At 38.0% G+C, this 576716-nt stretch overlaps 47 protein-coding genes and 3 long non-coding RNA genes across 77 annotated transcripts; 21 read left to right on the top strand and 29 right to left on the bottom strand.

Moving 5' to 3' along the window:
- The first annotated feature begins 96180 nt into the window (after positions 1-96180).
- On the top strand, positions 96181-97522 carry LOC105214859 (odorant receptor 59a-like). Its single transcript, XM_011188531.3, has 2 exons — positions 96181-97039; positions 97090-97522. Exons 1-2 carry the CDS (start codon positions 96294-96296, stop codon positions 97499-97501), a joined length of 1158 nt encoding a protein of 385 aa, XP_011186833.2. The 5' UTR covers positions 96181-96293; the 3' UTR covers positions 97502-97522.
- Positions 97523-110806: 13284 nt separating this feature from the next.
- LOC105211294 (guanine nucleotide-binding protein G(f) subunit alpha) lies at positions 110807-117733 on the bottom strand. Its single transcript, XM_011182647.3, has 5 exons — positions 117236-117733; positions 113963-114166; positions 113232-113400; positions 111667-111764; positions 110807-111549 (listed from the first exon to the last, which is right to left on the bottom strand). Exons 1-5 carry the CDS (start codon positions 117244-117246, stop codon positions 110856-110858), a joined length of 1176 nt encoding a protein of 391 aa, XP_011180949.2. The 5' UTR covers positions 117247-117733; the 3' UTR covers positions 110807-110855.
- Positions 117734-132864: 15131 nt separating this feature from the next.
- On the bottom strand, positions 132865-134686 carry LOC105211305 (coatomer subunit zeta-1). Its single transcript, XM_011182658.3, has 4 exons — positions 134527-134686; positions 134089-134468; positions 133930-134020; positions 132865-133089 (listed from the first exon to the last, which is right to left on the bottom strand). The coding sequence occupies exons 1-4, from the start codon at positions 134542-134544 to the stop codon at positions 133042-133044; spliced, it is 537 nt and encodes a 178-aa protein (XP_011180960.1). The 5' UTR covers positions 134545-134686; the 3' UTR covers positions 132865-133041.
- Positions 134687-134965: 279 nt separating this feature from the next.
- On the top strand, positions 134966-137484 carry LOC105211316 (coiled-coil domain-containing protein 13). Its single transcript, XM_011182670.3, has 4 exons — positions 134966-135594; positions 135652-136551; positions 136611-136972; positions 137033-137484. The coding sequence occupies exons 1-4, from the start codon at positions 135106-135108 to the stop codon at positions 137223-137225; spliced, it is 1944 nt and encodes a 647-aa protein (XP_011180972.1). The 5' UTR covers positions 134966-135105; the 3' UTR covers positions 137226-137484.
- A 3059-nt stretch (positions 137485-140543) lies between these two features.
- On the bottom strand, positions 140544-182890 carry Lasp_2 (LIM and SH3 domain protein Lasp). 4 transcript variants are annotated; one of them, XM_029039846.2, is made up of 7 exons: positions 181953-182890; positions 155325-155419; positions 145061-145193; positions 144703-144838; positions 142209-143606; positions 141600-141865; positions 140544-140855 (listed from the first exon to the last, which is right to left on the bottom strand). In XM_029039846.2, the coding sequence occupies exons 1-7, from the start codon at positions 182019-182021 to the stop codon at positions 140676-140678; spliced, it is 2277 nt and encodes a 758-aa protein (XP_028895679.1). In that variant the 5' UTR covers positions 182022-182890; the 3' UTR covers positions 140544-140675. The 4 variants fall into 4 exon arrangements, with proteins under 4 accessions (XP_028895679.1, XP_028895683.1, XP_028895696.1 ...); XM_029039850.2 differs by having other exon boundaries at positions 142209-143534; XM_029039863.2 differs by having other exon boundaries at positions 142209-142958; positions 181953-182882.
- Positions 148665-216413, top strand: LOC114804294 (nematocyst expressed protein 3-like). Of its 2 annotated transcripts, none has more exons than XM_054229506.1 (3): positions 148665-148676; positions 215355-215446; positions 215524-216413. In XM_054229506.1, exons 2-3 carry the CDS (start codon positions 215435-215437, stop codon positions 216205-216207), a joined length of 696 nt encoding a protein of 231 aa, XP_054085481.1. In that variant the 5' UTR covers positions 148665-148676; positions 215355-215434; the 3' UTR covers positions 216208-216413. The 2 variants fall into 2 exon arrangements, with proteins under 2 accessions (XP_054085481.1, XP_028897825.1); XM_029041992.2 differs by lacking the exon at positions 148665-148676 and adding an exon at positions 162155-162164 and having other exon boundaries at positions 215354-215446.
- On the top strand, positions 184846-197698 carry LOC105211347 (protein disabled). Its single transcript, XM_011182732.3, has 10 exons — positions 184846-186806; positions 187074-187432; positions 187490-187795; positions 187853-188035; positions 188098-188608; positions 189036-192957; positions 193038-193120; positions 193181-194008; positions 194070-194205; positions 194265-197698. Exons 1-10 carry the CDS (start codon positions 186677-186679, stop codon positions 195460-195462), a joined length of 7656 nt encoding a protein of 2551 aa, XP_011181034.1. The 5' UTR covers positions 184846-186676; the 3' UTR covers positions 195463-197698.
- On the top strand, positions 198954-199697 carry LOC105211545 (cuticle protein 16.5). Its single transcript, XM_011183039.3, has 2 exons — positions 198954-199114; positions 199194-199697. The coding sequence occupies exons 1-2, from the start codon at positions 199103-199105 to the stop codon at positions 199602-199604; spliced, it is 423 nt and encodes a 140-aa protein (XP_011181341.1). The 5' UTR covers positions 198954-199102; the 3' UTR covers positions 199605-199697.
- LOC105211530 (cuticle protein 16.5-like) lies at positions 201209-201771 on the bottom strand. The gene is made up of 2 exons (XM_011183006.2): positions 201669-201771; positions 201209-201593 (listed from the first exon to the last, which is right to left on the bottom strand). Exons 1-2 carry the CDS (start codon positions 201678-201680, stop codon positions 201267-201269), a joined length of 339 nt encoding a protein of 112 aa, XP_011181308.1. The 5' UTR covers positions 201681-201771; the 3' UTR covers positions 201209-201266.
- Positions 202168-202787, top strand: LOC105211523 (cuticle protein 16.5-like). The gene is made up of 2 exons (XM_011182992.3): positions 202168-202328; positions 202400-202787. Exons 1-2 carry the CDS (start codon positions 202317-202319, stop codon positions 202724-202726), a joined length of 339 nt encoding a protein of 112 aa, XP_011181294.1. The 5' UTR covers positions 202168-202316; the 3' UTR covers positions 202727-202787.
- LOC105211515 (cuticle protein 16.5) lies at positions 204971-208582 on the bottom strand. Its single transcript, XM_054229935.1, has 4 exons — positions 208437-208582; positions 207928-208357; positions 205393-205463; positions 204971-205321 (listed from the first exon to the last, which is right to left on the bottom strand). The coding sequence occupies exons 1-4, from the start codon at positions 208446-208448 to the stop codon at positions 204986-204988; spliced, it is 849 nt and encodes a 282-aa protein (XP_054085910.1). The 5' UTR covers positions 208449-208582; the 3' UTR covers positions 204971-204985.
- On the top strand, positions 205893-206506 carry LOC105211506 (pupal cuticle protein G1A-like). Its single transcript, XM_011182960.3, has 2 exons — positions 205893-206043; positions 206119-206506. Exons 1-2 carry the CDS (start codon positions 206032-206034, stop codon positions 206443-206445), a joined length of 339 nt encoding a protein of 112 aa, XP_011181262.1. The 5' UTR covers positions 205893-206031; the 3' UTR covers positions 206446-206506.
- LOC128921765 (uncharacterized) lies at positions 211598-212179 on the bottom strand (the record flags this gene model as incomplete). Its single annotated transcript, XM_054229934.1, has 1 exon — positions 211598-212179. A coding segment is annotated over one exon (555 nt), but the record flags the coding sequence as incomplete, so codon positions are not given.
- Positions 216414-221120: 4707 nt separating the features above from the next.
- Positions 221121-221894, bottom strand: LOC105211485 (cuticle protein 16.5). The gene is made up of 2 exons (XM_011182915.3): positions 221736-221894; positions 221121-221665 (listed from the first exon to the last, which is right to left on the bottom strand). The coding sequence occupies exons 1-2, from the start codon at positions 221745-221747 to the stop codon at positions 221210-221212; spliced, it is 468 nt and encodes a 155-aa protein (XP_011181217.1). The 5' UTR covers positions 221748-221894; the 3' UTR covers positions 221121-221209.
- Positions 221895-223430: 1536 nt separating this feature from the next.
- LOC105211464 (calphotin-like) lies at positions 223431-224625 on the bottom strand. The gene is made up of 2 exons (XM_011182886.3): positions 224471-224625; positions 223431-224398 (listed from the first exon to the last, which is right to left on the bottom strand). Exons 1-2 carry the CDS (start codon positions 224480-224482, stop codon positions 223505-223507), a joined length of 906 nt encoding a protein of 301 aa, XP_011181188.1. The 5' UTR covers positions 224483-224625; the 3' UTR covers positions 223431-223504.
- Positions 224626-227667: 3042 nt separating this feature from the next.
- On the top strand, positions 227668-228268 carry LOC105211455 (uncharacterized). The gene is made up of 2 exons (XM_011182874.3): positions 227668-227811; positions 227873-228268. The coding sequence occupies exons 1-2, from the start codon at positions 227683-227685 to the stop codon at positions 228173-228175; spliced, it is 432 nt and encodes a 143-aa protein (XP_011181176.2). The 5' UTR covers positions 227668-227682; the 3' UTR covers positions 228176-228268.
- A 741-nt stretch (positions 228269-229009) lies between these two features.
- On the bottom strand, positions 229010-229581 carry LOC114804222 (cuticle protein 16.5-like). Its single transcript, XM_029041597.2, has 2 exons — positions 229460-229581; positions 229010-229388 (listed from the first exon to the last, which is right to left on the bottom strand). Exons 1-2 carry the CDS (start codon positions 229469-229471, stop codon positions 229062-229064), a joined length of 339 nt encoding a protein of 112 aa, XP_028897430.1. The 5' UTR covers positions 229472-229581; the 3' UTR covers positions 229010-229061.
- A 377-nt stretch (positions 229582-229958) lies between these two features.
- LOC128921546 (cuticle protein 16.5-like) lies at positions 229959-230588 on the top strand. The gene is made up of 2 exons (XM_054229508.1): positions 229959-230118; positions 230194-230588. Exons 1-2 carry the CDS (start codon positions 230107-230109, stop codon positions 230518-230520), a joined length of 339 nt encoding a protein of 112 aa, XP_054085483.1. The 5' UTR covers positions 229959-230106; the 3' UTR covers positions 230521-230588.
- A 1606-nt stretch (positions 230589-232194) lies between these two features.
- LOC105214824 (cuticle protein 38-like) lies at positions 232195-232791 on the top strand. The gene is made up of 2 exons (XM_011188487.3): positions 232195-232352; positions 232433-232791. Exons 1-2 carry the CDS (start codon positions 232341-232343, stop codon positions 232721-232723), a joined length of 303 nt encoding a protein of 100 aa, XP_011186789.2. The 5' UTR covers positions 232195-232340; the 3' UTR covers positions 232724-232791.
- Positions 232792-234118: 1327 nt separating this feature from the next.
- LOC105211431 (cuticle protein LPCP-23-like) lies at positions 234119-234850 on the bottom strand. Its single transcript, XM_011182842.3, has 2 exons — positions 234694-234850; positions 234119-234612 (listed from the first exon to the last, which is right to left on the bottom strand). The coding sequence occupies exons 1-2, from the start codon at positions 234703-234705 to the stop codon at positions 234196-234198; spliced, it is 429 nt and encodes a 142-aa protein (XP_011181144.1). The 5' UTR covers positions 234706-234850; the 3' UTR covers positions 234119-234195.
- A 369-nt stretch (positions 234851-235219) lies between these two features.
- Positions 235220-235863, top strand: LOC105211415 (cuticle protein 70, isoforms A and B-like). The gene is made up of 2 exons (XM_011182823.3): positions 235220-235346; positions 235420-235863. Exons 1-2 carry the CDS (start codon positions 235335-235337, stop codon positions 235819-235821), a joined length of 414 nt encoding a protein of 137 aa, XP_011181125.1. The 5' UTR covers positions 235220-235334; the 3' UTR covers positions 235822-235863.
- Positions 235864-237109: 1246 nt separating this feature from the next.
- Positions 237110-237702, bottom strand: LOC105211406 (cuticle protein 16.5-like). Its single transcript, XM_054229509.1, has 2 exons — positions 237544-237702; positions 237110-237463 (listed from the first exon to the last, which is right to left on the bottom strand). The coding sequence occupies exons 1-2, from the start codon at positions 237553-237555 to the stop codon at positions 237179-237181; spliced, it is 297 nt and encodes a 98-aa protein (XP_054085484.1). The 5' UTR covers positions 237556-237702; the 3' UTR covers positions 237110-237178.
- A 1598-nt stretch (positions 237703-239300) lies between these two features.
- On the bottom strand, positions 239301-239835 carry LOC105211398 (cuticle protein 16.5-like). The gene is made up of 2 exons (XM_011182799.3): positions 239682-239835; positions 239301-239606 (listed from the first exon to the last, which is right to left on the bottom strand). The coding sequence occupies exons 1-2, from the start codon at positions 239691-239693 to the stop codon at positions 239331-239333; spliced, it is 288 nt and encodes a 95-aa protein (XP_011181101.2). The 5' UTR covers positions 239694-239835; the 3' UTR covers positions 239301-239330.
- Positions 239836-240127: 292 nt separating this feature from the next.
- LOC114803522 (cuticle protein 16.5-like) lies at positions 240128-240733 on the top strand. Its single transcript, XM_029040588.2, has 2 exons — positions 240128-240288; positions 240361-240733. Exons 1-2 carry the CDS (start codon positions 240277-240279, stop codon positions 240694-240696), a joined length of 348 nt encoding a protein of 115 aa, XP_028896421.1. The 5' UTR covers positions 240128-240276; the 3' UTR covers positions 240697-240733.
- Positions 240734-242958: 2225 nt separating this feature from the next.
- On the bottom strand, positions 242959-244041 carry LOC114803516 (uncharacterized). Its single transcript, XM_029040870.2, has 2 exons — positions 243362-244041; positions 242959-243286 (listed from the first exon to the last, which is right to left on the bottom strand). The coding sequence occupies exons 1-2, from the start codon at positions 243371-243373 to the stop codon at positions 243017-243019; spliced, it is 282 nt and encodes a 93-aa protein (XP_028896703.1). The 5' UTR covers positions 243374-244041; the 3' UTR covers positions 242959-243016.
- Positions 243885-244492, top strand: LOC105211375 (cuticle protein 16.5-like). The gene is made up of 2 exons (XM_011182781.3): positions 243885-244012; positions 244088-244492. The coding sequence occupies exons 1-2, from the start codon at positions 244001-244003 to the stop codon at positions 244442-244444; spliced, it is 369 nt and encodes a 122-aa protein (XP_011181083.1). The 5' UTR covers positions 243885-244000; the 3' UTR covers positions 244445-244492.
- A 1062-nt stretch (positions 244493-245554) lies between these two features.
- On the bottom strand, positions 245555-246657 carry LOC105211551 (cuticle protein 63). Of its 2 annotated transcripts, none has more exons than XM_011183051.3 (2): positions 246498-246657; positions 245555-246404 (listed from the first exon to the last, which is right to left on the bottom strand). In XM_011183051.3, exons 1-2 carry the CDS (start codon positions 246504-246506, stop codon positions 246039-246041), a joined length of 375 nt encoding a protein of 124 aa, XP_011181353.1. In that variant the 5' UTR covers positions 246507-246657; the 3' UTR covers positions 245555-246038. The 2 variants fall into 2 exon arrangements, with proteins under 2 accessions (XP_011181353.1, XP_011181362.1); XM_011183060.3 differs by having other exon boundaries at positions 245555-246401; positions 246498-246655.
- A 4363-nt stretch (positions 246658-251020) lies between these two features.
- Positions 251021-251968, bottom strand: LOC105211562 (peptidoglycan-recognition protein SB1). The gene is made up of 3 exons (XM_011183073.3): positions 251807-251968; positions 251377-251715; positions 251021-251309 (listed from the first exon to the last, which is right to left on the bottom strand). Exons 1-3 carry the CDS (start codon positions 251841-251843, stop codon positions 251128-251130), a joined length of 558 nt encoding a protein of 185 aa, XP_011181375.1. The 5' UTR covers positions 251844-251968; the 3' UTR covers positions 251021-251127.
- A 5365-nt stretch (positions 251969-257333) lies between these two features.
- Positions 257334-474188, bottom strand: LOC105211651 (phosphatase and actin regulator 4B). Of its 15 annotated transcripts, none has more exons than XM_054229495.1 (14): positions 423161-423294; positions 415079-416369; positions 405430-405471; positions 391379-391429; positions 376079-376243; positions 375590-375688; positions 372649-373158; positions 279792-280082; positions 278187-278468; positions 276570-276906; positions 275385-275414; positions 265429-265775; positions 265027-265303; positions 257334-261728 (listed from the first exon to the last, which is right to left on the bottom strand). In XM_054229495.1, the coding sequence occupies exons 2-14, from the start codon at positions 415827-415829 to the stop codon at positions 261713-261715; spliced, it is 3198 nt and encodes a 1065-aa protein (XP_054085470.1). In that variant the 5' UTR covers positions 415830-416369; positions 423161-423294; the 3' UTR covers positions 257334-261712. The 15 variants fall into 15 exon arrangements, with proteins under 15 accessions (XP_054085470.1, XP_054085469.1, XP_054085468.1 ...); XM_054229494.1 differs by having other exon boundaries at positions 422932-423286; XM_054229493.1 differs by having other exon boundaries at positions 423034-423286.
- Positions 261623-262139, top strand: LOC114804110 (uncharacterized). The gene is made up of 2 exons (XR_003752391.2): positions 261623-261763; positions 261819-262139. It is a non-coding gene; the product is annotated as an uncharacterized LOC114804110 (long non-coding RNA).
- LOC128921549 (uncharacterized) lies at positions 281035-284826 on the bottom strand. The gene is made up of 2 exons (XR_008470987.1): positions 283727-284826; positions 281035-283695 (listed from the first exon to the last, which is right to left on the bottom strand). It is a non-coding gene; the product is annotated as an uncharacterized LOC128921549 (long non-coding RNA).
- Positions 298665-356550, bottom strand: LOC128921548 (uncharacterized). The gene is made up of 2 exons (XR_008470986.1): positions 355908-356550; positions 298665-314052 (listed from the first exon to the last, which is right to left on the bottom strand). It is a non-coding gene; the product is annotated as an uncharacterized LOC128921548 (long non-coding RNA).
- LOC105211635 (cuticle protein 16.5-like) lies at positions 426738-427320 on the top strand. Its single transcript, XM_029040977.2, has 2 exons — positions 426738-426895; positions 426981-427320. Exons 1-2 carry the CDS (start codon positions 426884-426886, stop codon positions 427206-427208), a joined length of 240 nt encoding a protein of 79 aa, XP_028896810.2. The 5' UTR covers positions 426738-426883; the 3' UTR covers positions 427209-427320.
- LOC128919722 (cuticle protein 16.5-like) lies at positions 429231-429738 on the bottom strand. Its single transcript, XM_011183156.3, has 2 exons — positions 429595-429738; positions 429231-429516 (listed from the first exon to the last, which is right to left on the bottom strand). Exons 1-2 carry the CDS (start codon positions 429604-429606, stop codon positions 429289-429291), a joined length of 240 nt encoding a protein of 79 aa, XP_011181458.1. The 5' UTR covers positions 429607-429738; the 3' UTR covers positions 429231-429288.
- On the bottom strand, positions 431991-432564 carry LOC105211628 (cuticle protein 16.5-like). The gene is made up of 2 exons (XM_029040989.2): positions 432412-432564; positions 431991-432345 (listed from the first exon to the last, which is right to left on the bottom strand). Exons 1-2 carry the CDS (start codon positions 432421-432423, stop codon positions 432118-432120), a joined length of 240 nt encoding a protein of 79 aa, XP_028896822.1. The 5' UTR covers positions 432424-432564; the 3' UTR covers positions 431991-432117.
- LOC114803523 (cuticle protein 16.5-like) lies at positions 436390-437160 on the top strand. Its single transcript, XM_029040982.2, has 2 exons — positions 436390-436549; positions 436636-437160. Exons 1-2 carry the CDS (start codon positions 436538-436540, stop codon positions 436861-436863), a joined length of 240 nt encoding a protein of 79 aa, XP_028896815.1. The 5' UTR covers positions 436390-436537; the 3' UTR covers positions 436864-437160.
- Positions 438361-438921, bottom strand: LOC105211598 (cuticle protein 16.5-like). The gene is made up of 2 exons (XM_011183126.3): positions 438778-438921; positions 438361-438663 (listed from the first exon to the last, which is right to left on the bottom strand). Exons 1-2 carry the CDS (start codon positions 438787-438789, stop codon positions 438436-438438), a joined length of 240 nt encoding a protein of 79 aa, XP_011181428.1. The 5' UTR covers positions 438790-438921; the 3' UTR covers positions 438361-438435.
- Positions 442881-443416, bottom strand: LOC128921547 (pupal cuticle protein C1B-like). Its single transcript, XM_054229511.1, has 2 exons — positions 443284-443416; positions 442881-443190 (listed from the first exon to the last, which is right to left on the bottom strand). The coding sequence occupies exons 1-2, from the start codon at positions 443293-443295 to the stop codon at positions 442954-442956; spliced, it is 249 nt and encodes an 82-aa protein (XP_054085486.1). The 5' UTR covers positions 443296-443416; the 3' UTR covers positions 442881-442953.
- LOC105214868 (neuropeptide-like 4) lies at positions 445028-445650 on the top strand. The gene is made up of 2 exons (XM_011188543.3): positions 445028-445155; positions 445285-445650. Exons 1-2 carry the CDS (start codon positions 445144-445146, stop codon positions 445519-445521), a joined length of 249 nt encoding a protein of 82 aa, XP_011186845.2. The 5' UTR covers positions 445028-445143; the 3' UTR covers positions 445522-445650.
- Positions 447666-448166, bottom strand: LOC105211579 (neuropeptide-like 4). The gene is made up of 2 exons (XM_011183096.3): positions 448103-448166; positions 447666-448009 (listed from the first exon to the last, which is right to left on the bottom strand). The coding sequence occupies exons 1-2, from the start codon at positions 448112-448114 to the stop codon at positions 447776-447778; spliced, it is 246 nt and encodes an 81-aa protein (XP_011181398.1). The 5' UTR covers positions 448115-448166; the 3' UTR covers positions 447666-447775.
- Positions 450010-450424, top strand: LOC114804105 (uncharacterized). Its single transcript, XM_029040975.2, has 2 exons — positions 450010-450096; positions 450191-450424. Exons 1-2 carry the CDS (start codon positions 450085-450087, stop codon positions 450422-450424), a joined length of 246 nt encoding a protein of 81 aa, XP_028896808.1. The 5' UTR covers positions 450010-450084.
- A 3210-nt stretch (positions 474189-477398) lies between the features above and the next one.
- LOC105211700 (protein nutcracker) lies at positions 477399-479349 on the bottom strand. Of its 4 annotated transcripts, none has more exons than XM_029040727.2 (2): positions 479207-479349; positions 477399-478195 (listed from the first exon to the last, which is right to left on the bottom strand). In XM_029040727.2, exon 2 carries the CDS (start codon positions 478190-478192, stop codon positions 477476-477478), a length of 717 nt encoding a protein of 238 aa, XP_028896560.1. In that variant the 5' UTR covers positions 478193-478195; positions 479207-479349; the 3' UTR covers positions 477399-477475. The 4 variants fall into 4 exon arrangements, with proteins under 4 accessions (XP_028896560.1, XP_011181585.1, XP_028896554.1 ...); XM_011183283.3 differs by lacking the exon at positions 479207-479349 and adding an exon at positions 479010-479189; XM_029040721.2 differs by lacking the exon at positions 479207-479349 and adding an exon at positions 478844-478971.
- A 172-nt stretch (positions 479350-479521) lies between these two features.
- Positions 479522-481028, bottom strand: LOC114804082 (protein nutcracker-like). Its single transcript, XM_029040711.2, has 2 exons — positions 480753-481028; positions 479522-480530 (listed from the first exon to the last, which is right to left on the bottom strand). The coding sequence occupies exons 1-2, from the start codon at positions 480913-480915 to the stop codon at positions 479677-479679; spliced, it is 1017 nt and encodes a 338-aa protein (XP_028896544.2). The 5' UTR covers positions 480916-481028; the 3' UTR covers positions 479522-479676.
- Positions 481029-481443: 415 nt separating this feature from the next.
- Positions 481444-483604, top strand: LOC105211730 (cytochrome c1, heme protein, mitochondrial). The gene is made up of 6 exons (XM_011183331.3): positions 481444-481612; positions 482025-482072; positions 482349-482497; positions 482563-482695; positions 482760-483053; positions 483118-483604. The coding sequence occupies exons 1-6, from the start codon at positions 481472-481474 to the stop codon at positions 483343-483345; spliced, it is 993 nt and encodes a 330-aa protein (XP_011181633.2). The 5' UTR covers positions 481444-481471; the 3' UTR covers positions 483346-483604.
- A 1044-nt stretch (positions 483605-484648) lies between these two features.
- On the bottom strand, positions 484649-487450 carry LOC105211723 (ubiquitin-conjugating enzyme E2 variant 2). Its single transcript, XM_011183317.3, has 4 exons — positions 487000-487450; positions 485410-485552; positions 485216-485341; positions 484649-485138 (listed from the first exon to the last, which is right to left on the bottom strand). Exons 1-4 carry the CDS (start codon positions 487016-487018, stop codon positions 484998-485000), a joined length of 429 nt encoding a protein of 142 aa, XP_011181619.1. The 5' UTR covers positions 487019-487450; the 3' UTR covers positions 484649-484997.
- A 1472-nt stretch (positions 487451-488922) lies between these two features.
- On the top strand, positions 488923-490709 carry LOC105211715 (tektin-B1). Its single transcript, XM_011183307.3, has 4 exons — positions 488923-489330; positions 489398-489829; positions 489888-490110; positions 490172-490709. The coding sequence occupies exons 1-4, from the start codon at positions 489119-489121 to the stop codon at positions 490604-490606; spliced, it is 1302 nt and encodes a 433-aa protein (XP_011181609.2). The 5' UTR covers positions 488923-489118; the 3' UTR covers positions 490607-490709.
- LOC105211707 (protein arginine N-methyltransferase 7) lies at positions 489555-492986 on the bottom strand. Its single transcript, XM_011183296.3, has 3 exons — positions 491295-492986; positions 491080-491234; positions 489555-491021 (listed from the first exon to the last, which is right to left on the bottom strand). The coding sequence occupies exons 1-3, from the start codon at positions 492984-492986 to the stop codon at positions 490760-490762; spliced, it is 2109 nt and encodes a 702-aa protein (XP_011181598.2). The 3' UTR covers positions 489555-490759.
- Positions 492987-493127: 141 nt separating this feature from the next.
- On the bottom strand, positions 493128-494298 carry LOC105211737 (putative nudix hydrolase 6). The gene is made up of 3 exons (XM_011183343.3): positions 493759-494298; positions 493549-493685; positions 493128-493460 (listed from the first exon to the last, which is right to left on the bottom strand). Exons 1-3 carry the CDS (start codon positions 494283-494285, stop codon positions 493186-493188), a joined length of 939 nt encoding a protein of 312 aa, XP_011181645.2. The 5' UTR covers positions 494286-494298; the 3' UTR covers positions 493128-493185.
- A 24-nt stretch (positions 494299-494322) lies between these two features.
- Positions 494323-497261, top strand: LOC105214885 (iduronate 2-sulfatase). Its single transcript, XM_054229504.1, has 3 exons — positions 494323-495171; positions 495232-496432; positions 496516-497261. The coding sequence occupies exons 1-3, from the start codon at positions 494965-494967 to the stop codon at positions 496653-496655; spliced, it is 1548 nt and encodes a 515-aa protein (XP_054085479.1). The 5' UTR covers positions 494323-494964; the 3' UTR covers positions 496656-497261.
- A 17352-nt stretch (positions 497262-514613) lies between these two features.
- Positions 514614-543581, bottom strand: LOC105211746 (protein sprouty). 6 transcript variants are annotated; one of them, XM_011183354.3, is made up of 3 exons: positions 542978-543581; positions 538252-538979; positions 514614-520310 (listed from the first exon to the last, which is right to left on the bottom strand). In XM_011183354.3, exon 3 carries the CDS (start codon positions 520115-520117, stop codon positions 518021-518023), a length of 2097 nt encoding a protein of 698 aa, XP_011181656.1. In that variant the 5' UTR covers positions 520118-520310; positions 538252-538979; positions 542978-543581; the 3' UTR covers positions 514614-518020. The 6 variants fall into 6 exon arrangements, with proteins under 6 accessions (XP_011181656.1, XP_028895714.1, XP_028895712.1 ...); XM_029039881.2 differs by having other exon boundaries at positions 543303-543581; XM_029039879.2 differs by lacking the exon at positions 542978-543581 and adding an exon at positions 539230-542966.
- Positions 543582-576716: the final 33135 nt, after the last annotated feature.

The raw sequence follows: 576716 nt of genomic DNA, 5'->3' as shown, positions 1-576716 counted from the left end.
CTTTTATTTATTTAGAATTGGTCGCGCTTCGGAATGGCGTGCAAGTAATGGTTGTCCGAGCAACGTGGGAATATAAATAAAAAACGCATAAACGAGATAATTTAAACGTTTACAGTGACACGCACGTCTACGCCCTTAATAAATATACAGAGGCATCTATGTATGTCTGCAAAGGGGGTGGGTGTTTGGCTTTATGCACGTACATAAAATGATCAATTGAAGAAATTTATGGCTTTCCAGATATGATTTGTTGCTGTCAAAGGGACACAACACGAACACCTACGACAGCACGCTGCCACACTTGTGAATACCCTGTAGGAACTATGGACACGGGAAGCGCTCTAGAGGCGCCTTGATTTCTTGGATACAACATCTCAATGGATTTCATTTATTTTGGTAAACTTACGAGTTCTTTAAATTAGGATTTCGGTTGTTGCGCTCACTTTTTAGATAGTTTTATTCTTTTATTTTTAATTTTTTTGAGTGCCTTTCTATACGACTAAATCAACAATCAAATAAAGAAAACTGTTGAGGAAGATATATGTATTTAAAAAAAAATGCTCAGATGATTATAAATCTCAGTCTCTCCAATTTCCTACAAGGCAGTCTCATAATGTCGCCATGCCAACACGGGCGAAGGACAAGTACTTTTAAAATTGTCATAATAAAACAACGAAGACACGGCCCACGAGACAAGCAAAATGGGTATTAATGAAAAAAATAAAAATGTCCTTTCACAAGTAAATAAAAAGGCGAAAGTGGAATCTCTCGAAAAGGCCCACTTGGGCATTACATTTCATTTCGAATTACATGCAAATCTGTGCCGCAACCACCACACATGCATGCATTCAAACAAACATACTGTTACTCATCCTTCACGCCACTGGCCTCGATGAGCGCCGATGTCCGCTTGGCTGCCGTACAAGTGGACGAGTTGAGAGTTGAGAGTTGACCTGACCGCAGGCGAGATAAAAGTTGATAAGCCAAAGACCGCAAACGAAAAAGGAATCAACCGATTGGAAAGCGCTTAGCGAAAGTTAGCAGATTACGATGGGTGGCGAAGGGGTCAATTCAAAACACAGAAGGGGAAACCATGATAAAAATTAAAGCATGCAGGGTAGCATTAGAATAAGGGAAGTATGAACACAAACTGATTTTGCCCAGCGATTAGGTGTTGAATCTGTTGTGGCTTGACATAGAAAAGGTCACACTTGACAGTTGATGCAGGCATTTGTGCATTCTGATAAACGGTTTGTTTTTGGATGATTAGCTGGTGGCAAATATAGTCTTTCGATTCACTGCCGCATAACTCAATAAGAGGACCTTGCCTAAAAGTACTGGAACCATTTCGAAAGCTTGTTTCTGTTGTTTGGTTATCAAGAATACTGAGTTGTTTCTCTGCAGATAAAAACTGATTATAGAACCTAGCTCGATAGACTCGTAACCACTGATACTACTATGGATCTAATGCTATTTAATGATCTAAAGTTCTTATTATTCCCTGACTACGGCACTCGAATGGTCTCCAATGAAGTCTCTTAATATTAATCTTACTGAAACCCGTTCGATTTGGAACAATTTCTAATGAATTATGAATGCTGACATTAAAGAGTTTCAGGATCAAGTACTCTTAGAACGGCGGAGCATTTTTGTGGGTGCTTCCTTTCGATCTCTCCGGAGGACCAAGTGGAACAATTTAGAGACCCGGTTGGTTGGGACTTGTATATAATGTGGATGCTTTTCTATAATTTATTGGACTTTTACTATTCCCGTTATGTCTTCGACACATACGATTGGACATAAATACCCCTCTTTCCCCTTCTGCACATCTCACTTTGTCTTCGCCAGCTGGAGTAACGATGTAACAGTTTGAGAGCTTACAATTTCCGCTTTCCCCTGCTCCTCGGCCACTCGTACAAGCCACAATAGAAAGCAATAACGAAAATAATGTCAGCGTAGCAGCAACTGGAACAGTGAAACATTCAAACATAGTACAACGATGTGGCATTGTGGCTCGTTGGCACAAAACGAATTTTAAACACTTCTGCATATAATTGCAAAAGTTTTTTAATTAATTTATGCCTTAACTCTGCAATCTTTTTGCACGGCTCGGCTCGGCAACAGGCAGCCAGACAATCGACAGTCGTTCGAGGCAACCGAAAACCAACCGTTAGGTGGTTTGATGTGGCAACACCGTCACCGAGGCATCAATGGAGATGTGGGCTGCCGAAGCCGAGTAAATCGTACATTTTAAATTAATGAAATTTTGCCCAAAATTTCCGGCAAAAACTAAGCGCTGAGCAGCAACGCCGCCAAAGTGGCTTAAAGCGAAGGATAAATAATTGAATTGCCTCGTGTATGAGCGCAATTAAGTGCAGCGCTGCCACATGCAATCCGCTCTGATTCCGTTTATTGCCGATTTTATTTCTAATTTTATTTTGTGGCAGTCAAAAAGAAGAAGAAGAAAGAAGTTGCTGAAAAACATATGTAGACATAACGAGGCATGCGAGCGCACATGAAATTAAATGAGATTCCACAAAAAATGCCGCGCCAAAGTGGAAAGAGTGGAGCTAAAGAGCAGCGGTCGGTCGGTCGATCGTGCTGTCATTGTCAATGCCGTCCGAGCAATGTGGTGTTCGGCAGATTGCCTGCTGCGGCTGTGGCATGTGGCAAGAGTGGCGTCAACAACGGCAATTGCAGCACATGTGTGAAGCTGCGCTTGTGACAGTAGTTTTTACAACTTCTGTTGTTTTTCTTTACTGTGTGTTAATTTTCGGATTCGCGCCTCGCCTCGTGCCGCGTTGTGATTTTGTCGATTTTATGGGCAAACTTTTTTACTTTTGCATTTCATGCATTTTTATCATTTCACTTTTTGGCCGAGTGAGAGCGACGCCAGCCACTCACGCGCCGGCTGCCAGCCGCTGGCAGCACTTACTCGCATTTTGTGCGATTTTTCTATGCAAATTTCTTTAATTGGCAAACTTTGATAGCCGTAATTGGCAATAGTTTAGTGAAATATTGCGCCATTTTGCCCAGAGCAGCGAGTGAGCAACGCAAAAACACACAAAAAAAGTTGCAATAAATAAATGTGTGTGTGTGTGTGTGCCACAGGAGCAAATGTTTTGATAATTTATCAGCGTCGGAATTTGACGGCACGGCAGCGTTTCTAGATTTGTTGCGGCAAATCAGAGAATTCGCTTAAAAAAATATTGCAATTTGTAAATACAGTTTTTATGCAAATTCCCCCCACACACAAACACACATACACACGCACACTCAAGCAGAGCCTGCGAGTGCAATCAATGTTGCCGCGTTCAATTATGTCCGATTTTATGGCGTCGCTGTCAATTATGCGCATATTTATTTTGTTGTTATTTTTTTTTGCTGTTGTTGTTGCGAAATTCATTTCAATTCAACAATACTACTTCGGACATGTGTAGTACAACGCATAATTATCATTGCAGATAATCAAATTACAATCGAGAAGTGCAGCAGAGCGAAATGAAAACATTGTTGCAGCTGCGCGATGTGTGCGCCTCTATGTAAACAACAACAACACACACACACATACACTGCTGCATAATGCATACATGCAATGGAGCTTCTATTAAGCGTAAAAAAATAGATATTATTATTGTTATTATGTTATGCAACAATAGAATTTAGCATTTTTTGTAGCTTGTTGCTATTACAACTAACGGCTTTTAGCAATTCTGTTACGAAATGCAGCGCATTAAATTGATTTTAAATTTATCGAAAAAATTATTATATTATTATATTCTAATTTAAAATATTTAAATTATTTTTTTCTTCCATTCCGATTTTTATAGTTCACTAATTCGATCAAAACACTATCCCTTAAGGGTATTATTCAAAAGCGCCCTCTCCATAGTAAAATACAGTTGATAAATTAATTAGTTTGAAATGGATTATGGATGAATTGTGATTATGATGGTTAATACAATCGGAAATACTCCTTAAGAACCGCTTGATCTTTTGGTTTGTATTGCATACGAGGGATCATAATAGGCTTAACCTCAAATTTGATAAAACCCAACGAGTTCACATCAGTTATGGCACCAGAACTGCATATATTTTGAAGATTGGACGCTGATTCTAAAGCTATCTCCGTTAGTCCGTCATTTAAAGACAATCATGCATGACCCATTTGAGTAACCCAGGAACATATTCCTGACTATCGACATTTTAAGTATTTTTTGAGCACTAATTTCGCTTTTAACTCAATTTGACTAATGACTTAATAGAGACTAAAATGGAAAGAGAACCCAACGAAGGATTTACAAAGCTTGGAGTTCGATTGATTAGGCAAAAGCAATGCTGACTAGACCCCACTATTTCCAGTAGTCTTCGAAAAGGTAAAGTTCAAAGCGTAACTACGCAAGTACAAGATATGTCGGTGCACAGAGTAATTCTTTTAATATCCCTTAGGTTGCATACTGTATTCTCACATTCTCGCATACTTCCGCCGTGGAGTTATTTTCCCGCTCTCCTTCACTGACGCAAAAAGTCTTCGTTACTCACCAAAGCACACCAAAGCTAAAGTGGATTGTTTTAAATTTGCATTAAGTCAGACAGCTACAACTGTTGCGATAACGGAACACCAAACAAAACTAACAAAAAACAAAAAACAACATTGAGAAGAAGAGAAAGAATTACGACTAACCAAAATAATCACGACATGAATGCAACTTGAAAGGATTTATCGCCGTTGTTGTTGCTGTTGTTGTTGTGAAACTTTTTGCAGCTAGTAAGCAGCAGAAGCAGCGGCAAGTGCAAAGTGGTTCACGGGCAAAACAAACGTCAAACCCCAACACACAAAACAAGACAGCAACAGAGAGGAGGTGTAGCCAAGCGAGGCGAAGACTAAATAAAACCGTAATGAAACATTTGTGTTGCATCTGCATTTACAAAGTAAGTAAGTAAGTAAGTACGAATGGACGAGTAGTACATAAATTCGTATTAGCCGAAAATTAAATAAAAATGTACACATTTCCAACCACTTTGCTTGGCACTTAACAGCCACACAACACAACACGCCTCCCAAATAAATACGAGCAGTATGCACAGACAGAGTCGTAAACTGCTGCCACTAGCAACAAGAACACCGTTACACCAACTACAGTTTCCGTTAGAGCCAAGAGGGGAGGGCCGGAGAAATCTTGAAAATTCACAGAGTGCAACATCAAATATAATTGCAAACAGAAAGGGAATTCGTAATGCAAGTGAAGTGAAAGGTGCCGAAGTGCCAACGAATGGGGATGCAGAGGGGTGGGGGTGGAGTATGCAAAACAATATGGAGTGAAGTATTTCGCAACCAAAAGTAAATGTACATTTTCTGTCTGTCTGTTTTTGGATGCAAAGGGCACATTTGTCGGCTCCGTCGGCTTGGCAAAGTTCAAATTCCAAGAGTGCTAATGCACCGAAAGGGTTGCTCAGATCAACAGTCAGTTGGCGCATTTTCTCACAAGGACAGTGAATGTGAAGCGAACATTTTTTCAACATTTCTAAGGAAATTTTGGTGTATTTGTATACTTACAATTTTACTGCAGTTTTCAAAGTCCCTTATTTGCTTTCTTTGCATTTTTGAGTCTCTGAAAGAAAAGAAAAAAGTTTATAAAAATAATTATTTTTGTCAATAAATTTAAATATATTTTTAATATCTTTAACCATCTTGCTATTTGCAACGCTGACTATAATTATGCTACAACGACAAATTGAGCGATTAATTTGTTATCAAATGCCATAAGCTCCCAAGCATCAACCTTTTATAAAAAAACGAACTGCTTTATCATCACTGAGATTAAAGAGAGCGATTAATTATTAGCCTAAAGGTATGCTATGCTATTTTTAATATATAATATTGCCTACATATAGGCTCAAATTATTATCTAATTTATCCACCTTATATAATGACGGCAATACGATCAAACATATGCAAAGAAGCGCTCGCCTTGATATTAAGAATTAGTTAATTAAATTAATTTTTTTTATATTTGGATTGAGTATTTTTAGAACCTTCCTGTACTGCGTTTCTCGCATTGTCTCACACCAATTGCGTCAAGTTCGTCACTGTCGTTTCAGTAACATCTTTAAGTCTTTCAACAATTATGTTCAGCACAAAGGTCGCTTCCTTTCTTCCGCTCAGTGCATACTTGCAGCGTAATGTTGCTTCATTGGAAACTTTCCGCTTTCCGTGCAATATTTCCGAATGACTTGCAAACCAAAACACTGTGGCAGCCGAGACATCTTGGATCCTCCCAAAAAGGTGTAGATGTGCCATGGTCTTGGGCATGCATCTGCATACCACCGTTAGTTGCGCCGGGCGACGTTTCGTCTCCGGTTTGTTTTCCTTTCGCTCGCTGCGTTCGTTCCGTTCGTTTGTCGTGCATGCGAAATGTGTTGCTTTAACGGCAACAATAACAAACCAATAATTTGCAAGCAACACTATTGCCACAGCTGCACTTGTATTGCTATTACAGTTACGGTTATTGTTGTTGTTGTTTTTCAGTTGTTATTGTTCAAAGGAGAGCAGCAAAGAGTTGATGTTTAAAGACACGACCGAGATGATGCCACGAGCTGTTGTAAGCTCGCGCGAGACGCGACCCATCAGCAACCACACCCAAATGGGGCATCAAAGGACACAAAACGCTGCGGGGCAGGGGGAATGAAGACAGTGCAGGAGATTCGTGTAGAAAAGTTGCAAAACAATGCGGAAAGTGCACAGCAACTAAGAAACTCAAAAACTTGGACGCAAAATTAAAAGGCATTATTTGTGTTACAAATACAAGTACGAGTGTACCAAGTGGCGTTATTTCCCGTTTCTTCGCAGAAAGCAAGCTTTTTGTTGCCAAAAACGTGTTTGTGCTGGCGTAAGTTAACTGATTTTTGTTTGCCTCCGTCTGGTGCGGCAAGTGCGGCAAGTGTTGCAAGTATTTACTTGTTGTGGTTTGTACGCCAGCTGGTCGCGCGTAGTTTGCTTAAGCATTCGCCAAGACGGCAGGCGAAGATGGAAGACTTAACACCACGTCAATGGGTGTGCAAGATGGAGGTGCAAGATGTGCAAAGTTAAGGGATTACAAAAGTTTAGGTTCAGTTGAGGAAAATAGAGTATAAAAGAATATATAAGAAATGTTGAAAGAACTCATAGGATTGTGCGAACTGCAAAAGTCATAAATGACACCACTTTAGGACCCACTGAATGTCTTCTCAAAATTAAAACTACAATACTCTTAATTTAAATCTGTAAATATATTTAGTCAAGTTCGTCCAAAATCTGAATAACTTGTGCCGTTTAATATTTCCCTCTATTGATGTAGAACAGGTGGATAGCTCTTCTGGCAAAATATAAAAGTATGCAATCCAATGAGACCTTTCTTAAAGGTCTATTAGTAAAATGTCCATATTGGTTATCGATAAAGAAATTTATAAAAAAACAAGTCACAAGCTTTTAGACACACCTAATTTGGATCTGAAGTGATTAGGTATGTTTGAGCACATTTTATGGTCTGTTTTTTAGATTCTTGGATTCTAGATCCATTATAACTAACTAAATATTTTTTTAACATGTGCCTAAATGTAGGCAATTTTTTTGGTAATTATTGCCTATTTTTTAGCAGAACAAATGCTTTGTTGAAACTTTGAGTTGTTATAGACCAATATCTTCTCTTTACTCACATATGGTGCATATAGTGGTTGATTTTAAAGATTGTCTAATGAATGTGGGTGACCTTAAGATAACTCGGAACGAATGTTACCTAAGTTAAATAACACTAATCTGTTCTCAAGCGAGCACAGTTTATGGCGAAATATTTCTGATGCTTTCTACCCTTAGAAACGGTGGGTGGATTGAAATTCGACTGCGAGCGTCTTAGGGCATTCTTACTTATTTTGAATGCCCATTGTTATGTTAATTAGTCGAATCCATTAATATGTTCATGCTATTATTTTAAACCTATTGAATGAAAATTCGATTATTTTATTTTAAAAATTTCAAATTTAAATTTTAGTTTAGCTCTCTCAGAGAATGTCTATTAAAGCTTTGCAGTGCATTTTGAATTGGAAATTATTCGCTAAAAAGGCGTCATTGCGAACAAGTTTAAATTTGACTAAATTGTGCACATTTCTCGGTTAAAAACCCTTTGAATTTAAATGCAAATGAATATGCAAGCAATTCCATGCGAACACAATCGACATCTATATATGCAATATATATGTACATATGTATGGTTGTATGCGTGTGTGGGTGATTTTAAATGAATATAATTATATACATACAAATGGAGAAGGAATGTATGCGAATTCCAATACCAGCAAAAGCAACACTTTTTCCCCTCCGAAACACATTCAAATACAAGCGGAGGGCGTGGCGTGGTGTGAGGGGAAAGTGCGAGGAGTGCGAGTCGGTATGTAACTATTTCACACTTGAGCACACAGCAAAGCACCAAAGGCGGTATGGCTGAGGCACTGGCGATATTTATGTGAATGTGTTTGTTATTTATACGCATCTCAGTTGTATTGTTTGTTGCCGAGCCTGCAAACGTCAAGCCGACACAATGTATCACTCACACACACGGACGCCAGTGTCTGAAACACACTCAAACCAAGTTGGTTAACTCGTTCACACGTTCTACAACAAAACACACTTGCAACAACAAGAACAACATATGTGCACCGACATGTGTGCATGTGTGTTTGCTTCCGGTTGGAGCCTTTAATCGCCATACAAAATAAGTTCGTCCTGCTCCAGCTATTCAGCGCAACCTTTTTTTGTACCATTTTGCAAATTTTCCTAATTTTATTTTATTTTTTTTCTTGTTTTTTTTTCACTTCATTGTATTTGTTTTCTGTTCTTTTTAGTTTTCACTTTGTTTTGCATTTTATCTCATTTTTTGTTTGCGCTTTGTTTGTTGCCGCCGGCGTTCTATGGGCCACAACTTGCAAAGACAATTCATTTGCAGCAACTACTCATGTGTATGTAGGCGTGTGTGTGTGGGTGTGCGATTTGCCAAGTTGCATTTTTGTTGTCTGTGGTTTTGCACAGTTTTGCGTTGGCTCAGCAAAATGTTCGAGGGATACGTTTAGCTTGCTTGGCATTCAATTTCCCAGTAATTTGTCTTTCTTTTTCAAGCTATTTAAGCTTTTCAAGCCTCAGCAAAAGTTCTCACCAAAATCGATTTTATTCTAAATTCTTTTCCAATGCAGATGGCAGTTCTCACCTCCATGCGATTTGGATTTTTAAAGATCAAGATAAGTATTGTTAAGTGGTTTTTGTTCTCAATCTAATAATAATACAAACTTGAATTAAGGTCGCCTCATTAGACATCTTAAAGCCCCTGGTGGTGACTTTTGCTTCTATCTCAAGAATAGATAGATATTCGTCTTATAATCTCGATCGTTCCTCGATCCATATTCTTTCGTATTATTCAAGTATTTAACAATAAGACTTAAGAGCTTTTCAACACTTCTTTGTCATATAGTTCTTTTGAGTTCCACAACCAGGATTTCATATGTAGATCCATTTACAGTTAATAAAACCTGATATGAAACCCATAACCCACCCTTTTTTCGCTTTTTATTGTCGCTCGTGCCTTAAAAAAGCTCTTCAAGCTTTTCAGATCGCCCATGTGAAGCTTAAAAGACAATCGATGTAATAAAGTCATCTCTTTAGTGCGACCACAATTCAATTGCCCCCGAAATAATATTAATTTTAATTGTCGCATTTAAGAATGAAGTGAATTATGTGGTGTGTTGGTGAAAATCCAATTGAAATTAATGAATTCTACAAAAAGGACACTCACATGCATACACACATACAAACACATATGCCGACCACATTCTGCGCCGAAAAGTGAGAAAGAATAAGCAAAGCGTGTGAGGAAAGGAAAATGCCGAGCAAAATGCAAACGAGAATTTCACACCTTCAATGACTTTTGGTGTGGCATGCAACAGTAGGCACGCGGCGCCAGCACGAACAGCTGCTAAAGAAGCTCCGTAAAGCTGTCAAAGTGCCGCAAGCAACACTTTGTGCTATGCTTATGTGTGTGTGTACAAAAAAGAAGCAATAAGTTTGTCACCAGCGATGGTGATGGTGTCAACAAAAGCAACAACACCAACAACTGCGGCAGTGACATCGGCATTTGCATAAACTTGAACGCTGCATAATTCGCCAAGGTGTCATGCAATTAATCTTCCTTATGCCCAAACAAACTCACACACGCGAATTGTACTGTGTTGTTGCATGCAACTGCGGGTATGCGGAGCATTGCGGGAGGGGAAACGGAAGGCAGGAAGCCGTCAACCACAGCGAATTACGAACTTAAGCATGTCTGTATGTGTATGTGTGTGGCATGCAAATGTGTTGCTGCACTTGATTACTCAGGCGAAAGGCGGAAGAGCGTGGCAGCGCCGACAGCGGAGCGGAGGGTGTGCTGTTGGTGCTAAAGAGTTTGCGGCTTTTATTTAACGCATTTTTGCAATGCTTTCTTGCTGCTACTCCGCCACACACACAGTCACACTCGTATATGCATGCATTACACCCAACATGTGTGCTTGTTTCTGTCTTCTCCTCTTCTTACGCTGTTGTTGGCCATTGTCGGCTTTGGCGCCCATTAATGAAGTGCATAAATTTAATTAAACACCTTTAAATGTGGCAACAAAACCGCCGTGCCACACACCGGATTACACACACACTCACAGTGATGGTAGGTGTCTGCTTTCGCGCCTGATTGATTGATTAATTCGTTGCATTCAATTCATAGGCGCAAGGGGCGCCCATTCACAAGTGCTCACCCAAGTAAAGGCTAAGTGTTGTCGAAAGTTTCACACTCCTGTTGGTTGTTGTTGTTGTTGCTCTTATGTTTTTTTATGAAAATCGCGTTCTTCAATCTTCCGCTCCGTCGCTGATTGATGGGCGAGCGCGGTGACTGTGACCTCACGCTCTCGACCGTAAAGAGCTTTAATTAATTGCATTATGCAACTTAATGAGTTAAGTGTGTGCATAATGAGTGCCATTAAAAAATTCAATCATTTATGTGTTGCATTTGCAATCGGCTATGTGGATAGTATATACATATGTACATCATCAATTAATATTATGCTTCCTGCAAAGGTGTATTTTTTATGTTTCCATGGCAAATTATATAATGGAGAGCACGTAAATTTTTTTTTTTTTTTCAATTTAAAAAATTAGTTTTCATTCATACATTTCTATCTAGATACTGGAGAAAATTTATAATAAGTTTGGATTACATAATGGTTGTTTGTAACGCCTAAAACTAAGAAAGTTAGATGTAGAGCTAAAGTCCAAAGTGATCTGGGTGACAAGTAGAGTTCAAATTTGGCTGCCTGCCTGTTCGTCCGCCAATCTTACCAGACTCCTCTTCCTTTAGTATTCCATAAAAATGGGTGAAATCGGTTGACAACCACGCCTACGTTCCATAATCTGATCGTTCCCGTGGCAATATATAAATCGAGAACTAATGCAAATATCGAGAAAAAACACAAAGACAGCCTTGTTTCAGCACTTATTCAGCCTCAGTATATATGAATAATTTGAAATTTGTTTCCGCAAATATTGGCAAATCTCTCTGATATTTTATTGAATTCAGAGAGAAACTTCTTTTCTTTAACAATGTATTGAAGGTACCAAAAATGGTTAAAATCGGGTTATATTTTCTTCTACCTTCCTACACCTAAAATTTGCGTTTTCAAATATCCGATGAGTTTTATACATATATAAGTATATATCAATTAATATTAGGTAAGAGATATCTTGGCAAAACTAATTGAGTGCTTAATCTTGGATACAATGAAGCTTGGTGGCAAGAGAAATGAAATCGGTCAAGATTTACCCCAGACCTCCTGTACAATATATAACGAATTCCGATACTCTAGTGGTCTTTATGCCAAATTATGGACCAAATGGAGTGTTCTCATATTAGAATTAAATAAAAAAGCGAGAGAATAAAATGTTCGGTTACACTCGAACTTGCTTATATATATTTTTTGTATCAGAAACCACTCAAAAGCTTCTCCGGCAGAAAGTACAAACAATTCCACCCTTGTTTTGATTTCTAATCGAGCAAAAGAGCCATTAAATTTAGTTGACTTGAAAATCATCCGAATCGAACCGCCAATCAACCGAACAAGCCGCACATAATCATAAGTGGAAGTGGAAGTGGAAGTGTGTGAAGTGAATTAATATCAGCAGCTGCGCATACTTGGCCATAAACACGAAATTGACTTGTAATATGAGAAAAATGTGCCCTAATGGATAGGCGTTACACAGACACACACACACATACACCCACCACACGCATACTACAAATACAAACCGGATAGTTGCTGGAGATCGAGCAGAAAGGCAGCAAGTTTCTGAAATTAAAACCTACGAAGCGACGAGCTGTATACACCAAATATAATATATATTACTACTACACAAATACACCGAAGCACATACACCCATACTCATACACACACTCACACAAACGGATAGTAATAATAAAAATTCTTTGCTTTACATTAAAGTTCACCATAAGCCGCAATAGCATTAAGCCAAAATATTATAATAACAATGAAAATATAGTAATAGCTGACAAAAGCACAGCAACAACAACAAAACAACAACGACAACAGCACTAACGACCCTAATAAGCTGAGCAAAGAGTGGCGAAGATATGGCAACGGCTTAAGAAGTATCTGCTTTCAGCGGCGAAGAGGAAAGTTGGCGAAAGCAAAATGTTTGTGGCAACGCCAGTGTGTCCAAGAATCGGAGGATTCAGCAGAGAGGATGGAGAATCCACACACTTGAACATACTCGAAATGAAGCGTTTTCTCTGCTTCTGTGTATTTTCTGCGAGTAAAGCAGCTGTTTTATAACAAGCGTAAAAATGAAATTTTATAGCAACAACATTTGCTGCCACCGGTTGGGCGCTGCCAACACACACACATGTACTTGCTCATAAGGCGGATAGACTATACAACCCAGTGGGGAATGAGCGGAGAGCACTTTTTTGTATTGTATTCCAAAATATTTGTTTGTATTATATTTCCATTTCAATGATATTTATTTATGCAACTTTCTGATTGTTTAAATGATACTAGTTAGTGAACCCACTACCTTGTCACTGATAAAAAACTAGTGACAACCACTCAAACTGCAAATTATTAGGTCTACAACTTTGCTTCCGCGGTTTTCCAATAGATGTCTCTAGGGTCAAGCACTGTTCGATTAAATCGTTTTATATCGATCTAGGACATTTGTGTCAACATTAACCCAACAAAATATTTGTAGAGATCTCTGTTTGCATCCCAAACTTATTCTCAACTGAAAATGTCACTTTTTGAGCCGAATTCTCGACATCTGCGTGAAATTTTGCTTTTCTTTTTTAATTCCAAGAAAAGTGCGGCTGAGGCTCATCGACATTTTAACCGTTTTTATACAACAAAACTTAAATTTATAAAAAAACGGCGGAAGCAAAGTTGTATACCTAATATAATCTTAGTTCGAACAATTTAAAATATTTCTTTTTCGCAAATCTTGAGGCGCATTATGCGATTTTATATCCATCATAAAAAAGTTTTTACAGTATGTATGTATGAGACATGGAACTAGTTACTTCACCACTTACCTTTGACCTAATATAAGATTAATTCTTAAAGGTAAAGCCACCAATTTAATATCTTTAAAATTCATTCAACTAAGATTAGAAGCATTCATTTCGAAACCGGTCTCAATTACACTAGTGTGTAACCAGTCACTATTCGCAATTTCACTACAGTGCCTATCTCCGCATACTCCAATGTACTTCACAAGTCATTTAATAGTTGCTATCTCTGCTTAGTTTTTCTTCTATTTTATACACTCTCGTACATCTAACTGTATTCATATAATATTATACGTTTGGCGTGCGCACCCCTCTCCATTCCGGTGAACATGATTGTTATGGTAATATGAGTTAATCTAATGTTTTGTAATATTCGTGGAAAATTGGCTGAAACGCCACTTAACAATCACAACAACAACAACAAATATCCGCAAAATGAATCGCATGGAGAATGTGTTCCCGTGGTTGTTGTTTTATCATTGCTTAGTTGGAATTTTTCCGAGGATTTCAGAATTTAATTGAAGCTTCTTGAAATTTTGCTTTCATTTAGTGTTGTTGTCGTTGGTGTGTGGTGAAATGGATTTTAATTTAAAGTAAAAAGTTGGGTGAAATAAATAAGTTTATAGACAAAGTTGCATGAGTAATCCTAAATAGTAGTGAAAGGTTTTTCTATGTATAATATATTTATACTCAGAACCTCTTTGTTTTTTAGAATACCACCCATAGTTTCCTTAAGAACTTATATATTATATTACTACCGGATGATTTTACAGCTAACTTGTGCACCAAAATAAAGTAAAAGCCTAAAGCCATCGCTTCAACGCTGACAACCATAAGTAGAGTACTCCAAGAGACCACCAAAAATCAATATTCACCAAACTTTTTCGCCAAATTGTCGCATCATTACAACTGTATTGTAGTTGGATGGCCAATGCAGCGCGAAAGCCTCACGTAGCGCCGAAAACAAAATGAGAAATGGAAACAAGAAAGTAAAAAAAAACAGAGACGGAAGTTAAGCCGAAGGAAATTTGGGAAATTTGCCACTATAATGGAAGTACATATCTACAGTTATTGTAATGCTAATAGAAACAACTTTCCTTTATTTTGTTGAAAATATAGAATTTATTTTTTTTTGGAAAATACTTAACCCAGACTCCAGTCGATTGAGTCGGTCATATTTTATTTTGCTATTATGACTTGATCGATAAAATTCAAAAATTTCTTACGACTGAAAATTTTTTGTCGACAAATGGGCAATTGAAATGCATTCACAGTCGATGGAGTGACTGATCGACACTTATAATAGCCAGTGGACACTCTCAATGGAGAGGATAGGCACGTCTCTCATTCTGAAACACGAAACTAGAACTTCTTAAGTCACTAAAAATATATTATATATTAATTATAATATGCTGCATTGGTCTCCAGATATACCTATATAATAAATACTAAACTTGCTATCCAGAGATCTCCGATTTGGAAACCTTAATACCCACAGAAGATGCATTCTTTAGTTAACAAAACTACAAGTATAAAGATAACCATACTCTCTTCTAATTTATTTTTGATTTCTATTGAAATAAATGTCAATTAAAGTGTATATATTGTTATGACTGTGACTGTAACCGCATTTGGTGCTATAAATATATGTTTTGGAAGAAAATTTTCATGAAAACCGGAAATATTACGAACAAATGCAGCAACGAAAACATATGCAAACAATGACCGAAATGTAGTATCTGCAAATAAGAAAATAAGAAAGCAAAAACAATAATAAAGAGCTGTGGAATCGCAGCCGGCGAATCGAACGGCGCACAGGCCAACATTCGGCAGACAATCGAACAGACAGTTGCTAGTTGGTGCACGCAAGTGAGCGGAAGTGCTGGCGCTTTGAATTGGTCGGGGTGCAATGCCAGCTGTGGCAGGTCGATAGGCGTCCGAAATCACAAAAAAGGAGAGAATACCCCGAAAAAACTCAGCTAAACTGCAGACAGCAGTCGGCGGAACTTATTTACTCGCATTTTGGGAGCCACGTAATGGAACAGGCGAAAAATTGCTTCGCAATGACTGGTAGTTCTAGATTGTAGTTGTTGTTGCAGTTATAGTTGTTTGGTATAGTCCTGCTATTTACTGGCAGCTTAGCACGTACAACTTATTTAGACTGAGTAGCCTTCGTCACGTCTGCCTGTCAGTTCGTAACTGCATTTTTTTGCTGATTGTCTGCTTGTTTTTCTGCGCTTTCTTTTCTTGCACCCCGTCTTTTGCCGCTGCACAGCGCAATCGTCCCACTCGGCGTGGCATGCTTCATTTCAACCGTTATTCTATGCACGAGTATGAGTGTGTGTGCTCCATTCAACGGCTGGAAATTTGTATGCGAACACAGTGAAATCACGGATGGAAAGTTCCTAGTTCGCTAGCGGCTGGCGGAAAAGTTATTCGGGCTGGTTGAGTTGCTGTTGTTGTTGTTGGTAGTGTGCCAAATCAAATTATTGCAAAACTTAAAATTTCGATCAAACGTGATAAGAATAAGGCAATCGAAATAAATAACGTAAATAACCGAAGTTGTGCAATTTTCGGTTGAGTTGGTTGAAACTCTTCCCATCTAAGTGTGGACGGCAGGTTGCGGAGTTTTTTTTTTTTTTTGGTTGTCTGAGATACTGGTCCTACTGAGAAAATCTGTTTTGAGCAGCAGAAAATTAGGCAGTGCCCAAATTTGGGTATGATGCAGAACTAGAAGAAGAAGTTCTACCATTATAAGTAATCTCTTCGCTCCTAAAAGTATACTTTTCGACATTAGTTAGACCGAAAGTGGACTATCTCACATGGTTGTCGGAAAAATATAAATTTTGAGTATAATATTATTTCTTTTTTTTACATCTTGGGCTTCCAGGCATAAGTGACTATTTTCTCTCTACAACAACCACTATTATCCAGAGTATGTCAGCAAACTGACAAAAACTAACTGAAACAACTTAAAAGTTTTTAAAAGCAAACAGCGAGTGAAAATCTTTAAATATAGAGGGTGCTGCAGGAGCACTTATAACTCTAGGCAGATTCTTGGCAGACACTTGCACTCACAGTGGATACAAAGTATTTAAAGTAGCGGCAGCTGCATAGCAAGTAGGCTGGCGCACTTCTTCTTCGGCCAACTGCCTCTCTCAGCGCATTACTGCCAACGCCAACTTTCAGCTTTTAATATCACAGAGATTTACATATCTGCATAGACATATGTAAGGGCGTCTGTGTCTCTGGAACTGCAAACAAATGCTGTGGAATTTTTCCTCTTTTAAACTGCGGTCTTAAAATTTCGAATAAACATGCACTTGAGTATGCGCGAATGCCTCGAGGCTTGCAACTTTGGCACTTACGGCGCAGCCACAGATAAATACAAAAAGTTGGGAAAGTTACACTACTCCATTTTTGCATGAGAACAGCTGTGTGACAAAATGCGCCTAATATGCATGTGTTAGGGTGAGGCTAAATTAAGAAAAAAAATTTCAGAAATTTTTTTCGAACGAATATTCTGGTCACTATGCGGATGACTTTATGCCAGTTAAAAATTACAAAAACTTCGCGCTTCATTTGTAGTGAAGCTTTATGCAATTAGCCGATTCGTACCACCCTAATGCGTGTGGTTTTGCTGAGTCCAATGTGTAATGCAATGACGCTGACAAGTTGCGAATGTCATTTTAGTAAAGCCCATTAGCAATGCAAATCCAAAAGTTCAACGCGATGGGCTCAAATGACAGCTGTTATTGTTGGGTGCTCGAGTTTTTTTCGTCTGCCTTGTGGCAGTCTGAATCTGCCGACATCAAGTGCGCTTAAAAAACTACTCACGTGACTAAAATGACAACTGTCGCTACTTTTGCAATGATAATTGTGCTTCATAAGGCTGAAGCTGGGAAGTGGAATAAAATTTCATTATGGGATATGTGTTTATATGAGGTGTTTGTGGTATCAAGTCTGGCGAAGTAGAAGATGAGACAAGTGTTTTGCAATTTGCTTAGATCTGGTAAGTATGGCAGATTTTACAAAGGCAGAACAGAACTATGAGTTTTAGTAATAACTGGTGTTCTGGTTGTTTTTAATTAGAGAATACTTCCATGTCGGCGCAAGAAACTTGTGAAATTTTTAATTACCTGAGAGACCCAAGCATTCTTAGTGTGATAAGAAACTAAAAAAAAACTAAAGTTTTTGATATTCAGACTCACCATAGATTTGCAACTAATTTAGAGAATGAAATATTTTAACTTTTTCCTGACTCTCTCTCTCTCCCTATACAGACTTTGAAGTTTTCTGTTCAATAGTTTTGTTGAAATGTTTGAAGAGAATTTCGGAAAAACGGTAGAAGATAACTAGTCAAATACTACTTTTTTGAGAGCTCCAGACTATAGTGCTACTAATGTCAGAAGGTAGAAGTATTTCAAAATGCTTCTAGTGCCTAAAATATTTGTAATAAAATTTAGAAATATTTTCAAACGGCAACTGCACATTTCATTCAATCAAAAGTTCGATTATCTCTAATTGAATGCCTATTCGCTGAGGATAAGTATTTCATATAGAAATTTAAACTCGCACTATAATAGAGCATCGAATTGCTCTTCCGAGAGAAAGGAAACTTCGCTTTTTTATTGAAAAAGAATTCCCTAAGCGATTTTATCCGAATTTAAAAAACACACTTTAATGAACTTAAACACATTTTGAAAAAGTTTCCGAACGAATCAACGCACGCACACACACACACACACGCACTTAAGTGCTTCGTGAGCTTTGGGAGTGTGAGCGTGTGGCAAATTGTCAAATTATGAAAAACTTTTAGGCGCTAAACCGAAAACTGCGGCGGCTGTCGCAAATGGCCGTAGCTAGAAAGAAAACACAACAACAAAGTGGCAGTAAAACTGAAGCATTTAAATGCGACACATAATGTGTGCACATGACTGCCCCGTCGGCCGGCGGCCATAACAAAAGCGAACAAGTTGATGCGGAAGAAAAAGTTTTGATTTTCCATGTGTCGTCCATGGACACACACACCACCCACAGCCACACTTACGTACATATGTGTGTGCATACGTGTGAGGAGGCATAGAAAACAGTGAGGAGCGAGCGCAAGTGGCAACCGCAAAGCGAAAATATTTCTGACGGAAGCAAACTTTTTTCATTATTTTCGTTAGACAAACTCACACAACGAAATATAGCGGTCATAAAAATACAAACACACACACATGCATGCATACATTTGTGTATACCCCGCTGGTGGTGCCCAAGTAGCCGCGGCGTGCTATATACGCGTATGGACGTTCCTAATTGTGGGCCTGTGAAGCATCACGCCTAACATTTTATGCTCGCTTTCATTTCATTTTTATTTTCATTTTCATTTTTTATTTTGTTTGGCTTTCTTTTGTTGCGAATTATAAACAAGTTATCGTAAAATTGCCATCAAACATGTTTCAACTGCCGAACGTGCGCGGGTGCGCATCCATATATGGGTGGGGACCAGCACAGTGCAGCTGTCAAGTGTTGCGTTTGCCACCTCCGATGGACCGACCCACCAACGCCGGCGCCGCAAAGGTGTTGGCAGCAGCGAATTTTAACTTTCCGGTTAATGTGCCCCATTGTTCATCCAAACACACAGCCACAAGAGAAGAGCACAGACTCAACCTCAGTTTCCGCCTGCCGCACGCTCGGCAGGCACAAGCCCACCGCTTTAGGCTCGAGAACTGTGTGAAGAAATCTTTCAATCGTTATGTCAGCGCTTACACGACGTGCCTGCTCCACTACCACCCACTCTCTAGCGCTCATGGCCCGCGCAAAGGCCTCCACCTATCGCCTTGAGCTCCGTATTTATTGCTTATTGCGTTTAACGCCTTATTGTTGTCGCCATTTTCGTTATGATTATTGTTTTGTTGCTTTCGTTACTGTTATTGCCACCGCTTTATTGTTTAGCTCTGTCAGCGTCGGTGTTGGCGTTCGCGTTGTTGTAGCCACGGCCCAGCCGCACGATTTGTGCTGAATGTGCCGCAAACGGTGTTTAGTTGTGCGCGAATTGTGACAAATAAAAAGAGGAAACATTTTGTTTTCTTCCGCGACATCTGTGTGCTCCAACTCGACCGGGCAGGTCATCTGTTAACTTCAGCTACAACTTATTCGAGACGGCCCATGTTTGGAGGCACATAAGGGGTGAGTTTTTTATTGTTTTTTTATTGCTTTTATTGCTGTTTATGTTTCTGACTCAAGACAGGTCAGGAATATATTTGATTATTTTGTGTTTCAAACTTTTAATGACACATTGGAGTTTGACGAATTGCCTCCTTGAAAACGCTGCTGCTTTTCATTTCTGTTCTCTTGGTCGTTTTGAAGTGGATTTCATGGACTTTTGATTATTGACTTATTTTGATGATTAAGTTTCCTCATTCTATTTAAAACGTGAAATATTTATTTTAAATAGTGCTTAATATGTATACATACATATATTAGTCTTAATTTTACATAAATCACGTGGACGCGAAAAACTTCAATGTTGTTCGGTACGGTATAATAACCGGCCAAATAAGGTATGTTATTGGTCTACATCTTTGCTTCCGCCGTTTTTTTTTTTTTTGTATAAAAACGGTTACAAATGTTATTCGAAATATTAGCCGTCGCTAGCTACTACTTTTGACCATCTTTCTGGCAGCATGCGCATTCCGTGCAAATGTCGAGAATTCGGCTCAAAAAGTGACATTTTCAGTTAAGAATAAGTTTGGGATGATGTTGACACAAATGTCCAAGATCGATATAAAACGATTTAATCGACTAGTGCTTGACCCTAGAGACATCTATTGGAAAACGACGGAAGCAAAGTTGTAGATTTAAATATAAAAAATAACGGGAATTTCGGTGATTTTTTTTAATTTATTCATTCTTCTACATTAATGTTGTCGCCTTCAAAATAGTCCCCATTCGATATTATGTACGTATTCCAGCGGTTCTTCCAATCGTCGAAATAATTTTGAAACTGGATTTTTGGAACAGCTTTTGACTCTTTTAGCGATTTTTCATATACTTTTAAAATGAAGGTTCTTTATATTTGAAAATAGGAAAAAGTCATACAGAGTAATCTCTGGCTAATATCAGGCTCATCTGAGGGTATAGACTTATTGAAAATTATTAGTATGACGAAAAGCGATCTAACAAACGGGGTGATATCTCCTGGAAGCACTAATTTTGTGCATCATCTGTTAAGATGACAATTTATTATTTTGTCTTCAATGTAAGGTTCCATAAATCTCATACAGATTTATTAGAGAATGTTTTTGAAAGAAATGAAAAAACAGTTTACTACTTCTTATATCCAAGAGATGGATCCGGTTACGATTTCAATAAGTAAATATAACAATAAGTAATAACAATCCCGTTAAAATATAAAAATCTTTAAACATTTTTAACTGACATTCTTGAAAAGAGTTGCCATCTTTAATAAAAGAAGACTCAATTTTGTAATGATGTTAGCAAATGCCTGCTCTGCTTATTATTATCATACCATAAGCCAAATATATCCTTCATAGAATATGATAAAAGGAAAAGGACCAAATTTCTAGAAGTTTTGTCTCTCTGGAATTTTTGTTTTGCAATTTCAATCAATTCAAATTCATGCTTACCTTTCCTGCCAATTCGCAAGCTTTTCTGAAATGAGAAATATATAATAATTAATTCATTTCAATATTACTGTTTTCATTTATTTTTCTATGCAAATTTTGTTTGAACAAATTTCTATAAATTATTTTCTAACAATTTGCGTGCAAATTCATCAAAAATTAATAACCGAATTTCCGTTTAATATTTAATGAAACTAGTAATAAACTTAAAGCTTTGTTATCCCATAAAAGTTTAAGTGAAATTTTCAGAGAATTGACAAGCAATATAATCAATTCCTGATGAGACAAGTCACTTCGACTGCATTAAACGCACACAAGTGCCAATGTATAGGTATGTGTATATGTGAGAGAGAGAGCCTGCCTGTGTGTGTGTGTGAGTGCAATATGACAATGTGCAAAGGCAATAAATGCGATTTTCATTCCATTTTATTATATGCATTTTGTTATTTATTATGCACTTCAATTCGCAATTTTGCAATTTGCCAATAATTCGATTATTTGCTCAATGGCTGTTCGGGGAGTCCCGCTCACGCTTCCACGCTGTCTCAGCTCTTAAGGAGGACATTGACCAAAACGTCGAAGTGCCGAGCTTTAAGTGCAAAAGAAGCGAACTGCAGTTGTTTTAACCATATAACGGTTGCTATTCGAGTTGTTGGTGCCTTTGATTGCTGACACTCACATGTCACTCACAATGGTCTCGGTGTCTGTCTGTCTGCCTACGATACGATACGATGCGAGCGCAAATTGCAAAATGGCAGATTGCACGAAACGGCGAAATCGAATGCAGCAAACGTCACACAAGCGCAGCACATTCCAATTGCAATCGCCGCTGCAGGAAAGTGCCAAGTGCCAATTGCTCAGTGGACCCGCCGCTGTCTCCGCCGCCGGCAGCCAGAGTGCGCCGGCTGTTTGGCTTTTGATTGCGAGCGCCACTGCAATGCGGTGCCGATTGCAAAGAAGCGAAATCACTTGCTTGCTGCCGCTTGCTCTGCTGCCGTAGGTGATAGGAGAGCTCCATCGGTGAGCTGAACGTTGAACTGCTTGAGCAAATTAAATACACAGCAATAACAATAGCAATATGACTTGAGAATGTGAGATATTTGGTCGATCTTCGCCTCCAATATGAGTTTCATTTCTTTAATCTTCCACTCTTTACTCTAACTGAGGCTTAAAATAAGCCATTCAAGCTCAAACTAATCATCTTCAGTAGCTCTTCCGAAGAGACATTTTAAAGAAGCGAGAAAAGTATTAAAATAAATGAGTTCCATACTAAGCCCCTGTTTACGCGCAGCGCCTTTTAAAGACATATAAATAAATAGAGATTGGTATGCCCAGCGGATACAAGAAGATGGCGGTTGAAGCGAAGAGGAACTTTTCGTTTTCACGTACTTAACGAACGTGACACTCATATTGACGCAAATTTACTTAGCAGCGGCGAATGGCAGACGAATTTAAAATGAGTTCTGTCAGCGCAAAAAATGTGGATACCATTGGACACGAGCGCGTTTTGTAGGGATGATAATTCCCGGTTCCTATCCAAATAAATATCGATGTTATTTTTCTTAAAAATAATTTTATATAAAAAAAAATATATATACAATTATTTTCTAAACCACCACTTAGGAGAAATGAATGACGCGCCTAGTGGTATGCAACATTTTATAAGAACTTTTTAAGATTCTCGTTATTTCCAAAATTGAAATGGAGAGGAGGAGAAAAAATTGAAATATGATTAGGGAAATATTTCTTAGACACCGAAATCAGAGTCTTTAGTATTTTATTTTTTGTTTTGATTAATAGTTTTTAAAAAGAGAATATTTCCGCAAAGTATACTAAATGGCAATCCATTACTATCGGGCTGCAGTATTTATTGACTCTCTTTTTTCCTCGCTTTTATTATTGTCATTCACGAGGACGTGCTTCTTGGCCACGATGACACAATACAAAAAACGAATTCGCTGGTCGATTGGTGACAACTACATATCTATTTCTTATGTGTATATACTCAAATACATATTTATTTCCTAGCTCCTTGAGACTTTTGTTTGTCCATAGTTTCGCCATTAGTTATTAATAGCAACAGAAAAGAAGGCGGAATCGTTCCAGAAAATCGATAAAGTCAACAAAACACGACAAAACAGAGGAAGTTAAAGTCGTCGTCCAACCGAATGTTCCGAATCCTCACAGCGTATTCCACTAAATAAATGCGGCATAACAACTTAATTTAACCAGCAAACAGCAATTATGGAATATATATATATTTGTATTTTCTATTTGACATCGCCCATCAAAGACCCAGTGAAACGAATGTGGTTGACCTCTGCGCCGATAAGCATTAATTACGGATACTTATCACGAGATATACAAACTGGGATAAATTTGTGCTTATTTATTGTGGCGTCGAGTTCATCAATTTGAGCTTTACTACTGATCAGTTTTTCATTAAGAGTTTACTAGTTCAATTTTGACGAAATCTTAATTTTGAATTTTTTTTTTTATAAAAATCACGAAATTTCTATCATATGGTGGTCATACAGTGGTGAAAATGTTAAAAGAACTTAAATCGACTTAAGCTAGTTTTGGCAGTTTAGTTTGTAATGGTTGACCATTTCGAAAAAATATCATGAGATAGGAAACTGCAAGTTAAGCCATAAATGTTGTAAAGGTTAGACCCATAATTAGCTTTAAGCCAATTATGCTATTTTAGCAATTTATACAAATACACATGAGTGACTGATTTAATATAAATTTAATCGTTCGGAAGGTACAGCGCTTGTACGAGTATGTATATATATTTTCCAGGAGTGTGTATCCTCTAAAGTATGCATCTTCCATTGATTTGGCTTTGGGTACAATTGCCGTTTTCTGTTTGAGCAGCGACGAATGTCAAATGGCTACATAATTTCAATAAACAAAACGCGCAGATAAGGCAAGTGGTACATAAAACAACAACAACAACACAACAGTGAACGGTACATAAAACAACAACAACAAAACAACAGTGAACGCTTCTTTTGTTGCATATTGGAAGCATGGTACGGCGTCCTCGACGTTCCACGCGGTGGCGTTTATCTAAAGCACGCGCTTATATCTATTACCAGATACTGTATTTGGGTATTTTCGAATCTTTATTGCGTTCATTGTAAACGCCGTTACCCGCTTATTGTTTTTCTATTTTTTTGGTGTGCGTTTTGTTGGTGTGCCACATTGCTTTTATTCCTTTTGGCCATGCTTTGTTCTTCGTGTTTTGTTCTTTGCTCCCACTCAACGCTGAAACTGAAGCGTTCGCTTGCACGTACAACAATAACATCCGTTATTATATCCGAAAAGCTTTTGCACCGACGGTGTCTGGTGGCAAGCAAGCGATGAAGCTTACGTGCTCATACACAAATACACGCACAAAGACACAAATATTCCAATACGTACATATCCGTTTCATTACATGCATGGCATTTCCAAAGCGAATTCGATGGCTGTGTGAAAAAGGTGGTAAATGTGCGTTTCACGCTCTTCAACACCATCGAAAGTCGAGTATGAGTGTGTGTGTTCAGTTCGGCTATTGAACACTTCACCCGCATCATCATTTCGTGTAATAGCGAAAGTGTACATTCACACACACATATGAGTATTATAAATACATTTTGACATGTTAGTTGGCTCGCAAGCTGCCAGCTCAACAGGAAGGAAGCTTTTTGTTGCTGCAATAATCTTTTCAGCAACAATGCTCTGTTTTGTAGTCGTTCAGAGATAATATTTTCATACTTCGGATAATCACCGAATTCGCTTTTATTGTTTCTACAATGGCACTCCTATTTATATAAATGAAGTGGAATAACGGTTTTCGCTTATAAAATTGACAAGAGAGTGATATCTTTTGAAAGTAAAATTCTTTAAAAATTTCTGCTTCAAGCGCGAGTTCGGATTCACCATAGTTCTGAAAATATGTATTTCCGCGAAGTATTTCTGTAGCAAAGTTCACGTATGATGGATCAATTATTAATTTTTAAGTTAAATTTCAACATAAAGAAAATAGAGAGTTTCGGATCAGAACAAAATCTTCTGACGAGATTCGAAATACTCCACTTGCACGCCATTTTTCAATGTCCGAAACCATCCGAATTTTCTGTTTTACAAACAAAACCGTTAAGGTGAGTTCTAAAAAAATTTCGAATCATATATCCCTTTTTTGATTTCTTTGAGTTATCATACCTTTACATAAATCTATAAATACAATAAAAGGCAAATATTTTACATTAATTCAGACCACAATTTAATACCCTACTAATTCGTTTTCGGTGTCTTATTGTAAAATTTCGAATAAAAGCGGAGAATTAAAACTCAAAAATTATATATCCTCTCTATTGTTATTCCTTGATTGCACACACGCTTAACATTTTTTCCCCAACAACAGTTCCGTTTATCCGAAAATGCGTCTCCACATAACAACCGCCGCGCTTTGCAAAAAGTAAATAAATTATCGCTTGGCAACCCTGCTTTCATTTAGCGCTTTGTGTATATCAAATCTCTGCACTATTTCATTTTCATTTAATTTTCAGTGAATTTGTTAGCTCCAAATAAACTCATAACACCCGGCCAAGCCAAGTCATAGCGGCGCTATGAGTCTGTTTTGAAATTGTGAATGCCGTTAACTGCACGTGACATGTTGCAAACAAATGTCGTGTCTGAATGACGCTGACAGTTGCCGCGCGCGCAACAAAGTCACACCAAATAAGCGAATTTCTACAACAACTCCATGCAAAAAGACGGAAAAACTGGAAATGAATAAAAATAAATATGAACTGTTGAACAATAAGCTTTGTTTAGTTAACAGGCAACGGTATTTGCAGCCATAACAATTGTCAATCACGGCATTTCATGCAGAACTTAAGCGTGTATGTTGTGACAGCTGACAGCGCGCTGGCGAAACAAGCTAGAAATAATAGTTCGCCGAGAGTGAATTAAAAGTAGGCAAATAAAAGCAGCTGACCAAGCTTTGTTAGCGGGGATTTGCAAGTCCATTGAAGTTGGAACAAAAATATATATTTTTTTTTTATAATTGAGTTATACATTTAAATTTGCAGTTTTTTGCCACATTCGCCATGTAAATGAACATAAAGTCTTTGCCATCAAGTTTTTATGCACTAGTAATCTATGTAATATCTTAGTAAAATATTGAAAATGTATTTTAATCATTATTCATGATTACTTTTGAAATAGAGGCAAAGAAACTTGAAGTAGACTTTACATTGGTGTTAGTAATAAGTGAAATGCGGACTGAAATTTCTATTGATTTTGGTACTGGTATTGGTATTGGTAGTAGTATTGGTATTCGTAATGATATTGGAAGATTTAGTGTTTGTACTTGTATTGGTTTTGATATTAGTAATGGTTTTGGTATTGGTATCTATAGAAGTATTGGTAATGACATTGGTCTAAGTATTGGTATTGTTACGGGTATTTTTTTTGATAGTAGTAATAGTAGTAATAGTAATTTTATTGGCCAGGTCCCTCTCCACGGCGAATACCGCAGACGATGGAACGATGAGCTGTATGTGGTATTCGACGACATAGACATAGTCCAGCGATTAAAAAGACAGCGGCTACGCTGGCTATGTCATATTGTTCGAATGGATGAAAGTGCTCCAGCTCTGAAAGTATTTGATGCAGTACCCGCTGATGGAAGCCGAGGAAGCCTCCACTCTGATGGAAGGGCCAAGTGGAGAGGGACCTAGCTTCGCTTGGTATAACCAATTTGGCGCCAAACTGCCAGAAGGAGAGATGCGTGGCGCGCTGTTTTGGACTCGGCTATAACCGCGTCAGCGGTGTCTACGCCAGTCAAGAAGAAGAATGGTAATTTTATTGGCCTTAGTACTGGTACTGGTAATGGTATTGGGACTAATATCGGTATACGTATATAAAAGTGGGGATGATATTTATTTTGATACTGTTATTATACATATAAGTACGAAGTTTGAAATGGCTTGTATTAGTATAGAAATATCACGGGATTTTGTGCTGGTATTGATATTGGTAATCCCTAATGTTATTGCCAAAGGAATACGCGTTGATGGTATCATTAATATTAGTATTGGGTAATGTTTGTATTGGTGTTAGTATTCTCATTGGCTTTAACATAAGAATCAAATAAATATGCTATGTGTTTATATGAGTTTATCTAAGTCATATTTACTGATATGTTACGATTAAGAATGCAATAATTCTAGTAGCAGTTTACTATTTCCACTTAACAACAATTTACCGTTTTAACAAATGGCACTCTTCCCTTATAAAATCTTTAGGTTATTCAAATATTCCACCATTTATTGCTTTATTGATCCGCGTGTCTATAAATAAAGCCATGCGTTGGCATAAATTGCATATAATTTTCCCATTTGAGAGAAATTCATTCATAAAGCCTGGTGTATTTCTACTCTTCTATTAAGGATATTTGCGAACATGTCTTGCGTTATTTATAAGCATATTCCCAGTAAATGCACGTATTTGTAACACAACAATAACAACAAAAGCGCACATTCGTAACGACACCGCTTATTAGTCGACAGGGAAACTTACAACCTGCCAATCATTTTCTACCGAACTTTGTGGGAGGGCCATGGGCTGCACTCGAACTGCCAATGTAGCTTTGCTGCAACTACTGTTTGGGTTGTTAAAAATTCATTTCAAACGCGCTAATGAGTGAGAAGGTATAATTATACGCAAGTGTGTTAGTGGACGAAGCAAAATCAAAGATAAATTACTAGATATACATAGATTCGGTTTCTTCGTATTTAGTGTTTTTGACCTTTGACATTTGACCATTTTCTTCGATTTTTGAGAGATCTGTATTCAAGAAATGTTAATATCATATGTAAGAACCTCTATTAGCATAACTGTATCAGTATTCCTTAGCATGGGTAAAACTTTTGTACTGAAAACACCACCAACAGACATACGGGTGTGCGTGTGTTGCCGAATCGCCTAAGGCAGCACCAATAATTGCCATTTTAAACGAGTATTTAAATGCGTTGTTCGCACCGCATGCCGCACACACCGCACCACAATTGTACACGCCAACGCATAAACAACGCGGTGGATGCACTAACGCCTGCAAATGTACATTGGTGGTGGCGGCAGTAACTCATACGCCACGGCGCACCCAACACAACTGCATGGTGCTGCAAACCGCCGAATGGCGCTGTCTGTCTGTTATTTTTTGTCTGCTTTGCAATTTCGTTGTTGCCCTGCTGTGGCAGGTCTTTAATTTTTTAGTTTCCTTCGCCCATATTTTGTTGTGCGCTCCATCCGGTTCATATTGCATTTCGCCGTGCCGGCACATGCTTGTGGATGTTTGCGGGCGGCCCGCGCTGACTTTTGGCTTTTATATATGGAGCATGCGGTACTTTCATGGCTCTGTTGCGGCTCTCGTTATTACTTTGTTTATTTGCCTTTGTATGTGTGGGTGTGCAAACGGTTCTCGTAAAGTTTTTCGCAACGGCGCTGCTACTGTATCAGCCGCGCTTTAGCCGGGAAGGAAGGCAAAACTTTTCATTTGTGGGGCGGCTCATATTCCGAGTATTTTAAACTTTGCCTCTCCAGCACACTGAGTTTCTGCTACTTTTTCAAGCTTTCGAGGTTTTGTTTAGAACTTCTTTCATGGATATATATGAGCTCGATTAGTTCTTTAATTTTGCGTTGGAAATTACGTTGAAAAATACTGTGCCATACTTCTTGTAATGCTAGTCACTGAATATTGAACGAGGATTTTTAATTTTTTAATACACTGGGGATCTAGAAATTTTCCAAGGAGATTCTTCGAATATCGGGATTAATATTTATCTCTTGCAGATTTAATCCTTAAAGTCCAGCTAAGCCATATTCCTCTAAAAGTGTTCGTTTTAATTTCAGACTAAAAATAGCTGCTGCTATGCTAATGGTTCTGTTAGGCCTCAACGCTTGCATTAGGGTTAATGTAACACGGACTAATAGCCCATGCAATTCACCGATGAAATATGAATATTAGAATTACTAAATGTGGAACGCAACAGTTTTGACACAGCTAATGGGCCGCTTAAATTATGCAATTTCGAGTATCAACGAGCCGTCTCTAATTAGATGGCTGTAGTCCTACAGTAATGCTTTTGCTGTGCGTGGTGCATGACAGACACACCACTCAATGCACATTCCCATGTATGTATGTATGTATATGTGACAAGCCAAAGCTATGCGTGCGGTGGTGTGGGGGCGTGCGTGAAGGACGTAAATGTTTGGCGTTCGCCACAAAATCGTTGCAGGGCTTATCGAAATGGGAAATCGATTAAATGGCGACGACTGAGTGCACAGCAAAAGCCAGGCGAGCAGCGAACGTGACCAGCGCCACAATGCCGTAATGCACATATATATGTGCATACAACAACAACAATAGTAACAACATACTTGTTAATACAATGGCGGCAATGAAGCGCCAATAAGCCAATGCGAGTGGAGGCGTTCATGTGGGTGTGCTCGGTCTGGCCTGCTTGCAGCGCTCTCTCGCTGTCTGTGCCTGTGGGCGTGTGTGGATGAGTGTGTGTGTGTGTGCTTTGTGGGCGGCTTGCGGTTAGCTTTCTTTACGATAGTTTAGTACACGCTTGGCGCTCATAAATTCGCTTAAACCACCGCAACATTGGCTGGCATTTACACTCAAAGCAGTTCACATTTATGCATTTTGATGCATTTACATACACACACACAAAGAACACGAATAACGGTGTCATTATAAATGATGCATGCATTTAACTAGAAATTTGTGCATTTGCCGAAATCAAAACGGAATTTAATGGAATAAATCGATTTTTAACCCAGTTGCGGGATGTGCGGATTCGTCACTTTGTTTCTATTTATCGTAATATTAAGAATATGAGAAAAAGATTTTAGTCGTTGTTGTAAGCAATTAGAAAGAATCACATTTTCACGGTTTCAAAAAATTAAGGACATTATGAGTAGGGATGCAAACCATGTATCGATGTTTTTGAAACATCGATGTTTTCGTCAAAAAGCATCGATGTTAGCCATCGATGTCTCGAATCTAAAAACATCGATGCATCGATGTCACTTTCAACGATGTTTTATGTCGATGTTTTATATAAAAATTTGAATTCACACCTTCACACTTTTTCGGGTATTAACTCGAAATCTTCTATTTGGATACGCTTTATTACATTGGAATTCGATTTTTGTAAAATACGGAGAATTCGTTAAGGGAATGTGCGCTAGGACCTGCGGTTACTTTTATGATTTATTTACTGAGTTAGAAATTCAAATTACTGCATTTTAAAGATGCTATGGCTAAAAGAAATATGTACTTTTTTTATTTCATAAAAAAATTCAATGAATAGCGCTGATACAACGGAATCTTCGGATGAGTGTGAATTGAATTGAATTGATATTTGGAACCAGAATAAACATTTGGTCCACCAAAAGGTGAAATGTAAGCTGTCAAATTTATCTACAATTACAGGGACGGAAGGTTGAAGAGAAAGTGTATCTCGGCTGTTACCCCTACCAATCAGAAGCCAATAGAGTTTGGTTTGACAGTGAAAAAACTTTCCATGTCGTTGTTTTGAAATTATGTTATTTATTGAGAAAAAACTTTAACAGACATATAATGCTAAGTGAAATAAAATGTACATTTCATTTATTTATGCTTCTGCTTCTGTATCCCTTAGCTTTTCACACTAAATTTAAAATAAGTTAAAAAAATTCAAAAATACATCGATGTTTTAATGACCGATGTTTTTGATTTCGATGGGTTTTAAAGAAACATCGATACATCGAACCATCGATGTTTCATTTCACGATGTTTGCATCCCTAATTATGAGGAATATAAAAATTTAAACATCATTTATGTAATTTAATCTTATTTCAGTTATTTGCTTTACTGAATATTAATTATAACGCAAACCGCATCTCACTTCAATACATTTTAATTCAGCTCATTTTATTTAACCTAATCCCAACTCTTCATATCGTTGCATTTGAACTCACCTCGCTTTTTGCAATTTCACTTCACTCCCACGCCAATTAAATTGTAAAAACTTTAGAAGACAACTAATTTTATGCTTTGTTTAGGAGTATTCTTATATGCCACTTAATATTAATATGATAACGGTTTTTTCCACATATTTCGCTTAATTTCTTCCTCCAACACACAGATGTCGCGCCGTTGCTCATTACATGTGACATTACAGATTTGAATGGATTAAATTAATGACAGGCAATTTTCTGTTCGCAAACTTTTCTATTATTTCCATTAATGAATTGATTACCCAATCTCTTCTCTGCCGTGACACGCACATTTTCTAATTTCCAATTTGGCGCGCGAAAAAATAAAATCTTCACGAAATCACGTACGCAATTTGGCCCGGCGCATTTGGAGCGTAATTCACAATTTTAAGGCGATAATAATTGAATTTTATTCTTAACATGAAAACATAAACTTTGCAGAGCCCCATGTATCCCTGTGGATACACACACCCGCGCATAAAACGAAAAAAAGCAAGAGGAAGCTTAAAGAAAATTTTGAAGAACTTTTAAGAAAGAGCGAAGCCGACTTTTGAAGAAGTCATGTTGATTTCGCATAAACCTGTCGTAGATAATCCCACCAACAAAGCCCTAGCAACATAAGACGCTTGCGGATAATAGAGCAGAGAGGGAACGAAGCGGAGTTTGTGGAAACGAGCGAGTTTTTGCATGCTTTTGTTGCTTTAAATAGAAAACTTTGCAAATCCCCAAAGTGGAAGAAGCCGAAAAAAGATGACAAACAACAACAACAATAGAAATAAAGTTGAAATGTGTTAAAAATACAGAAAAAACTGCTTTGCCGTGCCAAAACATATGCTGGTGAGCTTCCTCGCTTCTCCGAACGAGTGTATGTGCGTGTGTGTGAATTTATGATTGCATGCAACTCTGCATGCGAGCGGCTCGTTTTGGGCGTGAGTGTGTCTGTGCAGTGGCAGGAAAAAGTTAGGAGCTTATTTTTTAAACCGCCAATAAACAAACAAGAAACTTGTTGTGTGTGACAAAAAATGCATAAATAAATGAGCAATGGCTGCGAACAGCACACACAAACAACAAACAACAAGAGCAACAGCAAAAACAGAACGCTGGAAAAACTCGCGCGGAATAAATGCTGCTGCTGCTTTGAGAAGACTTTGCCGCCGAGCAGCGTTTTGCGGCCACTTATACTCTGCTCGCACGCCGCAAATGGCTCCAAGGGGACGCAATCACGTACAAAACACACACACAGAGGGAGGAGAAGACGTCACACATGTGCGTGCGGAGGTGGGAGGTGTGAGAAAACATGCTACGCCAGAAATATGCTTCATCAGAAGACGGAGACTTTGTGGGTAACTCCAAGAAAATGTGAAAATAAATAGAAAACTAAAACAAGAAAAAACGTTAACTTCGGCTGTACCGAAGCTAATATACCCTTCACAGGTGCATTTCTTTTAGTAACTATGTGTTTAAGCAAATCTAAAGACGTAAGAAAAAGTAAGTAAAACAAAGAAAACATGTTACTAATTCTTTTTAGCCGGGTTGTTTGCTAGAAACATTAAGGTTATATAGTTAATCGATCTAAACAATTTCTTCGGAGATTGTATTATTACCTTAAGCACTAATCCATATCAAATTTCGTGAAGATACCACGTCAAATGCGTCAAATTTTCCATACAAACCATTGATTCCGATCGTTCAGTTTGTATGGCAGCTATATGCTATAGTGAACCGATCTGAACAATTTTTTCGGAGATTAAATTATTTCTATGAACAATAACTCACACCAAATTTCGTGAAGATATGTAGTAAAATGCGGAAGTTTTCCATACAAGCCCTTGATTCGGATCGTTCAGTTTGTATGGCAGCTATATGATATAGCGGTCCGCTCTCGGCAGTTCCGACAAATGAGCAGCCTCTTGAAAAGAAAATAACATCTGCAAAATTTCAAAACGATACCTTAAAAACTGAAGGACTAGTTCATATATATACAGACAGACAGACAGACGGACGGACAGACAGACAGACAGACGGACATGACTAATTCGACTCAGTTCAAAATACTGATCATTTATATATATACTTTACCACACCGACGCCTCCTTCTGGGTGTTACAAACATCGTGACAAACTTAATATACCCTGTTCAGGGTATAAAAAGATAATTCTATATGAAATTTGAGAAATTTTGTTTCGGGATCCCAAACATTTTTCTCATAACGGATTATAATTTTTATAACTTTATAGGTATAATGGACTAACTATTTTTTAGAAGTTCGTCAATTTAAGGTTTTTACCACCAAATGTATCCCGAAATATCGGGATTTTAAAATATTTATTTCGGGACCTCGACAAATTGTCTCATGCGGTTTGAATACTGTACTAATTTTTTTTTTAAGTATTGCCTTTTTCATTTTTTTCTCATTATATTGAATACGTGTTCTAATTTTTAGAGAGTAAAATTGTTTTCATTCTAAAAAAATAAGGGCTTCGCGAATTTTAATTTTATTCGTTAGCGCCTAATTGTAGGCAATATTTTTTGTTGCCCAGTATCTCTTCAACTTTCCAAATGAATGATGAATAAAATATAATATACATCTTCTTAAGAATATATTTTCCTTGGAACGCACCTTTTTGGCGCACATTTGGTCCGCTGCTCTCCACATATAATATTGAAATAAAAACTCGCGTAATAAAAGCGATGAAAAACTGTTTGCTGCCAATAGCATACACCACAAGAATAACAACAAACATAAAAAACATAAACTTCTTCGAACATTTGCAGCTCGTCAGCGTCAGCGACATTACGCATTGTTGCGCCGCAACAGATAGACCGACAGACAGACGGACAATATACCCAAACGCATATGCTTGCAATTGTATTGGTGCGCGTGAAATATAGTATGTAAATCTCCCATAAGCTTCGCGGAAAATCTGTGGTTGAAAATGCCATTAGGGAAATTTTTATTGCATTTGGCACACACACACTGCTAAATACTGCACTCATACATAGATGCTAGCAAACAAACCGATTGTTTTGCGAGTTTCCTCACATTGACTCGTAACTTGGCTCAGACCAATAGCAAATTGCAAAAAAAATCCTTTAAGTAATGTTGTTAAGTAATCCACCTTATCTCTTATTGGAAATATAATTCATAGAAAATAAAAATTAATTACTGGAATGTCAAACTAATGCATGTGGAATGTGAAGTGAGTATAACCCCGAACATCCTCACACGCTTATTTTTATAAAAAATAGAAAATGCCATGATGTACGCAGAAATAAAAGCAGAGTGCACAGACAAGCACATTTCGCATGAGCATTGAGGAGAATTCTGCAATCGTTGCAATTTTGCTGCTTTCCATGTGTGCCTCATTTAGTGCTGACTTTGGATGCTTCGCTGCAGTGCTTTGCCACTCTGGCTTTTATTGTGTGAGTCTGGGGCATAAAAACATGTGACTTTCGAATGACAGCCGAGGAGAGGAGAGCAGCTGAAATACTCATTGCGATGACAAAAAGCTGCCTGAAACTGACTTGGTGGTTAGTAACTAGTGTGCTCGTCAAAAGTAAAAGCAAATTTAATATTCATTCGATAATTAAAAGAGATAAAGGAAATGAAAAGTTTAAAGATTCACAAAGAAGACATTAAGCGCTTTAAAAATATCCTAAAGTGGCTAATTTTCTCAGCCACTATATTGCAGTGGCTGTTGGTGTGGCTTATACTATTGCTAGTGATTTTTAAAGCACCGATTGTTTAAATAACAGTAAATATCATTGTTATTAATTCATTAATCACAGATAGGGTGTATGAGTAACTTCAATTGCTTCCTTTGCATGCCCTACAGTGCATATGAGTAAACATTTCAAAACAGTTTGCTTAACGCAAAACAACTCAAGTTAAGTATCATTAACTGCAATATTAAATTAAATTGTTGAATTTACTTCACTCTGCTCATTACTGCAGCCATAACAAAAACAAAAACAACTACATTTGAATTATGTTTCTTCGCGATATTTCTTTGCAGTTACCGCAACCGCATCAAGTTACCTAATATATGGTGGTGGTTCTGTAGCCACCATCGCTGCAGCGCGATGAAATCGCATTTATTCTCGCTGGAAACTAAAAACTCAGCGAAACTCACAGGGCAGCGCAGAGGGTGCGAATAGCGTGCATAGCGGGAGCATTAAAAGTCACTTCTAACGGTGTAAGTAATAGTGCTTCAGAGTGCAACTAACTTAAATTAGTAACAACTTGAAACATCTCAGCCAGCAACCAGCCGCCAGCAACTTCCGAGAACTTGGCGCACTTACTTACCTCTAATGGCAGCGTAACAAGCCTCATCACTCGTACTCGCCTTCGTCTGTACTAGCTGAGGCTGCCAGGACCGCAACAATGACTGCGAAGGGGCGCGACGCCGTTCTGCTCCGAGGTGATACCGATGGCCACTTGCATGGCGCTGCCACACACAACAACAATGCCAACAGCAATGAGTTATGCTCGCATAATTCAGAATGAATTAGTGTTGTCGACAAGATATGCATCGTCACGTCACGGCCAGGCGACCGTGCAACATTCACGCTGCCGCACCGCACTGCAGCCCATCACACACACACAGCGAGAGTCTGCAGCATGTTGAAGGTGATGCACAGCTGTAACAACAGCCACGGCCGGCGAATTGGAGCATGCTCGCGGCAAAGTGGCTGGAAAGAAGAAGAAAAGAAATGGGAAAATAAACAAGTGAAGAATAAGTTAGGTGAATGCATAGAAAAGAATGTGGAGGGAGACGGGGGTTGCAGTAGCGCCGAGTGAAAAGGTAAGCACATTAAAAGTTATTATAAAGTTAATTATACATTTAAGTTCGCGCAGGCAAGGCCACCTGAGTAACCGAGCATATTTTCGAAGAAGCCAGAAAGAGACTGAAAGAGATGGTGGATGGCTTAAAACAAAAGTTCGAAGCACAGTTATCTTTTGGCAGCATGTCGAAAGCGCGAACGCTTTGTGTTTTGCGCAAATTTCATGTCAGCGGTGATTTGATACGCGCTGCGGAAGCAGGAAGTCGCTGATTATTAAATTACTTAGCGCATAAAACATTAAATACCAACAGACAGTAGTCAAGTTATGCGAGTGTTTAACTTGTGCTGCCGACGGTGGGCGAGGAGTGACTTGTTTGCTTGCTTCTTTGGGGATTGTGAAAAGTAAAGAAGCCAAAATATGTTGAATGACGGTGGGCGAGACTTGCGTGGAAGAACGAATTTTGTGAAAATATTTGTGAATGCAAACATTTGACTTAAGTGAGTGACTCGAAATTTATTCAAAAAAAATTATTAATTAACATGGTTTCAAAAGTGTTGGCTTGAATATGGCAAAGGATCTCAGCTTGTTTCAAATGGAGTCCATTTTAAGCTTTGTGTTTCACTATGTCCTTTGTAAGACATGAGATGCAAAAATGTCTTATGTTTATAAATATCTCAGAGAAACAGTGATAATTTTCTAAACATATCGAAAAAGACAGTTGTGATATGAGAAGTCATGTGATGTCAACAGTGCGATATGATATCATATTATGTCATATGACGTGATGTGATATGTTTTAAAATTTTAATAACGCTTGAATCAGTATAATATCATATCTTCATATTTATAATTTAATTTCATTTATTATACTTTCTATATGATGCAATGATGGTGATCGTATGATGTGATCAAAATTTATATGATGTGAAAATATGATGATCTGATGTTGCGAGATGTTTTTTGAATACTGTGTTCAAGTGTACGTTCGTCCATATGCTAGCAATATGTTTCAATTTCAATTAAGAACTAATTCATTAATTAATTCGTGACAAATTACAGTTAAACAGTTAAGAAGTTGCTTATACGCACCGGTGTCATTTAATAATTTGACATAAAAGAATATTACAGTTAAGCGAAAACATAAATATTGCTTAATACATGTGTGAACAGTGCAAAAGTAATTACAAACAATAACAAGCAACTCTCTAATATGGCACCAACTATTTGTGACAAAACTGCAAGTAAACATTTTAAATGGCAAAGAGCAAACTCTGTTAAAGTTAAGTGAAAGCTTATCAACGAGCAGACATTAAGCTGCAACAAGCAAACAACACGAAAGTTCGTCCAACTACTGTCCACTGCTTTTGACATACATATATATGTATGTATTTGTGTGTGTAAGTAATAAGTAAGGGAGTGCATGTGTATGGGTTCGTGCGCAATTAAGTGTCCTCTTGTCATTGATTTAATGCACAACGAAGCTGAGTGGAAATCAAGTGGCCGTTGAGCGTTTAAAAGTGATGAATTTCATTGCACCTGCCACTTGAAAATCAAGCAAAAAAAAATTAAAATATAATTTATTGTCGCCCCTTAGACAATACATACAGACACCTTCCGAGTAAGAGAGTGAGCTCGGCGAAGCTGTAACTTTGCATAGAAAATTAAATGTGTTTGTTGTTTGTATTTGTGTTTGTGTATGATGAGAAATACTTGGTTAGCCACAGCATTTTTGTTTTGCTAACGAGACTATTGAAACATTTTTAAAATATTTTTAATATTTTTTTTCTTTAAAATGTTTGTTTTTTCATTTCCGACGCAGAATTAGTTTGCAACTTAAAGCATCTGCTTTATTAGAATTAAATTGTCTGGCAGACCAGCTCTAATTTGTAACAATTTGTCCAATTTACTTTAAATCCAATCAAGTCAATTGTGGCTGGCTGGCTGGAACCGAGCAATCAAGTTGGCGATAATCTTTTAAGCACTTCTGCCGTTGCTTTGGTTAGGTAAACAACGAATCAAGCAAACAATTTTGATATTTTAATTTTGAACTTGATTTTGAAACTTTGGCCTGGCATGGAAGGCATATTAAGTTTTGTAACTGCGTGCACTGAGACAGCAAAGAGGGATTAATTTTAGGCGCAGTCAAAACATAATAAATTTCTCAAGACGATTTGACGATTTTTGACAGCAAAATTATATGAATATGGCCATTGCCTATTAATATAATTATAGCAGACAATTTAGTATGGCTTTATTTGATTTATATGGCCCTTTAAACTGCCCATCTGAGTAATAACTATATTAAGTCTCGCTTTGCTGTTCTTTTATCAATTGGTCTTCTTGAAATATCAACTTAAAATCAAACAGTATGTCCCCTGAATAAACCACCCCATCCTCGATCTACTCCCAACAAAATTCACCAAAAAATGCGAATAATGAATAACGGTAAAATGTTGACTTAAATTTATAAAGAAAATTTTGATTTGAATTTTAAGCAGGAGTGAGCGGCCACAAGTGAATATTTGCTGTTATTTTGATTATTATTTGTTCGAATGCAATAAAGAATTTGCATAATAACTACATATTGCCTTTTTCATTGCCTCTTTATGCACGACATTTACATGCAAACACACTCCCCCAAATCCATACGCATACATCCATTGAAGCCGAGAAGATAGGCTACCTTGTGTGCGCACGCTTTTGGTAGCGACTGTCGCCAGCCTCGTCTTCGTTAGCAGTAAACCTCAACGCACAGTCGACGAGCGAGGAGCAGCCAACTTCACTGCCTTCCGAAATGCGGTGGGTGCCAGTGAGTGGGGGAGGGGAGTGCTTTTCGTTTACTTTACGACTTAAACGAGGCTAAATGGCACATGAAACGCATAAATTACGCACATAAATTGATAAAGATAAGCGGGGGCGGACAGGAAGCAGCGCCGTACAGCCATGGTAAGAAAAAGTGTGGCTTGAGCGGAGGGAGTCGAGTGGGCGAACTGCTGGTAGTTGTAGAGTGGCGAAAGCGGTCAGCCTTACAGACATGGACTGACATTTGCTCTGAGGGGGGACTATAAGGTAAGAAGGCAAAAAAAAAAAAACCCACAGGTAGACGCACAGACTTGACATCACTTTTATTATCCATCGGCTGCGGGTGCTTAATGAAGTTTCCGAGACAAATGGCACGTTTCCGACCCCGCGTACAGACAGCGTCCGACGGCCGAAAGCGGTGAGAGCGGGGGTACGGGGTAACGAGATTATTTGTGTCAAGACAATTATTTCCGCCGCCTTCAACCCACTAAGGACGGCTGCTTCGGTGACACTGATTTTTGCTCGTAGAATGAAATTGACCGCACTTCGCCGCTTCGTGGCGCTGACTTGACTTGTGATTGTGGATCTATTGTGCGCCCGCCGCCTGACTATGCAGATGCTCCACAAATCCTCGCACACGCACACACATACACTCTCACACAGAGACGCAATTTGCGAATGTTCATATGTACGAGTATGCGAGTAAGCGAATATGTGTCTGACTGGCTGGCTGGCCTGCTGCTCTCTCTCCGGTGGCATGCCATTGTGGTGAACATGCTGGAATTAATTTCGATTATTGTCGCATTGCGTGTTGGATAATTGGAATTTACTTGGATTGCGCCACCGAAATTACGATTTGAACGTGCGTAAATTTTGATTGAAGAAGACACTTCGCCTAGGCAAGACACCGAGTCGCAGCTACGTAGTCTCTGCTGATGCGTGTGAGTGTTTGTATGTGTTTGTCTGCATAAATGAATGAATTAATGCCGGCTGTGTGCGTTCGAGGTTCGTTAGCCTCCGCTTTGTCGCTATTCGGGCCGTTGGGCTACACGCTTTCGCAACATGTAATCCAAAGTGAAATCATAAATACATATACACGAGCGCACATATGCCTGGCATATCAGCTTAATTGCGTTGGGCGTTCAACGAAATTTGTTTTTTTTTTCTGGGCCAGAAGGGAAATTGAAAGTTATCGCAAAAGCATAAAATTGATAAGAAAATGTTGCCAAATGAATGACAAATAATAAATTATGCTCATAAAGGGTGTTCGAATAGGGACATAACAATTTGCTTAATTGTATGGCATAATTTGTGAGCCGTTGACGGTGTTTAAGGGGCATAATAATGTTAGCTGATTGTAATGAGCATCGTACATTAATATTTACAACAACATAACGTACGCGATTGATTTTAATTTAGTAAAGCGGCTATCTAATTATATGAGCAGTGGTCTCATAACGTATGGACGAGAATTAAATTATATATATTTTCTTGGAGCAGTTGCCCTTCATGAAAAATATACTTTGAAAATTGCTAATTTGGAGTGTAACCGAACACTTTACACTCTCTCTCAACTTGCAACTCTCTCTCTTTGGTAGTAGTAGACTTTTATTGTAATTAATGCAATGGGGACTAGAAACCAATTCCATCACTATATTGAGCATTTTGGGGCTAGTGTAAAGTCTCTACTCAATTTTATTTATATTCAAGATATTACGTTCATTTATTTTTGCTAAAATATATCAAATATTAACCGACATATTCGGTATGAAGTCCACCGGAAGTTTTCTTAATATTAGCTATATGGAGCTATAGGAAGTATTCAACCGATTTCATTAAGTTTTAGCATCATGACAAGTGATTATCAGTAAAATACAATCTCCTAATTTTATTAAGATATTTCAGAGTTGTATGTATGTATGTGATTGGCGTTGAACCGTTTAGACGATTATAGCCGAATCGATGACAGCGCGCCACTCCTGTTTTTCCCTCGCAGTTCGGCGCCAGTTGGAGATCCCAAGTGTAACCAGGTCGCTCTCCACCTAGTCCTTCCAACGGAGTGGAGGCCTTCCCCTTCCTCGGCTTCCTCCGACGGATACTGCATCGAACACTTTCAGGGCTGGAGCGTTTTCGTCCATTCGGACAACATGACCTAGCCAGCGTAGCCGCTGTCTTTTTATTCGCTGGTTCTGTTGCTTTACATTGGTATATTGGTGCTAGATTTATATATTGTAAATTTGAAAAGATCAGTTGGATTATAAAATTATGTTATATGGGAACGAGTGATTGTTGACCCATTTCGTTCATTTAATTTTATAAAATCAGTCAGTCTGAAAACCGGATTTCAACTCTACTCCTGGTTATGCTGGCCACTTTGGTATATATGATTCTATATCTAACTCATTAAGTTTTAGATGCTACAAACAACCGTTATGTGAACAAAATTATTATGACAAATATTCGTAAGAAAGCATTAATTCACTTTACTACTTTTGAATATCCGATTTTAAGCAAATATATAATACCAAACTGGCTGTTGAATAAGCCACCCAGCATCAGATTCTCTCTCACGTATGCATTTTGCATCTAAACTTTTTATAGATTATATAAATGAGATAACACGAAGCATAATTATGGAATATACGAAGCACTTACACTTGAAAAAGTTGCAGAATCTCTTAAATTCTGAATTTTATATTAAATTTGCAAATATCGTTTTAGCTATTTACTGACTCGTTCATTAGCAAACATTATTCTATGAACAAATAAAGTCGGATAATAATATTAAATTTACACACACATACAAAGTCTCTTTGAGGCAGCACACCGCTCACCCGGCACACCTTTAGTCCTGAGAATAACCCTTCAAAATGCTGTATGTGGCTTTCTAGAGTTTACTCAATTTGCAACGCTTTCGTGCAACGGTAAATTTCTAAATATTTACAAATGATTCAAAAAGCATACGCTTGCACATGCAAACCGCCCAAATGTATGCTACACTACAGCCACAATAACACTTTTAACGGCAGATAGATGGAGGAGCGAGCGGCGGAGAGCACTTGAAGTCGTCAGTGTTTATTTGAGTTTCTTTATTTAATAACGGCATATCTTCTCTATAAGTGCGTTGCATATTATGTGTGTGTTGTTGCATAGTATTGTTGTTGTTGTTGTCCGTACATAAACTATTGACAATGGGTAAACAAATTTTGAATTCGATGCTTGTTGTGTTGTGTAGCGCTTTCGAAAACTTGCTCTTTGGGTGTGCCACGGCGTCAGAAGTAGAGCAACGCACACACACACACACACACACACCTGTGCATATACAGTGAAGCACTTGGGCAAATAGCTCCGTTGCGAGTTTACCTGTGTAAATTAACATTTTCTGTGGGTTCACCAACTGGTGGATTAGTGTATTGGTTGCTCGCTCGCTCGTTCGCTCGCTTGGTTAGACGCAAAACTTGTTTACCAACTGCAAAACTGGGAAAACAAATATTAACAAAGCGGTTAGCTTTTGGTTAGTTTCGAGTTTCCTCCTTGTAATTATTGTATTCCATTGCATTATGTATGCGCTTGGCTTGGCTTGACTTGGTGAGCTTAGAAGTGCACGGTGTGTTTGTTTGCTCGCAGTTGAGTGGTTGCCTTCGAAATGTTTATCTTTGCTGTTGTTGTTGTTTCTGCTCTGAAGTTGTGTCGGGCAATAAATTCAAGCGACAGCCGGAAAGGTGGCGCCTTTCGCTTGCAGGTTCAAATATAATTCAAATTAGAGAATTTTAAATGTTCAACAAAATGCAGAGTGATATGGAGTAAAATTAAAGATATTACAAAAAAAGTTCAGTATTTGAAAAAAAAAAAATTTCTCAGGTCAACACTCTCATTTTCCCCATAATTCATATCAACCCTTCCGCAGATCATTTCTCATTTAATTCAACGCTTTAATTTTTTTATTGCGAAACACTTTTTCGCTCTTGTTTCGAAGGTCCAATTAATTGCCTACAAGCACACACTCGCAATTATTTTTATGGCAATTTTTACGCTTAAATCCGCATAAAAACTCTTGTAGCATCCTCTCTCCCCTCACTCACCGGAGGTTTTTTCCATTTTTATACGCAACGCTTTGCTCCTTTAGGCCCTCTCGGCTGCTACGAGTGCTTCGCATTTGAGTTTTTCACATTTCAACGCGTTCAACTGCCCACCAAGGTGACGCGGGGGAGTGGCCATTAAATGGCCGCTGATTTCTCTGTTTTGTTTAATTTTTCTGAAATTAATTGCGATTGTTTAAAAGCCTCTTACGCAACAGAACACATCGTGTATATGCTTGTATTTGTATTTGCTTTTGCCTTTGGAGATAAGCATCATTAATTCGCCCTCTGACTCACGGCCGCTGATTGCTCTGCATTTGATGGCTGCTGATGGCTGTTTGACGCGGCGCGGAAATTGTTTGCATGACTCATAAACATTTGATTTTATTTGTGTGCAAAACACTTTTTGTGTTTAATGAATTAACTTTTCCACATTTCGGGCGAAGGCTGAATAAGCTGAGAGCGCTTTCGCTACAAATTGTTCGGCAATTAATATCGAAATAGAACTTCGTACATCCGGCTGTTGGGGAATGTTTGCGCAGCGACGCCCTAAACAAATTAACATTCGCATTTCATTTCTGGCTTAAATCGAAAAATTAATTAAAAGAGGAATTCAGCGGAACTAGGGACACTTAATTCATTGGTTTTATATTTAATCTTTCTTAATTACAAGTAGGAAAATCTGCCTTTTAACTCCAATATATTTGCTTCAAAATGACCAAAATTATATTGTAGCAACTCCTTGAAAAATCGTGGCAGTACGAACTTCGGTGATCACTTATTTCAGCGTCCTTCTTTTCGTCTTTTCATTCGGCGACAGAACTGCAGTCGTTTGAAAGTGGATTGTTTCGTCAGTGGCCTGACTAGAGACTTAAATAATACCGATCTAAGTTATTCGATATTAGGCATTCTGTTTATTTCTGTTTCTGCCCCTTAAGTAGATCCTTTTTCTACCTTAAACAGAAATGTTTCTTCTTGAGAACAAAAACCCCAATCCAGTGCAGTACTTTTCTATTCGTATCTAAATATTATCGGTACTAGTCAGCCTATTTTCATACACCTCGGTATAAAATTATTTTTGTTTCGTCTAAAACTGATCAATCAACAAATCTGTATTGAAACAAATAAATATTTTCTTTCCAACCCCTTCTTATCGAGTATCCAAGCATTAAAGCCCGCATGCGCCACATAAATGGAAATAATGCTGACACATATGTTGTTTAACAACAAAGCCAATGTGATTTATTTCAGAATTAATTGTATGAAATATGAAATTGTTAGGAAATTTTATTAGCTGTCACCGGCACTACGAAATTGTAGGCGAAGATAAAGACTACACCCTGACTATGTGTGTGTGAGCGCCCATAAAGATAAGCAAACATTTGCTCTTAAAAATAAGCAATTTGTAGAAAATTCATATTATTGGTACAAACCGTAAGTAATCAAAACTAATGTGTCATGTTGTTATTATTGTTGTTTCGTTGTTATTGGCTACCACTTTGCTTTGCGGCAATAAACGGAGTGCACAGTGTATATGCTTTACAAAACGCCAATATCGAACGTGTTGTGAATTAAAGAAACCACAAGAATTGCCAACATAAGCATGACAACAAGAACAACAACAATAGCAACTGCAATAACAATAACAATAAAGCGCAAAAACTGCAGAGAAACTGCACAATGGACCTGGACCGGGATACAAATGCAAAAACAACTCAAAAAAGTTGGTCAATAACAATTTTGCAATTATAACCAGTCGAGCGGAGAGCAAAAAAACAACAACATCAAACACACTGCGAACACATCGAACACAAGTGCAACACATGCGGAAATGGCTGTGTGGCACATAACAATGCAGTTATGAACACGTGATTATTGCGGCGAGAGTTGGCAAGTATGGCAAGTGCATACCATAATACATCGTCTGTATATATACATATATGTAAGTATATGCACAGCCATTGGAGCCTTGCCATGGACGCGTGTTTTGCCACCAACAACTTGCAACATCTCGAGGCTTATGTGTACGAGCAGCTCAATTATATGGAAAACATGTGGCAGAGAAGCCAATTTATTGCAAAAAACAGATTTCTTAATGAATCTTCTGGAAAACCAGACAAACAAAACATTCTCATTTTAATATTAAATTGTTTTTTTTTTTTTGGTGAAATTTTCATTTTTTGCTGAAAGAAATGTTGAGTATGTCACTCAGATAATAGTTCACTGAAAGAAGGATAAAGTATTCAATAAAAGATTACATGGCAACACCTTAAAAGAATGAGATGACAATAATCTCTCAATAGCTGTTTGCTGTGTCTTATCTATTGTCTCCAACGAAAATTATGATTTCAAAAACATACAAAATCGCTTCCAAAAGGTTTAATTTATGTACACGCTCATTAATTTCGTTGTTGTTGTAGAAAGCATGAATAATACAATTTTCTACGCTCATTGTATGTGGTATATATATATTTGTGTGCACATTTCGAAATCAAATTAGCCGTGTGCCACGTGATTATAATGATAGCTACGGTCGATTTGTGTAGCCGATTTCGATTTCGATTTCGCAGTCGCCGGAAGAATGGTAAATTGTGAAATTTGTGAAGAATTTTCCGCTGATTGCGCCGAATGAAGGTTGAGCTGCGTGTTGCTAACTTCGATAAAGCGCAAAGTTTGCGTTTCCTGCCAATCGCTTTCACCAATTCACTGTGTGTTGAATTGTAGAGCCATTGGAAAATTTTATCAGCGGCACGTATTTTGGTATTTTATGATTTTAAGTGTAGTCGCATGCGAGAATTATTAGAGCACGAAGCAGATTAATAAATATCTAAGTATTCTGTAGCCCCGCAGTGATTTCATATGTGATTGTAATTAAGATTTTTTCTATTTCAATTTGCACACCTCAGAAGTAAATGAGCCAAAAAGATAAGCGATGACGGTTGTGAAGAGGACATGAACATCCTAACTTTAATATCGAATTGAACTATAGATGATGTAATCATATATTCATTTATCTAAATGTAATCGGCTATAATCGCTTAAAGCGGTTCCTACGCCAAATATATATATATAAATGTAGCAGATGAGAACTAGTTCAGCACTAGTGAGATATTAACCACGAATGAAACTAGTCAGTCGACTGTCTTTTTCTAATATGGTATTTGCTACTAATTGATCGCCAGGATAAATCAGCCGAATCGCTCCAAATTATTCGAATCAAACATACATACTACATCACTCAACTATATGGGTTTCTAGATTATGAGTATTAAATTGAAACAACAAAATCACAATTACATATTCGGTAGAATTCTCTCTTTTTAGTTATCTACTCCGCATTAAAAATCGATTTATAGTTTGCTCAGATATGGTCCTCTACGGACTAGTTCGTGCGAATTCAACATTTTGAAGGTTTGATTTCGTTTCACATTGAATTTCTCAAAGAGGTTGATATTACCGAGCGCTGAGGATTTTGCGCAACTCGACAACCAATTAGTGTTTTAATGAAAAAGTTGATAAATATGAATTATTCTTTTAATTTTATTAATAAATTCCAAAGCCACGTTCATTTCATTTCCAGCTGGAACAAAAAAAAAAAAAAATCTACCAACATTCGCATATGAACGCACAGCGAAACATCACGTGTTCACTCAGATCCATCACATTTTTGTCCGCATGTCGCCGGCACGTGCCTCCGCATCCAACACCAGAACACACACACCTCACTTCACATGCAGTGTGTGTGCGAGTCTCTACGGTTACCGTTGTTCACTTGCCACATGTTTGCCAAATAAGCTACATCAAAGGACGCGCTGCCAGCCATGCAGCACACCCACACACACTCACATACACATATATTTATGCTCGGATTCATATTCATAAGCGCGTTTGTGTGTGTGTGTCAAGCAAAGCCGTCCTCACTGCCATCAAGGTAACATACACACTTCGCTTCCTTCGTGGCTGCTGCGCTGAGCTGACTGGGTGCTCCTGTTCTGCGATCTCTCTCACTGTACTGTGTCTCTGTGTATGTGGGTGTGTGCTTCTTCGCATGGGAGGCTAATGATGAGCATTAAAATTCATAATGTAAAGTAGCAACTAATTTGTGTGCGCGCGGTAGTTGTGTTTATTTGATGAGCTTCGTTACATAATTCACCTCACACATCTTCCTTATCGCCTGATTAGCCTTTTATCGTCGTTTTTTCATCGCGCTTGAACGTGTGCATGCACTCAAAGATTCACGCTGATTATGTCTATTCGCCAAGCCATTTGTGCGTGTGTGTGTGGGGGGGAGTAAAGAAGGCAAATCTTCATGTTTTATAGTCATGCTCTTTTAGAATGGTGTTACTCTGACTCTTTTTAGGTCTAACTGTGACACATATCGTTGGCACTTCATATCATTCGTTGATATTTTGCGATTATGTGACTAATTAAATGAAATAAATGATAGAGATGTTTATGGTTTATTTATGTTTTAATTCTCAAAGCATTTTAGTTCTTCATGGAGATGGCGTCTTCAATTTTGGATTCCCATAGAATTTGTTCTGGGATAATTTTCCGTATTATATTTTTTCGACTTTTTTACAGTCTCATTTACACAGCTAATATCAGACGTGATTTTTATATAAAATATTTTTTGGCTCCTCACATATTTATTTTCAGTTATGTAAATTAAGCTACGAGATAAATAATTAGCTTTAAACGAGTGTTTCCATAACCTCACCATTTTATTCCATAGGATACCTACAGTGAAGTATCAACATAATCAGGAAATATGCTAATTTCTAACTGTCTGAATTCGGACCAGTAAGAAAATATCAGACATCTACAAAACATAGCACTTCCTTCGATCCGACAATGAATTAGTCAATATTTCGTCTATTTTGAACTAGTATAAGGCTAGTACATCATCTGCTGAATAGGTAGACTTTTGGTTTTCCTGTGAAAATTAGTTATTATTATTTACGAATGCATCTAAAATTTGCATGTGGTCATGCCAATGAATGTTATCACAAGGCTGCACATTATGCATGCGTTTTGTTGGTTTTCACTTGTTTGTTGTTTTTGTTGTGAATTTTACACAAATGTTATTATTTTGCGGTGTTTCTCATTTGCTTGTTAGATGAAATTTATGCTCTCTGCTTGTCGATTCGGACAAGGAAAATATTTTTGCTTTTAACTGTGCGTGTTTTTCAGCATATTCTATTAAATGCGTCAGCTGTTGGAAATGTTAGGCAGGCGTTGCGAGTAGTTTGTGGTTCCGTTAATTTGGCAAGTTTAAGTTTAAAATAAACTTTGATCTTTTTAATATTATGCTTCAATAATGTTGTCCATAGGTGTGTACTGAAAATCGGCAATTCATTTTCGTTTCTAAGTCAAGCGCTCTAGTTCGCATTCGCAGTAATTAACCGTAGCAATTATCTTGCTGTTTTTATTAAATAAGAGCATACATCTAAGTACAAATATATACATATGCTCATATGTACGTTTCTAGGAAGGTATTTTTGTCACACTCGTATGTTACTCATACGCCATGTTGTTTTCCAAGTGCAATGCAATGCCACATCGGCACACAAGGTCTTGCTCGCATTAGTAGGTATTCTCATTTGCAGACAAATCAATGTCGCTTCTCTGTGTGCACATCGGAGTGTAAGTCGCATCCTAAGCAGACAAATGCACACAATTGCTGTCATTACCCTCCGTCAGTTGTACCGACTCTAACATATTGAATGAGTTGCATGTGTATAAGAATCGACTGGCATTCCACAGAAGCTGTGCTCTGCATGTCTAGTTATGCTCAGTAGCATTTGAGTATTTGTATGTTTTGTTCTGGGTTGCAGACTGCCAATCACCGGCTCAGTGTGAAGCCATCAACAACATTTTCCACCTTTCACAATTTGTGTTGGCTCACCAATGCAAAAGTAAACTTGTAAGCTATTTTCCAATTTTTCATTCTGTAGGTCGTTTTTATACTCACGCAACCTGTTGTACAGAGTATAATAGTTTTGTTCACATAACGGTTGTTTGTGTCACCAAGAAATATAAGAGTTAGATATGGGGTTATATATACATAAATAATCAGGATGACGAGTGGATTTGAAATCCGGATGTCTGTCCGTCCGTCTGTCCGTCTGTCCGTCTGTCCGTGCAAGCGATAACTTGAGTAAAAATTAAGATATCTTAATGAAACTTGGAACACATGAAAATGAGCAAAATCGGTTCACTGCCACGCCCACAAAATGGCGGAAACCGAAAACACATAAAGTGCCATAACTAAGCCATAAATAAAGTTATGAAAATGAAATTTGGAACATAGGATCCCATTAGGGAGGGGCACATTTGGATGTAATTTTTTTGGGGAGGTGGGCGTGGTCCCGCCCTCAAATTGGTTTTTTGTATATATCTCGGAAACCAATAGAGCTATATAAACCAAACTTTTTGCAGTCGTTTTGTTTAGCGACTTCTTAGTACAGTCCAAAAATGAAAGAAATAACCACGCCCACCTCCCATACAAAGGTTAGGTTGAAAATTACTAAAAGTGGGTTAACTCACTAACGAAAAACGGCAGAAACACTAAATTTCACATAAGAAATGGCAGATGGAAGCTGCACTCAGATTTTTTTACAAAATGGAAAATGGGCGTGGCGTCGCCCACTTATGGGTCAAAAACCTCAGGAACCGATTTCAATGAAACTTGGTTTGTAATAGTTTCCTTACATTTCAATGATATGTTGTGAAAATAGGCCAAATCGCTTCACAACCACGCCTACTTCCTATATACCAGAACTTTGAAGACGATCTGAATCGTTTACATTACAATATATAAAGTAAGTACTAGTGAAGATATCGGTGCAGAACTTTGCACAAATACTATGTTAATAGTGTGGCAGCCCCATTCTAAAAATCGCCGAAATCGGACCATAGATTTTTAAGGCCCCATATATCGAACACGAGGACCTCGGTGCTTCTAACCTAATATTATGGTTTCCAACTTTCAATGGACTTTATAGAATATATATGACGAATATGTGGCTCAAATTGTGTATTATATAATATTAAATAAATAAATTGCGAGAGTATATTATGTTCGGTTACACCCGAACTTAGCCCTTCCTTACTTATTTTGTATCGATTTTTTATTTGCTGTGTCTCAATCTGTTACTTTAGAATACTATTCGATTCGAACTACCAAAGTACTCAGAAAATATTCGACTGAATGCCAAAACGATTTTTGAACTGTAGTAAATATTTTTGAACTCCAAAATATTTTCGAAGATTTTCGAAATTAAAATATCTTTCAAAATTAATTTTAGAAAAGGTTAAAATGGATTTTGTAATAGAAAAATTCTTAATTTATATTTACTAACACATATTGGTTGCGTAATATTTATTTTGTGTTGATACAATTAGCAAAAGGCAAGTCCTAAAGCAAAAAAATTTAAAAAACATAAATGCCACAGAGAGAGTGAGAGCGAGAGAGCAAGAAAGTGCAGAGGAATAGTTTTTTAATAAATTTTAAAAATATGAATATCATTTTTCTTTTTATTACAATACATGCTCGCTTCCAAATCGCCACCAGTTAATCTGAAGTGTTTAACGGTAACTGGCAGTCATTTGCCTATAAATAAAAATGCGATTTGATAATAAATCTCGGTGGTTATTACATATTTTCAACACAGCCAACGACAAAGCAACTCATAAATACAAATTAGCTGCTACACCAACAACAACAACAACAATAACAACAATAATAGCAATAAACAAATTTGAATGTAAATTTTGGCCCCCTCCCTCCCTCTGCCTCGCCGTCTATTGCCAAATCCAAAGTGTAACCAAGTGCGGAGTTGCCATTTTGAAAATTGTTGCCACAACATAAATTCCATGGCTAAGTACAACAAATCGTCGCAAATAAACTGTTTTACCATAAATTTCGACTCCATTAGTTGTGTGGCGTTTATGGCTACGTGAAATATTGTATGAATGAACACACAAGTGGAAAGTGCGGGACGGAGTACTAATGCTGCTGCACACTTTTGTTGCATTGCAGAGGCTGACGTCGATGCTGACGCCGACGTCATTGCCCACAAACATCGATGCAGTTATAATGGCATCCCGCTAAGCTTGGAAGGTTTGTACCTAAAGCGAGCTGCTGAGGTGGGCCCAAATGGTCGCTCTCTCCATATAGACTTCACACAGATACTCATAGATATGTACAGTCTAGGGCTCTTGTTGCTCGAATGGACAAGCCAAGTGGGTGGCCCAATGGACTTCTAGTTCTAACTGCCGCAATTGCTGTCTGCTACTGGCTCCCTCCCCCCGGACTCATGGTCCATGAGCATATTAAGAGTTATGTGATGCACTTTTGGCCAAACACACTTATACACACGTACATACTTGGCGCATGCTGCTCAGAAGAATTGCTGTGCTATTTGCCGAAACTCTTTTTTATCGAACGCCTGATTTGAGGATAGCGAAGTTGTCCTGCCACTTTTAGCGCTCCCTCAACTCCTCAGCTCTTCTCTCTGCTCTTTTGCTGCCACAAATGTTCTTAGCAATTTTTTCCTTTGCCTTCAAAAGCGACGGAAAAAGTCTGCTAATGCGAGCGTCTGTCTATCCGTGAGTCTAGCGCTAGTGGCGTCACGTTGTCCATGCAAACACACACACACACACATCCCCACCTCGCTTAATGGCAGTTATCTGGCGCAGAGTATATCATTGGCAGGCGATTGCATGGCGACGTTGTTTTCCACAAATCGCATAAACACACAGGTAAGCACTTTTTCCTATCTCTTTCGCATTACTTTCCATCTTTCTACTTTCTTTCAAATGCAAATACACAGAAACTTTGGCAAAAGAGAGAAAAGGAAATGTCTCCTCTGCCACATCGACAGCAGCTACATTGTTGCTGTTTTTTGTTTCTTTTTTCTTTCTAATATGGCAAATTGATGACAGGTAATCTAACTGTCTCGCTGTTTTTTGTGTGCCATTACAGCTAATATTGGCTGCCGTCTTCTCAACAATGTTGCCACTTGTTCAAATACTAGTGTACAAAAGAATTGCCAAAGTGTTTTGAAAGCAATTAAGGACTTTAAAAATAATAATTCGTGTTATTTAATTAGCATAACATTAGAGGATGGAAGTGTTAATCACTTATCTTCTTTTGACATAACATAACATAGCACCGCATGTGGAAGTTAGAAGAAATTATCTCGGTACTCTAATGTAGTATATGGATGTAGAAAGGTGTCTTACCACTTCTACGTATTCTACTAAAAACAATCGGGTTCCATAAATTCCCAAACTCATTGGATATGAGAGTAAAGGTGCTTGCTATGTCGATTCCAACAAACTATTTGTGAAACTACTTGTGTTTCAAGACAATAAAAGACTCAAACTCTGATGAATTTTATAAGCGAGAAAAAGTTGAATGAGTCACGAACACCAAGCGAAATCTTCACAAAATTCCAAAGCGACGGAAGTGTGACTCTTGTGCATTCTTTGGTAATTGCTGGTCGCCGCACTTCCGCTGCGAGCTAATTTCAATCTCAACTTTGCTGTTTAAAAATCACTTGCTGCAGCTGTGCGCTATTTGCAGAGTTCATTTTTTATCAATTCGCTCGTTTTTATTTCAGTTCCTCCCGCCTTCACAACAAATCCATCGTCGCGTTGTTGTTGTTGTAGAGGTGGCATTCTCAAGTTTGAAAACTAATTATGCTTATGGAATTATGGAGATTCTCATAAATTAAATTCACTTTTTACCGATTTCGTCTGCCGCTGAGCTGCCCTCAACACCCGCCGGCGTCCCTCGCCTTGCGCAGCGCTGCCACCTCACGAACAGTGACTACCTCCGACTGAGCTCTTCAACTGCTAAGCCATTACACGGAGTTCTGCCTTTGCTTCCTGTGGCGCTCAACGAGCGAGTGGTGCTGTAATCTGCCGGCTGTTTGTTGCTTTATTGGCGTACACAGCCTCTCTATGGCTCTGCCTGCCAGTCGCCAGTATCATTGTTCGGCATCCTGCGCCCTGCCACACACACACACACTCGCATGCTGATTTCCGAAGCACATGAAGGGCTGTGTGGTGAACAAGGAGGTAGAAATTTTAAAGTAATTTGTTTTCAAAATATGCGCATTAGTCGACCGCCGCCCGCCCGCCCGCCTACTCGCCTTGTGGCCTCCAAAGCCGCTTGTTGCCGTTGTTGACTGCGTTGTTGGCGCTGCCAGTGCATTAGAGCTAATGGATTTAGTGAGTTTAATGAATTGTTATACCATTCCTTTCGCTTTTTTTATTTCTTTTCGTTTTTGCTGAGTCTATGTCGTGCGCCTTTTTCGCGTTACTTGGTAACCCTCTCTGATTATTAATTCGCCATTGGCCCAGCTAATTTAACTAATGAAAGAACTTCAGCATATGTTCGCTTATCCGTGTGTGTTTGTGTGTGTGCGTGTAGAGTTGAAGAGATAATGGCTCGTAGCTGGTATTAGTGCTGTGTTTGCGACACGAAATTACGAAAGTTTAAAGGTTAATCGAATGGCTGGCAGCGGATCTTCGAGTTGCTACTTGTTTATGTGGATTACGCAAAAATAATTTATGATGCCAAGAAACCTAAAAGAAAGCTGTAAGGTGAAGAAAAGAAACCGAGTTGCGTTCATTCCACTCTAAAAATGTTGGCTAGTTTTCGAAGTTTTTGAAGAAAACAAGTGACTCAACCATCGCTGATGAAATAGTAACAACAAACTGCTACAAAATTGGCTGTTAAACTTGATCCAAATGATTTGCCTTCTTTCAGGAGCTTATTTGTATTATTATTCGTTTCTTGCTAAGCATTAATATACTTTAATTAATTTAAACTAGTTCACCATTCCACTCTATAAAATAGTACTCCAATGGTGTACTCTTCCTGTCATGTCCAACAATAATTGCAAAAAGTCTTATACGATTAACTTCTGACCTCCACTACCATAGTCCTTCATATGAACTATCTCGAAATTAGTTTAATTTGCTGATTTAGACAATCAATTTGATAACCATTTGTCTTTGATCAAAGCTTCAATATATTTCATTCAGATTATTCGTGAAAAGAAATCTATAATATTACATACATACCTCTTTAAACTAAGCTGGTATAGGAGGGTGTTGCATCTGTAAAAAAATAGAAAATAAAGAAACATGAAATCACTTAAATTGAAATATTATTTACTTTACAGATTATTTTTTAATCGAAATTTAGTTTCTTAGCTTATCTGGATATTTAGAGACGCCTATCTCAAAGATCTTGTTGGTATTTATTTATTCAAACACCTAAAAATTATTTAGAATATATTAAATATTTTTCTGAAGACTTCTTCGAAGTGCTAATATTGGCACACTGATTTTGAGTAGCTAATTGCCGTTATTTGGTTGAACATCTCATTTAAAGTTTTTACATTTCTATTGAGAATTCATATTCACACAAGTTACGTATACGCTCTGTCGCACAAAAAGCAGCTCACATTTCTCCTATTGGAAAGTCCCACCTAGACAGGTTTCATACGCATAAATATCACCACATTTGGTCTAATTTATGCCTTAAAACTCATATTTTATAATTTTTAGAAAAACAAAAAGCTGAGTTGAAGCACAAATTTGTATCAGTAATTGCAAGAAGAGCTAAATCAAAGTTCTTCGCAAAAAAAAAAGAAACTCAAGTGAAAGCAACAACGATAACATCAATGCATGGTGGCCAGACACTTGCAATTTGGCCCATAAAACATCTTTAAATATTCATGTGTTTCGCAATGAAAGTTCTTTTGAAGACTCTGCTGATGTAAGCGCGGCGAAGGCACGAGACGAAAGTGCAGACTCAACTTGAAAATTCAGCACTGCACATACTCGAACAACACTTTCGAAATTTACGAGACCACTTAAAGGCGAGCATAAAGAGAGCACAGCGTGGACGCTTCAGCGTTAAATATGCTTTGATCTAAATGGCTCTACAACTGGAAGCGACCAACACATGTACATCCACAGCGCTTGTCAGCCCGCATCAGGCGCTATGTGTGAGCATGAGAGTTACGTGTGTGTGTGCGTGAGTGTAGCGGGAATTAAGTGTCGGAGCAAAAATCGGTTTACTCACGCGGTCGTCGCAAGTTTTTCTTGTTTTTTATTTTCAATTTTTGTTGTTTTTCTTTTTTTGTGACACCATACAACCATTTGTTTACTCAACTTCAAACCCAAAATGCGGATGCCCAAGGATGCGTGTGTGTGTGTATGTTGGCCGCTGTGCTGCGAGTACCTCACTCCAGCCTTGCGTTTGCATGCGAAAATCACTCGACAAGCTTTGAGCAAGGCGAGTTGCCACTTGTGCCGGCGCCTGCCAGCCGTTATGCTCGTATTCGGCAACAAAATTCGATATGCCGAAAAAGCGTGCCTCTGACAAATCTGTCAACACCCATTAACTGGGCGCAGCACGAGCACCACTTGCATGGCAGAGCTTGTGGATTGCAGCGGTGTATTTTGCATAGGAGGAACCTGGTGGGGCTGGTAGGAGGCCGCTCGGTGGCCCGAAGCGAGTAGCTGACAAGTGACTTCCACATTCGCGCTCAATATGTTTATGTTTAACTTTGATACTTTGAGCAAGAAACGGCCACAGGCAGCTAAGCGGAAGTGTATGTGTGAGTTCGCTTTGCCAGCGACTGGAGCAATATGTATGTTATGCAGCGAGGCGATTGTAAAGGGTCGTGACAAGGCAATTTATCACGCCAGCCAACAAATAACTGCGCCTTCCACATACACACATACGCTACTCTGCACTCACACCCCCGTCCCTGCATGCTCACATGTGTAAGTTACCATATTTGCGTTGCTTCTCAGGCCAGCGATGGCCTATAAAGTTAAGCTCGTAAATCAAAAATCAAATTTAACGCTGCAAAGCGGCAGAGAGTGAAAGGCAGCCGGGTAGGCTTAGGCAGCGAAGTTGCAGGGGTGAGGGTGTGGTGATGCGAGAGAGGGGAGGCATGGGCTTGTCAAGTTCAGCGGCGGATTGTGCATCCCAACTCATAAACAAACTAACAAACAGACAATCACATGGCGTATGATCACACACATGGCTTGTAGCGAAGAAGACAACGGAGTAAGATAAGTTTCTCCGCCGAACGGCCGCGAATGTAAAAAATACAAAATCATGAGTTATAAAAAAGTCAGGCTGTTCGCTAGAAATAAAAAGGGCCGCAGCGTAAAAACACTCGCACTTCACACTCCACACTCTCACAAGCCAAAGAAAGCATCTCCAACATGTCAGTAGGCCGTGTGTGCTTGAAGAAGATTGCCCTTTTTATGTATGCACGTGCAGCTGGCTGCGAATCAGATAATGTGCTAATACAAGAATCCTCGCTGTTTATGTCTGCACTTTTGGGCGCACTCGGACCGAGCTGGGTCTATTTATGGGCGCTCATGAGTGAAAGGCAATCGGCGTCAGATACAATATCGCGGCGATAAAACCACACAGCGGCAGCGACGAGTGTTGTGGAGCGCTTGCTTCAAGTATCTCGTGCTCCAGCGTCAGTGCTTCAGTGGCAGTATGGCAGAAAAAGTGTTGTCTCTTTTCATTTAGAATCCTTGTCAGCAGTTTGCAAACTTTTTATTTTCGTTTTTTGACGATTTTCGTTTCCTTTTTTCGCCTATTTCGCCACCTTTCACTTTGTATGCGGACGCAAAAAACTGTATTGCCATATTTCCTTATTGACGCTGATTTATTTGTTGCCCCGGCGTGTCTCTTTTTGCTTCTGTGTCTTCTGCGCGCATGGCATTCTTGTTTGTGGAGAACACAACGTTGAAGATAAATCGGAAAACAATAAAATCTCTTGAATTTCGAAAAAAAAATTAAATAAGGAATTCGAAGGAGACCGAAATAAATACAACAAAAATTTGGAAATTGTGCATTAAAATATTTTTCTACAAATATCTTCGATCGTTATTCGAAAATTAAAAATTAAATTCACACAGTGTTTAGCTCTGCTTATTGGAACGCTAAAAATCACAATTCAGTTTTCTTCTAAAGCTGAAATAGCGACGGATGCCAGCAAAGCGCATTGCAGTTGTTTTTGTTAAGTACAGTTACAAATCAAATACTTTATTGCTGCTTTCACATGCTAGCATACATACATATCTGGGGATACATGCAGCAGCAAGTGCTGATATGCACCAGCGGTGCGCTCCGTCCTCCCGCTTGCATCAAATTCTTTATTGCATTTTTACAACGCTTATAAATTTCATAACAGTAACACAATCTCGCAATCGCACAATTCAATCGTCCAACTGCAGTCAATTCGCTTGTAAAAATCACTTGAAAATCATAAATTTTGATTTTCGAATATTTTTATTTTCGCGAAAAATGAACGAAATGAATTTGTAAAGCATTTTAATTGCTAGTAGGCACATGGCGCATTGTATTGTAAATATATGAAGTTATTAAATTTTTCGGAATTTTTCGAATATAATTCGAAATTATAATTTTCGAATGTTATTTTTCATTTTTAAATATTATAGAGAACTTCAGAAACATTTAGTTAAAATTTATATTACATAGAGAAGGTTTGTCAATTTAAAATTGCGCCAAAATGTAGACAATAGTCTCGCTATATGTTCAGGTACGAGTACAAACTAAAACTGGAGAAGGATATTGACTCATGTTTTTTAAAATATAAAAAGTAAATACACCTTTAAACACAACTTGAATGAAATAAATGTAAATTCCATTATATTCTTGAATTCATTCGCTTGTTTTTTTTTTATTTCTTTAGAGCTTAAAACTTAAAATATTTGTTTTCCTTTTATGTTACTTAACAAGTCGTAACAAACTGATTTTTTTCTTTTGCGACCTTTTTACACCAATGTATTTGCTCCGCTTATTTATTACCATAGTAGCTAAAAGGAAGAGGGCTAAAACTGAGCTTATTAATTGACAGAAATATTTAATAAGCTCAGAATGCGGGGAGCATTTTGAGAGAATGGAATTAAATGGTTTACCGTTTGTATTACCACTGCTTGACAGCTCAACAGTTTAGCTTTTTTATTACATCATAATTTTAACAATTAGTACAGAGAGCAGAAAAGGGAGGGGTAGAGGCAGAGAGACGTTAGAGCTAAGAGAAAAATTCTTAGTGCCCGGCACCTAAGCAACCAACACGGATTGAAAGCAAACGAAGTAGAACAGATAAAAACTACGCTTCATAAGCCAGCTCTAACGGGTTTTTATAAGCACATACTTACACACACACTAGACACATACAGACATACCGAGAAAACATAATCATGTGGACAATTGTGTGCTGGAAGGCATGGCACATGTGACTGCATGCAGACGATAGCAGCGAGTATGGCAAGAGATTAATTCCTGCACACACATTCCCTCACACACACACACACTCACACACATACTTATAATTTAATCTGCTCGCATGCTGTCGAACTGTGTGCGCCTGTGCACGGCTGTGTGTGTGTTTGGCTATCAGTTGTGTTATGTTGTGGCAAGCAAGGTATTAGCAATTAAACTGGAATAGTTGGCAATTAAAAGCAGATAGGTGCAGAGCATCGGAATAAAAGAAAAACTGTGGAAGCAAGCTGCGAGGGAGAGTGAGAGTGATAGGGATAGTGTTAGTTAGAGCATTGAAATTGATTTTTTTTTCGTTTTTGAAATTCGAAAGGGAGTTGAAAAAGTTTGCTACGCCATCGCAATTGCTAAAAGAGAGGAATAAAGCGAATGAATTGGCTTAAATTCATAACTCGTTGCGCTGATGTGTCCCTGTGATAAAACAAAAGCCAAGAGAAGAGCAGCCAACAGCCTGAATGGGGATAATGCCGCAAAGTAGCACTAAGCTTTCACCATTAAAAGTCAATGTACGGCGATAAAAAGAACACAAACAATGCTGCTCGCAAAAGGACAAACACATAATTGGTTAAAGATAGAGGTGTATGTAAGCAAATGTTCCCTGTAGTCAGAGGCGTACGAAGGACTGTTGTTCAGTTAGATAAGAGAAATGCAAAAGATGGGATTATTATATGCAACTCTCAGTTTTTTATATTATATAGTATAACTCATATAGGCGTCCCACGAGTAGTTCTCTTAAGCGTTCTAGAGGACCACTTCTTCAAGAATAGAGTACAAGGATTCGATAACTGTTCCGACCAGCATTCAAAATGGGAATTTGGGGAAGATGTAAACCCCCTTAAGGACTACAAGCTTTGTTAGGTTAAATTTGTTATTGTTATAGAGGCATAAAAACTGATCCTCGGTTGAAGTAATAATCCAATCATTTCTTTTCTAAAGCGATCCATTTATTTGGAGTATTCTATTCTTCGTTTTTTTCCAACAGGTCCAACAGCTTTAACTCGGTGACTTTATTTAATGAATGGTTTTAAATTGCTGCAATTCGGTAAGAATTTAAATTTTTCCTCTGGATCTCGTACACTTTCCCCTCCATCAATACCACAACAGATCGCCGTCCTTGTAAATATATATGGATGGGAGTAACTAAATAGCCATTTGCACATCGCTTGTTCTCATCTCTCATATATGTCTGTGTGTGTAATGCAATGTGTGATGATGTGCATGTATGTATTTGACGGTGCAAAACAATTGCCACAGCAACACCACAATACCGTTACCGCAATTGTGGCAAGTGTGTGCGGCCGTTACTATTGTTTGCGGCTGCTGCCCAAGAATTATTTTGCTCCTCTTTTTTTGTTTTGTTTTTTTTTTGTGCTGTGCTGCGGTTTTAATTTTTGTTTCACCGTTAACATGGAGCATTGTTTTGGCGACTGCACACACACACACACACACACACATACATTGCTTGCTTATAGAAGATGTGTGTGTATTGTGTTGTGGCTGTCTTGGGCTGTTGCTTTTTCAGTTGGAAAAATTTCACTTCTGCACGAAGTCTGTCTGTCGCACGAAACAACAGTTACACACACACACCTACACACTCTTAGCGCGCAGGCATCCATTGTTTTGCGAAAACTTTTGTTGTTTTGTTTTGTCTTTTTAACTTCTTAAATGCGACTCTGCTCTCTCGTTGCACTTATTTTCGGTGCAAACTATTGTTTTTGTGCCGTGCATGTTTATGACACACTCGCACGCCGCAAAGCGTCCGCAAAAGAAATGGCCTCAAATGCGCAACTAACAAACCCACAGTGGAGGGAGTGTGTCACCAGCGCTTTCTCTCTATGTCGGTGTGAGTGTAAACCGTTGCCAGGACAACTGTCAGCAACACAAATCTCGGCGAATTTCCTACTCTTCCTTCTCTTGTTTCTATTTCATTTTATTTTGTTGTCATTGTTGTTGTAAGTATTTCGGCATTTGCACTTTTCCATTTACAGTTTTGGCTGAAAATGCTGAACACAACCTTAATTCGTCGGCGCATCAACAAATTCAAATTTAAAAGACCACTCATCACATCTGTCTAAGCAAGCTCAGCCGGTTCGACCTTAGCCGTTATTTACTCATTGTTCTCTCTCTCACACTCTCGTTTTGCTTTACTTAAGCCAATTTTCAGTGACATAACCTCTTATTTAATAATTTTGCTACTCTAATGGTGTTATGGAACTAGATAGGGGTAAATTTCTTCATCTTCTTTTTGACTGGCGTAAGCATGCTTACGCGCTTATAACCGAGTCCACATTAACGCGCCACACATCTCTCTCCTTTTGGCAGTTTGGCGCCAATTGGTAATACCAAGTGAAGCCAGGTCCTTCTCCACCTGGTTCTTCCTCGGCGTCCACCAGCAAGTACTGCATCGAACACTTTCTGAGCTGGGCCACTTTCGTCCATTCGAACAACATGACCTAGCCAGCGTAGCTCCTGTCTTTTTATTCTCTGAACTATGTCAATGTCGTCTAATAACACATACAGGGTCAATTTAGTCCCCGACAAACTTTAAAGGCTCATTTAGTCGGCGGTTGGTTTATATTGGAGACTAAAGCTGTTTTCTCATGCAGGGGCTACTGCTAGAGGTTAGTACAGTCTATATAGGCACCGAGGTTTATTAGCAAAGCGCCGAAATGTAGGCAACATTTGCTTGCTATGGGGGCCACAGGAAATCGCAGAGTGTTCATAGAATGTTACAAAAGCAACTTTTGAATATCAAATAATCAAATAAAAAAATGTTGACTGCATAAAAAGATAAAAAAATACTTCAAAGCTATTATAGACAGACTTCTCGAATTCGCAGATTATCCGATGCGAAACGAAAAAAATATTTTCCAATTTAATTGAAATGTTGGAAATATTGCATTTCAAGCTGAAAACATGAAATTATAAATTAATTATGATTTCATTAAATCGCATAAATGACTAATTAAATAACGGAAAAAGTCAGCAAATGCACACTTGAGCTTAATTACACACACAAATACAACAACACAAAAGCGTGCACTCAGAATGAAATTTATGTCCATCGCTGTCCTTAAAAGCCGTCCGGAATAAAAAATTTAATTTCAATTTAAATCAATTATATTTGCTGAGCGAAAAAAATGCGTATTTGCTCTCTGATAATTATCACTTTGCGCATTTCATACATTTCAAGTTGATTTCGATTGAGCGACTTTTTATGAGCAATCAAATGGCAACTCTGCAATGTGTTCTTAAAAGCGGTTGTTGCTGCTGTTGTTGTGATATATTGAATTACCACTTTGCAGTTCACACCTGTTCAAAGTTGAAGTTTGATGAGTTGAATGGCAATGATGAATTGCTAAACGAAATATTGTCACTTGAAAAACAGCAAACAGTAAAATGCTACAACAGCAACAACAAATGCGTTGAACTGTTGCCCCCGGACGCTGTGATTCCAAATCCATTTAAACTTTTTCCATTCAATGAAGTTCAGAAAAAAGCAAACGGCAAAGCGGCAGGTGAAAAGAAAAGTACACAAATCTCCGCATGACAAATACAGAGAATAGAGCAGGCGAGTTGAGGGGAGGGGGTAGGGGTGCTGAACAAACAATGCTGCCAATCAATGAACACATCAGCCAAGTACGAGTATGCATGGGTGAGTGAGTGAGTGTGGGTGGGTGGCAGCCAGAGCTCCGTGGCGTGGAACGAACATGGATACGTTTGACTTCGTCTGCAAAAACGCTTGCAATGCAGAGAATAACAACAATAACAGCAGAAAAGGCAAATCAAACATTGGCGAGCGACAAAAACGGTATATTTTCATTAAGCTTGTGTAACATTGAGGCTGAGCAGAGGCTCATATCTGCTCCTCTGTATGCGCATTGCATTTGCATCATTCATTAATGGGTGTGGCGTTTGGTTAATATTGCGTAACAGCTGTTGCAATTCCAATAAATACAACAACAAAGAGTGTTATTGCAAGCTCACACACACACACACACACCTACATACAAATACACAGTATCGCAAACAAATTCCTCGAAGGTAAACAAAGCAAATGCAGAGCGAGTGCAGCGATAAGCAGAAAGTAAGCAAAAAATGGAAGACAACTGTATCACGCGACTCACTTCCTTAAAAAAAAACGATTCCAATTTGCAGAGAATCGGTTGAAAAACAAATAACAGCGTTGCATAACCACTTTAAAACCTCTGGAGATATGGTAACCTTACTTGATTGGAACTAAAAAACTTGCTCATTTTAATATCGACGATTTATAAGCTCATAAATGCCTGTACTTATGCTATAATTATTTCAATGTCTCTAAGGTAGAAAGTAAAAAAAATATTGTATACTTTTAGGGAGAGTTCTCGTTATTATCATATATAATTACACCAAATTAACAACAGCTGTATAACATTTCAATGAAAATCCAGGTATTTCTCATGGTCTAAAAGGAGACCAGTTGTCATAAAAAATTCACATCTCATTAAATTGTTGCCTACATTTAGGATTCAATTGTGGAAATTGTTTCAATATTCCTTTGAAATGTTACACAAAAAGCCGCTTTCCTTCCACGTATAATTTTAAACTTTAATTATATTCTATCTTTAATCTAAGCACAATCCGTGTGTGCCGTGTGTGTAGGCATCACACCGGGACACATAAATTTTCCGTAAATTTGATGAGTTTGCTTAGTTAGTTGAGTCGCATAAATACCGCTGAGTGATGGCACTTCACAGGCCCGCCCCTGTCATTGTTTCGAATGGAGGATAAAGGATACATTTTGTTGCGGCTTGCACTTTGAAATTCAAATATTCAAAATCGCCACAAAATGCCGCTTTGGCATGCTGAAATGCGCACTCAAAGCGATTAAATTTAATTGCAAGCACAATGACACTTCACATTTCAGCAACGCTGTGCGTCGCTGGCGGCCATTGCTGTCAGCGCTTTAGTCAGTCAGTCAATATATCAACAGCATGTCCACCGGCACCAATGACAATCCGCTGCATATGCCCGTGGCACATGTGCATTGTTGAGCGCCTGTTAATATGCTTCGAATTATTCACGAGCCCCTATTAACGCAGCGCACTTTCGGCGGAACCTCATTAAAATGCAATTTTAATTCTTCAGCAGTGATGGGCGGGTGGCTGAGCTATCTTTTAGCGGGAAATTTATTAAATTTATCGGCAGCACGCAGTCGTGTAAATAACCGTAAACTGTCGCCCCCACACTCCCAAGCCGAACGAGTGCAACGCAACGAATGAAAGTGCAGCAGCTCGATGGTGCGGGTGGTTAGGACCGCTATGGCCTGTCGTTTAGTTAAAGTGGTTTAGCACTATTTAACAGCCCAACGGCAATTTGACAATTTTCAATTACATCAAATGACGCGAGCTCACGCACATTACATTCACTCACAGGCGCAGTGCATTAAAGAGCATTAATGTCAATGCGTGAGCTGTAGATATGAGGGCGCAAGCCACACAAAAGCACAACTTACATGCAATTATTTTGTAATGAAAATCATTGACGTTTAGGAAACGCCAACTCTTGTTCATTTAGGCTTAATTAATGCGTGGAGGTTATACCTTCCTTTGGTTGATATTGAGCTTAACTCACTCTACTGCAACAGGAAATATATGAGCTTTAGGTGAAGAGATATTTGTAGTCAATTTGTAAAAATTTACTTTTAGAATTTATTTTTTTTAAATAATGTTGCCTACAACTAGGCGGATTGTTCAAACACCAGTGAAGGGCTCATAGTCTCTCGAAGAAGTCGCCAGAAATGCACTAAATAAATTTCAAGTTAGTGATGTGGGTTAAAAGTAGTTGTGACTCTTCCAAGCAGAGAACTGCAACTTTATCTTTAATGCAGCAATATTTGACTATACACTTATTCTTCTCACATGTTCAACTTTCTCCTCATCATAAATACATATCTACGCGCTTATAAAGCGAAAGATGCTGCAAATGCGAAGTAAATCGCGAAAACGCAATCAGTGCCACTTAATTTGGGAGATGAGCACAAGGAATTCGCTAAATTGCATGTTATACTCATACAACGGTAAATACGAGTACATAAACTTGTCTCACTCTGCTCGTTGGCGCCACTCTGCCAATGTCCTGTTGTCTTTACGAGGCGCGCTGTCTGCTTGGCAAACGATTCCGCGAGCTCCCCGGAGTTCGAAAAGCTTTTGTCCTTTACACGCCAATTCCTTGTCGCTCAGCTGTTTATTTGGATGATTGTGGTACCCACTCAGTTTCGTTTAGATGGAATTTAAGTATTCATTAATGTATTTTGTAGCACAACTTCTGCTTGACTTTCTATATTAGAAAACTGTTGTTGTTGCTGTCTTACAGTTTAAGCTACAAGACAGTGTGTATACTCGCTGCTCAAAGAAGCCTTCATCCAACATTTAGGTTAGCACTAACGCCACTCATACAGCGCGCAAGTGAGAGTCGATTGCTCGTCAGTGTGTTGGAGAGCTGATTTGATGATGATAATGCAATGATTTCAACACTTTAAACACACTTGATGCTCACAGTTCTCAGCTCAAATTGGATACAATTTATAATAAAGCCGAATGCTGATTGAGCAGCTGCGGTTGGAGAGTCAAGCCGCAAGCATTTACCACTGCAATGAATGGATTTGCGGAAAATCGCAGCGATTAAGGCGAGTGGTGGTGCAATTCGTGAATTTCCAGGGAAAATTTAAATCAATTTTCGTATTTATAATAAAAGGGGTATATGAATAAAATTAATGGAGCGCAGCAAACATATTGAAGTAAGAAAATCAATGGCTCAATTGATTCTAGCTTCTTGCTCTTCACTTCTTAGCCAAATATATGATTTGTAACAAATGAAAACGAAGAAAGTGCCTAATTATTCTATTAAATTTGATCTTAAGTGGGATTGAACACTTCTCTTCATCTTTCTTCAAACCCTCAGGAATATATCAAACTAAAGTGCTTTCGTTGTGCTAATCTACAGATAGTATATTCCTAGTATTAAAAAAATTAAAGCAGCTTCTTCAGTTCAATTTGAAGTGTTCCAAGTAAAAATTCCTTCCCTTTCGTATTACACAATTAATTAAAAACTGTGCCTGACTACTACACACATACATCAATCACACAACTTTGTCCCTCACTTAGAAATATTTTAATTCACTATGTTTAATTTTGTTGCCTCCGCCTCTCTTTACTCGAATTTCTAACGGTTATTTAATGAGCCGAATGCTCGGAAGGTGTAATAGCAAATAAATCCTTTAATTAAATAATCGTTTCATTTTTCTGCTTCAAAGTGAGGGAAAAAGATTTCAGTTGCCGAGCTACCGCGTGCCAATAACGGTTAGGTACAAGTATAATATTTTAATTACTACACAGTTAGCCGATAGCGTAAGTAATTTCCCCTGAACTGGCAACGAAGCAGGAAAAGGACGAAGCGAAAGCGAGATTCAAGGGTGAATGTCAACAAACCTTTAATTGTAATGAAATTTATATTACAATGGGAGGATTTATGGCAAGAGGAATTCTACGGTCAGTTGTCTTATACTTTCTTAGAGATTTTTCGCGAATCTTCATAATGTTCTTTGGATCACAAAATATTGAACAAATAGTTGCTTATGGGAATATTGGAAATTTGAGAAATTGTTTGTGTGTTGTAACCCTAATTAATTGAAACTTTTGTTGATTTAGTACTCAATTAACCCCTATTTTAAATCAGAATTTACAAATCGTTAATCGATTCCCCGCAGATCTTTCCCAATTTTCAGATGATTTCCTCAATTTGAAAAGCTCCACGTTTGCTATTCTTTACTTTAAAGCCCTAAATAGTTACAGAGAATTCTCTAACAGTACACCGTTTACACCTGTTGAGTATCGCACTTGTGCCCTTAAGAGTGCAGACGACTGCATTTGCTCACTCCGACGCGCTCATTTATATAATCTATCGTGCTCATTTACCTCAGACTGTGCCTATCAAGTGTGCTGAGTGTGTACGGAGTAGGAAAGTACAAAAGATTTCGCCGCCTTGACTCGATTATGTGCGCCTTTTGAGTTGCGACGGCCAAACAAATTCACAAACAGCTTAACACTTCAACACTTAGGCACTGCCGCCAGCCAGGAACCGCTGCCTTCCCGAGCAACTCACACATTTCACGGCACTTTCTTTCAGTCTGCGGCATTTGTAAGACTGCACTGGATAAATTCACTCGCACAAAAGACCTTTGAATAGGCAATGGAGTTGCAGCAGTTAAGGTTAGGACGGAATTACTAAAGGAGGGAAAAATCAACAACAAATTAGCGAAGCTGAGTTTAGAGGCGCTCACAGCAGCTTGTGCAACCAGTGCTCGAACTGGAAGCGAATTCGATCATTAAAGCTCGCTACTCACACACAAGAAGACCTTTCATTCAATCAAAAGGTGGTTCACTGGGTGTATAACAGCTTGAAGGTCTGGTGGCTGTTCGCTTGTTGTTGCCGCATGTCACAGGCGCTGACGCTGCACATCATCAAAAGTTCAGCTGCAACTTTGTACATTCAACGGTTCACGCGTCACCGCACTCACACACACACATACATACTACTACAACTAACGGACGAAACTTGGCTTTCTTGGCTGCACAGTGTTGCATGCCACCGTTATGCCGAGAACAAACAGTGCTGCTGCATGATATCTGCAACATTTTCATTTGATTAGAGCCAAGCGGACACCACAAGCCAAGCCAACTCGGTGAAACAACAGTTATAGCAGAAAGTGCAATGAAGCGTATCGAAATGAAGCGACGCCATGGCTAGGGCACAAGGCGAAAGTGTTAGTTCAGTTATAGCTGCACTCGACCGCGCTTGAGGTATGGATGCCCATACATACATATGTAGTAGTATAACTGTGTGTGTGTGTGTGGCATGCCACAACCTCACTGTCAGTAGTAATCAACGGTCCAGCTGTTACACTTTCCAACCAACCTCACCTGGGAATGCTGGCGTCGGCACACCCACATACACTCCGCTGTCGGCTTCCAACTGACAGTCGGGTTGGCTGGCTGACGAAGCACCGCAATGCAGTAACCACAGCAACAAAATGCACAATGCATATAAATATACAGATGTTTCAGTATGTGGGTGTGTTCTTTCTCTGCGGCAGACACTTGCCGACAGCCCAACTGACAGCTGAACTGCATTGCCAAGGATGTACTCGTATGCCAGCGCCTGCCAGCCGACCTCCGTCTAACGGCATTGCACAAGGCTTTTGCTTTCGGATGCCAGGTGATCTGTTCGATTTGTGCCGTTGCCTGCGCCGTCTGACCCTTCCTGGCTGGCGCACTTGCCAGCCGCTTGTAATTCAAACCGGAGTAATTTTCTTGGTTAAATTTTGTAAATTATGTGATAATGGCTTTGCCATGGCTTGCAAAGTGTTTGAGAAGTTTGCGAAAGTTGAGAATAAATTTACTTGAAAATTCACTTGCTTGCGAGGAAGTGCCTGCCCTCGGATGCTGCACGAATTGCACGAATCGTTAGACGTTGACTCTGCAAAATGGCAAATAGGAACCGAGGAAGATAATGACCTTAATTTCATACTTTAATTTGCACTTCCTCAACAAGATAAATGGTATTTTGGAAAGTGGTGCAAATGAAAATTCATTTTTATATTTTCAGCGGTTGAATATACCATAAATCTCTTATGGGTTCCTAATACTGCTATATTCAACTATTAGTATTCCGCTACTAGACACGGATGAACTAGAGTTAAGAGACGAGTTTGTCATGAACAGTTACGATAGTCTTATTGGGAGGGTATGTTGTTGAGTACTTTTTAGAGTAGTATTATCTGTTAGTTGAGGAACCAGAACTCTAAAATATATCTGTTCTGTGGCTAGAACTATTAGAGCTTCCTTAGGACCACATCAATTCAAGTAAATCAACAATGGAGCACCCGAGGCAAAATCGATTTTTGATTTTTGCGCTTTATCTTTACTTCCTTTCCTCCGATGCGGTAGAAAATTTAAGCGTACTGTTATTATTCAAGAAGTAAGGCGATAAACAAGGTTTGATGCCACGTGACAACTCTAGGATGTCCTTTGCTCCTCGTAATGGAAATTAACGCGTTCATCTAGACCATCCGAAGCTTTTGAGCTAGTAGACGCACTTCGAGAAAATCTTGTTCTTGGTAAAATCACTTTCTAGGGTTTCCATTGCTTTCTAATGTATTACTGACTTTAAAACCCACATTTTAGGTTTCGGCTTAAATAAGTTTGGAGACCACTAACCCACGGTTACCAATTATCCAACAAAATTATCAAAGGCGTCCGAATCTCTTAACTCTTAAAATATTTCAACAAGTAATTCCATCCAAACTCAAGTCAATTTCGGAGCTAATAAACTAACACAATTTATTTAGTTTAATGGAAAAAGTGCTGTGGCAAGTCCCTGACTGGAGTATCTACATAACTGTATACAAGCAGAGGTGCCGGCAAATGAAATGCCAGAGAAGGACGTGCCTGAAGGAAATATATCTCAGTTTCCTGCAGGAAAGCACGCAAAATGATGCGGTTAAAAGCGCACAAAGGGGAAAGCCGAAAATGAAAATGGAAATAAATATTTTTGTATTTTTATTCAGAGTTTCGTTTGTTAAAACTACACCAACAACAACAACAAATTACACGCATACGCATGACTGAGAAATGCAACTGCCAAACAACAGCGCCAGGAATTGCAGGGCGCAGGGGAGCGGACGAACGAGCGAACGAACGAAGTTATCAACTGAATATGCAAATTAAATTGAGCTTCACTTCATTCCGCACCAACTGTAATTAATGTTTTCAAAATGTTTTATTACGCAAAAGACAACAAAAAAATGCTCACAACAACTACAACTACAACGACAAACTACTACACAGTTACTAGAATTGTTGTAGAATTGTAGAAAATGTAATGCAGGAAAGTTGTGTAGCAAAACCGAAAGTGCGAGAAGGCAGGGAAGGGAGCTGAAGGCAGCTACACAAGTCAAAATTCGCAATGCTTAGAGGGTAACCATTAACGAGCACCCGACACACACACACACACACGAACATGCACTCGCATAGCCGCACAAGCGAGTTTAGCGTTTGTGTGCCGCTCAAACAATTGTTACCATGAATGCCAGTGTGAACCGTTACTTGAAGTAGCAAAAGTTAGACAAACAAGTTGCTAGGAAGCTTTGATGGGCCTGCGAGCGCGCACAGCGGGGCTCGGGAAGTGGCTTGCAATAATAACAGTTGCAGTGTTAGTTGGTATAACAATCGCTGGAAGAACAGTTACAACGTAGTAATAATAGCTGGCACAAAAACAACATCCACGCAATCATGCAAAGTAGACACTCGCAGAGTAACCGAATGGAAAAAAATTCCTGTGAACTTGCGACTGCGTAAGCTTCCCAGTGAGGAAGGTTCGAAAATTATTAGATCATGCTTACCAAAGGTTCTGTTTACTGAATAAGAAATTAGTTTAAGTCTGTTGTCTGTGATTATTAAGTATGAACAATCGTCTCTATGAATTTCATTCCTTCGAAATGAATCTGGAAGGGATATAAATCAAGAGATCTTTCTGAACTCTAAAGGGCGCCTCTAATTATTTCGAATAAAGAACTCTTGGCAGTCCCAACCACCGGAACGTGTCCCAGTCTGACGGAGCTACACCTTGGCCGCTCACTGAAGATGCGCAGGTATTATGCCGTCCGGTCAGCTCACTGCTCGAAGATCAGTCACCAGCCCCATTTCTCAGACAACCTACAAGTGTTGGGATTTTAGAGAGGTTGCTTGAGGACTACTGGCAGCCTTCGACGAAGTAATTTCTCCAAAAAGACCGTTTGGCCTTCCTAACTTCAGACTTGTAAATGGCAAGTCCTACATTATAACAAAATTGCTCGAGCTCAACACTCTTTCTGCTGGGAGCGTTCAACGCAACAACACGCAATCGTTTGTCAATATGTGCGATTATTTGTAACTGCCAGCGCCAGCAACGGTAGTCTACAGTCTTTATCGCGTGGCTGCGTCGAAGTTATAATAAATCATTCGGCATAGTACAAGCGCAACGTCAATGTGGCAGCAGCAGCAACTCGAAAAGGGTAAACCATAATACCGAATGCAGTGATGCTATGATATAGCAATTGCTGTTGTTGTTGCTTTCGTTTTTATTTGACTTTACTTCGCTTTTGCTCCTCTTTGTTGTGCGTTATCCTTTGCCGAGCAAAAATATCTGTTGGCGAAGCGCCTGATTGCTGTGGCAGGAAAGGCCTGTCAGAGCCACAGAAGCACACACAGAGCACAAGTGTCGGTGCAACGCGAAGGCGAAGGCAACAAATTGCTGCCACTCCCATTGCTGGCACCACGGCATTGCCTCGCACAGCTGACGCGAAGTTGCATGTCGCCGCACTTGGTGGGCGGCGTCGGTGCAGCCGTCACATCACATGCTGCTACTTCACTTCACTTCACTAAACGGCTGAATAATTACCTTGTTAAATTAAATATCACATTTTTATGGCAAAAAGACAGCCGCAAATGAATGAAATGGGAAAAAATGAAAAAATTTACATGAGCACTCATGTGCTTGTGAATGAACTGGCGAAATGCTGGCGGCCGCCAGGCAAAAAATTCTATGCTATGCTATGCGTAGTTGTGAGGTGTGAAATGCGGTGGAGCTATGTGTGGCCGTGTACGTGCGTGGGGGTCTTCGCGCGCGAAATTCCATAATTTAGGGTTGTCAGCGCTTGAAACAACTCACTTCCGTTGTGCGCGCTACGTTTTGTTGCAAGTTGACATTATTATTATTACTTTTTAATGAATTATATATTTTTACAATGTGCGAGTTTTGCAAATTAGAGGGTTAGGGAGATTTTAACACTTTAATTTGCAATTCATTCATTTGCGTTCGGTAAAGAGAAATTATAGTGATAAATAATAACTAGGCGCTTAAATGTATGCTACAGATACCATAGTCACCGTGTAATATTTTTCTTCGCGAAATCTTCCATTATGTACTGCTTGATTTGATATCGCTGGAGAGTAACGACCTTTCGAGGTCAGTAGTCCAACTTCATTTATAGTCTCTCTCTTAAAATTCTGATTATAAAAACTTGAATTGAGGAGCTAAATAACTGTTAATGGTCACCTGTTCTAACAAAAATGTTTTGAACATTAAAATGCTAATAACTACTTATGGCTTGAAAATTATCGAAATTAAATAGTGTAATACGAGCATATAGTATAATATAGTAATTTTGCAATCCCAATTTTATAATTTTGTAAAATTATAATTTTATAATTATAAAATGATCTTGTCAAACATCTTTCCAAATATTTAAATTTCACAATACCCTTTATGAAAGTTCTTCTTTAAGTTTACACTCTTGAGAAGTTCCAATGCTGTCAGGCGCCATTTGAGAATTGGTAGGGAAGTATGACATATTTTAACACTCAGATCAATTGAAAATATGTTAGTTGTCATAATACATATTCTCAATTCTCGATGTGAGTTAATGAAACAAAGAATAGTTAAAATGCTAAAACAGCTACTGGACGAGCAAACTCTGTTTTTGGACCCATATTGGACTTCATTATGGTCCTTCAAAATCAATCGTTGTATTACATTATATAGACGACCATAGTACGACCAGACGACACTTAAATTCATATTTCGGAGTATTTATTTTTGTATAAAAATTACAGATTCAGAGTCTTACAGAATGGCGATTCGAACAAACGACTGGCTTAACTAAGATAGCGATAGAATTGATCATATTCTATTGCTTGGAATACATTCCTTCGCCTTTTTTTTTAAGAGCCTTAAGGTCAAGAAACGAATCATACCATACATATATATGGATAGCTATTATATTGATTTCAATAATTAAATACTTTAAAGCTTCTGCTTGCAAGTTGCCAAAGTGTCTAAGGCTGACAAAGTCTCATTTGTCGTCTTGTTTAATCACAAAATTTCTGCGCTTTATTTCATTTAATGGAACAATTAAGATGTACTCACCTTGATTGTTCAACTTGAGGACTCCTGGCGCCGTACACCGACTGCATACATATATCTACATCTATCTGCAGATTCACATAGTCACCACAAACACATTTATCCATTGGGGATAACACACACGTTGCCACACACTTTTGTGGCCGCCAATAAAGTACTAATGCCCCTCTTCGACTTGAGCTTTGGGCTCGGAGCAATTAAATTGCATTTAAAGTTAATTTCACTTGACACGACAGAGCATTTAACGCCAACAAAACACCGACGGAGCAAGAGTTTATGATTCTTGTATATAAGAATCAGCAGTCAGCAGTCAGCACTCGAATAACAACGGAAGTATTTTTTGCAGAGGGCGTAGGGAGCGAAAGGGAATTTGTTTCTTTCCTTTTTTACTCGCAAGAACGAAGAAAACACGCAACACGCTAATCACACGACGTAAATTTCGTGTGCAACGGCAGAATTTATTTTTTGCTTTGTTTTTCCTGAACTCGCCGATGGATGATTATGTGGCTGAGGACGCAAGGAAACCCCACGAAAATGTTGGAACAAGCACTGCGCGAGTAATGAGGAAGCGCTGAGATGTGGTGCGATGGTGATGGTGATGATGGTGGTGCTGGCGGCGTGAATGGCCGATGGCAGTGTGAGTAGTGGTGATAGTGCTGTTGAACTGTATATTGAAAGGGCGTTGATGCAACTCTGCACTATTTCGGCGCGACACACACATCTTTGAATAATTTAAACAATTTGAACGATGATGCCTCAGTAAAATGCATTGATGATGTTGATGGTGATGCTGATAATACTGCGGATGATTTTGTTGATAACGCAGATGATGGTGTTGCAGAAGTCTTCACTTCACTTACGCAGAGCCACAAACCGCAGTCGTATGGCGTTTAAATTTGCGCCTGAATGTATGCTATGGCACTCGACACATTTCTGGGACTTTCTTAAAAAAAAATTTTATTTCAAAATTTTATTTGTATTATATTCTTTCCTGCCTCCCGCCGTTTGAGTTTGGACTACAACTTGCAAGGCAGCACCACACTGCGATCCGAGCTGCTGTTGCGATAGCCACTTCAGTCGAATAGTCGTGAGCAACTGAACAGTGCGGTTCAGCAAATTTCCCACAAGCTCGGCAACTAGGCTAAACAGTCGAGTGTCCTACACGGCTACACACCTCTCGTCTGCACGGTGGATAGCGTAATGTGCGAGGAACCTGCGCTGGCTGGCCGTGCAACGCCTGGCATGTCCTGGACAGCGCTGCCGACAAGTCGTCAAGGCAGCCGGTCGTGCAGCGCCACGCGACGCTGAGTGCTCAGGCGTACGCTGCCGTCGAAAGGCGCTCGCTTAGTTGGGCAACGAGTGATTGCTCTTTTCCAGTGCCAGCCGACGCTGGCTTCAATGCACACTTCAAACAGGCTGCCGGAACGGCGGCAGAAACGCTGACAGAGCCAGCGAAGTGTGCGAGCAGGAGCTGTGTGTGAAGGTGGTGGCAAAGGCAAGAGCGCCGAATGTGGAAATGAGAGCACCTGGAAATCGCGAAATAAAAGCAAAAAGTAAACACAACGCATACAAAAGAAACGCAGCGGCGGACAGCGGAAGGTTAATGCAAACATCGAACGCCCGCACCACAAGCAACAACAAAAATGAGCAATCACAAACTGAAATGCGCGCAAAGACAGCAACAGCAAATTCAAAAGAACGCTCACACAAACACCAACACGAAATATTCACCCGAACGCGTATAACCGAAGCGCCAAACCATATCACTGCCAGCCGAAGTGTCATCAAAAAACAGGAACAGTCCTTATTTTGCCAGCTGAACGCAAAAACGAATGACAAATACAAATCGGATAGTACGATAACGTACACACACCAACACTAATCGGCTATCGCGAACGAAGCTCATCATCATCGCTTGACTTACATTGACGCGCACCCACAACCGTTTGCTTGCTCTCTTCAGCATTAGCAACAACAACGCGTCAATATGTGTAACTTTCGGCTTCGTATCCTTGACGTTACTCACCCACATACGAGCGCGTCGCAGTCCAGATGTCGGCTGCGGCGCTTTGGTGCTTCGTGTGGTGTGAACGCGCAGAACGCAAACGAAGTGGAAGTAACGAGACCAATCAGCACAGAGGGTGAGCTGAAAGAGAATTGCCAAACCGGCTAGGGTTGCCAGATGTTTACACCCAAAGCACTCAATATGAAGCGATAAAGAATTTGAATGTATTCCGGGACCATATTCCTTTGAGGTCCTGAAAATATCAATTGGAGTCGAGTGCATTTTAGTAACAATTAGAGTTTTAAAATTAGAATTTCGAAATCGGTTCCTTGGATCTCAAAGTGATTAACCGTCCTCACTCGAAGTATTTTTTTCATGCACGTTTTGCCACAAAACCCTCGAAATTCTGTAATAATTTTGTTATCTAATATTTCCTTTTACTCAATAATATTATATTCGGAAATATGAAATTTATTTGCAGACATTCCTCAAACACTAATGACCTAACACAATGACCTAACACAAATGGTCCACCCTTTCACGGAGAAGCCGAAATGAGCATAAGTGGGAGCGCCAGAGTGAATATAATAGCCGTGCTTTGAAATTGAGCGCTTATTGGAGTCGCGTTGTCGAAGTGAAGACGAGTCATATTTTTATGTCGGCCGCAGGCCTTCCAACATTACAAGTTTGATGTTGCATGGAACTCAGCTCAGCAACTGCGCTTTTATAAAAATAATAATCTATTGGAATACTTCGTATCAGTCCTTACTCTCCTGAATTGGGCTCTACTAACTCCTTCGATACGGCCGCACAACAAGTTTGAGTGTTTTGGGATGGACCGCATATTTATGTATTTAGCTGAGTAATTCAAATGAGCAACTGTTTTAGGAAAATATTGTGTTTTCACATTTAAGTAAAATATACATTTTATAAAAGAAAGATAGATGTGGTTGGTAATCCAAGTTTTTTATTTTTAATTTTGGCCTTTTACTCTCGACTTACCATTTCTGGGACTAAAATAACTGTGAAGAAGAAAAAACTCCGCCCCTCTGTGATTCTTTAAGAGCAGATAGTTGTAATAATTCTACTTTGATAGCAACTAAAGAAGCCTTCAGCTCTGACAATGGTATCAACGTGCGTCCTCCTTCTGTCTTCGCCAGCAGCGGGCGTCAGCTTACTTAAATCGTGAGTCAAAGCGTCGGACTCTCCATCTTCTACACGTTCCCAGCAAAGCAGCCATCTTCATTATCATTACTAATATCCGCAATGTCTGCATTCAGCATAGTTTCTGCGTGTGCTTATCGACAATTATGTTGCGGCTTTCCACCAACAGACTCGCAGCGCCACAAGCACACAAAATCAAATCCGCTGCTCCACATTCACTCGTGTCTTTCCACTCACGTTGCATTCGTATAACGCCGCGCTGCATCTTTAATGTCGCGTTCGTTACTTTCGGATTGGCATTGCCGCCTGATAAAGAAGGATGCAAGTCCCAGAGGCGGTTGTTTTCAGTTTCTGTCATCTTACCGCTTTGCTGTTGCCCATTTTAATCGCTTTCTTTTCGTGTTTTGTCCTCATGCAAATCCTCTGCATGCACGTGAAAGTAATTTTAAACATGAAAAACCGTTGCTCTGCCGGCATCGGCTTCAGTTGTGGACCAACGAGTCCTTCACTTGCAAAGTGGCTGCTTTTGTTTTATATATCGCTTGGCTTGCGGAGACAGTTTTCTGATTTTATAATTGCATTTTCTGTTTCTTGTTTTTGTTTTTGTAACAACGCTTTTGTGCTTAACGATTATTGATAAGAGAAATTTAGCGCTTAATTTGCGCGATAATGGAGGTAAGTAAGACACGTTCAGTTCTTCGAATTGCCTACGGTGTGTAGCATTGCGTTATTTGCGTCCATAGAAACGGTACTCTTTACTCCATCGGAACTTTTTTGAATTAATTTCCATCTTTTTGTGGTATTGTCAAGACCCTTTGGCAAAGATAATGATATGTGTAAGAACGGTCGTCGGGGAGTAGTAGTTAGAAGTGCGAACTTACTACGCGTAGGACCCCAATTCAACCCCTGTACAGATCAACATCAATAGAAATCTCGGAACATATCCAATTAAAAGCCATCCAACGAGGAAAAGCTGTATAGCAATGATATAAGATCCGATTTGAAACAAGACAAAGATGTGGTTCTACATCAAAGAAACGTCAAAGTCAAAGAAACGATAGCCCTCCTATTCACTGGAAGTCTTTCATGGGGTATTATGAGAATTAGAGAGTGCCTACGCATAGATACAAGATTGATATTCTTGCTCGATTCGAAGATTCTTCTCGAGAACTCTTTGAACTATTAAGAGAAATAGTGAGGTTTATAGTATATATGCATAAATGTTTAGGTGCTTCTTAAACAAGTATTGACGAATTCCTGTTTGGGAATTAAGCATTGAAGTTCCACAAAGAGGAACTCTGGCCCGTAAAACCAAATATAAGGGAATGAAATAGGACATTACTACGAGCAAATATATAATATACTACTACATACTACGTACTATAACGGTATGGACAGTTTAACTCAAACTAAGTGTGCCTTGCAACCAAAGGCTAAAGTACGTTCTCACTTAACTTTGAACGAAAATTTAATTTAATAAATTGCACTCACATTTGTGTTGCCCCTGCAACTTGTTCGTGCGAACTGAAGAGAGTCGTGCATGTTTGAGTGTCAGAAATTGAGTGGAATTGCTACTCACATTTTTTTTGTCAGACTTGCAACACCAAAGGCATCACAAATAATGAGTGAAATCAAAACAACAAACCATTTATGCGAGAGCCGATGAGGCTGTCCGAGCAGCCAGCGTTTCAATGCATATTTGGCTTAGGAGCAATGGAGAAATTCGCGCCTTTAAAGCAGATCGACACAATTCTGATATAGAATGTAGCATTGCACTTGTAATCAATCGGCTATATGTTGCTTCTAGCGAGCTCAGATACTGAACGCTTTAAGCGCTTTAATCAATTTGGCATATTTTTAAACACTCGTCACCCAAATGTTGTTGTAGGCAATTTGTATTTGCAAACATAACCCATTTTAGTATTGAGTGACGATAGCCGTCTGGTGTTCGAAAGTAATCACATCTGAATCACTCGCATTTCCTTCCTTTTTCCCATTTTTCGTAGTTTTGTTTACGCAATCTAATTTTTCCATTGAATATTTGTGCGCCGTGAGGCGTAAAAGTAATTGTCTGGCAGCCTGTTATTTTTAGACCGACTGCCGGCGGGCTTATACTAGTACTCATATATTGTCAAGGCAACGGACCCTCTTGCGACACGTTTGCACAAAATTATTGAGAAAGTGCAATCACTTAAATACTCGAGCCTTGACTGATGACAATTTACGCACTTATTTGTTCTAAAAATAGAGAATATGATTCCCCAAATGATTTTAACAGATTTTGCTGAATTGGCAGCTATTAGTAAGCAAGCCCCCCTCCTCCCGTCTGGTATTTTAAACTCGAATGTTATGCGGATGGGTTTTATGTTCATCTTTAGGTCATATGACGGTCATATGGACTTTTGCAAATATGCTTCGGAAAATAACTGTAAATGTTATGCTATTTTCAGCTTAAATTAGCGTTGTGACCTTCGGCCGCCAATGGCCTTAATTTGCTAAAGGGAACTGCGGCATTGAGAAGCTCTCCCTAGAGCCTACACTTTGATTCGAAATAGAAACAGTCTCGATCGCTGTGAAAGGATTAAATAAAAATTGAATCAATCTGGTTCACTTTAAGCTTGATAAATTCAATAACAAACAAAAATAAATCAGTTAGGTATCTCAAGATCCCCTACCCATAATTTGTAGCCACGCGCCGAACAATAATTTCTTATTTTTATTCCCCGTCAAAGACAAAACACAAGTAAATGTTTTCCTGCACCACTAAGTTATGCTAATGTAACGATAAAATAGTGGTGCCAGGCACAAACCAGTTATCCCTTTGACACTGACCCTTGACATTGAAAAAGGACTTGCGGCAGTGACGTTGCGACAATGCCACTAATAACGGCAAAAAACACCGAGACACAACACCGATGAAAATGAAATCTCGCATTAATTCGCGACAATTTATTCTAACAACGCGGCGACGCATGAGGCAGGTGCATTCGGGTGCGTCGTCGCAGGTGAGCGGAAGCTTTAATTGGGTGTGTGCGCGAGTGTGTGCGAGTGTGGCTTGTAGGTTGTCTGGAGGCCGGCATTGTTGACAAACAACTTCATTTGAGCGTGAAAAAAAACACGCATGCACAAATACGAACCAACCACACACACTCGCGACAAGCGTGTATAACGGTAAAGTTTGTTGTTGTTGTGCCTTGCGATATTCCTGCTTTTCCTGTCCTTCCTGTTGCTGCATTTTTCCGCTCACTTGTTCATTGTTTACACAAAGTTGCCACACCGTTGCAATAATTGTGCAAATGCTTGCTTAAGTGTATGTGTGTGTGTGTGTGTTAATTCAGGTGAGTGTGAGTCAGTGTGTGTGCTCGTATAGTTTACGGCTGTTGTTTGAATAATTATTTCATGCAAGTTGTACGAACGTGTGCGTATAGTATGTGTATTGGAGTAACTGTAAACATAACTGTAGCATGATACACCGACAATTGCAATATAAACACGTACGCAAATATCAATGCAAATAAATCGGTGTTCCGTAGACAATTTACCGAATGCACGAACAAATAAACAATCCAGCCCGACCGCCAAACGACCTGCCATTTCGCCAACAAAGCGGAACAATACCAAAATTTCATGCAAATAGAAAACGCATTCACACACATGTATATATATTGGTTTGTTGGTGGGTGCACTTGCTGCTCGAGACGGCGGCAGTTTGAGTTGAGATGTCAGATGTCGCTGCGCAACTAACCAATATCTCATAAACATACATATCAATGTGTAATCAAATCGAAACAAGCATTCATATAGTGGAGTAATCACTGTTGAGCTGGATACCGTTAATTTGCATAGTTTTATCGGAATATATACTTAGTGGATAAGGTGGATACGCGACTCATCTGTTTGCAGTGAAGATATATGGATTTCAGAGTATTCAGACGCACACCATAATTACGATTATCTTCGTTCTCAGCTAGGACGCACACTATTTATGTGAGATAAAATTTCATAAACAGTAAGGTTAAGTATTTCAAGCTAAGCGATGAAGCGATGTCCAATAAATACTGTAGGCTCTTTACATAATATATCCTACATACATCTTCTTGTTGAATAAATTCATAGATCCGACTGTGGATATGGAGGGAGCTCATTATCACCATAGAAGATAAAAAAGGAATAGGTTTGGGAATTATATTTATTTTCACATGATGATCTTAAGCGAATAATTTGGGGTGACCAAAGGGGAGAAGGCATCGGAAAAAAGACCTTGATAATTTTCTAACATAAATAAGGGGATTCCTATGTATGTATGTTGATGTAAAGGGCTCAATCGATTGGTTTCCTACAGCCTCTCCTTCAATATGGAAAATATTATCAGCATTTGGTGGAATGAAAGCGGAGTAACTTGGTAGCTGATTGTTAGAATTAGTCCTCGTTTTACCAGCACCCAAAACATGAAGCCTTGATCCAACAGAGCGCATGAGTTGAAGCTACTACTCTTGACATCCCCCTCTACTTTCTATGACTAGAACTAAATTTGTTAGCTTTAAGGCTTCCTTGTAGCTCTCATGTACTGCAATAAATTGTGGCTTTCGATTTGTGAAAGTTTCGCACCACCAAACAATAGTTTAGCTGGGGCTCCAAAAAATAAGGAAGAACAAAAAATTAAAATATAAATTCGCCGCTTTATTATTGTTGCTGTTGCCGCCGCAGCGCCGCAGTTTTTCGTCGTACAAGTATGTACTATTAGTTTTATAGTGGCTTCCTGAACTATTAAATTTAACGTTTTTATTACTACAACAACACATTTTGAATATTTCCGCCGTTGATAAGAAACAGCGAAGACCGCAGCGACCAGACCTTAACGTGCCGAACACGCTGAAACTGCCAAGACTGCAGGAGGGACTGCAAACAATACCAGCGTATGGCAGACTTTACTACAACAGCAATAACAATAACGTAGCTGTAAACATATAAAGACACGAGCAGGAAGGAATGGTGCACAGCCTAAAAGTATGCTAGTTGACTCTGCTTTGTCTATTGTGCGCACCGGCGGAAGGGTGGTGGGTTTGTACCAAGTTAATATTCGGCGTTAGGTGAGCGAGTGCGCGAGCCATGACTGCCGAAAAGCGCCAACCGAAAATGCAATTTCTGACATTCGCAACGACAGCTCGAAATGCAACGCGCACATTTCTTCCGCGCGACGACCTCAGCAACGCCGTTGCAATGCTTGCAACCAGGTGAGTGTGTGTGAGGGAAGTGTGGTGAGACAACTGAAGTTCAGTTCAACTTTTACGCTTTTTGGGTGATTGTGCGATTGCGGCTGATAAGGCCAACGTACGCACACACACATCCACCAAGTCGGCCATTTAACTTTGTTATATCCGTGTGTATGTATGGCTGGATGGGTGCTAGTGTGCAACTGGAACCCGCCGGGCCATCATTACACCAGCGCCGGGAACTGCCAACTCACCAAAGCGAACAACAGCAATAACATCAATGCAAGTCGGCGCTTATCGCTGGCGAAAATCGCGAAATGAAATGAAGTTGTTTGCAAAATTTCACGTTGACATTTTTGCCTGACACTGCCTTGCAGAAGTAAATGAGCGAAGCGCGCTACCCGCCACGCGGCCAGGGGAGAGTGCATACAATGGTCAAACAAATTGTGGAATTTCGTGGTTGCTTTTGTTGTTGGCGCGTTGCAAAAGCTGCCAAAATTTGTATCAATAATCCAATGGGGTCTTCTACCCTTCCGTGGAGGAAATATGAAACGTTAGTTCCACTTTGTGAAATCAAGCTTACGGCGACCTCTGTATATTTGTATGTGATGAATGAATGTCTAGCCTAGAAAAAACTCAGTTTGAACTCAAAGTGGCTCAAAGTTTCCGGAGATTAAAGAAGTAGAAGGATTCTTCTAGCATTCCAGTAAAGAAAAATTTCTGTATTTTTACAAGAGAGATCTTTGGTATAGAGATTAAAAATTTGACCCGCAAAGCATTATTTTCCAATTTCGAAATCTGGAAATATCCTCTTTGAGAAGAAAATTTTAGAAATCGGAACCTCCACATTTTGCCACGACGCTTTATGAACCGCTAGTATTTCGCCACAAAGGCTGCCACACATGCAACACGGAGCAACAATGGCGCCCCACTGGGTGCTATGGTCCAGGGGTTGAGTGACTCCAGGCAGTGCTTGACAGTGCTTTTCGAACAAAATTATGTGACACTTTGCGGTTGGCAATGCGGTTGCCAGCGAATTTCGGTTTTTGCACCTTTGCGGTTGTTGTTGTTTTTAATATATTCCACTGCAGACGCGACATGGCCGATGCAACTGCACTTGCCATGTGTCGGGGGGTCTGGGTGCCCAGGTGTGTGTGTGTGTGTGTTCGCGCCACAATTTGCAACATTTAAACAGGTGTGATTGAGGCTGAGCGAAAAACGCGTAGTGAAGTTGGCAAGTGGGCCATGTGACAGGTAGAAGCCGGCGTCTGAGGTGAGTGGAAGGCCGCGCTCTGATTTAAATGCAAATACATTACCATAAAAATAATAAAATTGCCTCAGTCTGTTCTGTTCTGTGCTGTTCGCGTTGTAATTTGCTGCATTTTATTATTATTTTTGTTTTTTTTTCGCCTCATGCATTTCGTCATGCCGTTATAACCGAATTTGTTTGTTTTAGTTTCGTCGGTCTTTCCGCTTTATATACCCATTTCCGCTGCTGTTATTGTTTGTTGCTTTTTTCACCCAAAATTTTATTATTCCACATAATATTTGGTAGTTGCAGTTGGACTTCTCTTGCATTCTGTCCAACACTGGCTTAGGTTCGCCTTCTTTTACATTAAAAATTATGTAATAAGTAAACAGGGTGAGTTATACTGTACTCCATGTCGATGTTGAAATTTTCGAACGCAGTTAACGGTTTAACACTCTTCTAGTTATAAAAGAGTCAGCTGTAAAGCTACCATAACTTGAAGAAAAAGATATCACGGTGTCCCAACCGGCGCACCCTGTATTCATATATAATTTCGCTCTCCGCTTACCAATCGAATACCATTTAGTTTAATTTATTTTGTATACTTTTTTCAGCCAAAACCAACAACACCGCACCACCACACAAACACGCTTTTTAATCGAACGCAACGCTCTTGAAATTACAGTTAACTTGTTTGCTTGTTTTCCATATTAAGTTGTGGTCAGTTTGGTTGAATGGCCACTCGAAATATATTAATTTATTTTGATTTTGCAACTGTTTGTTGCATGCAACATTTTAATCGATTTTCATTTGTATAATTAATGTCGAAAAGTATCGGTAATGATATTTGTTATTATATAAATTAATGACCTTTTACATTTGTTTCGTTGCTGCGAAAGCGCCCGTTTGTGTATGAAATGCCAGTCTGCCATACAGGCGCCAATGGACGACAAAGGACGACAAACAAAGTTGCCTCACAGCTCTGGTCGAATGTGAACTGCTACAGTGTGTTGTTGTTGTATTATTGTGATATCGTAGTCTGAAGCCAGATCCGTTTGGCTTCATTTGGCTCTCATGCTCTTTAAAACCTTTTGGCTTTTGTTGTATCTCTCCAGGTTTCCAGTCGAAGATTCTTCAGATTTTTTTTCTTCTTCTATCCATCTTGACCTTGGCCTCTCATTGCCTTCGCCTCGATTACTTTCCATGGAGCTTTTGAATTGCCCATTCATGTAACCTGACCTAGTCATCCTTTCCGATGCATTTCAATAAATCTCACCACGTTTCCGCCTTGAATTACCTGGTCCAGTTTGTTATTCCACATTATCCTCCATTCATCAGTTCCAATTCTGACTGCGCTTAAATTTTTTTTGAGACTTTTTCTTTCAAAATAATTATTAAAACATAAGAATCTAAAAATTCATATCTTAAACTCGCCTGAACATTTTATCCCTTCCATACTCATTCGTACCTTAACGGTAAATATTCAGTACCTCAATTTTAACATGCTCGTTGAATAACCGACAAGTGGACTCGGGTCTGACTCGGTGAAGTTAGGAGTTTTGCGATGTATGTAAAGGGAGTTCTAGACAGGAGTTAAATTAAATCATGTCAGGGATTATTTACAGGGTTAAGTTGAGGGTTGATGGCAGAAATTGATGATATCCCCCAACCATTATTACGGTAATAATTTCGAGTAAATATCCATATGTATTAATTAAGAATAAATTTTTGCTGACACCTGGAAGTATTTCCATACCTTTGATTTGTGATACGATCCAATATTCGACTCCATTCGAACTTAGCGCGTCCTTACTTGTTTATATGCAAACTATAAGCTTGTTTCAATGCAATCTGTTACAAGTGCATCCTGCATTATTACGGCAATAATTTCGAGTAAATATCCATATGTATTAATTACCCGCATAAACACAGTATGCAATAATAATATGTGGACTTTAAGGGAAATCCAGTGGAAAATTCAACTGAGCCGACCGTCGCTTTTAATAACATTACGCGCTTTCATTTTCGAAACTTTTTAACCATTTCCAGGCGCTGTTGTTGTACTCGCATTGATCAACGTAACTTTGTTGTTGTTTCGTTGCTTTTTTAATTACACTTGTTTCAGCGGCGATTTTTGTTATTTTTCACTTTTGCAGGCGAAAAAAGTGGCGCGTGACCACCGAAACCACATGGTTTAATTTATGAAAATTAAATTGTTTAAATTAAATTATTCGCGGTGTTTTTTTAAATCGATTGTCACATGATAAATGGTGGAAATGCTGTGGGAGAGCGAGAGTGACCAAAGGATATGGGTGGTGAGGGGATTGAGTACTTATTGAAGTGCGTTGGTTGTGGCCTGGTTAACTCTGGGTGCTTATAAAAAGTAGTTGTTATTGTTGCTATTGGCAATGAGCGAGTGCACTCAGGTGGTCCTTCTATGTGAACTCTTTGTATTGGCACTTTCAATACTTACAGTATAAGTATGAAATAATTGCTGCCAATAATCTGCTGCTGTGAAATCTTTATTAGCCACATAAATTTAGCTTAATTAGAATCTCAAAATTTAATTGGAATCCAAATTTTATTGCTTATCTGTGGCCTTGAGCGCAAACAATTGCCACATATAACGGATTCAGAGTGTAAACAAGCAGATTTAGGTGTGTGCGGAACTGTCTTCAAAAGCAAAAGGTTTTGTATTTTTGTTGTTCTTTGCTTATTTTGACATGTCAAATTAACGGTAAAAATCAATGTCAACATTTTCATTTGCAAATTTAATTAAGAAATCAACTCGCAAAATAGCTGAAGTGTACATACATATCATGTATGTCAATATGTCTGTATGTAAATGTTGGAATTTGCGTGTGTTTGTGCTCGAAAGTAAATGTTATTGTTTGCTGAATGTGCAGCGAATTCGCCCAAAATAACGTAGCATGACTCACATTTGCAATGGCTGTTTGTCAATTGCACTTCGCCGGCATACTCCGGGTATATAATCGAGACAGCCATTGTGCTGCATTGATTGACTGATTGGTTGCATGCTTCATTTCATTGCACTCATAAATTCAATTCAAATTCAAAATCAAATTCATATTCGAATTCAAATGCAAATGCCTAAGCATTCGTGCAACAGATAGTAATTTATGATAAATTCATACGCAAACAAGTGTGTCTCCATATATATAGGTATGTACATATGTATGAATACTACTATATACTATACAATATATTATACATATCTGTGTGTCTATGTACTTCAAGCCTATAAATATTTTGATTAGTTCTCGCTCACAGACACAATAAATTATATACATGAGCATATGTAAAGATATGAGCTACTACACATACAGTGATGTGCATCTTAATAGAGCCGATTAGTTGATGCCATCGAATTAATAAAGACCATAAAGTTTATGACCATCTTAAACGAAGTTTTGCTTCTCAGCATTACTTTCTCCATTGACTACGTTGACTTTTCTATGTAGTGGGTCAAAGGTCATCTTTCGTTGGGATCTGATATATTCGTTAAAAATATAAAAAAATGTCAGTAGCACTAAATAGAAGGCCGCGATAAGGTAAAAAATAGTTTTAAATTACAATTTTGAAGTGATTTATCAATATATGTTGCTTCTGTTCTGTTTCTGGACCTAAAATATTCTGTTTCCAGTATGGATTTTTCTCTCTCGATTGTATCTATTCAGTTTTTAACATTTCACTATTTTACCAGCTCTACTTCTGTGCCCACAGCTGTAAAAGTATTTCACCACAGGAGCTTCGTGTTTTCTATGCAAATCTCCAAAATGTTTTCGATATTTGACTATAAATACTCCTGGTTGAATTGTTTGTGAAAAAGCTGTCATTTGCCTGCGGGGCGTATGTTTGTTGTTATTTAACGGAACTGTATGTATCTTTATTTACTTAAATATATGTAGAATGTTGGAAAAGTGTTTTCCAAAACGGCAAAGTAGCTTGTGCCGAAAATGCATTGAGAAGTGCATTGTTTGACTTAAATTAAAGCTAAATTGTTCCACAAAAAAAATAAAAGTAAGAAGAAGTGATTGAAATATGAACCCTAGACGGAGCTTAGAAACTTTGGCGTATGGAATATTACTAATATTCAAATATTTTAAAGAGTTCAAACGAATTTTACTATATATATATTTTCGTATATAAATATAAGTCCGCATAGAGAATAGATACTATGCCTTTCAAGATTTCTATTCACCGTTTAGAACGTTTTATATGTATAAAGAAATTATTAGGTTAGGTCGAGGGGTAGTTCTCCGCATCTACAGAGAATCTCACTTAAGGAAATCATTAGCTATCACTTGACATGTGAAAATGTGCCGATATCTAGCAACTATATACATATGATAGACCCCCAAACCATATAGTGAAATCTGGCACAGACGACTAACTATTCACCCACATTTACTTTCATGAAATTATTTATTTGACCGTTAGAATCAGTTTAATAAACTTCCTTTCGTCCAAATTGCTTACTACTGACGGACTATTAACTTCTACAATATTAAAGTTTTATGCTAAAAATAATATGATAACTTTATAATTCATTAGCCACAGTCTACAGCTTTGATGGCCGCACACTCCCTTCTAGCGCTTACTAGATTTTTGTTCTCGCTTTGTGTTGGAAGCACAAAAGGCTCAACATGAAATGATGCGTCGTTCACTTCAATTCATAAATGTAGCCGCTCATGTGCGTCTGTGTCAATGTGTATACGCGCGTGGTGCCTCCGAGGCCAATACGGCGCATACATAAAGCAGAGTGCAAAATTAAAAATAAAAACCAAAAAAAAAAACACAATTTTGCCATGTATTTTACACTTTGTGCCGTAAAAGTCAAAGTTTCGACCGAAAAATTAAATTGTAAATTTTTACTTGCGTGCAAAAAGAGAACGTGCACAATGGTGGGAGAGAGCGCACAACACATAATACGAATAAGTGCGAGAAGCAGTAAAAAATAGGTCAGTTTCATATAACGTTCGTCCTAAAATTTAGTGAAAAATTCATGGCGCAGTGATGCCGTTATTGCTTGGCGACAGCTTCTCTGCCATTCGTGTGATAGTTTTTTCGGTAATTGCGATAATATGAATGAAGAGGTTAGTACAACCACTGAACTGAGGAATTTCAAGTGTGTGTAAGACAATTTGTGATAATGATAAAGTAAGAACTGTGGCTACAACTACATAGAGTTACGCCTTCAAGTTTTAGTCGAATCCGACTTCGGAATAAGCGTAGTTCTGGTTTTAAATTTTTATAGTCAGAGTTTAAAAGGGACTGTATGTATTATAAACACACTTGATCTTAGGCTCAAGAACGAGAGAATTAGGTTTTCCGACGAAGAAAAAGAAGAAGCATGATCTTTAATGAATCTTTTCATGAATAATTCTGTATAAAATATGCAATATGAAAAGAAAGAAATGAAAAACACATACCTACAAAATAATATATATAAATATAACATATATTATACCAAAGTATTAGAAAAGCATAAATTTAAAGCGGCTTCAGTAAACCAAAAATATATGAAAAGAGTCAAAAGGCGCAGCGAGCGAAGAAGATAGCAATTTTGATGATATTTTATACAGAAAGGCTTAATGATTCATATACTCCTCATACATATCAAACGGTTTACATTAAGGAATTTCCCCAAAAGCGATGATGACGCGAAAATCTACAAAGTGACCAAACGCATTTGCCCGCCAAGACGGAACCGGAGCCAGAGCAGGGCAAGCAGTTGCCCAAAACACAGCCGGAACGCCGAATGTGACGTGCGGACTTTTATTTTTCATGCAGCTCGTTTGCTTTCGCTTAAGATTCAGAGCAACGCACAGCGCCAAATTGAAGCCGAACTGCAAATGACGAGATGCGACTGAAATGGATAAAGACACCCAAACGAGCGGCGAAGAAGCTGCCTGCTGTGCACTTGGCGACAGACCTAAGTTTGCTCCATTTGAAATTCCAAACAGCAAATACGACGCTGCTCCCATACGCCTCTGTGTGTGTGTGTGCGCTGCACTCACGTAGCGCTGACTCCGATCCCAGCCGCTGCGTTCACACTGGCGTTACCCGACCAAAGCACTCAGTCAGCACTCAGTTGCTACGCCTTGCTTTCGGCTTTCGCTTCCCATTCCATTCGGTGCACAATTATTGGTCGAAAGTCGAAGCGACGAAACCGCTTCCGATAAAAGGGAATTTTAAAATTCATAGCAAAACATGGGAAGCCCGGAAATATGTATTCTAAATTATGCATTTCAGTAATTCAAAATGCCGTTCAGCGTCCATCGCTGGCGTTCGTTGGCGCGCCAGTTGAGCAGGTCGTTGCTTGTTGACTTGTTAGCGTTCGCAGTTCCAGCTGTGTATCGTTAACTTTGCTTTCTATCCTTTCATTACACAACAATTTGCATTGCCGTTATGTTTGAGGTTGTTGTTGTGCGTTATTTAACGGTATATTTACGTCGCTCTTTTAGCTTATCTTGAGATTGTTGTTTTCATCCTTTACAATACGACGAAATCAGAGCATCTTCAATGCCTCTTCATGCTGCAGTTTATAAATAAACGTACTTAGTTAAGTGGCTAAGTGTTATTGGCCACTGATGGAGTTATCTTTTTGTTGTTAGTGTCTTTCGTCTCGAAATTATGTCAAGAAGGTGTAGGAGTTATTGATCTGCTTTTAAATATTGCTGGCTATATCAATCACCAGCAAATCGACCTAAAAAAATGTTTTCTAATAATAACATCGTAAAGGATTTTTGGTCTGTCGGAAAAATATTTATTGAATAGACATAAAGCTCACGTCATCTAAGCATATATTCTTCTGGATTCCTCAAGAATCGTCTAATGGTTTAGTTACAAAAGAGAGCTTTCGAAATTGCGCCATTCATTTGACCGCCTAGTTAGTAGAGTATTTTCTAGTTTTTTTCTACTTATGCTTGAAAGAGCCTAAAGCAGAAGTCTTCCCAGAATTGTTTTCTTCACAGCCTTCCCTCCCTCGTTTGCTCCTTCGACTGCTACAATATTTCTGGCATATCCGATGTTCATAAACAACACAAAAAGGATTGAATGAATGCTAGGCGAGTTATTTCTTTAATATAGAAATTCATTTACATCCGCATACAACAACTGTATCTGTGTGTGTGTGCGTCTATAACTATAAAAACATAAACACAAGAAAGTGTATAGACACGCTCGCTAAGTCTTACTGCAGCCAGGCAGCGAGTGCGTGTTTGCGTGCGCCGGGGCGTATACGTAACATTTTTGATGTATGCACTATAGCTGCAGCTAGTTGTGATGCAAATTAAAGTAGATTGGGGCGAGAGTGGTACAAGCACGGCAAAGCAGTGTGCACTGACTAGTATAAATATTATTACGCATACCGACAACAAAGTGCCGGCAATAATAACAATAACAATAACAGCAGCGAGAATAACAAGCGACTTGAAGCAAGCCAACTAAACGCATACTCGCACATACATACACACATAAATACGGTAGTTATGCAAGATATAAGCAAGTGAGTATGATGCACAAACAAACACACAGCTTAGTTTGCTTTTAAAGCGAAGACGAGTGCAATAACAACAACAACAATACGTTGCGTTATGCGAGGCGAAGCATCTGATAGCAACGGTGGGTGGGCGTGTGTGAGTGAATGTATGGGTGTGTGTGTACTCGCTTCCGTTTGCATTACGGCTATTTAGTTCTGGCACATATACTATAAAGTATATATGTATACACAGTGTATAATATCTGTGTATGTACATATGTATATGTAGTTGAGTTGCTTTGTTGATAGCTTGAAAGTTGTTGTTGCTGTTGTTATTTAGTTAGCCAATTTCGCTGACGCAGATCTTGTTGGTAATAATCGCAATGTTACTCGAAATAATCTCATTGCTTTTAATGCTTGCCGGCAGACAATGATTTAAAGCTATTTTGATATCATGCCATAAATATCTACATGCAAACTGGTGTGTGTATGTCTGTATGTTTGTTTGTAGAATATGGAGAACGGAATTTTCGTGAATTAAATGGTAACATAGTAGCCAGAAAGAAAAGAAGCTCTACATAATTGAAAAGTGTTGAAAGTGTTCGTACTTATTTAGCACAAAATATGCCAAAGCTTTCAAACACTCCGTGGCCTTAGAAAAGTGTATATTTTTAATGGGTTAGGGGTAGTCAGAGACACCAAAAAATTAGAATTTTCAGTAATTTCTTTTGCTATAAAATCATGTTATTTTACAAAAGTAATAATATTTATAATAAATACACTGTTTTGACTTAAAATCACAAAGTCCAAAGTTATAGCTGTCTGTGTTGACCCAGTTTCAAAAAAAGGTACTTGCGGTGACAATCATAAGTCCTTGGAGATTCATCTAAAATCAATCGGTTAAAAAAAAAAATTGTTATATAAATAGATATTCCTGGACCTGAACCAAACTTTTTTTTCAAAAATTAACAAAATGGCGGCCTCAGGAAATTTTTTTCTAGATTTTCGGGAAAAAATCTACAGTTAATTGGTTTGAAATTTTTGAAAAAAAATCTTTGTTTCAGGCCTGAGTTTATTATGCATTTCATTAAAATCTACCGAGCGGTTTTCGAGTTACAGTTGTCACCACTTCAAAAAACATAGTTTTGAGAAAAAAGCATTTAAAGTTTCACACTAGCGGGAGTGGAGTGCCCGAGCGATCTTTGTTATTTGGCGAATAACTCGAAAAGTTATTATCGGATCAATTTCAAATTTTATATATTTAGAATATTTTTAAGATATTACACTTAACGAAAATGCAAAAAAAAAACATTATTTTTTGAAAATCCTGACTACCCCTAACTCCTTAAGTGTATATTTATTAATTCATATACATTAATGTTGTTGCCCAAATAGTCCCAATCGTCGAAACACTTGTCAAATTCGATTTTTGGAATAGCCTTAGCTCTTCTTTCAGCGATTTCTCGTATGCTTGTAAAACGATGGTCCCCTAAAGATCTATTTATTTTTGGAATTAAAAAAAATCAGACGGAGTCATGTCTGATTCAATTCCCGTTATTTTATGAACACACTACATCTGTATATAAGGGTTGTCCATAAAAATAAAAAAATCTTCATTCAAACTTATTATTTAAACCCCTTCTAGGGCCTTGAGCTTTTTATGAAAAGCAAATGCTTTTCATTTCGTCAAGTCTCACACCATTGTTTCCAGGTTTCTTCCATTCATTTAATCGAATTATATATTTTTCTGATATTCTATTATGTAAATATATTTTTTAAATTCTGGAAAAATTTAAACAGAAAATAACAATTTTAGAAAAATATATGTGTAATATGTGCAGATTTCTTGCTCTCGCTGTAAAATTAAAATCCTTGCAAGTAAATGGGATTAAAAACAATTACTCAGCCATAACAAGCGCCTTGATAACACACATCTGTTTCTTAAATTTATAATAACAGTTATTTTTCGAATTCAAAAACAATACTAAACAACACTCTGAATCTAAGCAAAGTGCTTGTAAACAATTGTGAAGTGCACCTGGGAATAAAACTCGAAAAGAGGAAAATTAAACGATTATTGTTGAAATCCATCAAAACATTGAAATCGATTAATTTTCATCAACTCTCCGTACCCGCTTGCTGCATTTGCCGTTATTTACGTGTAGATATTTATATGTATGACACACTCACAGTCACGTAAGCACACACAGTTATGTTTGCAAAAACCAGTTCAACGAAAGGATAATCGCACTTGTGGCTTTGTGTGTGCGTGTGTGCCTGTGCGCACCTTCGCCAGTGGAATTCTTACTCGTATTTACACGAGCATCAATCAAAAAGTTAAATTTTCTTTCACTTCGATTTCGCATTCTTCCGCTTTCAATGGCATTCGTTGGCACAAGTTTTCTACCAACAAAAGCCTTTCGGATCCAGTGAGGCATGCATCAGCCAATTTTATCGTGATTTGCTTTTCTATTTTGTGATTTCAATTTTATACCCACAAGCAACGCAATAGTTTGAGATTTATTCGCCCAACGGTTGTTTGTTAACATGAACAGAAAAATTCTTATAAACTAATGAGACTAACTGGCTAATGAAATAGAATATATTTCTGATCCCCAAAGGGCTTGACCAATCTTAAGAAGATTCTATAATATCTAGATCTAAAAAGATACCATTTCCATGAAATATAGTATTTCAAATATGGATGGCATATTTCGTATTCAAATATACGAAGAGTGTTCCGTCCCACTCACATATAAGCCTTCCCAATTTCTTGTTCTGATTTCTTAACAATTGGTTCTTATTTGTTTCCTTTTGGCTTTTTCTTCGTCCACATTTCATATATGTATTTCCCTGAGACATTCTACCGAATCACGAATTCGATCGTTTGGTTTTGTTTTGAATGTGAACAGCCTAACCGCTGCTTTACTAAGCTTTGGATATATCCTGTTAAATTTCACTGACATTGGCCATGTGGAGAGTAAAATTATATTCACACACGTATCATATAGCATTCAATAGTTGGAAATATGTTTAAGCGAGTGCGTACGTATGCTTTAAGTGCAACACAACAAATAACATTCTCTCTCACTTAACTGTGTATACAACCTACGTAGCTACATATATCAAACCGCTTATATAAATCTGTTGTACTGCCGTATTTACCTGGAAATTTTTCCCAGCTTCCCTTTCAATCGCCCTGCTGGATTACATTCCGGATCGTTGTGCTTAAGAGCATACAGTACGTGCAAAACGTATGCGTCCATGGAATCGCATGCCTGCATAACGGTTTTAAGTCTTTGAAAACGCATGCAGCCTAAGTCCTGATCGTACTTGTGGCATTGAATTTTGAGCCTTCTGCCATTTGACTGCATGCCAAAGGGGTTTAAGATGCTAATACCAATGCTGCATTTGTTGTAGTTGCAGCAGCAGTTTTAGTGCATTTACGCATGCGAGAGTTCGTTTTTGTGGGTGACAGTTACGGGCTCAGTCGGTTTCCCTGCATTGATAATATTTTTTTATTTTTTGGTTCAGATTTTCGTTTTGCTTTAACGAGTCCGAAAAGCCAATTTATTGAAGTGAAGTGAGCTTAGTTAACGGTCGTCTGGACATGTGGGCAGAGGAGCGCATTGATCGAATAATGTAATGCAATTATACAATATTATATATATGTATATCGCACAATATATATATATATATATATATATATTTGGCGTAGGAACCGCTTTAAGCGATTATAGCCAAATCCACTAGAGCGCGCCACTCGTTTCTCCTTTTTGCTTTTTGGCGCCAAATGGAAACACCAAGTGCAGCCAGGTCACTTTCCACTTGATCCTTCCATCGGAGTGGGGGTCGTCCTCTTCTGCGGCTTCCTCCAGCAGGTACTGCATCGAACACTTTCAGAGCTGGAGCACTTTCGTCCATTCGTACAGCCGCTGTCTTTTTATTCGCTGAGCTATATCTATGTCGTCGAATAACACATACAGCTCATCATTCCATCGTCTGCTTTATTCGCTGTTGCCAATATTTAAGGGACCATAAATCTTCCGCAAACCCTTTCTCTCGAAAACTCCTAGTGCCGTCTCATCGGATGTTGACACCGTCCACGCTTTTACACCATAAAGGAGTACGGAAATGACGAGGGACTTGTAGAGTTTAGTTTTTTTAAAGAGATATAATAAGTTCCCCCATTCTACTGCTTCTATTAGGTTTGAGATTATGTACAATATCTCTCGCAGAGATGCTATCGATCGGTCCTAAGCTAGCTGTAGTCACTTCTAGGATCTCTATTGTCAAAATACATTTAATCGTCATTCTTTTTCACCATCCATTCGTCGTTATTTCCTTGTGTGTGTATGTGCATACTCAACCGTTAGTTTCGAGATATTCCCACACACGCATAATCCATTTTAATGAAATAAAATAATTTTGAATCAAGCTCAAGCACCACATGTGCATGCGTATTAACAACAATATTTATAATTAGCCAACTTTTGAAGTGAGGCAAAATTTATTAAAACTCAAATTCTAATATAACGCCGCATTTACACAGAGTTGCAATAATATTTAGTTTTTCTTTTATGCTCGCATCATAATTGCAATTAATGACGGTAAATCAAATAAACATTATGAACATATGATGTATGTATTTATTTATTTGTGGCAACTGCAGTGCAGCCAACCACAAATTCATATGCACTAAAAGTGAGTAAACAAAATTAGTGCACCAACAATATGGCTTCACATAAACACCGTAATTTCATATAAATTTTGCTGAAACATAATGTGGGTGCTGAGTTTGGCAGTGATTAGCATTTCAACTAAATAAAACAGGCCGAAATGAATATGAATTTGTAAAAGGGGTTATAGGGGTAGTCAGAGACACGAGAATTTTCAGTAATTTTTTTGCTATTAAGTCATGTTATTTTACAAAAGTAATAATGTGGCATTATTATACAATGTTTCAACTTAAAGTCATGAAAATTAAAAAAAAATTATAATTTCCAAAGTTATAGCTGTCTGTGTTGACCCAGTTTCAAAAAAGGACCTTGCGGTGACAATCATGAGTCCTTGGGGATTCATCTAAAATCAATCGGATAAAAATCATTTGTTTTATAAATAGGTAATCCTGGGCCTGATCGAAGTTTTTTTTCAAAAATTAACAAAATGGCGGCCTCAGGGAATTTTTTCTAGATTTTCGGGAAAAAATCAACAGTTAACTGGTCAAAATCGAAAAAAAATCCTCCTGATTTTATTATGTATTCTAAAAGCTCATTAAAATCTACTGAGCGGTTATCAAGTTACAGTTCAAAAAACATAGTTTTCAGATAAACGCGTTTCACACTAGCTCGTTGGAGGGCCCGAGCGCTCTTTATTATTTGTCGAATAACTCGAAAAGTAATTATCGGATCAACTTCAAATTTTCAGAGAATATTTTTAAGATATTACACTTAACGTAAATGCAAAAAAAAACATTATTTTTTGAAAATCCTGACTACCCCTAACTCCATAAGGCAGATGTTGAAGCAGAGCTTGACCGAGCGGAAGTATTGCATAGTTCAGCAACAGAACGGAAAGTATAATTCTTCAAACAATATCAAATCCAATAGAGTTATATGTTGAAAATATCTAGCGATAGAAATCCAAACGTCTCACGGAGGCATCTCGAAACTGGTATCAAAATATATTTTGCGTCTTTAAGACATTAAGATTTGCTAAATAAGAGATTTATTAAATTTACAAATTCTGTTGGTGTGTCATAAAAATCATCGACAGTTTCAACAGAATGCGTTGGCCCTGTACTTTTACAATACCCTCACACGAATTTTCTTAACGTCAATTTTTCGACACCTCAAACCATTCAACATAAGCCGGAAAGCAGGAAAATATGCCCTCACATTGTAAGTTTGCCCTTGAAACCTGTCTGTCTCCTTATTATAACTGTGAACTAGTATATTTTAGTAACATTGTGTCAATCATTCGCCTGTTCATTACAAATAAGTATGTATGTGTATATCGTCCCTCGCGAAAAATTCTTCGCTAAATTATTGGAAAATAAATTCCACGAAATTGAACGCGCTTTCCCTCTTTCGCCGCGTCTATTTATTGCTTTCATTCAATATTTCAATATAACGCCAAATAACAAGTGGTTTCCACTTTCAAAGAAAACGTCGCTCCACAGATGGCTTTGTAATTTTAATTAGTTCATTTTCCATGTCTTCTTCTGTTCACCCCTAAAATAGAGATTTTCTCCTGCATTCAGTTGCTTTAGTTTTTGTAAAGAAAAATTACAGTTGTTTTTTTGAACACACCCCGTACATATCACCCGTGTCTCTATATTGGCAAATATGCATGGAAACACAATCTGGTCAGGCAAGTTTATAGTTCATCAGAGCAGAAACAGTTCACAACAGAAACCAAATTCCACCCAGTGGGAAGAGCTCTAAAAGTCTTCAGCATTTAATATTAACACAATTAGTCAGCGATAATGTTCTAAATATACATAAAAATGAATCCTAACTGGATATATGCGAAGAGCGCTGCAACTAGCTCGGAACGAATTCAGAATTTGCTTGGTGCTTAGTGCACTGGAACTCGATTAACCTAAAGACTGCGCTTCGGTGTATGTGTCATTAAGCCATTAAAAGCGCAACACCGCCGTTACGTTCTCATTAAATATTCACTGATTGCCTGGGCGTAAGCAATCCGGCTGTCCTGCAAATTAATAATGTATAGTTATAAAACTAAATTACCGTTACTCGCAACAATTAACGAAGTATTTAAAGCGAACACCTTGCAAGCGATGCGCAAAAGTTCGCAAAATGGCCTACGAAGCGAAGCCGCCAGGTGTCAAGCAATTATTTCGCACGCATTGGACCGTGTGGAAGTGGCTGGGTCAGGTGATCCATCCGCAGTATCCAAAACTGCACATCGCCTATACGGTACTGCTGAATGTCGGCTTCAGCATCGGCTATCCACTGCACTTGCTGCTTGGTCTGTTGAATCTGAAGTCGCTGCAAGAGGTGCTGCTCAATCTCACCATCAGCGTGCCCGTCGCTATCTGCACGCTGAAGTATTTTAATATTTGGCGGAATTTGGACAAGGTGCGCCATTTGGAGCAAACGTACAATACACTTTACGCGCGCATAGATCACCCCGAAGAGTGGCTGTACTACCGCAAAATAATCATACCGTACGCTCTAAAAGTTTTGCACTTGTTCTATTTCATTTGTGTGGGCACGGCCATCACGTCGGAGCTGACGCTGCTGATTGTGGGACTCGCCTATGAGTGGCGCCTCATGTACCCGGCCTATTTCCCCTTCGATCCGTATGCCAGTATCGGCGGCTATGTCGCGGCGCATTTGTTCCAGATTATCGGTCTTCTGGTGCAACTGGCGGAGAATCTGGTGAGCGACACTTACGGTGGCATGTGTCTGTCGTTGCTGGCGGGGCACGCGCATTTGCTGGGCCAGCGTGTGGCCCGCATTGGCTATGATGAGCAGAAGACGCAGGAGGAGAACAACCGCGAATTGGTGGATTGCATTGTGGACCACAACATGCTGTTCGAGTGAGCTTAGATTTCGAATGAAGATATTATTTTTACCACTCCCTTTTCAGTTGTCATCGCACACTGACCGATATAATCGGCTTGGGCTTGTTTATGCAAATCATCTCAGCGAGTCTCATTATGGGCGTTGTGATAATCTACCTGATATTCTTTGTTGGCAATTCCTTTGAGTACGTCTATTATGGACTCTTTCTGTTCGCCTGTATAATGGAGGTATTCCCCACTTGTTACTACGCCACGTACTTCGAGATCGAGTTCGAAAAGTTAACCTACATGATGTTCTCCTGCAACTGGATGCACCAGAACCGTCAGTTCAAGCAGAATCTGATTGTGTGTGTGGAGCAGTCGCTGAATACTCGTTATTTTCATGTCGGAGGCATGTTTCGCATTAATCTGCAAATATTTTTCGCCACTTGTAAGGGCGCTTACTCCGTTCTGGCGGTCGCTTTGAGGCTAAAGTAATGAAATTAAAGTTGTGAAAACAATTTCAAGTAGAATATTATAAAATATCAGCACCCCTAGGTTTTTAGTAGTGCATTAAATATTTAGTAACATGCAGCATTATTTTAATTGTTTTCTTTTAAATCTAGTCATCATTGACTCATCTCTTCGCACTATTGCCGTTTTCCTTATACCGTTTTCCTATACACGCCTTTTAACGTTTATCCAAGTAAATCCCCTTCTACATCCGTGAGCAAAATAGTTGAAGCCAACTATCATTAACATTGTAGCTTTGAGCTACTGATATATTTGATATATTCGCCTGGCTTGTTGTTGTAATTGTTATTGGCTGTCATCACATTGATGACATCAAAGTTTTCAACTTTTGCCCGCACATTCACAGCAACAGGAAAAAGCCGAAAAAATAAACGTAAATGCAACTGTGGAGTTTCTGATGTATCATCAATGTGCCGATTGCTTCGCGCTCTTCCAAGCCATGCTGTTGCTGATTTTGTTGTTGCCGCTGTGAACTATCGCCAACGCGTCAACTTCAAATATTCCACACACGCAGTGCAAGTGTGCAGCACAAATGCGACATCACTTGTCTGCCAGCCTGTAATCAAGGACAAGCGCTGCGGCCCTCACAGCCCCTCCGCCGGCGCTCCGCTCAGTAGCTACTTACATGCGCGTCGACGGCAGCTAATAGCAGCAGCTTGCTCATAACTTCAACTTATTGCAGCGTCGCCTGTGCAACTGTGGATACAGCCATTTTTCATGCCTTTCTTTTGCTCTCCAACGCTTCGGTGCTCAGCCTCCACCGTCGCCTTAAATGCTATTTTCCTATACTTGATATTCTTTTTCCCTACAACTTTGCCGCTTTCGGCATATTTTTACGTATTTCTGCTGCTTTCCCATTTTTTATTTCCTTCTATTTTGTTTTGCTTTTATTTTTGTTTTTACCGTTTCATATGTGCGTGTTTTTCTCACTGTTTGCCCGTCACTTTGCTGACAATGTCATACTGCGTTTTCACATGTTGGGCGCGCCTTCGTCTGCAAAACAGTGTGTGTGTGGCTGTGTGCGTTTGCGAATTTTTCATATCCTGCCTATATAACAGGAAGTCACAACGAATAAAATTGATATTAAGTTATGGCTGAAACTTTTATTATTATGCATCTATCATCGTTGCTAAGTTCAATATGGCTCGCACGCATATTCACACGCACACACCCAAGTGCCTGCTGTGTAGCGGTGAACACCCTAGGCCAGCTCACTGACTTCCTTGGCGCTTGACAAACTGCTGCCACTCTCTAAGCACAACGCACTGAGCCGCATAAGAACTCGGAAAGTAGTAGGAAAACAATTTTGATGTGAATTTGTTGTTGTAACAACAACTCTCTTATGTGTCTAGAGCTTTAAGTTGAGGCACAAACAAAATTGCCTATTAAGCATTTCATTAAGTCAATGCTTATGACTTTAAAACTTCGTCGCTAATTTAATTTGTTCTGTGTGTTTCTATGAGAGATTGAGAAGAACGCAAAGGGCGATACAAAAAGAAGAGAGGTTTGAACTTTTGAACCATAAATAAACACTCTTCCAGATCAATAATCCAAAGTCCATAATACTTGTACTCGAGAACCTTACCTCTCTTGATATTTACTGATCCATATCGAGAATTCCCTGCTTTTTAAAGAAAAAAGATCATTATTTCCATTTATTTTTTAGAGATTTTCTCTTCAAATGTTGGCCGAGGCTACTACTCAGGTGTCCATCCGTTGGGTCCAATTTTCGATGACTCGTTCGAGCATTTCAACTGGTAACTGTCGAATGACACGCGTGATGATTTGTTCCAAGGCCCGATAGACTCCAAGGCTCGCATAGACTTTCAACTTTACATATTCCGACAGGAAAAGTCGAGCGATGTAATATCACACGATCTTGGTGTTCAATCGACCTGCCCAAAACGTGAAATTATCTGCTCTCAATAAATCTATTGATTGATGCGATATATGGGAAGTGGCGTCGTCTTGTTGAAACCAAATGCTTGTTTACATACCAATTGAGCCAGAAATGGTCCTCATGGATCGAAAACGTCGGTTCTTCTTGGAACATTTCAAAAGCCCATAGAGCGAAGCGATGTCGCTTGGGAAGGTCGAGCGGCATCAGTTCTTTCTCTAACTGTATTTTATACGCTTTCACTTTAAGATTTCGACATAAAACGACGCCAAGTCACGACTCACGCATGTCTGTCAAAAAAAGGCTGTTGAAAAAAGTACCTTTACTTGGATCGCCCGATAGAAACGTCACGCCATCAAATCACAATTAACTTTTAATCCTCTCCGTAAAGCCAATACTTCAAAATTCTCCTCTAAAGTGAAAACATCCTTTATTTAAAGATATATAACGCTTTGAATATAATTAAAATTTTAGATTTTCGTCCTAGTAAATTCACGCATTGACAAAAAAGGCCCTCCGATAGCAGTAATTCTAAAACTTCTTATCTTTAATATATTTCTTAGTTTATCTGAACCCCTTCTTAGTTTATTGAGACATCAAGTTAACGGTAAAACTTCAATAAACTTTTTATAGTGCTTCACCCTTCATCTTATACAAATTACTGACTCAATGCTTAGAAGGAGTGTGTTATTTCCATATTTAAATGAATTATCGAATAAGCATCCCCGCCTGTGATGTGCTCAACCCCCCAGCCGAACTGCTTATCAGAAAAGGCATTAGCATAATCCAACCACCAAATATTCATTCACTAAATAATATGGGATATTTTATTGGGACTGCGATAACACTCCATATGCTCATTGAGTAGCGTTATAAAACATTGGCAACCAAGCTGCTCGTCGAAGGTTGCCAAATTCGTGTATTTAATTGTGAATGCCACATTATTTGCAACACCGTTTGCCGTACAGGTTTCCGCCAAGAATCAGCCAAGCACCTAATCAACTGTGTAAATAACTGTATATGCATTCACAGGCACTGCCACCGCTCAGCTGCGGCCGATAGCACAGCTGTCACAACTTTTTGGCAAATTACTAACATATTAAGCGCAAATGCCGCAAAACCTCAGCGGCAAGTGATGCGCTCCTTTGAATATCTCGTAAAAAATAGAGTCGGCAGGGAGAACTTTAAACCTTCCAGCAAATTTATGACCACATTAACATGAGCATTTTAATCGAATTCGCCAGCAGTGGCAGCCATGCAATTTGCTCCCTGTGTGCTTGGAGTAGATGCGCATTGCCAAATATTCGTCCGTTCGTGTTGCATGCAACAAACAGTGCCAAATCTGTCTTATTTGCGCAACACAACAAGCCGTACGTAAGCAGCCGCACGGCACGTTCTTATCATCGCGTTCGCGTCCAACACCCAGATCGTTTGCAATAATTAACTGTGTGCACTTCCAGCATTTCTGGGGCGACCACTTTTTCAAGTCGATAGTGGCGGCGCTTCTCCATTAAGGGCGGCCGGTCGGCTCACGGCGTCCAGCGGGGTTCGGTCTCAACTGACTGAGGCTCTTCGGTTGCCAAGTTGGGCTTATTAAATAACCGCAACATTTAAAATAACAGCGCGCCCATATTTTTTAGTATGCAGTGTAGTCAATTCCATGGCAAAGAAGGCAACAACAACTTTATTGGTGACACAACCATTTAAATAATTTCGTTTTATGTGGAAGAAATGAGTTCCAAGTGCTACTTTTTCTTTCGTTCCGAAACTATTTTTGGGGTGTTCAAAAATAAAAGAGGGCCGTCGCTTATACTTCGGACAACAACGCTGATGCTGACATTCACAAGCTGTCTGCTTTTATGCTGCATACTAAAATAAATGGTACGCAAAGCATTGCCTACATTTCGGAGCGCTGCTAAATCATTTGAATTCGCACCAGAGAAGAGTATGATTTAATAGAACCCCCCAAAAGAAACTCCCTATTTTGAAGTACAATGTCGTTTTGACAATTAAATTGATCATCTTTTAAGAGATCATCGATATTATGAAAATACGGAATTATATTCTAAATGAGATCGCAAGTAACCCCTCTATAATTTATCGAATTTGATGTCAAAATCATTAGGCTTATCATGGCACTCCGATCAGTTAGTCCAACTAGGTAGTACAGTCTTCTTCCCTCCTCTACAGTCTTCTTGAACAAAACATTTTATTCTATATATCAGTTGAACTGTAATTCCACTTTTGTTACAATCGTGTTCCTCTTATAATATAACTGTGTGTTAGAGAGACTATATGCGCTCGAAACAATTGTCTCGAATTCTTTTTTGACCTCCCTCTGACTGACTTTTACATATTCATAAATAAATTTACATATGTATAAGCAAAAAAGCACTGATTTTTGTTTTACTTTAATCGTTGCCAATTTATTTTGTTTCATTTTGTAGATCCTACAGCTATTGAGGACATCCTTGTGTCACGACAACTACTTGAACACCCGACAAACATGTGTTCACTTAAATATATGCATTTAAATATATATACTTGTATTATCCACACTAATAGAGTGGGACATGCACATATGCACAAGGCAAAGCAACAAAAATCCTCCCCGCAGCACTCCCTTCTCGCCTTAAATCAGTATTTTGTATTTCACTTCGTAACTCACGGCAGCAGATGGCTCTTGCAGATATATGTGTATATGGCGGTGAGCACCTCCTTGTTGCTTTACATTTTATTATCTGGTCTCTCGTGTTGTTGTAGTTTTTGTACTTTGGCTTTATGCCTTCTGCCGTGTCTTGAGCTAAACTAGCTCATGTGAACACTTTGTGGTATTGGCCTATAATAGAGTGTGAATGAGAAGCTAATTTTTAGCAATTCTTCCTGCTAGAGCCCTACAGAGTTTCAGGCGGTAGTTCTGAGATTTCAGATAATAAATCTCACCTTCCACTTGAGTTCAATGTTTCATTTAACACAAAAATTACATCACAAAAGCCCTCAAAATGTAAATAAAATATACCTCACGTAACTCTTTAACATTAAAGAAGCCTTTTACCACGTGACATCTACCACGTGACAAACTTACTTCACATGACCCTTCAAAACATAAACAAATAATGGAATGTCAATCACCTTTGACATATGTTTGGCCAGGGTTTGTTTACATTTTGGTCGAGGTCGTTGACCTTTGGCCAGGGTTTGTTTACATTTTGGCCGAGGTCATTGTCCTTTGACAAGGGTTTGTTTACATTTTGGTCGAGGTCGTTGACTTTGGCAGGGGTTTGTTTACCTTTTGGGTTTGAACATTACCCAGGGGCTTAGGAGATGGTGAATGTTTATTTAAATTTTAGGAACTCACGTGACATTAGGGGTGTTTACATTTTTAAGGGCCACGCGAGGTATGTTTTGGTAAAATTTTTAGAGGTTACATTAGGTTAGATTTGTTTACATTTAAAGCATAGGGTTGGTAGTTATTTTGGATGATCATGTGAAGTTAAGTAATGCAGCGTACCACTCGTGGAGTAATGCCGGATATTTATGTAATAAACTTTAGCAACAACTAAATATTTACTGCTAATAGCAACAATATGCTTGTGGGCGTTTTCACAGCGTTTACTAGAGTCCATTGGACAACAACAACGTTCAGTTAGCGAGCTATAAATTTTGCAGCAAGTGTTGGAATTTATGTTAACCGATTGGGTTCTAGATTACAATATTTTTTGCAAAATATATGACACCACACAGGCTCGCTGAGAAGAGTTGTACGAGTTCGTTGGCAAGCCACCAATAACAATTATGATGCGGTTTTCACTGACCTGGCAGCGTTAGCGTGGTGAAGCAAGAGTAGAGCAAAGTGGGTGCTTGCGGATAAAGAGCTTCCGCCGAGCTTCTTCTATTCTGATTGTTTGTTAAAGTTTTAAGGTCTCTTATTCTCGGTAATTTTAATTCATTTATTGAGCATTATTGGAAATTATTTGTGATGAATTTAATAGCAAAATTAGTATGGAATATCTGATAAAAACTTATCAAATCACAAATAGAATTTAATTACTGCCAAACACGTGCCCTTCCACCTTCCACAAAAGCTGCTTTTTTAGCATTGAGATTGTGAATGCTACGGATCCGAGTTGGAAATCAGTCTAATTGGTGCATCATTAAATAAACTGCAAACCACAAAATTCGTGTTGCACGTACAGCAGCAACAACAACCACAACAACTAACGATAAATACTTAGTTATGACCAACAGCACAAGCAACAACAACACAAATGCTGAAATAAATAATTTCGTTGAAATGACAACTCTTGTGTAGTTGACACTTTTGTGCTTTTACAGTTGGTCGAAGAGTGTATATAAATCTGCACTGGGCGACCTTGCGGTGCTGAGAGAGGAGACGAGGAGAGATGAGTCAGTTGCACACTAATTAGAAGAAATTATGCAGCTACACTGCTAATTGCCAGCTTACTTTGCTGACGTAACGGCAATGCCCAAAGAGTTTGAGTGGAGAGAGATGTGCCACGGCTGTGAGATGGATGTCTAATTGTCAAATTATTACAATTAAATTTTGTTCGTATTTAAAATGTCTCTAAGCTTGCTTTTGTGCTGCAACAGCTGCAAATTTTGAGTTCAAATAAAGTCGATTTGCACAAAAATTTAAGTCGTCGCTTTTCAATTCTCAAATTTTGCATTTAAAGCATATCTCGAAGGGGTCTGCATCCCATCTGCTTGCGGATGAGCACATGAGCATTACATACAGACTTCAGCTGAGTTTATGCACCGGAATCTTGGAGTTTGTGAGCGCCAGAGTCAGCGCAGCACATCGAGTCGTCAATGCAAGTCAAACACTGATTTCAAGTGTTGACAACACAAATAGTGAAACTAACTCCATCTGCACTTCCGCATACACATGGAAGAGTATATACATAATTGAATGTGAGAAGACATGATGTGAGATGCTGCACTGCTTTTAAGCTGAAAATTTAAGAACAAGCAAAATATTTGTGCTTTGTATTTCACTTTCAAACGGTTATCGAATAGAGTCAGTCCACTTTAAAGCCAATGTATGTATGTATGTGATTGGCGTTGCAACCGTTTAGCCGGTTATAGCCGAATCGACGATAGTGCGCCACCTCTCTCTCTCCTTCGCAGTTCGGCACCAGTTGGAGATCCCAAGTGTAACCAGGTCGCTCTCCTCCTGGTCCCTCCAACGGAGTGGAGGCCTTCCCCTTCCTCGGCTTCCTCCGGCGGGTACTGCATCGAACACTTTCAGGGCTGGAGTGTTTTCGTCCATTCGGACAACATGACCTAGCCAGCGTAGCCGCTGTCTTTTTATTCGCTGAACTATGTCAATGTAATAATAAGATTAGGTAAAATGCAACAAACTGAGTCAAGAATGGATAATGGTATATCCAATTAATTCAAAATAATCATCTTCCGAGCTTTCTCTACATTCTGCCGAGACCTGAAGACATGCCCGTGTTGTGGAACGTCGACGTATTTCATGAATGTACTCTTGTAGGCTCTGGTAAGCGGCTCGGCTTCCAGCAAGTGACTGCAGGGAGGGTTTCTCCGAAAACATTCCAACAAAAATTGCTTGGAGAGCATTTGAATATGCTCCTTGGCAGGAAGCAAACCTGGTTGTGTAAATGTGCTACCAGAAACAGACACCGACTAACAGGGACTTCCTTCTAGATGGAGGTATTTCAGACGCTTTGGCTTATACTTATAAGCTTCCAGCTGAATCTCAATCAATAGGGCATTTCTGCAGAAAATAACTTAATTTATAACACAAACAAATTATTGATAACTTGATATACTTGGATAATTGAAATACAAATTGACCAATTCAGTTAGTTTATATTTAAAAATATATATATTTGACAATACCAATGTTTTACATCCGACCCTTACTCACAAAATAATAATTATTTTCTCAAAATAATATTTCTAAACAGTTCTTCCGGTCACCATGGGGCGACAAGTTCATATTAAATCAAATATTTACACACTTCAAATGGATGAAAAGTGAGACAACTTTAACTTCCCGCAGGATTTGCATTTCCAATATTATTTGTGATTAAATCAATTTAATATGTAACAGCAGTGGACAGCAGACAAAACAATCAATTACATCGAGTTAACCAAAGATAGCCAACTTACTAAATGATACTCCAGTTGTGATGTACGAGTACAACAACAACAACAACAATAATAATGAAAGACAATGGCAGAACAAACGACTCTTGAATCCAATCAATCCAAAATTAAAATGCAATTGAGTAACCAGAACTCCAAGGACCGTTGTGGCCAGTGCCAGGAAACGCTTGTGGAGAATAAGTGACAGCCAGCAAAGTGCAAAAAGAAAATGTAATTCAAATCAAACGTGTTGGTAATATGAGATATTCAACTTAAACTCAATTAAAACACTCTGGCGTCCAGTTGAGGCGGTTATGATATGAATGTGTGTGTGTAAGTGTCCTGCTTAACACAAACTGACACGTTATTAGAAACGGAAGACAGAGTGTGAGAAGAAAGTAGGAAGTTGCCAACATGCTGGAAATTATAATTCTTTGGAATTTTCGATTTGGTGAACTTATAAGAATTTGTAGATCCACATAAAATAATATAATTTTTTTAAGAAATATGTTTCATCATTTTAAAGATTAAGCTCTTTCGCTCTCTTCTGTAAATAAAGGGTCTGACAGGTCTTCCCAAGGGTTTGTGAATTAGGTAAGATAATCTCATCATAAATTCTATAAAATCTTCGAGATATATTCTTCCATATATAAATATATTCTTACATCCTAATCACAAAATGATTATTTTATTTTCATTATTATTTCTTTGATGTGGCAACCCCACAGTATATCGAGTTCAAGTGTAGTAGAGTGTAGTTGTGAATTGTTGTGCGTTGCTTGTGCCTTTTTGACGTATTCCCGTTAGTGATATTTCAATTAAGCCGCAAACAGGGCTGTCGATTGATGAGACTGTTGTTGGTGTTGGTTACACTATAATTATTGTGGGCATTGTTTTTATCAACCTTCACTTTCTTTCGCTCTTACTTTTAGCCTTTCGTTTATGCGTTCTCATCACTATGGCCGACGAGTAATAGACTCGTTCTGGATTTATGTGTTTATTAGGAAGGAGTCAGGTTAAATAAATTGAGGTTAGGTTGAGTTAAATAATGTCTAGTGTTTCCGATATGTTTATACAAGAGTATTTTAAGAAGTTCTTGGAAATACAAAACTAAACAAAATGAAGCTGTGTTTAAGTTACCTTCGAGGAGACTGTACCTACATACGATATAGCTCTCTCTACATCTGTTAAAATTAAATTAATGTTCTGAGAATTATGTTTATTTAAAGGACTATATCCATAATATATTTCAGAGTATTTTACAATTTAATTTTACTCTCATCATTATTTAACAATTCGTAGATACCGTTACAACTTTCAGATGTCCTTTGTTTTTTGATCCTCGACTTTATCTTCAATACTCTTTGAAACAAACAATATCTGCCGTTCACGAGAGTGCTGTTCTCATTATATTTTAGAAAATCCGATTATCCGGATAACCAAATGCAGCACCCCTATATAAACCTAATAAGTATTCAAGGAAGTTTCAATATGACTAAGTCTTCATCATAAGCCTATATTCTTTATTTATCTACAGAAAAAGTGTGCCTCTTCTTATACATAAATACTAGTACTTGTCTATTTTTTCTTTTAGTGTCTTTTCTAAGCAAAATATCTCCTGAAATATCGAAGAGAAATCTGGAGCACCGAGTATTGAGCTGTCAAGTGGCAAAAAGTTATTGAAAACCAAACTGTTCCAGGGGGAAGGCGAGCTTGCGGTGCAGCCAGAGTCGGCCAACGGAAGTGAAGTTAAGTGCAGAGAATATGAAAATGTGAGCAAACAAAGTGAAGAAATCGAAACTGGCCGAAAATGCATGGAAATATGCACAGACACATATTGTACATTGGACGATGTACTAAGAAAAATGAAAAAGTAAAAAAAGAAAACTATAATAACAACAACACGGTCGTACAATAGAGCATGAAAAGCACAAAGTCGAATCTGTTGTGGCCACCAAAGCAGCGGATGCGGAAGTGCCAGCATCTACAAGTAACCGAGACAGAACTGCAAAATACTTGGAAAACATAAGCAACAACAACAATAACAACAGCAGCAAGAAAAGCAACAACAGGGCGTATGTCAAAAGTTAAAAAGTACTTGAGGTTGAGGTTGTAGCGCTGCGGTCGGGTTGCTCCCACGTTGACAAGTCTCAAGTTAAGAAAGCGCATTCGGTGTTCGAAATATTTGCTAAAAACGGCGTTGAATGTGAAACATATCAAATTTCACAAAAACCGAACGGAGACGGAGAACAAGGAAAGCACACAACAAAAATTCGCACCCTCGCGGGGGAGGCCGTGCGGTGAGGGTGACTTTGTTGTTGTTGGTGATTTTAGTTTGTAATGTCATTCACAGCACAGTTACGGTAAATTGCGTACAACAACACACACGTTTATTATAATTGCACACAAGACGTTTTTCATTCATTGCGTTTTGCTTTATTTATATTTTTTTGTTGCCTCTTCCCGGTGGAGGTTGACTTTCTTTGAAGCTTCAGAACACTTTTAATTTGTTTTTGATGTTTTTTTCAAAAATAAAAATAAAAAACGTGTTTAATGATGTCATCCAAATGCTGTTATTGACTTTTTCAGAACTTAAGACCCACCTTTTATTATACAAAACTTTAATGAAAATGTTGTTATTGTACTTGTAACCGTAGCTTAAAGCTGAGGAGCTTGTCAAAATACTCCCATAAAATGACAATTAAAGGTCTGTTTTGTAATGACTATAGAAATTTTCGTGTATAAACTAAATTCATTTGATTGAGTTGTTTTATTTGTATCCATTTTTGTATGAATTGCAAATACATTATTTTTTCTGACCATGAACTCAATCATATCATAAATCTATCATGTCACGTTCCGAAAAAGAAACAAAAGTACCGCTATAAATTTAAATTTTATAAGTTTAGAAATAATTTAGGGCTGGTTCTTGGCAGACGTTAAGGCAGGTAGTCTTAAATAATCCTTGAATTTTTATGGTTTCATAAGAACTGCCATTGAACTTGAACATAATTATTGGGAAATTAAACCAGAGTGGACTTAAATCATCAATAACACATCGCCAATAAAACAGGATACAATGAAGCTGAGGGTAACTCTGCCGCAAATCTGCCTCTCAAAAATCAATCAACAGTCGAGCAAAAATAAACGAATAAGTTGCAGATCAGCACTACTACCTTCATGACCTGGATTCGATTGCTGTTCTGACCAATATTAAACGAAAAGAAATTTCTATTGTCGCTCAACCTTTGGCACCCACAGAGCGAGATACCGGTATTTTCATCGCACCATAGATAATATTAAAGCTACTGTGGTATCCATGAGGACATCAAATGGAAACTGTAATCTGATGGATAATATTTATGAATACTGCTTTATTTAGTTGCTTAATATATGTTCCATCTTTATCACATGTCGACTAACAAAAAAAACTGATAATTTACCCCCCACGAAATTCTCACTTTGTGGGCAATTTCAATGAAGTGACGTGATTAAAGCCATCAATTGTCCACACTCCTACAAACTTACCTGAACATATTTGTATATATGCATATTTGCGTGCAAATATGACACTCATGTTCAACATTACTTTCAACACCTTCCCCAACATTCTAACCAATTAGTAACCGGTTGGTCGGTTGTGTGCCTTTAGGCGCTGCGACACCGCGACGTTGAGAGCCTAATGTTTGTGTGGCATGCCGCTGACTTTGCATAATTGTACAATAACAAATAATTGCTACAAAATGTTTTCGCTGTTGTTGCGTGTTTGCCCACAAATGCAATGCAAACACACACAAACAATGCGATTAACAGCTGACACCCTTTAATCATTTTTAAATTCATTATAAGTACTTGTGTAGCGTATAGCGTGTGGCATTAAGGAGTTGACACTTGTATGGTGGCAAATCAAAATTAATCATCGCATGCAACACACATGAATACATACATCCGTGACTATAATGACGTTTGCAATTATACTGGAAATCGCACGAGAATGCAAGCGAACTGAAATACATAAATACATATATGCATTCTTAAGTACATATTAGCCTCTCATAACGGCAATTGACTTCATACATGTAAACATATGTACATTCAAGCAATGGCAGGTGAGCAAAGCGTGCGTGTGCACTCCATCAGATAAACATTCATATTAACTTGTGTATTTGTACGCCCGTAATTAATTACATATGTAATTTCTGGCTTGTTTACAAAGTGTGCGATCGTCGAGCAATTAAGGCCCTAATTTAATAAACCCGCTCGGCCGCACAAAGTCATCGCATACATTGCGGTAAGCTTGGCAAATTAAAGTGTTATTCTATCTAACCAGGCGATCTGAAGGATTTTCTATTGCAACACATATTATTTATACATCTAATTAGCACTAATTATGATTAAATACAGATTATTATATGGTGCACGCAATCCACATTTGTGTTATCTTTCAATTTCTAGCAAATTTACTTGCAGTTTCACCTTTAATTGTGGAATTCTCCGGACAAAAAGCAGTTGGAAAAAGACCAGAGAGAAGAAGAGAAAGCTATCATTAGTAGAATAGCCTGAGCAAACATCTTTGAAGAATAAATAAATGAGACTTTGGAGGCAACCATTGAGTCACAGAACAAGTTGAATATTGGAAACTCTGGGTCCAGCAACGCACCACATAGACTTTAAAAAAGCTGTTGACTTATTATATCTCCAAAGATTTTAATTGATAATTTTAAAAAGCGCGAGGTCTTTCGTCTCAATCCCAAACCAAACATTCTGTTTCGAAACGAAACCTAGAATTGCCGTATAATTTTCTCGCAAATGATACAAGTTGATTTTGTCTGTTGTATTTTATAAGATATTTTTATTTTTTCAAAATTCTGAAAGTAATTTTCATGTATTTTACAAACTTTGGCAAAAGCTCAAAAATCGATCGAGTGTAAAACTTAGTTTATATGCACACACTGTTTGATGGCTTACAATTAGTTCACCTATTCATCATAATTTAGTACAAATTTCGGTAGAAAAGTCCATTTTTTAAAACTATTTGCAGTACTTATCAATAAATATCCCTATTAAAATCACAGTTGCAGAATAGGAATTCACTAAATTCTGTAGCTTATTCAAAAATTCAAAGATTCGGCACGGACCTTAAACTATTCACGTACATACTACTAACTCATGTATTTACAATACTATCGTTTACTTAACTCTATACTTAAGTACTTATATACACGCTAATTTCTACAAATTGTTTTCGCTGCACGAACTCGCATTCGTGCTAAATGCGCAGTCTCATCACAGCAGTCCCATCAGTTTGATGTTCTGATGCAGAATCATCTGATGCACGTCATTGAAGACCTTCCGCACGCAACTCGTATCGGTGGCGACGGTAAAATGGTAGTAGCACTCGCGCCTCGAGTAGTCAATGTTATTTCGAGAATTGCGCTTGAAGGGCTCACGCGTGATGTCGATGAGCTTGTGCTGTATGAAACGCTTCGTCCAATCCGACTCGTCGAAGTAGTTGCCGTCTTGTGGCGAATTGCAGAAATCTTCGAAATCGGGGAAATAATCGACAATATGCTTGCCGGCGCGTATCTTGCGCTCCATTACGTCCTGCTTGTTGAGGAAGACAATGAAGCCGGCGGAGGCGAGAAACCGATTCTGCCACACACTCCGAAACAGATTGAGCGCCTCTTGCAGACGATTCTGACGCGAATCCTCACGCAGACTCTGATCGAAGTCACCACAGGAAATGAGAAAGAGCACCGCCTGAATGCCCTCGAAGACTTGTATCCATTTGTTGCGCTGATCGCGCTGGCCGCCCACATCGTACATGCGGAACTCTTGCACGCCACCGCCCATGGTGCGCGGCACCTTCACTTTGAACGTGATCTGGTGTATGCCGGTGGTGATCTTGCGACTGTGCAGTATGTCCTCGGTGGATGGTATGTACTCGGGGTCGGAGATGCGTTCGAAATTGTCAAGGAAGCTGAAACAAAAAGCGCATTCATTAATAATCTGCTAAAAATTTCATTTGCTTTAAAGTGATTATGATTTGCTGCCGATGACTGTATGCAGTCGATATCAGCGCGTGTTGGATACTTACTATTTCGTGCTGTCCAACAGCGGAATTTCATTGGAGCGTTCGAAACACGTCCGAATGCCGACATCGTTCCATAAAGTGATTATATGATCACAGTATTCCTGTAATGAGAGGAGAAAAGGGAATGTTTAATTACAAGTCTTTATCAATTCATATTTACACTGCGCTATATTTACAGTACAATTGTCTAAGTTCAATATAAATCTAAATTTTCCATGCAAAAAATGGCTGCCATTGGGTTAAGCACTCCCTGCTTGGCTGAATATTCTGAATGAAATTCAGCTAACAGCACAATAGACCCCACCGCCCCACTCTTTATCGCCCCTAACCAGTACTAACCAGTCACTTGGAAATCTCGCATGCATATCTGCGCCGATAAGCTTATCTATCAGCACGATCACAATACGTGTGAACGCAGCTGCAGAACCAGAACCAGCGCTAGCATGAATCATTACTAGTTTGATTAGTGTACACAGTTAGTTTGTAATTCTGTATAAGCAACTTTCTTCACTAAATATTAAGGGATATTTCAGCTAAGCGATACTTCTTGTGAAGATCTCATTCTCTCAGCCTCTATTAAAGTTCCCTTGAGAGAAAATGAAATCCTATGGCTACTAAAGAATTCAATGTGGGTATTTCCTAATTGTTTCTGTCCACACGTTTTAATATAATAAATCTGATAAACTAATCATTATTTTATCAGTCATAAAAATCGACTTTCATGTATTAGAAAGTCTGGCATAGTGTTGGAAAGTGCTGATAAGAAACCAGCTCGTATAACCATGGAGCAAAACTATGGAATGTAGACCTTTATTATAGATAATCATATCAACTATTTCGAATTACTTAAAAAATTCAGTTCCTCAGCAAAACTTGAGGTTTTCAAAACGTAGAAACATTTCATTACGTAGGTCTAGGTCCAGGTCCAGGTAAAGCGGTTTGTTAAATTTGTTTTTAATTCAAAAATTCCAAATTACACATTGGATCAGAGAAATACCAAAAAGTTGCATCGAAAAGGAGGAAACCATATCTCACCATCCCTCTTTTCTTCTACCACTTTTATTATTTATACATTGTGATTTTCCGAAAATTAATCATTGTATTTGCGAAATTTATTTGTATTTGTTTTGTGCTGTTTTGTTCTGACCACAGCACAATCAATATAATCTAAGAGCCCAAGTGCCTACTCTGAGATTATATTTGACGTAAATTTAATGTAAATACACACACTTGTGGATGCATATGTACAACTTCTCAGCAAAAATGCCAATAAAGTTCGGCACTGATATGAGAGTCATATGACATTTGCGAAAACGAGGCAAGAATCGATTTCATTCATCATATTGAAAATAAATGAATATGAGAAGAGTAGTATATCTAAAAATCGAGATAATTTTTTGTAAATAACAACAAACATTACTATTTTCAAATTTGATCTAGTTCAAAAACCGATACCTCAATAATCTCGAACTACCCCGCACTACAATTATTACTCTTTAATCAGCAAAATACACTTGAACTTACAACTTATTTAATTTAAAAATATGTTGATTAATTCCAGAACTCACCTCATTCATATATTCCGGCGCCTGATCGCCCATTGAGAGTATATATTCTGCACACTTTCTACTCGCTATGCTCTGGTACTGTATACCCAGTATAGCCATATGTTGCACCAACTGGTAGATGGATTCGTGGATGTTTTGGTAGATTTCGGGGATTTTGTCACAGCGTTCTCTGTAAAGAAGAAAATATTACAATAAATATATTGCATAGAAATAAAGAGTAGTAGTCTTAACCTAGAAAACTTTTGAAGTCTCTTATACTTAATTATATAAGAAAATTGTATGTAACCTCCCTGCGGCTGAACCAAATAGGCGCGTGTATGAGTGAAAATATGCATTTACTCTCAGTGGCACTGAGCGTTAAAGATAATTTACTGCTAGCTTCCTTGGTGGATGAAATCATAACAACTGAGAGATTTATGGGATGCGGTTTATCTCTAATTTCTGCTTCATCACTCTTAGATTAGTGTCGCTTAACAGTAATTTAAAATATGGCACTCTTGAAGGCACGCCTCTTTTCTAATTTACGAACTCTTTGAGTGTGGACTCGCGCGGGTTCATGAAAATAATTATGGAATTTCCGACTAATTTCATCGGTAAACACATCCAATCGCTTTCACCGTCGGTGCAATAAGCTTCCATAATTATTTCATTCAAGTGATTTATACTACTCTAGAGCTTAAGTGAGCTTTCGGTTTGGCTCGCGCCATAGCCAGCGCTCATATGCAACTTACTCGTCTGTGTATCCGTTGATGTGCAGTATGCGCATTTGCTTGATGATGGTCGTCTTGCCGGACTCGGCGGTGCCCAGCAGCAGAATTTTCACGGCCTCACGAAACGATTTGCGCACTTCGGTGAACTGTTGCTCCACATCCTGTGGCGTTGTGTGGAACTCGTCCGGCACTTGCGGCTTCGTGTGACGTAAACAACGTAAGAGTCTATAAATACATAGAAATGATAACGAATAAGTACACATGAAATGGAATTGCGTGAATTTGCCGAAAATAGACGTAAGCGCGAAAAGATTTAGCGCCGAGCAAACAGTGCCACGCGCACTTTTTTTATCAAGGTGGCCAAAAATTAGCGGCGTAAATCTCACAAATATTTACATTAGACGAAGTAGTCTCGTTATAGCTAATTCTTAAATGCTTCTATAGAATTCGAGATTCAAGCGATAACACTAGTTCCGGGAACACAACAAAAAATTGGTTTCCAAAAACAACCGAAATGAGCGCTTAATTAATTGAGTTGTAAGTGCTTGGCGTGTGATAAAGTGCTTTGCGACCAGATAATGCGTGGGTGGTTCCCACATATTTCCAAAAATGTACATTTTGTGTTTCGCTAATTGAAAAGTAATTAGTAAATAATATGCTATGCTCGTGTGATTAACACTATTTAATTAAGTGCACTGCGGTTTGGCTTGTTTTGTTAATTGAAAGTACAGTAAATGGCGGACCTCTTATCTAACCAGTCGCAATTTGCCGATCTCTAGTGTCTTCCATTAATATGTATATTATTTTGGGATTCTATTTGGAGGCGTAATTGCTCTAATGTTCTATGTAAACACTATTTGACTATTTTAGTGCAAACTCAGTTTGTATAAATCAGTCTGCGCTGCGAGACATTTATGTCATAAATTATGATAAAGCCGCATAAGTGTCCGTATGTATATGAGTCTACCGGAAAGTCCTATTTAGCTTTATCAGCTTTCAGACACATGTCAGCATAATTGTTATCCTCTGCTTGCGCCAAATACAATGATTCAGCGCCTACTATTATTCAACTCATCAGTCTCTCTAATTAATATCGCACTGACGGTTTGTGATTTCAAATTAGCGAGGCATAATGAGCAGAATTTCGGAGAAAGATCACTTTTTGTCAAATTCATGTTAATTAAATTTCTTATCTCGAATGCCTTACTTACAGCTATTTGCTGAGAAGGTTGCGGCATAAGAGTTTGAATGGATATATTGAAGTTCTGTGGGTACCATCTAGTGAAGAGAGGTAGTAACATAGGCTTCTTTTAGAAGTTTCCATTAGTTCATTGAGTCTATCGAAGTAGAATATACATATGAGTCACCGCTTCATGAATGAAGACTCTTTGCAGAGTCAATGTGTATAACAAAAAAACCTCGATTGTATTTGTAGATTGCTTTACCTTTGAAAGAATTTAATTTTGGCGAAAACAACAATAGCAAAAGTCATTCTACACTTTGTACCCAAGTTCTGGCATTCAAAAATATTCCGACCCTCATATCTTAATGAATCGATTACATTTCTAACAACAACAACAAATACAAAGACATTTTTCACTTTTTTATCACAATAATTAAACAGAGTTTAGCTGTAAATCAGTCATTCATGAAGAACCTACACACACACACATATAAACAGAGGTGCACTTTAATGTCCAGTTATTTGCGGATATTGACGCCCTCTATGAAATCCCTGTGAATGAGCGAGCGCTCCATGGCCGCTGCTATTTACGATGCCTTAATTATGCAATTAACCGAAATGATTAGGCAGATATGATGCGCTGCTGCGCGGGCGTTTGATAAAACCTACGAGTAAATGCGAGTAAACAGATAGTTATAGATAGTCGCATAATCGATTTCGACGCCCACTCAACGCGGTCGGAAGGTTGTTTGTAATTGAAATCATTTTGTTTATGTCATAAAACATATTATTTTCGCATAAACTCCGTTAATGTAAATACTAGACATCCATCACTGCTTGTGCTGCTGTTGGTTTTTGGTGAACGTGTTGCAAAACATTTTCACTTTTATCGGCTTTTTTCTTCTGTGTTTTTAGATAAAAGCTGAAGTGTTTGTGCGAGCTTTGGTTTTACCCTTTTGACGTGGGTTTTTCGCCTGCTCTCGTGCATATGGTTTTTATCGATTTGCCCAATAAGTAGCGGTATAGTAGCACTAACTTCGCTATTGTATAATATTTATTTATTGATTTCAATGAAATGTATGACAATATTAGATATCTTCTGATCCTTGAGTTTAACTACAATATTTGGTTAGAAATTATTTATTTGGAGGCTTTTGATTTATCTTTTAAGGTTTCAAACCGAATAGGAGGAGTAAGTAAAGACAAAGTAAGTAAAAGACACTTACCGAACTGCAAAGGCAGAAAACGAATAGAATTTGCTAGAATTGAACTACATTATCATCCACGGTATATTTACCATGTACGAGTACGGTATATTGCGGAAATGAAGTCTTGAAATTTTATTGAGTCGCACACCCAAAATTCGTCGCCACCTTTAAACCACTCGAAGACAGACGGAGTTTGCAAAACACCTGTGAGAGCAAGAAGTAATTTCAACTCTAATACGCATTAAAAAAACTTGGTTGTATTTTGTATTGATTTGGTTGTACTAGAAGTCTAACATTGTTCAAGAATATAAATATTCCCACTTTCTGATAAAAGTGCCTTAAAATGTCCTTTCAAGACTTTATATAGCCGATAGTCAAACCTGAAGCCATCTAGCTATAACCTGAAGCCATCTATAATAAAGATTTAGTTTTAATAGAAGATAGTAAAATATATATTTTCTAATAATCTAAATCTAGCGTTTTGAAGATTATCTAGAGTGAACATTGAGATTAAATATTCACTAGCAGGAAAACCCCAATCAAAGTACAAAAATAAGACTCGGTGTTTGTGTTTACACTGGAAGTGGCATAACTTCCTTAATAAATTAATCAATCATCGAGTCAATGGTCACTTGGCTGGCAATAATGGGCCATACAAAGTGATCACATGCCAAGCCAATAAAAAAGAATCTTAACTTCGAATGTTTTATAGCCAAGTAACGACTACATTCACACATATGTATTAATATGAACGCAATATAACGGTGAAAAACCCATATATTCATATATTGACCGATAAACGGTTGTTTTATGTGTAACTTGCTGGCATGCCGAGGACCGCCGAGGTACACAAGTGTGCGCTTGTTTGTAATCGTTTTGTAAGCGCATAAATCTTGAACTCACCTTAACTTCATTTTGGCCAACGTTGTTGTAAATTTTTGGGTGTCACAAAATGCTGATAAACCGAATATTCCAAGAAATCACTCGAAAACTGGCGCTCTCGATGTGGCAATGTGTGTGTGTGTCTTTTTTCACTCAGATTTTTAGCAATAATTTGCTTTGATTTTTATTGTCTCACTTCTTAGTTTATCTTTAATGTTGCTTCTCAATTGTTTTTCTTTTTTATTTTCACTAATTCACTTGTCAATTCACTTTTGGAAGATTCACACTTGGCTCTGGTGCACTTTGAAAGTCTTTGTCTCTGTATGCCCGAAGGAATGTCTGTGTGTGTGTGTGTGTGGATTTGTTATGTTATTTAATTTTCCTAGTGAAGTTCAACACTCGGAAACACTTGATTGCGTGTGCTAACGCTATGAATTCACTCGCTCAACTGTTGGCCAACTCGCGCCGTAACAAACTTTTAAACGAAGTCGAATATCACCGCGCACACCGCACCGTTATCACTGGCAATTATTATTATTGTACAGAAATTGCTGCTGTCCTATCGATATCGTACAAATTGCTTGTACGCCCGTCTAATTTATGGTACACCACAGATAAGATTAGCATCACTCGTCCGGCTGTTCGCCCGTCTGTTTGAGGGTGAAGTGCGTTTCCCCGCGCCACCACCGCGCTGCCCCTTTAGTCAGTTAGTGAAGCGCCGTAGCGTCGTAGCGCCGCCCAACAACACCTGCACCGCCGCGCACCTAAAGTGCCACCTAAAGCGGCAGCGCGATCAGTGTTTCTTTCGTTTTCCTGCCAGAGTTGCCACGGCAGCAGTGCGCTCACCTGCACATCTGTACGTGTGTGTGTGTGTGTTTGTGCATGTATGTAGGTGAATTTGCTGCATTGCGGCGGAATGGAATGTGGCGCGCGGTGTTTGGGGGATCGGCTGGTCGAGGCGCTTATCGCTGCGCCGCCGCCACCCACATCCCCTGCGCAAATAGGGACCCCTCCTCAAACGTGCGGCTGACTTTGCATATTTCGCTCGGCACTTGAAGTGTTTTTCGTTGGCTGACACACACACACATTGGCTCTTGTATATTGGATATAATGACAAGAGTCGGTTGTTCATAATTTGTATGGAGACAAACATGTTAATAAGTGCACGCATGTTTGTGCCGTCTTCTGCCGATAAGCGCGCAGTGAGTTTAATGATTTTCGCTGAACAAAATCACAACACTTAACCACCAGGTGACACCCCTGCAACAGCAACAACAGCAACAGTTGTTGTTGACAGCAATCGTCTACCTTCTACCACAAAAAAAGTGTTATCCAAATCAGAAATCACCACTGAAGACACCTTTAACCCTCTATCGCGCGAATTATTGAAGAAGAGTCATATTCTTTCAATATTTTGATTAAAATTTGCGCTTCAGTGCGACAACAAACAATTTCATGGCACTTCGGCGATCGGAAGATAACCTTTGAATCAAACAATAAAGCATGTCTGCACACACCAAAAGCAAAAAAATAGAATCACGTTTCTGTATGCTTTATCTTTTTGAAACGTGATGATTGGGTAATTCAAATATTTTTACAGATTTCATTCGATAAGCGAACAGGCATGACCTATTTTCAGGTTAAGGTTTTAGAAGCTTTAGGCAAGCTTTATGTTTTATGTTATTTTCCTAAAGCTTTCTATTTAGTCCACATAATCGCTTTTAAGACCCGGAGAAATGAGAAAACGTTTCTTACTTCAATGAAATTGACGAATGTTGAACAAAATTGTATGGTTATGCTTACTTTCATCACGTCGGTGTGTTAAAAGTCGAAACTGTAGTAACATAAGGTCCGAAACCCCTTATATAGTCGTCGAGAAAGAAAAAATGATAATTTCGAAGAGTGGCAGCTCAATGCAGATCTGCGAGAGCTGCGATTCTTTGAAAATATTTCTAAATCCAATATTTGTATGAAGACTGCTGTCTCTTTCGAACATTCTAACATAATTAATGTCAAGTGGTTTAATGTGAGCTGCGAATCAACGCTGTGATGCAGATTTCAAAGTATTCAGGTAATGGAAAAGGTGTAGCCTACCGTGTAGGTCCCATGACATAACCTATATTTTATAACAGTTTTAGGTTTCTTTTGCTGTCATAAATAATTTGCTCTGCTCTACACATCAGTATCATCTCCACTACAGCATCGTCAACGGGTTAACACTCGGAGAGCGGAAACTTCGTGCGCTTTAATATAATATTTATGCCCCATTTATTGATTTCACTTCCTATTTGATGATTAAACACTTTGGAATTTCAGTTATTTCAAACAAAAACACTTCAATTCTATTGGCATTAACAGCCACAATAACAACAAAAAGAACAACGAACGAAATGTGTCCAACTTGTTTATGTTTTGACTACTTATCCATTGCACATGTCACGCTGTTGTTGTACAACTAAAGAGGTGCATGTGAAAAAAAATATTTATTTAGCATTAAGAACGTAAACAACAACAACTTGTTGTACATTACTCGTTGGTCGTCATGTTGTAAATCCCCTGCAAACACTCCGCAGTTGACACTCACCCCCCAGCTGACTGAAGCCTTGCACCTTGCACCTTGCGCCCTTTTCCACCGCCCGTTTCACGGTGCATCTCACAAACAAAAAATCGAACCTCTTCCGTCTCTCTTCAATTTTGCATTTCAACTGTCATTAGGGGCAATGCAGCGTAGCTCGGACGGACCTCGGCGCGTTGCGACTCTGTGCTAAGCGTATGTTAATGCTCTAATTGGCAGGTGATAAATTACTCCATGCCACGATATACGGGTATATGGCGCACGATGTCTGTATGTAACGGTGTGTGTATAGACAGTTTGGTTAACATGTAAACTTGTTGGTTTATTCATTAATATATAACATTGAATAATTTTGCGCTCAGCTTGTTAGGTTGCTAAGTGTAAAAGTAAAGCGAGCGCTGCAAAACAACACAAACAAATATTGTAAATAGAACTGTTACAAAAATAACGTTGATAATTACTATGAGAAATGTTGCATATTACAGTCATACATACATACACATGTATAAATACATATATTTAATCTTAGTGTCGAAAAGCTGAAAATATGAAGAGAGTCGGGAGGTACATACATTAAACACATTTTCAAATGTTTCTTTGATCGATTTCATAGTCCCTCATGGAAGTTCCATCGAAGGTCCCTCTTCAAAGCTTGCAGTAAAGCAAAAATCAAGAGACTCGAGAAGCAACAACTGACTTCTTTTGTGGCTAATGACAGGCATATTATATATTTGGTTAGATATCTATTATTAATAATAATAGTTGCTGAAAAAAACTTTATGTGTGAGAAAGGAAATAATTCATCATTCTAAAGAAGCTCGAATTTAAAATATTTACTATTACTAACATACACATATACATATTAATATATACTCCTAACCAGGACTGGTTATAATGCAAATTGATTACATATGGGAACATATTCAGCTCATTAGAGCATCAAAATTGTCAAAATTATTTAAAGAACTGTTTCCGTTATTTAACAGACAGCAATCTGACAATATGCAAATTACATAAATAAAATAAAAAAAGAAACATTTCACATCGGATGTTACGTATACGCCATGTTTCCCCATTGCCACATATCAATACATGTTTTCTAAGGTTTCAAGATATTCGAAACTCAACATTTTTCTCAGTTTTAAGGTGTTTCTAAAGTCTTCTCAACATAATTTATGTCTGCTTAGTGATATCTCCCAACAATTAGCCCAGCAAAAGTCGGGTATTCACCGAGCATAATAATTAAAGTGTAGGAATAACGACCTCGATAACTGAGCAGCTGTTTCTCGAAGCACTCCCGCGAAGCACTTAATCCAGAGGCCTTGAAACACAAGTGTACCACAAGTGCTGGAGATTTTATGGCATCAGCGAGACACTTGGGCGCTGAGCTACTTCCCAGCCATTGTAATTTAAGCCAAACTCTTATAGTCTAATATAGATAATACTCGATAATTTATGGAGTAATTGTAGCGCTATTTTGTTAGTACAAGTATATGATTTACATGATTATCAGCCGTTCATTGTGGCAATTAACGCGCTGTAAACAATGATTACAAGTGCTCGCACAGTAACGCAACATTATTGAAATATTTCTCACTTATCTATAAGGGTGTTACAGAGCGCTCTCTGGCTGGGTGAATGAATTCCTCATAGAAACATGGCACTTCATGCGCATTTGCTGCAATCGAGTTGCGGTAACATCCCTGTCGGAAAGGTGAACAAAAGCAAAACTGGAGCAAATGTGTCAGTGACCACCACTACAGTTATTGCGAAAGTTGGTCACAGTGGGTGTTATCGCACGAGAAAGAAGAAGCAGAAGAACTGAAGACAGATATGAGTGTGAGTGCAATCTATGATTGCAAGACGATGCAATAATTAGTGCACATAAAATGACAACAACTTAAAATACAGTTACAGTACAACAACAGCAAAACAGAAAGACAGCGAAGAAACACTTGATTGCCTGACTATAATGACATCATTAAAGAATTACAGCAATCTCTCGGAATTTATTGTGGCAATCGTGTACAAATTTAGTAGAACAATATTGACAAACAGAAAGCACTTATGTACGAGTTTGAATGTGTGTGTGTGTGTGCATATAATAGAGCAACAACAAAGTAGCAGACATAATTATTAATTGAGTGAAGCCACAAAGCGAACAACAAGAGATCGTCAAGCGATATCTCGAATATCTCGACGAAAAGTGTAGAAGAAACATATTTGATGAACAGTTAGACAACAACAAATAAGCAGTTAAAAGTGAAACGAAAAATATGTTGTATGCTTGTCTTGTTTCAAGCCCTTTGTCTATTAGATTTTGTAAATAGTTCAACTGCAGTTCATGGTTCGCCATCTTCACTTGTGGGTATTGGCAAAGGCAGTCGTAGACAGTTACTTGAATGTAATCTCAAAGAATCAATTTTAGCTTCAATAAAGTTTAATTCATTTATTCATTATTATTTAATTAAATATTAATTACTTCGTTGAAACCAGTCCAAACCGGTTAAGCACTACCAAAAATGAAAAAAAAAATTGGAAAGTGTCTGGTGGTGCCAAATCATTTCTTGTTAACCTTTTTTTTTCAATCGATTTTTTAATCAAAATTGTCATTCAAAATATTTGCTTTGATTTATTTGCCAAATACGGTTTAATGAAAATAAAAATTTCACCATCTCATTCACACACCCACACACACACACTATTTACATATGTACGAGTACTTGTGGGCTGGACATCTCTCAACAACCTTATCTTAATTAGTAAAAGTTCAGATTTATTGGAAGACAAACAGACACCCTTCTGAGCCGCCGCATATGGGGGCCTATTCAACTAGTTTTCGTTCAAATCACCTCCACCTCAAGTGCCCGTGTATAACTTTCCACTCTATTATGACTTATGATAAATTACTTAACAGTGTTTTCTCTGTTATCACACCAATAATTTGAAGCGTTTTCGGAAAGTTCCATTCGATACACTGAGCGAAATGACAGCTCAACATAGTGATGAAAGTGACTCTTCACATTTAAAGCGGGTTCCTATGAAAAATGAAAAATAACACACTCATATATCCATATTAGACAGTAGCCTCTCTGCCCCAAAGACACTAAGTTGTATCTCCCTCTACCTTTGTGCTTTCAAGTTCTATCAAAATGATCCCTGGACTAATGAATCATTTCGAAAAATTTTCCAAGCTTATTTTCGAGAAATGTTTTGAAATTCTTCGAAATGTTGCCATTTAAAAAAAAAATAAATAAGATAAAAAATAAAAATTCTCAAACAAGTATACAACACGATCCACCCGACCGGCTGCGTGTTTTCCGTGTATACAATTATTATTTTTTTTCATAATTTATTAAAATTATTTACACTTCGCATTCCACGAAGATCGCAATCGTAACGCAAACTTTGACGTATGTAGATCATAATGGACAGTGATAAATTAAGTTGTTTCGATAGCCTGAGTGCCGCTGCCAACTTTTGAGTGATTTCCGTTAAGTTGGACACTCGCCTTCGCATGCGATTTCGTCGCCAGAGATGTGGGTGTGTGTGTACATACTATTTATTTGTTGTAATAAAAGCAAAAACATACATATGAGGGGCCGTTTAAAGGCACGTGCTCTCATTTCTTTTAATGAGACGCTATTCAGTCCGAATCCATGTGTCTCTCTTGGGGTTATGAAGTAAACAAAAATATTTTGATTTTAGCGACAATAACTCAATCGAAGGCAATTAAAATTCCTGTAATTCAAGCGATCGCTAATCAATTGTAATAAATTAAAACTACACGAACTTTGAGTGGCCAATCGTTAAACATACACAGGCCTATTCAGATATACATATATTTATATGAGGGCATCTACTTGATATCTGCAACTCGGTGCTTCGAAAGTTAAGTAGAATTTTAGAATCACATATGTATGTTCTCACGCGTGAAGAAGCAGAGTAACGAACCAAACAGGAAGCTTCATGAGTGATTTCTTATGAAGATCTTGAGAACTTCACACTCAACTTCAAAATTGTAGGCACTCACATGTGCCTCAGATAACTGCACACGTTTTCCAACATTTCTCACACCCATGCTGGAGGCGCTTAGCATCAGACATAAACGCACAGCCAACATTTCCACTGTTATGAAAAATAGAAATTTATGGTCCTAAAGAATCGTTGGTGCGTGGAGACAGCGCACAGACTCATCAACCACATCGCCTTGTCGTCGAGAGAGAGCGCACACATTTCCATTAATAATCACGCACATAAATATATGCCGATATTCCACTATGTGGATATATGGCGGCGGGTAAATTTCCACCATTATTAGAGATAATGCAATCAAATAATTATTGTAGGGCGTTAACCCAATTTAGCTTTTATGACCAATCTCAAAGCCACTGAAAGGTAAATAAACACACTTCTACTCGTACTCGTATGTTGCTAAGACACCTGCGGGAACATCGAGCGATGAGCAATTGTTGCCGGTCACTACTGATAGTTTTGAACACCTGAAAAATTTCGACGGAATTGTCATGCGTTAACCAGGTGGCAACTGACGCCTCAATGAAGATAAGCACCGAAACACATTTTCTATTTTTTTTTTTATCCACTTTGTTGTCTGATTAGGCATAAGAAAACGCTTGGAACCTGTTGGTGTGACGCATCCGCCTTCGGTAGTTCTATGGTCCATTGGGAGATGTGGATTTTGGAATTTACGGAATTTAAATTCTTGGCTGTTTCTGCTTCTTGAATGAGCTTTCTTCAAATTGTTTTATGGGCTTGTAGTCCTGATTAATTTAATTGTTTAGTTTTAACTTAAATATGTCAGCGTTATTTGAAGAAGACACTGAGTAACATTAAATGTTGAGGAACTCTTTCCTGTCTTGTTCCATTTCCACCATGCTGGACATGTCTCCTCAGTTAGGAACCTCTTGAGCAATTCCACATAACTGTGTTGTAATTCATTGGTTCCACAGTGGTTACAACGAAACAGAGCTCGCCTAGAATTTCACCACCTCTGAGTGAATCGGAATCTTTCTAAGCTAGGAACTCTTCAGGCACAGAGATGTCTATAATAATAGTTGAGAGATTGAATAGGGTAAATTGGGAATCGAAAATTATTTTTATAATACTTATTTCAGCTTACCTTTCAAAAGAAACCTTTGGGATGACACTTCGAGTGGGCAATTAGAGAACATACAATGAAATGGCGAAGTCCCTTAGCAAACGCGGTATTTGCCAAAGGAAGTATGAATAGATATTGTTTTTGGATGGCTTGGAAAGGTTGCTTAAGTATTTAACTATAAATCGGTGGAGTGTGTGTTCCACTTCCTCGCGAAGTCAAATCGGGAATTCTATAAAAGTTCATTTAGAACTACAATCATCAAACGACTCTATCTCAGGACCTCTCTGGCACAGCTCCTCATAAAATCCACATTTTGGAGCAAGTTTGTAGAATAGTGTCAATAGAAAAACGTTGTGAAGTTCGGCCAAACATATTGCTGAGGTGTGAACGGCAATTATAATTACAGAGCCACAAACACACAGCAATATTCCCATTATCTGATGATCATAAATTACTCGGCGTTGCTATTGTAATGTTGATGTGACTAATATGCTTCGTGATATCACAATCAATCAAAATCAATTCGATTGGAAAACAAAATTCGGCAATATGCGAATGTTGTGTTTATAACGGCCTGTAAAACAAACGGTAATGCAATTGGGCTGTTTTCAAACTCCTGCAAAAGAGAAACACACGAGAACAGTGTGTTCTTCCTACAGACAACAAACTCGCTTAATTGCACCGCCATAAAACAAAAGCAAATAACTTTACAATCGAGCATTTCGCAGAAACTCAAACAAATAAAACACCAAACCCATCAACGAAAATACTAACAAGCTATTGAACTTAATTTTGAAAATGAAAAACAAAAAAAAAACATTGAAATAAATCAAGGAAGCATAACACTGGCACTGCCAAGTGGGTATCATTTAACGGTAATGATGAAATTATGGACTCAACACAATTGCGTTGTTTATTTGGATTTCGTTAATATTTTGGGTTTGTACGCTTCTTCTTCTTTCTAACTGTTGTATATACATACATACATATGTAAGTGGGCATCTGAAGTGGCTTTAAGCTTTTGTGGTCAGCTGACTCACTCCATTTCGGCAGTCGTGCTGATAGAAAACTATGAATGCGATAATGTCATTTGTCACCTGAGTGTTGCTATTTTTTTCTTTCCTTATTCGCTTTCGCTAATTCGTGGCTAATTTCAAGCAAAACAAGAACGAAAATAATAATAATAAAAAAAGCTTTGTGGCATCACACACTCATACATGGTATACAGACAACCAATGTACCTGCATTCTATCAAATGGGCCAATTTGACTGACACTGATGATGTGATTCTTCAGCAGCCGCGCTCACTGATAACGGTAGAAAACTTAATGAAACCACTGATTGGAACAAGCCGATAAAAAGCGTGTCTGATTCTTGCAAAAAAGGAAATGAAATGAAAGATCTAAAAATAACATCATTATATAAGTGTCATCTTTTTATACACACATATTTACAAACATACACGAGTACCTAGCAGAAACGCACTGTCTTTCCTAGAAAAATGTCCGCTCAAGTTTCAAGACTCGACCTATGCTCTTATTCACGCCAGAATCAAAAAATTTGTTTTTTTTTTTGCAAAAAGTTGGCGGCAACAGTTTTTTACTTATCTAAATTGCAATCAGCGGTCTCAACAGTGATTTCCCATCAATTGCGTCGCACGCTTTAAAATTTCCCAAAAAAAAAAGAGTCGAAAATTTTCAAGTGAATTTTGGATGGGCGCTGTAGTTGTTTCAGTTCAAAATCATTATTGTAGTTAGTATAATTAAATATCATTACAGTTAGTTTGGTTGAGATTAAGGTCGGATCTATTTAACTATGCTTCCAAGTCTTTACCTTCTCACCATAATTAAGTTTTATGATCTTTTAAACTTTCTTTTTCTGAGAGAATCTAATATTTTAATCCCATTTTAGGTTAGTTCTGATATCATTGAATATTTTGCTTGATTCTGGAGATAGTTATCTGCTTTTAACAGTCTTCACTGAAGAATGTATGTCATATCTCAGTAAAATTCAGCAAAAATTTCAAGTTTCAGAACAACCGAAGATACAAATTCGTGTCGAGTCATCTAAACCTATACTTTCCCGAGGTATTCGTTCGATATGCTGAATTTTTTTCGTTTTGTTCTACGAAATTGAGATCCCAAAAGTTTCAAAAAACCAAATCAAAGCTACAAAATGGAGGTTGGGACTGTAGGTCTCTCCTCTGTATTAAATTTCGTCTCGAATATTTATAATTCCATTGGTAGTATACTCTACATCTTGTCTTCTTGACTGGCGTAGACACCGCTTACGCGGTTATAGCCGAGTCCAAAACAGCGCGCCACGCATCTCTCTTTCTGGCAGTTTGGCGCCAATTGGTTATTCCAAGCGAAGCCAGGTCCCTCTCCACCTGGTCCTTCCATCGGAGTGGAGGTCTCCCTCTTCCTCTGCTTCCACCAGCGGGTACTGCATCGCATACTTTCAGAGCTGGAGCACCTTCATCCATTCGAACAACATGTCCTAGCCAGCGTAGCCGCTGTTTTATTCGCTGGACTATGTCTATGTCGTCGAATAACACATACAGCTCATCGTTCCATCGTCTGCGGATTCGCCGTTGCCAATTCTTAAGGGACCATAAATCTTCCGCAAAACCTTTCTCTCGAAAACTCCTAGTACCGTCTCATCGGATGTTGACATCGTCCACGCTTCTGCACCGTAAAGTAGGACAGGAATGATGAGAGACTTGTAGAGTTTGGTTTTGGTTCGCCGAGAGAGGACTTTACTTTTCAATTGCCTACTCAGTCCATAGTAGCACCTGTTGGCAAGAGTGATTCTGCGTTGGATTTCAAGGCTGACATTGTTATTGCTGTTAATGCTGGTTCCTAGGTAGACGAAATTATCTACAACTTCAAAGTTATGACTGTCAACAGTGACGTGGGAGCCAAGACGCGAATGCGCTGACTGTTTGTTTGACGACAGGAGATATTTCGTCTTGTCCTCGTTCACCACCAGACCCATACGTTTCGCTTCCTTATCCAGTCTGGAGAAAGCAGAACTAACGGCGCGGGTGTTGTTTCCAATGATATCGATATCATCGGCGTACGCCAGTAGCTGTACACTCTTATAGAAGATTGTACCTTCTCTGTTTAGCTCTGCAGCTCGTATTATTTTCTCCAGCATCAGGTTAAAGAAATCACACGAGAGTGAGTCACCTTGTCTGAAACCTCGTCTGGTATCGAACGGCTCGGAGAGGTCCTTCCCGATCCTGACGGAGCTTTTGGTGTTGCTCAACGTCAGCTTACACAGCCGTATTAGTTTTGCGGGGATACCAAATTCAGACATCGCGGCATAAAGGCAGCTCCTTTTCGTGCTGTCGAAAGCAGCTTTAAAGGCGACAAAGAGATGGTGTGTGTCGATCCTATTTTCACGGGTCTTCTCCAAAATTTGGCGCATGGTGAATATCTGGTCCGTTGTTGATTTTCCAGGTCTAAAGCCACACTGATAAGGTCCAATCAGTTTGTTGACGGTGGGCTTTAGTCTTTCACACAATACGCTCGACAGAACCTTATACGCGATGTTGAGGAGGCTTATCCCACGGTAATTGTCGCAAATTGTGGGGTCTCCCTTTTTGTGTATTGGGCAGAGTACACTGAGATTCCAATCGTCAGGCATGCTTTCTTCCGACCATATTCTGCAAAGAAGCTGATGCAAGCACCTTACCCGCCGTATTTGAACAGCTCAGCCGGTAATCCATCGGCACCCGCCGCCTTATTGTTCTTCAAGCGGGTAATTGCTATTCGAATTTCTTCACGGTCGGGCAATGGAACATCTGCTCCATCGTCGTCGATTGGGGAATCGGGTTCGCCATCTCCTGGTGTTGTACTTTCACTGCCATTCAGCAGGCTGGAGAAGTGTTCCCTCCACAAACTCAGTATACTCTGGACATCAATAACTAGATCACCTCTGGGGGTCCTACAGGAGTGCGCCCCGGTCTTGAAACCTTCAGTTAGTCGCCGGATCTTTTCGTAAAATTTTCGAGCATTACCCCTGTCGGCCAGCTTGTCAAGCTCTTCATACTCACGCATTTCGGCCTCTTTCTTTTTTTGTCTGCAAATGCGTCTCGCTTCCCTCTTCAGCTATCGGTATCTTTCCCATCCCGCTCGTGTTGCGGTCGATCGCAACATTGCGAGGTAGGCAGTCTGTTTTCTCTCCACTGCGAGACGACAATCCTCATCATACCAGCTGTTTTTTTGACTTTTCCGAAAACCAATGGTTTCGGTTGCAGCTGTACGTAAGGAGTTTGATATGCCGTCCCACAGCTCCCTTATACCGAGATGATGATGATGAGTGCTCTCAGAGAGCAGCTGATGAGTGCTCTCAGAGAGCAGGAGTGCAAGTCGAGTAGAAAATCGTTCGGCTGTCGGTTGTGATTGCAGCTTCTCGATGTCGAACCTTCCTTGTGTTTGTTGACGTGTACGCTTTTCTACACAGAGGCGGGTGCGTATCTTAGCTGCTACAAGATAGTGGTCCGAGTCGATGTTAGGACCACGAAGCGTACGCACATCAAAAACATCCATCTATCACAACATGATCGATCTGTTTGCGAGTGATTCGATCCGGGGACAGCCAATTAGCTTGATGGATTTTCTTATGCTGGAATCTTGTACTACAGACGACCATATTTCGGGCCCCGGCGAAGTCGATCAGCCTTAGACCGTTTGGTGATGTTTCGTCATGGAGGCTGAATTTTCCGACTGTTGTGCCAAAGACACCTTCTTTACCCACCCTAGCGTTGAAATCGCCAAGCACGATTTTGACATCGTGGCGGGGGCAGCGCTCATAGGTACGTTCTAGGCGCTCATAGAAGGTATCTTTGATCACTTCATCCTTCTCTTCCGTCGGGGCGTGGGCGCAAATCAGCGATATGTTGAAGAACCTCGCTTTGATGCGGATTGTGGCTAGACGTTCATCCACCGGAGTGAATGCCAGGACTCGACGACGGAGTCTCTCTCCCACCACGAACCCCACACCGAATTTTCGCTCCTTTATATGGCCGCTGTAGTAGATGTCACAAGGACCCACCTTCTTCCGTCCTTGTCCCGTCCATCGCATTTCTTGGATTGCGGTGATGTCAGCCTTTACTCTTACGAGGACATCAACCAGCTGGGCAGAGGCACCTTCCCAATTAAGGGTCCGGACATTCCAGGTGCATGCCCTTATTTCGTAGTCCTTTAAACGTTTGCAGTGGTCGTCATCAAAATTGGGGTCTCTCATCCGAGGCTGGTCTCTCATCGGGTTTCGCCTTCTCACTTTAGCTCGCCTCCAAACGGATGTCTGTTGGCTACCCAGAGGATACTTGGTCTAAGACCGGAAGTCGTGAGCTGCTTGAGCCACATGTAAAAGAATCGTTCCTGGCCACTCCCAAGTGAATGACAGTCAGAAACTTTCCTCTCTTACGTGAACTTCTACATATGACTCCATCCTCCGTATACTCTACATAATGGTGGCAAATCCCCAACTCTTGCGTTCATGCCAATCGCCGTCGGCATTTACAACTCAGACAACCCGGTGATTGCGTCCGAAAGTATGATGAATCATAAATAAAGCAATTATCCCACGTATTTAAAATTATTTATTGCGACCGGGTAACTGTTGTTTAGTTTGGACCTTCCATTAAGAGGTTTCACTATCATTTTCACACTACTTCCAGCATATATTTACCAACTTACAGACACACATAGGTGTCTTTCAGATTGCACCGATATTTATGATGTGCTCTCATCGTGTCTATGAAAAATATACGTGTTCGCATAGATAAAGAAATGGATATCTGTGTGTTTATCGACTTCATAACTTAATGTGTCAATCTGTGTATATACATAGGTATGTATGTATGTACATACGCACAGATATCTTACATATAGATACATGTTATTGCACACTTGAACCTTGTGAAGGCCGCAAATTAAATCGCTCTCATGTCTATATATTCGTATTTGAATTTTTGCATGTATCTTCCGTTGATGGGTGGGTGTATGTGTCGTATCTCGATAATAATTTTGACTCTTCCTGCCAAACCGAATTTATCGACGTTTGAGATTAGAATCGAAACATGTTATATAAAAACATATAAGTATATATGTATATATGTATGTATATGGATGAATGTGCCCGATTGTATTGGCTAGCGCTACAGACGAACGGACTTTATAACATTTTGTTGACAAACTAATCAGAAAATTGCCCCGCCACTCGAAGCTGTTGGCTACCAGTTTTCATAAAGAGATTTATAGCCTATAACCCGATTTAAATTTATAACGGTAATGCGCCATTGTAATATCTAACTAAAAATTAATACACACGCTCACATACACACATGCAGAGCAAATCCGGAGTCTTAATGCTTGGGATTACCAAATGGCTTGATATGAATGATTATCGTTAATCTGTAGCTATTATACTATATCGAGTCTTTAAGCGCTGCGTGACCACTAAAACGCCATGGCACCATTGATACTGTTTGCGAAAGCTTCGCCTGCCATATCGCCGTAACTCGGTCATAAAATAAATTGCGCTGAGAGTTGTTGTTGCCTTTTAAACATTATTCTTTTTTCTTGTGGTTCTTCTTTCTTTTCAGTCTCCTCGAGTCGATAACTTGATAGATCAATGAAATGAGGTTTACGAAATGAATCGTGTGACACCTTATATGTGCAAGGCACTGTTGATGACGACTGAGAGGGTCTATAAATGAAACATTATTTGAAAAGATAATTGATTTGATTAAAGTTAAAAATTTGAAAATGGAGACCGGAAGTCCAACTAATCAGCTGACTGTCTGGTATTTTACACCAATCGAAGCCCTTTGACAATCAAGTTTTTTCTGGTTCTCCTATGATCTCTTTCAGAACCATACCTTCCTACATACTGTTTTCCATACAATTATCGGTATAACTAAACACAGATGTATGTGTTTCTTGTTGGACTTATACTATATAGTTTCTCGGAAAAATATTAATTTGTTCGAGATTATTAAGAATTTATTGTTATTGTTTATAAACGTCAAAGTACATTTAGTAATAATATAATAACAGGACACACTTCAAATATAAAAAAAAAACAAGTTTTAATATTGTTTTTCAACTCAAACCAACAACAAATTATACAACCATGCATACTAACTACGTTCTTAATTGAGTTTAGCATTTTGAGGAAGATATTCCGGCTAAAAAAGCTGAATGCTGAATACTAGCCGAAGCAATAATATAATAATAGTCATCTTCGACGTATTCCTCGCCTAGCTTATGAAGGCAATATATCAAAAGCAAGTGCTTTTCTGAAGCCACGAATGGATTTGCGATAGTCAATGTTAATAGAAATTCCAAATTCAAGGTTATCCCAAAAGCTATAGTAAAATCATCTTCTACAAATTAAACCACATGTTTTTTTCGGAGAATGGCTTAATTTTCTTATCTTTAGTTGGATTTCGCTAATAACATGGCCCACCAACAAGTACATGCATGCATGCGTGTTACATAAGAATCCAAAAAATTTATGTAAATAAACAGAAAATACCGAAATGAGTGTTTTGCGAAAACATCCTGCATTGATAAAATACCGCAATAGCACGGGATCTTCGCGTGTGGCCAAACTCATATCAATAAACACGCATCAGACAACTGATGTGTCTTTTTTAATGAAAAAATAAATAGGAGTGTCGGCCGCCGCTTGCTTATCCACTTATAATTGTACGAAAGCGCAAATGCACACACACACACACTCAAATTATTGTATTTGCATAGGTGTGTGCGCGCAACGGTTAACATTAGAGTGGGTCGTTCCGATGAAGCTAAACTCTTCACTCTCTTTATTTTAAGTTCTCCGAAATGTTCTTTATTTTCACCTCAATGGATCAGTGAAGCTTCCAAACCTTTTTTACAAATCCAAAGAAGCTGAATAATTTAAAATTGAACACACATATAAATGCCGACATACTTTGCTATATATTCTTTGTATATGGTATTAAATTATAATATGATTACAATAAAAATCGAATGTACTGCGCTTTTCGGAAAAGTCAACTTATTATATTATTGTGTATAGATAAAAAACGTTATTTTTGCCTCCTCTGTCACATCAGATCTACACAAACTCGGCTCACTTAAGTATGGACCACTTGAACTGTTCGCGCGCCGATTGCAACACCTGTAAATGCACGAGATTTTAATATAAAATTTATTTGTTTAAAATTGTTTACTGAAAATATATATAATATGTAATATTAAACAATTAAATACATGTGTAGTAAGTAAAGAAAAGTAAAATTTTCTTGAATTTATTGCATTTATTTAATATTGGCATAAAGTATGTAACAATATTAACAACAACAGAGAAGCACTTCTAAATTGCAATAAAATGTTTCCGCTTTAGCAGCTGTTTTCGGCAGTTATCATAAAGAAAAGGTAGAAAGTAGTGAATAAATTAATTTTAAAACAGAGGTAAAATATATTCATTTTGTAAAACCATTCTTTCTAAAGTACTGTTGAGGAAAATGTAGCAAAATATTACACAAATTGTGGCAAACATTAAAAAGCATACAAACATCAACCGAATGAATAAAAATTAAATAATATACACTTTAACGTTTAGCACATTTTTTATTTGTATAAACTTTCCAATTTGCTAAAAGGTAAGATTCCAATGTGAGTACATTTGCACCTGTTTTGAGTTTATATAAATGTACATAATACTTAAGCGCTTATTACTGAGGGGAGTTCACTTGAATGTTTGGCATTCATTACTAGGCACTTACAATTCCAATTAAATTATAATTAATAATTACAAATAAAAAATTTGCTTAGCAAATATTTCGTGTAGATAACAGTTAATTTCGAGATTTTTAAAATACATTTACGTAAAGAACCAAAAGGGAAAAGTCGAAAATCTACGTAAATGCGCTTCGAGCGTATTTTTGCTTTAGCAATAAGGCATCTATACGATAAATGCGTCATACTACCAAAATAGTCCATTGATTTTATTAGTTACCTGCGCGACGGTTTGTTCGGCGATGGGAATGTCATCATTGCGCAAATCAACACGTTTAATTACTGACATTGGATCCGCGTCCAGGATAACTCTATGAAAATAAAACAAAGCAGTTTTTAAACATGCACACACAAATGTATATCCGATATTCAAACATACCCGCCGTCACAGATCTCATCGAATGCCAGCATGATTATCTCGAGATTATCCAAAACCAAACGCTTTTCTACATTCTTCTTCAGTATCAAGTTTATCGTGTCATATAGGCAATTCAATACGGACAGTAAGATCAACTCATTCTCGTATGCACTACCCATTACGTAGAAAAACAAATCAACATTACTTTTGTAGACGCAGGTGAGACCATCCAACATAATGATTTCTGTATTGGATCGATGTGTTTTACTGAAAAGGTTCTTTTCGAACACCTTCTGGTCCTTCACTGTGGGCAACACATTCTTGTCGTAGTACTTGGCCAATATGCGGTTGCCATCATTGTCCATAATGCACATGCCTTTGATTAAGTTAAGTGTGGGCTCCTATTATGAGAAAATGTTTATTTATCACCTTATTTTGCAACAATTTAAAAAAATTTACCATCATAAAACCTTCCATTGTAAGTTGATTATTTTCGTCGGCAGTCTGATATCTGACAGTTTACATTACACGTCAACCGCTCACAGGGTTGCAAGCGTCTGGAAAGTGTTTTTCATATTTTATAAAATAATTAAAATTTAAGAATTCTTTCTGATTCCTAAGTAAATTGGGAAAATTAAATAAGGTAATCTTATTTATCAAATACTATTTAATAATTTTTTAAATAAACTTAAAACATACCAGCAATAGCAATTTTGTGACATGGGTACATTTGCGTTTAATGCGTTTAGCGGCATCTATTGGCTTAAAAGTAAATGTGTATTGCGCCACCTATTGGAGAGGAATGTATTAATTCACCATTGGCAATGAACTGCATATTCACGAATTCACATTGCCCGGCATCATTGCCACATCCTATAGAGTTGGAGGAAATGTGTCATTCACAATAGTGAGTGACAGGTAAAATTCAAAATTTTGGAAAAGAATTCCAACATTTTCATTTCTAATCAGCAATCAACCATATATTTCGTATTAACATATTGTCTATTACCACATAGATAGCCATATATTTTATATGAAATGGATGTTGTACATAAAGTGGACCAGGCAACAGTCACCGAGACGCCAAAGGCCAAGCGTCGATCAAGAGAGAAATTAGCGAAGATCATCGAAGATGCTGTTGCAGGCAATGACGACCTTAGCAATGGGGGTGTGGCTAAAAAGGGTAATAAGATGCATCTGAAACAGAAGGTAGTCCTATTATCGGAAGAAAACCAAAATCTGAGCAAAAGTATTAATGCAAAAAACGCGGAGATAACAGATTTAAAGCGTTCAGTCCAATCACTCAATGAAGTGCTCAACTCAGTTCCCATCGACGAGTTGCGTTGCAATTCCTCCATAGCGAGCACCAAATTATTGGAGTTAAGCAAGAAGAATCGCTTACTACGAGCCGAACTCGAGACCAACAAAAACCGAGTTAACAAAAAAGAGTTGCAAATACAAAAGTTGGAGCGTGACATAAAGCATCTCGAGGATAAGTTACACAAAGGAGTCACCGAAACGCCAAAGGTGTACAGTTATTTATATGCCTCTTAATTACCACAAATATTCATTCGTTTCTTTCAGGATCCATCGGATGAGCTGCGTGTTAAATTAAACGCCATACAACAGAAACTATTCGAGACACGCAATAAAAACACCGAATTACAAAACCAACTGAAGCTCGCACAAAAGTGTCTGCAACAGGAAATTGGAGAGAACTTCAACTTGGCAACAATGGCTTCGCAGTCGCAGAACTCCAACTGGCGTGGGCGTGCTCAGCAAATCATACACCTGCAGCAGAAGGTGCACGAATTGAAAGATCGTCTAGAAATTATAGATAGACAGTACGCGGAGGGTAGTCCCATCACCTTTGCCGCAGAAGACAACACGCATCTTGAGATCGGTACCTCAAACACCGCAAAAAGTGGCGCACGTTCGGCGGGTGGTCACGTGGAAGCAAATGTTGTGTCGAATGTAAGCGCCACCTCCTTCGATCGCTACAACACAGTCGTGCGTAAAACCGAGATATTGCATCGGGCCAAAGTCGAAGGTCTGGAGAAAGAAATCGCTTCTCTTAAGGCACAACTGGAAGAGCAACGAGGCAAAGTGCTGGCACTCAAAGTGCGCAACAAAACGCTCAACGACGAAGTCTTGAAGTACAAAGTAAAAGCGAGCTCACTGGAAGAGCAAACCGATTACAACGGCTTGAATCTGGCGAATATGAATGAGAAAATGAATGTGCAGCGCTACCACTATGAAAGCCGCTTGGAGGAGATGGCGAGACAACTAAACGACCTGAAGCGTATACATAAGGATGGCGCCTTTCGTGAAGAGGAATTGCGACTGAAATTGGAAAACATGGACAATTTGCTTCAGAGCAAGGAAACACACATAGAGGACTTGAATCAGACAATATCGCGTTTAGAAACCGATCTGAAAGCCTTGTCTGGTGGTTTTCTCTTCTCATGTCGGGAGCTACGCAAGGTGGGCAAATACAATGTCGTTTCGTGCGTTCCGCTAAAATTGTTGTTTCTTTATTACAGGAAGAGTTCATAACTATACTAGACTCATTGGAAGCCGAGAAGAATGAGCTGCTCAAACATAATAAAACGCTCATCGAACGCAGCGAGCAGGATCGCTTGAAGAGCGACGCATTGCATGATCAGCTGGCCAAGCAGAAGGTGCGCATTTCACGCATTGAGGCGCGTACGCGTGAGCTGGAGCGGGAGCTTGAGCTGCAATCGGAGCGGAAGAAGCGCTCGCAACGCATTGCCGACTACGTGAGCAGTGTGAATTCAACGGCGTCAATGAGCACGTTCGTTTTCGAAAATACTTCGCAGAATAACTTGTCGCAAAGGGCGATTGACGAATTCACACCAGCACAGGTCTACCAGATGAAGCATGAGTAAGCAAATATTCTCAAAATGTCTCTGATAATAAAACTCTCTTCTCTCAAAATGATTAGGCTCGAATATGCACAGGAAAAATTGGCATACTTGAGTGAGAAGGTGATGCATCTGCAGGAGGAAAAGGAGAATGATGCACGCTCTTTTGCCGAGATCATCAACAGTTCCAAAGGCGTTGTGCTGGAGACCCTATTGGGCCATCGCAGTAATGCTTCCTTGTCTGTGGAGATCAGCACTGGCAAATCGGTGTAGTATATCAGTTCGTCTCGAATATTTCTCTTTATTAACCATTACTTCAACTTGAAATTACGTGAAATTTATTTCATGGTGTAAAAAATCAACAATTTGGTTCACAACTCTGTTGCAACTAAGATTCTTTCGAGATAATTCAACAGTTCCTTGTATGGATTTTATGATGCAAAAATTTTCAATACTTTGGAAAACACTCACATTAAAATTATTAATATAAACTATTTGAATAAATGAAAGAATTTTCTCCAGTTTCGATGAACTTTTTTATATTTATATTTATAAAATGATTTGCTGAATTACAGACCATTTTTATTGTATTTCATATTTTTATTTATGTTTTATTGCTATTCAATTCGTTTTAATTCATTCAACGATTGGAAAATTTTCTAGTATATGTTCGATATCGTTTCGATTTGCGAATTTTTTCGATTTTTTATTATATGATTTAATTCAGTTACATTTACTGTTATATGTTGTATGTTATATATATATTAATCGAGTGAAACGTGCATGATCTTTAGTTGAATACTTTGTGGAAAGTGAGTCTCACTGAATTTTCATTGAAAATATTTAGTTTGGTATTTAATAGTTCGTTTTCGTATTATTTTGCTTTTAGTATATATTGTTCGTTTATATATATTTTTTATATTTTTGTTCTCAGTAAGTGAACTAAACAATTTTCTAAACTTTTTTCTTGATTTTATAAATATTTTAGAGTTTTTATTAATAAATTTATATATTTGGCAATTTGAAAATATGAGGATCATATATTGAAGAAAAATTTGATATACATATCTATTATATAATACATATTTATATATGGGCATTGAAAATGTTTGTCCAAATTTAAAAGTAATTTTTTTAAAAGTTCAAAAATTCAAAACGGACTCAGGTAGTAAAAAATAATATTACCAGAAAATAGAAATGTAAAATTTAAGTAAAGAATACAAGAAAATATTGCAAGCATATGATGCTGAAAAAGAAGTTAAAAATTAGTAAAAAATTTAATTCCGCCTAAAATAAAATCAACATTTGCTAACAATTTTTGAATTATTTCTAAAATTTATTATTTATTTCACTAATAAAAATCCGTGTTTTAGGTAATTTACAAAATACTTCGTTGATCATTGATCAAACACGATAGTCCAATATTTTAAGAAAGAGCATTAACTATTTTTTAATATTTTTTATTTGTTTATGTATGTATTCAAGCAGTGATTATTTTATATATTTCTTTATATGTATGTGTGTCCGCGTGTAGTTAAGCAATATTTAAGGTTGCTGCAAATAAAAGGCACTTTAGGGATTTAATTGATAGTAATCATATCCTTTCAATGATTTTTCGTTTTTTTTTTTGCTTTAAGAATTAGTCCTATCTATAGTAAATCATGCTTTCGAAGCTATCAAAGTTTTTCATGTTCACTACGCTTTTATTAAAAAAAGAACAGCTAAATATTTGAATACTCAGTCCAATAGGCTTCACTAGAGGCATCACATGATAACCGGATATTATTATTTCGATAACCGTTATTGTTTTCGAGTATAAAAAGCAGTTGGTTTCAAATTCTATTCAAATTGTTTCGTGCCACTTTTATATTCATTGGCCAATATTTAGTTGATACTTATAGAATTATGTATGTATGATATCGTATATTGACTAATCTAAGTGTTAGAGTATCGCGTTTCAATATTGCAAATTCGTTAGAATGGCATTCATTTAAATGCTTTTCATAGTTCTATGGCTAAATGCTATTAATTATATTTCAAAACAAAGGACACTTTTCCAAAGTCCTTGTTTTTTATAAAAAGTTCAGTTTAAGAAATCTTCGAAATTCATTTCTTTTATCTTTAGTATATAAAGTTGATTGTTTCTACATTACGACCGTTTTTCGATATCTCTCGTAAACACCAAAAATGTGCGAATATAAACAAAGCAGAAATAATATAGAAATTTATACATAAATGTTGAAATTAGAATAGAGGTTTGAAATTCGTCTTCTGCACAGCGACAAAATCTGGGTTTTTCTTGCAGACTTGCACTTGAAAATCTTGTATCTTCTTAAATTTAAACTCTTTTAATATAATTACATTATTTGATGATAAAAAAACAGAAAGTTCAATATCTCTTAATTCCGAAATTCGGAGTTTTAATTTTTTCTTTCTTGTTATAACTAATACAACTGTTCAAGCATTCATTTCCGTACCTCAATGTAATTTATTATCTTTCCGACTTTTTGACCATTGCTTATATACCGTTGAGAACGACTTGAACAAAGCAAATCAATTTATTTTCCTTTCAATATTAAATTTACCTCCAAAATCGCTTTTATTTTCTTCTTTTGCAAATCAGAAAATGCAATCAACACATAAAATGGAATATTTATGAACTCCCCGTGTCAAAGTTCATCACTAATTCTCTCAGATGGCTTAAATTCAGCTATAAGCAGCCGAAGTACCAGTAATCGTTATAGTAATTTCATTTTTCGCTTTTTGCATTCGGTTTGTGATTTTTATTGAAAGATTTTTTGTTTTTATTTCTTTACTAATTAAATTTAATTACATTGTATGCCAGTATTTATTGTATTTGTTTGTGTTGTATATACGTACTATATAAATTTTATATAATATATGTATGTATGTATGGTATGTATATTTATAATATATGTAAACGCATATATCTAAGTTGTGATATAACAAACATTATCATTTGCAAATTCCTTTCAATTCAAATTCAAATCGGTTGTGTATTAACGAGTTCGTTTAATAAAAATGTTTAGTTTTGTTTTTTGTTTTTTGTTTCGTGTTTTTGCTTTTTGCTTTTTCTTTAGCATTTTGTTTGTCTTTAACAACAATAATTGCGCATTTGCGACGCTTTGCTTTTGCATTTATCCTACTACTCTCACATCGTTCGTATGCTTTAACTCCCGTTAGGAGCATTTAATTAATTATTGAATAAGTTCGGCCGAATACATCCTAGGGACACTCACACACAATGCACTTTCGCTGCTAGAAAGTGGAGCAATCCAAATGATGTACCCACACACATACAAACAAACACAAATAACTGTATATGTATATGTATGTGCTGTGTGCAAGTGAAATTCGGTTGCCGTTAGAGAAACCGAATAGAAATCAAAAGACATGATTGAAATAATAATAGAAATCAGTCTCGACTTGTGGTTGATTGCTGGGCTTTTGTGGATTTGTGGATTTCATGTCCCTAGGGCTGTGTGGCTCGTGATAATGATTATGATGGTTGTGGTGATGATGGTGGTTGTGGCTGTGGTAGTTATCATCATCGAAATTCTTCGAATGATCGGCATCATAATCATTATTGCTATCAGCTATAAATATGTTAATGAAGAATATTAATACGACTACCAAATAAAGGATACAAATTAGTATTACAACAAATTGATGATGACAACAACAATAATATAACATTCCCTATTATATAACGGCCTGTTCCACATAGTTGGCGGGCAGCATTCCGGTCTTGCCAGTACGCTCGACGCGTCCGGTCATCCAACCGGAATCGGCCGATTCCACTTCGAAGATAACATCGCCCTCACGGAAGCTCACTTCGTCGGTGTCCTGGGCCTCATAATCGTACAGTGCGCGGTAGACACGCTGGCAGGGGAGAAAAAGAAGGAAACATTTATTAACTTCAAATAATATTCTATATTTTATGGTTCTATTAGAAAACATACTATTCTATATACAATGGAAATAGTATTAGGTTACTTCTACAGGACTAATAATACAGACTATTTAATTTTTTTTTTTAAAGAAGGGAAGTATCCCTAAAGAACGTATAATTCTTCTCATTGAAACATTCTCAAAACTTAAACGAGAGAGCTATTTTACTATATTTTGATTTAACTATTTACTTTGCGAAAGCTACTTGGGTTTATTTGCTCACCTAAAATTGCGAATATAAGCTTTTTGAATTTTTGAAAAATATTTCGGTGGAAGATTTACTAATTAGATCAATGTCTCCTTTGCAAGCTTGGGAGATAATAAAAAAATAAATTCAGTTATTTATTAAGAATAAGAAAGGTTTCAGAATTTTTCATTTCATTTCGAAAGTGAGCTCTGGAAATACTCATAGTTAAATTAATTAAAAACTTCACAGTGGTAGAATATGGAATATGAGACATCTGAAAGGCTTTAAGAATGTACCGTATTACGTCTCCCATATCGAATGAGAATTTAATTAGACTGAAAATGCTTTAAAAACTCCCTCTATCTAGAAAAAAACATTGCAATGAACATTTTCTTATTCTATAATTGTTAATTAACGGTACTAAGTGGGTCGGCATATTTTGGGGAAATGTTTTCTAAAATAGATTCTTCCATCGAAAAATAACTTACCAGATTTGGCTTCGATTGCTGTTGTTGTTGCATCATTTGTTGATAATACTGTTGCTGTTGTTGTTGTTGTTGCTGTTGCTGAAGCGCACGTTGTTGCTGCTGCTGTTGTTGATGCAATAACTGTTGTTGTTGCTGCTGCTGCTGGTGATGTTGTTGTGACTGTTGTTGGTGATGCGATGCAGAGTCGCTGGCCAAGGAGCTATAAATGCCGTTAGCGGGATCAATATCAGCGATGGACCCGATCCGCTTCGGATAAGCGTTGTTCACTGCATGGCAAATAAACGAGAAAAAACGGTTTAATTTTACATGTACAGTATTAAATAGTATGACGGGACAACTTAAAGGACACAAGCGGCGCGCGTAGCAATAAACGAGACTCATGTGGAGGTATGAACTATGAAACGATTTGCTTAAGGCAGACAACGATAAACGCACAAAAAATGTTTGAAATGCTTGGAAGTCTCTTCTACACAATACAGTATACCACAAAAGTACGCACGTATCGTTATTACCGTTATTATTTACAACCATTTGTAAAAAGAGGCGTGTACTTAACATACTGAATTCAATTCGAATGCTTAGCCTCGGCGGGCACTAGCCTACACTCACCCGAACCGCGGCTGTCAGAGCTGTAAATGAGCGTTGTACTGGGTCGGCCGGTGTTGGGCATGGGGCGTGGCCCATCGGTCAACGGATCGTAGTCGGCAATCTTTCCGATACTGTTGACCGCCCCGGCTGTTGCACTGCCGTTATTCACATTCACCAGGCCACTGTTGTTGCCCACACCTGGATGGCTGTGGTTGCTGTTGCTTCCGCCGCCAATGGCCACGCCGGTGCTTACGGCGCCGTTGCTGTTGTGATGCGCCAGTCCGCCCGGTGCACCGCCCGGTGCACCGCCCAACGATGTGCTCGACGAGAAGTGGCTGTTGTAGTTGTTGCTGGCGTAGAGTTGCTGGGTCGCTTGCGGACCACCGGTGGGGTGACCGGTGCCGGTGATTGCACCATTGTTGGCGTTGGCAGCGCTAACTGCGTTCGTGTTGCTGTGATACGAGGCGGTCTTCTGTGGCTGCTGCTGCTGTTGTTGTTGTTGGTAATTCAAATGGTTGTTGTTGCTGTTGCTGTTACTGTTGACCGAGGCGGCGGTCGTGTAGTTGTCATACTGGTCATAGGTGGCGCTGTTGGTCCCGCTGCCATAGCCGCCCCCGCCGCCGCCGGCGCTGGCCACATTCTCGTTGAGGTGCGCGGGTTGTGCGCCACCAGTTGGGTGATGGGAGTTGTGCAAAATCGCTGAACGCAGCTGATTGTAGGTGTTTGACGGCTGTTGTTGCTGCTGTTGTTGTTGCGCATGATTTGCTGCCGCTGTTGAATACAAATGTGATGATTGTTTAATCGGTTGTTGCTGTTGCAACATTTGCTGTTGGTGGTGTTGTTGTTGCTGCTGTTGTTGCAACAATTGCTGTTGCTGCTGGTGATATTGTTGGCGTAGCGCCTGTGGCTGTTGGTAATGTTGATATTGTTCGTGTTGTTGTTGTTGTTGTGCATGTTGTAGGTGGTGTGGATGGTGTTGATAGTGTTGTTGTTGTGATGCTTGCTGTTGTGCTTGATAATTTTGATGTTGTGGTTGTGCCGGCGGTGCCTGATAGTGTGGATGTGTGTGCTGCTTGAGCAGCTGTGCTTGCTGTTGTTGTTGCTGCAGCTGCAACTGTTGTGCCTGCAATGTTTGCTGTCTTTGATTGTGGCTCTGTGTGCTGTGTTGTTGCTGCTGCAGCGCCTGCTGCTGCTGTTGTTGTTGCTGTTGGTTGTTGTAAATGCTGCCGTGTGTGTTGCCTGTGATCGCGGTTGCCTGAGTGCTCGGCACGATCGCCGCCGTATTGAGGGGCTGGTGCTGGATCGGTGGCGGTGGTAGTGTCGCGGCTGCGGCCGCTGCAGCTGCTGCTGTTGGTGGTGTGGGAGCATATTGTGAGAACTGTTCGGCAGCCAATGTTTCAGAGAAATACTCCGTTTCCTCTGAATTTCATATTCAAGCGCAAAGTCATGCATTTTTCAATTCGTTTTTGTTTTTGTATTTGTATTAGGTTTCAAATGCGATTTGGAATTAGTATGATGATGATGATGATGATGCAGGTGCTCAAGTGTGCGTGGTTGTGTTCAAGTGCCGTCAGTGAAGGGTTAATAATTGTCGCACAGGCAGTGGTGTTCATTTGTATGTATGTACAGTGTTTCGCATTGTTGTTTGTGTGTTTTGAAGTGTTTTTCATTTTTCATTGTAACCAACCACAAAATGAAAACGTAAACAGACAACACATGCACGATGTCACAGAAATCAAAATGAAACAAAAAAGCAAATAAAAAAATAAACAAGTGTTTTACCATTGTATAATAATTTGATTTGTGTCAGGCACTCGTATAAATATTTATGTTTGAAAGTGTTGTTGTTGCATTGTATATGAGTTTTGATACTTTATACACATTGAATGGATTTGTATACCACAAATATGAGGATAAAATGATTTTTCAACGCTTTTTCTATGCTAATTAGAGAGTGGTGATCAGTTTAGATATTAAAATAATTGAAAAACAATTAAATTATATAATTAAATTCATAATATTACGCTTTGAGAGTACCATATACGAAACTACCAGAGGTCTGCGAGCTTTCCCTACTTTATCTTAACCTTCATTATAGATATTTTTTAATGAATAATGCTAAATAATAAATTAAACTCTGATACAAAGTAAAAATGTATTTATGTATGTTTGTAGATAAGTGACCATAAACCATAAATCTAATGTCTTCCCTGGTTAATCAACAAATGTCCCTCACTTCAGTGTTAAGCCGAAAAACAACAAAAAAGTTAGCACTTTTATAATTTACAGTTTTAGTTTGATTTTCGAAACAAATATGGCTGTTATGTACGATAATAATAGCAAATGAACTAGCTGATCCTATTCTAGCGCATTTTTTTACATTCACAAGATGATAAATGTGAGCACATAAAATGGTTCAGCTTGAGGCGCAAAGCCGGGTGCACACGTTTTACACAGTTATAAATAAATATACATGATTTCCAATTAACAAATGGTCACAACAAACAGTACATACCTCGCACATCGGCGATCTCAGCTGCCTCGCGCTGCTTCTCCATAGCCGCCTTCTTCTCCAAATCGCCATGGTAAGCAATGTTCGAAATGATTTTTGTATTCTGCTTGATTCGTAATGTTTCGGGATCGTCGGCGACCTGTTGCAAATACAAATATGCCAATATTTATGTTGCTATGTTAGTTTTTTTATGTTAATAAATATTGAGAGCCAAAAAAAGATAAATAATTCGACATTAATTGCGCGAGAATGCTTCGAAACACATTTAAAACCCATTTTGTCTTTGCAGATTTATTTCAACTATTTTATGGATTTATGTATGCTATGTTTTGTGTTTTGGTGCCTTGCAACCTTCACTGACCTGTGTAAATTTGCCTTTTGATTTTTCAAAGTCTTCGTGATATTTCACATTCGATTGGATTTTTGTATTTTCGGCAATTCGCTTCAGTTCGGGTGTGTCCGCAATAACGGTTGCTTTGGCCTTTGGAATGTGCCTGCAAAACGAAAATAAATAAATGATTAGTAATGAAAAGGTATCAAAGGGAAATGTATGGAAAATCTGAAACTATATTTTCTAGGTTCTAAACTCGAAAGCGACTAGGCTATTTGGCATCAGTAAAATTAATTTTTCCCTAGTCATAGGGATCCCTGTGCAAACTCCTGCATATTTGCAGTCGGTTCTAGGCGTTTTTTCGATTCTTAAATCTATGTTAGAGGGTAATCAAAGGACCGTCCTTAATAGTCTAAGTTTGTTTCCTCTTACATTTATAGAACCTAACCTAACTTAGCCCAACCCGTAACCCTAGAACCTCTTTAAACCGATATCTTCTCAAAGCTCAACCAAAATATGAACCCAAAACCCAGACGTGTTCTTTATTTTGAGAACACTTCCAAAGTAAAATCTCCAACGTTTATCAAGATCATTTACAAATAATTTTGCTCTTCACTGTATATGAGTAAAAATATAAAAATGATATATAATTTGAAATACATCGGCCATCGATGACAAGTGTTTGCCTAACCAATTCCATCGAACAATTAAGAATTAATGAACTCTTATCACGGCGATAATAATAATAAATAAGAGAAAAAACAACACGATCAATAAACTGAATAAACAAAGACTACTCTACACTCCACTTACACATACAAACTCACACGTGCGGCTACAAAACCACCAACTAATCAGCACCGGAGTATTCGCAATTAACGCAAGTTGTTGTTGTTGTGTGTCACCCTCAACCTAGTCGATGCATCGTAAAATTTTGTAATAAACAATACAAAAACAACAAAGGAATTGCATTGCTGACATTTAGCCATCAATCAGTGGAGAGCGGGTGTGAAAGGGAGAGAGAGGGTAAAGCATAAAAAAGTGATCATTTTGCGGTAAAGGCGAGCGATACGAACGAGCGCCAGCGCCATTTCAGGCGTTACAAAAGCGACAACAACAAAAAAGTGGCGGTTAACCAATTACTGCGATAATTGGTGGGGTGGCAGCGAAGTGCTAACGATGTTGACACATTCGGGAAATACTTTTAGTTTTTTTTTCAATTCTCTCTGCTTGCTTCATTCATAAAACACAAAATGATAAGATATTGATGTTTATGTAACACCACCTTTTAACTGGCATTGTTGTCAAACTACAATTGTTTAGGCGTGGATATTTCCAAATAATATGGCAACTATGTTGCTGCATGTTCGACGTGATTGGAATTAGAAATTTTCTTCGACGATTTTAGCTGTAAAATTATTGCAAAGATGCTATCGGAGTATAGTACGAGTGAGGAAGTTGTACGTGGCGTATGAGTAATTGAAAGCCTACGAGCCTTATTAATAGATATGACTCACCTTACCTAGCAAATACTAAATTACGTGTTTTTAATTATACATAGCCCTTTATAGCAAAATAGAAATTTGGTTGATACTTCATGGGCCGTTTGGACTCATTATTAAAGGCATGAACTAAGTTGTTTTCAATAAGTAAAATGTTAATATGCTTGTAATTTCTAAGAAAACCCCAAAAGTTGATCTAATTAGCCGTTCATATTTGTTTCAACACCCTTCTGAAGCTTTCTATTAAATAACATTTTGTTGTTCAAGATATTACAGATGGAACCCATCACCATCCGATCAATATAGATTAACACCCTTACGAATGAAAGAGTTGTTCTTAACTTGTATAGCGCGGGTTGTTGTTGTCGTCTGGATAAGTAAGAGCAAGTCTAAGCGTGGGCTTTAATAACACTTCAAGAGAAAAAACCATCGACCGAAGCAATTGTCTAATAGCTACATATATAAATGGTACACAATTCTTAAATCACATAACGGTCAAAGTAATAACCCATTCAAATATTCTTACATCTCGGAGGTACATTTGTGACATAACAAATCTGTAAATAAACGAAATTCCAACTTTTGGAGTGCGAGCTATCTTGATGAGAGGCGCGATGTTCCAGAAAAATTTAATTTTAAAAATTTAAATTTTAAAATTTTCTAAAAACACACCCTCTACTTGCCAAGCCCTCCCCATATATTCTTACAAAAACGCAATCCTCAATAAAGGACTCAAAAGTCTGCGACGCTTGGTTGCGACCAACGCTTTCCGTGTGTAAACAAAACTTTTTTTTATTGCGAAATGCTTCAATTGCTCTTTTGGATGACCGCGCTGTGAAGAAATGTGTGGCATAAGGGCTCGTGGCACTGCCACAACGGATTGTCTTATGCTTGTTACACTTGCGGCTTCCTCGCTTGTTAATGGGCTAAATGCTTCGAAAGCAATTAAAGGAAAATCGATATGTTGTACAGTTATACAGTGGCCTGCGCGCATGTGTGTGTGTGCGTGTGTGTGTGTGCGTGTGTGTGAGCATTGCAAAGTGCATTGTACGCGACTGTTGTCTGTGGCGTTGCGTATTTTCTACGGTCCTTCAGTTAATGTGACCAGAAAACAACTTTAAAATGCCACGCGGTTCAATGAACCTCATGCGGAAGGACATGACTAAAGGATGGCGGAAGGGGGAAACCCCAGAAGACATTAACTCAAACTCAAGTAATTTCGTTTCGATTTTCACTTATGAGGTGAATGGTCGGGGGATTTGGCAGTGCGATGGGCTGGCGATTACAATGATGAATTCATAATGGTAAGCGCATAATTTGTAAATAAAACGGTTAAAGTTGACTGGTATCGACGGGCCGGCAGCAACAAGTCATTGGGCAAGACACCACTTATTGGAGACCACTCGTCCATATGTGCCCAGTAGGCCGACCACACACACACCACCAACAATGGTGCACAAATGTAGTGCGCTGCTGGAGTGGCAATTCGGTGACAACGACAGCCAAAACATGCTGACAAAATACAAAAACAACAATAAAGCCAACAACATACCCAACGCAAGAGCAAAATCTGGTGCTTTGGCACAGTGGCACAAGGCCGTTTGATGACCAACCCATCAACACACACGCACACAACCAAACACACAAACGGTGAACGAAAAATATAAAAAACAACAAAAACAACGGTTGCTGGTAACTTTTGAACTCGATACTCGTACCGTTTGGCACATGGAAGCCGACAAACGCCACGATGGTGACAGCAGCCAAGCCAAGCTATGTGAGAACCCGTCGAGGCAAAAACGCGCAAGGCGAAGCAGCGTCAGCAATGCGCGGCGGTAATCCGATGTGCCGATGTGTCCACAACTGAGCCATGCATGCGCCAGTTCCTAACCCACAAATCACACACGCTACTTAGTTGGCCAACGGCACCATCCTCCTCCAACCCTTGCACCCAGGCGAGCCCCTACCACGGCCCCACCTCGCTAGCCGGTTCGGTTTTGTAGCGCGCTGTCGTTCGCGGCAAATGCGTGCAGCTGTTACCATAGGTCAACGAAACGTTGATGATTTAAGTGCTAACAGTGGCGGCAAGGCGGCAGAGCGGAAAAGGAAAGCCAAACAATAACGACAATCACAAGCCACACACACAATCGAGAGCTCAATAAAAAGACAGAAGCGTGATTTCAGATTTTTGTTGTTGTCCAAACGCATACAATTCCCCGCTGAGTCGGCATTGTAAAGATAAGCAGATTATTAAGCGAGAGCAGGAAGAATGTGTGTGTTTGTGTGTTGAGATAGCAAGGATTTAATTTGGTGGTTTATGGGCTTTAAGCGGCCTCGCATCAATTAATTGCCATAAAAACTAAAGAATTCCAAATATTCGACATTTAATTGCTTTGCGTTGAAGAACAGATTGTATCAGCTTTCATTTATTTTTGTAAAATGGGCAGAAAGATAGATATTTTATGAATCTATAAATAATGGTTCAAAACCGATTAGTAACGCATACTATTATAATAGACACCAAATCACTGGAAACACCCTGACGCTGGAAGCTCCGCTGGCAGAGTTCTCTAGTGGACATTTCTCTTGGCATGAGAAGTGCCTGAATGTGATGGCCGATTAATTGACGGATAGACATATTTGACCGCCAAAATGAGTACACGCTTGAGGCAGCTAATAAACAATTGGCACTGCTGCTGCTGACCGCTTGGGCTGTGGGCAGGCGAACTGACGAACCGAACAGAATTGCACTCAACATAAAAGCTCTGCCAGCTATGTCGGTATGTAAGTAATGCAAACAGTTATGAATTTGTTTCTGCAAAGTGCACTTATTTTCAGTGAAATTGGCGGTTAATTTCCAATGCGCATTTCATCTACAATAACTGACATCATAGCCCCACAACCTCACAGCAGTGGATGTACTCGCAAGCACTCTAAATATGGCAGTGATGAATGGCCGGCACGCCTCACATGAGCAATACCGTTCTACAGCTCGCAGTCGGCGTCGACGCCGTTGCTGGCTTCATAAGCCAGGCATGAAAGTCGACTGCACACAAGGTGAGGCGGAGCACACACACACGCTCAACAAAGTTGCCAGCGTGATTTTTTATGATGTTGGCGCACTCGATACAAATTTGTTGCACAAATAAATGGCGACAAAAAAATTTAAAAAAATTAACAATTTAGGTAATTGAAAGGATTTCTTTTTTTATATTTTTCAACTTTTATTTACTCAACTGCGAATTTATTTTTTTTTTTTGCTATGCGGTGAGGTGGCGCTGCCGATATGTGTCACTGGATGAGATCACTTCGGTTGGCTGGCAAATGAGTTTGGCGAAGAGCGATGAAAGTAAAAGCGTTATGCACGAAATAGGTAACGGTGATAAGCATATGCAACGCTGAATGCACTGAATGCTCGTAAGCTCATAATATCGAAATTGTTGTTGTTGTTCGGTTTCGGGGCTACATACGTGAGCAACCGCGTGATATGTGGATTTGGATAGATTTCAATTTTTTTCGCTGGCTGCATTTGTAACCTGATTGTTTGTTCGGCAGCGTCACCCCTCACATTGTGTGCCACTTTCCATTTTTTATGTTTTTATTATTAATGGTTATTCGCCAATATGTTTTATGGAGGAGAGACATGTGCCAAGTTCCGCGCCATTCGTCCCCGTTTTTTTTTTGTCCACATTTTGGGTTAATGCTCACACACGGGGTTCTTATGAAATTGTGGTCTCTGGTAATATTTGGGTGACTGCCTTTCGGGGTTTCCATGAGCTAAGCGAAAGTGCAGTTATACAATTTGACTGCATAAAAATATGAATTATATAAGTCACCTTAAGTATGAAAAAGTTATTATGGATACACTCGAGGCCTTTTGATTCCAGAATTCAACTTTCTCAGTTATTTATACGTAAAAGCTTAATGTTTTCAGTTAACTTTTCATGATCAGTTCATTCCAAAAGTAATTTTCATTGGTTTAAAAAGCTTCTATAAGGCGCTGAACTTGTAATAGAATGGCATGACACCAAAAGTAAAAGCTTGAGAAGAGAATTTTTGAAAAGCTCTTTCTGAATATAGGTTTTAATTCTCCAAAATTCATAAAAAACCAGCAAATTGCTTACGTTATGGGAACTCAGTTAGAAGCTCAGTTTTTTACGTTGATGTCTATAGTATGGATTCGTGAAAATTAAAAATACTTTTTTCTTTTATAAAAACTAGGAAGAGACTACTTTTGTACTGGAAAATAGGAAAATATTAAAAAAGGAATTATAAATAACATTACCTTGGACGATAACATCGGAGAACAAAAAAGTAGTTTACCTTATTCGGAACCTGATCTGATGTGCCTGAAGAAACTATGTTGCTCCTATTTAAAGACTGTCAATACTTTAAGCTTAACAAAAGCTGTCCCTATAGAGGACTATAACGTTCAATTGAAGAACTAATACCGTATTATTACGAAGGTTCGTCCTTTATCAAAAGCGAAAAGCTCCATCAGCTCGCATAATAATTATTATAGGTTTTAGTATCAATCTTATCCCAAAGATTGATTTATTAGTGACCTCTTTCAATGTTTGATAACACTCCAACACACCGTAACACACTTTTGCCAATCTTTTTGGTTGAATATAAATTTTAATAATTATTCCCTCCGATTGCCCCACCGAATGGGGATGTTTTCAAGCAGAAGTGTCCCCATCAATTATATTGATTGCATTTCGAGTCCTAATGTTGCATATATTTTTAATCGCCGCAAACTTTCTCTGGCAACACAACCGTCGTCCGTGGCAAATAGCAGATAATTATGGGGCAAGTGGTGAGGGAAATTGTAACGGCATTTGCAGTTCAATGCGCCAGCGAAGAGTGAAGGGTTTAAATGCTTTTAATTTGTTGCAGGATTAACGGAGCATTTAGCAACAATTAAAATACCGCCAACGGGCATATTGGGTCAACGTAGTCAAATAATAATGGAGATAATGGAGAGGCAGCAATGACAGTCGGTTGAATAAAACTATGCCACAATTGGAAAGGAAGCGCACTTGCAATAAAACTTATTTCAAATCCAATGCTTTCACCGTACTAACGATGATGGGCAGGACATGTTGTTGTTGTCGTTGTTGTTAGTCCAATTGTTGTTACAACAGCATTGTAGTGGCTATGGCATAATGAAAACAACTACAACTACAACCACAACTAAAACAACAATTACTTAGTTTAGTCATTCTCTGCTCTCGATAAATCGCTGAAAGGAAAAGTGGGCTGCCCAGTGACAAAAAAAAGGAGTAGCAAAGAAGAGGCAAACAAAAAGAAAACAGCAATAAAATATCAAATAACAAATAACAAACCGCCGGTGACACAACCAATCCAACACGGCACATGCACTCTGATATTAGAGAAGAGCAATGAATGCATGGAAATAGGGGACATTTCCAGATTATTTTCCGCAACCAGACATTCACCATTCGCCATTTGTTCGTATTTATATTTAGTCAAAATAAATGTGTACACATGTCCCTGCTGCCAACTACTTATATAACTGTAACATGTAATGCAACAGTGGCATTCTTGCCATCTTTCAAAGCTCTGAGCTCAGTGCATATGAGTATTGTCCTCCTCGAGGAGGCAAGTTGCCAAATAACAAATGAATGACAGTAGTTTACTAGCTGTCCGTCCGTCCGTCCGACTGCAGGAAGTGACTGTTGCCTCTACGAGAAAGGCATCCATCTTGCATCGAAAGCATTTGATTACATTTGGCTTGTGTAAGGAGCCTCGAGGAAGCCAGTTCGAAGCTGAAGCAGTTGGCAATACGCAAATTGCGAGGGAAAATGCTGAAAAATGCCAAATCCTTTCTGTCATACAACGCCGTAAAAAACACAAATGAAATGTGGAAAATCAAATTGGAATCGATGTAGATGATGCCACTCGACTACAGTTGAGTGCTGAGCTGTAGCAAAAAAAAAAATCGAAAAAATGAGAGAAATATGACAGGAACTAACTTCGACGTTCAAGTGCCAACACTTGGCGTTGATAGTCATGCGAAAATTGTTAAAAACGACGTTGACGATGTGAGGAGCTGATGGAATTTCGAGCTAACGAAGGGATTCCATTCGAAAGTTGCTCCAACTGATAAGGATTATCCATTCACTCAGTGTAGCGATGCATGACAACTGATAGCGGGTAATAAAGAAGAGCTTGTCAATTTGCAGTTGTGCATGAGTGTGTATGTATGGGTTGATATGTCATTATATGCATTTGATTTGATTGGTGTACTAAAATCATGAGATTTTCCTAATCAAAATTTAATAAAAATCAAAAGTTTCGCAATTTTCTACTCTCATTCTATAGAAGTTGACAAATTAAAAAAATTTCTAGGGAAAAAAATATGTGATATATAAGATTAAAGCTAAAAAATCGGAGAATTAAAAAAAAAATATGTTGAAAAATTTTTGAATTTTCTAAATTAAATTCAAGTTCCAGAAGAATCTTTCTACCTGTCTGAAACCTTGACTATGAATCTGTAAACTCCAAAATTAACTTTCGACCACATAGTATAGCTAATCATTTCCTTACTTTCTCGTTCGTCGTTATATGCATAGACCTAATAATAAATATGAAAACTTTGTCATTTTGTGTATCTGAAGAAACAATAAATTCCCTATGGAGAAATCTTCGAACAATTAACACAACACTCGGCATATCAAACCATATTAGTATGGAATAAGTACTCGCTCGCTTTTAATTAAATTCTCATAATAGCTGAGCATTCGCTGGGGCTCACACACACCCACATACGAGTATGTAGGTCCACACAACTGCATTTCATTTTCCCCATTGACTTTGTTTTCACTCTGTCAGCTGTCGCAAAGCGTGCCACGACTGCATTTCCTCCTTCGGCATCACTGCGAAGAGGTTGCCAGGCGCACAACAATAAATATTTCAACAATTCCGGTAAAATAACAACAGCAACAACAACAACTAGTGTAAACGTATGAAAGCGATTGCAACAAAGTAAGTGGGAGGGAGTGTCGTTGGGATTGCGAGACTGTTGTTGTCTTAGCGCCGGCATTTAGAAGTGGGGAGAGCAGCATCGAGAATAGTAGCGCATCGGCAACAACAACAGCAAGAGTGACAACACCGCAATGAGGTGTGACATTCTCAACAAAATGTCATTCACGCATACGCAACAATAGCAAAAACAACGACAACGCAGCGAAACTTTCAAAGACAATAAATATGATTGTGCAGTTGTTGTTGTAGCAGCATTTCATATGGGAAACGAAATACAGTTTTAGATGCGGCAAACAGCAACACCAGCAGTGAGTTGATAAACACACAATTGCATTGCCAAAGCAAATAAATTTAAAGTGGGAAGGTGTGTGCATACCGTTATATTTATATGTATTTTCAACTCCTATGAGTGAGATAACGGTTTTATCATAAGAAAATAAAAGTCTGAGGCGTTCTAATATATAATATTTTAAGTAATAAAGTCTTTGCTGGAATTTCGTTGTGAGAATTTGAAATGAAATCCAATTCAAATAATAATAATAATTACCTAGCGCTTTCCTAAGTAGTCAATGTAAACAGTTTAAATACTATTTTCTTGTTATTTTTCTCAACACCATTAAATTGCCGCTCAGCATGTCAAGCAGTTTTACTCAAAAGTGTTAAGTAAATACGAGCATTAGGGCTGAACTATTTCTTGGACAAAAAATTTTCTTTGAAGAATATGTGGCATTTAATGCTTTAAAAGATTTAAAAAGCGCTACATTTCTAAAATATCAGAAGTTGAGGGCAAATTAATTTTCTTAAATGTGAATTAAATTTTAAATATAAATATGAAATACAGTGGAACTTCCATAACTCAAACTTCCCTAGCTCGAAGTTCTCCATAACTCGAACTCTTGAATTGACAATAGAAGTCAAATTTCATACAAATCTCCTTCCATAAATCGAACTTTTCGACCAGGGCATAACACAAAATTTTAAATTTTACTATCGAGGCACAATTTTAAAAGAGTCCCTTCATATCGTGTGGAGGAGAACAAAAAATATGATATTACTCTTAGAAATTTCATAAATCATAAAACAAAATCATGGGATACAGACGTCAAGAGCCAAACAATAGCAAAATACAATAAACAAATTACAGAAAACATCTTTTAACATTTGCGAATTAAATAAATAAAAATGTGTATAAAACTATATTTTACTGCTTTTTGAAAAATTATATTTTTTAATGAAAATTCTATTACTCGATATCTCTCAAACTCAAAGTTTTTTTGTGGATTATGGTGATCCGAGTTAGAGAAGTTCCACTGTATATCATTAACAAGTGTGTTAATAAATTTCTGAAAGTTCTTTGCATAAGTCTTATCTATTAGACATAAGAGTGAGCAGTGTTTTTGAAAATTCATTACACCACCCTAATGTTATGTGGCTTATCAACCAACGCAACTGTGTCAATGGCAAACGAACAATCTGTAAACGAATTTCACGTTCACGATTACATAATTATCTTGTCTTAATTGCCACATAAACTCTTTTTATCTTTATGAAAACTAATTATGGTGAGATAGTATTCGCTTTTGAACGTAAAAAGAAACTTTTATTTTTGTGGCAATTTGTCTTTCCTTTCTCATTAATGATTTCAATCAAACTGGTTTTATTATAACTGTACATATTTTCATTTCACACTAGCAAAGCGAGTAGTGAACTATTAGTGATTATTTACTGACTATATATTAGTATATAGGTATGTTTGCAGTTCTTAAGTGATTTGTACTTACGCTTCACAGTATGGCAATTTGTTGAAGCCCTTGTATGTTTTCATATTCAATGCCATGCCACATTCTGTGCACTTGAAGCATGTCTTGTGCCATGTCTGAAAGATAAGAAGAAGAATTCAAAATTAGTATGCAATTGAATGAAAATAAATAAATATTTGCATTGCACATTAGAGTAGAGGTCTATGTAAATCATAAAAGATTATTTGTGTTTTTTAATATAGTTTCATCTATTCATCATTATTATATGGAACTCTGTTATTAATAAACACATTTACAACGTTCTCTTTGCCGTAAGATTTGTATGTGAGAAAATTGTGATCCAGCGAACTTTGTTGCGCACCCTCGTACACAACAACTACAAGATGACTAAGCGGTTTACACGCTCACTTATATGAATGTGTACGCTGCTGGCAGCGGTTGGAATGCAGAAAATCATAAACATTTTACATTGAAAATACCTGTGCGCAAATAGCTAATAGCCGCCGAGTGGCTGCAAGCTCACACACCAACCAAAAGTCATTTACTGTAAATTTTACACTAACCAACACATGAACATTTGTATATATGTAGATATGTATGAGTATATATATATGTACTCAGGTGAATGCAAATGCGTTGAGTATGGGAATTTCCCCCGTGACTGACTAACTGCTGACAGCAACTAGTTATGATAGATTATTATTAGGCAAAATAGTTGATAAGAATATTTACAGCTACATTCCAAAGCGCTTTAATGCGTATATATAGAAATTTGTACAGATACCTACAAAAGCATTAGAATATACAGGCACACTTATATCAAAGATGTTAGGAATTCAAAATTACAAAAACAACAATCAATTACTCATACATGCCACATCACATTTGTTCAACATAAATTGGATTGATTTTAATAAATTAAACAAGAAGACAACAACCTTAAAGAAACTCCGAAACCGTAACCTTATGCAAGATGTTCATATATATAGCTTTAAGATTAACTACGGAGAATCATCTTTAATACTCTCTTATTAGAAGTGAGAGGTTTCAGTATACGTGATTTTGATTGTCGTTGAGTTGAAAGTCCAAGAATTTATCTATGTATATGAATCCAGTACCGTCCCAGTTGTATGGCCCCGACCTCGAAGCTGGAGGAATATCCATTCTGAGCTGAGTTCGCGTTGAAACACATAACACTGCCGGTAAATCGGAGTCCAAATTTATATAACTACCGTTATCTCGCCATGCCGCATACGGCAATTATGCCGATTAACATTTCGTATTTCGTAGCAGAGGAGGAATATTTTGATTCGGCATCTGCTCAACACAATTAAGTAGCAAACAAATGGAGAGTAATCACGGAGAAGAACCGCGAAAATGCAGATAAATTAAGGAATGAACACACAAAAGCAATGATAAATAGCTTCATTAAATAATTACAGCAACATCTGTACATCTTTAATTGCGAGCGAGCAAACAGCCTCCCCGAACTCCCCGCAACACACTACTGAGCGTCCGGCTAATTAATCCGTGTATCTTGCCGCATACGCAGCTGCGCGGAAACGCAATGCATTCAAATTAATTTGACAATGGACGGCCGCTGACGAGCTGCAAACAAGCGGAGGTGAGCAGAAGAGCCGCAGACGCAACGTCTACATATGTAATAACTATTTACTTACGTATATATGTGTGTGCACAAATAGAAAACATTTACTTGCGGAAAATGTCACTCGGAGGAGCTTCACTCCGCTTGCATGCACAGCAGAGGGGCTCAACACCGGATTACGGCATTGCAGCGACATAACAAACTCTGACGGATGAACTGCACTTGGATGTGCCGGGCTCTGGCTCCGACTACGGCTACTGGTTACCGCATGTGTCCGTCAATCACACGTTTAAGCGCTTATCCGCCAAAGTATTTTACAGCAACGAAATGCAAAAATCCATAGTTCACGTGCCGTGTGGAGTGGAGCACAAACGACATGCAAAATGGGAAAAATAAATGTGAACCGAAAAAAGCTCTTTGTAAAATTCAACAGTAGTGGCCTCCATGGATGCTTATTCACACATTCTGACTCATGTGTGTAGACACCTGGTTGCGCGTGAAATTGTGCTTGAAACAGAGCAAAGTGTACGGACGCACCATTTCGTGGCGCGTGCAAACAAACAACCGGGGTGTTGAGGTTGAAAATTACGCACCTTCCCGGTTGACCGCTCATCAGCATCTGACCGGCACGGCCGAGGCCGGCAATTGCACACACATAGACACCGCTTTACATTCACGTACGGGAGCCATTGCTTTACTGGGTTCGCCGCATCCATTCGCACGAGCATTCAAATGTTGATTTGCACGTCCGGCAGTGGAACGCAAATATGTACGGACGAAGGGTGCTGCCATGTGTGGTACTGCGGTCGTGAGCGAAAACTTACGCGTGATTTTACAACGTAACCTGCAGTTTATATAAATATATATATGTAGAGTATATTTTCCGAGTATAAAGAGGCAGCAAGGTCGGAGCCTTTAAAATCCAAAATAATAACGGAACTAAATGTTCTAATCCCTTAAAACATAAAAAAATAACCGCAATTTGGGTCCATTAAAAGGGGTTTGGTGGAGGTTGATCAACTGATATGCTCTTATTTACCATTGGGAAAGACACAGTCCCACACCTGCCAGGGTTATTCATCTACTTTTTCGAATTATTAAATGTGTTCTGAAGGAACCACGAAGCAGTCCATTGCTGTTTTCTAAAATCTTTGATCGAGTGTAACGACCTATTTGTAATGAGCTCTTTTAAAAAAGTGTGCTGGGAATCACAATCTCATATTGTACACACACACACATTCGTGTCGTTGTTGTAAAGAAGATGTCTGCTTGATATGCAGTTAGTCACTCTTTGTGAGTTCTTTTTTCCCGTTTTGTGGACTTTTGTCTCTAATTTATGTGTTTTATCAAGGCTATCATTCCGCAAACTGGACTAGGCTCGACAATGCCTGTGCGTTCGGTTGACACTTTTGCAAATACGCACACACACACAAACACACATGGATTCGAGCTGCGAAACTTCGCCATACACGAGCGCGCCAACATGTCAAAATACGTGAATAAATTGTTATGGTGCAATGCGCAGACGCGCGCCTTCTCTGCCTGCACGCCAAAGTGATCAAATCGCACAAAGCAAACGAGGCAACAACCAGCGCTGAAGCCGATGCAGTTGGGCGTGATGCCATTGAAGGCACTAGAAAAAATTTTGCAACAAGACACATATGTCTGTATGTGGGCATGGTGTAGTCGCTGAATTGTACCGACTCTTGCTGACGTGCTGAAAAACTATGTTCTGCAAAGTGAATAAGACAACAACTAACAAATTCACAGATCATTACAATACGATGAAGTTTGTGGCATGCAGCAGGCACCAACGTTGCACGTATAAGTTATTAGGCTCGACTGGTTGGGCAACTGCATTCTAGCTTCGAGTCAGCTTGCCAACACTATCTTACTCCATGAAGGGTATTCACTTAATAACAACAACAATTGGAGTTTTTAGTCGATTTTACAGTTAGACGGACTTTAACTGGGAAGAAGTCCTGCAAACTGCTGCGCACTGGTAGGGACTGACATTAAGTTGGAGTTTTCGAACTGTAAGAAAGCAATAGCTGAGGTGCCTATCAATGATTTCCAATGGATTGTTGTTGAGTGGTCGCAGAACTTGACTTATTTTTCCGAGGGATATCTAAATAACAAAAAGGCTCCGAAGAATTGTTTAGCGTTAACTTAGGACCTAAAGTTAAGTCTTCTCAATCCTCCTGCTTCACAAACATCATTGTTCGCGGCATTATCAAACGCTAAAAAACTCGATCTCTGTATCGTGAATACCCACATAAGCCACGTGATAGACGAGAATAAAGCTAAATGGCTGCGGCAAACTGGCTAGGAGCTTAATGTTTAATCGAAGGTTAACACACCATTAACTTGGCGCATTTCGGTGTGTGTGCTGCCGACGCTGCATGCCATGCGAAGAATGTGCTTAGCCTTCGGCGAAGAACTGCAAAAGTGGGTGTGCCGTGTGGCGAGAGCCAGCAACAGCTGCTTACTTATGCGTGCCATTCGGTAATTCTGTTTGAGGCGGTGGAAGATAAAGGCAGATATTCGACGTTAGTGATTGGAATTTGGTAAGAAATGCAGAAGAGCCGAAGGCGGTGATCATAGAAATATACATGTAGGCTGTAGAGGAAGTAGAATTCAGCTATAACCTCTCGGAAGTAAGATAGAGCTTGGAGCTGAACATTTTGAATAGTTTAATGGCAACTGATAATGGTGTTTTATGGTGAAAGTATCTGCTCTTATATCATTAACAGTAGCCAAAATGGTTTTTAAGCTTTTTACGCGAACAGACTCTTTTTTTTCAAATCCGAGCTTTGTTAATTTTAGATCTCCAAAGCATTTTAGTGCGACTGTTCAAAAATATTTTCTCCATCGAAATCGTCATTTTATATGCTATCGTCACAACGGCACTTATTATAAATGTACCGTTATAAAGCATTATCAATCACCAAGAGTGGCTATTGGCCGAAGTCATCGTAAAATTTCGTTTTATTATCAACTCTGCAGCTATCAAGCTTTGTGTCATTACACCTGTGCTTGCCGTTGCTTTACTGTTACAAAAACACTTACATACATACAAACATACAGATAAATAAATATGTAAATATGTGGCCGTGTGTGCCGTCTAATGCCCCTTGCGCTTGGCGCATAACGAAAGTTGTAATCATATTTTATCTAATTTTGTGCCGCCCAGTCTGTGTTACGCCTCTTGCCTCTTCTTCTCCTGCTTCTTCGTCTTCTCACACTTGGATTGTGTCGCGCCATAATCTGCTGTGGTATTTTACGATCACTTTTGCTTTCGAAAAAACTCGTCATCGACCGTTGTATAAGCAACGCGCCCCCCTCCCCTCTGCCAAGCAATTGCACCTCAACGCCACTGGCCGTTGGCACGCATGCGCCGGAGTGACACTTTTCGTTTGCCGTTCGTCGCTCGACGCTTGTCGCTTGTCTATGCGCCGGTGCGGCTTGGAATGTCGTTGAAATGACGGCAACTGGAATGCAGTCATTTAAGTATTCAACGCAGCAGCGCGTATTAAGTTTTGTATTTCGTTTGAATGACATTTGTAATTGTCATTTTTCCATTTTCCCCCCTCCCTCTCTCTCTCTCTCTGTAATTGTTGTTGTGGCTGTACAATTTAATTGATTTCACATTCAGCATTTTACGACTTTACAGGTTGTGGCATACGGAATGCCGTTGCACCGCGAATGCCAACAACAATGCGCTGATGATAAATGCAATTTTATTGCAAATGAATTACATTCGAAGATGAATGCCATGATCTTCAATAAAAAATACTAGAAACACAGGAGAGACACTTTTGCATCGTAAGTACTGTTAGAAAATAAGTTTTCTTTTAATAAAGACTTCGTTTCGAGATCTCAAAACATGTTCACCTACAAAATTCGAATTTCGAAAATTCGAACTGGATCACATAAATGCATTCCGAGTGTTTTTTGTATTGAGCACAAGCCAGGTGTCAAATATTTAGACAAGAACTCGAAACCAGCAATCGCTTATATTAGCCAAAGCCGCTTAAATGGCGTAATTCAAAAGTGGAGGGGGTCAACCGCTTGCCACGATGGTATTTAAGCCTTTACGACTTGTGAAATACTTCGAAAAATTTCTCTTTTGCACAATAACTGCTTCGCTTCGAAAAGTGGGTTGGTCAGCGAGTGCCGAGTGCCACCACTGTGGCTCATTACTGACGGTAATTTCGTTGTCATCGACACTAAACACCACGAAATTACCATTTTGAACAGCAGCAATTCGAGCCGTTGCACCAGCAACAATGAATGAAGCCACCACCACTCACTCACTCGCTCACAAACTCGCTGACTGACGACCAACAATCATTATGCGCCACAGGCAGGAGGTGTCGGGTGTCAAACGTGAATGCCAACGCAATTGCTTTTACTTAAACGCCAGAAAATATCTTAATTTGTCGACAATATTTTGTGTCCGAGTGGAGACACGGCATGCATTTGAATTTGTCTCGAGTCAATGCGATCTACAACTGAAGTACGGCGAACTGGGGCTGCAGGCGCTGCTTAGGGCGGCCGGGTGGGTGGCAGCGCGGCAACATTTATGCTGTAGTATTCATTTTGGCACAAAACTACTTAAGACACACTCGCAGAATTGAAAGTCCGAGGACAAATTGAACGGCACCCTTCACTCGCCAGCAGCCGACGATGGGCCGATCTCGCAATGTTTACACAATAAAGTGCTTTCAAAGCATAAACAGCCAGCGCTGCAAGACATAATTATGAAAATTAAAAGACAACCAAATGGCCAGCGAGATGAGTGTCATACCATAGTCTGGAGAAGTACAAACTGAAGAGATTGGTCCGAAAAAGGCCTTACTTCGACCAATTAAATGTTATTACTGGATAATATGTATATTTCATTTGACTTCGAAGAATTTGACTTCTTCGAATTGTTTCTTTTATAAAAAATAAATATAACTTATTTCGATCTACTTCTTTATCTTCGAGACTAGTGCGGATTATGGTCCATATGAGCTATAAAGTAGTTTACTACTAGTTGACTTCAAAGCAGGGTGGTATTTCGGTCATACAACGCGAGGTTTGACGTTGTAAACAGAGAAGGTGTAATTGATAGCACTCTATATGTATATATGTATATATTTTTATGTAGAAGGGGGGGACGGGGGGCATGTGTTGGCACGATTACAATTGCGGAAGTTTGCTGTTTAAGCAATCAAAAGCAGTGAGCGCATTTCAGCTCAGCCACACTCGACAAATCTACAAAAACAATAAGAAGCAAGTGTAGATGAAAATTTTGAGGGAAAAGTGAGGACAAGAGGAGGAAAGAAACACTTTCCAGAACACTTTGTTATTTTGTTTTCAATTTAAGTATGATTTGTAATGCAACTGTCAGTTTTCATTGCGGCTGGTTGGGTGAAAAGTAGTGCAACAACAAATCGGTGGGTGTTGCAGCTTCGCAGACGGTGCAACGCGGCAATTGAAATATTTATTAAAGATATACAACTCAAATTGGCGCCAAGTTTTTCATCTCATTTACTATTCTATGTGCCGAGTGCAAAATGATTTATTTCCAGAGTGTCTCTGGGCCTTCTTACACGTGTTTAAGAAATAAGATGCCATAGGGAAAACAACAACAAATATATTAATATGTTATTTAATGTAGTTTACGGAGGCAAGATTAGCAGGTTGCGATAAAAATTTTGGTAAGTTCGTGGGTGATCTATTGTACAAAGTAAAAACGAATTAGTCACCAAGCTTAAGTATTTATATATCGTTAAATTTTATTATACTCGAAGAGAAATGCCAATATATATTATATATTGTATTAGTCAAACTGAATCCACATCGATATTGAAGCTGATTTGGATTTCTAAAAATAAATAATCCACTAAAAAGCCTCTGATTCAGAAGTATTTATACGTGTCTACTATCGAAACCGCAAAACGTTCTCCGAAAATGTGACAATCTTCACTTAAACAAATCGTAATTACCATAATGAGTGTTTGTTCTATAAATATTTGTGGTGAAAATATAGAGGGGATATTTCAATTAACAGCGGCCCCTCAAATGTAATATTCATGTATTCATGAGCTAAAGTTCGGTGTTATCTAATGTTTTTCACAAATTATATTTTATTTAGCCACGGAGATTTGTATATACCAAAAAGGTATTTTGGATTGTTTTAATTTTTGATTTTAATCTTTACAGAAATTTATGTACAATAAACTCAGGCATATCTAGTAAAAAAATCTGCAAATTCATCCATTTAATTAGTTTGCTGATGTAGGAGGAGCAGAACATATTCCATAAATCATTACTGTCGAGTTAACAGCCCTCGGTCGGATGAAAATACGAAGAGGATGTGGGTTTCTCTTCAGCTAAACAGTTCAACACCAACATTTTACTTCAATCCAAGTAGTATTTCTACAAAAATGATGCTGGTAAGAACGTTCGACGGCCGTTCGTGGCGACCGTTATCGCGCCATGATAGCCGACTGAACTTCAAATTCGACTGAATTGAAGGCAACATTTGGTTTTAACAAGACGGCATCAATCAATGGATTTATTAAGAGAACACTTTGGTCACACCATTAGACTTTTTCCTGTGTGGATACATAAAGTTGAAAGTCTATACGGACAATCCCGTTTCGAATCAGGCCTTGGACCAAAACATCACACGTGTCATTCGCCAGTTACCAATCGGCCAGTCATCGAAAATTGGACTCATTATATGGACCATCTGAAACGTAGCCGCGGCCAACATTTGAAAGAGATATTCTTTAAAAATTTAATGCCAAAGAATGCTCTTTAGAATGATAATACACATTTCTCATTAAATTTGAATTGTCTGTGTTTTTTCTTTAAAAAAGGAGTGAACCTCGAAATGGATCACCCTTTATATAGTGATAAAATAAATTTTAGAATTTTTTCAAAGAATTCTGACAGAATCCAATGCTCTGTCAATCTTTCATTTCAATTTTATAATTTGTATGTTGAGTTTGAATTTAAGATTTGATCTTAAATACGATATCTAATGGAATAGCCGCAGCAAGTGGCATTAGAAAGCGTTTTGATTAACGCACGCTGCATTTCTAATGTCCATCATTAAAATACGAGAAAAGCTGTCGCTGAAAGTCATTGCAATAAATTGTGGATGTTCGCATGTGTACGCCCACCACTGTAAATGAATGATGAGATGTCAACTGTAATTTAATGCCCACCAGGCCCCATTAATTTAAGCGCTTTCACACATACATCCATAAAAATTAAACTAAGCAATTCTGAAGCGAACACAAAACGAGTGCCGAATTCAAATCCAAGCAATTGCACATATTGCAATTAAAGCAGTGAAATAAGCAAATCGCAACGTGAAAAATGGCAAACGTAAACGCAAATCCACACGTCGAGCGGCCAACACGGGAATGACTCATTTCATGTGATAATTTTAATAGCACGCCAATGGCAATAATGATACACTCTGGCAAATGCAACAACAAATAAAGTCAATACCAATTACAATTTATGATAAACCGCGCATTCGCCGCGCACTCGTGCCTACAAAAACAAAGCGAAAAACACTAAATTATAAATAAAATTGACGCGGCGAAACGAGCCAGTTCGAACGAGTTGAGTTGTCCGAAAGGAAAGGAGGGAGAGGGGGGAAACACAAAAAAAAAACTAGTTGGGCAACTCGTGATCAGTTCAAGTGAGTGAGGGAAAATGAAAACATGAAAACACGAAAGGTTAAAACAAAAACAGTAATAAAGCATAAAACAATAACCGAAAGTCAAGCATTCAAACTGGAAATGTAAAGCTTTTTATGAACACACACGACAGGTAATTGGCCGTAGTGAGCGCCTAATGGCCACCTCGATGAACCGGACGGCGACGGCGGGGGAGAGCGTATTCGCGCTTATCGAGCGTGTTCTCAGCAGCTGCTTAAATATCTGATTTCATGCTAAAGTAAACAACACACCGACCGCTCTGACTCGCCATCCGCCTCCCGCTTGATCGACATGGAGCAGGGATCTGTAGAGGGAGTGAGGGAGGGAGTTTGCTCTTGCGAAATGCGCGACATTAGCACGTTTTATTCCGCTCGCGGCAAAAGTCGCGCAAGTGTTTACATTTCTCAAGTAAATAGTGGAAAGAAAAACACCAACAACTCTGTTTCAGTTGAGCATTTCAGTTTTATTTTTGTTACACTTTAATTGGAGCTCTGTGCACACACACCCACATTCAGCTGCTGTGACGACAGCAAAGGCAACTGCTGTCCTCGTGTTGCCACATAACGCGTTTCGAATTACATAAATAAAAGCGAAGCAACAGATGGCCCACCACATTCCACAAGCCAATGTGTGACGTGTGCATTTCTGAAGTTTAGAACCGGCAGCCTGCAATCGGTCGGTGAGAAATCAAGAGCACTTAGCTGAAGCAGCGCAACTGTCAAGCCAAATCCACGCTGCCGCTTTGGCGAATTGTGTCGCAACTCGTTTGTGTTCGCACGAAGCTCTCTTAATAAGGCATTAAGCAGATACAAATACACTTTGTGGGATAATTATGTGTTTGCTTTGGACATTATTCTTTTTATTCAGAACTCAGATGAACAAAACACGGCGCAGCTGGGAGAGCTATCTATGTCGAGGTCGTCTCTTAGAAATTGTATAGTAAACATGTGGACACAATGTGCCATTCTTGCGAAACATAAAACTGGACTTTGAAGCTCGCAGATCTAGAAGCTGTGTATTCTATGACAGCACATTTTGTTTCAAAGTCAATGATGACGTTAATTTTCATAGTTTCAAATATTCTTTAGGTCTGTAATATCATAAGATGGATTTTTTTAATACGACCACTGGTTATTTCCTAAGGCTCTAAGTATATTTATTATTTGTTAATTCAACTAAAAACATAGGTACTAAAATTCTTTCAAGACTATTTAGCGTATTTTATCTAACTATTTGCTGTCCCTTGACATATGTCATTATATTCAGTTGAGTTCAAGTCTAACAATTTCAGCAAACAGTATGTAATCGTGAGAAAGTGTAGCTGCCACCTGTTAACTGTATTTACAAAACTGTAAACCTGATACTTATTAAACCGCTGTTTACTAAACCATTTATCTGTAATGAAACCAATCGACAGTAAACCCTTAATTACCTTGGTCATTACGACATATTTGCTTAGGCCTCACACCAAACAACCGGTAATAGATGTGAAAAGGAAATTTACTTGACAATGAGGCGTGTTAATCAACCGAATAAAAAGACTTTGACGGGAGTATTCACTTTTACTTGCTCATTGTTATTATACCATAAATGCATATGAATTGAGAATACTGAATTTTTGCATTAATTCTCGAGCTTTTCGCAGTTATGTAAGCTCTGGTTCGTGACCATTTGTTCGTTTTTAGTTCGTTTCTTGACTCAATAATTTCATCTATAAGCGCTACGGTGAGAATTTTCAAATCTATAATTAATGTTTTGTTATTTTTACTAAATAATAATATAACTCCGTACATACCTCCATACACCCGAGGCATACGAAATCATGAGAATATTATGGGCAAAACTAGTGAATGTGGACTGCACTTATATGGAAAAGCGGCAACAAAGCAATTGTAAAAATTGAACTCACAGAGCAAATAATAATTAAAATGTATGTATGCAATTTATCAATATTATAGGCTTGTGTTAGATGAAAATGCCCGCCACAAAAGCACAAAATTGTTTGATGTTACAAACACGGCGTTGACAATTATGTGTTTACCTTTTTTGGCAAACTCTCAGAACATTCGTGTGCAAATATAGAAAAATGTGCCGATCGGCAAACGCGGGTAAGCACAGCGTGGAAATTCTACACAATCAGCACGTTCTACACTCGAGTTACTACAAAACATGTTTAATTTGTTGAAATCTAAAGAAAAATATTGAAATCGCCTACTTCATGAAACAACAAGACAATTATTAATTTGTGGAAGTTTTCACGTATGGTTTAGCTGATTATCAAATAATTTAATGAATTGTTTTCATTTTTCACATTATCGGCTCATTACGTGTTACGTGTTAACGTCACAACTTGCAACACCGTTTACCATTTACCTTGACCTTGTCTCGACGAGCTACAAATGCATACGAGTATATAGTATAGACTGTAGTATGTTTATAAGCACTTAGCGGTTGTACAAGCCTTGGTTACAAGCTTCGCTTTGCCCATTTTTGCTTTTCCAGTAATAAACTCATATTTATTGGAGCGGAACGTTCGCATGTTTTCGTTTTGTTTCGTATGGAAATCCAAAATCGAAATAACCCAAACATGTATGGCGATAAATCGTTTGCCACACGTACTAAACTTGACCTTATTTGGCATGCAATAATGCCACTGCTGTTTTTTTCTGTTTTGCTTTTTGGAGTGTTTAGACGTTGTTTAAGAGGTTCTTCTTTTGGAACTAGCAGAACTTGAGGATTCAGAAATGTGGGAACCATTGAAAGTGGTTTTAAAATTGAACGAATGTATTAAAGGGAAGTATAACTGAGTCATTCTTAAGAGTATAGACGAGATCTCCATGTATCCAATATTTTTTGAAGTAACCACCAAGGACTTCATATTTCAAATACACTTCCTCATTATGCACTTTAGTTGCTGTAATTCCATTTAATTCTTTCAATCCTTCAGGATTTAGGCGCATTATCGGATGCAGTGAAATCTCCCGCAGACTCAAAGTTAATCAACCGTTTAAATGGCTCTCAATAGCATGTGTGATAATTGAGTCAAAGAGCATTTCGATTGCATTTTCCGCCAAATGCACTCATCGATTGCGCACAACTTTCGATTAGGATAATATCAAAGTAATTTATTTGCATAGATAGAAATGAATGGACAACAATAAAAACAACAATTAAGTGGAATTAAATTCAAACTGAGTAGCTTCACAGAGCAGCAAATCGGATTTCATTACACGAAGGAATCTATGTACTTAAATGAATAGATGTATGGATGTGTATAGTATTAGAGGAATACAGTTATGTATGTATGTAACTGTGAATATGTAGTATAACAGTAAAAAAGTTGTAGAAAATTATTCAACCCAAAGGAGAAAGGAAAATATTTGAAAAAAACTAACCAAGTTAGAGCTTCCGCCATTTGTTGACAGCAACTGGTTGAACACACATGGAAATCTGCATATGGACATACACACCTACATACATACATATGTACAGTTGTATGTATTTACTTGTGTGAAATGCCGCCAACATCAGTATTTGCAACTCAACTGCTCCACGACAACTTCCGTAATCAAACTCACACACACACACTTGGTTCATGTGTGACTTTCCGTTTGTTTGATGCAAATGATTAGTTTAAATGGCATTTATTGACATAAGCAGGTCGCTCGTCGCCGAAGGACTATAAAAGCATTCGTTTACTGTTGAAAGGACTCAGCAAACACAACTACACACATACATATGTGGTACTTGTGACATTATACTTGTAGGCAACGCTGTTGACATGCAAAAAATGTTCACGACTCTTGCTCTTTTTTACCAGGCAACCACTCTTCTTTGTAGCTCATGTTTTAGCAGCATTCCAACACCAGCCGCACTATGCCGACTTGCCACTGACACTCTGACACTGACATACATATCTACAGTGTGAATGCGTCACCACACACTGGCGAACATTTACGTATGTACGGCTGGCGATCCCTACAGTAAACCCAATTATAAAACTGAAATGGCACTAGTTTATATGAGGAATAGAGATTCCAGTGCCAGAAACATAAATTGAGAACTTAAAGTTGCCTGGAACTCAAATATTAAAGTTTATAGAACATTTTAGGAAACTTCGCTCTAAAGGGTGTTCCAGGAATACTAAGCCTCTTGCTTGACAAGTCAAAGCCCCAATAACTGCTGTGAAAGGCGTTTCTGCATTTCAATGTCCTTCCTGCTATGACTTAGTTTCTACCACGGATAGATTCCAGTCTGTATGCACCCGATATTATTATTATATAATTCATAGTTGCCAAAATGGACCCAATCTGCAATCATTACGGCACTACTGCAAAAATAGAATAGAAACTGCTACATTTATGAGCCAACAACAACTGTAACTATGTAAGCGATTGTACCGCAAGTGAGAAGTGGGTCTGTGGATGTGTTCGGTTGAGTTTCCATTGGAAGCGAATGCTGCGCCACTGCAATGCGTACAATGAATTTTAAATGAAATTATTTATGTGACATTTTCACTTCGCCTATAAACAAAATAAATATGTTCGAGCATCTACATACATACATACATATATCTGTAAGCGTGTTCGCCCATAGAATGGAGCAGAGTGCAGAGCAAAGAAGTCAACTTCGCATTGTTCAGTTAAAGCTGCGTCGCCATTATAAGTCTGTGTGTGTCGATGAATTTCGCTTGACTCCACACAATTTGATGTTGTGCTGCTATTCATACATACATCCAATTACATATATTTATATATATAAAAGAAAGTGTGTAGCTTATGTCATTGAGTGCATTTTCCGTCGCTATGGCTATGGCTCTGGACTTGTCCCACTGATCCATTGTCATCGCCATATTTCACACATTCCGTTCAATTAGTTATTGTTAATAGGTTTTCCATGTTTCGGTTTAACCCGCATTCTGAGCGGCGTGTTTGTTGTTGTTGTTGTTGGTGTTCATATTCGGAAGTTAAGTGTGTCAAGCATAATAATGTTGTCCGAAACCCGCATCTTAAAAAATAAATGTCATATAAATTTTATAAATTCATTTTATTCGTGAAGCAGTATTGGTGGCTTTAGTGGCCGCATGGATATGTGGCATGCAAAGTGAGTTTTGTTTTCAAGCGTTGATGGCTTCATTTCGGTGGCATACTCAACATGACATGTTCGTTAAAATAGCTGTGAAATAAATTATGTATTATGTATCTTGGTAGTACTGAACTTGGTTTTCAGGTTTTCTTGGATTTTCTTCTTTGTACCACAACCATGGATCGGTTGTACAACCCAAGTGCAGACAGCTCTCTATACACTTGGTCCTTCCATTGGATGTGTGGGCGCCCTTGCTTCCGTTGTCCATCCATGAGTCTCGAATCGAAAAGGTTTTTCGCTAAAGCATCGTCTTCCTTGCGTACGACATGGCTCAGCCAGTGTATTTGTTGTTACTATATCCATGTCTATGTGATAGTTCATGGTTCCGTGTTATTAAGTACTACTCGCTCAAGTGGACGGCTCCAAAGATCTTGCGGGGAACAGGCATCTCAAAGTGCTTTCTCATCTCGGTTTGTCATCGTCCATGTTTCTGCACTGTATAATAGGACGGGATATTAAGAGACTTATGTATATATGTAGGTCGAGTCGATCCCGAAATACCTCAAGTTTACAAGAGCTTTTGTACTTGATCTTAGACTTGGCTGCCAACCGTGACGTAGTACCCAAGACGCGATAAATCTGTTCCAGACACTTGTCTTGCCATCGTTAACAACAAGGCCAAGCTCTTTCGCATATTTTTCCAGGCTGATTTTTCAGCATTAAAGATTGTATTATTGAAAGGCATCACATTCATCATATCAAAAATATCCATACAAAAGCGATGATGAAATTTAAGGTTTTTCTCGATCAAAATTTTTGGAACTACTAACAGCCTCGTACTTTTGGGTGCTACGGTATAAATAATACCCCCAACGCACGCTTAATTACTCATATTTGAACATATTTAGTCAAAATAACGTCATTAAAAGTTTTGGACAGAAAGCAATAATTGAATATCTACTAAAGAAATGCATTAAAATATTACAAAAATCAAAAAAGAAAAAAGAAAATGAGTAAATATTACCAAAACAAACTTTAAAGTGGAATGAAAAGTAAGAGCAAACTAGGCGAAAGGCAAACAAACGTTACACAAACAGCGTCAAGTAGACAAGCCTCGTAGACTTGAGGCTGGTATGCGGAGTGCACTCGTTACCTCAACGAGATTATGTTCGCACTCGCATGCGAACGCGAATAACAGTGCCACACTTGTGCACAACGCGAGACACATGTACGAACATAATTGCGACTGTGTAATCATGGCGGGCGAGCGAGCAAGTATGCTTCGAGTTAATGAATAGCATGAAGTTGAAAATCTCAATTAAAATTTCATAATACAAAACTTGCATAATAAAGCAAGTGAACGCGGCGACAGCGCCAACACCAACACCAAGAGACCGTTGCCTACTACGGACGGCGGCCGTGCGGCGCAGACTCCAGCGCCGTGGTGTAACCAGCTGCACAAGCGTTGCAAGACAGCAGCTACGGTTTGTTGCTGGCCAAAAATAGTGAAAACCACGCAAATGCCAACAACAAAGAAGGCAACAATGTAATGCAATTATAAGAAAGTTGTCGGCTACCGTTACAAGGCTCGAGTGTCTGTGAGTGCCACGCGTCAAGTAGCATCAGAAATGAAAAGCATTTGCTACAAAGCTACAACTAAAAGCTTCCATGCATACCGGTATGGCCAGCGACAAGAGGAAATCATATTGTAATAGTTTTAAAAGCGTATTGGCCATTATTGGCAACGCAAGCGAAGCAGGAAGTTGCCACAACTGCCTCGGCTGCTGAGCTGGCATTCTCTGCGGTTGCACACAGCCCCAATTCCAACTCCGATTCGCACTCGTATTCCAGTTCGAGCTCCAGTTGCAGTTGCAATTGCAATTGTCGTTGTTGTTGTTGTTGCTGCTGCCATGTCAGCTCATAAATTTCTTTCTACGAGTAACCATTCATCAATGTATGGCTGCGCGGTGATTCACCGCCGGCGGTGGCTTTGCGGTTCTAGTAGCCTCGTCTGTCACATGCAACAATTCACAGCTAAGCAAATCCAGTTACTACCAGCTGCCGATTGTTGTTGTGGAAAATCGGCCAACTCGCTGACTCGTTCCGCTATTGTATTGCACATGACAAGAGTTGGGTCAAATATTGAAAGTTTGACATTATTCCACTTTTATGCGTCCGTATGTGTGTTTGGGTGTGTGTGTGTGCACGTATTGATAGCGCGCTAATAAAAAATCATGCATAAATAAATAGAAAAGTTTCGACAAAAGTGGGGTAGCGCGATTTGCAAGCCATTGTGCTGATATTGAAAAGATAAAGCCCCACTTTCGTGTGTGCGCTAGTCCGCAGTGATTTTCACAATCGATAATTATCTTTAACAAAAACAAAAAAACTAGTTCTTTGCCGCAACACAAAAACGCTGTGCATAAGAGCTTTTGGCTTTGGCAGATGGCTTTGTCTCGCGCGACCCAAATATTAGATAAAATAAATCTAGAATCCAATGAAGGGGTATGGCTTCCACATACACAGGCACACAAAGTATGGTTGATAAAGTGAAAATGAATTTGATAAAAGTGTGTACGAGCTCGCAGTGTTCGAATTCCAAATTGGAAATCACTTTTGGAAGAATTGAGGATTTCAGTTGGTTTCCAAAGTCGCAGAATAGCAAATGTTACAACGTACAATAAAACGAGGACAAACCGAAAAATTTTCAGAATAATGTATTAACAAGCAAAAGCCAATACTTCAAATAAGATCGAAGTCTTTATACCTCTCAAATTCGAATCAAACCCGTTCTAAAACCGTTAAGTTAGTTTACATAGGTTCAAAGGCTGTGCCTCGCGACAGGTGTTCCGATATCTCATTTGGATAGCTAAAGTCACCGATCCATTGTGATGTCCAAAATACTCCTGAGTATGGAACGCCGAAGCGATTAATATCTATTCCGACAAGTTCGTTTGGTTCGTCCAGTGTATAGCTACCGAGATGCTTCAACCTCAGGATCGCGAGTGCTTCAGCGATCCAGCGCTAGAGCAGAGGGGTTCGTTCTCAACATGGTGAATAGAGCACCACCCTTTCTCTCGAGCTCATACGCTATGCAGTTCCCTCTAAAATCAAATGGAATCTGTTGGGTACCGTCAATCAGACGTTTTTGAAAAGTTATGATACAAGTTCCCTAAGCTAAACTTCTTTACAAAATAAGTATTCCAACTTTTGATTTAACAGATAGACCGACATATAGACGGGCGGAAGTCTTTACAACTTCATCTTCCGGTACTTACAAGCACGAAAACAGATTAATATTACACAAAATAATCCGTGGGCCACCTAAGAAGACTTTAGGGAATTCTAAGGCATTTAAAATATCTTAAACGTCCCGCTACATAAGTACCAACCTCTCTCATAAAAAAACAGATGTAACCATATGGATATTAGAACGTTTGATGAACATTAAAATAGTTTTATTTGCATTTAATGGGAAAGTTTTATAGCTTAAAAGTCTTCAAAGATGTCTTACAAAATTTGGAGAATTGGTTTTACATATAGACACATCAATGTAAATATGTAATGTTGCCAGCTAAAGTGAAACAATTACATAAGTATTACCATTTCGAGGCTTTTATTGATTAATACAACAACAATTGTTCGCCCAACTGCAATTACCAACAACAACTTTGCCCTTTGCCTTGCACTTCGTGCGGCTTTTTGAGCCGACAGCGCGTGTGAGCGGCAGCAAGTTCAATTGCAATAAATGAACCCTTCAGAACAACAACAACAGCAAGAGCAGCTGCTGCATCTGCAATGGTAACAACAACAAAAACAACAAACAGCGGTAACTTCAAATATACATATGTACAACAAATATATAAATAATGCTTACGAAGCAGCGACGAATACCGAATGATTGGCATGCAATATACAACAACAACAACAAACACAGAAGACTCTTTAACAGCAAATAAAAGTCGCACCATTAAAAAGTGGGAGGAGGGGGTTGTTGGTGTGCGGACAAAATCAAGTGGCAACGTGTGTTAAATGACGCATGAACCAACTAAATGCAATAAAACTTGATGGGCTGCAACAACAACAACAGCAACAGTCAATAAGAATAGGGAAGAGTCAAGAAGCATCGCAACAACAACGAAAGCAATGGATCAACAACAACGGAAATATCGAATATAACAATAAAAAGCTTAACGAGGAAACCCGATGTCTTTGAAGAGACAAGAAGCGAGTGGAAGCGTGCGGCCAGGGCGCAGATAGGCATAAACGAAACGAGATCAGATAAAAATTAAGCATATTCCTCAACAAATACATACATACCAACATATTAATGTTAAACGGGAGGAGTGCCTCGATTTTGCGGGCCCAGCTCCCTCGGTCGGGTGCCAATGCAAATGGGGGGAATACAAGCAGCAGACAGATTGACTGCAAGCGGAGAGCGTGCTACATACGAGAGCTGCTGCATGCAACAATTACGAATAGACGCTGTGACATGACTGACTTTCGTCTATCCGCGGCAATGCAATGAAGGGACAGACGGACACTCACATTCACTACCAAAGATAATAAAACTCAATTGAATTTAAACGAAGCGAAATGAGGGGAGAATATGAAGGTCGGAATGAGCTAAAAAAGAAGTGGGAATGGCTAGTGAAAATGCAAACGAGCCAAAAGGTCAAGTAACTTCTATACGCGAAGTGAAACAAAAATGTGGAAAACAACAAAAACACAAAACAACAAAAAGAGAGTCCAAATTTATGGTGGAAAAATTCAACTGCAACAAGAACAAATAACTAATTATAAAAGTAAACATAAATTTTCAGCGATTACAGCGGTACACACGAGCTGACAGCGAACCGATGTCCGACAGACAGACAGACAGCACTTCAAATACAACAATTAAAGCGACAATGGGTGAGCGGAAAGAGCTCCAATGCGAAGAAGCAGCAGCAGTTGACAGAAAGCTAGAAAGTCAAAAAAATTTACAAGCGAAATTCGAGTACAATAAGTAATGGCCAAGCTGACAAACGGCAGCGCCGCGACAAGTGCTAAACGCCAGCGACAAAGGGTGAGTGACAGGAAACATTCTGTGCCACAACAGCCGGAGAACAAGCATACAATTTGAAAGAACTGAGAAACGGTAAGTAAAATAAAATAAATATAATATTGGAACTCTAATGCTACATGCTGGAGGACGGCGAACTGGCGAGGTGGTCCAATCGCAGATGCGCGACTAATGGCTAACAAAGCACAGCACTTAGTAGTACGCCAAAGGCACAGACAGCAAAGGTGAGAAATGGAAAATAGCAATGACAATGAAGGCAAAAAAAACAAATCTCACAATGACCGGCCACAGCGCGAGACTGTAAATGCAAGAAAGCAGTCGCAAGTCAACTCAGCGGAAAGGTAGTGAAAACGGCAGTCTCCACTCATCTCGACTAATTGTTAGGAAAATCGTGTAAGCGATCGCACAAGCACCCAAGTGACCCAAATTGTATGTAACGGGAAATTAATGCGGACGTCAAGGTAGCACAACGCACAAAGTCAATGTGAACGAGCCGCCGACCGAGCGGACAAAGACAGAAAAGAGAAAATAGCCATTTGGAAAGATGTAAAACGCTTTAAGTACGCACAATAGACTTAGAATGGAAGTTCATTAAAGCTTTTGTGTGCTGGGAAGTAGACAAAGGAGCTTTGTTGACGATGCGACAGAAGCGCCGAAGAGAGTGGTGATTAAATTTTAATGAAGCTACACAGTTGGCGAGATTTCAAGATAATTTCTTACACAAGACGGAAATTACAACAAAAACCCATCTTCATTTGTTGGCAAACTTACAAATGATGGAAACGTTTCATTTGAAAAAGTGAAGTCTAAAGACTCGAAATATTGGAACTTAGTGAGTGTATGGGCAGAAATTGGTTTATGAAAATAATATTTATTTAGTACACATATCGACAGTCTCTATTAGGAGACTGAGTAATAACTCGCAGATCTCTCTCTTTAACTGACTCCATAAAAATTCGAATTTCTTGGGAGAAAATGGCGGTTTTTGACAGTTTGCGTTCAGCTGTACAGCAGCCAATAAACTTCCGCGAATCACATGTCTATATAATTACTAATTTTAAAAGATCATTAAGACCAATTTACGCACCAAACTAGTTCACCCTTGTCCACCGTTGAAGAGCAAGCTGAACTCGTTAAATACAAAACAGCAGCAATAGTTGTTGTTGGACCAACGAATTTCTAAACAAGCTAGCAATAATAATAGCTCAATAGCTTGCTAAAATGAACAAAAGATGAAAGGAAGAAGACAAATTATAAAATATGGCTCTAAAAGTCGTAGAAGCAAAAAATAAATGAAGAGAGAGTTATTGAAGCGAAGTTCTTAGAATTCTGCCAATAGAATTAAAATAATTATAAATTTAGCTATAAAGTAAATATATGTATACAGATATGCACATGTGTATATATTTTCTTATTATACAGCAATTTGTCGTTCAGCGTTCGCCATTTCGACTGCCTGAGCGGAAACTTGTCATTTCTCAAAACAAAAACAAACAGTAATAATAACCATTAAAACAACAAATACAAAAAAGTTTAAATTAGCATAGCGTCCTCTTTCTTCTGCTTCTTTGCTTCTTTACTGCACACTCGCCTTTGTTACTCTTTCGCCCTACTCCGTTGGATGACTAAAGCGAAGTTCGCAGCTCTGGGAGTCGAGGCGGAATAACCACTTTTATTTTCAAGCTTGACTTGTTTACGAAATTATCTTGTGGCTGCTGCTTTACATTCCAAGTGAGTTTCAAAAATAAGTCAAAGCTATAACAATAACAAGGTATTTTATCGCATATTTACTTGCACAGCGGTATGTACGCGTACAGTGTGTTTCACAGTGGTGAGCACTAAAAATTTATTTCGTTTATTTTTCCAATGTTTATAGAATTTTCGAATTTTTCAAAATATTCAAAATTGTTTTGTAAATTATATTTTTTAAATTTACTTTTAAATAAAGAAAAATATTTGTTAACATAAATTTAAAAAATAGTAGATACTATTTTCATGAAACGTTGTGTACGATTTGCATATGCTCACGTATGTATTTAATTTTGTAAAATATTTACAACTGAGTACTCGAACACAACTGCAAATTCAAACTTAAATTGTCATTCATAACGCTAAATACATATAAATCGCGCGTAAACCCAGTAGTAAAACGTAGAAGCTCAAGTGATTAAGTTCGACTTCTGTGAAAGTGCGAACAATTGTTCTCACGCCTTTAGTCAAACCTACTTGTAAGCAAGATCACAAATCTCGGATTCAAAAATCTCGGATTAACAAAAAAATCCGAAATTTTGGGTGTTCTAGGCAAAGCCCATTATTCGACCGATCTACTAAGAACTAACACTCCAATGAATCGCCAAAAACTATTTATAAAATTTCTAAAAACGGTTTTTATTTTGTCTTGCAGATTACTTACAAGAAAGACGCTGACGTCATTGAAAATGGAACCACTTTTCATTTGGTGTATAGCAAGTTTCTTTTCAATCAAAGAAAAATAAAGAATTTAATTCAACCATAACCGCAAACGTAGGCAAATAAGAAACGCGACTTTTTGAGTGTTTGCACTTCATACGAATTGGACTTCCCGTTCCCCGCGGAAACAAGGGCACGCTTGGTTGACTAGCACATATTGTTGATTTGAGTTTTATCTTTTCGTATCTCTTCGAATGCCTCACAACAGTGCGATGAATCATTGCGATAAAAATGAAATAAAAACTGCAATTCGCTTACACACCCCAACACACATGCATACGCAATACTACAAAGATGAATTCTTAAGTGGTTGGGGGGCCAAGACTTAGCGAGTGTTAAATCGTTGTGTCCACACACAAATTGGTGAAGACACCAGTCAAGACACAACAGTGCGAATGAGCCGACAGAGTGCGAACGGCGCGAAAAAACACAAAGCGAAGACGAGCCACCCGCGCACATCCGCGCTTCAGCCGCTGCAAACAATCGAAAATGTTGCTTAAATTATCCCCCTTCAGTGTTGTTGCCCGCAGAGCAACGTTCTTTCAGCAATTGCTCTTCTCGCTTTTCGCGCGGTCGCGGGTAATCTCGTCATTTTCGCTTGGCGTACATTTGACTTGATACTCAGACAGTTCCACGCTTGTAAGTGCACAATTTGCTTGTACGAATTCGGTTCTGCTTGCTTGGCTCCGCGCGTCGAAGAATAGAAGAAAAGATGAAAATTAGAAAAATTGAAATTTGAAAACGCGCAAGTTTAAGCGCGTGTCACAGCCGAGCGCGCGGTCGACGACAATGGGCAGTCAGCCAGGCCGCCAGCCAACCGCCGGAGTGGCGAACAGCTGCGCGTGGATTTGCTGCATGACTGCATATTGTTGCCTGTTGGCTGCCGTTGGTTGTTCGTTGTTGGTTTTGTTGTTGCCTTATGTTGCCATGCATTTTGACATTTGTTAGCTGTTTACTTGCGATGTTTGTGGTTGTTGCTCTTGTTATTGCCACTTTGGCCGCCGCGGTGGTTTGCGATTTTTTGCCTTCTTTTGCTTTTTGGCTCATGTGTAATTGTTTGTTTATCTGTTTGTCTGGTTGCTTTGCGCATATAGTTTGTGGACCAGGCCAAAAGAGGTCATTTACTCGTACTTTCTCTCACGTAGAAGTGGCCGCAAACAAACTCACTCGTCCATACGTACTCGTACATTCACACATAACGAGTTGTCCGAGTAGAATAGCAAACAACAAGCAGATAACTAAGAAACCAACAGAAGTTGTGGCGGTGGCCTGGAAGTTTTTGATTGCCCACCGCTCCACACTGCTCAGCACTGAGCAATGGCTTATTAAAAGTTTTAAGCGAACCACAGTCTCTAGCGGCATAATAGCAAGTAATTGTGGAATAAGTTCAGTCCGAATCGCAACGAATCGAAAGTAGGCAAGTGTCAGGGAAATTTTAAATAATTTTTTTTGTAATAATAAATCACTCTAATAATTATAATTTGGATGAAATATTTTGCATAATTTAATATCGCCTAATGTAGAGATCAATGAATTTATTCGTATGATTTGCACTCGACAGCTTAAGGCCAGAGTAATCCATAATTAATGATGACAGGTTCACATTATTCCATTGAAGTTCTATTTGCATTTGTAAATTTCTAAGCTCTTACTCATATGTGTGTATGCTTGTCAGTTTGCCTTACAGCGCATGATGTCAGCTTAATTAAAATAAGGCAATCAGCAAATATCCGCAGAAAAAACACAAAATTACATCGTACAAATTGGACTTAAATAGCGGCAAATGTCTATACAGTTCGTGCCATAAATATTCGAACATTCTGGCTTGACTACATTAGATTTAGCAGTTAATATTGCTTGAGAATATTATGAAAATGTTATCCAAGAAAAAAAGTATTTATGAATCAAAATTGTATATAATTAATATTAATATGATTGTGAAATCGAAAATTCTAAGGATTTTTCTTAATTTTCTTCTTAACCTAAATTAATAGGTTTGCAAATTAACTGTAGAGAGGTTTGTAATTATTTGCAATGTTTGTGTGCACATGAGAGCCCAAGAGAGGAGTGTAAAGGTGAAGTGCAGAGCAAAAGTAACTTGCGAAATTACACATTTAACACTATAAGTTTGAGCATATGTGTATACAACATGCATGATATAATAATAATACTTAAAGTCAACACCATAAAAATGTGCATGACGAAACAGAAAACTGGATTTTTAGAAAATTAAAACAACAAGAGAATGTAAAGAAACCATAATAAAGCAATAAGCATGACCAAGGTCGGTTGGTGGCGAATTCCAAAAGACGTACACGTACACGTACATGTACATGTTATAGTATAAGTACGAGCAGCAGCATTCCACAGCACATTCGGAAACTGGCCAGACCGGAACAGGCCATAGACCAAACCAAACGAAATTCACAAATCGCACGAGACCAAGCACGTAAGTAAATTGTAAGCAAGCAAGTAAAGTAAATAGACCTATTCCAAGTGCCTCCAAGCCAATTTCTGCCGTTTGCAAATGAGCACAAATGCTAGAAATCACCCAGTTTGTTTTACGTTTTCACTATCATTTTGTTGTTTTTGCACTGCCAAATTGTAAAAGTTGTTGTTTGCTTTATTCATTTTCGAAGTTGTTAAAGTGCAGACAAATCGTTGTGGAAATTGATGTTGAGCGCCTACTTGTGCATAACCGCCAGCAACAGAATCGTAGCATTTCGTGCAACAAACGCAAGAGGATGCAGTGGTACAGCAACATGTACAACTTAAGCTGGTCTATGCCAGCACCCACGCGTAACGCCAGTGGCGCATTCCGAAGCTCAACAGGATGCCGCGCACTTTTGAATTTATCACATTAATGGTCAGTTTTGATGAAGACTTTAGTTGATTGGCAGCAGCGCCTGGCTTTCTTCAGCATTTGACAAGTCAAGTTCGTTAATATTCAACTTACATATTGACGCCTGCAGGAATTATTGTATACTTGACTATTGCTCACATTTCCTTCGTAGTTTGTGTTTTGGATTCGCTTTGCAATTCGTTGTGTACATATTACACCGCTCTATTCCCAGCCAATCCCATCACATAAATTCTATAATTATCCCAACTTCTCAGCTAGTTCTTCCAGCGCTATTTTTGTACTGTATAAGCTGCGCGACGTAACCAGTAGAGCAGCAAAAACCACATTTTCTCACGTCATAGCAGAATAAGAAGCCGAGACAGACAGATATCACAGCAACAGATAATTTAATTAAATAAAGAAATTATGTTAGTTCCTTTGGTGTATTTAATACTACAGATGTCGTACGATGCTTCTTTCCCAGACGCCGGTGTAGCGAGTAAGCCAACAAACCGGCTCCACGAGCAGCGATTCGTCGACTGTCAGAACAACTTCACTCGCTTACTGTCTAACTCTGTAGAATATACTATATATTTGTATATTTGTCTAGCCGCGTATAAACGCGTCCGTGCTGGTAATATGAGATCAGCAACTTACCAACGAGTTGGACCCTAGAGTTCTACAGCATTCGGCGAACAGTCGGCAGCCTAAGCAGCTGCGTCATCACCCCAAAATGCTTAGCCCCACTTATCTATTTACATGTGTATACTTTTGGCCGGCAGTACAGATGTATGTATGTATGCTTATATGAAATAACAGTTCTCCATTTAGCAAATTGCATGCATAAAAGTGATTTAATAATTTCACGAAATTCTTTATAAAAGTGGATGGCTTTTTATTCTTCGCTTTACAATGCAAAGTTTTTATTCAGTATGGGCATTCAAGTATTATGCGCAATGAATGTGGAATTATCGCAGGAACTAAAATAGCTTCCACGCTGAATTAAGCAATAAAAAAGCCGTCAGCAAAAGGACTTCATTTGTGAATGCCTTTTTTTCAATTTGTTTGAGTACTCACACATATAAATACAGAGATAAGTGTGAATGTATGAAAATTGCTTCCGGTTTGCGGTTATGCGAAAAATTATGGATATGTTGGCGTGTTTTATACTAAAATTAGTTGGGACATCTTAAAAAAAATTGTTATTTGCACATACATATTCGTATGTACAAATCTACTCAGGCGTATTTAACGGCCATGGTAGTGCATAGCATAAAACTAAAATTTCATTGCAAGTATGCTCATAACGCTACACTAATCTTCAACTAGATTTTAATATAGAAAAAATATTCAAAAATTACCTAATTGTATTTATCAGTAAAATTTCTTATATATATATGTATGTACTATTTCCGTTTATTCCAACTAAAATTGTTAGTAACAAAACATTTAAATTTTTTTACTCCTTGAGATTGTTCACATATAAAGTTTGTCTCTTTGTTCGCTTGTTTGTCTGTCACACGACAGACTATATATATTAATAACTAAATAATAATAAAAACCGATTTCAATATTTACAATATTTGTAACAAATTATAATTTGCAAACTGTTCTCATCTCTTAAAAAGTTCAAATGCAGAAGACTGTCAATCTTTGGCAACACCTGTTGTCCCTCTTTTGCACATGGAAACTGGGAAACACAAGCAGTTCCCAGCCTCGATAGCCAACCTACATATGTACAGGAATTTATGAAAATTGCATACATATGTATGTATGTATGTGCAACTAGCTTCCACCTGATATTTATTTATATTGTTATAAAATGATAACGAATGTTTAAACTTGAACTCACTTTATCCAGACATTTCAGCTCTTCAATGGGATACACCACTTTCTGACAACGCGCACAAGTTTTATTCATTTTGCGACTTTTTTGCTCGGTAGCAGCTACTGGTGTTGCTTTGCTATTTATTCGCCTGTTGATGCAGTGGATCACGCGTGCGCACTATAGTCACCTACGGATGCTTTTTTATTGTGATTATTATCGTTTCACCGGGATGTGGCTAGGCTTTGTAATTTGTGAAATTTGTAACTGTGATTGGAAAGCAAAAATATTGCTTGCTTTATTTAATTATATCACACACTAATCTCTTTTCAATTTTTAAGACTTTTGTATTGGTTCACCGATCAAAAAATTATTTTGCAGAAAATTTAGTCCCAAATTTATGTTGTAGTAAAATTTCTAATATCTAGTGCTTGTATTCAATAAACTACAGAACTGAAAAGTGACTGAAAACACCCAACAGACCGAATATAGAAATTCAATCAGAAAAATCCAGTTGGTGTCAGGCGATGTTGTTTGTGCACTGGCTGTGTTGTTTGGGTGAACCTTTTACAAGAATTCGACTTTTTCAGATCTGCTCTTTTCGTTTACACACTTTTTCAACTTTGCCAATTCTTTTTCTGCTCTGCGAACTACCAAAGTAACGAAACGCGACACGATCAACGGCAAATGGCTGAATCAAGTACCAAGTTATAACCAATTGGGAAATATTTATAGCTTCCGCAATGGGAAAATTTCTAATTAGATTGGCGCTATTGAGTCGTTTCAACTAATTGCACTTCGTTACATGTATGTATTTCATTAACAATATTAATATTCACGAATTCCCTCTGAAAGGTATATTTTTAAATGCAATAAACGGTATGTAACTGTTACGCGATAAATATAAAATTACAAGTTCACTACCAGCGCAAGAGAAAGACTGAATAAAAGCAAAATTAAAAACACGAATCAACTGGAGTCGCTCCAATTGCCGCCGCTGGAGCCAACACAGGGTTGCTTTGTATAGGCATGAGAAATGCATTGAAACCTGAAAAATATTGAACACTTGTGGAATAATACTGCACAATAAATTGTCATTCAATGCAATCAGCGCTCAAGCAGCAGCTCTGCTGATTTATCTTTGAAGATATTTTTGGACAACCAAATTAAAAACATGTTAAATTAATATACTGTTTCTAGATGAAGTGGTTATACAAGTTGGTATAAACTTTTATTGAAAGAGTTGCGAAGTTCATTTTGGTTTTTACATGGGTCCAACTACAGCATCGATAAACTCAAGAATATACAGATTAGTCAATTAAACACAGCCAGGCAACACATCTGGTTAAATATTGCTATTCACAATAAATATTTATAACAATTCTTTATAGCAAATATATTTCTTTACACTCATATAATAATATACGCATTTAATATAATGAGGTTAATTTGAGACTCTTCATGTTTATATTTAAAAAGATCTGTTAATTGTGTTATCACATATGCACCGAATCGTATATTACATCGACTATTCACAATAGCAAAGTGTCAATCACTTCTTATCCTTCCCATATCCTTTTCCGTCATTGAATTTCCAATGAAAGTAGTAATTCGGTCATCAGTTTGGCGACAATGAAAGGCGTTGCACCGAAAAATTCATATTCCTAAGCAAATAAATTTAGCAATGAAAGTGCAGTGTGCTGAAACTCGTAAACGTAAGAAAGTGTTCCAATTTACTGTACAATTGTCTTACTTAAGCGGAAGTGTTATGATTGACGGCATTGGATTTTGAAAATGTCCTTTGCAAGTGTGTAGTAGATAATTTTGTGTATCCTAAAATGTAGATGGTCCATCACCATGTACAATATTAGTTTATTAAATGTTTCCCATGTTATATAGAGGATTATTTACTAATTGCAAAATTAATGAAAATAACAACCCTCCTATCGCATGCCACATACGGTGTACCGACCGAGCCTTCATAGCCTCATTACAGCACCGAGGCGTTGATAGGGTGAAAAATCGATAAAAGTTGCTGTATTCGAAATGCCGGTGATGCAGTCATATCGTCGGGCTGTCGGCTAAAAAGCTAACAAATTGCTCATCTACACATCGACCAAGAATACGACACGAAAACAAAACTAAAATACAAACAAAGAGGTGTGCGATAAAAAGAGCCAAAAACAAACTACGCGATTCCTATGAAAGTAAACAAAACAAATAAAAGTGATGAAAATGAATGAATTGTAAGTGAAAAAAATGCCAATGGGTTTCCATGACATTACGGCATGTAATTAGTATGTTGTTATTGTTCAATTAATCCTAACAGCCAGATAGGTGAATCCTAAAAGATCAAGTAAAAAGTGTATTGAGGCTGTCAATAAACTTTTTTTAAATAACTGGATGAATAATTAATTTCAGCAAATATGTAATAGATTATATGATTGATATTAAGCGCGAATGAAAATATTTTCGAATTTTACTGTGATATTGTTTGAAAATCTCCTTCCAAGTACCAAAGATAAAATTATTTATGTTAAGGATACGTACGCAAATACTTCAAAGTATTTAAAAGTGAAATATTACTCAAATATAAACCAAAAATAGCAACACAATATAAGAAACTTCGCAAATTGGCGAAGAGAAACTGGAAAGAGACCAACATGCAAACTCTACGTAAAAAGACCAGTCCCTGTAAATGTAAGTGCCTATATATAAATAATACTACCATGTTCAAAATTTTTCTCTTTGCTAAAAATTATTAATTTGAGTATTTCTTATTTATTATAAAACTGTATAATCATACATTTTCTTAACTTATTATATTTTGAGAGATTTTAGAACAAAATAATCACACAAAATGCAACTCTGCTTGAAGTATCTGCACCTGCAGTCACACACAAGTAAATAAAAACGAATGTATCTGACAATTGCCCAAACGAAACAGTAGCAAGAAGAACAGTCTGCTTTTAGATACATTTGTATTTACAGTTTATTTATTAGATGCATTTACAGTTTGACAGGCAGCTGCACAGTGATTTTATTTACATTTAAGATTTAAATAGCCACTACAGAAATTAATCTAAAAGTGTGTGTGCAAAATTCGAAATAAAATAGAATCGGAAAGCAATAACTTATTTAATAGTAGAAAGTTGATGGTTTATTCAGCACACAACTTCAAAATGTGCAAATATTGATCGCGTATCAGTTGCAGCACTTGCCGAGAAATTTGAAAAGTGAAGATGTGATACTAATTGACCTATTGAATTACTTATTGTACGGGCTCCTGAAAGAGTGAATTGTGGAAAGTTTTGCAATTTACTATTTGGTGTCATTGGTAATTGTATTGCTTAGCTGAAAAAATCTACACATGAAAAATCAATAAACGCAAAGGAGGCATTACGACAGCACGAAAGGAAATACATATGTACGTGTGTTGATAGAGATGTTGCCCGCTGCCGACGAAGGAATGCGACCAAGCTGAAATGTTGTTACGAATTCAATTCGTAGGAGCTGACGTTTATACACACAAATATATGTACATGTAGATTAACAGACAATAGCATGAAGGAAACCAAAAATACCTGCATACTTTCAGCAAGGTATTGTGCTGGAGTCAATTGCCATTTCGCTTGGACATCGTAATCAGTGAATAAATATAAACAATACGACACAGCAATGTCAACCTAGACAACAGCTAGATAGAGCGTTTTGTTTATACTTGCGCATATGCGCACACCTAGTATATATCTATCTACACACATATATGTTTCTGCGACTGCCTGTCAGTTCCAGACACATTTCGCTACTGCCTACAAAGAATAGTACAAGCGCACCTACAATCACTCGCACGGCGCAGTGAGGGGTACGTGCAATACCATTAATCTACGTTCAGAGATATGTTTATTATGCAGATGTATCTGTAGCCAAACAAACAGTGAACGCGTTGGCTGCTGAGCAATTTTGCGCTATTGACTGCGTACAATAATATAAGTAAGCAGTGTGTTTTAGACAGAGGCAATCTCCAGTTCGGCACACAATTCACCCTGCGCCGGCCTACCCCATATTCAATTGTACGAATAAGTGAATATAAGAGAAAACAAATCAACGATTGGAGATAAGCTGCAGCAGTAGTGGGTGAAAACGCCGGCAATGTGGCGCTACTTGAATTCACTGGGGATGTTACGAACGCTGATGATGTGATCGTTGACGCCTGTTTGGGTGTTTTCGTAGTAACGCGTTAAAAAACACAAATTTTATTTTAGCTACCGAAAATGCATTCATGTGTAACTATAAAACAAATGTACATATATTATATATAGTGAACATTAGCTATTTTGATTTAACAATAACAACAACAATAAGCAATAATAACAAGCAAATTAAGCAACGTATGTACGTGTATATAAATTAAGTCAAATTTGAAGCTCATGCTCAGTGAGAACGGATCATATCAGAACAAAACGAAAGAATACAAAGAAAAACATTCCAAATATCGCAAATAATAGCTCGAGCGGTTAGTCGCTGACAGAAAAGGCCATAAGATCGTATTTCACAGATTGTCAATTTAAACGCGTTACAGCAGCATCGTCGACAGTGATTATATTGGATTTCCATCGAGAAATGTCACTGCGAGTGCGCTCGTAATACACGTATTAGGCAATCACCACAATAAGCCGAGCAAAACAGCATTTAATACATAGCGATTGGGGTTGAGCTCGGTTGAGCGGTTCACATTGTCATCAGAGACTATGGTTAAGTCGTTGGTTTCGAAACTATCGGCCGCATCATCAAATTTATCGCTCGCTTCAACGCTCTCCTCGGTTGGTGTGGGCACAGGCGGTAGCAGCAGCGGTGTGCAGGAGACGAATTACGCAAAACGTTAGCATTTGTATTCAAATCAAATTCATTTTGTTGTTTATCCATTTATTTTTAAATTTTGTTAGATTTTCATTATTATTGAAGTCAAATTTTATAATGAAGAGCACATAGTTCACATAGTTGAAAACTAAGTTATATTGTGATAATATCCTAGTTTATAATAATCAATGCGGATAAAGACATTTTTGGCAAACAATAGAGAAATAGATTTATGTGTTATTGTTATTATTTATTTTTAATTCACTATATTCTATTTTCGAATAACAGATCGCAATGATCCGGGTCGATTTTTTGGCGATGGCGTTCAGTTCAAAGCGAAGCTCATTGGGATACTCGAAGTGGGCGAGGCGCGTGGTGATCGCATGTGTCAAGAAGCCTTGCAAGACCTCAAAATTGCCATACGCGCTGCCGGCGAACATAAGCAGCGCATAACCATACACGTGACAATCGATGGACTGAGGCTACGCGATGAGAAAACAGGAGACTCTCTCTACCACCATCCGGTGCACAAAATATCCTTCATTGCGCAGGATATGACCGATTCTCGAGCATTTGGCTATATATTTGGTTCACCAGATAGTGGACACCGTTTCTTTGGCATAAAGACTGACAAGGCGGCTAGTCAGGTAAGCGATTTACTTCTAATAATATGGAAATAACAAAATTAATTTCACTATTTCTAGGTCGTGCTGGCAATGCGCGATCTCTTTCAGGTTGTTTTCGAATTGAAGAAGAAAGAAATCGAATTGGCGCGTCAGCAAATACAATCGAAGTCCATACATGAACATCAACTTGCCTCATTGTCGTCGCTTAAGTCCGTCGCTGGTGGTATTGGAACCGGTTTGGGTGCGCATAATGATCTTAGCAGCAGTGGCGGAGGTGGTGGCGGAAGCACGCTGTCCATGCTAAGTGGAATCGGTGGATCAAGTCGCGCAACAGCGTCGAATAGGTTGGGTGTCAATTTGGATAGTAAGGGTGCAGCGAAAGAGGTTCAACATTTTATACTTGAATGTAAATTTTTTGACTCACAAATATGCCATTTGCAGATGTCACCCGAATCAGTTGCGGATTTGGTTGATTTGGAGCAGGAGTTGAGCTCTCTACAACGCGGCATTACACAAATGGAACGGATTACACCCAACGAGCCAGGACAACCTGCAGTAGGCAGTGCCGCTGGCAAGGCAGTCAACGAGGATGATCCTTTTGGCGACTCATTCACCAGCTTTCCCGTATGTTAATTCTTAGTTATTAGTTCATTCTCAGTTATAACAGCGTACGTGTTTCTTTTCAGACTTACAATCTTTTGCCTCCTCCAGAATCGGGACGCTCACGCCATAAGCCCACTAAGTCAGCTGATACAACGGTAAATCAAACAACAACTTCAGTGAGCGCCGGACAAAATGTCACTCTCTCCTCCTTACTTTCGGCTGCACCGATATTGAACAGTTCAACCGGGACTTTACAACAAGACGATGACGACAGTTGGCTGCATGAGCTGGACCAGCAAAACGATGTGTTTGACACTTCGAAAGCCGGAAATATGAGCATAGGTGTTGGCTTACCAATGGCACCACTCGCGCCCAGCGAATCAACGTCGACCCCGACACAGCAATTAAGTGAACATTCCACACTCGTCGATGTCGATGCAGCTGCCACTGCTGCCAGCAACGCAAACATGCAACCGTCCAGTGGGGCTGCGACGTCCGCATCAGCGTCCACCTTGGGCGTCACATCGTCTTCGCCGACACCGATTTTGGCCGACGGTGTGTCACAGGCAGCTGCGAGCGGTGCAGTGAAGTCAGGTAGATTGGAAGACTTTGATTTTTAATTGGAACAACTTTTCTTTAACAAACTCATAGTTTTTTAATTGACTCCTCTACAAGTTCACTTAAGTTATTTCTAACGGTTTACGGGTATTGTGTTGTAACTATAGCATGTAATTTGTAGTCTACCATGCGGATCTATTGCAATACTAGAAGACTTGTCACAATCTGATTGAATTAATCGAAAACTCTAAATTACTTTCCGGTTTGCCACAGATCCATATTATTTGATATAAAGTACATACATATGTTTGGTTTCTATGATTGTGTTTGTTTCGTCAGTTATATTTGATTATTAGCGTGGCCCTCTTATTCCCATTACTAAACACTCAATAACATTGTCATCCCCGCTCGCACTCGGCTAAGGGGCAGTTTCACTGATTCATCACTTTCTCCCATGTGTTAGATGCTTTTACAGATTTGGATCCATTAGGCACCGGTCGCATACGTCCCTATGTCGATAAGAAATACTTCTTCCAGGAGCTTAAAAACCCACCCAAAAAAGTACTCAACGACCTGTCGTCCGGTGGAAACGGCACTGTAGACATAACGGCTACCGGTGTTCACTACACAGCCGCCTCGGCGGTGGTCGATGAGTTTCTCAGCAAAGAGGGTCTCTTCGAGGATACTCTAGCCGCCGGTATGGATGAGCAAAGCGAAGTGGCTCCGCAAACGTCACAGCAGACACATCATTCTCTATCAGCACCACTTAATATTACTAACACTACTCATACATCAGGTATAGCCGGCTTGCAAACAGCCTTAAACACTAATAAAACAGTAGCTAATCTAACGGCATCTGCAACAGCAGCAACAACAACTACAACAACTTTACTAATCGGTGTGCTCGCACCACCATGCACGGTTAACATTTGCACCTGCACTACAAGCAGTACGAAATACACGAGCACCGCTTCTAATGTTGTTGTACCCAGACTAACGAATACTAACCACCAACTAGCGTCTAGCAACAGTTTACTAACAACCTCTACCTACTCTACTAATACCACAACAGCTTCTACTTTAAGAATGCACCATTACCAGCCGACTTTATCGTCGGCATCGTCTGCGTGCACTACAACAACCATACCCACTAATCTCCATTTAAATCATTACACTTTAGACTCCACGGCGACTGCTGCTGGCACAACGGACGATGTTGTGATGATGCCGCGCGACACCGATCCATTCTCGCCCACGCGCAAGAAGAGTGACCCATTTCAGGAAGGCGGCGACGTGTTTGCCAAGTTGGACCCATTCGAATTTGAATTCAACAGTGGCGAAGCAACCAAACAACAAGGGTCTCCAAGCGCGAGCACGGAGGCCAGCCGTTCTGCGGATGTCTTTAATGGTCCGCTACAAGTTAGCTTGCCTCCAGAGAGCAGTCTTTCCCCCACGACAGCACAGCCGCTGAACACAGCAGCGCAATGGCGTGCTGATGTGGCGCGCCTCGAGCGTCAGATGAGCGAACCGGTCGCGGCGATGGGCAACGGAAGTGCCATAACGGCAGTTGGCGCCAATAGCACGGTGCGTTTGCGGCCCACACCCTCGGGGCAGTTGTCATCGGCAGGCCAGCCCTCTTCCGCTTTCAAGCAACAGACAGCGGATGTCATCTCGAGCATTAGTAACAAGAAGATGCCACATTTATTTGGACAGGCACGTTTCTCCAAGCGTGAATCGAATAGTATTAATATGTGCCGTTTACAGGAGAGCGACTCACTAAGCGAGAATGAGACGGCACCGGAGCCACCACCGCGTCCCGATTCAGCACTGCATGCAGAACCGCCGCCATTACCGCCCAAGAAACAATTCAACGATATTGTTATACGTCCGCGTGTAACCTCGGGTAATGCGGTACCTCCCATCGCGTCGGCGTCTGTGAACAGTCGATATGAGTTCGTCAATATGACGGCGAAGCCTTTACGCGGCTCTAATGCCGAAGTTCCACCGATACCATTGCCATCACGACGTGTTGGCCGCTCGGACGGCACCTATCCTGGGCCTGGACGACCACGTAAGCCTGGACATACCGAGGACGATTACTTGGCGCCTATTAGTGGTATCGGTAGCCTCACGAGCTCCGCCACGGGTGATGTGCCACCACTCTTACCACCTCCAACGCAAATTTCAACGCGCAATCGTGCACAACGCCAGCATTCGCTTTCGAAGTCACAGGATATCTACGAGAATAAATTGGAGATTTTGCAACAGCAGCAGCAACAACAACAATATCAAAAGCGACAGCAAGTGATAACTGATGGCGGCGCTGAGGCCAATAAGGCAACAGCGTCCCTCATACCCGACATCACACTGAGCCAGCTGATGACACTAAGTTTAGATGAGCTGGCAGTAAAGTTGAATGTGCCGGTAAGCAAACTGAGCACTATGACTCTGGTCGAACTAACATCGTATCTCTCGGAGTTCATTGAGAAGTCAAAGCCACAACGCGAGCAAACGCTGGCAAGCCATATGAGTCCTCTACCGACGCGTCGTGCTGATATGCCACCCATTAAACCGGAGCCATCCCCTGTGCCGGCTCAATCAAGCGTGTTTAAGGTAAACTTTGATCAGCAAGCAACATTTGTGGCGAAATTCGACGATACATTTGGAGAGGACTTCTCTCACAGCGCCGATAACCACGGACAAGATGCTTTTGCCAATTTCGAGCAGTTTAATGAACCACCCGTTGGACCGCCTCCAATATACACGGACACTAGCCAAAGCGCCCCGATTGTGCCATCAGCCGATCGTTATGCCGTTTTCCGTGAGATCATTGACAAAGAGCTACAAGAGCAGCAGGAAAACGCGGACCTCATTGGCGAAGTGATTAATGAGAGTGAAGACGTCAGTGGCAGCATAATGTCTGCAACTGATGTTGGAGGGATGACTGCGGTAATGGATGACATTGGGGCACACTTTGAAGCAAACTTTGATGATGACGACTTTCTTACAAGCTCAGTGGGTCCACAGGTACAACCGCCGAAGATTGATACGAAAATCACGGAAGTAGTGGCGCAAGCAAAAGATCGCTACGCTGCCCTTCGTGACATAATTCTGGTTGAGAACCTCTTCGACAATAAGACGCCAGTAGCTTTGCAGGCCTCACAAGAGTTTCCCGAGTTCAGCGACGAGTTCAATGAAGATCAAGATCAAGATCTTAAGCATATAATGGATGGGCGCGCCAGTAGTAGTGATCCAGACCGTTTAGGTTTGGTGGACAGCCGCGGTTTACCAGCGGAGCCTTCATCATCTGCTTTGACTGTCGAAGACGACGACGAAGATGATGATGGTGGTGGCGAAAGCAGTTTGGACAGCAACGATAAGGACACTGGAGTGAGTGGTGGCGGACAGGATAAGTACGAAAAGCTGTCAACATCCACACAACAGTTAGATGGTGAAAAATCCGATAAGCTAGATTTGAATGGCAGCCTACCCGAACGCTGTGCCTCACAGCCTTCATCGAATTTATTGAATGCCAAACAGGATAACAAATTCCTAACGGTAGCAGGCAGCAGCGGACTCTCCTCCTCCAAGGATGATTTGGAAATTGATGAACTCATGCAACGTGCCATATCCAATTTATCTTTGGATTCCCGCGAACGCATCTCACCTGCGAATTCAGCGACCAATATGCCCACTGTAATAGTGACATCGGGCAGTTCCATAGCTCTGCCACGCCCAAACGCGACACTCTCATCTCAGGCGCAGTTCAATGATGTTAGCACTTCACCAATTCCGTTACAGAAGTCCCCTATACCAGGTGCTGTTCAGCAGCAACAAAGATCGCCACTAAGCAAATCACCACAGGCTTCACCAGTCTTATCCCAACTATCGGCTGTTTCGAACCTAATCGACACAGCCACAAAACAAATTAACACAGGCAGCAGCTTGCAACAAGAACCCGAAGTAAAACATTCTAAGGAGTTTTGGGCGACTTTCGACTCACCTAAGCCAAGTATCGAAAAGGTGGATAAACGCGGTAGAGCAGCGACGAAGTCTACGGCGAAGAATTCATTGTTACATTTGCCACCTCCACCACCTTCGAACACCTCACAGAACGATACTGCTGAATCACCATGTTCGTCTGATCCACGCGATTACGGTTGGAGTAAGAGTGCGGGCGTCAGTCGTCGTTGGCAAAGGAAAGATCGTCATCAGACTTCGTCTTCATCGCGCGATATCAGTCCATGCGATGATGAACCCTCTGATTTTCAGAAACAAAAACGCATTCCTAATGTGGTGCCCCCGATACCACCGCCATCTTCAGATCGCCATGGGTACTATATGAGGCACCCCCGTCGTTTGAACTCTTGTGACGAGGATTATGAGTAAGTAACATTGGATAAGTTCCAAGCCGTGAAGTATCAGAAATGTGCTTGTTTTTAATTATCTGTTAATCTTTTAATAGTTACGAAGAGGAATTCAGCGCACGACGTGATCATCGTAAGTTGAAGCCAGGACTTTCGCGTAGCCGAGATAATTTTGATTTAGGTAAATACTGCTGGCTTGTGGATTTATTGTATTTACTTAACCACGTAATTCTTATTTCAGAATCTCCCAGTTGGTATCGTCATGCCCCACACCACACTTGGTCACCGCAGGATATGGAACAAGCAGCTGGCATGCGCGCTCGGGCCTTCGAACGCAGTGCCTATGAGCGCACCACATACGGACCGCCCGTCTACGACAAACGTGGCGTTGCAATGCCGCCTAACGCATCTTCTAGTTATGATCGACGCAGTGGTTACGACAAACGCAACAAATACTATCGCGACTATGCACGTCCCAATTACGATTTCGATGATTACGGTGATTCGCCCCATGACCGTTATCGTGATGCAGGAAGTTTTGAGAAACCGAAAGCTGGACGACGCGCCGACTATGAGAATATTTACGACGAGGGCCGTTCACCCATGAGTGTTATGATCGGTAGTAGTGTTGGTGGCAGCAGTGGTTATAAGACACGCGGTGGCGATTATATGTACGATCGAGAGCGTAAATCCTTCGATCGGGAAAGTGTCGAATCGTTTGAGAGTGCAACACGACGTCGGCGCAGTTTCGGAAGTGGCGATGTTTATGGGAGTATGGAGAGCCATGAAGAGTTTCGCGAACGTTATGGACCGGAGAAGACACGTTCACTGCGAAAGGGCATGAAGTTGCGAGCGGCTGGTGATATTGAGTACGAACAAGATTCGGAGAACGATTTTCATCAACGCACACGTATGAGCAGCGGTGGAAATAGTATTAATGCCCCAGATACGCGCAGTTTGCAGCGTCCGAATCAGTTAATATCGGGTAACACGGGAAGCAACATGAGTATGGGGCCTGGACAGCCAAGGGCGCGTAAGAGTAGCGGTTCCAGTCCTTGGGATGGCGAAGGTAAGCAATATAAATCTCTTTCCTACTGTGAATATCTTTCTTAAACATACCCCTCTTAAAGAACCACCATTGCCTGGCCAAAAATCATGGAAACGTCCATCAAGTGCGGCCGACTCAGAACGACGTTTGGCCGAGAGTAGGCGGGTGGCCGCACTCGGACAGACACCCTCCGGCTCAGATGGCGAGAAAGATCGCAGGTAGGTCATGGTTTGTGCAGTCTAAAAACCTATTTTTTATCAACATTATTTCTATTCAGGTTTCGCAAAAAGCAACGGTCGCGTGGCAAAGATATCCCTTATACCAGCTCGGGTCCACCACCACCCACTTCTAGTAGTCGATATAGTAGCACTGTTGCCGCAGCAACTCATCCTCGTGACAATTACGATTATATAACATACGACGATGACGATGTCGACGATGAGGAAGACTATGCGGACGAGGATTATGACGAACCGCCCACTGATGAGGACAAATTCGAACGCTTGAATAGACGTCGCCACGAAATGCATCAACGCATGTTGGAGAGCGAACGACGACAGCATTCAATGGGGAAAGTACCCATCAGTTCCCTCAAATGCAGTGCTCCCACAGCAGCAACAAAGAAATACCCCACAAGAGGCGGCGAATATGATTTCGACGATTATGAGCAATCTCCAACATCGCGTTCGAATGCGAGCGCCAGTCTGGCTAGCGCCGCCAGCTCGTACATAGCTACAGCTGGTGCCGGTGGCAGCGCTGGAAGTGCAACGAAATTTAGTTTTGACGGTGGTTTCGAATCGGACTTCAACCAAAGCTCCCCACCGCCAGCACCCGCTGGTACTGCGTCCAGTTGCAATTCTACACCTGCAGCCACCACCACAGCGAGCGCGTGCGTTACACCAGCAACTAAGTCGTCCTTCCGCTTCTCAAATGACTTCTCCGAACGGGAAAAATTGCATGGCTTCCCACCAAACTCCACCAGTGTAAGCAGTTCGCAACAGTTGGATTTGGAGAGCACGCAGTCACCAGCAACGCATGCAATACCACCAATCATCACACAGAAATTGCGTTTCGACGATAATGTGAAGGTGTCACAGTTCGACGACGCCGCTTTCGAAGATGACTTCTCCAATGCGCAATTCGATTTCGAAAAGGAGGACCAGTGGCACGCGGACTCACTGCAAAGCGCCAGCAACGCAGCGCTCATGACGACCGCCGCGAAGAAACACAATCTGCGAAACAGCAAACTGCAACAGAGACAGGAATTGATTAAGAAATCCGAGTCCATCAACATTTTCGGCAAGAAATCGGAGGATCCCTTCGAGGACGATGAGTTCTTCAAGGCACCGCCTGATGTCATATTGGCCAACAACAACAGCAACGGACAACAACTGAGTAAATCGGGTGCGGGCAACGGTGGCGGGTTTCAATGTGACGACGACTTCAATTTCGCCAAATTCGACGAAAATATGTGATTTGATCAATTGTTTGCACGAAACGCGCGAACTGAGCATGTAACCCAACAACAAAAGCAAACCACAAATATTGGTGATCAGTCGAGCGTTGAACCACCAGGTGATAGCAATGAGCCCACGCACCGAAATCGGCTTAGAAGCGTCGCCACGATGGCACCAAGCGACGAGGAAGACGAAGATGATAATTATGCCGAGATCAATGTGATTGCCGATCACGATTACTATTACATAACCAATCTGAATGATTACTACTATCAGCAGCAGCAGGAACAACAAAAGCAACAACAACTGCAAACACAATTACAACAATCGAACAGTTCGGCGGCACTCTGCGCCAGCGCTGCTGAGCACGGTGTATACGGCAACGGCACAGTGCGCAAAGAAAACGGTTATTTCACACAAAAACATCACTCGCAACAACAACATCAACAACAATACGAAAGTCTTAAAGGCACACTGCTGCGCAATACGAAGAAGTGTCGACGTAAAATAGTTTCCTTAAATTTTCTAATGAAGAACTTGATTATGTACCGCCTTAAATACGATATTCTATAGGATGGGCACATGAGGTCAACGCTTACATATTTACAAAAACTTGCTATGTGTCATACTCTCATACTCATACATATAAATGCTGTGGAGTGTGCTTTCTTAACCCCCACAAGCTTTCGACAATTTGAGATTTTATTTTAAGCAATGTTTTGTTGTTAGCAAAACGAATATATTTTTTTGATTTATACTCACCAATTGTTTGTAAATAATGCAACCAAATTGCAATCACCAAGTACTCACAACGGACGGCACTGTGGATTCTATGTGGAATACGAGTTGATGAACACTTGTATTTCGTGCTGAGCACTGCTTTCGCCTCGGATTGTGCACACATAATCTGAGTTGTAATAAAACTGTGTTATTTTCTCCATTATGTTTATGATTTTTAATGATTAATTATTGGCTAATAGCAATAAGTGACCGAACTGGCGACGTGAATGTGCGTGTGCGTGTATATAAGGAAATCAAATTAAATTATAATTAAATGAATGAAGCAATGTTTATGTAACTTTATAATATCTATGTGTACATACATATACATATATATATAATATATAATATATACATATTTAGTTAATGCAATCGTACATACACTCACATGTGTGCGTGTGTGTGTGTGTTGGGGAGAATCGAGGTGTTGTTGCAACAACATTATTTAGTACGGCTAACGAAATGTTATCCAATTGAAATGTGTAAAACTAAATTAAATATCGCAATAACATACATACATACGTATATAATATACTATTTATAAAGAAGCAGCTAGAAGTGCAGTATAGCGCAGCCATAGTTCCAAATGTATTCGAACATCACTCAGTTAGAAAAACTACAATAAATACTAAATAATATTAACTAGTTAAAATCATTGCAACCTAATTGTAAACTAATCGTACATACATACATACATATATACATAATGGCATACATACAAACAAACATAGTATTCGAGGTACATAATTATAAAGAATTGAACACAACCCAAACCCAGCACACTGTTAAACTAACACAATGAGAACAACAACAACAATAGCAACTAAATAATTATTATAGTAAAAGCAGCAAATGAGAGTTAAAGGATTTAGATTTCGTTCAAACAATTCACTAAAGTGTTTTCAAAGATAATAATATAATGATGTAGCAATAATCAAGCCAAGACGAAGAAACTCAATCCAAATTGTCATTCATGCAAATTCCAAAAATTCCAAAAATATTCAAAATAATTGAAATTAAAATAAAAGTAATTCCAATAAGAAACGAATAAGATGATTACGATTACGACTATGATTATAGACGAGTAGTTACGAACAAAATATTATGTACGTACATAATACACTCATCAACTCTTAAATTAAGTAAATTTAGTTAATTAATACTAAAATGCAATGCAACTAAAACAGAAAAAGAAAAGCAAAGAAAAGAAGGCAAAAGATCGAACAAATTATGCAAATGAACAATATATAATAACTAATACTATATGTATATCGACGATATATGAAATTAAGTCTCACGGCAATATGAATGGAAATCAATGCATACTCACTCACGCTGAAGACGAAGGCGGCATTTCTTTGGTTTGTTCGAAAATGTTTGAGAAAAAAAAAATGAAACAAAAAACAGAAATTATGTAACGACAAATATACATACTTATTAAGAACAAATATACAGTATCTAAATTAAATTCAAATCTCCAGTATTCAATTATTTAGTCAGAAAAGGTGTTTGGTGTTTATACCCTCCACACTTTGGGTTGGGTATAGCGCGTCAAATTAAGGAGGGGTTGATTATGTCGGGTTAGTTTCTACGGCTGATCCCCAGGGGAACAGCTAGAGATTTGTCTTTTGGTAAATCAAAAAAATCCAGTAGGTACATCTCACGAATACTGCATTGGATGTGTGGCAACGATCATTTAAAAAAGATGGAAATCGGACTATACATTTTCAAGGCCTCATATATAGAACATAAATACCTCAGCAGCTGTGCCTAATTTGTTACTGTAAATATCGGTAATTCTTTAAGATATTTTATAACAAGTAAGACAGAATTTTTTCTTTTAATAATGTGCTTCTGTGCCAAAAATTTACCTAATATTCGGTTTTTTAAACAGATGGTGAGTTTTATACCATTTATATCGGTTAATATGTGAGATAGCTTAGCAAAATGAACTGAGCATATAATCTTGAATATAATCTAGATTTGTGGAAAGACTGAACGAAATCGGCCCAGGAATTGTACCTGCCCTTATATACTTTATATAATGATCTTCGTTATTTTAGTGGAATATATGGGTGAAATTGAGTGTTATCTTAACAAAATTAAATAAATTGCGTGAGTATAAATTCGAGTCGATTTGGGTACGTCCTTATTTTCTTGTTAAATAAGCATTAAGAATATAAAACCAAACATCGGTCTATTCCTTCCACCATTCTATACACTCTTTTATTAGTTTAATGCTGAAAATATAGAATAATCGGCTGCGTTTGCGCTTAGCCCTTCCTTACCGGTCTCTTCTTTAATTTTCGAGAGTTCTACAGCTAAAACGAACTTCACAGCTTATCATAAAGCTGTTTACCAACGATCCCTTTTTGGTTTGCAAACATTCCCACATTTAATTTATCCATATTAGTAAACAAATTTAGTCGGTTTTTTTCATTAAAAGATTTCATTTCACACGTTACAAAGTCAATGTCAAAGTACATGCTTTTAATATTTTCGGTAGTTGTACTACTAAGCAAAAAAGCCAAGCTGTAAATATTTGTATGGTAACTGGTATGTGCGGCATACGCAACGGCCACTGCATAATAAGCAGACGAAGAGGTAACAGCAATAATTGGGGAAAATACAAATAACTCGCGCATTCAAATTTCTTCGCATGTGTGAGCGTTAACCATAAGGTTTTCATGGACAAGTCTTCTGCAATGAGGTGTCATGGCTTCGCTAGCAGTCGCGGGAGAACACTCTATTGTCTCTAATACAAAAATTTTCACTATAAAACGCTTGAGCTCACCGTTATCAGATATCAAAAGCATTCGCAAGCTCAACGTGAAGACAGCTCGAGTAGTCAAGAAAAAGAAAACCAAAGCCTTTCAAAATGTTCAAATACGTAAGTGATCCCGTTTGCTTCCCCAGGGAATCTCTCGAAATAACAAAAAGTATATATGTATTCCTTGTAACTTTTCTAGGCCGTTGTCATCTTTGCCGCCATCGCCTGCGCTGCCGCCAAACCTCATATTCTAGCCGCTGCTCCTTTGGCCGTTGCCGCTCCGGCGCCTATCATCACCGCCACCAGCAGCCAGGTTGTGGCACGCACTCACAATGGCATCGCCCTCGCCCCAGTGGTGGCTCCAGCACCCATTGCTCCAATTGCACCAATCGCTCCATTAGCCGCACCAATTGCCCCTCTGGCCGCTCCAGCACCTTTGATCGCACGTTACGCTGCCGCTCCTGCACCACTTGTGGCCCGCTACGCTGCTGCTCCATTGGCCTACTCAGCTCCTTTGGCCTCGTACGATGCCCCTGCTGCCTTCTCGTATGCCCCCGCATATGCACCAACTCTGCGTTATACCGCCGCCCCCGCTCCAGTAGTGTGGTAAAGAGAACCATAAACGATATGTTAAAGATAGACTGTGATAGTTTTTAAGCGATTAAAAAATATTATTGGAATATAGACGAATAACTAATAATTACTCGAAACGGCTTTGCATTTTCTTTTATTTATTTTATTTGTTTACCTAACGGTTGTTTGTAACACCTAAAACTAATCGAGTCAGGTATGGAGTTATATATACCAAAGTGACGAGTAGATTTGAAATCCGGATGTCTGTCTGTCCGTCCGTCTGTCCGTATGTGCAAGCGATAACTTGAGTAAAAATTGAGATATCCTGATGAAAATTGGTACACATATTCCTTGGCAACAAAAGAAGGTTGCTTTCGATTGGCGAAATCGGTCTACTGCCACGCCCACAAAATGGCGAAAACCGAAAACAGATAAAGTGCTATAACTAAACCATAAATAATGCTATAAAAGCAAAATTTGGTACAAAGAATCGCACTAGCATATTTGGCTCCACCTACTATTAAGTTTTATGCACATATCTCGTAAATTACTAAAGCAAATAAACTCTTTAGAGTCGTTTCTTTTATATACTACCTTATATAGTCGAATAATGGAGGAAATCGGATCATAGTCACGCCCACCTCTCTTACAAAGTTTATGTTGAAAACTACTAAAAATGCCTTAATTCAGTAAGGAAAAACACTAGAAACCTTTAATTTCATTATAAAGAAGGTACAGAAGAGTTGCTCTCAAATTGATGTACAAAATTGTAAATAGGTGTGGCTTCGCCCACTTATGGGTCAAGAACCATATCTCCGAAACTATTCCACTAATATCATTCAATTCAATTTGGCTTATAATATTTTCCTGGCATTCCAATAATATATTGTGAAAATAAATCAAATCGGTTCACAACCAGGTCTACTTCCTATATACCAGAACTTTGAAGTCCATCTGAATCGTTTACTTTACAATATATACAGTAAGCGCTAGAAAAGATATTTTGAAGAAATTCAGAGGGAATATTTTCTTCTAATAATATGTCTCCGTGCCAAGAATGAATGAAATCGGGTTATCACTTCACCTGGATCCCATATACCTAAAATTAGGGTTTCCAACTTTCAATGAACTTTATACCATATATATGACGAATATGTAGGTCAAATTGTGTGTTATAGTAATAAAATTAAATAAATGTTCGGTTACACCCGAACTTAGCCCTTCATTACTTGTTATTAGTTAAATTTTGACGAAAAGAAAGTGATAATGAATTCAACTCCCATTCGCTGTACATAGTACTAAACTCCATAGATGATATATTTACCGATTAATCCAAGAAAGTATTGCAGTCGAATTGATCCAATTATAAATGAAACTACTATGAAAAGAGTGTTAAATAAGCCCAGCTATTCTTAACCCATATTCAATTATGTTTCTAAGATGATTGCATTTAAGGCTGGTCTTGTGTATAAAAGATCACAAGTATTCCCTGTCACTACATTCAGTGTTGCATAAATATAAATAAATCTTATTAACCATTTTTGATACTAAACTGATGGTTTAAAGGATTAAAATTTAATGAACCCTATGCATGCCTCTCATGCACCATGCAACGAACGAAATTAAAAAAAAAAATTCGAATTAAATATTTAAGTTAAACTTATTAATTCGTTAGGCAAGTTTCGATTCGACATATTTTTCACCACAAAAGTTGGGGCGCGGCATAGTGGGAGAGCACTGGAGCAGCCAAAGGAGCGGCAGCGTAGTGGGCAGACACTAATGGAGCAGCCAGAGGAGCAGCAGCGGCATAGCGGGCAACAACGGGAGCGGCTACTGGGGCGGCGGCGACAATTGGAGCAGCGGCGATGCCATTGTAGTTGCGGGCGATCACTTGGCTGCTGGTGGCGGTCACAACGGGAGCTGGAGCGGCAACAACAGCGGCACGAGCAGCGTAGGCCAATGGAGCGGCGGCAAGGAGACCGGGCTTGGCGGCGGCGCAGGCGATCAGAGCGAAGAGAACAACGGCCTGTAGGAATATGATACAATTTTTAATGATCTGATATGAGAATCACATATAGATTAATATTAGTAAGAAACTTACGTATTTGAACATATTGAAGTGTTTGAGGTTGATTGTCTGCGTCTGTTGATTGAATAAAAGCTTTAGATTGATTGATACTTATAACCAAAGTCGGTTTGGTATTTATTGTCAATTTTTAGAAATGTGAAACATCATTAATACTCACTAGTGTATGAATTGAAACTCTAATCAGATGCGATAGTAAAAATGTAAAGTGCATAACGGTTATGAATTACAACAAAACTCTATGTAAGCTTCAGCTGAGGGTCTCTTTTGCATTTTCGGTACAACTTCAATTCCCACTTTTTAAAATTCGCATAAATTTGGACTTATTTATTCAAAGCATACAACCCGAGTGTCATACACATTCGCACTCGTGTACAAGCACCTTAGCATTTGTGGTCACTTACAGTAGCTCCGACAAGCAGTTGACCCCGAGCGATGCAAAATGCACTGAATTGTAATGAAGGGAAGTGGTAATTTGTACGCTCTTTATTGTTTCTTTTTTTATGATTTTTATATCATTTGAGGATGCATATTTAAAATAATGATAATGATGAAACAGTTAATGCAGTTGAGTTTACTATAAAAAGGCGAATTCACTGAACAGATGATATCAATCACTTGCCAACGTTTAGTCAAGAAGCAACCAACCAAAACTCATCAAAAATGTTCAAATACGTAAGTTTTCAATTTAAAAAGTATTCAAAATACCGTTATAAATAATTTGTGTTTATTTCTTTATCAAACAGGCCGTTGTACTTTTCGCCCTCATCGCTTGCGCTGCTGCCAAACCCCATTTCCTTGCCGCCGCTCCATTGGCTTACGCTGCTCCCGCCGCTGTTGTCGCCGCTCCAGCTCCCGTTGTGACCGCCACCAGCAGCCAAGTGATCGCCCGCAATTACAATGGTATCGCCGCTGCTCCAATTGTCGCCGCCGCCCCAGTAGCCGCTCCCGTTGTTGCCCGTTATGCCGCTGCTGCTCCTCTGGCCGCTCCATTAGTGTCTGCCCACTACGCTGCCGCTCCTTTGGCTGCTCCAGTGCTCTCCCACTATGCTGCGCCCCAACTTTTGTGGTGAAAAGTGTACTGAACCTGTGATAACTAAACGAAATAAATATTTATTATTAGTTCGAAACAAATTTCCGTGTATTTCACTTTTATTTATATTAGAACAGTTTCTCTTTACTAGAACATGCGAATTTGTATGAAATGGCATTTTTAATTTTTTTTTTATTTTTAATTATTATAACATATATTTATTGTATGGCTTTCCAGAATTTATGCCGAACATAATCGTATAATATAATATTTAATAATCAGTCATTAGTCTATAGAATTCTCAGAAGTATCTAGCCATCAATACAAAAAGCGCTGATATATTCCACTCCACCAATGATTCACGGATTAAAACTATTTAGACGCGATAACTTCTTGTTGCTTTAATGGTATACACATATTATATCACATATGGTTATTCTGAAATCAATCGGGATGTGTGATGATATGAAATGATCTATGTGAAGATCGAATTTATAAGCCGAGCGATTTCGCCACGTGACTAACACGTGATGGCCGTGGATTCGAATCTCAAATATGATAAACAAAATTCCAATACAATTAAGTGAATGCAAGGATTATTTCTTCATCCATAAGGTGAAGAATGAAAGTTATAGAAATTGTAGAATGCGGAATCATATAAGTATTATATATATGAATTTCCAGGGGAGAGACAAAATCAGTTTGCGAATCAAGTATACCGCACGATCGGTCCTCAATAACTAAAAAACTACAGCGCTCAGACGGATTTCCCGATTGGTATTGTTAACTTCAGGTCAGGTATGAGCCCTTAAGCACTTTTAATGCGATAGCCTTTGAATTTATGTCGTACAAACGGAACAAAATTTGGCAGGGTAGATACATAAAAAAATCGGGTCAAAAGTTAATTTTTAAAATTATCTATACTACTATTATAAAGAGGAAAGATTTGTATGTGTACCGATTACCGATTTCAATGACCTGTAAACAAAAATATCACGTGATCTTTTAATTACATCACGTGATCAAGGTAGGATATATCACGTGATCTTGAATTAACATCACATTATCTGTGCGGGGTCAATGACCTGTAAACAAAAATATCACGTGACCTTTAATTGACATCACGTGATCTGGGCGGTGTCAATGACCTGTAAACAAAAATATCACGTGATCTTGTAATTACATCACGTAATCTGGGTGGGGTATCACGTGACCTTTAATTGACATCACGTGATCTGGACGGGGTCTATGACCTCTGAACAAAAATATCACGTGATCTTGAATTGACATCACGTGATATGTAAGGGGTCAGTGTGAACAAAAATATCACGTGATTTGGGTGGGGAATCACGTGACCTTTAATTGACATCACGTGATCTTGAACTGACATCATGTGATTTGGGTGGGGTATCACGTGACTGTAAACACTCATCACATCACGTGAATGTAAACAAAAATATCACGTTATCTTTTAATTACATCACGTGATCAAGGTGGGATATCACTTGACATCACATGTACTGGTAGAGGTCAATGACCTGTAAACATAAATATCACGTCATCTTGTAATTACATCACGTGATCTGGGCGGGGTCAATGACCTCTGAAGAAAAATATCACGTGATCTTTTAATTCCATCACGTGATCAAGGTGGGGTATCACGTGACCTTTAATTGACATCACGTGATCTGGTCGGGGTCAATGACCTGTAAACAAATATATCACGTGATCTTGTAATTACATCACGTGACCAGGTTGGGTTCATTGAGCTTATGAGGCAACCGGATATGATGTTACCGGAACCGGAAATGGGGCATCCGGAAACGGATATGGATAACGATATTGCCGGAACCGGAAATGGGGTGGCTGAATATTGGTCACTGATGGAGTGATGCGCCGGAAATGAAGCAACCGGAAATATTTTACCGTAAACGGATGTTCGATATAGGGCGAAGACGGAGCGGTCGGCTAGTATGAAACAAACAAAATAATTTTGTCTTTTACTTAGCAATGCAGTAAGCTGATTGCAGCACAATTTACCTCTTATCGTAGAATCACCCATATAATATGCGTAGATACAAATAGTCGGATCATCAACAGCAGTAGTACGAAATATATTCTAACATATTATCTTATACACCAATTCATTCGAAATCATTGAAGACTAGATTTTACTAATCAACTAGATTCTGATCTTCCTGAATTTTGAACTGCAGGCGTGTTACACCATATAAAGACTAAAAACATGTTTAATTTAAATCATAATCAATTTTCTTTTATTTCGATCAATAAACAACGTTTACCAAAGAGCAGCAGCCAAAGGGGCAGCAGCATAGTGGGAGACAACTGGGGCAGCCAAAGGAGCGGCAGCATAGTGGGCAGATACCAATGGAGCGGCCAGAGGGGCAGCAGCGGCATAACGTGCAACAACGGGAGCGGCTACTGGTGCGGCGGCAACAATTGGAGCAGCGGCGATGCCATTGTAGTTGCGGGCGATCACTTGGCTGCTGGTGGCGGTCACAACGGGAGCTGAAGCGGCGACAACAGCGGCGGGAGCAGCGTAGGCCAATGGAGCGGTGGCAAGGATATGGGGTTTGGCAGCAGCACAGGCGATCAGAGCGAAGAGTACAACGGCCTGTTTGGTAAAAAATTAAACACAAATTATTTATAACGGTATTTTGAATACTTTTTGAATTGAAAACTTACGTATTTGAACATTTTTGATGAGTTTTGGTTGGTTGCTTCTTGACTAAACGTTGGCAAGTGATTGATATCATCTGTTCAGTGAATTCGCCTTTTTATAGTAAACTCAACTGCATTAACTGTTTCATCATTATCATTATTTTAAATATGCATCCTCAAATGATATAAAAATCATGAAAAAAACAAACAATAAAGAGCGTACAAATTACCACTTCCCCTCATTACAATTCAGTGCATTTCTGCATCGCTCGTGGTCAACTGCTTGTCGGAGCTACTGTAAGTGACCACAAATGCTAAGGTGCTTGTACACGAGTGCGAATGTTTATGACACTCGGGTTGTATGCTTTGAATAAATAAGTCCGAATTTATGCGAATTTTAAACAGTGGGAATTAAAGTTGTACCGAAAATGCAAAAAAGAACCTAAAATAGAGTTTTGTTGTAATTCATAACCGTTATGCACTTTACATTTTTACTATCACATCTTATTAGAGTTTCAATTCATACACTAGCGAGTATTAATGATGTTTCACATTTCCAAAAATTTACTATAAATACCCAACCAACTTTGGTTATAAGTATCAATCAATCTGAAGCTTTTATTTAATCTACAGTCGCAGACAAGTAATCCCAAAACCTTCAAGATGTTCAAATACGTAAGTTTCTTACTAATATTAATCACATATATAATCTCATATCAGATCATTAAAAATTGTATCATATTCCTACAGGCCGTTGTTCTCTTCGCCCTCATCGCTTGCGCTGCCGCCAAACCAGGTCTCCTCGCCGCCGCTCCATTGGCCTACGCTGCTCCCGCCGCTGTTGTCGCCGCTCCAGCACCCGTTGTGACCGCCACCAGCAGCCAAGTGATCGCCCGCAACTACAATGGCATCGCCGCTGCTTCAATTGTTGCCGCCGCCCCAGTATCCGCTCCCGTTGTTGCCCGTTATGCCGCCGCTGCTCCTCTGGCTGCTCCATTAGTGTCTGCCCACTACGCTGCCGCTCCTTTGGCTGCCCCAGTTGTCTCCCACTATGCTGCGCCCCAACTTTTGTGGTGAAAAGTGTACTGAACCTGTGTTTACTAAACGAAATAAATATTTATTATTAATTCGAAACTAATTTCCTTGTACTTAATTTTTATTTATATTAACACAGTTTGAAGTTCCTAGATCAGCTACTAGAAGCTACTAGATGAAGCTACTAGATCTTGAAGGGGCATTTTTACTTACATATTTTTTACTACATATTTTTTCGTCTATTCAATTTGTTGATTTCGAAATGCCTTTAAATTCAGTAATATAATTTATTGACGCTCGTGTAATATATATTAATTCTATGGCTTTTCAGAATTTATGTCAAACTTAATCGTATAATATTTAATTTTCAGTCATTTCTTTCTTTAGTGCACCGATATAATCAACAACCAATACAAAAAGTCTTATCTGTGGCAACTGATGTGTTCCATAATGATTAACAAAGTAAAAAACTTTATATCCGAACAACTTGTTTTTGTTTTAATGGGACTGCATGTAGATTGTGGTTATTCTTAAAGGATATATGATCCTAGGAACGATTTTTGTAAAAATCGATTTTATAAGCCGAGTGATTTGTCACGTGACAACACATGGTGGTCGCGTACACATTTCTGAGTTGTATTAAACTAAAATATTATAAAACAATTCTAATTTGAATTTGGATTTGAATTTGGTGGGAATATTATACCGAAAAGTGAATGCAAGGGTTATTTTTTCAACCATAAGACGAAGAATGAAATGTATGTTCTGGAAATTCTAGAATGCGGAATCATATATAACAAAACAACCTGGACACAACTTCCCTCGAAGTTATCCATATAGGTAACAGTTAAGAAATTAAATTGATTGATCTTTGAAATAAGTTCCCGACCAAATAAATTTTATAATATAACAGTAATTAACTAAGTTAGCCGATTTTTAAGTACAGAATCATAAAAGGCGAATTTATATATTATCGCTATAAAGTCAATCGAGTGCTAGTCATAACATTGGGCAAATGGAGGGAAAGGATAAGGAGTGAATGATTAAAATTTTCAGTATAGAGGAAATTCTACTGTAGATACGTATGTACATCCTCTCATTCCATATTCGTGGTTTGGAATATATATCTACCGATTCCGAGCATTTTTAAATGAGAGTTGTCTCATATTAGTGGCACTATTTATTTATATTTTGATATCTTCATTTTAACACTTGATCTATATATTGAAACTGGGCCCAGCGCTCACTAACCAATAACGTCAATTACTATCAGTCTACTATTTTGTACAAATCGGAAAATATTCAAAATGTGGTTCCATTACCAATATAATGCAAATTCTAATATCATGTCTCGAGATCATCAAATTTCAAATATTTCCAAGCAACTCTTAATGCGAAAATAAAATGGAAAATATAAAACGGTTTCGAGTAATTATTAGTTATTTGTCTATATTTCAATAATATTTTTTAATCGCTTAAAAACTATCACAGTCTATCTTTAACATATCGTTTATGGTTCTCTTTACCACACAACTGGAGCGGGGGCGGCGGCATAACGCAGAGTTGGTGCGTATGCGGGGGCATACGAGAAGGCAGCAGGGGCAGCGTACGAGGCCAAAGGAGCTGAGTAGGCGAATGGAGCAGCAGCGTAGCGGGCCACAAGTGGTGCAGGAGCGGCAGCGTAGCGTGCGATCAAAGGTGCTGGAGCGGCCAGAGGGGCAATTGGTGCGGCTAATGGAGCGACGACCTTAGCAACGGGAGCGACAGGTGCAATTGGAGCAATCGGTGCTGGAGCCACCACTGGGGCGAGGGCGATGCCATTGTGAGTGCGTGCCACAACTTGGCTGCTGGTGGCGGTGATGATTGGCGCCGGCGCGGCAACGGCCAACGGAGCAGCGGCTAGGATATGAGGTTTGGCGGCAGCGCAGGCGATGGCGGCAAAGATGACAACAGCCTAGAAAAGTTAAAAGGAATTAATATATACTTTTTGTTATTTTGAGAGATTCACTGGGGAAGCAAACGGGATCACTTACGTATTTGAACATTTTGAAAGGCTTTGGTTTTATTTTTCTTGACTACTCGAGCTGTCTTCACGTTGAGCTTGCGAATGCTTTTGATATCTGATAACGGTGAGCTCAAGCGTTTTATAGCTAACCAACTGGTTAAGGTGAAACAGTGTTCTCAAGTCCATGGTCTCCGTTGCAGAAGACACTTCGGTAACCACGTACGCAACGCAATAAACTATACAATTCGTCTTTCTTTAAGCGTGTGTTTTGTGTTTTCCCTAAAACCAAAAATGTGTCTGCAGCGCTACTTTATTATGCAGCGTCGGTAGCGAGTTCGTGAAGACCGGCGAAGAAACTTACTCACGTATGTGTGTTTTGAGGTAAAATGTAGTAAATATTATAAATCGAGTTCAATTGGTTTTGGCGGAGCATAAGCCATGGAGGATAAGCCATAATGCATGACCTTGACCATGAAGACGTGATAATCATCGGGGAATTCTCTACAGTTTTGGAAAGAAATTGTTTGAATATTTGATAGTAAATATTTGGTAAGCTTTTAGTCGGGTCGTCGCTTATTGGTTGTGCTCCAGTTGAGGTCGGTGGTCATCAGGTGTCTTAATATTAAGTGGCTCGTGGCACTGTGCGTTCATATTTCTGTATCTGGATTATCTTAGTTTATTGAAACCGTTTTTTGTGGATTGTTAGCTGGTATTCTTCGAAGTCACTTTCAAATCTCCGTAAGAAATTTTTAAATACACAAAGTTTCTCGCAAGATCCATTAGCCGTTCTGAAGTGTCTAAAAAGAAGAGTGCATGATGTAGTGTGCCAAAAATTTAAAAGAATTGTTGGAAGACGTTTAGCTAAACAACCACCTTAGGTACAACTAGCTGTCAATGTATACTTGGTTCGCAGTCTATGGAACCACTTTTACACCGGCTGTTATTCTCATATGAAATTTGTATATATTTGAGCACAAGTTCTGTGGTTCCACTAGCACCTCATTCACCGCTGCTTCATTCGCCAATTATGTTCATTTATACTAAGAAAAGTTAGTTTGTGTCCATAGTGACTTCAAGTGGACCGCAGCCCGAAAGCTTTGCTTCCGTTTCAAGTGGTTCATAGACGTCATAAAATGGCTGCATGCTTTATTCATAGCAAGGAGTCGAGTTACGCTCCTGATATCCTAAAGGATTTGTATAGTAAATATTTCGAACTCGATTTCGAACTCCGAAATGGGCTTGAAATATAGGACTTTTTTAATATCGTAGTAAGCAATGCGAATTCGTGAAGTCATATTTATGGCAATGGAAGTACGAAACAACACGACAAGTTCTGGTCCTCGCTAAATGCGAATGCTGCTGTGCTGAATGCGAAAAATTTCGTTATCGAAAATTAAATCTGTGAAAAAGTTATGGTTCGTCCTGCGATACCGTGCGTCTCTTACATACAAATACTATAATAATATATTTTCCCATAAGCTTTTTATGGCTGTGTGACGGAATGAACTCTTCGCCCATGATTCATTTGAATAAATGAACTTTGGAAGTCACTCAATTTAGACCAGATGCATGCGTGAATATTGGATGTCCACTTTTTTGTTATACACACCAATGCTTATAATGGATCGTGTGTCTGTGTGTACGGGAGTGTGTGTGTTTGTGTGTGTTTGAGCAACCACTACAACTGCAGAGGCTTCTGCGCTCTACACAACTTAGTCAACACGTTTTAATTGCTTTCACAAGCAACCCCCTTTTTAAATGATTTTTTATTTCTGCAATATTAATATCTATATGCATTTAGTATATATATATACGTGTGTAAATGTATGCATATATGAGTATGCAGATGGCAGTATATAGAAACGTAGAAAAATTATAAATACATACAATAAAGTACAATAAGGATTTTCGGTATGCTGCACGGATGCTTCAAGCCGTTCTGTCAAATTCTGAAATGCAACAAACTTTACTAACGGAACATTGTTTTGCTAGCCGGCATATCAAAAATGTACTCCCACTCGTCTCTCTTCGACTACAACTACAACTACACGCCGCCGCTTCACGTGCCCTCGTGTGTGGGTGTGTGTGTGTGTCTGTTTGTATGTGTCGCGTGTTTGTAGTGGTGTATTTCCGGCGTGTGCATTTAAAATCCTTGAAACTAAATCAAATTTTAGAAAATAAAATGGAAAAGAGAATTAAATATCAAAAATGCTTCAAGTAACCACAAACTCGTTTCAACATGGAGTATTAATTTAATTATGCCTTCGTTATTTTGCTGAAATCTTTTACGGTATAACGAAAATTTATCGTGTGTCTAGCAACGCAACATCACTTTTTGTTTTTTTAGGCGTTAGACTTGATGCGAGGAAGTTTGATGCTTGGACTCTTAAAATAAAATTTAAGTCTTTAGGTTTTCATATTAAAACTCTTTTTCTCTAATGTAATTGGTTTCCAGACGGCAACACTAAATAAATTTGCTTGATTCCGATGGTGCAGTTGTCAAGAAGAGGATGAGCTTGAGAGATCTCAGCAATTTGTTGATAGTCGTACATCTGAGAAACTAAGGTTGAATCGAATCTTGACTCTGAATTGAATCTTGGCTGCCACTACTGCAGCCGCCCAGTGGATATTGTGATGGACTCAAGCCGCAGTGACGGTACATAATCTAGCTTGTTTCAGAACAATGTTTCAGTGAGTTATGACATCACAACGGATCAGTTTTAAATGATGTAGGTAACATCGCGGTGTCAACTGCAGCCAATATAACTCAATATTCCAATTTTTGCAGTAAAGTAAATGCAGACGACTCTCAATCTCATGGCAAAACTTAAGGCAATGTGAAAATGGAGAGTACTTTTATAACCTGAATCAGAAGGTAAAGCCGGAGTAATAACGTTCTCCAAAGTAGCTTTGAATGTTCTTAGTAATTTCGTTCCAAATTGTTTCCATTCCACATCCTATTGCAATAAGCTATTGGTAACCTTTCTCAAACTCGTACTACACCAGTCAAGTACAACCTTTCAAAAACGCAAAAAATTTTAAATATCCAAATGTATTTGATAGGTGCGGCTTCAAATATATTCGCTAAAACTTTACTTGGGATATGCGAGTGTGTAGTGATTACTGTGTGGGAAATAATTAAATATATATAAAGACTAATCTGAGAAAAGATTATTTTCAAATAATTTACATAAATTTAAGGACATTTGGATTTAGTTAACCATACCACCGATAAGCTGCGTGGGTCGGATAACGACGCAGAGCTATAGCAGATGGACGACGCTTATAACTGAATCTGGAGCGCAGACGTTGTGAGATCGCAAGGGGGAGTGTCAGACGCGCAGGAGCGTGAGGAAAAGCTGGTGGTCCATAAACACGTGTTGGATGTGAGATTAAAGTAGCAGGAAAAACGGTTGGTGGGGACAAACTTGGTGGGAGCGGTAATAAAGGCGCGGCTTGTTGCGCTATGGGTATTATGGGCGGTCTCAAAACTGGTGCTGTTAGCGGCAGATTTGTATGCGCTGCTGGAAAAGCTAAGTTGTTTAACGGAGCGGCCAAGGCTGGAGGATTGACTTCGACGATTGGCGCTACAACAGGTCGAATTATCGGCTTATTGTGGACGCGGTATACATATTGGCTGCTAACGGCGCTCCCACTTGGCAGTATCTCCACGTCTGGATCGAGCGAGGCGACGGGAAGCGGCACAGCGGCTTGCACTTTTGTGAATGCGGAAGCACAGAAGATGCACAGCGTCAGGAGCTGCAAAGCAATTCAAATGTAAAATAAATCAAAGAAATTCCGTGTGTTTGTATTCACTTTTAGCCACATTTTCTTAGCGAGTAGTCCTTGGATTGCGCTCTGCAATTAACGATTATTGAACTGTTTATGATTTCCTGATAAGCTTTTGCTTTTATATTGAAAATGTATTCTTTCACACTTTGGGCTTCACTCAAGGCGGACGATTGGAAGAAAGCAAAGAGAGTATTAACATTTCACTCAAATGGGTTTTTGAGTACATTTTCAAACTTGTTTTGCAAATTATTTGAAAATATTTCGAATTTGTGTGTGGAGGATTATTTAATGCCTTAAATGAAATTGTCTTTTTCACTTTCAATCGCAATCGTTGGCGTTGACGGGATTGCGACAAATGACGGCAATGCGCTGACAGCCAAGTGTCAATTAACGCTTGCCACGCTACTAACCTAAAAAGAATAATTGCCAAGTTTGGCTAGCCGACAGCACAGACAGCTGCGGCGGCGCACTCAAAATGCAGCGAGTGATGCATGGGTGCTGCGCATGCGCAATAGCGCGACTTGCCGGCCCTCCGCTACCACTTACCAAAAATACTATCAACAAAGCACATACATACATACTTGTAAATGCCGGGAGTGAATACAGTATATGCATGCAGTTTTGAAAAAATTGATATTCTAATCGCATTTAGCCACTAAGTCTGCGCGCCAATGAATCAAGCGAAGCGCACCAACGCACCGGCGACCGCCACACGTCGCACATGGAATTCCCATTAAACAAAAATATGCGAACGCATTAAATATTTCAGTAGCGCGGTAATACTTTTAATATATATGTGAATATATACAGACATACTTGGTCCCACACTGTTTTGTAAATAAAGCCAATGCCCAATATATAAGTAAATGTCCGAATAATAAGCAAATTCAATTGAATTACAATTAATACGGCGCAGATTTTATTTTACAACCTTCGTGAACATTTCGCAACTTCAAGTATCGACCACGACCCCAACTGTTGACTGATTGACATGGGTCGGTAAAATGCTTTCTTAAGTCTTTTGGGGTTCAAAACTAATTAGAAACTAAAACCAACTATCATTTTATACTAACATGTGGCAGAGAAATTGATCATGTCGAAGAATTTACCTACCTAGACAGTATAATATTCGCAAAGAACAGAATAATTGAAGCTATAGGCGCATATGCACAGCTACGCCAGATTTTGAACTCGTCCCAAGTATATTTCCAAGCAAAAAGCAGACAATCAGACGATGTCTTTGTACTGAAATCTGACTTGAAACCGACCATCTTGCTGGAAATAGATGCAGAGCTTTATCATCAGGTCCCAATGGCTTATCCTCAAGGTTTGGTGGCCTAATGTCATGACAATCCATACAAAAATTACCATTTGGAACCTACGACCACCTATTTAAAAATGTGAAAATGTATGAAGATAGATAGGTGACACACTTTGCCACAAGCTATGAATTGGAACCCTCCAAGGATGAAAGAGAGGCCGTCCTAAGGTCACATAGAGAAGATTCTTGCAAAAAGAAATCAATGAACGTGGATAATTGTGGAACGAACTCCAGATGCGAGCAAAAAACACAGGACGAGATGGATATGCTTTATTGCGATCATCTGCTCCAGTGAGAGGCACAGGAAAAAATGATTGATGATGATGTGGGATGGATCAGTGAATGTGTTGTTAGATTTTACCATTATTCGCATTCCACCATTCGGGAAAAAATAGGTTTTAATAATATTGTCGCATAGTCAGGTTGTTGTATTCGCTTTGTAGTTGCTAAATAAGGGCTTCAAATAAATGTTTTCATTCATTATGACTTCAAATAAAGTTCCTTAGAGAAATTATTTTGAGATTTTGTACTGAACATAGCTTATAATTACTTCTAAATTGGTATGGGCACCGCTTTTCCGATATTTTTTTCTCGCGGGACTACATTTCGCCAATATTGGTAGGGCATGTTACTGGTATTTTCGTCCCAAGACCACATTTAGCAACATTTTGAACGAGAGCGTTACATTGGTAACTGAGCTGTCCATATCCTTAACAGTTTTAAAATCAAATTGTTGTTGTTGTCGAACCTAATTCCAACGAACAAAAATTAACACATTTTCTAAAAACTGCCATCTATCTTCAGCAGAGCAAAATGTGAGCATATTTCTGATATCAAAAAACGTCTCACGAGATTGCCCTATCATCAAAGTCTCGCCTAATTATCCATTGAGCTAACTTTCTATACAAATTTAAAAGAGCTACGTTGTAATAATGCAGTAAGTGAATATATGACGTGATAAGATCAGCCAGTCTTAAAGTATTAAATTCTAAATTGAAGCTGCAACAGGAATGATGCTCGAATCTGCTCTTAATCAGTTCATGAATTCGCCGTAATAAAATGTTTTCCTCTGTATTTTATTGGGTACATACAGCAATGAGCGAGTATATACATATATATATGCATTAATAAGTATATACTTCAATTTTCAAATGCTGGATATTTACATATTTATGTACATATATACATGTGTATGTATGGTTAAGCAGATATCTACTAACTGAAAACTAACTTCTTGCTATAAACATTCCTTGATAATTTGCCAACGGCGTATAACGACGGCAAGTCCTTGAATGGCAGCAAACTGAGCACTTTTGTATTGTTTTGCAATAGAACGCAATTTGTAACTATACACACCGCGATATATACTCCTCACTCAACTCGTGTATGTTTGTATGTTTATATGTATGTGCGAGGCAGTCAGTAACCACACCACACAAAAGCCATACAACCGACCATACCGTCACTCAAAGTGCTACGGTTTTGACAAATTGATGTCGCAGACGACGAACATTTGCATTAAGAAGTTAACAAAAGTTGGCAAAGCGTTCAACCAACCTCAGTGTCGTGGCGGCGGGACAAAGGGGGCTGGGCTGAAGCGCTACGAATGGAATAGGTGGCAGTAAGTAGTAGCGGAATATGCAAGGAGGAGCGGAATACTCGCTAAGTAATACGGCATGATGTGCAATGAGCGCTAACCACCGGCTCCACCCTATAAAATGCGAGCGATCCACTGTAGTGGAATGCATTCTATGCACGACTCAGCGCACCATCGTTGATTAAAAGCGGCAAACTCAAGAATTCGCCACGAACAAGAAGCTATACAAGGAGGAAGCCACACAGAATAAGGAGAAACCTAAAACCAAAAACACCAACAAAAAAGCAAATAAAAGACCCATCAAATATTACTCAGGATGTCGAAACTCGTAAGTGGTTGATTGAATTGAGGAAAGGACTTTTTATTTGCACACAGTTATGTATTGACTTTTCCACATTCTTCTAGTTGTCGTTGTCGTTGTTGTTGGTGGTGATTGCTCTAAGCGCTAGCTGCGTGACAGCTAAGCCCGCCCAAGTGGCCGTAGCTGCGCCTGTTGCTGCCGCCCCAGTTGTTGCTTCTGCTCCGGTTATTGCTGCCGCCCCATACGTTTCCGCCGCTTACACAGCACCGCCCTATGCCGCTGCCTATAGTGCGCCCTACGCGCCATATACTTCAGCGTACGCTGCACCCTACTCAGCGGCATACAGCGCCGCATATACGAACGCTCCATTGAACTCTGCGGTCGCCAGCCAACGTGTGGATATACAGAGCAATTACTACGCAACACCACTGATAGCTGCTGCTGCGACACCTGCCAAGTTGGTCGCACCCCCAGCACCCATTGCCGCGGCAGCACCGGCTCCTGCTCGCTTTGTTGCGCCAGCCGCCTTTTCAGAGGCCTACACAGCTTCATATGCCCCCATCGCCGCACCCGCTGTTGCTGCCGCTTATACTAGTGCTCCTTACATCGCCTCAGCTCCCGTGGCTCCCATAGCTCCCGTGGCTCCAGCTAACTATGTTGCTCCTGCGGCTGCGGCTGTGGCTCCAGCTCCTGCTCGTTATGTAGCCGCTGCCGCTGCCACTCCGGTAGTAGCTGCCCCAGTTGCCGCTTCCCCAGCCAAGCTGGTTGCACCAAGAGTTGTTGTCTGAGCCGATTCACTCGCATGTGCGTTGCTATTAAACCGATCAATTCATACATATCCGGCGAATACGTGAATTCTCTTCTCTAGCTCTAAGTTGACACCTGTTAACCTTACCCATCATTGTTTTCACTGTGTTTGCTTTTGTTTTTATGTTCGACTATTCATTATTAATATTGCAAGTACCTGAATAAAAGGAAGAAATATGCTCTTAAATGCCAGTAAATTGTTTAAGTACCACCTCGCAGGCATACACATGAAGGCACATATAGCACAAATAAGTACTTGAAAACACCATGTGGTGAATTTTATGGAGCTCCAAAAGAGTACTAGTTTCGTTGCTCTCACCAAACCGACTTGAAACGATATAGTCCCAGGTGTAGTCTCCAACGATGAGTTTATTTAACTGGAATAACGAATAAAGCATCTGTGGGAAACGTTTAACTAATCATCTACCAAATAGTTCAAGTGCGAGTTTAGATTTATCCTTAGATTCCAGAGTTGTCTTTATGCTAGTTTTTTGAAAATGTATTTTTGAATACTCAATATAGACATTAAATACCATCCAGGTATTAAGTATTGTGACAAGACTCATCAATGTTGACTACTAGTTCTAGATTAGATTCTAGTTCAAATTCGATAATTATGTATATCGAATCCATTCCATACGTGCTTGGGAAATATACAATTTACCACTGGGTATGCACATTCAATGATTAGAATGTGACTGTCTTGTAAGGAATTCGATGGAATTCTTCCGTTCCTTTTTATTTTTAGTGTGCTGTTGTCATAAGTTAAGAGAAATTGAAATGCGAACGTGAATTTATGGACACTTCTCTTAGTGTGGACTTCGTGATATGACTAAAGACTTATGTAGTGTGTTAGTGCCTAAGAAGGAACAGTGAAGAAATATTTGGGTCTAATAGCGCAAATGTGGAGCCTCACAAACGCACAGTGCAATATTGTTTGGTCAGTTTAGCCACGAATACAAATGCTGTAGTATGGATTATGAACAAGTATTTAAAATGCTGAATTTATGAGGATTCGTGAGTATCCGTTATCCAACTATACGAATACCGAAATGTTACTAAGAGAACATTTTCTTAAACTTTAAGATCAAACAGGTTTTCGAGATCCTTAAGCTTTTAGGAAATATTTTCGGTGTAGTTCGTTCTTTTTAAGGAATATATGTATATTATATAAAGTTTTGAATATTATAAGGCCTCTGAAGATTTCGATCTATCATCGAACGACTTTCATCCGAACCTTGTAGAACCTATTGTATACTGGTCTGAAATCCTTGTGAGGATGTTCCGACTGACTAGTTGTTGAGGAATATTTCGCCTTACCCTGTTCCAGGGACAGAATCTTTCGGTATCTTTATCTGAATCCGAGAAGAATGAGCTGATGTGACCGCGCTCTTGATTTTGTAAAATTAAATTTAATTCTGCTTTTATGCCAAACAATTACTGCGCCAAAGTTAGTTAGTACTTTTTGCATTTCACTCACTATTTTGTAGTGTTAAATCAAATTAGAAACCAGCAAATTAATTTAAATACTTTCTAATTAACTTTTATTGCGATTACTTTGTCTATCTACAACAACTGCACATTTAGTGCGAGTAACTAGGCAACTTTAGTTGTGGCACAGTTCGGTTGAGAGTTCACAGCAAAATTGCTGCTGATGCAGCATAATGGAGATGAGCTGCCAGTGGCGCTGCCGAGGGTGTGGCAAGTTGGATGACGGCAGCAGCTAGAATCGGAGCAATGGCGATGCCGTTATGGTTGCGAGCAATCACTTGGTTGCTGGTGACTGTAATGGCGGCCAGCGGAGCGTGCAGAATGCCGGGTTCGGCTATGGCAACGATGGCAACAATGACAAAAGCCTGAAATAAATTTGATATCAATTAACACGAAAAGTGAATGTTTCTGGGCGTTGTCTCGCACAAGCAACTTACGCATTTGAACATTCTTGAAAATTGATTAACCAAGTTCTGCTGCTGTCGCTGCAGCTTCGAAAGCTCTCAACGTTGCTAATTGCCGAGGCAAGCTAATATTCTGGGATGGACAATAGTGAGAGGCGCTTAATTCGTAAGCGTGTTTGCTTTCTCTGAAATGTCAAAGTTCCGCTAGTCATCGGAGTGGGGGGTGTAACGGTACTGTTGTGTAACTTATTATTAATGCTTTACATGAAGCTCTTTTGTTACTGACCCATGTCAACAAATTTAGTCGCTGGAGTTTTTTGCACGGTTTTTTATTCTTCTTGTTGTTGTAAAACAAAAACTTTGTCGGCAACATTATTTGCATACAAAATGTGAAATGAAGAGCGAGCTCCTCGCTTTTACATCATAAAACCTGACAGAAAATTTTCGCGAGCATGTGCTCGGAATTTTTAATTAGTTTTAAAGTTTGTGCAAACACTCAGAAAGTACATTAATCGCAGACTTTCCGTTGCAGCTGCAACCAAAGAGAATTGCTGCAAAGGTCAATTGTTAATTAATGTCATAATGAGCAGCCATACATAATAATAAATGACGGCACCGCTGGCGCAAGATGCTTTACTAAAACCATTAGTGTTAGACGACCCATATCGGAGCAGGCAAATACATATACAAATACATATATATTCATCAGGCTGGAAACTCTCTCTTCCACTGTCCAGAGTTCGCCGGACTAAGGTTGACACATTTCGGTAGTCATGCCTTCGGCGAACCCAAAGGATTGACTGGATTAGAAAATAGCTTTTTACACATTGACTGGCACCTTTAGCTATCCTTGTGAAATCCCTCATGATTCTTGTGGCGAGAATCAGGCTCTGAACCTGATCTCCAACCTCTAACAGGCAATGGTATATAGGGTGAGTAATATTGAAACCCATGGGTGAAGATTCTTCTTATATGGAACCAAAAATTTTGCGTCGTATTACCAAGCATCCATTAATTTAATTATTCCCGAATTTCTAAAATTACGCCGTTTCCTGCTGTTTTTACGACTTCCCGCCAAAAATGCTCAATAACACTTTTGAATTTTGTTCTTCCTTCTTCCTCACTGTTAAACGCGTATCTTTCGAAATACACTCTGCGGGTGGGTCTTGAGACAAGCGATGGTACTTAGTTGAAAGTACATTTGCATCTGTTTCGCCTCTTTACATTAATATGTACATATATTTCTGTATTTCTGGCGGTGTGGGGTATGAATTTTCACTTGTGCTCTGTCCTCTTTCTGGTTTTATGAAAATTCTCTTATTCCGCCAATAAATATTTCAGAAAGTACACAGAGGAACACCTACATCAGCATCCTCGATTCACATCCGCAGCCACTACCATTTCCGCTAATGTCCTTATGTATACGAAAGCGCAAATTATGCGCCTGCATATACCTATATAGTCAGGCATACAGATGAATATTAGGGTGTGATCATAAGAATTTGGGAGAAGAGATTCCAAAAAGACTCAAGCCTATGTTAAGGGACAGTTAAGTTCATAACGAGAACGGTGAAGTTAGTGAAGTTAAGACTGAATTGAACAATGAAATTGAGAATATTTTCATAGGGTTTAGCTTAGAAGGGTCGTGGTACTCAGTAATAAATAGTTCTCAAAATTATTTAGGTTGTTGTTGTTGTTTTTATAACTATTTTCCATACCCTGGTCCAAACTAAAAGCATAAATCTATTTGTCATCGGGGTCATCTAACGGGAGGTTCAGGATACAAGCTATTCCGAACGGGTTAGACCATAGGGTGAGGGGTGTTATGTGAGTCTCGTTCGTTGGACATGCATTTTCTTCCAATTATTTAGGGAATGTCGCTACAACAACATAGTTACTGTATAACTTTTGAAAAGTCCCACAGGCGCAGAGAAGGATCACCCCAATACGTGCATATAAACGAGGAGTACATACATGTGTATGTAAGCGTGAGATCTAAGTACATTGTGTATATATAATTGTATTTGTATACGTTTATGTATATTTATGTTTGTATGTGTATGCATTTGCCGCATTTTACCAACTTGTCTACTTTCTATTCGTGTAATTTATTTAAAGCCAAGTCAGTAAAGCATTTTTCTCGCAGTCACTTGCACTTGAGGCGGTATTATCCGACTTAAGCAAGCCCCGACGATTGCAGCTATACTCGTAAATGCAGTGCGCTCGCTAGTCAAGTAGAAGTGGCGACTCCCACTCGCTGCTGCTGCTGCTGCTCGCAAAACTAGAGTAGATTTGTATTGGGAACGTTCTAGGCACATAAATTCCAGGAGGCACCATTAAGCACAAACAAATGACTTCGGAAGCGGAGTGCGAAAGAGTGCGGAAGCAGACGGAAGAAGCGGAAAGGAAATGGCAGTGGCGCGCGGGGAGAATGCGAGAACATCGTACCTACATTATGGATTATGTACAAGTCAGAAAGCTGAGCTGAGAGCACAGCACGGTGCGCGGGCCACAGGCGGATACTCGACAACAAAGAACAGCATACACCCTTACTCACGTAGCTGTAAACTGCAAATGCCTGTGTGAGTGTGTGTGTGTATAGGAGTACACAGAGTCATATTGTTGCGTAGCCACCTCCATTGAGCTACACAGTTTTGCGCTGCCATTACACTGAATAGGAATACCTGAGATGAAGGTTTAAAGCAGTTACTTTTGTAGTGGATTATTCTACTTTTTAAGTTCTCGACTCGTGCTGCCTCAAAGAGAAATATGGCATATTACAAGGGGTCCGGCTGCAGTTGCTGCATTAAAGTTGAACTTGTATGCGTGCGTGTGGCAGGGTGTGGTGCGGGCGGGGTTCCATGCAGCCACTATTTATCGCAGTCATTTGGTGAATAAATAGGTTGGTGAAAATGCTTTTTGATGCCAGCAAAACGCAAAAAAAGCAACATAATGGTGGAACATAAATAAATAAAGTACTGCAGAGCACGAGCTTTTGTGTGTACTATTCTCTTTTATTATTATTTTTAATTGTTTGTTATCTTATATTTCTTAAATTAATTCCAGCAAAATCAGTCGTCGTGTTGCATTACCAAAGCGCTGGTGCGGCTGCGTAGTGCAGAGGCGCCGAGTAGGAGGGAGCGTACGCCAAAGGAGCGGGCGCCGCCAAAGGGGATGTGTAGGCGAGAGGAGCAGCTGCGTAGCGAGCGATTGGGGCGGCGGCGTAACGAGCTACTGGGGCCGCCAGTGGTGCGATGGGTGCGGCGAGTGGAGCGGCGAGCGGAGCGGCAGCGTAACGGACCAAAGGTGAGATCGGTGCGATTGGCGCGGCCAAAGGCGCAGCCGCCAGAGGGGCAGCGACGGGGGCGGCGGCTACAATTGGTGCGGCAGCGATACCGTTGTGGGTTCTGGCAACAACCTGGCTACTGGTGGCAGTGATGATCGGCGCTGGAGCGGCCAGGGCCAGTGGTGCGGCAGCCAATGGCGCGTGCAGCAGACCGGGCTTCGCGGCGGCGCAGGCAATGGTGGCCAGGACAACAATGATCTGAAATTATTGTAAATAATCCGAGAATTAATCCAATTGACATACCAGGAGGCTACGCAATTAAACTTACGTGCTTGAACATTTTGCTTTTGTTGATATTTCTTGAGTTGCTTCTGTGAAGACAAGTTGACTTATGATGTCCATCAGTTAACGGTTTCGACTTTTATATCCATTCCTCGTTGGGTTGAGCACCTGCCATTTTACGCACACGAACACACACACACAACAGATACAAGCGCAACATCACTGACCACGCATAACACGAAAGATATTCTGCGAGTTCCACGCGCCGTTGCGGGCTCTTCGGGCCGCTTAATAATGCTTGGCACGTACGCGCAGCTTAGGCCCGTCTGCACCGCTGCATAAGGGTATTGTAACTTTTTTATGGCTGCTGTGTTTTTTTTAGGTGTGCGAATGCGTAGAATTTTGGGTTTTCTGTCCCTTTTGTTAACTGTTTCCATGCGTATGTATATGCACGTCGGCTGTTATCGTCACCTTGTCCAAATAGCTCGTGGCCAACAGTAAAAAACATTCGTCTCAAAGGCGAAGTTCCGTTGGCTCTCTTCAATGTTGAATGAATTTCATAATTTTCGACCAACATTTCATTGATTGGAATGGGGATAGTCGCAAAACAATTAGTCATCACAATAATAGTCACACTTTGGACCTTAATGCTATTTGAGTGTTTGATTTTGGCACAGTTGGGAATCGAACTCACTACCAATACACTATTTGTCACGATCTGGCATGCGTTCGTTGCTGTTTGGATACCTTAATCAAGTTTTGTTAACTCTTCTTGATGGGTAGATTGGTATTAAGCCATTCGTTATATCTTGCCCAAATAAAGTAAATAAAGGCAGCTTTATACGCTGTCAGAAAAGGTCATAATATTGAAGTATCATCTGAAATTAGCTAGTTCCAATAACAGTTGATCTTTCTATTAGTCAGTTTTACTGTCTCTGCGGAATATACTAGCTTCTCATCATAGAGAAATGTTGGAATGCAATCTTCAAAGAAGTAGTTTCAGCATAAGGATCTGACCAGCAAATTACTCCGAGTCAGATAGAGAAACTTATTAATATGTTTATAGCTGGCTAAGAACAGTAATATACTTTGAGAGAAGTTTTTTAATGACTGTCGACGACAGATCCATATTGAGAGATAAATTTTTTTGTATTAGCCAAAATGGAGTCCGAATATAATCTTTATTGAATATTTAATTTTTGATGTCCATATCCAAAACATATAAGGTGACTAATCAAAAAGGTTACCAGAATATCCTTCCTGAAGCCATGGGAATGTAGATATAGAAAAAAAAAACTAGATTATACACAGTAGAAATTGGTGTATAATGTCTTTATTTGGAAAATATATATGTCTTGAGGCTTGACAGTTTGATAATCTTACAAATCACAAACCTAAAGTGATATTCATAGAGTGACAAAAGCAATTGGTTAATATATGAACAATATCTCAAAATAATAAAAAGACATTTGTTATGTAATTTCTTTAGTCTGGAGATAATAATTCGAGTGGCAGAACTGAATATTTTACGTCTACGCAGAATAACTCTTGACAAAATTCGTGTAGGTATTCAATGTGCTATCGGATGAAGCTATGTCTTCTTCTCTATTCGGTGAAAAACTTGGGTTCATACAGCGGCTACTAGTCTTTCTTACGGTTTGCACAAATTTACAATTTTATTTAAATATCTGAAATGCTAATAACCCAAGAAATGAGAAAATAAACACACATATTTCTTCGTTTTAAATATTTCTATTTGTAATTTTATATTTAGCAGTCATCCATAAAAAGTTTTCAAAAGTTAGTATCACTAAATTACCACAGAGCTGGTGCGGCTGCCAGTGGTGCTACGGGAGCAACTGGAGCAACAAGCTTAGCTGGAGCAGCGGCCAAAGGAGCGGGGACTACAGCGGCACCGTAGTTCTGTTGAATGTCAAGACGGCTGCTGGCGTAAGCGGAATCCAGAGGGAGGTTGGAGTAGGCAAGAGGGGCGGCTACTGCAGCAGCTAATGGAGCAGCAACTGGGGCAGCAACTGGGGCAGCTAATGGAGCTGAGGCGACGATTTTGGCGGGAGCAGCAGCCAGAGGAGCGGCAACTACAGCGGCACCGTAGTTCTGTTGAATGTCAAGACGGCTACTGGCGTAAGCGGCATCCAGAGGGAGGTTGGCGTAGGCAAGAGGAGCGTGGACTGCAGCAGCCAATGGAGCAGCAACTGGGGCAGCTAATGGAGCAGAGGCGAAAATTTTAGCGGGAGCAGCGGCCAGAGGAGCGGCAACTGGTGCAGCTAATGGGGCCGAGGCGACGATTTTTGCAGGAGCAGCAGCCAGAGGAGCGGCAACTACAGCGGCACCATAGTTCTGTTGAATGTCAAGACGGCTGCTGGCGTAAGCGGCATCCAGAGGAAGGTTGGAGTAGGCAAGAGGGGCAGCTACTGCAGCAGCCAATGGTGCTGAGGCGATAATTTTGGCGGGAGCAGCAGCCAGAGGAGCGGCAACGGGGGCGGACGCTACAAGTTTAGCTGGAGCAGCAGCTAATAGAGCGGCACCATATCTCTGCTGAATATCAAGACGGCTGCTGGCGTAAGCGGCATCCAATGGAGCATTTATGGCAGCAGCGGCTAGTGGAGCTGCGACCAATGGGGCCGCGAGTGGCGCGATCAGACCTGGCTTGGCGACAGCGCAGGCAATGAATGAGCACAGGACAATCAGCTATAAAAGAATGAATAAAATAATATTAAACGGACTCATGATCGATAAAAATCTAATTTTGTTTAAACTTACGAATTTGGCCATTTTAAATTTGGTTAGAGTTAGTTTTCGGCAGTTGCTTGCTGTGTTAGCTTAGTGAACTGTTTTGTGAGTATGTCTCCTTTGTCGTCGTTGTGCGCTTTTATAGTTCCGAAACATTTGAAATATTACATTTTCTACCAATTATTTAGCGACCAGCGAACGGCATTGGAAGCTCGGCGCTCGCGGTCGCATAGATAATTAGTTCACTAGTGCAAAGGGTGGCTGTCCGGCTGCTCTGCGTCTTCAACGAGTGCATGTTTTGCATTAGCATAACTTTAGTTTACTTTACTTTGGATTTTACGTTTCACACACTCGCCGAATGCATACCTGATATGCATGCAAGTGGCGTGCACTACTATCTCATAGTTTTTACGTTTTTACGTTTATCGAGCTTTACACAACTTCAATACAAATTTGAAAAATATTGTGTACTTTTGGAAAATACTATAATTTCCATATATATAAAAATGAGTTTACATGGTTCCAAGACGGCTCCCGAAACCTTTGACGGTTCTTCTAAGGATAAGAATGAAATCGAAGTCAACTGAAAATCAGAAAAAATTATATATGCTATGAGTTGATTTCAAAAGTGGAATATATCTAATTTGTTGTTGTATTGTGAGAGCTCATGCACAGTCTCAAATTATTTATTCTAAAGTTTCAAACAAAAACATCAAAACAATTTCTCACGAGAATCATTTAATCATCCCAGCGAACTTAATTTAAACGGAGAGCTCATAATGCAGATCATAACAACTGTCAAAGAACATTATTATTACTTCTTTTCAAACTAATACTTTTCAACTCAATGAAATGAGCGAAACTAAGTTGCCAACAAAATCTTTCCTCCGATCGCATTCGAAACGCCACAGGTCTGCTGATTTCGCACTTTCTTTTGTGCTGAATTCTCACAATAATCTCCTGCTTACATACTTACATACATACATACAACGGTATAAGCATGTATATGAGTAATTGCGAAATCTCATTCTAAACTCAAATGAGCCATGTTCCGGGGAGCGTGAGATATGAAGTCCTGCACTTAGCGTAATTACATTTGCAACTTGAAATTGTGCAAAGTAGAAAACAGCTGCTAGCAGAAGCAACAATAAAAAATACCAATAACAACAACAACAAGAAGAATCGCAGTTACGACAACGACTAGCTGCTGAGTAAATTCTTCTGATATTAATATAAAAAGTTTTCATCATTGTTTTCCTCCCCCAATCCGCTTCAGTTCAGTCTATATGGCACTCTCTCAATTGTTCTCTTCATCATCATCATCGTTTTCAATATTTTGCCACAGTAAGTATTAGCGGCAGCTGTGTTGCAACTTTAGTGCTGTTCTTCACCTACTTTTCGCCTTGATTCACGCACACTCACACACGCCCACGAACGCCGATTCGCACTTGGATGGCGGCACTTCGGTGAGTGGGTGCATTATAACCGTTATTTCAATGTGTGTTGGCACAAGCCAGCAAAAATAAAGAAACGGTAAAAATTGCTACTCCTACAAGCGCTGCATATGTACATATATACATACGTCTCTGTGTATGTGGGTGTATGTGTGTGTGTGTCTGTGCCAACACTGCCGAGAAATGCACAACTTTTGTCATCTGTTCTAACAACATAATCGATGTCGAGCTGTTTTCTTATTGTTTGTAATGTCTTCTACTACATACATACATACATACATATACATATGTTGTGTGTATGTGTGTGGGTTTCTGCAGACTCATTGCATTACTTTTCGCTACACTTTACCGTCAGCATTCAGTTTAGTTTGTGTTTGTATTTGTGTATCAATGAATTTTGTATAATAAAAAGTTGAATGCTTCCGTTCAGCATATAAAATTTTCTTAAAGTGGAAGCGCACGACAATTCTGCGGCACTAAAAGCTCCTTAAATATAATGTAGTGCGATGATACATTAAATTTTATTACTTCTGCGTAAGTATATCCTGCATATTATCAAGCAATTTCGATCAATCTCCCTACTCAAATAATTCAAATTTAAGCTTGCTTAAATCCCAAATTTGACTCCAGAAATAGCCACTTCCTTTCTTGAGACTCCCGAAAAGCTCAGTCTCATCTAAGAAAATGTTCGTTTCTCAAAAATCCGTCTTCGAATTTTGTCTTTGCATAAAGATTATAGATTATTGGTCAATCCTAAACTTATGGAGAGCTTTTGAGATTTTAAGAAAGACCTGTGAGTGAGTCGACAACTCCACATGATTGCTGGCTTTTAATAATAATGTAATTTCTGCCAAAAGTGCACTTCGAGAGCTCGTTATGCCTACGCGGAGTGCGATCTTTGTTAAATTCATAAGTGTACTTAATATTTCAAAGCAATGTGTACAAAAAAATTCACTCTTCAGATGTGACTACAAACAATTTCAAATCTACAGCACAATAGTGTTTTTATTAAATAACAATTATAACCAGATTAGGCATGGCAATGTGCGTATGTTTGCTTTATTTTATTATTTTATTTAAAAACAATGAGATTGTCGAAAATCCTTTAAATTCCAGTGAGCAAATGCATTCGTATTCTGAAATATTTACATAAATAGCTCGTAGACATACACAATAAAGTTGTTTTTTAGAGGAAATGTTGTTTCTGCTTTTCATACTTGTACGAGGGTTAGTAATCTAAGATGAGGGATAGACATACAGTACGAAGGTTGACATAGACGCAGAAGAACAACAAAAAGACATACAAGCAAACTACAAATGTAGGCTTATCCAATTAAAAATCATTTTGTCTTGATCCAAAATTATTATTTTTTAAACTAATATGAGAATACTGATTATTAATATATACTGTAGACCTTTAAAATTTAACTAGGTGCCGGTTTCGAACTTTTTTGTGGTTTGCACTGAATATATTTGATTAATTTGTTAAATTTGCGGAAATAAAACGAAAAAGGTTCTTTGCATCCTGATGACATCAAAAGAAAGATTTAAACACTATCAATCTCTTTAACTGATAACCTACCCTCGTATGACACAACTAAGACTTTCATAAAGAAGAATAACAGAAACTATCAAAAACAATCAAAAACTAAGCGAAGCAGCTCTAAGCAAATTATATGCCTTGGTTTTAGTATTTTTGTGCAAAATATTTACGTTTCTATTTTTATACTCTCTTGCATTCGCCCAAATTCCGTACTGTATTCGAAATGGAATTCCGCACACGTTTCAATGGCAAAGTGCGGAATTGAATTATGCAACTCCCACCAAATGTGGCTGAGTATAAAAGCGCCCGAGTCAACGTGGGAAAACACAATCGCAATTTGCAGTATTCTTAAAACGTTCAAAATGGTCAAATTCGTAAGTTGAAAAGATTTCCTCAAATCCAGTTTACTAGAACACTTTGTTTGATTTCTTGCAGATCATTGTTCTGTGCGCCTTCATTGCCTGCGCCGCCGCCAAGCCACAATGGATCGCTCCAGTCGCCGCGCCATGGGCCGCTGCACCCGTCGTTGCTTCAGTGCCAGCCGCTTATGCCGCAGCTCCCATCGCCTATGCCAACGCCCATTTGGATGCGGCTTCCGCCAGCAGCTCGATTGATGTGAGACATAACTACGGCGCCGCTGTAGTGCCAGCCGTATACTCTGCCGCCGTTGCACCAGTTGCTTCAGTAGCTCCTGTAGCGCCACTGAAATACACCGCCGCCGCTCCAGTCCTGTTATAAGTTGATAAATACCTATAAAGTATGTTTTGAGTTGTCGAGATTTCCCCTGTCATGACCTTGATTCATAATAAATGCCTTTGATTTGAAACTGTATTATCTTTGTGTTTACTGTTGAAATCAGGAAATTAATATTCAACTCACTGCGTTAGATACTGTTAAATTTATTAAAAGATCCGATGCAAGAATGAACACAGAATTGACTTTTTGAAAATTGCTTTATTACAACAAAACCCTAGTATTAAAAAAACCAAAGATTTTTGTGTAATCTTAGTAGAATACCGCAGTTGGGCAGTTTCTTAACTTGCCATATGCATACCTTCGAAGGGAGGCCGTATCCAGGTTGGTTTGTTTTGTAGTACAAATATGATTCCACATTCTAGAATTTCTATAACTTTCATTCTTCACCTTATGGATGAAGAAATAATCCTTGCATTCACTCAATTCTATCGGAATTTTGTTTATCATATTTGAGATTCGAATCCACGGTCATCACGTGTTAGACACGTGGCGAAATCGCTCGGCTTATAAATTCGATCTTCACATAGATCATGGCATATCATCACTTATCCCGATTGATTTCAGAATAACTATATTCTACACATATTACCATTTAAGCAAAAATAAATTTTCGTGTACTTTGTGAATAATTAGTGGAGTGGTGGTTATATTATACGATTATGTTCGGCATAGATTCTGTAAAGTCATACAATGAATATATGTTATAATAATTAAAACTAAAAAATTAAAAATGCCCATTCATATAAATTCGCATGTTCTAGTAAACAGAAACTATTCTAATATAAATAAAAGTGAAATACACGGAAACTTTTTTCGAACTAATAATACATATTTATTTCGTTTAGTAATCACAGGTTCAGTACACTTTTTACCACAAAAGTTGGGGCGCAGCATAGTGGGAGAGCACTGGAGCAGCCAAAGGAGCGGCAGCGTAGTGGCCAGATACCAATGGAGCGGTCAGAGGGGCAGCGGCGGCATAACGGGCAACAACGTGAGCGGCTACTGGTGCGGCGGCGACAATTGGAGCAGCGGCGATGCCATTGTAATTGCGGGCGATCACTTGGCTGCTGGTGGCGGTCACAACGGGAGCTGGAGCGGCGACAACAGCGGCGGGAGCAGCGTAGGCCAATGGAGCGGCGGCAAGGAAATGGGGTTTGGCAGCAGCGCAAGCGATGAGGGCGAAAAGTACAACGGCCTGTTTGATAAAGAAATAAACACAAATTATTTATAACGGTATTTTGAATACTTTTTAAATTGAAAACTTACGTATTTGAACATTTTTGATGAGTTTTGGTTGGTTGCTTCTTGACTAATCGTTGGCAAGTGATTGATATCATCTGTTCAGTGAATTCGCCTTTTTATAGTAAGTTCAACTGCATGAACTGTTTCATCATTATCATTATTTTAAATATGTATCCTCAAATGATATAAAAATCATAAAAAAAGAAACAATAAAGAGCGTACAAATTACCACTTCCCCTCATTACAATTCAGTGCATTTTGCATCGCTCGTGGTCAACTGCTTGTCGGAGCAACTATAAGTGACCACAAATGCTAAGGTGCTTGTACACGAATGCGATTGTGTATGACACTCGGGTTTATGCTTTGAATAAATAAGTCCGAATTGATGCGATAGTTTAACAGTGGGAATTGAAGTTGTACCGAAAATGCAAAAGAGACCCTCAACTGAACCTAAAATAGAGTTTTGTTGTAATTCATTACCGTTATGCACTTTACATTTTTACTATCACATCTGATTAGAGTTTCAATTCATACACTAGCGAGTATTAATGATGTTTCACATTTCCAAAAATTTACTATAAATACCCAACCAACTTTGGTTATAAGTATCAATCAATCTGAAGCTTTTATTCAATCAACAGTCGCAGACAATCAACCTCAAGCACTTCAATATGTTCAAATACGTAAGTTTTTTACTAATATTAATCACATATATAATCTCATATCAGATCATTAAAAATTGTATCATATTCCTACAGGCCGTTGTTCTCTTCGCCCTCATCGCTTGCGCTGCCGCCAAACCAGGTCTCCTCGCCGCCGCTCCATTGGCCTACGCTGCTCCCGCCGCTGTTGTTGCTGCTCCAGCTCCTGTTGTGACCGCCACCAGCAGCCAAGTGATCGCTCGCAACTACAATGGCATCGCCGCTGCTCCAATTGTCGCCGCCGCCCCAGTAGCCGCTCCTGTTGTTGCCCGTTATGCCGCTGCTGCTCCTCTCGCCGCTCCATTGGTGTCTGCCCACTACGCTGCCGCTCCTTTGGCTGCTCCAGTTGTCTCCCACTATGCTGCACCCCAACTTCTGTGGTGAAAAATATGTTGAATCGAAACTTGCCAAACGAATTAATAAACTTAGTATATATATTTAATTACATTATTTTCTTTAAATTGGTGAATTGTAGAATTTATTTGAAAAACGTGAGACTCATGTGTCCCGTTTCATATAATGGTACATAGGTATGTTAATGCACATGGAACCAGTGGAAAATGTTCTTTCATTATCATGATTCAATGCAGAATCAGAATAGTCAATAAATTCCGATATCGGTCGTGAAGGTCGTGAATTCATCCAAATATGGTCTTATTAAAAAGCCCTTAATTGGATGAACCCTGCTCTTGACTCGAGGAAACAGGCTAAAAATATCCAATAATTGATAGCAATATAGTGAAGAAGGGCATAAATTTGGACGCAATCGCAAACTAGACACTCTCGTAATTTAAATGAGTTTAGGGGCAATTCCAGTTAGAACTCTCAAGGAAGGCGATATTAAATGTATTTGAGTGTATCAACATTTTTATATACATACGTATTGAGGAGTGAGCTGGTCATCGTGGTTAATTATGGAAAAATTTAAGTTACATTGGAATATGTAGATACTCGTCCAAATTCCAATAATTTTGGCCTTTCCCACGGCTACAATGATTCTTCTCTGTTTGGGCATTGATCGTTCTTGGTGTTGACATCTGTTGATAATTTGTGATTTAGTGTTGCGCAGATCCTAATGCGGCCCTAAAGTACACTTTGAACAAAAAGCATAAAATCGATGTTGTGGAATTCTTAGACTGACCTAATCTCTTAAAGTCGTGTTATACTGATCAAATAATTTGACATCACGCTGATCCAATAAAGCGGAGAAATAGAAATACAAATAGTATATGGTATGGTATGGTATAGTATAAACCAGTTAATAAATTTCAAGCTGTAAGAAGGGTGTATTATGAGAGTCCTATATATGAAATTCGGTTCACATAAGTGGTACTGTACTGTTTGTTATAAATATTCACTTCCCCTTGTATTTCTATGAATTGGATGGCTGAATAAGTGGGTGAGGCAATAATCCGATTCTGCACACAAGCAATACCAAAATTGATCAAATGTTTATATGTTTAATATCGTTTAACGTTATATCTCCTTAGTTTAAGGTAAGCGCCTAGAAAAAAAAAATTTGCTTATAAACCGAAAATGCTGAACTACATTAGTAATTCGTTATAAATGATCCGACGTCACGTCACATAAGAATACATGGTTGAATTACTAGACCAAATAACTGAAATGGCCCCCAAAAGCATCTTCATATCCCCTAAGATGACAAACAATTATTTATGAACGAATTTTTATAATCTCGAAATAGTGACATCCTTGAAAGGGCGCAACATTTTCTGTATGAGTATTACAATGATGCGAATATATTGCATTGACCCAGTTACTAAAAGTTGGACTAGCACACTTTTTAGGGCTTTGTATAAATTTACAAGACTATCATATTTTCTTTTAATTATCTGGTAAATATATAAAACTGCATACCGAAAAATGACCAAAAATTAGTCTATGTATCGAATAATAATGAGACTTTAAGACCATGGCGTGCATTCTTCTTTGAAGGCTTCCAAAATGCGCCGAAAATACCAAAAGAAATACGCCGCAACAATAATTTTAAATAAATTTTGTAGTCTGGTACATTAAAAATGTAAAACACGATGAGTGAAACCCGACTCATGAGTCACCACGAACACTAAAACGAATTTCATTAACGACTTCAGCTATAAATATCTAAGCGAACTGGTTTAGTTCATCAAACAAACTTTGACTTCACTCAAATCACAACAAAACACAAACCAAACTAATCCAACATGTTCAAATACGTAAGTGTCCTGTTAATCAGTAGTCCTTTCCTATTTTTGCTTTCTGATTAATCCCATTTTATTATATTTTTATCAAACAGGCCGTTGTACTATTCGCCCTCGTCGCTTGCGCCGCCGCCAAACCCGGTATCCTTGCCGCCGCTCCATTGGCCTACGCTGCTCCCGCCGCTGTTGTCGCCGCTCCAGCTCCCGTTGTGACCGCCACCAGCAGCCAAGTCATCGCCCGCAACTACAATGGCATCGCCGCTGCTCCAATTGTTGCCGCCGCTCCCGTTGTTGCCCGTTATGCTGCCGCCTCTCCAGTGGTTGCTGCCCACTATGCTGCCGCTCCTTTGGCTGCTCCTCTCGCCGCTGCTCCACTCCTGTGGTAAACGAAATTAGATTGATGTAACATTTGAGTAATACGCTTTCTGTGAAAAATATATAAATTCGAAACAAAGTCGAGTTGTTTTACTTAAAAGATAATCAAAAAAACCTCTTAGAGCTTCATTTCAGGAGACGGACCCCATAGCTTAAAGGTTGTTAGAAGTTTCTTTCTGTTATCATTAATTTAAATATTCTGTGGTTTACAACAGACGTCAACCAATAAACTGTGAGGTAGTGATATAATGAAAGCCTTATGGAACTATGATTTATGGAATTCGAATTAAATTTATGCTAATTATAACTGGTACTTGCGGCCTATCTGTTCGGCAACAGTGATGTCTATTTGTGTTCATTACAGTGAGGCGACCTTCAATTTCCAAGCAAGAAACTCGATTATCGAAGAATCATAGTTTTGACTTTCTGTCTTTTGTGTAAATACATATATAGCAAAAACTAAAGGTAAAACAACATTAAGAAAGTATATTTGGTTTGCTTTAAGAATATCCCTATGATCGGCTCAAGATACAACCGAACTATGGCTATTACATGTACAACGAACTACTGCAGAAATACAGCTTTAAGGAATCAACAATCAAGAGTTTAAAAAAAGGCTTACAGTCAATACATAGAGTTCGTCCTTTACGCTTAAAGTGAGCACTAAGAAAATTAGAGTTGAAAAGCCTCAGTAATGTTAGAAAAGGGAAGCATGGAATTTTTCAGGAACACACTTTTCATTTAGGCAGTATGTGGTTGACTTGATTCCTCTAACATTTTTTAATAAAAAGCAAGTTGAAGGCTCTATTTGATATAAAAATAACAGTGCACAAGCGCTGTTTGCAATTAATTAATACTTTTTGAGTGACACTTTTCAAAATGGTAAACATTTGCACGAGTGCGACCTTGACACGAATCACAGTCGTGCATAACCGTTGTTGAAGAAGCCAACTGACTCCAATTATGGAAAGGAGAAATAAAACAATTTTAGGAATAACAAAAGAAAACAAAAAATAAACAATATTTTTCTAAGCTTAACGGTTACTAGGTAGTGTACTGATGAATTCATTGCACCCGCCATAAAAAATACTCAATGAATCGTATGTTGAAGAGAACGTAGTGTTTGCGTACGTGTCACGACTACTCAATGGATTTACGAGTCTTGGACGCAAGTCGGTAGCCGGTAGTGTAATTTGGTAGCCCATGTATTTAAAAGTACAATTTAGTGTGAATCAGCATAAGCACAGGTATCTAGATCATTCTAAAGATATTGCTATATAAACGTACAAGGAGGATGGATCTTGGAGTACGAGTACGAAACGTTAAAGACGCCAAAAGACGAATAACCAAATCCTTTTGCACAGATTACAATAATACAAAGAACAAAGAACAGGTAAAAGAAACTCTTTAGATTGTTTCAACTCGATTTTTTTTATTTCACTCTAATCATATGGTCTTTGCGATTCTCTAGGCGATCCTTTATTTACCAAAGGAGGGAAGAGGCAAGTGGAGCCGCGGCGTAATGAGATGCAACCAATGGAGCTGCAGCGGCATAACGGGCAACAACGGGGGCGGCAGCAACAACTGGAGCAGCGGCGATGCCATTGTAGTTGCGGGCGATCACTTGGCTGCTGGTGGCGGTCACCACTGGAGCTGGGGCAGCAAGAACGGGGGCAGCAACTGGAGCAGCGGCATAACGGGCAACCACTGGAGCAGCAGCAACAACTGGAGCGGCGGCGATGCCATTGTAGTTACGAGCGATCACTTGGCTGCTGGTGGCAGTCACAACCGGAGCTGGAGCGGCGACGACAGCGGCGGGCGCAGCGTAGGCCAAAGGAGCGGCGGCGAGGATACCGGGTTTGGCGGCGGCGCAGGCGATGAGGGCGAAGACAACAACAGCCTAGAAGGATAGAGAAAATATTTTAGTTAAAGTTATCGAACAGAATATATCTAGGGTTGTCCAGCAACTGAGGATACTCACGTATTTGAACATTTTGAGTTTTGTTTGGTTATTTGTGACTCTCGTTTATACAAAAGCAGGAGTTTTAATGATAGCAAATACCAAATTTGACGGATATTTATACTAATCACCAAGGATATAATTCAAATAAAATTTCAAATTAAATTTCTTTATATTTCTATTGTTATTTATTCACATTAGCACAATGAAACAAATGTGCACTGCATATTATAATAATTCGAACCGATTTTCTCCGTCGTGGCGTTGATCACCTTCTGACATTTTCGGTAGTTTCCGATAACACATTACACATGCAAATATGGTCTTTAATTCACAAATTGGCTACACGGGTGAATGCAAACTACTCGCTTGAGTATTATAATCAGCGAGCATTAGCGCCCAGTCTACTATTCAATTTGTATCGTATAACACTTGTACATAATTGAATTAAAATGGTAAAATGCACTGAATTACAATGAGATGGAAGTAGACATTTGGATGTAAATTTTGTCTTTGAAATAAATGTTTATAGTGATGAATAGTTTATCGCGATTTGACATATAGTAATTCATGTACTATAAAAAGCCTGCGACTTTCAACAAGAGTCATCAAACATTTACTTACAGTTTTACAAAAAACACCCAAACAACAAATAATCAAAAATGTTGAAATACGTAAGTCTCTAATAATCCTATCGCCCTGGCTGTCTTATAACTCATGTTAATCTTAAATTTTTAATTCTTATAGGCCGTTGTTCTCTTCGCTCTGATCGCCTGCGCCGCCGCCAAGCCCGGACTCCTTGCCGCCGCTCCATTGGCCTATGCTGCTCCCGCCGCTGTCGTCGCCGCTCCAGCTCCCGTTGTGACCGCTACCAGCAGCCAAGTGATCGCTCGCAACTACAATGGCATCGCCGCTGCTCCAGTTGTTGCTGCCGCCCCCGTTGTTGCCCGTTATGCCGCTGCTCCCGTTGTTGCTGCCCCAGCTCCAGTGGTGACCGCCACCAGCAGCCAGGTGATCGCTCGCAACTACAACGGTATTGCTGCTGCTCCAGTTGTTGCTGCTGCCCCCGTCGTGGCCCGCTATGCCGCCGCTGCTCCATTGGTTGCCTCTCATTATGCTGCCGCTCCTCTAGCCGCTGCTCTGTGGTAAATGTTGCTGATAATTTGAAATAAACGGAATTCGATACAGAAATCTTTAAAGTGTATTATTATCTAGCTTAAGATTGTACACCGAAAAATATGGTTTACTCTAAAGGTTTTGGAGTCAGTTGTGATATTTATGTCTTTCTCAATATTAATATTTCGTTAGTAGAGTGTAAAACTTATTGTATTTGTAAAACCTAGTATAAGAGTAAAAGGTCACCGACATAAAACACAGTGCAAGGAATTATTTGGTTTAGAAAAATGTTTTTTCGTTAAATATGATAAAGTTCTTTTAATTGTAATGTAACGATATGTAAGTAAATGTTCCCCGTTAAAAGTACATTTACATATGAAAATAATCTCGTTCTAAGCTTGTTCAATAATCTAACCGTTTACATATAGCCATAGAAGATTATCAACTGTCAAATGTGTTGTAATCACCTCTTTCCCTCGCTGTCGGCCTGTTTTGTTTACATTGTCAATTGACATTTCTCCTCCATTTTTTCCTCTCCTTCTCGATAAAACTAGGAATAACACCGCAAATCTTGTTGTATAATCTGAGATTAAATATAAAAAAACGAATTTTGTATTGTAAATCTCGTTTCATAATTACAGATTATCGAGTTAAGCACGTAAATGGTGATAATCTCGTTATATGTTAACATACTATAAGTTAAGTTAAAGCGTTAAATGACAACTCCACTCTTGAATGTTTTCCCTAAAAATTTTGAGACACTGTAGATGTGGCTGTAGAGTTGTGAATTAAATCTACTAATATGTTCTCACATGGAGTACTCAAATCGATAATTCATTTCGACCGAATTCATTTCACCATATTGCCTTCAGCTTCGCTTGATAAATGTTGCGAAGAGAAATTAGATCAAACACGAGGTTATTAATTTCTGAGTAAGCGAGAGAATTACACATTCAAATTTCTAATTGATATATTGAAAAACAGAAATTTCGAATAACATTTGCTTGTAATTTTTGACAGTAATTTGATATTTGGGCCTTTCACAAGGCAAAACTAGTTTAAAATGTGTAAATCAAAAATTGGTAATATGGAACATAAGTTCATATATCGAATTCAAATGGATAACTTTGTTATTCATAGCGAGCAGAGAAATGGCGAATCGAAGACAAGTATCGTTCTCTTAATTACCAACCATTACAGTAATAACTAAAATCTTTTCAAACCAACAGCTTTTCACTGATATGTAGTATCCGTCTCTTGGAATTTAGCTGTAAGATATTTTTTAATATATTTTTTTCAACTTTTAAGTAAAACAACTCGACTTTGTTTCGTATTTATATATTTTTCACAGAAAACGTATTACTCGAATGTCACATCAATCTCATTCCGTTTACCACAGGAGTGGAGCAGCGGCGTAGTGGGCAGCAAGTGGGGCGGCGAGAGGAGCAGCCAAAGGAGCGGCAGCATAGTGGGCAGCAACCACTGGAGAGGCGGCAACAATTGGAGCAGCGGCGATGCCATTGTAGTTGCGGGCGATCACTTGGCTGCTGGTGGCGGTCACAACGGGAGCTGGAGCGGCGACAACAGCGGCGGGAGCAGCGTAGGCCAATGGAGCGGCGGCAAGGATACCGGGTTTGGCGGCGGCGCAAGCGACGAGGGCGAATAGTACAACGGCCTGTTTGATAAAAATATAATAAAATGGGATTAATCAGAAATCAATAATAGGAAAGGACTACTGATTAACAGGACACTTACGTATTTGAACATGTTGGATTAGTTTGGTTTGTGTTTTGTTGTGATTTGAGTGAAGTCAAAGTTTGTTTGATAAACTAAACCAATTCGCTTAGATATTTATAGCTGAAGTCGTTAATGAAATTCGTTTTAGTGTTCGAAGTGACTCATGAATCGGTTTTCACTCATCGTGTTTTACATTTTTAATGTACCAGACTACAAAATTTATTTAAAATTATTGTTGCGGCGAATTTCTTTTGGTATTTTCGGCGCATTTTGGAAGCCTTCAAAGAAGAATGCACGCCATGGTCTTAAAGTCTCATTATTATTCGATACATAGACTAATTTTTGGTCATTTTTCGGTATGCAGTTTTATATATTTACCAGATAATTAAAAGAAAATATGATAGTCTTGTAAATTTATACAAAGCCCTAAAAAGTGTGCTAGTCCAACTTTTAGTAACTGGGTCAAAGCAATATATTCGCATCATTGTAATACTCATGCAGAAAATATTGCGCCCTTTCAAGGATGTCACTATTTCTGGATCATAAAAATTCGTTCATAAATAATTGTTTGTCTTCTTAGAGGATATGAAGTTGCTTTTGGGGAGCATTTCAGTTATTTGGTCTAGTAATTCAACCATGTATTCTTATGTGACGTGACGTCGCATCATTTATAACGAATTACTAATGTAGTTCAGCATTTTCGGTTTATAAGCTAATTTATTTTTTCTAGGCGCTTACCTTAAACTAAGGAGATATAACGTTAAACGATATTAAACATATAAACATTTGATCAATTTTGGTATTGCTTGTGTGCAGAATCGGATTATTGCCTCACCCACTTATTCAGCCATCCAATTCATAGAAATACAAGGGGAAGTGAATATTTATAACGGACAGTACAGTGCCACCAATGTGAACCGAATTTCATATATAGGGCCCTCATAATACACCCTTAGTATAGCTTGAAATTTATTATCTGGTTTATACTATAATTTCTATTTCTCCGCTTTATTGGATCAACGTGATGACAAATTGGTTGATCAGTGTAATCTATAACACGACTTTAAGAAATTAGGCCAGTCCAAGGATTTCACAACATCGATTTTATGCTTTTTTTGCAAAGCGTACTTTAGGTCCGCATTAGGATCTGCGCAACACTAAATCACAAATTATCAACAGATGTCAACACCAAGAACGATCAATGCCCAAACAGAGAAGAATCATTGTAGCCGTGGGAAAGGCCAAAATTATTGGAATTTGGACGAGTATCTACATATTCCAATGTAACTTCAATTTTTCCATAATTAACCAACGATGACCAGCTCACTCCTCAATACGTATGTATATAAAAATGTTGATACACTCAAATACATTTAATATCGCCTTCCTTGAGAGTTCTAACTGGAATTGCCCCTAAACTCATTTAAATTACGAGAGTGTCTAGTTTGCGATTGCGTCCAAATTTATGCCCTTCTTCACTATATTGCTATCAATTATTGGATATTTTTAGCCTGTTTCCTCGAGTCAAGAGCAGGGTTCATCCAATTAAGGGCTTTTTAATAAGACCATATTTGGATGAATTCACGACCTTCACGACCGATATCGGAATTTATTGACTATTCTGATTCTGCATTGAATCATGATAATGAAAGAACATTTTCCACTGGTTCCATGTGCATTAACATACCTATGTACCATTATATGAAACGGGACACATGAGTCTCACGTTTTTCAAATAAATTCTACAATTCACCAATTTAAAGAAAATAATGTAATTAAATATTTAAGTTAAATTTATTAATTCGTTAGTGAGAGACAACTGGAGCAGCCAAAGGAGCGGCAGCGTAGTGGGCAGATACCAATGGAGCGGCCAGAGGAGCAGCGGCGGCATAACGGGCAACAACAGGAGCGGCTACTGGGGCGGCGGCAATAATTGGAGCAGCGGCGATGCCATTGTAGTTGCGGGCGATCACTTGGCTGCTGGTAGCGGTCACAACGGGAGCAGCATAGGCCAAAGGAGCGGCAGAAAGGATATGAGGTTTGGCGGCAGCACAGGCGATGAGGGCGAAGAGAACAACGGCCTGTGGGAATATGATACAATTTTTAATGTTCTGATATGAGATTATATATGTGATTAATATTGGTAAGAAACTTACGTATTTGAACATATTGAAGTGTTTGAGGTTGATTGTCTGCGACTGTTGCTTGAACAAAAGCTTTAGATTGATTGATACTTATAACCAAAGTCGGTTTGGTATTTATTGTCAATTTTTAGAAATGTGAAACATCATTAATACTCACTAGTGTATGAATTGAAACTCTAATCAGATGTGATAGTAAAAATGTAAAGTGCATAACGGTTATGAATTACAACAAAACTCTATGTAAGCTTCAGCTGAGGGTCTCTTTTGCATTTTCGGTACAACTTCAATTCCCACTGTTAAACTATCGCACCATGGACTTATTTATTCAAAGCATAAACCCGTGTGTCATACACATTCGCACTGGTGTACAAGCACCTTAGCATTTATGGTCACTTATTGTAATGAGGGGAAATGGTAATTTGTACGCTCTTTATTGTTTCTTTTTTTATGATTTTTATATCATTTGAGGATGCATATTTAAAATAATGATAATGATGAAACAGTTAATGCAGTTGAGCTTACTATAAAAAGGCGAATTCACTGAACCGATGATATTAATCACTTGCCAACGATTAGTCAAGAAGCAACCAACCAAAACTCATCAAAAATGTTCAAATACGTAAGTTTTCAATACAAAAAAGTATTCAAAATACCGTTATAATTAATTTGTGTTTATTTCTTTATCAAACAGGCCGTTGTACTCTTCGCCCTCATCGCTTGCGCTGCTGCCAAACCAGGTCTCCTCGCCGCCGCTCCATTGGCTTACGCTGCTCCCGCCGCTGTTGTCGCTGCTCCAGCTCCCGTTGTGACCGCCACCAGCAGCCAAGTTATCGCCCGCAACTACAATGGCATCGCCGCTGCTCCAATTGTCGCCGCCGCCCCAGTAGCCGCTCCCGTTGTTGCCCGTTATGCCGCCGCTGCTCCTCTGGCCGCTTCATTAGTGTCTGCCCACTATGCTGCCGCTCCTTTGGCTGCTCCAGTGCTCTCTCACTATGCTGCTGCCCCTTTGGCTGCTGCTCTTTGGTAAACGTTGTTGATTGATCGAAATAAAACAAAATTGATTACGATTTAAATTAAACATGTTTTTAGTCTTTATATGGTGTAATACACCTGTAGTTCAGACTCTAGGAAGTTCAGAAACTAGTTGATTAGTAAAGTCTAGTCTTCAATGATTTCGAATGAATTGGTGTATAAGATAATATGTTAGAATATATTTCGTACTACTGCTGTTGATGATCCGACTGTTTGTATCTACGCACATTATATGGGTGATTCTACGATAAGAGGTAACTTGTGCGGCAATCAGCTTAAAGCATGGTTTTGTGCTTTATGTTGCTATTTTTTTAAATCAATCACATCACATTAATGTAGTGTATTAAATAACATTACAATTTAATGCAAAGTCTAAAAAAGTATCTCCCCTGGCTTGTCCCGTTGCTACTTTTTATTTAACTTTCGGACATTTTTACACACGCTCCCTTATGTATGTATGTACTTCCCGTATCTTGCGTGGGTTCATTTTAAAAAGATGAAGAAAATTCGAGCATGAAATTATATTTTATTAGCAATGAGCTAAATCTTGATTACGACCTCTAGTCTTTGGTGTCCGATGAAGATAGCGGAATAAACCTTCACACCAATATCGATAACGATTACAATTTCCACTTCCGTCATTTTGACGTACGCTCTATATCGAACATCCGTTTCCGGTAAAATATTTCCGGTTCCATAATTCCCATATCTGGTTCCATCGGTCATCCCATATCTTGTTTCCCATTCCGTTTTCAGATGCCCCACTCTCAGTTCCAGTGACCAATATTCAGCCACCTCATTTCCGGTTCCGGCAATATCGTTATCCATATCCGTTTCCGGATGCCCCATTTCCGGTTCTGTTAACATCATACCCGGTTACCCCATGAGGTAAATGACCCTACCCTGATCACGTGATGTAATTACAAGATCACGTGATATTTTTGTCAACAGTTCATTGACCCCGCCCAGAACACGTGATGTCAATTCAAGATCACGTGTTATTTTTGTTTACAGATCATTGACCCATTACAGATCACGTGATGTCAATTCAAGATCACGTGATGTCAATTCAAGATCACGTGATGTAATTACAAGATTGTTTACATATTTGAGTGAGGTCAATGATCCCACCTTGATCACGTGATGTATGACGTGACGTGACCTATCACGTGATGTCAATTCAAGATCCCGTGATATTTTTGTCAACAGGTCATTGACCCCGCCCAGAACACGTGATGTCAATTCAAGATCACGTGTTATTTTTGTTTACAGGTCATTGACCCATTAGAGATCACGTGATGTCAATTCAAGATCACGTCATATTTTTGTTTACATTTTTGAGTGAATTCAATGACCCCACCTTGATCACGTGATGTAACTACAAGATCACGTGATTGACCCCGCCCAGAACACGTGATGTCAATTCAAGATATTTTGATCACGTGATGTAAATACAAGATCCCACCTTGATCACGTGATGTATGACGTGACGTGACCTATCACGGATCACGTGATGTCAATTCAAGATCACGTGATATTTTTGTTTACATTTTTGAGTGAGGTCAATGACCCCACCATAATCACGTGATGTAACTACAAGATCACGTGATATTTTTGTTTACAGGTCATTGAACCCTCACAGATCAGGTGATGTAATTTCAAGATCACGTGATACCCCACCTTGATCACGTGATGTCAATTATAGGTCACGTGATATTTTTGTTTACATTTTTGAGTGAGGTCAATGACCCCACCCTTATCACCTGATGTCATTACAAGATCACGTGATATTTTTGTTTACATTTTTGAGTGTAGTCTTTGGTGTCCGATGTCTTTCTCTCGGATTATGAAGTGAGCTTGAATATTTCTAATATTTTGGCGATCTCAGTTTCAAATTAAGATTCTTCATCACGGAGTCTTTTTGATACCCTCACCTGGGAACTATTTCCAGAAAGCTCGGCGCACGGTAGTTTTTGATACACATCTTGAGTGAAGTATTGCTTATGAAAAAAACGACGACGAAACTGTCTCACTTCGTCGATGAAACATGGATCTACTGAATAATACTAGAGACTCGAAAAAGTCAACTTCACCCGTCCAAATAGTTGGATCAGATTTATAGAGCTGAAAGTTATCTCCTATTGAGAAATCATTCGCCATATTTCCAAAATTTTATTTCTATTTGTAGGAAATGTACTTATCGAATCATATAAATAAAAATCAATTTGTACATGATTAAATATGTATATAAATTAAATATTTTATTTCGATTGACATCACAAAGGTACACCCCATAATTGGGATCATAATACATTTCACCAGAAGAAAGAGGCAGCAGCAAACGGAGCTACATAGTGTGGGGAAGTCAAAGATACCGGCAAATGAGCAGCGCCAGCATATCGGGCAACAACGGGGGCGGCGGCGATGCCATTGTAGTTGCGAGCGATTACATGGCTGCTGGTGGCGGTCACAACGGGGGCTGGAGCGGCAACAACAGCGGTGGGAGCAGCGTAAGTCAAGGGAGCGTTAGCGATGATATCGGGATTGGCTGCAACGCAGGCAATGAGCACGAAGAGAAGAACAGTCTAAAAATAATGAGAAATTAATTCTAGGAAAACTAAAACTAAAAGTGGAAAAGACATACTCCGTTAAATACTTACGAATTTGAACATTTTATTTGGATTGCTTAACTGTTGCTTGAAGGAAATGCAATTATGGTTTAGTAAATAGTTCCAATTTAATTTAACTTTTATACCATAAGAAAACGACTTTGCCCCGAATCTATGTAAAAGCGCAGCCTAATATTAATATTGGAGGTGACTCATATCTAGTCAAACAAACTTCAACTTGATCAAGCACTCTAATGTATATGTATGTACGTGTACACTGTTAAGCAGCAAATTCGGTGGGCATTCCTCGGCGCTTCGCACTTGCGCACAACACTATTTCGGGTAATTTACAGCGGAGTGCGCGCATACATTTTAATTTGGTTCAAAAATGTAATGCAAAACCCAAACAACAAATAAAAGAAAACCAAAACTGTGGCATTGAATTGCAATGAAGATTGTCCAAATGCTTGGTATTTTTACTTTAACAAAATATTTATATTCAAAATGCAGTCTTTGGAGGGCAACTGCGTTGAACTTGAAAAATAGAAAAACCAAAACACTTGTTTCGCACCAAGTTGAATGCGCCGCAGTTGGGTATAAAAGTTGTCGACGATTCGCAAAGTGACATCAGACAGTTTTCAACTCAAGTTCGAGAAGACGCAGCCAGCTAAGCTAAAACACACACTCAACATGTTCAAATACGTAAGTTAATTATATTCAAATACCATTCTATCTCATCAAATTGTTAATGTTTATTCTTATTCTCACTTTGCTTAGGCCGTTGTTCTCTTCGCCCTCATCGCTTGCGCCGCCGCTAAACCCGGTCTCCTCGCTGCCGCTCCCTTGGCCTACGCTGCTCCCGGCGCAGTTGTCGCCGCTCCAGCTCCCGTTGTGACCGCCACCAGCAGCCAAGTGATCGCCCGCAACTACAATGGCATCGCAGCTGCTCCAATTGTCGCCGCCGCCCCAGTAGCCGCCCCCGTTGTTGCCCGTTATGCCGCCGCTGCCCCTCTGGCCGCTCCATTGGTGTCTGCCCACTACGCTGCCGCTCCTTTGGCCGCCCCATTGGCTGCTGCTCCACTCGTTGCCCGTTATGCTGCTGCTGCTCCTCTATCTGCACCGCTTTTGTGGTAAGAAAAGGATGATAATTGATTGATTGAAAAGGCTGATATGTGTATTGTTCTAAAATAAATGCATAAGATATTCGAAAGATATAATGGATTACTGATTTGTCGAAAGATTGACAAGCGAAAGTATTTCATTACACTCAATAGTGTGAGGGACCTGGCTCTACGCTATGGAACGCAGTGAGTTCTGTGAAATATTTGAAATCAGAAGAAATTCATCTCATCACGAACCAGATACTTAGTTTATTAGATATTAAAACTCTTCAAGATCTTTTAAGACACATTTGGAAAAGTTCATTATATAACAAGTTCATTCTATATGACTCTTCACAATGCTTCACAATGAACTAAGTGATGCATGACAAAATCGAATACGATGTGGTCGTGTGACTAATAGTTATTGATCTAAGCATTGCATCGTTTCTGAATAAGCTACAATGATTCGGCTCGCTTAAAGAATACTCTTCCATATAAGGGGTTCTTGTATATTTGCGCACAAAGCTCTTCATGTTATTTGAAAGGAACTTTTTTTATGAATACTATGTCATGTACTCTAACTAAGAACAGCCGATGAACTAGTATCTAGTATGTAGAATCTAGAATCTTAATTAACCTATTGAGAATCATTGAGAATCACTTTACGATTTCTATGGTTCAAATGCCTTACTCTGAAATCCGTATCTCCAAGGGTCGTATGTTAGAGTCTGACGAGGAGTTGACCGGTATCAGTGTAGCTATAATATGGTTTTGTAACTATATGAATCAGCTTTTAGGTGGAAACTTGTAGAAACGAAGGAAGTCATATCCATTATCCACGAACAAAAATATATTAATCGAGGTTTCTATATAATCTTAGAAAATGTGTCCATCTGGTCAAGTATTGGGGGATAAACCAATTTGACCGTTTCAACTTTTATCAGGGAATTCAACGTTCCCTCCTCCTTCAGTTGAAAGGTAATGCTATTAAGGCACCTGACCGCAAAGTGTGTTTTCTAGAACTCACAAATAAATTTTTCTTGTCTTCTTACGAAATAAATTCCTCAAGTCAAAACAACACCCAATTATGACAACCCATTCGTCGTAGCCTCGCCCAACCTACATCACCTTAATGTGTGCGTTTGCTTGGTTCGTTTACCGTTATTTATTTAAATGCAAAATATTTAACATAAACAAGTATGTATGTGTGTATGTGAGTACATATATTTCATAATATTGTATTTAGTCGCTGCCTGCCTGCCACCGAGAATCCATGCCACACCAAACAACCATACACCATCGCACCGCTTTAAAGCTCACACGCTACACGAGTTGCTTATGAACCGGCTGTCCTCCTGCCACATGCCACATGCCACATCAAGCCAAGTGCAAAAACATTGCAGATAAGAGTGCGCATCAAGCGGCTGCTCCGCCATTACATAAAACAAACCGAAACTCATCAACTCAGCAGCGCGTATCCTGCAAATCCGCACTTCAACCGCACGCACACACACACGCACACATTCGCATCCATCACGCCGGCATTCGCACACTCGCACCACATGCAGGCAACCGACTACGGCGAGCGCGCCCGCATGAGCTTTGCGCATATTAGCGTTAACACATCATCGCCACAAGGCCGCCGGCACAGCGGTGCCGTAGCCATAACTATAGCCGTAAGCCGGGTAATAACCGTAACCGTAGCGGTAGCTCGTCGCTGGATAGGGATAGAGCGATGAATAGGTATAGGAGGGATACGCGGCTGGCACATAGCTGGCGGACGCGTAGCCGGCGGGCACGTAGAGGCCGCCATTGTAGTGGCGGGCGACCACTTGATGGCTATGCGCCGTGACGACGGGCGTCACAGCGACCGTGTAAGTGGGTGCGGCCGCGACGGCGGGTGTGCTGATGGTGGTGGTGATGCCATGAGGAGCCGGCTTGGCTGCAATAGAGTGCAGGAGTGCACAGCAGCAGAGCAGGAAAATGAGCTGCTGTCGAGGTGGGTGGTAAAGTGAAAAGTGAAAATTGAAATGGCGAAATTGAGTAATTCAGTTGATTTTTGAACCATAAAATTTAACACTTACATTTTTCATATTTTTAGGAGTTGTTGACGCGGACGCTGCTGCCTGGATGGGTGCCTGGGTGACTGCGTGTGGGTGGGTGTGTGCTTTCTCGTGATTTGTGACTGCTGCTGCTGCGGCACTTTGGCTACTGCAATGGCGCGCACTCGGCCACAGCACATTTTATACAACGAATTATCGAGTGTTCACAGCGCGTTGCTCATACGCCCCGACACTCCCAAACACAATCACCACCCAAATGGGCACGGCAGCACTCCCCATGCAAGTGCAAATGTTGTTAGTTTGTGTGTGCGTGTATGGGTGCTTACATGTGTGAAATAAATCAAATGAGCATTTGCATAAAGTGCATTTTGCATTGCGCCTTATGCATATTGCATGGCAACTATTTCTTTTTGGATCTTCGATGCAATCGAAGTGCTGCGTAATGCCATGCTGCCATGCAATCACATGCATTTGTTACACATCTGGAGTGCGGAGTGATGTTGCAAGTAATTTGAATGAACTTGTTGCGCGTCCATTACTCGGTTGCACACACACTTTGTGCGCGCGCTCATCGCATGCCGAGCACGTATCACTGCAGCTGTCATATTTGCAATCGGAAAACCTAAAAAAAATCAAAATCGGCAAAAACGCAAACTGCTGATATCCAAAATATTTATGCATATGAACATAAATCGCACACAATATTTTGATTGCGCTTAAATAAGCGCGCGCCACGGTTAGAGAGATACACAAACACGCATACTCATGTGTTGGGTCGACAGGGCGTATGAATTCGACGCGCCTTTAGTTCAGTGGACTGTGGGGCAGAGTGCGTTATTTTCGGCAAAAAATATTTATTTATATAAAAAGTTCATGTGGGTGAAAATGGAATTGTTATCAGGCAAGTATATATGTACGAAGTGTGTATAACAAATAATGGGAATTTTGAAATTTTCAAGTGTTCAAAAGTAAAATTTTTAAATTTGTTTTACTTACGCCCCTGAAGTACATTAAAAATGTCAGCTGTATTCATTGCTTACTTTATCTGTAGCAGCCGCTTAGATTAGACGTGTTTTTACAAGCTTGACCATTTTCGCTTGTTCGCTCACAGTCACAGTTCGTTGCGTGTTCTCGAAATATTGACCAGAAACAGTACTTTAACTACGATCCAGCCTCCACATTCACCAGACATGTTTGTCATATGACTGAGAATCTTACCGAAAAATGGTTGACAGTGTGAGAAATAATTTGTAAGACTCGCTGTGTAAGGAGTAAACGACTCATTATTCAGGGAAGGATTCGAATTACTCTGAAGCACAGTTTACACACGAGTATATACATGAGATTTGGCGTCAATCATTAATCAAAACCGAAACATTAAATATAATTTATTTCGGTCAAAATTATCTTTCGTATATTTAGTAATTAATTTTCGAGACTGAAGAGTGTTGGCTCTTAGTTTACTGAATTTAGTACTATATAGATATTCACAGAAAAACTTCATTTGACCCTTTAAAAATCAAGGCCTTTTTCATCAGTTGGAAAGTGAACCAGTGAACCGGCTCGAACGGAGTGCTCTTCTTGTGGCACAGCATCATGCGCACAAAGGCTTTTATACTATAATATCATATCTTTTATCTTTTGCAATTACTATTCACAGCAACTTCGCTTGGAGACGACGTTTTTATATTCACTCAAATTTCAACTTACTCAACCCACTGTACACTGTGTTTTGTGTTGTGCCACTGCATTTGCATGCAGAGATGAGTTATCAAAACATTCTGTGCATGAGCAGCTGAGCGTGTGAGTGTGTGGCTGTGTGGCTGTGTTTTGATTGATGTGGGATTACTATTGATGAGCATGCATTTGGTCGCATAAAAGCATGCCGTAACACTTTCAGCTGTCAACAATTATGGCAACTAAGTGCTGCGGCTAGAATTTACAAGCTTTGCGCGCTTATTCGGAGCGTTTTGCGCCGACATGCATGGCATACAAAACAAATGGAAAATAAATAAATCAAAAAACACGAATAAATCAAAGAATTGCAAAGCCTTTGCACAACGCCATTCGATTTTTATTAAATCATTTTGGTTTTGCTTTGTGAGTGCTTTGCAATTAACTGAAGCTGCAATTTGCGAGAATGCGTTGCAACCGATATGCATACACAAGTAATACAAGCATTTTATTCATTGATCTATTAGAGCTGGTATTATTGAATTGATATTGAAAGGCAGCAAATATTGAATGATTTGGAATGTGAATATAATGCAAATTAATGAATACTTTGTTTGTAATCGATGATAATAATGTGTCTCACAGCAGTCTGTGTCGTTTTCAGAGATGAAAAAATAGCCAGGCTAAGTTTTCTTAAAACTCAAACTCACAATAATATATATGTATACTATATAGATATAATAATAAAATTAATTGATCAGAATTTTATTCGTGAGACAGCGGAGTAATTAGTGGATAGCACTCACGAAATACACTCATCGAACACTGCTGTTATCCTCTTAAGTACGAGTATAATAAGTCAGAAGTGGTAGCTTATATTAATGTCTAAAGTTCAATTGCTATTTTCATTTATAAATAGATCTAAATAAATCTAAAGATCTAAATATTCCAAGTCAGATATTTCCGTGGTTTTCAGTGGCCAGAGAAAGTAAAATTTATATTTCATACATGTTTATATGTGTTTCGTGCGCTCAGGTTCAAAATTATTGCCGTTTAAAATATATTAAAAATAAATTTCTATACGTACTGTACCTATATATGCAGTTTCGAAGCTAATGTGGTTTTTGTCTTGGGTTTATTATTACATATTTCCAAAATACACAAAGAATTCTCAGTGACTCTACAATTATTGAATAAGTACAGACCGTTCGGAAGCCACTGTAATGACGATGCAAGAATGTGATTATTTGGAACAGTTTAATTTGCATTTGATTAAAAATATACACTGAAAAGATGTTCTGATAAATTTAAGAAAATATTACTAAACATCTTAACAACAAAAATTAAATTGTGGTGTGATTAAAACAACAGAAATAATAATACTTCCACTTAATTTTGGAAATACAGTGGAACTTCTCTAACTCGAATCACCATAATCCACAAAAAAACTTCGAGTTATTGAATTTTCATTAAAATATAAAATTTTTCAAAAAGCTGTAATATGTAGGCTTATACCCAGCCTCATTTATTTACTTCGGATAAAGTTTTATTTAAAGAGTTTAAAATATGTATTCTGTAATTTTGTTTGTTGCAGTTTGCAATTGTCCGGCTCTAGCCGTCTGCGTCTCCTGCCTTTGTGAGATTTTTTGTTCGCCTCCGTACAATATAGAGGAACTCTTTTAAAGTTCTGCCTCGGTGGTAAAATTTTAAATTTTGTATTGAAAGTTGCCTTCTATTGCCTCTTCAAGTGTTCGAGTTATGGAAGTTTCCCTGTATATGGTACATATTAACAAATATACATTAAATATCTTACATAATTAATATTAGATTTCTGCTATTTGGGCTAGGGGCAGGTTTCACCCGATTTTACCTATTTTTGACTGAGAAACATATTCCTTTTGAACTTATATAGAATATATGGAATAATCACAGATATTTTCGGTAAAATAAAGGTTCACATGTTCGATATCTGGGGCATTGAAAAGTTATAGTTCGATTTTGAGAATTTTCAGAAGAGCAGTATCCAACTTACAGTGCAGTTTTATTCCAATGCCTTTACTCGAGCTTTATTTATATATTTATGTATGTATTGTGAAAAATAAGTTGGAGTTCAAAATTGTGTTAGAGAAGTAGGCGTGGTTGTGAACCGATTTGAGTTCAAGAAAATAGTATATACCAAATTTCCTCGAAATTGGTCAAGTTGTTCCTGAGATATGGTTTTTGGCCCAAAAGTAAGCAACGCCACACCCATTTTTTGTATTTCTGAGTTTCTGTATATCAACTTTTTTTTATTTTATAGCTTTAATGCCGCCTTAGTAATGGGACCTTAAAGCTTTTTGTGAACGACCTCAAGAAAGGTGCCAAGTTTCGAATTGTGGACACTGTTTATTATCTATATAATTTTCTAATAGATGCCTTACAAACTCTCAAAATCTATTTTTTACACTGTCAAATTAGAAGGGATCAGGAAGAACTTATAATTTTTTTTAGTATACTTCAAGAAACAGTGAAGGTTCATTTACTCTATTATTTTTCCTTATTTCAATAATTATTCAAGACTCAATTTTGGATTTCTCATACTTGGTTCGTTGGCAATTGCAGACTTTTTGGATAGACTGTGTGTTAACTGAAGAACTGCCTCAACGATAGCCATCTTTCATTATAGTTCTTGCCTTGGACGGTAATTGAACCAATTAAACACCGGCTGTTAGGCGTGGACAAGTCTACTTATTTACAATAACACACATCTACATTGGTATAATTTTAATTATTTACTAGAGACGATGCTTCAAACATGAAATCTCACTTTTTAAAATGTGCTCTCACCTTTGACCAGCAGCTTGCGTAACAAAATAAATGTACTATCTGTGTTTAACTAATTAACTAAATAATATTTATTATAATACAACGTACAGTGGTTCTTATCACTTTTTATGGCTCTATAAAAACATTTCTCAAGCCTCATCCATGGCTACGTTTAAAGACTTTTCCAATGAGGCCAAGTTTTAATTTCATCGTAGAGACGCTGTCCTGGACAGGCGGTCGCTTTGGTTTGACGGTGTCCCAACAAGGTGTAATTGTCCTTGAGATAACCCTGTTGCACGGCATGGGACATCAGATCTTTGGCATTCTGCAACATAGTCTGCGAGGGTATCGTATCTGCAAGCGAATCAAAAAAGTTTGTGAATTAAATAAAGTCTTTCTACCACAATGCAAGTGGACTCACTCTCGAAGTTGCCAATGAAGACAATGCCGATGCTGTTGCGGTTGTAGCTGGGTGCGTGCGAGCCCTGCAAGCCGAAGCCACGACCTTCGTAGATATTACCATCGCCGGCAATTATGAAGTTGTAGCCGATATCGCTGAACTTGCGACGACCCTTGTGATCGCTCTGGATGTTCTTGATGAGCCGCTTGCACTCCGTCTCCGTGCTGCAACCGTTCGGATTGTCCGAATGGTGGATGATCACATAGTCGACCTTGCCGGGTATGCGCGCAGGGGAGCGAGCAGCCGCCGCGTTCCAAGAGCTGCGCGGCTGGATGTGGATCGCAAAACAGGCCGGAAGCGCTGAGGTGCAAACAAAATTATTTGTTAAGTGTTATGATTTGTAATTCTTTAGCAAATATTTGCAAAATGATAACAAAAATATTCTTCTTACCGATCGCCAAGAACACAAAACACAGCAGACGAGGCATTTCAAAATCAAAACAGAAAATTGTTCGCGATTGTGAGACGTTCACTTCTCTACGGCGTCAAACGCTTGAATGATCTGCCGGCAGCAGCTTTCGCCACTTAAATACACTTGAACTCGAGCTTTGTCGATTGCTCTTGTGGCCAGTGATAAGCACCGGCGCTGAACCTTATCAGTCACGTCCGTATGTATTCTCAACTATGTAGCTCAGCGAACATTTGTGGGGAATTACCACAGCTGTTTTTCGATTTTAATTAACTTCGTATAAACTAATAAAGCAAATCCGCACGGTTTGTTTTGTTGTTGTATATTTTTTTAAATTTTGCTTTGTTTACAACGGGAATATGTATTTTGGAGTTTCTTTGACGTCGACTTCATTTCCACGAATGCTCGCAGAGGGGAACCACGTCCGCCACTCTGAACGCTCTGATGAGTGATGGCACCTATGAGTGTCGTGTAACGCACAGGTATGCATAACAATGGTTGATCTGCGAGCGAATTGAACTGTAAACACGAAAAGATCATTAGGCGAGCATCAAAGGCAAACCGGTTTTTTAAATATTGATTCATTCATGCTTTCACATACATATGTATTTGGCATATGAACGTGTGTGAGCATTAACAAGTTTGGGTATTACTAATTACTTTATCTTCTTACTGTATCTGACTGTAAAAACCGTTGTTTCATATATTGAGTGAAATTAACAAAAAGTGTAATTAATAAATCTCTAATTTTTGTGGTAAGTCACATTTGGTTGTTAAAGTGATGTATGTACATATATATGTACATATGTTGTGAGAAATACAGGGTGGCTCAATAGTTCGCTGAGAGTTGAATCGGCACTAGCCTCGGTGGGGTTAGGTGAAAGGGTAATTTAACACTAGAGACTTACTTCTGTACTTACCATAGAATACTTCCTTTTGATACAAGTATATACAGTGGAACTTCTCTAACTCGAATCACTATAATCCCCTGATAAACTTCGAGTTAGAGAGATTTCGAGTTATAGAAATTCATTGAAATATAAAATTTTTCAAAAAGCTGTAAAATATAGATTTACACCTGGTTTTATTCAATTACTCCGCATAAAGTTTTAAGTTCATACGTTAAAACATCAATTTTGCAATTTTGTTGGTTGTAGTTTGCTATTGTTTGGGTCTTGACGTCTGTATCCAATGACTTTGTTACATGATTTATGCAATTCAATCCAGTGTAATACCATATTTTTTTCGGATCCTTACGATATAGAGAGGCTCCTTTAAAATTCTGCCTCGATAGTAAAATTTTAAATTTTGTATTATGCCCTGGTCGAAAAGTTCGATTTATGGAAGGAGATTTGTATGAAATTTGACTTCTATTGCCAATTCAAAAGTTGGAGTTATGTGGATCTTCGACTTATAGAAGTTCGAGTTATGGAAGTTCCACTGCATTATATATAGTAGGGCTCTTAAAATTATTCGATTTACCTGAAACCGATTATTCGATTATCCGGTTTGTAACCGTTCGTACGAATATTAACCGGTTAGTACAATTCGATTAGTCGCAATGTTACGACTATTCGAATAGTCGTTCTACTGCGGTTATTCGAATAGTTATACTGTCACTATTCGAATAAATGAAAATTGTTTGAAATCCAAGCAGCCTTTGATTTTTGTTTGTTTTTACTTGTAAAAATGTCAGTTGTGCGCAGTGCGAGGTTTGCCTGTGTTTCACTTTTTTCAATAAAAATTGAAATTGAATGAACTTACACTATTCGAATAGTCGACAACGAACGGTTAATCGGATAGTCGGAAATGAGCGGCTAATCGAATAGTCGATGACTGACGACTATCCGAATAGTGCAAATCGAATATTATTATTCGAATAATACCCTATTCGGTTAATTCGGTTAGTCGATTAGTCGAATACCAAGAGCTCTAATATATAGGCCTATGGCACTTTCACATCGTTGAACGCGGGTGCGAAACGTACAGTGGACAGGAAAGATGGTAAGTAGTATAAAGTAATTAATGGCATTGAAATTGGAGTTATTTTATTGCAATTGTATTTGCTGGCTGGTAAACGCATGGCCTATAATTACATATTAACAAATGCGTCTCAATATGTGGTTTTATTAGGAGTGAGGAATTTCGTAATTAAATTTCAGCTTCAGAAACAGCATTTGCATTGATTACAGCGAGAGAGTTGAGTTGAAAGAAAATTATTATATACATTCATTGATAAGCACTGTGTGTCGATCGCTTTCAAAAGCTCACACATCTCTTAATCTCCATGAGACTTTTATTTGTACTAATCTAAGAAAATGAAATGTTTTTTTAAGTACATTTTACGAAGAAAAAAACTATCCAGGAGCATCAGTTAAATACAATACGTTTATTTTAATTTCATTTGTGTTTAATGTAGTTCTTTTCCATTTTTCTTACAATCCGTCATTTTACTTTATTTTCTCATTGTTATTGTTGTTGTGTAGTATTTAATACATTCTCATTTGTTTGCTGTTTTGATAAATATCCATACATTAGAGTAGGAGTATGAGAGCATTAACTCTTACAATAGTTTCAAAGTTTTGGTAATTTTCGCAATTTATTTGCTTTCATAGAAAAGGATTAAGTACTGTTACAGGAGAAACGCCAGCTTGTATATTTTCATTTATACACTCCTACCCACTCTCAGCTTTTACAAAAACATCTACTGAAACGCCATCGTAAAGTTCTTGTGCGTTTTATGTTGTTGTACAACAGTTTCGATACTACAAATATCTACACATTTGCACTGCGATGTTTCTGTATTTTTCACATTTTATTGTAGTTCTTGTCTCTACTCAGTTTTCAAAAAACATGTGTGTCCCTCTTTCTAGACATAGAAGTATAAAAATTATATATTGTAGCATAGCATCTATTTAGAACAGTTATTAAAACCATTTCAATATTCTTCACTGTATTTTTAGTATTAATTTTCATTGAACCAGTTTTCAAATTATTTACTTTAATTAATATTTCATAATTTTTAATTTTTTATAATAAGAGTATCGTATGTATGAACCAACCAAACTGTCAAGTATAGCTTTGCATTCCAGAAACCTTATGAAACTAAGAGCTGTCACTGAGTTGGAAGCAATCATTTTTTGAAGCCCTTTTAATTTCGCAATAGTATTCAAAAACCACTTTATTATATACTTGAAGGGTTTCAACAGTACTTTAAAAACCCATACTATTCATATTCATAAAGGAATCCGTAGATGTTCCAATTATAAATGCTCAGATCAGATATGAAAACAATTTGGTCTATTATATTTAATGCTACAGCAACGAATCGATCTGGTAAAGCGAAAATGAAATATTGTGCTCGAAATATGCAAACTAAGGCTAAGCGCAAAGTGATCGAAGACACAGGCAACTGTTTCTTCCTTTACGTACATTCTCCTCTTATTCCACCGTCAATCCAGTTGATTTGAATTACATGCACTCATAATCACATTTGAGCTTATTATTTATTATTTTTGAGAGTATATTTACATATGCTTTGGTGATTTAATCCTTTCGTAATTCAACATTAGTGCTAAGATCTTTGGAAACCCTCATTTATAATAATTTCACTTTTTTGGGTAAACATTCTTATTTTTGTTTTAGATACTACCAAAAGTGTATAGAAATACTTTAAAGTACTGAAACTTTTTAATTTTTAGTTTTTTATTATTTTATTTTATTTTCGGTTTTTTCAGTGATTAAGCATTGTTTTTTATACAATATGTATATATGTCTGTAGACACTACGATTATATAATTCATGTTTTATCAAATATATTTGTGTTTGCTCTGTTAAAATTGTTTGATTCACTCTAAACTTTTGATGAGTCCATATTTGACGGAGGTGACATACACGCGCATTTACTCATAAAGCCTGTATTCCAATTATTTGAAAGTACTCACACATTTTAACATTCTTATCTGTTAAACAACTTTACTATTAGCAATCTTTGGCTATGAAAATGGTTGCTGGCGCTAATTTTCGTCCATTAAATCATGAATTTCTTATAAAAATTATATTATTTTACATGCAGCGAAATTATAAAAATATATTAGGTCTACAACTTTGATTCCGCCGTTTTCCAAGTCTATAGGGTCAAGCACTGGTCGATTAAATCGATTAAATCGTTTTATATCGATCTTGGACATTTGTGTCAACATTTACCCAAAAAAATATTTGTAGAGATCTGTTTGCATCCCAAACTTATTCTCAACCGAAAATGTCACTTTTTGAGCCGAATTCTCGACATTTGTGGGGAATTTTGCTTTTCTTTTTTAATTCCAAGAAAAGTGCGGCTGAGGCTCATCGACATTTGTAAGTTTTTATAATAAAAAAAAATGACGGAAGCAAAGTTGTAGACCTAATAATATAAATTAAATATTAAGTATATTAAGCTGTATCTCAAGACAATAATTTAATTACTTTTTATCACTTTTTCATATTATTGAAGGTTGTGTATGTAAATACGATATGACATGATTAAAGGTTAGATAATACCGAATGCTTGAAAACTGTCACTGTCACAAGACTAGAAAGAAGAAGATACATACAGTAAGTAAGAAATGAATGAATGATTGTTAATGCCCCCTTAACCTTTAAAAGTACAGCAATGTGATATAATTGATTCACGAAATCTTAATTTTCTGGAAGTTGAGAGAAAATCGACTGACAACTTCAGAAAAATTTCCAATTTCATACAAAAATTTGGAAAAAACTAATACACATGAATGATAAGTTATCCAATCGGCCTATAAGTTCATTAACATTATATTAGATTTATTTGCTCTAGAGTGACAAAGTTAGTCAACATTCAATGCTAGAACACATTTCCATTTTATTTAAAAGTTAAATAGAACATTATATACAATAACAATAAAGTATTGTCTGGAGAATAATTCAATCACGAACCTTTAAGAATTGAAAATCTGAAGGAGAACTCTACATCCAGATATGATCGCTATATTATAGTGAAAGCAAGAAAGATTCTTTTAAACGATTGCGACAAATTTACCGACGTCTCTCGGTGAAAAGTTGATATTTCTAAAATATATGCAACGCTATTAAACAGCTCGTTTTTTTTGGGTAATTCTTTACTATTTAAAAATCTTACATGTGCAATATACTATGTATATGTAGACTGTGACGTCTTCCAGAGACCGTGCACACACTACATACATACATATGTTCGAAAAGTGCGGAAATATGCCATTGATGATGATTGTGGAGAAAGTGGTAAATAAAAAGAGAAATTTTACTTTTAATTAAATCAATTTAAATGTTTATTGTTTATTGTTTTTATTTGCATTAAATTTTTCTTTTCGTATTTTGTAATAGTACAAATCTTTGTCAATACTATCAATTAATATTTTGCATTTACAGTTATGTATTTATGCATTTCTGTGTATGTACTCGTATGTAAGTATGTTTATTCATTATCATTTAAAATTCATCATAATGATCAATTGTATTTTGTTTTGTTTTTGTTTTTGTTTACAATATATAATTTTTCACTTGGTTGCTACTCTCCGCTCCTCTCTCTCTTTTTATTATATTTTTCATATTTAACGGTTAATTACAATTAAATGAATTTTAATATATCTTAAACTTAGCAATAATTACATTTCAATCGAATATGATTACCGGAAAGTAGCTAATGAAATTAATCAATTTTTTATCATTACAAATTAGATAATTACACAAACACTTTTGTTGTTCGCAAAAACAAACAAAACCAAAAAAAAAAAAACGAAAATAATAGTAAAAACACAGAATTAACAAACCTAATTATAAATGTCGTACAATTAACGATATGTCAAGAAAAAAGTATTTAGTTCGCTGTTATAACAGTAATAAAGTAGTTATTGACACAATATTAAACTTAATAGAAATATCTGCGAGAGTGGCACTCGCATGCATACCGGCTTATGTATTGCTTATCACCGAGCATTGTCACAATATATGCGACTTTTATGCGACGGTTTGCTTGTTGCTGCAAAGCTTTACTACTCTACTGCAAATCTACGCCGTCTTCTCTTCTTCCTTTCACACTCTACGCTTTTATTTTTTCTTTAACACATTTCGCTACAATACAAGTACAAATACGAATTAATATCCAGCTTTGCATTAACTGCAAGTGACTTTATCGCCTCTTCACCCGCGCTCCGTACATAAATATGTATTGACTTATATGTTAATTTGCAATTTATTTAAACATTTATTAATATGTTTTTTTGTTGTAACTTCACGATACGCGCTCACATACATATGTAGCAGCATATGATGGACATAAGCAGAAATTAGTGTGTGTATGTATGTATGTCTAATACAGTTGTACAAAATGTTAAGCAATCACTTTTTTGTCTCAAGAAAATCCATTCAAAACACAGCGGACTCTTTGCACATATATATATATATATGCGTCTCTATGTATATACTATACCCTACGCCTTTGTAATTTTGTACAATAAATACGTATGTATGTGTTGTGGATTTCGTTATATTCAACTTAAAGCTAACAAATATGTTTGAAAACAGAAAAAAATTAACAAACAATAAATTTAAAATTTTTTTTACTAAATTTGGACAGTTTTTGTCAATAAAAATTAGTATCAGAGCTGAAAGAACTAAAACGCGAGTTATATGATATATACAGGCAGTTTCTGTAATTCACTTCCGAGTGAAATTCAAGCAAACTCACTTTCAAACCGATATTTGGTGTACTGAATTTCGATTTTACTTTTCAATTTTCACATTTTTTTTAATTAATTTTTTTAATTTCACTTTCACTCGGATTGCAGAACCTGCCTGATAAATAAAATAAAATCAAAATATTTTATTAAATGTCAACTCATTCCTGTTATTTTTGTTTTTCATTAAATAAATTTATTTAAAGCATAATACTAAAAATACTTTTAAAGTTGTTACTGCCCAAATGAAATGCTTTAGGAAGTTAAAAAAACATTTAATTTTTTCTTTAAATAATAAAAAACAAATAAATTGTTAAAATAATGATAAACTAATTGCAGCTCTTCAAAACAATGAAAATTTATTTTCCTCCGGAAAATATCGTGTTTTGCATGTTCTGACTCCAGCAATGACAGCACGCAACTTTTAATACGGCGTTCTAAAACAGCTCACTGATCGAGTACTCGAACTTAGTAGCGAACATTTTCGAACAACAGCACTTACATAACTGGTGTAAATAGTTAAACAAGCTTTCAAATGTGGTTGTATGGTATTTCGATTTATATATCTTTCAATTATTTAAAAGCATGGTTCAGAAGGACCGAGTTGTATGGTTTTTTTATAATATATTATTTATTGAATGAATTTATATACAAATGGAATGTAACCAAAACTCTGCAAAGGCCCAACTGGCGACACAAAAACTTTCTGTTGTTTAATATTATATTCATAGATATATTCATAGATTAACCGTTAAGAGTTGCTACACAAAACAACACATTTGAAAGTTAAGGAAAGCTTTTCAGCAGTATCAAACATAGTTGAAGAATTAGAAAATATTGTTTTTTGTGCGAAAAAATATTTTACAGAAGCATGAGTCGCGTAAAGCTCTATGAAATTTATCATCAACTGCTTGGCTTCAAATAATAACTTCGATCCGGTAGAGTCACAACAGTGGAACTCGAATAGTTTTCGGCCAAGAGCGATCATAAAAAACTTTTTAATTTTATTTTAGCAAAAGATGTCAGACGCTATCGAATTCAATAGGTTTCACTATATGTCTTGGTACATTGTGGAATCAACGCACCACTACAAGCTTACGTTCCACATCATCTTCAGAACAGTTCTCGCTGTTGTATCTAAACTTCTGTTTCATACTATTTCGCATCCGAATTAATAATATTTTGTATTAAATATTCTCTGCGTTGCAGATGTCCACATCGATACTTCAAAGTTCTAATTTAATATTTCATTTCGTAATTCTGTCATTGCTGTAAGTACTTTTCGGTTTTATTTGCTCTTAGAGATATTAAGTTTAAGTTTACAAAACAAATTTATTGTACGAATTACAATTACGTTTGCTAGTTACAAATTATATTTAGAATAGAATAGAATAGGATAGAATAGAATAGGATACATGTGTATAATATAATCAAGTGTTCGGGGCTATCATTCTGCGGAGCATGTAAACAAGCGCTACAAAAGAGAATAGACAAACAACAATTCAACTTAACATAAAGAGAAAGTGGAAAATTCTTCTGCAACAGTTTCGTAGACAAGTGCTGCTGGAAAACTTTGCGCTTGAATGACTGCTGGCTGAACGCTAGAGACGCTAGAGTCAGCGGGTGGGGGGTGGAGGCTGCTTTTGCAATATAAATAACAATAATGTGCTTAAGTGTACTTTAAATGTCCGTCTGTGTGCGCGCCGCCATTCAGCTTTACGGGCGAATAACGGGGCAAATTAAAATTCAACTGGCTTTTTCTTTGTTGAGTTGTTGTAGTTTTGTTGTTGTTGTTTTGCAGCTGCACCGGCATAATTGTCATTAGTGGCATTAATGATTGCCGTTGTTGTAGTTGTTGCCGCTGAGTTTAGTTTCGTCAGTGATGTTCTTGCTGCTGCTGTTGTTGTTGTTGTTGTTGAAAATTGTTATCGCCATGGCGAAATCGTTTGCATAACTGCCTTTTTATTTGTTGCTGACATTGTTGTTGTGGCCGTACATTTTCGTTTTTATTGGAATGGATATTTTTTTGTGGCTCTGGCTCTGGCTTTGACTCGTTCTCTCTAAACTCATTCCAAGCAATTTGCTAGCAACACACCTTCCTCCCTCCTTCCTTGAGTTCCACAGCACATGGAATTTGAGGCTTGCCCAGCGCATTTGCTGTCCTTTTCTGCTTGGCCGGCTGCTGCCGCCGCGCTAAGTGGATTTGCTGCCGCTTCGCCACCGCGGCGACGACAAATAAGCAGGTATTTAGAGAGTCGATGTACATTGCAGAGCGCTCGACAAAGCCGGACAAGCTGCCGTACAAGCGTTGCTCAGTAGCACTGTTGTCCATTTGTTTTGTGTAATATTTTTACTATTGTTTGTTGTTTTTGCTTTTGCATTTGCTGCAGTTTTTTTTGTGTTGAAACCCCAAATGTTAAATCGTTAGAAACTGCTACTGCTGCTGCTGCTGCTCTTGCTGTTGTTCTTTGTTGTGGCTGTTGTTGTTGTTGTTGCGTTTGTTACTCTCACTACTGTCGTCAACTTTATTCTATTATTTATTTATTTACTTATTTATTGGCTTTTGGTCGCCTTACTGCCTTAGCGTTTATACTTTAAACTTCGCGCCTGCATCTGCCGGCTGCTTCTGCTATACTTTAACTTATTTTCTGTTTGTTGTTGTTGTTTTTTGTTTTTTATTTATTAAATTTATCGTTTATTTACTTTTTACTTTTTTACTGTAGAAATAGAAATTTATTTGCCATTTTTGCAATTTGTCTTTGTTTTCTCTTAACCTTTTACTTCTTCTTCCTCTTCTTCTGCTCGCTTTCTTTCAACAATCTAATTCACATTTTTTGTGTGTGTTTTTGTTGTCTGTTTTTTTTTCGGTTTTTCAATTTTGCCTTGTCGTCTTTGAGCATTTCATTTTTCGATTTTTTTATCCATTTTTCTGTGAAGTTTTGAATTTTTTTTTGGAATTTTTTTTTTGTTTTTATTTTCTTAAATTTCATTTTCTCGTTTTTATGCCATCACGCTCGAACTTTTGCTGCTGCTGTTGTTGTTGCCGCCTTTGCTGTTCGAGCACAAAATTGTGTTGGTTGCATTTGGAAAATGAGTTTTTCGCTGATGTTGCTGCTGACGTGGCTGCTGCTGCAAGTGTCGTTTGCTGCCCTTGCATTTGTCATGGCCGATGGAACCTGCCGCAAACACAAACGAGAAGAGAAGCAAAAGAGTTAGGTTAATATTTTATTGCTTTGAATAACATAACAGCTAAGAAAAACTTATAGGAACGACAAAATACAAGCTGAAGTAGCGTTAAACCTGAAAAACGCTATCAGCCCCCAAGTGAACCCTGTCAGAGGCAAAGTCAAGTGCAAAGTTGTGGTTTAGACCACGAAGGCTGGCAGAAAATTTTCGGCAAATAAATACATAAATAATCACAATTCACAGTGAAAACTTTCGTAGGCGATGCATCTTGCAGACATGAGATGAATTACTTATTACATAACCTCAAATGGCGAACAGTAAATTTTTTGAAAAAATTTTTTTTGTGCATTAATTTCGAATTCAAGTGTAAGAGTTAATAAAATTGTACGGTAAATGAAGTATCTTTTCAAGAAATTTTGACTAAAGGCCCCAGTTTAAATAATTACCCTGCTATCAAATATTGGTAGATCTGTACTACTTTTGGAGTTAGGGCGTATTTTGGTAAAAAACTTGTAAAAGAAAGTAGTGTAGTCTATTACGTATTTACCTTTAAGTAAGGTACAAAACAAACATAGCTATATCTAATTGTATGATCGAGTGTTTAAGCGCTTCACACCGGCACCGAACTCGCCGCAGCACTTTTCGAATAGAAATTGAGTGCGCTCAGCTGAGAAATTGCTTGCCGTCCAGCTCAACCGGAAGGGCGAAAGACGGCGCTTCGAGTAAATCGAAAACCGGCAACAGTTTGGAGACCTCAATTTAATAATAACAACAAAAAGAAAAATAAATAATCCAAGTTAAACAAAACGGGCAGCATCTGCACCAAATGGACATGGTTGAGGGTGGAAGCTATCGAAAGACAAGCCCATGGTTGGGTTCAGCGCAATTGGTGCTGCCAAATTGAAACTATAATTTACTCTTACTTCCAATACAACGATGTCAAAGGAAGTTAATTTAAATGGGGTTTTTGTTGCTCAAACTGTAATCCGCTTAAATTGGCTGTCAGAGAAGTTAATAGAAAATAGAAATTGTAAATTGAACCAAAACGGCTTGTGCCTCTACCTCTCACATGTATATGTAAGGCATTTGATAGAGCAGAGGGACGAACTGCTGTTTTCCCAGCCTCTAATTTTATTTATTTGTGGTTACATAAAATGAAGACATACATACGACAAATTGGCTAACAGGAGTTGAACAATTGTGCGCTCTTATTTGAAGACTCTCTCCCTCATTATAATTGCTAAACTATTTTGTAAGACTTTCGAGTCATTTTCATTTATTTATATTGCAGTACTGCAGGGCCATTTCGTTTTTAACACATTCGTCGTCGTATATTTTTGATGTTGGACGTGCTTAAAATGTGAAGCATACGAGTAAGTGTGTGTGCTTGTGTGTCGGGTGTGTGGAAGCAAGAACATGGAAGGTCATTTGGGTGTGCATTGCTGCAGTCTCTCGCTTTATTTGAACAATGCATTTAACGGCATTCCCATGCGATGGACGAGTTGATGTGCCTCCATTGCCAAGTTACACATGCTCCTTTTTGGGTGGCCTTGCCATGAAAGCACACTGCTAATGCCACTAGCAACAAAGTCTCCATTATGTCTATGTACGCTTGATTTGTTCTACCGAAATCGTTCATGTTACTGAAGGATACAATAGAATATACAAGGTATGTTCGAAAAATAACGGGAATTTAAAATTTCACGGATTTTGAGAGTACAATGGACATTTGACCTATGACCCCGTGTTTTTTTTTTCAATTGATTCCTGCTGATAGCTCTAATTCAGCTTAAATTTTCCACATTCTTAAGGTCACCTGTCAGTATTTATGTATTGTCCAATTTATAATCATACTTTTCTACCATTCTGTACTATTCATTGAGTTCGCACAATTTATTTCTTGTGGGTGCTTTGAACAACCTTTTATGTCTCACTTACAAGTTTGTGAGAGATAAATAGAAGTTGTAAGCACCGTTATTTGAGCTGAATGCCTGATGATATTTATCTTTCTTTTGTCGGATTTATTGATCATCACACTGTATTCGCCATGTACTTATCTTTGTGCGATAACGGGATTTTGCAACATTGTGCCATTTATTTCACACGCCCAACTCCTACTCCAGTCACATTCCGGTCACATCCGAACACAATGAATGTTTACTCCGAATTTGTTCACATTCCTTCGGTCGCCTCACATGCATTTTATTGCATTAGTTGCAATTGCAGCGAAATAGTATCTTCTCTCGCACATGAAACTGTATTATCTATGGCGTTCGCATTTGCGGCACACACGTTTTATGTGTATGTGCATTTAAATGAACTTGAATGGATTTGTTGGTGAGCTGGTGAGCAGCGCTCGAAATGAATGTGCCCCTCGACGAGCAGCGGTGGCATTGTGTGACAGGAAGTGACATTGAAATTAAACTTTTTCGTGCATTCAACATTTTTCCAAACATTGCTGCTCCCCCTCCCTCTTCCGCTGCTCTCTACTCTCTATATCTCTCTTGTGGTGTCCTTACTTCTTTAGTTACATTCTAAAGTCGGTCTGTGGATGAGCGTCGACAACACAAAATTCTGTCATTACAACAATTGTTGTATTTATACACATTGCCCATTTCACACTTTAACTGCCAAGCACACAGACACACACATACTCGTATCCAGTGCACACACGTGTCGTGCTTTCGAACATTCTTTGATGTGTGTGTGTGAGTGTGTGTGTTGCTTTTGGCACAACACTCGCATGGGCCCTTGGGTCCTTAATAGTTGGCAATTTGAGCTGAAGCGACGGCAATGGTTTTAGTGGTCTTTTGTCTGCAAAAGTAATGCCCAAATGACTTTTTAATTAAGCCAATTGACAGGCGAAAGCCACCTACAGTGGGAATTACATAAACGGAAACGATTCACTGCGGTTGTGACTCTTCGGAGCGGAGCATGTAAAATGTGGTAATCTTTAAAATAAAAGATAATGTATAATTGAAGTTCAATTTGTGGGTAATGGGGATTAGGAAAAGCGGAAATGTAGAACAACATATTAGCACCCAAAATGGCGTTAAAGAAACGTTGTCTCTACGACGTAACAAAATCACCGAATTAATCTCTAAAGAGCAAGCTTTAAACTTATATTTATGCTTTAGAACTGACTACATTTGCCCCATTAGACGTTCGTGGCGCTCTTTAACCGTAACTTAATTTTTTATATGTCTTATGGAGTTGAAATTATGGCTAAAAAGGACCTATACGTACAGTCGAATGCAATAATTTGTGCAAGAAAAAATATCAACTCACCTCGTCAAGTGCCGACTACCCTCGTGCACCGCCATCTCCGATGATTTGAACTCGTTCAATTCCTTGCGTATGGCAGCCTTATCCTTCGGCGTCAGTCTTGTCCATGGCTTGTCCGCACGCCGATCGTAGTCGTGCGCCTGTGTCACCTCAATGTAATCGTTGAAACGTATGATCTTCTTCTCCTTCAGCTCCTCGACGGTGGGTCGGAAACTCAATTTGCGCAGCAGATACGATTTCTTCTCCTCCTTTTGCTTCTTCTCTTCGGCGGGTGATTGTGCTGAACCAATAAGAAATAATGAACAACAATAATTATATAAATTCACGCAATTGAAACTGGTGCAAATGCAAATTAACGGTATTACTACTACTCATCGCGCACTTGCTTTCCATTGCAATACTCACTCTTTAATATGTTGCGCTCCACCAACTCCTCGGCGGTGGGCCGCATCGACAGTCGGCGTATGAGACGTGCGCCAATGGCCTCCTTCGACTCCTTGATCTCATTATCGGTCACCTGATGCAGGATATTGCGGTTGATCAGATCCTGTTTGTCGGGGCGCAGTTGCAGCTTCAGCGACAACGATTCCTTGCGCGCGATTTTCGCCTGTCGGTCGTTGTCGTCGTCGCGGTAGAGTATGCGCCCGTCGCCCTCGTCGCTGTCGCTGCTGCTCTCGCGTATCACAAACGGCCGTGCGTTCTCCTTGTTCTCGACGGTGCAGGGCAGATTCATATTGAACACCTGCTGCCTGCTGCGTTAAGCGAAAGTCGCACGCAAAACGGACGCATTGGCGAAGTGAATGGCCGAATGGTCAGCGGCAAGGCGATTGGAAGTATATGGAAAGTTGTTTTGTTTTAGTTTGAAATGAAGAGCAAAGAAAAGTGTGTAAAAAGATAAGTAAAACGCTTCGGTAATATTTCATTTGATTACAATTTAATGCAATTTTTGTTGTTGTTTTACATTTAATTGACTGTGTACGTGTGTGTTCTTTAACTTATACAGACAGTGTTTCTAGCAAGTGTTGTTGTCGTGCACAAATATTAAATACACAAATTATTCAGGTTAAGGTCTCACTTGGCATGCAACTGTATACTTTGGAGTTACTTACAAGGGTTGCCACACATACAAATTAGACATGCAGAGATTAAGGTGAACTTAAAATGTGCTACTAAATACTTAAAATATCGATACTAATGGAATGATACATCAATACTGTTTTTTTCTGAGAAAGCGTCATACAGTGGAACTTCTCTAACTCGAATCACCATAATCTACAAAAAAAACTTCGAGTTAGAGAGACTTCGAGTTATAGAATTTTCTTTAATTTTATTTTTGTTCGCCGCCGTAAGATATAAAGGGACTCTTCTAAAATTCTACCGCGATAGAAAAATTTTAAATTTTGTGTTATGCCCTGGTCGAAAAGTTCGATTTAAGGAAGGAATTTTGTATGAAAGTTGCTTTCTATTGTCACTTCAAAGGTTCAAGTTATGGAGAAATTCGGGTTATAGAAATTCGAGTTATGGAAGTTCCACTGTATAATGGGTATTTTTTTTAGATTTGTTGTTTTTTTAGTCTCAGCTTGGTTTGAAAATTCATATTGGCAAACCCTTATCTTTATAATAGAGCTAAATCTGCTCCCATAAGATTGAATTATGTGCATTTTATTCCTTCTTGAAAAACCCATGTCTTAAATAAGACCCTTTATTAAGGTTTAAATAAAGAATTTTGAAATAATATTTTTTATTAAGGCTTTCTCACTCTACACTCATAAAAGAGTTAACTCTTTGCAGAACTCGTGGACATATTGCAATTAAAATAACTTTCAAATTCCAACAGAATGTAATAACTAAATATAATTTTGTATGACTATTTCATCAAATCAAAAAATATGTTTCTCTTCACTTAAAAGGCTTCATCTCTACTTGAGTAATTTAAAAAAAAAATTAAAGGCTTCAATATTTGTATTTTTTATCATTAATTCAGTTGCCATAGAGAGCCGCCTACAAGCACTTTGGCAGCGAGTTCCCAGCGACGGCAGAGTTAAATAAAATGTGAAAAAAAAAATAAAAAAAGGAATTAAAACCCAGTCAGCAGTGCGGAAATGAATGTGACATTCGCCCTGTGCTGAACCTGCTTCCCACCTGCTTGAGCCCTCGCTTTGAGCTTTGAGCACAGACAGCGCGGGCTATGATAACGACTGAGTATGGGTGTGTGTGTGTGTGTCTGTCGGCATTCAAATATACTGAGCGTAAAATTATTTGCGCTTTGATGACATTTAAAGTGAAATGTGGTGAAACATGTAGATAAAGTGAATTCAGTGCGTCAGTGTGTTGGTGTGTGTGTGTGTGTTTTTGTAGACACCATAAAAGTCAGTGGATGCGCTGCTCTGAAATTCGTGAGCACATTAATATCCTTTTGTAAATGCACATTTGCACACACATACACACACATACAAAATAATATGCATAAATATCTGCTATCGCATCGAAAGCGAAGACATAAAGTCAAAAAGCCCAACACACACTCAAAGTCGTTACGAAAAGTACGGACACACAACAGCTATAGTTGTGTGGAAAACCCGTGCAGGCTGTCTCCGAACGAGTTCATTTCACCCAGAGTTTACTGGATTTATTGAATTCAAATTTGTAAGCATAATCTAGTACTCGGGTCCAAAGTAAGGAACTCAAAATCTAATTCTGTTTAGCTCAAACAACTGAAGAGCTCAGTTCTTTGCAACCAAAAGTAGCTTAAGCAACAACTTATAACAGTAGAGCACTACTACTAAAAGTAATCACAACAATGTACGATCGTTTTTTGCACGCAGTGTACCCATAAAGGTGACGCTGGCTGTAAATATGCGAACTGCTGCCGTGGCCACCTGTGCATGTTGCTGCATCGATATCACAGTTATTCACTCTTCACTCACTAGCGAGTGTATGTGTGTTTGTGGGTATATTATGTAATATATGCATATATTTGCCGAGCTTAAGTTAACATGTATTAAGTTTGGTGTACTTAATGAGCATTGCTTGGCAAAGATAAAATGAAGTGAACTCGCATATTCCAGGAAAGCACCGAAGCTCCTTCCTGCGTCGCAACAGAGCCAGCACTGCTGCATGTATTAACATCGTTTCTGACATTTTGTGGACATACAGAGACATATTTATGTTCAAATACATACATATATGTGGCTGAGTGCTATAAATTTTATGTTGAAATTTAATATTTAATTGCCTTCACGAATGAATATTTAAATAAACAAATGAGATATCTGTGATTCAGAATTTAAAAGGGTGTTGCCACACTATAAAAATACTTGAAATTGAAAATAACGGAAATTAACTGTATCGCCTTTAGTGAAATGATACTGGAAGATGGAACTTAAAGATTTGAACTTGCGCTTGCAGTGAGTTCTTTGAATTTTCGCTTTGATCCAGTCACGTAACTCGGAAGCTTTCAGGGGGAGCTGCTATAGTAGTTATGCATTTCTTAGAGTTAAGGTAAAATTTTAAAGATTTCTAATTTGAGTTTATCTCTATGAAAATTGATATGTTGTTAGCAATTATATAATACAAATGTGGGATACAATGTTGGTATACATTTGAAGTGGTACATACGAGGGCTGCTGATATATATATTTCTGGCCTAGGCAACACTAAGTGTTGCCAGATGGAATCTGATATTTCCATTGGAAAGTTTGAAATTATTTAGCATAACATCACTCAGAACGTTTTGTCATTTCGTGAACATTTTCGTGCGATCATTTTTCACAACTTTCGACGTGGATTATCACGACAAGAGTGCATCGATGAACTAAAATCTTTGTATGGCTATGAAGCACCATCATATAGCACTGTGAAAAGCTGGTACAACGAATTCAATCGTGGCCGACGCTCGCTCAAAGACGAATTCCGTGAAGGTCGTCCAAAAACAGCCGTTGTGCCAGAAAACATCCATGCCGTACGTGAACTGATAATGCAAGACCGTCATGTAACATACCTTCAGATAGAGGCATGCCTATGCATTTCTCCCACCAGCATACATTCGATATTGCATGAACACCTGGCCGTAAAAAAGGTTTGTTCTCGTTGGATCCCGTGATGGAGAATATTTTGAAAAACAATAAAACCATTTTCGTTGATAAATATTCCTATTTTCATTATTAGGCCAGAAATATATATAGCAGCTATACGAGGGCTGGTGTGATGAAGGGGTTACTGAGTGGTGACACAATAACTGTTTACGATAAATAAAATTAAACAACTGACGTCGTCTAATAAAGGGTGATTTTTTAAGAGCTTGATAACTTTTTTTAAAAAAAAACGCATAAAATCTCATCGGTTCTTTATTTGAAACGTTAGATTGGTTCATGACATTTACTTTTTGAAGATAATTTCATTTAAATGTTGACCGCGGCTGCGTCTTAGGTGGTCCATTCGGAAAGTCCAATTTTGGGCAACTTTTTCGAGCATTTCGGCCGGAATAGCCCGAATTTCTTCGGAAATGTTGTCTTCCAAAGCTGGAATAGTTGCTGGCTTATTTCTGTAGACTTTAGACTTGACGTAGCCCCACAAAAAATAGTCTAAAGGCGTTAAATCGCATGATCTTGGTGGCCAACTTACGGGTCCATTTCTTGAGATGAATTGTTCTCCGAAGTTTTCCCTCAAAATGGCCATAGAATCGCGAGCTGTGTGGCATGTAGCGCCATCTTGTTGAAACCACATGTCAACCAAGTTCAGTTCTTCCATTTTTGGCAACAAAAAGTTTGTTAGCATCGAACGATAGCGATCGCCATTCACCGTAACGTTGCGTCCAACAGCATCTTTGAAAAAATACGGTCCAATGATTCCACCAGCGTACAAACCACACCAAACAGTGCATTTTTCGGGATGCATGGGCAGTTCTTGAACGGCTTCTGGTTGCTCTTCACCCCAAATGCGGCAATTTTGCTTATTTACGTAGCCATTCAACCAGAAATGAGCCTCATCGCTGAACAAAATTTGTCGATAAACACATTTCGAACCGAACACTGATTTTGGTAATAAAATTCAATGATTTGCAAGCGTTGCTCGTTAGTAAGTCTATTCATGATGAAATGTCAAAGCATACTGAGCATCTTTCTCTTTGACACCATGTCTGAAATCCCACGTGATCTGTCAAATACTAATGCATGAAAATCCTAACCTCAAAAAAATCACCCGTTATATCTCTTTAATTGTTATTTCTGGTTTTATAACAAATTCAAATTCGTTTAACAAGTGCAATGTATAAAACAAAATCGGAAATAGAGATAAATTATATACTGAAAATACAATATGTATTTTTAGATAGCATCATGCGAGTGTCTACAAAGTAAATGAGCTGTCAGAGCTTTATATTAATATCAAAGGCGCAGGAAAATGTGAGAAAGCCTTCAATAAACACAGGATATGCACAACTTTTCCATTAAAAATTGAACGATCGGCAGTAAATCACTTGGCGCCGCACCCCGCCGACCGAAATGCGCAGTACATGTGAGCACGTCAAAGGATACACAACAACACCAAAAAAATGTTGTATTTCCCAATTTATGGGCGCTTCAATTCAATTTTACACGAATCCATGAAAACTTTTATGATTTGCGATTTCGACTCCAATGTGTGTGTGTGTGTGCGTGCGTGTGTGTGAAATTAAAAATAAAATTTGCGCCAGTTATAAAAGGAATATTTCAAGAAAGCATACCGAACTCGCAAAATTTGAAATGCGCCATGCGTAACCAAAGTTATGCTGCCGCAACAAACACAGCCACCTATTCATGGTGCGAACATACAAAGGCACACGTGTCTTTTCATGGCATTCTTATTATTATTATTTTTTTTTTCCTTTTTTATTATGGAAAAAAGGTTGGAAAATGAGTGCTTTAGCCATTTCGAGCATTTCGAGTGCGCTGACATATAGACAAAAGCCGCTAGGCGAAAAGGCGAAAGGTTAACCCAAGCAGCGCCGCGCAACAGGATATTTATTAGCGCGACAGACGGTGCGCGCGGCAACACGGTCGCGGTCGTAAGCAAAAAGGTTCCCCGAAAAACACAGTCGCACACATACACACATATATATTTATGTATGTGAGAAGATATTTCAGCGTGCTTTGTGGGTGTGTGTTTGTGCGTCATAAGTCACTGTTGCATTCGCAGTGAATTTGAATGGCCACTGTGTTGCGCTACACACCGGCGTGGGTTCTGTGTGTGAGTACGTGTGCGAGTGTGTGTGTGTTTGTGGGTAATTGGGTGTCGAGCAAACTTGTTTACTGAATTTACAATATGAGTACACAACACACTTTGGGGCATGGTGGTTATGCAACATAAACAATTTAAGAGCACTTAACACGCCGAATGGCGTTGGCGGCGCAAACGAGTGAGTAAAAAAGACGCACGTCGTATTTTCACGCCAACACATGGCTATATGAGTATATGTAAAGAGCATGTACATATCCTCCATTATATGCATATACAACAGTTAATATGTGTGTATGTGTGTACGTAAAAGTTATATGGACTAAGTTAAGTTCCGGCTGAGCGCAGGCAGAAGGACTTGGGTATATACGATATATTGTACGAGTATTTATTTATGTTTGTTTGTATATATGACTGTTGATGCGTAGATTAAATAACTTTGACGAGAAAAATAAGTATTTATAATAAAGGGTGTTTTTATTGGATGTGTGGTTTCAATATGGGAATACTCTTTTCGGAGTTGTTCTGGTTTTACAGCTATTACTTGATTTATGCTCAGTTTGGTTTGCCATTTCATATTGAATAGGCTTACTGCGGAACAACATTTACGCCAGGTCGTACAATACCAATTGCTGCTAAAAAAGTGATCGAAAACTGGGCCTCTCGGCTGGAATTTATTCGTCTCTTGTTCGAAATAATTTTTAAAACATAATGGCAGACCCTTATCTTTATAATGAAGCTAAATTCCTGGCCATAACATTAAATTATAATCGTTTTAATTGTTCTTGAATATCACATGTCTAAAGAAATACCATATATAAGGATCTTGAATTATATCAATATATTAGCAATAAATAGCTTTATACAAGACTTGACTCGAAAATAACTCTTATTCTAGATACTCGTATATATACACACACACACCCACATACACATGCATCATCGTTAGAGTGTATGCTGCGAAAGTTAGCTTAAGAACTGAAGCTTTCTAAAATATAAAATTTAAAATATTTTCCACAAAAGTCCATTCAGAGCGAGCTGGACAAACTTATTCCTATGCACGTATGCACTTGTAAAAATATATAACTTATTGCCATACAAATACTCCACATATGTATATGTACACTCACACAAAGCGCTTCGGACTATTTTCTCCTCGGAACTTCTTGAATGCACAAAATAAACGTCTGTATCAAGTTAGTATTTATGTGATTTTGTGAAATGTAGCAAATAATTTGAAATTCAATATGTAAAATTGCCGTTTACTCCTTTGTTGTTATTGTTGCTGTTGTTGTTATTGTTGTTGCTACTATACAAATAGTTCGGCAACGTGCCAATAAAGTCAAATGAAAATTCACAATATTTTTGTATAGAATGAATACCGTTACTTTACTTTGCAAACAGTCATTGCACATACACACAAACACAGAAAAATAGTACAAGCCATGCTTTGCTTTTAGCGCACAGTACTAGAAATAAATAAAATATTTTTCTTTTGAAAAAAAAGTGAAAAAAATAAAAAAAAAAAACTGTAACTTGCCGATCATTCGCTTGGTTGCGCTTGAAATGAAATATTGTTGAATTGAATAAAGATGAAGTTTTTTTTTTATAATTTTTTTCCGAATTTCTTGCAAATCAACAATGCTGGGGCATGAGCTTACAGTTAGAGCGGAGTTTGTGTATAACAGGCATTCTAGTATGGGCTAGCTTCTATGATGATCGAAAAGAAAATGAAAAAAAAAACGAAATTTCCATTTAAAAGTGACTCACATGGACATGTACATATATACATACATATGCCCATACATATATACATATATACTATGTGGCAACACTAAAATAAATTCACAATTCTCTGAACAGTTCTATGCTTTCTAGTCTCTGAATAAAACCATTTTTGTAACACTAAAGCCAACAACAATAAGTGTTTTCGACAATTGTTTGTTTCTGGAAATAAGGGAAGAGTGAAATGCAAGAGTGTCTTAGTTGACATAATGTGGACATGAAGCAGCAACTCATTCGTTGTATTTGGTGAAAGTGAAGTGTTTTTACGAAAAGGTTTATTATTCAACGTATTTTTAATATAGCAGTTCCCTCGCGAAAATTCAGTTATTATAGGACACGTTTTGTTTTTGTGTATTTTTCCCAAAGTACGAATTTGACGCTAAAAAAGCTCGAGAAATATTTTCTTTTTATTAAAGTGTGATCAACTGTTCAGAACAAAACTTTCTTGCGGAGATGAAAATGTGGAACCAGCGAACTTCAGGCAAGCATTTTCGGAATGCTCTCGAAGCTTTAGAAGCAGTAAACAAAATGTCTTTTGGGAGTGTTTTCAAGATTTTACGCATGGCGTTATTGCCTGTTTCAATAGCATCACCGGAAAGAAGTTTTTCAAGTTTAAAGAGAATTAAAACCTATTTATGAAATACGACAGGTGAAGATAGGCTTAATGGTCTAGCATCAATGAATATTCACAGGGATATTGATCTGTCAGTTGATGAAATACTAGAAGAATTCTTTCAAAGACCAAGGAAAATATAACATGAAACGTGTAATCCTCAGTTAATCACTGAGCTTCAGCGATACTGCTTGTACAAATGTAGAGAAAGTTCGAATTATATGAATAACAACAAAAGTCTTGTATCTTATTATAATTGCTTATAATTTGATGTGGTTTTTTTAATCAATAACCTCATTCTAAACCCATATCAACAAACATATATTTTTCTCTGAGTTTAGGGGGTTTAGGTGAGTTTAACATCAAAACTCGCCCCCCGTGGATCCGCCACTGGTAGTTCCGTTTATTCGTTCGAATGCCAAAAGTTGACAGTGACGAAGGTGCAGCAACGAACATTTGTTCCAATATTATGATAAAGTGGACACATATTGAAAGAAAACAAATCAAATAAGTTCGACAGTGCCGAAATAAAGAGCAAAAAAATGGAAATAGCGATGATTTAAGGTACAGAAATACCAAACATTTCAATATATAGTAGAAACTTACGGAAAAAGTAAGGAATTTCGGGGCTATACACGACAGCAAGAGAGAAAATTCTTTGAAAGCTGGGCGAGGTTGCAATTTATACCTTTAGAGACAAGAATAATTATTTACGATAATTAACGGTATTAAGAGAAAAATTGCTTGAAACGAACAAGTTTAAAGTTGTAAAGACCTGCTCATTAGACGGAGTTCTCGAAAACCGCAACTGACGATGTTAGACACATCCAGTACTACTTCGTGTAACACAAACCTAAACTATACTAGATGTAGAGCAAACGATGCTTAAAAAACTTCGATTCATATTCTTCAGATGGCAGAGTGGTATGCATACTGAGGAACAACCACTCTTAAAAACGAGCTTTTTTCAAATATTTAATATTTTTCGGCATATTTATATGTAATACGAGTTTAAATAGATACACTTCATAACAAAATTTTCAATAAATCAAATACAAATTTCTTTCAAGTTCTACACACTCAAAAATAAGGAAATCTGCAAGCACTTTTCGTCATGCACAGTTACTACGGCAGATATGGATTACAAAAACAAAAAAAAAATCAAAAACAATATCAATGAAATATCGTTGAGAGCATGCTTTAATACACTTAAGTGCACATTCACTTTGCACGCACTGGAGTTAGTGAAGGGAAAAGGAAGTGCCGCAAGGGTACACACACACACACACACACTAACACAAACAAACACAAAGTCATACAGGAATTATGCATATTAAATACTATAGATGTGATGTAGTTAGAGTACGATTGGAAATTGGCAAAATTTTAGTATAATGAGGAGAAAGAGTGGAGGCGGTGGAATGCTGGCATAACACAGTGTGGTCAATGCGCAAACACAAAATGGATAAATAAATAATAATAATAATAATGCAAAATCGAAATCAAATTCGGTTGGAGTTCAGCTTGGGAGTCTGGTAGCCTGGGAGCATGGGAAATGGTACATTTGTTATTCTTTAAATATTCATGAAATTAATTTTAAAAGCATGGTTAGTTGGTTATTTGGTGTTGTTGGTGTTTTTGTTTATTTGGGTTGCGTGTGGGTGTACAGCGATAGCGATACAGAGAGCAAGTGAGAAAGCAAATACACACAAGAAACCATTCAAATTGATAACATAATCTAAATTATTACCATATTCTAATCCGTGGTCGTAGTATTGGCCTAATTCGGGGGTTGGAACGTATGCGAAAAAAACAAATGCGGTTGATTTTGATTTTCGTGTTTTTTCGATTTTTCGATTTTTTGTTGTTGTTAATTTGTCGATTGTTTTTCATTTTGCATTTTGCATTTGTTTTTTATTTTTTATGTTTTTTTTTTGTTTTATTTTCATTTGGTTGGCGAGTGAAAATAAGTAGTAGGAAGAAAGAAAGAAAGAAAAGAAGAAAGTATAGTAAATAAAATTATGCAAGATTTTCGTTTAATTGCAGGAAAGGTTTCGCATGTTGGGCATTGCGTCGTTTGGGTTAGTAAAAAATGTGTAAAAATTTTCATATTTTTTTTTTGTTAAAATAATTCTGTGACACAGAAGGAAATCGCAAAAATTAACCATTAAATATATGCAAGGAGAGGAAGGTTGGTTTTCAGATTATATATTAAAAGGGGAACGGACAAAAACGCTGCAAATTGGAACAACTACGTTGCGTAAGGTCTTTGTATATTTCTTTTGGTGAACCAAGTTTGAAATCGGGGAAGTAAATTCGCATTAATTTAATTTACAAAGTGTTGGTGTTTTTACAATTTTGGGTTAAAATTTAGGAAATTTGATTTTATTAAAAAAGTAAGTTTTTTTTTAATTTTTTCTCTCATATTCTTAGATTTACAAAGTTCTAACCTCTAAAATTAGATAATTTAAACATATTTACATCTAGAAAAGGCATATCGAATCTCATCTATAAATTTAAAGCAATTTATCCAAATTGTTTTGAAAACAAATTTTCGTAGAAGCAAATGAGATTGTGACATTTCGCGAATCGGGATTTAAATTTTTTTTACAAAAATAATAAAAAAAATTGAATTTTAACCCAAAATTGCAAAAACTCTTCGTCTACTATTCCAAGGCATAACTTCTTCATAACAATTGCAGAGTGGAAAGATAGTTTTCCTTATACGAATTAGTAAAATTTATACAATTTTTTTTTTTTATATTTAGTAATATATTAATACCTAATTTAATAAATTTATTTAATATTTTGTGGCTTTTAGCTGAATATTATGCCTTGAATTTCACATATTTTCCATTTCCATTGCATATTCATATTCTCATATGAACATAAACATAAACTACCCACTCCCGCATGTGTCGCCCCATATACTCACTTAAGCGAATAACTGTTTGTGGCGTCTTGACGCACCACCAGCGGTCGCTGACTGGCCGACGTTGCTGCACCGCCGCCGCCGCCCCCTTGCTGCACATTGCCATTGGCGTTGCTGTGATCTTGTGTGGGCGTGGCCGGCGATGAGCTGGACGTTTGGCCGCCGGGCTTCTTCTTTAGTGCCGACTTGAGAGGAACTGCATTTGGTTTTGGCTCTTTGGCTGGAATTTCCTCAACGCGCTGTGTATCGACATGATTGGGATGTAATGATTGTTGTTGCTGTCGCAACTGGAACATATACTCCTCATCCGAGTCTAGCTGATCGTCGTCAGGCTCTTGATCTGTGTGCGTGGAGTAAAGGAATCGATAAATTAATGCAAGAAATATAATAAATGTGTACAAATGTATGCAAGTGTATGCCGGGATAACAGTACAAGCGTTGGTAGTGACTAGCGTTTAGTGGGAAGACATTACTTTTTTTCCAAATGTCGCAATATTTAGCAGAGCGCCATCGTTACGAGCGCTTTTCCGAAAACTCACAACAACAAATCTACTCACGAGCATTAAAAATAAATGAAGAAAATAAAAATTTGTAAATTAAAACTTTTAGCAAAGCCTACTTCCGACACGGTTACTCCAAATTTTACACCCGAAAATGTCACCCTCGTAAACGCGAACAGCTGCTTAATGTCGCTGTTCGTTGATGTGAATGCTAGGCGCTTACAAGAGTTCTTCATAAGGAGGCAACAACAACTCAAAGCCATCATTAACACTTTAACGGTAAAAGGTTTACGCGAGCATTGAGTTAATATCGTATTACGCAATAAAACCGTCTTAACAACACTCGTAAAATGGTGACAACAGGATAATGAAACAATGCCGTCGTACAGCAGTCGTACATAATGGCACATGGGCGCAAATACTAAGTACTGAATAAATAAATGCAGTTAGTATATAAACTCATACATATAACGGTAAAACATATTTAACGGGAGTTACACGCAAAATGATACATTAAATGAGGTGTGGACAAATGATTAAATTAATTTTAAAATTATTGCAATTTCACTTATGCTAAATAATTAAAAAAAAATATATATATTAAATAATAATTACAAAATCTTACAAAAAATCGAAAATCATGTAGAGAAAACATTCTCGATTTTACATTACAACTTAACCTCAACTTGAGGAATAAAATCTAAAAAAAGCCTTCATATTGAAAATCTATACTTATGTAAATATATGTACTAAATGCTCTTTTATCTTACTCTTAAGGCTTCAATTTAAAAAATAAAGCAATTTTTTTTTCTCACAAAAACACTCCACTCAGCTCTCAACTTAAACAAATCATAATCAATCGAAGCCATGAAGCGTTTATTCTATCATGCCTGATGACTTTCCGCAGCATGAGTCATTGCTGCCATGAAATATATTGTAAATACGATTACTGTTATCCAATAAGAACAACAACAGCGAGATTTATTGCACCGTTTATCGAAATTATCGCTACGCCTTGCCTTGCCTTCGTCACTAACACTAGACGACCAGCAACGAATGCTTACGAACACATTTGCATACTCGCCGTGTGTATTGTGCAATTTATAACCGTTATGCCTACCATCATAATCATAATCCTGATAGCCTTGATCATTCATCGCACCCGGCCCATGAGCGCGCCCAGCTATCAATGTTGGACTCGGTGTTGAGAACATGGGCGGCGGTGGGATTGGGCCAATCTCGGACACTGGTATCGGTGGTTCGGGCAACTCGGAGAGCATAACATTGCCACCGCCACCGCCACCCTGGGTATTCGGCATTTTGCCATCGGCTGTGTATGGCGGCGGTGTGCTGCCGGGCGGTCCGCCGATTACATTGTTCACTGCAGCGCCACCATCGGGATCTGAAAGCGTAGAGAATGGAAAAAGAATTGATGATAAAAAAGCGCAGGGAAATGAGTGATTGTGCACTACAAATACTAGAGTCAGTTACACTTAGGCGGTAATGTGAATTCGCTTAAGGATATATACGAGTTTGTATGCATATTTATAGCTATAAATAATATGAGTTATAATAAAGTACAAGTTATTACAGCCTACATATGGTAAATTGTTATTTGAGAGTCTAAGTCATAATTTTTTATTTAAATTGTACTAAAAAAATCATGGTTGGCATATTCGCAGTCTGCCAGTTCATCATTTCGTATGCTTTTCCGCTTTGGCTATAATATACTAAAATATAAAAAATTCTTAAAAAATATTCCGGAAATATTTCAGTTTTTTATTTTCCCTTGCATTATTTTCCTTTTTTCCGTTATTTATTTGAGAATTTCTCTGACCTAAAAAAAATATTACGAAAACTTTTAGTTTAGTCTTACTTCTCTACTGTTCTTATTTCCAAGGCATTCAAGTGTGTATTCTGTGGTAATATGTCTAAATAGCATAAGTCGACTTAAACTATGGGAGATACATATTTTGGTTTTTAGTAAAAATCTGGATATATACTTTACAGTTATTTAACGTAGTTTTATCTCTCCAATCCAAAATTATTGTTTAAGGCAAAACTTTCTTTGGAATATCTAATAAGTTAGTGAGACTTAGTCGACTTCTTACATTTAACATAAATCGACTTAAGCCATTTAAAATAGAGTCATAAATCTATAATAATTACAACTGATAATGTAAAAGCATACAATTATCACCGATTGTCCATTTAACTACAATTTTTAATTGACTCATTCATCTTCCTGCTTCCATGCAACATTTGTGTTCACTAAATCCGTAAACACTTTGTGGAGCCTTGAGTAAAACCCATCTTGTGTCAGAACCACCTACAAATTCTTGCTGCACAAAGCATTCACTCTCTCCTTGAGCATTACGCAACTTGTTTATGCCAGCGAATTGCGCAATGAAATGCTTGGCATACCGAAAATGATTTATCCTCCGCCAAGCATAATCGTTTTACTTGTTAGTTAGAGTCTACAGCTTTGGATTATTTACAGAGCGAGGAGTGTATGAGTGTGTGAGTGTGTGTGTGTGTGTGATTTGATTACTGTGAGTGGAATACTATGAGAGTAAGCCAATAAAGTTGAGGTCACATGTGAGTTTGGCGAATAGTTAGCAGGAGGTTCAGGAGGTTGAAAATCAGCGAGCACAAATACAGCTACAATTTGGTGGCAAGTTCGAAAATGCTTAAATGCGAAACAAGTGTGGCGGAGGCAACTTACAATGCTCATTATGATAACAAATGTTTACGCGACGTGACACCTTGTTGTTGCTGGTGCCGAGCGTATTTGGACGTTCCATTTTGGAATTGTGTGTGTGTGGAGCGCCGTCATGGTGATCACGACCGCTGCCGCCGCTGGTGTTGCCACCATTTCCGCTGTGGTTCGCTTGCGCGCCGCCATTGCCACCGCCGAGCGGGGGCAGCAATGAGCTCTGACCTGACGGCTGTTCGGTATTGGGCGATAGGATGCCATTACCAGCGTGCGGTGCATCAGTCTTGTCTTTTCTGGTTTCTGTGGGTGAAAGAGAAAGTACGGCGTCAGAAACGATGTGAGTAATATGGAAATCGAAGCAGTGTGGCGGATGTTTTATTCTGACTAAATTGTCCAATCGAAATCCAATTTTCTGCACAGTAAATTTTCTAAAATTTTGAATATTAAATGAAATTGGAATTTTGGTATCGGAATCGGTAACCAGAAGAATATATAAATTCTTTACGACCATTTTTGCTTAATACAAAAATAGAACTGAATTTAGTGACAAGATCTAGAACTGTATAAACTAAGAAGCTTCAACTTTACAAGAGAGAAATAAGGCTTCGTTTTTAACTGAAAATCGAAAGAAATTATTTCACTTTGCATTATGATTAATTAGTAGGTACGATATACTACAAAGTACTCTTCACTTGATTTTTTTCACATTTTTACACTCTATTTTATGCTGTGCAACTCATTTTGATTTTCATGAGCAATTGCGCTTATTCACCAAACACTCCTCCCACTCCCACTCGATATAAATGTGTGCAACCCTGAACTGAGCAGTAATTGCGATTATCAACGAGACCACAGCTGACCAGCATATAACTTTTCATTTATCACTTTCAAATTATGTTGTGGTTAAACGGTGAGAGGGAGCACGAGAGCGCATGAGAAATTTTATTAACTAGCTGTGTGCGATGGCATGCCATAAATGTCATGACAATGTGCTACATCAATCACTTAACACAAACACATACAATATACATATATACAGAGATCTAGGAGTTGAATGGTGATTTCTACACTGAAATTGTGCTATAACATACATGTACGCATATAAATGATAGCATTGAAATACAGTTATGTGACTCATTGTGAATGACAAAGTGAAACTGAGAATGAGTCTTGGAATGTTGAATTTTTCGGAAGGACTTTGCTTGAGGCTTATAAGACTTGCAGCAGTTTCTCATAAAATCAGTGTCAACTGTTAAGGATTAATCTATGATTGAAATCAAAATTAGAAAAGTTAAGAAATGTTTTTGTGCCATGAGTGGTGTATTACTTTATTGTATATATATATATTCGAAATTTAAAATCAAACTATGAGCTTTTACAGAGGAAGAAGGAATATATGTATGAATTCACGAGCTAGTTACACGTGTCATTTGCATGTCCGTTACATACATAAATATAATATAAACACGCAATTTAATTCACACTACAAAGTAATTTCTTTATTGCCTTGCGGCATCATGCAGACACACACAAACTCACGTTCAGCTCACGGCATGAGCTTAAAACTACGCCACCTAATTTAGAGAGAGAGAATGAAGCGCTCACATTGTACTGTGGTAATTGCATACTATGAGAATTCTCAGGCTGCAGGGCTTTCACTTGGCAGCAAATGGAAAAGAAAAACTAAAAAGCAAGCAATGAAGTGGAATTAAGAGAAGTCCTTTGAAGACACATCAGTAATAAGAAAGAGATAGTATTCGCTTTTAACATTAACTCACCTCAAAAAAAAAAATAAAAACTTTTCTCTATTTTTCAACAACTTTTTCCATTGTGAAGCTTATGAAGCAATTAGCAGCAAATTTTACTTGTGATTTATCCAAATTTCTTGCATTTATTTTATGATAAATTTACTAAATTTGTATTCTATTTTACTAAAATGCTCGAAAATCTTGAAATGGAAATAATAATTTACTAACTTACCACAATTAACCATTTAGTCAAGCCTAATTAAGTCGAATTTTGGCAGAATTTAATTAACAAGAAACCGAAAATGCCTAAAATAAAAGCAAATTTGCCCTGAAATACTAAATACTAAGGTTCTCTGTTTACAATTTTCTCGAATTTTCATTTTTCGGCTAATTAATTTGATGAAATAATTCAAATCTCTGAATAAAATTTGCGGTCACATGATGCAGAGGTGATTTGCACATAAATTGTATGTGTGTATGAGCTAATGTAGAAAATGAGCAAAATTAATATGAAATACTCGACACAGCCGTCATTTGGTAGACATTTTGACATTTTCCTTGACGCCACTTGCTGCCTTCACTGGAAAGCAAATGGAAAGAGTGCGTTTGTGTACACAGAATAGAAGAAAGTAGAAAGTCAACACAAAGACAGACTTCTCGGAAGTCCGCATGTCAACTGTCCCAGCGGTTTCATACGCCAGCGAGCACGTCAAGTGCCGGCGAAGGCAAAAAAAAAATCATAAAAATGCTAATTTTCCGCTTTTATTCTCTCAACTCTCGACCCTCCACCCACGACCGAGGGCAAGTTAGCAGCGTGGCGCAGTTTTATTTGCTTTTGATTGCATAAGAAATTAATTTAGAAAAAATTGTTGATTTTACAGCCAATTTAATGGCATAATTATAATGCGAACTTAATCGCAAGGCGACTGCTAGCTTAAGCCGCTTACAAGCAACGTGGTAAGCTGACAGAATTTTAACTTACATTTCGGAAGGCATAACAGCCGCCCCACAACAGCCTGAACATATGAATTCTACTAGATATTTATGTATATCTTTTTAATCAAATAAATGCTGGAGCCATGGTATGTCTACATTTGTCGCAGCGTCTACTCGTAGCCCATGGGCATTTCATCAGACGGTTGAATTTCCTCTCTTTCGCTGGAATTTCAGCGTGATCCCAACATTTTCGCAAATTCACCAGTAAAATGATGGATCTGCTGCAATGCGTCGTCTGAATGAGATCCACTGAAATTCGCCCACTTGTGTGTGTGTGTGTTGCATACTTTTAGGCGCTGTGGCTTGGGTTGGCATTGTTCGCGGTTCGGCTTGTTTGCCAAAGTGATTTCTTTTCATTCAGCCAACAAAATATTAATTTTGCGGTTTGTTTAGCCGTGCAATACAATTACAATAACAAAACAGTACAGTGCGGTATAATATAAAGAGGCCTAAAAATTTGATTGTATTTCCCCGAAATTTTTTCGTTTTTTTTTTTGGGACTCTACATGCATGTTCGTGTACTTTATATTTATCAAATACACCACCGGCATTTACATTAAAAAATTGTGAATTTCTTCATTGAATTCTCTAAATTGAGTGATGCTCCCTTGCAGATATTTCCACTCAACGCAAGAGAAATATTTTTGGACTGGTCGCAAATGTTCGCCAAACCATTTTATTCGACTGAATATATGAAAGTTATGATTGATTTATTTTCCTCGTCTATCTCATGGAAAAATAAATTTAGTGATTCGGAGAGCTGTCAAATGTCTTTCTAAAAAATCCTATTTAAGTACATATGTATGTACACGTATATGCGAATTTCACTTCGAAATAATAATAAAAACAAAAAAAATACGAACATAATCTGTCAAATATCTACTCATATTAATACTGGCCTAAGGGTTGGGGCTTTATATTTATCTTATCGTCAGGCTATCATAATCTACAATAAAGAACAACTGAAAGATAAGGAAAACTAAACAAATGTCATTCTCTCCCAGAAGACGATTTACTTCCATGACACCGTGCGGAATGCAAATGACTTGCTCGCATTGAAAAAAATTAGTATAATCAAACGAAGCGGCTTTATGTGCCGTAAAAGCGCAATAAAACGCTAACCAATGACGGATTGTCAGCAAACTGCCGCAATAAACAAGCTTGCACGCCTTAGCCTACACTCCAAACACAACTGGACACAACTTGATTTTCGTTTAATAAAAACGGCCATCAATTTACTTTGACGTTCGTCAATTTCGGCCGGCAGATGGATAGATCGCTCGACAGATAATGGACGGTACATGTCAAAGCAGAAGAGTCAGAAGAGCAATAAAGCACAAAGTACACCAACCAGCCAACACGAGATGGACTTACGTAAGAAACGCAAGATGTGGAGCTAACGGTAAAAAGTAATCAGCTAACGCACCGTTGCAGGAAATGGTTGGGATAATTGCAGAAGGCACAACGCATGTCACATCGCATAAAAAATGTCACGAAGCCTGTCTTCTGTAGCCAAACAAGGAGACAAGTGTGTGTGTGTGTGAGGAAATATTTAAAATAAAATAGAAAACATCGGCTGCTTCGTTTGTTATAGGAATTTAGTCACTGGCATGCAGATAAACACATATTTTCGGCACAGCTGCCGACGTCAGCACACATTTCCCTGGCGATTTGCGTAAACGTTAATTGATGTCACACTCACCTACATTTCTATCGCGAACACACGAAGAAGCGATAAATAAATGCGAGAACAGCCGCGCGCTCACTCGCCCATGCCAGACACTCAATAAACAGATTCGACATTCCTCATACGCACTGCGCTCCCTTCCTGCAGACACACACACAGACACACCTTTGTGTGCATGAAAATATTTCAAAGTGAATTAATTTCACAAACAAAGAAACTATCGCTAATCGAAGATAAATAAACAGGGGGAATATGTAAATAAGAAGAAACAGCGGAAAGTGGAAAGGGAATAGAGGGGTCGGCAAATACGCAAGCCGACGCCAAAGAATTTCAATAAGTATGATGTGTTCGAGTATATTGAAATTCTGAAATTCTATGCGTGTCTGTTTGTACCATTGTGTGCGCATTAGATTGGTGGTAAATTATTATAGAAAAAATGTTTTAAAGAGAAATTTTGTACTGTAGTTGCCACATGTTTTTTTTTTGAAAGAGAATAAAATTTTTTATTTGTGAAAAGTAGATAATTTAAATTTAAGTACACATGTGTTGAAAATAATTTAGCATATATTTAAGCAGAGTTGCCAGAATTTCTTTTTAGTAAAATATTTTTCATTTATTTTTATTAATAAAACTATAATTGAAAGATATTAAACAAAAGATCTCACGCTCTCCAAATTACATAATTCCATTGTCATAGCTCATTATTCAAATTAAGAGGGGATTTCCAATAGAATTGCCATAAAAAATGTTTTTCCAAAATAATTTTTCTTTAAATCGCAAATATGAAATTTTGTTGTTGTAATTCCTTCATAATTATTTGTTGTCATCTTTTTTTCCGTTGCAAGAATCTAAAAAGATCACAAACATTTGTTTTTAACCATCCTAATAGAATTGCAAACTTTTTGTACATTTTAAATTCTTTTGTTGTGCCTTTAGCGCCTTGTTGATTACTTTGGCATTTTTCCAAATTAATTTTTTTTTTCGGATCGGAGGAATGTACTAAATACTAAAACGCCAAAGCGATAAAAACACAAATACTCAACAGCTCACTGAACTAAAGGAAACAATTGAAAAGGGTCTCATGCCCGTGAGCGAGTGACGTCACACACGCCCAAAGTCACTAAGTGTGTTAACAGCTAAATATTCAGCGTAAAAATAAACAAATACTCAACAGCTAACGGTGCGGCAATCGGACAAGTTCACGGCATGCCCTTGCGTCTACTTTTGTGCGACGCTGCGGTTGCCAAGCGCCTCCGAGGTGCAGAGCGATAAACTTTTGCTGAATTCGAACGAAAGCATGCATGTGTGCGCGCAAACACATTGTATTATCATAATAATCGCGCGTTGCAAAAATTAATTACGAGTTTTCACTTTGTGAATGCAAACAACACGTGTTTCCCAGGAAGTTTACACTGAGATAATTAGCAATGCATTGGATTCGCACCGCTTCAACCTGTGCTGTTGTGGGGAGTGTTTTGATGTTGCACCAACCAGGCATTCGCTGGCAGTGACATATGCAAGTAGCAGTTGCACAGCTGGGGATGGAGAGGAGGCAAAGGCAGAGGACGTTCATGTGTATGCCAGTATCGAAGGCACATCAGTTGCTTAGCTCGAAAAGCTCAAAGCGATGGTTAATTAGAATCTTGCTATGGCTTTGGGCAAGAATATTCAATTATTTTTCATTATCTTATAAAAAATATTATAAAGTAATAGTGCACATGAAATCATAGCTACTTTTAGACGTGGAGTAGCCCTTAACCTTCTAGGATCCACAATTTTCGGATATTTAATATATTTTATATATTTCGGATATTTAATACAAATTCATTCAAAATATTCAATGCGGTTACATAATATATTCACCCTCAAAACTGATATGTGTAATTAGGCAAATTACTGTCAAGCTCTATACCCTAACACTTGACAAAAGGCTTTATTTTTGTTTACAGATCATACAGCGCTCTTTAAAGTTAGTTTATTTCCAACTAATTGAATGCAAAACTTCGCGCGCACAATCTGACTTACTTCCTCTCCTTGAACATCAATTGCCCAAAACTATGCCAGCGAAACTAAAATCAAAATGCTGTCAATGCAATTATTTACGCAGACAAACAGCAATAAATCAACAGCTCAACAAAACTTAAGCAATAACAACAAATCAAACTCAAATATAAACTGAAATCAAATGATAGCTAAACGAAACACTAATTAAATGCAGGCAATCATTTGTGCAACGCCTCTGCATACATACACGTATGTGTGTGTATATGTTGCCGTTAGTAGAGCTAGAGCTCGTGGTATTATTTTCAATGATAATGACAATGAGGTTTTTCGGTGTACAAGTTGTAACAATTACTGAAGTTAAGTTAAGCGTGGAGAAAACGCGTTGCTGCAACAATGTTGTGACGTGATAATGAGGTTGTTGTGACGTGATAATTAGGCATACTTTTCGGCGCCCGTGCTTACAAAGCACTTGACAAGTTGATAAGTAATTTTTGATGTTTAAAATAAACTATATCATCCGATGCTCTATGTTTCTACTTGAGGATAATGACGGCTTATTTAAAAATTTACTTATATCAAATTTTGCTATAATAGAAAGAAGAGCTCCTATACTGCAACTCTCTCAAAATTCATATTAAATTCAACGAATTACTATTTTTAAGTATTTTATTGCACAAAGCGCGTTTGTTTAATTTACATATATACATACATATATATATACATACATGTCCGTCTGTTGACATTAGTTGACTTTTTCTGCTGAAAAGTGCAGAATCTCGTTAACGCTCAGCCAGTTAGCGTCATGCTGACAGATGATTGTGCAATATAATTAGCAGCACAAAGGGTAGTACAATAGCAGCGAGCGTGTGTGGGAGCACAGAGCCAGCTGGAAAACTCATGTGCTACTAAAAGTGGAAACTGAATACTAAATACACTGGAAAGGGAGTTATACATACTTTCAACTGGATACACCAGAGAATTTGTAACTTGTTGGCACTGGATGAAATGCTGTTGACAGCTCTTGCAAAAAAACAAATACTGATTCTACACTCACCCAAATCACGTCCAGTGCTCACGTGGTATCAATTCCTACAGGGCACTAGAAAGTTACTGGTAAACTTGGTGGGTTTGGGTGTTTCGGCTTGTGGTTGCATGCAACTGTGTGAAGTGTTGCTGAGCAGCAAATTGTCTGCGTTTAATTAATTTTTAACTTTGTTGCAACACATTTAAATACATAAATAAACACATGGACATTGGCCGTAAAGTTTTCACGACCGCAAAATGTAAACAAACAGTGCAAATGTTTAATTGAGTTGCAGCAGCCGGAAGAAGAGGGTGGGCGGCGTGCACAATGTATGTGTGTGTTTTTGTGTTTTGTGGGCAAAAAGTGTTCACAAATTAGTGATTTCATTAATTTACCGTTACAGATGTGTGATTTCAATGGAAAATTTATAGTGAGTTATAATCAGATAGATTTATTGTTCGAAAAATAATGACTTTTATACATTTTGTATCAGATACAATATAAACAAGCATAAAAATAAAATATTTGAAATTTTTCAATTATCAAAATTTCCTAGATAATTTACAAGAAATCAATAATATATCCACAACTGGTTTGTTCGAACAAATCGAAAGTTGATTGTGAGGTTCTTATTTGAGTCAATCACACCCAAAGAAAGAGGTAAAATTATTCCGTTACATTACAAAGCCAAGAACAGGCACAAGTGTTCACGTACACACACGCATACATGTGTTCAATTCACAAGTATACGAGCCATCAAAGGAGGCATAATTAATGCACCATTAAACGATTATGAAAATAAATTATGCGGCAAATAACCTTTTCTGCCGTCTTCACAATTCTTCTGCGTTGCTTTTTTTTCGAAATTAATTTCCACACTTGAAGGCGAAGTGCTCTTAATGCTGCCACGTTGTTACATTTAATAAATGCGGTGCTTACAAATGTCACTCATACGCCATGCATGCCGTAGCGAAATGAGTAGCACTTTATTACAACAACAACAACAACAACACAAAGCTCGCCTCAATCAATTCATTTCGCTTGCAGCGCAAGGGCGTCGCTTGTAGCGGGGGTACTGCATGAGAAATGAGCTTCGTAGCGATTTCCTTGTGCGGCAGAAATTACATTAATTACAATTTTAAATTGCAGCGATTTTAATTTTATTAGTATGAACGCACGTACCCACACACACACAGAGAGAAAGCGCAGTGGCGATTATTTTTATTTTTAAAACGCCATAAAATTATAGCACTTGTGGGCGTTATGTAATAAATTATGTTATAAATTATTTTCGATTTGTTTATCAGATTTCATTAAAATTAACTGAAAACACGCAGGCACACGCACGCACTCACGCCTGCATAAACTCGTTGGCGCTGAAAGGGGTGGGGGCGTTATAATTAGCCGATATTACTGTCAATTCATTTAAATAATTAATTAACCGGTAAATTTTACGTTGCTTACGCAATTAATTCAAAGCACCGTTACTCAGGCATACACACTCCTGGGCGTTTAGAACGGCATTTGCGTGCCGTTAATTAGTTGTAAAATTGAATTATGCGTAAAAACTGAAACGTTAACTCATTACATGCATAATATGTGGCATTAGTGACGTCAAATTTTACCGTAATTTCATATGCATACATACATAGAAGGCGGATATTAAACGGTTTTAGAGAAAATTTCGGTCTTTGCTGCGGAATGCACAGCAATGCAAAGGAAATGGATAGACACGCTGAATGGTTAAAAATCATAGTTCTAGAAATGATGTTGTTGCATCACACAATAAAAACTTAAATTAGCTACTAGAAACTGGAAAACTACATTAATTGCGATTTTATTATAAAATTATTATTATTTATTTTTTGAAGTACAAAAATTTAATCAATAGCCTCGCGATTAATTTTTATTGAAGCCAACGACTGCCAAAAAGAACTTCTATTTCAGATATAGCGAGATCTAAGATCACCTCAGATATATATGTACTTATGTCTACAAATATTAGATTAATCGTACTATAAACTCCATTTCCTAAAATTTTTGGACCGAAAATATATTTTGAACTGATGTGTGAGTAATAATCTGGTTATTTTTTGGAAAACATATTCTCACATTTATGTTATGCAAAACAAATCTGAGAAATTTTTAATTCACAAAGAATCACGAGTATGTATCATGCTTATAACCAACTGTATATATGTATGTGTGGTTGGGAGAAATCTCGAAATTTCTCGATTGCGTATTTTTATAAATTCACGCGTATGCTAAATATATATACGTTATGTTAAGGTGGCATTTTTAAACAACGATCTAGCTATTTAAGAAATAAAATATTATTGTTTCCAGCATCTCTAGGTCGACTTAATATTTTTGACGATAAAGAATTTGGAGATTTTGAAAATATCTATTAATTTATTAAGGGTCAAAGCAACCTTGATGTCCGAATTAGTGAGTCTCAAATAAATTTTTTACAAATAAAAAAAATATTTATAAATAAAGGACAGCCCTAATAATATACTTATACTATTATAATATTGAAAACTATGCTGATACACATTTTCCGCTTCGATTGCTTGACCCAAAACCCAAATAAACAAAATGTTATTTTTATTTGTAGCCACAAATAGCATATACATACATCTGTACATATGTATATAAGTATGTATGACATTTATTTGTTGATGTCTTTATACATATATGTGGATGAGTTTGCGTTTTATTTGATTTTATTACACTTTACGTAATAAAAATTCCTAATCCGCGCTGCCATTAAATGTATTTCAATTAATGTGCGACATTTTGCCAAAATATTTATGAGAAAGCACACACACACTCAGACATACACATAAATATATAGAATGCCTTTGCATATGTTTCATACCAAACGGTTGACAAACAAAGAAATCTTGAGCGTATCCGAAGAGGGCAGAAAATTCTTTATAAAATTGGCATACCGTTAATTAAAGTGACAAAACGATGCTGCAACGATTCGCCTGAGGAATGCGCCACAAGTGTTGCTGCAAGTTCAACGTGCAGAATATCACGCACACACACCCATGTGGGACACATGTGCCAAAGCAGGCGGGCCAGCTCATAGTATAGGGAGAACCTCAGCTATTTTATTCGAAATTTCAAAATTTTCGAAATTTGTAAATTATAGGCACATTTGGGGGCACACTGGTGACAAGAACTTGTTGAAATGTGAAAGAGAAAATTATGAGACGAAAATATTTTTATTAAAAATAAATGTTTCAAATTCAAAATAGAATTATCCACCCGTATTCCCGTATCTCCCGTCCCGTATTCACCACTTGCTGTTCTAAAGCAAATATGCGCCTCTCACTGCCACACTGCTGAATTGCATTACATGGCAGGCATGACTGCTGACCACACATTGCCCCAGGGACCGCAACAACAACTACGCTACTATTTTTGGTGAAATTTCAATTAAACGGATGAAATTCAACGCGAACGGCTTCAATTGGCTTGTAACTGGTGTCGTTGAAATTGGATTACAGGCATTAATGGCGGCGGCGGCGGCGGCATAAAATTTCACAAGCGTCTGCCGCATGCGTGCTCATACATAGTTAAATGAGGAGTTTTACAGCCCAAAAATTGGTAATTGGAAACTGTGCTGCGTGTGATGCGCATAAATTGAAAATGTCCGTTAGAAATGTAATTTGAGCGGATTTGTCGCACTTAATCGCCTTGTGTAACGCATATTGACGACAAATCGCGCGGTTATGTAAGCGAATAACGGCACCTCCGATGTACATACAACTGCGCGTGTGTGGCAGGTGTGGCATGTGTGCCTGGCATGAAGCGCCAAAATATGGCGGCTAATACATGAAATGCTAATACCTTTCGGCAGCGAAGGCAATTATTTCTGCATTACGGCAATTACATTTGGCAACCATAATTTCACATAAATTGAAATCTAATTAAATGCATCGCCAAAATCGTTAATATTTCAACACATACCGTTCTAATGCGAAAGAATTTTACAGCATCTGCTGACCAAGGCAAGCTTTATGTGAGCATAAAGGATTTACCATATGTGGCGATAATATATTTACTAAAAAAATTTAATTTTTTTCGTTATTATTGCGCTAAGGCGTGTGCATTTCTAAATTTTATAATTTTGACTTCATTACTATTATAACGTCCGTTGGAATGGGCTTCACATTTAGTTAAAAGGTCTATTTTTTTTTGCTGTAAGTAAATAATTTCAGTTAAGTTGCAACCAGTTAAGAAATGATGAATTTGAAGTCGAATTAAAAGCTACCGCTAGGTGGTGCTGCAACCGAAGTATCTATTTATGATATAATTTGGTAGTTTATGGAACAAAATCGGTTTTGAGGGAGATAAAAAGCAGATAAATAATCGGTGGATTGTATTTATGATTCTGCCTGACATTTTTTTAAGAACCTGAGTGTTGATCTAGTATTCGCGATGCCTTTCCTTTTTTAGAAAACTGAGACGTCAAAAGCCTTGAAAAAACCTTTGATTACTATTCCTTCTAGTAATTAAGGTCACTTATAAATAAATTTAGTGGTTTTTGATGGAACACGTATTTAAAGTTATGGAAAAATTTGGAATTTTTGGTATGACCAACCTTAATTACTATTTCGCTCTTATCAATACCAACCTATCTGCATTTTATTTATATAATATTGCCTGCAATAAATTTCTTAATTGTTCGCTATAAAATGTTACTCAATCAGCCAAATTCACCAATTTATGCTCGCTCTCCAACTTAATCTAGATTCCACAGGCAATCAAGTATTTAACATACGTAAACACTAATTGCTGCCCAAAATTGATAATGAACTATTGAAGACGTTAAGTGCTAAACAATTAGCACGGAAAAACTAAATTTAACCATAAAAAGCGCTCAGCGAACACTTAATGAGCCTGTGGTGTATCGGCATGCCGCAGATGCCTCAACTAAAAATAGTACAGGCATTGAAACTAAACAAACGAACGCAGCCATCATCAACGCCCACAACGATTTTCCCCTTTCGACTACGCCTGGTCACGATTGCCCATAGACAAACGAGTAAACTACCGAACTCAATAAAAATTGGAAACGCATAAAAAATGAAGACGCGCACAAAACATAACGCAATGGACCGCTATGTGTGGAGATGGCATCTCTGGAATGCAAAACACGAAGCGCCAAGCGCCAACGCGGTACAGCGGTGGAGAGTTCGCTGCTCGAAATGTGCCATCAAAAAGCAATTAACTATGCTTCGCGCCCGCATTGTTGCAAATGTTGTAGATGCTCGCAGGTAGCTGCCGGAGGAAATTTCCCTGACGTTGTGCCTGGCACGCTCTGGACCTGCTCAAGCACTACGCATTCACCGCGGCGTTGTGTCTAATTGAAAAACCATCGCAGACACATCACACTTTCGTGCAGCGCTTTGTTTATTATTAATTTTTTGCTCCGATTTTTGTATTTTTGCGCAGCAGACGAGTAAATAAACAAATGTAAACATTTCTATTTTGGAATGCGGCATACTCGGCGTAACGCTTTACAGGTACGTAGCGGTGGGAGTATTTTTAAATTGCTTCAAATTATTTTCAGATTTTACGGTTGTGCGGGGAGCGTGTGGGCGGCTTGTGAACTTGTATAATTTCAGCATTGCGCATTACAAAATATTTCTAATTGCTTAGTTTTTGTTTATTTCAGCGATTTAATTTCAATTAACAATCCCATTCAGGATTTTCCAAAGATTTTACAACGCCATTTGGGTGTAATTTCACAAAACCAATTTGTAAGAGCTCTTGGACAATTTTAATTATATTCTGTGTTCCAAGAAAGTGGGCTGTTTATACGCCAATTAACTATAAGTAAATCTAAAATGTGTAATAATTCCTGAAAGTAGTTAAATTTAATAAGGTTAAGTTGATTATACAAGTCAGAATTCTTTTCTATTTCAGGTTTTTTCTGTTGCTATTGTTTCATATTTTATGTTGAGTTATATGGTCTACAACTTTGCATCCGCCGTTTTCCAATAGATGTCGCTGGGCTCAAGCACTGGTCGATTAAATCGATTAAATCGTTTTATATCGATTTTGGACATTCGTGTCAACATTAACTCAACAAAATATTTGTAGAGATCTGTTTGCATCCCGAACTTATTCTTAACTGAAAATGTTACTTTTTGAGCCGAATTCTCGACATTTGCGGGAAATTTTGATTTTATTTTTTAATTCGAAGAAAAGTGCGGCTGAGGCTCATCGACATTTGTAACCGTTTTTCTACAAAAAACGGCGGAAGCAAAGTTATAGACCTAATATTTGTAACAAAACACTTTTAAAAGAACTCCCAATGTTTTTAAATTTTGAGAAGTCTTTCCGATATAGTTAAAAAAATCTTTTTTCGGACTATTTTCAGCATTCGTTGATTGCTTATATTCCACTTACACTATTTATTCACCTTTTTGTTGGAATTTGTGCTATGATCGATGAGTTTCCTAGCCAATTTTAGAATTTAATAAAATACAAAATATTTTGCCAAAAATACACGCAAGCCCCAACGGTAGCCGGGCATCAAACCCACGCATGTCTCCGGGCACACCGAGCGGATTTCATTCTGAATTACGCCACTAAAATATTCATTCATTGATGATTAGTGAAATTATATTGTACATGTATGTATGTGTATGTGTGTGCTGCCACTACTCATGATCTTGTTTTTGGGAGACCTCAGTGCTGACAGTAGTGCCACAGCTGTGATGTGAAGCATTCAGCGACGCATACTGATGTAATTAATTATACAATAATTAGCCTTCATGGGCTGGCGAGAAGAACTGCGTAATTGCGAATGCGTGCAACCCGCTGGCAAAAACACGATCAGAACGGAATAATAGCAAAGTCATTCGTTTAAGGCAAAGACGTGAACTAGTACGGGAAATGTATAAAATGTTCTTCTGCTGTTGCTCTAATAAAATGCCAATACATTTAAATATAACCAAAAAATGTTATTTCTGGTTTTTGTTGAATATTTGTTTAAAAATATTAACAAAAATAAAAAATTCTTTCAAAAACATATTAATAAATATGACAGTAATATTTCGAAAAGAGTTAATTGACGTAATATCAGCGTCAACGAGGGATTAGCAACATGTTTAGTGCCAAGAAAATATTTCTAAAAATTTTGATCACCAATTTTGATGCTCTTTTTTTTAGCAATTTGTGTGCATATTATATAAAATGAATATCTAAATATCAATGTTGACACACGACAGTAAAATCGGAGCATAATCAAGGGTTTTTAAACTGCACTGATAATTTTTTCACAAAGCTACAGAGAATTTGAACATTTAAACCTAACAGAACTCTAATGAATGCCAAAATTTATGGATTTAAAAATTTCCTATTTTAAATTTTTAAAAGCACGTATTTCTAGATGAACATACATAGCCTGACTCGAACTTTATATATAATATAATATCTACAAACACATACGAACCCATTTAATATTTTTTAAAAATCTTATTTTATATATAATCTGCCTTTACTTACAGTAAACTATTTCTTTACTTATACTTTTTACCACAATTATGGAAATAATTCGTAAGTCATCATAATCACATACCTGCAAGTAAGGGAAAAAAAGTTTTGATTAGAATAAATTCAAGACATTAATTCGGTAAATACTTAAATGCTAAGCTTTATTGTACTTTTACACTTCCACAGTTGCTTATTTCAAAGCAAAAAAAAAAATAATATTTGGCGTAGGCTGATATTAAAGTGCCTGTCAGTTAGTGAAATGAAAGCCCGAATGGCATGGCAAGTGAAAAATAATATAGAAGATTACTAGCGAAAAAGTGTCTTTAGAAACAAAGAAGGAAGAACAGAAAAAAACACAAAATAAAAGGAAAAAATAGTAAAAAGCAAATGATAAACAAACACTGAGACAATAAAAAGTCAAAAGCTAAGAAAAAACACATAAAATCCACATACACACACACACACACATGACGAGTCATCAGATGAAAAGGCATTTATTTGACATTTAAGAGGGTAAGTGCGTTGGCATTGCCTCAAATGAATAAACACACATACAGTTGAGTGTGTGTGTGTGTGTGTGAGGCCTCTTGTGCTGTTTAAATATACAGCGAAAGTCGCAGCGAGGCGCAGGCGATTCAAAGGCTAGGGAGCAGCGACAAGCGGACCAACAAGTCCAAATGGGATTTATATGTAGCAGCAACAAAGTGGAAGTGTCCTTTTATGTACAGTGAAAAGCGAAAAGGGCAAGTGCATACACACACACACACGCCTCCATGCAGGGCGGGTTATGCGCCTAAATGTAGGCAACGCTGTGCATGGGCATTCGCAAACTTTCTCTCTATTTTTATTTACAACATAAAATGACGTTGACGATGCTGTGACCTAATCAACAAATGACTACGCACGTCCACATACAAAGCGAGGATTCACATGTACTCTCATGGTGTGCGTGGTGCGTGGGGGCCTGTGTCAGGAGTACATATATGCAGAAAAGGGCGTTCATTGTATTCTTAGATAAACTGGCAACTATCGGTGGGTGGGTCTGTGTGCACGCCAGTGAACTTCATAGTCATGTCATAAATGTCATTCGATTCCTGCCCCTTCGACCGTTTCAGAAGCCTCGCCGTGGGGGTGGGTGGGGGTCAAAGTGTTATGGTCCCAATGACATGACATTGTTTTGCGCTTTGGACCCAAATAATTTAAATTTCAACAGAATGACATGCATAAACATACAAATGTGAGACAGTTTAGGCAGAGCTACGCTCGTCTCTAGTGAGCTGCTGATTGCTAGCGCGCAACACCCCGATTGAGTCAGCATTACACAAGTGTCATTATGTTTTTGTTGTTATTTTTTTACAATACTAATGTCATTTGAGTGTCAAAGGTGCCGATTGGCACTTAACCCTACAACGAAACAAAACCTCAGGGAACAATTATGTTACAGGAGGGCGTACCTCACACATGGATTTCTGTTTCGAGACATGTTCCTCAACCGTTGTTTCACAAGATAGACTTAAAGCCAGAAGTAGTTGTATTTCAAAATCCATGGCGTCAATTTCTGTCCAAATCTTCCACCTTTTGAAAGTGAAACCCCTTCAAATGTATTGCGCCTGAAGGTATACTTCATAAATAATCGCATGACACTATTTCTTTTGCTAGAAATCTTATTTTTATTTTGCACAATGCGAAAATATTTGCACCATTCAAATCAATAAATATGTGGCTGATTCCACTAAATTTTTTTAATGATATGTCCATTCTTTTCATGCCCAAGATTCAGCGCAAGGTCACAACAAAACTTTTCTAGGCCAATCAGTGTATAGAAAACCAAATAAGAACACACATGCGAACTCATTTGAAACTGAAAGTAGGAAAGAATGTTGCATGCAAATATTTTTTAGCAAATTTTACTTATTCACTCGTAAATATCATACAAATTTGTATGAATGTGCACCATCATATGTTTTTAAGTTGTTGTCTGCGCCAAAAATCAGAAAAACATGACGGTACAACAATAAAAAAAAACAAGAGAAAAAAGAAAGAAGAGAGTAACAACATCGCGTTTGTGGAAAGGAAACTATCAAGGTCGTGCAAGATTTGGTAATAAAATGAGAATGAAACCTTTTAATTTATGATGACAATTTCGCCGCTCACACACATGCACACATACGGCATTCGTACGCAGTAAATTTCTTGTGGGAGAATTAAAAGAATATAATGTAAATATGCGACGCATTCTTTTTTAGGGTCTGTCTGAGAATTTTCAAGAGAGAAAATATTTTTTATTTTTTTATTTTTTTTTTATAATATTTGAAAATGTTTTTAAAGAAGTGGATTGTATGTTTATTAAAAAATTACTAAATCGAATGAAAAATTGTAAAAAGTAACATTTTAGTAAAACTCAGAACCCACACCTTACTCAAGAGAGCATTGGAGATGATCAAAATGAGAATAAAAGAGATGAAGCCCTAGGTCGTGGTTGAAACCATAACTCAAGTATGTGTTTACTAAAGGTGTGAAAAAGACAATCTATCAAATGTTGAGCAAGAATATTAAATTTTTGTAACCAGCTTAATTCAAAAACAAACACAAGTATACTTTTAAAACTGACAAATTTCACCTCAGTAATGAGATGATTAAGAAATGTCGCTGAAAGAATATGAAATACAACCTAATTATAATAGCAAAAACACAATAAAAGTTCGCGCGAATTATCGCGAAGGCATGATAAACGCGAGACGAGAAACCCACTGCAGAAATAGGTATTAACGGTATAAAATGAATATGTATTAGGCTCTGGCGACGAATAACAAAGCAATGAGTCAAAGGAAAATTTTTAGCGACGAATTGCCGCTATTTTTATATGTGACCACGCACACACACACCCGCACTTGGAACTTCTATAACGGTGCGGCAACAAAGTATTTAATTTGAAAATCGCCAAATATATCATTCAACACTTGGCTCTGCTGTGTAAACATATACAATTTTGTATATATGAACATAATTATATCTTAATTTGATTACCATGTCGTCGTTTGATTGAGATGAGCAGTCTTTGCGACGCAATACCCGAATAGCTTTTGGATGGTGGGCCATAAAAATAGAAATCAAATTAAATTAAAATAAACAAATAGCCAGAAGGAAGAACAAAAAATAAATTTTTGAATTTGTATTTTTAGATTTTTGCAACAATGACACTTTTATAGGGACTGAGGACTTATTTCTCTACATACAACGCTTTTGAGAGATCAACACCTTCTCATCATAAACAGCATTGTCAAAAATATCAAAATAGGATTCTTTGAACCAAAAGCAAACCAGAGGTTCATAAAATGTTTCTAAGCATTATGTTTATGATCTCGAATAAAGAAGTTTTCAAATCTCAAAAGTAAAAGCTTCAAGCTGAAACTGTTGATTTTATCCATAGAACATGATGAGAAATCTACAGTCTTCCCAGTGCAATTATTTGGTTTCAATCCCGCTTTCTATACTATTTTCGTTTAGAGAGATGAATAGAAGACTCGTATGAGCAATTTTACCATTTAGACGGTCCAATAATATTTCTATCCAGACTCTTTCATTCGGACTTACAAATGTTACGGTGATTGAAACAAGAGACTGATATATAGGAAAACTTGGAATAAAAAAGTTAAAAAAGGTTTGTAAGCTTTTCTGAATATATTTAGTTCAAAACATGAGCTAAACTCACAAGCAAAGTATTTCAATAAAAAAAATATTTTTTTTTACAATCCTCTATTCTCTTCTACGAGTACAAACCACCTCCATTCAGAATGAGATAAGTACTGACAATGTACAAATAAATATAAAACATTCTCCTTAAATAAACAATATGCCGAAAATATGATTTATTATTATCTTTCAAATAATTTTTTAACAAACAAAACCAACACCTGCACACATGTGGAATATAAGGACCGTGTGAATGTGTGCCATTAACGAAATAAAAAAGTCATTTCGCAAATAGCAAATGCATATTTAAACAATTTCATCTCATAATTTCGAATCGAGTCAGTCATGAGAGCAAGAATAGACAGAGATGAATGCGGTAAATATGCTTTAGTCATAATTCAAAAACGCAAAGAATATGAGGAATGACAAGCCACCGAGCTGTGACGTCACGCGCACTTGTTGGCCAGCAGTTGACTGGCGGGCAGGCCGCCCCACTGAGGGTCCGATTCGTCGGTGCCACCCGAGGAGCGCTCGAGAGTCGAGAGCTGCAGCGAAGATTTGCATGAATGGCAGTTAGGCGCTCAGGGGACGGGCGAACGAAGGGGCACAGTGAGTCAGCGGACCGTCGCCGCGTCAGCCAGCTATTCCCACTTGTCGGTGGCCGAATCTCGCCACTGTCCAACTGTGTATGTGCGCCACTGCGTTGTGTGCGAAGAATGTGCTGAGCACCGAAAGAATGCGTAAATATATATTTTTCGAAATTAAAAATTTTAATTTTTAGACGACGCTCACATGCGAGCGGGTGAGTGCTTGAGTGTGTGGGCTATTGTTGACGCGAACACCCACAAACGCACAAATTCGGACGAGGCATAGGCATCGAGGCGTTTCAAGAAAACTAAACTATTTGCTCTTTTGCGTTGTCTTTGCGGCATTCACATTCGCATTCACTTTGGTGAAGGTGAAGTTCATTAAAATGGCATCACACAACGGCAAAATATAGGTGTCTCAGTGCGTGGGTCTGTGTTCACGCATGTAAATTTGTAAAGTAAACAATTTGTTTGCCTTCGGAAGATGTGCGAAACTATGATAAGATGACGAGGCAGCCAAGGCAGGCGGGGCGGCTGCGGCTGACAGTTACAGTGCGAGGTGAAGGTCGCTCATTTTTGACTGCGTTCAATCACCGCAACGGAATGTTTGCCTTCGATGGATTTTATGGAGCCGAACGAATTTTACAGCATTTACACGATGAATTTACAATTCAGATTTGGTATTTGGTAGGCAAACGAGCGCCAAAATGTAAACAAATCAATGAAAACCGTTGGCGATTGGTCAGCAGCATGTCCGCCTGTGTGCGAGAGTGATTTTGTTTTGTTAAATAATATTAGTTCAGCGTTTTTGTTGTTGTTGTTGAAAAACTTTCATAGAGTAAATCGCATTTGAATTGCCCGAAAATTAAAAAAAGAGCTGGCGCCAACTGCGACCTTTTCGGCAGTGATTGATGAGGACTCTTCTCGCCGGCGCAAATATTTGCTTTTCTGCAGTGATTTCAATTGCTTTCGCTGCTGCTCATTGCCTATTTTCCCACTTTCCGTTGGCATTTGTGGTGAATTTGCTGTTTTTTTTTTTTTTAATTTGATTACTCTCGGCAAGCACTTCCCCTAATTGACGACCCTTATAGGGGCGCTCTCGTTAGTATTTGCATACCTTCATAAATACCGAATGATTTAATGCAGTGTTCGCCATTCGCCATTTGGCATTTGCCATTATTTGCTACTTCATCGGTGTACCAATTATTGACGCTTGTGGAGCATCAGCATCAGCAGAGCATTTAGGCAGGAGGTGGTGTAATGACGTAATTTATTGCCAGCAAGTTTGAGTGAGTGAGGTCTTTCCTTTGAGCTTTCAAATTAATTGAGGCACATACATATGTACAAAAAAAGAGGCAGTAAGGCAAAGAACGCAGTGAATTCATGGAAGGCGGTGATGGCAACAAGCATGTGACTAATAGAGGTGTTATTAATATTACTTTTTCTTTCATACATCACTTGTAATTTTAATTTCGTTAAAATGTATGTATGAAACATCCGAGCAGTTCTTATGAGGAAAAGTTTTGCGAAATAATCGACTTTATTTAGCCTATAAAATCTAAGTTTCCAAGTGGTGGGTAGTACCGGGTTTATCAGCATATTTGGTCTAAAGAATGACACGTTTGTTGTTGTTAGAGTTGTGTAAAATCGACTATATAGGTGTCTCCCTGTAATCACATAGAAAAATCTAATTGTTAACTTGGAGCATACATACAGTAGTTTTCGCACAAGTAAAGATGATTCCCGTCCTGCTTTATGGTGCAGAAGCTTGGACGATGTCAACATCAGATGAGACGACACTAGGAGTCTTCGAGAGGAACATTTTGCGCAAGATTTATGGTCCTCAGAACATTGGCAATGGCGAATACCGCAGACGATGGAACGATGAGCTGTACGAGTTATACGACGACATTGACATAATTCAGCGAATGGAAAGACAGCGGCTCCGCTGGCTAGGTCATGTGGTCCGGATGGGACGAAAACGCTCCAGCCCTGAAAGTGTTCGATGCAGTATCCGTCGGAGGAAGCCGAGGAAGGGGAAGGCCTCCACTCCGTTGGAGGGACCAGGTGAAGAGCGACCTGTTTACACTTGGGATCTCCAACTGGCGCCGAACTGCAAAGGAGAGAGAGAGAGGGCGCACTATCGTCGATTCGGCCAAACGGTTGAACGCCAATTACATACATACAGAATATATTTCAGAATTAAGAAACTTTATCTCAAATATTTTATAGAATTATATGTTGGTCACAGCACTAATTGCATTAGTTGATGCTTGTCAGCAATAAATTCTTGAGTGATATATTAGCAAACAAACAAACAATTATGTCAACACACACACTCAGAAGTCGAACGAAAAATGCAATTTACTGATTAAATATGAATGTGAGATGATTTCATTGATATTCCGAAAATTAAATTGTATTTGATTTATGTTCATGGCAAAATGGCAAATGATTTCAATTTAGACACATTTAATTTGCTTGATGGAGCGAGCGGACGAACGGACGAACGGACGAACTGTGAAATATGACGGCACTATGCGGCAAAATTCGATAATAAAACTCAGCCGAGCAATTGCGGCTCCTAATCACGTTAGACATGCTCAATCAGCTGCAACAACAACAAAAACAAGCACACGCACGCATTACAGAGCGAGAGCAAGGATATCCAACTTTGTGTGCCGTTCGGCAAACATGCAAATCAAGTAGGAAATATTGCAACACAATTTCCGTTATGCAATACTGCTGCATGCATGTCCTTTCGTAGGTGCATGCGTGTGTGTGTGTGTATGTGTGACCGAAAGGAAATAGCCGGAAGAGCATCACCGACATGCGTTGCGTTAATGCCGCAACGCGCGTTATCACAACAACACGTCCATGTGACTTCGGTAAACATGTCGCACACGCACACTCCGAGCAATGGGCGCTCGTACATGTGGTGTTTGGCTGGTCAACGTGAATGCGTTGCAACAAAAACGTGGCATAAATTAAAGGCGCCGAGTTGCACTGGGCTGGATATTCGAGCAAACTGATGACAGGTTAACTCCATTAAGTGGTGGGTTTATGTGATCTCGAGGGATTTCGATATATGCATGTAAATCCGAAGGTAGTAGTTAGCAGCAGTAGAGGAGGGGGGAGTGGGTTTAAACGTTGACATTTCAATTGAGTAGCTGCTGAATACGTTATTGGTGAAAAATCAGCAGTAGCGTTTGGCTGCCAGTTGGCGAGTTTAATTTAAGCAGACATAAGCAATACAGGGTGGTAACATTAAATTTCTTTAAGCTATTGCAATATTATTTTTCATTACACATTTTGGTAAACAAATATTTTTTCTGAAAATAAAACGAAAAAACAACGAAAAGGAACTAATATTTTAATGACGTAAAAAAAATAGAAAATTTTTATTTTTATACATAACACATATGTAGATGAAGCCAAAAAATGTTTTTTAAAATAAATTAAATAAAAAAGAAGAAAAGAAGAAGAAAATACAACAAAAGTTTTCGATTATCTTTTTGACATAATTTTTACAATAAAAATATTAATAATCTCCTACACCGATATGGCCTAATAAATTATGAAATCTTGGACTTTTTATGAGTCTTGTTCAACTGTCATGTTTTATTTTATTTATTTATCTTTTAACACACCCATACATGCATTTGTAGAGGAAAAAAATGCTTTCCTTTTTATATTTCGCTTAGCATTAGTATATCTGCAGAAATATGAGGGATGGCAAAATCGAAAAGATGGAATTTTGAAAAATAAATAAATAAACATGAAATAACACAACACAGTGTGACAGACTTTCAGCAGAAAGTGAAATCTTTATTTGAGTTGTTTATTTTTACAACAATGAATGTATTAACAGACAGACATATGTATATCATGGAGCGCTGTCTCAAGGTCACAAGGAATTCAAGTTTAAATGCCAAAAAATTTCACTTTATACAAATTGTATGTGAGTGTGTGTGTATGTGAGTTATCTTCTAATGACAGTCTGACGCATTTTTATTGATGTGATGCTCTGCCGAAGAGCAACTCATAAATTTCGGACGAGATATTACCGTAATTAAATATTATTTTGATAAACAAGCGCATAAAATAAAATTTCAATTTTTAAAGGTGTTTGGCCACACTGTCATGCTGCTAATTCATTCATATTGGAGATATTCCCATTATACGTACATAATCAAGAAGGGAGTATAAAAGAATAGAGTTAATAAACAAAAATTGCCAATTCTAACTAGTCGCAAAGTGATTACTTTGTTACCACTTCAAAAAAGAAACCACAAACGCGGACACTTATTGGTTTTGTCATTACTTTTTCAAATACAACACTGACAAATTCACATTTTGTTCGACAGTCCAAAGAAGAAACATCTCCGTAATCACGAGAAACTCATCAGTTTGAGAACAAAGCACTCTACTGCATATTACTTTGTCACACATACACCCCCAATCACATACACGTATGTTTGTAAAGCTAACTGTTTACATCGATTTCATTATAACGAGCAATCTCGCAGTAACCCCAAGCGATTAATGAACAAGAATACAAAAAATATGGAAGCGCGTGTGACCCATATTACGCAAGCCACCCACACACACACACGCGCGCGCTCAGTAGACCATTAAGCGTTTGTTACAACTTAGTCCAAGCCATATTAAAGTAGATATTTCATTTATTCATGCAGCCAAAGTCAAGTCATTCATACGCTTTCTTCGAGGCAGCAGCAGCGCTGCGTTTGTTTGCTCAGCGCGTCAAGTAGAGGCAAAGCAAATTATTTTACTGCTGTCAACTCAAGGCGGCGGTTCAGTTATCCATTCACTCGCTCTATACAAGTACAACTACAACTACAACAAAAATATGTGCCAACATTCATTACTCTCGGATAGTAAAGTTCTGCAAGCTCAGCTTTTGCTGTAGACGCTGCTCAGCTCCTTCATTCTCCATGACAGCTGCTGGCGTTACACAACTCACACAACAACAACTACTTGAGTAACTGTTTGTCATGTGTATGAGTGTGCCAGTGTGTGTGTGTGTTCGTTATTGGCTTTTCGTTAGTTGAAAGGCGCGCGCGCGTGCACTGTGCAATCGGATTAAAAATTAAAACAGTCCTTGGTGAAAATGCACGACAACAACAAAGCGAGTAATAGTGACTTCACACAGAAACATCTCTGTGTGTGCTAGTGGGAGTGTGTGTGCTTATGGATGTATTATCTCCGAGCGACTGTGTGCACAGTCGTTCAGAAATTGTTTCTTATTAAAAATGTCAAAAAGTCTGCCATTGAAGTATGCACATTCAAAAGGATACATATGGATGTATGTGTGTATGTGTAGGAGCAGCTGAATGTCGCAAGGATAGACAATATGTGGAAGTCATGTCTGGTTGTTGCGCCAGTGACAGCTGTGTATTCTAAATTTAATTAGGAAGCAAACAAAGCTTTACTTTACACTCTTTGTAGACATGTAAGTGTGTGTGTGTGCGTGTGCCAAGAAGCGCTGATTGAAATGAATTTGCGATTAAATATGAATAATAGCTGCGCTAATAGAGTAATGCACAATTCATGAGACTCGATATACGAAAAAATTCTTTCTTTTTCTTTTTAAAAATTCTGTAATTTTTAAATTTAAATTTTGAAATTTATTGCTATGATGAATTGTCGCGTCATTTCGCCCTAACAGCTGCTTTCTCTTCAAATAATGGTAATATTACGATTTTTCGGATTTTTTCTGCGCGCCAAAAGGTAGACTACACTTTTTGAAATATACAATATTTGCATAAAAAGGACAATAAATTCATTTCATATTTAATTTTTTTAAATTATTTACCAATTTTTTTATTATATTATGAAATTAAAAAAAAGCAAAAAATTTTAATTTTTCCTTTCTTTCACCGCTGTCAACCCTAATTATAAGTTATTATAAATTTCTACGAAATTCACGCGCTTCTCGCCTCTTGAATGCCACAAGCCACAACCAAAGTCATGTCAACTCGCTGCATGTCGCCATTTACCGTTTAACGCACTTGCAACGCGAACTTTTCAACGAAATCATTTAAGTGTTCTGGGTAATATTAATTGTCACCGCGCGGCGTTAAGCTGTGCTAACGGTACATGGCGAGTTGCATAAAATTGCTTGTAATTGGCTTGTAATTTCCCGGCACTTCTAAGGGGTTAACACGTGCGAATAGCGTTTGATGTTACATAAAACCGTTAACGGAGTAGCACTATTTGTAAAGTTTCCTACAACACTTGAATTTAGAAGTACGACTCTTCCGGTTTTCATTAATTCCAAAAACTCAAAAAAAATAATTATTTGAGACTGAAGAAAGTAAAAACAATCTTCAATATACAATTTCATGGAAATTGAGTGGAAGTTTCTCATCAACAAAAACTATAAAATTTTAAAAGAAATTTTAAGTAAAACTCGCTTCTGATATTTCGAAAACTTTGATCTTGAAACCAGCATCCTTGAGTTCCTTCTTTGAGATTTTAAAATCAAATTTGGACTATAAATTGAAATAAGTGAGACACCTCCTTTAAACCATTTAACAACTAGACTACCTCGTTTGCAGTTCATTTCGTAATTCACTTTATCCATCCACAGACATTTACATTTTTATTCATTCATGGCTGCATTCAAAAATCTGCAGCGCAATTGCGGCGTTCTGTTTATGTTCGTGCCACACATTTCGCCTTTCGAAATTCACTACTTTGTGCTTTCATAAATTCTCGCCAAAGAAAATATGCGGTCCGACACGCACACACACAGACTCATTTTTGTATAGATGTGTGCAATGGGAAAGGACCCTCTGGAGAAATTCCCTGACGTTGATAGAAATTGCGGCAAACAAAGCGTAGGAAAAGGGGAAGGGGAAGGAAAAAGTTGGCCGCAAGCGAAATGCATAAATTATGATGGCACAATAACAGCAATGAATGGCAGCGTCGCAGTTGTGAGTGGGCAGCAGCTCTGGCGTGGCGAGAGAGTGGGCGGTGTTTTGTCGCCGCTCATCTAAAATGCCCACCAACCGAAGCTCCACCGTCGGTTGGCCACCTTGAAACGCCACGTGCTGACGGTCTGTCTGCGAGATAACGACATTTGTGTGCGCCCTCGTGCTGCTGCAACGCTTCCTGTAGCCTCAGCCTCGGTCTCAGCGGCAGCAGCAGCTGCAGCCTCCGCGTGGCCCTGACAGTGGCAATAAGAGTTTGTGGAATATTTTGCTATCGGCCGCGTAAATGCGGTATTCGGTTGCGCAACAAAGCCGACAAAGCAACCAAACAAAAACAAAAACACCAAGAACAAAACGATAAAATAGCAAAAATATTCTGCAGGCATTTAGGGAGGATGGAGAAGGGCGAGAGAGCGGCGGAGTGCAGCATGGTTTGTGATGCAAGGCAACTGGCAACTGGCGACTGTTGATTGTCGTTAGGGTCGTTTCGTTTTCGTTTTTGTTTTTGCCTCTATTTAGCAATATGTCGTGCAAATTTATGTCAAGCGCTGTTCGCTTCGTTTGCACTTAATGACAGTCGACATGTCGAGCGGCTGCAGCCGCATTCTCTCTTTTATTTCCGCATTTTCAATGTTCAATGCTGCAGCCATCAGCAGTGGCGGCCTCCAACTTGTCTTAGCGTCATCATCATCATGGTGTTTATGTTCATCATTATGTTGTTGTAATGACACTGCTATTGCTGTTGTTGTAGTTCTGGGCTGTGGTGTTTCAGCAGCGTGTTTTGGTCATGGTCAAGGCTATCAAGCGTTGTTGTCAGTGGCTGATGGCTTTTTCATGGCGCTTTTCCCAACAGCGGTGGCTCTTCTCTTTAATTGATGCTGCAACTTTGTGAGTTCTAGTGAGGGATTGTGAGGACAAATGCGACTGATTCTTAATTTCCTCAAAGAAGTCATATTGGAAACCCTTTAAAGGCAGCGCTTCGAAAAATCAATACTCATGTGAGAATCTGAAGCGTTTGTGTAGGAATTTTCGAGCAAAAAGAATTAGAGATACTTGTAGGATTATATTGTTATTTTGTATATTAAATAAAAACCATAAATAAGCGAAGTAAAATGAACAGCAAAACGGGTAAAAAGCTATAAAATACATAAAACACCCGCGAAAGGATTTATGCACGAACAAGTACAACGAACAAGAGTTGTCCCACCTCCAAAATGCAGCAAAAAGCCAGAGAAGAGCAACATCTGTCGTCTAAACCCCAACACACGCACTCCCGAAGGCGCACACATGGTTGCAACAGTGGCAACACCACTTTCATGTTGAACCAAAAACAAAAAAAAATATTTGTAAACAACAACAAAAAGTATCGCCACACAAAATGGGGGACGAAACGAGATCTATAAATTATTGTGTACAGCTGACAGTTGTCAGTTGGCTGATAGCAATGGCGCACAGCGCGAAACATGCTGCTACTCCACACAATGCTAGATTAAAGCTTTACAACGCCTAAGGGTATGCTACGCGTAAAGTGTGCGCTGCTCGCCCATGCCGAGTGCGGCGGAAATGTGAAAAGTGCCACGCTTATAAAAAGCGAAACAAAACATAAAAGCTGGAAATAAAATAAATAAACAAAACTCTTATAGAAATAAATGGCGAAAAAGCGGTGAAGCTGTTAAATTGTGAATGTCGAAAAAGTAAGTGGAAAACGCTGCAGGAGTAGCGTCATAATTTTTAATGCAATCGCATGATAAGTAAAGAAACTTCGCTTTAAAAGGAAAGCATATAAAAACGCGACATTTCTCACAGCGTAATTATAACTAAAAAGAGTTTGCAAATGACAACGCATACTTTCAGGCAAAAAATGATGAAGCTGCTTTTTTGTAGCATACTTTAGTGCTCGCTTGCATTTTATACTTCGAAATTTTGGAATATTTCATGAAAACTCTCTCTTACATTTTCGTTTACAACTTTCTTGCGCATGAGTATCACATTAATTATTTTATAATAACTGGAATAATTGTAAATTAATTAAATTGGTGTGGAATTAATTAATTTTATGCAATGGAGGTTGGTCCGAACTGAAAAAATGTTTAAAAAAACTTAAGCGTCCACTTCACTATTACTTAAGGCCATTCAATTAACATGCTGCTTCCGTTATTTACTCGCATGAAGCAAAAACATTTGTTCAACAACAAATAGTGGCAACACCACTCCATATATCATATGTAAATATATACTCATATTTTTTTTTGGTCACGCCCTTGTCATCAGCTGTAGTTTAAACAGAGCTGTCAACGTTTTCAACGCGGCAATGTATGCACTGCTCTCCACACAGTGCGAACGTTGCGGGTTCGGGCTCTCAAAAAAATACTATCGCATACTTTCAGGCGCTCAACACACATACGCGCACACACAATAACGGCACTTCCTAGCCATGGTGGCGGTAGATCTCTATGGTGTCACTTTAAATGCCATACAACAATGGCCACACGCTTTGATTTTTTGCTTTTCGCCGAAACTTTGACAATACATCAGAGCGCGGCAAAAAGCGAATTGTGCTCGTTACATAAGGCACTTACCAACTACTTTGTCGAGCTGTGGCCCCACCAACAACAACAACAAACAAAGGATTTCACAGTAAGCGGTAAAAATGTGCAGAACTTCAGTGGAAAGTCAAAATAAATATTATAACGGAAATATGAGTGAAAAAAATGTCAATTGATCTGGAAGAAATTGAAATAGCACGAGATCTTCTAATTCTATAGAATACATATGCATTGAGTGAAAGGATTTTTCTAGTGAATGTGGCAGGTCTCAATGTCGCTTTGCATGGCTTTCATCATAGCCTCGGAGTCGCTAGTTTTTTTTCCAAGGTTTTTAGGAAGAATGTCCTGCAGGGCAGCTGGCGTTTGTGAGAGTGTAGGTGTAAAAGCATCTACTCCAACAATGGCGCGCACACATGGCCAACTCAATATTTTTTGCGTCAATTTCAGGGTTTTTACTCGCTTGATACCGTTCGTTTTTGTGGTTCCATTATACCGCTGCCGCAACAAAAGCTCAGATCTACATTTGATTTTGAACTTTTGAAAAGCGAAGCTTAATTTTTGTATTGTTGTTGTTGTTGGTGTTTTATTGTTCGCCACACGTGTTTGACAGGCAGTTTGCGGTTTGCAAACAACGACTATTCAATTCCATGATTTTATTGCCAGCAAAGCGTGCGCTTTGTGTGCGCCCGAACTCGCAATCGTCCTTCAATTGTTGTGCGGGTCCCAGCGATGCAGCGCCATACAACGGTTTCCACTGCCGTTCGTGTGCAATATTAAAATGAATTCCATGTTGCATAAAATATTCCAATCCACAAACACACACACACACACATGCGAACGCGACATATTTCAGCGTGTTTATTGCTGCTGTTGTTATTGCACAAATAATGTTGAGGGTTTTATTTGGAATGCAAAACATTTTCGGCCAATTACTGCGGTCGCCTCAATTATTTACTGCCTCCAAATTGAATTTATTTTGATGATTCTTCAAATGAAATTCGCAACAAAAAATTGAGCCAATTAACGAGTGTTTACTTTATTGTCTGCAAATAAATTTAACTCGATTGCAAACAATAAATTATTCACTTGTTTGTAATATGATTTTTTGGTGTATTTTCGCACACAAAACCAATTTCACTTATTTATTATGAGCGTAAAATAATATTCTTTTGTTGTAATTGTTTTTCAAATAACGGTTTTTACATACATATGTACTTAGTTTGATTCGGATACAAATTGAAATTGCAAATTATTCACACTTTTTCTATTTCAGCAACCAAGTTATATAAGGTTATACCAACAGCGCCACCTCTACATATGTGATATGTGATTGGCGTTGCAACCGTTTAGCCGGTTATAGCCGAATCGAAAAGGAAACAACTCTACATATGTATACTAGATAATTCGAAAGCATTGAAGTTTGCCATCGGAAAAGTTAGTAGTATTCTCAATTTTATCTGTTAGTTTCCCGTTCCTTATGTTTTACAATCATTTTTATTTCACAGTTCACCTCAAAAATAGTCATTATTTTTTCCGGGTCAAAACCTAGGAACGGCTGGAGCAACTCGACTAATTTTAACCGAATTTTGTACATAACATTTTTATACCCTGAACAGGGTATATTAAGTTTGTCACGATGTTTCTAACACCCAGAAGGAAGCGTCGGAGGCCCTATAAAGTATATATATAAATGATCAGTATGTTGAACTGAGTCGATTTAGCCATGTCCGTCTGTTTGTCCGTCCATCCGTCTGTCTGTATATATACGAACTAGTCCTTCAGTTTTTGAGATATCGTTTTGAAATTTTGCTGATGTTATTTTCTCTTCAAGAAGCCGCTCATTTGTCGGAACTGCCGATATCGGACCACTATATCATATAGCTGCCATACAAACTGAACGATCGGAATCAAGGGCTTGTATGGAAAACTTCCGCTTTTTACTACATATCTTCAGGAAATTTGGTGTGAGTTATTGTTCAAAGAAATAATTTAATATCCGAAAAAATTGTTCAGTTCGGTTCACTATAGCATATAGCTGCCATACAAATCGAACGATCGGAATCAATGGCTTGTATGGAAAATTTTCGCATTAGACGTGGTATCTTCACGAAATTTGACATGGATTACTTCTTAAGGTAATAATATAATCTCCGTAGAAATTGTTCAGATCGGTTAACTATATAACCTTAATGTTTCTAGCAAACAACCCGGCTAAAAGGAATTAGTAAAATGTTTTCTTTTTTTTAACCTACTTTTTCTTACGTCTTTAGATTTGCTTAAACACATAGTTACTAAAAGAAATGCACCTGTGAAGGGTGTATTAGCTTCGGTACAGCCGAAGTTAACGTTTTCTCTTGTTTTGAGATTCTGATGGTTTAGATGGTAGACTGGCGAAATTGTTTTACAGCCACGCCTACTTATCATCTAATCCAATTTTGAACTCCATTTTGAACTTCACTTCACTCCACAAATTATAGATCAAGAATTAATGACGATATCGGAACAAAACTTTGCACTAATACTACATTGGATGTGCGGCATTGCTTGTTTAAAAATTGTCGAAATCGGACTATACATGCCCTCGGTGCCAGAAACGGTACCTATGGGACTCAATACCTATTTATAATTGTTTACCGAAAATTGTTAAATCTATCAGATATTTTATGGAAATTTAGAAATAATGGTGTGCCTCTGCACTTAATACCTGATATTAGGTTTGTCAAGCTTCCGATCGACTTTATGCCGTATATATCGGTAATATGTGAGATATCTTAGCAGTATAGTCTTGGATATAATACAGTTTGGTGGTGAAAATTAGAAAAGTCGGTCCAAGAATTACTCCTGTGAATTAAAATCCAATAAATAAATTGCTAGAGCATTAAATATTCGGTCACAACCGAACTTAGCGCTTCCTTACTTGTTTATTATCGTTCTTACAAAAATAATGTAAGTCTGGAAAATGAAGAATACCGTCCAACAACAATGTTTTATTAACAATTACTTTCCACTTTCGTAATTATTTGCACAATTTTCCATTTCTTGCTGATTCGCATCAAAACTCAGACAACAAAGAGATAAAAGTTTCACTTACAAAAACGAATGGGGAAGTCATGACGAATAGCAGATGTAAGATCATCAATCTATTTCATAAAACACACACACACATACACACATGCATACAAGCGCATTAAATGAAAGTCATTGTAACTGTATGCAACTGTTCATTTGTATGTATGTGAGAAGCAAAGTAGTGAGCGATTTACAGAAGCGTGACTTCTTAGAAAAATGCTGACCAGCAAGTCTCCATACAACCACACATGAGAGTACATGAGCTCCTCATACATAACTTTCGATTAATAGCCTGTGAAGCATGCCGAGGATTACACGCACACACACATACAAGGTCGCATGTGTGTTTGGCTGTGTGTGTGTGCTTCATAGCTGCCATGTGTGAGTATTTGTGTTATGCGCTCGGCGAATGTTGTTGGTTAATTAAATTTCACTGTAATGCCACATAAAATGGCCATAAAGCCGCTATGCACATAAATAAATATAAATATAAAGCTGCAAAGTGTTAGCTTAACGGTTATGTTTATTTCCTCGCAAGTACTGGTAACGGTACATAACAATTGTTACTTATATATAGGGATAAGCACACAGTAGTCACACATAAATACACATTGAATGTAGAGAAAGAAGAAGAGGCGCTTTCAAGGTGAAGCAAACAAAGGAGAATTTATGCGAGAGTAAATCTAGTGCTTAGATTCGTTTTGGGTAAATTATGAAAATTATTTAATTATCAGTAAACACAAAAACTTTTTGTAAGCTCAAAGGATAACACAACTTTAAAGAGTCTTTTTTAAGACCCCTCAAACAGTCGAGGCATAGACTTATTATATTACCGTTAAGAACGCATTTAATAGAAACAAAAAATCCAATAACAGTAATCACAACAATTGCTTAAAGTATTCTTTTTTATTACATGTCATATTCTATAAATTATTTACTCATAACAAATGCAGGAGAAACTCTTGAAGACCACTCTCACCCACACACTCAACTTGTTGATTAACTTGAAAAACTTTTAGGTTATGACTTGTTTTATGGCACACATAAATTGGACATTATGTTTACAATAAAACACTCACTTGTTATGTAACGGTATAAATGGTTAGAGCTTGTGGCAAAGTCCATAAACAAGAATTGCGAAAATTCGACGAAATGTTGCTTCAACCATACTCTCTGCGTTCTGATAACGGTGTTGATTAGAAAACGAATGAAATGGAACAAATCAGTAAATAAAATATCCACACAATGCTACACGTGTCAACGCACATACACCGTTAAGTGGACATGTCGCAAGGGAAAGTTCAGCAGACTCTTAAAGTTAGCGAACTTTCTTAATAAATTTTTCAGCGAGTGGCTCTCTGTGGACTTGCATTCGTTGAAATGCGAGTAAAATTTGTTGTTAGAATTATATTTTTATTTATTTATTTAGAATTTACTAGCAGTCACTTAATTTGGCTGCTGCTATAGTATGCCAGCTAACAGTAGTTGGGGCTCATTTAATACGTTTTTTGAATCAAATTAGATGATTTTTATTTTTGCTTAATAAAAATAAAATTTCAGCAGTATTTTTTAGCGCACTGTGTATTTTAATTTTTTTTTTGTTTTTTTTTTTTCATAATATTTTAGATATCAATTTAATTCCATTTATGAACTTGAGATTCGACTTTAATTATACTCTGAACAGGGTATATAAAGTTTGTCATGCAGTTTGTGACACCCAGAAGGAAGCGTCGGAGGCCCTATAAAGTATGTATATAAATGATCAGTATGCTGAGCTGAGTAGATTTAGCCATGTCCGTCTGTCCGTCTGTCTGTCTGTATATATACGAACTAGTCCTTCAGTTTTTAAGATATCGTTTCGAAATTTTGCAGATGCAATTTTCTCTTCAAAAAGCTGCTCATTTGTCGGAACTGCCGATATCGGACCACTATATCATATAGCTGCAATACAAACCGAACGATCGGAATCAATGGCTTGTATGGAAAATTTTCGCATTTGACGTGGTATCTTCACGAAATTTGACATGGATTACTGCTTAAGGTAATAATATAATCTCCGTAGAAATTGTTCAGATCGGTTAACTATATAACCTTAATGTTTCTAGTAAACGACCCGGCTAAAAAGAATTAGTAAAATGTTTTCTTTTTTTTACTTACTTTTTCTTACGTCTTTAGATTTGCTTAAACACATAGTTACTAAAAGAAATGCACCTATGAAGGGTATATTAGCTTCGGTACAGCCGAAGTTTACTTTTTTTCTTGTTTATTTCTAATTTGAAAAAAGAATTTAAAATTTTGTATTTTTCGAACATTAATACACACTAACTTAATGGGTTTCCATTTTTTATCCATTAACTTTTACTTGCTTTCTACTGACTTACCCAAACTCAATTTTAGCACTGAATACTTCAAAATTTACATCAAGACTCTCATAACACTTACCTAAAAAGAGAAAAAAAAATGTATTTAATTTATTTATAATGATTGTCTTATTTTAAAATTAAAAAAAGGAAATATGTTCTGAATAATAATTCAAAATTGCAATAACCACCCTGTACCCCTAACCAAATAGAAAACCCCCTTAATAAATCAGACGTCGCGATAAGTTAATCAAAAGCAATTTTCGGATTATCTCAGTCACTTGCGCTTTTCTCAAGCAGCACTGAAGCTGAAGCCCCAACCAGCTGGGAAGGCATGTAGACGTATGACAAAGATGAACGAAGCAGTGCAGGCAGAAAATATTCAAAACCGCCATCAATCAAATGTTTCGCATTGTCATTCCTCAACACACTTGCCGACGCCTTTTGGCATAACAGTTTTTATTTAACTTTAAGAGTTCTGTGCATGAATTTCTTATGTAATTTTCGAGTGCCTCGTATATTTTAGCGCAGCCTGACAATGATGAGCGGGCATTTATCAAACAAAAGTTAGACACAAAATGCGCGTAAAATGCCTCCAAGTCCACATACACATATCGCTATAATATTTAGTATATGCCCACATACACACCTCCTCTGCGTATGTTATGTAAGAAGTGGCGTCCATTATGTGCGCTGATTTGCGGCGCTTAGGCGACAAATGCAAATCCTCAAAATTGTATGCCGCTTAGATGAGCACACAAGTGTTTTTTGCGAAAAAGAGTATGCGCTGAAGGGGCTTTGCAGGGTATATGTACCGTGCAAGGGTTTGAAGAGTTGATTCATGCGCCATTTTACCGCAATTGGCACTTTACGTGCACTCAATTCACGTGATTCTGCATAATTCAGTTTTTGTGAAAATTTCGGCAGCTGCGAAGTGATTCGCACACCCCGCAGGGAAATGAACTCGCACTTAAACGCGTTGCCATGCTGCGTTATGTTGGGCTTCAGCACTTTGTATAAAATAAGCCACTTATTTTGGAGCATAAAGCGCTTTCCCATAACATTTGTTTGGAAGCAAAAATTCACTCAATTTAAGAAAAGAAATGAAGAAATCTCCACTTTTGCTTTCGTAACTTTTTACTTTTACTTCACTTCAACATTCGCAAAAATTCTTGCTGGGCTTTCGAGTTAAAGCGCGCCCCAAATCTTTTACTGGTTTTGCTCTGAAGCCGTTGGGTATGTACGTGTGCAAGTATGTTAGCACTCTTACTTCCACAACCCATTAGCTCATTAAAGCCATAAGGCTAATATTTGCTGAGCACAAAACTACACAAATTAGCCGTCAAAGTGATTCTTTCACACAGATACACACACCCCTCGGCACTCACTCGTTCATTGGATTTTGCCCGCATTATTTAACTTCCGATTTGACACCAAAAACTGCTCGAACGCCCCGACGGCCACTTGAAGTACTCGAAATTAGTTCAAGGCGAATGCGAAAAATTGAGGAAAAGACTGGCAGTGAGGCATTCCTCAATAGCAGCTGATGCTCTGCAGATGAAAGCTCACAAGTAGAGGGAATTAGATTTAGTGAGTTTGATTTTTTGTAAAATCATCAATTGGGAAAACAAAAAATTTGGGTAGACGTCTACAAAAATAAAGAGTTTTTCGGTATGGACATATTATTCTTCAAAATTTTGTATATTTAAATTTTGGTGGGTTGTTCTGTAAATGCAATGATCAATAGGTCATCTTTTTTTATAAATGCGCCGAAATGTAGGCAACAATTGTTTTTGATTATAAAGAACACAACTTCTAGAATACTCCAACAGTAGTTTTTGGGTTTCGCTGATTATCTCTCTCACTGCATTACAAGATAAGTGAACAGTTGGGGTTTGAAATGCTGTGTAGTAACGCGAGTTTTCCAATAATCATATTTTATTTTCCTTTAATTTTTCTAGCAGATTAGCTACACGTGTTCTCAGAATGAATTCAAATTTTGCTTCTATGAAAAGTTCAACAAACTCGTCTACAAAATTTATTGTACGAAAACATTATTTTATCAACTACATCAATTCCATCCCCGCCACACATTCACCGGGACTGAGAACGCACATTTGGCAAAGATATGCAAATCCAACCGGAAAGCAAACATGATGTTGGGCGATAGCTAAACGCCAAATCGGCAAACAAAGATGAAAGCTCACAAAATGAAAAATGGCAAACAAAACACACGGGAACAGGTTTCGAAATTCGATGAAACAATAACAACAACAACGGCGATAATAGCGAACAAGGCAACTGAAGTGCCGGGAATTGCAACGAAATAGTGAAGTCCAGCTGTCGGCCTGAGGCCAGGAATACAAGAGAGGTGAGTGGAGAACGAAAACAGCAAAAGCGTGTATTGATCGAAATCGAAGCAATGCCATGCACGACAGGGAACGAGATGGCTGGCTCGAGAGCCGAGGGTACATGCAGACTTCATGGCAACACAAACACACCAACCCGTAAGTTCGAGTGTGTGAATGATTGCTACTGCATAGCTGGCATTTTTGTAGGTTGCAATGTTGCACGAACGCATTCAACAAATTTGCAGAGCGAGCACAATCAGTACACCTACATGAAAACATGCTCGCATGGGGCACCTGCCACGCGCCAAGCTTCGAGCTCAGAGCTCCGAACTGCCAGCGCCACGAGCCGCGCAGCACCTGTCACTGTCGCTGTCAAGCAAAGCTGAAGCTGAAACTTGTTGAAATAAATTGCATTAATTTGCGTGTGGCTGCCATGAAATTCATCAGAGCAAGTCGCATGAAGCGAGTGAAGGCAGCACAAAAACAAAAACTGCAACAACGCATCATTAAAGAACACAGTTGGGAGTAATGAATGGCCAGCCACAAGTAACTCAATTTAGCAGCTATCGCCAGCAGAAACAGCCGCAGCTGCTGCAACAACGAAAACAATAACAACAAATAGTTGTGGAAATAGTGCAAGAAACGCACAAGCGGGTCCCACCACGCTCAATACGGTAAGTCATGCAACGCGTAGAGGGTTAAAAGTGACTGCCAATAATGCGCAAATGCAGCCAGGCTGCTTAACTGATTACGTGAATACATAAAGTGAATTATTATTCGAATGACGGCGGAAGATTCAACAACAACAATAACAGCATTTAAAGAGCTGAAATGGTTCTGATTTTTTTTTTTTTTGTAATTTTTGTATTTATTTTCTCGGCAGATTTTGATGTTGTTGATATAGTAAATAATATGTAATAGTCAAGCTTTTTTTCGGATCTCAAGTGTTTTAAACCAAATAATTTTCACTTACAATAATTATTCTAGACCCATTCTACGGACATTATAAGAACGTTTTATTTGTTTTCAACTATTTTTTAATCAGTTAATAAAATACAAAACTCATTACAGTCTCGTGACAAGAATTTAAATCACTCTTATCACCCTTCATCCTTCCACATTCCCTTAATAGTAAAGGGTGATTTTTTAAGAGCTTGATAACTTTTTAAAAAAAAAAACGCATAAAATTTGCAAAATCTCATCGGTTCTTTATTTGAAACGTTAGATTGGTTCATGACATTTACTTTTTGAAGATAATTTCATTTAAATGTTGACCGCGGCTGCGTCTTAGGTGGTCCATTCGGAAAGTCCAATTTTGGGCAACTTTTTCGAGCATTTCGGCCGGAATAGCCCGAATTTCTTCGGAAATGTTGTCTTCCAAAGCTGGAATAGTTGCTGGCTTATTTCTGTAGACTTTAGACTTGACGTAGCCCCACAAAAAATAGTCTAAAGGCGTTAAATCGCATGATCTTGGTGGCCAACTTACGGGTCCATTTCTTGAGATGAATTGTTCTCCGAAGTTTTCCCTCAAAATGGCCATAGAATCGCGAGCTGTGTGGCATGTAGCGCCATCTTGTTGAAACCACATGTCAACCAAGTTCAGTTCTTCCATTTTTGGCAACAAAAAGTTTGTTAGCATCGAACGATAGCGATCGCCATTCACCGTAACGTTGCGTCCAACAGCATCTTTGAAAAAATACGGTCCAATGATTCCACCAGCGTACAAACCACACCAAACAGTGCATTTTTCGGGATGCATGGGAAGTTCTTGAACGGCTTCTGGTTGCTCTTCACCCCAAATGCGGCAATTTTGCTTATTTACGTAGCCATTCAACCAGAAATGAGCCTCATCGCTGAACAAAATTTGTCGATAAAAAAGCGGATTTTCTGCCAACTGATTTTGGTAATAAAATTCAATGATTTGCAAGCGTTGCTCGTTAGTAAGTCTATTCATGATGAAATGTCAAAGCATACTGAGCATCTTTCTCTTTGACACCATGTCTGAAATCCCACGTGATCTGTCAAATACTAATGCATGAAAATCCTAACCTCAAAAAAATCACCCGTTATTTAGCAACGTTCATCGCTTTGGTGGCTAGCGCGTGGGAAATATCATTTAAATAAAAGTGTCAAGTTCCATTTAAGAAACTTTATCATATTTGCATATTTCCAATCAAAATTTTCATATTCAAACACACACACACATATGCATACTTCCATATATGTACGCATGTGCAGCCATGTGCGAGCAGCTGTGGAAAGCCCTGCTTGCCACGTGCCACATGCATCACAGCGAGCGAACGCAGAATCATTTTAATATTTTCATGTCCTTTTCGTAAGGTGAGAAACTGCAAAGAGGAGCAAAGCAACAGGAAAAAACTACACGGACCGAGAACTTGCCTCATACATATCAATGAAATTCTGAATTTTCAAAAGAAATATGAGTGCAGTATGCATGTGTGTATGTGTTGTGCACATATTTATGCAGTAATATTTGCACTGTAGAACGCACACACACGCTGTCAACATTTCTACTGGCTGGCATGTACCCTTATGAAAGTAGAAGAATATGTGGAAGCAAAGCAAAAAGAATCTCAGCGCTACATCAATGGCAATATTAAAGTCTTAGCAGAGAAATATGAAAATAAACTCGCAATAATATGCACGCAGCGCACATGCATGTATGTATGTATTTATGAGTGAAAAAAGGTAATACACAGCTCCGCTTCGAAGCTGGTCTCCTTAGGTTCTTATGTGGGATTCACCTTAAGCTACCAAATCAGCCAAAGGATTTGACTTCTTTGCTTGTGTTTGCATGAAATTTATGCGCAAATACGAATAAACATACAAATATGGGTTCTGCGATGGCGCATTAAAGTCTGATATCGACGAGTTATGCAACCGCTTCTTAAAGCCAAGGCAAATGCAAAAAGCCAGTGGATTGCCATGCGAATGTGTTGGAGCTCCATTTCCTGCAGCTATACGAAAGCAAATAGCTGCTATGTGAGCTCGAAGGAAGAAGGGAAGTAGATGACAATTGTGCAAACAAATATTTACTAGGCAACAACACTGCACTCCGCTTTGAGTCACTCAAGTAGCTCATATTCGCACCGGTTTTGCGCTCTTGGCTTTATTGCTTACTTTCTCGGCATTTTTTTCTGGGTTCACCACAGGAATTCCTCTGAGTAGCTATCGTCAAACAGCTTGTGGAGGAAATATAAAAAGCTTTTTGAAATGAAATACACACGGAAGTACATACACACATACATGAGCACATATGCATACCATGGAGATCTATGAGATCTATCAATATTCATTTATTGCGCGTGTGAAAAAGCATTGGTCGCAATTTAGTTGGGATGAGAAGACATGATTGTAGTTAGAAGAAAGATTTTAAGCATTAATTTTGCTTAAATAAATGCCCGCCTGATGGCCAATTCGATGCTAGCTCTCTTTAATTTGTGATACATTCTACGATATGCAAGATGTATTCAAGAAATAACGGGAATTTTCGTTTTTTGAGAAAATATTTTTCTATTAATTATGTACATTCTTCTGCCAGCGCTTCTCCCAATCGTTGGAACAATTCTCGAACTCAATTTTTGGTATAGCCTTTGGTTCCTTCAGTAATTTCTGGTATGCTTGTAAAACTACGGACGGCTCTTTAAGGTTCTCATTATTTTTGTAAATAGGAAAAAGATACACGGAGCTATGTCTGGCGAATATGGAGATCGCGGCATCGTTGCAGTATTGTTTTTGACCAAGAATTCACGAACAAGCAACGAAGTGTGAGCTTTTAACAAACGAAAATCGCAAAGCTCATAAAAATACGTCTAATCTTAGCGGCTACTACAGACAAAGTAATCAAAGAATATATCTGAAAATTGTATCATACTTCAGAGTCGTGTATAACAACATGTATGTGATTGGCGTTGCAACCGTTTAGCCGGTTATAGCCGAATCGACGATAGTACGCCACCTCTCTCTCTCCTTCGCAGTTCGGCGCCAGTTGGAGATCCCAAGTGTAACCAGGTCGCTCTCCACCTGGTCCCTCCAACGGAGTGGAGGCCTTCCCCTTCCTCGGCTTCCTCCGGCGGGTACTGCATCGAACACTTTCAGGGCTGGAGTGTTTTCGTCCATTCGGACAACATGACCTAGCCAGCGTAGCCGCTGTCTTTTTATTCGCTGAACTATGTCAATGTCGTCGTATAACTCGTACAGCTCATCGTTCCATCGTCTGCCGTATTCGCCGTTGCCAATGTTCTGAGGACCGTAAATCTTGCGCAAAATTGTCCTCTCGAAAACTCCTAGTGTCGTCTCATCTGATGTTGACATCGTCCACGCTTCTGCACCATAAAGCAGGACGGGAATGATAAGCGACTTGTAGAGCTTGATTTTGGTTCGTCGAGAGAGGACTTTACTGTTCAATTGCCTACTCAGTCCAAAGTAGCACCTGTTGGCAAGAGTTATTCTGCGCTGGATTTCGAGGCTGACATTGTTCGTGTTGTTGATGCTGATTCCCAGGTATACGAAATTATCTACGACCTCGAAGTTATGACTGTCAACAGGGACGTGGGAGCCAAGACGCGAATGCGCCGACTGTTTGCTTGATGACAGGAGATATTTCGTCTTGTCCTCATTCACCTCCAGACCCGTTCGCTTCGCCTCTTTATCCATGCGGGAAAAAGCAGAACAAACGGCGCGGTTGTTGCTTCCGATGATATCAATATCATCGGCGTACGCCAGGAGCTGTACACATAACAACATAACTTAACAAAAAATATAAAAAATTCACAATTGGAGTTTTGAAAATTTCCGTTATTTTTTAACACATCTCGTATACGAGATAATTAATCAACCATGGATTATATTCGATATTAGAGCTAAACAATAGAAATATAAAAATGCAACGGTAAATTTACAGCTCAATAAAACTTGAAACCTTTCAGCTTAAATCTCTAAGCATCAATACATCAATTCTTTATGCTTAATTTCAAATTCCTTAAGTCGTCAGGAGACTTACTTATGTACACATTAATGATGCATTCAATTTCACAATCTCAATACAAAACGGAGCTTGCCTGCGGCGTGTCAAGTTTTGTATTCAACAAATCTGCGGGAATCATTTCACACACACAACACACACAGCCACATATACATATGTATGTAATATTTATCTGTTTTGATATTTCGATAATTGCGATTGCTTGATTATATTTGCTTATCTCGTAGGCGTTAGCATTATATTCCCAACTAATAATTGTATTTACATAAATACATATATATACATATAACTGTAAATATTTATGTTTGTTTAGTGTGGCATATGGAGCATCCAATATCAATTTAGCCAACAGTTCGTTGGGATTATTGCTGATGTTACAGCTCCAAATAATGGAATTGAGGGATTAACAAGCATTGTTGTCGTTGTTGCTGTTGTTATTATTGAAGTGACAGGCAATATACTCACACAATGGTGTTGCGACAATTCATATAATTTGGCAAGAATCATATTTGTTAGCGATAGAAATTGAATATTCAATGAGTGACGCAGGCAAACTCGAATTCAGTAGAAGAAGAGGGATATATATAGTATAATACTGGAATAATAGTACAGTTCGTGTTTCGTGTGATAAAAATTTGTTAAAGTTATTACAAAAATAATATAGAATGATTTTTTCGCAAAAAAACTGAAGGAACCACTTTAAGGTTGAGAATGTAATGCTCTTTTCTCTCTTCTCTCAAAATACCTATGCACACTTAATTTGTTGTCTCACCCCGCCTCGGCAGTATGCCTTTCGCACAACTCACACCCCCCTCACCTCCTCTTATACCACAACTCACCTAGCATACGTCGAATGCCGAGGGGCTTTCCGCCAGTGGACGCCTTCATACCGGATGCTGCTAAAGCGCCACCTACAGCGCCCAGTTTAGCTTGACTGGCTGTTGATGCTGTCTTTACCGTTAGTTTTGCACCTGCCGCTTGGCCCACAGCCACTTTGCCGCTGGCACCTGCGCACGAACGCTTATAGCCGGCCGAGAGGAATGCCGGTGGCGGCGTTATGGGCGGCGCTGGCAATGCAATGTCCTCAATGGGCGAAGTGGCCGTCGAAGTGGTGGCCGAGGAGCACACCGAGGCGGGCATGCTGATCGAGGCGCCATGCGCTAGGCCGGGCGTCGAGGATGTGGCTGTTGCAGCGGCCGCCGCTGTGGCCGCGAGCTCGAGGTGGTGCTTGTCGCAGCGGCGACGTCGTCGTATATTCGGGGCAATCGTCTTCATTTTGGTTGTTGTTGCATTTGTGGCGCCGATACCATTGCAACTGGACGCGCTAGCGCTGGTGGAGAGGTTAGTGAGGCTGCTGCTCTTGCTGAGGCCGCCGCAGCCGTCCTTGGAATTGAGGCGGAAGTAGTGTACGCGAAATATGCGCACGGGCTTCTTCTGTTGTTGCTGGGGCTGCTGCTGCTGCTGCTGCTCCGGTTGTTGCGGCTGCTGTTGTTGTAGCAACAGCGCCGTGTCGTCCGGTTGCAGGTGCCGTGATCGCTGCTGTTGGAAACGTTTACGTTGCTGTGTCGCCAATAATTGAGGGTACTGTTCGCCGATGTTGTAGTGCAACATTTAAGTGTTTGTGTTGGGGCTCAATGTTGCACGGTTGCAAGGTGGCTGCTCAAAAGTGCTCGCGTTTCACACAAATTGTTTTCTAAAATTGTTTTTGCTTACTGATTACGGATTTTTAAAGAGAAGGCACTAATTCTCTTTAAAAATCCGCAATTGCTTTGTAAAAGTTTGACGACGCTTGCAGCACTCGGCGTCTTCTGTGGGGCATAAAATTCACAAAAATATCTACTTTATTGTAGTTGTTGTTGCCTGCTTTTAATTGTATCCTTACGTCGTTAGTTTGCTTAAAATGCTCTGTGTTGAAAAATAGTAACTTTGCCTACTGGTTTAAGAGTTATTCTAACTGGAAGCGTTGCGTTTGTTGCTCTGTTGCACATCGATACCTGCTTAACGGTTGCCTTTTTGGTTATCCTCTTGCGTTTTGATTACTTTTGTTTTGATATTTTCAATTATTTATTTATGTGTATATACTTTTATTATTTATTTCTAACAGCTTTAACAAGATTTATTTGTATATATTGTATGTGTATATATATATATATATATATTTATTTAATTAACAACACTTATACAGTTAACGGGAAACTTTAACAGTTGGGTTTGTGGGATTAAAAATTTTTTTTTTTAACTTGATAAATTTCTTTATTTTTTTTCACTTGTGTTCACCTTGCGGTGTGATCTACTACGCCAGCGTGTAGAATTGAGCTTCAACGAGAGTGAGTGTTTATGAAAGCCGTTAAAATAGCTTTTACAGTTAAGCTTCTGTGTGACAAACTTTTTTTGCAGTTTTTATTTTTATTTGCTTTCCTTATTTTCCAAAAGTACCACAATTGCTTTTAATTTCACTTAATTTCATACAACTGTTGTTATTGTGCTTCTATTACGTAGCTGTTACAGTTCAAGCTGGGGCGTAAAGAGATCTTGTTTATTGGCTCGTTTTGTATAAATTTAGTAATTATTGCTTTCCGACACTCCTGAGGTATACACAACGCCACATGACTTTGAGTAAAATATTTTAACAAAATTGGTTTTGCTTCATTCACTATGCTCACACCCTTAGGGCATGTACTAAACCTTAAAAAAAATTACAAAATCTCTAAATTTTCGGGGCAAATGAGGTTGTTGCATTGAGATGGTTTTTGTGTTGCTGTACACACTCAAGTTTTTTAGTTACCATGGTGTTTAGCAATAAACCCCAGTGTCAAACTCGGAGTTTACTATACAACATAGTTTTCATTAACTCGTCTTACACATTTTATTTAGAGTTTCAAGTTAAACAGTTCAAGTTAAACTCGGAGTTAAACCAAATGTAATAACACTTAACTTTAAACTTGAGTTTATGGCTTTTTATTGCGTCATAAACTCGAGTTTAAAGTCAAAAATTTTAAATTAAACTCGGAGTTAAACAAACAGTGAGATCACTTGACTTTTTATTGCGTCATAAACTCGAGTTTAAAATTTAAACATTCCTCAAAACCACTATATAACCCGGTGTGAATTTCAAGTTTCCATAAATTGCAAAGAAAAACATTAACAAAGAGGGCTAAAGGTTAAGTATCTGAACTCTTTGAAAGTAGCTTTACTGTGGTTTCATTTACCTCAAAGAAGAGCAAAGAATTCAAAACGAAAAAGTTTACCACACATCAACATCCTACCATGACGAAGTGCTCAAAATGCACTAGATTTCAAGCAACACCAATTTTATTACCGTATTTCTTGCAATTCGTATTCATAGCCCAACCCACGCTGCGGCATAAAAAGAAGAAATAAGTGAAGCTGAAAAGTGGAGAATTTTATGCAACCTCTAAGTGTGAGTAATTGTACACTTTCGAGAATAACTACTTCCATAACATTACCGTCAAGTGCCAGTGGAAGTGTTCAACTCGAGGAAGAAATTAACTCAGCATATTTAAAATGGACCAAGTGGCGGCTGAATAAATACTTTTCAGCCAGCAGCGGGTGAGAGGCGGGCAAGCAGAGGCAGCGCAGCGGAAGCATGCTAAAAAGCGGAAATCATCAAATATCCGGCTAAGCTTTCAATGCTGTCAGCACTAAAGTGCCACAAATTCTTGCAGCAGCCGCAGCCATTTCATGCAAGAAATGTAAAAATGACAAAAACAAAAACTCGAAATTTTATAAGCAATTTGAGCGGAAGAAATTTTTGGAAAATCTAAATGAGCTTTGCTGACCGATGGCTGGGAATGAGCCGTAGATGGCACACTATTCTAAGTGAAATAAAAAAGTGGCAGATGCAATGCACACACATTCATATATGCCTTTATGTATACAGAGTTGTATTTTAATAAATAATATCAACGCGAAAACAAAGTTAATAATACCTTTAGCTCATAAGCACGTCAGAGTTGGCTTAGAGTTAAAGTTTCTCTGCAGTGCTCTCGCAGTTATGCATTGAAATGCCATATTCAACTTCAGCGCCCACTCGCCGCCCGCGTCCCGCACCGGAACAGCACTCAAATTAGCTGAAAGTCGTAGGTGAACAAAAGCGGAAAATACTCGAAGGTCAAATAACTGTGCGGCTGGAGCGCCCAGTGCTCAACTTCCACGTGCGGATATATGTACGTTCGACGCTCGAGTACAGCTGCTCGTGGGAGTTGATGGATAGACATGGCGTATACGTGACGTGCGTACTGACGCAGTGAATGAGTGGTGTTACAGCGTGGTGAGGAAATTCGATGCACGTGGTGGTGGGTGGGTTGAGTGGCAAGCCTGGAAAAGTGAGTGCCTAATGAGAAGCGAACGTTAATGAAAGGAAGTTGGCGTGAATTGAAAATATCTGAAAGATGATGATGAGCTGTATATAAATGAAGCCAAAGTCGATTATTTAGCTTTGAATATATCCGCATGCCGATATTTGCTCATTGTGAAGTCTAAATTATTCCATATGGAATACGGCTATGTTTCTTTTAGGACTCAAAGTGCTAAATTCAAGCAAGTGGTTTGCATTCTACCAATGTAGAATCACAAATCGTTTCTTCAATTTTGATATGAAAATGTCTTCATAATAATCCAGCGTGTTTTTTGAATGGCTTGGGAGCCTCCACCTGTCGAATTGTAACTCATCCAGACCAACTCCAAAACTATTTATATCAAGTACAAGCAAGCAAAGATGTTAATAGAATCATATGCAGTTTTTTTGATGGATTTCATAATTTTGCACCCGAATTCGTGGAATTTCGCACATTCCTTCGTGCAGAACATCAATATTAATAAACTCAGTTGCGACGTTGTCCAATTACAGCTGTCAGCGAACAGATGTACCTACAACTGACAGCTACAATCATCGCCTGCAATCGGGCGTGAAATAGACAACGACAACAACAACAAAAACAATAAGAAAAATACAGACCAGCAGAGCAACAAGCAATAAGATCGATGACAACAATTGCAGCTGGGCTGCTGCTGTTGCTGTTGCTCATGCCTCTGCCGCTGCCTCCTCACCCTCTCTTGTAACGATATTTCCCGAGCGCACACGTACATGAATATTTCAGTGAAGATTTTGACTGATGATTGGCGGACGGCGAACAATGTAAAAAATAAAATAAAAATAATATTGAAAATCAACACACAAATACTTATAAATACCCAAATGCAGAGCAACAACGAAGAGCAAATCATTTTCAGCACAACAAAAAATCAGAAGAAGAAAAATCGATTTTTTCGCACACCTGCTCGTTGCATAACAAGCCTCAACCGCGGCCCACACACACAGAGCGCAAATATTTTTACAACTGCTTTTTACAGTTATAGTTATGGCTTCTAGCCGGAAATTGTGCCAACACTTCCGTTACAGCTCAGATACTCACATGTAGTTAACGGCACGGCCAACGACCCATTCGTTACTAAAAATCGCCGCCAATAGTAAAATATTTACGGTCGGTCGGTGTTTTCATGTACACTCATCAATTATCGACGGGACAGGCGAACATCTGCCAATTTCATATGCAAGCCTCGTACACATGTGAGCAATTAATTTCATGTGTGCGGTTCATCTGTTACGAAAGAGATACTACTTCAATAATGTCAATAGCGATTGCCGATCATTTTGTTGGCGCTTTTTCCCTTAAATAATTAATTAAAAGTCGTAAAACTAGATGGATAGAGGGGCTAGCAGGAAAGAGCACATTTGGGTGTGTGCCTTGGGTAAATATGCCTAAAGGTAGGCAACGTTTTCTAACTATAACTGCCAGGGTTAAAGGCGCATCAAGTCTAGCCTGAGTTTTTAGTACTTCTGCAGAACCACAGATATATTAGGAGCGTATAAGAGAGAAAACATATTAATAGAATGTCATGTCACATCGCAGCATTTCTCTTATCTCATATTAACACGCTGTCTATGGACCGACATTTTAAATTAAGCTGACATCGGCAAGGCAAAAGAGCAACAACAAGATGTTCGTAATGCTTGTGAGCTAATTAGGCGAACCACGTGACAAGGTCGCCAATGTGAGTTTACATAACGGCCTACGTGTTTATGTTTACACCAGGCCATGATTGAGGCATGTTCGCTGCTTTACATAACATTTCACGGCGCTTCGTTACATATTTTGTGCATTAAATATTCAACGCGGTGTGCGGTGGCTGCGAAAGAATGCGACGCCTAAAACTGTGCTACGGTTTACTGTCAAACTTGTCTGGCGCGTTGAGCTAAATGAAGCGCAAACAAGCCAGTAGACATAAGAGGACCTAAATTTACAAAAGGAAAAAAAAGAATGTGAAAAAGTGAAATGAGAGGAAAGTTAAAAATCGATGCTGAAAGCTTTCTTCTAGCTTGCTACACTTCAGCTGTTCCATTGACTACCAACAACAAATCGTAAAAGTGGAGCAATACTTAATGTGGAAATATTTCTCATTGAATCTTGAAGGCATTCAGAATTCTTTCTAAGCTCCGCAAAGTAAGAAAAAGGCGCATTAATTAACGAAAGTCGAGTTTAATGAAGCAAAATATGCTCTTCAATCGCTGTCATGATTTATATTCGCAAAAGAAAAACCTGAATTCACCTTCGTTAACCGCAGTGAGAAAATCTTGCTGTTTAAGTTTACGCTCAAAGGCTGTGCATAGAATTTTTTCTAGCATTCTTCAAAGGCAGCAATCAATCGCCATTGTCAAGGTCCCACCGCGACTTCAATGGACGGCGAGTTTTTCAGCGACTGGACGCATACAACACGCGCTCTGACATTCAGCGCGGCTGATCAAGCGTAAGAAGCCAGTCAGCCTATCATAATCGAAATGAAGGCGGCAGCAAAAAATTAGAAGCGCTCGAAGTGTCAGAAAAAAAGTTGTTAATGAGCAGAGAGCAGAGGACAGAGGTCAGAGGCAGTGTCAGCGCAGCAAATAACGAAGCGAAAAGTAAAGTAGAAAATATTGCAGGAGAAGAGTGTGAATTTGTGTGCCACGTCAAGGACAAAACGGAACATTTTTGCGGCTTTCAACATAAACATCAGCAAAAAGTCCTGTGAAAGGCGAGGAATTCTTGCTGAGCTGTGTCCCTAATGGGAAAAACGCTAAAAAAGAGAGAAGGCAGTGCCCGAGGATAATGCGAGCGGAGCACAGTAAATGGAACATGCTCCCTAATGGCATAATGGCATTTTATAAGCGACGATGCACTGTGGGTTGGTAACTCAAGGAGAACTCTACACCAAATTTGAGGAAACATACATCCGTGGCTTATGTAATATAAGGCAGTGGCGTCAGTGGCAGCAGTGAAATATTTTGTGCAAAAGTATTCCTCACAGCTGTGCAGAATTTTAACTGTAAAGTATTTTCTACCTCCTACCTCCCAGCGCCCTTAACAACTTGCCTACAGTCTACACGAGCGCATTGTGCTGAGAACACGCCCACTTGCTGATTGCTTTGTATTTATTGTGTTTAGTTGTTTGCTTTTTGTTCACTAAAATGTTTAGTTCTTTAGGCTCACACATACACACACAGCCATAAGCAGCCGTACTTTGGATTTAAGCCATGTAATGTTTGTGTGTGTGTGTATGTGTGTGTGCATGTAAAAGAAAAACAACAAAACAAAAGTCAACACAATTCAGCACGCAAAACTGACTTGCACGAGTGTGCCAAAGTCTAATTGCTTATTAAAATGATATTTCAGCTGAACAAAAGGCACTCGTTAAACTTAAGACCATGCAGAGGAGGGGATGTGGATTACAAGCATTTGTTGGATTTCTCTTAGCTTTTTTCTGGTTTTGAGAAGTTGTGAAATTTCGTGGAAACTCATGGCAAAATGTGTTTGAAATCAGTATGCTATAGGAATCACACAGAAATTCGCTTGAATGCGTCAAACTCTGTGAATGTTAAGGCGAGCGTTTTGAAGAGCGGAAAAGTAGCAAAAAACTATAATATAATTATTTGTAAGGCAAGGAGGCAATATAAAAATTAAAAAGAAATTACAAAAATAAGATTCGACTAGGACTCTCAAACCCTTGTACTATAAAAAAATTTCATAAAATCGAGCAAGATGATAATCTTAGTAAATATAAACCTAATCGGTTTTCTTAAATCTTAACTCAAAAAAAAAAAACAAGAAAAAACGTTAAGTTACCGAAGCTAATATACCCTTCACAGGTGCATTTCTTTTAGTAACTATGTGTTTAAGAAAAAGTAAGTAAAACAAAAAGAAAACATTTTACTAATTCTTTTTAGCCGGGTTGTTTGCTAGAAACATTAAGGTTATTTAATAAAGAAAATAGATCCATGTCATGTATTCCATGTCAAATTTCGTGAAGATACCACGTCAAATGCGAAAATTTTCCATACAAGCCATTGATTCCGATCGTTCAGTTTGTATGGCAGCTATATGATATAGTGGTCCGATATCGGCAGTTCCGACAAATGAGCAGCTTCTTGAAGAGAAAATAACATCTGCAAAATTTCATAACGATATCTTAAAAACTGAAGGACTAGTTCGTATATATACAGACAGACGGACGAACAGACAGACGGACATGGCTAAATAGACTCAGTTTAACATACTGATCATTTATATATATATACTTTATAGGGTCTCCGACGCTTCCTTCTGGGTGTTACAAACTTCGTGACAAACTTAATATACCCTATTCAGGGTATAAAAAAATTGGTTAAAAAGACAGCATCGGTATCATAATTGGACACTATGGCGTATGAGCGACATTTACTAAAATTACATCTACGCAAAGAAATCAAAAAATTATTGCTCAAATTAATGTGAAAAGCTGTTGCTAACAACTAATTTAAATGAGACGATTATTTAAGATTGCTAATTATTTCGACTTTGAGTGTAAGAGACTATAGAGCAACAGCTTGAAAATATTAAGTATATAAAGACAATCGCATAAATTGATTAGAAATATAATAAAAAAATAAAAATAATAATAAGTCAATTCGACAATTATATACCAAGGTCAAGGATAGAATTGCCACAACTCAATCCAAACTAACTCGTGTATTGTCTATATGTTTGGTTCTTTAACGCAACAGGCCCTTGAGAAATATGGAGGACAGCTGATGGCTTTTCAATAGAATTGAAAATAAATTTATTGAATACACATATATACAAGCTATCGCAGCAGACCTTCAGAAGAAAAAGAAAAATCCCATCTGCTCATGAGACACACATTCCATGTCTAATTTTTCGTCTAAATTTTCTCTCGCACTTCATTTTTCAAAATATTAGATCTTCAAAATCGCTCTCCTTACACTTCATTATTTGATTTTCAATTTATTTCATTTTGTTGCTGTGTCGTTGTTGTTGAGTGCGAATTCTCTGAATGAAAATGGCATATGACTAGCCACGCAAATATTTGTTGCCGAATTATTGTCAAGTGGTTGTTGTGTGCGAGCACTCAGGAGTGACGGAAAATTGCGAAATTTTATTTTTATAGCTTGTACAAACACACACACATACATACATATGTAAATATGTCGGAGAAAAAAAGAAAGAAAAAAATATTTTTTTTGAGAAATTAACAAATTTGAGATATTTGCTCAACACTTTTTGAAAGAAACATATACATATATATTTTTTAATTACATATATACCTATGTATGTATGCATGTGCGACACTTGTAAACACTTACAATATGTTTATATATATTTTTTGTGTTTTTTTCTGCGTTGCCTGCTTTGTTTATAAGCATATATATATGTATGTATGTATAATATTTTTTGTTATTTTTGTTTTTATATATATTTATGTTTATCATATAATATATTATTAATAGGAAAATAGTTTTAGCGCTATTTCACATTACAACAAGCACACTGCGTTAGTTATGCGTTATTAAATATATATCTGTATGTATGTATGTATGTATATATTAAGGTTTATACTTGAAGGTAGAGTGTTTCTGCTTATTGTTGATTATTATGCCACTTTAATACATAAATTTTTAATTGATATATATATTTTTTTAGTAAATATTTTTTTATGTTTATTTTGTATTTTATTTTTAATTCTTTTGTTCAAACTTTAGCTTTGCTTTTGGTTTAAAATATGCTCTCTTTTTAAAATATCTTGAAGTTCTATATGCAAATATTGTTGTATGCGGAAGAATATATTTAGAAACTTCAATTGTTGTTGTTGCGCGAAAAAGTGCGCGCTGATGTGTAAATTCGATTGTTCTTTTTGTTTTTGTTTTTTTGATTTTTTTTCCTTTAGAATTGCATTATTTTATTATTTTTAACTTGATTTATGGTTTGTGTGGTTTTTCTGTTTAAATTACAGCTATTTTTATGTTTTCGCGTTTTTTACGGGCTCTTCTTCGTTTATTTTATTTCATTTCTTCTGTTGATCTGTCAGCGCGCGAAATATGTCAACGCACCCAATCGAGTTTTTTTTTACTTTCACTGCTGTTCACGCGCTCTTTTAGCTGTTGTTGTTGGTTTAATTTGATTTATTTCGGCTTTTACGCACGGCCGGGAAAATAACGGTGCTATGTTTTCCAAATGAATTTTATGTTTTTTTTTTTTATTTTTATTATTTTTAGCGCTCATTCACTTGAGAGTTCAATGTAAAATTATTTCTCACTTTGAACTGCATTCGTTTTTACCGTTTATCTGTCGATCAGAGTTAATAACTGTTCACTTCACATATGGTACACATATAACAAACGGAGCTAATCAGAAAATAACGGGAAAATCTACGCTCTTGAATGTTGCACTTCCTCAGTGGCGTGTATGGCGATAACCGTTAGGTGGCGTTATCAGTTCGCCGCCAATTTGTTCACACACACTGCTAATGTGGGGTCTTTCAGCACTGCTTCACTCACTCGAGTGGTTGTTTGAATTTGTCGAACGAAGAACGAGAAAACAACAACCAAATCGAAACGAAAAAGAAAAGAAAATTGGCAAAATAAAAACGAATTCTTCGCTTTGCCGCTTGGACTTTCTCGGTGTGACGCGCGTTTTTCACAGCTATTTTTCTAAAAACGAATATTTTTCGTGATCTCTCATTGGACCTGGGGGGTCAGTCTCGTCTGAGTATTGCCAGCAAACTGATTTGCGAAAATGATTTTGTGAAGATGTTTGGCCTCAGCAGCATTTTCATTTCGGCGGTGACGATGGCGACAGCGGCGCCGGCAGTTACTGCCGTTTTTCTTCTGCTTCTGCGCCAGCTTCCGATAAAAACAACGCGCCTGTATAGGTTCGCTTTGTTTTCGCTACGTTCAGCTGGCTGGCTGGCTGTTGTTGTTGTTGTCTTCGCAGTTTCGTTTAATTTTCGTCTTGTGTGTTGCGACTAGCACTAACACCAACAGCTGGATGCCAATGCCAATGCCGAATTTTGGCACTTTTTCCACAGCGGCGGCAGCGGCGAAAGTGCGCTGTCGGCGTAGAGGCGGCTCAATGGATGTATATGAGTGTGTATGCATGCCGGCGTTCTACTATCGAAAATGTATTTGTGTGCGTGAGTGGGAGAGGAAGACCGATTTTCAATGTGTGTGTGTGTGTGTGTGTGTGTGTGTGTGTAAAGTGGAAACTTTGTCAACAGAGAGCAGTCATCGAAGTCAGTTTTTTTCTTGATAGTTGGAATATTATTTCAATTTTATTTATTATTTGAGTATAAAAAATAACTAAACAAAATATAAAAAAATTAATTTTTATATAATAATTGTAAAATGAACTAAAAAAATGGTTCGTGAAACTAAAAAAAAATAACAAAAACAACTGAATAATGTGTTTAAGATTAATATAATCAAATAAAATCAATAATGCTTAATTTAGAAAGAGAAATTAAAAAAAATAATTACAATTAAATAATAAAAAAAAAAATTAAATACATTGAAATTAAATTTAATTAAAATAATAATAAATTAAACATTTTTAAATAAATAAAAATAAAATACTATTCACACAATATTAAAAAAAAAAACTGAAAAATAATAGTATATTTTCTAAGAGTTAAAAAAAATATATTTTAAGTTTTGTTTTAATTAATAACCATTTAACAATACCCAGTATGTGTCTAGTAAAACAAAATTTTTCAGAAATTCGAAATCAAATATTCCCGCCATGAAATTATCACAGAGCAAACCTAATGTTTACTACAATAAGCCAGTATCAACAGAAGAGTCTTACTTCCGACTGGGTAGCACGTACACTAGTGCATAACTGAACACACATATGTGAATACGTATTGGCTGCAGTGAGCATGCGCATGTTTTCGTAAGCCCATTACATTACAAGGGCATTTTAGCGGCTAGCACTGGCACAAAAATGGATGTAAACAAATGCAAAAGTACACTTTGCAGGGGAAATCGACCCAGCGGAGCTTTCGGCGAAAGCTCACGCTTGTAAATAATTACCGCTATTCACTGCGAACGGCGGCAGCGCTGCCGCTGCGATGTGCCACCGACGTCCGCAACTCGTTAGACTGGCACGTGACCAGCCACAAGCATATGCGAGCAGTCATTCGTTTATGTAAGGCCGCTTGTGCTGTGGGCCAGCAGAGTCCTCGCCAGCTCGTCAGCTCGGCGGTGGGCGGGCGTCCGCCTACACGCTGCACTCGCCGAGCAATGCTGGCCGCTGCTGTGCTCAGTGTTGCACTGGTGGCCCAGCTGCGGCGGTGCTGGGCTGTCCGCCTGCATTAGACGCCACCCACCAGTGAAACTCGAGCGCCCGCTGTGCTTATGGCTCATGGCTCGTGCAAGGCGGAGGCATTTATGTGTGTGTGTGTGTTTGTTGTTGTTGGCGTTTGTGTGCACGTAAATAAATTAGTTTTCTTTGTCCACGGTGGCGGTGGCACGACGGCATTGACTGACTGCATGCCTGTTGCATATGACAATTTTAAAACAATAACAACAATTATAGCAAAATGGGGGAAGGCAAGCAGTGAGAGCTTAAATTGAGTTGTGGCATGCTATTGAAGAGTGCTGCATATTTATAGGCGCACCGACACATATGCCAATATGCCATATGCTTCGACTGAATGTGGTTGAATTTTAGCAAATCGGTTGGATTTCTGCTTTTGTTTGAGGTTATTGAGAATTTTAATTATAAAATTGCAAATGGCTGCAGTCGGAGGCATCGGAAGACGAGGTGCACCAGTTCGATTATTGTACAGTTTATTTAACAGGCACTCCGACAAAACTCAAATGCCTCTCATGAAATCAACTTTGACCTCACCTTTATGTCGGTTGAAGAGCAGTGTAATGGAAATGCCTTAGAATTTAGGGGAGTTTCTAGAACAGTTGGAGATCTCAGAGTAGACAGTGTGAATATGAAGGTAGTGAAATGTTTTAGAACTGTTCCCAGTGGCATTCTTGTGCGTGTGGGATCTCATTTCGATCACATGAGATCAAGTTCAACAGGTATCGTAACATAATAAGTTCCACAATAGAATATTGGGATTATGTTTACGATTACGCTGTGTTTGTGGTAACAGTCCACTGTCGTATACAACTCTGAAACTGATCTCAAGTCAATATTATAAAATACTGTTATGATAATTAAACATTTACATTTAAGTTCATTAAAACTTTAATTTCCTCCGCGAATCCCCCTCTCCAAACCCATTCGACCTCATTCTTGTGTTTTGAGAAATCCTCCCGCAAACTTTTAGCAATTAGTTTTTAAATGATTTTATCGCACGTTTTTGGAAAGCGCATTTTCACACTGAAAGTTCTTATCAAATTACTTTCCTTTCATCCTCAAAAATAAGGCAGCCAGCACCAACTAACGGAAATGCCAGTGTATTATCCTCAGCATCTCGTAAGTAGTTTTGTTTGATATGGCAGCTTGATTAATTATACTAATTATGGTATTGCAAAGGCGGACCCCGTGCAACAAAACAAAAACAAAGCGAGAAGAACAGCGAAAGCATAAATTAATAAGAAGGAACTTTTCTCATTTGCTTGCTGGGGTGGTTACTAGCTCCTTGGTTGCTTGGCCGCCAAGACACGCGCGGAGCCCGTTTCATCACTCTGATTTCACATCAACCGTGAATAATCAAGTGCTTTTCGCAGGTTTGGCAGATAAGCACCGAGCTGACAGGCAAGGACAAGCGTCGCCGTCACACAAGGCGTTGCAGATAAAACATTTTTGCGTATAATAACCGTTATAATTAAGGATGCTGCGCGGCAATATGCGCACAAGCACACACACGAGCGCGCTGACGGACACACAGAGAGCAATTAGTTAAGGCAACAAAACAAATCGCGTGACCAAATAGTGGAAATGAAATATCATCCAACAGAAGATGAGCGCAAGAAAGACAAAAAAAGAACAAGCAGAAGAAAAGAAGTTAATAAGAAGCACACAAGCGAAGGTGATATCTACACAAAGTATCTACAACAAAGCAAGAAGCAACCGACCGAAACTGTTATGCGCCACGCCCCCACCTCCGCAATCACACTGAGCGCTTCTGTCATTAAGCAGTGATAGTGGAGAAATGAAGACGGATGCCTCGTCTGTACTCGTATTGTACCGCAATTGCCACATGGTGACCCTGTAGATGGCCACAAATGGCGTCATAACTTCTCTGCTGCTCGGTGCTTTATTGCTGCTAATTGTCCTTGAGCACAACGGTTGCCACCTCCTGCCAGCTATCATTTGCACAACTGAAATCGGAAATCGCGTGTCCTTCGGCTGCAACGTCGCCTCAAGTTCATGACAAAGAGCAAAGACACCTTGCACAGCAGGTGCAAGGCTGCTTCCCTAACCTAATCCAGCCAACCAGCAAGGATAAATCCAGCAGCACAGCTGGCATACTAATGCATAAGCATATGGTGGCTTTAGCATACAAGACACAGCGCCGGCTTTGGTTATGAGTTGTTGATTTAGAATTCTGCACCTTAACGTCCTGCTCATATCCTGTCAATAACTCGCTGTGTCATCATATTCCTCACTTGAATTTCTAAATCATTTTTCACAAGTGCACAAGTTATGCAAATGCCGCCCACTCTCTCACCCTCTCTTTCTCTCCACTCAGCATCCTTTAATTTGTTTCGGCTCAAGGGTTTTCAACCGTTCTTGTAGCGTCCTGTGTCCTGTTTTATGTGTGAAAAGGATATGCCGTTGTCAATTCAAAATGAGTGATTGAGTGAAGAAGGTCTTTTGAATCTGAAGTGTCTGCGCATAATTGATTGTTAGCTACCTTGTCCGGCTGGGGTATTAATACGCATGTAAATATATATTTATGATTTTTCAAATAATGACTTCAGTGAAATGTGTACGGAAAGAATGTAAAAGTAGCAATTCATCTCGAAATTGCTAAGGCGTGTGAAAAGGAATATATTATTAAACCGAAATTGGAAACTCAAGTGAATTGTTGCTTGCAGGTGGGCGAGTGGAGCTAAAGCTTAACGCTTGCTCATTATTTACGCTTCCGTTAGATGGCGCTATGGTCAAAATCATGATAAAAGTAGTATATAACTGCAATATTAGACAACGATGGTTATTTGTGTAGTCTAGTGGTTGGAGGGACTGGATATGATTTCAGTTCCCACTAGAATCAATATGTTTTCTTTTTATAGAGTTCTCCTGCAGTCGGCTGCGAACTTGTCGGTCGAATAGCACTGAAAAAGAAAAGACTCAGCGCAGAATGCAGAATACTTTGGTATAAGCCAAACAAGTGAAATGGAATCAGTAAACCACTGCAACTGACTATAATCTGCAAGTCTTTAAAATATATCGCTTTAATAGCGCGTCCTCGACAATAATAAGTGAGAACTGAACATTCTAGGGAAACTCTGAACTCCCTCCAATGCTTCTACATGCTTATTCCTTGTTAAATTTGAAAAAATATGTAAAATATATTGAAGTTACTAAGCGCTGTATTATTTATAATTCAGCAATCCGCTTTAGAGCCATCAAAGCAAACTGTTTAATTTGCCGCGGAATGCAAAAACAGCGAAAAAGGCAACAACAACAAGCGAATCGTAACTAAAGGCCACTTTCGCGCAACGCCCAATCGCACTTGAAGCACACAACAAGGAGAGGAGCTGTGGCAGCCTTCAAGTGGCAAATTACACAGAGAGACAAATAGAAGCGAAAACAAAATGACACAAACAGGAAAAATACCAATACACAAACACACACACATAGATTATATATATTTTTTATTTTTTTTTTTCATTTGAACGCTATCTTTTGTGCCTGTGAAATGAAACGGAATTTACCATAGACTATTATATATATATATATATATATGTGGGTATGCTTATAGGCGACTTTGATCGTATGTAAATAGGTGTGTGTGTGTGTGTATATCGTGTAAACCTGCACGTGACATGAAACCTTGGCTGCGAATGACAGTGAAATGAAAGCCCAGGGACAGACTGTCAAGGAAAAAAAATTCAAAAATTAGCAAACGAACACCGAATGAAAAATAAGTATATAAGAAAACTCTCACTCGAATTAGTTTTTTTTTTGTGCTGTTGGACAATTAAATTTCGCTTAAAACAATATACAGGCGAAGGAACAACCATTCAAGCATTATTCGTTTGAGAAACTATTTCTCAAACATACTTTTATTGTGAAGAACAAATTTTCATGAAGACAAATCAAAAAGAAGGTCGAACTTCCTCGAAGTTTTTTCTCATAAAAAGAGAAGAAGTCACAGCAGAGAGTATTTTTCCATAAGCAGAAGAAGATGTCGTGAGGTTGGACATATATGGGTGACCGTTGAGAGAGCAGCGCGAAGATGCTGCCTTTATATCATCATCTGAATCTTATCGAACCTTCAAGCAATTCAGTTCTTCAATTAGTCCTTATGCAGTAGCTTAAACTGTGGCATTGGCAATTAGCGTGAAATTCGAACCGCAATATTCCAAATTTACAGCTAAAACAAATCAATTTTAATATTTTCAAACTAAATTACAAAAAATTTAAATTATTTTGAAAAAGTTTACTCAAACTCTCTATGACTTTCAGTTGCTTTCCAACGAAATTCGCAGTAAAATGTTGTCGCCACACTTTGCGTCGAATTGAGTACTCCAAAAAACTCATTTATGCCAAAAACGCATTTAAAAATCGCTTAGAAATCACTGTTCCGTTGATTTTGCAACGCAGCCAGCTCGTAGTGCGAATATTTGTGCGCCTTTGTGATTGGAATCAAACTACTTGCAAATTGATGCTGAGCATTCGCCTCTGTGTATGCGTGTGTATATGTGTCAGCAAAACAAACTTACATAATCGCCCGTTACAACGGCACACACACACACACACGAAACATTTTCATTTCTCTGTCGCAGTCGTACACACCCACCAGCTGCGCCGACAGCAGCGCCGAAGTCAACGCCGCAGCCACCAAGGGCAGCGCACACATTTACAATAGAGGAGAAATCGCCAAAGCTCGCACTCACACAAGCACGCATTGAATGCACGATGAGCTTTCGTTGCCCTGCGGAAGAGCGCACTTGCCGATGTGCCGCTGAACTTGCAACTTTGCCGAAGCCTTCGACTTGAACTTCAATTTCAATTCAATGTGCTGACGCATACGAACGCACTTCAACCGAATGCACACGTGTGTTTGGTGTGAATGCTGCGTCAAAGCGGAAGTGAAAAAGTGCGTACGCGTGTGTATGTGTGTGTGTGTATGCGCGGGATACAGCCCGCCCTTTAGCGAAACGCAGCTGGTGTCCTTTATTATTTCGTAAGCAACCTTTGCGGAGGTCAGCATCAAGGCGCTCTCGCTCAACGGACCATATGTCGCTCTCTCTCTTTTACACTCACTAACTGTACCGCCTGTGTAGCTCTCGCTCACCTTTGGCTTGCCTTCTCTGTCTAACACATACGCTCACAGCGCCGCTCAATGCTTCCTTACACCGCCGTAGGTGTAAACAAACGAACGAACCTCTCGGTGACGCAAATAATAAAATATTCATTTGTAACATCAAATTTGACAAGATTTTCGCATGTTCTCACAACGCCGCAGCTTTGCTGGGGCGCTTTCCACGGCTACAGGTTACTTTGAATAATAACGGTATTTAATAATGACACATGTGAGATTGCCGATTTGCATTGTGTGTGGGCCTCGCCGTGATTGAACGCATGCAAGCAAAAGCAAATGTTGATCACTCAAATTTAAACTGTCAATCACGCCCGCTGTGCGGTCGGTCCCAATCGGTGTACGGCCTTCCTGTTGTCCTGTTGCTTGCTTTGACGAAACTCAGCGTTTCTTCCTCGGCGTTTTCGGTCAATTACGCAAACAGGTTGCTGCTCAGACATGCAAATCGAATTCGGGAGCGATGAAAATATTCCAGAAGCTTTTGGTGTTGAAGAAATTAGATTACTTGAGCTGATTAATCATAAAAAATTGTACAGATTAAATATTTATGATATAGCTTAAGCCTTGAAAGTCAAAAGAAATGAAAGGGATCGACTAATGTGGGTTGAAAGCACAGATCATTAGATTTTTGGAATTTTCGATTTTTTTTTCAATATTCCGAAACCTAATAGCCGTAATCACCACAAAGAAAAGTAAGCATCTCTTCTTTCTTTTGTTGAACAACAGTCCCCGGTAACCCCCCAAGATGAAGTCTCGTATTTGTAAACTGCATTTTACGTATTTCTTATATGAAATAATGAGCTAGACTCCCAATCCTCAGCAAAATGTATAAAATCATTTACGAAAGTGTTAATTAACTGAAGAATAGCTGTCGGCGCACTTCAAGCCATCAGCAACAGCGCGCATATTTAACTTAAATCAACAGAAAAGAGCTTAGGCTACATAAACCAAGCGGCGTGGCGGGGTCTTCTTCCACAAAATTTAAACAGAAATGAAGGCGCATTAAATTTCCAGCGGCGTCTATGGACCCTTCGGTACTGGGCACGTGCCGCTGTCTGACTTGGCCCTCATTTCTAGCAGTTGGCACAGTAACAGTGTCATTTTAACCAATCGATGGACACACAGCCTTCTACAGAAATTTGCTCTGCACACACATACTCATGGCGCTTCATTTCGCCTTGGTCCTGCCGGCAGCCGCAACTTGATTTATGTACTCGCTGCATCCGCTGTTGCCACAGAACACAAGGTCACAGCGATTACGACTCTGCTGCTGAACTAATAAAGTTGGCCAAACGACCAAACGAAAGTGTTTATTTGCCTTGGAAAAATAAACTAATTAAACATTTAAAATGAAAGTGAAAAGCGGTGAGCGGATAGCGGAAGTGTTGAATATGTATTTATGTGTCTCTGCGGTGGAGCGAAGAAAGCAACACTGATCAGTTGTTTGGTGGAACTTATGTCCTAGATGCCGCAAATTATGGAAAAACTTAATAGAAAGCAACAAATAATTTCAAAGATATATAATACGCTCAGTAAATTTTAATTTGCGCTGACACCTACCATTTTGGGTTCACAAAGATACATTACAAGCCCCGACTTGCTTTAATGCAACGTCTCCAGATATATGTATATATATATATGAGAAATGAATCCCGCTTTTGGTTAAATTGAAATTAAAATACTTTATAGCATTGCAGCAGCCACGATTTTCTGGCAGCCCACACGAGCTTTGCGGATTATTCCGCTGCTTTGCCAGAGGTGACGCGACGGCCTCACTCTCAAAGAACTACGCTGCTTGTCACCCTGTTGCAAAATTTCAAATGAGAATTACAAAAGCAAACAATTTTAATTCTGCTGAATTTAGTAATGGCCATAATGCTGGCTTAGGTGTTTGCTGCTGTACTAAAGGGTAGCTCATGAGATTACGTGGACTGTGCGGTACTAGATTTTGTACTTGAAATTTGAAATGTAATAGGATTAAATGTGTACGCGGGTGGACTGAGTAAAACAAAATGGTTATGCGTGTGGGTAATCGTGGCGAAGGTGTGAAACGCTCTGTTTTAAAGACATTAAAGAGAAACAGATTTCCAGGAATTTCAGACTATTTTCACTACAGCAAATCATAATTAACAAATAAATCACAGTGGCGGCTGGCTACTCAGCTGTTTGTGTTGAGACGTCGGCTACCTACATAATGCAAATTTTGAACTACTGTTGCTTTAAAATTAACACTAGTAGTTATACGAATACACAATGACGAATAATACCTCAGAATATTACTAAGAAAGTAAATTTATGTAAAATATACCCTTTGTTTTTTAAATCTGTTTTGTCAATTGAATTTGGGGATCACAAAATTCAAAGTAAATAGGGGAAGGTATTTAAATACAGTGAGTTTTCTGACAGAACGGGTATTAAGTTAACCTAAACGGTGGAAAGTGTGCCTTTTATAAGACTAAATATTTAAGCAGATGATAAGCAAGATATTCTCCACGTTTGGGTAAGAAATGAGTATATTTTTTATTTTCAAATGTATTCCCCACGAGAGCACATTTTTTTTTTATAAAATCAAGTTTTAACCTGAAGTTTGCTTTCATTTCAAAACAGAAACCAGCAATTATAAAATTAATGTAACCACTTATGAATAGTATATGTAACACTAACATACGCAAAGCATCCTGAACAACCCATCTCAAACAAAAAAAATTAATTATTGCTAGTCCTCGAAGCATATTAAATTACATAAAAAAAAAATAAAAACAAAGTGTGTTTCGGAAACCCTACACCAGTTCTAACTATGATTTAGTCGCACTCAGTTCGCTTGCCAACTACTAAAACACCTCCATACATTGCAACAATGATAAACAACAACAACATGGCGAACATTCCATGGAAGTTGTTGTTGGGTTTTAACGTAATTTATGGCTTTTGAGGTGAGCGAGCACAGCGCCAAACTGTAATTTCTTTCACATTGTGAAATTATGTAAATGAGAGACAAGCGGCAAAGTAAATTTCATAATAAATGCCTACAAAATGCCAACACAGAACCCAACCACACACACACACATTCGGGTATACTAAGGGCAAATAGACTTCCTCACAGTGTGCCAACATTAAACTATTATTCATAGTTTTACTTTCGATTTCTGTGGTGGCTGCGATGCATGCCAGAAATGTGTGTGGGTGTGTTTCGAAGTCAGGCGCTTAAACAAGCGAAATGTAAAAACAAACTTGGCGAGTAGAAGAGTCACACAGGACCTGCTTGCCTACAGCTCTTTCAACGCAGCACCAAAGATGAGGAATTTGCTGAACTACCAAAGGAACAAGGAAACTCAATGGCATCGCAAGCGGTGAAGTGTATTTCTCTGTGACCGTCGAGAGTAGAAGACACCATGGATTTTAGAAGAAAGCACTAGATGAAGAACCTAAGATGATGAGGAAGGAGTATTTAAGAGGGAAATCAAATGTTAAGGTAAAGAACCACAGGAAGCAATGTTACTAATGGAGGTCAGAAGGCTGGCTACCTAAGCACTAATAGACTATAAGAAACTTCGCTAAGCTAAAAAATATATACATGAAAATATTCTCCCAACTTCTCATACCAGAGCCCACTTACGTTTGTGCTCTTACCTCAGCGCTGGATATTTCCTTTAAGAAGTACTTCCAAGACCAAGACCTTTCTTGGCTTTTATCTTCATATTAAATCGATGTAAGTAGGTAGGTAGGAGTGCTGCCCTGTTTTAGTTCGGGATCAATTAGCACTATCTGTGCCATTTTGATGCACTAGTCGTTGACCTTTTATTTTATTTTTATTTGCTATCTTCTTTAAGCTTCTCGTTCAAACCACTTTGTGGTTTCGATGAAGCTACTTATATCCATTATGCTTTTTGTAGACATCCATTCGAGGTTTGATTCTTGATGGATTCCCAGTGTTCTGTGACGGATCTGCGATAGGGCTGGGCATTCACAGAGGAAGTGGAAAATGGAAATGGGAAATTCCCTGTTAGTTCGCAGCTTCGGCATATGTTATTGTAGGGCATACCCATTTTCGACGCATGTTCTCCAAATGGCCAGTGCCCTGTAATGGTAGCAGTTAGTCTGAAAATATTGTTTCTTGACTTATTTAATAAGTCGTTGGTTCTCTTCATGTCATATTTTGGCCATATCTGTTTGGTTATTTTGCATTTTGTTGTATTTTCCCATCTGTTATTTGCTAATTGTTGAAATTCTAAATTAAGCTCTCTTCTGATCGAGCCTAGCGGACTTGGTATTAATTCGGCCTCCGATTCGTTCAGACAAGCCCCTGTCTTTGCCAGCTCGTCTGCTTTTTCGTTGCCGAAAATGTTCCTGTGGACGGGAACCCATACCAAATCTAGGATGAGCTTGTCTTCTAGCGACTTCAGCGCCTTCTTGCAATTTAGGACAATTATTGAATTAGTCACGGGTGACGACAATGCCAGGAGAGCCGCTTGGCTATCCGTATATATTGTTGCTTTATGTATCCGCTCATAGTTTTGCAATAGAGCTTCACAGGCCTTTTCAATGCCTAGTATTTCCGCTTGGAAGATACTAGCCGAGTTTGGTAAACGGATAGAGAGAGAAATGTCTAGATCATCGGAAAATACTCCCGTGCCTACACCGCAGTCCATTTTGGACCCGTCGGTATATACTGAGATGGTATCTTCCTCCTCTATTCTTCCCCTTCTCCATTCTCGTCTAGAGGGTATCCTCACCTGGAAGTTACTATTGAAATCCAGCTTTGGGAGAATATAGTCTGATTTATAGACTTGTGCCTAATCGATGTAAGTGTGTCTGTATATATATTTATTTCAAAGTCGGGACACTAATTTTCCAGTTTAATGAGTTGTGATCCGATTGAAATGCTTGTTTTTTGTGTACCCGTTCGTCCACATATTGAATGTCACGTGTGTGCTAACTGCCCACGTGAGCAAACATAGAAAACAACAACAAACAAGACGAACTGACAGACTAATTACAACAGCGACTAAACATGAATTGCAGGGTTCATTTGCAGAGCATTCCGGGAGTCATGAAGGGAACAGGAACGAGGCAAACTCACCTTGAACTTTGGGTGTACTTGCGCGAGAATGATTATCATACGACCGGCTTCCTTTCAATATGCGCAAAAATGTAGAGGACAACACCTTGAATGGAGACAGCAAATAGTTTGCTTAAATCGTTGGCTATTTCAGTGCGGAACAAGTTTGACAAATTGTTCAAGTTGGAGGGACAGAGGTGATGGTGAGGGAGAGCCGGAGAGAGCTAAGTTGATTGACAAACTATTTAGAGGATTGTAGATAAATGCTTTTATTTCATTCGGTGGCAATGGCCATCCATACGCTGAAACTATTCGCTATTCGAGCGAGTTCAAAGTCACAGCAGCGCTTTAATTCGCTTTCCTGGCGGCTTTTAAATTAAAATGTGTCTCGACCCAACAGATTTTCTCATTAAAATGATCGATACACTCAATATACAAACAAAGGCGCTGGCTCTCAACCGAGCATAATAAAAGCAACAAACCATTAACCCTATTTGAACACAGAGACACCCAACTCAACGACCATTACAATGTCCGGGGAGGAAAAAAAGTAATTTGATTTATATTATTAATTTTAAGAGCCTAAACGCTTGGACATTTTGAGCTGCTTGAAATTCCGTCCGCCACGAGCATCTTAAAATACACTCAACCATCCTGGGTTCGTCGACATAATTTACCGCTAACACCTGCCCGCTCATCGCACTTGAAGGATAACGGCACATCCGAAATGCACAAGACGGTGGTGCGCAAGCAACAGATGAAGAAGCAAACTCCAAAAACAAAACAAAAAATAAATAACAGTAAAAAAATGCCGCCAGCAGTAACACCTACTTCGGGATCTAAATACCCGAATTATAGGGAAAACACACAAAAAAAGAGTACGCAATTCCTAAATCAGCAAATGTCCTCGGCACACACACAAACATGTCTGCTGCATATGAATGTATGAATGTGTGTGTGTGTGTTGGCAGTTGGAAATCACGTCCCAACAACTGTGCTTGTGTGTGTGTGTGTGTTACGGGTTTTTGTGGTGAAACAGGCGTCGGGCATTAAGTACCTTCATCAAATTCGTGCGAATCTTTCGTTTGACGTCATTTAAGCGACATTAAGAATTTAGGCGAATGACAACAGAAATGTGTCAAAATATGACTTGGTTAAATTGTTTGTTGTGGCAATTAAATGGGTGGCGAGCGCCCTAAGTAAGTAAGTACTGCTGTAAGTATGCTGATAAGTAAACTATTTTATTATGTGTAACGAAGCTTACGAAAAAGGGTGTTAAGTGACTTACGAGAACAGCGAAAACTGTGTGGGCAGCAATTACATGCTCACTACACTGTTAAAGATGTACGTGTATAAATATATATAGAAAAAAATAATATTTTTACCCTTGGCAATAAACTAATTTAGTGCTAATTTATAAAACAGATTTTTTATTTTTCTCATTTATGGTTCCAAGAGGGAAAAAAAATTTTTTTTTTTCGAAAATTTCTGCGCATATTGTACACCCAGTATGAGCTTTTTCGCGAGCTTTATGTTACGACTCAGCTTTTTAAGCACACTTTAACAGACGCCAACAGCGCGATAACATAACATAACCTCGCTTACAGCGAGCTTTTATGTTCAAACTGCTAACCTCAAAACACTTTCAAACACTTAATTGGCATGTCAAAACTTACCAGCAACTAATACCGTTCAATTTATTGTGGCACTTACCTGTAAAGAAGAAAAGGTAAATTGATTAGAAACTTTTGGTAAACTGAGTTTATATGAATGTAAGTAAATAGGTACTGATATATGGTTAAGAAATAACGGTATAAATCATTTTCGACAACACTCAAATTTATATTTTTGCAAATTGAAAATATGGAAGAATAAAAGCTTTTCAGACCCTTAAAGCTATATATCAGTATATTATAATATGAGTTCTGCCAATCTGACCACCTAGTGTCTGGAATTGACATTCAACCAGTAAGTAACCTTTCGAAAATCAAGCGTGATCATAATACAAACAAGATATGCCACATTTCGCTTCACTACCAGACTGCCAGCTTCTAGATAGCGGATTGAATAAAATATGTATGTATGTGATTGGCGTTGAACCGTTTAGCCGGTTATAGCCGAATCGATGAGAGCGCGCTACTCCTCTCTTTCCTTCGCAGTTCGGCGCCAATTGGAGATCCCAAGTGTAACCAGGTCGCTCTCCACCTGGTCCCTCCAACGGAGTGGAGGCCTTCCCTTTCCTCGGCTTCCTCCGGCGGGTACTGCATCGAACACTTCCAGAGCTGGAGTGTTTTCGTCCATTCGGACAACATGACCTAGCCAGCGTAGCCGCTGTCTTTTTATTCGCTGAACTATGTCAATGTCGTTCTCATCGTTCCACGGTCTGCGGTATTCGCCGTTGCCAATGTTCTGAGGACCATAAATCTTGCGCGAAATTTTCCTCTCGAAAACTCCTAGTGTCGTCTCATCTGATGTTGACATCGTCCAAGCTTTCGGCACCATAAAGCAGGACGGGAATGATAAGCGACTTGTAGAGTTTGATTTTGGTTCGCCGAGAGAGGACTTTACTTTTCAATTGCCTACTCAGTCCAAAGTAGCACCTGTTGGCAAGAGTGATTCTGCGCGGGATTTCGAGGCTGATATTGTTATTGTTGTTAATGCTGGTTCCCAGGTATACGAAATTATCTACGACTTCGAAGTTATGACTGTCAACAGTGACGTGGGAGCCAAGACGCGAATGCGCCGACTGTTTGCTTGATGACAGGAGATATTTCGTCTTGTCCTCGTTCACCTCCTGATCCATTCGCTTCGCCTCCTTATCCATGCGGGAAAAAGCAGAACAAACGGCGCGGTTGTTGCTTCCGATGATATCAATATCATCGGCGTACGCCAGCAGCTGTACACTCTTATAGAAGATTGTTCCAGCATCAAGTTAGAGAAATCGCACGATAGTGAGTCACCTTGTCTGAAACCTCGTTTGGTATCGAACGGCTCGGAGAGGTCCTTCCCAATCAGGATGGAGCTTTTGGTGTTGCTCAGCGTCAAAAAATATACATGAAGACAAAAATTAGGTCCACTGCTTTGATTTCTCCAATTTATCAAACATTAACCTCATTAACCATTATTTGCTTTCATGAGAGTTTTTGAGGTCTTGTAGTCATCTAAATATAAATTTCTTGAACGGCTTCCTTTAAGAATTTTTGCGTATTTTTTTTTTTTTGAAAGATTTAAGTTTTCAAGTTTAAACTCAGTCAGTTATTGCAGAGCTTAATTGATGAACAGTCATATACAATTATGTTTTATTGCATCTAAAACGTATGTACAATCGAGCATTCGCTTGAAAATAGTGCTTTGTGAAAATGAAGTGCGAAGAATATAGCATTTGCCAGCTAATAACTGAATAATTCACACAAAAAGTTTCTCAATTTCACAGTGCTGAGAAAATTGTTTACGCTTAATTCTTAATTGTTTACCGTTTACTTGGATTTTGCCGCTATCTTATCTCAATGTGAATTACAATAACAACAACAAGAATAATCACAGTGTTATTGAAAAGAATTCTATTGACTTTGTGTAAATTTCAAAGTCAGTGCCTAAGCCGTTTAGCGGCTTCGTGGGGCCATCTAATATACGACGGCAGCTTGTGTAGGTGGATCCACATGCGGTGGAGTGCCGCATCCGGTCCCCTATCAAGACACACACGCGCTCATGCTCCCCCACTGCCGTCACTAGGCAATTAAATGCGCACAGACAAGCTAAAGCCTCAGCTAGCTGCTTTATGTTTACCAAGCGTGTAGGTGTGGAGCTAGTTTCACCACTGTAGAAGTGGGTACACGCAGCCGCCTTCCCCTACCCCTCTGTGTGTTTCACCCGTATTTATTCAATTCCGCTTTTATTTTTCTTCACGCTGAGATTCACAAGTGCGTTTTGGCAGTAAACAGCCAAGGTTAACAGCAAAAGCAACAGACGCTGAGTGTCAGTTGTGTGCAACGCAGGTAGTGTTTATAACTTATTCCCCTCCGCCGTAGTTTAATATACTACAAGGGAACATTGAATGTGGCAGCATATGTATGAGTGTGTGTGTGTGTGTGTGTGCGTTGCACTTGAGATGCTCACTCAGCCACTCAGCCAGTCACCAACTTATATTTTTATATATGTACATCTGCATCCCTCGTGCCTTACTTCTTTTCTGTTTTTGCTATTGCTATTGCTGTTGTTGTTTTATTACTGACGTCGCAATTGTCGACTGCGGCCGCCTTATCGATTTTTGCTAACTTTGTTTGCAGTTTATTTTTAAAATTTTCGCAAATTTACTTGCTCACTCGCTTTGCATGCTGCGTGCGTGCATATTTGTATTAGTGTTTTGTGCTGATTCGGCACCCTTTAGCACACGGCGTATGAGTGACATTTTGCCTGTGAACCGAAAAAGTGTTTATAGGGCTGCTATTTTTAAGATTTTCGTTACTGCACGTGGTTTAATTTTATTTTAAGCTTTGCTAAATTAGCGTCCCTTTGTACTAGGAAGTAGTTAACAGCCTTATTGAGTTGGAAGAAAGAACGTAAATGTTCTATAAAATAGAAAATATTTAGGAAATGTATGGAACAGCTGTTTATATTGTGATGCGATAAAGGTAATTAAAATTAAGAAATTTTTATTACTGCCATTTTTATTTAGTCCTCAATCTCTGCTTTCATTGGTATTAAAACTTCATTATCAGTTACGTATACGCCATGGCCATTTAAAATCACTCATACGACCCGGCGTCCTAAGAAAATTTATTTTCTTTTATCGATTACGATTACATTTATTTTATGTTTTTTTTTTTACTAGTATATAAAATTATGTATGATGATATACTCGTGTTCACTGTACTCATACATATATACACGAACACATACAATTATGTGGGTCCCCAGCAGCGACCAACTATAAATTGCAATCAACAAGTGCAAATTTATGGCACCCCTGAGCACGCAATCGAAAACATCACAGTGGGAAATGGAAAAAAGGACATGAAATTAGCTAATATATACATATGAATATACAGTCATCGTGTCACTAGAATACGTACTAGCATTTGTATCTACATCTCTAGAAAGTAAACCCCATACTTGATTTATTGACATTAAATAATGTGAAAGCATATGTATATCTTAAAGATAATAAAGATATTTTCTTTAATAAAATAAGTTCAATCAATAGATCATCATCGTTCCGAACATGACTTATATTTAATAAATTCAATAAAAAATATCATAAGGAATATATCATTCGCTATTGCTCCCCAAGCCATACTTATATGTCATAATAACGGCACACTATGCATTGGGTAAACCCTAAAAAGCCGTTTATGTGCAACAAAAGTCATGCTTTGAGTTCAACGAACAATAAAGGGCAAGCACAATGAATGTCGAGCGAATTCTATGAAAACTGCAATATTTAAACCACAAATATGGTCATACACAAACAAACACAGCATTTTTACAACTTAATTTTTTTTTAATTATACAATATTTTGCTTTAAACACGGTTGCGTGTGTATTTTTTATTATGCACACATATAAGTCATACACACCATAAATGACCGCAGCGCCTGTGCTCGCTCATATTTATTTATTAAATTATAGTGTTTTTGTAATTTATATGTAATGCATATGTATATGAAATGAGTACATGCAACTGGTAAACAACCGTAATGTTGCTGCACTGCGCCTGAGTTGATTGGCATGAATATGCAACACCTCCCAACTGCCGGTCGGTCGTGCGTTCGACTGGTCTACAATGATAATGACAAATTGACAGTTAGTGCCGTTAGACGGCTTTGCAATTGCGTGTTGAACTCTGCGTGTTTTGTTGTCCACATGGAATATGGAAAATTTCGAATTAATTATTAAAAAAAAATAATATTAATAAAAAAAATTTTATTAAAAAATAATAATAATAATAAAAAATTTTAAATTAAAAAAATAATAATAAAAAATTTAAAATATTAAAAAATAAAATTAAGTTAAACAAAAAAAAAAATAATAAATAAAAAATAAAATAAAATAATAAATATAAACCAAAATTAATTAAATGCATAATTTTGCATAAAAATTAATGAATTTTTAATTTAAAATTAAAATTATTAAATTTAAATTTTTTTTCACTGAACAAACTATTTTACTTAACTAGGAAATCCGAAACATGAACTCTCCTATATAAATTTGTAAATATCTAATTGTGTGCAAGCAATTTCGATAGCATCAATTGTTGTTGTTGTAGCTGTTGCTTGCTCCAGCGCTTACACAGCCAGACATTGTCGGCGGCGATCTGAGGGGCTTGATTGTTGCTATAGTCATTGTTGTTGCTGTCATTCTCAGCACTGCATTGCTTGAAGTAGTTCATTTTAGTTTAGTGGTGATTACACTTTTCATACTTATCAGCAAAAACAACAACAACAACAACAACAACAACCACAACTGCAATGTTGCAGCAAAGTAGTATCTCTTGTTATAAAATAGTTGTTGTTGCAGTGTGTGCATCATTGTAATGGTAGCAAATTGTTGTTGTTGTGACGCTGTCAACGCAATTAAGATTAACGAGCCGACACTCGAAGAACAACAACAACCACAACAACAGCCAACAACGTAACGAAAATGAACAGCAAAGAAAGGGGGTCGGTTGAAAATGCACACGAGCCTGATTTATATAGATGGATTTTAGCATGCTCTGTAGGAATCATGGAATACGACAATTTTTAAACAATAATTACACCTTTTTTTTTGAAATTTTAAGAAAAAATAAATTGTAATAATATGTATAATGAGGTGTATTATATTCATTGCTATAGAAAAAGGCTAATACTAAGTAATTGCTGCTGACAGTAGATAGTCCACCAAAGACAAAAACATCAGCACCATTTTCAAAACTATTTAACCATCCATCCGAAGACATTTTCAGTCCGATGCCCGATGCTCCATTTTCATTTTCTTCTATAGTACCCCTGATCTATTAATGTAAAAACTATTTTTTCTATTTTTAGGATACCATTCCCAACCTTGCCTATTTAATTGCCTGTAGGGTAGCTAGCTTGCGGTGCATGCTGCCGATGCACGTTCATGTGTAATAAATATAAGGTTGGGGAGATAAATTGCGCTTGCGAAGTGAAGATGATGATTAAAATATGAATACATGCGAATGGAGAAGAAGAAATGGCAAACAAGAAAGACATGCAAAAGACGAGAGGCAAACCGTTGAGAATGCAAGTGCAAGGCGGACAACCAAAAATAATATAGAGAGATTAAATAGTGACGAAATTCGGGGATATAAAGCAAATATGCTAGAGTAACCGAAAATAATGCACTTGAGAGCACACATACACAAGCATAACCAACCATATACGCGAGTTTACAACCGATTTGTTAAGAGAATTTGTATCCGTAGATTCCAGCTTCATTTTCCAACTTCATATCTGCAGAGACTGCAAAAATCAAGAAAACTGCTTTGACAAATTGTAATAGATGAGCATGAGAGCCCATCAAAGGGCACTGAGCAGAGGGCACAGCATACACAAGCGAGCGACAGCGAGAAGAGCGACGCGCCATCATGTTTTGCGGACATTACCCGGCATTTTGCTTTGCGCTCTCAGCAGAAGGAATAAAAACAAAACACGAAAGCGTGAAAAGAAATAACAAAACAAAGACGCACAATGAAATTATGGCAACTTTGCGCGCTCACCGCGTCTGCGCCATAGCTGTGACGTCGCTTGGGAAAAGCAACAAAACGCGATAATAACAACAACAACGGCGGCGCAAACAAATCACATGCAGAGTGAAATGCGAAATAAATTCACATGCCGACGATGCCGTGACGTTGAGGCCAGTGATGTATGCGTTGACGCCACACCAACAACAACAGCAACACAAACACAAACAAAGGCAAATATAGATGCACTTACACCCTTGTACCACCGAGTTGGAGGGAAATATGTAATGAAATGCACTTGTCTGCATGTACCGCTATTTGAGTGTAGGGATCTGGGTGTGTGTGTGTGTGTTGGTGAAGTCAACATTCTAATGCACTTAACGTCCTCTCTCCCTTTCTGCATGTAAATAAAAATGTGAAAGGTCGTCAATTTCGGAGGAGTTATCTCGATGATGTGTCGAAGAATTAATTTTGTTTGCCGAATTTAGTGAATATTAAAATTAATATTTTGAAGAACATTGAAGAAGATCTCAGAAGACTCAACCTTAATAGAACTTGTGTGCAAGGTACGGTTCATAAGAAAAGAAAAATTTCACAAAGCGCATATAAGAGCTACCTAATTTTAACAAGCCGCTCTCCATTATTAAAAAAAGACAACAATATTCATATACGTAAGCTATATGTAGACAAACTATATAAGTTACTGTCTGCAAAACTACGTTTTCAAACTCCCGGTCTACCAAATTGTATTCATGCAACCCCTTTGTCGTCTGCGGCTAACTCATATGTAAATTCTAACCCTAATTTCTCGACATAAACCATAAAAATAACTGTAAAAACGAAATCCCTTCCACAAGCAATGGGCGCGCCTTAAAATATGCAGGAATTCTACTAACGTGAGATTGAAGGTGGAAACCAACTTAAAAAGCACACAAGCTTTGCACTATGAGGACTATCAGCGTTTAAGATTTTGGTATAAATTAGAGAGCGGAAGCGGCGGAATGGTATAAAAGAATTGCATGAAAAATCTATAATTTGCAAGCAGTAAACACAACAAACGCCTACTTGGCTGCACGGCCACAACAAAACTTCAAACGCTGCATGTGAAGACACGCAAACATAACACGGAAACGCCAGGCGCAAAGGACGCGCCGTGTTTACTGGCGACCTGCGCGCAAAATTAGGCAAATGGACGGTGGATGGTAGAGGACAACAGAGTACGGCGTGTGAATGTGAATTGGGGTGCTGGTAGCATGCAGCGCTAGGTGTGTCCTTGTTGTTGTTGCTAGCGGAGCAGCAATCACATGTCAGGCGCCCGTAAGTAGGCAACATAATAGTTCTAACACGTTTTCCACACTTTTTTCGACGCGCTTTTGTTATTGTACTCCGTATTTTTGTTTTATATTAACATTTTCATTTGCATACAGGCAACTAGTAAATGCATTAATGACGCATTTTCTCACATCCACCAATTAGTGTGTTTGTATGTGCTGTTTGTCCTTTTGCATTAAGTTGCCTTTTATTGGGCGAATGATGGTGGCATAATTACTTAAAAAGCATGAAATGCGAGTGAAAATGTAAAGAAATGTGGAAAATTTGTTTGCTGGTAACAATGGAACTCAAAGGATATGTTATGAAAAATGTGGTTACGTATACGCAGTGGAACACCCAGCAGGTTTGGAGCGGTTCTGAAAACACTTTCGTAATTGCGTTTTCGAAGTTAAATAGTCGTCTTCGAATATGCTCCATTGAGTACTAATTACTTATAACTGTAATCATAAGTAATATAAGCTAATGAAATGAGATGACCTATGACCTCTAACCTTAAATTGTAATATATTCAATGTTTTCAAGAAGGTAAAGAGTCTTCAAATTGTAAAGAACTAATGATTTTCTATCGCGATGTTTTGCCAAGCCCAAATGTGGTTCTTCTGACTACTGACTTTCTCTGAAAACACTCGCTAGGGTACAAGTCTGCATACAAATAAATTACAAACAGAAACGACGCTGTGACGCTTTTGTGATACAATTTAAAACTTGCATGTGTAACTACAATCAACGGATATGCATTGTCCTAACAACCACAAGGACACCCACACTCTCATATTTATGTGCGAATTTTTACAAATACAATTTTATTTATTTGCGCACATTTAATAGTAAAAAACGCTTTTCATGAAATGCATGAATGAACAGCTGCTACTGCTATTGTCGTTGTTGCTGTTGTCACTCGACAAATTCTGCGTGGGAATTATGTGTGCGAATTTCAACAGATGCACAACTAAATGATGGCCAACATATGTCTGTACGGGTATTTTAAGACTTCACAGCTCATTTGTTTTGCCAAATGCACCGCAGCTGGTGACTGGAAATTTATGCATCAAAATAATTACTTAGCGGAAACGCAGGGAAGAATGCACAAAAAACAAATGGAAAAGTGGCTTTTCATTTTTTTCGAATAAAGAAACTGAATGTAAGGAGTGAACTTAAAGACTTAAACGATTCTTGGATAGCTGTCTAATATATATATTTGTTTATACTCTCGCAACAAAAGTTACTAAGAGAGAATTATAGTTTTGTTCACATAAGGATTGTTTGTAAGTCATAAAACTAAACGAGTTAGATATAGGGTTATATATTTCAAAATGATCAGGGTGACGAGACGAGTTAAAATCCGAATGTCTGTCTGTCCGTCCGTTGCCTTCGAAAATGGGCAAAATCGGACCATTGCCACGCACGCAAAATGGCGAAAACCGAAACCTTATAAAGTGTCATAACTAAGCCATAAATAAAGTTATGAAAGAAAATTTGGAATAAAGGATCGCAATAGGAAGGGGCATATGTGGATGTAATTTTTCTGGAGAAGTGGGCGTGGCCCCGCCCCCAAATCGGTTATTTGTATATATCTCGCAAACCAATGAAGCTATATAAACCAAACTTTCTGCAGTCGGTTCTCTTACATAACCCACCACACACCAGGAAAATAGTTGAAATCGGATAATAACCACGCCCACCTCCCATACAACGGTTAGGTTGAAAATTATTAAAAGTGAGTTAACTCACTAACGAAAAACGTCAGAAACACTAAATTTCACATAAGAAATGGCAGATGAAAGCTGCACTCAGATTTTTTTACAAAATGGAAAATGGGCTTGGCGTCGCCCACTTATGGGTCAAAAACCATATCTCAGGAACTACTCGACAGATTGACACGTGTGGAAAATGGATGAAATCGGTTCACAACCACGACAACTTCCCAAATAACCCAATTTTGAATTCCATCTAATTCCTTCACTTTATAATATATACATAAGGAACCAATAAAGATAGCGAAATAAAACGTTACACAAATACTGTATATGATCTGTGGCATCTCTTGTGAAAAAATTTTCAAAAAAGGCTATAACTTTGCAAGGCCCCAGATATCGAATATATTGAACTTAAACGCCTAAGGGTAAATTTCAACGGACAATATGGGTAAATCTCAGATAATTTAATGTAATTCATAGGAAATTGTTTTCTTCTAATAGTCTGTCTCTGTTCCCAAAATTATTAAAATCGGGTCATAACATATCCTATCTCCTACATATTTAATTACATACAGGTTTTTTTCAAAAATACGGTGGGCTTTATTCCGCATATATTTATTGGTTAATATGTGAGATATCTTAGAAAAATTAAGTGAGCGTATAGCCTTGGATATAGTGTACCTTGCTGGTGAAAATGAATGAAATCGGTTCAGGAATTACCTCAGCCCTCATATACTATATATGGCGATTTTCGTTATTCTATTGAACTTTATGCCGAATATATGGGTCGAATTGTGTTATCTTAATAAAATTTCTTCAATAAATTGCGAGACTATAAAATGTTCGGTTGCACCCGAACTTAGCCTTTTCTTATTTTTACATAATAATTATTTATTTATTTTTTTACATAAAAATATAGTTGAAATGTAATTGATAATTGTAGCAATTGGAACTGTATGTACCTTTGAATCCTTTACCTTTGAAACAAGCACACCCCATGATGTATCCCATCATCAGCGTGACTTGTTCTAAACGCAGCTGCGAGCACCGACGATAAATATCCACTAGACGGAATGCCAAGCGGAATGCTGCTAATTACACACTTGAAGCCTTCGTAGCTGAGCTGCCTGCGCCGGCGTCGCACTGAACTGATGAGCAGCGCAGTGGATACAAGTGTGTAAGTGAGTGTGTGTGTTTAAGCGGAGTTGTGGAATTTTCGCTTTTTGCTTAACGCTTTTGTAAATATCTAAATTTTTATTTATTTAAAGTTCGTTTGCAATTTTTATTTTAGTTTCGAGTTTCAAAAAGTGATTTTAAAAATATTTTTTTTATTTAGAGTTTAAACTTGAGAAGAGTAGATTTTTAAAGAGTTTTAATTCACTTTTTGCTTTTTAATTATTTGATATAAATTTATATTATTTAAGTGTGATTATGCTTTGTATATGTTATTTGTTGCTAATATTTTGCTTTGTAAAAAATTATTTGTTTTATTGTAATACAATAAAGTTATTAACTTATTAATTATCAAATATTATCACAATATCAATATTTATATGCTAAACGCGTGGAATAAGTAGTAGAAAAACCTCTATTTATTTACATATACTTTGCTTATTTATTTATTTATTTACACAATGGCGTGTTTGCTGATACTTTTGACACTTGTGATTTGTATAAAATACTTTTGTGATAAGAATCTTTGATAAAAATGTTTACATGTTACGCACTTTCTTCATTTCACTTCATACATATGTCTCGAGTAAGTAAATTGTCAATACAATTCTGTGTTATTCGTTTGAGTTTGGGAAACCAATCTGCAAGTTTCAAAAGCTTTAATTAATTTGAAATGCGAAAAATTGGCAGAATATGGTGTGCTTTTAAGAGGCAATTTGTGGTGGAGTTCTTTTTGTTTAATTTTTGTCTTCATCTTCATTTCAGAAAAAACGTTAACTTCGGCTGTACCGAAGCTAATATACCCTTCACATGTGCATTTCTTTTAGTAACTACGTATTTAAGCAAATCTAAAGACGTAAGAAAAAGTAAGTAAAAAAAAAGAAAACATTTTACTAATTCTTTTTAGCCGGGTTTTTTGCAGAAACATTAAGGTTATATAGTTAACCGATCTGAACAATTTCTTCGGAGATTAGATTATTACCTTTAACACTAATCCATGTCAAATTTCGTGAAGATACCACGTCAAATGCGAAAATTTTCCATACAAGCCCTTGATTCCGATCGTTCAGTTTGTATGGCAGCTATATGCTATAATGAACCGATCTGAACAATTTTTTCGGAGATTAAATTATTTCTATGAGCAATAACTCACACCAAATCTCGTGACGTTATGTAGAAAAATGCGGAAATTTTCCATACAAGCCTTTGATACCGATCGTTCAGTTTTTATGGCAGCTATATGATATAGTGGTCCGATATCGGCAGTTCCGACAAATGGGCAACTTCTTGAAGAGAAAATAACATCTGCAAAATTTCAAAACGATACCTTAAAAACTGAAGGACTAGGTAGTATATATACAGACAGACAGATAGACAGAGGGGCATGACTAAATCGACTCAGTTCAACATACTGATCATTTATATATATACTTTATAGAGCCTCCGACGCTTCCTTCTGGGTGTTACAAACTTCGTGACAAACTTAATATACCCTGTTCAGGGTATAAAAATAGTGATAAAAAAATGTTAAATTAGTTTTAAAAAAATTTAATTAATTTTTTTTTGATAATTTTTTCTCATAATTTTTATTTTATCTAAATTCGAAATTCGAATAAATTTTAGTAAGAATTTCTATATAAAAATAAAAAATTAAATATAAAAATTTAAATTTGAAATTTAACATTTCTTCAATAAATAAATCTTACAAGCTCCTCAGTTTAAAGCATTTGCTATTTTTTGTACAAAGAAACACAGTCATAAATTCATATATTTTTTGTATAATCCAAGGCATGCATTCCAATCGCTTTCCGCCATAATCTTAACACAACAAATTAAAATTCATCAACGCAACGCCGCGGAAGTCGCTGCAAATAAGGAAGTTGTGAGAGAAATGTGTTTGAGCAATGCAAACTTTCAGTCTCGGTCTCAGTCACAGTCTGTCTCGTGTTGGATGCTATAAAAGGCAATGCACGGCATAATCGAGTGCCCGCATATGGTCAGGCCTGTCAGCTAAGGTGTCGTCCATGTGTGTGTGTGTGTGTGTGTGTGAGCTAGGAGGTCTATGATAATATTTATGCATATCTATATGTACAGTTATTTACGTAGGCGCATAAAATGTCTGTCATTCAGGCAAGAAAAGCTTCACGCAAACCGCTTGATTGTATACACGTCTGCTGTCGTTGTTGTTTTTGTTTTAATAACCGAGTAATTATTTAATTTATGCCTGTCACTCTCACTTAAATATTGGCTTACGGCAAATATATATCGACGCAATCAGCACACAGAGAAACTCTGCGAATTTATACATATAATTCCTGTTACAGAGGCGTTATTTGATTACGGGCGCTTGAGAGATGGAGAAAACGAAAATTGTATAAAAGAAAATAAGCAAGTTTGTCTTACTAGTTTGTCTAGGTTCATTTCTTCCACCACTAACTCGAGTTTATTAGCCACTTCCCATTGTTTCATGGAAGTAATCTCAGCGTTTCTTAAACTCAGTATTTTGTTCGGAAGCAGTTTCAAAGACAAAAAGTCTGTTTAAAGAGAGGCGGATACTTCATTTCGTTTTATTCTTTATTTGGAATATCGGCATTAGTGCGCACAACACAATTAAATGAAATCCCAACTCACTCCCATAAACCCTGTAGGAAAACGCGCACACACCGCTAATTAGCATGTTCGAAAATTGATCATGTTCTCCCTCCTGACGTACACACACACACACCCACGTGTAATTATATATGCAGGCGTTTAATCGCTGTTTGTTTACTTTGGCGTTGATTCAAGAAATTTTCCTCTCAACGACGTGTTCTTGGCTATTTATAAAGCAATTCTCAAGAATTCCGTTCAGTTTCATTGATGACAATAAACGAACAGCAGAAATTAAAGAGGAAAACACACAATAGCAAACAAATTGAGCGTAAAAGAAAACGAAAAAAGTGGAAAACAAATATGAAAACAATCTAAACAAATCGAAATGAAACACACACACACACACACTCATATATATATTCTTTTTCATTCATAAAAATCGTGTAATGCTTGAAAGTTTACAACTGAAAAACTATGAGTATGAGCATTTCATAAACAAAATTGTGCGAACGAGGTGACTGACGTACACACACACACAAACACACACAGCCATATACAGAGAAATGTACGACTGCATGGCAAACAAGTGTTGTGTAGGCCGAGTTAGTGCGTGCATTGCCGTTATTTCCGGTTTTTGTTGTTGTTGCTGCTATTTTTATAGCTGTTCGCACTTGTTCTGCCACAAATGGGCACATGAATAATGGAGACACGGAATGACAATGTCAATGCCTCTAATGGCAAGCAATTTAACAAATGCACAAACACACAGACACACACACACACAGTTAGAGACAGAGACACGCCGCTCGCCAAAGTGTTCGTGTGCCATAGAGGCATGAACAATTTATAAATTTGTTTTGTTTAAAGATTCATGTGTGACCCAGATATTTGTGACGCTCAGCAACAAGTCGACAAGTTGCTAGCGATGCGTGAAAACTCACACAAACACACACAGTAAAATACGCATATATGTATGTGTGCATGTGCGCACATTTTAGAATTTGTAGATCGTATTAGGAGGTTGTAGTGGCGAACAAGCAAAATTGCCAAACTTTGCAACACATTCATTTTCACTCAGCTACTCAGTAGCATATGGCAAATGAATGTGTTTGAGCTTTAATCCAAACTTCCGGTTTGTGTACGAAACACAGCAATGTTTATGGCATTCCTTGGTTTGTAGCATTTTTGTTTTTGTTTTGATTTGTTGCAAAGCACAAGTTTATATTTCAGTTTATTGCGCTGATTTTATTGTTGTTTTTGCTTTAAATTATCTCTGAAGTATCTTTTCTGAGAAAAATCGGCAAATGCGCCACAGATGTGAGTCAACCGGCGTTGGCAAGCGGTGGATGCAGTTATTGCAGGCAGGATGAGGATCTCAGTACTGCTTGTTTCGCCTCAAGCAGATTTCGATTCGCTTTCTAATGAGAAATATACTTATTCCAACAAATATGAGATTTATTTTAACAATGCGCCTAATTGTAGGCAGTACTTTGGCTCTTCAGAAAACAGCCTACATTTAGGAAATAAATATTTAAAATGTTGAAATTTATGAAAAATAAAGCAAATTTTAAAACTAAAATTTTAGAAATAACTCCCCAAACCATTTCCATAACTGAAAGCGTCATATTGTTCGGAAATTATTTACAGCAAACGGTGAATGCTCCTAAATGTATGCTATAAAACAGATTTCCCTTGTTGTATTCTTTCGTATTTTATGAGCTCAATATATGTATGTAGAAACGAATGCGAGTAAAAGCCAAGCCAAATAGTGAAATTAATCATTTGAATACAAAGGCAAAGCCATTGCGACTTGTTTCTACCATTTCCCGCTGTGCTAATGACCACTGAGCTCGTTAGCACCAGAATAAATGTAACGTGAAATGGTGAAATAATTGCGACGAAGGAGCGAAAGCACGAAGCAGCAGCGTGAATTCTTTTCATTCATGCAATTGGCAAGGCGAGTGGGAAAATAAGTATACCGAAATGAGAAAATCATAAAGGCATTGAACCATTGCGAATCTAATTAATTAAAACCAGTGGAGTTAATTTGCTAATTTCATGGATTTGGAGTGGATTAAAACGCTGAAATTATTAAATAATTTTGAATATATTTATGTAGTGAATATACATGTACACGAGTTCAATATCGTAAAAAGAAAAGTCAAAAACCTAAAGTCAAAGGAGAATTGTAAATGACAAATTAAGGCGATTCGTGCACACGCTAACTGTGTAGTAATGGGCGGCGTCAGGGTGGCTGTCACGCCCTATTTGCCGGCCGGCATTCGAATTTCGAACACGAACCTCAACTGCACCCTCATTTGTCAAAACCTAACTAAATGAAATGGGGGGGGGGCGAGGGAAGGCTTCGCAAAGGCGCTTCAACAGCCACTCAATGCGCCGCGTCAGAATTCGAAAGCAACAACTAATTAATATGCTGATTTGTTTATACAGGCGGCAAGTGCTAACTAGAAATTACCCCGCGTCCGTAATGTCTGCGCCCAATTTGCACGCTCGCACATTCTTTGCTGTCTGCGTGTGGATTTGTTTAAAGACTCGTATAAATTGTTTACTCGAGGAAAATCAGTGGTGTGCATAAACACGCCGAAAGTCATTAAGAGCAAAGAAATTGAGGGTTCAGTATTTATTTTTAAGAAAGCCTGATTTATTTCAAAAAATAAATTTAAGACACATATTTGGTGAATAAAAAGTATATTCCAGTGAAATTACTCAAAATTGTTTTTAAACCAAATTTAATGAAAAAATTTAATTGATTTTCTGTCTTGATATGGATATTTATGTAGAGCACATTATTCATTCAGGGTCAAAGAAATTAATTTTAGAAGTATCGAATAAGATTTTTATATTTTTTTTTTTTTGGTTTTTGATAAACAATTTACATGGGAATGCAACAGAAGGTCTAACCGCTTTCTTAATTTAATTATACCAGTTCATATGTTTTATACCAAATGCATGTTCGATTCGCTACTTAAGCTTATCTGCAAGACTTAACGATTCTAGGAAAGCTTTTACGATAAAGTCAATGTATGAATGTAGATTTGATGCCAAATTGTGCTGATAATTACAAATATTTATTAAAATTAATCAGAATCTTATTAAATATTTTACATTTCACTAAGAAAGTACTCAAATTATTTAATTTAATTTTTAATTTCATTTAAGCTTGCAATAACATTTATTACTGCAGTACACGGTAGCTGGCTCTATTGAACACATATGAGCATAATATATTTCTTTGAAATAATAATAAATATTTAGCTTATCGTCAGTAGAAGTGTAGAACTCGCAAGTCATTTCTCTCTCCCGCTCAAATGTGTATGCCCACGCATTCTGTTAACATATCCATAAATATCAGGCAAAAAGTGTCTGTGTGTGTGTGTATGTGTATTTGGAAGAGTATCAGTACATGCGTGATATCAGCCAATTGACCGTTTATAGTTAACCGTAATTAATTAAGTAAATACGCAACGGGAGTCGGAATGCCACTTTGTTGTTAGTGAAGCGATGTATGTGTGAAATACACACTCACCACATGAGTATTTGAGTTATTTGAATACAGTTTGGCAATTTAATTCACAAAACTACTATTATGAAATGGTGTGGGGACCATACAGGGAGGTTATTTTACGATGCTGTAAGGCCATTAAAATATTAATTGAAGCGAAGCTTTTTTGGATATTATCAGCATAAATTTGGTGATTTTTCTTTATATAATATTTCCAGTGTGGGGTCCAGGGTGTAGCAAAGAAAGCAACAGCATCGTTTAATATTTTTTTTAATAAATTTCTATAGAAACTGTTATTATTCAGTTTTTTAGGAATTTTTCAGCAAGCTCATACAATAAATTGAGACTATTCTTTAGTAATAAGCTTAACTGTTGCCACTTGTGTTGCTTCTTCTCAGATACACACAAAAATATGAATAAAATACAACAAGAAAGTAAGCAAATAACGGTTATATATTTCAATGAATATCAGTTTACTGTTAATTGAATTAAATCAGACAACAATACAGCAATTTATGTGTATATTTGTATATATCATATGGACGTGCGGATATGCCTGAGAAACTGAAACTGAAATTACTTCCATTGTCATTTCATTGCTATAATTTAAATTTTCCTTGAAGGCGCCAATTTTTGCACGTACTTTTATGACTCATAAAAATAAAATATATTTAAAAAAAACATTAAATAATAAATATATTTTAAAAATAGATAAATTCATATGACGGAAAACAATTCATAGAAATTCTAAATTTAGCAACAAACACTAAACCAAATGAAATCCAGTAATTGTTTCAAGCAAATGGAATCCATTGTATTATATATGAGTTCATATATATTTTATATATTTCAACAAATTATTGTATTTGTCACACATCCAAGCAATGATTATTCATCATCAGTTGACAAGTCCATTTGGCGTTCCATTTTAAGATCTCCCGCTAAAATCTAAGGCAAATACGCGTCGAATTACGCTCAAACTCATTTGAGTGATCTTTCATAAGCGCAAGGCAAATTTATATAAAAAATTCACAGATAAATCATAGTGCCCACACAAACACTGCCGATCGATAGTGAAACTAGTTATGGAAAAGTCGAAGTTATTAGCATAAAATCGCACGAAATTTACGCGAATTATGCAATCGAAAGTAGTTAGCACATGTTCGAGATACATTTGAGAAATATACTTATGTGATTCACATATTTATGCAACGAGAAATTTGCATAAATATCAAATAAAGTTCTTGTAGATAGTAGAAGGATGTGATTTTCTGATAAAAAGCGAGCGATAAAAAGAAATTTACATTTAATATGAAAGATGAAGTCGATAAGACTTATGAATGATGGCTAAGAACCTACTATAACTATTGAGAGAACTCCATAACAACGTATTGAATGCATTCAACGCTCTTTCTGATGAGGGGACTGTAGTTCGCAATGGATAGGTTCTCTAGAAGATTTCTAAACTCAGGTACATCAACTGAATTCGTAGAAGTTTCACAGAGTACGTGAAGTTTGTTGATAATTGGATTTAGTTCAGGGCAAACGAAGGGAGTTGTGTAAATAATCCCTTGAAATCTCCTAAACTTCTAATTGCACTGGGTACCTAGCTTATATATAATCAAATAGGGTAGTGACGCCATCTAGCTATACTAAAAAAACACAGGCTATGAAATATATGTAGTGATGCATGAAGGACAAGAACAATTAAACCAATAGCAGGCTTTTTTATTTAATTATCATACAAACTGACCAAAGTTGCATGAACTAAACGAGCTTCTGTATCTCTGTATTCCTGTTCCAAAAATATTCCTAGCCCTGAGGGGACCAATTAAAACTAAGTCACTGCTCTCTGAAGTGCAGTACAAAGCAGAAAGCGAAAACGAGCAAAAAAGAATTAAAATAAGTAATTGGCAGACCATTAAAAGTACTTCGCTTATTACAAATTTAAGTAAAAGCTTTAAAAACCATATTTTAGTAAGCGCCGTTTGAAGCTCGTAATTACAAGAATCATGTAAAAAACAACAAAAAATCAAAGTTGTTCAATATTCTTTGTACGTATCATTCTTCAGGGAATACAGAGAAAATTGGATTTATTTTGAACTTGTGCATCCACAAACACACACGCACAGCCGCCGAAACACACAAGCACGCGTATGTTTGTCTGTCGTCGCCACTCAAATTTCCGACAGCTGACATTACAACTTCCGAAACTGCGCTGCGACGGGTACAGCGAACTTGCCACAATCGCATTAAAATGACAAATTGCCTTTAGAGAGGTGGAGATAGAGGTAGAGGTATAGAGCGCCATAAAGCGACAGACGGCCATAAGCAGGGGTGTGGGAGGAGTAGAGCACTCAACACACAATTAAAATAAAAGTGAATCCATTTTAGTTCGTGACGCGCAAACTGGCTAGACACCGCTTGCTCGTAATTCTGTGTAATCCGGCGAATTTGACAACATTTATCTACGAAATGGTCTGGCGGAGCAGAGGTTACATGTGTGTGGTGTGTGTGCGAGCCAAATAAGCTTCTACATTTCTATACAAATGCTTGTATGTGTATTTAAAGGGACTAACACCGAAGAATCGCAAACTATTGCAAGCACTTTTATTGATTATTGCTTAGCGCTAGTAAAGCTGTATTCTTCATAGAAAATAATATATTTCTTAAAAAAAAAAAACTTTATCCAATCACAATCCAACTATAAGAGGTTCAAGTTTTTGCCGATTTTCCCGCAATCTAATGGTTTGGCGACCGTTTTCACCTCTGATCGTTATTTGTAATACTCTTGAACTTCGAAATCTGTCAGCATTCGAGTCTCATAATTCCCCCATTTTTATTTTATGAATCAAAATGTATGTTTTTGAATATTTTTTCGTGAGATCCCAAGATAATGTGAAGAAAAAAAAACTTTTACTTTTACTTTCGTACACCCTTTCTGGAGTGGAGTGGAGTGGATTATGGCTCTGTTACTTTTGATGTCAAAAGGAGGACCCACTAATTTAAACCGCCTCTGTAAGGCCTTTCTATCTAGTGTTTTCAGAGTGCATGCAGGTCCTACATTTCGAACAGCAGTTGAAATAACCTTTTAGATATTCGAAAATCCAATTTACGGTCGCATTGGTATTAACTATTCTTTGTATAATAGTTTGCATGCAAATGAGTAGCGCACTGATCCCAATAAATATTCTGCGGTTTAAATTTTATTGTGAAAAGTCAGACTCATAAACGTACATGTAAACCACAACTACAACACACACACCAGAAAAACTTATATGGATATGAGCAGATAATCCCAGACTGGCGCTCCAACACACCCATATCCTTTGTTCAATGTGAGTCAGGCATTGATAAATCCACTGCAACAACATGCACACTCCGCAGCGTTTCAACAAAAAACGCGAAAGCGCCATGACGCATGAATTTTGCACAATAACCGCAACAAGCAAAACCAAAGCAAATTAATACAACAACAACAACAATAGCAACAACGGACGACAGTTCACGACCTCAGACACTATTGAAAAACGGCGCCATCAAAAGCAACAGCCAACAGCCAACGAAACGAAAATGAGCGAAATACTTGAGAATAATTTGAACGAAAACACACACAAAAGAAATAGAAGTGGAAGCACAAATGTGAAACAGATAATGGCGGCGAATTTTCGCTGTTGCGCTTGCAGCAATGGCAAAAAATACGAGATTAAAAGGAAGAAAGAAGCTTATGGAGGGTTGTAAGAAAGCTACAAATTCCTGCTTTAGAAAAGAGTTTGAAATAAACACCAACTATAACTCCAATTTCCCTTGCAGCGCGGCTGAAAAGGGAAGCTTGGCAGCGCATGGAATTCTTCACAGTCTGTTGCACGCAGAAGACCAGTCTAATCATTATAGAAAAGAAGGTATTATGCAGTTGTGCCCAACAACAAAAACAAAAATATAAGAAAGCTTGAAGCAGCACCAAACAAACGGAAGCCAAACTAACCAACCTCGGAGGCGAGATTTTCATTATAACTAACGGCGAGAAATTCTCGTGTCACTTTCGTCTGTGTTTGCGGTAGTTTGTGCCAACTACATCCTTGGTGATTAAGACGGAGTTTTTCAATTATAGGAAGAATTCACAAATTGTAATAGATTGCTGAGAGCGCGCGCGCTGGAATCTAACGGAGTTCCATGTAGCAACTCCAGGACAGTTAGCTGTGGCATGCAACTAACCAACCACCGGTGGCAAGCTCATTAGTATGTGTGACTTATTGCTCGCAAGTGATTGTGTGTGTGTGTGTGTGTTATAAATAGTTGTGTACACCTAGAGAAGCAGACGGAAAATTAAAAAAAGATGGAGAAATATAAACAAAGGCTATGAAAACCGAAAACGATGCCAATAAAGTGGCAATGCCTCACGGAGCAGCGGATTTAATTAAAGTTGCGTTTGTTGTGCCATGATAATGTGGAAATTGACAGACAAAGTGGAGCTTGGCAAGGAACAGGAATATCTTAAAACGAAAACAACTCTATACGCTAGTACGAAAGCCCATTAAGACCCAAAAACCTTTATAAACCCACCAGGATTCTTTCGATTACAATAGGTATAAAACTGTGATTAGCTCCGCAAATTTCAGAACATAAACTCAGAATAACACTCTCGAGAGTACTTGAGACTAACTTAAAAAAGTAACGTGTTCTAAAAGCTTCATAGGAGCTAATTTCTTTCATCTGGTGCTCAAATCTATAGTTCTCAACCAATTATTTTTTATGACCAAGGACTGTCAAGTCAGCAATATTCCCCAAAATTATTTCTGGAATGCCGCTACAACAACAACAAGTTACTCCTTATCGAGCAGAGAACCAGTAATAGTTCTGTATTGTCTAATGGAACTCAAAACATACCACGGATTAACCGTCGTATTTCAGTCCTATAAATGAAACCCAAGATAATTTCATTGTTTGGAATACTATAAGAATCCATGTCGGAGCTGTTGTGGTAACATGAAAATTTTAAAATGAATTAAATTTTTTTCGGTATTAAAAAAAGGCATTTTCTGTAAAAATATTTTAATTACTTTTTTAATTACTTTTTATATATTCATCACCACAAATGCCATAAAGCAACACCACATTCTGTCAATTTTCGCATTTATTTCCAAGTAAAAATATATTTTTCAACTCTTAAATGAAACCATTTTTCTTGCCTTTACGATGATTTTTTAATTTATTTCACTTTTTTTATTTATTTCACTCACTGGATGACCTCAGCTTCACCGCAGCACACAATTTGTGAAATTTCGAGTACAACTAGTTAATAACTTTGTTGTTGACTTTGTAGTAATCATTAATAACGGCACTGTTTTGTGTGACGTTGTCGTCATCTTCTTATTTACAATTTGATTTCAAACGAAAATGTATTTTTGCCACCGAATTTTATTTCATTGGATTTTTATTTATTTATTGAAAACACGCATAAAGCAAGCCATTAACGGTGTTATGATGGGGATTGTTTTCATTACGACTTTCGTTTTAGCCTTAAAATTTATGATTTGTTAACGCTGTTGTTGTTGTTGTTGCTTTAGTTGTTGCAACTGCGTTTGCGGGTACAGCTGTGCTCGCTGCGTTGCCATATTTCTCGCTGACTGTGATTTTATGTACATTTGTTGTTTTTGCTGTTGTTGTTTTTTCACTTTATCATTTCCGGCTACAATGACGATGATTTATTCTTTTTTATTGCCGGTTGAGTATATTATGAAATTACGAAATTTCGTTAGTGCACTTGACGAACACAATAACAACAACAATACTGGGTAAAAATTATTGCTAAATCGGCGTGTTATCTATCTTAGCGGATAAGTAGTATTTCGCACGGCTTCACTGCACATATTATCGCACATTTAATACAGAACGATTGGGGAAAACCGCTTAATTTCCTGTTATTTATAACTATTAATACTTTAAGGCATGTTCCCTGGCTTCAGAAAATTTTCGCGAATGGTTGCCCTCTGACTTTCCATGCACTTTGTTTGCTCACTTTTCTTTTTTCGTCACTCTTCACTTGCGTCGCCACCCTCGTTCAGCGCGTTTCGTCGAATCGCAGAGAGAGCGAGTAACCACAGCGGGCACACAAACACTTTGGACTCGCATTGAAATTGCAACTCTGACTTCAGCGCACCTCGACGCACTGAGCACGAAGGGTCTTGCGGTCTCGTGTAGCCTGTGGACCGATTGGCGGGTGGTTGCACGCGCCTTGCAGCGCGACGTAGTTAACTGCTGCACACCAGCGTGTTTTGGAAAATTAATAAGTTGACCATCACCACGGCGAATTTAATCACCCGTTTTCACTTTAATCACTTTGTCAGCACCGTTTGTCGCGTTGCCGTAGAGTCGTCGCCGTTACTGTTGTACGTCTCCAACGTATTTCGGATGTCAACTGACTGTATTTTTTCACTGACCCGTTGACGGCTGGCGGTGAACGGCTGCGGGCGCATTGAGAGCGCCAAATGCGCGCTTCCACGAATTCTTCTGCCATAAATGAGCAAACGCAACAACAACAGCAACTACAGCGTAAATAAAAATACTGAGCAAAAAGTCCACTTGACGCTTTTCTATTAGAACACAAATATGCTCGCTAAAAATTGAAGAGCGCGCAGGCAGAGAGTTGCCACGGCGAGCGAAGAGAATTGGATGGCATTTAAAATAAAATTGTCCAGTCTTTCGGTAATTTCATGTGGCTTTTCTGAGATAAAATCATAAGAAAGTATTTTGGAATAATGGTGGAATATTTGGATCTCTATATTAGATCTACAGTACAACACTCTCTACAAAAGCTTGACAAACATTTAATATACAATAAGGAATATAAAAATATCGCATCTAAATTCAGAGATAATATCATAATTATTCTCCTATAGCTTCCCCCTCTTTCGGTTTCGCCTTAGCTAGTCCAAATTGTCCCTTGGAAGTATCTCCAATAGTCAACTTGAAAAATCCACTAATTCCTCAGAAACAAAATCAACGCAACAGCAACACCAAACGCCACTGAATTGAGTGAGAGTCAAAGAGCGCGCAATTTGGCGCTGAGAGAACACATTGGGGAGAATGCTATAAAAGGCGCTACTCTAGCCACACAGCACGCGCTCGTTGGAGCTACGCCACCTAACCGCCCACCCACATACCGATGTACTGGCGTTTAAGAATATGCGCACAAAAGGAAATCGCGCAAAAAACATGGAGATACCGATACATATAGTGCACACAAGCACTATTGTGTGTGTGTTTGCATTGAATATAAACAAATTATCGGAGAAATGACGCGCGGCTGAACCTGCTGTTAGTCATTTATTGTTGTGTTTTGTAAATTTTGATGGCCTTTTAAGCGATATTAAGAATTTGTTGTTTGATTTTTAACTTTTTTGTTGTTTATGTTTATTTATTTATTTATTTTCCTTTTGGGGCGTACAAATTATATTTTGTTTTTCCTGACTGCAATGAATTGCAAGACATTCATTCTCACTCAGTGAACCACAAAACAATAACCTCTTGTTCGGAATATTTTTTCGTTATTCTTTTTGAACATATCAAATTGTAAAACTCTCCACACCATTGCTCAGACATTCGCGGCACCCACCTCTCGCTCACATTTAAGATATTTGGATGATGATTGATTGTCTTCAACACACTCTTCTCTTCTCATTAGAAAGAATCCTGCTGCAAGCTTTGTGAGACCTAAAGCTACATTGACCTATCAAAAGTGGAGACATATATGACCTAATGAAGGTTATTATATCTCAAAACCAACTAGATCACTGCTACAATTCAACACTGTTGGGAAGTAAAGGAGAAATAGAGAAAAGAAAAAATAAAGAAATAAATTCCTTTTGGGTGCTATAAAGACCTTTAAGGCCTTGGACTTGGTTGTTACTTGCACAAATAGTCAGATTTCTAATATATTTAAAATCTACGAATAATATACACCACATTCAATAATTTTGAGACTGTTTGTATGCTTCACTATTACAACCTTCATCTGTGAAAACATTCGTAGTATCTTCCGTGATTATTTATTTAAGTGCGCCTTAGGTGTTGAAATTTGGATTTTTATTGCTCCGGAGTTTAGTAAGCGCGTCGTTTATTTGCATAGTTATTTTTAGAAACATATAGTCGTACATCTAGTGTGTGTGTGTTGGGCTTGTGGTATGCTAATTTTATGGATATTTGATAGCTAGTGCTTATCTGCTTGTCCGAAATGTTGTGCGATACGCAGTAAAACAAACACTTAGTCAAATTGTGCCGATAAAACTCGCTTAATATGTGTGTGCTTGTGTGTATATGTCAGCCACATTTTTTCTGTCTATGTAATTTGTGATGCTAACCGGTTAGATCTGCATCGCATTTATAACTGTAGACATCAAAAAACTCAAAAAAAAAACAAAACAAATAAAGACAAAAATTTTGTAAAAATTAAAAAAAATAGTATAAAAGCATACTGTTTACTGTACAGTATTAAATTTCATTTAAATTTTTGATGATTGAAAAATACTACCTGTTGAGGAACATTTATTTTGAATGAAACTATTTTGACCTCCCAGAGGGTTACAAAATTTTATTCAGTCTATCCCACCAAAACAAACAAAACCACTCGAAAGCTTTAGAGAGCAGAGATTTTAGTTTGAAATATTCTGCAACTTTTCTTCTTCTAAATCTATCGCGCATAAATAACAGGAAAATATATGCTCTTGTGTAAGATAACGAGCGACATGCTTTGTGTACCTTCTAACGGTTCATCAGATTTGCATATAAATTTTCTATGCATTAAACGCCAAGCACATATGTGCCCACACAACAGATAATATACTAAAATGGACTCGTACGACCAACATCGCACAAGCGTTCATATATTATATAGAGTGCTATATACACACACACGCAGAGGCTATCCTTCCACAGTCAAGTATTCCCTTCGTTCGTTGAAACCATTCATTCATTTCATCACTGTTCGTTCGCATCTCTTTAATATGACTTTATGAAATGCCTTCGCATGCCATCACTGGCTATTGCATATACTCGTAGGAGCAGCTTGATGGGATACACAAATCAGGAGTTACATACATATATAAATGTATGTATATATGCGTGTATGTGTCCTGTGTATTTATGTACGCTTATTTATGACGAAAAAGTAGTGAAGCGTGTGTGTGGCGAACGCATAATGCAGGCGCTCTGCCACAAGTGAAAAGCGGTAAAATGCGAAACAGCAGATGAAGCAGAATGCGCAAAATAAACATTGCGCAAATGTTTACTCGCACTCCTGGTGAGTGGAGAGCACAACGGAGCGTATGAGCAACATTTTTATAGCGAAGCCTAACGGAGTGTCTGCCTGCTCTGATACTCCCTGCAAAGCAAGTGTTTCGGTGCAGTCCTGCTCACTGGAGCTGCTGCATTTAGATATGCTGGTAAATGTAGACAATTGTAGTAGATTAGTTGCAAGCTAATTTGTGAGTTGAGGATGTTGATAATAAAATGAAAAATAGCTTCAGTGTAAAGATTCCAGGTTTTGAAGTAATAAAAAAAATATGAAAAATCTGAAATTTAAAATATTTTTGAGAAGTGTTGCCACCTTTTGAAAAAAATTTAGTCAATAATACTTGAATGATAAGTGAATTATTACAAAATGGATATCCGACAAAGAAGGATTTTTTCTCGGAAATATTTTTTCACAAAGGTTGCCACCTGTTAAAAAATTTTAAAAGCAAATTCTATAATAAAATATAGAGAATATATTATAGAATATTTGTTACTTAAAACAACAACAACTCGTGTGAACTTTGGTATTTTTATATCACAACTCTTATCATGACTAAGAATTTCTGTGCATTGTAGTTTTCAACTGATCTAGCATTACCCGTTTTAATTAACGCATGTAGCGATTGTACACATTTATTGCTTTTAAGCTTTTTATCAACGACTATTTCCAAAGCGCGCGGATAATTGGCCGCGATAATTTGAAGTTCGTGTAGTGTACAAATTAACACGGCACTTATCAACTCAAACTTAATTATATAAACCACAGCAATCGCTTTTTCGTGCGTGCGTAGGCATATGTAGTGGGATTTTAATTATTTCGTAAACTCACCGCTTTGCTCTGGTTGATTAACTTCGTAATTGAATAAAACTTACCTGCAAAAGAGAAAAAAATGCATTAATTCCCCGCCTCTGATACAGAGATATATACATTGAAACTAAATAAGTAGTACATGAGTACAGTGAAACCTCAATAATTGTGCCACAAATCAAATCACCTCCCATTTGATTATAACAACAAAGATCAAGATACTCCAAATGAGAGGACAAATTAAAAGCGTTCCAAAAAATGTCAATATTAAGGTTTCGCTGCTCAAAAGTGTTTTCAAAAATCAAAACTCACTCACCGTTATTATTGCTTATGGCAAATCGTTGCTGCAACTGTTGCGCCAACGCCTGATGATGCTGTGCCAGCGGTGTGAGCGGCGGCGGTTGCCCCAGCTGATGTGGCGCCGACTGTGAGTGCGGCACGTTCGACATGGGTGATGCGTCGCCACCGCCACCGCCACCGTTCTGACCGTTGCCGCCACAGCCTGGGCCACTGGAATTGTTAACACCGCCAACACCGTTATTACTGCCGTTGTTGTTGTTGTTGCCACCGTTCATTGCATTGAACTGTTGCACGGATATTGATGTGGGTACATTCACCATTTGGTGTTGTTGCTGCTGCTGTTGCAACTGCTGTTGGCTGATGAGTGCACCGCCAGCGCTGCCTGCTGTGGTGGTGTTAATGGAATTCTGCAGTGTACTGCCATTACTGTTATTGTTGTTGTTGTTATTATTGGCAGCCGAAAGTATGGAGCCGTTGGCGATGTTGTTGGATGTGTTAGCATTTGTATTGTAGTACGAGTCCTCACCTGTAGTTGGGGAGTGGAGAGGTGTCATTAGAAAGTGTTAAGTAAACCGTTGAAAGCTTCTTTCTGTAGATTTGTACATGCGAAAAGCTCACAAACTGTTATGTGAATATACGTATATGCGTGTGTACATGGCATACAAGTTGTGAGTAAAGCTTAATTGGCAAAAAGGAGCTTTCAGTTGCGGGCTTTATTGTGTGTGGCGCCATCTGTCGGTGCTTAGTTGCGCGTAAGAAACTTAAAAGAGCTTTGAATTTATGAGAGTATTTATGATATTATCAGACGTTTTACTTCTATTCACGTGATCATGATCTTAATTGATGTTAATTACAATCACAGAAGGGATTTATAACATGAAAACGTGCTTATCAAGATGCGTTTAAAACCGTATATTTTCGATGCTAAACCATTTCTTAATTTCGTTCGTTTAGTAGTAGACAGGGACATTCTTTAAAGTAATATTTTCAATCAAGAATCTTCTCTAACGCCCTTTTCTATTGAGCAATGACCTTGGAATTCACCATTCAGTATACACGTAATGCAATCGCACGAGCCAAGGGACTATTAAAATTTGCTTCAACTTCCAGTTTCAGGGTCAACAAAACCGTGTTTATGTTTTCATTGCGTTCTCGCATTTTCGCCGCCTACATGCCACGGATGCCAGCACTTCATCAAAAGGTTCTTCAACACGAATCAACTGACGTGACGCGTCGAGACTTGATTTGATTATGACTGACAGCGGTACGCCCGGCCAGGTTGTCCTCACTAACCTCTTGCTGATATGTATATTTGTACACCGCCTGCCAGTCACATAGCCTTATATGTATGTGCGTATGAAGTCGTTTAAAGCAAATTGAATCAAGAGAGAAAACGTGGTGAGCGAATCAGAAATGCACTTTGCATGCAATTAAAAATTGACAGCCGAGTCGGCAAAAAAAAGCATCGCATAATTTAAAAACGACGTGTGGAATTTCAGAACGGCGAACTGAAAATGAAAATGGAAGTGGGGTTGGAGTGGATGGACTGTCTGCAGCTTGAAAAATCTCCTTAAGGTTTTATTGAAAAAGTCACTTTGAGGCAATAAAGCACCAAACTGTGAAAGCTCGTAAGCTGATCGTAAACTGTAATGAATTGCGAATAAGTCAAAAGGTGATAAAAAGGTCATTTGGGAAGCGTCTTAAAAGCTGTAGGCGGAGCATTTACTAAGCTTATTTGCAAGTGTGTGTGTATGTAGCAGCATGACAAGCGGACAAATCATTCAAGTTTAAATATAAAAAATGGAATATTTTCATTAATTTTCGAAAATCGAGCCTGAGAAAAGCTCAAAATAAAATGCACAATTATTTCCCCGTTATTGTAAATTTAATATTTTCTTTGTTTTCTTCTCCTCACAAGTATTTCTACAAACTTAAATTTAGGCGTTTTCAGCATTTATTGATAGTACGCTTTCTCTAACGCCTATAGGTATGCAACGTTTACCGACTTCGTTAGAAAGCATAAAGCAACATTTTGCTTATCTGCACAAAGTCCAACGTGACGTCGGCACAATTGAGCTCAATGAGCTGGCATGAACTATGTTCATTTACATTTACATTAGGATGAAGTGCCATATAAACTATGAGGAGTTTGGAATTTGATCACTGTGAAAAGGACCAAAACAGGATAGGATTCTAGCAGAAATTAAAAAGAAAGGAAAATTAAACTCTAAAGAACTTCTTCGCAGAGCTTCCATATCCGACCGAATCCTTGTTATTAGATCCCGAAGATATTATGCTGAAGTGCTAGTCTCTCTCAAAACGCATTCAACACATGAACAAATTTTGACAAAGGGAAAAACTGAAAGTGATAACATGAAATGTGCAGGAAATTAAAACAGGCATTAAAAAAACTAAATTAATATTAGTACAGGGTGTCTTCAAAAATAAAAATTCTGTTATCAAAACATTTAATTAGAAATATTTGCCAAAACTAAAAAAAAAAGTGTTTTTATAACACAAATAATTTTTTCAGGTTAAATCTTGTAATATAATTCACTACTAAAAACGGTTCATCCCTACTAAAAGTGCATGTGTCAAGTGTGAGATTACTGCAGCTCAAGCAGTGCATATTAATGGTGTCGCCCTACATACATACTCGTACACCGTTTTATGCATATTTATCAAAACTGAACGAGCAGTTAAAGCGATTGCATGCCACAGCGCCTAAAATAGTGCAACAGTTTCAGTAGCAAACACACTCCCCACACTGTCTATCTCTCTCTCTCTCACACTCTTTGCCTAGTTGCGGGCACATGCAACGACGCCGCAATTGCTCGCATTAATATTCCGTTATTCGTGCATATTCGATAGATATTTCACTGGCGTGACATAAATCCTACTACGACTAGTGGAATCTCGAGTCCGCACCTGCTCCGCACTCCGCTCCGCTTACTCACCTGGCTCTTGTATATTCCCCAGTGGACTCTCCGGCAGCAGTATACCCTTTTGTACAAGCTCCTCACGATTGGCACGTACCGATATTTTGCGTTCAAGTGCTGCGGAGCAAACGAGAAATCGGGTAGTGGATAAAGCAAGTTGTTGTTGTTGTTAGCGATAAAAAAATGAAATAAAATAAAGTAAAATAAAAAACACAAAAATAAAACAAAAAAACTAAAATAAAAGTAAAAAGTAAGAAGTAAGAAAGAGTAATAGTGAGCTTGAGCGTAAGCGTCTGGAATGCTTTTGAAACAGAAATAGAAATAAATATAGTTTTCCCCTTTGCCAATTCGTGGTGTTAGTGTGAGTAATAGTGTGCGGATTAGTGTGTGAATTAGTTGGTGTACCAGTGACTTAAATTAGCTTTACTATAAGCAAGACATACTCTTACATATAATACATACATATATACTACGAGTAATACTAATGAGTAGTTGGCGGGTACTTACACTTGGAAGCTGCTTCGAATTTTTCGCTCTTCTTTTTCCGCCGCCACTTCCACGGCTTGAAGAATCGCCCCAAAGCACTTAACTTGCTTTTACGCTCGAGCGGGGGTGTGCGTGTGCCGGAGCCGAGACTGTTTGTACGCAGGGCAGCACCATTTTGCTTTTTGGCTGAAAGTAGAAAAGAGGAGAAGAGATTGGTAGTAAAAAGCTGTGTTTCGACTTTGCCGTGAAGTGATCCAACATCACATGTAAGGGCTATAAATAGGAGACAATATGACATTTCATATAACATTTTGAAATATTTAAGTCATGTAATAGACTAAAAATCAGAGACGATTTATAGAGTTGTCCGATTGGATATTTAAATCTCAAAAATCAGATAATATATACTGATTTAAGAGATTCACCTTACTTACATAACCTTCAAAAATTAATAATTTGGTATGGCGTTACTCAATCCTTTGCTTACAGAATACATAACTGTTTAAAAACAAAAGTTTTGAAACTCGAAATTTCACTCTCACTTCCCAGTAAACATTGACATGAAATTACTCTCTAATTACTCTGACAAACATGAATTACACAACAACAACGAAGAAAGGAATGAAACAACGAATCCACTTGTTTAATTGTACGAGTACACACTGACAATGATTTCGATTGCAACGGTGGCATACAGTTAACTTCCGGCTTAACTCAGTCAGGCAAGTAAGCACCTCACATTGGATTACAGATCATAGCACGATGACAACGAAAGCACAACAACATGACATGGCACGAAGAGTGGATTGATTGCTATAAATTTTAGAGTTGCGAAAAGTCAAGGAAGAAATCAGTAAAAAACATATTTGGCAAGCATATTTTTAATTGATGAATTTTACGGAGAATTTTTGAAGTAATTGCTTTAGCTCTATACACGAAAGAGCTTGTCAAAAGCGGCTTGGCATTTTCAGTGTCCAGAGGATTCAAAGTTATGCTTGAGTAATGCTAAAATAAAAAGTGTTGCCTACATTTAGGATTCAACTAAGAATTTTGAAAGTTGTTTACTACAAACTTATGTTTAAACCTCATAATAATTAAAGTTTTAAAATTTGTTATTGAAAAATTGCTGACAAAATATGCTTCAACACCGCAAAAGTCGGTGAAGTACTTATATCTAGACGGTATAAATATAATATACGCCTAGAAACAAAGATGGCTGTTCACATGTGTTTTTGGTTGTAGTATATTTAGCATACTTACAGGCGTCCTTTAAATTCACAATTATCGATTTTCAATTAAACTTCAAAACATATAAATGGATTGTAGATGAAAGGCAGACAGCAGAGAGGGGTGGAAACGCGTATGACGTAAGTATAAGAATTGGCGGTTATAGGCACAAAGCCAATCTAATTATAGACTGACAAAATTTGTAAAAAGCGAAAGCAAGTCACGGTTGAATGGAGTCGGTAGAATTTAAAAGATTGGCATCATGTATAGAAATCTATTGAAAATAGAACTCTTCGTAATTTTAAAGATATCTTGTTAGGAGAGTAGTTGCGTAGCGGATTTTTTGGTACGATTCTTAAGTAAACTCAAGTAACTTTATTCAATTCTTTCCACAAGTTCCAATCGTCTAAGCACCGTTAGCTTAGAGCCTTGTGATTGATCGCGCTTCAAAACTGTTTAGTATCGGCATGCGAAAGAGCATGTGAATTCGCGAACGTTTCACTGACACGCTGACACTGCCATTTACGGTTGCTCCATTTGTACGAGAAAATTGTGCGATTGAGCCAGCAATCGCTGGGGAGCCAGCCCACCAACGGACGGTAGCCAAGTCAAAACCAGCTGCAAATCGCTTGTGACTAAAGCGCACTCAAACACACACACACACACACGAACACATCCCGTTTGACCGCCGATTTGTATGATTATCTGTCCAGAGTTGCCCGCACTTGTGCGGCGACAGTGCAACAGTTGCTGCTACACGCTACAACAACGTCAACAACAACAACATGGGAAGAAAACGTAATGTGTTGGCTACTGTTGCAGCCACGGCGATTACATTGCCGCTATTTGCCGCTGAAACTGGTCAACATCAGGTTTTCGTGTTACACAAAATTACCTCATTGCCTGCCTCCGTTTGCAGCGCACGTCCGCAGCACATCTATTCCACTTTTAGTTTTATTTTGCTTTGTTGCTGTTGTTGTTGCTGTTTCAACCTCTGTTTTTGCTTCTTTGTCTGCTTTGTTGTGCTTGCATTTTTCCGATGCACTTTGCTGTTGCACTTCCTGCAACGCCATTTTTGTCGACTTGTTGCAACTGTTGTTGCACGCGCCTTGAATTAGTGGCATGGCAGGCGGCTGCCAAGCGGTAGTCAATCCGGTTAGTTGTAGATCACAAAGTGAGCAGGTTAAGATGCTTATGTCATGCAACAGCAACAACAACAAACGTGCTCACAGAGAACACTTCGATCTTGAAAATTATTTATTATATTTTTTTGGAAGTTTTGATAGAGGACGCTATTGTACTATTTTTTTTTAGGATTGTCGAAATCGAACTTTACCGAAAAAATCGGTAAATCTTTCAGATATTTTAAAGAAATTCAGAGGGAATTTCTTCCAATAATGTGTCTCTGTGCCGGGTCAGAATTTACCCTAGTTTCCCAATATAAGAGTTTTCAAAAATCGGGTGGCCTTCATACCGCATATATCCGTTAATATGCGATATATTTTGACAAAATTTAGTGAGCGTATAATCTCAGAACCTAGCTTGGTGGGGAGATTTAATGAAATCGGTTCAGAACCTACAGCCCTCATATGCTATATGTAATGGTTTGCCTTATTGTAGCGAACTTTAAGCTTTAAGCTTAATTGAAATTTTAAATTTCAACCAAAATAAGAATAAAAAAAGTGAGTTAAGTCCTTTTCGGTCGAGGCGGCTTATATTCACAGGTATGTAAGTATATTACTGCAGACGAGTTCAAAAGCACATATGTATGTATATATGTTCATTACAAAACGCAAAAGATAAGAGTTTGACGCAAATAATCCGATTATCGTGAAATTTTTATCACTCTTACATGTAGTTTTACATATGTAAGTCCGCAGTAAGTGCACACACACAGACACCTGCATTTTGTGGTTTTCATTTCATTTCATCTGCTCGAGTGCGTCTACAATTCCATCCAATTACGCGCCAAATTCTCTTGGCACGCACAAATCCGCTGTCAGAACAAAGAAATAATTTCATTAAACACACTAATTCCTCGGACAAATTCTCGATGGACTGTTGGCTGGCGTTTGTGAACTGCGGAGATTTCTCTTTGTCAAATCAATAGGTTTTACTTTCGGCATTGACAATGAAAATAGCTAATTGTTTTTGTTTTTGTTGCTTTTTTGCCAAAAAAAAAAAAAAAATTAAGAAAATGAGACCAAAGTGCCTCTATTTACTTGCTTTCAAGGCAGTTTGTCTGATTCACAAAAGAACATAAAATTCCAAAATTTGCTTGGAAGAGTTGTAATGAACTCGTATCATGGTAATTGTTGACCTCTTTTTGCACAAATGCCCTTGACTATTTGTAAAAAAAAAAAAATACCAACCAGATACTTTCATACGATTTAGACTGGTTGTTGTTCCACAACTTAGATTTTATGACTAGCAACAGTCCTTTTCGCACCCCTTGATATCCTCCATACCCTTCAGGGCCTTTTAGAAGCATTTAAATATTTTTATTCGATTGTCAACACCGTAATAACCATCGCTCTGATGAAAGCAAGTAAGCAAGCAAGTTTGAACCGGGAAATTTTCGAAGGATATAAACATATATTTGTAAAATATTTATATACCCGACCCGGTGTACCAGAAATTAGACACCATTAAGCAATCTTAAACGACAGCTTTCTTAATAATTACGTCTGATAAACAAAGTACAGGACCACACATCCTCATAAAATTTATTATCGCCGTCATTTTGACAATTAAAACTGTATTTTCTAAATGCGACATAAAATGCATTATTTAAGCGCTACAAAATTTAATTCCGGTCCATTCTACGGCATATCTTCATATTTGCAGGCCTCATCGGCACAACCGAAAGCGAACATTTATGATTTCCGAGTGAAAATGTGTGCGAAATAAATGTGTCATTTCAAATTTATCTACCATTGACACACACTCACTCATTCACTTACGTTGAAAGGACCATTTATGCCGGGAGCACCGATCCAACGAGGCTGGCTGGGTGTATTGTTATCATTTTTAATGTGCAGCATTGCCATTTGCAACCGACACTCCAGTACACTGTCACAACAACAACCAACAGCAGTGTCACAGACAGCATTGGTATTCGAGAAGGATGAGAGTAGAATGTATGGGAGTATAAATGAATATTAGGGCGGTTGCAAGTCCTTGTTTCTTGAGTTTAAAATTCTAATGGGTCAGGCAACAATTTCTAAATTCTCAGAAAAAAAATAATTTTTTGAATGCAAGCAAGTCAAATATGGTCATGGCAAGGACCTAAGATTGCTGCAGAACACTCTAACCTAACGAGCAAACCTCACAAGCGAGCTCTAGTAATCACCAACAGCATCAGTTCTCAAGCAGACATGAAGTGTGCTTATTTTCCAACACATCACCGCCATTCGTCGTCGTGGTTGTCGTTGTCCTCATTGTTGCGCTTGTTTCCGCGCCGCCGCCTGACGCTCCACCAATTTGCGAACACGGGCACGAGTACGAGTGCCATAACGGCGCGCTTACGGCTCACTGAAGCGGTCAATGACTGGCTGCTGTAATTACAGTTGTTTTTGTAAATGATGATGTGCTATATGACACAATAATGCATATTCTCTCGCTGTAGGTCTGATGGGTTGACACACTTGTTGTTTATACTAACATCGTCACTTTTGTTGTTGCTATTGTTACAGTGGCTGACGCTGTCATTATAGCGCAGAATGCAGCAAATTTCACATTTGCATTACGTCATTGTTGTTGTTGTTGTTGTTGGACGATAACCAAATCTGCGAACTGTAAAGCTCTTCTGCAGCTCACGCGCCTTCTTCCGGGGTTGTAGGCGATACCGGAAAATGCGGCAGTGGACGGCAAGCAATAGCAACTAGTCGGCATATTGCATTGCATGCAACAGCAACAACAATAAACACAATGCAGTTACATCGGATAGCATTCTAGTGTCACTTACAATGAGCTCTTCTTCTTCTTGCATTCTGTGCTTTGCTTGTGGGCGGCCGCAAGTGGTCTGACTGTGTGGTGCCGAGGGGGTTGGTCAAAAACCTATTGTGTGCGCCTGCCGCCGTTGATTGAACTACTTAAAGGCAGACATGGGCGTCTGCTAAGTGCAAACTCAGGAAGTCTAAGACGTGAAATAGGACGCTTGAAACAAGTGTTGCTCCACAAGCACTTCTTCCCTCTAGCCTAAAATAAGTTTTCGCGGAGAAAGTTTTGGTTTGCAATACTGCAGATACTTGAAGAATGAGTTCTTCTTCTAAGATTTTGAAAAAAAAAGTTAAACAAAAAATCAAAAATTAAAAGTTGAGTCAGTTCTAATCACTGTAGTTGAAAATGATTTGATTTTCATTTAAATATTCTAATTATATTCAAAATAAACGCAAATCTAATATTCACAGCCACAAAAAGGCAGAATACAAGTTGAATAGAGATTCGTTCGATAAAGTCAAATTATTCTCCTGAAAAATGATATTCACTGATGACAATTTTCACACGACTGTATTATCTCCATTATTATCTATCATAACGAACGTTTATTGAAGGTTTGAAGCTTCAAACACACAGTTAATGAGTCAATTAAGCGCGCAAAAAATTGTAATGAAAAAAGTTCGCTTTCCCACGCCGCTTCATAATCTCAGTTTTGTGTGAAAAAGTTTGCCATTTGCCGCCTTAAACTCTAATCTATACACTTTGACGCAGACAGGGAGGAAATTGACGGTGACGAGGCACATAAATATACGTATATGGAAGTGTAATCGAGAAGGAGAATTGAGTATATAAAAGTCTTAAATCATTAGATGAAGCTGCGAATTTAAAATGACAATGCTTTAAAGTTCGTTTTTAGCACTTTGACTCTTATTTTCTAATGAAAATCATTTAGGTCAAGAAATGTAATTATTTGTCTTTACAATTCTGTTTTGAAGCTAGATTTACTATAGATATATGTATAAGCTTAATGTAATGCAAGGGCTTTAAGGCGGTTCCTATTACAGATACATAGAAAATTCAATTGCCTGTCGTCCATATTTTCCTTGAAATATTAAAATTAGTTTACAAAGGCCTGTATATATGGCAACTAAATCTATTTTGTCATCTTCTGGTTGTAGCCACTCAGAGGTTAACTGACGCTGATAAATAATTTGAAGCCAGATCTTAGTGTGTAATAGCTATAAGTGACTAAACACCGCTTATGTTCACACTAACCAATATTCAAAGCAAATTAATATTATTCAAATAAATATAATCTCTACACACACATTTATCTACATAAATAAATATACTCGTATTTATCATAAACATTAGATGTGGTGATTGAGTGACATTCGCCGATGAAAGTATTAGCTTAGCTCATTGACATCGAAAGTTTCACCCAAACAATTCCCATGCATGGCAAAAAGTGTAATTATTATAATACATATAATAGCGCTTATGGAAAAATATATCAAAAACAATAGTGATCAATATTGAGCAAATCTCATATCACATTTCATAATATTTTTGCATATTGACGACTTTCATATGAGGTCGGGGTATGTGTATTGTTGCATGAGCCCTGAACAATGATATAGAAATTAAATGCAAATGATAATATGAGATTTGTAACCGCAAACACCTCAAAGTACGAGAAAGTTAGAGGCAATGTGAACAAGTTTCGCTTTACAATAAGCAGAGAAACAGTTATCATAAGATGTGTTAAGCTTCGAATACTTAAGAGAATACATATTGTATTGCATATTTAATGTAGTAGATAGGGCATGAGTCGGTTTTTTAAGATAATATTAATATTATTTCAAAACAAAAATATCATAGAATGGTTGTCGTCCTATATCGAAACTAGTTTAGCTCCAAAAACTCACAAATTCCGATGAAATAATTAGAAAACCTGTGGTTTAGAATTCGCAAAAATATAATATTTACAGCGTGACGCTTTCGATTTTTAAATGACGTCCCCCAGCACTCAATATTTCATATGCAAATTCAAACGATTTTTTGGGTCATAAGTAAACCGGTTTTGGCCAACGAATATTGTTATAAAAACAACAAAGCGAAAAACAACAGTTTTTAAGCCAAACTGCGCATATTAATAAAATACAACAAACATAAAACGAATTTAAAATATGATGGATGCAATCCGCTTTGAAAATATGACTAATAGACAATTCAAATTGTAGAGAATTTAATTTGAATTTAAATTTACATTAAAATCAAAAATAATTAAGGGAAGTTATGTGTTTTATAATAAGAAAATAAAAGATAAAAAATGTTATTTTTTCTATCAAACTTACAGATACATTTCGCTATCATTGTGCATTTCAGCGTGAGCACGCGACTATCTCGATTGTGATGTACAATAATTCCTTATATAAATGCACAAATTGCGCGACACTGCACAACAAAAGCATTAATTCTCTCAACTACGCTCATCAACTCAATGGACGCCAAATGTCGATGATTTCGATAAACGAGATAAAAACGAAATCGCTCTCAGCGTCAGGCGCAAGAGACAAACACAGACAGTTTGTGGAACGCAGATAAAATAGCGAATCGCATGCGAGCAAACGAGTTTTTGATAGCGAAGTAGCATGCGATTTTGTAATCAAAGCAAAGAATCATGAATGGGAGAGAGTTTGGAGGATTTCTTGAATGGCGCTTGGTGCTCACACATTTTTTGGGGATGGAAATGGAAATGCTGATTTTGATAAAAGCAGAAAAGGGAGGAAGAAAACATACGATTTGCCGGTAGTAGACGCTGCATAGAGAAAATTGATAACTGATGAGAGATAAGCAAGAGATGAATGAAAATATTATGCGTGTGCTTTTGTGTGAATTTTAACAGCTAAAGAAGTATTAAATTTCAACTTATTATATTTTTTATATCGAAGAATCGATTTGAAGCGATCTTAGAAAGGTGCAAAATAGTGTAAAATATATATTTCTACATCGGAGGCCTTGACTTAAATGCCTGCATGGGGATCGGTCAGCTCTAACAATCTATCAGCGGCATTGCGTTGTTCGTTTTCAATTAAATGCGATTAAAAACCGAGTATGTTCGCTGCTCTTCTACTTGAGAAATGTAATTGGCAGCCAGACAAAAACAGAGCGCTTCCGAGAAAAGTGAAATGCGAGCAATTAGTGTTATATGTGCGCGTTCAAGTGTGTGTGCGTTTAATATTAGAGTTCAAGATGTTAATAACTGCAAGTCAGTTCAGCAATCATGCAACCCACTGAAAGTTATGGATTTAAAAAAAAAATGAATTTCTACATAGATACATATGAACAATTCTTATATATATAGGCAGTTACAAATCATTGTGAGCGGCCGATAAAATGAGGCGCACTGAGATGAAGCTGATAGTCATGCTTGCCTATGTGCCCTGCAGGAAAAAGTTGATTACAAAAATAAAAAAAAATTAATTCCATTTTCTACTTTCATCTTTGTTCATATATAGTCTCTTTTTAAGAAGTATACGCATTTAAAGAAATTATATTTCATTCAAAGAAGAAATAAAAATAGTAACACTAAGATCAAAGTTAGATGAAAAATCCAACTATTATAAAGAGGAAAGATTTGTAGGTATGTTCGTAATGAATAAGCTCAAAAACTACTGTGCCGATTTCAAAAAATCTTTCATTAACCTCACTCAAAAATGGAAACAAAAATATCACGTGACCTTGAATTGACATCACGTGATTTGGGCGGGGCCAATGACCTGTAAACAAAAATATCACGTGACCTTGAAGTGACATCACGTGATCTGGGCGGGGTCATTGGGTAACCGGATATGATGTTACCGGAACCGGAAATGGGCTGGCTGAATCTTGGTTACTGAAACTGGAAGTGGGGCATCCGGAAACGGAATGAGCCAACTGAAACAAGATATGGGATAACCGATGGAACCAGATATGGGAATGATGTGCCGGAACCGGAAATGAAGCAGCCGGTATTTGACCGGAAACGGATGTTCGATATAGAGCGGACGTCAAAATGACGGAAGTGGAAATTGGGCAGGAAACGTCCCTTCTCCAGAAAGTGCTTAGTGACGGAAGCAGCGTCAGCTCCAGGGCTTAACACAAATGTTTCCTGTTCATAGAAGACTTCGGTTTGTATCATATCCACTTCCATTATGAGACTTCCGTTTCCTGTAATCGTTATCGATATTGGTGCAAAGTTTTATTCCGCTATCTTCATCGGACACCAAAGACTAGAGGTCGTAATCAAGATTTAGGTCATTGCAATCAAAATATAATTTCATACTCGAATTTTCTTCATTTTACTTTTTTAAATGAACCCACGCAAGAAACGGGATGGGGGCGTGTGTAAAAACTTATAACTTTTGAAATGTTTGTTTAAAGTCGTGCGAAGCCGGAGCTGTCGGCTAGTATTACATAAATTAAAATAATTTATAAAAAAAATAAAATTTCCTACTGGGTGTTCCAACCAATTCCACTCATCATCTGCACTAATCAAGCGTTATCAAGTGAAAAACACTTAACAGTGCGGCAAAAGAGGGGCAAGCAAATAAAGCAGAAATTAAAAAGTAATTTTCAAATGATAAAAAATTTACCAAAGAATTAGAAATCATTAGCACAGATGCAATTAAATGGAAGAATTGTGCAGACTAAGTAAGGAAGTGCAAGCAAAAACAAAATTAGAAGACATTTGCTGCTTTTTCAATATGAAGATTATTAGGGTGCCCGGAAAAAATTTGAGGCGTTGCCACTGGAATTTTAAGACTAGTTTTAGGTAAAGAAATGTTAGGCAAAAGTCTTAATCTATATTTCTAAGCATATGAAGTGAGGAAAGTGCTGCCAGCCGCGAGGTAATTTGGAATTAAGTGGCAAACTGTGAGTTATTAGCGACAACGAGACACAAACGCTGACACACACGCACAGATCCCATATAAACATAACAATATAGACGCACACGCAAGACTGACAAGTGTAATGCACGGGTTATAAATTTCCGAAATGGAAATAGGAAAGCAAAGAAACATAAATTTATTTACTTATTTATGTCCATAAACACATCGCAAGCACCAGTTCAAACACGCGTGAGGAAATGTTTGCTTCTGTTTGCATAAATAAATATGCACAAGTTTTATTAATTACGAGATGTATTACGAGTGACACGCAGCGTCGCATTGGCATCTGTAAAATAACGCAGTCCTCATTAAGAATGTATGAACTCGCAGAGCCGCATAGATATTCGAAGGGGTTTGGCTCGAAGCGGCTCTGTTGAATGAATGAAAATAGAGCTGAGAGACGCATGAAAGATTAATAGACAAAGTAATGATGGATGCAGATGCATATATGTTTATAGGGTTGCCACCGGAGTTATGTGTCAAATTGTCTTCTTGAAACCAGCCACCGCCTTATTCATAGAGATAAGTTTAACATAACGAGAGAAAGAGAGAGAAATGTTGTAAGAATCATCCTTTATCGGACGGCATCAAATCATGATCTCAAATTGGGAAAAAGGGTTGCCAATTATTCAACATGTAGAAAAATTTAGGTTTGATTTTAAACAATATTCACAAAAATCGAGTTTACAATTCCAAAAAATTTATCTCGCCGAAATCACTACTTTTTGAACCCACGACAGTCAAGGTTAACTAGAATAAACCGTTATTCAAAGCCACAAATCACTTATTCGACTTTTTGGCGAACCTTAGGGAGTTCATAAGCACACTTTTTCGCATTTTTTTACCTTTTCACATGGAATGATATCCAGCGCTGTTAATAATTAAAACCTCCACATTTGATTAACTTACAGGTTATACCCCGAATATCCCGCCAAAGCACGTAATGCCCACAAAATGCACTTCTATGCCAGCGCATTTGCCATTGAGCCCGACAACGGCGCCGAGCGCTGTACAACCTATGCCAGACATGCAGTGGTTAGACGTGTACAACAACAAAAAAGCGTCAGTTTTTGCACTCGACCACACCAGCTCAGTGGAAGTTTCTCTTTATTGTATATTCTAAAATTCAAAATTGCACGCAAATGTGGTAACGGCATATCGGTTGCTGTTGCGTATTATCAGAGGGCTTTCGTGCGGGAAGCTGTTTTTAATTAAATAAAGAAATGCGCCGCAATGTATGCTACACAAAAAGTTGACACATACAATATGCTCGGGAGATTACGCGTGTTTTCCAATTGAAATGGAATTATTTTCGAATTTATTGTGAAATTATTTCATATGCGTAGGTCGGCATGTGTACATGGATGTATTTCTATGAAAACAATTATTTAGATAGCGGCATTTATTTTCAATTTACTCAAAAAATAATGACAAATTTAGCTACCAGCTCAGGCCGACTTTATTTTCGAAAAATGGCTTTGAACTGATAAAAGGTTATATATATTGGATTGTTCCGGGTTCACCTCTAAAAATATTTATTAAAATTATAAACAAATCCACCATAATAAATAATTATAAACCAAAAAAAGTAGTCCCACAACTCTTTCGATTTTTTAACGGGGTATCCTAAAATCAGAAAGATTTCTGGTAGACCTATTTTGCCTTAAATCTTAAAACAGATGGCAATCTTCTAGATTTTTTAACCCTTCAAATTATATCGAACAATCACAGATTATACTCAATGGGATTCAACTCTGATGGCACTTCGCATTCGTTTTTATAACAACTCCAATTCAGTAATATCAGAGACCTCCTTATATTTATGAAAAACACGTCACCAAAGCACAAGTTAAATTCTATTTCCTCTTCCGAGAGTATTTCATATATACACCACAAGAGATGTCACCACATAACGGTAAATAGTGGAAACTGTTCCGTAGAGGGCACAAAACCACTGGCAGTATATATTTAGAAATCAACACACACAAGCTCAAAAGAAGGAGGACACACGTATGTCGCACTACCACCCACTCACGTAAGACCACTAGGCGAGCCGAGTGCAGTGCTGAAGGCAAAACAGGAAGTATTGCAGGCAAACTATTACGGAAATGTGTTGGCAACATACGTAAATAAGTGTTGAAAGTGCAAATAGGTTGCAGATTAAAACTGAGGACAAGTGAAGTAAGTCTAAGTATGCGCCGATGTTGGTGAAAGGGGGGCAGTGGAGCGGCGCTTAGAAACCACAACAAAATAATAAATGGTCAAGTGCAAGCATATGCAAAATGCAAAATGCTGCGCTGAAGCACAGGAAATGTTGACGACAAGACACATTTGTTGTAGTCCGTGTACATATGCCCCTAGCAGAGCAGCAAAAGCTTAGAGCTGCAACGCTGTGGAAAGTAATAACAGTTGTTGTGGAAAGTGGCAAGGCGACATATGTGTTGCATTCTGGCGCGCCATTAAATATTAATTTTATTGTTTTATTTTTTCACTTAGCGGTAGCTTTTCCGTCGAGCAAAGTCGTTTAAAGTGAAACTCATAAATCGCTGTGCGCCTAAAAGCCTGCCACATTTTAAAGCATTCCTGACGCCACATTCATTTTGCTTTCTGGTGAGTGCTGAATGTTTACAAAACGCAAGAAAAACAAACAAATATCGTTCGAATTCCGCTCAAGGTGAAGTTCTTTGTTGATGTTTTTCTTGATTTTCTGTAGACTCGGCGTGGTGATTGTGTACAGTCGCATTTCTGTGAAATGAAATAAATTTGTAGCGAGCGGATACATGAGGACTGATGGACAAAACAGAAGTGTGAATTTCGTAGACGAACATATACATTTTACTATATATGTATGTAAACTCTATTTCGCTTATAATATTTAACTCCAAACACACATATGTATACATTTGTATTTATGGCGCTCGCAGAGATGGCAACTTGCCCAATTCGCATACACGCACGCACCAACAACATCACAACACCGCACAACACTAACCAGACAATAGCGCCCAGACACAGTAGCGCCAGCCAAACAGGCAACCGACCAGCACCAGTCAGTCAGGGCCTCGCTGCTCGTAGTCGCCGGTATGCCATTGCTGGCATTGAAGTTAGCGGCAAAACTAAACAGTGGCGTCGAATCGAAGGAACCGGAGCGCACCAAAGGTCGCACGCTGTCGCTGTCTAGTAGTGGAGACGCGCCGCTTCGCACAATCGATGAGTGTCCTTTTGGGTTTGTCTGCTGCCAGGCGCGCTTCGCTACATACACAATGAAACAAAGGACACATGTTACCAATTTCGGCAGATTTTGTGTGTATTCCTCCGAAGCACTTATTTCTCATTAAAGCAGCTAGAAGACATTATCACAATTTTCTGTTCGTTTTTATTGAGAAATTGTGTATTCGTTATGGCAATTTAGCAGCCTCTACATGAGCTGAATATCTATTTGCCTGTTAATAAGGGTTCAATGCACAGCAAAAAAGATACTTTGATGTTGTACACAACAACCATCTTCCTTTAACAATAGAAATGGCGAAAATATAGATATGGAAAATATATTTTTTTGGCAAAAATTTCACAAGAGTGTTGGCTTTGTCTGATGAGCCGAAACTGAAAGGCATTCAAGTATTTCTACCTCTACTTCCAAATATTTTCTCTTTTTCTCGCAAATGTGTAAGTATTTGGTAGGTGTCTTAACTAAATTTGTTTATATTGCGCCTAATTGTAGGCAACAAATTATGCTTTTTCAACCTCAAACTCCACTTAATTAATAGATTGATAACAAAAAGGACATTAAAATGTATTAATGCTTCCAATGAAACTTGGATTTTAATTTCAATTTAGCATTACGGTACAAGGCCTCTCAAGAAGCCTGTAGAACTAAAAGGGAAGTAATAAAATGTTCTCAAATCAATCATGAAACTGCAATATGTTTTTCGCCAAAATTTAAAATACTGTCCTCGTAAAAACTTAATTTTGACGTAAAGAGAATAGTAGAATTAGTAAAGACAATTTAACTGTTATTTCTTTCACTTTCATCGTTATTTTATTACACATAATCACTTCGACTTAAAGGATTTATTACACGCTTTAATTCAGTCGCTCAATAAAATGGCAAAAAGCAATAAAACAGCTCAACGCGAGTTAAATATATGTACCTATACCTAAGAGGCAAAAGAAAACTCACAACGCACAAGAGGAGACAAGTGGCAAACCACAAGATAAGCATAAAATAAAAGCTGTCAGTGCGAAAGGATAAAGGAACATTCAATGAAGTGTGTATCCTGCTAGATATATTTGGATATATGTACTCTCTTGGATAAAGAGCTAAGTGAAAAATGTTGAATGTATGCCGATTTCAAAGGCATTTAAAGATATTTCGCAGTGAAAGCCTATTATAACGAGCTTCTCATGGAGAATCCCCAGCCTTACTAATAATATAGTTCACTAATAAATGTTTTTAGTGTAATCACTTCAGCCTCTGGCAGAAATGTGTTTATCCCTATACATAGATGACTTGAGAGTAAATATATATGTAGATATTGTCCACAGGAAATAGAACAACAAACACTAATATCCTTAAAATTCCTTAACATGAAAAGTGCTTTTCATCGCCCGGAAAGTATGCGAGCAAACAACACATAAAGAATTCTATTCATTCGAGGGAAACAAAACAAAACTGGACCAAATCATTTGACCCCAAATGAGGGCGAAGCACTTTACACACATGTAGACGGGGCATTAGCACTCATTGAAAAATGGGCAGAATGAAGATTGTTTGTGGAGATTTCACCGCTTCACACGCAACAGCTTGCATCTTCGCTAATCAAGCGGCAGATCTTCAGCACAAACGCAATTGGAGTAAATGTGCGAGCGATGGGCGAATCTAAAGCGATCAAGTGTTCGGGTGTGTGTACAAATTTAACAAGTATTAAGAAAGAAAAAGCGAGTATATGTATACTAGAAGAAGGGCCTCACTGCAATGAACGGCACCTTAATGTAATGGGTGATGCAAGATATTGGATGCCACTCATCAGAAGTGTTTCCAAATTTTTGAAAGAAGCTCATATCAAATTGATAATTCTTCGAGGTACATACATATATGTAATTTTTGAGGTTATGTTGAGTTTATGTAAGTTTGAGGACCACCAGTATTTGATGATAGCAGTAAAAATAAAACAAATAATAAATAAATAGAAGAAATAATAGGAGAAAAGAAACTTACGGGATTGCAGTGTGGAGAATTGTGGATTTTGGTGGTTTGGGGACAACTCACCTGAAAAGAGAGAAAGAGAGTAACGAAAAAAGTTAGTTTGAAATACAAAATATTTATTGAAACAAAATTAATCTAATGATAATAGAATACAGTTAAGAATATTTTTGTACGATATTGATTTTGTAATGTTAACCTAAAATTAAAGTCTTACTCATACTTAATGTATTTTGTAATTTATTCAGGAATAACGGTTTAATCGATGTACAATCGCAATTCACACATACAAAGACTACATGCCACGCACTGATTGTTCGTGCAACAAACTGTGGCGAATCGCAATGTTCAAAGCTGCAGCAACGAGTCACCACAGTTCGAACAATTCCCCTTTGTACTTCGCTGCAGTTTATTGTGCAACAACAACAACGAAAACATAATTACAAATAGTTAGTAATTGTACGCATTGGCGGCTTAACATAATGAGCAGAAACTTCAAAAGACTACAAGCACAACGAATGCCAAGGAAAATAAAAAATCAATAGAGAATCAAAAGGAGCTTGATGGGAGGGTGCTGGATGATGGCTGCAGAGCAACGGTGGCGAAGTGAATTGGAGTCGCCTACTTGAGTCTAATTGCATTGTTTTATTGTTTATAATGCACCGGCTGAAGTCTAATGAAGAAACAACAAAAATTGAGAAAGGAGAAAAAAGGAAAAAGAAAAGCAAAGCCTACCGCAGCTGGCGCGCAATTTGCAACTACTTAGCCGTGGCATATTGCAGCGTTTGCAATTAATTCTGTGTACATAAATAATTTGTTGTAAATAGTGTGTAACGCACTTAAACAATGCTCGAACAGAAACCGAAACAGAAACAGAAATATTAACAAACCAAAGGAAAATGCAAAAAGAAAATATTTAAAGAAATTGCCAATACACACACACACACACACATATTGATAAATAATGTAAACATGACGAGGCGAAGTCAATGAACAGTCAAGTGCTCCATTTGTGGCGCGCTAGCTTTACATATATGACGGTATAGTACACAAACAATGATTGGGTACACAATTTGCAATTAATTAAGGAATGCAAAGAGCACTTGCAAAGGCAAAAGCAAAACAAACAAAAAAATAACAAAAACAATAAGCTTTATATTAGCAATCGTTGCAATCGCAAGAGATAATGGCGCTCGAGTGTCCGTCCATGTGCCGCTTTGCAGCGAACATTTTCCAATTAAACGCACGGTGATCCAGTTGCGGAGGAGTACACTCATAGCGCTGCAAATTATTGACTTTACATTGCCATTACATGTGTAATTCCACTTGAATGAGGCGCAGAGGCGCAGAGGGAGCGCATATTTATAGAATAAACTTTGAATTGAAATTATCTGCAGCTCATTAATGCAAATGGTAGATTTTTCAATGAACTGCACGAAAAAAAAATAGATTTTCAGTGCAAACCTAAACCTAAAGTTCATAGAATTAGTTCATTAATAAGAAATTGTAGACAAAATATGGTCTACAACTTTGCTTCCGCCGTTTTTTTTGTAAATTTAAGGCTTTTTTCACTTAGGACAGCCTCACCGTACGTATCCGAAAGCATTCGATGAGCCTCAGCCGCACTTTTCTTGGAATTAAAAAAGAAAAGCAAAATTTCCCGCAAATGTCGGGAAATCGGCTCAAAAAGTGACATTTTCAGTTGAGAATAAGTTTGGGATGCAAACAGATCTCTACAAATATTTTGTTGGGTTAATAATGACACAAATTGGTGAAAATTTGGAGGATTCGAAAACATGATTAATTCTATATAAACTTTCCCCTGTAATCATTCACTCTTGTTTTTAATAAGATACCCTTTTCTTTAACGATACGTCTTTTTAGTCTAGTTTGTCCACTGTTAACAAATCCTTTCTTGGGAGTTAGATAGATAGATAGTTTGGATCCGAGTACAAAAAAAAACAGTTATTGTGTTTTACAGAAGGTCTCGAACATGACATATGCTAATACAACGAACATCAACTGTCTTACATAAGGCTAAGACGTTCCAAGATTTTCTTGATATCAATTTTAGAAACATCTGCTCGAAACACTCGCCATCTTTCATTAGATGGAACTAATAAGTTCCATCAACTTACTTGATGATTCTATATATGAAGCAAATAACGCATGGCAGCATTAAATATAAAGCTTTGGTCAACCAGTAAACCAAAAATTATGATCAGTTACCGTCTGAGCATTCCACATATGTATGCAGTCCACAGCGAGTGTAATAAAATATAATCAATCATTTGCTTTCAGGAACCATAAATCTTCACTATCAAATAAAATATATCAACCTAACACCCACATGATCAGATGTACACACGCACACACACAGTTATGTATATATATAATCATTCGTAGTACAAATGAAACTTTATATCATCTCTTAAAATAGTTTTTATTTTGCGCTGCCGCATTTGCAAGCGCTGTGCTTATCGCGCCATTTAACGAGACAAGATTGAAATTCCCATATTTATATACATAGATGTACATATATAAACAGTTATATTAATAATGGCGCAATTAAATTTGTAGTTATTTTATTTTTAGCAAATTATTTAATTCAGTGAATAAATGTGTTTTTAATGAGTAATAAATAAAGCTGAAAAGCTTTGCGCAATCGACGATGTATTTCCACACAATCGCACATACTTGTCTATAAACAAATTGCACTTTTGTAGTCAATGTGATATGATTATTGATGGAATTTGTTATCCGCACATGCAGCGAGTGTGAATTAGCACATCACGTAGACAAATTAATTCTATTTGCGGAGAAAATTACCCACATTTCGGGAATTTTAGTATCAAACGTGCAGGCAATGTCAAAATTATATATTTAAAGAGAGACAAATAATATTCATGTGTGACTAATTAGACATTCACTCGGCTATGTTTCGAATCCACAATCCACAGCAGAAATCGTGTTAATGATACAACTGATGAGCCTTAATAGACCTTGAAAAGAAATTGAGGTTATGTATAAAAATATGTCCTTTATGGAGGACAGCGTGAGCCCGAACTTGCATCTTAATAAAAACACAGACAATTCTTCTGTAATTCAATTTAAAAATATGATTTCTTCTTAGCGCTTTCACATCAAAATATTATTCTGAAATATCTTCTAGATTCTTTCAAAAATTCACTGAACAAACATTGTAAGTACACACTAAAAGTATACGAAATTACTAAAAATTATAACTTGCAAATGTTTATTGCTTGGAACACAACAAATTGTAAGTAATAAAATATGAATCACTTCTGCAACTGCTGCACCCACACTGCAGACACTTGCCAAGCCATGACCTTACCTAAACTGCACTCGGCATTAAGTATCATTGTCTCTTCTCTCTCTCTACGATAAATGATTTGTTTATTTATATTTTCATATTTTATTTCCCGTTTTAATGTTATTAATTCATATGTGTCTTGTGTACGATATTGACCCCGCAAATTCCATCGAGTAGCAGCAGCTGCGCATTAGGCGTGCAAAATATTTGCCTATTAAATTCTCACAATGTTCCAAGTATTCCACTTTTGCGAGACATTTAAGTTTATTTGTTTACTTTATACTTGTTTTTGTATTTGTATTTGTAGTTGTTTTATTTAGCTAAGCGCTTATGTATTGGCATCTCAACTTTTGCCTTGAAACACTATTGATGTTTATCTAACGAGGTGTGATCTTTAACACGTGGCTGCGAATTTTTTCTACTAAAAATATGAACGCAAATAGTTGTAAATGTGATGAATTGAAGAGCAGCCGCGGCTTTAAGACGCTGACCGACATGTTATTAGTTTGAGTGTGTAAATCACTCACGCGTTGTTTCGAAATGAATTTACATGGGATTTGCGTTTGATGCATTGTGATAATCACGAATATGACTTCAAAGCAAAGAAGCAATGTATTTAGAGGCTTACTAAATGGTACTAGTTTCACATTCGAGTGCATCGGTTTTTATTTTTTTTTTTGGTTTTAATGTTCAATACGTCAGATATTGACCTATTGATCATAAGATGTGACCATATAATGTGCGATATCAAACTGAAAGTATTAGGGGTTAAGTAGAGTATTATCTAACAACAACATCTAAAAACACCTAAAGCCACTTAACTTTTCTGAATGCCATAGAAAAAATACAGTTAATTTACAAGCACATGAGTTGAATTATTGTACAACAAATGACACGCGATGTGATCTCATGATGTGATGTCACTGGGTAGTAGTCCGTTCCCACGACAGTCGGTTCTACGTAACCGGAACGGACCCGGATTTTTATCCGGCCAAGGACTGTCAAATCGGCAGCATTCCTCAAAATTATGTGGGGAATGTTTTATGCCGCTACAACAACAACAACTGGGTAGTAGTACAAAACTTATAATATCTGAGAATGTTATGCCAAAAAAAATTATAAGACAAATGAACATGCAATATGGATAACACATAAATTATATACTTTTGAATAGGGTTGCCACCTGTACAAAATATTTAAAATCATGAAAAAATCGAAAAAGTGTGATTTTATTTAAAAACATTTCTGTATAGGGTTGTCATCTGAACAATATTTTGCTTATTAAATGTCTTTTGTTAATTAAAAAATAAAACAACAAATGAAAGATATTCAAGTAGTTAATGGCTGCCCAAAAAATATTTCCAAAAGGATTAGCAGTTTAGTTTTGTGGCCACCCTATCTGTTTACAACACCCACACACACATTCTGTTATCCCCCTCCTATATGCCATACATACCTACAAATGTATAATGGATTATTATAGCCACTTTGCTTTGCCACCCGAAGTGCGCAATTAAGCGCCACTTGAACGCTTAAAAATGTTGAAGTAATTAACGAAATTATGCAATTTAGATGTGTGATGTGCCACACAGCAGTTGTGGCAGTGCACAACCTGACATTTTCAATTAATGTTTGTCGGAGATAAAAGTAATAAATACTCGTAATCCACATGCCAGTCAACGCGGAATAATAGCGCCCATGGGGGATGAAAAGTGCAACGAATAACACACAACCCCACCGACAAGCGCAATCAGCAAGCAGGAATTTAGCGAGAGGAGGTGAACTTGGCATTTTTATTCTCGGAAATGGAAAGGCAAAGTGCTCAGTAACGATTGTAGATGCAGGAGGCATTGGAACCCAATTAGACTACTAAAACAAAGCTCACTAATTTCTAAGCTTTTGAAAGACATTCCATTTAATTCAGAAAATGTATTTACCGTTTGCAAAAATATGTATTTTTTTGGTAAGTGGGGAAGGTGTTAAATATAATAATAATGAAATCAGTCAATTTTTGTTTTTGAAATACTCAAGAGTTTGGAATACTCAAAAATCTTGTACAATTTGAACAAATTATCAAACCAAATATAATATTAACATATTTTCAACTCAATTGTTTATTTAAAACCACACGCGCCATTGGAAACGAAACAGTTATTTGCATAAATTTCTTACCATCTGGTTTAATAGTGAGGGAATCAGTATCTGTGTGTGTGTCGAGGCACACCTGTAACATTGGAATTGAAAGAATTTCAAATATTCTCGCCATTCAACCGGTTAATGGATATTGTTTATCAACATTAGAGTATTATTATTATAAATATTATAAATTCATTAGTAACGCTAACAATAACAGAAACATAATTTCAAGGAGACTGAGGATGTTTATCTCAACGTTAATGCTTTGTATTTCATTTATATTATTTTATGCCAATAAATCATTCTAACAAATAAAGAAAATGGCTTCCAAGCAGTGAATGCAACTCTGCTGCACACCCACAGCGCATTAAATATAATTCCAAGCGCTCATTAATAACAGTACATGTGGTATAAATGTGGAGCCCTGTGTCAGCAGTTGCCTTAAAGGTCACCCGGGTTGCATACAAAACGAACAACAACAAACGAGTTTATGCATCTTTTGTCCAACACTCTCGTACCACAACCACACACTCCGAACGCCATACAGCGCGACAAACCGATATACTTGTCTACCTCCATATGCAAAAAACAATAGAATAAAATAAAAAAAATTAATAGTAAAATTCAATTACAAGCAAATAATGGCATTCATTACAGCTGCAGCAACAACAAATGCAAAAAATGCGCACCGCAAAATTTATTCAGGCCAAATATTTGAATATGAATATGGATATGGCGAGGGGGAAGCCAGCGAAATCAACATTTGAATAATTCATATTTTTCATTTGCGAGACAAAAGCTTTGTGTTTTCTGGCAAAAAGCATTTTATTAGTTATACAAGGTAGGTTATGGCTGTCATAAAAAATATTTAATTGTGAAATGAAGAACAATATGAGATATTACAGCTTTAAAGCTTGCTCATAGTACGAGCATTCAAGTACATTCAATATATAATCTGCTAGAGATAGTTCCATAATATATTAAAATATATTTGATAATCGTAATTTCACGCTTTAAAGGGTAGTCAAGATTTTCAAAAAATCATTTTTTTTCTTGCATTTTCCTTAAGAGTAAAATCTTAAAAATATTCTCTGAAAATTTGAAGTTGATCCGATAATTACTTTTCGAGTTATTCGCCAAATAACAAAGAGCGCTCAGGCACTCCAACACACTAGTTTCAAACTTTAAATGCGTTTATCTCAAAACTATGTTTTTCGAACAGGTGACAGCTGTAACTCGATAACCGCTCAGTAGATTTTAATTAAATTCCGAACCGAGGATTTTTTTCAAAAATTTCGATTTTTTAAGGCCAATTAACTGTTGTTTTTTTCCCCGAAAATCTAAAAAAAAATCCTAAGGCCGCCATTTTGTTAATTAAAAAAAAAGCTTCGGATCAGTCCCAGGATTATGTATTTATAGAACTAATTTTTTTTATCCGATTGATTTTAGATGAATCTCCAAGGACTTATGATTGTCAAGGCAAATTACTGAAAATTCTCACTTTTCGAGTCTCTGACTACCCCTAACTCCTTAAGAAATTATTGCATCCTGAACCCCCTCCTTATACATATATGATACACGATAAATCTTAGGATCTAAGAGGGACTCACAATTTTTGATGGCAAATAAAATTCTGAATATTTATTTTCTATAATAATTCATATTCCTGCTACCTCAGTGGCATCTAGCGTTCCACTGTTTTTAAGATTTTCAGATTTTATCAATATCAGAAATATCCGATGTAATCATACTGGCTGTTGTTAACTCCGCTATAATCGCGTAAGCGGTGTCTACGCCAGTAAAGAAGAAGATTCATAAGTTAATCAAAAGCTTTTTTTAAACACCAGCTTTTCTGTTGTCATTAGCTGCGCCTCCAAGAACATTAGCTAGAACATGGTGAAGCACGCTTAAATGCCCACTTAATTGAATAATAAAAGTTGAATTTAATATAAAAGCAACAACAGAAGCGAAGAAGAAGCAAGGAAGGCGTGTGGACAACAGATATAAGAAAAGTGAGAAGATACGAGCGAGTGCCATATGTTATACAGAAGCCAGTATTATTTACACAACTTTTTTCAGTGAATAAGACACAACCGAGTGCAAGCCAAGAGACTTTTGTGTGCAACTTGTGACACACACACACACACATTTATCAATTAATGTGGACTCGGTAAAGTACCCAACAAGTGCAAGTGTGTGTGTGTGTGTGTGTGGTGCAAACAAAAGTTCTAGCACTCTCTCAGCACACCGCAGAACATATGCACGCCGTTGTTTTTGTTCTTTTCGTTTTTTTTTTTTGCACGCTTCGATAGAGCCCTCAACCGAAGGTGAAGTGTCGTCGGCGGCGGCGGCGGCGAACGCTGGATAGTGCACACTTTTGTCAACAACAGCGCGAGTCTCGTAAACAATTGCAATGGCGCTGGACGGGACGTGAGCGCAGGGAGTGAGAAGGCGCTTGGCAGTGCAGTCAGCAGTCAACTGGGCAAGTGTCATCGTCATTTATCATTGACAAGCAAGCGATTATAATGAAATATTTATAAATTGCACTCGGACATGACTACAAATAATGTGCGCCCGCGTACACTCACCCGCACATAGACACAGGAGGCATTGGCGTGTGCATTGCTGCGCGCATTCGTGAAACAGTAAAAGTGCTGTGCTGCATTGTCTTGAGCTAGGTCGGATGCTTTAGCGACGGCCGAGTGTTGCCACAAGTAGTTGTAGCGCTTTAAATGCCACATTCCGGGCAAAGGCATGAGTGCATGAACACATTTGTTGTTGCTAATTGAGAGTGAGCGTGCGAGTATGCATTGAAATTCTTCTTTTGTCAATAATTGTCGAGAACATTTGCTTGCACTGAAGTTGCAAATTATGACAGCAAATTAACTGTTAATGGTGGCAAAGCTCAAGAGCGACGAGCTAGCAGCATTAAGTGAGGGTTGTTAGATGTTTTCATGGAAAAAAGTTCTCCATCATAAATCAATTTTCAATCGTATAATATTGAAAATGCTTTTGAATCTCATAATATAACGAAAAAATGGCAAAAGTTCAAATAATTTTTTAATCCGGATTTGTCAATTCTTAGCACTCGGCTCATCTGTCTTCTACACCCCACTTTATTTTTGTCTTTAAACGCATTGAGCGCGCTAAGATTCCAGAGGCCGCACCTTTCAGAAATTACTTAAATTGCCATTTATTACAGTGCTTTAGTTATGGATCACTTTTGATTGCCTTTGATTGCGCTGGCTCACTTTATTTGCACACGCAAGGACTGCTTCGAATGCCAAAAATTGCAAAAATTTTAATATTCAATAGACATGAAAAACATTTGTTTTTGCTAAGGGGAAAATACATTTTAGCGAAAAAATTGGGGATGGGCGATTATTTGTGGCAGGAAAGTAGTAATTGGAATTGAATAATCATGCGCGAAATGCTGCAAACGGCAATTACAAGCCATTAGAATTAATTACTTTGCTCAATTCAAAATTCTAAAAATCCTAAAGAGTTTTTTAACAAAAAATATATGAGAGCTTCAAATGTTACTATTCACAACCTCTTTTTTTTTTGAGTGAATTGCAAAAATTCTAAATCGCCATTTCTTATTCGCAATGATCTGATATTGTTTTTATTTATATAAAATTTGTATTGCGTTCCTTTCCAAATTGAAAAAATATCAATTTGCACAGAATACAGACCAATAAATTTCCAAAAACAATACAGCGAACCAATAAGATGTCAAAACATCCAATAGTGGCAATCAATCAACTGCGAAAGTAATCCGATCAGTTTTTACCTGCAAACCGCTTAAAGGGCTGCAACGTATGTATTTCAAACAAGTAAGGAAGGGCTAAGTTAGAAGCACCGAGGCCCTCGTGTTCGATATATGGGGCCTTAAAAACCTGTGGTCCGATTTCGACGATTTTTAGAATGTGGGTGCCACACTATTAACATAGTATTTGTGCAAAGTTCTGCACCGATATCTTAACTAGTGCTTACTTTATATATTGTAAAGTAAACGATTCAGATCGTCTTCAAAGTTCTGGTATATAGGAAGTAGACGTGGTTGTGAAGCGATTTGGCCTATTTTCACAACATATCAGTGGGATGTAAGGAAACTATTACAAACCAAGTTTCATTGAAATCGGTCGAGTAGTTCCTGAGATATGGTTTTTGACCCATAAGTGGGCGACGCCACGCCCATTTTCCATTTTGTAAAAAAATCTGAGTGTAGCTTCCATCTGCCATTTCTTATGTGAAATTTAGTGTTTCTGACGTTTTTGGTTAATGAGTTAACCCACTTTTAGTAATTTTCAACCTAACCTTGGTATGGGAGGGGAGCGTGGTTATTATCCGATTTCTGTCATTTTTGGACTGTATAAGGAAATGGCTAAAAAAACGACTGCAGAAAGTTTGGTTTATATAGCTCTATTGGTTTGCGAGATATATACAAAAAACCTATTTGGGGGCGGGGCCACGCCCACTTCCCCAAAAAAACTACATCCAAATATGCCCCTTCATAGTGCGATCATTCATACCAAATTTTATTTCCATAGCTTTAATTATGGCTTAGTTATGGCACTTTATTTGTTTTCGATTTTCGCCATTTTGTGGTCGTGGCAGTGGTCCGATTTTGCTCATTTTTTTCGAAAGCAACCTTCCTATGGTGCCAAGAAATCAGTGTGCCAAGTTTCATCAAGATATCTTAATTTTTACTCAAGTTACAGCTTGCACAGACGGACGGACGGACAGACAGACATTCGGATTTGAACTCCACTCTTCACTCTGATCACTTTGGTATATATAACCCTATATCTAACTCGTATAGTTTTGGGTGTTACAAACAACCGTTATGTGAACAAAACTATAATACTCTCTTTAGCAACTTTTATTGCGAGAGTATAAAAATATGACATACTCGTATAATTCACCTTCGGTGAATTCAAACGGTATTTTCATATTTGCTGAAACGTTTACAGTGGTCTAAAATACAAATAAAGTCAACGATGATTTAGTAATCTTATATATGGGTCATAAGAAAGTGTAATATGGACACGGACCACACCCACTTTTAGATAAAACTGATTTCAGTTAAATTTAATGAAAAATATTTCCTTTCGTTCCTCCGTCGGTACAGTTTAGAAAGCGCAAAACCAAGTTACATCGAAAGACTCAAGCATTTATAAAGATACCAAAACAAATCTTAATGTCGTATAGACTGTGATTTGCCATCAAAAATGACAAAATCATGATATCTCTTCATTTCAAAGAATGATTCACAAATTTTGTGAGTTCTTCTTACATAAATCCAAGTACAAAACATCACCTAATGCAATATAATGCCTGTGGCATTTATTTATCCAATAACGTCTATATATTTAAGTGTCTACAGACAAAACTATTTAATTACAAATATACTAGTTTACCCATCTTAACAGTATATTCATATATTCACTCTCTTCATTTCACTCTCTTTACACACAAACCGTATTTGATACGTTCGCATGTGTTTCGTTTGCTTTTCGGCCAAACCGTAGGAACAGCTGGTCATTTGGCTGTCCATTTGTCCAACTCCTAACTGTTATTTACTTTGGCTATTTGTCATTCACTTCGCTACTGTTTAAATACCGACAGAATTTCGCTTTGAGCGCAGAGCAAACGTACTGGCGAGGTGGTGTCTACAAAGATCATAGACCACAGTCTGTAGCTATAAGCTCTCTAACGAGAGTTTAGTGTAAACGACATGTCATTATTTAGTTTCATTTCAATGTGTGTTTACTGTGCGGTGTCTCTTTGCTACTGTACATATGTACACATATATGTATATGTATTTATGTGCTTACATGCATATATTTATATGGTGGCAATTGACTAAATGTCATATGGCAATTGGCATGCGGGCGATAAGCAAATATGCGCAGCTGGCGAAACGCTGCTTCACGCTTGTGCTAATTGATAAGCAAGCTTGGAAATTTGCTGGCTGGCTTTGATTTTCGACAGAGCCGTCTTAAGCTGCTGTTGAAAATTGTTTGTGCTTTTACGACTCAAAATAATGGATTTGAACATAATTCTATGAAAGTTTGTATGTGATCTTATGAATCATTGCAGTGAATTATAGTGAAATTAAATAGGATTATAAACTTCTTCTAATTAGTGAAGCACTTTTTGATAAGCTAATAGATGTGGCTTTAAACCTAATTGCAAACTAGCTCCCAAAATTATGCCTCAGTTTCATAATAAAATTATTATGTCTCCACATATTATTTCTTCGATAAAATAGATCATTACTAAGTCATATTTAATATTGGCTACCTTTTGCCTAAATTTTCGGAGCTTAACAATAATGTTAATTGGATAGGCTCCTAAATGTAGGCAAGGAAATACGCTAAATTATTGGATAGGCTCCTAAATGTAGGCAACATTTTAGCGAGCTAGACTCGAAACTGAACTGAAAATGGTAAACAAGACAAGGCAGCTCATTCTACGAACAAAAAATTAATAGATTAAACGTTTGCTCTTTTTAATTTTTATATGAATTTTGAAAATATAAAATTTCGTCTCTCGATTTTCAGAAGCCGAGGGAACTACTTTACTTCCAACAATCTATAGACCGAAAACTAACGAGTTGGTAGACAAGCAAATCCGAACACCTTTAGTACCAACGATGAAATCAAACCGAAAACAACGCTTCCACATTGATTTTTTGAGCCTCCATAGTTTGAAAGCAAGCACTTCCGTTGCCGCAACAAAGAAGTCGTAATTTGTGTGGCAGTGTGCCAATAAAACGTGAAGCAGTTTGTTGAACTGTGCAGACCAACGCAACAAGGCAGCAACTGAAGAAACTACAAAGCGTTTGACATGCAAATCGGTGGAGGTAAACAAATTGGAAAGAGGAAAGGTGTGTGCCGGCAAACTGAAATGACGACCAATTGGATTATATATAATATATATCGGTATGTATGGATTCACTTAACTTTACGTAATTAGTGAGTAAGTATTGTGTGACGCCGCTTTCGTAAGACGGAAGCAAACAGAATGAAAAAGGAAGTTGCGCGAGTCCGCGACGCTTCTACGTCAGTCATTAGTAAATAAGTGCCCATAAATACGCTAATCGAATGCCTGATTTAATAAGCAAATTATTAGCAGCAACAACAACCACTAGAAATCTTGAGTAGCTGTATAAGCCATCAAACCGATGTGGGGCGGTGCCGAGTGGCTATGTTGAACAATTCGATTTAATATCCGCTATGAGTGCTCTCTTCCGTCAACAACACTTCGCGCACAAATTAAAAGTTCCGCTGCACAGCACAGCTGTGGAAAGCGGAAGCGATAAATGCTTCTTCGCCAAACGGTATAAACGAGCTGCGTGTAGAATCTAGTGAAGCGGTCGGTCGTTGGAGTGTTGACAGCGGACACTCAAGCTGGAAGGCATGGCATGCAAGAAGTGCGACCGCACTTTGAAATATTTATACGCCACAGTTAGCTGAATTATTGATTAAAAATGGGGGTGACGAGGAATCGGCGAATATTTTATTAGTGACACCTGAGCCATGCAATAAGTAGAATTTTGAATGTTTTATTAGCGTTGCATTTGTAATTTGTGTGGGCACTTCCCCGCAAAGCAAAGCGGCATTCTACTATTTGTTCGTCCGTCAATAAACGAATCGTTAGAGTATCACAAATGAAAGTAAGCATGCAAGTATCACATGTCATTTTGTATAAAATGTCTCTGTGTTCACAAACACTCGTTCGTTGTTGACACTTCGATTTGGAGGATATGGCAAAGCCGTAAATATTTACTCAACAATAAACATTCAAATAATGTATGTAGACAGACAGGTGGATAATTCTACTGAATAATGAATAAATATTTTTCAACAACACTTTTCACTGTGCAATATTCTAAAACATTGACGTAAGACACAATAATTGGTTAATGGCACTGGCTGGCGCGCCCAGTTTTTTCGTCACTTCAATTTTTTATATGCTAATTGTAAGATCTAATATTGATACATTTTGAGAATAAATTTATAACAGAAATGACACTATTTTAAGAATAGGTGAAGCTTTGATCTTAATGGTTAAAATTTATTTGAAAAAAGTATCCAGATGAATAGTTCGATAAATTAACGAGATATTCATATGTACACAGGCGGGTTCCTACTTGAGAATTCTGGTAGATTGGCCTCTAGTTACATTGATAGTCCATCCCATCGAAAACTTTAAAATCTAAGAATCGAACATTCTCTACTCTCTGATTAGAACGAATAGTCTTTAATACTCGCTTCACATCGATTAGTTACTTTTGTCTAACGAGAGACGACCACTATAGAACAATTTTGAGCGATATTTCGAGATTGAGATCGAGATTTCTAGGTTCTCAAGTCACTCGTCTGTCTTGGTCAATACTTTACGTGGGCTGTTTGGTAATGGAAATGGGTTTACCTTAACTAAACAGCCTCCGATTTTATTTTTCTTGATACGAAGACCCACTACACCCTCTAATAAAGGCAAGCGGTAAAACATATGGTTGCAGTAATATGGGTTTCATTCTAAAAGCCAGATCTCCTGTAGTTATAGCAGTTATAACAGAACTTACTTGGTGTTGAAGTAGAACTAATTTTATGAACAACATGCTTACCTGGAAAGAGAGAAAAAGAAAATTAATAATGAAATAAAAACTTTAATTATTTGTAAATATTATTTTAAAACTAACAGTATAATACAATAACAGTATCTGTAAAATATTGCCGCGGCTTTGCTGTAAGCTCTTTCAAAAGCTCGACACAAAAAAAAATCATAAAAAACTGTAAACTTCACAAGTACTGCTCGTAAAACTAAGCATTAAACAGTAATTAACGCAACAGGTGACACGCCACGTGACGTAAATTCAAACAGCAAAAACAACAAAGCCACAAACGATTGTCGCAACTTTTACTAGCAACAATTAAACTAACAGCAACAACAACGACAATTAAACTGTGTCTGTTTTCACAACAAATTAAGTAGTAGTGAAATAATTTGCAACCAACAACAACAACAACAACCACGCAAACAGCACCGAACACAAAGAGAAAACTACAAATGTTGTTTATACGAATTTAATGCGAAGAAATCCATTCAAACGACATAATTATGCGAAAGTAATTCAAATAGAAAACGAGAACAGAAACAAACAATAAACGAATGGAAGAGATAAAAGCGATGAAAAAGCAAAAACAAAATTGTTTTGGAAATGAAATAAATTGATTTATGAATAAAAAGTGCGACGATAAAAGAACTCGTAAAAAGCATAAATTACGGTAAATATAATGCATAGGTAGAAGTCAAAGCAAATAGCAGTCAAAGAGGAAATGAAAAAGTCAAAACAAAAACAAAACGGGTAAACGAAGACGATAATAAATATGCTCATATTTTTCGCATTATTCACTTTATACACTTCATAAGCGCACAATTTGTAGCAAAATTTTCTATTTTTGTTGCTTTTGTTGCGCTTTAGCTTTAGTTAGTTAGCGAACTTGTTTGGCAAGAAAATATTTGCAGCGCCACCACTAACCCAGTGTAGTGTGAACAAATGCAGCTGATTTTGGCGTTCGAAAGCGCGGCTTTCGTGAGACACGACGTGCCGAGTGGCGTGCGCATGTGTGGTGGCACGGCACGGCACTCTATTAATTGCACGTGAAAATATCGGTAAAACACTGTAATCGGTGAAAAGCCTAATACGCGTACTAGAGATTCAAAACGGAGACATGCAACAACAAAATGGTCTCTGAAATAACGTTGCTACTTAAATAAATATTCGAAAAGTAAATACCAACAACAAGTCGGCGTTAATTGCTAGAAAGAATAGTTTTAAGCATCTTTCATGGAAGCACTGAAGGAATTTGGTTAATTAGACAAATAGATTAGACGCAATGACACGCCAATAGAAAGCGGAGCGAATATGGAGACGCGGTTATACTAATTTAATTTACGGTTATAGACATATGAACCGAAGTAGGCTTAGTCAACACAGAACCGATCAACGAAGAATGCCTAGTTTAGCTAATGATAGCGTTTCTTTTAATTGTTAGAAAAAAGGGACGGAGAGAGTGTGAATAACTGGTAGTGTGTTCTGCAAGTAGCATCACCCAAGACCACAAAATGTAAAGAAAGTATAATGAAAATTAAAGTTGAAATATGTCACATTCAAAGCAATCAAACTGGTCGCAATCACTTTAATGGGTTGACTGAAAACGAAAAATTCTTGCTGACGTCATTTTAGCCAATTCTTGGTAATAGAGAGTTGAGATCATCGATCTGAGAGCAAAGATTTGTTAATAATTATTTTTCATATTTCTATAGCAGAACCGATTACGTCGCGAATGGATTATAGAGCCGATTAAGTGGAATTTGACAGCCAGAAAACATAGTTATTGGATAAGAAATTAAAATATGAGACTTCTAAAATCTTGAGAATAAAATTCGAACTACGAAATTGAAGGGTAATAAACGGTATGAGATCCATCGGTAAATAAAGTAATAAAATATTTAGGTTATGTTGGGTTAAAGGGCTGATCCATGGATCATATACATAGATACCACAGAATCTAAAGAGACAATTTAAAGAGGATCAAACTCTTACAAATTTCTTGAGGCAGTTAATACCTATTCGAGCCAATTCATCTGATTCGCTAATCTGAGATGAAGAACAAACAAAAACATATACATATCTTCTAAATACTTTATGTATAAAATCAAATAGCAAAATTGACAACAAACACGACAACAACATCAATTCAATATTACTGCGGGGAGATATGGAGGGGGAGAAGAACCGCAGCGAAAAAAATCAAATCGTGAATCAGCGGCACTTAGCACCCAAAGCGCAGGGCAGCGCTACAACAACGTAAACGAGGCAGAGGCACAGCATTGCTGGGATTGCGGTCAGCAATTGAATTAAAGCTGGAAGAGCGGAGCAACGAAGTGAAGTGGGCAGTAGAAGGCAAACGATGTAGATGCGGCTGACATCATTGTCGTTTGGATGGATTGTATGCATCATCTTCATATTATTTATAAAATGGAAATAAATGAAAAAAAAACAAATTAAACTTTTTTTTGTTCAATAAAAGTTAATAATGAAATAATAATAACTGACGGAGAAGTAAACTCTAATGACCTCAAAACGCAGGCAATGCTAAAAGCAAGTGGCAGCAGCTGAAGTTCAGTTCAATTTTGTCTGTATTTAAAATTTTCTTATTTTTGTTTGTTGATTTTCATTTTCTCAGTGTTTTCTTTTATTTTTTTATATTTTTTTTAATTTTATTTTATTTTTTCATCAATGGAAACTTCCGACTGGCGTCTGCCATACATAAATCTGCTTAATTTACTTGTGGCGAAGCCAATTTTTGGGGACTGTCGTATTTTTAGCGCGGCAACACGCGCTGCGATCGGCCGCCTTTACGCTGGATCGTGAGCGATGAGCGCGAGTGTTCATGAACTTGAAAATATCTACAGCAATAAACACATATTTCTGTACAACAACAACAGCATATAACAATGAATATAATAAAAGTAAATCTTTGATATTCAATTCAACAAAAAAAATAATAATTTTCTTTATGGTTTCCCAAACTTTTTCGCACTTTGAAGTATTTTCCAACCGAGTTTAGATATTTGAACATGAAATAATATATATTTTTTTAAATGTGAATGCATGTAAATATACCACAAGCGTATTGAAACGCCTGCTGTGAGTGCAGAGTAATGCAAAAAGAGTTCAATAATTTCTCATTTTCGATGTTTATTGAAAATTGCTGCTTACTTTGGTGTTGGTGGGGCACACAGGGGCATGTAGCTGATACCTGCTGAGCAGCAACATTTGAACTGCTTTGTCTTATTGCTAACTGTATGAAAATGTAATCAATTTATTTCGTCAAATTTCTGATTTAATATTTTTGAAAACAAAATTTTACTTTGTGCTTGCAGTCAAAGGAAATGTTGGAGATTTTATGTGGAATTTCTTTTTATGAAATTTTTATTTCAATTTCCTTAATTTATGACTGCAATGTCGCAACAAACTGCGAAATTTAATTTATGTTTGTGGTTTTGCATCACCACAACAACAACAGCACGAACAACTTTTGCTGTTTCCCTTTTGTGCTGGTATTTCGTTTGCACGCTGACGTTAAAAATGGAAAACGAGAGCAAAGAGAATGCGAAAAATGAAAAACTATTTCAAATATTTGCACACTTACGACCGCGATAAGATTAAATTGCGCTCAAAGTGAAATGCCGCTCGTGGGAAGGGCCAGCGGCAATTTGTAATGCTTGAGCAAAAACACAACCAAATGCGTAGCAATTGCACAACAAGCGTTTTAACAAAAGAAAATGCTTGCGCATGAGCGTTTATTTACGAAGATCCGGCGACGGATTACAAATTGAAGCGGTAATAAATTATAGTAAAAAACCTGTGTGGCACCCCGGAGCACACATCCTCACACACATGTTCAAGACAGTTACAAACGCCAATTGCTGTCAATTATTGGCGCGACTGGTCCATTAGAGCACGAGGTGACCAAAGCAGGAGGCTCCAAACGGCTGATGAGCAGCTATATATTTATGTATATATGTACAACATAGGCTTGAAGGAAAAATTGTATAAAATGGCAAACCGGTTTCGGTTGCTTCGCGGAAAATTGTAATAAATATCGCATTTTACACCTACATACAAACATACAAACATATGGAGACAATGTATTTGGCAAAATAGTCACAGCAACTAAACTTGTTCGCTTACAAAACACGCCGAAACATGGGCATTTGCTCCAAAGACACCTCAACCACTTCAAGCACACCACATTATTCGCCAAAACATTAGTCATACTTCGTCATACGTTTGTGTGCGCGTGTAGTCGGCGGAGCAGACGAGACTAGCAGATACAGCGGAGACAAGACATGCCTAGGTGCCCCGTTTGAGGTGAGTCGTCGACGACAGTTATTCGTAACTTGTGTGGCGATCATCGATGACTCAACGATTTACGAATTGTTTGCGATGTTGTCATTTTGAAGGTGATTTTGTGTGGAATTTGCGTGAAATCAGTGATATTTCGGAATTATTTCGATTTTGATTTTAGAGAATGCGAAATAGTTCTAAATGTAATATTATAGAAGGTTATACTTGATTTGTAAGGTGAAATCGACGTGTATTCGATTCAGGTAGTTTACATGTTTAGGCTAAAAAAAGCTACGACCTTACTTATTAGAATCCGTATCACATTTTTAAATGTAAATAAAATATTTTTATCTTAAAATCACAAGCTATTATTGTCACAACTCGAGACAAACTGTAGTTTCGATGTTATCGTAGTTGACAGAGATAGTCGACGGTTCCCATGACACAAAAACAATATTGTTTTATTGCTGAGATAGGCGGAAGTGTCATAACCCTTATGAACTTCTTTGGGATGCTAAGGATTAAAAGACGAAGAAATTTTCGGAATTGCCAATAAAAACTGTTGACGAACACATTCCTTTCAGAAATCCTCTTAGAAAACAGATAATTATGTCAAGGGAAATGTATATATCAACCAGATCAATGTCAAGGCTTATTCGAAATGATCTCTAGATTTGAAGCCTTTGGACCACAGTTTGTGGTGAGAGTTGGAAAATCAGGCCTATCGAATACTCCTTAGAAATTTGGAAAGTCTCGAAAATTCTTTGGTTTGGACAGCGTCGTCAATACTGTGCATGTCGCTATTGAACAATGACCGAAAGTGGATTATATTCAAGAATATTATAGTTTATATTTATGAAGACCAACATTTAACAAACTAATTTACATAAATATTACAAACTCAGCGCTTAAATTAGTGAATCAAAGTCTACGGGCTTTGCGCACATTTTTCGCAATTAAATGCGAAATTTTGTAGATAAAAGTGAAAAAAAGTGAAAACAAACACTCAGACCCCTGTGGGATTTGCAAATTATTCAAAACTAACGCTGTTGTATGAAATTTCAATAGAAACATGAAAATATCGGAGGAAGTGGGTGAGCGGTGAGTGCAGCTGAGGGCAACGAAATCAGCGAAGCGTTCGAGACTAGTGAACATTTGAATATTCCGCTGTGAGCAGATAAATGGAAGGTGTCGTCGTCGTCTCGCCAACAGTTATGTTAGAGTAGAATAACAACAACAATGCCAGCACAGAGCACACCTGTTGACTCTGTGAGGTGCGGCAATTGGCGGATGTCAGTTGGCGGCGCATTTAATGTGTAGCGCGCTCGCACACTCCCAAACAATTACGCCTCGCCAAAGCTGAAGCACGGGCTGCTGCCTGCTGCCGGCGACGCAAACACACTCGCGATCGGCTACAGCATCAAAGCATTCGCGAACGCACACATCCACAACCATATACATATGCGAGTGCAGTGAGGCGGAATGGATGAGTTTAGAAAAGTACACCGCACTGGGTATTTAGAGAACGAGATGTTTGGAGGGTATTAGAACAAAATATTATGTAGGTGTGTAGTAGATTGTCTAATTACGAGTTTTTGATGGCAAAAATTTTTTAGAAAAAAATTTAATGTTATTTTTATTTCTGCTATTATTTTGGACACGTGTCTTTATAGAGCTTATAGAATGTATAAAATAGTATTATATATTGCATATGGATGTCTTTTAAAGCTTCTGAGATTTTTTAATTTATTAGGAAGACTAATAAAAATACAAAGAAATCCAGATGACAAAATTTTTATTTCATTCTCTCAAAACTCAAGAGTTGTCCTTTGACATTTTCTCATACATTTCCCCTACTTCACATGCTTCAAATAATCATTAAACTCAACTTTGAGACAAAAGGCCACTCAAATAAGAGAGATGTCAACTTTCGCAGCATAATTCAAAGTTTTAATGTATTCGAAAAGTATTTTGGCAACAGCGCTGCTCAAAACAGGAAACTCGAATAGGAAAAAAATACAGTCCAAAACGAAAAATTCTACTAAGCCTTAAATTGAATTGAAGTGAGCGGAGCAAAAATGTAGAAAGTCATGCAAAGTCATCACAAAAACAATGCAATTCAACGATACAAAGCTCGTCCTTAATTCTTAACTTTGGCTTTGGATTTGGCTTTGGCTAATTGTTTGCGAGCGTACACGACGACGTGGCATTGACATGAGCCGACACTGTGGCACTCAACAGTGGAGAATAAGCGAGGCAGGCCGGCGGAAGGGGGACACAAATGAAGAAATATTGTGCATGTCCACACACAAAAGCTGAGAGTCGGCAGTGAGGACACTATTAGTAGCCAGCCGAGGCACAAACAAAGCGTTATAAATAGAAAGACAGACAGACGGATAGATGGACGGACATATAGTTAAATCCGCTGCAGGGCATTTCGTAGTGCCTACCATGATGAGTATATGGAAATACGTATGTGGCTGTGTGTCTGTGGGCTTACACAAATATTAGTGGCGACGTTCTGCCGTTGGACGTGCTTTGTTTCGAAATGTGTACAGATGATGACTGCATTGTTCTCCTAACAACAATTGCACTACCACCAACAACAACAAATAGAAATGATAAAGTTAGAAAAATGGTTGCACATACCCACATATGAACGATATGTAAATTGTTTTATGGAAATACAGAAATTGTTATTTAAAGTACGCGTATGACTTGCCAACAACAATACAACACAATGCGAGTCAACAGCCGACGACAGACTGAGGGTCCTGCCATTTTGTTTAGGCAGCCGACCAGCGTGCTCTGTCCTATACATAAAGCTGATTCAAATATTTATTATTATTGTAGAGGCTTGTCGTGTTATGTGGCAACGATACCACATGTGCAACAAATAATAAAATAACTGAGGGGAATGCACGAAGCAGTGGCAGGTTCAGACCAAGCTTTTGTATAGAATGAAATATGTTAGGATTATGATAGATCTAATCAATTAAATAAGAAGTTTGAATTCAGGCTTGTGAACTCTGAATTATGGCAAGTCAACTAAGAAGAGGAATATGGTATTCGAAAGGCAATTGATTTGATATTCTTGGAACAGTAGTCGAGGAGCAAAAACAATTTTAGATTGGCCCTGATGTTCAGCTGATGTTATTGTCGTGACGACTTAAAACATTCCCAAACAAATTTTGATGAGAGCTGCCGACTAGACAGTCCGTGGTCGGACAAAAATCCGGAAACGTACCGGGTAACCTGAATCGCCAAGCACAAGTCAATTGTCATCGAAAGCATTTAAGGCCTCCCTGGATACGAGCTGTTTATTGCACAAGCCGGGATTCAGGCTGGATAAGTAGGAGATTAATATTCTACAGTATTCTGAACGAAGTTGCCCGAAGTTTCAGTTCCCACAATAGCCGGTTCTGTGATACCGGAATTGTCCCGGATTTTATCCGGACAAGAGTTGTGGGAACGTGTTCTCAGCGTGTTCAATCATCATACCAACCATCATATGAAGGAATTCCTATTGAAGTATAAAAAATTCCAGGATTATACAGCTATATACACATACATATGTGCATATATGTGATCATACGAATGTCATATAAGGAATTTGTGGCTGAAATTATAAACTTCAGCGAGTTGGATGCCATCACTCTTTTATTGCAGCGATTACATTGTAATGCGTATTTTATTGAATTTCTGCGCGCGAGAATATGACAGCAATGTGACAAACCGTTTTCCGCCGTCGTTGCTTTCCCCGATTGCAATGATTTACCAGAAAGGAACCAGAGAGGCCCCAGAGTGCGCAGGAAGTGCGACGAAAGCAGAAAACAAAAGGAGCCAACCATATTTCCATGCGTATGTGTCTGTATGTGCGCCAGCATTTATCGCGAAGGAAGTCTGGCGAACGGGCTGCTGCTTCCGCTGCGTCGCAATGGCGGACGAGCGAAATATTTTTCAATTGTCGAAAGTGTCAGAAATTCCTTGTTCAAATTTTCCCAGCGGATAGCAGCGCATTTTGTGTAATTTAATTTAAGCGACGCCATTTCAGCGACTCGCGTGGTATGGCGATATGCTGCGATTTTTGCCGTTACTTTCTGCTCATGTAATTTACATGGACTTCACTTCGAATTTCGGCTAAGTTTTATGTAATTTGATGAAATTGAATGGATTTTCTTGTCTCCACTTTGTACATTACGTCAGTCTAAATTAATTTAGAAACCAGTCACGTCGCTGCTGCATTGAATTCGGAATTGAATACAACGGCCTTTTCGGTAGACGAAACAGAGAGTGCAAAGGGAAACTTTAAATTTCTTGCACAAAGTTCCCTTTTAGTTGGCTGCAATTGTTTTTGTTTTGTCTGTCCTTCTACTTTCGTTTGTTGTCGATAGCATTCTTTTGCTTTGATTCGGATTTTCGAGTTTAATTATTTTATTTTCGTTTTTTGTTTTTGTTACGCAACCAGGTGCAATTAAAGCGCAATCAACCGTCGGAGCACAATCAATACACGCATACCAAGGCATGAGAGTATTAAGATCGTAGATTGCCGTTAGTCGTGCTAAACTAGTGTAATATGTATATAAAATCGTATGAGTATTACATAATTACTCGTATGGCACGTTCTCGCATTTTGTGGAAACTCCAAGCAGGAAATTCAGTGCTTATGGGAGAAACACTTTTATAACATTTTAGGATTCAAAAAAGATACACATATTTAATTGAATAAATGCAATAACTATCCCGAAGGATTCTTCCCTAGATCACAAAACCATGGTCCTCATAGTCCTCGAAATTATAATACTTGAGACAACTTTCTTCTTCTCCTTTGATAAAAAAGGATATGGAATTCGATTTAAATCACTCTTCCCCAATACAACTGGTTTTAAAGATTAATTCTGGAACTACAGGAGGTAATACTCTCTTGACTACAAAATTTATTTATGTACATACCAAAGGGGACTCCTCTTAGTGTGTGAATGTGTTATTTTTTGGACTAAAATAAATTAGAAATAAAGATAATCAAAGACAATCCAGAACAGCGACTCAAAGAACACAATGAAAAGCCGAAACAAGTGATTGTATTCCCAAGTCTGTGAGGGAGTCCTCCTCCCCTTCGTTGCTGATTTTACCCAGATAATATTCTTGAATTGAAATTAATAGAATTAATTGCAAAAATGCAAAACAGTTGGCTATTGAGTTGGCTAATTGTTGAGTAATTGTAATTAATGGCTTACAGTTTGTATGACCTATTTAACTGATTTTCGGGCATTATTTGTTATGTTATCGGGAATGTGTGTGTAAGTTAACTTACCATTAGCATTGGCAGCCGCCTCCTTGCCAGCCGCAGCTGGATTACATTGCAAGATATCCGATAAGGATAATGACGAAGCGATCAATTGACGTTTCTCCTCGAAATTCAAATAGTCCATGGAGTTGCTGCGCTGTGGCGTAACGGTAATCGTTACCGATTTCTGCATTTTGGCAACCACACACAACTGCTGTTGCGGATCCAACTCATCGACGTCCTCCTCGGCGACCACACCGCCGCCGCCATCCACCACCAACTGTGAGTTTGGCAGATTTGCCAGCTCCTGCGCTTGGTAGCGATTTAGAAATTGGAATGGTGAAGCATTCGCTTTGTGACCCTCTAGAATGGGTGCGCTCATGCTGCCTCCACCACCGCCACCGCCCGCGCCGTTGCCAGCCGCTATGGCGGCCGAGTACGAGGGCGGCGACGTGACGTTTATGGCTGGCGAATTGCCCGTGGCCGCCGACAACTGATAGCTGTTCTCATTGTTAATGGCCGCGACCAGTGTGGCCAGATTGTTGCGACTGTTGGTGGCGTTGCCCTGCTGATGCTGGTGCTGATGTTGCTGCGAGACGCTGGGTGGCGACTGTGACAGCTGCTGCTGTTGCTGCTGGAATTTGTGTTGTTGTTGCAATTGTTGCAGCAGCTGTTGCTGCTGATGCTGATGATGTGGCAGATATTGCAGCTGCGGCGATTGCGGCGGCGGCGGATACGCGGACTGCGATGAGTTCAGCTTATTGCTGCGCATCGACATAGCGGCGGTCTTTATGGTTGTTGTTGCTTTACCGCTGCTGTGTAGATTCTTAGCACTTTCTAATTTATTGTTATTTACTTTTTTGTCACAACTTAATTGTTGCTGAGCTCATTTACGGGGCATTTGAGAGGCGTAGCAATTCCCATAAGTACGCGACTTTCACTTTCTATTGCACTTTCTATTCTTTATTTAATTATTTATGTGGTGACTTTACTTTTGATTGCTAATCGAACGCTTTCGTGACACGCGACGTTGGGTGTCTTCCCCTCACACGCACTCATGCAGCACTTCTTCCTGTTTTTCGGGGTGTTATTTATTTACGAAGCACTGGGCGGTGAAGGAAGCATTCAGAGGAGCGCATCAATATTTATCGACTCCTTCATCGCCTCTGAGTGTTGTGACACTTTTTAATTGATAGTAAACACATGTAAACAATTTTATGGCCACTTTGCACGATATCTCGACTTATCACTCACTTTATTAATGGCTTCTTCACAGTTACTCACACGCACTGACTTGCTCTTTATGTCACGACGCTAACTAAGAGGGTGGGAGAGATATTATTTTCCTTTTTGCTCATGAAATTCTTATTAAATGGTGTTTTCATAAGGTTTGCGGATACAATTTTCGAAGGCATACAATTTGCCATTTTTTTCTTCACCCACTTGATAAGACCCAATTGCCCTTTTCTCATAGGAGCTCAAATCCACTCATTTGACATGTGCTAATTAGCTTGCCTTTCAAGTGTCATCGTACAAAACGCTTTCAATTTTAGAAAAATTAACAGAAAACTCTCGGTGCGTCCTTCAGAACGCCCACGACAGACATCTTAACAAAGAAAAAAAAACAATGAGAAATTTTCTAGGAAAAATTTAAAAATGCGACGTACGAGTGTAGCTCTTGAGGGAAAAAGTACACTTGGGAGCTCTGGTGACAATGTGTCTAATAATCTTCAACAATGGAATGGATGTATCTTCAAAAGAGAGGTTACATTTAAGCATATAGAAAAATAAATTGTCTTTAAAGCTTCAAAGGATCCATTTTATTACACAATAGCAGGTTATAATGTAGACTAATAGAGTTGTATCTTATCTTGTCTTCGCTTTTCTTCTTTGTTTCATATGCTTCAAATCTTCTCGTTGTGGAAACAGAAGGTGGTATTTGAAGTTATACATTTATTTTAGATAACTCATTTTCGTTGGCAAATACATTTCGAAGATATGTCTCTACAATCATACGTACACATTATCTAGCACAGGACCTACAAACTCGGACGAGTAGAATATTTTAAAAGTTGAACATTCAGATCACGTTGCAACATTACTTGTAGGAACCCTATAAACGAGAAGCCAGTCCACGAGAAAGTCAAAGGTTACATACGCCTAAAATAATAAAATGGCCGCAGACCAAATGAACACACATTCGAACACAAATGTGTAGACTAAGGCTCGGTCGGCTTCCATAAAGCTCATACTCGATAATTTGAAGAATAATTTAAGCGTGTAATGTAGCTTTATTGGTTCATGCCTGCAAAGTAATCGCAATCAAGTGCCCAGCTGGCAATGGCGTCGAATGTGGTAATTCAATGAATAAAAGTTTATGATCATGAATTGCATTTGATGACGCGCCTACGCACCAGAATCTTGGCAATTACTTGGATTGATATATTATATGGATAAAGTATTATGGGACAATAGAAGTGAAGAATACATACATATTAGCGATTTTTTGCTAATATCAGGATTTTAATTTTAGTTCTTCTTAATATTTCAAGAATTGATAAACTTTAAAATTTTTTATATAAATCCATTTTCAAAGTAGCTACTGAGTCTGTTTCCCAGTATTTACAAAAAACGCAGAAAAGTGATGTAGAAAGTTATTAGAACACATGTACATCGCTTCAACCGCAAACACATATATTTTTCTGTCGTATAATGGATTAAAAATCAAAGTACCGTAGTTGGGTACAAAATGTAGAATAGCAGAGTTGAAACCCGTAAAAAAGGGAGAACGAGGTTAATAGTTGGGAGAGAAGTGGCGCTTAAGGGCTATGGCTCACTTAAATCAGTCACGGCACGATTCAGTCAGACAGCAACAACACTACATACAAACCTACATACACGTGTATGGCAGTAATTAAGTAAAAGCTGCGCAAAAGTAATATCGAAAAAAATAGAGCAAAAGCAGTAAAAACATCAAAGAATATCACGCAGAGTACAAAAAAGCACAACCTCAGCTTTTTTTGTAGTGATGTGACACTTTTACTGGGGGGCGCTGTCGGAAGGCGCTATTCTTTTGCACAGAGTATTCGTAATTCATAATTTATTTGTTTCGATTGTTTAGCATTTTGTAGAATTATCATTACTAGGACGGCACTGTCTTTGCGGAAAAACGGAAATTCTTCGAGACTGACCTGAGGTTTGAGGTGCCCTCTTTTTCTCTCTTCAATAGAGATAAGAATATTAAAAATATTGTCAAGTGCTGAAAGACTTCGGGATTAATTCGCGATTCCAATATGGCTTTAGAAACCAATTTGAGAACGCTCAACTACAAACATAACATTCATATTTCATAGCGCACATGCGTACTTACGGAAACTTATAACATTCCTGAACACGTCAACAGCCAGTCAACTAGCGCTAGAAAGCCGACCGCTGACAAACTACTGACACACTAAAATTATTAAACATTGCAAAAACAACAACAGCGCGCAGACAACAGCTGACTGACAAGTAGGCAAACGCGAAACGTAATGGTATCGCGTACCTACTAAGTACGGAACAAAAATAAACTGTATCTGCAAGCAAAACAAAGTGCGAATACAAAGAATGGGAAAATAAAAATTAGAAAAATATTCGCACGAGAACCACAGCCGCAGAATGGAAGCAAAACAACAAAATAGCACAACTAACAGCAAGCAGCACGCCACAAGAGGTGCTCAAAAAGAGCAGCAGAAACAACAAAGCCACGGAGTAGTTGTAGCCATGGAAGTGGAAGTGGCAGTGACGATGGCTCAGCGGTACTTGCAAGAAAATTTCAGTTCAATGAACTCGTGGTTCCATAGTTTACCGACTTTTAAACACCCCAACTGTGAGTGTTCCACTTATTATGATTATTGTTATTATTATGCTTTGCTGTTGTTGTTGCTGCTGTTTGTGCTTTTACTTTGCTTTCTACAAGTTTCCATTTAGCGCTCGAATACCTTTCGCTTGACTGTGTCGTGTTTACAGCGACGTCATCGAGAAAATGCAACGCAGATTTGCACTGATTTTGAGAATATTTTCTAGAATTTGAGATTTTTTTAAATTTTTGTTTTTTAATTTATTGAAGCGAAGTATTTCCGAAGAGGAAAGTCTCTCACATGACAGCAAAGGTGTTGTTCTTGTAGAAATTACACATCATCATGTGGACCTTGCTTTTTTGCGGACTCTACGACCGTCAAACAAACAAAAATATATATATATATATTTAGAATTTTTTTTTTAATTCGCGAAAAATACGTTGACATTTGATTAGTATCGTATGTCATAAGCTGACACGAGTTGTGTGTGGGAGTGTCTACACTTGGCTAGTGGGCAAGTCGGTAGGCGTAATGACCACTAATGCGATTTGGCGAAACTCAAGAATTTCGCCTTGCAAATTCGCGCTTAAACACACGCACACATATTTATATAGAGAAATATACATATTTCTGTATGTGTCTCAAAACCAACAATGGGCAATAAGAAGAAAATCACTGCCAATTTAGTAATATGCCATTTCTTTGAACATTTGGATAATATTTGTTTCTTATGAAATCATAAGTCATTATTTATAAATATAGTATTTAATGTGGATGTCAAATTTTATAAGAAATTATATGTTTAATAGAGTAATTTGTACCAGCGTAAAACATGACGCACAGACCTTGCGGTGAACACATAAAAATACAAGATTTTCATATAAGAAATGGTCTCCCATTAACGGTAATAAACTATTTATCAATAATTTGTGGTTTACTCCCTGATATTATTATATTTTTTTAGAGAAAAGAGGTTGTGAACTTGAGAAGTCATGGTGCTTTTTTTCGGAATCTCGAAATGAATTTAGATTTATTAATAAACAGTTTTGTACACAGAAGATATAAAAAGACATTAAATAAGCCAATAAAAGTAATAATTTCCATTTGCAATCATTTTAAACTCCGCAATCACAACTCAGATGAGTTGCCCATAAAGGAATCAGCAGCATTGCAACACACCCAGAATCGTGGCTATATGTAGGTGCCAGAGTACAAAGTACAAAGTACAGAATGCAAAATCATAACAAACTTAAATCAGACGAAGGAATTTTCAAAATTGATATTCCAACATTCGTTTGTGTGGCATGCCACATGGCGTAAATATGCGAGCGTATGCAACAAAAATGCGCAGAGAAGACAACAAAGACTAACGACAACGACCTAACGTATCAATGAGAAAACACTGGAATGGCGGACGCATGAAATATGCAACGACGAAGGCAAAAAGCATAAGGACGCGCATGGAATAGCAATGTCCACAGTGAAGGCGAATGGTGAGCCGCAACAACGAAGAGCGACGACAGACGACATGCAGCAGATGGAGCTGGCGTTGATGTGGGGGATATGGAAAGCAAGCGATGACATGCCCAAAGGCACACAAGCACTACAAACATAAACATTGCGGGCATACGGTTGGAGGGCACATTTTTGACAGTGGAGAAAAGCGTACAAACATACATACGTACCATATTCAAGCGAACTTTCGTTGTGGAGTGGGAGTGGCATTGAAGCAATCATCCAAAGTACAATGACACAGACACAATAAAACAACAACAACACTAATAAAAAATTAAATACAATTGCAACGCATTTCCACCGTGTATGTACAAGTGTACGAGTGTCTGTGTAGCAAGTAATTGGTAGCTGCGTGTATCGAAAGCCCGCATGCGGACCCACTCTTCTGCGTGCAGCTGAGCGACAAACACAAAGTTTACATCCCCCAGCATCGGCAGAAGAGCAAAGCCATGGAGAAATGTTGATATTTACTTACAATAGTTGGGGATATTTTAATAATAAATTTTTCAATTGCACCGAGCCCGTACCAAGGGTTGCCATTGTACTCAATTGAAGTTTACTTTGGAGAAGAAGGCAGCCATGAAATGGGGGTTAATAGACGATATACACTGTTACTTATGTTTATGGAGATGTATGCTTTTATTGTCTAGACTTGAAGACAGAAATGTGGAATAGTGAATGTAAAGAGTGAAAAGTGAAAAGTTCAACATATTTAAACGATGTTGTCAGTTAAATACTAGAATCTTCTACATAATATATGAGTATTTATTGTTATATGCACATTTCAAATTTTTATACACTGCTATGAGAGTTTCATAGGCCGCGTTATCAGCGGATGAGATAAGAAAAGCAGGTATGTAGATAGGTGCATAAACAAGATAAGATTGCACGCACCAACACTTTTTGCGCTTTAATTAGCCGTTAACAATTCCTGGTTTCCAATTTTATATTTGCTAATACCACTTTTAATTTGTTCGTTGATATTGATTTGAGTAAAATTTGCCAGTCAGGGAGACTTGGTTATATGTTTCTGACTTAATACAATCTCGAAGAACAAACAAGAAAATTACGACACATTTTAAGAAGAAAATTTTGTCCATTGGACTTATAAGAACTCAATCAGATGGTTTTACTTCATATCAACTAATACTGGATTTTTATTTAAAGCAAATATTTATTAATGAAAACTAATCGATTTTGACGTAGTACACGGCAAACATAGTACACATTTTATTATTTATCTATTTTTATATCCGTTGTATTGCTGTTAATTGGACTAAACTGTTTTCGAATATCCAACAAATGTTTCGACTTCAAATATTTCACATTAGTTTCTCATTTCATTACATGCAGACAGGCACCTGTTTCAGTCGGCAGTCTTACTGCCAGACAGGTAGGCACACAACAACAACTCACTAGTAGCAAGTTGGGTACACAAAATGTCAAGTTCTTGAATTTCATGTTTTTTACGCTCATTTGATATCAGCATGTAACAACTAAATTCAAAAATATACGCGTAACGCTAAGCATTCGCCGGCTTGTTGAATGCACTTTGGGCCAGACAGAAAAGCAAAAACTAATAAAAATGCAGACATAAGCGCCATTGAATGCATACAACACACACGGCGGCGCGAAGGAATGAAAAGCGCAATGGCGGCGAATAGAAATTACCAAACAACACTGCAACAACAACTGAACAAACACACTCAACTTATGATTTCTGGTTACAACAATATTTGTTTCTCCACTTGCACTTCTGCTTATCGGAGTTTTGCTTTCCCATCGTTTGCTGGGTGTATTTATGTATATATATTTTTGTTTGCTGCTTTTCCATTCACTTTTCGGTTTAGGGCTAGAAAGGCAACAGCGACAAGTCCAGCAGGCAGGCAGGCAGGAAGGCAGACAGGCAGTTGAACTGTCCGTCCGTCCGTCCGTCCAGCTGTGTGACCGCCCGTTTGTTAGTAGCGTTTCGTTTGCTGGGGCTGGTTGGCCTGCTGGCTGGCTTGTTGGCTGAAGTGGTCGAACCGGTTTTATGCTTTTTGCACTTCACACTTGTATTCGTATAGAATGTAATGGTATTAACGATGAAGTGGTGGAAACAGCAAACAGGCAACTAATAAAAAGCTGTATACACAAATGAATTTCAGACTTATTGGCAATATCTTTTAAAAATAATTCATTGCAACAATTTTTTATTGCACACTTTAAACAAAATAACTAATATCGAAGTAAACGCAGTCAACTTATTTCACAATTTGATTTGTTGGCTGGGTAATTCCAGCAGTTGCATATACATTTCTACACATTTAGGTGAGTGAGTGAGTGTGTGTGTGTTTGTACGCTTTGTTTCATGTTCGCCAACTGGCACTCACTCACTTCATCCACTCACACTCCAAAACAAAATTAGCAACTTTTATTCTCACAATTGCGCTTTTTTGCTTTTCCCATTTCCTCTTTCGTTTGCGAATTTTCAAAAATAAACTATTTTAAATCTTTGTTTGCACATTTGTTTTTTTTTTCGCTTACAAAAACAAAACTCTTTCCTCTTTGAAGCGCATACACATTTTTGAACACTCTCAATATGTCGGATTTAATAATTTTTCAGATATATAATTCACGAGCACTCACATACCAGCAGACAATGTTTGTTGTATAGCGCCAGCGGCGGTCACCTTCTTAATTAACGTTTGATTTAACGCAATTTAAGGTTTTCATACACGAACTATTAAAATAACACAATTGATAAAATAACAACCGGCAAATTGGCCACTTTATGGTACACTTTCCGCCCGAATGTCAAAATGTATTAAAAAAATCGCGCAAAATATCCACACATAATATTCGTCCACGACGTTTCAAAATCAACTAAACATTTTTGTTGTTTTTCCCCGCAACAAACGAAAAGGCCTAGTGCAACCGTGCGTTGTGGAACGTAAGCAGCATTGCCAGCCGTCACAAATGTGTGATCCATATGTGTCGCATGCGAGAAAACACAGTGGCAGTCAAAGTGTGATTAATGCTTAGTTTGGAAGAAACTGTTGCGCACAGGGTGTCAAATAGTGGTCCAAGTTTTTGTTGCACGATAATGAAGTGATTATGTAGTTTATAATTTTTGAAGATGGAGCAAACCTTAATTTTTATAAATCAATTAATAACTAATTAATTTTTATTATATATCATAATAAAATAAGTGGAATAAGAACAAGGCCATCAGGAAACGAAAAAATTATTAGTTTTTGACACAAAGAGAAGCTTCATTTCAATATCTAACGGTAACCGCTTTTTCGCGACTCAGATGCCATAGTCAGTTTTTATGCACTATGAACATAAGCATAGAATTCTAAGAGAGTATTATGGTGTATGAGTACTCGCCATCCATCAATCCACACATTTGTGCATGAAACACTCGCCTTCTCACACAACAGCAGTATCCTTGACCCGCCCGTATTTACGCCGTCAAAATCATATCTGGCTAATGCGCCAAAACCATCAGTTTAAATGTCATATTTAGCTGTCACAATTACATGTCATTTCTGACACGCTGATTAGGATCAACCACACAGCAATGCCATGACTGGAGGACACTGTATGCAAAGGATGCATGACTCACTGTTGCATGCTGTACGACCGTTATGTACAAATGTGCAGGAAAAATATCAGCTTGTTAGAAAAAAGAGATCTGAGTTTAAAGCTTCTCTATTTGTAATATTTTACTTATACATGATCAATAAAGAAACCGACATAACAGAGAGAGCCATGAAAGATGGGTTTTAAAGAGAGCGCATACTAATCAGAACAAGATTGTCAAGGGATCTGCTTAACATAACCTTAAAATAAATGAAATTAAAAACATAAAAATGTTCCCCCCCCCCCCCTCTCTCTCAAATAAGCTCATAATTTAGTGAAAGATATTTAAAATCATGTAAAATTGAGAAAATCTCCTGACAGAATGTAGTTTTCTTAATATTCATAAACTCCAATGAGAGATACTGACACTTACATCATTTTTATTTGCAAAAATGCCTGAAAATATCTGATAAATAGTTGTAAATAATAATATTTTATGAATGTATATATGCGAGTGTATGCAGAGAGAGAGAAAGCGGTTTTTGTGGCACTTGAGGTCTCATAATCGCTTTCGGAGCAAATAATAATAGTAACATAACCGCAAACCCGCAACCACTTGGCGTTGAACTTGTGAAACACCTGTCTGGCCTTTCGCCCTCAATGACCACTCAGACTCAACTGTGCGGCAATTATTTATGCCGTTACATATTACCTATAGCATGAAGAAGGAAGATAGAATGTGTGCAGCAAAGTCAAATATATGTATGATTGTATGCCCCAGCACCGTATGTCGGCTGTCGGTCTGTCGGTGTGTAGTCAACAATGGAATATTGCAAAATAATTCCTTGCGAGTGAAATCCTTTCACGCCTTTCGCCACTTTAATTGCCACTTACACAAATTGTTGGTTAATTTCGGAATCATAAAAGCCGCATGTGGCGGACACAAACGCATTTATAAAAAACACAACAGGCGATAGCTTGCTGGCAACAGGCCCAGTAGGAAATTCCAAGCCACAGATAAAGTTTCAATATAAAGAAGTTGAGGAAAATTTTTCGGATTTTGCTTGATTTTGTTTGGATTTTGTTGTAAAGATCTTTTTTAATTTTCATGGAATATACCAACAAAATTCACAAAAAAGGAAAATGAAAGACGGAAAATTCCTCAACAGGATACATGGAAAGCGATTGACAATAAAACCAACTAACTTCAACAATTATCTGTGGTCTGGCAACTCATAAAACCAAAAAGCAACAAAAACTGAAAGTACAGTTGTGGTTGACATTGTATCGCAGTTGTTGTTGTTGTAAATGTTGCAAACGCTTAGTGCCCATTTAAATGGCTGGATATTTGGAGCTTTTTTTATTACCGTTCACAATTATTCCAATGCAATAGGCAACATTTCGTACGCCATGACGGCTGTGCTGGTAAATGTGTTGGTGAAAATGTGTTTTGGGAAAATGGTTGAAGCACACACACACACACACACATGCACACATATACATACATGATTGCATGTATGGGTTTGGAAAACGGCAACATTAGCAGCAGAAACCACTTGTCGTGAACTTACACGCACATAACAACAACAACTGCCACTACAAAAACGACAATTATGAAAACTTTGAAGTGAAAATGCCAGTGCCAAAACAAAAAGTGTCGAGCAATTTTCGTAATAAATTTATGTCGCTATATTGTCGGCGACATTCGCTGTTCAAGCGTTTCGTGAGCGCTTGTAACGAAAGTGTGGCGGAACACGCAAGTGTTGCAACACGATTCAAGCACTTGTAACTCGTATACATATGTATGTATGTGTGAATAATCAGAATATGTACAGCATACTTTTGGGCTAAGAATACAAATCCTTTTCAAAAACGCGTGTAAAAATTCGAGAAATAGAAAAGGACTTTTTCATTGATTTCATCTTGGCGTAAAAATTATTTGAATGATTTTTACTCGAATAAAAAAAAATATTTTTTTCTGTATATTTTTACATTATTCTTTCCGCGCCAAAAGGTAGGCAATGAAAGAAAATTTCAAAACCCTCTTTAGAAGTACACAAGTAAATTTAATCACTCACTGGCTCATGATTTAGATTTCTCAAAAATCCCTTTGTTATACTTCAGGCATAAGAAAATTCTCCATTAAGAATTTCTTAAGATATGCGCGAAGGTAGATTAAAACTAATATTAGACTCCATTTATATCTCGTTTATTCTTCATTAATAGATTATACGAGTTTTGAAATTTTTAAGATTTGAAAAATTATAAATTGTTAAAAAAAAGTTCACAGTAGACTACTCTTAAAACCCTTAAATAAAAATATTTCTTCTGTTTGCCTCTCTTTTTACGTAATTTTGCGAATAATTTTGTTTTGTTCTTTGTTTTGCCAAAAAAGTATTGCTTAATAGCCACATACATATGTTTTTTTGTCAAAACAAACAAAATTCAAGAATGTTTCCTTTTCAAATTTACGCTGTTTGAATATTTCACACCCGAATATTTAGTATGCAGAACAGCATTTGGCTGAAGTTAAACTGAAACAATTTGTATTGAAATGAAATCAGTCGACTGCCAATGAGGTTTTTTTAATGACCTCACAGTTGTCACAACACACACACTAGAAGTACATACAATGTGTGTACATAAGAATACAATGGCACTGAGGATGTACGAGTACTACGTGTTTAGGCCAAGAAAGTCCAAGTTTTTATTTTAATCTAATTGCTCATCGAAATAGTATGCCCACACAGGCACACACACACGCAACTACACTCACGCATTAAATATATACACGAATATTTGCAAAAGCGCACGGGCCGATAACCGATTTATATTTAAACCCCAACGGAAGCGCAATTGTCATCAGTTTAACTTTGTTCCACAACAGTAAAACAACTACCAAACAATCAAAATGTTCAAATACGTAAGTATCTTCAGTAATTTAGCCAAAAAACTACTATTTGTTTATCACAGAGAACATTTTACTTAAAAATTTCTTCATCTTGCAGTTCGCTCTCGTTTTCGTCGCCCTCTTCGCCTTCGCCGCTGCTGAGCCTAAACCAGCTGTGGTCGCTGCTCCATTGGCCTACTCTGCTCCATTGGTCGCCTCTCCCTATGCCGCTGCTTATGCTGCCCCATATGCCGCATACGCCGCATCTCCCTATGCCGCCTACGCTTCACCCTACGCCGCCTACTCCGCTTACCCCTACAACGCCGCCTATGTGCTCCGCAAGTAAACGGAATGTAGCAGTTGATCTGTGATAGCACCAAATTGGATTTGACTTGCAATGAAATGGACAAATTTTGCATAAAAGCTAATGATAAATAAAAAGAAACCTTAAACAGAAATCCAATGCAAGTCTTCTTATTAAATTTATAGTTGAAATGTGGCGATTCGAACAAACTACTGGCTTAAAAGATAGGTTATAGACTTTAGTGAAGAGCCCATATGTTGTCTTGTGCTGATTGAACTGAATATAACTTGCGTGTCAAATGCGTAGTATAGAATTTGAGTATTGTATTCGGGTCTTGAGACATTTTTTGATAATAATTTTACAATTTTGGAATAAAGGAAATATTTATTCGACAACTGGCTGGAGCTAGTTTTTCTTTAGTCCGATGCTTTTTTTAAATAGCATCCGCCAAAAGTAACTTCAAATTCGTAATCAGCGACCCCGAAACCCCCCGAGTAGCTGGGTACACGCGATCCCCGCTATATTTGTTTTCTGGGGTTATCTCAAAACCCTGATCTGATGTTGTTAAATGGACCTCGGCTTTGGATTCAGCTACCCCAATAACATAATGCACACATAGTAAGACCCCCGGTCTTGACAAATTTATGATTATGTATTACATTTTTGATATAAAGGCAAAATTTAATCGGCAACTGGGCTGGAGCTGGATTTTTTTAGTAATAAGTCATCTCATTCGGTAGCTAAACATTAGATATAACATATTAATTCTAAGATTTGAAACCAAATCCAGACTCTGTCTATAAATATATAACACCACTGTCTTTATTTTGGCATCACTTTAAACAGTGCCGTTAATAAAATCATAACTGTACTGCAAATTTATTTACCACACTTGTAAAGGAAAACAGTTTTGCTTCAACTCTCCGTGTAGCAAGTGTCAACAGCAGACCCCACCATCAAATAAATACGCAGTAAACAGGCTGTCGCTTACACGTAACGGTTAACCAAACCGAATATTCGCTGGCAACAACTGCTGACAGCTACAAATCAACTCGCGCACTGAAGTGACCATGAAAATGTTGTTGACAGCCGAGTTGCAACAGCGAACGCTGAAGGACTGCCAGCGACTCGACTGAACTCGACGCGAAATCCCTGGCGCAAACGGTTCTCTGCGTTGCCAACTGACATACACCACGACATAAATGCACGCATGCATTTCGTTTCTCAGTTGCCCTGCAGGAATGTGACGGACTTCTAAAGAGCCTACTTGGTCCTTTCAGTGACCAAGTATGAATTGAGTGCGTTTAAGGGCTCTCTCATGAATTAAAAACTAAATTGTGGCGGGCAAAGAACATTGTCATGCTTTGCATAACAAATGAAAGTCAAAAAGAAAGATTTTTCGTTAGGTCCTCAAGAAACTAATTGAAATTGATTTAGAATCAATAATAATTAACTTCTATTTTAAGGACTAAGCTCTACTGTGGTGCGGTCTAATCCATTGAACTAAACGACTCCTGAATGTTCTTGATTTAACTCAATGGTGACCCATGTGGGTTTACAGGGCTTAAGATCCTGATAAGATGTATAATCCTCAATGACACCTTGCAAATAATTGTTGAAAAGCTTGGTTTAAAGGGATTAAATTTTAATGAAAACCAATGAGAAAAGTGTTGCACTACAACAAAAAACTTGTTATAAGAGGTGGAGGTCAAAGGAAACCTAGTTCATTAAAAACCCAAAACCCCTAGGATTATTTTAATAATCTTGAAGAATAAACTTTTAAGAAAGTGTTCGCATAAGTATATTCTTAGCAATGACAAATGTTTAATTTCCTCTTTTGAGCGCTTTTATTATGAACATATTGTCAGAGAACTTATTAACCATTATTAGTCCCTAAAGGTACTTAATCCCATAATCTAACTCCCTTTGGTATTTTCAAAAATATATTTTTACCCCTGAGCAAGCTCCAGTTGCACCAAAACATAATAAATAAGTACAAAATAAATTTTTCTCGGGGGTTTTGTTTTTATTTTTTGTTATTCTGAGTTCAGTAAAGTTGTGTCCTTTTCATTGCCAATCAAATCCAATTTGGTGCTATCACAAATCAACCGCTACATTCCGTTTACTTGCGGAGCACATAGGCGGCGTTGTAGGGGTAAGCGGAGTAGGCGGCGTAGGGTGAAGCGTAGGCGGCATAGGGAGAGGCGGCGTATGCGGCATATGGGGCAGCATAGGCAGCGGCGTAGGGGGAGGCGACCAATGGAGCAGAGTAGGCCAATGGAGCAGCGACCACAGCTGGCTTAGGCTCAGCAGCAGCGAAGGCGAAGAGAGCGACGAAGACGAGAGCGAACTGTGGGGAAGAATACATTATATTAAAAACCGAATTTATAATCAACAAATAAAAGTTTAAATTATATTTAATACTTACGTATTTGAACATTTTGATTGTTTGGTAGCTGTTTTACTGTTGTGGAACAAAGTTAAACTGATGACAAATTCGTTTGTTGTCCGCCTTTATATACGAATATAATTCGTTTGTTATTGCCATTTTATTGGCGGAGAATTTTCGGGTTTTTCGTTTTGTTTTTTATTTTCGATTTCGACAATTTTTGGCTAAGCACGTAGAAGGCCGCAAATTGACCATTTATATTAAAATAATCATATGTAGTACAAGTATATATAATATGCATTCATAGTATATGTTAATTTTGTTACTTTTTTGTAATTTTAGGCAGAAATATCTAAAGTATGAGCAATGCTACAATTTTTTAAGAATTTATTTTTCGAAAAATGTTTTAAATTATTGTTAGATCACAAACATTTTCTCATTATTAGATTGTCTAAAACTTATATCAATTAAATGTATATGTAAGAATTAATTTGTGTTTCAAACAATAATATTTTTTTTCTAAATGTATGCTTACAGGGTCATTAAATATGCTAGGGCTTAAGGAATGAAATTAAGTTAATTGAAATTTGACATTTTGCATAGATCTTTTGGTTATTTTTGTTTCGCCTTTTGAGTCCGTATACTTAACTGACTTAACTGTTCTAAGAGTTCCAATTTAAAAAAATGGAATTTCCGAAAATATGGTCTCGTGATGTTAAGTCTCTTGATTACTTTACTCCGACGTGTTTAGGAATCCTAACAGAGCTCTAGGATAAGAGTTTGATGGGCTCCCTTTACAATGTCGCTTAGAAAGCAGAAAACTATCTCTAGGCAAATGGAGGTATCGAATGGAATGCCAGATTTGAACGCATTGAACAGTATATGTGGACAGATTTAGACAAGATGACCTGTTAAATAATCCACAGTAATATAGAGAGTCTCAAAAATTCTTTGGTTGGTCGTCAATAACAAAAAAACTGTGCATGCAGCTAGTGATCAATGGCCGAAGCGTTTGAGACTTATGTGAAAGCAAAATATCTTTCTATCCATCGCTTGATGCATACATAAAATTAACCATATTAAAAAAATAACGGCCTGAGCTTGTAACAGAACCTACGGCAGCATTAAGTAGATACATAACAGAAGCTAATCGCTTAACGAAGGCCAATAGAATATATCCAGTGCCCATATTATTCTTCCCCTACGCGGAGCTCTTCATTGTTAAAATGGGGATCAAAATGGCTTGCTACTTGGTCCGTTTCGCAAATTCTTCAATTGGGATACAGAGTGCTGTGAACGCAGAATCCATGTATCGCTACATATAAAAACGTACACCTTTGTAGTTTGGTTAACTGCTGCCTGACCGCTTTTTGGGAGACTCTCGAGGTCCAAGCTAGAAATATACATTGTCATAATTCCAGGATTTTCCCAATAGCTTATACCAGCTTATAATTAACATTTGGAAGGATTTGGAAAATGAAGCACCCATAAGTTCATCGTAGTCTTTGGTCTTGTCCTGATCTATTACTCATATAGAAGTGACTGAATAACAAATCCCTAAAAATACATTAACTGATCCATGAGGTGACTAACTGCGAGTTTTTCTAGATGGTTTAAAGCTCCTGACACAACGACGAAATATGTTCAGCTACTATATCTATATTTATGAGCAGAATATTTATATCATAGGAATGCGAGGACATAAAGGTATCTCTCTAGCAAAGAGAAGAAATACTAACACCCAAATCATTTGCTGACGCGGTGGTCGATGTCAACTTTCGACAACCGTGTCACTGGCGGATGTTCATTAAGTATGCAAGAAGTGTTGTAGTGCTTTAAGACAGTGGGAACATTGACAAGCCGCAACAACAACTAAATCTTGGTTGAATGGCCAATGTATTTAGGAAATGTTCGCTGGCATCTTTAGGTATTTCTTCATCAAAATAAAAAAAAAACAATTTTTTTAATATTTCATAGTTAACTTAGCGATTTATAAAATATATACATATATAAATCTTTGGAACAAACATCTGATCATTTCAAGTCATAAATATTGTTGTCAGTCTCACAAAACCTTCCGCAAGTGAGTTCAAACGTTTGTTATGCCCTGTGTACACATGTATGAATCTCTTTCCGAACCTGAACTGAATCTGAAGACTAACCATAGATTGAACCGCGAAGTTATAAACATTATCGAGAGGTTGACTTAAACTTTACCCCGACGTATATTCATGTGCCCATAGGCCTATAAGCCCATAGCCTTAGACACATGCGTTTGTTTTTCATATTTCGAACATATTCAAGATATTATCAAGTGATTGAGCTTAGCGAGAAAATTTGGATCTCATTACATGCCAATAATATTCATTCATTTTCAATATATCCCTTAACTTATCATGAACTAGCCTCTACAAATACAATATAAACGCAATAGATTTCGTTTTAATTAAAGGTGTTTTTTCTTTTATTTTTCTTCTTATTTAGAAAACAGTACAATTTTGTCCATTTCATTGCCAATCAAATCCAATTTGGTGCTATCACAGATCAACCGCTACATTCCGTTTACTTGCGGAGCACATAGGCGGCGTTGTAGGGGTAAGCGGAGTAGGCGGCGTAGGGTGAAGCGTAGGCGGCATAGGGAGATGCGGCGTATGCGGCATATGGGGCAGCATAGGCTGCGGCGTAGGGAGAGGCGACCAATGGGGCGGAGTAGGCCAATGGAGCAGCAACCACAGCGGGTTTAGGCTCAGCAGCGGCGAAGGCGAAGAGAGCGACGAAAACGAGAGCGAACTGTGAGGAAGAATACATTTTATTAAACACCGAATTTATGGCGAACAAATAACGGCTAATACTTACGTATTTGAACATTTTGATTGTTTGGTAGCTGTTTTACTGTTGTTGAACAAAGTTAAACTGATGACAAGTTCGCTTATTGATCGAGTTTAAATACAATTCCACGATTAAGCCAATTTACTGGCGACTAGGCGATTTTTAATTTTTCTTTATTTTCTGTGACTCGAATATTTAACAGCGTTGTACTAAACGCTTGAAGGCCGTAAGTTGACAATTTGTTTTCAAATAATAGTCTACATATTGTAGTATGCCTCCATATGTATGTATGTGAGAAGATGGGACGAACCAATATGCTTTGCGAACGGGTAGAAAAGTCAAGCTCACAATACATAATCAAGCTTAAATGTTGTAGTTTTGATTCAGTTGGAAGATATCGCACATTTCTGATCATTTTTAATATTATGGATTTTTAGTATAGACATGTTTATACTAAATACTTGTTTATACTCGATACTATTGTTAAAAAATAATTATTTGAAAACTCTTCACATGATAATGTCTGACCAATGACCTCTCGTGTTATTCTCCACCTTAAAAAATCATTACTAGAAATAGGATTTATTGCTTCTTAATACATGTAGTACATCCATTAGAGTTATCAGATATTCTTACATCCTGAATATGGGTTCTAAGCTAAATAGAGCTTATCTACGTTATGAAATACATATTGAAATATATCGAATTCCTTTTGTGGTTTTCCAAATCTTGGAAAAGACCCGCCAAATCTTGGAAAAGACCCGAGAGAGAAGAATCGATACTCACCATCTTTTTATCGATTTTAAAGCTGCCTACGATAGCACGAAAAGGAGCTGCCTTTATGCCGCGATGTCTGAATTTGGTATCCCTGTAAAACTAATACGGCTATGTAAGCTGACGTTGAGCAACACCAAAAGCTTCGTCAGGATCGGGAAGGACCTCTCCGAGCCGTTCGATACCAAACGAGGCTTCAGACAGGGTGACTCACTATCGTGCGACTTCTTAAATCTATTGCTGGAAAAAATAATACGAGCTGCAGAACTAAATAGAGAGGGTACAATCTTCTACAAGAGTGTACAGCTCCTGGCGTATGCCGATGATATTAATATCATCGGAAGCAACAACCGCGCCGTTTGTTCTGCGTTTTCCAGACTAGATAAAGAAGCAAAGTGTATGGGTCTGGTGGTGAATGAGGACAAGACGAAATATCTCCTGTCATCAAACAAACAGTCAGCGCACTCGCGTCTTGGCTCCCACGTCACTGTTGACAGTCATAACTTTGAAGTTGTAGATAATTTCGTTTATCTGGGAACCAGCATTAACAACACCAACAATGTCAGCCTTGAAATCCAACGCAGAATCAATCTTGCCAACAGGTGCTACTTTGGACTGAGTAGGCAATTGAAAAGTAAAGTCCTCTCTCGACGAACCAAAATCAAACTCTATAAGTCGCTCATTATTCCCGTCCTGATGTATGGCGCTGAAGCGTGGACGATGACAACATCCGATGAGACGACTCTTGGGGTTTTCGAGAGAAAGGTTTTGCGCAAGATTTATGGTCCTCTAAACATTGGCAACGGCGAATACCGCAGACGATGGAACGATGAGCTGTACGATTTATACGACGACATTGACATAGTTCAGCGAATAAAAAGACAGCAGCTACGCTGGCTAGGCCATGTTGTACGGATGGAAGAAAACACTCCAGCTCTGAAAGTATTCGATGCAGTACCCGCTGGAGGAAGCCGCGGAAGAGGACGACCTCCACTCCGGTGGAAAGACCAAGTGCAAAGTGACCTGGCTTCACTTGGTGTTTCCAGTTGGCGCCAAAAAGCAAAAAGGAGGAATGAGTGGCGCGCTCTGGTGGATTCGGCTATAATCGCTTAAAGCGGTTCCTACGCCAAATATATATATATATATTTTGTGGTTTTCCCTTATCATGAAGCGTAATTCGCTCATCAATTCTACATTCAGTGGATCACTTTTAGTTCTGATAATCAGCAGCTGAAGCGCATCTCAGCTTAAATATGCTCTATACACACTCAGAGCAGAGAGAGTGTTTTTTACTTTCGACATGTAGTGTTTATAAGAATTTGCAGATATTTTCGCCATCAGTACAGTGCGGAACACAGCTGTAGAATATTCTTATACGGATTAAATTTAAGACCGAATAAAAAAGTACAACAAAATGAAATTAACATTTTTAATCGTTTTGTGTTTAGTGTTTGTCAAGGTTTGTTCAAGTCAAAGCTTGAATAAAGTTAAAGATGATCGTATATATTTCCCCGACAATTTGCCAAAAGGTAGGAAAAGAATGGGATAAGTTCCAAGGAATTTAGAATGTAATTCATTTACTAAAAAAATAGCTGGCGGCGCTGCAAACGAGACAAAACATATTGATATTGCAGATCGATTTGGCATATGGGACACTATACCCTTGGAAAGGCCGGATCCAATCCCGATAGGGAAACCGCGTCGTGCAAATAAATAAATAGTTTTCAAAGTTGTTGTATTTTGGTTTCAGTGAAATTAAATAAAATATTTTGTGATTTAAGAACAATCCATAAGATTAGCCCAAATCTAATTTATTTATTTAAATCGATTTAAACATGTAACCAAAGGAGGTTGTGCAAGTGTGAGGTGAACTTATTGAATTGAGGATGTCAGATTAATTAAATACTGACACTTCTTGCGGCAGCTATAAATATCTAGCAATCTATTGCCATTGAAGACCTTGTCTCCAAAGTTGCCTCTCAAGCCATGGGGCATTCCGATTAATTTGTTTTATTTCAAGAACAGTTTTAAGGGCTCCAGAGAAACTAAATTTAAACGAAGAGTTTCAAGGCATAGTTTTAATAGAAGACGCGCTTTGAAGCTTACGGAACTATCCAACAAAAGTTCTCACGATATTAGCTTCCTTGTCCATTGGTATTTGCTTCCGATAACTTTAAGGATTACCCTCGTATAAACTGTGCATTTTCGTACAAGTGTATATGTGCAAGCTTCCGTAAATAAAGTGAAGAAGCTATAATTAGGAAATACAAAAATAATTTAAATATAAATTGAATGAAATGTTTGCATTCTAAAGAAACGAATAATCTGACTCAGTTTTGTATTAAAAACAACAGATTTGCGGTGATTATCATTTTACCCATTTTATCAGAAATATTTTCGGTTCCTCTTACAAAAACAAGGCTTCAACATTTGTGAATAATAAATTACTAAATATATGGCATGTAATCAAGAACACCAATGAAATACACGAATTTAGTATAAGTACATGTATGTATGTTTGTAAGTGAGAAGAATTGCATTAGTTGTGTACTAAATAACTGCGGACATGACGACGGACAAAGTGCCGATGGGCAGGCAGGCCATTGATAAGCGTTACGCCGGCAGCGGCGATTCATTTGGTATGCAGGAAGCGACGCTGTGCTTAAAGGCAGCAGGTCATTCGAAACACACCCGCGCTCCCGTTCCGTTGAATGACCGTTGTTGTTGCAGCTGTTATTGAGCTTCATTTGACATTTGGTCATTTTCGTTCAATTTGGCTTTATTTATTTCAGCTCGAGGCTTCGAGCCCTAACGGCCGGCTGCCAACGAGTATGTGTTCAGATATTTTGGCCTTTAATTACAAATGGTAATGCAAGTACTTGACGTCAACAGCAATAAGACAGGTTACACAATAAACATCTCAAGAAAAAAATGTGTGCTAAAAATGTCAACAAGAATTTCGTTTATGAAAATAAAAAAATATACACACATTAATTATATTGCGACCTTAGTAATTGCTTTATTTGCATACTTAATTTAGTACATAGTTTTATTAGTTTAATTCAATGTTGTGCATTTTGATTTTGGGCCGTCTATTTTGACCCAAGCATATACTCATAAGTGTGGGCATTAAAATGCGCAGCTCAACTCCTCAAAAATCGTACTCATAAACATAGGCACACACATACACACAAACTCTGCTGACTGTTGACAACCCGGCACGTTTCGCCCAAAACTTCAGCAATGTCAGCAATCGAACCATTGATTATGTCGGGCTTTGAACTATTGCAGAAATAATAAGCGTATATAAACTCAAGCAAATGTGTTATTTTCATCAGTTTTGTTTTACCAACAATACAGCACCAACCAAACACTCAAAATGTTCAAATACGTAAGTATCCGCAATCAAATACGCAAAAAACTATTATTTGTTTATCGAAGAGAACCTTTTACTTAAAAATGTATTCTTCCTTGCAGTTCGCTCTCGTTTTCGTCGCACTCTTCGCCTTCGCCGCTGCTGAGCCTAAACCAGCTGTGATCGCTGCTCCATTGGCCTACTCCGCCCCATTGGTGGCCTCCCCCTACGCCGCTGCCTATGCTGCCCCATATGCCGCATACGCCGCATCTCCCTATGCCGCCTACGCTTCACCCTACGCTGCCTACTCCGCTTACCCCTACAACGCCGCCTATGTGCTCCGCAAGTAAACGGAATGTAGCAGTGGAATTGTCAAGCTGTGATTGTGCAATAATTGAAATTGATTGGCAGTGAATAGGACCAAATTTGACTCAAACTTATTGGAAATAATGAAATAAAACTGGAAATTTAAAAACGAAATCACAAACTTTTATTATTTTAAAATTCTTTTCTACGCCACTCATACATGCTTCTCATTTTGAGAGCATAAGAATGCAATTTTCAAATACTAATACAAATGCTGATTTGTAAGTTCTGCGAAATTCCTTCGAAGTTAGTTAGTTTATTGCAGTATTGTTCTAAAATTATCAACCAACCCAATGTACCATTGAAAGCTACTGTTTCGCAAAAGTGGAACCAAAAAATGTTGTTCTCGAGACAACAGACAACATAGTCAATAAGAATAATAAGGAATATAGTAAGAATACCCAGATTTGAAGTCTTATAGACAGTGTAACTCTTAAATTCAGATTCTTTCTGGAAACAAAGTTTGCGCACAATATACAATTCGATGAAAATTATACAGTATCCAAAAAATTTAAGGTAATATTTTTTGACTAAATATCTTGAAAATTTCCAAGTTTTTGAAAATATACATATATTTTTTCATACGATTCTACCATATGTGTGGATTTTTACAATGTTTACCCTTACGAGTATACCTCTCACTATAAGTTAAGTGGTAACACTTTAATGTTTACGGCAGTTCATTGATATTACTAGACTTCAGCAAGGACTAAAAGACTTCTCAACTTTGTACTAAACGAAAGAGAATGTTTTCTCTTTGAGGGATATGAAGAAAAAAATATTTCTATTGCCGATCATTTAGAAAGGATTTACTAGACTATAAAGTTTACAACATTTTTAAATCCAATATAGCCGAGGCGTTACATTGAAAATATCAAAACTAGTCACATAGCATCACAGATATCCCCAAAATATTTGTTTCTGTTAAAAGACTGAGATCACTAAAGATGTCTTTTCATACCTAGATACATTTCATATTAGTTCATATTAGAGTTACAGTGAATTCCTTACAATTTAATATAGTTCGTAAGGTTTCCAGAACATAACAAAAGATTACCATAAGAAAGATAAGAATTAATGTCCTACATTGTAAAGTGAAAAATTAGGATTATACTACCTCGGGTAATGACAGAAACAGAGAGATAGAGAGAAACAAAAGATTTCGTTGACGACTCTCAATAACATTAGAATGATTTCAATATAAATTAGAATTATCAATATTGACAACTATCAGGATTTAAAAACAGAAAGCGCCAAAAACAAAAAAGTAGAAAAACCAGCTATTGGTACTTAACAGTCTACATATCTTATTTAAAACCAAAATTATAATTTTTCGTTACTTTAGAATACTCTAACTAGACCAACTTACAGAAGAGTAATAAATGAGCTGGATACATATTGATATTGAATACCGCTATCTTACTCACTACGGATATTCAAGTTACTTGCTCCTATTTACCGATTAAATTGCAAAAGACTCATTTATCGTTTAAGGTTTTGTTTTATTTTTTTCATTATATTGTACTTCAGTTCCGGTTTCTTTTGCTACATTCCGTTTACTTGCGGAGCACATAGGCGGCGCTGTATGGGTAAGCGGAGTAGGCGGCGTAGGGTGAAGCGTAGGCGGCATAGGGAGAGGCGGCGTAAGCGGCATATGGGGCAGCATAGGCAGCGGCGTAGGGGGAGGCTACCAATGGGGCGGAGTAGGCCAATGGAGCAGCTACCACAGCTGGTTTAGGCTCGGCAGCAGCGAAGGCGAAGAGGGCGACGAAGACGAGAGCGAACTGTTTGTAAATAAATTAATTAAATATTAATGGTTACACCAATCATTTAATAAATTTATGCAAATCGGCTGGTATTTATTTGATTATGAGCTATGAACAATGGAATTCACTTACGTATTTGAACATTTTGATTTTTGTTTGTTGTTCGGTGTTTTACTGTAGTGCAGCGAAACTAAACTGATAATGAAATGACTTATCGCTCGCCTTTAAATACTCGTGGATTCATGTTTTATGCGCGCACATGTAAGTGTGTGTGTTCGGCCAAGTTGAGCCGATTGAAGCATGCAAGTCACTCGCCAATAATGGGGAGGATAAGCAAGCGGAAAGAAGTGGGTTCGCGGCCTTCAACCCGTGCACAATAAGTCGTTTCAGCGGATGCATGTTGTACATATTTACTTAGATATGTTTACATTGAGTGTTCATGTATAAAATGTTTGTATGCCTCATGAGGTTAATAAACATTTAATTAGTAAAATAGCCAAAACAACCAAACACACTCCCTTAATATCTGAAATATCTGATAACAGTAATTTAGATATTTAAGATATCAGAGAGATAAGGCAATGTATGTATATCGCACAACTGGCAGAACGGAAATCATTTGGAGGTCTAAGAAAAGTTGAAACCGATTTAACCAAATCGCATTATGTCCTATAAAATATTCCCATCTATTGTGTGTAAAGGACACTAAAGATGTTACTTTGAAAGTGGATGTGGTTGTACTTGGACTTCATTCATTTTGTAATTGTATCAAGAGGATATTCTAGTGGACCCTAATTGCATCCAATCGGTCAAGTATTATAGTTTAAAAAATAAATGGTGGCATAGTTTTGGATCTCTAAAACTGGATTACAATTTTTTATTTCCGTTCATTTTACTAAAGAGATCACTAAGTAGAAGAGTACTCTCAAATATGTGGAATTAAATGTTACAATGCAGAGCATTTTCTAAATAATACTAAAATGTTAACAAATATATTGTGGGTTGGCAAGTCCACATGTCCACGCCGACCATGAAATGACAGTGAAGCGCTTAAGGCAACCAATTGGTTTAATATGCGCGACAGCTAACAAGTAACGACCGAAAATTGGCTCGTCAAAACTGCACGAAATTTAAATAATAAAAGAATTTTCGACAAAATTGCCTTCGAACCTCAGCAAAAGCCAGACTTTTTGACTGCTGAAAAATGTGCAAACTCGAATATAAATTTACTTCGATTTTTATTTTGAACGTCAGTACGTGAATTTAGAAGAGTATTTAAACTCGAGTGAAGCTCCTCACTATTATCAGTTACAATTTGCTCTAGCACAAAGCAACTACCAAACTAAATCAAACAAAATGTTTAAATACGTAAGTAATATAAATTAAACTATACGTTAAATAACTATATTTTAACACAAATGTAATTCACTTTCTAGTTCGCACTCGTTTTCGTCGCTCTCTTCGCCTTCGCTGCTGCTGAGCCTAAACCAGCTGTGGTCGCAGCTCCATTGGCCTATTCAGCACCATTGGTGGCCTCTCCCTACGCCGCTGCCTATGCTGCGCCATATGCCGCTTACGCCGCCTCTCCCTATGCCGCCTACGCTTCACCCTACGCCGCCTACTCCGCTTACCCATACAACGCCGCCTATGTGCTCCGCAAGTAAACGGAATGTAGCGGTTGATCTGTGATAGCATCGAATTGGATTTCATTGGCAATGAAAGGGAAAACACTGTTTGACATTAAAACAATAAAAACAAAACTGAAAACATAACCTGAATTAATGAATTTTGTCGCTTTCATTTCATAAGTTTTAATTCACTTGCCGATCAAAGGCACACATCGTTATCTTGAAATGTGGTTGTAGTAGTGTAAATGGTAGAAATCTCATATTTTGAATCATTCCAGCAGAGGTGTCGACCCTTAAGGACTTTGTTGTCAGTTTGTTTTAACGGCTGCTATAGTTTGTTCGCTTCGCTACCCTTTAACTCTTACCAAATCGAAGACAATTAGTAACCATTTCGACCACCAGCGATTGATGAAGTTTATATTTATTGCAGTGAAAATCGATATTCAAATATGAGCGAACTATTACAGTTGTGTTTAGTATAGAAGCTGCAAATATTCTTTCTTCAAATTCTCTCACCGATATCCTGTTCATATGTCGAAATATTAAAAGCACCGTTGATAAAAAACCAGTCATGTCCGACAACGAATTGCCATTTCGAATTTAAAAGAACAATGGAAAGAGTGCACAACGAGGAAGCGAAGACGGTCGCGGAGCAGATAGAGCAAACTGAAACTGAGTGGCGAACCGCATTTGCTTATTTATGCATTAAGCCAAGCAAGTATCTACTACCACATACATATGTATGAGTGTATGTGTGTGTGCCACCGTCAAGACCGCGACGAAATGTAACCGCGTAACCACATAACGAAAACAAACAAGTTTGAGTGCTCCGGCACAACCTTGCATATGTATGTGTGGGAGTGACGGTGTGTGGGAGGGAGCTCGTGTTTGTGTGGATTTTTGGTACAGAGTTCATTTGTGTGTTGCTGCCTGCGTCCTTATGGCCCACAACTGCTAGCAATTCATGAAGAATTCTCAATTACGGAATGGCTTAAATGTGAAATCAAAGCGCCTCAAAGCACAACGTGGCGAATACGAAATGAAATGAACGAACGCGCGACTACAACTTGAACAACGAAATTAAATTTCCGGTCTACGTACGCCTTTACAGCCAGCGCAAACGAGCATCCTCTCCATCCGCCCCCACCAGGTACATTGTGAACTTGCACATTGCCACCAATCACAATAGATTCGAGTATGACACACACGCACACACATACATCCGAGGATGGGTTCGGTGATTTCATTCGGTCAGCCTGGACGCACATTGCTAACAAGATGGCTGGCTGAATGGACTCCTCAAACAATACTAAGTGCTTTGTCCATTTCAGCAATGCTTCGGAGCAATGTGAGCTATGAGCGCTGCTGACCAGCAACAGCAAAAGCAATAACAGCAACATGGCAGCAGCAGCAGCAACTTAAGTGGCAAATTCAGTGGACAAAAGGATTTTGAAAAGTATTCAACGTGATGTGCCCCACAGCGCAGTGCGAGATTCATGCGAAGCGAATGATAATTAACATACATCTGTACATACATATATGTACGAGTGTGTGCGTGTATGTATGTGTATAAAAGAGTCGGCTCATTCTAATTCAGTGCCCTCAAAACGGTCCCAATTGTATCAAATCGCTTGTGCGCAGAGTAATCACAATTGCGATCTGTGTGTGTGTGGATGTGTGCGGGAAGGGTCAGTAGTGCCCAAGGACATGGCAACTAATCAATGGGCAAACAAAAACATCATTAGAGATTCCACACAAAGTCGCTACTTTGCGGTAAAGCATCGGCATTGACTCTGGAAGCAATGCGTCACAGCCTCCGTCTTCAAAGCACATAATCCGCCGATTCTTGAGAGCTCATTTGGCAGCACTTAAAGTTCCGTTTCATTAGGCACGGTGCCGCAGTTAAAATCAGTTTGAATTAGAAACAATGAATAATTTCGTCTGTTTTTCTACTCATTTTCGCTTTCTCCGCCAGCCGTCGCTGGACCGCACTGCACAACTTTTGCCAAATGTAAGTACTCTGATTTTTATGGAACTTTCAAGTAGCTGCTGTAAGTACTAATGCTCTTAATTGATTTGTAAAACTTCAACAAAATGCATTCAAGTGGGAATCGGAAAGTAATGACTAAATAATATACTTGTAAATACTAAGGAAGTCATTCTATAAATAAAAATAAATAGATTTATGGACAATGGACAAGGAGTTAGTTAGAGTATATAAAAGAAAAGAACTTAACTATCGGAATCTAGATCTCTAAATCCAATGGTATCGATCAGCCCCGGAATCTAAACTAAGTAAAGTGGAACACCATGGAAAATCAAAAGGATTATAGATTTTTCCCACGACTGCCTAGCTGTTCTTGATTTATATTATATAATTATATATAATCACCACGAAGACTGAAATAAAAGGACAAATTAGCTCAGCAGCTTCTTATAACCGTCGTATTCTGAGTTAAAAAACTTTCAAAGTTACAACCTCATCACACGAGTAATCCCTGATCCCCTTTTAGGAACCTTTTATAGTAAAAGTAATTTGTAAAATTAAATCCTCTTCCGATTCTTAAATTAGCAGCAAATCTATTTTAAATTGAAAAAGCGTTTGGCTATCGTTTATGTTTTTATTTTATTATCCCATTTTCATAATCCCTCAATCCCGATTCTTTCAAGTGTTTTCCGTTTACTTGCGGAGCACATAGGCGGCGCTGTAGGGGTAAGCGGAGTAGGCAGCATAGGGTGAAGCGTAGGCCGCATAGGAAGCGGTGTAGGGTGAAGCGTAAGCGGCATATGGGGCAGCATAGGCAGCGGCGTAGGGAGAGGCGACCAATGGGGCAGAGTAGGCCAATGGAGCAGCGACGACAGCGGGTTTGGGCTCAGCAGCAGCGAAGGCGAAGAGTGCGACGAAAACAAGAGCGAACTGTAAGTCAAATATAATTAAATATTATTTTTGTTGAAATTAATAATTAGCGTATAAAGCCAATTTGGAGGATAATGGCTAAGCAGTACTTACGTATTTGAACATTTTGGTTGTTTGTGGTTGGTTAGTTACTTGATTGCAGAAAAGCAGAGTGAAACTGATAAATTTCTGGTGCGTATGTCTAGCTTAAATACTTTTGAAAATAAGACAATTTTCTGTCAATCACAACAATAATAAAAGCCAATTTAAATAATTCGCTTCTTGTGCTCAACTTCAATAGTTGACCGCGAATTGTGACAATTTTGGCTTGGGCACGTACATTTTTGTCGCAAATTTGGTTTGGTTTTGTTGTAGTTCTCGTTAGTTTGAGCCAAATTTATTCAGCAGTTACTTAGGCAGTTGTCGCACGCATATTAAATCGGCATTTTGTCTTCGACTTTTCACTGTCGTTCAAGGACAGCAAAATAGTATGTATGTGTGTATTTTTATACTAAATTTAATAGAAGTTTCCAAGTAATTTCCTTATAGAATATATGTAGTACAAAATACTTTGATCAATTATTTCATTTATCCTTGCTGTTTGCATGTAATTATAATTATAATTATGAATTTTTAATATAATCAAATTCCACCTCTACTTCCCATTTTAGTGTCCCTTGACCTCCAATACATCAGTTCACATTTATTTGGTGTTGCCTGCATGCGACATCTAGGCTTACATCGACACACACTTGTTAGTGCAAAAATTGCCAATTAGCATTTACCAATTCGACGAGCCAAGTACTCGTACGTGTATAGGTCAGTAATGTCACCTTTTTCGCTCGGTTCGCTCACCCACCCAATTCGGCACGAGCACAAGTCAATGAATTGTTGGCACTTACACTCATTTATTGTATATAACGGGTGATTTTTTTGAGGTTAGGATTTTCATGCATTAGTATTTGACAGATCACGTGGGATTTCAGACATGGTGTCAAAGAGAAAGATGCTCAGTATGCTTTGACATTTCATCATGAATAGACTTACTAACGAGCAACGCTTGCAAATCATTGAATTTTATTACCAAAATCAGTGTTCGGTTCGAAATGTGAAATCCGCTTTTTTATCGACAAATTTTGTTCAGCGATGAGGCTCATTTCTGGTTGAATGGCTACGTAAATAAGCAAAATTGCCGCATTTGGGGTGAAGAGCAACCAGAAGCCGTTCAAGAACTGCCCATGCATCCCGAAAAATGCACTGTTTGGTGTGGTTTGTACGCTGGTGGAATCATTGGACCGTATTTTTTCAAAGATGCTGTTGGACGCAACGTTACGGTGAATGGCGATCGCTATCGTTCGATGCTAACAAACTTTTTGTTGCCAAAAATGGAAGAACTGAACTTGGTTGACATGTGGTTTCAACAAGATGGCGCTACATGCCACACAGCTCGCGATTTTATGGCCATTTTGAGGGAAAACTTCGGAGAACAATTCATCTCAAGAAATGGACCCGTAAGTTGGCCACCAAGATCATGCGATTTAACGCCTTTAGACTATTTTTTGTGGGGCTACGTCAAGTCTAAAGTCTACAGAAATAAGCCAGCAACTATTCCAGCTTTGGAAGACAACATTTCCGAAGAAATTCGGGCTATTCCGGCCGAAATGCTCGAAAAAGTTGCCCAAAATTGGACTTTCCGAATGGACCACCTAAGACGCAGCCGCGGTCAACATTTAAATGAAATTATCTTCAAAAAGTAAATGTCATGAACCAATCTAACGTTTCAAATAAAGAACCGATGAGATTTTGCAAATTTTATGCGTTATCAAGCTCTTAAAAAATCACCCTTTATTTACCTTCAATATACAGTCGCTGTATTCAGAAATTGTATTTAAGCTAGAGTCTACACCAAATTATTCATCAGTTACATTTTGCTCTACAACAGTAAAACAACCACCAAACAACAAAACAATCAAAATGTTCAAATACGTAAGTGAATTTCATATTCAATAGTTCTATAGTTCTGGAATCCGTCCAATCTCACAAATCCATACATACATATGTGGACTTTGTGACACAATTCAATAATCCTTTATTAATTACTTCATCTACTTACAGTTCGCTCTCGTTTTCGTCGCCCTCTTCGCCTTCGCTGCTGCCGAGCCCAAACCCGCTGTGTTAGCTGCTCCATTGACCTACTCCGCCCCATTGGTCGCTTCCCCTTATGCGGCGGCCTATGCTGCCCCATATGCCGCTTACGCTTCACCCTACGCCGCTCCCTATGCGGCCTACGCTTCACCCTATGCTGCCTACTCCGCTTATCCCTACAGCTCCGCCTATGTGCTCCGCAAGTAAACTGGAGACTGAGTGTTTGAGCGAATATTAAAAAAGGCTGAAAACGACTGAATATGCTGTCGATAGACAAATTGTTGCTGAAAATGTTACGAGAAAAAAAATAAATATATGGAAAACTAAAAACGAAAATGATTTGAGTTTGTTTTTCTATTTCATTGAAGTCGATTTGCTCTAGGAAAATAATTGAAATTCTTCCGGTTGTTTATTCATATATCCAAACGATATTTTCATAAGTATTTCAGGGAGTAAATTTGAAAATTGTTCTCGATAACATAATGGGAATAATACGGGACACCTCAATCCCAATGTATAATGAAGTTACAACCATAATATCCATTTTCCGATTATTAGTGATTGATCCTTGGTTCACATGGATTTCGTTCAAAAAATCAAAAAATCTTTTTTTGTTTTTTGGCTTATTAATATCTACAACAACTAAAGAATATTATCCTAAATTTTCAAGTCGATCCGAATAGTAGTTTCGGAGATACAGCCTTTGGAAGGTGTACGCTCCAAGTCAGGTATTATTGTTACTCAAAACTTTAAAGGCGTTTTTCTCGGAACCGTGTTTTCAAAATCGGTTGTCAAATTTTCTCGAAAACTACTCAACCGATCTTGATCAAACTTTGCACAGGTGTTCGAGATACAATTTACTCGTGCTTGAACGAAGGATTTTATTTTTTTCAATTACAACTATTTAAAAAAAAAAAAAAAACAATATGTCAAGGAAATTTTACCGAAATTTTTATTTTTTTTTTGGAAAATGTCAATTTTTACTTTTTTTGTCTTTCTTCGTTCAAGCACGAATTTATGGTCGTACCTAAAACACTTATTTGTGTTTTTTCAATTTGGATGATCCCGTCAGGAGTTATGCTGACAACGCGGACGCACCTTTTTACCGAGGGGTCATGGAAATGACGTCACAATGGAGGAGTTTTAATTTTTTTTTGAAAATTTCAGAAATTTCTCTTTAAATATATATCTATAAGACAGAAAAAAGTTTGAATTAAATAAATAATTTTTTTACATAGAAAAAAATATTGAAAATAGGCCATTTTTTACGCTGCAAAACCCATGTAACCCCTTAATTAATTGAATTAATTAATAATTTGTATTAAATGGTGCAAGTATTGACGTCCTTCTATTCAATTGTACGATGGGGTTCTATTGGATTCTATTGCGCAGCCAACTTCAACACGTAATTGAACAACCTTGTAAATAATATGGCTTCGATCTAAAAAAATATGCTCTCATTTTGGATTTCCATTGTTGGTATTGGTTATGTTGTTTCTGGCGAGCCAATAACCTTTTAAAAGGTACAAAGCAAACATCTACATATTGTTGAGCATTTACTTATCAGCCGATTGTACTCATAGCTACACTTTCTAAAACCAGTATAGTACCCAAATTCTGGACAAGAATTGACAAAAAAGAAAACAGATATTTGATTATGTCCTATATTTCGTGGATTCAGGATTGTATTTCACATAAAAGCTGCAGAGAAGTGGACGACTGAAGCATTCGAAAGTGTATAAGTACAAACTGCTGGAACTAATTTCTATATACTCGTAAGACCTTAAACTATAATTTTTATTACATTTATTTGGGTAATTCATATCCCATATGTATATATATATGTCTTCTTACGTTGTCATTCTGTGTAGATGTACACTTCAACTTGGTATGTTGCCGCCTATTCAGCAAAAAAGGGCAAGCGAATTTAAGGAATAAACGTAGTGTTAAGGGTCTCTAAAAATCTGATGGATTTTGTGAGGTATTTCATGTTTGAAATTCTCACACTCGTTTGATCTTCGTGACATTACCAGAATATTAAAAATTCTTTTGAAAACACAAATGGATTTTGACCTGGAAAACAATATCATCTAAAGAAGTAGTTAATAAGAATATTATTCCAAAATATGAAATATGATATATGATTTTTATGAATTCTCACAAATAGTATTAGTTTATCAAAAGTATTAGTTTCAACTCTATGTTTACTTTTCTGGTACCATTTCATAGACTAATGAAAAGGCTTCTATGAACCAATTTGCAATTTTGTTTATAAACTATTTGACTGTCTTTCAACAACTACTAATTATGATTTCGTTATTTGAACTAGTAATACAAATAAACAGTTTTTTTTTTGTTTTAAATCGTTTGTTTTATTTTTTCAATTCCGAAGAATTCATATCCAAATCAATTGTCCTTTCACTTCATCAAATAGATCAGGTTTTCAGCTGTGATATTCCGTTTACTTGCGGAGCACATAGGCGGCGTTGTATGGGTAAGCGGAGTAGGCGTAGGGTGAAGCATAGGCTGCATAGGGAGCGGCGTAGGGTGAAGCGTAAGCGGCATATGGTGCAGCATAGGCCGCCGTATAAGGGGAAGTGACCAATGGGGCGGAGTAGGCCAATGGAGCAGCTAACACAGCGGGTTTGGGCTCAGCAGCAGCGAAGGCGAAGAGTGCGACGAAAACAAGAGCGAACTGTGAGGAGGGTTTATAAAGCGATTATTAGAAATAACAATTTTAATTCGAAGAAATTTTTTAATTTAATTTTCACCAACTAATTTTGCTTACGTATTTGAACATTTTGATTGTTTGGTAGTTGTTGTCGAGCAAAAAGTAACTGATGTCAAATTGGTTGATTGATCGGGTTTAAATACAATTTTAGTGCGAGTACGAATTGTAGGTGCCAAAGCGGTTAAGCATTTCAATGTCCAAGGCGTGTGTGGGTGACAAACGCATGCCGCCCCATAAGAGGCAGAGGCCAATGCAAAGTTTGAACGTATGCTTTGTGTGTATTTTTCGTATTATTATTTTCTGCACTTGCTATTCGCTTGAGATTCACTGACCGCCTGTCACTTTTGTGGCATTATTTTCTATTTACAATGATGGAAATGGTAAAATTGGAATCTTAATTTTTAGTGACTATTAACGACGGGACATAAAAGCATTATTGTGCTCACCAATTAAAAAATACTTTGGTAGTGCAAGCATATGACAATTACAGTACTTTCAATTCAAAAGCTTTTTTAAGCTTTTTATAAGAATTCTAAACGGAGTTCTTAGAGTTCTAAACGGCGGCTTTTTAATTCTAAGTCCTAACAATTTTAAATTCTAAAGTGACCTCTATGGGGTGAGAACGCATTTCATTGGGGTTTTTTGATTGCCTAAACAATTCTATCGTTGCACACTTCCGTATAAGCAAACAATTTTGTTTTTTACATTTAAAGCATAATAATTTTATTGAGACCTACCAAGGGGTTCGGCAGTTCGTTCAACTTAAAAAATTGTAAATATGTATATACAATATCGATGACCCTCAGAGTATTCAGCGGATGATTCACTCATACATGTCTTACACCAAATTCGTTTTCATGCAAACACTTAAAGAAACATTATTATTCCGAATGCGTTTACAATATCACGATTTGGACGATAGATCCGAAGCAATAACCAAAACGGCATTTCACAAATAAATATTTATACCCACCAATAAGGGCGTCCGATTCGGAAATAGGTGCGCGCACGTGAGGCAACTCAACGTCAATACAAATGCGGATTTCGAACTTAAGTTCTACTACCTGACCTTCCTCAAATCGACGACTTTACAAGTACAAATAAATGTAAAACTCTGTTTATGTGAAATTAAAATACATACACACTCACACAAATGTAGCACTGTATGAGTTGAGAATTCGTAAATCCGGCTGTTGTCGGGTGTCATAATTGAGTTATTGCATGATTTGAGAACAAAGCCGAAGAATGTTAGCAGCAATTTGAAATGGAAATGCATGGAAAGAGGCATGTCGAGATCGTTATTATGTGTCTATGAACATGAATGAATGGGCAGCATTACAAACACAATACAACAACAACAACAACAATAACAACAACAGCGAAGAAGCGAATAAAAGCAAAAGTACAAACTTAGCAATCTGATGAAAATAACCCCAAAGTCATGTGTGGGAATTAGTATGCCGTGCACACCGCGTCGCTGTGTGGCACAAACCAAAAATATCTGCGCCGCACACACGCGCGCACAAAGCCTACCTTACTTATTGCGTCGAAGTAACTAACTAACGCGCCAGCAACTACGGCAGCGTCTGCACGCAATGGGCCCGATACACGGCCCAACCACGGACGACGTGCCATGGACAGCCAAGAGTGATGCAAAAAGCGATTGGAAAAAAGCGAAAGCAAAAAACTATTTACCCATCCATCCACCGGTGTATGTGTGTGTGTAGTTAATGTGTTTTTTTTTTTGTTGTCAGTGACAGTAATGAGCACTTAACGTGGCCATTAGCGCACAGCCGGCTACCGTGTGGCGGAGGTTGAAGTGTTTAGCCGCCGGGCTACCACCGAGCCTATTTTGCTTAGCACACATACTAGAATGGAAGCATAGACTAGAATGGAAGCTGCAAATGGTGGGCAGAATTCGTGCGTGAGTATAAAAGCTTGTAGCATCTGCCATGATTAAATAGTCTCATTTGTGCACCACAATATTAAACTTAAGCTCACGCAGCACGCACCGTTAAAACGTAATCGTAAAGGAAAACATGTTCAAATACGTAAGTGGATTTGGTGCTCACTCACTCCTGCATGAGAAAGGACGAACTCACTAACTGAATTTAAACTTTTTCACTTTCAACTCTCTCTCTGTAGTTTGCCCTCTGTTGTTTCGCGCTTTTCGCTTTGGCGGCCGCTAAGCCAAGCATCGTCGCTCCGGTGGTCAGCTACTCGACGCCACTGGTCGGCACTACGTTCGCCGCCACCTACACGTCGCCCTACGCCGCCTACGCTCCTTATGCTGCTGCGTATGCTCCGTACTCGGCTTACTCGCCTTACTACACCGCCTACTCCACTTATCCATACGGCTCGATATTGCTCAGGAAGTGAAGAGCTCCTTGAACACGATTACCTCTAATGAATTGTCTTCAGTATTATTTCTCTTTATTTTTTAAATTTGCCAAATAAAAATCGAATACTGATTTGAAATAACCAGTGTTACTTTTTGTAATGGATTAATATATTCAAAGTGCTATCGGCTTTTGCGAATCTAACGATACTGTTTAAAGATGTTAAATCAGCCTTATCCAACTCAGAAACTCTACAGATTCCCAGTAAACATTTTTTCGAATTTCGAAGAAGGGGACAAACTTACAGCAAACATAATCCAGATCCCACAAAGATGAGACTACATCAAAACCGTAGCAAAACAGTCAGCTCCGTAGCGAAAAGTTTCGCTCTCCAACTCACTTAAAGTGCGCCGAGTGAAATACTGAAAGTGTCAAAGCGACTAAGTCCTCAATCATTCAAGCGCACAATAAATGAATGAATTCATTCAATCATACAAACCTACAGTCGTTCATATTTATGTTATCAAATGACATTTGTCACAGCTTTAACAAATCTAATTACGCCAATGTTGTTGGTATAAGAAGAAGTAAGTGAAATCCATCAGTTGATGTCGTTAATATGTCGGTCTTCGCATAAAAAAATCAATAGAAACAGCAGCAATTCTCGCACTATCTCGCTTCCACTGGCTGTTGGCATGTTCTTTTCAATGTCGGTTATTCGCTGTCAACCGTTTGACAGATAATGATTAAATGTTAATGTTGTGCCACTTCAGCCGGAAAAATGGCGCAAAGTCAAAGCGCATTGCGGGTGTGGAAGTCATAAACAGTTACTGCGACGAACGGAGTATATTGTAGACAGTTGTTGTCAATGAAAGTGTTCAAATTCACTGTCAACAGCCATTATGGTAAACAACTGAATAAGTAGGTAGGTGTATGCTGAAATAGTTTTTGAAACTGGCTGACAATTGGCTGAATGTTTTCAACAATTCTGCTTATAAGTGAGAGAGCTGCTGCATTTTGTAACTAATGATGTCGGACGGTTGTTGAAAATCCACTATAAAAACTACCAAAAAACAATCAGTTTTGGGTAAACAAGGTCTATTTTAAACAAGTTGCTTTGAAAAGTCTCAATGAAAATGTTATGATATTACAAATATATAACTTCATGGGTCTTATAAGTGTCGTCTGATTATTTAGAACTAGCTGACCGCTCCGGCTTCGCATGGGTTTAAACAAACATTTCAAAAAGTTAAAGTTATAAGTTATAGGTTTTGAAATTTTGTTCAGCGAACAGCTGCGAACGCTCGTTCCTCGACTTTCTGGCACGCGATGGCGATGCGAAGAGAATGACTTGCAAAACTATTTTCAGTTTCAGATAAAGATTCTCCATCACGAAGTCTTTTTGATGTCCTCATCTGAGAACTATTTTCAGAAAGTTGAGATTCTAGAAATAAATATAGCCTATGTTACTCGGTTACTGAAGGTAGCTTTCCAATGGTGAAAGAATTTGTGAAATCGGCACAGTTGTTTTTGAGTTTATTCATTACAAACATACATACAAATCTTTCCTCTTTATAATAGTAGGATAGATTATGAAAAATATCTTGACGAGGTTTCAAATAGACTAAACGTTTTAAAGATACTGCGAAATCTGTCATAGAAACGAAAAATTGATAGCGCATGCTGATAAAATCGATATCTTCGATCTAAAACCACCATCGCTAGAGCCGAACAATATGAGTCTTTCGGTGAGCGAGATATTTGGCCTATTTTTATGCTTACTAGTTCGACTTTGCAGAAGAATTCTTCGATGTTGAAAATCCATCCCGGAATAATTCTCTCCAACAAATGTATAAATTCTCGACTAACAAAATAACATAAGAATGAAGAGAACAGATGATGGAACCACCTTCGAGCTGTGTGAGAGTTCCTTGGAAGATTAATAAATAAATATATGTACATATATCAGCTAATAAAACACACATTGGTCGGTACTTGCCGTAAGAATTGATTAGGTAGATGCCAGCGTCCGCGGTAAAGGATCAAACGGAGTTAAGCTTGATCAAAATCGCTCAGTCAATAATAGAGTCAATCGACAAGAAGCAGAATATATGCCAAATATTTTATTATTAAAGCATTTCCAATGCTTAACTGTATATCGAGCTCAGAGGATATTGTTGCTGCGCTGCATCGGCAATTTTCCAGAATAACTTTTCATTGTAATCATTTCATTTATCATTAAATATCGTTAAATCCATAATATGCTTGCGTGCCACAAAGTATCAGTTCACACTACCTCACACACATACACACATATATAAACACTTACGATCATGCTTAGAATCTCATTAAATATGCATTTGTAAAATACACACACACACATTAGCACACGAACAGATATGCATAATAAATCCTTTGTGGTCCACAATCGAGCAAATATGTATATTTAGTTATGGATGCTATGTATGTATGTATATGGTCGCGCTTCGACGGCAGCGGTTAAACGGCCATTAGTCGATTAATTTACGTATTAGTAGCTAAATACACTCAACACACACACACACACGAATGCATTGTAAGCTCTATAATTAATTTTGCGCTTTATCAATTGGATATAGCATATACTCGCAGTTTTGGTATAGATATGCTCGAACGAGTTGTTCACACAATAAAAGTCCGGGATATTCTGTAAATATTATTCAAAGCGGGGTGAATAAAGCAACAATGTATAACGGTATTTTATTTTTAATATTTTCGTGTAAATAATGTGTGCTATTTGCATATAGCATATAGAAGATGTCAATCTCTTTAATTACTGAAATTAATACAGTTCAGATTCATAAATTGAAACGCTTTAGTGATTCAATATATGGATATCCTGTTTATATAAATTATAGTTCTAGCAAATATATAAAATATAAATATATTTAAATGAAGCACGAAATTTTTAAATTCACATTTGATTCAGAAATTTCTTATAAACTCTTGCAGTATTGCACAGTAACCCGGTCACATGTGTATTTCTTGTGAACATTTGATCCAAACTCTCTAAAAATGGACATTCAAAATTCTCATCAAACGCAGTTCGCTTCAAGAGTTTCTAGTATTCCAAAAAAAAAATACAAAAAGTGTATGTGAAAAGGGCACGTGCATGCAATAAATCAAAGCGCTGACAGCCGATTGCCGAGAAAACTTTGACAGCTGAAAGGAAGGAAGGCTGTGGCAAATAGTAAAAGCGAATGCAACTGTCAAAATTTGAGCAACGAGCTAAAGCGTTTGAGTGCCGTCAAAATGCACTCTTTGCGTTTGACACACACACACACAATCACAGAAGTAAAATGCCGAAATTCTCGTTTAACCCTCTGGTGAGCATGTGATTTATGGCAGGAAGGGATGCTTCTTACATACTTCATATCATAAGATTATGAAATTGTTTAGAATATAAGGCTCATAAGACTAAGCGACTTTAAATGAAACAAATAAAGATGGAAAAAATCAAAAGGTTCTACAATTAACAATTTAGCTTATCCGCTTCCATCGTATATAGACTAATAATCACTTACAGAGACGTCATAACAGTTGTATTTACAAAACAACTCCATATATAAAGCATGTGAATATGAAAATGATATTTTGAAAGAAAAAAAATTTCATGCTCATTGTTTGAGTATTATGCACTAAATGTTCCTTAAGTAGCATCACCAATCTTTCCTGATTGCTCCTCACACATATGTGTTTATCAACAAAAGCAGTCGTAGAGATATTATCAATGACTGAATGGTGCAAAAGCGCTGAGATGAGGAAGTGCCAGAGCAAACTGCTCATCAAAAAAATAAAAAAAGTTAAAGGTAATATATTCAAACACAAACTCACTTACATATGTATGTGTTTGTATAAAGTAGGTGTATATGTATGCCAACAGCAAAATCAGCCACAATCTAGGCTCAAGGAATTACGAAAATCAACAAAAGCATTTTCCACGCCCACCAACGCGTGGGAAGTTCATATATAACTGTACACTTTTCTCTTTGTGTATGTAAGTAGTTAAGTCAACGGTTGATGTACATATGGAAACAAGTAAATGTGTGTGTGTGCGTGTGTGTAAAAATATGTCTGTTTATTTAAGCGTGTAAACAAATGCGAGCGGTGCGAGTAAACCAGCTGCTGCACTGCTCACAACTGATGGCATAGCCGAAAGCCTAATGGCACGCTGCGGCGTATGAGCAACATTTCAATCTTTCTGGTGAGCCTACATATTTGGTAGGCACCGCACACACACACACACACACACACACAGCGACACTTCAACGAAACAACAAAGTGTAGGCGAGAAAGTTTTTGGCCTACGCAGACACTTTACAAAAACATATAACGGTACTTATGTATATACCAATGTGTGTGTTTGATACAGACATACAGAACTTTCAAGTTCTAAACTTCGGCTATGCGCGTGCGGGAGTGGGGGTACAGCGGAAATTCTGTTTTATGTTTCATTGAGTTTATGAAAATATCAACCTACGCATATCATCAGCAGCACTCACTCTGTCAGTTGTTGTATTTACACGTGTAGGTAGTTGTCGTGTTGTCACATCCATCAGCGTCAGAACTTACCTGCAAATAGAAATAAATAAAATGCGAAAATGTTTATTGCGTTGCAACTGTTTTGTTTTTCGGTGAGTGAAAATATAAATGTTTATATAAAATCAAGTGTGTATAAATACAATTAAGATATGCAAATAAAAATAGTCGAAAACAGGCCAACGAACACGTACATACATATGCATCGTACAATGTTTGGCTGTATGAGTATGTGTGTGTAACAGCACTTTTGACAAAACCACACACATCTCAATAACTCGTATGCTTTGTGGGAAGTATGTAGCTACACCGTTTGTATGTATGCATGTAACACAAAAGCGCTTTTCTACAGCATATTCTCAGTATTTATCCAATTAAAACGTACGAAAATAATAAATATTTCTCCAATGAATCATTCGCTTAATAAACAAAAATTTAAAAACAAGTATATAGCCTTATTTTTCACAAGGTACTTTATTTTTAGATTCACCATTATTACAATAGTACTTAATTGAAGGCTAAAAAATGGAATTCCAAATTCTGGAATTTCTCGAAATATTTCTAAAAATTTAAAAATTTATAATTCAGTAGTACTTATCATAACTGTTTCAAATCATATTGTAAGCTACTTCTGCTCTAAAAAAAGATGAAATTTTGAATTTTACACAAAAATTTTATTTTTTTTCCAAAATTGTATTAAAATATCGCAGAATATTTCAATATTAATACCGAATTCCTGACTGTCTTAATATATATATATGTATATATATGTTTGAATTGCAATAACAAACCATATCTGAGACCATAAGGATGTAACCAAAAGGATGTGTTCATGCCCATACATATGAACATATGTACATATATGTAGGAGCGAGCAATTTCCTGTGTTTGTTTATTTGTTCTTTGTTTAAGTAAAAAAACATGATTAGCATAGCCAAGTGCTTGACGACGCGGTGAAAGAATAAAAATAACAACAACAAAAACCAACAGCAAGAAATCTTAGTTGTTGCGCTTAACAATATGCCTTTGAATATGAGCAGTGAAGAAGAAGCAAAGGCAAAACAGAAGGGTCTAATGAGTAATAAACCAGACAGTGAAAAGTTGCAGATTACGAAAAAATACTATATTTTCAGAAATATATTGACATATATACGAAATTTCGATTTCAAATCAGCAGATTACTATTATTAAATATATATATATATATCTATAGCGCCTAAAAGCAGACCTTGTGATTAGAAAGCGCCGATAACACACACGAGATCAAACTGCCTATAAAGAATTCGCATTTCTTCAGCTTGGTTACAGCTATTTTCACCACAGGGATGTGCCGCTGGTTACACAAAAGAGCTGGTGGGGCGAACAAATCACAGCTCAAGGACTTCAACGAGCTTGCCAAGTGCGCGCGAGTACACCACAAATGCACAGCCCAAAGCAGCCGAATAGACTTGTCGACTTGTAGACAAGCGCATATGTATATTTTTGTGAAAACAAACAAAGCCAAAAGCTAGCAACTAATGTGGCCACATGATATACACATGTATGTCAGACTCATATACATATATACGAACTCATTTTAAAGCGACATTTTGCGTTTTTTCATACATTTCTACTCACGACACGATTCGATAGTTAGCCTTACGGATCTTACGTTATGTCACATTTACTACTCGCTGCTTGCGTCGGGGGATTAAAAAGTGACTCGCGTAGGAGAATAATATGCAAAGCGGAGCATCATGACTCTATGTACATATACGAGTATACTTAGGTGGGTATCTGTTACAAGATGAGTGAGACGGTGATAAGACGGCTAACATTGTTATTGTAACCTTGGTGGTGGAAACCTAATTGCAGTGCCTAGAGTAATACAAAAACAACATGTCGAGTTAAATAGAACTGTGGCTGAGGGCACATACATATTTATTAGCGCGTCGTAAACTGTCATTTCGCTGTGCATCTCAATCCCAATAAGCAATAAAGTAGGAAAATACTAGTTAGTTAGCATGTGTTACAGCATCGTGCTGAGTTGCAGCATAGAAAAATTCAAAATAAAAATGTTAAATTTTTCTTTTCTGATTGGCAGAAGGCTCAAATTTTAAATACAAATTTATTCACTTGTCCAATCAGTTGATTATTCCAAGAAGCTTATGAAATGTAGTGGGCAGTTTGGTTATTTTCCGCAACAAATTACGCAGAAATCTATAAATGGCTGTCGCAATTTCTGAAAAGTTCGGCAGCGGCGATTATGTGGATCATTTGTGTGACGCAGAATGAATAATGTGTGGGAAAAAGTTGCCAAAATATGCAAAATAAAATGAATAATGTGAAATAAATGAGTCGAAGTATGGACACCTTTGGAGGGCGGTGTGTCAAACTAATTATAGAAATATCAAAATTGTTGTTCTTTTAGATTTTTTACACACAGAATTTCGACCTTATTCCTCTCTTCACTTTTTTATTAAATTCTTTTTTTCCTTGATTGACCTCAACTGCTTTGGCCGCCCTAAAAAAGCAGACACACACAATCCCAATCAATTTCCTCAATTGACCCAGACACAAATTGTCGCAAACTTACGGCTTGACACAGCAAAATTAAGCAATTTTACAATAACAACAATAACAATGCAACGAATGCCATATATTGTATATACGCGTACATGTACGCCAAATAACGGAGGTTGTAAAGGAAACAACATTTTCCGCTTGAGAAAGAATGAATGAATGAAGTAATAGAAAGGCAAGAACCTTTACCGACATTTGTGCGGGGGGCGAGGGCGGCATTTGTTTGTCACAAATTGGTTGCTTTGTCAGAGAAAATGTCCGGTGGGTGCTGTAACAGTTACGCCTTACACACGCACACACACGTATACTTGAATGTCATTTTGGCTTGCCACAAATAGTCTTATGCTCACCCACAACATTGGCAACATTGGGTATGTGCGAGTATATTGAGCGGATCCATAAGTATTAAAAATGATTCAGAGAAAAGGCCGCAAGAAACTTTTAAGTAGCTTCTGAGTGCACAAAGTTTCCATCTGTTCGGTGAAACTTGTTTACATGGTCTAATCAGACTTCCTGATTGTAAGAAGAAAATTCGCTCGCAAATCGAAGAGAGGAGAGAATTTATTTTCATATTAATTTAAAGTTATCTTAAAGTTGAATGCTGAAACAATTTTGGCTTGAAATATGGAGCTGAAACCTTTGGCAGTGGCGAGGGAGCTTTTACTTGGTTGTTTGATGAAATACATCCTAACATGCCTCCAACTGTGCCGGAATATGGCGCAGCCTGGCGCAGTAGATGGGAGCCAACTAGCTACAAGACATCTTGGCTGCTCGGAGGTTTGATGCCGTCTGGTCCTGGTTAGGTGATATTCATCCTGAAGATCTAGAAAGGCGGTAGCGCGCTCCGGAAGCTCTGCAAGAGATGCTCTTACCGTTTATTGGTTTCATGAGAAAATGTACATTCAAAAGTAGCCTTAACGACTCCTCACTGCTCGAAGTTAGGTTAGGTTAGGTTTGTAGCCAAATCTCTGCAAAAACAGAAGATCTCACTTAGACAACCTGGCGCTGTCCATTGTAGTACCAATAAAACTACCTGTGGATCAAAGACCTTTAAGATTCAGCAAAGCGCTTGAAATCCGTTACAAATATCTTAAGACGGCTAATATCGATTCTAGCCAATTCGCTAGGATCGCCGAAAAAGGGCATTCCGAGGTATTTCAACCTCAGTCTGGCAAAAGCTGGGCAATGAAGAAGGGAGAGTGCTCGAAGTGCAGTCACAAGAGTTGCAGAGGACTCCTGGCTGCCCTCCAGGCGAATTAAATTTAAATTTTCTAAAGGCAACTGACACGAACTCTTTTACCAAATAACGGCATCCAACACACTAATATCCAAAATTCCCTAAACTTCTCGAGATTTGTCGGAAAGCGAAAGCTAACCGTTTTCGAGGTTTATTCTTGAAACCAGTGTTATCAACATCAATATAACTCATTCATCAGATCATTTTCAGTGTAATCCATAGATAAAGTAACGGTGTCTATGAAATGACCAAGACCAGATTGAATTCATAGAAATATAATATTTCCTCATATCTGTCGAAAAATTATATAGCCGCTGGGAGACTTGTGACTTGAAAAAATATCTGGAAATTTTATTTTCTCACAACCATATCAGCTGCTCTTTACCAATTATGAGTAAGAATACCCAAACTCTCACAACATAAAAAAATGTTTTAAGAAAAGAGAGGATTTTCGTCTGTCAATGCTATTCAAGAATAAATACCGTTATGTACCGAATTTCTATTTCCAACATTGCTTAACAACTGATGAATTGGAAGAATGATGACTATAGCTTTCAAAGCTGTTGACAAAAACGCAATCCGCTGTCGCTGCTAACAAATAAATTCTGTTGTAGATTTGTAAACGTCATTTCGCACAGACAGACACTGTCGCTTCTTTTCATTTGTGTAGCAATTTTCGTCTTTCAGGGACTTTTACAATTCCTTGGAACCATTTTTCATATTTCGTGCATTTTTCTCCTCTATTTGGTCTTTTATTATTGTCGCCTTTTGGCTCAGTGAATTGCATTGTTATTTGTGCTTGGAGAGTGGAGAGTGGCGAGTGGCTGGTGGCGAATAAGAATAGCTGCAAAACAATCTTGTAAATCCCCAATGTTTAGATACAGGCTATGTGCTTATGCAATTACTTACTTACTTATACACACACAAACTATGCGGTATAGACCTGCGGGTGTCTGTGGGGGGTATTGTATGTTTTCGAAACCGTTACACTTTCACACGCGCACACATTCGTAGCGGCTCGTATTGCAAGTGCGCTGTTCGCCCGAATCAAAGCTTTAAACCTACATTTTGCCGTGCGAGCGTTCCCAGAAGTGTGGGTGGGTGTGGGTGTGGGCTCTAGGGCGAGTTGTGGCTGAGCTAAAATCTTTTTCTTTCCATTTTGTGTTCGTGTCCGTGTTCGCTTTCACTTTTATTTTGTGTACAAAATATTGTATTTTTTTGTTTCTTTTATACAGTTACTTTGCTCGAAAACTTGTTACAAGGACTAAAAGGATTACGTGGTCGTTGGCATCACCGCCACTTCGACTGCAGTTTATTTAATACATATGAGATATCTGTAAGTTTGTGTGTCTGTAAACAAAGCTGTGTGCTATATATACTGCACACAAGTGTATTTGTTTGTGCTTTTCGGGCTTAGATAATATACTAATTTGCTTTAGGGACTTTTCGCAGGCAAAATGCCATTTTCGTAGCTAATGCATTGGCTGTTTTTTGTTGTTGTTTACTTGAAGCTCAGTTAATTCTTGGTCGCAGAAAATTAAATTCAAATAATTAGTAAGCTAGTGGCAACTATTTTATTCTATTTCGTAATTTTAGGATTTTTTATACATTTTTTCATTTTTATCACTTTACAAAAATTACCAAAGCGAATAGCAATAATGCTAATATAATATTTTTTTCTCAGAAGCCTTTAAGTTCTTGAATAAAATGCACACCTCTGCCATCGGTTAATATTTCTTAAAGTCTATGAAAATATATACTTATCATATTTATATACTCGCATTGGAAAAGGAAACTCTCGAGACATAAAGAAATTTCCATAATCGACGCCATCTCAGTCAAAGGCGCATAAATTATTGCTGTCATTCATTGTGCCCAATTTATTTGGCAGGACGAGCTCTGCGCAAATGCTCAAAGGCAGGCTACGTCAATTTATGCTTAATACATATATATATATACATATTTGTATGCACAAATACACATTTCACTTTATACGAGCATAAAAAGGCTCTTCGCAAATTATCAGTAATCGTCTGAGCTCCTTTGATTCGTACGTCTACACAGTGAGAAGAGATTGTGATATGAAATATAAAAAAAAAATATTCAGCTTAAAAAAACTTGATTTGAAATTGAACTTGAGTTAGTCGTTTTAAATAATATTAAATACTTTATTTAAAATATATTTTCCAAATCGGTTACAAGTCAGAATCGCATGATTCCGAAGAAGAAAGTTAAAAGTGCAGAATTTTCGTACCGATACGTATTTTACTAACTCTATGGCTTAAATTATCGATTAGATTTAAATTCACTTAAGTTAATTAAATTTTAAATTTAATTACAAATTCCAGAGCCAATTTTTTCTTAGTGTACGTACGCGTGTGATATTCAGCAATTGCAGGCGTTTTATTGATTAAATCTAACAATTACATATATTACATACATTTAATTGATAAGTGGACTTTGCGAAATTTATTTACTTCATTTTAACAGTTTTTCTCTGAGGATGCCACATAAATTGTAGCTGTTTGAACAAATATATGTAATTTAATTTATATTTTCAGTTAATTGAAACTACTGCTTGAATTATTGTGCACTTAGCATATTTATTGAAAAAAAAACGGTACAAATAACGAATTTTATGGCATTTACATATGCTCGTTGTAGTTTGATGATCGAGTTTCGAAGAGTACGAAATTAAAGTTTAGAGATAGGTATACGAAGTGTGTTCAAAAAATAACGGGAATTTTCAATTTTACTTCAGGGGCAATAAAATAAAAAAATATAAAACATGTAAGGAAGGGCTAATTCGTTTGTGACCGAACATTTTATGCTCTCGCAATTTATTTATTTAATATTATATAATACTCAATTTTACCCACATATTCGACATACATATATATGGTATAAAGTCCATTGAAAGTTGGAAACCCTAATATTAGGTTAGAACCACCGAGGTCCTAATTAATGTTCGATATATGTGGCCATGAAAACCTATGGTCCGATTTCGGCGATTTTTAGAAAGGGCGATTTCATTGATATTGGTCGAGTAGTTTCGGAGTTATGGAGCCACACCCACTTGAAATTGTGTATACCAATTTGGGTGGAGTCCTTCTTCTTTATAATGAGGTTTAAGGTTTTTGGTGTTTTCCCTTACTGAATTAAAGCATTTTTAGTAGTTTTTTTAGTTGTATGGGAAGTGGACGTGGTTATCCGATATCCTCCATTTTTGGACTGTATAATGTAGTACCTAAAAGAAACGATTTTAGAAAGTTTGGTTGATATAGCTTAAATAGTTTACGAGATATATACAAAAAACTTAGTAAGAGGCGGGACCACGCCCACTACTCCAAAAAAATACACCCTAATATGGCCCTTCATAGTGCGATCATTTGTACCAAACTTTATTTCCATAGCTTTATTTATGGCTTAGTTATGGCACTTTATGTGTTTTCGGATTTCGCCATTTTGTGGACGTGGCAGTGGTCCGATTTTTCCCATCTTCGAAAGCAACCTTCCTATGGTGCCAAGAAAACAAACAACCGTTATGTGAACAAAACTATAATACTCTCTTAGCAACTTTGTTGCGAGAGTATAAAAATTTACCAATTGAAAAATCTAAATTCCCGTTATTTTTTGAACACAGGATAACCGCCGTAGCAGCTTTAAGGAGAGAGAGAGAGAGAGCATAGACTTCCAGCAGCCAGGCGTTATAGTTATGTTAAAACCTTTTATCCCCAAAACATCTACGGTCACTTCATTAATTTAAATTTAACTTTTGCTCCTGATAAAAACTATGTATTGCATGAAATGCTGTCAAATGTCACGGAATGACAATTTTAGTTATAGATCTCCTGTGTTACTCGCTGCGTGTGTGTTTGTATGTAAATTTGTAGCGCTTGTGCACTTATTTACATATGCACGAGTGCATTTTCATTATTTGCAAGCCGAAGTGAAGTGTCTGTGTGTGTATATGTGTGCAAGAGTATGTGCAGACACAGTCCTTCCGATAACATTTGCAAATTCAAAGTAAATCATCAGACAATCTATAAGTAGACGCAACTGTTGCAACATGCAATCGTGCAACACATATGTCAAACGGCATTTAGACAGGCAGAGCCTTAAACAAACAGCCACACACAATGCATCCCTATGTATGTATGTGTATGTGCGGTTCTATTACATGTGACAGGCGCAAGCGAACAAACAGAGGGGCAACACACACAGTAACTGTAAATGTGTTGCTTGCTCTGATGTAGTAAACGAGTGCATAGATAGTGTTTTGTGGCATGCATTGGAGGACTGTGGACGCAGCTAGATAGCCCAGAGCATCGTTTTGTTAACTAAGTAACTCGAATGCCAACCCGGTACAGGTTGCAAACGCTTGTGGATGGCTGTGTGTTGAAAAAGCTAATTTCTACTTAAATAAGCAGGTTTGCCAAATAAAAATCTAAAAAGCAAATGCGTTCTCGGAAATGCTCCAGATTGCGGATAAATAATGTGCTAGCCATTGCAGGAAGAGTTGTTTGTTTTGCACGAATGTAGATATGATCTCTTTTGGGTTGTTTTTGTGGCGTTAGGATTTATAAACTTGCAAATAGTTGGTGGCAGGTCGATGAACTTTTACATGGAATTAAAGGGAAATGGAAGAAATCACCACCATAATTATCAATGGCTTCCGCTTAAAGGGTTAAAATATCTCAAGAAGTCTTCAGCTTCTACTATTATTAACCTACAACAATAAATGTGTATTTCTAAAGAGAATTTCATAACTTTATTTATAGGCAAAAAAGAATATGAAGTCACCCCATTAATGCGTTTGTTAAGTCTACTAAATTGATGCCAAGCAAACTCATATAACGCGTGCAAGGAAGCATTACTCATACGCCCCGTACACCAAAAAGCATAATCATAGCGCGCTTTTAACGTAACTCATACGCCTCAGCGGGCTTGTATAGTACAAGTCATATGCAGTAATGCCAAGCGAACGCAGTTTACTGTGCCTTTTCTAGAACAATTTAAATGAATTACAACATTATCTCTGTTTAAAAAGAACAACAAAGACAACTTATAGACGCTTACACACATCCTGCATCCACGCCTCCTCCTCCTCTTGCATGGATATGTGGCACGGCTCGTGAGAACATGTATATTTAACACATATCTTATTCCTCGCAATTACGCAATGTTTTACATTCTAAAGACATGAGTACGCATGTTTATTGTTCGTAAGCGAGCATATGTATGTTTGTCATAATGTTAGACTCGCACTTGCATTAGGGGTGTGCAACTTTTGAAACTTCTTCAGGAAACCTTAAGGATGTGACGTTAAACAATTGGTATCTACAAGAAATATTAGAAATAAATGCATATATATATACTTAGCCTTCGCTGCGCTGCAGTTTAAGCTTGAGAGCAAAAAAGTTCAAAGTTCGAAGTTCGAAAGGTACATATGTTAATAACGGCATACTCTTACAGGTAGTCATCGTAAACTATTTAATCACCTTTGAAAGCACTTTGAGTCTTTTAAATGCATACGTGTCAGTCAAAATGTAAATAACAGTGTTGGAAGTTGAGCACAATGAGAGATACTTAAAAGTTACAGAATAACTTTTCCAACTCATGACTCACAACATTTTCACTTTGTCATTCGCATTAGTAGTTAAGGAGAAAATAATTCGCAGAGGGGGATGAGAATTGTTGATACACTTTTATACCCAACGCATGAGTTAAACTGAATTCATGGAGTGCGCAATGGCACTCTATTTTTGACCTCGTTGATCTTTGTACGATGTAAGAAAGACTTAAAATCTTGAAGAAAGTGTGGAAAGTTCAATACAAAAGCTGTGAAGAATACATAAGAACCTGGTGAGAAGCTGGAATCTCACTTTTTAAAAGGCAAATTTAAAGTCGAATTGAAGCTTGAGTTCCGAAGAAGGTTTTCACTTTATCGAAATTAAAAAAATTGTAAAATTATAGAAATTCAGCCACATCCCTAAAATAGTTCATGGCTTTACCTTTTTTAAAGAAATGCAGTAGTTTCCGTTTCCGGCAGTTGTTCGTCGCCTTACCGCCATTACCGGCGCTGCCAACACCGTACTCTTGATACGAGTACTGCAGGCCATTATGGTGATAATAATATTGCCGCTGGCTGTGCGGGTGGCCATGATGATGCTGATGGTGATGATGGTGGTGGTGGTGGTGGTGGTGTCGTCGGTGACGGTGGTGCGACTGCGGCGGCGACTGTGGCTGCGAACGACGTTGCTGCGGGAGGGGTTGGGCACGCGAGGCGGGCTTCACCAACAGCCGACTCGGGGCTGAAGTGCGTTCCAGCTGCTGCGCCGCTGCCGCCGCTGATGAAGACGAGGAGGACGATGTTGATGTTGATGGGTCTTTGCAGTGCGTGCCAGCAGGTAGCTGATCCCAGGCGCAGCACATGCTACGCATATTTACAAGTATAAGTACAAGTACAAGTGGTGTCGCTGAATTATGTGCAAACGAAGGCTCGCACTCACGCCGAACAAGCAAGCAGAGTGAAATAAAATAAAAGTGAAAGAATAAACAGCACTAAAACTCAGCCGTCTCAGCTGCAGCTCCCGATTTTATTTTTGGTTGCTCTTGACGTAGATTCATGCACGTGCGACTAGCATTTTATGATTTGCCCGCACTCATATGTGCGGAAGTGCCAGGTTTTCAGTGTTCATATATACCGAAATCTGTATGTGTGTGTGTGTTTTTTACTGTTGATAGCCGAGCGTTTTTATGCGTTACGTGATGTTTACTCTGGCTAAAAAAGAGGCGCTCAGCGCGAAAAACGGCAGCGACAAACGTTTCGGTTTAGTTAAGGCGCAGTTAAGTCGCCGTGCGAAACAACTCACTTTCGCAGTAAATAAAACAAAAATAATAACAAACACAGCCACACGCATTCGCGGAGAATTGCTTTCAGGCAGTTATCACAATTTATTCACATTTCATTTTCACACCGTACACCTTTTCACACTTTAACGCCTGCTGTGGGTACAGGGGTATACCATCACACAACAACGACAAACACAAACACGTTGATGGAACAGTAAATTAAAAATCAATCATTTCTGCTCGAGACTAGAGCGCCGCCAAAGCGCACGGCGCGAAAGCCTTCTTTATGGCTTCTTTATGCTCGTTTCCAATGCGCCAATGCCGCGAAGGCGACTTCACAATGGAACACACGCCGAACTAGAGAACAAAATGCATACAACGAGGGAAACAAAAGCGCGACATAGTTAAACAAAGAATTTCGAATAACACGGCTTGGTCAAACGGGGGAAATAGCGTAAAAAGTATGTATTTCAGAAAAAATGCAAGCGTTCTCTCATTTGGCACACATTCTTGAACGCTATGTTTGTGAGCTAATTGCACCCTTCCCTCACTTTACTCGCCTCACTTTTGCGCTAATTTACATGCTGGCGTTCACTATTTGTAAAAAATTTCTGTTTTTCAAACTCGCACATTGGACACACTCATCTACATATACTACAATATATATATATGTGTATATATTATATATTTATACTATGTGCACCTGTTCACTTTTGGTTGCATTTCAAACTCGTTTTTAGCAATTCGAATTATTTAAAAGACACTCCGGACTGCGCGGCACTCTCAACCTCACAACTTCTCGCCACTTTTCTTATTGCGCCTTTGTACGGTTTCAATTACAAATTGTTTTCGATCTCTAGCCAGCCACTTTTCATATTCCCGTTTGCCCAACAACCTGGCATATGCCGTTCAACGCGTCGCCGTTTAGACTGAAATGCAGCCGTTAGCTAAGTGAAATGAAATCACCAAAGCTGGCTAATTAGCAGTGTCCGCGTATCTTGTGGTTCTTGTCGGTCAGAGCGCAAAAGGTAAATTGCTATGTCTCATATTAGTTAACGGCTATTAGTTGTGTCATTTAGCACATAGCACACGTAGAACAGTAACAAAACACACTCTCGCCGCCGCGGCAGTGTATAATTACCAGAGCTTATGCATACTCGCACATTAGTATGCCAGAGCACATGTCGGTATTTAGACTACTCAATAGGTGAATTCACGATGCCGAACCTCAACTCAAGTAGAGAATTTTTTGTAAACCAAATCTTGCTGGAATGGGAAAACCTTCGAAAGACGGGTCCCAGCAAAACTAAATATCGTGGTACGTTGTGGAAATGGACAAATTCGAAGAACAACTAGGTCCAACACATTGAAAATCACCTTTATTGTGAAGAAACATCACAAATGAAAAATGTGTAAATGTTAAAGATGGAAAGTGTAGTATAATAGTAGTTCCCTTTTATATGTCAATCCAGTTTTTATTTTTGCATGAAAACACTTTATGAATCTCAAACGAAAGGATTTCCCAACTCTTCTTCAAACTAGTATCTAGCTATCTATCAATCGTTTCTAAGTAGCTTAGTATAGCTTAGTATAAATGGGTTAGTTACTGAGACAGTTTCAGTACAGTTCAATTTCAGGACTTAATAGAGCATTCAGAGAAATATTATTCGAACAAAAATAAACACAGCATTATATATCCAACAATAAAAAGGCGTGGCACCTTTTCCTCATTTCCATTTATCCGACATCTCGATGAAGTTTCAGTGGAACCTTTGAGGTTTGGTCTGTCCATCTCATACTTCAAATATACTCATAAAACTAATAAAGTTGCTATCATGTCTAGAAAGACTCAAAAACTGGAACAAAACTCGATAAACGAATAGCAGACGAAGACTAAATACTAAAATAATCAGTAAATCGCTACATCGCCAACAGCCACACCCATTTCATGTATTCATATACCTTATATTCATAAATGGCACTCTTGGTTAGATTGTGCTGTTTGTGACAATGCACTTAGCCACGCTGTTGCTTCTGACAGGCTCTAATAGCGCAGCCTTTCATTATGCCATTGATTACATAGTTTCACTTTACCTTGGCAATTACTTATAGGATAAGCGAGAATTCAATTGGATTTATTACTCGGAAGGAGCAATTTCAATTTATTTACGGAAAATTACTCATTTCGAACAATGGCTGCACACCTCGACAGAAACTAAAATTGTTCGAAACCATAAGACATAAGTCGAAGGAGAAACATTACTACTTATATATACCGTAAGTGTGTGTGCGGTGTGAACTGGAGAATATAATGAATTTGAAATTGATGACCTTGGGTTTGGCAACTCCATTAGTTTTGTGACAATAATTATTCGTTACATTTCATTAGTTTGGATTTATTAGGCTATTGTGTGCCGAACACAATTATCCAATTGAAAGAGTTGGCAACGCTGACACTGCAATTGTCCAAACAGTGCTGGCACAATAATTAAACACTTTTCACCGAGTAGTGTTAACAGAAATGGATTTAAGGCTTTTACTGTGAAATATATATTATTTACCAAACGATAGCTGAGAGGCAGAGCTCAGTTGATGGATACCGTTATTAATAGTATGTAAATTCCTCAAATAATTTCCTCATTCTACTCAAAGACGAAATGCCTCAAAAGCCATGGCTCAGTGGTCTCCAATCTAGGAGTATTCTAGTTGATTTTGTGATTGATTTCTAACAGGAATTCAATTTCAAGCGCTTCCAATGCTTCTCCTTGACCTTACCTTACGTTCCTTTTTATTGCAGTTACTTCGTTCTATACTCTGCGTTTTTCTTAGTCCCTTATCGCACTCCCTCAGTCTTCGCACTTCCGTTTCGTGTTATATAAGTGCTGAGCTAATTTAACCAGCCACATCATCAAGTTTTGTCGAAACGTTGTGGCTCGTCCGTTTTCTTCTTGCTCGGCACTTTATTTCCGCTCGAAGTCATTGAAATTAATAAAGTTTCCTGCTGTCTATATGCATGTACGCGTCGTATGTTTGATCAGCTTCAAGTTTTAATGGCCACCATAACCAACGCTCCAAGTCGCTTGCAGACTGCCACGCACTCTCGCCACAATTCAGGATTATTTAAGATTTTTTTCTGATAAAGTTTGCGTCTTCGCTTAGAGTACATTATTGCTGCTTACACGTCTGATAAATGGTTTCTTAAAGCAATCCGCTTGTTTTCAGCCGCCTCTGAAAGTTTGAATGATTTTATGCGTTGGAGATACACTCGAAGTCGGTAATTAACCTCTATCATTTACTTAATGTTGATATATACCTCAGATAGCATTAGTTAGTCTAACCCTCACGCATTAAACCACAGTACCCGCAATTATTTATAATTCTTAGGTTGGTTTACGATAAAGGGCTGATCCAATAAATCCCCCTTGGACAGTTAAACAGTTAAGAGTCGACAAAGCGCTTTAAGCCTGTTACAAATTTGTTGAGGCAAAAGCTGGTCAGCCTTCAAGCAACTTTGGCAATTTGTCATCCAGGCAGGATGTTTAGCCTCACTTAAAAATGTCGGCGAGCTTAACCTTGATAAGAGCAAGTATTTCACTGGACCTCCTACGATCCACACTAGGTCAAAAGAATCTCGCAATCACTCATGTTCTGGTCGATAACTACCGCCTACCAAGCTCATGTCCACAGATCCAGGGCAAAAACGCAGGAGGACAGTGACGCACGAGCACTGCAGCCACGTCTGCTTGAAACACACCGAAGTGGTCCGGTAGCCTAACCTGCCTTTTACGGCGAGCTGCTTCCAGAAGAATCCTCCACCAGCATAATATCTGAATTAAATTAGGGCCATCTTAATATTATTATTTTTATAATAGAGGCTTAACGATGGCGGTACTAGAAGAAAAATAGGACAGCAGTGCTCACGAGAGCCAATCAGAGGATAAGATAAGAGGCATTACGGTTCATAGCTAAACCTAAGCGAATTTAATCGGATCGCAAAAACATATCGATATTCAAAGATCAGGAGAGCATCAGTATAAATACTTTAATATTAGCGGACATATATTTTCTATTAACAACTCGCCGATTATTGTCAGAGCTTCAATGGCAGCGTCCTAAACGCTAATGGTGAATAATTAAATTCAAAAATTTGCCTAAAAGCCAGTACTTGGTGAAGCGCGCTTAGGCGGAATGGTGGCTATTATTACCAAAGTCCACAACTAATAGTCTGAATATGTATGTATATGTACGGGCGTCTGTGTGTCAATTCCCGCCTCGGCTTTTATGTAAAATGCGCCCATTCCTTTTAACTTAACATTTATTATTGTTGATCTTTATGTGGGGGCCAGCAGTGGAAAGCCTAATTCTTTGCTATTGTTGCTGACTCCTACTGTCCGCGAAGGCTTTCCCACGGTTACTTAACTCACTGGCTTAGCCAGCCAGTCATTTTCCCCAATCTCTTTTTGGCTATCACTTTAATTGTTGTTGCAGAAGTGGAAAGGTTCAAGGTTCTCGGTGGCTGTGTTTTCGTGTCAAAGTCAGTCAACGCGACAACGATAAGGCTGTACGCTTTTTGGCTTGACTTGGCACTCGCCTGCAGAAATTTGGCAACGTGCGCATACACACACACAGACACACATGCACCTTTTTAATATATATGTATGTGTGTGTGTGTGTGTGAGTATGCACACCGTGTACCGTTATACGCGTGTTGTAATTGGGGCGAGTAGAAGTTAACAGTGATTTCGTGAAGCATTGCGCCAAAATATTCCGAATGCAAAATGTGCGGTTTTATGCAAATGACACACTTAAAGCCCAAACCGCCGCTCTCAGTGGCTGCAAGTTGCCAGCCATTTGGCAAGTGGCAAGTAGACACATAGCTGTGCAGCATCTTAAGTTTAATGCCACAACTTGAGGCAACTTGTCTGCGGAGCCAAACCATTTCTCAGCGGGTGTGAGATCTAATTTGATGCTGGCGTTTCGGTGGAATTTCATTCGCTTCACTCCACTTCGCATTTCGCTCGCAAATACTCGCATTTCGTAATGCATACTTGAGCAGAGACACTCCTCCCACGCGCAAATGTGGGCTTTATTGACGCTTATGACATAACTACTTGCTTTATTTCAATGTGCGTACGGAGCTACCGGGAGCTCGGCTAGATGTTGGAAGAGACCCACTTGTACATTTGATAGTAATGAAACTCACGAAGGGACCATGTACAACATCAACAAGAGCAACCGATGGATGTATATCTGATGACACTTAGATTTGATGGCTTTCAATCTAATCTAATTTCTAATCACCAACTGTTTGAAGCTTTACTTTCCAATCGGCAATAATGCTTCATTGATAAATCAGTTGCTCACAGTTAGGGTACCATAAACCTCAGTTCCATCGAAACAACCGAAAATCTCAACATCGTTGAATTTAGAAGAGTTCGACTGTATAGCGCCGTTATGCGTAAAATCTTCTTATTCTCCTTGAGAACGGAGCTGCAGCTTCGCAGCGGCTCAAATTTCTTAACCAGTTACTGGTTACCTCAGAGCTCTTGCATCTTCTTACCTCCAATATGTCGCTGTCTGCCTTAGAACTGGACTGACATAACGGTCTACCGATGTCTGGGAACTGTGTTCCAAGACGACAGATCAATTTTACTATATACATATATCATGCTGAGTACCATATACATACATATTGGAGAACTTTCCATAACTTTCCCTTCGCTTCTTGAAATTGGGTTTCAGTGACTTTAATAATTAAAATAAAAATAAAAGGAGGCATATTTTTCCTGTTAAGCTTGTTTTGGGTACAACAAATACTATTCTTTATATTCTTTTGAATTCGGTCGGTCATCATTTTTGCTTTCACATGTGGTCGGAAGTGTTTCGGCCGTTTCCACAAATTCTCAAACACATACAGCGAGTGAAATAAAATGTATATATGTATGTGGACTGTGTTGGTGGGCGCAAAGCGCATTTAAAAAGCTATTGAAAAAACTTCGGAGACTGGGCGCCAACGTGTCTGTGTTCGAAATTGAATTTGTATGGAGATTATTTACTATTTTTGTGTTATGTTCTGAGAAAGACTGGGAAAATAAATAAATATCTGGTTTAATTCTTACAATAAATATTATTGTTTGTGACTGAATTTCAGTATTTTCTTAAAAATTAATTTCAGGAATTTGTTTACCTGTGGCTTTAAGAAATAACCGTTTCAGCTACAGAAATTGAAATTTTAAAAGAATTATAATCAATCGGGTATGTATATATAATTCTGTTAAAATCCTACTTTGAGATGTGTGTTTGAATCATTTAAAAGTGCATTTTGAAGTGGAGGCAAACCTTGATAAATATAATAATGAGAATCGTAATTATACCCAAATAAAATAAAATGCTCCTATTATCTTTAAAAAGCCTTAAAAACTTTGCAGGAGACCGATAAAAAATTTCGGTCACGAAATATCGTCTTTTTCCAATATAAAAATGCTTATTTTTTATGTTCACGCTTGCACCCATAAAAAGGATGCGTATGTGTGCATGTGGCTGGGGTTATTAAATACAAAGTATGAAGAGAGATAAAGTGCGTAACAGTGTCGACGCACATATTAAAGGTATCACAGTCGTGCTTAGGTGAGGTCATGCGTGAGATTGAAGGGAATTTACGATGGCGGCGAGCAATTTCAATTCGCTTTCGCCTGAAAGCTTAGTCATCATTCTCTATGATCGCACGATTTCGATACAAAATGTGAACAAATATAGATGGTTACGGTGGAACAGGGAAAGCCAGCGGTGTCAGGCGCTGAATTAATGCAGCATCTGTAAATAGCTAAGAAACCAGAATATTTATTTATGTAAATTAAGCGAGATGACAACCACAAAGTTGAATTTATTTGGGAATTCAGTCATGCATTTACACATGCGTGAAATATTGTTGCGATGTAGAGTACGAGAGACTTTGCAACCATTCAATGCAACTCCTGCTTGCCACTTTGTTGGTGTCAGCTACAACACTGCAGCATTTCCAATTGAATTATTGTGCAATATTTATGTGGGTATCTGGGCCTGCAACTGGCATATCAAGTGCATTCACTTATTCGAATGTGTTCGTCAGTTGCACTGTCTGAGTACTACCATTCGAACCCTTTGTTATGCTTCTCTGGCATTGCTCACTGCATTGAACAGCCGCCACATATTCTCTTTCGCTCTCTATGGCTCCGTATCGCTACCAGATCTTCAATTACTGTGATTCAATAGAACAGTAACTAACGGGAATGTAAATGATACGGGTTTTGAGATCTCCAAGGTATTTTGTGAAAGTCTTATTTCCATTTCTAACAGGTCTAATGAAGTTTGCATGTTGGTCTGCAAAATCGTATGAATGTACATATAGACAACACTTACCTTTGTACATGGGAAACTCGCCGTCGCTGTGACTGTGGCACAGCATCATCGGTGATCGGCAACGGGAGCGTTCCACACTTGCGTTGACTTGAATGTTGCTGCCGCTACCGCTACCCGCGCCACCGCCACCGCCGCTCGCACTCTTTGCATTGGAGGATGCAGCTGCTGCTGCTGCTGCTACGGCTGCGGCGGCCGCCGATGCCGAGTAGGAGCGCGAAACGTGGGAGAGCGTGCGACGCCTTATGGTGGTGGCGGAGTGCTGAGACGCAGAGCGGTGATGTTGCGGTGTGGAATGCTGTCGATGATGATGGTGCTGCGGCTGCTGTACTTGCTGTTGAGTTGCCTGCTGCTGCTGTTGTTGTTGTTGCAACTGTTGCTGTTGCAACTGTTGCTGTTGCTGCTGTGCAACAGCCGCCGCCATGGACTGATAGCGATGGCTTCCGGCCCCGCCCAGCGAGACATGATGCTGCAACGGTGGATGTGGGTGTGACGCCAGCGGCGGATGCGAATGTTGATGTTGCAATTGCTTTTGTTGTTGCTGCTGCAACAGCGTAACGCCAGCGCTTTGATGGTGCACATGCTGGTGTGCGTGTGTATGGGTGTGCGCGTGGGCGTGTTGGTGCGGATGTGAGTGGGTGGCATGCAAATGCGAGTGACCGCCACCGCCGCCCGCAGCAGCAGCGTTATTGCCACCAACCGAGATGCCACTACCACCGCCGGTGCCGGTGCCGGTGCCGGTGCCGACGCCAGCGCCACCCGCGCCCTGTACGTGTTGGTGATGTTGATGATGTTGTTGCAGCTGCCGTTGTTGCAACTGGTGCATCAATTGTTGTTGCAATTGCTGTTGCAGTGGCTTAATGCCCGCGACAGTGGTGACTGGCGTTACGGTGGTTGTAGTTGTGGTGCCACCGCTGGCCATCGAAGTCGCGACGCCGGAACCATGACTGCCACTGCCGGCGCTGCCAGCAGCACTCACAGCGACAGCTGGATTCTTCTCCCATGGCCCGTTGTTATCTGTGGTATAATCCAGTTTGCCAAATACTGCGCTGCTCGCTCAACTAACGGGTCTTGTATAAAACCAAATGAAATCTTTGCTGTTGTTGTTGTGCTTATTTTGTAGATATCACGACGCTTCTCCTAAAAGCGTCTTGGCGCATTCAGCTGCGTTGCTATTGCAAATTAAATGAATATTTGCCTTATTTCACTTCGCGGGGAATACATCAAACGATATTCCTTAGAAATATTTCATTACGATTTCCATATTTGGAAATTGTCAATTTAAATCTTGACTCCTTTAACTTCGAAATATTTCTTTCTAATCTATTCACACACGCGTGTCGTTAAACTTTTCCAATTAAAATTACTTAATTCATCGCTGAGAACCGAACAAAACCAAACATTTCGCGCCAAACTTCCAACGACGCACAAAAACACTTTGCACTTTGCTCGATTTGATTTTTCACGGTAATCGTCAGCGGCATCCCCGATGAAACAAAAAAAGCTCGCGTAAGTTGGAATACTTCGGAACTTTTTATTTTAAAGCCGTTACCACGAAGAGTTACACTTCGGAAGTGGCTTTCGAAAACAGCTGCTATGCTTCATTCACATTCATTTCTAGTTCGAAGTGTTTTAGGAACTCGATTACTGTAAATATAACGAAAGTCCCACTAGAACTTGTTATCTGTCAAATAACACTAAAAATAAAGCAAGGATAGAAGTTAATTGGGAAGAATTGGTCGAAGATTTTTTAAATAAAACCCAGACAAAACCCTGCACTAGTTTTAGAGAGAATGTGTTTTTGATTAAGAAATCGCAACTTGGTTGTTCTTAAATCTTATATAAGAATACCTTGTGAAGCCCTATGTTCCAGCTAGGAACTACGGGACAATGTAATGATACGAACTTGTTATCCAAGGTAGTTTCAAACTCTCTGGGTATATCTAAATAATCCAGGAATGACTTAACCTTAAAGTAAGAGCTCCGAGAACTCTTCTGACAATCCATTAGTTGCTGAAACGGATGAAACTCGCATCAAAAATCTTCTGTTGAACTTCCAGCTGAAAGCCAGAGCTTCCAAGATATTAAGCAAGCGGAAGAAAGGTACTTCACTGCTTGAACTGCTTTGAATAGAAGTGAGATGACGTTGGAAAAAACTTTGAAGGTCAGTGCAGATATCAAAACCCTAGGTCTCAGGTTATACCTTCGTTACTTTCGAAACAGCCACTGAAAAGTCAGTTCGATATTTCTATAGGAGATCAAGATCTCTATAATCGAAACTAGTTGTTTATCTTCTTTATTGACTATATTTTACAAATTAATTTATTTAAATATTTTAAGAATTGAAACAATTCGGTATATGAGTATCCTAATAATTTTACAGTTATATATTTATATCTACAATTATATGCAAATATTTCGCATACCACGTTCCCTCATTAATCACTCGAAGTAATAAAATTAACGGCTGCCCGACAGCATGCTTTCATACCAATTATGATTTCTTTTTATTTGTTCTTGTACTTTAGAACACACATTTGTAAATATATTTTGTACTTTTTATTGCAAATATTGATACTCCACTTTCCTGCACACACACACAAACACACTTAGAAGTACACAGCACTGAATTGGTGCCTGCGAGAACACACAGCAAACGTATACTTTTCAAATATTTGCCATCATATTACACCGTTATAACAACAGCTGACAATGGAGCCACATTAAAATACGCATAAAAGCTCATCCACGGCAATTGTGTGCAAATATTTTAACACTTTAGAGGGATAAGGTCGACGGCTTTTGATATTTATACTATTTCACCATTTCACTAATTTCACTTTCTTCAACGCTTTCAAAGTAAACAAGCGCGCGCACACATACACACACACAAAGCCTCACATGTACATATGTACACATGCATATGGGCACAGGATTCGCTCGGTGGCACAATCGTTTCAACCGTTTGTTGCGCGTCCGCTTAGCAAACTTCGCTCTGGCACTAACGAAACGAAACTGATTTCAATGAATTGATGTCATTCACACAATCGTCAGGATGCTGTATCCTTAAGCACAACTGCCTGCCTGCATTCAGGACCATTTGTCCATGTGTCGGTGTGTGTTCGGCGGCAGCGAGAGTTGTAAGCAACTCGTCTACTCAAAAAACAAAAACACTCGTTTCACGTTGGCGCTGCTCTAATTTCGTCGGCCATGCTCGGCAAAAGCTCGGCGCCATTCACATCCGGCGGCGGTGGAGGAAATTCGAGTGCGAGAGAGTAATAATGAGCGAGCTACAAAGCTTTCGATTCACTGGAGCAGATAGCAGTATTGTTTCATTTTTTTCGTACTCGTATTGTTATAGTCTCGGGGGGATTCTCTTTGGTTGTGCTCCAATATGGGTACAACAAATGTATTGAAAACTTCATATATATATGTATTATAGTATATTATATACATATGTATATGGAAATTAGCATCATTTATTTAAGCGCTCAAATCTGTTATTTTATGGCGTTCGACCCATTTCGTTTGATGAGAGTGAGCAATTTGAGTTATTCGATTTCAGCCACACACTCGTTTCGGACGCTTCAGGATACTTCCCGTTAGAAAAATATGTACCAGTTTGGAAGTAATGATCCCATCTAATTTAATGTTTTGTCGTCTTCGTCACTTTCAAATGCAACGCTGTACTTTAGTTCGCGTCTTCTTACAGTCATATCCCAATGGACCATTTTCTTCAGGTCGCTAAAATGGTATTATTCTCATGTTCTGTACACTGAAGCTTACCACCAAACTCGATCATCAGCGGTCTCGATTATCAGAGACCTAGTAGAGCAAATTTCAAAATTGGTTAACTCGTTTTCTATAAACATAAAATAATTGTTGATGTCCTACTTAAGGTTGATAGTATGACAAGGAATGTGTAAAAACTGCAAAGAGACCTTAATTCGCGTACTGACATTCAAAATAAGGGGACCAGAGTTGCACAAATGAGACAAAACAGAATCAGATAAATGGGACTAAAGGACTAATGTATGGGTGAATGAACTTTCTGGCACACACAAGTAGTATCTGCCAATGCGAATTGTTATTGCTGGCATTGTCTCTCAATAATCTACATCGCTCTCTCAAAAAAAGCTCGCTCTTTGCGCTCACACACACACACACTCATCAGTTTGACTTTGGCCGGAAATTGTGACACAAAATACCAGCAAACGAAGGCATTATCACGCTGTTGATAAGGATATCAGGGTTTATTGCACAGACATATTTGTTTAATGAAAGCTGAATGATAGCCCATATGTGGGTGCTATATTCGCTGAAGAATTGCTTAAGGAGGTTATGTTTACAGTCGCAATAACCAACAAATAATAATTGCAAAATTAACTAATTTGTCATTTGTTTTTAATAGGTTTTTATTGTTATTACCATACCATATTTCAATATTACTATAGTTACCTTCTATTACTTAACCATTGCAAATGTTTTTGTTTCTAAGAGAATGTCTTTACTAACCCGCCGAAGCCTGAGCAGTTCCTTTGAGTTTAAATACTTGTAGATCTCAAATCGAAGCTCCCTGGGAATTCCCATAAAAGTTGGCAACGGAAAGGCGCCCAATATGGATAGCTGAGCCATACGGATCGGCACAAATAATTCATTTCGTAATTGAAATTGCAATTGATCCAACTTCTGATAACAGTTGTCTAGTGTTTTCTTACATTGCGACTGATCGATTACGTAACGTCCAATGGACAGGCAACTACTGTGCCCCAGTATCCGCGCCGACGAATGTGGCGATAAGGTGACGATCATAAAGTCACCGGTGACTATTGCGATTAGTTGAGATTTCAATTTATCCTCCTCTTTGGAATTAAAAGCTGAAATGAAATTTTCAGTAAAATAACTTTCATGCGGGGAATCGTGATGATATGTTGGCGGTTGGCTACAACATATTTTCACATTGCTTGTCTGAGATGTGGACCAAGAGTCAAGTGGAAGCAAGCCCCTTAGGCGGTTAACAAAGAAACTTTGCGGTATAAATCCGGTTTGCAGTGCAATAACGTAGACGGCCAGAAATAAATAATGCGCCTGAGACAGTACTTTATTTTCAAATAACTTATAAAGCTCGTTCAGGCCCTCCAGCAATGTTTTTTTTGCGTCATTGGGTTCATTGCCTTTCATTATCTGTAATTAGATTATAAGGTAAAAATAGTATTTTTCTAGTTTAGTATTTTTTAATATACTGATGCAAAATCGGGTGGGAAGTTGAAAGGTTCATACATTTTTATTTTTTTAATTAGACTCCTTATAAGATTGTGACGACATAGACATTTAAACAACAGCGTATAATATCTGATTGGCAACGATAGAGGTAACTTTGATATTTTATACCGTTGCCTTACTGTTTGGAATCTTATTCGTGGGCTAAATTAATCCATGTGATAAATATTTTTATACCGTCGTAATACTGGTGATAATATATCCACCATATTATATATAAATATATGTATGTGTGTTGCCACTTTGATCTTTTTCTATTGAAGAAATTTGGAAATGGGGACTATTGTGAATGTGTATAAACTGACCGATTGTGAATCCCCTCAATATTCGTATGAATGTGGAGAAATAAGCGAAATTGCGCATGACACCATAAAATAAAAATTTGGCTGGAATTCTAAAGCGCTACATATGTATGTACATACATAAATATAGGATTAAAATTCAAATGATTAATAATTGTCGATAAAACATGCTTTTCTTGCGAGCACAAAACACAACATGATAATGGATGGCAAATTAGTCAGCTAATTTATGTGCATGACTAATATTTACTTATAAAATGCTCAAAGCAATTTCCACAAATGCATAGTAACCAAATTACGACGTATTCACCGTCTTAATTTCAGCTGATTGAATAAATCAATGCCTCGTCATCCTACTCTTTATGATACCAATGTATTATTTTCAAACAATGAACTTGTCGCTGCGAATTGATTACCTCTTTTCATGAAGTTTTTCGCGAAATGAAGAACGTTCCATGAATTTACTCTGCACGATTCAGACTCTTCGCATATCAACTATTTCACAATTTTGTACTAAATGTGTACTAAAAGCAATGTGTACAAAAATCATACTTTCGCGAAGACAACAAGGTCTTCTATCGTTCTTGCTTTCGTAAAAAGACATAACTTGTACCTGTATAACTTCAATCGAAATAAAATGTTGTTGAATTTGTACCAGTGCTATATAAGATCGAATACTAAATTAAATTTTGATTTATTTCTCATTTATTGTCACTAATTCAATGACTATTGATTTCATTTGTATTTAAAATTTGTTGAACAATTTGAATTGTGTGATAATTTAGTAAGTATCGTTTACCCAGCTGACAATTGACAATTTATTTGACATTTAAGTCGTGGTTGAGTTGCCACTTCCTCTTTTTTAGTTCAAAGCGGAAGATTCATATTTGAATTTCGAAATACAATTTTAGCATAAGCTTCAACGAAATCGAATTTACGGTAAAAATCTTTAATCACACTATATTAATTTCATATTACAGTGATTTAAATAATTTGTTATCGGCGCATACCCAAATTTCCAATGTTTTGAACGCATTAAAACATACAATAATTTTTAAGTAAGGTCTTTTCATAAAAGGATCATCAAATATATATATTTTTATTGTCATCCTCCTCCAAATCACTTTCTTCCGAGTCTATCTGTTTCTTGGATTCATTGTGGATGTCATCTTTATAGCTTTCCATTTTCATATTCTCTAATTCTGCATAAAATTGTTTCGAAACTTGTGACAAATTCTTCAAATCGTTTTCATTTAGATATTCGTAGAGCAGAACACGAATTTCTAATGGCAGACCATTAATCGAAGGATAAGGATTCGCCTTCAAATATGCTAGTTGCTCATTACGAACTGGCATGAAAACTTCGTCCCTCAGTTGCATCGTTAATTGATCTAGTTTTCGAAAATACCGCGATACCGGTTCACGTGTGCTTAAATGTGATATAACATAACGGCTAATTGACAAACAAGAACTAAAACCCTTCAAAGTAGTTGGAACAGGAGTTAAAGTCACAAGTAAATAATCCCCACTTACGAGAGCCGTAAGTATTGAGTAAAGAGAGCTATGCTTTAAATTTCGATTCAGCACACGGAGCTCGGTGGAGAAATATGTCTCTTGTGGACTGTTGAACTTATATATCGGCTTTTCCCTACTTAGGAACAATACATTTTTGGAGTGATAAGTAAAAGAAGGGGGAATCGGCGAAAGTACACGACAAAACTTCTTAAACAGTTTTTTGGAGACAAAACCACATTCCAGTGCTATAAGGTAAACAAGCAAAAATAAAATATGTGCTGGAGAGAGAATATCAAGTTTATAGAGACGTAGTAATTGACGCAGATGAAGTGGAGAGCATTGTACGGTGGTATCCGAAAGAAGTAATTGTTTTAAATTTATATCTTCCTGAATAATTTCTGTTGGTCTTGTATATCGAAATGCTGAAAGGAAAATTGTCCGATACATATAATGAGATGTTATATAAAAGAAAGACTTTATATATACATTAAGGTCTAATACTATAGGGTATCTCAAATTAAACCTCTAGACTTGGCAATTTAATATATTATTTTGCATATAAATTAATCGAATAGCTAAAGTCGATATTTCTAAAGAATCCTCATTTCACCTTTCAACATCAGACAAACGAATTAATCACGTACCTAAATTTGAAGATGTCGTCGGCCCTTCCAACTGCGGCACTTGTGTTCCAACAATGAATAGGGACCTTGAAGTGCAGGGCAATTCCGGGCAACGAAATTCTGACCAACAAGCTGTGCTAGCACAGCATTGAAAATTATTACACGACAAATTTCGACGTTCCATTAGCCAATTTATTACTAAAATTTAATTTACTAAATTTGCGGCATAATTCCAAAATAAAATATTGAAAGCAAATTAATGAAAAAAGAAATGTCAGTTGATTTTGATTAACTGTTAATATCAAAAAAAATGAAAAAATAATAATAATACAGGAGTGGCTTCTAAATTAAAATACAAAAATAATTAAAGAAATTAAAAACTTAATTATTTATTTTAGGAATTAATAGATTCAATCTTGACTCAATATCTAAGAGTGGCATGACGAAGTGTATGCAGATGGTTTGTCGAGTGCAAGGCAATGACGAGTTTTTACACATTATATAGACCTTCTTGAAATATTATTATTGGTTAATATTTAATATTATTTTATTTACAGGCGTCCAAATTACAAATAAATGTTTGTGTAAAAGGCGACATATCGAAGTGGAAATTGCGTGAAACAGAAATGTCAAAATAGTGTACGAAAAACGGAATGTCAGACGAAGAATAGGATTGCTATACTCGAATGAGGAGTATATGTGTGTGTGATAATTTTTGGTGTTTGTGTGTATGGGTGTGTATGTCAATTGGACAGTTTCGAATTTTCTTTCATCCTTCAAAAAGTCGTGTTGTACCTCCACTAGCCACGATGGCGGCGAATTTAGGAAGAATCTGTGGCTCCAAATTATTAGGAACTTCGGGAGCAGTTGGCTTCCAACAGGTACTTCAACACTTTATGTAATAATTTGAAATAAACGTGATATTTAATTAAGCAAGTGTTCAAAGCGTAGGAGAAAACATTGCTCTTGGTTAGCAAAAATTATGCATTTTCAGAATTTATGTAAAATTTTTAATTACATTAGGAAATGTTTAAAACGCAATACAAACCTTGTTGTGTATTTAAAATTGTGATTTTCGTATCATACAAATTCTATGTTAAAATTGTAGACACTGGAAGGTTTTCTTGCGTTGCTTACATAACAAGGCAAAGTAGAGGCTACTATAGAGTGACATAAAAAATCGTATTATCTCATATGTTTCTGCGAAATTTCGCAGCTGCAAAACTTGAATAGTTTTTTTAAGATAGTTGAATTATAAATTTATTAGTTTAATTTTATTTTGTTTATTTCCAGGCCAAACAGCTGTCTACCGCTAAGGCATGGACGAATGGACAGAAGAAGGTTTGTATAATGCTGGATTTACAAGTGACATATTATTCAATTATTACAAAACAAGAATAGTTTTGATGGCCAAAAATCGTTATTAATGTGTTTATATCAAATAATATTCATTCCCAACATATTTCATAATGCACAAGCCAACATAACCTCAATGTGTAATAAGTTGCAGTAGTTGAAAACCAAAATTTACAAATTTGATCACTAATAAACGATCTTTGATTAGTAAACGTGAATTATGTAATTCTCTATATAATGAAGTATTTTGTTTATGTATAGCTCATAGCGTCGGTTGGTGCCGTTGCTGGAGGCTTAGGCGCTCTGCTGTTCGCTCTGGAAAGCTCAGTGGAAGCATCTGGCACAGAAGTTCATCCACCAGCTATGCCATGGAACCATAAGGGTATCATCTCATCTCTGGACCATCAAAGGTGAGACAATAAAAAGTTTACTTACTCATGTATATGGATGTAAATTTGTTTCCTTGCTATTACAGTGTCCGCCGTGGCTACGAAGTGTACAAGCAGGTTTGTTCTGCCTGTCACTCTATGCGTTACATTGCTTACCGTAATTTGATCGGTGTTTCTCACACTGAGGCGGAAGCTAAGGCAGAAGCTGAACAAATAATGGTAAATTATTTAATATTTAAGTATATACAAATATATGACTAATGATATCAAATCTTCAATGTAGGTAAGAGACGGTCCTGATGACACTGGAAACTACTATGAACGTCCGGGTAAACTCTCTGATTATTTCCCCTCACCCTATCCGAACGAAGAGGCTGCCCGTGCTGCCAATAACGGTGCTTATCCACCAGATTTGAGCTACATTGTATCAGCCCGCCATGGAGGTGAAGATTATGTATTTTCGTTGCTCACTGGCTACTTTGACGCTCCAGCTGGTGTGGTGTTGCGTGAGGGACAGTACTTCAACCCGTACTTCCCTGGCGGTGCTATTTCCATGGCTCAAGTGCTATACAATGAGGTAACTAAAGAGTAAAACCACAAATCGTCTTTACATTTTGTAATAAATTTTTATTATTTTAAAGGTTATTGAGTACTCTGATGGTACACCTCCAACTACGAGTCAATTAGCAAAGGACGTGGCCACCTTCCTAAAATGGACTTCGGAGCCCGAACATGATGACCGCAAGCAGCTTACAATTAAGGCATTTGGAATTCTTGCCTTCTTGGGTGTAATCGCATACTATATCAAGAGACATAAGTGGTCAACTTTGAAATCTAGAAAGATCGTTTTCACACCCAAGGATAAATAGATTGCTACAGACAATCCCAAAGAAACTAACTAAAGCATTAAAACATCAGAAAAATTATGTAAACGAAATATGCATACAGAGCTAGCACCGCCATCAGCTGAAGAAAGCGCAAAACTTCACTGCAGGGAGGAATTATTGGCAGCAATCATAACTCCCAAAGAAACTTAGAAAATTGTTACAATTTAAACTAAAGATTACATTTAACGTAATTATTAAACAAATAAAAACTACAAATAAAATGCTAAAGATACGACGAAAATACTTGTTATTATTTAGTAGAGGCTAGAGGGTAGTAGAATAAAGTTCAGTTCCCTGTTTAGGGAACCTATCTCTATCTATTGTTATGGATTAAAAAATGCATCCGTTCATGGGCGAATGGAGACCACCTGAACGGTAAACCCCCAACTACTTTCAATTGGATTTCAAACAATTAAACACAAATTTTGAAATTATTTTAGGTATTGTTTTTAATGCATTTATTTACGTTTAAAGTATTATTTTATTTATAGTAATTAAGGAAAATAATCAAGAAATTTACATTTTCTTTTAGAAGCTGAATGGGAATGTAATTGTCATACATTCAAGTTACGCTTCGTTAAGTAGACTTCAACTGAGTGTTATGCTTCCGCCACAATTCAAAGCATAATGGCCAGAAGGAACAATTCAGAGTAAATGAAATGAATTCTATCTAAATTTTGTGGGCAGAAAACAAATTAAACGTATTTGTGAAAATAAATTTCTATAATGTGAAATATCAAATTATATGAAATCAATATTAAAGAGAACCCTTCAGTGTGAATTGATAGGACTTAAAATATAAGCAAATTTAAATGCAGCAGCTTTGCCGCTCTATCGGAAAATTGCCGGCTGTTAGTGTTGCACTATGAAGAATGGTACCTTACTGCTGGTGCTTATTTCGTTTGATTTCAATGTTAAAAAGCTTCATTTAGATGCACGCATGATGGGCGCGCTTGAATGTTAACATCGTTCGCTACTTTATTTCATTTCCTTAACTTTGCATAATTATTTTTTGCAGCACATTGAATATATTACGCTTTTCCTTTGTATCTATTGTTCAAGTTAATATTTCATTAATTAATAAATATTTAATGCGTTTATAATCTTAATTATGTTATGCAATTGTTTTCCTCGGCCGTGTGTGTATTATAGGCGTGTGATACTAGTGTTGTTTATGGTGTTAATGAATTCGTAAGTTGCTATGTTTGTTTGCATATTTCGTTACTACTATAGTTCTTTTCTCCTACATTCTACTACTCAACGTTTCGCCTCGTTTTTGTTTGTGTTCTTTTGTTGTTTTTGTTTGTTTCAGTTATTTTAGATTTGTTTCAATTTCATCCACTTATTATTATTACTATTTTCGTTACTTTATTTCTTTGATGGTTCCATTTTCGGTTCAACTTGTTTAATTAAATTTAAGAGAATGATAATAATAATAATAACATGTTCTCATACGAGAAGACGTTCAAGTGGTGGCGACTTATACAACGGCGACGACGTTTACGTAGAAGATTTATGACTTCGGTTTTCGGCAACTTTGATGACAGCAACTGCAGGGCAACAGCATCAGCAGCGGCAACGGCAGTAGCGGCAGCTGTTGCTGAATTGTCAGTGACGACAATTGAGGTGATCAACTAAAAAACGCTGCCTTCTGGTGGTTGCGCCAATTTAAGATTCTCTTTGCAAGTCATGATTCTACGTATTTCTTGGAGCATTGATTTTATAGTGTATTCCCGATTCCATCTGGCTAACATTGGTACTAATCTATGGTCAACCTAAAAAGTGTTTGCAACAAAACATTAATACCACAAGCCAGTCTTGAAACATAAATTGTATACATATGTACACTTACCACACCGTTGCTCTGATTAATGCAGTTTATATTAATTCTTGTTAAAAACCGTATTGCAGGCGGTTCGTCGGGATATCTATCGCCGCATTCAATTTTTAGCGAGTACATTCTATTTTCATAGGGTGTCTAAGGAAACCACAAAAAAGGGAATTAGCACTCCAAATATTTACAAAAACAATAATTTATATCCTTACTCTAGGAGGGCCAATTATCATGCCAATCCAGTGTGTTAATGTCATGTCATCGTCATTTTCGAGGCCCCATGAAATCGTGCCATCACCAACGCCCTTCTGGCCTTGGTCCAACTCTTCCAGCAAGCGGAAATTTCGCGGAACCACTAAAAACAAAGATATCCGTTTAGACTACATTTGAAACTAGTTTAGTTTAGGATCATATACCCAAGTATAGTGTTAAGTTTGAAATATTTAGGGTTGTATAAGTGGTTATGCGTTGCAAATACTCAATAGGATGAATTGCCTACTTTCAAATAATCTATAAGTGGTCCACTGCAGTAAATGAATATAATAAAACAAGCACCGATTTGTGCAGTATGTGGGGGCTTTTGCAGTAGAAACCACAAATCCGATTTCATTTCACTGATAAGTCATAAAATGCAAGTAAGTTTGAGCTCCGAAGAGCTAAAAAATTTCAAAATATGTATGCATGTGGAAAAGCAGCAAAAAACCAAAAGTTCTAATACAATAAACAATCTTTACCATGAATTTATTTAAAAGCGCGTTGATCACGCAACTGTCAATGAGTCATTAATGACAGAGGGTGTAATGGGAGTACTATAAAGAGAATCAACGGGACACATACTTCAACTGAAAATATTAAATTATTTGTAATTTATAGAAAAGACTTGCGTTAATTGTTCCTAAATATATAATGTAGTTATTAATATATAAACTAGCAGATCAATATTTACGATTGAGTCATATATGTTTTTAATTTGCGTTCAAGAAGCCATGAATACATATATTTGCAAAAATTAACGCACGGTGAGTCTTCATTATATTACATTCGCATTAATAGTGAATGTCTTTGAAACATAATGAAAGTGTTCCGCCGAATTTGAACTCTTCCATTCCTAATCTAATTAAATAAGGCCTAAACAAGTAGAATGAGTATAGTGGTGGAATAATACCAGCAACAAAAGTACAATTGTCTCATCAACGTGAAATAAAGACTGGATAAACTAAGAGAATAAAAACTATAAAGGGCAGGGAAAATGTTAAGTCATTGTGTTTAAGGACTGATAAAAGTATATAACTTCCAGCTTAGATTTTCAGGTTTAGCACATCAATGCCTCTTTGAGTATATTACATTAATAAATTTATTGGTCTAGTGGGATTTTTTTATTTTTAACCCCATATAAGAACACATTTGGGACATGGGTATTTCTGCTTTGTGAATGTACCGCTTATTATCATCCGAGTAAATTTAGTACATGGATATAAAAAATGTGTTTGAACTTCCACCAAAAATTTGGACAAAATAATTTTCCTTTCTATCAGCACCATTATAACTGCTGAAGGTGCTTAACATTTTCTACTTCATATTGCTGTCAGCGAGTGGAGATGTGAAAAATCAAAAATCCAACCAAAAAAAACTTGCAAAGCTTCCGCAGTTCTCTATGGCACGTCACATGTTTTCGTATTGCTTCAATAAAATACTTTTTTGCAACGAAAACATAAATTTATAATCAACACAGACCACTTTAAAATACTTCTAATGCACATTAATACGCGTTTTTTTAAATTTTTCACGAAAAATTTTCTTACCAACACCGGTGCTCGCCATTGTGGACTTTTGCTATTTTTGTTCCACCTTCTTCGCTCTGACTTTTTTGGCTCGCCGTTAACTTTTTTCTTCTCGTCGTCGTCAAATATTTTCTACAATGTCGCGAGTGGCACTACTTGCTGTATATCTCTTACTCACTTTCTCGCTTGCCAAATGAACGAATAAATTACGGGTGTGTAATTTCTTTACAGCTAACTGTTCCCCTCACACCCGAAGCACATTTGATAAGTACTCAACAATAACAATTGCTCAATGTTGGGAAAATGATGTCAATGTGTTAATTAAAGTATTTCTATTGTTAATTTTAATTTAATTAACAATCGAAATTTGTTAATTCACAAAATTCAATGGTTAATTAATTGCGTGTGTAATTTTTCCAAGAACAAAACTGCTTTAGCGATAGATTTTTATTCTATGGAATTGCCAATCACAAATGCTAGCCGAATAAACCGAATGACAGACAAAAATGGTGCCATTACTCATACTCAAATCATCAACAAACAGTGTTAAGTCGATTAATTATACAAAGATTTTGCTATAGGATGAACAATAATATTTTGAGCAGTATTGTTCACAGTTACCGCATTTATTAAAACAAATTTTTCAGATAATTAACAATATAATAAAAATATATTAACTTGTTTCCAACAATCTTGGTAATAATGTGTTATACAAAATATGGTGGAACTTTTCTAACTCGAATCACTATAATCCACATAAAAACTTCTGGTTGGAGAGATTTCGAGTTATAGAAATTTTCTTTAAAACATACATATTTCAAAAAGCTGTAAAATATAGATTTTCCCACAGTCTTAGTTATTTACTTCGTTATTTAAATACATTAAAACATGTACTCTGTAATTTTGTGTGTTACTGTTTGCTATTGTTTGGCTCTTGACGTCTGTATCCCATTCCTTTGTTACATGATTTATGAAATCTATAAGTGTAATATCATATATTTTGCTCGCCTCCATACGAATATAGGGACTCCTTTAAAATTGTTCCTTGATAGTAGAATTTAAAATTTTGTATTATGCCCTGGTCGAAAAGTTCGATTTAAAGAAGGGAATTTGGATGAAATTCGACTTCTATTTCCAATTTAAGAGTTCGAGTTATGGAGAACTTCGAGTTATAGAGTTTTGAGTGATGGAAGCAAATTTGTATGAAATTTGATTTCTAAACGCTATTGCCAATTCAATAGTTCGAGTTTTGGAGATCTTCGTTATATTGAAGGTCGAGTTATGGAAGTTCCACTGTATTTTATGAATCAAGCTGCGCATGCATGGATTAAAATTATTCAAAACCGAACTAGGCCACACTGAGAAAGGATCTATCACTGCTTTATCTCTACCTATTGTTTCTTCTTCTGCTGCAATTTCCGTTTTAAAAATACATTAATTCAATTTCAATTATTTCACAACCAATTAAAGATAAATCTTTACTTAAATGAACATTTTTTTATACTCTTGAAAAAAGGATTTTTCGGTTACGAGTTTTAGTTTAAATAACCACTTTTTAAAAATTGTATGTTCTCAAATATTCTGAAGATATTTTACAACAAAAAGATAACAAGTTAATAAATAATATATTTACTAATTATAAGGGCTCGTCTTAATACAAATGAAAGTAAAAATCCTACTTTTGAAGAGGTGTTGCTAAGAAAATTTCGCAATAATAAATTATATGTACATACATACATATAGGATAAATATTACTTTAATATCATTGTATGCAGGTATCCACCGGATACCAATTCTAAATGTTTGTTCAACAAACAAGTGTTATAGCAATGAAAAAATTTGTAATATACATACAATATGTATATATGCAAAATACAGTAGTAGCCTCTCCGACATTCCCATAGCAAGCTTGTGATTGTATCGCGTATACAGATTTGATCGAAGTAATTCTCCACTTTTATGTTCCAATAAAGAATAAAATTTCCGAAAGTTTTCGAAACAGTTTTAGAATATTTTTTGAGTTAAATAAATTATCCCAAATTGAAGTTTACAAGCAACAAATCAGCTAATTTTCATAATTATAAATACCGTATATTTTATATAGGCGTAGACATACTTAACTACAACTAGCATTACCAATATGGCTCATCACACGGTTATAACATTGGAGAAGCCTCTCCAGCATTTGGCATTATCCGATTGGAATGCTCGTGTAAATCAATTGCGCAATATAGCCGATGCAAGACGGAGTGACGCTTTCAAGATCCGACATAGCTCACGAACTCTGCGCAACGAGACACGCATCGAAGGCGATTGGACGAATTACGAAACTAATGAAGCGTTAGCAGATCGGTAAGCAGATGCAGACACATAGAATATTATGCATATATATGTACATATACAATTGTGTATTTATCAGTATTGCAGAGCTAGCGCGTTGGCGCGAAACAATTGCCAGGACATTCGAACGAATTGAGCGAGAAATGAAAATGCTTGAGGAGGAGAAAGCTTCAACGGAACGGGAACTTGAAGCCATGCAGACACCTATTAGTGTTATTGCAGAATGCTTGACTATGCGCGATTGTCGTTTAGGGTCTGAATTGACCTACGACGACGCTGATACCGAGATTAAAAACGAATTGGCGGTTATTGAGAATAATCAACGCCTGCTTGCCGACCAATGCCAGAGGGCTTGGGAAAAACTAAGTCGCTTAGAGGAGGTGAAATTTAAACTGGGGTTGGAGGTCGGAAACAAAGCCGAGGCTGAAGAATTGGACGTAGCACAGCTTGATTTAAATAAATTTGCAGCCAATATTACCTATAAACCTGATCCAACGCGTAATCCAAAAAAGTAAGACCCTAGTGCATTAAGCCTTAATATAGACTACAAAATTTGTTCGCCTTTCTAGTTGTTGCACCTATCAAGGGTGGTTAGATCACACCAAGAATATGAAGCAAATGGCTGAGAACGAATTGGCGGACACCTACGCTATACGAGAAGCCTTGTTCGTGTGCCGTGAAAAGGCGCGCAATATGTTGATAACACAGCAGGAACGCGCCGAGCATGCCATACGCAAACGTATCTTCGAGACACAACGTGCACGTAATGAACTGCAGTGGCAGCAAATGAAGGTAAACACTTTTTTGACTATAAAAAGTTTTCAAAAGAAACATTTGAAAAACAAATTTTCAGATGAAAGAAGAAATGGAGAAAGCTGTGTGCGAAATAAAAACTTTGGAGCAAGCTCTAAGAGATAAAACCGATGGGTTGAAATTAGCGGAGACACGTTTGGAGAACAGGGCACAACGCTCTGGCATGGAACTGTGTTTGGATGAGGCGCATGACCAACTATGTTTGGAGGTTCAAAAACTGCAGGCTATACGTCGTCATCTAATGGACAAAATTGATGAATCGAAAGCAAATTACAATTTGTTGGAGGAACATGCACAGAAAATTGACGTTGATTTAGAGAACAAAGAGCATTCCTTAATGACCGACATTCGGGCCTTAGACTTGCGCAAGCGTCTAAAAGGTGGTGAATTTGGCCAAAAGCAAGCAACTCCTGCTACACAGACCGATCGTAATATTGTACTAACTCAAATGGAACAAGAAATACCAAAAAATTAATTACGCTCCATATATGTATGTGTGTCTGTAACTTTGTCAAATATGTCCTTATATTGTTATATTGATGTTTTCAAATATATAACTATATTAATTGAGTTTAAAATTTAGAGTTAAACGTACTATCTTAAATAATACACAAATACGGGATTTACGTTATACATTCACATTAAAATCTAATTCAATTTTGCTTAATGCTGGCTTGTGTTGCAATGTCCACCGTATGCTACTTTTCCCGTTAATAACAGGATGATCCTGCTCAAATAATTGTACACCTTGTCGAACGAACATATCCCATTTAATAAACTCTCCTGGCACGACTGGTTCTGTAGGGCCTGTACTCACAATCGATTTAGAAGCAGAACCTCCATCTATATTCCATTCCACCCAAAGAGCGACGCCGTTGCAAGTTCCATCACTGCAAAATAATGTATAACCGTTATACTATTGATAGTTTGTTCTGAAAAAAATCCTACCTCTCTGTCTGCATGTCACCATTCGAGCACTGTTCCTTGTTAAAATTGCGGAAATCTACATTTAAAATAGTTTGAGGTTGCGCTAAAGCTTTGCAGGGATATTCCCAAAGTGGATGTGCTTCAATTTTATGATCCGGCAACTTTGCACGAGCATGCTGCAAATGAGAATATATATAATAACTACACGGGTTAAAATTGTATATTTCAGCTCATACCTTAATCATTCTATCAAATAGCCTCAAGTCAAAGCCTTCGCATTGCTGCACAGGTGTACGGATTTTATGAAGGTCGGTGAATTGTACTGGCACTGCGAATATTTTGGCGGAATGTGGTGAAATTTTCACTGTCGGTGGCAATTTCTCCAGAATGCTTTGTAAAAGATGACCGAACTGAAAATTATCCCAAGGAAGTATAGCACTAAAAAAGTATGGCTCCGCAAATATATGTGTTAACTGAGCTAACTTGGACTCCGGTATGCTGTTTATATTTGCGACCAATTCGACATTTTTAATCTCATTGTTTTCCACCACAGACTCCATGAAACGTTTCGAGAAATAATGGTTTTCACACAGTACAACTGAAGCAACTCCCATTTTTGCTGCAGCCACACCCAACACACATCCATCACCAAGGCATAGGACATGGGAGTCTTTGGTTAAATTATTCTCCAAGTAGTTTAAATACCTTTTGTTACGTACCGACTGATTCATTTGACCAATGCGTGAACGGGGATAGGCTAAGTGAAGATTGCATGTACAAGCATGTCGTGAAACAGCTTTGTCTAACTCTGGCGTGATATGTACGTCAAACCAAAGTGAATATTCATCGTGGTTACAACTTAGCACAAATTTCTCGCCAGTTCGGGAAATATGTTGTGGTTTCGGTATGTAATATATAGCTTGCATCCAATGATCACGCCAAGGTATTACATCGTTCTTGGTTTTGTAGTCCGGATGGGCCCAATACGGAGCACAACTCAACAACAGGCTGTCTTCCGAGTACATATTTATATCCCACCAATAAAATATTAGATCAGTTGAGCCTGGTTGTAAGGCAATTATTTCACGCAATTGTTGTCGTTGCACTGGTCTATTCTGCTTACTATTAAAATCAAACTCAAAAATTTCTATTGGTTTTGTTAAAGGCAAAAAACTGTGCCAGCTTAGCTGCGAGAGCTGTACATCGTGAACCGCAGCGTCACCTTTGCATTGCACTACATCCTTAGGGGGTTTCAGCAGGATATTACCATCCAAATCAGCCACAATTTTCATTGTGTCCCATTGTGAGGCTAATGGCGATTGTACAACTTGGGCATAACACGTCGCTTTTGATGGTATGCATATGACGTCGTCTGTTAGTAGTTCATTATGCGCGTGATTGTATATACTAATAGCACCTTCACCTATCAACTCAGTATCTAGTAACTCAGCCACTAACAGATTAGCCCTTTGCGGCATATCTTCACCGATACGCATTTCTGTTGAACGTTTCTTTACCAGACGCACTTTATCGCCAAACCCGTTTGCCGCAAAAATGCGCTCAGCGCAATTCGCCATTGGCATAAATGCTTCGCATGCTGTAACGGTGTCAGCGCCGGCGGTTAGTGCCATCATGGACAATATCCCCGTACCTGTACCAATGTCCAACACGTGGGCTTTTCGGCCGTCAGCATGCATACGAGCTATGGCCATTCGGAGTGCTGCGAAGTACTTTTGATTGCGTTCCTTGTCATGCAACATGTCTCCAAATCCAGTGCAAGATAACTCCACATCATAATCGTAATCATCGCCATGTACAGCCCATTCGTTTTGTCCTGTCAAAGGATTTACAACCTGCGTAAAAACTGCCATATGATTATATTGAAACCAGAATGTTTTGTATATGTTTTGAAGAAACTTTGCACACATGGAACGTTTCTTTTTTTGCACTAACCAACCAACTGCTTGTATTCTCAACAGCTGTTTTTAAATATCTAGATGGTATGAGCTCAGTGCTGCCAAGTTTCGGTATTAGTTTGAGACAACTAAATAAATATAAGTATTCCCAGATAGGTTCCATTATTTTATTTATAAAAATAATTGTTTAAAACTTAAGTTATAAACTGTTCTACCAGTAAGCATTCAATCGTTTTATAACCTCTTTAATAATGTCAATATGGTTAGCGTGTAATTTTATAGTACTATCTATATCCAACCATTTTACGTTTGCAGCATCATCGCCCGCCGAGAGTGGCAATTTCCCCACTTGAGCTCCGTCTTCATCATGAAAATTATATGCAACTGTTTCCATCCAAGCATTATCTGTGTTGCGAAAATCATCTACATATCCTTTATATATTTCCACTCCTTTCGCGAAAAACTCCTCAACCATTTTTTGATTATCTGAATTTATCCGTACAATCGTGTATGGGTTTGATTTGCCATGATTTAGTCGAAGGATTAATCAGAAAATATCGATATTTTTACTCACCGAAACTATCTAGAGCTTCCTCCATGAATTCCCGTTTAAGTGTCGCGCTAACTTTCTCTCCAGGATCAACCATCCCTCCTGGTATGGCCCACATATTATTATCTTGGCGTTGTATGGCGACCATTTGTAATATTTTTCTGTAAACAAAAATTAATTAATAAATTATTAAGTATATTAAGTAGCACGTATTCGTAGAGACATCTCTATTACTTTTGTGTATCACTATTTATGGCCACATTCCCATCAGCGTCGCGTTTCCATCGCGTAACCACCGGGTCGGCAGCGTGATTTGGTCCCCATCGACCTAGTAGTCCTCGACCGCTCAAACCAGTACGTCCCATGGGATTTATCGGAAACCCATTTTCAATTGTGTAAATTCCGTTGAATGACACTCGATTTACAGCGCCATCTAGCCGATTCCATTTGGGTTGAAAATCGGCACAACCGATGTCCGGATCAGCCCAAGGTTGTCCATTTATGTGTGGCGCAGTATAAATGGGAGGCGAATAATTGCTATACTCAGTTGACCAAAAGACGAAATCATCTGGCACAAAAAAGCGTTGCACAGTACTTTTTGGGTAAATATTATTCCGGCAAGTAATGTGTTTAAATGTTCCCACCTTCAATAAAGAAGCCGACATATTAAATAAAAATACAACTATAAGCAAATGTATGCAAATTTGATTTTTAGGTTCTCTTAGCAAATAAACGAAGAAACAGAAAATGAAAACAAACATTGCAAAAACCGAGTATACTAAACGAACAGTACTCACAGATGCACCGGAATAGTCATGTGAGCTATAGCATATCAGTGCTACCAAGTTGTAATATAAAAATAATTTGTGTAGAATCCTACGGTTATTAGCAAAATAGTTTAAAACTTGAAAGTATAAGCGTTCATGAAAGCACAAAAAAGTAAAAATATATTATATTTAACGTACCAAAGTGTTTTCAACGTAATTATGATTGTGTGTGCGTATGTTTTACAAATAATGCCATTGTAGGTAGGTGCCATATACTTCCGGTAAATTAAGGAACAATTGAGATGAGATCCCGCTTTTATGAGCGTTTGTAATTTGTGTGCTCAATTCTTATTGTATTTTCAAGTTATTCAACTCGAGACCCGCCGATGTTGTCATAAAATAAACTTTTGTTATTTCGTTTAAATCTCTGCTGACCAACGAGCTTGGCAGTGTGTTTGTGTACACTTCTTCATATGTTTGTATGTATGTGCGTTTAAAAATACGCTGTCGCAGCTTATAATAGGCTTGGAAAATGGTATGAAAGTGGCTACCGTCTCACATTTCATTTATTTTGCAGAGAGTGTACCCGAATAATGTACTCTGGAAATAACAGAATTTCCTATTTATTATTAAACATTTCATTTGCTTGGTGAGTTCCATTTTCAACTTCAAAATGAGAACTATTCTGCACTTACTGCTGCATGTCTTCTTGCTACACATCGTCCACGCGGCAAAGCACGGAGCGCGTCGCAACGTTGTGCTTATAATTTTTGACGACTTGCGTCCAGCGCTGGGCGGCTACGGTGATCATCTGGCGCAGACCCCACATTTAGACGCATTCATGAAAGAGAGTCATCACTTTACACGCGCTTATAGCCAGGTATGCCCTTAATACAACCTCAAAGAGGTGTAAAGAATTCAAAACTCGTGTGATTTTCAGCAATCGCTGTGTGCTCCTAGTCGTAACTCTATGCTTACTGGCCGCCGTCCGGATACGCTGCATCTCTACGACTTTTACAATTACTGGCGCGATTTTACCGGCAACTTTTCCACGCTGCCCCAGTATTTCAAAGCGCACAATTACTATACATATGGAATTTCAAAAGTTTTCCATCCAGGCATTTCATCGAACAATACGGACGATTATCCCTACAGTTGGTCGCTGCCCGTTTTTTGGCCTCGGAGTGAGAAGTACATGAATTCACCAGTGTGTCCGGATGCTGGTGGTGTATTGCGGAAAAACCTTATCTGCCCTGTGCACCTACAAACTCAACCGTTGAAGACGTTGCCTGACATTGAGTCCACCGCGGAAGCTATACGCTTTGTCACATCTTACAAGCGACGTAAGCCGTTTTTCCTAGCAGTTGGTTTTCACAAGCCGCATATTAATTTCCGCTTTCCACAACACTACATGGACCAATTTCGTCTTGAAGATTTCAATAATTATACGACAGATATCCATAAACCAGAGGATATGCCAAGTGTCGCTTGGAATCCCTATACGGATGTGCGTTCGCGGGATGACTTCAAACATCAAAACATTTCCTTCCCTTACGGTCCGATCTCGGCGAAACATCGCGCCCAGATACGTCAGGCCTACTACGCATCTGTTACTTATGTTGACGACCTCTTCGGAAAATTTATAGCACATCTAAATAAGAGTAATACCATCGTACTGGTGACCAGTGATCATGGCTGGTCTTTGGGTGAACATGCAGAATGGGCCAAGTACAGCAATTTCGAAGTGGCTTTGCGTGTGCCACTCATCATCCGTAGTCCAGAGTTCCCGACACCCACATCGCAGCATATCCACGCGATCGTTGAACTCATAGACATTTTCCCAACATTGGTGGACTTAGCGCATTTGCCGGCATTGCCAATTTGTAATAGCTCAGCACCTTCTAATGAAAATTTAATTTGTGGCGAAGGCAAAAGCTTATACCCACTCCTACAGGGAATCGGTTTGAACAAGGAATACGTGGCTTTAAGCCAATATCCACGCCCAGGCATTGTGCCGACAAAGCATCCCAACAGTGACAAGCCGAAACTACCAAACATCAAGGTGATGGGCTACTCGATGCGCACTAACGCGTTTCGTTACACGATCTGGGTGCGTTTCAACACACATAATTTTACTAAAGGTAAGCGTTTAGCACACGTCCTCAAAAGTTGAAGATGAAAAGATCTAAATTTTCTACATTTTATATTCCTTTACTGTTCTTAGATTGGAATGAAATATTTGGGGAGGAGTTATACGACCATCGCTTGGATGCGGAGGAACACGTAAACCTGGCTAAAATTTCAGAATTTGATGAGATCCGTGCGCTTCTGAAGCACCAATTAATAACTGCTTTTTCGAAATAACAGCACCATAAACTATATTATTAGCCTAGTTAAAATATGATATAAAGATATAGATGGTAAAGTGTGAGATAAAGATATATAAGTTGATTTTTTCTGGTTCTTCTTTAGTAGTCCGGCACCGATCAAATTTGCCTTAATTTATTCATAGTTTTAACATTTAATTAATTCTCTTGACCCGTTATCGAATGTACTAGAGCGCAGTTGTCACAATTATGGTAATATGCAAATTCAATTTAAATGGTGTTAAAATCGTCCAGATCAAACCTCTAGCAGAAGAACAAGAACAAGACATTAGATCAATGGAAACGCTATGTGGATTTCCATCTGAGCTGGGTTTGTCATCAACCTCATTGGGGGAAAAAAGACCAGCCGCATAGGAAAATGCTTTAAAGCGTCTGATAGAGACAGGACTAGAGATGCTCATACATGCATACTATATACCTAATAAGCTTCTCATGGCATTGGGTTAGGCTTTTTTCGATTAATTCAACGAGGTTCGTTCAGTTTCAATGCCTATGGAGGTGTTCATCATTGCCATTGTATTGCACATAAAACCATTCCCAAAGAAAATAGAGAAAATAATATTTATTTTATTCATTAATTTTCGCCCGGGTTTTATTGATCCGTTATTCTGATCACGCAGAGAAGAGTGAAATCGAAATACAAATGAAAATTGAATAAAATTTATGAATATGCATGCACATAAATGGGATGTTCGATAATCAATAGCGTTGCAATTGCCGACTTTTGTTTTCAACCCTTTGCCAGGTTGCTAAGGCTGTCTGGCTGTTGTACTCATATTCAATGAATGGTTGAATGGAATGATAGCGCACCATTTGCATTTTAATTATAGAAAAAATAAAATTTACCAATATTCGTAGATTATTGATAAATGCGTGTACTTTAGAGATCTATGAGTATATATGCAAGCCAATTTCCATTATACAGGGAAATCCCCAACTTGTCTTCAAAATTATTCACGAGATGAATGAGCCCGAATTAGTAATGGTGCCAAAAACTACTAGGACCGAAGAATTAAAGTTTTTCCATACATTTTTTCAGCATTATTACAAGTACGTTAGAGGAAATCTTATTTCTATTTTTGGAGGTTTCACCCGGTAAAAAACTACATTCCAATATGACCGCCTTCTGGGTGTTCTGTGCCTCTATGCGGTGTCATTAAGAACCATAATTTTTAATTCATTTTGACCATATAAATATGGCAAAATTTATGCAGTCCACATTAATCGCCGTAGAATGCAAATGGAAGAACCGCATATTCCTACAACTGCTGATACAATCACTTATCCCACACACACATACATATGTACATTTATATTCTGCGAAATTTTTATCGTCACTATTATATGAAATTAACCTCAGTGTTGACCCGCAATTTGGGTGGGGGTATGTAACTTAGTCATGCAAGGAGACAATATTAAGGAACAACAACAACAACATTCGAATTGTCTGTCATTCATAAACATATGGATGTATGTATGTATGTCTGTGTGTGTGTGTATGAATATTTATAGGCTGACAAATAGTAATTCTCGTCAGCGCCAACTGTTAACAGTGTCACTGTCAGTGTCAGCAGCGGTGCAACTTTCGTCGGATCGCCTACTCAAGACAGTTATGAATAGCAAACGCGCAGTTCAAAGGCAGGCGGCGCCTCGTGTAATTGCCAATATGCCATTTAATACACTCATTTGCCATTTACACACACACACACACACACACACTCAGACACACAGTTGAATGCATGCGTGTTGCGAATGAGAGTAGGACTCCATGGAAATGCGTCATTTAGCGGCACCGATCTTGACATAGCGGGAATTTCACATAACGCCCACCGATGTCAATTCGATTAATTAATTAAAAGCCGACTTTTGACACCCCCATCTACATATGTATGTATGCATGTGCCTTTATTTGTGAACCCAATGTGCGATGGATAGCAGGAGATTTTTGTGTTTTTTTTCGTTTTTTCTTTAATTTTATTAGCGGCCATACAGCCGAAGATAAAATTACATCCCAGCGGGAAAGAATTGACGACTATAAATATGGACAATAACAGGCGGGAAAAGCCATGAATCATGGTAGTCAATAAAAAGAATGACTCAAACATGCAGTTGTGCACATAAAAATTGCAGCGCCAGCTGGGATATGCCTGAATGATACATTGGAACTAGGTTCGATTAAGTGATTGTCAAACGACGCAAATAGGTCTTTGGGAGACCCATTGTGACACCACTGGGACTGTGATCCCTCACACTATAGAGTCATCCTTGAACCACCCTGTGGTCTTAATAAAGTGACAAAGTTCACACAATTTGATAGGAGCTACTTCGTCCACATCATCGAGAAAACCGCGTCCAATAGTTGCGATTACTTTCCTATACAGAGCCTTACATCCACATAGAAGGTGTGTAATCGTTTTTTCCTCTTCCTCTTCTTGGCAGCTTCTGCAGTAATCATTAAAAGGTAACTCCAGTCTGCTGGCGTTTCTACCAATCAGACAGTGTCCCGTTAACACCTCTACAAGGGTTCTTGTGTCATTCCTCTTAAATTTCAGTAAGCGACAAGTGCGGCTCTTACTCCACTCAGGCCACGTTTTTCTACTTACGGAGCAGGTCGTTGATTGTTTTCTTCGTGATGCAGTGTTGTGCCCAATCTGGCTAGTTCATCATTGGACCTAAGGTGACAATATAATAGGGAGTTGAAGGACCGAAAGATGGACGAATAAACTGACTGGCAGATTATTGAAATATTTAGTGCCAACCAAATAATAGCGCTCAGAAGGTTAGGGCCGAGTTCAATCCTAATATGATCGATAAAGTTTACAAATAGGCATTTCAACCTAACAATTGGTCCAAGGCATAGCAGACAGTGTATGGAATATTTTAGTTAACGACTGAAATTTTCTCAATCCTCAGTGCTATTATTGAGAACACAACTGTACATACCTTTTAAATAACCGTGAATGGTATGCTATCATGATCTGTCAATATTAATAAAAAACTCCGTCTTAATAGTCAGAAACTTTCGTTAGAATGGCTACGAGAGGTCGTTCAAATTTCAGGGAGACTCAAATAAAAAGAGAATTTAATATAAAATTATTAAAAACGCTCTCATAGTCAGAACTTTCGTTGTAACACCACGCTCATACACAGAAAAAAGATCACTTCACAAGCTGAGAGTGAGAGAGTTGCAAAAAAAGAATAAGAAAAAGAAGACTTCGCAAGTGCTGAAAATCGCCAAGGTACAAAAAACGTTAAGTTAAGTGAGTGAGTGAATGAGAATATTTATGAGCGTGCATAAGTGCGATATGTACGGATGTGTGGAATTACGAAGAGCAGCGTGGTTAAGAAGAAGCAGAAGCAGAAGAAACGTTTAATGACCTTAAAGGACGAATGGAGCAGAAACAAAAGTTGAAATTTAAACGCAAGCAACAGCCAACAACAACAACGGCGCACAAAACACGCATGCAAAACAAGGCACAAAGCACAAGAAACAACTCGTAACATCGATAACTAGTGGCTGCCACTGCAATAAAAGCTGAGATTTCTCTGAAATGGGCAGAAGAACGAAAAGCAAAAGTAAGAATACACCTCTGTAGTATGTACGCATGGGCGTGTATGATTATGACGGTAAACAGAAGAGAAACAGTGCCAAAGCAAAACACTGAAATATGAAAGCAATAAACTGTTGTTGCACATTAAGGCTGAGTCGGCTTCGACTCGGCAAGATTTAGGTACGGCATGATGTCCAAAATTGAGTAAATTCATCGAGCTTTAATTCCGTGATCAGCCTTGATCTCCCCACTTTGAGTGTCCGAGAAGAGTTCTTCAAACGTGGTCGTTTCAGAAGGATATCCGATCGTATTATTCCCCTCGAACGAAAGTATGGCGTAACTATCGTTAAATCGAAATTTTGAGAGATTCTTGATGGACGTGGGTAAATGAAATCTTTGATTGAAGAAATGTCTTCAATATTCAATATATGTATGAGTATGTGTCTACTACAGTCGTTCCCACTTGTCATTAGCCGATATTCATTATGAAGCCTCTAATGAACATTAAGTAATCCCTTCATCATCACTTCGTCGTTGTTTGTCACGATCGTCATCACGGTCGTATATTTTCGCTGCGAGCACTCTGGCTTGACGTGGCTGCCGCCGTTGATGGGGTTTTATAGCGAGTATTTATTGTTCTGCTGCGTGTGTTGGTTGCTGCACACCTATGGAGCTCCCACTTTACCGGCCACAGTTCCACTTCAAACTTTTCTGCTACCATACAAACAAACATACAAATGTACATATCTACATAGGTATCTTTATAATCACATTTGTAAATGTATGTAGGTGTATGTGTGTATGTCTGGCTGGCATTTTGGATTCACTCCATGCAGTACGGGTATTTAGCTACTCGCTTTGGCTTTGGCGTACGAGTATTTGCTGCGCGGCATGCCCGACTACTGTGCTACGCAAAGCATTGGCGGCGCACGCGTCCGTCCGCATTGTTGTTGCTGCATATGAATGTATGAGCGCACATAAAAGACCTAAAGACCCAAAAGATAAGCAAAAGAAACTCCAAAATAAGCAAGTACGCTTCGGGCAATCAGTTCAGTAGAAATGAAAGCAACAACAACAACCACTACAAAAGTGTACAACAAAAACACCAAAAACCACATGCAACAAATTCGGATTTTTTTCTTACTTCTTTCTTTTTCTCCATAATTATAATAAAGTTTTGAATTTTTCCACTTCTTCACAGTTCCACTCAGTCCCGTTCATACCTGGTGAGGTTGTTTTTGCATTTTCTCGCTAATGATCACTTTTGTGAGCTAAGAAACACTCGTCTCCATGTAACTCTTTTTCGAAAGATATACAAAATGATCAAACTTTTAATTATTTACATAAAAAACCTTTAATTGTAGCGCAGTAGGTCGCGGATATGCTCTCGATCGATAGTTGAATAATGAAAATATTTTTCATTTCTAACCTCTTTAGTTAGTGTCTAGTTCTTTTATGAAATTCGTCATTCATTAAAGAAAATTAAGCATAAATATTTGATAAATTGTACTAAAAGATTTGCCAGAATATGGTTGTTTCGTTTGGGAAACATCTAAATACTATACGTCCCTTTGACCGAAAGGATCCCTTAAATAGTCTTTAAAACAACTCCTGAAGAGTGCAATTGTGAACCCAAATAAACTCACTGATTCATTTTCCACAAATTATCGCCATTGGAAGGAGTTGAGGCCAGCTTACCTTGCAGGGGGCGTATTATCTATTTAGTGATGGTCATCAACAACACGAACAATGTCAGCCTCGAAATCCAGCGTAGAATCACTCTTGCCAACAGGTGCTACTTTGGACTGAGTACCCAATTGAACAGTAAAGTCCTCTCTCGACGAACCAAAATCAAACTCTTCAAGTCGCTTATCATTCCCGTCCTGCTTTATGGTGCAGAAGGTTGGACGATGTCAACATCAGATGAGACGACACTAGGAGTTTTCGAGAGGAAAATTTTGCGCAAGATTTATGGTCCTCAGAACATTGGCAACGGCGAATACCGCAGACGATGGAACGATGAGCTGTATGGTTTATACGACGACATTGACATAGTTCAGTTCGATGCAGTACCCGCCGGAGGAAGCCGAGGAAGGGGAAGGCCTCCACTCCGTTGGAGGAACCAGGTGGAGAGCGACGTAGTTACACTTGGGATCTCCAACTGGCGCCGAACTGCGAAGGAGAGAGAGAAGTGGCGCACTATCGTCGATTCGGCTATAACTATAATGAAATCATTCTGCACATCCTGCATTTATCGCTGTTCTGATTAGAATATAAGATAAACATTGAGCTAGAGAAGCGGCAACCTCTAATATATATACCAAGATCCTGTTCCTGCAGCGGATCGCAACACAACCTTTGAAGAGCACCAATTTAAGAGGAGTGGAGAGAAAAGTATAGTGGCATCAAACTATGGACCAGCGCCTCCATTTATATGATATTAAATTATGATTTTATTATTGTTATCAACGCCAGTTTTGGTTTTTTTGTTTTCTTTAGTTGTTATTGTAGAATTCTTTGTGCAAAACAGTGCCATTGGCACAGTCCACTCTACAGCGTTCTTATTGATATCAATTTTCGCCTTTGTGGATACATTTGTTGTAAACATAATTTTTGCGCTTTTTTGTGCTTTTTGCCTGCAATTGTAGTTATTGTTTTTAATTGTGTTGTGAGACGTGCGCTTGATTAACCCCAGTGCGACTTACAAGCTTGCTGACGAGCGGTTTATTTGTTTGTTTATTTGTATGTACTCGTATGTACGAGTATGCTTATTTGTTATCATAAAACACGAGCAAGGCAACACGAATCGAAATGGAACAAAAATAACGACTTTTACAGCATCAATTATGTCATATATAATCTTACATGTGTGTATTCGTAAGTACTCATAGTTATTCATATTTGCGGTTAATGATACGATATAACAACGTTTAATGTTGAAAAGAGTATAGTTTTTAGATTCATGGACTATATTTGGTGTAGCGACGAGCGTACTTCAGAAAATATAACCCTCGAATGTCAATCCAATCTATAGTTTTGGTGATCTAGAATTCACTAACACTCTAAGAAGTCACTACTTAAAATGAAACTTTCTTTTTTAGTTTTGTAACAGGAGACACACTTTCCGATAACAGAGTGCTTAAATGTTCATAACACCAAAGTATTAAATCCGAAGAAAGAACAGTCAGGAGACTATTGAGAATACAGACGCTGCGGATCAATGTTGATATGAATAAAATGGGTTTTGTGAAGCGCGGTCGATCTCTTCTCAATTAAATAATGAACCAACTACTGTAGAAAAGTACACGAGAACTATAATAGTTTCTGAATTTTTATACTCTCGCAACAAAAGGTGCTAAGAGAGTATTTTAGTTTTGTTCACCTAACGGTTGTTTGTAAGTCATAAAACTAAACGAGTTAGATATAGGGTTATGTATATCAAAATGATCAGGGTGACGAGACGAGTCAAAATCCGAATGTCTGTCTGTCCGTCCGTCCGTTCGACCGTACGTCCGTCTGTCCGTGCAACGGATAACTTGAGTAAAAATTGAGATATCTTAACGAAACTTGGAACACGTATTCCTTGTCACCCTGAGGAGGTTGCTTTCGAAAATGGGCAAAATCGGACCATTGCCAAAATAAAATTTGGAACATAGAATCGTATTAGGGGGGGGGCACATTTGGATGTAATTTGTTTGGAAAAGTGGTCGTGACCACGCCCACAAATAGGTTTTTTGTATATAACTCGCAAACCAATAAAGCTATATAAACCAAACTTTCTGCAGTCGTTTCTTTCAACCGTTTCCTTATACAGTCCAAAAATGAAAGAAATCGGATAATAACCACGCCCACCTCCCATACAAAGGTTAGGTTGAAAATAACTAAAAGTGGGTTAACTCACTAACGAGAAACGTTAGAAACACCAAATTTTATGCCAGAAGGAAGCTGCACTGAGATTTTTTTACAAAATGGAAAATGGTGTTGCCCACTTATGGGTCAAAAACCATATCTCAAGAACTACTCGACAGATTTCAATGAAATTCGGTATATAATATTTTCTTGACACCCTGATGACTCTAGTGGAATATGGCCGAAATCGGTTCATAACCACGACAACTTCCTATATAACTCAATTTTGAATTCCATCTGATTCCTTCACTTTATAATGTATGTATACATAAGGAACCAATGAAGATAGCGGAATAAAACTTTACACAAATAGTACATATCATCTCTGGCTTCACTTGAGAAAAAATTGTCGAAAACGGACTATAACTTTTCAAGGTCCCTGTTATCGAACATGTTGAACTATGATCTTGTTGATATCTTAGCGAAATTAAGTGAGTGTATAGTCTTGGATATAGTGTACCTTGCAGGTGAAAATGAATGAAATCGGTTCAGGACTTTCTTCAGCCCTCATACACTATATAGGACGATTTTCGTTATTCTATTAAACTTTGTGCCAGATTTATGGTTAAATTTGTATGTTATCTTAATAAAAATTCTTCAATAAATTGCGAGAGTATAAAATGTTCGGTTGCACCCGAACTTAGCCTTTCCTTTTTGTTAATAATAACTTTTGGAAAACTTTAATTTGGTCGGATACCCATACCCTTAATACTCACTAATTAACTTTAAAATGAGTTCTCAAGTTAAATATTGTAACTGTTCGGATTTTCGATAAATCAATTCGGGTTTTCTAGAGGGATTCGATAGAAATATTTATACGTAAGTAAGCAAGTGTATTCGTGTGTTTGTAATACCGGGAAACAAATGAGCACAAACGCGAAGCGTATGCTTTGTTTCTCAACTGACGATCGACGGATGTGAAGCGTTCTTCAAGTGTTTCTTCGTGGCGATAAAGTGAACGGTGTTGTTCTTATGACAGGATGTTCTAAGTGCTATAGTATATTTGACAAGTGCGAGCATGCAGTGGTTCATAGTGAAATACATGCAGGGGTATGTCGGCGTTTGTGTGCTTTTCAATGCACCGTTATGTTTGATACACGCCTACTATAACAACCCCTGAGAGAGTTTTTTTATGCACGTGATTCAGACTTTTTTATTATTATATTTATTTTAAACACTGTGCGTGAGGTTACGGGAACTTGAATGGATTTTCTCGGCACACACACTTATATACATACATATGTACGACTGATTGTCTGCGGGAGCACGAAACTATCATATTTGATGTGCTTCCTCGGTAAGTTCGGCTATTCGTTTGTAATATTTGAGATATTAGAAATAAGAACCTATATTTTCAGAGTCTCTGATTATAAAAGAGTGCCCTGGAAACTGTTGTCTCTTATAGTTTCTCTCAAAAATCTTTCTGTATCTCTAATTAATAATTTCAAAGTCTAACTGATCTTCTAAGTTTATCCCGATGTGTATGTGATAAGGTTGAATATTAGAAAATTTGTTGTAATAATTACAAAAACACATTTAGCTTCTCCGTTAATCTCTCTAACTGGGGGATTTAATAAGTTTCGTATTATCTTTTCGCCGTAATAAATCACAGCTAATTAGTTAGCTTACATTCGGTGATAATATGCCGTTATAGGAAAAAACAACAAATATAAATAGAATAGAAAGTGTTCAACTGCACAAAAAATTACTGGAGATTACTAAATTGCATTGCAACAACAACGACAACAACAAAGATATATCATAATAGAAAGCGGCTACCATTTACGAGCGTTCAAGATAAAAGAAGAACAAATCGAAAGCAAAAAGCAAAAGGCAAAGAACGTCCAATTCTCCACACAAGTATCTACAAAAGCGATTGCAGAATGAACGCGACTGCTGAAGGCTGGTGAATCAATGCACTTTGCGGCTGACTCTGTCGGTCTGGCACTTGCAGCAACACAGCCTATTGCAGCCGTCTCCAAAGCTCCGACCAGTAAAAGACCTGCCCCCGCAGTTCAATGTGGAATAAAAATAGATTTCCAAATCAAAAAACAAGAAAAAACAAGTAAAAACAAAAACAACAACACACGACCGAATAGGAGCAAACGCAATCAGAAAAAGGGTGAGCATTATTAGTGAAGAATGGGGAGCAAACGCTCAATGTAGAAGACTGCCAGCGCTCCACATACGAGTATCTATGAATGCGCCTATACCCTATACACTTGTACATATTCGTAGATATGTATGGCTTAAGTGAACGCATACTTGCGTGAATTAGTGAAAAGTAGTTTCGTATTAACTCGGCATTTTGTTGGATCGGGCCATTCACATCACCTGCGCGATGCAAATCTGAATCGCCGTCCAACTCTCGCCTCACGCAATGAGGCAATGCGGCAACTGTTGCTGCTGCTGATGATGTGGTCCGTGGTCCGCGCTCCGCAAGACGAGCGCGCGTTGCGTGAATGGGCGAGAGAATGCGTGGAGCCTATAATTTTCTTGTGTTATGTGCATCCCGTTGCGATCTGGACCATTACTGTCTGGCTGGGGTCTATCGATAGATGGGCATCAACGTCACATTAATTGCGTTTGATTGCCTCGACTGCTTCTAGTGCTGCCGCTATAGCACGCAACCACTCGTCCGCCACTTTATGCTCTATGCAGCGCTGCGCTGCGCCACTCTGCGCGGAGTTCTACATTTCCTGCATTAAATAAAACGCGTCGGCTGTTGTGCCATGCCATTGATTGTCCATCCGTTCGGGCTTTTCACCCATTAGTCCCTCCATGCATAATTTACGTGTCTGTCCATAGGCACACTCACGCGCACATATGTGTAGGCCAGTGCGGACGCACGCACGCACGCACACGCACTTCTCGACTGCCGCCAACATTACATACTCGCACTGCGCCGTCGTCGCGATCGCTGTTATTGCTGCCGTCGCCCAACGCCCAATGCCCGACGCATGGTCGTTGTTGCTTTGGCTGTTGCTGTTGGTGTTGGTGTTGGTGTTGGTGTTGGTGTTGCCGTCAGTTTTAGACACGATTTCCGGGTCATTGACTTTTCCATTTCTCCATTGAGCAGTGTGTGCGACGATCGCTTGCGCATGGACAAATGCAGCGCGTTGTTGACGCGATCGGAGCTCCAGCGACGGCGCACCGATGTAAACGATAAAAACGAACAACCAGCGACGAACATGCACTTTGCTGTTTAGCAGTGAGAACGACCGTAGAAGTTAACTAAACGAGAGTCGAAACAGTGGAAGCCAGATAGTGGGCTTTCGTCGCACTGCAAGCCTCCCCAAAACTAGTACCTTAATTACTTACAATGAAATACAGTTAAAGAGTACAATTAATAATATTCGAATATTAGTCATTCGTTAATTATATAATAGCCAAATAGTTCAGCAATTGTAGAGCGAAAAAAACATATTTACCCATTCTTCGGGTGGGGTTCTTAATATTCGTGAGGTTTGTTAGCTTGTAGAAAGCCTCTAATAATAGAGTTCCTGTAAAAAGGTTTTAATTTTACTGACAAAAATATTATTTCAAGCGTGATTTTGTGAATCTTGCAACTAACGACGACTAGTGACTAGTGGTCACCTGTCACTCGTTCTTCTTCTTCTGTGTTTGTCAACGTCGCTTTATCAATACTAGTCTAGCACTAAAAACCGTTAGTACGGGAAAGCCGTGAAGAGAATTGGAGGGATTTCCATATTCTGTTGGTTGAAAAGGTAGGCAAAGAGAGCCGCAAGCGTCTGCACTTATGTCATCATTTGGCCCATTGTGCTCCCCAGAGGTACCCAAATAAGCTCCAAACAACTCAGTCGGGGTATCCCTTCTCAACCAACTAAAGACTGGGCATTCGCAAAGATAATACTCAAGCATCTCATCATACTATATACAAAGCTTTTGCAGGTGGCCTCTTAGATATGTTTCTAAATTTTTCATTCCAGTCATGTTCCAGCTATGAGTTTGTGTCACTTTCTACTTATAAAATACTGTTATGTGGCGATATCTCAAAAACTCCGCGTGTATTTATGTAATCAACACAATCTACTAGATTCAAAATGAACTGAGTTCCAAAATCACTGTTGATAAGTGTTCTCAATGGTGGAAAACAATTGAAGTCTACCGTGGCGCAAGGCGCTCTCTCTGTGGAACCGAACACAAATTGTAACAGTATTTCATGTAGGTATGTACATGCATACATACAAATGCAACTATGTACGTGTATATATGTGTCAGATCTATTTTATATTTGTTGCCTTTGGATTTTGAATAAAAAATAAATAAATAAATAAAACAACAACAACAACAGATGACCCAAACCGACTATGAGGTTATCGCTTGCAGTGATGTTTGCGCAGCTCAGACGAAGTGATAATTTCAACACCGAAAGGTGATTATTTGCCACTAATGCCAATGTTGCTCATCTTTTTTGTGATTTGTGATTTGTGCTTTCGTGTAGTGATTGTGATTACTTGAAATTCAATTCAAAACATTTAACATTTGTATCAGCATTAAATGATTTTACAAAAAAATAAGAAAAAGCAATTTAATTAAATTATGTGAGTGATATCAGATTGAGACATTTTTATTTGGTACCTTCTCAATAAGGAACTTACTTCGAAAGAAAATGTTCCAAGAATATATTATGCGTTTTATAAGAAAATTCACAGAATAGAAAATTTCCAATTCCATACTAACTAACATAATTCCAACAACAACAGCAGAGCATACCCAAGAGCAAGAAGGCAACCGGATATTTACCATTAAAAAGTCCACCTGCAATACACCTGTTGCATACGAATATGAGTACGCCTATGCAAAATGAGCATTACACACATACATATGATACATAGAATGTAAATAAATATCGAAAAGTGCACAAACAAAGTGGAGAAATGCCGCGGAGATCGGACGACGGATCGAATTGTAATGAAAACGAAAAATGGAAGGGAAGTTGAGCGAGAGGATGTGCCAATGCATTTACCTTATGATTATTTATCTTTGCGAACATATTACACATCGTGCATTACTCATGTTCATGTTCATGTTCGTGAAGGTATTCTTGTGCGTGTGTGTTGGCAAGTGTGCGTGGAACCACAAACGACTTCCGTTCGCCAGGATACGACTGCAAACAGTAGGCATTAACGGCTGATTCTTATGATTTTTATTGCTACTCTTCTCTTCTTCTCTCATGGTGGGCATATCAATTGTCTGGTCACGATATCCTGTTATAAGCCAATTAAAAATTGAGGAATTTTCTATATAAACGCAAAAACAACAACCGACAGAGCTATGAATGAGAAGGAATTAAGTACTCACCTTACTCCCAACCTATTATGCAGACTTCTTTTATATTTAGAATAGCTATGGTTTGCATGAAAATACCTAAAACATTATTTCATCCTCGTAGATATTACCGCTTTTGTGGTCTAAAGCAAGTTACCTTTTTCACTCGTATAACTTACATAAAATCTGATTTATCAAGACCTCACATCTTGGAGAAGTATATTTAGAAATTAAGGGATTAAACGTACATTGGAGCTTGTTTCTTCTTTTGAGATGTTTTTGCTGAGAGCGAGAAGCAATGGATCTCCAGGAGGTTTTAGTTGACTGTAGAAGTTCTTCAGAAATGAATTGGCACTTCCGCCGTTATATTGTAGAAATATTCTTCATTAACTGCGTATATCATAATCAGTCTTCAAGCCGAGGCCTTGCAGGATCGTTTAGAGATATATACTTCTGTCGAGTGCCGAGTCCATCAAGAACTTTAATCACTTTTTAAACATTCAGACCTTTGGTGCAGCACTCTATGGACTCGTCAGCTGTGCTGAGTGGGCAGAATGGCCTTCTCTTATCTTCCTTTGTGTTGTCCTTAACTGAACAACCTCTGGACACACCTTGTTATGTAATAACTGTAAATCTGAAGGGAATTCATGCCCAAAACAAACTCGCAACATCACCAGAGACTCACACCCTCTCAGGTGGCCGCTGCACTTGCCTGTTTTGGTGTAATTCTTTGTTAATCTCTTATTTCATTTCATATAAATAAGCAGCCTAAAAATAAATGGAATTATCACTCAACTCGCAGTCAACAACAACAGCTGCGTGATCTACGTTTGTTGCAACAACAACAACAACAACAACAACAACAATATTCTCGATGTGTATGCTGACGTTGCCAATAGCTGCACAGCACTCACCCCAAATTCGGCTCCCTTCATAGCGCCTGTTGTCAGCAGAAAATTGGGGGCAACAAATTCGGTTTTGCTCCGCATCCGCTGTCAGAAGTTCATGTTTTCCGATAGCAAAGCAGCCGGTCCGTTTTGCCACATACATATGTATCATATAATGAATTTTAGGGAGGCGTGTGCGCAAGTATTTTTTTCCGGGAACGTACAGGGAAACCGGATCGGCTGTAGTTTTTTCACAACTAACAAAAAATTTGCCGTTGGGAGTACGCCTTGTTTCGAGAACAGGACTTCAATGTGCCGAGATACGAACGAAATAGGTGAGCGGACTGGAGTTCACAGTAAAAAATTTTGAAAAAAGGGTCTTGAAGTCGTCCAAGTAAGAGGCTTGTGAAGGAGTTTCCACAAATTTCGTCCATTTTGTCGGAGACTCATTAATATGATCAATTAATCGATCTTAGATCCAATATATCAGTATATACCTGAACTTTCTTGCCCAATAGTCAACATCTTAACTAGCTGATCAAAAAAATGAACTCTATTACAAATTACAACAACACAAATTCTCTGTGCTCTGTTCTGCATTTGATTTTCATCGCCTGAAATTGCTAAGATAACTCAGTCCATCTTTCGTAACTGTAAAACTGCATGCGAGTGTTAATATTTCCAAGTATTTTTGTGTGAGTGAGCGGATGCTGGGTGCCGGTTGAAGCATCATCTCCATCGTCTGCAACATAAACGTGCATTTTGTGTTGTTGCTATTATTTTTGCGCTACATAATTTCTTTTGCATTGGCGGATGTAGCTGTTTTGATGATTGTTGTTACCGTTGCTGTTGTTGTCGTTGTCGTTGTTGTTGCTGCTTTTGTTGCAATTTAGCTGATTTCCTGTGTGCTACAGTGGGGCATCAGCGTTCGCGCGCACACATGGTGCACCCCAGCAACTGAATGACAGGCTCGACGTTCCATTCAATGGCGAAATGGCGGAATGGCGGAACGATTGCCGGTGCGTGTGTTTATATGCCACAGTGTATTAGGGTGGGTGTAAAATTTAAAATTTCGTGAGTGTGGAGAGTTCAATTGTCAACATTTTTCTTTCCCAAAAATTGAGTTTGAGAAGCGGTCAGATTAGAAGAAGCGGAGTGGAAGAAGCGCTAACACAAGCGCATAATAACGAATGGGAAATATTTTAAAGATGTTTATTGTAAAAAAAAAAATAAAAATTACCGTTATTTTTTAACATACCTCGTATAGGAGGTCTTTTAACCGACACTCCTTTATCCGTTCAGCAGAAAGTGTACAAAGAAATATGCAAAGACCATAGAATTCTGGTTCACCCTAGTATCGCATGTTTGTGTACTTTGTTGCAGTTGTTGTTGTTGTACAACGCAATGCAAACATATTAAAGTGTGTGGGTTTGCGTTCGATTATGTGTGCATGTTGTTGTATGCTTCAAATTTCTATGTAAATATGCCCCTACAAACATAATCACACACACACACACACACAGTGCATGGATATATATGTATATATGTATATGAGTGTATGTTTGTTGCATGCATTTAAAAATAAAGTGTCTCGCCGCAATGCAGCGGCGACCGCGAGAGTGTCCCTTTCTCATTCGCATCTTTTCGCCACAGACAGACACTCATTCTGCCGCTCTACTCTGATTGTGTTCCCTCGTCGTCGGCGCTCGCGTAGGCAGTGCATAGCGCTTATCGCTCGGAGCAATTGAACACAGCTCCACACACACACACACACACCACACACATCTGCATCAGTCATCGCTCTTCATGTGTGCTCTTGCCGCTCTAGAATGTTTTTCTTTTCCATTCCATTCGTTTGTGTTTCACTCGCAGGAGTCTCACTGTGTGCTGCCACTACATACATACACTTGCAAGTACATATACACACGCCCATATAAAGTCGCAGTGTATGTAGTCAGTTTTCAGTTTGTCGTTGTGTTGTTGTTCTTGTTGTTGTTTTGCTTTCAAATCCAAGAGATAAACAAACTGCCAGTTCACTATCAATCAAACACCGGAAGCAGCTGCTTTAGTTTTATTTTTCCCTCATTGCCTGCCTGCTGTCGCGGGCAATTGTGGTTGTTATTGCTGCTATAGTTGTTGTTGTTGTTGTTAATGTTTTTAATTTTATTTGATTTCATTGTTGTTGCCAGAGTTGTTGCGCTTCGAGCGGTGCTGCTGCTGCTGCCGTATGCCGTATGCCATCTTTTCGCCGTTGCTCGCATTTCCCTCAGCTGTATGATTTTGGATACTCCTCTCTGGAAGTACATATATATGGATGTGTCCATGTGTGCGTTTTTGAAGGTGCACCTTAAATGTCTATCCGCGGAATCAATTACAATTTGCTGACCAAAATGGTACTGATCAAAACAGCGCAACAGCGCTAGAACAATTTAAAAAGAGCGCTTAGCGTTAGCTGAAATGAAAGAATGTCGGCGAATCAATATTTTTTTCGATTTCGTCATAAATATCGTACTTTAATTCTTTGGAAAAAAGCCAGTCGGCCGTCTAATTGGTCTTGAACAGATATCCAAGCAGTGGAACTCCAATGCGTATGTACTTACCTGCGATTACTGAACTTCCAGCTACATGGAGCCAGTGGATACTCACTCAAATCTTCGAGTCATGTTGTTAGAGACTGCAAAGTCTTTCCGGGAAGGTCTCTTAAATAGCTTCACAGTGCACAGTGCTTGTACAGAAAAGTGTGTATATATTTTAGGCAACAATTCGCAGAATGAATCGACAATTCACTGTTGAGAACTGTTGTTTTGCAACATTCATCGTTGCAACTCTGCTACAGCTTCTGCTGAGACGTGTTTAGAGGCGCTGTAGAGCCGAGCCGTAAAGTGTACACTCTGACCAATTTCACTATTTCACTTGGCTCATCAGTGAATCAGTTGCTCGGTTTCTTTTTTATCTATCTCAATATAACAACGGTAAAGCTGCAATGAGCTAATAAGTATCTGCATTTCAAACTGTAGCAATTAACTAACTAACTTGCTTGCAACTTGTTGAGGTCAATGAAAACACGGCGAATTAAAATTTTAGTATTTTATGATTTTTTTTGTTTATTTATTTCGTATTTAATAATAATAATCATTTCTTCAACTCTATGAGTGCATCATCATCATCATTAACATCATCATTCTCGTTAACTTTAGTATCTATGTATGTTTGTGTGTATGTGCATATATGCATTCTCTGCGTGGCATGAATGTTTGTTTGTATGTCGATATTAATGCGTGTGTGAAATCGATTTGGTTACTTTCTTTCTTTCATTATTTCTAATTTTTTAAATGTTTATTTCACTTGTTTGTTTTCGTACATACATACATACACGTCACACACAGACACACACACACACTTATGCATGTACATACATACAATATATAGACAGTATGTGGTATAGTATTAACATACAGTTGGTTTTAGTGTTTTATCTTTTGAAATTTACAAACGGTTTGAGTCTATTTTTCTTTCATACATTTAGTTTAGTAGTACTCGTAGTATTAAAATATGTTACAAATAAAATAAATAATATTCCTGTTCGCTTATTAAAAACAAAACAAAACAAAACAAAACAAAACAAAACAAATTCAAACAACGTCGCTCCCCCCACACACGCCTACTTTGCGTCGGTGCGTATGTGTGCGCTTAAGCGTGGGGTTGCCATGCAAAAATCATCGTGCAACACGCGCAAATAAATCTCAGGCAAGGACCACGCCAAGGCCTCTGCAAACGTGTGATGTAGGCGTGGTCCGTACAAAACTATTTGGAACGCAAAAAAAAAAGTATTGAACTTTCGCTTCTGAAAGATCTCCACTGATGCACTGTTGGTCTCATTCAAAATTAACGCTGAATCGCGATTTTTGCAGTGCCATGTCCCTCGCGTAAGCGCACGCATACGAGTACGAAGACATGGAGCTTGTTTACTTTTTTTCTGTTTTAGTCGATTGCTATTTTTTTAGTTTTGTTGTTGTTGTTTTTCTTTTTACATAACATTAAATTAGTCTCAATTTTACATTAATTACATATACAATTTAATTTTACTTCGCGCATTTTGTATAATATTTTAATCATATTTGTGTAACAATAATATAGATTTCTCTTTAATTTTAAATAATAGTCATAATCATAATCATAATAATAATAATATTTAATTATAGTAATAATAGTTGTAATTGTACATTAATTAAATTCCGTAACTAAAATTAATTAATAACTAAGTTTAGCTTGGTTTTTGTTTTGCTTGTTTGCTTGTTTGTTTTTTTTTTTTGTTTTTTGCTTTGTTTTTGTTTTTAAACTTTGTTCATACTACAACTATATTTTGTTTCCGTTATTCAATAGTGACATTTATGCATATACGATATATCGTAGTTGTATATATCAGTAAGTATAAATAAATTTAGTAGTTTTAGCTTCTTACCACTACTCTCTACGCTCACGATTACACGAAACAATTTACAGTTCTTATCTGTCTTTAGTTATCAAAGATAAGTGACGATTTTGCTTGATTGGACTTAAAATTGGCGTTTTGTTTTCACAATATAACTGTGTAAATAATAACTTAAACTTTCACTACACTCTCTTCAACGCAGTGCACATAAGGATCATATACATATACATATACATATACATATATATAAAGTAGTGGCATTTAACGGTATTTGCAGGTGTAGTGCTTTCATTTAAAAAAAATAATTTCGCTTCGTAAATAATTTAGAATTTACGTCACACATTTTACATACATATATACACTATTTTACACTTGTTCAAGCAATTATAGGATTTTTTTATAATAGTATTCCTCGTATAAAATAAACAAAATTTCAATTGTATAAAAATAAGATTTACCATACATGTAAGTAGACATATATGTTTTTAATTTTCTCCCCTAATTTATTTGGTGTTTAAATTTTGTGACGAAAGTGACGCCATTTTACTTAAAATCGCAAGGCTCTGGATGTATGTGTAAGTTTAGGTGTGTATGTGTGCTTATAACTTTCGATATAATCTATGGACCAGACAGTATTTGCGGCGAAACAGCAACGCATCAATTAGCTTGTGTCTTTGCAATTATTTATTTATTTACTGCTTGAAGTCTGCAGAAAAAATGCGCAAGATGCGTTGGTTACAAATTTTCAACGGAACACGGTTGGCTTCTGGTGTTTTTTTTAGTGAATATAGAAACTATGGTAACTACCGAAGATAAAAGTGTAATATTTTAAAAAGAGACTGAATTGTGCTACTTTTCAATGTAAAAGCTTTATAAACCAAAGCTTAAATTGAAAAACTTTAGTTTGAGCTTTTTGTTGCTTTGTGAGTCTACTGATTTTTCAACAGCTAGAATGCCAAAACTATGCCCATTAAACAGTTTTTGAACAGTTTTTGAAATTTGACAAAAGCGCGTTGAAGCTTTAAAGCTCGTTTGAGCTTTTGTCAATTAGCTAAGCGCTAGCTCTTCTTACTTTTTCTCTACGAGTATATAAACCATTTTGAAAACTCACAAGGAATTGAACATTTTCATTTAGCTTTTTGAAAACTAAAGCTATAGAAAGTGAAAGCTTAAGGAACATATGTATAGCAACCAAGATCACAACTGCTAGTTCGTCTACAAAACCAACGCGGCGTCCAAGAGTTGCAAATCAGTACTCAGCTTGTTTTTTGTAAGCAAACTCATTACTTCCGGAGCTTTGAAAAAAACTGCTGGAATTAAACTAACTGATTTGCTAGTGCTGTGTGCTGTTTCGCTTGTTTCATGGTAAAGAGCAATGTTTTATATATTTTTATGCTTATTTCTTCTCATTTTTTTTTTTATTTTGTATACGCTACAAAAAGTTTCCTTTATAAAATACATTTTACGAAGTTCATCATTTTTTATCTGCACACACACATACATACATACAAAACGCAAGCATGTGTGCGTACGTATGTATATTATATATATTTAATTTACTTATTTTGCTTTTTGTTTCGCTTTTTTTCATTTAGACTGTAGGAATCAAAAGAATAATGCATGAATGCGAATGCGAAGACTATAAAGAACGCTAAAGGCAAGTAGCTTTCATAAATCGAATAGCTTTTGAAATACATCGCACATATACGATAACCATTTGCGGAGATTTTTATTATCGCAAACATTTCTTTCGCTTTTTTTATTCTATTCTATTTTATCTGTTTAGCTCAAAAGGAGTGTTAAACTGCTGAATATGGGTGTATAATTCCGTCGAACTTTTGGAAAGCGGCCAAATACTCAAGGTAACAGGCTCACATTTGTGTATCTATTTACAAATCGAAATTTAGAAGTATTTTATTCAAATGTGGACATGACAGCTAAGAGACCTCCTTGTAGCGTTTTAAGCGACGAGTAACTTCAAAAGCATTCTCTCCCTTGCCTTAGTCATGCCTTTATATAACTTCAGCACTTCGCATATATTCTCTCGCTTTCTTTATATACTCTTTTTCCGTTTGTTTTACTTAGTTTTACAGTTTCCAACTCTATAAAAGCGTCTGGTTTACGATTTCTTATATACAATTGTATTTTATTTAATTACTTTTATTTTGTTTTTACAATGGAATTATGTTATAAAGTATTCAATTAAATGTCAATTGCTGACACTACGACCTGACTTAGATGGTGAACAAATAAAACATTAAAGAAAATTAAAAAAAAAAATAATTACAATTTATAAAAAAAATTAAAAAAAAAAAATTTATGAAACAAAAGGTTTCAGGAAGGAAATCAAACGGTGAAATCAAGTTAATTTTTTACTCAAATTTCCTGTTGAAAAAAAGTGAAATACGGTATATTTGACGATTTGTTTGTTTAAGTAAAATTGGAAAATTGCAAAATGAAATCGAAATCGAAATTGAAAATGAAATTGCGCTCGCACATGAAATATTAAACAGTTAAAATTAGAAAGCACGCTTTTCACTTCCCTTTAAATAACACTTCTAATAATTAATAATTATCTGTTTGCAGTCTTTGGTTATTATGTTTTACGCTAAAATATATAGTTTATTTATGAATTTCCCACATTTCTTTTACTTTCTAACCGACCCTTTAATTTCATTTCAAACTTCCTATTTTACCATTTTAGTTCATTTAGTAAATTTCGTTCTGCATTGTTTTTTTTTTTTTTGTAAAAATGTTGCAGTTACTCTTTGCGTTCTGTTACCTTGCTGTGTCTACTCTGCTGTTTCTAACACTAGGAAACTGCCGCGGCAGGCTTGGCGCTATGTGGCAACACTGATTCGTTCACACCCTGTTCAGCGGTCAGACAAAATTTTACAAAATTTTGGAAGAAGGAGTTAAAATTAGTGAGAGAGAGAGATTGGAACTCGATTGCGCACGCTAAATGCAAGCTCTTTTACATTAAAATACTGTTGCTCGATTGTCAGTCAATAACACTTCTCTACAATCAGCCGATTTTGCTCGTTAAACTAGACCTACTACCGCCACCCTTTAGAACCGTTCCGACGGTCCCATATTCCCTACGACTGCCTCACGCCACAACCCACCGCCAGCAGTGGTTCTTCAGTTGAAATCAGTTGCTGATCCAACTTGTACTATACGAGTATGTATAAGTAGTACCCTAGTTAAACGGCGTTTTCCCTTAACACTTTAACTTTCTAGATATATTTATACCCATGCGTTATCTGTCGTTTTAGTATTCGCCATTTGAATCGAGCAGTCGTTTCTTGGGCGTTAGATCGCCCTTTCGCATATGATGATTGTGATGGTGATGATGGTTATGATGATGATGTCCATCGGCTGATTTCAATGAATCGGAACCACCATTGTTGCCGCTTAAAATGCTTGCTGTGCCGCTGCTTCCGTTACCGTTAAGGCCCAACTGTGATATCGGAATAATGTTGGTTGGCGAGTCCGTCTGTTGACAGCGGCAACCACGACCTACAATCCGTCCGTAACACTTCTCACAGAACGAGACGCAGCCGCGCATGGGCCAATACAACCAAAGGCAGGGTAGTACGAGCGATAGTGCGCCCAGCCAACCCCAACGCTGCGTACGTTTGTAGGGTCCGCATGAGCAGGGATTGTCAACGCAGGGTGTGCCGGAGCCATCATCGCAGTCCATGTCGTTGTCGCGTGCGCAATGGTAGAATAACGCTTTGGCGCAGCACAGACACGACACATAATCGATGACCGATTCGGCACTGCATAGGCAGGTCTTATTGCAGAGCCACGTTTGCGGCAGATGGGGTGGACTTTGGCACTGTTCGCAACGGCAATGACCGCATCGTGGGCAAAGCAGTTGATTCAGCGAGGATGTGTCACCGCTGCTGCCCAGTATGATGGGCGTGCCCAGCGGACTGGCGCCGTGCACGGCGGATATCATACCCTGTGGCGTGGAAATGCCCGTCGCTATGTTGTGCATGGTCAACAAGTCGTCGAACGCGGGAAGATTTTTAGCAAATTTGCAATTATTACTGCCGATTTGCGAAGTTTGGCTGGTCGTTGAGGCGGGTTGTTTTGTGATTGCCGGAGTGAATGACTGTTGCGCGTTCAGTGAGCTGGTGAAGCTGCCCAAACCGCTGCTGCTGCTATGCCCATTTTGCGCGACTGGAATCACCTTGCCAGTGTGTGGACAGGTTGTTGTCGCTGCAGTGGACATAGGCGTTTTGTGATTATGATGCGAATGTAAGAAGCCGTCCGTGCCATCGATGCCCGCCGTGACGGTCGTCGAAGCCACTGTGCCCGCCAAGCGGTTCGAATGTACCTGGTGTTGATGTTGCTGCTGTTGCTGTTGACGGAACTCTCGCTGTGGCAACAACAGCAGATGGTGCGTTGTCGTCTGGCCACCATCATGCTGTCCCGCCGGATGTTGCGCGCGGGATGCATGTTGCAGCTGCAGTTGATTCGGTAGGCCAGCATTTGCTGCAGCGTTTCGGAACGGAGTATCGACGTACTCGTTGGTGAGCCTCTGGGACTCGGGTCGCGGTTGAGCCAGCGTGACTGATGAAGCAGCAGCTGGATCGGTGCTATGGAAATGACTAAGTAAACCAGTGAGGCCACCACTTAAGCCACCGTTGTTGTTCGATTGGCTACGCGCGTTGTTACTGCCGCTACTGCTGCTACTGTTGTTGTTCGTATTGTTGTTAACAAGTAGTCGAGCAGCAGCACCCGGGGTAGGCGGTAATTGTCGACGGCGTGTAAACGTATTCGCCGCGGTTATGGACGATGATGATGTCGATGAGGATGTGGTGCTCACGTGACTGCTGTTCCGACTGAGATTTAATGTGGTTGGCCGCTGTGGCAGTATGGTCAAATGATGAATCTCGTAATCCTCGAGTTCTGGTTGCATCAATGTTGTAACACCATTAGTGGCAACACTATCATTTCGACTAATTGTACCGACACCACGATCGGCCCCCGTAATACTATATTGACTTGGATAAATGTTGCTATTAAAATTATGCTGTTGTGGCTGTTGTTGTTGTTGCTGTTGCTGTTGCTCTCGCTGGTTACTACTAATTGTACATTGCGTTACTTCGGTGCTCGTCGTATTCGTTGCTGCTGTCGCCGTCGACGTTGTTGTCGGCATTTGCCGCTGTTTCTGTCGTTCTTCTTGTTCCCGCTGCTGCTGCTGCTGCTGCTGTTGTTGTTGATGTTGCCACTCCGGTTGCATTTGCGCACCGTTTAACATAGTCTCTGGCTCGGGTGCTCGAGGACGATGTACACGCGGTAAGTGCTTTGGGGGCCGAGGTGGCGCCAAAATATCGCCGCCATTTCTACGATCCATGTAGTGTGGCAAACTATTGCTTGAGAAACCTCAATGCCCTCGGTACGCTAGCCGTGGACCATCAGTTTCCCTCATTCTCTTGTTCGGCTCTTGTGGGAGATCAAAGAATACGCTCGTCAAATTCTCAGTCTCTCAGATGCGACGTAAAGTTTTTGATAATTCGTAGTGCGATGAAAGTGAAATGATTCGCTTTCTGAAAATATAGAAAATAAACCAAAATTAGTTGGTTGCAAGTGGAATGAACTAAATGTATGATATATATATACTCCAAGCAATGTTATACTACCTTACCAAAACAATTATAGTTTGAACTTTTGTTTAAAATAGAAAATTTCAATTTTTCAAAAAAATTTCCTTTTTAATTATAAATATTCAACCTGTGCAAATTTATATATATATGTATATATAACTGTAAATATTAAGGCTCTAATTTACGTTATGGTATTTTCTATTCAACCAGAAATATTTCAACACATTCCAATACCGATTTCTGTACTTTGAAAATTATTATAAATACTAAGTGTGAAGAATTTGCAAAATGATATCCAAAAAATTTTAAGTATTTTTCCGCCTTTTTGTTTATACTTTTATACACACATACGAACAGTGGTTAGCATATTAAAAAAAAATATGCGAATGCTCAGTAGGGAAAAAGCAAAAAAAAGTATAAGAATCCATTTGGGTCTGTAAATATATTTAGACACTCTCAATCTCTTAAAATCAATAAAGCTCTCCACAATCGAAAAAATCACAAACGAGGCACTCATGCTGAAGCCAATCTTTCCCACAGGGTGAACATGCGAATATCTGTAGTGGTGGTGTCTACGTTGTTCAAGGTGAATAACTGTAAACAAAAACGTATTTTCGAAAATATTCAATATGAAATCCATAAAAAGTTGGTCAGCTGGGTACAAACTTGGCAAATAGAACTATAAGGTAGAAAATCCTCCACCAGTGGAAGTCTCACAATGCGTTGAGTATAAGAAATGATGCAGGCACCTCTCTAAGAAGTTAGAATACACTTTCCATATTAGGAAAAGACACACCTTATTAATTAATAGGTATACAATAGGTCCAGTTAATGTCTTTTCAAATTGGATTTTCCGTCAGTTTCGGTTTTTACTGCTTTTCGAGATTTCTGAGCTTGGGTTAATTTGAATGGAATGTGGTCGGTGTTTGGCGCTTGCATTTCGCTCATAACAGTATGTAGTAGAGTATATATATGTCAATATGTGTGTGGGTTGTGAGTTCGTTCGATGCTGAAAGAGTCACAATATCTGTCTGTATCTGTTGCTGTTGCTGTTGTATAATTCCCGAACGCTCGCTATTTGCGTTTCCTCTGCTTTAATTGTCGATTCAACACATTGCCTGTCGAAATAATGAATGAATATTTAGCGTTTAGCAGCGAACGCCCGCTTGGGCAAATACATACATAGCGCACGCAGCGAGCAAAAGAAAGAAAACAATAAACAAATATTTAATTTAAACGCTGTGTGTTGGAGTAAAAATGTTTCATGTATATCACTGAAAAACAATTCATTATTTCACTTCACTTTACCGTATTTGTATTGTCTATAATTCCTTGTGATTAGCAGCGAAGACAAATATGAAGCGTTCTTTAAATGCTTGCCATGTCAAGTTCTTTCAATGAAAATACAATTGGAATTTGTTTTTGTTGGTTTTTGTTTTTGTTGTGAAACAAGAAAATCGGTTTCTGTATTTCTTATTAATGAAATAATGCAAACAGAACGGGCGTATAACATATGCGACCACACACACACACACACACACACACACATACACAGCCATCACTCGTGAACATTCAAATATCCGAAAATAAACGCAAAAAGATAATTTCAAATTTGAAATTAAAAAATTGACGACTGAAAAATAGCAACAATTACGTGAAATGTTTAAAAATACCAAATCCAATGTTGGGTACAGAAAATTTCGTAGTTGCACAAACAAACATACAAACATACGTATGTACGTGTGTAGATATGTAGATGTGGCTTAAATATACTACATTCAATTTGGCAATCATATTTGCTTTTCATTATAATTTGCTGCTGTTGTTCTTGTTGTTGTTATTCTGTCAGTTTATGCATACGTACGAGTGTGTATGTATGTCTGTCTGCAAGCGCATAAGGTTGCCAGATCTGATAAGTACAACAGCGAAATTTCGGCATTAAAGCGACCATGATTTTCGAAATTACCAAAACTAAAGTGCTAATTTCTGCGAAATATCGTAAATTCAATTAATTTTTAATTTAAAAATATTTTTTTTTTTAATTTTTATCTATAATCAGTTGTTTAACATTAACATTGAATTTAGAAGCGTTTAACAGTGCTGTTATTAAAATATTAACAAAAAAAATGTTGTTGTTTTAATATCTACGGGTGGCTTATATGTGGAAAAAATATAAAATCATGACTTTCGGAAAATTTAGTAAATAAATTGTCTGTTCACTTTAAGAATCGCGTTTTCTCCATTCTTTGCATGGAGCGTATGTACGTATGTATGTAATTTCAAGTACATTTCAGCCATTGAGTGTCATTAGCGACGCAGCACACATTCGAGTACCCACATGCTGTTGGTCGCCTGCTGTGCTCTGTGCTCCGCTGCTTGCTGCTCCCGCGCAAAGCCGGATATGACGTCAATTCGGGGGCGTTGGTTACGTTTTCAATTAATTTTTCATCTTCTATTAATTTGTTTTGGTTTAAAATACCGTTTGTTTGTTTTTGCCGCATTTTTTTCGTAATATAAATTTGGCATAGTATTTGAGTTTTCATTAGCTGTATTTGTTCATTTTCTGGATGATAATATTGCGACACTTATTGAGGTTGGTTCAGATTAACTAGTCTCATCACAATTAATGTAGTTTCACTGCGAAATTCAGTTATGAGAGTTGTTGTTATCTTGGATTCTCGTTCTATAAAAGTGTAATACTCATAAAGAACTAGAAAACTTCTAGTTAATAAGAATTTAACATTAATTTATATATTTTCAATTTTTCCTTAATTTACAGTTATTTTTGCTTTTTCTGCTATGGTTGCTTTTTCATGGATAATCAATTTTGACCATTTCATAGAATTCCAGTGTCACTGGTTATGTGTTTAGAATTAGAAAAAGCAAAAATTAAACGGATTGAAGGCAATCTAATACATACAAATCTTCAAGTCTCAAGTCAGTGTACATATATAATTTGGCAATTCTACAAATGTTTGTTCGTATGTATGTATAACTAAGGTTGTTCATAGCAAAGTCACAGTCACATGAAAAGCTCAATAAACACACGTCTGAATGCAGAACTTCATATAATTTATATACATACATACATATATACATACGAGTGAATGGTTATCGGTTTGGAAGAAATACTCATGCGTTCGCATTTCATTTAGTTTTTTCCAACGTTGCTATTATCAGACGAGAGCGGAAATATAATCAGCAGGCGACATTTAAAAGCAACGAAAAAAAACACTGTAATTGCCTACGAAACAAATACGCGCATTCATTCGTATGTGTATGTATGTACGTGTGTTTGCTTGAGGTTTTGTAAATGAAATTGTTTTTTACACAAATAAAAAAAAATGATTTAGCAGACGCTTTCAATACATTCATGTATACATAGCACTTATATGCCATTGTACCGCAGATGACCGCGCTCACATTATTGATGTAATCGTTTTGTATGCGATAACGTTTGCCATGGACTTTGCATTGCACTGACTTTATTATTAGCTGTACTGTTAATTAACAGCTATGAAATGCTGTATTACTGAATTTATGATATTTATTTCTGATTTCAGTTTTTTTTTGCTTTGACTTTACAACTGCAGTTGCATTTCGCTGCGGCTGCTTCCATGAATCTACCTGTGTTTGGTAGCCACCATGCAACAACAGCAAACAAGGTCGACAGCTGCCAACAGCGGATGCCAATTGTGCGTAAGTGCTGCTGACTTCATTACTCACACACACACTCACACGCTTTCTTAGTATTAAGTGCTTGATGATGCTGTACTTGCACCGCAGCCTCGCAGCACACACACAGCATGCAACTAACAGTTTAGAGAAGTGGCTATTAGAAGAGAAGTCGCACAGTGTCATGAGCGCGCACAAAATGTGCTCAAATCATGCGGATGTTGTGGAAATGAAGAATGACAGTCGGCACTCGTGAGGTTCGAGGTTTTAACTCATTTCTGTGGAGTGTACTACATTTCTGATAAGGCAAAGTGCGTCTGCTGGACGCGACGACTATTGACTAATTGATGAAATAAACTCGTTTCCTGCTCGTCGCTCGCCAAGACAAGTGACAAAGTCAAAACGTTTACGGGCACACATACATACATACACATTGAAACCCTCATACATACATATATTAACAGACAGGGACACGGAGATCATTCATTTTTTATTGAAAGGTGTAAGTAAGTAGTGAAATGAGCGCAGCTTGGTTAGGCATGAATATCAGTGTGTACAATATGTGTGAATGTATGCGTGTATCTATGTACTCATTACAAGCAACAACTCGTCACAACAACTGCATTCAATGAAACGATATCACAGCTGCAACGCTGGCGCGCCTTTGTATTGGTGATCGTGCGGATTAACGCAATCATTACGAATGCGCTGAATGTAAACAACAGGAAAAAGGCAACAACAACAACAACAATAACAGCAAAAGCAACAATGAAACGATTACTTACTATAAGCAGTAGACATTTATTAAAAGACCAACAACAATGCCAGCCACCACAGATCGAACAAAAGCAAGGCAAAAAGTCTTCACAAAGGTCGATGATCACTTTTATGGCTATATGGTGCACAACTACAACACATACACAGTTATAATAGTCGCAAGCACTGTATATAACAACTATGATAACGAATAAGTTATAAGGTGTTTGTATGGTGGTTGGAGGTATGAACACAATGGGATGGTTTTGAGACGTATGTGAACATTAAGTTTTTATGCCAATATATAGCTTACTTAGTCATAAAAATACAAAAAAATATATTCATATTCAGTTATGGTTGCTGGTTTTTTCTAGACATTATTAAATAACGGTTTTTGTTTAAAGGCAAAAGATCGGTGACGAAAATTTTCAAGTTTTTAAGTTTTTCAGTGTTTGGAAAAGTTTCTCAAAGCATCCAGCAGTCATGCGGAGCCTACTTTCAACACTCATTTTAACATATAAGGCGGCAGAGGAGTAGAAGCTCGTTTAAACGACGAAGCTCAGCAGAGACAAAAAGTACGTGAATATTTAGTCAGTAAAGTGGCTATGGTAAAGCGTTGAGGTCTAATTTTAAATTGTATAAAATATAAAATCTATTTCTGTTCGCACTTATGGAAAAAAAGTAATTAATTTGCGTATTTGCTTGCTTCATATCATTCACACCAGCGCCACTTGGCGCATTCCTGTGGAATTAAGGTATGTGGCCAGTACGTATTTAGACGATTTCGATGAATGAATGGAATGCCGTTGAAAAAATTGTAATAAATACTTTTTGTATATAAAGAAATGCATACATACATACATATATACAATATATAAGAGGAAAAATATAGAAAGCATTACAACGAAATAGCGCACATGCCGTGTAAATGAAGATATTTCGGAGCCTATTACGCACACGTTGGCATAAATTCATTGTGAGCACACACACATAAACATACACAGGCACAGACACGAAAGTAAGTGGTTCGTTGTGTACCTGCAAATGCAAGCCGAAATTAACAACGCATAGCTATAATATAATATATTTTATGTATTCTATATAATATAGCTATATGTATATCGATTTTGTGTAAATATATGTACGAGCAACAACTGCCCACGCACACACAGCCACCCTTGCACAACACGCCCCTAAAACGCTGTAGCGGCCGCCAATGCTCAGCACTCAGCGCTTAGACACACGAAATTCATTCATTCAGCAGTTGCCAGCAGCTGTTTGCCGTCAGCGACGCCATACTTGCACACACACACACACACGCACTCGTGCATTCCAATAAGCCGAATTTGCCGAAAGCGGAAAGAATTCGCTGCACAAGTGTTGGTTGGTATTATTTTTGGAAGACACAGACAAACCGACACACACACACTCACGCATACACATTTATAAATATAGCGTGAGAGATAGTTGTGTTGTGTGTGTGTGTGTTTGTGGAAGGATGTGACTTGCTCTGTACAGCTGTATTTGGGCAAATCGTTGACTAAGGCATACGACATAATTCAATTTTAGCTTTATTCATGACAATCCTTACTTTGTTGACCCGACTATGTGTGTGTGTATGTAGAATAAACGGCTGTGAATACAAACGAAACTGATGACGTCAATGGTTGTATGTGCAAGTGTATGTGAAGTTATGTGTATTGTGTAGAACATTTTTGGGGAGTGATTATGCTCGTTGTTGTACATAGTTAGATGTGTAAGTATGTTTAACACTGAAAAGAAGTCATACGAACTATGAGGTCATTGAGACTTTGGAAGTAATGTGAAGCAGCATTCTTCTGTTGTTGTAAAATTATTTATACTTTTATTTGTAGGGGATACCCTTCCACCTTAACCCTTATTTATGGATTATTGAAATACATTGAAGATACAGTTATGAGGCGCTTAGAGACCAAATCAAGCTTTTTTTAGCAATAGCTAGTACATACTTATAAATAGATCTCCATTCACGAATCATAAATATTTCTATCAAAACATTAGACAAATTTATGAAACAAAAAAATCCTTTGGAATTATTTTATAAACGCGCTCAGTTGTGTGATCTTGAAAGTAAGCAGCAGCAGGAGCATGCAATAGACGAAAGATATATTTGCGAAAAAAAGTAGGCGTCATTGTTGTAAACAGCGCCAATTCAGTAGCGACATGTGCCTAAGGACCTACCCTTCAACGTGCTGTTACGCAGAGAGTACGTGGATAGCACGTACAATACACCAATACATAAAACCTTAAAGAAAATACAACAAAAACTCTGCAAATATGCAACTTCTACAAGCATAAATGTGTACTTGTAAGTGTCCGCATTATTTTTATGTCAAAGAGACATAAGAAAGTGTGTAGGCGTGAAAATGGTGAAAATGCTGAAATATGTGTGAGCTTTTGACATTAGGGTGGGTAGAAGTTTGTGGAAATAATCATAGTAATAGAAAGTTATTAAAAAAATTCATATAAACAAAATATATAAAAAAAAATTTAAATATAAAAAATCAAAAATAAAAAAAAATAAAAATTAAAAAAAAATTAAAAAATAATACAAAAATAATTTCATTAGAGTTAAATCGATTTATAATATTTTTAAATAAATAAATAAAATATAAATTTGTTATTAAAAACAAAATATGTTTATTAAGCCGTCATATTGAATTGGCTCTTAGTAGGTTGGCAGCCTCCTTAATGTGCGGACATATTGTGTTTGTATTAATGGGTGTGAATGAGTGTGGTGTGTGACAGACGCTTTGCTTATTTAGCAGTTAGTCAATCACGCACGTACGCACACACATAGACCCGCACATATATATACATATATATATGTACATATGCATTTTTGCCTGCCCCAACACGAAACAAAACTAACAACAATCCGCATGCCTTAACCGAAAGCATGTCTCTATTTAAATACATATACATATATCAGATTTTATGTATGTATGTACTCGCAAAGTGTGTGTGCCTCTAAGTGCGCATTGTATGCGCCAACACGCGCAGACGCCTACGTGTATGCTAAGGAATTCTTTGTACTCGAGCAGACTTCATTTTTATCATGTCTCATCAAGCGTTTTTTTTTTTGTTTTTCTTTTTTTGAATTCACATTTTAGGGGTTGTGTACACACTCGAATATATACAATATAAATCGCAAACACTCGCTGTATGTATGTATGTATGTATGTGTTTGTGTGTCAGTAAGTTAACATTCGCCAAGCGACGTCTACAATATTATGTTGTTAGGCGAACCTTCTGTGCTGGAAAAATGAAATTTATTAAAATTTCCGAAAAAAGTGAAGTCTCCAAGTGTTACGTCAAAGTGGGCGCTCGTGCAGCGAAGTGAGTTGTTAGTTAAAAGCTTATCGAATGCGATAACTGCGCAGATAAAATTTCGTTTGAATTGGGTTACCTCCTCTTTTTAAAGGCCGCCGTGGTGTAGTCTCATACCACGAAATGTGCCCATTATGGAAGATATTTATATTTGAACTTTTCAACTTTTGGCTGTTACTATTTTTAGACAAACAACAACATACACATTTACCACACATATATACAGATGGGTATGTATGGGTGTGTGTTTGTGCTGTCAAGTCATTTCATCCTTTTTAGGCCGCCTTCGCAGATTTTCCGCTTTCTACGTGACACGTTGGCGCGGTGCGGCATGGCGAGGCTTCTATTTCTGTAAGTTTATTAACACTGACTGGCATTCTAATTGTATATATGTACATGTGTATGTATTGTATTTATGTTGATGTAGAGTGGAAATTTTAATATGAAATTTACAGACTAAATATAGAATAGCAAGCGCCCTTTTCGCACCGCTTTTGGGAGTTATTTTCGAAATTTATGTGCCAGTGTGTATGCCGAGGCACGTCTCGTTGCATAAATTAATAAGAATCAATTTGACATTGCGTACAAAGGTCACGTAAGTCTTAAATAATCGTTTGTTAAAGTGGATTGCAAATTTTGTTTCAGTTTTTTTTCCAAAGAGTTGCGCTCCACTCTTTGCTTATTTGTCTGAAGCTATATTTGTGTTTAGCATATCAAATATATAATACATACGTGCTTATGAAATTCCAAAAAGTTTGTAGCCAAAAATTGGAACGGAAATCCTTAAACCCACACATGGAGTTAACCATAAATTTGCTGGCTCACCAAAGCCAAACCAAAAAAAAACCTCGGTGATTTATATGGAAAAGCCGATTTGGTATGAAGAGGTGTATATATTTCATATATATATATATATTTGGTAAAAGCTATTCAATATCGGAGTTTATTTATGGTTGTCTATATGAAAAAATGGACATTGGATTGAGTCGCTGTAAAATACAAATTATTAGTGTGATCACAAGTGGCGATATGCACACGAAGGCATGTCAGCTGATATACATATATATATATATATATATATATATATATATATATTCATAATTTTAATGCAGTACTTGCTCACGTGGAAAAATCAAGAAAAATTTTGATTTACTGGTTCAATTAGCGGATATCCGGTTTGAATATTCTTTTTTTGAAAAGAATTAAAAACGTATGAGAGCATTCCCCTATTAAAAGAGCTTTCTTACCTTCCTTATTAAGTCTAATTTATACTTTACAATATTTAATTAAATTAATCTTTTTAATATTATTTATTTAAAAATAATAATTTTCTTTTGTGCTTCTCATTACTTTATTGCGCCAATATTCTGCATTTGTAGCTTAATTGCCTTCGCTTTTGCCACAACTTTTATCACACTCATAATTTGTAGGCTCTTTAACGTCACACACACTTCCTGAGCATTTTTGCTCGTTTTTCTCGTTTTGTAAAATTTTGTTTTTATTTTGTGGCTAAAATTGTCGAAAACTACACAGCGCACAGCAAAATACGGTCACATGCATGAAATGACGTCTTCTCATTGTTAATCGATTGTGCTACAAATACTATATGCCGCTGCTGCGATTGTACGATACTAAATATTATTAAGCAATATTAGGGTGGGCAATTATGCACTACTGAGCTTTAATTGAAACACATTTTTATTTTATTTTAGTGTGATGTCAGTTGTTGTTGTTTTATTTAAATCATATTATAGTTCACTAATAATTTCGCTGTTTTTACTGAGTTTGAAGAAGGCAATTTTATTTCTTATTTTTGTTTTTTTTTCTTTCAAAAATCAAAGCTAAGTATTTATGAGCTATAAATATATATTTATATACGTCATAAGCGTATACACGTGTCTCTAAATAAAAATATTTTATGCCGTTAATGAACTCGGCGAAATGGAAATATTCTTCAGAAGCGTTGCTAAATCTTATACACATCAAAAAATAATTTAAAATTTTCTCAGTTAAATTTATCACACACAGGTACATATATATGTATATTAATATACTATATAGCTGTAAATTTAGATATGTATATACGTCCATGTGCTTAAGCAGGATGAGCTTTCTGCAGCAATTCGCTGTTGTCCAATGTTGATGATCGGTGCTGTAGGCCACAACGGAAGTCGATAGAGGCATGATCAAATACATGTATAATTTTAATATTTTATGTTTAGCCCCTTGGGACTCTGATTGGAAATATTTCATAACAAACTTGATTTGAAAAAAAAACACAAAAACCTCGAAATCTGCTTTCGCATATTGCTTTGGTAATAAAATGCTCATATATTTATGTTCATATATGTTTATTGACGATGCTGAATATATTTACTGAAAATTACATTGTTTGTTAAATTTATATATTTGTTTTAATTTAATTATAATTTCATTAAGAATTGAGTGATTTTTTGAAAAACCTATATTCTGTTCTTGAACCTTCTGAGTAGATGACAATTTCGTCGTTCTAACTTCTTACTTCTCGCTGTCTTACATATTTACAACATGCAAGCACATATATATGTACATTTGAAGATATGTATGTATGTATGTATGTGTGTGTGTGTATGCAGCCAGATTCGTACAAGCTGCATGGACAATTAGGTTGCTTGCTGCTCACTGCTTGCAGCTGTATATCTATTGGAATAGTGCTTGTCCATATGTCTATAGATATATTGCCATGTAATGCATGAACCCAGTTGGAAATCGCATTCGAAGGTCACTGCTTCTAAACTTACATATTATATATACTTTTAATATAATATTACTGATATTCAAAATATATGTAATGTCTAATAGTAATACTTCGCTAGGCCTTAGTGCAGATATTATATTCTAAATTTGGTCTTTCAAATGATAGTAAAACCAAATGAATGAAGCCAAATTTCTTCTTCTGCGTTATCAATGCGAGTTCAACATGAATCAGCTGTTCGGTTGGAGTTGACGCTGTTGACCTATGGAGACCACTTCCAGCTGGGTATGTACATAAACACCTTTGAATGCAGGTATATGTATATATATACGTATGTATGTGTGTCTATGTGTGTGTGAATGTAGGTAAGTGTGGAGTGGCCAAACCAGTTTTTAGTTGATAGGATTGTACAATATTTTTCTTTCATTTCATTGCTGTTATTGTTGTTGTGATTGTTGTGGTTGTTGTTGCTGTTGCTGATGGTGTTCTTTACCTCAGTGTATATTTTTCTTGACTGCTTAGTTCACTGGCTGTCTGATTGTTGATCGTTTGTGGGATCGGTTGAGTGCATGACTGTCGGTTTGCCAGCGCTACACACACACAAAAAAACCAGCAAACAAACAAATCGAAATCCATGTGCTCGGTTGTGTCTATATACGAGTATGTTTGAGTGTATGTGTGTGTGTATGTTTGTAGGTATGATTACTATCTTACCTACCGGTCGTTGGGCAGTTGTTGCCACAAGCAACAGTGCGTATGCGGTGGCTTATTTTCTAAACCTTCAACACACCGACCGTACACAAACAACAGCAGCAACAACAAATCTTCCAATTCGACGAGCTACAGCGAACGTATGTCCATATGTTGAGAGGTGTGTGTATGTGTGCGCGCGCTTTCGTTTGCCTTTGTAACACTTCAGGCTATATCTATTGAGACTCGAGACTGTTTGAGTCTTAATAAAGTTGACTTCAATCCCTCCATCATAATTTACGAACGGGAAAGAGTACAAATGCCAAAATAAATAAGGAGATAGACGGAATTTCGGTAGAATTACAGATCATTATATAACTTAGGGTTATATTGCAGACGTTGGGTTTTAAGTCTAGATAGTATAGCTATCATATATAAATATTTATTAATAAGATATTTTTTTTTTAATTTTCTTTCAAAGCCAAAAGCTTGCAAGCAGTCGAACAGTCGAACAGCTGATTTGTGCGCAGCGCATAGACGCAAACAAAAAACACAAGAAAGGCGACCGCGGAAAAGTGCTCGTGAGGCAAGTGAACGGCGGTCAGGCATTGCATGTGGGCAGACAGCGAAAAGAACTGAAAATAATCACGAAATTTTGATAATTTTATCTCAGCTTTGCCACGTCAAACTAAATTGTGTGCCCACTCGTACACACACCGGCACATTTGCGGTGCGGCTCGTTGCGTCAACGTATTCACTGTGTCCACCGAGCGAATGCAAAGCGCATATATTCTAGTTTTATACGTACTTTTTTAATTATATAGACTCACATGTATCTAAGTAAGAGCATTTCTTTTGAACGCCTTTGTATATTACTAAAAGTACTTACAACATTTGAATGCGTAAGTACATATATGTATGTATATGCTGCTTGTTGTACATATGTATGAGGCATATGGACTCCTCTATTTTGTGCAATAATAACTTTAAGGTCATGCAGCTAAGAACATGTGTACCCACATACATATGTATATACATACTGCAACTGTTTTTATTTTTGCATTTTTTTGTTTTATTGTTGTTGTTATTGTTATTGTTATTTGTGTTTGCAAACTATTTGTCCACTTTATTTGCATTGTGCAATAAATTCTGCCTACGCAAAGTTTTTATTACTTAATGCTTTTTGCTGCAATTGCTGCCCCGTTTAGTGGCCATTGCGCACGTGTGTGTGTGTATGTGTGTGCGTGCGTGAATTGTTCGTGCCGTTCATCATAGTCTACATCAGAGCACTGTGGCAAAAAGTTTAAGAGTGATTTGTGAATATTTGGAACTTACATACATACAAACATAGATATATATATATAGATATATATATATATATACATCCCTAGCTTTAGCTTTTTGCTTTAAACTTTTAATGCAGAATTTGGTGCGATCGTCATCAAGAGCTTTGTTTGCTGACGCATTTAAATAAAATATTATATTAATTGTTATTATGCACTCTTTTTTAATCTATTTTCGAGTATTTCTCGCTCTTCTGATTCATAAGAATATGTTTTTGGCATTATTTCGCATTCTCCAAGCGCCTAAATGGCTGCTAGAAGTCTAATATTCACTTATTCCATGTTGTTCAATTTCTTGTTACAGACACAGTTACTTTTTTTTATGGAACTCAATAAATTGGAATTCCCAAATTTCGCTCAATAAAAGATATTCTACAGTCGTTGTTGTAGTACACTTCAAAAAGGGAATTGTAAATACATATGTCTTATCTGTTTCACTTTTGTTATTACTGAGTTGCGATTACGCGTTCGATTGAACCGAAAATCGTAAATATTTCAACGATGTTATCAAACGAGACAATATCAGTTGTTATATGTACATATATGTATATGTCTGGTGTATGCGATTCACAAAATGTCTTTTCCACAGTTATTTACGTTTTCAGTTGCTATTTTTATATATATATATTTATATATGTATTCAAGGCAAATAAAATCGGCAACTCAATAAATTGACAGCGTTTCCCGTTATTATTTTGAAAACATGACTAAAGTCCCACATTTTTATTGCTCTTTATCAAACAACCCTAATCAAATCGTATCGCGTCTCTACCGTCAATGAATTATACGATTAATAATTACGGTGCATATTTTTTTTGGGGAAGCAAACACTTTATTGATCGGCGTAACGGAATGACGTCAAATGACGACGAGAAGAAATCGCCAACAAAAACAAAAAATGCAAAAATCCATACAAAAGAGAGACAAAAGTGCGCTTAACCGACCAAAAGCCATTTGAAGCAACCACCAAAAGCGCAATAGTTGGCCAGCCAAATGAAATGTGTTGGCAAACTACAACAATGCCAACAATCGCAAGCGTCTGCGAGCGAGGCAAAAAAGTGCGAAAAACGCTGATTTACTGAATGAAGTTGAAACGTTGAATCGCCGCAATCGTTTATTATCATCAGACGGTGGCACAACAGCAACAACAATAGAGACATTAGCAGCAAAAGCAAAAAAAGAAAAAGCGATCCAAATGAAATAACTGTCGCAACAAACAAAAGCCCAAAAAATAAAAAAAATGGAAAATAAATAAAATGTGCAATGAAAAATGAAAGCAATAAGAAGAAATCTACAAGAGTGACTGCAAAGATTTTGCGAAATTCGAGCAATTGCGACGCTGCAATGCAGCTCTGTGTCGGCTGGCATCAAGTAGCAGGCAGACAGACAGACGGACAGTTCATCTGGTTCTAATGCTGCTGCTCTCTATCTGTCTCTCTGTTTATGCCTTTGTTTATCCTCTAAGTAACATTATCAAAACATGAAATATTTTATTGAAATAAAAATAACAAAAACAACAGCAACAACTGCCTAGAGCGTTTTCATGCTGCCACTTTTCACTTTTCACTTTGCTTTCTTTATTTGCTTTGCTCTGTCGAATTTAGCTTTTATGCTTGCCCACTTTGCCAACCGTGTTAGAACAAGCCACGCCTCCTCCAACGCGTCGCATCGCAGCGCTGCAGCGCCTAAAGATAGATCAAGTTATTTATGGCCGACTCGCAGCATACGAGAGCACCACAACAACAGCAACAACAACGCCAACAACAGCGTTGGGACATAAAAACTCATTTTAGCAAAAATAAGTGTGCGACAAATGCTGACGCAGTCATGTGCCAACACAGCCATGGGCGATAGTAAAAACAACAACCACAACAACAACACACAGAACACAGCAAGCAATGTGACGATCGTCATCATAGTCGGCGATCAGCCAAGAAATCGCAACAGTAATAACAACTGCGCGATGCTGTGTTGTGTAGTAGCATCATCGACAACATTAAGCGCACAACGATGGCAACAACAACAACAACAACAACAACAGCAGCAACAACAGCAAGAAGAAAATTACGCCACAACATACTCGCGCACACATTTCGCAAGCTTCCCCACTTGGCGGACGATGCGCGCCTCGCGCTGCTTTGCTTATTAGCCTGCCTCTGGCTGGCTGCCGACTGCCTTGCGATCTTATGCGCGCCCCCACCCCCAGCCGGCGCGGTGCGGTTGGCCCCAGCGGATACTGAAAATTTTCGGTTATTTTTAACTCTGCGCCGCGACGCCGACTGCGCTGCCGGCGGTGTTGCAGTTGCGGTGCCATTGCAGCGTTTCAATAATTTCCCTCAACTCAACGGTACGTCGGCGGCTGTGCGTGTGTGAGTGCGTGTGTTATTTTTGCAAAATTTTGCGAAAACAATTTTGACTCGCTTGCGTTGGGCGCTTGGTATTTTCGGTGGTGGTTCCAAAGAGGCAAAGAAGCAAAGCAGCCTCGGCAGCCTCGGCAGCCAGCAAGTGCGAAGACAATGTTGTGCTGCGAATGCGCCGCGCTGCATTTATGCGAGTGAGTAATACGCACGGGTGTTGTTGTTCTTCAACTGTATGACGCGCTGGCACGGCGAGCGCCTGCAGCGGCCACAGTTAGCCTCCCAGCCGGCATAGGTTTATTGCTGTCTGTGTTGTTGTTGTTACTTTTGTTATTTTCGTTTTTATTACTGAATGTGTGTGCACTAGTTGTTGTTGTGCACCATTTTTTGTTTTTGTTTTTGTATTTTCGTTGTCACAGTTTGAAAATAATTTTTGTTTACTTCTTTCTTATTTTTATTAACAATTTCTCGTTTCTTGCGTTGAAAAGACGTCAATGAACGAGGAATGATCTGAGGATTTCAGTGAAATTTCTGTATGAAAAGCATGAATTTACGGGGGTCTGTGTACACTTGTGCCAATGTTAGGTTCGGTTGAAGGCATTTTTTCAAAATTCCTCAACAAATTTCAATGGGATTTCTTTTTATTGTTTTGTATATTTGTTAACTGTAATATGTTTTAATTAATTTATTGTATTTATGATTTTTTTATTACTTAGTTCTTAGATAAAATTGAATGCGGATACTCGTGGAATATTTTACACTCTCTGCATTCGGACTGTTTGATATGCTCAACAGAAGCTGTGTGGAACATCTGTCTGTGGTACCAGATGGATTAGGTAGGGTAGTTTTGATATATTTTTCAATCTGGATAGAAACGTAAATATTTCATTGGAAAGTGATGAACGTACTATATCCGCTCTTATAAAACACTTTGAGATTTTTTACCGTTGTAATTTTATCCTTAATCCTAGACCAAGCAATATTTAATTCATTTTATTTAAGATTCCAAAGTTTTTGTTTTTATTGTAATTGAAAAATGTTATGTTCGGTATCTGAAACAAATTTTCTCTCGTTACAAGGATTTTCTTTATACTAGTTTCTGCGTTGCTAAATTCCATTGTTGTTTTAGACAAAATGTAAGAATTATTAAACTAAAATTCGGTTCCCAAGGAAATGGCCGAAGAGATTGCAGAGTAGTTATTACCAATATATTATATATACATATGTATATATAGATCTTGAATAGGCAGAACGATGTCGGCCTAGCGAAAGAAATTAAAAAATTCAAATTAAATTGAAATATTAACTTTTTTTACTTAGGGTAAACCTTTTTTTTTTCAAGTTTAAATAATGCAAATGATTTGATTATTTTATTTTATTTTAAGATTTTTTTTCAAAATTGCAAAAACTTCTTATTTTATTTCTTTCTACTTTAATCAAGAAATTGTGTTTTTCATTTATGCAAAATATACGCGAATATTTATTGAATATCGCCAAGCGAACGCCAAAACGTCCGCAACAAATCAATAAGATTGCGATACCAGTTAATAGCCAATAAATGAATGTGTGTATGTATGTACATATATACTAACATACATATAAACGCGCATAAAATGAATGAATGTGGAAATATTTATCATGCCAATACCCGAACATACACACACGCACACATATGCACTTTGATATATAATATTTTACATACTTGAAATACTTATGTCTGTCTATATGTATGTGAGCAAGTGTGTGTATGAACATGTTTGCCTGTGTTTTTACGAATGAATGAATGAATTTTTATAAACGATCACTTCCGCCCCAACCCCCAGCTTCGACGCCTGCCCGCCATCATTAACTCGATCAGCAGCAAGCAACGGGCGACGGTCCAATGTGGTCGTGGCAATAATGGAGAATACACATAATCAGCAACCACAAACAAGCAAACAAACGGACGCGCACACACACACACAAACACACACTCACGCCCGACATATGCACTTTGGAGCGCTGAAGTGTTGAGAGATGTTGTGAGTTGTGAGATGTGCGAAGAGGCGCGAAGCGGCGCGGCCGCAGTCGAGGTCAAAAGATTAGTAGATCGTGTCGTGTGTGTGCTTTGCGGAGAGGAGCACAAACGATTGTGGCGATCGGCGCACAAACAAGTCAGCATGGGCATGCCTCATACAAACAAACAAACATCAGAGCAGCGCATTTAGGCAACACATATGCCATATTAGTTAGCTGCGCATGGCAACACCGGATGTGCGCCGGGCGTTACAAACGCATGCGATATACAATTTACTGATATTACTCGAGTAAATGTTGGAGATTTTCAGTGAATCTACATTTGAGAGTGTGAAAGCAGTTGGAATTGAAGAGAAAATTTCGATGTTCAAAATAATATTTTATAATTCTGAATTGGAAAGAGTTTTATTCAAACGCTTCAAAACCTTAAAAGCGCAAATGAATAAAGAATTTATTTTCAGATAAACAGGAATCTTCAATTGTCTAGTTTTTAGTTTTTTTTTATAAAAGTAATGCTTTTCTTTTGTAAACAATAAAGGTTTTCCGATGATCACATCATTTCAATGAAAATTAAATTTAAATTTCTTTTGGATATTGTAATAATCGTCACTCTATGCATAAAAAATAAATATTGGTATCACTTCGATTAGGCTTTAAATATTTGGCGAAAATCATACGAAAGGCCACTGTTTTTTAAGAAATATATATTTTTGTTTGACAAGAGCTAGAATATCGATATAACAGCGTTATATATTATTCAAAAACTAACAGATTTTGTTTGAAAATTATTTTTTGCCATGTTAAGTTATTAATAAATTAAACTAAATAGACGACCCCTAAAAGGTGAAGTACCAAAGTTATGTCCAATAACGCATAAAGCTCTATATTTTGGCTTATATTATACTTTCTAATTTCTAATTATCAATTTGGAGTTGGAAACTTACATTAAATGTTAAAAGCAATCCAGGCGTTGTTTTACAAAAGTACAAATTCACAAGTTGTTATTGTTGTTGTTGTTGGTGTTTAGTGGTAATCAAAATTGTACAAATGAGACACACACTTTTTGAACTTCCGGCAGGAAATAGATATTTTTTCACAATCCCTATTTTATGAACTTTTTCGCAACATTGGGATTTCTCTATGAAATTTTTCTATTTTTATGCACTTTTCTTTGCAGCGACGTGTGGAAATTATTTGAAACAGTAAAATTGGAGACACGATTTTTGTATGTATGTATGTACTTAATATTTTTTCAGGCACATTCGTATTTCTTTTTTGTTTTCTCTTCCTTTTTTTTGCCTTTGCTTTCTGGTGTCAATAATGCTTTGACACTGTTTTCATAAATGATTTGCTGTGCAAAAAATTTTTTTGCTGATAACGGCTTTTTGAATACTATGTGTTTAAATTTGTATTTATATTTTCAATTTCACATATGTAAGAACTCGCGACGTACTTCTTTCGGATGTACTACACGTACTCGTACGTATGTATGCATGTGCACGTAATATTATTATGAAAATTTCGTTTAAATCGGCAATTTTTTCGAATTGCTCTCTGTTTCTCTTTGGCGTGAATTCATGTGTTTTGTTTTCACTTTTCTGCACACACTTTTTTGTTGCCATTCAGCTGCGAATATTACTTCAACTTTGGCTTTTGCCAGCCGAGGAAGTATCTAAAAATATACATACAAAAGGCACAGATTAGAAACTTCGCTGATAATTAGTGATTAGCATGATTATTAGTGAAGGCAGAAGATTTTTATTTTTATATATTTTTTTTTGAATTCCAGAATATTGCCGTGCTTTCCAACCCACAGCCCACCGAAGGTAAGTAGTATACTCTTCAGGATATTATTAACACGCACACTTTTCAATACTTTCGCCACTGTTTAACACACACAGTAGAATTTCTGAACAACTTACGCAAAAACATAAAGATTTTGAAAAAATATATTTTTTGATTATAATCTTTTTCGAACGCACTTTACTGTTGTGATTTTCGTATATTAGCACTGCACCTTCAACAACACATCGCACAGTTCATTCGAATATTTTCGTAACGGCACCGTTTTTCGCTAATTTGTCTTTATTTTTCTCTCGAAAATTCAAAACGATTTTGTTTTCAATGAATGGTTGTCTTTACTTTCGAACTGAGAACACGAAAAATACATGAGGAAAAAATTTTGGTTTTGAAAATATCCGCACCGTTTGATCCGTTCCACACGCTTATAGTCTGATCGCACGACGAGCGCTACGTTTGACGAGTTTTTAACTCACAAACTTTTTTAAGCGAAATGAACTACGCTAATGTGCGCGACGAGCCGTCAACCGACAAAATTTTTGCCTTCTCGCTGCTAATGCCCACATGCCATCTATCCATCACCTATACCAACAAAGCATTGCCGACACGTACGGACACTACACACGAACTGCAGCGCTCACCGACACAGCGGGCGAAGAGTACCGATGCATACGTATAGGAGCCGGAGCATAACTACTCGTACACTGAGCGCGGAGAGTACTATGTCATTGAGTCATTTAAGTAGTTGGCGTCGAAGCACTCAAAAAGGGGGTGAGTGTCTATTGAGTCTAAGTTGAAAACTGAGCCTGAGTGTGGAACTGTGGAGTCAGTGACTCAGTGGCCGCTCACATATGCAAGGTGGACTCTCGTTGAGCGTTAAATCCAATTGTGTTTGTGTCGTGCTCTGTGTCTACTACCGGTCTTTTTGCTTAGCGACTGCATACTTGTTTGTCGGTATGTTGGCGTTCGCCCACTTGCGGCGAATTCATTTCAAAATGAATGAAATTTAATGAATGCCGGTGCCATCGAACGATCACGTCGATAGCCAGCAACAAAAAGTTTACCATTTTATGAAATGAAATGAAAGTACTTCGTGCGGTGTTGATCGTGCCAGGCGAGGTGCCCCCAGTACACCATACCTGTTTACATTGAAATCCATAGGATGTATGCATGTATGTAGATATATCACTGCGTGTTTATATGTATGTATGTAAACAAGCATGAGCAATTCGCTGGAAATACGTACCCAATTCGCCCTGTCCATATATACATACATACATACATTCATAAATAAATGCAAATGGCTCAGAAGTTTTGCTTGAATACGATTTTCCGCTGCCGTTGGAATATCTCTTGCTTTTGCCTCTTCTTCCTTGGTTCTGCGTATTTTTTCGAACATTTTTCTTTATTTTTTTCGAGTCTCTTGCTTTTTGCTTTTCTTTTTTTTTTATTATTTCGTTTTTGTTAATTGAACGAATTTTTCATTCTCAAATTTTTGCTGTGGCAGCAAGAACCGAGTGATCGAGCGGCCAGCCATTATACGGTCGGTCGGTCGGTCGGTTGGTTGGTCGGTCCGTCGGCAGTTGCTCGGATTTGTGTGTGCCTGTGTTGTTTGTTGGAAGACGACATTCAGAGTGCACATGTATGTAATTAGGCGAACGGATGGGGCCGGATGAGCGTCTAAACAGCCATACAAACATACATATATGTACATATGTACGTATGTATATATGTATGTATGGGGCGTATATGTAGACGAACTTACCAACTGACAGCAATAAAAGTCGACGTATCGGGTCGATAGTTGGACCAGCGGCACACCATTGCCTCTAACTACGCATGCATGTTTGTACAATTGTGTGGCTGTTTGTATGTATGTATGTATGCCATTATGTGCATATGTTGAGTAGTGATTATGTATTTGGATTTGTATGACTGCGTATGCGTGTGTTCGAGTGATCTCAATGTGAGCATGTGTATGCCGCATGCTGACACACGCTCTCATAAACATATGTATGTATGTAGTGCATATACATACGTGCGTGTGTGGTTGTGGCTTTGCAAACTGATGATCGTGTTGTTAATCGTGTTGATCGTCCTCATCCGCTGTCGCGCTCACTATATTCGCAGCGCTTGAATGCTGAATGAACTGAATGGGCAATTTTTGCGCTTTCAATTTCGCTAAGAACACACTACACACTTGCGCCTACATAAATACATAAATACATACATACGTACATACATATACATATGTACATAGTAGCATTTGTATGTGCGTGCGTGTATAATTTCATGTTTGCTTTTACGATCTACACGATCGCAGTTGACTATTCAGCTGAGGATCATCAACAGTGAATCGCTAACTCGCTTAAATCGCACAACTCTGCATATTTTATATGTAGCTTATACATATCTACATACATATCAACATGTCTACATACAAATATACATATGTGGCGATGTGGGCTTATGTGACCGCATGCACTCTAGCTTATTTAGTTAAGTCGAGTTGCGGCGGCTGCTGCTGCTGCCTGCACCGCCGTCTTCATGTTGTTCATCGCGGCGCATCGTACGCTGTGTAGGGAGGGATCGCGAACCGGATCGCGTACGCAATGACAGCTGTGGTGGCTTGTTAGCCAAGCGTGGTCCACATTTCGAACGGGGCACATGGCGGACGTACAAATTAATGACGACTATTGTTGTAACAATGTTCCAACTACTAAAACACAAAACGCTAGACATGTGTTAGCGTTGGGGGTCGTGTTGGCAAATGACCGTGTTGTTGGCGAACTCTAACAGACCTAGTCTCATAGTTTGACGGGCATAGTCCCCCTTAATGATCGTAGTACATGTGGGGTTGGTAGCACAAGTCACCAACTAATCATACTACATATGTTGTTGTTGTTGTTGGCATCATATGCGCGCTTTTGCTCTGCAGCCTCTAGATCGACTATTTCCGTTTTTCATTACCACTATGTGGCACCCTCGCCAGCAGTCAGTCTCCATTGCTCCCGCGCGATTTTTCAATTATTTCATTGCCGGATTACATAGATTATTATGTGGATAAATAGTATACGCGAATGTGTTTTATCATTAACTAACTAATTCCTATACTATACACACATACATTACAATATATGTATGTGTGTGTAAGTATGTATGAATGTTGGCTTTCTCGCATGCCTTTGTAGTGTTTTTTGCTTTTGCAAATTGTTTTTGTTTTTTTCTCGGCTATTTTTGTTACGCTTTCTCGATCGTTGCGTTATTATTATACATTTTGTTGTTTCACCGATTTTATTGCTTTATTTTCATTCCAATTTTTCTCGTTTACAATCGTTTTATTGCTTTGTCGTTTTGTTTTTGTTTTTTTCTTTTTGCTGTTTTTTTTTTTGTTTTTGCATTGTTGTTCCACTCATGTACACCGCATATTTGCTGCTTTGCTGCTTTGCTGCTTTAAATGTTGCTGAATATAATTTATATATTTTTTTCACATTGGCGTTGTGTTTGTGTTGCTTTCATTTGTCAATGAAATGAATGAATTTGCACTTGTGCGGTGGCGGTGGCGATGTCGATGGCGAAACGAACACTTCGGTGGGCGGTGCGGCAGGAAAGCAAGTGAGCGGACGACACTGGCAAAGCGTCTGAGAGTGAGTGTTTTTTTATTTATTTTTGTGGGGGAAGATTATTCATTAACAACTAGTTGTGAACGTATGTAGGTGGGGATATAACAGGTAATACAGTTATATATCTATGTACACAGTTATTAGACTATAAGAAGTTATAAGTGAAGGAGTTATATAGTGAATACATATTTAACAGAAGGCGTCTAATTTAGTGTGTTTGTTAAGGAAAAGTGGATCTTTTAGGCACCTCTAACTAAATTGCAGCGCTTCAACAACACGCTTTGCCGCCGCTTCCAGTGCGTCGAGCTTGTACGCCGCTGTTGTAGAATATTCGATCGCGCTTGCCGTTGTTTGATTTCTATTAAGGTCATAAAGCCTTCGTTGCTTGTTTATGAAAGCTTTGTGGAAGAAATATAATAAACAACTGACTGTCTGCGGCGTGTAGTTGTTCTTGTCGCTGTTAATTTATTGCTTCTTTGCATTTGTAAATAAATAAATTTAGACACAAATAAATGCTACATTCACTGATTCTTTTTTCTTTTTGTTTCAGCACACACTATCTGATAACTCACTTTTAGGGGGAAATTCTCGAATTGGCGCACACAAGCACTTTTTCTGTTTCGCTTCACCAAGAAAGACTTCGATTATTTCCGAAATTAATTAAAATTAATTTCATTTAACACAAAACAAATGAACGTGTATATTGTGTATCTTATTGCCTTTGACTTCACTGATTTGTTAGTGTCGCGTAAGAATCTCCATATCCAACACACACACACACGAACGCGCTCGGTACGACGTTAAGCAAACCGTCCACTTCGGCGAAAATATCTCAAGCAACTAATGTGCCAGCAAGCTGTCCAACCGAAACGCCAACACACGCGCCCCACTCGATTTTGAGTGAGTGCAAAGCGCAGAGAGCGCACCAATACTCTTGCAGACCACAAATATACATATGTACATTGCCACATATGAACTCACTGAGTAACTGCGGCAAGCGCAACGTTCTCGCGTCGCCATGCTCATGTGTTGGCTGGCGCGGCGAATTCAAATGCTCTCTGCTTCGTCGCTTATTCGTCTTTTGCCGATGTGTTGGCGAGAGTGGGCCCTCATGCTGTGCATCGGATATTATTCATTCATTCATTCAACTTTAGGCGTGTTTTCCTTTATTTCATTTATAATTATTTTTGTTGGTTCTGTTTTTTTTTTTTGTAATTTTTGCAGCGAATTCAGCACTAACGGCTACACAAGCAATCGAGTTCAATTTAATTTATTTCCACCTACCTACAATACTTTTCATTATTTGTTACTAACAAATACACTCCAAGTTCTGAAGCTCTGAAGCTCCGAAGCTATACAAACTGTTTGCTAAATGCTATACATAGTCCGGTCGAGGGGTTTAATCAGCGCTTTGCATAATAATTCTAGTTGATTTAGGTTTTAATATTGTATTTATTTTCGGTTTTTGTTGCTTTTTACCGCTATTTAAGGCAGTTCATTCACACATTTTACACTTTTTCCATAGATTTCAGAGCGTTTCTCTCGAGTAGTTCACCTTCATGCAGGGTTCAGTGTGTAGCATTTTAGTCGGTAACAAGCTGCAATATCTATGATTTCAAGTAAATTTGCATGAATTATTAACAGTTATATATCGTTGCGTTTTCGAACTGTTAATGTTATATAACAGTTTTAAGAACGACGAGCACTTTGAAGAGCCTAGCCGATCTACTACTACCGAGAGTAGATCAAGAAGAGATGCATTCTTTTTATCTTCGAAAGCATTTATATTTCCATCGTATCATAATGGACTTAATGTTTTAGAAGTCGTACCCCTCGTACTCGTATATCCATCATTGTGGGAAAGCTTTTCAACCTCACCTTAACTCATTCCATATATACTACAGAGTGTTATATGAATATAGCGCTTTGAAAGAGATACCTGCTTTTTTCATATATGCATATTCAGGGCACTCAATTGAATTAACCTCTAAAATTCATCGCTTTAGTGGCTTCAACCGATTTTTGAGAAAGTTTCAGAATATGGTAGATGGCAGAAGTGAGTCAGCAAGTCGAATTTTGGTTCGAAACAATCATAGAATTTTGGAGTCGCACATTCCAGCCAAAATTGGTTTTAACGAAGAAACTTTCGAACGGTAATCGAGTTATTACAAACGGAAAAGCATAAAAATCAAAAAGCAGAAGACAATAATTGCTTTTAAGTACATACAAGTAGATAAAATTCTACCTCACTCCATTTCGACTTAATTATTTCAACTCACCGGTTATAGCACCAAAATGAAAGTTATGGCCGATTATAAAGCTTAAACCAAATTTACTTGGTCTCGCTGACTTCCTATGTGCATGAAGTATAAGATTCCAAAAGCGCCGATAAATAAATAAGCTTTGCTGCAATTTGTAGAACAAGTGCCAAGTAAAATACATAAATTACAAATGCACATACATACATACATACGTGAAAAGCGATTTGAGTTTCTAATAAAAAGGCCCCCACAAGCAATAATTAAGCCAACGGTAAAAATCAGAATTACACACAAACTAGTTTATGTCATATTGCATGTGTCGAGTGTGTGTGTGTGTGTGTAGATATTTGTGGCAGTGACGTTTTCAATGGGTACGAACACACCGGATATGTGTGATTACCCCTATAGCAAGCGAATGAGTTAATAAATACAGATTGCCATAATGGCCCCAAACGGTTCTAAAACACTAGTGCAGTGCGAGTGTGAGTGTGAGCAGAAAGGGGGCCAACGCCGCGTCACATATTATACATAAGTATGTATGTATGTATGTATAGCAGCGACCACAGTTACCATATGCGTTTGTGAGAAGCAAAAAAGCTGAAAAAAGAAATGTGTTTATTGTATATTTAGGGTAGCTTCCATTTCCGGTTGCGCATATGCGTAAACATAGCTATATAAGTATGCATAAATGCATGCAAAAGAACTTGGATCGCGATCGTGACAGTTTTATGTTTTAGAAAAAAAATGTGAAAAATGCTCTTCATAATTTTCCAAATAGTAATTATTTGCATTAAAATAGTCAAACAGCTAAAATATAGACAATATAGTTTGAGCACTAATTCACTAATTCTGAACAGAAAATACGCGCGCTTTGAATGGTGTGATCAGTGGTGTCATCGAATAAAAGTAAATAATCGAACTCAAGTGCATATGATGGAATAAATGGAAATTTTGCAGATAGACTCTCTCTCTTTCTAAGCGAAGGACGGTGGACACTTTTAATAAGCCTTCCCCGCCAACCCACCTGACAACACCGCTGTGTGAAGCTCCAAATCGCGCTGCCCCCCCGCCTTACTCCGACGAGTAGTAATTCTGTTTCAGGCAAGCAGTTGTGTTACGTATGTTTGCATACAGCCACATACATACATACAAGTATCTATATATTTGCCACAATATTTGAACGCATAACCATATACGTTTTATCTACATACATATGTACATACAAACATACATAAACATGCCGCGTGTATGCGTGTGCGGTTGTGTGTTGAAAACGGAAATTGAAAATATGCCAACTTGTGGGCGCTCGCTCGCGCACATTCGGCGTGTGGAACATTCGACGGTCGGCGGCACCGACGGTGGAGCAGGGGCCAACAACAACAACAACAACAGCCAGCGCATACGAAAATATGGCTGTTTGCAGCTTGCGACGACGGGTGTTCGTTCGTACCAATGTGATTGCATACTTGCGCCTACACACACACACACACGCATGCATATGCAGGCAATGGCAGCATTTATGGTGCGCAGCGGCGAAAATTTATTTATGCCGTCCATTCATTTAAATTTAAATCAAACAGTCTCGAGTGGCAGCGCGGCGGTGGCGACGGCAGCGAAGCCGTCGCGGCATAAGCCAGCGGACGCGACGCACCGCGATTGAAATCGAGCCGTATCGAGCAGACTTGAAGTTGTGGAGTCGAGTGGAGTGGCGTGGCGTGGCGTGGAGCTTGCAGTGGCATGCACCTACATACTTTCATATAGACGCGTTTGCACGTACATACGTATGGGTGTGTGTATGTATGCTTGTTCGTTTGGAGTAGTATTTAGTACGTAAGAAGCCAACGACGTTGACAAATAAGCACAGCGAGGCGGCAAATGCAAGCGCATACATACAAACATACCTACATACAAAGACATATGGCTTAAATGCCTACGTAGCCATACATACAAACATTTCGTGTATATATGTATGTATGCATGTATATGTGCGTGTGTGTAATTTGTACAAATTTGTGCTGCGCGTAAGTGGAATTACAAGTCGGAAAAGCTGGAAGAAAAACACAAATCCCACACAGACATGCGAGTCGTAGTACGCGATCAGCACCGGCGGTGCGCCGCCCACTACGTACTCCACGAGCGCGTACTCATCATAATCAGCGCCTCACATATTTCACCTCTTCTGCTTGCTTGCTCAGTGTGTTTGACGCCCAACTCGCTGCTATGAATGATTTCCAGAGTCTTGTTTTGAGGCGGCCTAGACAACCAAACAAGAAATCTCATTTTTTTTTTTCAAAGAGCTTTTTATACGCCGCGCGTGTAGCGTCTATGTGTGTGTGTAGAAGTGTATTCGCGTGGCTAGAAGTGGTGTTGCAACTTTCTTCTTTGTTGCTGCTGTTTGTTGACTGTTGGTTGATTGGTATACTGCTGCTGTTGCTGCTGTTGTTGTTATTGTCATTGCAGCGGATGTCGAACGAGTTTTCCACGAACGGATATATTTATATGCATGCCCTAGTGTGTGTGTGTGTTTTCAGTGGAGAAGCAGCCACAGAATTACTATGTTGCCACAAGCACCTGAATATGTACATATATAAACTCTCGTACCCATTCGTACCCACTTCTCCTAAGTAACCGGAATCGTAGCTCAAATATAACACTAGATCTTCACTTTTGATCTTCACTAATATCGGTTGTGTCACGAGATCGCTTCGAAGTAAGTAAAGTGCGATATAGAACCTGCTCTCATAACGAATTCGAATCAAATTGTGTTCATGGAACTTTGAGAGAGATGCTCTTAGCTTAGATCAGAACTCAATCTCTTGAATGTGGAACCTAAGTGATTTCACCGGTGGGATTTATTCAAAATTATCTTCCAACAAATTGTAAATATTTCTCTTTCTTTCGCTTTCAAAACTCAGATTTTTGGACTTCAAACAAATTTCGAGGCTTAAACTGCGCAAGTTTTGTTTGTTGGGTATCTAGAGAACTAAGTTACTAGTAAACTAGCATTTACAAGTCAGACGACTTTTTTTTACATATAAATGCACTTACACACATAACAACATACAAGCTTATGGGTATGTGTGTTTGTAAGCTTATGGTAGATACCCATATGGTTGCATGAATTATAGTGCTGAGGTTGTAGATTTGAATTCTACTGCTTCTTTTCAGTATTTGTTATTCTTTTAAGAATTACTATTCCGTTCATTTGTGTTTGTTGTTGTCAGTCAGTCGTCTTTGTCGATGCGGCAGCAGCAGTTATCAATGCGGTTTTGATGCTGTCACGCTGTACTTTAAGCTGCTGAACTAGCCACTCAAACGAAGACGATCACTGTCCACATACATACATACAACCACACATGCCCAGGCACTATATACGAGCTTGTCACGGCTGAATTAGGTTGCTTTCGGTGGCAGGCAGCGCAGAGCAGAGCTGAGTGTTGACTCGAACTTGCATTTGTACGTGTATGCAACACCCATTGACTTAGTTATTGTATAGATTTGAGATGTTGTAATTATTTTCACTAACGCAGCTCTACGTTTGCACCAGCTTCTTTGGTCTTCTAGAGCAATCTTAATTGTAATGTAGCTTAGCTGCTTCGGATTAATTTTGGTTTGCCACAATACTTGACTTTCTATAAGCCGAGCAGACGACCTATAGTCGTGATACGAGCACATTCACAACAGAACTTATGAGAATGATTCTTCGTAAAATAATTAAGAAGTGGAAAATACGATCTTTCGGAAACACATCGAAGAGTGCTTTCAGATACAAGTCATTTCTTCAAAGCAACAATAAATATCATAAAAAAAGTTCTTCAGTTTAATTTGATTAAAAGCAAACTTGGGCTCAGCAAGCAAGAATAATTTGAGGAATTACAGAACACTTTATAAAACACCTGCTAAGCTGTCAGTGTCGATCTCGAATAAAATGGTGTTCTGTCCATAAACCAAGCTTACCCTCAGGAGATGAAAATTTCAAATTTATGTAAATATATGTAGGTATATGTCTTAGAATTACTACTTTTATTTTAATATATCCTATTCATAAATTAAAATTTACTACTTTCCTAAATAGTGCAAATAATCCCAGAGTTATTTTTATAATATATGGCAGCCCTACACGAATATATGTATTGTATGTAGATACGCTTATTGGTTTATTCACACACACACACACACACACACATGGCTGAAAGAAAAATTCAAAACCAGTAGCAATTTCTCCGACTCGTTCAACACCAAAACGCGCTACAATATCAGCCACAGCGACCGGGGGAACAACGCAACGGCAACGGCCTCGACAACGATGATGACGATGACGATGGCAATGGCGATGATGATGATGATGTTGATGATAACACTACTGGAGTCAACGGTAGTCAAATGCACCAGCACTCGAGTAGATACGTACGAGCGCACATACGAGCAGAGCGTGTAATAGACATAGAGAGACATCTGCGTCGACGCTCGCTATCGTGAAGATCGCTGCGGCAAGGCAGGAAAGTGGCTTATACCGTAGTTGGGTGAACCAGGCCACAGGGAGGTGCTTACAAAAACAACAATCACACCAACAAACGTACTAAAAAATCAGCAACCAAAACGAGCCAACCAACACCTAATAAGCCAAACAAGCAAACTACAAACACACACACACACACACACTCATGTACGCCCAAGAAGCCAACAACACAAACAACAAACAAAAAAACAAAAAAAAAACAAATAATATTATAAAAACTAAAAAGGAAACAGCAAACAGCAAACAGAAAAAAAAACTCAAGAAGAAAACACAACAACTACGAAAGAAGAAGAATAATATTTATTTAAAAGAATTGTGTGTTGGAATAAGTAAGGTAAACGAAAGCTAAGGTTCTCCACCGGCAACGCGGCGATCAGCGCGCGATCGACAAAAACGGCGGCGCACAGCAAACAGTGGGCATTGTGTAGCATAATAAAACAGTGAGCACTCAGCAGATGACGAGGGCGAGAGGAAGCAAACGGCACGGCAGCGGGTGGTCGGTCGACACAGCGCTGACGACTGTCAGCAGTTTAAACCAAGCGGTGCCCACTAATGAATGATTTTTTGTGTGTATTTCCAGTTTGGATTAACCAAATAGAATTACAAACCAAAAACGAACAGCGAAACGAAAATCAAATGAAACGAAGTAAAATAATGTGGAAATGTGTGGAAATACAAATGCAAAAACTATGCAAAATATTATAAAAACCAAAAGCGAAAATCAAAAAACGAAAAACGAAAAACATTATTAAATCGCTGAGAGGAAGTTGTTTTATGCATACAGACTTATAAATCTATTTACCAACCCATAAACATATACACTCATTCATGCATACTCGATGTGCTATAAGCGCTTAACTGTATGAGTGGCCACGAACATGTGCCGATCTATGGGTTCCCCAGTAGGAAGTGGAGATCCAAAGAAAACGAAATGTAATTTAAATAGAAATACTCGCAGATCCCTCTCTCCACAAACAAATATTACGCTCTATAAGTCTCTGATCATTCCCCTCCTGTTATACGGTGCAGAAACATGGACGACAACAACCCGAGATAAGAAGGTACTTGGAGCATTCGAGAGAACTGTTCTACGCCAGATCTTTGGTGGTGTCCGCGTAAGCGAGAATTGCCGAAGAAGATGGAACCATGAACTGTATGAGATCTACGGCGTTATGAAAATATGTAGTTAAGCGTATTAAAACCCAACGAATGCGCTGGTTAGGTCAAGTCGTACGTATGGAAGACGATTCTCAATGAAAAAATCTTTCGTTTCATGGCACATGGGTGGACAACGGAAGCAAAGGCCCCTGCGCATCCAAAGTCCAAGTTCATAGGAATCCGTTTGCACTTGTGATGTACGGCGTGACTTTGCAAAGGATAGAGGCAACTTTTGAAGTTTTGTGTTCTCGTTCCAGTCCACGGTTGTAGTGCCAAAGAAGAAGAATACGAGAAATGCTCGCCATAAAAATTAATAATATTTTTTACAGTATTTACTCGCTAACTTGAAACCGACAAATACTTCTTTGGGCTGAATCGGTATGAAAAATCAGATGATTATGATGAGATTAACAAGCTATGAAAATATTCCTCGAGGAATTAGCCAAAAATAGTGAAGAAAACCGTGGAAAGATCAACAAGACCGATCTTCAGTTGTTGCTTCGAATAAATGTCATAATAGGAAACCAAGAAAAGAGACAATCGCCCTATTAAAATTGGCCCCGTCCTGATCCTCTCCGAAGTCAGTTCTGTCAATGCTATTTTGATTCGGATAATAGTGTTATATCGTCGCTGATGCGAAGATCAGATCGATTCCAGCAGGGCCTACAAACTCACATTTTTATGTTTATTTGTATTACAGTATGAACGTGCGTCTATTCCAAAGCTTTGTGTGTTTGATTGTCTGTCCATCCGTTCGTTTGTCTTTGCACTACATCCATACTTGAAAATATACACTGTGCCATACGAGTGTGCGTGTGTGTGTGACGTGTATAAATATACGCCGTTACCGTATGTTGCGTCGCGTATTTTGGTATGTGCCACTGTCTGTCTGTTTGTCTGTCTGTCTGTTGCTTAGCGTGGTGGCCATATGGTCGCGATCGTTGCCGCTGTTGTTGCTGCTGCTGCTGTTGCCTATGCCGTGTTGCCGTTGGGGCGTTGTTGTGTGCTTTAGTGGGGCGCGCGCGCATTTTGTTGTTATAACTATCCAATAGTAAAAAATCGTAAATTCGTGGGGAAGCAGCGCAATACAAACACTCACACACACACCAACGAATGGCGGCGGTGTGCTGCGCCACTTTTATATTGGAATATGTGAATGTCTATTTATTAAAGCACGTATGCGGATGTGAGTGGGAAGTGTGAGAGGCGTGCTAGTGATCGCCTGCGTACAAAAATTTCTGGCGCGACTTCGACTGCGATTGCGGCCGCGCCGGAAGAGGGGACTCGTTGAAAAGGCGGCTGCCACCGCCATCCACTGTCGGTGCTGAAACGACGACGACGACGACGACGGTGGGCACGAGCGCTGAATTTGTAATATGCTGTGCGCGCGTCCGCACTCCTCTCCCACTCAGGCACGGCAGGCGCGAGCGCTTGAACACACACCTAGCAGCGCACATTCGCCGCACTCATTTTACGCGCACAAACAGTTTCTTTTTTCCGTTCATTTAATTTCATTTCATTTCGCATTTTGCTTAGCGGCTGGCTACCCGATTCGAACGGATCTACGTGACGCTGTTCTGAATGCTAGGCTTGCGGCCGGAGTACGTACGTGTATGTACTACGAGTATTTATTTGAATTATCATACCTTTTATGAAAACGATCGTGTTGTTATTGTCATCAAAGAGGAAACGCAACAAAACAAACGAAATACTCACAAATAGACGAGTACGAAGTTGTGAGGCGTAAAGTCACAACTCGCACTGGAGTTGAGTTGTGGGCACTGGGCCCGATGTTGCAAGTCTTGCTGAAGCAAAATGCATCTGGCTCCCTGAAGACTTGCGCTATGATTGTTGATTTTATTCACATTATATCACTCAAAGTGGTCTTGAAGAACACGCCCAAATATTTTTAATCAATTTAATTAAGAAGGATTGCGAATTTTAATTTGGAAATTAGGTGATATTTGAAAATATTAAAAACTTGTATTTTTAGTCTTCAAGTCTTGCCAAAGACCTTAAGAGACTTCAAAGTAATGCAGTTTCAATAATTTAATGGTTGTCTAAAGATTCTTTAAAATAAATCTCAGGTGAGACTGGATGGTAAACATTTTTAAGATGAAGGACGCGAAGCGATTCTACAGACCTTCAATTACTGAACTAAAATTTTAGGCTCAAGATCCCATTTTTTACAATTCAGCCTTTTGAATCTGCGGGATATCTATTATTGACCGCGACCTGTTTAGCTTTATGTTTATTCTAATTAATTTAATTATATCCTTACATAAAAAGCTAATCCTTGGAGCTTTCTAAGCTTTTGAACTCATCATGCCGATTTTAAGATTTTAGTACTGGATTGCAGTTTCGAGACCCATAAATTCTATGAAACATAGTAGTTCCATTCAAAGACTTCTCTAAAATGATCACTAACATTTGTAATAACATTTGTAATAAATAGGGACTTAGGTTAGGTGAGAGGGACTATAGGGAGAACTAGGTGATACAAATGTGATTTCTCATTTTGAAAGCCGAAATCTTTGTTCCATTTTCAGTTAATCCATGGCAACTACCGTTATACTCCATTCGTTGTCACATTTGTTGTTGTTTTTCAATAAGTATACGAGTATAACTTCGAAACCCCAAAGCTTACATAAAAAATTTACCTACTAAAATACTTGAACACTCACACGCACACACATGCACTCGCATATAGGCATACACCCACAATTGTGGGTAGTCTACTTTTCTCATTCATCCACTTGAATGTGAAGCGAGTACTTGCGGCTGTGGGTGGGTGCAAGCAACCGCCTTTAAAAGCGAATGCCTTGTGAAACCCAAAAACAAAAAGCCATTAGACGAAATCGCAGCGAAAACGAATATGGCGAAGTCATGTGAAAAGTGAAGGTAACCGAAATATGAATTGAGCGTGAGGAGGTGGTGTGGAAAATGCAGTGCTGCATATGCGTTTCTAGCCGCCGTTGCTGCAGCATATCGTTGCAGCGATGCAACGCGGCGAATAGAGACGCCTTTGCGAGTGCGCTGCGTGGCTGATGAGTAGTGGAGTGAAATGTCGCAAGACGACTCAACGACTCAAACGAACTGAGCGCTTTCCGACACTCATTTCGGTCAAAATCTTTGCCACTAAAACTTACGCACTCAATTATTGGTGTTCGTTCGCATGTGTGGGGATGTCGAAATGTACAAGAGATCCAAACATGGACTGAGAGCGTGCCCCAATAGCCGCGGCGATGAGTGAGGCGAATATCAAATCTCAATGTGGCAATGAGATTCTCATGCCGTTGCATATGTATGTACCAAGGAGCACATTCAAGAGCGCCAACTTTTCATACATGAATATGGAGAGAAAATTATGATTTGAACTCAGCGGCTGAGACCACCTCACCACTCTCCCACTCGTCCCTCTGTGCGTTTTCGGGGAAGGGGGGGAAAGATGCATTATATTCGCTGTGTTTGGTTTTGTTGGCATGAGACGGCATCGTGGGGTGGCAATAACAACAGACGACAAGGTGAAACGTCGGCGAACGGCCAAGTCGAATACGAACGGTGCTAACGAACGATTGAACGAGCGAACAAACGAATTGAGGTAGCAGCACAGCAATGGATGGCAATGGTTGGTTTTTATGAATGAAACCAACAACGGACGGCAACAGCAATAAGCAGCTACAACAACGACACAACGAAACAACAAAGATACAACGATGACGACTTCGAATATCGAAAACCCGAATTGCAGGGGGTTAGTTGTTGTAGTTGTGAGCTGAATAATATATGCGTGGCGGTGGAGCGAATTGAAGTGTTGCCCAACGAGCACACACACGCAGGGGGGCTGTGAAAGGCGGAAACAACGAAGAGCAACAAACAGCTAGAACAACAAACTGCGAGCAGAGATGATAAATACAACAGCAATAACGACAGCCATAGTCCCTGCCATTGTAATGAATGGAGGCCGCTGACTCTGACGTCGCTGCTTAGCAAATGTGCAAGGGGAATCAAGGCGAATAGAGAAAACGCATACACATACATATGTACATAAATAAGCCTTTATGCATGAAAAGCGCTGTTGCAAAATGGGTTAATCGTCGGCAAAGAGTAGTTCTGCACTGGCAATTCACAGACTAGTGTGAAATAGCTGCAAAAAGAGGGAGTTGCGTTATGAGTGTTATAAGGTTGGAAGGTCTTACTAACAGAAATCCCCCCACTTAGACTATCCAATTTAGAGTTGCCCGCTTTATCTGCCGAATAAATTAGGTAACTTATAAATTTTTTTTTGCGTTTTTATCCGACGGTATTTTTATACTTTTGAAGAGATACAAAAATTCATAAACAAATAAAGGAAGCTGTGAAGAAGTGATGACAAAGAAGACACAGCGATTAATTACGGATTTTTATACTCTCGCAACAAAGTTGCTAGAGAGTATTATAGTTTTGTTCACGTAACGGTTGTTTGTAACACCCAAAACTAAACGAGTTAGATATAGGGTTATATATACCAAAGTGATCAGGATGAAGAGTGGCGTTCAAATACGAATGTCTGTCTGTCCGTCCGGTCTGTGCAAGCTGTAATTTGAGTAAAAACTAAGATATCTTGATGAAAATGGGCAAAATCGGACGACTGCCACGCCCACAAAGTGGCGAAAACCGAAAACACATAAAGTGCCATAACTAAGCCATAAAAGCTATGGAAATAAAATTTGGTATGAAGGATCGCACTATGAAGGGACATATTTGGATGTAATTTTTTTTGGAGAAGTGGGCGTGTCCTTAAAAGTGAGTTAACTCTCTAACGAAAACGAGAAACACTAAATTTTTCAGAAGAAATATCAGAAGAAAGCTGCACTCAGATTATTTTACAAAATGAAAAATGGGCGTGGCGTTGCCCACTTATAGGTCAAAAACCATATCTCAGGAACTACTCGATTTCAATGAAACTTGGTTTGTAATAGTTTCCTTACATTCCAATGATATGTTGTGAAAATCGGCCAAATCGCTTCACAACCACGCCTATTTCCTATATACCAGAACTTTGAAGACGATCTGAATCGTTTAGTTTACAATATATAAAGTAAGCACTAGTGAAGATATCGGTGCAGAACTTTGCACAAATACTATGTTAATAGTGTGGCAGCCCCATTCTAAAAATCACCGAAATCGGACAAGAGGTTTTCAAGGCCCCACATATCGAACACGGGGACCTCGGTGCTTCTAACCTAATATTAGGGTTTCCAACTTTCAATGGACTTTATACAATATATATGACGAATATGTGGGCCAAATTGTGTATTATATAAAATAAATAAAGTTAAATAAATAAATTGCGAGAGTATAAAATGTTCGGTTACACCCGAACTTAGCCCTTCCTTACATGTTTTTAATCATAAGCGTAACAAATTTAAATGAACTTTGAAATGTATTATTATTTTTTTACCATCCCCAGAAATTCATATAAATATATAATACCATAAAAGTTCTCACTGTACGAATAGATAGATTTTCATGTAAAATTAGATTTTTTTAATCAGTTAAAGGAGATTAAAAGGAGGTCAAGTGTAGTTACTTACATATTCAGTGGAACTTCTCTAACTTGAATCATCATAATCCACAAAAAAAATTCGAGGTAGGGAGACTTCGAGTTATAGAATTTTTTATAATTTTTTTTTTTTTGAAAGCTTTAAAATATGGATTAATGCACAGTTTTATTTATTCACTACGCCAAAAGTTGTATGTACCTACGTTGCTATTGTTTGGCTCTTGACGTCTGTATCTCATGCCTTTGTTACACGATTTATGAAATCTATAAGTGTAACATTATATTTTTTGTTCGCCTTCGTACTATATAGAGGGACTCTTTTAAAATTCTGCGTCGATAGAAAAATTTAATTTTTTGTATTATGCCCTGGTCGTAAAGTTCGATTTATGGAAGGAAATTTTTTATGAAATTTGACTTCTATTGCCAATTCAAGAGTTCGAGTTATGGAGATATTCGAGTTATGGAAGTTGCACTGGATATATGTATAAACACACACCTGATTTAATAAGGACCGTTTAATGCTCCATAGACGATTTTAATAACTGTGTACTGTAACACGGAGAAAAGAAACAATCTTTATTGAATTCACGTTCTATACTCCTAAAAGAAACTAAAATGTTTTCGAAATAAACAAAATATTCAATATCAAAGTTATATATACAATGTGGGGCGTGGTATGTTAAAAACTATTAAAGACGAATAAGCATTGCAAATAAGTATCACAATACAGATACGTTTGCCAAACCACAAATATAAGTAATTTTAATAAAATTGTATATACATTTGTACCTATGTAATATAATATTCTCTCTCAGAATAATACAAGAGCTCACTTGAAAGGTCATGGGGACAAAATAGAATAGATCTTTTTCATGAGATAATAGAAGCTATTATATAACCCATTCTCGATGGATTTTTCTTTGGCAAATATTCGGAGGTTCTCTGCCGACGGTTGACTGACAGCTATTACAAATCAAAATCTATTTAGTTGGGCTATAAGCTACTTACTTAGTGGTAATGCCGAACACTGTCGCCGCCAGTTTTGTCTAATAATAATGAATTATATGCGCTTTTTGTTTGCTGAATTACCAATTTCACAGATTTAGCTAGCATATCGCTACTTACAAGCATGTATTTAACATATATATATATATATATATATATATATATATATATATATATATTTGGCGTAGGAACCGCTTTAAGCGATTATAGCCGAATCCACCAGAGCGCGCCACTCATTCCTCCTTTTTGCTTTTTGGCGCCAACTGGAAACACCAAGTGAAGCCAGGTCACTTTGCACTTGGTCTTTCCACCGGAGTGGAGGTCGTCCTCTTCCGCGGCTTCCTCCAGCGGGTACTGCATCGAATACTTTCAGAGCTGGAGTGTTTTCTTCCATCCGTACAACATGACCTAGCCAGCGTAGCCGCTGTCTTTTTATTCGCTGAACTATGTCAATGTCGTCGTATAAATCGTACAGCTCATCGTTCCATCGTCTGCGGTATTCGCCGTTGCCAATGTTTAGAGGACCATAAATCTTGCGCAAAACCTTTCTCTCGAAAACCCCAAGAGTCGTCTCATCGGATGTTGTCATCGTCCACGCTTCAGCGCCATACATCAGGACGGGAATAATGAGCGACTTATAGAGTTTGATTTTGGTTCGTCGAGAGAGGACTTTACTTTTCAATTGCCTACTCAGTCCAAAGTAGCACCTGTTGGCAAGAGTGATTCTGCGTTGGATTTCAAGGCTGACATTGTTGGTGTTGTTAATGCTGGTTCCCAGATAAACGAAATTATCTACAACTTCAAAGTTATGACTGTCAACAGTGACGTGGGAGCCAAGACGCGAGTGCGCTGACTGTTTGTTTGATGACAGGAGATATTTCGTCTTGTCCTCATTCACCACCAGACCCATACGCTTCGCTTCTTTATCTAGTCTGGAAAACGCAGAACAAACGGCGCGGTTGTTGCTTCCGATGATATCAATATCATCGGCATACGCCAGGAGCTGTACACTCTTGTAGAAGATTGTACCCTCTCTATTTAGTTCTGCAGCTCGTATTATTTTTTCCAGCAATAGATTGAAGAAGTCGCACGATAGTGAGTCACCCTGTCTGAAGCCTCGTTTGGTATCGAACGGCTCGGAGAGGTCCTTCCCGATCCTGACGGAGCTTTTGGTGTTGCTCAACGTCAGCTTACATAGCCGTATTAGTTTTGCAGGGATACCAAATTCAGACATCGCGGCATAAAGGCAGCTCCTTTTCGTGCTATCGAAGGCAGCTTTAAAATCGATAAAAAGATGGTGGGTATCGATTCTTCTCTCTCGGGTCTTTTCCAAGATTTGGCGCATGGTGAATATCTGGTCCATTGTAGATTTTCCAGGTCTAAAGCCACACTGATAAGGTCCAATCAGTTCGTTGACGGTGGGCTTTAGTCTTTCACACAATACGCTCGACAAAACCTTATATGCGATATTGAGGAGACTTATACCACGGTAGTTGGCGCAGATTGCGGGGTCTCCCTTCTTATGGATTGGGCAGAGCACACTAAGATTCCAATCGTCAGGCATGCTTTCTTCCGACCATATTCTACAAAGAAGCTGATGCATGCACCTTATCAGTTCTTCGCCGCCGTATTTGAATAGCTCGGCCGGTAATCCATCAGCCCCCGCCGCTTTGTTGTTCTTCAAGCGGGTAATTGCTATTCGAATTTCTTCATGGTCGGGTAATGGAACATCTATTCCATCGTCATCGATTGGGGAATCGGGTTCGCCATCTCCTGGTGTTGTACTTTCACTGCCATTGAGCAGGTCGGAGAAGTGTTCCCTCCATAATCCCAGTGTGCTCTGGACATCCGTTACCAGATTACCTTCTCGGTCCCTACATGATAATGCTCCGGTCTTGAAACCTTCTGTTAATCGCCTCATCTTTTCATAAAATTTTCGAGCATTACCCATGTCGGCCAGCTTTTCAAGCTTTTCATACTCACGCATTTCGGCCTCTTTCTTTTTACGTCTGCAAATGCGTCTCGCTTCCCTCTTCAGTTCTCGATATCTATCCCACCCCGAACGTGTTGTGGTCGATCGCAACGTTGCGAGGTAGGCAGTCTGTTTTCTCTCCACTGCGGAACGACAATTCTCATCGTACCAACTGGTTTTTTGGCGTTGCCGGAGACCAATTGTTTCGGCTGCAGCGGTATGCAATGAGTTTGAGATGCCGTTCCACAGCTCCCTTATATCGAGATGCTGATGAGTGCTCTCAGAGAGCAGGAGTGCAAGTCGAGTAGAAAATCGTTCGGCTGTCGGTTGTGATTGCAGCTTTTCGACGTCGAACCTTCCTTGTGTTTGTTGACGGGCGTTCTTTGCTGCACAGAGGCGAGTGCGTATCTTTGCTGCTACTAGATAATGGTCCGAGTCAATGTTTGGTCCTCGGAGCGTACGCACGTCTAAAACACTGGAGACATGTCTTCCGTCTATCACAACGTGATCGATTTGATTGCGCGTGTTTCGATCAGGGGACAGCCACGTTGCTTGATGAATTTTTTTATGCTGGAATCTGGTACTACAGACAACCATATTTCGGGCCCCAGCGAAGTCGATCAGCCTCAGGCCGTTTGGCGATGTTTCGTCATGGAGGCTGAATTTTCCGACTGTTGTGCCAAAGACACCTTCTTTACCCACCCTGGCGTTAAAATCGCCAAGCACGATTTTGACATCGTGGCGGGGGCAGCGCTCATAGGTGCGTTCTAGGCGCTCATAGAAAGCGTCTTTGGTCACATCGTCCTTCTCTTCCGTTGGGGCGTGGGCGCAAATCAGCGATATGTTGAAGAACCTCGCTTTTATGCGGATTGTGGCTAGACGTTCATCCACCGGGGTGAATGCCAGGACTCGGCGACGGAGTCTCTCTCCCACCACAAATCCAACACCAAATTTGCGCTCCTTTATATGGCCGCTGTAGTAGATGTCACAAGGACCCACCTTCTTCCGTCCTTGTCCCGTCCATCGCACTTCTTGGACGGCGGTGATGTCAGCCTTTAGTTGTATGAGGACATCAACCAGCTGGGCAGAGGCACCTTCCCAATTAAGAGTCCGGACATTCCAGGTGCATGCCCTCAAATCATGATCCTTAGTACGTTTGCAGGGGTCGTCATCAAAAGGGGGGTTTCTCATCCGAGGCTCGGTGTTTGTTTTCATTGGGGAGATTTTTTTTATGTGGTGGGTCCCAAGCCCTACGCACAACCGCACAAGCGGGCTTCGCCTTCTCACTTTAGCTCGCCTCCAAACGGATGTCTGTTAGCTACCCAGGGGATACTTGGTCTAAAACCGGAAGTCGTGAGCTGCTTGAGTCATATGCAAAAGAATCGTTCCTGGCCACTCCCAAGTGAATGGCAATCAGAAACTTTCCTCACTTGCGTGAACTTCTACATATGACCCCATCCCATGAGTATTTAACATACTCATATATAATGTAAATTATCTTGTTTTTGCGAATTGATTGAGACAATAATAAATATGAAGTAATGCCATGGGAGTGATTGTTTTGCACTTTTCTTGCACCACAACCGCGAGTGGAGCGGGCCCTTTTCCATAGTAATTGTTGTGTTTTTTTTGTCTGTTGTCGCCGTTTCCGTTTCGCGGTCTACTTTTTAACCGCCGCTGTCATGAATGCCGTTCGACTGTCTACTTCCTCTGTTTGCGTTGTGGCCCACTATTATCTGTGAGTGCATTATCTATGTAAATACACACGCACACACACACACGACATGTGCACAAATACTGTTTGTACATTCTATTTCGACATACGATACGTTTGTACACACACACATATATATACACTCGTATGTATGTCCATTTGTGCATATGTGTGTAGAATATTTTTTGAAAATAATCAGCGCAAATTGTTGACTTAGTGAATTCAGTGGGGTTAACTCGTTTCCTATTTTCGTAATTAATATGTGACATATTTACAAAAACACATGTATTGATATAGTATGTGTATGCACACATGTATGTATGTATGTATGTATTCAAACGCAAATGCTGTTCGCTATATGACAACATTGTATTTTATCTGAAGCAACCTTTTAAATATTAATCCCAACTGACTGGTACTTAATAAATATTTGTATATATGTATGTGCATAAGTACCTAACTTTGTTGGTAAATATACATACAATATATGTATTTACTACCAAGTTTTTAAATCGTATATATTTTAACTTATCGTACTCGTATACTTTCCCAATCGTAAAGTATAAACGTGTACAACATATTTCAAGATCTCTGCAAAACTTTAACCTACTGTTAGCTGATAGCCAGGATTTCACTAATATCGGAAATGTCTACTTAAAATCAAATATATATACCAATGAACTAAATGTATACTCGGTGACGGTGAAATCACAAAATCGCAAATCAAACCAAAAAGTCTCGCCCGGATAAACGGAGCTTCTCATATTCAGTACAAGAGAGATAAGGAACTGCATATGTACATCGATTTCGAACTTTTATAATTCAGAGTATATGCAGCAGTCTATATTTTATCTTTGGTGGTGCCTAAGCTATTATTATAATATTAAATAAGTGGATATCATAAATTGAAATTGAAAAAAAACCAAGGGTTCTGGCATATTTGAGATATGAAGTTTCACCTAAAAGTCAACGCGACAACGCTTATTGTTAAATTTTAGAACTGGTCCACAAATGCCGAAGTCTATAGAATCATAAAAGTTTACCTTACCTTGATTTAGAGAGGGGAATCAAGTTACCTTTTCCAAAAACCATTCTATATATGGTGTTTCTATTTTCACGTTGATTATCAATGTTGAGTTTCGTAGCCTATTTGCTAATTGAATTGTATTTTTCTACAATTAAATTAATTAAATATCGCTCTTTTGTTAACGTGACAGTCGTCCGATTTCAATAATATCCAAAAGATCAAAGTATACCAAATTTCATTAAGATTATCGGCTTTGTCATCCCTTTGTCCTGATCATTTCGATACCAGTTTATAAATAATTCTATGCATTTTACATTATTTATATCAATAATTTAAGAGCACCAACGACCGTTGTTTGTTGAATATACCGCATGGTGCGAGAGTACAAAAATTATATTCAATGCAAAAAAAATACTAAAAACATGTCCAAACTCGGCCGCAGTGATTAAAAGCATTCACAGCACCATCCTACAAATATTTAGAATAATTTGTTAATATTTTTAGTTATTGGATGGAGATGCGTGCGTGGTAGTTGGTCTACATTTTGATATTCTAATGTGGCAATATTTTGATTTATTTAATAGTCTGAAAAGGAAGGAAGGCAGTTTAAAACCGTATGTAATGCCTTGATCCACGCCTATTGTGTAATATATAGCGTAATCATTTGCTTGAAGCTCTTTTGCATAAGTGTGACCATAGTCGAACACCGAAGGCAAACTAATTTCGCGTTTCTTCTCATCTGCGTGGTTGTTTCCCCTATGGGGTTCTATAATTGGAGTGTGTATTTTACATATTCGAATGGCCTATATATCTGTAGTGACGGACAATTTTGTAAAATGGTTAGTTTTCGTGAATAGACACCAAGTTTCTGTCGTTAAAATCGCTGTTCTGCGAACCTAAGCTTAAAGGTCAAAGAACTTTTGCTGATAGTTAACTTAATTCCATAGAAATCAATATTTGGAAAGTATTTATTTTATATCTGAAAATGATACAAAAACGTTGTCGCCTGCACAGAGTAGAAACTCGGAGAGCTTTGAGTAAATCAGATTAATATTGATAAAATGAAAGGTATGATTATGAACGCTCAGAGTTCGACGCCCTAGTGCTAGCTTGAATATTTCTAATATTTTGTTCTTCAAGCTGCTGCACAGCCCCGTACTCGACTCTCAAGCACGTACTTGGGAGGTTTTGAAATTTTGTTCAGCAAGCAGCTGCGAGCGCTCTTCACTCTACTCTCTGGCACGCGATTGCGATGCGAAGAGAATGACTTGCAAGACGATTTTCAGTTTCAGATTAAGATTCGCCACTATTATTCGTCTTTTTGATACCCTCACCTGGGAACTATTTCCAGAAAGTTGAGTTTCTATCAATAAATATAGCCTATTTACTCGGGGTGTATGTAGCTTTCCAATGGTGAAAAAATTTTCAAAATCGGCACAGTAGTTTTTCAGTTTATTAATTACAAACATACATACAAATCTTTCCTCTTTATAATAGTAGTATGGATTAAAAAAAAACAGAGTGAATCCTTGCTTTTGCAGCTTATAAACTTATGTAATGTGTTAATGAGTAAATAATATATACATTTCAGTATATATGTAATATCGAACAATATTCACGTTTGAACAAGAAAATACAAAATTGAGAAAGATAAGCAAGATCCGTGGTTGTCGAAAGATCGCAGACAGAGATGTGAGTATATTATTTCTTTTGAGAGCATAAATATATGTTTTTTTGCCATACATCGTACTGGAGTTCTGAAGTTCGAAATAAAAGTGAGGGGTTTCCAACCAGTAACATGAAGCTTCAGAAGTTTATAAAAGACGTTATTGTTATAGACATATCTTCTGAGTAACAAAAGTTGTTGTAACGAATACAAGTATACATATATCATAATAATTGAGTGGTTGTGATAGTGATAAACTTATACCAGCAACCTGAAAAGTAAAACATCGAAATTAATGAAATCATGCATTTCAATTATGGTATCCTGTATCTGAAATTGAGTTTCGATTTGCATAACCATCCACCGTTTGCTACAGAACTGACCTCATCTACTTTGACATGTTTTCAAACCACAGCAGACACAGTGCCTTTTCGAAGCAAATACTAATCTTTCTAATAAAATAAAATGTCAGCATTAAGTAGAAACTTTAGAAAACGCTCCAATCGATGTATCGCTGTCGAATCAATGAACAATAATAAAATCAGATCACAAAAAACGTATTTTCTTTTAAACAGTTATGAATTTCTCAGTCTTCAATTTTTAAAATTGTACAACTCATATAATCGATGAAGATGCTATTACATCAACAAATCCACAATATTGTTTTTAAAGATCATAAAATGATTTGGATAGAGATCGCTGACACTCTACGGTTTTCAAAGGATATATCCATTTACGGGTATGCCAATTTGGCTCACCATCGACCCATTCCCCGTATTACAAATCAATGAAAAATATTGAATCGAGCACTAAATTGCTTTCATGTCCGCCATATCCAACAGATCTGGTCCCAACGACCTTTTCAAGAGAACTAGAACAAGAGAAATTATCGAACCTAATGCTTTTCGATTTAAAATATTTAGTTTGTTATTGAGCGATAAATATGATGTCTTAAGTAATTCTTAACATTTTATATAAAATTTGATGTAATCTAACATTTCATTTAATATGTCTAAAATATTTACAACATAAATTCATCTGTAAGTGACCCTGGAAGTGTCTAGACTTGAGTCTAGTACTTGAGCGGAAGGAAGTGTTATGATTATTATTGAACCTACTGGCTTAACCCTGTCATCTAGTGAATTCGTTCGCATGTTATTTTCATAAATTGTAATACTTATATGTTTCTAATTATGAATAACCTATTAACGATCTTACATCAGTAGTCATTAGCAAATTTTCATAGTATTTTTGAATTGATCTTATATCAAATTTTGATATAACGCATATAATTTGGAATAAATTCCAGCCGACAGACCCAATTCTCGACCACTTTTTGCAGCAATGTCAGCAAAAAACGTTGTTCCTAAAAACGATGAATTCCACAAAAATGTTATTGAAAACCATACGTCTAAAACCAAGACCCGTTATAATATTATATAAGCGCCCATCGAAAGAAGGTTAAAGTTTATTGAACCCAAAGTTTTCAAGATAACATTAAGATGTATACCAGATATAATTACCTATCAATATCCCGCACATTTACATGAATATATAGGTTTTCAAGAATTTTGAAGATCATGGGACTCTATAGAAAATTTATGGGACTCTATGATAAATTTTATAAAAAATAATCAAGTGCAATATTTTACTTATATTTTACTAGATATTGTACATGAAATAATATTTATCAATATTTCAATTATTTGCTACCCATTTAATGCAGACCTTTCTAAAATAAAGTTAACTGAGGAATTGGTCGGCAAGAAACCTTTGATCTCATGTGCAGCAATCTAATAAGTATAATTGATAATTTTTTTATTTTTTTCTCAACTTATTTACTAATATATTTCAGACATATATACATACATAGTTTGTTGTTGTTGTTAATATGCATCAACGCAGTTCCACAGGCAAATTCGACTTTTCAATTTTATTAGCAATCACTTTTGCACTTTTGCACTTTTGCTTTTCAATAGTTTAACTATATAAGCAATTTGTGTATATGTACCTATGTATGTATGTAGCTTTGTAGCTGTTTTCCTTGATGGACACTAATTAATTAATTGGGGGTGTCACATGCAAAAAGAGAACTCTTCTTCAACACTTTTTTTTTTGCTAATTATCACTTTTTACAACAATAATTACAACATTTACGAATTATTTATTGCGTGACATTAATTGCCATCAATGTTGGCTTTTGGCTTTTGGCTTTTCAACATTTGTATTTATGTATTTGTCTCCAGCAGATGCTCCGCGCAATTTCCACTGGCACAGAATTTCGTCTCACGTTTGAATGCAAACTGCAACTCGATTTTGCAGCAGTTCCTTGTTCGTCGTCCAAAAATGTCGCAGTTCGCTCGTGTTGCGAAGCGACTAGGTTGCGAGGGTGGGTGGCTGCTTGTGCCGTTGCTAAATTTGGTCGTTCCTTGCAGTTCGTTGCGCGTCGTGCACACGCGAAGCGTGCCTCGTATGCGCTCGCCAAGTGGCATTGTTGTTGCGATGCAGTATCCTTTTTGGCGCAATTCAGCACGAATGTGTGGGCTTCGGAGCTGCAACCAACCACAATGCCACTATATCTGTATAGCGTGCGTTGCGGAGCCGACGACGTCGAACGGTGCGGAAGTGGAACAAATCGTGAAAGTTCGCCGATGCATTTCGGTCTGTATATATGAATGTAGAGAATGTGTATATTGTTCGTAGGCACACACTCATACAAACATACATACGGTCTCCGCCGCCGACGCCGCTGACCAACACTAATCCTTGGACACTGCTGCATTTATTTGGAAATATAATATAAGTTTTCATTCCCTCACCGATTCATGAACCATTTTGAACCCGCTAGCTAGCGAGAAATCTGCAATTGAGCTATTATAAGGATATATATCTATATGCATATGTCTGTAAATAGGCCCCAATCAAATGGCAGGACAACAACAAAATTGCAACGACTGTTGCTTGCCTTGGCAATGAATGTGGGCCACATAAGTATGAGTATGTAGATCTGTCCATATGTTTACATTCAGCCGACCGCCATAGTCGTGGAGATGAGTATGCACCAATGGCATTCAGTTTCTCAAGGTCACGGCCAGGTATTGGCAATGCCAATGACAATGGCAAGGCCCGTTAAATGCACACCCTCATCCTTAACGACAAACATCCAATAGCGTATACGTTTAGCGGCCATTTTTATCAGCCTACTTGCAACCAAAAAGTTGCCACCGAAATTTAAGCTCTCTAGCTCTATGAGCAGATGGACCAATATACAGTACTTCCTAGACTGCTGTCGTTCAACCTGAACGTCTGGACTTGAACTCGTCACATTGTGAGCTTAATTTAATCACTTTAATCAATTGAATTAAGTCTCTCAGGGAAATCAGCGACAAAATTTTTACGAGAACAAATATTTTTAAAATAATTTTTCTTTAAAATTATGTTTCATTGTAGCACATCGTGGTTTTACAGTAGTGACGTGCCGCCCCTTTATTTGCTGCACCAGTGGGCGTAACCCTCATAATTAAACCCAGCAACAGAAACTGCAAAGTTCTAACATAAATAAAAGTCCTTTTTAGCTCAGTGGGAACTGCCAAAAGAATTTGTGACAGTCAAATATTCATAAAACTTAAGGTTTGAATTTTCGCACTCAAGACACCACTTCTAAGTGGATTACCAATAATCAATCGTTTCGTAAAGGCATTCAATTAAGTCAAATCTTTAAGAGAAAAAAGTCGCGTTCTAAACAAAAAACCAAGTTCATCTGCTCACTCTCCACACTGGGATGTATTGCTGCAGATTTTGTTGTATACACACTCATATGGAAGGGAGGGGCTTTGGGAAGTTTTGTTGCAATTCAAGTGCAATGTCAATGTCAAGTGCTCAACCAATGGCAATGTTTCTTCATTCTTATATAAAGATGCCAGATATAAGGAAAACAAGTAGCAAAAATATTTTGAAGCATTGCTTAAATTAATTTATTAATTTTATTTCAATTAGCAGTCGTAATTAAAACTCCAGATGAGCATAAAAATAAAGATTTCAAGGTTTCTAATAACCATCGTCCACACCAAGCAATATCGAGGGTATGGCTTGTTGTTGTTATGAAGTTGTCTCTCGAAAAACACATTACCGTTCTGAGTTGTCCTAGAAGTAATACAACGGTTCAATCCACAAGCATCGCTGATTCCTTGCTATTAAAAAAGTAAATCACCGAGAAAACAAAATGCCTCGAGTAAACTCTGTCGATTTTTTACCCAACTTCGTTTGTTAGTTTAGATAATACGGCTCAAATTCATCAAAAATCAGTTGTGTATTTCGTTTCTGCTTCCACTTTTGAGAAAATCTTCATCTACACTAATATTATAAAGCTGAAGAGTTTGTTTGTTTGAACGCGCTAATCTCCGAAACTACTGGTTTGAATTGAATAATTCTTTTTGTGTTGGATAGTCCATTTATCGAGGAAGGCTATAGGCGAAGAAACAGTGGTAAATGTGTAAAATGCGGAGGAAATTATTTATCTTTGAAGGCTTCCGTTCGTTGCGCTGCGAAAGCGGTTCAAGATTAGATACGCTAAGGATCGAGAACGGTTGGACCATTCTTGATGAAATGTTCAGAGGTTGTTCGTTGTGGATCTTGGAAGGTTTAGTCGGAAAATTGTAAAATTCCAAAAAGTGACTTTTTTCCATACATTTTTTTTTCAATCTTTCTATAAAAAAAAACAATTAGCAAAAGTCGCAAATTGGCAAGTGGCAACAGAGAATTCAGAATTGCAAATTAACGGTGACATCTACAATGAAGCATTGAAATCCATATGCCATCACCAAATCGTCAAATTAGAGATGTACTGAATCGTGCATACGACAGAATAACTTTGGAACAACAAGTATAAAGAAATGTTCCATTATCTAATGAGCAGCAAAAGACAACCTATGATGAATTGATTAAGGCTGTCCATGATGGAAATGGTGGTGGAACTGGAAATCCTGATTGATTCTGATATCATTGATTTTGGCAACAATACGATCTCAAAATGGCATTACGTTGGCTCTCGCATCTACTGGAATTGCAGCAACGCTACTTGAAATTGGAAGAACGGCACATTCGACATTGTAGCTTCAGTTAAACATGCAAATCTATGAAACATCTAAGAGATGAACGCAATGTTCTAGAAGCACTTGACAGAACAATGAAAGATCTGTGGAATAATAATCGTCGCTTTGGTGGCGTAATGATACTGTTATTGACAAACACATTCTGTTACAGGAAAGCACCGCAGAAGATTTGCAAGAACTGGGCAAATTCTGGTTAATACTTCTAATGGTTTGAAATCAATCCGAACATTAGCCAAATTTATCGTAACTACGATTGGTTGAATGCACGCAGATTTTTAAATGCCAAAAATACCGATGTCGATGATTTAATTTATACGACTTAAAGTCAACTTCCGGGAGATTTGTGTTCATACACGATCATGTTGAAAATGAAGACGAAGCTGTGAATTATCCAGTGAAATTTCTAAATTCTTTGTCATTATAATGCTTTGTCATTTATTATGCTTCGCAATCTTCAAGCAGCTATCGAATAATGTAATAGTTGCAAGAATTTTTTAAAGGGACATACAAGGGGGCAGAATGCTTGATTCCACGAATTTCTTTGAGTTCCAACGATTTGCCATTTCAGTTCAAACGTATTCAGTTTCCAACGAGACTTGCATTTGGGATGACAATCAACAGGTCTCAAAGACAGTCGCTGGAGGTGTGTGGCATAAATTTCATTCACTTCTCTGTACATTTACGCACCGGAACAGAAACAAAAAATGTTGTTTATTAAGCTGAGTTACATTGAAAAAAAAATAGAAAAATCGCAAATAAATGTTTTCCAACACTATACAAATTCAACTTTGTTTTCAAAACAAATAATTTCACGCAGTGCGGAGTCAGCTAGTTTATTATAACTTTGCGGTCATCCAGAATGTTAATCATTTGCCCCTACTATAGATTACAACCAAACTGCAAGGCAGTTGAAGTCCTGAAATTCGGTATTATCGATCACAACTCAAACCGTGAAAAAATTTCGGTTTAAGTTTTAAACAGTTTAAGTTAAAGTTTTTAGTGGTATAACCTTTTACAACACTGTCCAAGTGCGGTTAGCGATAATAGGAAACTGTTAGATTACAGTTGTAGTTAAAATTTCGCGTAGTTAATTTGAAAAATGTTTAATATAAAATATTTGAGTTTAAAATAATTTTTATATGTAAATTTTGTTGTAACCAAGGTTATTTTGATTAAGTTAACCAACTGATTGAACAGATGAAGAGATAGTAAGATGACGCAATTCGGAAGCAACAAAAATCAAACTGAGCGTTTGTGGGAGTAACTAGAACATGAATGTAAATTAAATTTTAATTCGGAAGCCCTTCGCACCCCTTCCTCTTCAGTTACTTCCCCTTAATACGCTTTTCAATAATACAGTCGAACGTCCATAACTCGAACTTCTATAACTCGAAGATCTCCATAACTCGAACTTTTGAATTGGAAAAAGCTTTTAGAAATCAAATTTCATACAAATTTTCTTCCATAACTCAAAATTCCTTAACTTGAAGTTCTCCACAGCACGAACTCTAGAATTGGCAATAGAAGTCACATTTCATAAAAATTTCGTTCCTTAAATAGAACTTTTCGACCACGGCATAGTACAAAATTTAAAATTTTACTATCGAGGCAGAATTTTAAACTAGTCCCCCTATATAGTAAGGAAGCGAACAAAAAGTATGAATATGAAATATAGGCATGGGATACAGACGTCAAGAGCCAAGCAATAGCAAAGTGGAACCAAAAAATCACAGAGTACATGTTTTAACGTATATACATAAAACTTTATGCGAAGTAAATAAATAAAACTGTGCATTAATCTATATTTGACAGCTTTTTCCGAAATTTTACATTTCATTAAAAATTCTATAACTCGAAGTCTCTCTAACTCGAAGTTTTTTTGTGGATTATGGTGATTCGAGTTAGAGAAGTTCCATTGTATTTAAAATCCCTTTCATAGATTTCGTCAGTCTAACGTTAATTACCGTCAGCAAAGAAATGGAGAGTAGCGCTTAATTTCAATATAAGAAGTACTACCTGAAATATTGGTGGAAATATTCCTTCATCTGATTTAGTAAAAAAATAAAACAAAGCCCTCTTATTTAAACGATAATGAGTTATGAATCTACAATAAATATTATTTATTTACACTTTTACATAAAACAATTTCAATTAATTGTTTCAAATTTTGCGTTTAATATGTACCAGCTGGTTAATTATCTGACTAATATTTACATTTTTATGTTGGTAACGCGCATCAAGATTACACTAAAATTTGTTTAAATTCGTAATTTTTAATTCATATTTTTGAATTTTGTGGATCTCTAGTTGGATTGCCTTAACTTCAATTCCACTCAGACGGATTTCAAACCGTAATAGAGACAATTAACGGAAAAAGAGATACTGACACTGGACAGTTATTAGCATATTAGAACATTTAGGAGAGATATCATTTAGTAAGTGCTAAACGAAGAATATTCATAAGAAATATCTAACATTTGGAGAAGAAAGAACTGTATTCAGCAACAGATTCTCAAAAAGAACTCGATCATTTAAACGCTGGAAAGAACTGTTTCCTTCCGGGTCTACATAAATTTCGTTACCTCCCTGTTAGATAGATTCGACTGTCGTGTCAACGAACTGAGAAGACCGTTCATGGACCAAGATCCTGAAGTTTTTTCTCTGTAAACTACTGCTAACAAAACCATTTTACCGTCGCTACTCTGTAAAGTTTGCGATTAACTCCATTTTTTTTGAATGGTATTTGAATTGCAAAAGTATTTTATGTTTACTTTAAATAGTTAGCCATTGCTTAAAAGACATTGAGATAATTCCGACGCTAAGTGAAGTTAATCGAAGTTCCTCCGATTAACGCCCACCTGTGCATATATAATACATACATTACTAAATCGGTGTGAGGGTATATGTGGCAGCTCGTACGTGGTGCACACAATAAAATAGAACACAATGAGAGTGTTATGTTAAATATTACGCCACATATAACTAGGACACTTCTGACGTCAGCGAGTTTTCATAAGCGCTCCGCGGATGATAAATGTTTAATGAAAATGACGTGAATTAAGAAATAAAACAAAAGCGCTCGAGAATACGCAATCGAACACATTATTTCAAAATTTTTATAGTATTATACTATATTAAATTGAGAAAGAAAAAACAACAATAATACAATAATAAGAACTTAAAATCTTGTTTTAAAGTTATGATTTATAGAGAATTGTAGACATCATTCAAAGCGCAGAAAACTTGAATTTGTAATACAATCGAAATTATTGTACCTATATATAAGCTGCATATTTCGTATTTATGATGCACACATTATTTTGCTTTTCGATTTCGATTTTGCTCAATATTACAAATACTTAATATTTTGAGTTTTAAAAACACATACACCGTTGAAGTATTTGACAATCGCTACATTTTTGCTGTCGAGGGTGGGAGTTGTAAATAGCAGCGACTGAGAGGAACATGAACTTGGGATGGGCAACTTCTTATAATTTATTTTATCTGAAACCAAAGCTTGTACATTTGGCGCACATCTCTGGACGAAACGACTGCTTCTACTGGAGCTACTAGAAGTAAGCTTCAATCATTTCTTAATAACTGCCCTAAAAGGATAATGATTATCGGATAATGAATATCTGGCGCCCAAGACGATTATCCAACGTGTATTTATGGAAAATTATTGGTCAGTGGAGCATTGAAAAGAAGATATTATCGGTGGATACGGTGGAAGAACCCTAGCGATATTACTCACTCCGCATTAGAATGGACGGCGCAGCGCAATAGAAATCGAGGTAGGCCTAAGCCATTTTACAGAAGTACAGTCATCAAAGAAACTAACAAATAATTTAACGAACTGGAGGACGTTGGCTCGCAACTGACAAAAATTGTAAAACATTTGTGTGTATAGACTAAGTTCCTAAATTACACTTTCTATTATTTAAGAACATGTCTTAATAATACATATAATAAGAGTAATAATGCTTCTACTCGTAAACGAAAATTAGCAAAACTATTTGTGTATTAATATTTCGTCAACTTAAAATTTTGTCATTCTAAAAACTGGATCACCAAATCTGTGTAGAATTTCTCAATTTAAAAGTTCTGCTATGGACTGTATATGCAATTCAGAAGTAAAGTCAAGTAAGAAGTAAAAAATAACTTCACCATGCCGGCACTAACTTATCGATCACAGCACTAACTCCAGCTTCCAGTTTCCGGATAATATCAAAAGCTTGTTGACGGCTTACCATGAGTGTTTCTTCCTTGAGAAAAAGAGTAGTCGAAGATGAAATTTTGGCAGGTGAGAGGTCCTCGTTTAATATTAGAATAGAGTCTAAAAGCTTTGTGAATATATTGAGTGAAGTAGACTTTTTTACTTTCTTGCATGAGAAGAAGTTAGTTTGAAACTACTGAAGTGAGTTTAAGGCAAATCCGTTGTGGTATCTAAAGCAACGACGATTAGAATCATTTTTATTAAGTAAATTAGGAGCTTAACTATGTGATAGTAAAATTGAATATTTACACTGCTTAAACAAATATCTTTGTTTATTTTATTCGAAATCATTACGCAATAATGCGTAACCAACTCGTATACATATCAAGCAATTTTATGGAGGTAGCATAAAATATGACGTAGATCCTATTAGAGTTTTCCCATAAAGAAAACATCAAAGTGAGCACAATCTGACAATAATAACTCCCCACTCCAGATTTGTGCTTCAGTTCACACAGCCTCAAGTGAATTCGCTTTCATGTTCGCGGTAAAATTCGGTAGCCTTTCTAACAATTGGTTGGGTATATGATTTTCATCAATGGCGATGACGTCATATGCAGAAGCATAAAAGACCTCTTAGCATATTTCATTGATTTTCCTGTTGCTTTCTTTCTTTTCGCCATTCAGCATTTATCTATGACGTTACAATTTTCAATTGCATTTTGCGAGTTTAGTCACTCTCTCTTACACTCACTCTCTTGCTCTGCTTTATAAATAAGTGCTTACAAGTGTATATTTGTACTAACTTGTAAATATGTATGCGTCTTTGAACAGCTTTGAATGAACTCACCACAGCATTTGCTCAATGATTGTCATTCATATGCCCTTATGAATGTGGTGTGTGTGCGTGTGTGTGATGTGTTGCACAAAAGGGGGTTGTCGAAATATATCAGAATGAATTCACAACATTCACCATTGCATACTTTTCTATTTTCATTGAGAGAATAGATTTTACATGACATAACTGTATATGTGCATAGAGTAATATATACACAAATACATATGTACATCCGCTAATTTAATTTAATGCCTTTTTGATACATACAGACGTGTGTATATTCATATGTATGTTACTGTAAATTTTATTGATTTGTTAATGGCAACAAATTTTGTTTAAAATAAATAAACAAAAACTTCTTATATTTGATAAAAAAAAGTTCCTTTGTTCTATTTCTGTCTGTATGTGGTGTATGTCAATGCCTCACAGGAATAATTTTTTCACTGGAGCACCGTGGCGTATGAGTAACGTATGGCACGTATGAAGTTACATCTGTCAATTGACGTCGCTTTTAGACAAATAGGTATTAATGTTTATGGTTTTCAGACGCATTGCGATTATTCTAAGACAATTTTACAAAGAAAATAAATCTGTTTACAGTAGTCCGTATAAATATTGATCGATGATGTGAATGTGAGAATATAACTTTAAAATTACTTATGTTACTGTACTTACATATTATTATCTTAGATAATATTTTGTTTCATTTTTCCGGAGAGTAATACGAGAATACGTAGAATAAACCGCAATTAATAAAAAATTACTTTTCAATGCACTGACATACTTATATCACGTATGTATGTATGTATTTCAAACATAATTGAAATGTTTGCTAACCATTTGCACTGCTAATACAAAATAAGCTTACATAACTCACGCAGAATTTATCACTTTATTTGTATCTATATTTTGTAATTATTTTTCATTTTTTTATCTTATCAAAGTGTGCACTGTGTGTTGTGTGTTGCGATTGAATTGGCTGGCCGTTGCATACTACGGGCGCGAGATCGAGTGAACCTTCAGTAAAGGGTAATGCACATAACGAGGCAAATGTTGACGCACTAAAAGTGATGACCTACATTTAAACCATAAAATTTAAACCAAATAAACCACGACACATAACGGCATACATAAAATGCTTATTTATATTTTCAATGCAACTGCACCCCATTCCTCACCAACACACACACACACCATCGGTCGACAATCCGGCAATGGTATGCAGGGGAGGAAACAAAAATATTTCATTTCGAAATTATGCACCAACAGTACTTTGGCTGAAATATAATTTTTGTTATTTTTTTTAATATTAGTAGCTACCCCTCTACTTCCTTGCTTACAACTGCAAGTATTAACTGCACCAAAGAATTCGATACCACATCATAATAATAATGTTGTATGCGCTACACGCAATGACGTCATTGCGCTGCCGTTGACCTATGCGAAACTGCATTGCCGCATTTTCCAAAGCGAGTACACACACACGTGCATATATGTAAAGAGAGGTGTGGTGAGTACGGAGCGCCCATTCATCGACCGCTGATACTGCAGCGCCATAAAGAATTGGCACACGACCTCGCCAACATGAGGACACTGACCCAGTGTTGTATGTTGCACTGCGCAGAATCACGAAAGCGGGTTGGAGAGACAAGCCTGAAGACGACGCTTCAATGTGAATGGGGCGCACTAAAGTTGTCACTAAGGCAAAAATGAATCATATTACATACATTTCCACATTTGCATCAGGCCATAAATATGCATAGCCAAAATTTTTTTCTAGATATTACATATGTACATACATATGTAACTAAGTGTTTAAAGTGATTTGCTGCATTCGTTGTATTTGTAATAGCATAATTATGCCATTTTATGTCACACAGTAAATCCCTTAAATTCTAAAAGATATATGTATGTACATACATGTTTTGTGCTTTTCTGTTCTTCGAAACTCGACTAACGTACGATAGCCGCTGCTAATCCTTCCATTCATGATCTAACACGCTCACACTCATACTCTCTAAAGTTGACATGGGAAGGAGTAGGTCGGCATTTCTGGAACATATTTATGGTACTCTTCGCTTACAGATTAATAATAATCACATCCAATACGAAAATAGCTATCAGCTATTCAGAGTACCGAGTCCTGAGTTAACAACTATAAAGGGCACATACATAGATCACGAACCATCAAGTGCTCAGCACGCACTAAGAATATTTCACGGAGACAATATATCCAAAACTTAGAGATCATCGTTATCTATTAACTGTATTAAGCTTTAGAGGTAAATACTCTAGATGGAACTACTCAGGTCAACCATGTTGTACTCGGAGATATTGTTACTATTTCATCTCGACAATGCAAATTGCAACCGGAGTATTGGTAGAGCTCTATTTCAAGAGATCTACTGGTTCAAGTTCTTGAGGACATTAGCCCGTAATTCTTCGTAGAATGACTGCTAAACTCGGTAAGAGCTGAAAACAACCAGTACAAAAATCTTGGGAAGACCAGTAAAGTGACGCAGCAAATTGTAGACCAGAAATATGCTATTTAGGTATATAGGCAGAAGCGCTAATGCAATGCTATGAATGGGCCCAGGATGAATGAATGATGTAAACTAATATGTACTGCTATGTACATATATACTTCTTTGTCACATAGCATATAAGAAGCATATAACTGTTAGCGATATATAAAGTATGAATGGCATTCCTGCATATATATATATATATATGTGTGTGTTTGTGGAGTAACTGCAGCGTTGGCATTGTGTCTGCCGCGAATGACGAGCAACTACTAGTCGATATAAGAAGTAACTAGGTCAAGCCGATACAGGCGAGTGGCAGTACACGCTGAAGGATTATATACGGAACATACATACAAGTTGCACATTTGTATTTTATCAATTGCAGCTTATTGCAAAAGAGCACTCTTACTGAATGAAAAAGTAGCACCG

This window comes from Zeugodacus cucurbitae, chromosome 4, assembly GCF_028554725.1.
Source record: "Zeugodacus cucurbitae isolate PBARC_wt_2022May chromosome 4, idZeuCucr1.2, whole genome shotgun sequence".
In the NCBI taxonomy this organism is placed as follows: domain Eukaryota; kingdom Metazoa; phylum Arthropoda; class Insecta; order Diptera; family Tephritidae; genus Zeugodacus; species Zeugodacus cucurbitae.
The sequence above is the reverse complement of the archived record's forward strand: the minus strand, read 5'-3'. Positions and strand labels throughout refer to the sequence as shown.

Coding starts and splice junctions, on each gene's coding strand:
- LOC105214859 (XM_011188531.3), top strand. CDS start 96,294: ATGGCCTACGAAGCGAAGCCGCCAGGTGTCAAGCAATTATTTCGCACG. Junction 97,040..97,089: donor GACCACAACATGCTGTTCGA/GTGAGCTTAGAT, acceptor CTCCCTTTTCAG/TTGTCATCGCACACTGACCG.
- LOC105211294 (XM_011182647.3), bottom strand. Junction 113,401..113,962: donor ATCAACGGATACACAGACGA/GTAAGTTGCATA, acceptor TCTTCTTTACAG/AGAACGCTGTGACAAAATCC. Junction 111,765..113,231: donor CGCCGGAATATATGAATGAG/GTGAGTTCTGGA, acceptor CTCTCATTACAG/GAATACTGTGATCATATAAT.
- LOC105211305 (XM_011182658.3), bottom strand. Junction 134,021..134,088: donor GATGAGATCTGTGACGGCGG/GTATGTTTGAAT, acceptor TTATTTTCATAG/AGTTATCCTGGACGCGGATC. Junction 133,090..133,929: donor CCGAACAAACCGTCGCGCAG/GTAACTAATAAA, acceptor GTGCATTTACAG/GTGTTGCAATCGGCGCGCGA.
- LOC105211316 (XM_011182670.3), top strand. CDS start 135,106: ATGGATGTTGTACATAAAGTGGACCAGGCAACAGTCACCGAGACGCCA. Junction 135,595..135,651: donor GAGTCACCGAAACGCCAAAG/GTGTACAGTTAT, acceptor CGTTTCTTTCAG/GATCCATCGGATGAGCTGCG. Junction 136,973..137,032: donor GTCTACCAGATGAAGCATGA/GTAAGCAAATAT, acceptor CAAAATGATTAG/GCTCGAATATGCACAGGAAA.
- Lasp_2 (XM_029039846.2), bottom strand. CDS start 182,021: ATGAATAAAACTTGTGCGCGTTGTCAGAAAGTGGTGTATCCCATTGAA. Junction 145,194..155,324: donor AAATTGCCATACTGTGAAGC/GTAAGTACAAAT, acceptor TTCGTTTTGCAG/GCACATTCCAAAGGCCAAAG. Junction 144,839..145,060: donor CAAAAGGCAAATTTACACAG/GTCAGTGAAGGT, acceptor TATTTGCAACAG/GTCGCCGACGATCCCGAAAC.
- LOC105211347 (XM_011182732.3), top strand. CDS start 186,677: ATGGTTAAGTCGTTGGTTTCGAAACTATCGGCCGCATCATCAAATTTA. Junction 187,433..187,489: donor CTGACAAGGCGGCTAGTCAG/GTAAGCGATTTA, acceptor CACTATTTCTAG/GTCGTGCTGGCAATGCGCGA. Junction 188,609..189,035: donor GAGCGGTGCAGTGAAGTCAG/GTAGATTGGAAG, acceptor CCCATGTGTTAG/ATGCTTTTACAGATTTGGAT.
- LOC105211515 (XM_054229935.1), bottom strand. Junction 205,464..207,927: donor CCCCGCTCCAGTTGTGTGGT/AAAGAGAACCAT, acceptor TTCACTGAACAG/ATGATATCAATCACTTGCCA. Junction 205,322..205,392: donor CATCAAAAATGTTCAAATAC/GTAAGTTTTCAA, acceptor TTTACCAAACAG/GCCGTTGTACTCTTCGCTCT.
- LOC105211455 (XM_011182874.3), top strand. CDS start 227,683: ATGGCAAAGTGCGGAATTGAATTATGCAACTCCCACCAAATGTGGCTG. Junction 227,812..227,872: donor CGTTCAAAATGGTCAAATTC/GTAAGTTGAAAA, acceptor GATTTCTTGCAG/ATCATTGTTCTGTGCGCCTT.
- LOC105211562 (XM_011183073.3), bottom strand. CDS start 251,843: ATGCCTCGTCTGCTGTGTTTTGTGTTCTTGGCGATCG. Junction 251,716..251,806: donor TTTTGTGTTCTTGGCGATCG/GTAAGAAGAATA, acceptor TTTGCACCTCAG/CGCTTCCGGCCTGTTTTGCG. Junction 251,310..251,376: donor CTTCATTGGCAACTTCGAGA/GTGAGTCCACTT, acceptor ATTCGCTTGCAG/ATACGATACCCTCGCAGACT.
- LOC105211651 (XM_054229488.1), bottom strand. CDS start 473,933: ATGGCCAGCGGTGGCACCACAACTACAACCACCGTAACGCCAGTCACC. Junction 375,689..376,078: donor ATTCGAAGCAGCTTCCAAGT/GTAAGTACCCGC, acceptor TTTGCTCCGCAG/CACTTGAACGCAAAATATCG. Junction 373,159..375,589: donor GGGGAATATACAAGAGCCAG/GTGAGTAAGCGG, acceptor CCCCAACTACAG/GTGAGGACTCGTACTACAAT.
- LOC105211700 (XM_029040727.2), bottom strand. CDS start 478,192: ATGAAAGGCAATGAACCCAATGACGCAAAAAAAACATTGCTGGAGGGC.
- LOC114804082 (XM_029040711.2), bottom strand. CDS start 480,915: ATGGAACGTCGAAATTTGTCGTGTAATAATTTTCAATGCTGTGCTAGC. Junction 480,531..480,752: donor GACGACATCTTCAAATTTAG/GTACGTGATTAA, acceptor TTTTCCTTTCAG/CATTTCGATATACAAGACCA.
- LOC105211730 (XM_011183331.3), top strand. CDS start 481,472: ATGTCAATTGGACAGTTTCGAATTTTCTTTCATCCTTCAAAAAGTCGT. Junction 482,696..482,759: donor CAGAAGCTGAACAAATAATG/GTAAATTATTTA, acceptor TCTTCAATGTAG/GTAAGAGACGGTCCTGATGA. Junction 483,054..483,117: donor CTCAAGTGCTATACAATGAG/GTAACTAAAGAG, acceptor ATTATTTTAAAG/GTTATTGAGTACTCTGATGG.
- LOC105211723 (XM_011183317.3), bottom strand. Junction 485,342..485,409: donor TGATAATTGGCCCTCCTAGA/GTAAGGATATAA, acceptor TGGTTTCCTTAG/ACACCCTATGAAAATAGAAT. Junction 485,139..485,215: donor TTAATCAGAGCAACGGTGTG/GTAAGTGTACAT, acceptor AACACTTTTTAG/GTTGACCATAGATTAGTACC.
- LOC105211715 (XM_011183307.3), top strand. CDS start 489,119: ATGGCTCATCACACGGTTATAACATTGGAGAAGCCTCTCCAGCATTTG. Junction 489,331..489,397: donor AATGAAGCGTTAGCAGATCG/GTAAGCAGATGC, acceptor TGTATTTATCAG/TATTGCAGAGCTAGCGCGTT. Junction 490,111..490,171: donor TGCAGTGGCAGCAAATGAAG/GTAAACACTTTT, acceptor ACAAATTTTCAG/ATGAAAGAAGAAATGGAGAA.
- LOC105211707 (XM_011183296.3), bottom strand. CDS start 492,986: ATGTGTGCAAAGTTTCTTCAAAACATATACAAAACATTCTGGTTTCAA. Junction 491,235..491,294: donor TATTTGATAGAATGATTAAG/GTATGAGCTGAA, acceptor TCTCATTTGCAG/CATGCTCGTGCAAAGTTGCC. Junction 491,022..491,079: donor GGTGACATGCAGACAGAGAG/GTAGGATTTTTT, acceptor ATTATTTTGCAG/TGATGGAACTTGCAACGGCG.
- LOC105211737 (XM_011183343.3), bottom strand. CDS start 494,285: ATGTTTGTTTTCATTTTCTGTTTCTTCGTTTATTTGCTAAGAGAACCT. Junction 493,686..493,758: donor ATAAATAGTGATACACAAAA/GTAATAGAGATG, acceptor TTTTGTTTACAG/AAAAATATTACAAATGGTCG. Junction 493,461..493,548: donor GGAAGCTCTAGATAGTTTCG/GTGAGTAAAAAT, acceptor GGATAAATTCAG/ATAATCAAAAAATGGTTGAG.
- LOC105214885 (XM_054229504.1), top strand. CDS start 494,965: ATGAGAACTATTCTGCACTTACTGCTGCATGTCTTCTTGCTACACATC. Junction 495,172..495,231: donor TTACACGCGCTTATAGCCAG/GTATGCCCTTAA, acceptor TGTGATTTTCAG/CAATCGCTGTGTGCTCCTAG. Junction 496,433..496,515: donor CACACATAATTTTACTAAAG/GTAAGCGTTTAG, acceptor TACTGTTCTTAG/ATTGGAATGAAATATTTGGG.
- LOC105211746 (XM_011183354.3), bottom strand. CDS start 520,117: ATGGATCGTAGAAATGGCGGCGATATTTTGGCGCCACCTCGGCCCCCA.